At 42.2% G+C, this 576716-nt stretch overlaps 3 protein-coding genes and 1 pseudogene across 13 annotated transcripts; 2 read left to right on the top strand and 2 right to left on the bottom strand.

Annotated features, from left to right (window-relative positions):
- Positions 1–163098: 163098 nt before the first annotated feature.
- KALRN (kalirin RhoGEF kinase) lies at positions 163099–493503 on the top strand. Of its 11 annotated transcripts, XM_029959838.1 has the most exons (59): positions 163099–163199; positions 189772–189964; positions 194150–194662; positions 217413–217535; positions 224630–224821; positions 231537–231668; positions 237727–237957; positions 261872–261994; positions 284880–285071; positions 299689–299858; positions 305699–305873; positions 316737–316932; positions 322746–322912; positions 328105–328224; positions 330894–331112; positions 333982–334131; positions 335072–335186; positions 337782–337897; positions 338487–338609; positions 340985–341167; positions 342237–342355; positions 343464–343530; positions 344370–344479; positions 346707–346776; positions 348458–348547; positions 353412–353504; positions 354824–354935; positions 356671–356861; positions 357280–357381; positions 358069–358211; positions 359561–359663; positions 395909–395938; positions 397517–397763; positions 436602–436885; positions 437705–437806; positions 443005–443135; positions 446771–446837; positions 447996–448099; positions 450503–450572; positions 451131–451217; positions 452018–452110; positions 453190–453240; positions 453575–453652; positions 454557–454742; positions 457928–458099; positions 460742–460980; positions 461854–462101; positions 465297–465420; positions 466799–466858; positions 475850–475877; positions 476316–476487; positions 478606–478727; positions 480119–480250; positions 482030–482194; positions 483054–483132; positions 484283–484483; positions 485410–485548; positions 487797–488334; positions 489325–493503. In XM_029959838.1, exons 2-59 carry the CDS (start codon positions 189812–189814, stop codon positions 489354–489356), a joined length of 8574 nt encoding a protein of 2857 aa, XP_029815698.1. In that variant the 5' UTR covers positions 163099–163199; positions 189772–189811; the 3' UTR covers positions 489357–493503. The 11 variants fall into 11 exon arrangements, 9 of the variants coding, with proteins under 9 accessions (XP_029815698.1, XP_029815699.1, XP_029815705.1 ...); XM_029959839.1 differs by having other exon boundaries at positions 437702–437806; positions 487797–493503; XR_003915798.1 differs by lacking the exons at positions 466799–466858; positions 478606–478727; positions 480119–480250; ... (4 more) ...; positions 487797–488334; positions 489325–493503 and adding an exon at positions 465601–465684 and having other exon boundaries at positions 437702–437806; positions 476316–476373.
- Positions 493504–493970: 467 nt separating this feature from the next.
- On the top strand, positions 493971–500112 carry UMPS (uridine monophosphate synthetase). The gene is made up of 6 exons (XM_008923024.2): positions 493971–494114; positions 494370–494523; positions 496057–496725; positions 497416–497591; positions 498508–498622; positions 499425–500112. Exons 1-6 carry the CDS (start codon positions 493971–493973, stop codon positions 499604–499606), a joined length of 1440 nt encoding a protein of 479 aa, XP_008921272.2. The 3' UTR covers positions 499607–500112.
- A 12199-nt stretch (positions 500113–512311) lies between these two features.
- Positions 512312–514037, bottom strand: LOC108639657 (annotated as a pseudogene).
- Positions 514038–521455: 7418 nt separating this feature from the next.
- Positions 521456–576364, bottom strand: ITGB5 (integrin subunit beta 5). Its single transcript, XM_018072694.2, has 14 exons — positions 576283–576364; positions 569847–570051; positions 564293–564542; positions 560331–560499; positions 554149–554310; positions 552613–552708; positions 551487–551576; positions 547917–548051; positions 544427–544856; positions 528594–528816; positions 527796–527899; positions 524459–524575; positions 523126–523292; positions 521456–522567 (listed from the first exon to the last, which is right to left on the bottom strand). The coding sequence occupies exons 3-14, from the start codon at positions 564472–564474 to the stop codon at positions 522472–522474; spliced, it is 1971 nt and encodes a 656-aa protein (XP_017928183.1). The 5' UTR covers positions 564475–564542; positions 569847–570051; positions 576283–576364; the 3' UTR covers positions 521456–522471.
- Between the last annotated feature and the right edge of the window lie 352 nt (positions 576365–576716).

Here is a 576716-nt window from a genome sequence, read left to right as displayed (position 1 = left end):
ATAATTTCTTTGCTTGGCTCAGCTATTCTCAGCTCCCCTTGGTGTGCAGTAGTAATGGAGATAACAGGAATTAGAAGTAATACACAGAATTAGTGCAGCATTTCAGAACATTTTAAGTGTCACAGCCTTTGTGTAGAATAGGGAGATCTCATCTATAAAAAGGGATAATCAGGCACAAAGCTGTAGTAAGTGGTTTTCTTGAGTTTGTGTGGACTTTGTGTTCTTGAAAAACCCGTGTCCTGGGGGTGGAGCAGATCCTGACGAAGCTGCATGGCTTTACCTTCTGTTGGTAGGGCACAGGCCAGGAAAAGCACACCAATCCTTTTCTACTGTAGGATTGTCAAAAGTCATGGCTGAAGTGACAAGTGAAATCAGAGAGATGTGCAAACACTTGGCTCTTCTTAAACCACTTGATATGGGTGCCTATATATGGATGCAGGTGACCTACTTCAGACAGGTTGTACATCTTGGCCTTAGTCCTGGAAATGAGATTAACACACCTTGCCTATGTCCACACCAAGAAGTCAAATGGTCTTAAGATTTTTATTACACTGACCATATTTTTAAATATACGTAGGTCAGAACTACAGCTGGTATAAAAAATGGCCTGATGCCAGTGACAGCAGAGGAGCTACAGTAATTTACACAGGCAGAAATTTTGGCCTGTGTTCAGCTGTCAGACTCGTGTGGGGATGGGGCCAAAGAAGACTAGTAGCAGAGTAAGGATATTTCCAATGTAATGTGTTAAGACATCCAGATGATTTTGCTCATCACTGTGGTACCCAAATGCTGACAATGAGGCACTTGGGCTCTGGGTGTGTTCTGCTCACTATTTGGTAAGGTCCCCTGTGCCCTTTTTGTAATGAGCATGCTGCTGTGAAAGTTAAATCTATTAAATGCTAAATGTAAGAGAGATTTAATGACATGCTATTAAAAAGTTCCACCTACCTAAGAATGCTTTGCTTTCCAGCCCAGGTTTGCTAATATATTCCATATTTTGCAGAGATCTCTCCATGAAGAGAATGCTGTCAGGAGCCATTTACAGCTCTGATTCTGCTTTGTTGTCATTTACAAGTGCCAGATTCCCTGTTGCTGCAGAGCCAACCACTGTGCCAGGAAGTTTCTGCTGTGGATGTCTCTCATGGGCACGTTAGTTCCTTGGGGCATGGGAAGGTGCCTCCTGACTGGTTCCACACAGCCGAATTTAATAGAGCTATAACCATAGTATATGATTTCCTTTTCTTGGCCTCATTTTTCCTCATACTTTTTCCTCTTGGAATATATCTCGCAAATGTAAAACCTGTGTCTTGCTATTCCAAACAGGGCCATTTGCTTAACATGGCATTATCCAGGGTAGAATGGCCTTCTGAAGAGTACCAACTGATTGCACACACCACCTGCGTTTACATGGGGAGAGTAATGCTCCCCATGTAACATGTGAATGAGGCAGCTGCAAAGAGTTCTAATTAGGTGCTGCTCCAAAGAGTAATTTTCCCACTGACAAGAAACAGACAGTCATGTTACATCTTCCTTTGGGAATATATAGACAAAGGAAAGTTTCCTCTTTGGAAGTTATCTTTAGAGACAGAAGCTGTGGGAGGTGTAGTACAGGCAGTGATCACCAGCCTGAGGGCTGTAGAGATTCGTGTGGGAGCTCTCTTGCCCCTGCAAATGCCTGTGGCAGGTTGACCTTGGCTGGTGCCCATCCGGCCATTCTATCACTCCACTCCTCAGTAGGTGAGGGAGAAGAAAACAAGATGGGAAAAAACCTTTAAGGGATCAAGGTAAAGGCAGATTAATAAAGAAAAAGCAAAGGTTGCATGTGGAAGCAAAGGAAAACCAAATATTTTCATCTCTACTTCCCATCAGCAGGCAATGTACTTCCTGGGAAGCAGGGCTTCAGTGCACATAGCAGTTGCTTCAAAAGACAGGCATCATAAATAACAAATTACCCCCCTTCTTCCTCCTTTCTCTTACTGTTTATTGCTGAGCAGACATCATACGGTATGGAATACTCCTTTGGTTCATTTGGGTCAGCTGTCCTGGCTACATCCCTTCTCAAGATCTTGCCCACCCCCAGCCTACTGGAGAGACAGGGAATGTTGGAGAGACAGTGCTGGTGCTGTGAGCACTGCTCAGTAGTAGCCCAAACACTGGTGTGTTATCAACACCTTTCTAGTTACCAGTACAAAGCACAGCACTGTGAGGGCTGCTGTGAGCCAGTGTGTGCCCTGGTGGCCAAGAAGGCCAGTGGCATCCTGGCTTGTATCAGCAATAGTGTGTCCAGCAGGCCCAGGGCAGTGACTGTCCCCCTGTGCTCGGCACTGTTGAGGCACCACAAATCCTGTGTTCAGTTTTGGGCCCCTCACAACCAGAAAGACTTTGAGGTGCTGGAGCATGTCCAGAGAAGGGCAACAGAGCTGGGGAAGGGTCTGGAGCACAAGTCTGATGAGGAGCAGCTGAGGGAGCTGTTTAGCCTGGAGAAAAGGAGCCTCAGAGGAGACATTGCTCTCTACAATGACCTGACAGGAGGTTGTAGCAAGGTGAGAGCTGGTGTCTTCTCCCAGGATGAGAGTAAATGGCTTCAAGTTGTAGCAGGAGAAGTTTAGATTAGATATTAGGAAAAATTTCTTCACTGAAAGGGTTGGAACAGGCTGCCCAGGGAAGTGGTGGAGTCACCATCCCTGGCGGGATTTAGAAGATGTGTGGCTTTGACACTTGAGGACATGATTTTGTGGTGAACATTTTGGTGGTGCTAGGTTGATGGTTGAAATTTATGATCTTAGAGATCTTTTCCAAACTTCACAATTCTATGATTTTATGGGGAAAGTTAACTCCATCTCAGCCAGATCCAATTCTACTGCCCCTCCATTGCTCCTTAGTCCAGACCATAGCCCTTACTTTTTACTGGCTGCAGGTCCCCAGCAAAGTCTTTGTTTGACTCATGTATACCTGGAAGATTGGAGAAGTAGCAAACCCATTCCTTGGCTCTGTTTTCTAGATGTCCCCAATCCAAATGGGCCTCCAACTTTTACTGAATGAGAGTGCTATAGGGGGAGTCTGTCTGTTCTTTTCCTCTTGTCCTGGGATGCACCATGACCTCAGTTTGTGCGCAAAATAGTTTTAACGTCAAGTGGTCAAGACAGAATCTTTTACAGATTAAAATAAAAATCTTGAAACTAATAGGAGAGCGTGGAGGGCACACTAAGGATGCCTAAGTGGCAGGTGTGCAAAGAGCACAGGTAAACAAAGCAGGACTGTGAGCTCTTTTTTTTCTTTAATTTTTTTTTTTTTTTTTTAATCTGACATGCAGCTATGTTAACAGCTGCAGCTAATGACTTCTGAAGGGATCTCCTCTCCTGACTTCCTTTTTGCACTTCCAATCTATGTATGTATTTTCCCTGAGAGCTGTTCCAGAAACTGCATTAAAACCTCTCTAGTTATTACTTTTCCTACTGGTGTGCAAACACCCTGCAAACGGTGGCTCAGGCAGGAGCCTGAAGCAGTTCAGTTTCAGAGGAAACCAACTGTAGCAATCTATTTTTAAAAGGTTATTTTGATGAATTGGATTTTATGACCTGATTTGAACTGCTGTTGAGCACCCACGTGTTAAGCTGCTGCAGCCTGGACCCACAGGAGTGTCACTGTGTGCTGTTTTACCATTGGAATCCTGTTTGCTTTCTGTATCAGACAGTAAATCCCAATCCTGCTTGTCCTGTGTGTCGATAGTGGAAAACTGCAGATCTTTGGCTGAAGAAAGTAAAACTATACTTGTTACATTGCAGTTTCTTGGCTGTCCTGTTTCCCTTCAAGGAGTGGAAGTCTGGAGTTGGGGCTGTCACCTTTTGTGAAACACTTTTACATTTCTTTTGATTATCTTAAAAAATTATTTAAAAATCCTCCTTGACCAAAGAGTTTATGCAAGAGTTTACATAAGATTCATCCTTAACTTTGCTATAGAGTTACAGATATAGGTACTGTATTAAGATGTTAAAACACCAAACATGCAAACCTCTCAACTACAGAAAAAGAAACTTGAACAACCTTGATCCAGAAAACCGCAGGCAGTTGCAGCATCAGTCCCTGATGCCTTGTCTGGACAGATCTTTGCAGAGCTCCTCTTACTGTCAGTGGCACGGGAGCTTTACTGTGGGATTTTGGTGGGCAACAGCCTGGGCTTGTACTTCCTTGTAGGAGGCATTCAGCATGTAGGAGTGAATATAAACCTTGTATTCAGTGTCTTGAAACTGTCTCAATATTTCTATTGTGTAATTCTACACAGTATTTTAATTGTGCTGAAGTAACTTGAGTTTATTCTCAATCCAGAAACAAATGGGAAAACTGTAATGGATGGTTTTGAATTAGGTATTGACGCCCAAGAAAGCTGTCTAAGTGACACACTTTTATACATGGATAAGTAAATGAATATGTTAATTTGGAACTTTAGGACTTGTCATGGGGTTTTTTTCATTCTGAAGTCCTGCTGGGACTCTTCTGACAACTGAGATTTTTAGATGGAAAGCCTGCATGGATGAGTCGGTGCTGATGGCTCTGTTGTTGGCACTCATCCATTTGAGCCCCCAAGAGTCACCTAGATATTAAAAAGGCACTTTTTTTTTTTAAGTTAAGACTTGAAGCTCATGGTTTTGAAGCTGTTGGTGCAACTAAGGTATTCCCCAAGCAATTTCTATAGAGAAAGGCTGCATTTCTGTATCCTGACCAGATTCCTCTTGATATAGTTATGTTGTCTTGCTTTTCTACATTTCTGCTCTTTTCTACATTAACAGCTCTGAGGTTATGCTTTGCAATGCTGGTGTGCATGAGTAGTTGCTGAATTTGACTGTATGAATTGCTGCACTTAATTATTGAGAGGTAATTTGTATCTGTGATTCTTCCATAGGGCTTCAGGGTGAAGATCATATTATTCTTAGCCCCTCTGCTGTTTTTGCATAACCTCCCTTCCTCTAGTCAAGGTAAAACAAACACTGTCCCTGGCAGCTCTGTGTCGGGAACAGCACATGCAGACACCGTGTCCAGGCACCCCATCCTTCCCGGCTGCTACTGAAGCCGTCCGGGAACACACGGGCTTCCCCTGCGTCACGGCCCAGCCTGCCTGCCTGAAGGAAACCTCCTTGGATCCTCGGCTCTTCCTGCCCAGCTGCGCGTGGCTCCAGCACGTCACAGCTCGCTGTTTCAGACGGCCAAGTGCGCTGCCGTCTGCAGCACGAGAGGAGCTGTAAAATGCTGTTCCACAATGATGTTATTGTTATTAAAGAAGTTTATAAATTGTTAAGTACCACGTGTCGGTCAGACAGAACTTTCCTACTTATGCTGCTTGATAAGAGGCTTGTGAGTGAACACCTGCTCTATGCAAAGATGGGGGAAGGCAGGCTCTGGGTGTCTCCAGCATCCCAAATCAGTGAGTGCTTTTTCTGGTGCTGACTGGAGTTGAGTTCCCAACATCTCAGCCCTCTTCTGCTTCTTCATGCGTTGTGTTCATATAGTGTTAAATTAGGGTGCAGCAGCGGAATTACAAGTTCTTCTGACAAGAGCTCTTGAGCTTCTGCATCTGTAACTTTCCCGAGGCTCCTGTAGGTAAAGCCTGGCATACTTTATCTGACAGACAGATTGAGACTCCTGACTGTTTACTCTCCTGGTGTCAGTGCATTTCGGTGCAGCCAGAAATGTTCATCCTAAAGTTGTAGGTATCCCCAAGTTATATTTACAAGCAGCAATGTTGCAATAGAAATGCCTCAGAAGCAAGGCATTAAGCAGGCATAAAGCAAGAAAGAGTGTTACATCCCCATGAGGTGAAACAGTTGTGCCTTTTTGGGTGGGAACCATAATTTGTATATGGGAATCCAGGCTTTTAATTTTATGCATTTCACCTTTTCTGCTCTCTTCGGGGTATGTGTCAGACCAGAAGGTTCCTCAATTATTCTTGTTCATCTTAAATATCAGTTATCCCCTTGCTGTGTAAACTGATCCATTGCAGAACAAGGATTTTTTTTTGCCTTGGAGTAATCCTAGGAGAAAAGATTGCTGCTGTGAAAAGCAAAACCCTTGGTCTCGTTATTCTGTGTTCCTCTTGTCATCATTAAAACTCCTCATGTTAGACCATGAGCAACCCACATCATCACTGGCTTTCCCTGCTGCTAGAGCCTGCAGTGAGACCATAATCCTGCATTTGCTATCACAGTGTCTTCCCATACAGCGTGATTTTACAAATCTAATATTGTGCTTTCTCTGCAGGAACAACAGTAACAACAAGCCAGGCTGCAAACAGCAGTGTTAGCAGAAGCAAACATCTGACAGTGCTGGACAAACAGCAAGCTAATTTTCACCTTGGAGTATCAAGGTTGTAGATAAGTTTAGAGGATAATGTAAAATTATGGAGAGGAAGGTCCTACTTCTGCTGTGGCCTACTGGATGACATTAAGCAGTTAGCATTGCTCAGTGCCTCAGTTTCCCTCTGAGAATTGGGTAATTGGCTGTGGATAAAAAGCTCTATAAAATAATAGCACTTAAAGCAGTGCATATAACAGTTATTAACAGAGAGCGCTGTCATCATCTCCGCTGCATAAATGTGAGGAACTGAGGCAGAAAATGGTTTGCCAAGAGCTATTGATGTAGCTGGGGCAAGAGTCCTCATTAGACCCCTGGAGCCGCCTGGCCAGCCTGCAGGCTTCCTGCTGCTCATCACCCTCCTGCCCTGCCCCCGAGTGCCCCAGTGCAGGGTGGGTGCACGGCAGCTGGGTGTGTGGAGCAGAGTGAGGCTCGTTCCTTTCACTGTTCCTGCTGAGTGAATTGGAAAAGTAATAAACAAAATCGTTTTTATCTAGGAAAAATGCTCTAGAGCCCTCTGTTTTTAACAAGCATTTGCTAGTAGTGCAAAGTATATGGGACAGCGTTGTCCTAATTAGTTTTCTGTCAAAATTAACAGCCTTTGAGTTCAGTAGGAACAGATTTAGGCCAACATAATGTCCCTGAAAAATTCACAGAACTTTTTGCTCTGTGGTTTTGTATGAGTTGAAGCTTCAACATCATGGAACATCCTCCGAGCAGAGCTTTACTCTTCATTTAAAATGTTCTCGCTCTTTAAAAGTCTGCTCCTTAGTGTAATTTGAATCCATCTTATTTTAGGGTATATATTTAGTATCCAGCTGATTTTTTTCCCTCTAAAGTTCTTGGATAGCAAGTCCACTAAGAAATCCATTGCCAAACCAGTTTAGGACATTTGGAACTTCAATTACCTGCTGAACTCTTAAAAAGTAATCTGGTAATGAAAGCAGTGAATGCATTCTGCAGTGTTTAAAGATTGCTTACATAGATAAAATGGTTTTGGCTGCGTGTCAGATAAATACTTTTATGATGAAGCATATGTGCAACCAGTTTTTCTCCTTTTTTTGAATGAATCTGAAGAGCCTAATCCTCCAGAATATCCCCAAACAAATTTTGGATTACTAGACCCTCTGTTCTTAACTAAAGAGAAACATTTAGTATTTTGCACCTAAGCAGCATCTTTCATCTCTGGATCTTGATGTATTTTACAAAGCCAAATATGTTCAGTCTAACCAAACTTCTGTGAAACAAGAAAATATCATTTCCCATTTTAGAGCTATGTTAGCCAGCAGGACATGATCTGACTCTCATGTTAGGCTGGTAGCAGAGATTGTTGGAGGATGATTTGGGATGGAATGCCTAGGTAAGAAACTTGGGCAACAGATTCTTGGAGTCTTGCTATTTTGACATTGACTTGAATGTGGTCCTGGTCACGAGCCTGATGGCTCTTGCAGTTGAACAAAAGAAGTGTGCAAAACTGTTGGTCTCCCACTCTGAGTTGTGGATTATATCTGCACGAGTCCCTTGGTGAGTTCTGGCCATGCCTGGGGAGCCAAACAAGGGCTCTGATGTGCATAACAGTGGCCAGCATAGAGGGAGAAAGATCTCAGCCACCTTGCTACCATACAGGTAACACCTGAGGTTTTGCTTGTGGGAGAGAAGCTTCTCAGCTCTTCCAGTGTGCTTCCATTTTAAAATTCACTTTTCTGGAGTTGGGTTGGCTGAAATAAATACACACTTAGCTCTAGTTTGAGAGGTGATTGAATTACTGTGGGATGCCTATCTCTGCATGTGGCTGTGTAGTATTAACAAGTCTATTCTAGTCACCCTAAAATGAAGAATTTAGTTGACAAATGAAGACCACTGGTACCAGAATGGTGGGGGTTCTTTTTTAATTGTGATAATGGAATCTGAAGCTGAGTAGTGTTTCCTGTGAATCATACCCTAAATTTTTACACTCCATAGTTCATCTGTGACACTGAATGCAGCCTCGTTTGCCATTTTTTTTTCCTGAACAGTATCTACAGCTGTGGCCAGATGTGCTATTTGGCTTGCAGCTGAACTGTGTTCGAAGGCTTTGAACCCAAGCCAGGCTCAAAGTGGCTGGGCCCTGTCCCCACTGCTGCAGGGTTGGTATCTGCAGGCGTAGCTGCACGTGCAGTCCTTCTCTAACCCAAATCAGTCAGAGTGATCTGGGTTAAAGAAAACCCTCCATGCTTTTAAATAGTAAGGCAACCTGGATCATTTTGACACAACCGGGTTAGGGAGCGACTGCGTGCAGACATAGTGACAGATTGGAGGGGGCAGTAACACAGCTCTGCTGAGCCGAGATGGGAGCTGGACCACAGGCCGAGCCCTGACTGTTGTCCTCGACAATAGTCTTGTTTATAGGAAATCATTAAATAGTCGAAGGGCTAAAAGTGCAGCTGATGTTTCCCAGGTTTGGCCTCTGATGAGCAGTTTGCAGCCCGATGCCACCTATTGTAGATGTATGTTCCTGCTCAAGGGAACATACTGGTAGTGGCTGGTTTTAAACCTACAGGCAATTTAAAGCAACTTCAAGGTTCTACTAAACTGTGCTGAAAGGAAGCTGCTACCCAGGCAGTATTTTCTGGATAACAGCAGTGTTTTTCAGATGTTTATGCACATGACTGACATGTGTGTAGTCTTGACATGAGAGGTGCTCTATGGGTTTTCACAGCATTCTAAATGTACTAATAAGGGGCAGATATAGCAAGGCTTTCTGCAGAAACTGAGTGAAAACATTAAAGATTTTAGTTCAGAGGGGATAGTATGAAAATCTCTGGAACTTTGTCTTGGGCAAGTTTGTAAGTGTATGTGTTTGACACAGGACTTGACAGTGATCTCATTGATTTCTGCTGGGCTATGACTCAATTACTCTGGTTTAGCATCTTTGCATGTGAGACCAGAGTTAGGCCTGCTGAAAGTATGGATGCTTTTTCTTTCCCCTTAGGGAACCCATTGGCATTGGTTATGCAGGTCATGTCCACATGCTGTGACCTATCTGCACAACAAGCCACCACTCTCTGTCACTTGTCATTAGATATTTCCAAGATATCCTCAGCTATATAAAAAGCATCTTTTCACCCTGTCTTCCCTTCCCAGGAGACACAATCCCCTTGTTCCCATAGCACACACACTGAGTGCTGTGGTCTAGCTCCCAACCAGGGCACTGTGTTCTTGCCATCATGGGACCTCTTTCAGTTTCCTGTGGAGGCAACAATAGGAGAATCCTGTTTTGGTGCACAGGCTCGTTCAGGAGAGTTGATCATCCAAATAAACAAGTGGAGGAAGTCCTGCTGCAGGGAGGGGTGTGTGCATGGTGGTGAAGAGAGCTGGCTGGGCCACTGGATGGGGAGCCCCCAAACACCAGGGCCCTTTTCATTGCCTTCAGTAATCCCATCTGGTGTGTGTTGCAGGTGTGTTGATGGTGACTTGTGACAGCTTCATGTCCTCTAGCCCTCAAGCTGATGATAACTGGAAAGAAAAGACTTTCTTTTGTTGGGAATTATTTCAAAATGCATTCCCAGTGAAAGGCAGTGTTTCCTCTGGCTGTCTTAGGTGAAGACTTGACCTCTCCTTCTTTCATGTCTCTTGACATTTATTTGTAACAAACAGACCTAGATGTTGCAGTATGTTTTTCTGGGTCATTGAATGCATTATATGCTTGTCCTTCAAAGAAGAAATATACTATCTTTCATCTCAGCCCATCAGCTTGTTTTTGTTGGTTTTACTTTTGTTGTAATCTTTAAAACCCAGTCATTTTGTCAATAAGCATTATTCATATGAGAAGAAATAACTTGATTCATACTGGAAGCACAGTTCCTTGTGTACACACTCACACAGGGCTGTAGCCTGAGGCAACAGCCACAAGTCCAACCCAAAGGGCCAACTCCACTGCTGTGCAGTCTGGGGAGTTATTTATACCTGAAGGAGTGGGATGCAAAATCCCATGACAGTGCTCAGCTATCAGTGGGGCTGAGCTATCCCAGAACACAGTGTGGCCTCAGGTGGTTGCACTTGGCAAATTTAAAATTTCTCCTGTGTCATGAGTACATGCTCCCTGTCCAGGCTCTCCTGCTTGCTGTGCTATATAGAGAAACAAGTCTACATGCAGCCTACAGGCTGTCTTCAGCATTTTGGAAACCTCTGTGCATGACAGTTTATCAGCATATCTGGAAACGAGCTTGACTGACACAAACACACAGGAAAAGCTGCATCCCAGATGCTTTTGCTATGATTTCGTTGTGTTTTCTGGGAATACTTGGCATTTGTAGCAGTCTGTCTGGTCTCCTTCAAATCATGTACCTGCCTGGAGGCTAGGACCCTGTGAGCTCATGGCTTGAGCTGGAATTGGCTACCTTCAACCTTAAACACCACTTTTCTGCAACAACTGTCTTTTATTTGTAGAATTTCTGTCCAATTTCATGGTATGCAGGCTGTTTCACTTACCATTTCCCATGCATTTTCCACACTGTCTCTGCATCCCAGTAGTGCAATGGTCTCCACATAATCTCATCCTGAAAATTTTGGTGGTAACAATAAAAATGTCTATGTATATTGATGGTTCCAGGAGAAACCTCTTCAGCTTTTGTTGAAAAAAGAAAACCAGGTAATTTGACATGTTGGACAAAAAACACTAATAACTGAGAAAATTGTTTGAAAACTTGCCAGAAAATTAGAGTAGAAATCATTAGCTCATGAGTGCTGTATGTTCTCCAGCAAAAAGACTACATTTTCTCTGAGAACAAAAGACACCCTCCGTCATTATTTTGTTGAGTCAAAGCCATATTTCATAGTGAAGAGAAAGTTTTACTGGAAACTCCTTGTTCACCCCTGCTCCTCCAACTAGTTCATTAAGCATCTTCTAAAAAACCGTTCTGTTAATTTCCATGCTTTAATATTTTTGTTTAAAATGTGTTTTGCTAATATATTAACAAACAAACAAGCAAGCCTACGACCTGCATGTGCCAGAGTTAATGGAGCTGTCAGCTCTGTTAGTGCCACAGTGATTGATGGGTGCTCTGATGGAGTGGCCTCTTCCCTCTCTTTCTGTCTTGTCTGCATGTTAATGTCTCCACTCACTGAATAATGATGCACTTTAACACAGATTTGTCTTATTTTTGTTTCTGAGTGCTGGCAGGGCTGGGGTTATGTCTGTGTTTCTCCAAAGTTGGAATAATTCAGCTGGAGGAATTTTACCTGGAGTTGAGCACGCCCTTGCATTATGGGAACACCAACCAGTAAAACCAGTTGCCATGTAGTATTTCAGTGAATCTGCAGATTTGTTACTAGGGGAAGATGAGGTCCATATCTTGGAGCTTATGGGATCACTTGGATCTGCACGAGTGTGCCTGGCCTTTTGGCGTGGTTTCAGCATGAGAGAGATGTGGGTTTAGGGGTATGAGGAGGACACAGCGGAGTGTTTTTTGGCTTCTTGCAGGAGTTTTTCCAGGCAGTTCCTGGGGGAAACTTCTGCAAATAGGGAGCAGACAGAGAGATCTACACCTGTGTTGGACTTGGGTCTGCTCCTGAGCCAGCTTGTGAGGACTGGTGGGGACACAACCAGTGGAATTGTATGTGATTCCCTTGTGGATGCGCTGGTTGGGTTATCCCTTATGTGATGGATGCACTTTTATGCTTTATGTACTGGCATCTGAAGCTCATGTAAACCTTCAGAAGCAATGTTTCTCTCTGTGGACACAATTCCTTGTGGAAAGATGTCCGTAAGGATGATTTATTTTGATCCATGAACCACATATCTCAAATTTATGAATTGCCAGTATTTTGTAGAAATGTTTAAATCCAAGTGGTCCCAATGAATTTTGAATTTTTAAGTGTTTCTATTGATAGTCAGTTAAGAAAACAGCTAACAAAGTTTACTCCTCCCCCACCCCCCCAAAAAACCCCAACCCTAACTCTATACAACTACCTGAAAGGAGGTTGTAGCAAGACTGGAATCAGTCTCTTCTCCGGAGTAACAAGTGATAGGACAAGAGAAAATGATTTCAAGTTCCATCAGGGAAGGTTTAGATTGGATATTAGGGAAAATTTCCTCACCAAAAGGGTTGTCAAGCGTTGGAACTGGCTGCCCTGGGAAGTGGTGGAGTCACCATCTCTGAAGGTGTTTAAAAGATGTGCAGATGTGTTGCTTAGGAACAGTTTAGTGGTGGCCTTGGCAGTGCAGGGTCACCATTGGACTTGATCTTAAAGGTCTTTTTCAACCTAAGCAATTCTGTGATTTTATAATACCTTTAAGAGTTTTTGCTTGTCACAAAGGTGGTCCAGATCACTATTTATTCACTTCTCTGTGGGATGAAAGCAGATAGGGTCCCTCATGCAATGCCCCTCCTGTTTATCCTATTCGATATTCCTGTCTCTGGTGTAGATATTTATGATAGAGCCAGCTCAGCGTATTACTAAATTTCCAAGTCCTTGGTTACATTGCTAGTAAGAATAAATATTTTAAAAGACAAGGGCAATTTGGAGATCCTGGGTTAGGTGTAGCAATTTAAACAGGAAAAGTCAATTGATACTCTGAATAGCATGTACCAAGACTAGTGATTTAGCAGTGGGGGAGGAACGGGGCTTCAGGGACCTCTGCCACCAATGCGTATGGGATAGTTTCAAAGATTGCAAAAAGACCTAAAGATATTTTGATCAACTACTGCCTGTGTGATTACAATGTGTGAGGAGGGTATATATAAGAAGTAGGAAAGGCAAGATTCCCACTAACAAAACACAGTGAGTTCCCTACGTATTTTATACATTTTAAAAAAATTGTATTTTGGGAGTCTGGTGGGTTAAGGAGGTCCCAGGGCTGCTGTCTGTGTAGGATACTTGGAAATCAGGAGATGTTAAGGGTAAGTGATTCTTTCAAGATTGCAATTCCCCTCTCCCTCCGTTATTTACTTCAAAGATTAGTCTTGAAATAAAAGAAAATCCCCCGTTCCTGTTGACAAATATTGCAGAATATAGCATGAATATATAGTGTATGTGTGGGAAAGCAGCAATTCACCCTGTAGCTGCAGTCAATTTTCTTGCTATTTGGAAGTCATAAAGTAGCAGAGTTCCAGAAGGACAACAGAGGCTGCAGTTTGCAAGCTCTGCTCCCTCCTGCTCCCCTGCAGTATTTATCCACCAAACTGTGCAGAGGGCTGTTAGTCACCAAGGCACTTGGGGATTTATTTCCCTTGCTGGCTTTGTTTCACTGAGGGGTATGGAGATTTCATCCCTTCATCAAGCTACTCTGGAGAGGTTCAGTGTTGCGAATATGCCAGTGCATGGTACAGCTGTCATATTCCTGCTGCTCGAGCAGAAATTTATGGCAAGGAAAGACAGATACATGTGGTGTTGGGTTATGAGACTGACATATTTGCTGTCATGTCTCATAGCAGTTTAGGTGAGATAAAGCTGTTTTTTGTTTATTTTATTTTGTCATGGAGTGCAAAACTTGAGCAGAAGTAAGGGATATTAACAAATAAATGAAGCCTAGTTTTCCTGTTGGTGTAAATTTGGAATTTGTCCACTGATTAGAGATGAATAAAAAAATCAAGCTCAGCTAAGTGACTCAGAAGCAGACAAGGTAGCAGGCAGTGACAAGCACAACCTCCAGCATTCTGGGGACGGCATCCCAACACTCACTGGGGACAATGTGAGCAGTGCTCACCTGCAATGGGGTTATCACAACTTCACTGAAATTGTTTTCATGTGTGAATTGTTGTCTTCCTTGCAGCAGCTGTCAAAATCCTCCCTTGGGTATTGTCTCAGGTTGGTCTGATCCTGCTGCAGGAGGCCACCCGAACCTGGGCCCCCTGAGAGTTTGTTCCACGCCACTGATCACGTGAGAAGATGTGCTCCACCACACTGAAATGAAGCAATTAGGGAAAAATGTGGAAAATGCGTTTTGAGCCAAGATTTTGAATAGTTGTTACTAACTTCTTAAATTTTCTGGAGCCTGCTGGTGGTTCTTAAAACTAGGACTGGTCCATGCTGCAGTGTCTTTTGTGGTGATTTTTGGTTAGTATTTATGCTTTGAGGCCAAAGATGTGACTATTTGTGTCAGAAGCTCTTGCCTTAAGCAAACCAAGTAGTGAAATAAAGGTCAGAGTTTCCTTCTCCTCTTCTGTACCTTCACAGTAGGTCTGTATGCCCATAACCTGTCCACTGAATGTGATTTAGGATGTCTAAGAGGAAAAGGATATTTTCCTGTATGTATGAGTGTATTTCTGTCTCTGAAGTAAAATTTGAAGAATTAAAAGGAAAAAATCCCTTCAATATGTAATTTCCTCCCTCACTTACTGTATATCCTTTGAAAAATGTAATTCCTATGACACTTGGATGTTTCAGTGAATTTGTTTGAAAAATCTTACAGGTGATTCCAAATACTTATTACTTCCTTAGTGGAAAATCAGTTTCTAGAGACTTCTTGGCAGCTGTCTTTTTTTTTTTTTTCCTGTCTTCCTACATCATGGTCACACTTTCTTTTCTAATTTATTGTCCAGCTCTTTAGGAAAATAAATGAATCTAGGAAAGCCAGGTTTATTTGCTCTGTGCCTGGTTTGGGCATCATTCAGCCTTACTCCTATTTGGACAGTTCCAGCTTTTTAACTTGTCTTCATATCCTCTCTGTTTCTCTGGGTGGATTGTGTTAAGCTCCTGGCGCTTCTTCACATGTTTCAGAATTGTCACAGCAGGGCTGGTCTGGATAGTGCAGCATAAAAGCATAGGCAGTTACTGGCCTTGCCCTGTGAGGGGGAAGAGAGAGAATTAAGACAAGTACTGCACATTGTGCTCTGGAAAAGCAGCAGGCTTCAGTAGAACAGGAATATCTGTGTCTGTGTGGCTTGCAGAACATGTGGAATATAAATCTGATTTATTCTAGGAGTTTTAGTTTCGCATTAAAAAGAAGTAAATTCAAATGTACTTTTTTTTTTCACTGTTTGACTTGTCACATGGGATGACCAGAACCATAGAGGGAACATTGACCTGACTGTGGCTTAAGGCATCAGAAAAAGTGTATCCTTCAGGCTGGGATGATTCCTTCGGGATTGCTCAGAAGAGCCGGCAGTAGATACAGACCCATCTACCCTGGACATGACTTAGATGTGCACTTAGTGCAGATTCTGCATTTACCACATTGACAGGGTGGCACAATGTATTGCTACGAGCTGTCTTTTGTAACACTTAACTTCCTTCTGTAGAACTGCTGCCAGATGTGTTTGGGGTTTATTTCCCCTTTGTCTTACATATCTTTTTGTGTCCCAACAAAAAAGCTGCTCTGCATATAGATCTTAAATAATACTGCTGTTCTGATACAGATATTCAACCATCTGAAAAGGAGACCCACTCTGTTTTCGTCCAAGACAGGTGTCCTAAAAAGGAAAAAATAAAACCTTCATGCTTGCTTTGAAAATCTTGACATTCACTCAATTTTTTAGAAAACTGATTTCTTAATTGCCTCTGCCTACAGAGAAACTAGAAATTGAATGGCTGCAATGCTCGCTTCTTTTTATTATTTGTATATTTTTGGTGCTTCACAAAGAATATTGATATAGGGAAAAAAAGCTTGAGCTGGTTTTTTTCCTTTTCACCTCTGAATTTGTCAACCTCTGTTATTTAAAACCTGGTATTAAAATGTGCTGGACACCTTTTGGTGCCCTTGGTTGTGATTTGGCATCAATTTATATTGTGCCTTGGGTGAGATATTTTGTTGTTAGTTTTCTGAAGGTTAATTTCTGCTTTACCTAGAATATTCCCTCAGCTAATGCAGAAATTTATGGTTATCTGTCTTTTATCCTTTGGAACAACAGGAGTTGATGACATCTGAACACCTTTACAATATGAAACCTCATTGCTTCAGTCATTAGGATGCTGAAGTGTACATATGCTGACAAATTCACTGTGTTGCTGAGCCTTTAGTAACTAATATTCTAAGTATCACCAGTTCACAAACAAGCAAACAAAAATCCCAAACCAGCACTACTGAGTATCTAAAGCAACCCAGTTGTTATAAGTATCAAATACTGCAGTTTGTAAGCAACACATAAAGGTCTTGTCTTCTCCCTCATTGTGAAAATTGTTTTGATACCTGAGCTTTATGGATGCTTATGTTAAAAGATTCAGATTGCAGTTCCTAATATTAGATATATAAGTACATTTTGGACTTGGATATGAGTTGAGACTGCATTTTGGAAAAGAGCTATAACATAGCTCTCTTGGCATCTGCAAATGAAGTAATTTGTCCAGGAATGTGAAATAGGTGTCTGAGATGGCTGTAGCTTTCAGAGTGTACGAGATGTATCACAACTTATACTGGTGTTTACCTGGAGCATCCTGATGTCCACAATGGGAGCTGTATGTCTATGAACATAGAGCAGCCTGTGGTGATGCTCGTGCAGCACAAACAACAAGGTAGTTTTGTCTGTTCTGAACAACCCAAGAGATAGAACTATTTCTGGTCTGATTCATTAACAATGGCATGTTTGAGCTTCCACACCAAATAAGGCTGTGGTAGCAACAAAAGGTCAGTTTTCTGTGACTTTTGTTTTCCATGGTTGCTTTTATTGCTTAGTTTGGTGATCAGGTGCTCTGATAGAGTAGTTCACCTAATGTCTCAGACATGCAGCCTCGAGCAGAGAAAATCTGAGAAGGAAAAATATGTTTTCTCTAAACAGTGCAATTAGGAGCTTAGACTGATAAATGCAGCTCTGGCAAGTATTAAACAGTGTGTCTCAGACTGTTTGTTTGGCCCCAATTTGTTCTTCATGGAGTGACTTCAACTAAAATGTCAATGCTGTTAAAGGTTATCACCCTTTAAAGAAGAAGCAAGACCTTTGTAGGTTATTAAACTGTTAGTTAGAATTTGGGTTCCTGACACCTCTAGTATAGCTGTTTTCAGTAATCCTTCTTTCAGTTAGGTCAATGAGAGCTTTTTCACTGCCTTTGGTAAGCTTAGATCACTCTGCAGCACAGAGAAACTGAGATCAATGATTTACTGAACCAGACTGGTCTGTTCCAACCACCAAAAATTCCATTTTCCTCTAGTCACCTGATCATTTCTTCCATTGCTGTTCTAGCAGACGTAAAAAGCAGTAGTGTAGCAGCACTACTGGAGGCTTACTCAAATTCACATCTGTCTGCTGATGTAGCAAAGCTCTGTGCCCTGCTATCTGTGAGTTTTCCCCAAATTATGAAGTGTGCACATACAGAGAGGCTTCCCTCTGCCTCTCCCCAGGGCCCTCTGGGCTTTGTTTATCTGTGTGTGAAGTGGGGGATTTTATGTGGTGCACTGTCCTGATGCCTGTGGAGTGAGCCAGCTCGCTCAGGAGATGATCTGGGTGTTGTGAGTCTCAGCCCCAAGCACTGTGGCTGCACCAGGAAAGAGAAGGCTCAGCATGTGCCCACGGGGTTCTGCTCTGTCCAGGACCAGCACCAGCCTCAACTGGTGCCAAGCTGCCCTCCAGACCTGGATCTTCCCAATCCTGAGATTACGGTATCAACAATTGGGGTACTGATGGGAAGGCAGCTGAAATGTTTGAGCTTTGTTTCATATTTAGTGGTCCAGTGAGCCTACATCTACTTCGTCCTTCATCCAGTTCCATCCATTGCAGTTTATTCACTGTTGTGCCCCTACAAAACAACCTCTGGCAGTTTACATGAGCTGACTAATTGCTCCTGTCTGTAATTTTGCCTTCACACCAAGTCACACAGTGCTTTTTAAACCAATTGAGGACCAAAAAATGGAACTGAAGGTTACAAGAGGCCAGGCACGGAATGAGGGGCTGCTCATCTGTCCCTCTCATCAGATCTGCGGTGCTGCCCATCCTCCAGAGTGCCAGGGATCAAAAAGCGTGTTCTTGCTCTGCAGTGCTTTCTTACTCTGCTGCTCTGTACTGGACTGGGAGGCTGCAAAAGGAAAGTTAGAATTTAAATTTTAAAACACATTCCTACAAAGTGATGATATGGAAATATGGAAATGATATTTATTTGGTGGTTGTTCTTCGTTGACTGTGGCTTTTCTATGGTTTTTTTATGGGTGGTTTTTGTTGGTTTTGGTTGGGGTTTTTTTGTCGTCCCCCCCCCCCCCCCTTAACAGTAAAAACCAGTTCTGTTTTTGTCAAATTCTTAAATCTCCAGTCACACTTTCTTTGAAGCAGAGTATGATCCAAACTGGACTACAAAGGCTATTTTTGCACAAGTTGCAAGGAGACCGCATGCGGTCACAAAACTGATCTTACTTGAGATCATGTGATCTCACTTTACCCCACACCATCCCGAAATGTGAGATTTACATTGAGGCTGATAAGAGAAATTTCTTTCACTGGATTTCCTGCTCGGAAAGGAACTGCATATTTTGCTGACATGGTTTGATATTGCTGGAATTGTGAGAGAAGTTGGGCTGTTCCCAGGATCCCTGTTGTGGACCCTGCCAGCTCTGGGAGCCACCATGGATGGGGTTGGCAATGCTCTCTTGGGAGGGTACGTGGTGCCAGGGCATGCAAACTGCTGTGGGGCTGAGGATCTTGGCATCACAGGGTCTGTGGCTCAGGAAAAGGCTGCCAAGCCACTAGGGCCCCATTTTTCTTTTGGAAGAAAACCAGGTTTTTAAATACTAAAATCCAGCATTAGGCAACAGCTTTTTCTTCCCCGCTCTTGTTATTGCTGACCCAGAATGAAGAGAACCATCCCAAATCCTCTTCTCTCAAAAGTTAACTATTCCTTGGATGTTTCCCATTTAATTATTTGTTTAATGTGGTCCTTAAATCCCAACAGAAGGAGATACAGCCCAGACAGTGTGAGAGAAGTCCGTTTAGTCTAAAACAATCTTTATGAGAACTTCCTTGATTATTCCATGAAAAATTTCTGCAAAAACTACCATGATTGCTTTTTAATTTTTAGGATCTGCTATGGTTATAAGACTGTTGCTGTGTCCCATTTAGGAAGCTGAGTGGAAAAGTAATATAAACATGCACTTTATGTGTGCAGGCTTATCGGGTACAGCTGAAAGATGAAGGCTTTGGGCTGGCATTGTCTTCCACTACAGAACTGTTTAATATCAGCCCAACAGGAGACATAACTGCACGCAGCAGTAGGCAGCGATACAGCAACACTCATTAAAACAGGGTGAAAATTATACACTGATTAAAAGTTTTGTCATATCCAAGAATGCAACAGATGGTTGATTTATAGGCAGGGAAAGGTTATTTACTCTCAGTTATTTGTGTATTTCAGCAATTCAAACATACCCAGTTGCAATACCTGGAGAACACGTGCAGTAATTAATAAGCTGACAAAGGGAAGAGGTGATGCTGTGGTGTCCTGTTAGCGCCCGTCAGCACCGAAACACCGCTGAGCCCTGGCGAGTTAATTCATGGAGCAGCTGTGAGACGTGGGGATTATTAGCATCTCTGTTTTGCAGATGGTACTGAAGCATGGAGAGGTGGATGAAATGCTAGGATTTGACAGTGGTGGGAGAATAGAAATGGATCCAATTTTCTCCTGTTTAACTTCAGAACCTCCTTTCTCCCACCACAGCCTCTTGTAATAAAAATTAGACCCTGTGTATGAATAGTCCAAGTTTTACTTGAGCATTTTGTCTGATACTCTCTGAATAAGCAGTAAAGGAGGACAGGAAAAGACTTTCACAGAGCTGCAGCCTCTGAGGGGTTGCTAGCCTGTTAATGGGTTGGATTGCAACCAAGAAACCAGTGAGAAGCTGGTCGACCTGGCTCCCTTAAGCTCCCCCCTGTTGCCTCAAGCAAGCAGAAAGTTACTGGCTGTGCAAGGTGAAATAACTCCACTGTCACCCATGAAGTAACCTCAGACAGGCTTGGTGGGGTTAATGGTCAGAGAAGCTGCCTGAGTTTGATGGAAGCAAAAACTGAAGGGAATATATCTGCCTATTTTGGCAACAGAAAGATCATGGAATCATACCTGATATAGGGGTGCAGATCATAAGACCCTGAGCCTGCTTTGCTGGATTTCAAAGAAAACAGGAGAAACAATACAGTAATAATATTAACACTTATGAGCATCTGCCAGGCAGTCCAGAAAACCAGGTTTTGAGCACCAAGCCTTCATTCTACTCCATTAACATCAGTGGACTGCCCAGACTCCTCCAGGAGCTTACTCATCCCTTTTTCCTCCAAAGGAAAGTAGAACTCCTTGAGACCCTCACTGATAGTGAAGTTGTTACCCTTGTGGTTTGATGGCAAGTAGGGGTACTTGACTTATTTATTTATGGCAAATAATTTGAGACCTCAATCAAATCTGGCTATGTTGGTCATTCAGGTGGTATGTGACAGTCTACACTATCAAGTGTTGAGCTCACTAAATGGATGAGATGGGAAAGATGAACAGTTCACTAGGATAAGCTATGCTCTGTGGTTGCATCTTTTAAAAAACCCAAGGTGTTTGGGTAGTATCTGTATTTCCTGAATGCTGGCATTAGGAACAGAAGGTTCTAAACTGTTGTTGTGTAGATAGGAGATAGTGAGCTCCAGAGAGCTACACACTAGTCTTAAGAAATAAAAACTCAGCCTTTAGGGAATAAGGAGTTGGATGTCCCCTTAAGCTTGTCTGACTCATGTTTGGTGCATATGAGTGAGGTTCTGAGATTCCACTTAAAGCCATTGTCTTCATGCATCCCTCGAGATGACACCACTGAGATTCCCCTCACTTTTCTTTCCTTTTCTTTGTTGCCTTGTAGGGAGTTTCTCTGTCTCCTGAGCACACCTGTCCTTTGTAACAGTCATAGCTTTAGAGGTCTTTAACAGTTGAAGATCACCTACATGTCTAAAGAGCTGGGACTGAAACTCTCCAAATTTTAATTTCAGATTTCTCTTTTAGAGAGTGATGGATGAAATTTCTTGTTCACTATTGCACTGGTGCATAATTCTAAAAACAAGGTGAGGGAGGTACCCACTTTTTTGTTTTTCTGTGTGTATAATAAACTTAATACTCAGTTTGTCAACTCCCAGCTTCGATTTTATAATTTAGAGTTAGTCAAAGTGCAGTTTGTTCAGCAGCCTCATTAGGCATTTATGTTTATAACTGCTGATTTAAACAGATTCAGCTTGCAAAGGGCCTCAGAAATCTTCAAAGACTATTTACTAAAGGTCCAAGACAACACAGTTCTTCTAATTGTATCCTAAATTCAGTAGGGACGTTATGCTGCTGGTTTCATGCTAAAATTATTATTTATATTCAACAAAAGAGACACTTCCATTTGCACATCTATCAGTTCTTGCAGAGCACAGTTGTTTTCTCAGAATATTTCTTACCTGCACACTAGTAATTAAACAAATAAATAAACAAATGACTTGTAAAATGGGCTGAGAAATTGAATTTCGCTAAAAATACAGGGAATGCCAGGCCAGCTTGTGTGTGGGCTAGATGGTTATACCAGGTGGTGTAGAGGTCTAAATGACAGTTTATCAGATCCTTTAAAATGACATAAAAAAAAGCTACTCTTCTGATTATAATTCTGGAGAAATAGTGTTGCCTAGAGAATAAGTTTTATAGCACTTTTTTAGTGTTAGTAAGCTGTAGCTAAAAGTAGGAAATATATGAAGACTGGAAGTGAAAGTCTTATATTTTGGTCTAATTTTAGGTAAGGAGACACATTTTGTGGATTTAGAAAATGGAAATTTCTTGCTGAGTAAACCCAGGCTCTGTAGCCCCACATTTTATTCTCTTTCAATGCTGCTCATCTATAATGAATCCAGTTTTAGCAGGTAAAGTACTGAGTGATATATTAGAGCCACATTTACTGCTCTGGGGATTAAAATCACATAACAGAGCAAAGCTGAAGGGAGTGCACTTTCAATGAGTATGTGTATCTAAGCAGGGAAAAGCAGCTTTCTGTCATCCTAGAATTGATACAAACCAGCTTAGTCACATTGAGGAATCACTACAAGAAGTACAAACCCAATTTTGAATGCACTTCTTTGTTCACTGTGTTGTAAAGTACAAAGGTCAAGTTAACCAAGGGACATCATGAGATGATACAGAAAAGATACAGTAGGAGAAAATAATTGAAAACAAGTACCCATTTACTTGTTCCCATACACTTCGTAGGTGGTAAGAGAGGGATGGAGTAGTGTCATTAATGCACTGTCACCATTGCTGGGACTGAGATCCATTCATACAGCGTTGTGTTGAAGCATATAGCTTTTAAATCAAACCAGCACAATTCCCACCACCAACAACTCTGCAGCTAGTTCAAGCAGATGCATTTGCATTGTGTTTTGGAATTCCAGGTTTTAGCAACAGAAAGTCCTTATTGTGCTGACTTTTCCTTATTTTGGTGTTATAAGTGAAATAATGTGATGTAGCCCACGAGAATGATGTGACAGAGTCCTCTGCCTGATTTGCAAATGTAGAGTTGTTTATCAGGTCTTATATCTTCTGAGCTGAGTAGGAAGGTCTTTGTCATGTCCCACTGAACATTGGAAAGATGTGGTGCTCACCCAGTAATGACTTAAACCAGAGAGGGGATACTAGGAGGAGTTGTCTCGAACCTGAGAATTTTCCCTTCTTTTACTGGGAAAGCACAAAAAGCTCTTATTGAGTCTTTGGAGACATTTGAAGGCAAACATCAGGGTGATACCTGCCCTGGGAAACTAGCAAGGGATGTTCCAGGTGATGGGATGCATCTCAGGGAAAGCAGAGCAGCATCTGAAGTGTGTTGCTTGATGATGACTTTGGCACACTGCATACTTGACAGTCCCAATAGGCATCTTTTGAAAATTGGTCCTTTCAGTAGTTATTTTGTGTAAAGGTATAGACAGGGTTAGCTTGTCAGGATTTTACATGTGTTTCTCATAAGCTCCATGTGCAGGTATCTAAGTAACAGTTTACAACTCAGCAATGTGTGAGAATGGAAAATATTATTTTTGTTGTATTATTGGCTGGATGACTGAAGTTTCTCATAAAGGATCCAGTGCTTCTGAGGTGCCTGTGTCTGGAGGAGCCTCCATGGTCGGAAATGGATATATCTCGTGGCTCAGGACTGACTGCATCCCACACTCTGTAGGAATTTGAAATGTCCATAGGAACTGAAATGCTGTATGTCATTCAGGCTAGACAATTTTTGGCCTTTTGAAAGTTTTCAGTGTACACAGGCTGGGCGTGATCCTGCTCTCGTTAAAGCTAATGGGAGCTTTGCCATCAGCTTCATAGGAGTAGGAAAGAATCTGTCACAAGCTATGCCTATCCAAGCCATGGATTATTTTGCACAAGTCAAGGTCTTTGCTTTAGTTGCCTTTTTTTCTTATTGCTAGGTTTTTCTTTATTATTTTTATTCCAAGTGTACCCAGAGACCATGACTGAGCTTTACTATGCTGTGCACTGTACAAACAGGTTCCTGGAGGGGAAACATGCCACAAAGAGCTTGCAATGTAAACAGGAAGATAAGGGAAAGCTGGCAGGCAAAGAAAGAGGGATGTGCAGAAAGGATACAGGATAAAACTTTGTTGGAGTGGCGGGCAAGGATGAGGAGTGCAGCCAAGTCTCTTTAATCCAGGTTCAGTGCTTCCAAGTGCACTATTCTATTCTGTGCTGGAGTAATTTTGGATCAATTCTGATGGGATTGAAGGAATTTTCAAACTGATTTCAGCTGAAGCACTATCTGCCCCTTGCTGTCAGAGGGCAGCAGGAGGAGGAACAGTTTTGTGTATTGGGGAATTACAGTACCTGAGTTATCATGGGGAGTAGAAGCTACTTACACCATTTCTGTTTGGCTTACCTGCTTCTCTGAATAACAGTTTGCCTTCTCAGGAAAGCTGTCCTGATGCTGAATGATTCAATGTGCTGTGGCATGAACTGCTAATAAGATAAACACAATTAATTGGTGTTTTTCTTATTGGCATTTCAGAAATACCAGAGATCCTTGTTAAAACGGGAGTGAAGTAAATCTCCTGGAATTAAAATGCACCATTATAGTCAGTTTGTTTCACACGGGCTGGTTTATTCCTTGAAACTGTCTTCACCTGTTGAAAAAAGGAATTAGGAAAGCTTCACAAGTTCTAGATTTGTCTCAATGAACTCATCTAGTCTCTTCAGGGCAATATCCCAGTCTTCTTCTGACTACAGGACAAACATGGTATCTGTTTAGCACAGGAGAACATGAATTTTACTGTGAGCAAAGACTACATTGCCCACACAGGTATGTTTATTTTAAATATGTTGGTATCAAAATTTATGCCAGGATAGAAATCCTTTTCTATTTTCCAAGGTCTAGAAATGGCTGAAAACTCACTTCCCAAGTGGATGATGGGGGACATTTTCGTGCTAAATTTTGAGTGAAATTAAGTCACTGTTGCAATAAGAAAGATTACATCCTAATCTGGTTCCTCCCTGTAGCAACATGTACAACATGACAAGTTGGTTGTTGCTGTCAGGAGCTCTCTTCTGTATGTGATACTATTTGAGAAGTAGAATGCTATGGTGTATTTAAGGGCTGTGTTGTAAAAATGCATATGCATGGGGGGGCTAAAATTAAGGTTGCCTGGGTAACCTTAATTCTGGCATTTCCTGATTTTTGAATGCTATTTTGCGCAACCTTCTCTTTGACTCAGAGTGGTGCTTGCACTGTGTGCTATTTATATGCACGTGGTATAAACAAAAATAAATGTTTTGTAATGTTAGTGGTGAACTTCAGCAAGTTATTTGTTCTTCATGCTGGAGTTGTTTTGTCTTTGGGGTTTGTTTTTGAACATTTTAAACAGTTAATATTCAGAGGAAAATGTTATGGATTTTGTCCTTTGCATACTCAAGACAGCTCTTTTCAATTGAACCTGGCTGTACAGGGGTGAATCAGGAAAGATTTTTGCTCAAGTGATTTCTATTTCCTTTGGGACTTTTCTCCCTGTTTTGCAGTAGTTCTGGATACAGCTTTTCAATGAGTAATATGTTTCCCCTACAGTTTCACTTAACTAGAGAGATCAGGATGGAAAACATAGCATCCAATCAAAGTGATGTAATCTCCAAGGGAAAAGTTTCTTCAGCCTGCTATATGTAGAAATTACGTTTCTTTTTAGCAGGTCTCCTGGATCAAGCTGTTTTGCACTTCTAGAAGGGAGTGACTGCATCCAAATGGATTTTCTCCAAAGTAAAATGTTCTCTTTTCTTTTTTGGCTGTGCTTTTAATAGCAAAAGTTGCTTTAGCTCTCATCAATTTCTAAAGAAGCAGAACAGTGAAGTTCACTGACTCATCTGAAAATGTAGCTGATAGGTAATCTTAAAAGTTGAATTGAGGAAGCAGTGACTGGAGTGACCCATGATGTATGGGGAACTGGAGGAAGTAAAGATGAATGAAGTGTTTTATTGGAGGTGGGAGCAGGAAGGAAGCAGGTGGGCAGAGCCAGCTCTAAATCAGATAGCTGTAAATATGGTGCAGGTTATTTTTAATATTATGTCTCTCTTTCTTCTAATGTTGGGGAAAGTATTTTGGTTTCCTGAGGCCTGACGATTGAACAGTGAAACAAATGTTGTTCTGCCATGACTGATGGTGAAATCAGAGTTGCAAGATAACTAAGGGAAGAATCAGGTCAGTAATTAATTCATCTTGACTATCAAACTCAGTAAATCTCATTGCCCTTTTGAAAATGAGGAATGAGGGCAGGTAAACACCTTCCCAGAGATGTGAAGGGGTGCAGTACTGGGGTAACACCTCCATCAGCAAGTTAATGGCTTTCAGCAGTGCTGTGCCCAACCCACTAGACATGACCTCTTTCTAAAAATGTTTGCTTGCACTGTGATTTAAAATTAGCATTCCACCTCGGCACATCATATGATTTTCTAGCAGGGGTAGAGTGAATAAGAGTGTTCAGGACACTCCCAGTATCAGCTGTTTTAATCTAAGTACTAAGGAGGAGTTCAGTGTCCTTCGGACCTGCTTTCTAGTCTGGAACATGCTGTTCCTTTCTCCCATCCTGAGCTTTACAATATGCTTTGGGCCAAATTGTCTGCTGCAGTAAACACCCAGAGTTCCATTTGAGTTCATACAATCCCAGACAGGTCTTCTTCCCAGTGGGGGCTGGGGGAGGGTGGGGAGTATTGTATTGTAACTTCCCCAAATCTGAGCACGGCAATCACAGGGAGTTTGAAGTTAGAGACATTTAAAATAAATCACTATGCTATAACATGAAATGCACAATTAAATCAGTCAAATAATCTACTTTATACTAATGCCCTGCAATAATGCTAAATGTGTGATTAAGGCATTTTAGTAGTTGTGGTCCTAGAATAGATGCAGCTGATTATGAGGCACATTTGAGATATTTCTTCTTCTCCTTATGGTATCTTGTAAGGCAAAGACGATTCCTGCAAGACAGAGCAATTGAATCTTTGATTTAATTTGCAAAATGAAATTCAACCTAAGTATTGATTTGCTCAGAGTACTGTCACAGTGTGATCATGCAATGACTTGCAGCTTTTTGTGCCAGCTTCTGTTTCCATCAAGATTACTGGGAACTTTGTCACCGACTTCCTGGGGAGCAGCTCTGGGCTGTTCACGTGTACTTGTTGTGCCAGCACTCCCACTTAGCAGGGCCTGAGGACAAACTGGTCTTGGAGGTGATGCTTCGTTGCTCAGAAAGCCAGCAGGGAGAAATGTGAATCTTTTGATGTGAGGTTCTCAGTCACTTCCTGCACTAGTTGAAGCCTCAGTGCCATGTGGTTGCCACTGCTGAGCTCCTGTATCCATCACAGCTCTTCTGACCGAAGGCCCTTGCACAGATGCACTTCTACCGGTGCAGCTGTGCTCACCCTGCCTTGGAAAAGACCAGCACAAATCTGTCAAGCAATTTTACCTTTTTTATTTATAAATTCTGTGTCTGCAGCCCCATCAGCGCAGTTGTCCTGGTTTGATTGAAACCCTTGCACTGGCACAGCTCTGTGAGCTGGACCAAAGACCTCAGCACATCCCTGACAGACACAGTGTGCAGGCAAAATTATGTGGGCATTTTGACACCTCCTTTGTGCTGGTATAAGCCTTCCTTGTTTACTTTTCTCCAGGCCATGACATTCTCAGTGATTAAAATACATCCCTTTGTAAAGAAATTACAGAAACTGGTCTTGCCCTGGAGATCTGCTCAGTGCACATAGTGAAAGTCAGGTCTTGGAGTTTGTTACTCTGTTCTACAGACCTACCACCATTCCAGCCAAAAATCCTGAAAGTTTTCCTGTTTCTGCACTGTCAGAACTACTCTTACCTGCATTTATCTTGCAAAGCCTCCCGTATAAACTCATTGTCTTCCAATTTACAAACTCATTGTCTTCAAAGTATGCTCCCAGTGACACATGTACAACCCAGAGAAGGAAATAGTGTTGGCCAGATGACACAGGAGCCATAATTAATGAGTAATGGATTTACACAGCACTGGACCTGGGAGGACTTGTATTGTTACCGATGATGCATGAGCCAGAAATAAAAAGAATTTGCCTTGCAACTTGAGGTGAAGTTTGCAGCAGTGCTGCTTTACTTTTAATCTCAGTGTCTTGCTGTGGTGGTTCTTAACAACTGTACAAGCCATGTAGTCCCGTTGTACAGTCACAGTGCAGGGCTGAGCAACACCACACAGGAAGATGGCAATCCTGAACAAAAGGAAAGCTCTTCCTAAAGACACAACAGTCCTCTGATGAGGAAAGCAAAACTTTTTTTTCACCCACCGTGAAAATATGTGATGAAATGTGAAATTCAGGAATACTTTCCATCTCCTAATTCACAGCTTTCAGATCAACGTCACAGTATGTTTGAAAAATTAATAGCTTCAAGCTGAGTTTTGTCACAACATCCTCAAGTTTGTCTTTACAGCCCAACAAAAGCACAGACAGTGCTGGTTAAGTTGCTCTCTTAGGCAAGTCTTCTGGTTTATTTACTTGAGCGGTGTTTAGTTACTAAATATAATTTTAGGGCCTAAATTCTCACTGTTAACACTTGGATTTACTCTTATTATAATTTGTTTGAAACCAGCAACGCTACATTGTTACAAGAATGAAGTAAAAGAGAAATCTCTTGCTTCAATCTAAAGAGTTATCGGGTGCTAACAGTTCTGAGGAGAAAGGGCCAATATTTTCAATGCAGGATTCTAAAAAACTTCGACATTTCAATCCATATATGGCCGTGTCTTTAACACATGCCTGCTTTCAGACATACTGGATCTCTGCAGCCCTCATTGACATAAATGGAAATCAATGTGTTTGTTGCTTACGGTCGCGTAAGGCTCTGGGTCTGCTTTACACATGTGCATGCCCAGTATCCAGGACTTTGAGCCAGATGCTGAGCCCCCAGCTCTCTGGGATGGTTGGGCTTACCATTCTCTCTTTCTTTTTGATGGACTTCCTGTACCAGCCCTGAACATTTGTGAGCAAATGAACCGTATTGAAAGCACAGAAGACTATGACAAGACTTCCTTCAAGTCTCATCAATGCTTTTCCTTATCATATAGTTTCTAGCTTCCAGACCCCAATACTGGGGCCGAAGTGGGCTATTGCTGAACAAGATGAGATGCACACTTTTCTGAAATAAGTGGCTTCTGTTGCCTCTTGAGTGCTCCCAGCCTCAGGAGCGGGTGACAAGGACCATTATTCAGATGTGGCTTGGCAGAGTCACTAAGCTTCCAGGCTGGCTACAAGTTGGTTCAATTGAGCAATTTTACACAAGGCCAGTGGAGTACTTCTTTCTGTCCTTTTTTTTTTTTTTTTGCTTGTAAGAGAACAAAAAACTTCATATTCTTTGAGTTTGATTGGAAAGAAAATGATCCTCTACTACTGTATTTCCCAAACTGCCACATAATCCAAATAAGTCTGGATTTGACTGAACTCCTGTAAGAGGCTTAGTGATATCTGAGCCATTGTTTTAACTTAATGCTGTCTGATGGGTTGATTACACCTAGTGCTGCAATGCTCAGAGGTTTGTTTTGTTTGTTAAACTGTGGATAAAGAAGTTCATTTGAAGATGAGATCCCTTTCACCATAACAGAAATTAACAGGTCCAGCAGTTGTTCATTTGACGATTAACAGCTCCTGGCATGTCTCACTGGAAGGGCTTTTCAGGTTGGACTCCCAATTTGCACTTCTGATCAGGGATCTGTATGATTTTGGCAGAGCTGTGTGCACAAGACATGATGATTTTTTGGATGTTTCAGTTGTTTAATGTAAGAGCCTCTCTCGATGGGCCTCAAATTCCTCACTTTCACTGCTGCAAATTTACTGCAAAAACTACCCAGTGTAACACATCCTTGCTTCTTCTTGTAATGGATGAGATTCACTGGCATAATGTTCCTTGTTTGTTCTTGGCTAGCCAGTGTGATTTGCTGAATGATTACCTGCCAAATCTGAATTACATGCCTTCTTACACCTTGTGAGGATAAAAACATGACAAAGTATCAGTCAAAATGTTGTCTCTGAAGCTATTGTTGGTAAACTATAACTGTCAAAGGGCATAATATTAAAGGCAGAAGAGTAACTCTGTTCAGATCTTGTAACATATAGCAAGAATTTTTTTTCCCAAAACTTTACCATCAGCTATCAGCATCAGGAAAGTGTCACAAATGGGCATCATTAGAGCTGCAATGCTCAAATCATGCTCCCACTCATGTTAGATGTAAATGACCAGAGCACATTCACAGCACAATGCTGGAGTTATTAAACACTGAACCAGACTGTGTCCTAGTGATTACCATCATGAATGTGCTCTAATGAAGTGGATATTTTGGAGGAGACATGCACCTCTCTGGTCGCGTGGCGGGAAACGTGCCCAGCACCTGTGCCAGGCTCCCAGCATCAACTGTATGTCCTGCTCTGATGCCAGGCCTGTGCTTGAGCTGCTAGATGGGAAAGAGAGAGAGTTGGGCATCATGAGGGCTTGAGAATCCCAGGGTGTTTAATTATAACATCATCTGGCCAGGAGAAAGTTGATACCAGCGTGACAAATGAAACTGAAAACCAAAGAGACTCTGGGGAAAGAGGCAAAATTGATTCCCTCTTGTCATGCAGGTATCGTGTCTGATATTTCAGTGACATTTATGGTGATTAAATAGAGAGGATCTGAAAACCTGTGATTTAAGTTTGGGGTTTTTGTTTGTTTGTTTGTTTTTTTAATTTTACTTTAAAAAAAGAGTAATTGGGAATTTGGAAGAAAGCCTTTATGATCTCTTTAATCAGTTGGGGAAGACTTGGTACTGTACCAGCTCATGAGAGGCTGGCCTCACAGCATCTCTTTTCCTGAAGTAGTAACTGTTCGCTATATCATCTATAGTTTGAACTAACCAAAAAAGTATTGCACACTGGGGAACTGCTCTTTCCAGCCTCACTTCTTTCTATCATTTGTATGAATAATGTCGTGTCATGTGTTAGCATAACATACTCCCCAGGTTCTTGCCATATTTTGAAGAATTGACTTGATTTTTCTCTCCCCCCTTCCGTGATGGTTTCAGTGCTGTTGCATTCCTGGTGTTTGAGATCAATCCCATATGAGCTAATGACAGCAGGCAAAGTTATAATTCTGATAATTTTATTAATTTATTATTTGGTGACACCAAAAGCCTCAAGGAGGGTGTAGGGTCTTTCCCAGGACCTATACAGGTGCTTGCTGCCTGGCATCCCGATTTGAGGGCCTAACTTTTATTTTATGCTCCTAGGTCTCTACAGAAATGAATAAGAATTTAGGGTCCAGATTCGTCAGAATATTAGACTTTTATTTTCCATTGATTTTCAGTAGACAAAGTCTCATAAGTAAAGACTTATGAGAACATGAAGTAGATTGTGTGGATGCAGGTTTTGGAGCGAGTGCTGTAGCCTCTTAAGTATTTTGATAACTGTCCATGAGTAAACTCTTAAATTAATGAGTCACATGTTGAAACACCTTTTGAAATCTGTGCTTTACTGCTTTAACTGCTGCAGCTGAGGCTCACAGTCCTCTCCATGTGGCCTGGCATCAGGGGGGACAGCACACCAAGCTGTGCTTATGTTGGTTAGGTACCTCCAGAAGTAGCAGGTCTTTTCTTGCCAAAATTATAACCTCTACACCTGGACACTATGCTCTTATAACTCCAATAAACACATATGGAGCTAGTTTTCCAATTGGCAACAGCAGCATATTTTTATTTGATGGCACTTGAGTCCTAAGTGGGGAACATGCTATTAATAATAACTTACTGAAAATATTTTGTAGTGAATTTATCACTAATGCAAAATGTATTTTCCTTTTTTGGAATAACTTCTCTGATTGCTCATTGCATACTGGTGGATTTGGGCGCAATGGCCTGTGTAGAAACTTGGATTCTTAATAACAATTTCTTCTCGGATAACTTTAAAGCTATTACGTTGGAAACTTACTGGTTTCATTTTGTCATGATTATAAATGCAAATCTGAACTGTAACTTCTAGTTATTCACCAAATGTTCCTCACAAGTATTGTAACCAACAGCTAAATTTGGCATGGATTGGGTCCTATCCGAAACCCACAGACAGGAGAGAGGTAGAGATCACATTGGCACACACAGCTGTATTGTTGGTATTATGGTCTGTATGAACAGTCTCATTTAGGGTCCTGTTACAATAGGAGCTGTTCATTTCATCGTATGTGGGATGAGAGGTGTAAACCTCACCTACCAGGAGGAAATCTGTCTTAATGTGCAAGGCATACAAATTGTGAGGAATGGGCACTGTGCTATAAAGCCCTAAAGGCTGGCAGGTGACACTCCTGCTGTCTGTACCTTTCTGAAGCATTTTAAGATTAAGGATAACTTCAGGACAGGATCAGGAAATTTTGGTCACCAGCTCACCTTCAAGGAGAGAAAATAACCCTTGAAGGACAAAGTATTTATTTACTCATTATACTATATATCTGCACACTGCTTCTCAGCAGGTTTTTATTTAAGAGGGAAACCTAAGGCATCCCTCTGCCCCTGCCTGAATCTGTTCTTTTTTATTTGTCTTGCACAGTCTTGGAGCTGCAGTTTCAGTTCCTACAACACCAGAGTCAGGGCAGTGCAGCACATTGTGCCAGTGGGTACCTGTGTCCCATCCGCAGTGCCTGCCCTTGGTTGGGCTTCTTGAGGACACAGATCCTAATTGGGATTTGCAAGGCTCTGGTTATCCATCTTTCTTCATTTTCAGTAAGAACTCAGTGCTAGTTTACCTTCTTCTGGCTTTCTTGGAAATTTCAGCCTGACTTCGTCCTGAGCTGGAAGAGGACCTGTGACCTGCACACAAACCTGATGTTTCATATCAACAGGGAAGGCTGAGCTGCAAATAGACTTAAGAAACCTTAGTAGATCTCCATTGATGTTTTTCAGTCCCAGTAAACACTTTAATACAATCTTGCAGAGTGCTCGAGGAAGGAACCGAGATGGAGCTGGACACCTTTGAAATAATAAGTAACTGTGCTCAATGAAGGGGACTGATACCCAAATGCAGACAGTTCAGTGGCTGAGAAGGGTGGATTAGTTACTTACTGAATCTCTCCCATGCTCTGATGTTCATTCATCAGCATCAGCTCTCAGATAGGTTCCTGTGCCATCAGGTGCCTCCCAAAGCCCTGTTCTAGTTTCAATGCCATCACAGCTGGGCATTGGTAGCCACACCAGTGGTGGAACCTGAGGCATCCTCTTCAAACACAGCCTCAAATGTGCAGCCATTTGTGTTGGCAGGAGAAATAGATTTGTAATGTCCCGTGTCATTCCTGCAATCACTAAATTTAGAGGGTCCCTACCTGTCATTACAGGTGGGCAAAGAAGATCATTCTGGAGCCCTCCCCTTTCCACAGATATTGTTTTTTCATTAATATCTAAGAGAATATTTGTGATTCTCAGCTCAAACATGGGGCTAAATTGATAACTGCTCTTATGCTTACAAAATACTTCAACCAGAAAGAGGAAATGTCTGAATTTGTATAGTCCAGCTTTGAAAAAACATTGACTTTCTCTTTATAAGAAGAAAGATTTTGTGTTGAAGGAGAAATGGAAAACATTTCCAGACCTGGGTAAGTCTCTTATATAAGCCATCCTTTCTTTTCAGATTGCCCAGCAGTAAATGATGCAAATGAAAAAGATACAGTGTGGGGAGTACTATTTCAGTGTAATCTTCCACCTCACGACTGATGCCTGAATGATTTTATTATAAGAACAACATGGTTTGGGGCACAGTGTCAGAAAGTCAGCTCTTGCCTGGAGCACACATTTGAATGCCAGTAACTCCTCTGTTGCCAATTGTCCAGAGAAATCCTGCTTCCTTATCTTTTAAAACTTTTTCTTTCTATGCTGAATACTACCACTGAATTTCAAACACAAACCCACTGAAAAGGCAAGTGCCCTCATCTGGACTGGCTTTTCAGTGGCATTACTAAACAGGCTATAATATGTGTGGATTGCTTCTTGTTAGAGTAAATCAGAATTAAGATGCAGTGTTTGTAGTAAGACTGGATTTTACCAGCTTGTCACAGAAAGGCTTTGCCATTGTCACTTGCTACAGGAAAAGTCTGCAGGTTCTGTGTTAGGGAGAAGCATTTGGGGTGCACTATAGCAGTGGGTTGTGGCACTGCAGGTGTGGGGAGGTGAAAAGGTATTGCCCATGAGACTTTGTGTTTCAGCCTTCCCCCAGGAAGAGATTTTACTTCATAGAAGCGTGTGCTGTGTTGGTACTGCAGGAACAAGTTTCCTGCATCAGGGAGAAAACACAGTCCCAAAGAGCATGTGGAGGGATAAATGAGGATCAGTGAGATTTACCTTATGTAGACATATACTAGGCAAACTGTCATTGCTCTGGATTTTGTGCTGTTCTTCAGAGTCTGCACCAAGCCTGTCTATTTTGGGAGAAGAACTTCCTGTCCTGACCCGTGAATACCAGCTATATTGAGTGATATAATTAATGTTTACTCTGTGGTCAGTCCATAACATATCTTACCTTCAGGCTAGTGCAGAAGTGCTGTTCTGAATTACAGCCTCCCACAGGGAGTGCCAAATGGGTGTAACTCATGGAAATAAATAACCTTCCTAGGGCAACACGGGACCTGCTCACCTGCAGCAGCTTGGGCAGCCCCCACACTCTTCCCTGCTTGGGACACATGAAGGTGCTGACCTGCGTTCTCTCAATCTTTTCTCATCATCTTATTTCAGATGTTAAGCTGTCTGCAGTGAATGTTGTCTTAACTGTGTGTATGGTGGCCAGCTCAGTTTTGGTTGAAAGCTTCAGCTGCTGCCGTAACACGAACAATAATGAAAAGGCAAATAGCTGCTGCTGCAAGGAACCTGGAGCAGCAGGGATGGGGAAGCTGCTCTCCCATCTATATGGATGCTGTGGGTCTCAAGAGGAGAGCAGCCTTCCTCACCCAACACTGTAGCATTGATTTTTGTTTTCTGGGAATCAAATAAACCCCAAGGTGGCTGGGATGAGAGAAGCAGCAGCAGTAATAAGAGGAGGAGCAGGAAGCATTTGGCTGGTGTTCGAGAAAGGGAGAGAGAGTTTACCTTGCCTTCAGTTGCATGTGAGGAAGGTTGCAGAGGGGCAGCTGCTGGAAAGCTGAGGGCTCTGGGTGCTGACGAGCAGGCAAGTTAAATGATGACTCAGTGGCTGGGTTCTGATGTTCAGACCTTGTCACTGAGCTGCCCTAGCTGATAAAAAATTCGATGTTGTTTGGGTGTAACATATTTCCTTCAAAAACACGTTTCCTTTCCCTTTCTACCCTCCACCTCTCTTTAGTGCACAGCCCCAGGCAGTAATTGATTCCCAGAGCCTTGGAGATGAACCTCTCAGCACTTTTCAGCTTCTGCACTTTTGGACCTCACATTAAAACCTTTACTCTTGGCTGGCTATGTAGGGTGCAGCACATTTCACAAATCTGAGGGCATCTTGCACGACAGGGAAGCATTAAAGGGAAGGAAATAGTTTTTCTGCCCAGAACATAATTAAACTAGAGAATTCATTGTCTCAGGAGGTTGTAGGGTTATAAATGGATTCAGAGAGGGATTTAAGGAACTCCAGCAAAAATAGTTTGTGAAACAGTTTAATTAGAATTTGTTTCAGAGAAAACTCTTAAACAACTGTTTGCTGGAAGAGCATCCTGGAGAAGCATCACTTGTCAGGTGCCTGGGTCTTATTGCCCAGCCCCTCTGTGAGGTTCCTCTGGTTATATCAGTCCTTCCTGGGGTTAGATTTAGGGCAGGACAGGTATAGTGCCCCAGCATGGATGTTCTCCAGAATGATGCTTATTATATTATCTTTGTGACTTATTTTTTTTTTCCCTGTGGTAAGTATGAGAATAAAAAGAAAAGAGTTAGTAGGATGAATAAAGGTGAGACATGTGCATGTGTATTCTCACAGGTCTCAAGAGAGCATGGCAAGTCCTGTCTCGAAAAACAGAAGTAACTTCTTGGGACCCAGGGGCACATGAGTCCTGTGGATGTGGACACTGTGTTTCTGCTCGTGGCTCTTTGTGTGTCCTGTGCAAACTGGGCTTTAAAGACAGCACAGAAGCATTTTTTTCCTGCCTTGACTCACTGTATGAGTATTTCTTGGCAAATTATTCTGAGCAGAAACACATTTGAGAAAATCTGCAAGGTTTTATTTGAGTAATCTGTATACAAAATTAGAAGCTTAATTTGGCAAGTGAATTAGGTACTCTGAAGTTTTTGCTGGTCTCTGATTTTGGACCAGGCGGGTTTATTTTTGTAGCTGATATTACTTATGTACCTATTTAAATGTCATCGTGCTGTATTGAACTCTAAATATGCCACCTATAGTAGTACGTAAAGAGTCAATGTGTTTTGGTTTTTTATCAAACATGGGAAAATACTGATGTATAAGCATATTGCAGTCTTGATTTCTTTTACAACTTCTTTAAATGCTTAACAACTGCAAAATCCCAACTTCAAACACTTCCTGCAACTACTTAGGGATTAATTTGAATTAAGATAGTTCAAATGTTGGCATGTAACTAAGATTTGGGCTTTAAAAAAAAAAAATCTTTGCAAAATGAAAGGATTTAGTTTTTTTTTCCTAATAAAAACAAACAGCTGGGTCTCCCATATGGTATTCTCTTGTAAAATATTTACATTTGAAAGGCGCCCAGACTCCTTGCAGTAGAATACAATTTAAACAATGAACCTAAGTGAAAAAAATCTATTGTTGTTGATTCTGATCTCAAAGGTTTTTAGTAAGCACCTTCCCTCTCCGACCTCTCTGCTCATCGTTAGTCTGTGCTCTTAGTGTTGGAAGATTTTCCAGGTTGAGTAACTCAGTGTTTCCCTTTCTGAAGAAACAGTAATTTTCATCAAAGCTCAACCCGATGCATGTCAAAGGGTGTGTGAGGAGAAGGCTATGGTGAAGGAGTGTCGGGGGGAAAAAGGGTAGAAGGGAGTGAACTCTTAATACATGAAGTTTTGTAATGGTTCACTGCTCTGAACTGCAGAAAAGTTGGCTGTAGGATTGTGTCCCTGGAAGCACTATCTCTCCTTGGTTAGTGGAAGCAGTTTACTTGGCTGCCTGGCTGCCAGAGTCTGTCTTTTTTACCCAACTGCTAGGATAAATGTTAACTTTCCAGCTGGAATTGCTCTGTTTGCTTTCACAGTGAAAACAGAACAAACCATTCTGGTAATGTTATTAAAAAATATTTGTCATGTCAAAAAGTCTTGCTGCCTGTAATTATGTTTAAACATCCCAAACTGAATAGCAACGTTCAAACTCAGCTAAAGTATTTGATTGGACTCAGTTAATAATTACTAATGGCTGTGCAGCTTTTATGTAGGACTCAAGGGAGAGAATAGGGGAATTAATGGCAAGCATATTTGGAAAGCAGTGAATGACTGAAGAGCATGAGGTCTTGAACCTCGTCCCGTCCTGTGCAGGAAGCAGGGCAGGGAAGGCTTGTGCCAGGCCCGTTTCATAAAGCAAAAGGTCTAATTTTACCAGATTAAGGCAAGATCTTAATAGAAAACAAAACAGTATTTATGTCAGATGAATGCAAGGGTGGTGGGAGTTTCTTTTTTTTTTTTTTTTTTTTTTTTTTTTTTAAATTTCTGTTTTGTCTCAAGCCCACAGCAGTCTCTTCGCTGGCTGTGTTTGTGCTGACGTTATGCTCTGCAGAGCAACGGGGACCTCAGTCCGTAGCGTTTCAGCAGCAAACTCTGATTATGGCTCTTTCATGGTGCCGGACACATCATCTCCTGAGTCTGCCAGACACCCACGGTAGTTTTCTAAGGCCTTGTCTCTAGGGGAGTTATATCACTAGGAACAGCAACAGTGCTACTAAAGCAATCCGTCACTCCCTAATGTAGCCCGAGGCTGGAGAGTTAAAGGTGCTTTTCACAGAACAGACTGTTGCCCAGGGCAAGATCTACCTGCATGGACAGAGGTGAGCCCTGCAGTGACCCAGTGATGCCACAGCAGGGCTTACATGGGACACTGTGTTTATAACTGTGTTGGTATCGAATCACATCCCTGACCAGCAGTCACACATGGGAGGGAACTTGGAAATTAGAGATAGCTGTGCAGTTTTACTTTTTATTTTATGTCACTCCTGTTTACCAAGGCCCCTTGGTGTAAGATTCCCTGCAGTCCATGAGGATGTAGGAGTGTGTTATAAGGAAGCTGTTTTACCCTATGCGATGACATCCCGAAGAATTAGTTTCCAGCACAACTTTGTCCTTTCTCCTGTTTTGTTTTTTTTTCCTGTTTTTTTCCATTCTGAATACGTGCTTTTCTAGTTGTAGTAAAAGAGTATTTCCCATTTGAATTATTTATCAGCTCCATCCAGTGCATGTTGTTTCTCAGGAATAAATATGAACTCCTGATAAGAAGGTAGTTTTATGCTTTTTGGCAACAGGCACAAGGTGGTCCAAAAGAGCTGCATCTTTTAATTATATGCAATATTTGGACTTTAGGAATACATTCTATTCAGAAATAATGTGTTGCCAGCACCTTGAGAAAAGCCATGAGACTAAAGAATGCTTGTTTTTGTTGCCTAAAAGAAGGATCGTAAGGATAGTGTTTGTCATACATCTGATGTTTGAGATAAACTTATTATTGGGGTGTGAGCAGCATGCTGGTTTACTTGCTGTTTTGAATGGAAGAATTCAAAATTCTGGGTTTACAAATGCATTTTTTTTCCTAATTGAAAAGGAGAATCTGATGAATCAGAACACATGAGCAGATAATCTGCGTGCTGAACTGATGGTGTCTTTGAACAAATCTTAGTGGTGCATTTCTGAAACAAGTGCTAGAAACTAGTGACCATTTTAAAAGCAAGGCAGGAAGGGCACAGCTATTTTATACTGGAAAGGAAAGCACCTGGCATGGTTACACTGATTTCAGAGACCTACATCACCCGCCTGTGTTTTTGGACAGGTCTGGAGGAGACGGCAGGAAGATAATAGCAAGTTCAAGGGGTGCTGCTTACAGCAAAAAAGCCCAAAGCAGCGATTTAACCCCTTGCTGGCTGCTGCTTTTCTCCTTGGCCATGTGTTGCCCTGGAACAGCTGTCGGCAGCTCTGAGCGCACCAGGCTCGGTGCACACAAAGGCTCAGCGACAGGGAGGTTATGACCTAATGTTAATGGTGCTGCCATTTATTGTGTGGCTGCCATGGGACTTCCCCTGCTTTGTCTAGGGTCCTGACTAACCTAATAGTCTCTTTAAAAAGCTTCCTTGCACAAGGAAGAATTGTGAAATCAAACTTTCTCTTTTATTGTAGCAGCTCCTGTTTACTCTTGACGTGCTTGCTCAGAAAAGCTATTTGTGTCACCGCTGGGGAGAAGAGAGTAGGTTCCTGTGCATCTTGTTTAATCAGAGTTTCAAATGGTTGTTTTCTAGGGGACAAAAAAAAAAATCGGGTCAGCAGTCAAGGGATCTTTTTATGTTGATGGTGACAGTTTTTATTCTGCAGGAGTTATAATCTAGATGAGAGAGGCAAAAATACTTGGGGACAGATATCTGGCTCTGTAGACTAAAAAATGTTAAGTGTTGCTGCAAGGCTGAATGTAAGTCTTTTTCACTCCACTGCTCTACTGTATTCAGTCATGTAGTGGTGTAATTTTTCACCATAGATTTTCCCTTTTAAAGTCTATGCACATCTGCTTTAAAACTAGCTGTAGTTTGTTGCTCCCCACCAATCAGATGGTGGGAAGCGTACATTTATTACATGCTTGAGGGTATCTATTATATTCCCCCAATAATAATATGAATAAATGCTGCAGATCAACTATGATTAATGATGATAATAGTAATAATTAAAAAATCAGTCCTTAGATATCTAGAAGACATCTATCTATCTATCTGTCTATCTATCTATCTATCTATCTATCTATCTGTCTGTCTATCTATCTATCTATCTATCTATCTGTCTTCTATCTATCTAAATAGAAGATCTCTTATCTCCAGTAGAAGATAAGTCTAATTACTAAAGGGCAGCAAGGATGGAGCATTGTCCTCCACTTCAAAAGCACAAGCCCTTTGCTAGCAACATCTGTTCAAATTTGTCTGTGCTTATTAACTTATAGTTGACCTGTAGTACACATTCGGGCAGTCCTTTTTGGGATGGTGAAGGGCAACACTGCTCATACATGCTGGCCAATTCATTATAATTAGTTTTGCAAACTGGGAAATCTAGAAGAGCAAAGGTTGATTAGGCACAGGATAATCAGAGCTGCAAAATTCAGTAAAATGCCATTTGGTTTTAACTGTGCCCAAGGGATACCTAGGGGAAAAGCAGATTATAGATACATCACGGTAGAGACAGTGCTATGCAGTCATGTCCAGAATTATTCCCAATGTTTTTATTCAAGTATGCAGTTAAACTTGCCCTTTGGTTAGACAGATTTAATTTGAGATTCAAGTGCCAGAATGAGTAAGGTATATTTCAGGTTCTTGTAGCCATTGTCTCTAGCTGGTGCCTAAAACTGAGATGTCTGAAATAACTATGTGCTTGTTAAAACCTTTGCTAGGTTTTCATTCAGAAAATGATAAATGGATGGGCAGGAACAGGAAACATTTAAACTGTATGAACATAAAAGCCTCATGTGGCAGTAGAAACAGAATAGTGGCTCTTTGCCAAATGCCTGGGACAGACACAGGGCCCTGAGCACCCCCACGTACTTGTGATGCCAGCGCTCAGCCACATGGTGAAATTCTAGCTCGCCAACTTTGTCTCATTACTTGGAGAATCTGTTTCAAATTTACTTATATAAAAACACCGCAACCTATTAAATATGGCTCGTTACCAAGTTTAAAGGAATCTGTAATGGATATTTCACAAACCTGCAGGTAGTGGAGGTTGCCCTTTGGACAGTTACCTAAAATGACCCTTTGCATGTTTAAACCATTTAATACTACCACTGCAAAATCAATTATAGGGGTATTTTAAAGGAAACACATATTGATTAAGAGACTCCTGGGATCCTTTAGTGGTGGTTTAGATTTGTCACAAGGATGATGCTGTCAAGTGTCTGATGTTTCACAACTGGAGGTTGCATAGGGGCACACCCCTGTTTTATCTTACTAGAGGCATAGGAAAGCCCAGCACCTCAGACAGGGTAGACTGGTGTGGCATATTGTTCAGCATCAGTATATCACCTTTTGAAACATTGCTTACCAAAGTTGTTGGCACATTGTTTGCAAAGCAAATCAGAAAATATGGACCTCAAGAGGTTGCCTTGTTTATCCCCTGCTTCATGGTGGGGAGAATGACTCTTGTGTTATACCTGGCAGCTCCAGCGAGGAGATGCCCACAGCCCTTGCAGTGGCCTCTATTCCAGCACTTCACTATACACTGTTTTCAAATATTTTTCCTCAAACTTTATCTCATTTGCAGAAATTTAAACAGTAATCTGCAAGTCTGAAGCTGTCCTTTCATGAATTTGTTTGAAAACCCATAGTGTGTTTTCCATAGACCTTTCTGATGAAACAACCCCAGCTCTTTCAGTCTTTCCCAGGACCTCATGTGCTCTGGACCTCTGCACACTTGCACTCTTCTTTTCTGGCCTCCCTCCAATATATCTCTATCTCTAGGGGGACTTTTTGGTTGGTTGTTTTTTTGTTTTGTTTTGTTTTTGTGAGTGGCAAAGTTACAGAGTGTTTGAAAACAGTTGATTGGGTAAAATAGAAGGCAAAACTGAAGAATTAACATTTCATTATTCAACTAATTCAACTTGTTCCAGGTGGCCCAGTGCCAATTTAATGAATTTCTTGTAATTCTGATGGAAGAGATTTGGATGCCTTTGTTTTCCAATGTAATTGTAATTCACTTATTGTCTCTTTACTTCCTCCTGCTCCATTCTATAGTATTTACTTGCTGCTAGTTTTCAAATGGAATTTTTGAGTAACTGAGAATGAAATGAACAGATCCAGCACAAGAAGGTGGAAATTTACTGAGTGTTCTGTTCCATCCCAGCCACACACTGATTTATCTCTATCTTCATCTGCAAGCCAGCTCCCCTCTCTGCTTTCTAACTCTGTAATTCCTGCTGTAGTCTGGGACATAAGAAAACTTCTCCTGTGTTTTCTCGCTATCCTAAGATTGTTGAGACTGTATCCTAGCTTTTTCTTTGTGTCTAAGGACAGAAAATTCAGCCACAGAAATAACCTGAACTTAATTATTCTGTGTTTTGTGAATGTAAATCTTGAATGGCTGACACCAGCCATCCTTATGGCTCTAAATGAGAACAGAATATGGTCCTGCTTGTTTGTAGAAAAAAAAGAAAACCCACATAGTTTGGACTTTCAGTGATATTATCTTTTGGTTTCTGATCTGTCCAGTGGTTTTCAAATTATGCTTTCTAAAAAGTTACTCATAAGGCATCTGCTGAAGGATTTTTGGCCTAAGCAGATTGGCAAAGTGCTGGTTTTATGGGATCTATATCTGGGTTCTTGACTGTTATTGCTTCTACTGGCTTATCGTTTCTATGCTGATTTGCAGCTCTGACTTGTGGTTACCTGCAGTAATAACTTTGGCCCTTTCCACTGAACAAATGGCCCAGTTTCAGAAGTGGAGTTGCAGAGAAGTTGCAAATCAGGGCCACATGTATAGACTTAATATTTGCAGGAATATGGATTGAAGGTGCATTTCTTTCAAGGGAAAATGCCAAAAGGACAGAGCCTCATGGAAGCCAGAAGTTTGAGTTGTGCAGTGAAAATACTCCAGTTGAAGTCATGCTGAGATGACTTGAAAGAACAGCTCTTACCTAAGTTGGCAACAAGAACAAGAAAAAAACATTTCAAAAAGCACAGCCCATTACGAGAGAGAGGCATCAACCCTTGCAGTTGTTCAAGCCTCTGAATGAAACAACCTCCTGTGATGGCTACATGTCTTCTTCAAGTGTTCTTGGGTTTGTAGCAAAATGTGAGAGAAATTTTCAGTAATCTAATACTGTAGAATAAATTTCTGTCACAGCTGTGTGCAGAAAAAAAAAAAAGAATATAAACCACTGAACTTTCCCAAACTCAAAGCAGTGTCTTGGGATGATGAAATGGATGATGGAGACCTGTGCATGACCGTCCCCTCTTCTGCAGATTTTGTAGCCACAGGGTGTGATGTGGTGACAACAGGCATTTCCTGGCTGGGCCTGTAATTCTTAGAGCAGAATATTTTTCCATGCCTCAAGTACAATAAGATCTGAATGTCCTCTTTTCTTCTGAAGGAAACCATCTATCTTGCCAATCCTTTTCTTCACTAACTAGCTGTGCTCAGCATTTTCCAATTCACACTTGTCTAAGTGATAGAGAATAGTTAGCATGGACTTTCAGTCTTGAAAAATGCATCTTGTGGAAGGAACCATGTGCTGTCCCTGTATTTGGAGCTCAGGACACTCAGAAATGCTGAGAAATCCCCAGTGGTACATGCTGCTACATTATGGTGGCAAATAATGTCAAAGAGGGAGTGAATCTGTACTGAGAGACGGTTGATGTGAAGGAGCTGATGTTGGCACATTGTGCATTTCAATTGTTGCACTTTAGAGCGGCCCCATGGATGCCCAGAGCACCCATTTGTGGGTTGTGTGCATCAGTCATTTCAGCATCATCCCAAAGGGTGCACTTTGGGTGCCCATCAGCCCCCTTGGCAGCACAAATCAAAGCACAGAAAATCGGAGCAGTTGAGAGATTTCTTCAAAAGTGCTTTCTGGACCTGTGTGTGCTGCTGCAGTCCCTGCACCTGCTGTTGCCCTTGTGAGATGAGGGGCCATTGCCTTCGTGACCTCCTTATCACTCCTGCTCCTCTAATCAGTGACAATTATTGCTGTGGCTCTGAGGGATGAATGCACATCCCGAACTCTCCTTTATGTTCTCCTTCCACAGCGCAACACATTTGTCTCTGGCACCGTCTCTAAAGCTCCACGTTGCAATGCAGCCCCTACCATCGGCCATGGGGGCTGGGCTCTCCCCCTCAGCCAGGTGAAGAGCAGGAACTCAGCTTCCCCTCCACCTCCATCTCTCCCTGGGAGCTGTGTGCATATATCAGCACTGCTCCCACTCAAGTGCTTGCTATTTTGGAAAAGAGCAGAGAGGATATCAGCCCCTGTGTGCAGCAGCACTTACTGGAAGTGCCTCACTGACTCACAGCAATTACTGGGGTATCTGAGGTTAAGGGAGTGATGAGTAATTGAGGTCTTTTTCACTTCAGGGATGCCAGTCTCCTTATGCATCCTATGGAGAGAAGTAATTTGCAAGCCTTAAGTAAAGAATTTATAATAGATGGATTTTTTTTTTTTTTACCTCAACAATACTAGCAGTGTCTCTAAAATGTCCCTTTGCAATGACTGGGGATCTCTATGAGGATCCTGACCTTTCCCTGCATAGCCCCTAGGAAATTTGTTGTATCACATACAACACAGGGTCATGCCTAAAATTTACCTCTGGTTCAGCATCTATGGAGCAAGAGCCCAGTGAAACCAGGAAGGATAAGATTCTTCCTGAAAATCTTCCAAGAGTGCTGTGTGCCTCTTCTTTATCAACTGGTGAGCCACGTCCTTGGCAGACTAAGGATTGATGCCTGATAGCAGACGTTCCTGGGAATACAAATCCCCGCGCTGCCGTGTTACACATTCATAAGGCAATTATCAAAATGGAGGTGATCTTGCTGAGCGTATAATTTGGATGCTGAATAATCTCCACTCAAACGTAGTGTCGGGGCTGACTGAAGGAGGTGTTTTTCACGACTGAATATGTGTATCTCAGAGCAGAGAATACAGCCCAGCAGCTCTGGTAGCAAAAGCTTATCAGTTCAGTGCACCCACAGAGAAGAGTCCATTTACTGCAGTTGCCTCACCTTCCTGAAGCAGATTCTGTTGCAGAAATGCTTAGTAGTTATCTGACACTGTATATTCCCATGGATTATTGCAGTTCCACCAGATGTACCACATGGTTGTTCCTACTTTTCTTTTTAGGCTCAGCATGGTTTCACTATGGGCTTTTCCATGTGCCTGTAAAAGAGCGAGTTCGGCTGTCATTAATCTCTTGCCCGCCTTCCATCACCAACTTTCCTTTCCTTTTTTGTGATGCCTGCTGTGCCATCTCCTCCTGGAGGATGCCTGCCACAAGGGACTGAGGCTGCAGCCCATACACATTTAATATTTGAACTAAAAATACAGAGATGTCATTCCAGTCATTTCTACCCTGAGGCCAGACAGGCTTGTAGGGTTTTTATCATGTAATGAAATGCTTCCAGTGACACAGTCTAAATGAAGAATAATAACTTATGCATCTTGTGGAAATCAATTCAAAACTGAAATGTAATTAAAATTGCTTTTAAAGGAGGACAAATCATGTTGAATTCAAAATATGGAAAATTTTACTTTAAACACTCACTTTTCTGAAGAATGTTGGGTTTGGTTCTGATTCACTGAAGTAATGAGAGGCTTTCAGAGATCAATGTTTGTCTAAAAAATACTGCCTTCCAGTTATGTAGTCCACATGCAACGTGAGTGGATGAGACCATTCACTGGAGAACAAGTTTTGGTATCACTATTTAAAAGCAAGTCAAACAAAGAAGCTTTGAATAAAAGCCTTCATCCTAAGCTCTGGGCAGAGTAGATGTGGGACTGAAGAGTGGCTTGTAGGGTCACAGCATCACCCTTTATTCTTCTCATGACAAGGGTAAAGTGACCTGTGGCAGCTCCTGGGTTTTATTGCTTTATGGGACAGTATAAAGTGTGGGTTCACGAGGCAAACCTCCTCTGGCATCACACTTTCCAAAACTTTCGGAACTTTTGGACAGTGTCTTCTATCACACTTATAAAGCTTCAGATCTAAACCCAAAAATGAGCCAAATTAAAGCTTTTTTTTCCTTGATGGATCGTGGTTATGCAGGGTGGATTTCTGACACTATTTTTTGGGGCTTAAACCAGGAGTCCATCATGGCCTTTGGGTTTTCCCAACCCCAATCAGGGCACTGGGGCACTGACCTTGAGCAGACCCAGCTTTCTGCACCAGCGCCCATTCAGCCAAAGCCTGGTAATTGTGCAGCCAATTAGTCTTTGTTGGGAGCATCTGTGACAAAATACACTTTGTTTTAATAACAATCATTATTTGTAAAGCCACTAAAAATTAAAACAGATGCAGCCATTATGTAGCTGCTTACATTTGCGTGGCTCTACCGGCTTTCTTCAGTCATGAGTGAAATTGTAGCTTGTTCAGGGAATATGACAGACCCCTAAATATGGTGATCAGGCAAAATATTTTCACCCGGCTGCCTTCACACAGAGGAGCTCACACACGCCTGTGCTCCCAGTGGCTCAGGGTGAGACAACGAGCTGACAGATTCCTGAATTCAAAATAAATTCAAGTCAGCCTCAAAGGCAGTGAAGGGAGGGAAGTATATCTCTCTCTCTCCCTCCCCCTCTTCACTCATGTGAGTGTTTGGTCTTGGTAAAGCTCCAAATTAAATTATAATTTTCAGGTTATAGTTCTGTGAGCATTTTTGTGAGCTTTTGAAAAATATTATCCCAGGAACTCAATTAAAAAAAAAAGTTTCCTCCACCTGTAGTGGTGGGAAGGTATTTTCTGGTAATTACAGTATCAGGAGTTACTGTTCTTACATTTTTCAGAGACCATCCAATCTTTTTCAAGGGAAAAATTGCATCAGAAAAAAAATACATCAGCTGAATGCTCATAAAACAGTCCTGGAAATACTGTTTGAAAATGTCTAAGTCACGACTAAGAAGACCACAATGTCTTGTCTCAAAGCCTGGGATTATATTCTTCCATTTTCTTAACATGCTCATTACCAGCTAACACTGCAGAGGTCAGTTAAGGAACATTTATATCTGCTATGAGAAGTAATGGGGACTTGTTCAAAGTTTTCATTGTATTGTTGTCTGAAGAATGTGAGAGACTAGAAAGGACTGCAGTGAGGTAGATGTCTCAGTTTAGTACAAGCCTCACTTGCTTTTTCCAAATGGTCCCCTATTTGCCCAAAGTTCCTTTCCTTTTGGTGCACAGGGTGGCTCATGCCATGAGCTCATATGAACAGCAAGGCCTCTGCTCTTCATTTGCTAAAGAGAACAACAATGGGATTCTCTTCTTTTTCTAACCTTCATCTTTCACATCAGAGCCTTCTTCAGAAATTGCTCTTCCCCATCTGGTCCTACTGCCTCCCTGTTTCTGACTGTTCCCTGAAGTTACAGTTCTCAGGAACAACCACGAGTTATTGGACATCGTGTGTCACAGGGAGCACCAGGACATGTAAAACCAGAAAATCCTTATCATGATCTTTAACTCTCCTTCATTTTTCTCTGGTCATATTTCCTGCTGTGTTATGCATCCAGTAGGGCCCAGTTCAGTCAGTACCTGAGCATTTCCATTACAAGCAGTGGGATGAATAGTGTCAGCAAGAGCTGCTCACCTGAGGAAGATCTAAAGCATGGCACTGGAATTGCAAGTTAGATCTCCTTAGGCACCTATTGGCTTTACTTCTAAATCTGTTTTAAGTATATTAGGAGACTTAAAAGTGAATCACCCAGACCTTTAAATAAATAATTGATCCTAACCATAGTCTTGTAGGGGAAGTTGCTGAGTAGAAACCTTTTTCTACATTTTTCAAGTCACAGTCTGGGATGCAGTCATGTCAGTGGACTTGTCCAAAACGCAGACAGACGGTTTCAGAAGGAGACTAAGAGAGCAGGAATTCCTGGCTCTTGGCCCTGCATTCAGACCGTTTGCCCTGACAGAGAAGAGGAAACCACAACACACCAGGCTCTTGGTTGGAGTGCACTCCATTAAAGACAATACGAGACTTTTAAATTAGGCTCTATTTCAGCAAGGTGCTTTCAGCGTGCACTTAATGTTGTGTGATTTATGCAATGACTTCACATGTTTTCCATGGGGTTACTCACACTTAATGTTATTTGTTTGCTGAATCAGGGCCTAAATCAGATCTTCTTTTAAAACTTCCTAGTTAATTAGTGATCTCATATTATCTTGTGCCCAGAGCAGTTTCCAAACCGGCGTTTTAGAGCCTGTGGGTACAGTTAGCTTAGAGTAATCAAGATAAATGTTGGATTTGGAATGCTAGTCCTATTCAAATTGCATGTTAACTAAAAATATTGTTTGCATATGCACTATTGAATGCAAATAATATTGAGGAACTGAACTGGCCCATGTGTACAACTGAGGAGATGTTACAGATCAGGAAGAAGAGGGAATAAGCAAGAAAGCCACTGGTGTATTGAAGAACAAGCCTCTTATTTCTGTCAGATTCGTGACACAAGGTTTTGCAGTAAGTAGGGACTATTTTTTTCCAGCTGTTGTAACTTGGCTTAAACTTACGGTTAATTTTTCAGCTGAAGTAGAGGCATAAGATGATGGAAGAAGGCTGGTAATGCGTTTATACTACGTGACAGAAAGTCTGTGTTCAGTTCTTTTCCTTGCTATAAATGTCCTATTGGACCGTGGGCAAATCTCTAAAGTTCTGTGGGCCTCAACTCTCTGCTTTCTGCTTCATGTTTCATTTATCCTTTGGTTGCATATCCAGAGTTTGGGCTTTGCAGGACAGAGCCCCGTGTCAAAAAGCTGAAAAAGTTACAATACTGCTTCTGGAATTTCCATATCCCAAGACCTAAACACATATTTTCCATCTAAACAAGTCATTTGAGACATAAAGAACCATGTCAATGGATAACCATGAGTCCTAGGAACAAATCTTCCCTAAGGGCAGAACTTTTAGAAATATAGAGATGCTGTCCAATGCATACACAAAAGAAAAATCATCTTTTTTCCAACTCCACGCATGATATTCATTATTTCTACCATGTAATATTCACCTTAAATAATACTGACACTTCATGCTTAAAAGCATTTTGAACAAGACAAAAGGGTGTATTGATCACACTAAATACTGTGAAGCAAAATACAGAGTTTGAGCTGTGATCCTCGATCAGGCTCTTGGGGAGGTAAAACCATGGAGCACTGCATCTGAGATCACAGCCCTGAACAGTGCAGGTCGTTGTGGTGGTACCAGGAGGAGCTGGGAGAACTTCAGCATATCCCTTAGGGAAACAACATAGCTTCTTGTAGGACGGTATTTTCACAAAAGAAATGAAGCCAGGAGAGTAATTTTTCTTTTTTTCCAAACTAATAAAAATGACCAAACATTGTAGTTCATATTATTTTATGATTTGATTATTGTACTTTGCATGTTATTACTTGTGTTATAGAAACACCTACATATATTAACCAGACGTAGGGCCCAGTGTGCTAAAATTGTATCCTTCTGTAGGACATTTGACTTGCATATCTTCTTCCCTGGTCCTTGTGCAGCAGGATTGAACCAATGTACTGTTGTTTGGTCTTACCTTGAAATGGAACGAAAAATGACTCCTTGACATTTCTAAGATTGCCCCTCTCCATTTTCTTTAACATTGATTGCTTGAAGGAGATCTAGCCTGTGAAAGTAAATAATCCCAAATACACCTTAGAAGCACCACAGAGCAAATTCAGATGAAATAGTTAAAGAATTAATGCCATCTTGTAATAAAATTAATAATTTTGATATAATAGTAAAACTATGTTTGTTTTCTTGGTGTTCGTGCTGACATAATACTATTGTGCATTATACTGAAACAATACTGAATACATTATACTGCATAGTACTGAAAGCATGAGGTTGTATTTAAAGTTCATCTTTATCACACATGGTTTCAACTTCAAGGTGATGTAACCTCCAAAGCAATTAGGAAGTATGGAAAAATTTACTCGCTGGGTAGAATTCATCAATTAATTTGAACTGCAATAGGAGTCTGTGTAGATGATTTTAATCTCCATGTTGCCAGTAGTTCTCTATGGTGGAGTAAGATAACATTTTATGACCTGCCAAAGTTGTTTCCATTTTTGACACAGATACCTGGCATTACTAAGGTTAAGTGAAAGGAACCAGAGGGAATTAAATATGAAAAATTTATTAAAGGCAGAGAGAAAGATATTTTTACTATATGTTAAAAGACATCCACCCATCACTGATAGTCAGAAGCTGCGAGATAGACTTTTTTTTCCTAGAGTCCTTGCAAAATAATCCTGGAACTGTTCCAGAGTATTCAGAAAATCTCTTTACGGCAAATAGTATCGAAATATATTGCACCTCTTTTCCAGTTGTCACATTAAGCATTGCTAAGGTACTGAGAAGGAATTTCCAGATATTTTCATTGTCAGCCTACCTCCGCCTCTCTGGTTGTTGAAGCTTTACCAGTGGTATCTGTAGGGAAACCTGACCAACAAAGAGCTCTGAATGCTTCCTTTTCTTCTTATACAGCCAACCTGTAGATGATCCCAGTGCTATCAAGTCATGAATAGGCCTTCAGCCCTGGGAATACACACCAAAAAAGCATTGCATAATGCATAAGGCTCCACATCACTGAAACTCCTGAATGCCAGTTAACCACCAGATCTTTTTTTCTAACTTGTATGTGAATAGCCATTTCCAGGGGTTTCAGTACTGGGGCTGTAGTTATTTGGCCAGCAGTATAAACCCACAGTGATTTGCAGCTAGAACTAGGAAAATTGGTCTCTGGCTTTTATACCTGTATAAATAGGTATATTAATATAGCTATATTAATATAATAAACAGGAATATTGATATACCTGTATATTGATCTGGACATGTAGATACCTCATTTGTAAGTTCATTCAAATACAAAACCAATTAAATAATCTCTCCAGAAACAGTTGAAATTGTAAAATATACTTAACAATATTCCATGAAAATGTAGAAATAAAACAGGGGCCTAGCTAATACAGCTTGAAATTGAAGGTCTTCAAGCTTTGCCTGCAAGTCCATTGAAGCTGATAGAGGGATTCTCATTGCATTACCTAGGACTTGCGTTTGAGTGCAAGTGTACACCAATATTTTAGAAGCATAAAATAGGAATAATTGTCAAAGCAGCACATGAAAATACAGCAAACAGTCTAAAAAGCTGTTGAACTAATTAATTAAGGGAATCCTCCACATGTTCTCTGTGTTGTGTTAAAGTGCTGGGAGTTTGGAGATAATAGTAGGTGAGGTATAATTAAGGGGCTTTTCAATTTAATGCTCCAAAGTTTGAGGTCTGCATGGTAGATTATCAATCACTTAGCCTGGATTTTATTGCGTGCCCTATGCAACTCAACAGCTTCTGAAGAAAACTAATTTAAATGCTCTGAAATGTACAGTATTGATTTGATGTGTATCCTATTTGATTTGAAGATGGAAAGCAACACAAGCCTCTGGTCTTTGTCCTGGATTCCTGTGTTCAACACACGGTATGTCCCAGGTAGGAAACAGTCAGTGAAATGAAGAGTTTCACGGGCAGAGCAAGCACAGGGTCTGCAGTGATGCTTCCCAAAGGTCCTCCTGGCTCTCAGCAGACCAGTGCTCCATTCTGCTGTTTGAGTAGAGGCATTACCACTGGGGAAAAAATTCCCAGTTAAACACATGTAAACCTTCAGCGGGGCTAAAGGGGATTTAACTGCATGGGGGGATTTAACTGTAGGCATAACTTGGCAAAAATGGGAAAATTATATGAGAAATAATAAGTTTTGAGCTTGGGAATAACTGATCAGGCCTTGGTAGCATTTGATGGATAATTTTTATTCGTCAGTCCCCTTTTTCTCCCTTATGGTTATGATTTCTTCCCTCAAATGGTTAGAAAAGTACTTTGCTGAACTGGATGTAGTGGTGATTCTCCCTTGCACAGATAAGGTTCAGATGCCAATGCAATTGAATGGGTGTGAAAAATATATCTGTGGTATAGGAGGGGCTCCAATCACATGTTCTTTTATAATGCATTTACAGATCCTTCTTTTACATTTAATGCTGTATAGTGTCACTAAGGAGATGCAAAAGGTTGTTGCCTGTAGTTACAAAGGGTCTCCTCATTTATCATCATGAGCTGTTTTGATCAACAGATTGGGATTTTCAGCATTTCCATTAATGAAGAAGAGGTTTGAAAACCTGTAGATCTTTGCAGGCAATGTTTGCTGCTGCCTTTCATTGTGCATACGAGCACTCAATAGAGACTATAGCAAGTCAAAAGGCTTAGTGTGAAATTTTGTGTGATTTACATGCAGTAAGATACAGGAGGTCTTGAGGAAAGAGTCGGTGTTCAATAACAAAATAGTCTGTGGGAAATGCAGCCAAACAGCTTTAAGGTGCTTTAGGGGAACTAAGGAGGTTGTCAGCATAGGAGTTGGGAGGTTTTAATCACTGAGAAGTGTGGGTGGGACTGTTATCACCAGCCACTGCTGACCATAAAAGCTCATTCCTGCAGCCCTCAGGCAAGGCTTTCCTTGCCTGAAGAAGCTGTATAATCACACCTGAAACGCCCCATCACTGTTAATGTCTGCCAGATCATTTCACAAAGCATCTTTTGGTTATAACTATGTGAGCATCCTTGCACTCCCAATAACTAAACATTATTATCAGCTGGTGGTTAGGAGCATATGTCTTATGTTCTGTCCACAGAAGAGACTGAATGTATTTACATTTCGGCACAGAGGCAAATTATATTGGGATGGTTTGATCAGCATTTATAGGGAGGCCAACGGCTCCCATGCCATCAAGAACAACATAAAAAGGCTGTTTCTTGACATAGCCCACACAGTTATGTTTGATGAACCTGAAAATGTTTTGTACAAAGAGACCTTGCAATGTTTTGTCTAATTGTCACAAAATACTAATGATATATCCAAGTTGCTGTTGTTTTCCAAAATAAAGTGGTAATACTCAACAAGGAATAAAATCTTCCCAGCAAAATGATGTAATACATTTAAATATGTAAACTCTGTAAGTGGCTCTTCAAATGATTTGAAGGAAGCCTATAAAAAGAAATTGGACACTACCCTTGTTTGCCCTACACAGAGGGTCCTCCTCAGCGTTTTGGTGCGCTCGGGGTGGTCACCAGTGCCCGTGGGACACCCCTAGCTGGTGCAGAGGTGCAGAGCTGTGCATAATCTCCATTTCTCTGAGGCAGAGACCATGCCAGCTGATGGCTCTTGGGTGTCCTTCATCCACAGGCTGGCTGAGTGGGTGACTGATGTTCCTAAACAGCAGTTTAGCGCTGGAGAGCCCTGGGGGCTGAAGTCATTTATTTATGTGCAGAGCGTCCTGCACTCAGCAGTGCAGTCTCTGGCCCCTCATGGGAAAGCACCCAAGGCTGCCTGCATGGGACCCAGCTGTCCTAGGCATCCTGGTGACTTTCTGGCATGGATACATGCCTGGAGAAACTGTCCAAAGGCCACTAACACTTTTCCCATTTACCTGTGGTTCCCAGGTCAAACTGGGAAGGCTGTTGCTGGTGTTCCCTTGGGAGTGGTAACGCAGGCGCCCCCAGCCACAGCCACGCTTCCAGCTGCCAAAGTACCTTAAAGGGTGACTTTGAAAATGCTGGAGTTGTCCTTATAAGTAATGGCTGGAATGGACATGTGAGTGAATGGCATGGAAAGTGTCTTCCAAAAGAGAGCAAAAAGCAAGGATATTTGGGAAAGTCTGGAAAACACGGATGCTATAATACAGCCTTAAAGCAGTACAGGGATTTTACTTCCAGGAGACGTCAGATAGACTTGAACTGGTGACATGAAAGTGACTGTGCAGGGCTTCCTATGCCCTGATTTGTCTCACTCCATCTGAGGAATTGCTGTAATATATATTGGTGTTTGACATATCTGCTGGTAAACAGTTTCCTAAAGCAGGGATGGAGTGGCAGAACAGTTAATTTATGGATGGCTTTTTTCCTTTGTCCAGTCCATATTCTGCTTCTCAGTGGAAAGAAGATGTTTACAGTTGGGCTAGATTATCAAACTGCCACTGATGTTATCAGGAGTGATGATTTAGCATTTATTTTTACCCACCATTAGGAAGTGATGGACAGTGATGCCTCTGGCAATTCTCACCCACGAGTATTTAAAGGAGCCAGTCACAATTTTATGCAATCAGAGTTCTTGTTGTTGTCTCAGAAACAAATTAGAAGTTTAATTAAAATCAGCACTGTCTTTATTGGCTACAACTCCAAATATCCTAAAATGATCAGACATATGTCTGCAGCCTTTAGAATTGTGAATAGTGAACAGTTGCCAAACGCTGAAATGAAGGAAAGTGTTGGCATGCATTTAAAACCCATATAAATGCTAAATTAAATCTTTTAGATTGGATAATAATCTCCATATTTATTTTAAACTATTTTAAGTATATCTGTCTCAAAATAGAGCAAGGAGGCAAAGGGAACGACATATACTTCAGACAGAACAACATTACTCATCAGACTTTTAACTTTAATGATCACAAGGCTTTTAAAAGACTCTCTGTTCAATACTCTAATGTAGAACATATTTTCAACTGAATATTTAGGACAAATAGAGTCAGTTGCTACAAGACAGAATCAAGCCTCCAAAAATGAGCTTTTGAGAGGCCCTGGGATGGCACCATGGCAGGGAAAAGCTGGTCACTTCTCATATAGTTCTCTTCTCCTCCCCATTATGCTCGTTAGATTACTTAGTTTATGTTTACTTTTTAAAACTGTAATAGAGTTTTGTTGAATTTGTATTTCTTCTATTTTAATTTATGTCTTTAATTTAACAAGACTTTGGCATATATTATAGGCAAAGAGTCTTGTTCAGGAGAAACATTGGTTTGAGGAGGAAACTGTCCCAGTGTGGCCTGGATCTGAGTGCAGATGTATAGATTTACATGAACGTGAATATGTCAGAAAACTTCTCCTATTTTGCTCATTAAAGGTTAAACCACAGGCTTGGTAGCTAACTTCTTCTTGAAGATATAGAGTCAAGGAATGTCTGCATTCATGAGGTGTCAGGCTGTCAGCAAAATAGAGGAAAGAATCAAAGACAGTGTAAAAAAAGGCATTTTTATTTTAATGTCCCTTCTGTTTTGCATGCTTGAGTTTGGCAGTTTCACGGGGTCTGCAGGAGTGTCCTTCACTTTCAAACAGAACCTCAGTGTTACACAATGGATCTCACCCAGGATGTTGTAAAAGCCCTTAATGGTCCATGTTGTGGGATTTAAAGCTGCAGGGTACTTGAGCATTCGCCTTATTTGTTATGATTTTTTTTTTCCTATGCAAAAAGAAACCTCAGAATTGTACATAATTACTAATATTAGACAGTCAGTGTGTGGTAAAAATAACATTCAATCTTGGTGTAGTTATAGTTGCAGAGCTGTTCTTGCTGGTAACAGCCACACGCTCAGATGCTCCACCAGATCACGTTTGCCAAGAGTCCGACTGACTATTCTGCAGTCTTTATGTACATAGAGACTGTTGCTGTGGACAGAATTGTTATTAAAAAGGCACAGAAATCATGCTTTCTGCTTTTTCTGTCCCATCCTGAAAGTGCCCTTCCAGTGCCCATTGTAGCAGCTGGTTGGGTGAGAAATCAGAGGTGCACAGAGGAAAGAGTTTGAATTTTCTTTTCTGTACGTGGATGCTCTCATCAGGGCTAGTGGTCGATTGCAGCATGATACTGTTGTTTTCTCCATGTTAGAAGGTATTTTTTATTCCTTAGATATGTGCCTTGATGACACAGGGAAGTCCAGATTTCCTTCTGTCACTGAGACAGACATTCTTCAAGTGTAGCCCCATTCTTCTGGCCTGCTTTTGTTAATCATTGTAAACAGGCCAAAACCCTCATCTCCCAGAAATGAGAAAATAGCAACAGTTCCTTTGGTCAGTGATGTGTAGGAGGAGACAACACATCAGGAGGTTTATTCCCAGAGAAGTGTTGCAAGTGGGCTTCAGGCAATAAGTTTGGTTAAGCATAAACTTGGTAAGCATAAATAGTGTCCCAATAAAAGCAGGAATAGTAACAGAATCAGATGTCCAATAAAGGAAAACTTAGAAAATGTCTCAAGTGTTCTGTACTACTTACAGTTGTGAATGTACTTAAACCAAACCTCTGTTTCTCACCTTCCTATCACCAAAAAGGTATTATCAGGCACAAGGTTGTTTAGGGCTGCAAGGTTTCTCCTTCCTTTCTGGCATACAGCAGGGATCATTTGATAAACGTAGTCAGCTGGAAGCCTTATGCAATGTTGTGCACCTCAAGCTTTCAAAAACTGCAGGTTGGGCTCACCAACGCCTTAAAAACAAGATTTGCAAAAAATATATTTTTGCTGACCTTTTGTATCTGTATCTTGGCCTTTAGGCCTCTAGGATCTGTCCTCTGAAAGTTTACATCGTTAACCAAGTTTAAAGGAAAGTTTCAGGAGGTTTCTGGTAAAATCAGGAACAATCAATCTCTGGTTTATGGTATGTTAAGTCCAATATGAACAATAGTGGAGAATTGAAGTTTTATATCATATTCTCTTACGTGTAACATATGTACTTCCAGATGTGACACAAATGGGACTTGTTGATATTCATCCAACACAATGCACTGATCAGGCTTTAATTGTATGCAGAAATATTTCACTGATTTTATTGAGATAAAATTCTGGAGTTTGGAAACAAATTAGTCAGGCTTATTTGAACACAGTTAAATAGACACTCTGGGAACCTGCAGAGTTCTGGGTGTTTTCCATTTCTTGTAAGATCTCCAAAGTTAAATTAGAGCAAAAGGCATCATTAAAAGGCCACACAACTGCCACAATTGTCCCTCCCCAACCTGTAATTACAAATAGTTCCCACCAATTTGCCCCACTGACCTCCAGTGAAGGTAAATGAGCATTTATTTGACACTGTGTTGCAAATTGTTCCGTGTGTTTCTTGATGTACATTGAACTTTTTATTCTTTCCGCTTTGTTTCTTTGGTTTTGGGGGAATCATGAGTTGGTAGTATTTGCTTAAAAGTTATAAAAACAAGAGAAAGAAAACTTTAAAAGCAAGAGGGAATGTGTTGGCAGAAAAAAATCCATTTGAAGCCACTGGAGAATTCCTACTGTCACTTGAAATGGCTGTTGTGAGGGGAGATAGTGCAAAGGCCTGGATTTTTAAATGTGATTAAGATAAACAAACAGTGTTTCTTATCCTTGAGCTGGTTACAATCTAATCCAAGCAGCTAAGTGTAAGAGTGCATTTTTGGCCTTAATTGATATTTTCAATAATGTCAGTGCACAGTCTGGAATGATCACATTTTGCTTTGACAGCGCAAAGCTTTGTGTAAGTTTTCACCCGTACCACTGAACTATAAACATCGCCTGAGCCAGCCCAGCAGAGCTTGAACGTTTGAACTGGGACCCACTTTGCCTCGAGTGCGGGAAGGAGATGTTCTTGCCCAGAGCAGAGTTATCAGTGCTGGTTTAGGGGGACACCAGCAGGGGCTGGTTGCAAGAGTTTTAGATTTTATGGGTCTGATTCCATAAAGTGCCTGGCCATGAACTCTCAGGGTGCAGAAGGATCTGTGTGTGTGAGAGAGCCAGGTAGGGCTTATCCCAAGATAGTTTAGCTGCCTATTCATGGTGCAGTTTCAGTATTAATGGTGAAGAGAGAAATTTTTTAAGTACTGATGGATGCTAAAGCTCCTGTGCAATGTCTATCACAATATATCCTCCCTGGTTATTTGTTTTAAGAGTGTTAAGTCCATCTAATTTCTTTGTAAGTCTGAGGCTGAAGTTTTTGTTGGAATCTCTATCCATGAGCAGTGTTTCCACTCCTGGTGGGTTATTCCATCTGTCCCAGAAGCATGCTCACCTCCAGCCAAACAGGACTTTTGCCAGAGGGTGGTTCTCTCTCACTCAGAGCTACACTGCCCTGTGCTTAGAAGGGCAACAGCAAAAGGAAGGATCTCAAAAGGAGACGTGAATCCTTCCTTATCCTATCCACAGTGCAAATCAAAGCTTTGTCTGCTTGTTGCTGGCCCAGGGTGTGGGGAGCAGGTGGTGGCTGGGGAAGTTGCTGTGGGTGCTGGGAGCCATCCAGACTTCTCCATGTTTAGGTGATCTTGAAGAGCCCTTGGGTAGAACAGCATTGCCCCCAAACTGCTGCCCCAATGCAGTGGATCTCTCTGCTCTGGGCCTGGCTAAAATGATGCCACCATAGGTTATAATATAACATATTACAGAGAGATTCGTAGGTTTTCTGCAGCAATTTCCATGATTTGAGTTCAACTGTTCCATTTGGCATTTTAGATTCTGCCCTGCCCCCAAACCCAGGAGCACAGAGGGTGAAAAGTTACAGGAGGAAAAACTACAGCTTTTCCAAGCAGCAGTTACGATTTGATTTAGACTTGAGTGGGAAAAAGCTCACCAAGAAGCAATAACAAAAGCGAAAGAAACCAAGTCAGGATGCCACAACATAAAAAATATATCCAACAAATAAAACAGGAAGGGAAGATACAGTAATTCTCTATTTTCTTTTGAATTTAGAAAAAAGAAAAATCATAATGCTATAAACCCATATCAGTTATATCTTAGCCCATTTTGTTTATTTGGAGTAGGAAAAGTTTGTCCTTGTATTCACTCAAACTAACTCATTTGCTTCAGGTAGTTTGTTTACAGAAATGAGCGATGACACTACTTTTATTATTTCTGCTTCATCCCAAATCTGTATCTTTCATTTACATTCTTTAGTGGCCTAAAATTATAAATACCACTTTAAAGTTAGTTTGCCTGTGGGAAAAGAAAACTTGGGACACGTTGGCTGTGCAATCTTCAGACCAAACCTACAGCATCAAATGAAAGAGCAAAAAGGATACAGATAAGGCACGGTGGGAAAACCAAGAGGGGTTAAGCTTAAAAGCTGCTGCTCATGAGAGTAAATGGGAAATAAGATGTGGAAATGCCATATTTCTTGTCCATATGAATGGAAACGAAGTTCATCTTGACCCTAAGAGCCAACGCTGACATGGCAGAGCACATCCACATGCGTCCAAGGCTGGTCTGAGCAGGACAGCACTGGGCTGTTACCAGCTTGTCCCCTTGCATCCTTTTCTGCCTCTATGAGAGGAGGAGAGCCGTGGTCATGGTTGGCCCTATCATGAGAAAACTCGTAGCTTTGAGTGCTGAGCGAGCTGGGATTTTAAGAAAATGAATGGTTTAGATACATGTGTTTGCATCCAGGGGCTGCTACTGCTCATGTTCTCCTTTTACCTCTTTCCAGTGCTGTAAAGCAAAGGCTTGTTCTGAGTTTCCTCTCAGTTTATCACTCCTGGTATACACGTGCTTCAATTCATTAAAAATGTAAAGTCAGGAATCTCTCTGGACCAGTTCCTCTTGCTCAGTAAGATATAGAGTAAGACAAATAACAATTGGTACTACCATGTGAAATATTGTACTCACTGTGTCCATGCTGACCCTGCAGCACCAGCCAGCTGGCTCCTCAAAAAGAATTTTAGTCCCCTCTGAAACCTGTGAAACAATTCACAAGTTCACACGGCCTCGGTAGCCAGATCTTGCCAAGGTTGGCTGGGATCCACACCACCCTGCATGTGGGTAGTTCAACATGCCAGACTCTTGAACAGTGTATTTGGAGCTGGTTGACGATTGTGTATTTATCAAACAAACCTTATCTGATTATATTAATTCACATCCTCTGTGTATTTCACTGTCAAAAAAACAGTTTAACCTCTCCTTAATTTCCATGACACATCTACTCCGGGATGAGGAACACCTGTACATAAATTCAAGGTCTGTTGTCCAGCTAAAACCTGTCTCTTCATATGTCCCTCTTGCTATCTTCCATGCCAATGAAGAACTCCATCTACTCTATGGTAAAGCTGGTACTGATCCAGACATCTGACGTTGACTGCACGAGACCTAATCCGTTGCACCAGATCTTGGTTTATTTCTTGCTCTTTCCCAGTCGTCAATGAGGATCAGTTCCCAGAAGATACTGTAGAAGACATGGCTTTCCAGAAGGCAAGACAACCTGGCCATCCATCTGAGCAGGAAGTTTATTGGTAAATATGAATCAACTCTTAAGTAATACAGGCAATATTCAAACAGAAATATTGCTAATTGTGGTGTGTTGGCCAGGGGAGCTGGTCAGGGGAGAGAAAATGTAACGAAAGGCCTGTGGGTCGAGATAAGTACAGGGAGAGATCCCTCACTGATTACCATCCAGTGCAGCCTTCCCGCAGGATCACAGCCTCCTTCAGGCATCCCCCTGCTCTGGCATGGGGTCCTCCATGGGCTGCAGGTGGATCTCTGATCCCCTGTGGACCACCATGGGCTGCAGGGACACAGCTGCCTGACCATGGGCTGCACCATGGGCTGCAGGAGAATCCCTGCCCTGGTGCCTGGGGCACTTCCTCCCTCTCCTTCTTCACTGACCTTGGCATCTGCACAGTTGTTTCTCTCACACATTTTAACTCCTCTTCAGCTGCTGCTGCTGTTAGGCAGGTTTTTTACAGCCTTCTTAAATCTGTTATCCCAGAGGTGCTACCGCCATTGCTCACAGGCTCAGCCAGCAACAGGTCCATCTTGGAACTGGCTGGCATTGACTCCATCAGACATTGGGAGCCTTCCATCAGCTTCTCACAGAAGCCACACCTGTAACCTCTCCCTGCTACCAAAATCTTGCCACTGAAACCCAGTACACTACTTTAGACCTGTCTACTAGCAAAGAAACAAAAAACATGATTACTCCATTCTGGGATAGCCAGAGCCAGTTTGGGACTCAGAGCTCTTACATGCACACCATAGCATCCCAGGGACCTTCAAGCAAGTCTACTAAAACAAATTTCACAGCTCTGACACAGTTAAGATATGTTGGTTCTTTAACCTTTGATATTTGCACTCTACAGTTTCTTATGATTATACACTTAATCCTGGATTTAATCTTTCAGAGATAGGGCCAGGCTCTGCATCCTCCATCTCACCAAATGGATGCCAAATGGCTCTTTTGGAAGAACAAGCTCACATAAATATTCAAGAGATCCTCACCAGCAGCAGAAAAGGCTCAGTTATGAACACTTACCTGGCAAGGTAGGAAAGGATTTCAGTTTGGCTCACTGACACCTTCTGTCTCTATCCAAAGCACAGAGCCAAGGTGTTTTAAACCTGCCAGTGGAGAAGTCTGGCCCCCCAACAAGATCACCAGAAGTTCTATTTTAGAAATGGTCTGGTTTTGCTTTCTGCAAAGATAAGAGTTTAAAATATTTAAGAAAGAAACATGTGTCTTCCAAGGCACATAACTCAATTTCAATGGGACTTTAGAGACAAATTTTGCAACCAGCATCCTCATTCTTTCCTTTTCACTTATAGGTGACTGGGAGAGCTACAAAGCTATAACAACAGGGCTCCTTTCCAATATTCTATATGCATATGTCACACAGAGACCTCACAGACATCTATCAGAAGTGATCTCAGAATTTCATCCAAATTGGCCAATATATCCATCAATAGTCTTTCCAGAACTTGAAGAAACATGGAAAAGCTGAGCTTACAGGACATTTGGGTACAGTGGACTGTATGGACCAGTGGACCCAATGGACAGACACACATTTTAGATCCACTCCTTGGCTTTTCCCACCTTTTGCAAGAATAATAATTATAAAAAGCATATCTATCTCAGCATAAGGTAATCTAAGCCCAGCTCAACTTGCATTTTGGAGACAGCCTTTCCACCAGACAGCTTGCGGCGCGTGACGAGCACTGCATGGGCTGTTCAGAGGACAACAACTCCCTGGGTGTGTGCCTTGTACTCCAAGGGTGCTCATGACTGCAAAGGCCTTGGTCTGTCTGCAGGGGGTTTTTGATTCCTCACTGTCATCTTTTGATGACAACTGCAAAGAAATGAAGAAAGGAACTCCTAGAGGTTAAAACATGTCTTTGTGATGGTTCAAATCAACACTCAGTTATGAATTTGGGGAGTTGGGGTGTTTTGTTTTGTTATTTCTTTTTTCTCAAACAATCTTTCAGAAGAGCATGCTTGCTTAGAGCGTCTCAACTATAATCTGTGACAAAAGTGAAGATTGTTTTCTTGACTCAGAATCAGCTATGGTAAACTTCAACAGTGTGTGTGTATATGCATGAGAAAGTGAAAGAAAAAAGGAAATTTTAAGAGAAGGACTTAGACTGAAGAGCTAGAAGCTGTGTTGCTTACAGTGCAGCAATCCTTTTGCTTCAGGCAGAAGTGTCGAAGGCTGGTAAAGGGTAGTTGATTGAAGACAAGGACACTGAAGGTATTGAAAACATCCAGCAAGTGGGTAACTTCTTTGTTCATAGTGATGCATTTCCCTAAATCAGTTTGCTTAGAGTGAGTTATCTGGTAAGAGCTCTGCTCCTTGTTTGAATGAGAAGTGGGGATATTTAATTTGTGTCATCAGAGGCTAGGTAATGCTAAATCAAGGCAACTGTGCTGACAGATGGGAATGCTTAGTCACAACCAGCTCCTGGAGGCTGTAAGATCTACGATCTATGAGGACAAGTACATTTGTTTTCTTACCAATGATACGGGAACAAGAGGCCCTCTACAGAAACATTGATTAGGTCTTATTTTCTCTCCTAATGCTTTTAAGTTCATCTGATCCTTCGTAAGAACTTGTGCCTACTTATCCTGTTTAATTTATTGAAATACTTTAAGCCATTCAAATTATCCACAGGTACAGAAGGACTGATAGAAGTGTCTACTTCAGCAGCAAAATTGTCTTATTTTGCTGCAGTTTGGAGGAGAAATAGATGCTGAGACTGAGAGAAAACCCCACTGATATACTGGATGCATTCATGGCAATTAGTCAAGGAACTATCAACAGGAATCCTTACATTTCTTTTGTCTGTGGCATCTTGAGAATATCTTTTCCCAAAGTACAATAAACTTCAGGAGGCAGAGAATGCTACAAGAAAATTCCAGATATGAAATACAGTGTTTCTTCAGTGTTATAGAGAGAACTCTGATGCTTGTAAGAATCAAATAGTAGATCAGACCAATAGTCCCTTTAAGTGCAAGTTTCTGGGGTTTCTTTGTTTGTTTTTTTTGTTGGTTTTGTTTGTTTGTTTGTTTTTGTTGTTGTTGTTTGTGTTCTTTTCCTGTGCTTTTAATATTATTTTGCTTTTTCTGTGTCTTTCTTATTTATTTCCTCCCCGCTTATTGAGACAGAATTGCATATAAAACATGTTACAAAAGCAGTGGTGCTATTTGTTTCAGGGTATTACATTTTTCTCATCATTATCAATCTGTTTGGGGGAAAGTTCCATAATGTGCTTTGTTCATGACAGGTATTGAGAAATGGATGTTTCTATCAGCTTATATGTCTCCTTTTCCTTAATGATTGCAGTCTTCTGCCATTGTAAAACTAACTTGATCTTACTGGAAAACAGATTTCACCTAATGTGTGTTTGTTGCAGAAAGATCTAATCATCTAGCCTGATAAGACACACAATGAGTACATTGACACAATGATAGGATTCATAAGGAGAGCCTCATAAAGGCATTGTCGATTTGGGTCAAAATTTGAACAATCTGAACTTTTTTGAACTGACATCCTCCCTCCCAAAAGCCACAAGGAAGTTTTCAAGGCCAAATGATTTGTCATGAAAAACTTCATCTGGCTCAGGGACTGCAGTCTGGGCTTCCCTGAGTCAGGGTTGCTTAGGGGCCACAAGAGCAAAGAGGAAATATCCTCTGTTGTTGGACATTTTCAGGGGAGCGGGAGTGGAAGGGAATTTGTCTTGGGGGAGAAGGGGAGGGGGGATTTGTTGGAGAAGATGGGAGCAAGGAAAGGAATTACAGGAGGAAAAAAGGGTTTATCTGTGGGCCTTGTGGTCTCCTTTGGTGATGCATTTAGGGGTTCACCACTGTAAAATCTGTAAAGGGTACCCAAGTGTCCCTTGGCATATACCCGGGCTGGGGTGGAGCACTGTATCCAGATGCTCCCACAGCAAAGAACTTGTCCTTTGTTACTGTCCTCTCTAGACTTTGCTGCTGACCAAAATGGTATTTGTGTTCATTCCTCAGCATACTCTTTTGCAACCTCAGTTAAGAAAAAGTTCAAGCAAGAGCTGTGCACTCAACCCCATGAAAAAGCCACTGTGGCCTTGAATCTTTCCTCCCTCTTCAGATGTTGCTGGGGATGCATTCTTTGAAACATTGATATTGTGTTGCTTCCAGACTGAGCCATTTCAGGATTGTGGTTAAATATCATATTGTTGAAATTACTGCTGTTGATATTAAATTGGCTGGATGGTGACTCTTGCTTGGGGTTAGCACAAGAATAAATTCCTTCTCTAATGACTGCTTTCAGGTTCAGCGCCACTAACATTGTGCAGCAAATCTGTTCTGAATGTGCTTAACTAAACCTCTTGGCATTAACAGATGTGTTGCTTCCACTGGTGTACACAAAACAGAGCTTGCAGAATTTCTTTGTTTTGGGAAATCTGGACTCTTGAAATCAAAGGGGTGAACTGAACGTTTAGAGTAGATTTATATGTGTTTTAATTCTTGCCCTGTGGAAATACTGTACTGTCTCTTAGATGAGATACCTTTAGATTTACATCCAATACCACTGACAAGATGTCTCTTAAAATTTGACATCTCAGTACAGTGCCACATACTATTTCAATGTGGAATATTTTTCACTCATTCTGTATTCATTTAAAACCTGCTAGTGCCAGCAAAGAACCCCTAAAAAGTAGTAATTCTCTGCCAAAGTAAGCTTGGAGATACACAGGAGACAGGGCATGAGAAATGCAATGCTCTGCTCTACTATTTCTCATTTACTTGCTAGAAGCAACATTTCCATCTTGGTTCTTCTGTTTGTGTTGTTTCATGTATGCGGATGTTCTGTGTATTTGTTAAGCACTCGTAATTTTATCAACTCTCTATGAGATACAAATATCACAGCAATCCCTTCCTGGGGGATTTCACAGCCTGGAAAATGCAAAAGCAAAATAAACACCTGGGTCAGGATACCCATAAGTCACCCAGGCTAACCTGAGGGGACAGAGCAGCCCTGCAGAAAATGTGTCAGTGAAACTTATGTTCTGATCTTGGAAAAGAAATGAGCCTTTTGGAGAGGTTGGTCTAAATGGGAAACATGAACTTTTCTGTGCCAGTATTTGGGTGAGAGGGAACTGTTGGATACCCTTTTTTGATAGTAGCTGCAGAGGGTGAGGCGGGGGCACACTGAGATGGGAGAGTGGGCCCTGTGTGTGCTGCAGTCTCTCAAGCACATGAAGTGGAAAGCAAAGGTGGTAGGTGGGCAAGTCGCAGTAAGTGGATCGGTGGGGAACCCTCTTGAGATGCTCAAGGATGTGTCCTTGAGATGGTGGGTGATGGGGAGGCTCAGCTCGAGGCCAGGGTGGCCATGGCCAGCTTTGGGTGTCTGCCTTGGGCCATGTCTTTGCCAATGTGTTTAGCTCAGCGGTTCTCTGATCTGCAAGGATTTGCAGCCTTGCACCTTCTAGCAAGAGGCCCTGTCTTCTGAACAGGGAAAGGCTGGGTTGGAGAGGATCATAAAGCAGAAAGTGGTTTATTTTTGTGATGACTTTGTGATTGTTGTTTACATGGATGATACATAAACTCTCTATCTCCTTACTTTTAGGCCATCTCCTGCAATCTACAGCATCCAAGTGGAACCAGTTATGTTTATTTAAACAAACTGTCGTGTTCTGTCCCTTTTACAGCTTGCTTCAAGTCTCTCTTTTCTTACTTGAACCATTAGTAGTCTGACTCCAAAGGGGAAGTAATCTTTCGAACTATTCCTGGTGCCTCTAGGCACAATGTGGGAGTCACTGTCTTAATAGACCCTTCTGGAGATTGATAAAAAGCAGTTGCTGAACCAGGGGGGACTCAACATCTACTCCGTGCACATAGAGTGCTTTTGGGGTGTACTCTCAGTAGGGGAAATTTCTTCATGACAAAGACTCTTCCAGAGGAGTTCATTGTGCATTAAAAAGTGTCAGATTTTTATTTATAATGTGAAACTGAGTAATTTGCTCTTTTCATTAACCTGTGAAAGTGCAATTGCCAGAGGTCTAACAAAATCAGCAGAATTGAGGCCTCTCTAATAATGACAATCAGTTTCTAGCCTTAATTTACGAAAGAGAAACATGATAGTACTATGTGCAAAGCCGTTATTAACTTTGTAATTAATTTTCTACATTCTCCTAACAGTCTTTTTGCCTCGGTCATTTGCTTTATAAATCTTTCCTGGAATGCCATGGGTCTAAATTTTTAAAATTGAATGTAATTAATGTATAAATGAGGTCATTTGTGTTGTAAACAATGCTAGGAATTCTGACTGAATAAGTAAACGGATCTTTTAATTCTTCTGTTGTTACTAGACTACCAAACACTGTCAAGAACCATCATCTCTAGTGATGGATCTGATCTAAATTGCTAGACAAAGATCTTCTTAGAGTTTAAGTTCACAGTTGTTTATATAGTCCTAGTTAGCTATTCACAAAGCATAATCAGCTCAGGCAAACATCTGGCACGTTTAGAAATACCTGGAGTGGGATGTGCAAACAGTGACATCTATACAGAGCAGAAGAAGATTTAGAAAAGGTTTTGCAAAACATATTGATAAGCAACTGGACAAATTCAGTTTGCTCCTTAGGCCAGTTTGTGAAAGACTGACACTACTGTGGTGGTTGAGAGATACTGCCAGTTCTCTGGATAATAATTTTTGAGCCCAGTGGGAAAAGACTGACTATGACTTGAGTTATATCATTATTAGACTGCAGAGAAAACCTATTGTAAAGGGTGGTTCTGAAAACTCGAGCTGTAGAGAAGGCTTTAGATCAAAATGTGTCTTACACCCCAGGGAACCCCTCTACAAGACAGAAACCCATAAGAAATGGGCATTGTTAATGCTGGTGTTGATTGTACTTAATTAGGGCATGAAGCTGGGAAGCAGTAAATCTGTCAGTTTGTTGGGTTTTTTTCTAACTTTGACCTTAACTTGCTTCAACTGTTTGAGTAGGTTTTTTTAAGCTCTTGGATAAGGATTAAAGTGTTTTTCACTCTCTGCTACTCATGGTGATAACATTATGCTTTACCTAGAGAAATGGCATTTAGCCTTTGTGTCATCCAGGCCTCCTTTTCAATATGAGTGTAATATTCTCATTAAAGAGGCTGTTTCTGGAAACTCTTATTCAGCTGCAGAAGCAGGGCAGTGTTACTGAGCTTGATACCTACAACTTATTTCACCCTTCAGAAAGCTTGATTTATCATTAGCATAAGGCCCTCTCAGAGTCTGGAAGGGCCAAAAACATGCTCTTTTGTGACATATTATTTCTGGGGAAGCACAAACACTAAGTCAGTGTTAATGTTAGGGTGAAATCATTTGAGTCAAATCAGTGGAAGCTTTGCCAATTGCTTTGGAAAACCCAAGCCTGTAACATAATGACTAATTAATGAGAAAAAATCCTCATCAGGAAACTCAAGAAACACACTTGCTACCTCAAAAGTTCAAACTCAGTTTACACTTTGATGAAAACAAGAGAATGTTAAAAGCTTGGAATCAACTGGAAATCAACAAACCATAAGCCTCTCCATGACTATGCTTTTCATCCCTGCTCCAGGCTGTTAACCTAATAGGAACTCATTGATAAGAGCATTAAAAACATATCGATAAACTGATGAGAAGAGCTGTGCAAAACAGATGGGCCTTGGAAGACTCCCTTCCCAGCTGCTAATCAGTCTGCAGATACTTTCCAGCCTTCCAAGCAGCCAATCTGAAAAGCCATTTACTTTCACACATATCAGGATGGAGTTCTAGCAGCTGGAGCTGAGTGAATAATTACTTCAATTAAAATACATTCTGTGAGAGGTCAGTGAATATTTGGTGTAACAACATATCTAGTACTTAGCAGCTTAAATGTGTGCAGATTTTTCAGCTGTGCATACATACAGGGTGTCACTTTGGGCCAGTTGTGAGAAGCCCAGGAGAGCAGCCAGGAGGTCTGGTTTTCACTGCCCTGCTGTCTGATGGTGTTTGTGGTGGGCTGTGGGGTTGGAGGTGGGATGTGGGACGAGCACTCATGGGTGAGGTGCGTCCCTCCTTGGGTCAGGACTCAGAGAAAACCATTGCTTGTCTCGGGGTTGGACTGAAGACTCACTGACACCCGAGACATTATATATGAACACTGAGCACGCAGCTGGATTGTCTTCTGTTATTATTATGCAATAACTGCACAAAAATGCTATTAAGCTACACATGAAATTAATTGAACATAATATGGAACAGACTCATGAACTGACTCCATGGTCTGTCTGAGACATCGTGGTCTGGTATCCACAAATATGGATTTATTTCTAGGTCCTATAACCCGTTTTAGTTGTGACAGATAGTTAAGGCACCTGACAGGGTGTTCAGGGAATAGCATGTCCTAGCTCCTTGATGACCTACTTATTCTATTTGTGGAGATATAAATTCTACTCATCAAAAGACCATGGAAAATATTCTTAATTTGGAAGCATTTTCCTTTCCTCTTTTTGAGCCTTTCCATATAAGTATCCCAGTCTGAAAAATTTTAGTCCTTTCCCTCTTTTTCTCTTTCAGTTGAATAGTTCAAATTCATTGAGCCCTCACCAACTGAAGGGCAGCAGGGGCTACCCAGGTAAGGGGCCCAGGCCTGAATTGCAGCAGTGCACCAAGTTCCCAGTAAGACATCAAGGCATCTGTTGTGTGACAAACAGTGGATCACACCATTAAGTTTTGCTGCCGTGTGCAGGATTAAGTAGGGGACTGTGGGTCAGGATGCATCTATTGACTTCCATGCTGATTGCACAACTGTTTAAAGGAAAATATTTTACCCAGCCAGGGTCATTAAAGGATCTGAGCCTTAGCAATTCAATTCACTTGGCTGCCTTTTTTTTTCCCCTGTTTTTTTTTCAGGGGGAGGAGGGTGTTCTTGTTTTTTGTTCATTTGTTCATGGGGTTTTTGTTTGTGTTTTGTTTGGTTTTGTTTGTTTATTTGTTTCTGGAATAAAATCAAATTTGATACAAAGATAGTGAGAACTGGAGAATTGACATAGATCTTCCTGTAGTCAAATCTATGGCCAGCCATGCTCTTTATATAGTTTTTCTCATCTGAACTTTTTTTATAAAAGAGGCAGTAGTTAGACCCTGTAGTGCAGTCAGATGCTTTATTGCTGGTAAACTAGGCTTTTAACAGTCTCATTTAAGATTTATTTTTCTATACCTTTATTTTTTATGGCGGTTTCTGCATCACTCAAAATTTCAGTCTCACTGTAGCAATACTGATTATAAGCTGCAGTAGTTTTCCAGTTCTTCTTCCTGTTCTCCTTTCGCAGTCCTCAGTTTGCAGGTCCCTTTTGTAACATCACTGAATAAAGAACTGGGGTTCAGCTGCTGTAGCTCATTAACCTAAATTACTTCAGACCTGCTGCCTTCCACAGACAAGTCCCACTTTACTGTGCACGTTGTTTCTTCTATAATTTTTCACCTTGCTTTGTAAAAAATACGTGGTTCTGGAATGGATTCCCAAGCAACCTGTATTGCTGCTGTACTAGAGTGACGTGCCTTCATCCCCCTTTACTGCTTTACAAGCCTTTTATCAATAAGGCATTACAGTAGTAGCAAAGTTACTTTTACCTCCTGAATGCTCGTGAAAATGTTCAGAGTCTTCAAGCATAACAATAATAATTCCTGAAGAAACCTCTGCAAACACCCATCCCTCATGTGTGGTTTGAGACGTCAGTTAGCAAGGTCTGAATTCATTTAAGGCACACGTCATTGGTACTCTGTCTTGCTTATTATTAATATGGGTGTCGTGCTACATTAATTTAAAAATTTTATAAAAAGATAAGTGCACTGTATCAATACAACTTCAGACTTCAGCAGCCACACTTTGCTGCCTCATTAAAGAATTAAAGCAGGTTTGTTTGACAAGATATTTCAGTGATTGAAGTATGCACTGAGGTATTGACCATATTCATCTTTATCAATTGCATTTTTTATTAACTTTTGCATTCACTTCCTTGTGGTTGATGTCAGACTCTATAGTTTATAGTTGTCTTAAATCTGTGCTTGTACTTTTTCAATGTTGGCACAGCATTAATTTTCTGCTAAAGATTTTTCCCTGGCTTAATTTGCAGGCCAAACTTCTTAGCTGGGGTTTAAGACTTTTGGCTTTGCTGCTTCATGTTTTTGCATTTCTTTCCCATAGATGCTGCCTGAAAGTGTTTTCAGGTTTTGATTACCTGGGTTCATCATCTTTGCATGATGGGAATTCATTGTCCTACTTCTCTCAGGGCAAAGTGCTTTTTTCCCTGGTAACAATTCACCTTCTAGTGTCTAGCAAAAAGGGCCTACATAATTGCTATGATTATAATTGCTGTTATTTCTTTTTCTGTAGAGGTTTATATAAAAATTTGAAGTGTACAGAAATACAGCTGAGGACAAATAATTTACTGTAGGAAGTAGATGTGCACTCTGTTCTTACAGAATGCTCAGATCTAAAATGAAAGTTCAACTTGGCTTCTGGTGCAGCATGCTGAGTAGTTTTCCCTTTAAAGACTTTTCCTCCTTTTTCAGTGAAACCTTTTCATGTAGGCCTTTGCTTCCTTGAGAAGATCTCATGCTGCTTAATGTATCAGTAGATACACCCACGGCTGGTCAGGAGGTAGATGTCAGAAAGGCATCCTGCTGGGTTTGAATTCCCGAGGCAAGCCAGGTGCCCTGCTCAAGGAGAGGAAAGAAGCTGAATGTTGCCTCGTGCAGCAGTCAGTAATTTTCCCTGGTTAAAATGAAGCTTTGAATTTAAGCCCTGTAGTCCTTCCCCCACAAGCCCAATCGAAATACTTACTTCTTTTGTTTAAAAAGCATAAATCACTATCATTTCATGTACTTGTGCAAGGCATAAACTGAAGCTATCTGCTTTTTCATTGTAAAGACCTCTATTATTATGATTTGTATTATATTTGTTTTTTGCTATTTGAATTTTTAATCTTTGATGTTACTGTGGTCTGTAGCAGCATGGCCAATAACTTTTTTCCTTGTGTTTTGTCCTGTCCTGTCCTATCATATCTTATCCTATCCAACATTTGTGTAACTGTGCTCCTCATATCCAGAGCTTACTGTCTTTGAGTGGTGCATTAGGCAATCTGAAGAAGATCTGAAACACACGACAGCATTACCACAGCTTAAGGAATTATTATGATTTGGTGAATAACTGACAAGTACAAATATGTAGTACTTCCAAGCTATTAACAAAATATGTACAAAAACCTGGACATCTCTATTCAAGAAAGGTGACAAGAAGGGCTATTGGTGTAATCAGAAGACTGGAGAAGATATATATGGGAATGTCACTGAAAAGATACTAAAGGGGTGATTGTTTATTTACCTAGAATAATGAAGACAGAGGGTAGGTAGGCTTTGTTTTCCTGTAAATCCAGGAGGAGGTAATCTATTATCCCACCACTAGAAGAAATTGATCTCCAGCTTCTTGTCTAGTACAGATTGTCTCAGAATATCAGGTCAAGTTAGATTGGGCTAGCAGCTGGTCTTGGAAATTTTCTGTGAGTTTTCTAGGAAGCAGGAAACTTAAACTTGGTCATCATTTGTGAGAACATTGTGAAGTTCTTCAAAAGTCCAGATAGGTCCTTTCAAATCATGACCATTGTTTAGTGGACTGGATCAGACATCTTGAGGTAACTTCATTTCCTGTGACTTGTAAGCGTCCTGTAAACACTTTCAGTGATGGGCAAAAGGAGAAGGTGGAGGGTCCCGTGACCAGCTAAGGTCACATATGCACCAGGCATGTTCCAGCATGGCTGGAATGGTGTACAGACAATTGTTTCAATCAGCTTGAACAGAAAATGAGAGACCGGGGAAACCATAGGTAGCTATTACTTATGTGAGAAGCAAATCCTGGGCTGTGGCCAGTCATCGTGGACTGTTCCTCCCCTTCCTACACTGCTGGACTCTGGAATCAGGAGTTTGATCTTCAGAGAGTGTGGCTGATGTTGCTCAGCAAAGGCTGCAGTTATGGCTAGTCCTATACTCCCTAAATCCCTACAACTTCTACCACCACTTGGCAACACAGAAAAAAGAGGCACAAAATTTTCAGTGAGAGCAGCTTTACAGTACTTTTAATTGTCATACAGTTGATAATCTCCCTTCCCCCTCAGTGTTTTCTGACTGATGGGTAATTTGATAGATTCAGGATGATCCTGGAAATATGCGTGGAAGACTTTTTGTCTTTTGTTTTGTTTTGTTCAAAGAGAAATAATTAATTCCCTTCCTGCTGAATTCAATTCTGTTGCAACTTAGTTTTTATGCCTCATCTTACCACTTGACAGGCAAATATGTTTGTGTAAGAACTGGCTTATTAAAGTGGGATAGCCCAATAAACCAGAAGTAAACCCACTGAATCCTAGTAATATCCTTGCCTAACAAAAAGCCAAATCCCATGCAAGTGTCCTTGTTTATTGTTCCAGATTACATGAAAGTTGTGTCAACCAGTGATGGGAAATAAATTCTTATTTTTCTTCTGATATTTGAGTCTGAGGGTAAAAGAAAAGAGGAAATATTCAGCTCTTTGAGCAGGAATGCCATCTGACCTCAACTCGGAGATACAGGCCAGATGTCTGTGTACCTATCCTGGAGGTCTGTGGGAGGGTAATTTCAGGGCAGAGATGATCCAAATTGTTGGGTGCCAGATAGCTGGGACTTGACTGACCACAAATATTCGGCCACATTTGGATGACTGATGTTTTTGTTATTCTGAGGGTAGGTGTTTCTTTTTGTCTTTTCTTACTGCCAGGGCTTTGCCTTTTTATGAGCATCTCTGGTGAGGGGGAGGAAGGGTTGTTGAGTGCAGCAGGTCGTCAGTAATTCCATTGCTTGGAGTAGTCTCAAGCTGTTCAGAGAGAATAACCTCCCTTTCTCCTTATTAAATGCTAATAGCACATTGGCTTTTGAAAACCTTTCTTTGCTCAGGTACTTGGCTGGAACCTGCAAATCCTGGTATTTTATGGAGGTGGGCTGAATATTTCAGTAGCTGCAGAGTATTGTGTTCCCATAGCAATGGAGAAACCTTAGTGCCTTGCACAGGCACTTTCATGATTCACAGTTAGGAAAGAAAATTAAGGGAGAAGGGTGGTAAATCCTACACAGTCCTGGTTCTTTGGGACAGTTTGTCGTGTCTGCTCCTTGCTGAGGGTGAAATGCTGACATGGCAGTACTTGGTGAGTTGATCAAATCACACTGAAAAGGAAGACGGATGGTAAGATTTCACGTACTGGGGTGACTGTTCACCTGGATACATGTTTCGTATCCTGGCTGTCCTGTCCACAGATGACAACAGGTGGGTTTTCCTATTTGTGTCTGCCCACCACACCTTTGCTGAGGAGAAGGAGTTTGGGAACAGCATTTTCTCTGCAGTGCCATTCTCCACTCTGCTTTCCTTTTGATCAATGCAGAGTAAAGAAACTATGCATTGTGAATACCGAGGCACTGAGCTATTGAGGTAGCAGCTGCATGGTTATGGTTTTACCACCTTCAGGAGCAGCCAAATTTGGGAGACGAGCTGATGGAATGAATTGAGAGAGAGAGAAGTATCTGAGTATATTTTCTGTAAAATAATCTTCTATCATTTTTATAATTTCTTTGCTTGACAAAACATAGAACCAGAGAAGCAGGGGAAAAGGGAATCTGGATTGTATAGTCAGATTGTCGTCTTCTGAACAATGGAGAGACACCCAAACTTCTCCCTTAACAGGCTATTTCTCTTTGGGATCCCAGGTTACAGCCATATCAGCTGGGTTTGGTGGTGGAAGGGTTTACTTGGACAAGGACATCAAGGACTGGATGCCATCCAGTGCTTGGAAGCAGGTTAGGGTGATTTGTGCCCTATCACTAATGTGCTGGGGCTGTGCCAGGACACATTCCTCTGGCTTCTCAGAAAAAAGCAATCACTGGTTTCCATGTATGAATGTGCAGGGAGGAGCTTCAATTGCCTCTAGCCAGCACATCTTTGAGAGTGCTATTGCAGTGACCTTCCAGACCTGTTGTGAAAACCAGGCTCAGAAATGGCCCCTGAATACTCAAAGGAAAGTGCACTGTATTAAACAGTTGTTTCATTAGTAGGAAGAGGCATACTGAGATCCCCTCTCTGGAAGCTGTAGTCAGCTAAACTGAAACAGGAGAGGTGGGTGACACTTCAGCAAACAGGGTTATGGCATATACAGTAGCTTTCCAGCAGATGTTGAAAGTTCTTAATTACCTGAATTTTTCAATAAAGATTAAATATCTTTCTGAAGTAAATGATCTAATGGGACCACAGCATGTAACTTCATTTCCAAGAACTGTTAAGGAACTATCTGCAGCATGTCTGAAGTGGTGGATCTAAATTCCTGTGCTTGTGATAGTCTCTTCTTGCTTGAGAACACAAGTATCCATGCTTTGATTATTTCTGCAGATACCTAAGTAGTGAAACTAAAGGGGGTGATCAGGCAATGGATTGACACCAATTTCTGCACTTTATACTTTTAGGCCTAAAGAATTCTCAGAATGACTTTCCAAATACTTCTTGACTCAGGCTTATTTGTTATATATGTCTTACTGATGAAAGAAAAAGCATGCTGAAGTAAGCTGCCTTGATTAAAGCCACACAGGAGGTATCTGACATTACTGAGACTGGAAACATATCTTGATTTTTTTATTTTATTTTTTATAGCACTGAGGAGAGACCATAGGATCTATACTGATATATTCTCTCCAGTTAAATTAGCCTGGTTCTACTGGTACTTGATATAGTGAACTGGAGAATTAGAGTCCTTTGTCCATTGCTAAGAAATAATGGGGGAAAAAAAGGCAAGACAAGTCTCATTTATTTTGCATCCCATTCCTTGAGCTGAAAGAAGTGTTTAGCTTGTGAATTTAAAATCCTGTTAGCAGATACTCTTATCTATGTGGCCGAAAGAACCTTGACAGAAGTTGTAGTAGGAGCAGATGAGAGATGTTGAATATTTTTCAGTACATATACCTTCTGACCATCTATGCAGGTCTGGTGAGAGATTCTGGCAAAGACAGTCCAACATTTTTGTATTTAATGATGTGATATTCCCTCTATCAAATCATCAGAGCTGAAGATTGAAGCTCTTTCACAGGCTGCTCATTATGTTCCTAAGAAAAGACAAAGGCACAATTGTGCATTTTTCCTCCATTAATTAATAAACAGCAACACAATGGGAGTACACATAGTGCCTTTTATCTCTGAACTTTGCAATACTTAGCAGAGGTAGATAACCTTCTCAATTCATTCAGAGGAAGAAGAACAAAGGTGAGGACTACATCACTCAGTGAATCAAACAGTGCTAGTGCTGACAACAAAGTTCCTCCGGTTCAGCTCCACTTACAAGCGGCTGTCAGCTACCAATAATCAATGTATTCAATCATGACTTGTAGCTTCTGTTCTATATTATGATGAGTTACAGTGGCATACATAACTGGAGTTCATTTTTAGTGTCTGAACCATAAACAGTTTTAAGAGCAAGTCTTCTTAAATGTCTCTCAACGTCACCTGCTATTTTTAAATATTCAGACCTGTTTTCATGTAAATGTTGCTGATCTCTTTGTCTTCTCAGGAAAATAACATGTACTTTTAGGTTGCTCTCAATCTGACAAAAGCTAAGATATCATAATAGTTCCCTCTAGCAGAAAGAATATGCTATCTGAACTATCAGTGGGATGAAGTTTAGCTTTTTTAAGAATTTAATCTAAATCGTGAAATATATCAAAGATCATGGTGATTTACTAGAGCTTACCTAAACCTCCTGAAAGTTCTCCTTTAATATTCACTCTACTGAACTTCTGCTTCTGACGGTATTTGAAATGTCTGAGAAGTTGAATTTTCTTTTTACAGAAAGCTCGCTTGATTTAGCCCATGAGCAACAGCTGTGAAGATAATAGACCACTGGTGGCAAGGAATAAATTATATTGGCAGGTTTTGTTATCAAGAGAGAAAAAAAACGGTTTTAGAATAAAACTAGGAGGTTGATAATGCATTTCTGCTGCATTTATAAGATTTCCTATGAGCTTCTGCATAGCTTTGTATAGACAAATTGGTATAATTCTTAACCCAAGCGAATATTAGAATAAATATTTAATCAAACCACTTATAATGTGAATCATAGAGTGAAACATAAATCTCATGTACAAACTTTCTATTTCTTGCCCTGAATTTTGATGCAATATTTATTGACTAGATCAAGTTAAATAATTTAGGCTAGCATAGCTGGATTTCCCAGAGCTGTGTGTACTCTGCCTGTCATTTACCCAGCAACCTTCCCATGGACATACCTTGTTTGCCATCTTTCCTTCAGGAACAAGTGAAATAATAAATCTCCCAGTATTTTTGATTTCTGCATCATGAACTTAAAATGACTAACACTAAAAGTAGAGGCAGTGTCAATAGGCTGCTTAGTAACGAAAGGGGAAGAAAGCAAACCCTGCTGTATTTTTTGTCTCAAGTATCTCTTCAGCAGATTGTTTCTGTTTTTGTAGGTTGGTTGTGCTATGAACAGCATTAATGATATAAACCAGTACATACTTGCATTGTTGTTAGACCAGAGGGACTTTCAAAATGAGTGTTTCAGGAGACTGGGCTCTCCCCAGGCTGCCTGTTAGAGAAAGTAGGACAGTTTGAGCATCTGATGTGTGCCAGTGTGGTACACTCTAAACTCTTTCTGGTTTCATAAATCTACGGGGAAGTGACTCTTCTTTCTCCCAGCTCTCTGATACCTGAAGGTGTTTCTGTGGCCTGGTGCCTTAGCTCTCTTTTTGGACATATAAATCTCCTGGTTGTCTACTGATCTTGTGGCAATACAGCATTGTATATTTTTTTGTTGTTACTATTAATATCTATAATTTGAGACTAGAACAATTACTTGCAGTGAATTTCTTGCAGAGATGTTCTGATCTATGTCCGAAGTACTTCTGGTTTGGTCCCTCATTCAGTAAGGAGACAGATGGCCCAAATGAAGAGAAGATACAGGGTCACTTTCCTGATGTGCTGCTCCCAAAAAACACATTTCATGCTACTTCTAAACCAAATCCTGAGACTTCTCTTTACTTCCTGTTCAGTGCTGTGACCCCAGTGCTACAGGGGCAAGGCTGAAACCTGATTTTTGATGTAAGAAACTAAACCTTGTGTGGAAGGCCTCTAAGTAATCTGGTGAGTATGTTTGAGTTCTGAAGTAAGCAGTTTTTCTATAAGTTGCCCTGGCTCCTTTGCTACTCAGATACTTCAGTGATAAGCACAGTATAGGCATTAGGATCAAGAAGTTAGACAGAAAAGAAAAAGAAGCACAAGAAAGAATTTTGAGCACTGTAGATAAAGAAAAAGCTACTGAAGCGTTAAAAAGAAAGAAACGTTTTTGACCACAGGGATCTGTATTGGGTTTGCGTGACAAGGTTTTGGTAGCAGGGGGACTACAGGGGTGGCTTCTGTGAGGAAGTGCTGGAAGCTTCCCCCATGTCTGATAGAGACAACACCACCTGGCTCCAAGATGGACCTGGCCAAGCCCATCAGCAGAAATGATAGAGCCTCTGGGATAACAGATTCAGCAAGGGGTGGAAAAACATGCACAGCAGCAACTGCAGCCATAGAGAGCAGTGAGAATATGTGGGAGGAACAGCTCTGCAGATCCCAAAGTCAGTGCAGAAGGGCAGGGAGGTTCCAGGCACTGGAGTGGAGATCCCTCTGCAGCCCATGATGCAGACTGTGGTGAGGCAGCTGTGCCCCTGCAGCCCATGGAGATCCACACAGTGGAGCAGAGACCCGCTTGCAGTCCCTGGAGGGCCCCACGCTTGAGCAGGGGGATGCCTGAAGGAGGCTGTGACCCTGTGAGGAGCCTGTGCTGCATCAGGCTTCTGGCAGGACCTCTGGACCTGCAGAGAGAGGAGCCCATGCTGGAGCAGGTTTGCTGGCAGGACTTGTAAACCTGCAGGAGACCCACACTCGAGCAGTCAGCTCCTGAAGGACTGCACCCTGTGGAAGAGATCCACACTGGGGTAGTTCATAGCAGACTGTCTCCCATGAGAACAACCCCATGCTGGAGCAGGGGAAGAGTGTGAGGAGTCCTCCCACTGAGGAGGAAGGAGCAGCAGAGATGTGATGACCTGACCACAGCCCCCATTTCCCATCCCTCTGCACTTCTGAGGGGAGGAGGGAGAGAAAATTAGGAGTGAAGTTGAGCCAAGGAAGAAGAGAGGCGTGAGAGGAAGGCACCTTAAGATTTGGGTTTATTTCTCATTATCCTGTTCTGATCTGATTGATAGTAAATTTTTCTCATTTCCCCAAGTCAAATCTGTTTTGCTTGTGTTGGTAATTGGTGAGTGACCTCTCCCTGTCCTTATCTTGACCCATGAGTTGTTCATTATATTTTCTCTCCCCTGTGGACAGGAGTGATAGAGCACTTTGGTGGGCACGTGGTATCCTGTCAGGGTCAGCCCACCACAGGGTCTCAGATACCAGATTTTTATTGGCAAAGTAAATCTGTGCTTTATGCAGCACAAACATACAGAGCAGCAGTGACCAAACAAAAATGAAATCTATCTCTTGTCATTGAATTATAAATAATACCTAACATATGCATGTAATTATGACCAGGATTACATATACACAGAGAGCCAAGTGAGAGCTGTAATGTCTATGCTTTAAGAACCGGCAAGGTCTTTCCAGTCCTGTAGGGATTATGGGGCAGCATGTTCATTTTACAAATATGTTTGTGGTCCTAATATGCCAATTTCTGTTTCTGTTGAGTTACTGTTGTTTTAACTCATCTTGACAGCTGTTTAACCTGGAGATCTTTAGTTATATTGTCTTGGGGACCTGGAAAACTCAGGAGATAGCTGAAGGGCTAACCTTCAAGGCCAGGTTGTCCTCAGATGCCATGCATCTACATATCCCACTGAACAAAATGCTGACTGTGGCAAGCATTGAGGGAGTGAAAAAAATGGGAGAGAAAAATCCTTGTTAAAAATGTAACCAAAATGGTAGCAAATCTGTGGTTTTGTAAGTGGTTCCCCACTTATGACCAAAATCCTGTGTAGTTCACTGTTACTTAATTGGCAACACCTGTACCACTCTCACATCTCTGCTGCCTCCAGAAGTGTCAGACATGGAGAAAATCGAACGGCCCAACAGAGAGACAAGGAATGCCTCTCACTTGATACCAGCTGAGCTCTTATTACACATATTATTACTGATACTTACCCTGAAACGACTTGGATATCACTTGTTTAAGCAACAGGGAAAATCCATTATTTTTCCCTGTTGCCTTTTGTTATAGAAGAATTCCGTTAGTGCTAAGCTGCTCCTAGGAGAGGTGATCAGCTTGAAACTCTTCCATTTAGAAAGGTCCCTCATTCGTGAGTCCAGATACATCCTACTGGGAATTATCTTGCTCTTCCTGACATCCTGCACATCTTGCCTGTGCTCCTGGTTTGAGCTGCTGGTCATGGAACACAACAGCAGTGCAAGGGACATGAGAAGGAATGGAGCCTCCTACTCTCATCAACTTGGAAAACTGATCAGATGCCTGCATACTGTAACTCTGAGCACTTCTGCACCAAACCCACTAATGTTTGCAGAAGTAATTTTAAAAATCATTATTTGTTTGCATTTTTGGTTGTGATCATGCAAAACAGAAAAAATTGACAATTACCTTAGATATCCTATCAGGATAAGGCAGACAATTTTCCCCTGCAGCTTAGTTGTAGCTCTTTAGGGACTAATAAAAATTATAATACTCTATCTTGTTTAAATCATTAAGTAACTTTATCCAGTTTTGTAGGAGAAAATATTGTCAGATTATCTGCCTGCTTTGATGTAGAAACTTTTCCTTGGGTAAAGCTTTTTCCATTGAAGTCTTATTCATGTTGCTTTTATTATTTTATTGTTTTCACACGTGGACTCTATTATCAGCTTAGGGATGAAACAGTGCTTCTATATTTCTTTAAATAGAGAGTTCAATGAAAATAATATTAATCTTTCTGGGATATTTGTTCAGCATTACGAGTAGCATATCTGTGGCGTCAGTGTAAATCAGTTTATGCAGAAAGAAATGACATCTTTCTATTGACCCTAAAGCATTGTGGGTTTGCCAAGTATTATTTTGCAGCACAGATATCTACTACTGATTACTGTGGTCCCATGTAACATAGCTGTAACATTGATTTTTCTTGTGCTCTTACATATATAGGAAAAGATGTGTTTGCTACAATTCATTTGAAGGGGGATCAAACAAGTTTTTTGCACTCCTCTAGCCTCAGCTCACAGGACAGTTTGGGTCCTGCCTTCCTAGGTGATACTAAGGTGGTAGTGCAAAAAAAAGGTAGATTTTTTTAAAAACCATGGGATAATGAGCTACAAGTGAAACTTATTGAGCCTGTACTGCCTTATTGTACTGGAAACTGGGGTGGAAAAGAGAAAAAGTCAAAGTTGGGCTCTGAAATGGAGGGTGGTAGCTGATGCAGCACCCTGGCCAGGACCTGACCGCTGCCCATAGTGGAGGACGCCAGAGGAATATTTGTGGGTGTACCTGTCCACTGATCAGATCAATTCTGTAGCTGTATCAGGCGTGACAGGCCCCCAGTGCTGCACATTAACTCTTGTCACACTGTCAGGTCTGGATCTGTCTGCCCAGTGTATTTTTAGACGTGATTTGATAGAGAGAGAAGTGCAGAGACTTGCCCTTTCCCTGTGGAGGGGAGCTCTGATTATCCCTTTAGCTGCTGCATTCTTGTTTGGCCCTCTCTAATCTACTGTACCTCTGGAGGCATTTCTATTGCACTCATTACTGTGGTATGTGAGCACTTTGTGCAGTGAGCTGAAGAGCAGAGTGAGAGACAAAAATCCCCCGGCAGGATCCTGCACTATGTTCTGCTTCTCTCTTTTCAGGATGGTGGTGGGGGGGGACTGCTGAGTTTGCTTTTCCGTTTCTGTACCTTATGTATCTGGCCCCAGGGTGGTTATTGCTTTCTGTGGTTCCTGTCCCACCACCATGTGCTGGAGTACTTCTTATATGGGGGTTTCCACCAGGATTCCAGCACACCATAATGACATCGACCGTAATGCAGCTACTGCTGTTCTGCCCAGATAGTACCCCTGAGTTGCAAAACAGTGATATCCCCCATTAGCAGCAACATGTGTCCTCCTTTGGACCATTTCAGAGAGATGTGATTTTTAAAGCCTTTTTTGTTTGCTGTGCTCTGAACTACTGACTCACCCCCTCCTTTTCCAGCTTGGACAGCTACAGCTCCCTGTGATCCATGACCCTTCCCCTACAAACAGGTCTTTATCTTTTCCCTCTCACAAGCTTGTATGATCCTTTAATTGCACTGCTGCCTGCCTGTGCCAGGGTTTAGTCACAAGGCCTCAGTGTGTGTTTGCTTCCTATGCTGAATACCTGAAGGATGGTGGGTTTTGTCCTATTCCTTGGTGCAGAAGCAAATTGCTGCCAGAGAAGCTGAGGGATGAAGAGCCATGCACAGAAAAGTAGAAGCACATCCAGCTCACACACTTGGTGGCAACTTGGCATGTTAGGGTCATGGTTTCCTGTAGCTTTCCCCCTCTTATATCCATAGTGTTATAGAAAAAAAAGACAGGCTAAAAAGTGCTGGTTTGGCTTGGAGCCTGGGTCTCCAGAAGATACAGTTCTGCTGACTACCCACCCTCCGTGGTGCTGCTGAGGTGCCTGTCTTATTCTCAGCTATGTCTCCCTGTGCAACATTGCAAAGAAACATACTTGTCTGTGATGGTTCAAATGCTCTGGTAACTGCCAAGGTGTTTCTTTTTTCGTCCTTTTGGCAGGGGATCCCTGAGAGGTGGAAAACTCCTGTTTTCAGCAGTGATGGAGAGAATAAGAGGGACTCGTTCTCCATCTGCTGAGCTCCACTTAAATTGTTATTCCTTCATGCTTTCTCCACCCTTCAAACATAAAATTGGCAGAAACAAATGAAGCTGTAAAATAACAGCTCTGAATTAAAGCTTAATTGTGCCAAGTGCTGTTAAAAAGAACATTGCCCTCAGTACGCTCTTAACACTTCAGCTGTTCTGGCTGCTGGGAAGAGAGGAAAGTGGTTCATTTTTACCTGCCTGGATACTATGGGGTTAATAGACCCCACGCTGGGTCGGTCAGTGTTAAAATCATTGTCTGGAACAAGTGGAAATGCTGTGGAAGCCACTACAAATGCAGGTGAGCAGCACCAGCTGATAGCCTGGCCGTTAAGAGCGGGATCTATGGGATTGCCAGTGAAAATACCCAGAAATGGGCTGGGCGCTGCTTAGAATCAAAACCTAGTAGGAGCATGCACAATGCTGCTGGGAAGGGGTGGGATTTTCACTTGAGTCATCAAAGACTGATGTGGGTGTCACGTCTCTTGGACGAGACTAAGTGAGCAATGTAATGCTGATCTATCATAAACATTTGTTTAAAGTCTTCCCGGAGACTCACCCCGGCCCAGGCAGGGGGCTGGGTGCATTTGCTGACTGTCAAGCAAACCTGCTTTGTATTCATAGGAAGGTAGCAGCGTGTCTGAAAAGCTGCCAGATTTTCTATTTAATTATCTATGAGGGACATGTCACTATTAGGGCTGTTTCCTATTTTGCATTCTTTGAGGAAACACAAGAACAGGCTCCCTCTGCCAGTGACAGGGAAATTCAAGGATGCCTGAGAAGAGTGGCTTTGCTGGGACTGCAGCTCTATTAGGGATGGTCAGAAAAAATTTGGCAGAGTCCACACACTGTGCATTGCAGCTGAAATGTTTTGTGGCAGCTGGTCTCAGGGATATTTTCTAAACGAACAATTTGGGAACCAATGCTGACTGCAATTACTTCTGAAAAGAAGGAGAAATGTCTCCATCAGACCTCTCACCTTTTCTGCCTTGAAACAGATATTTTGACTGTACTGATTTTCCTGTAAAATTTGAAAAGATTTTCAGTCCAATGATGAACTCAAACAAAAGAAAAGAAAGTATCCTTTGTTCAGCTCTAGATTATGTCAGGGCACAGAGATTCAGAGAGCAGCACATCTGAGAACCTAAAAGCCCTTCTTTGGTTTTTGTCAGTAAGAGGATGCATGTCCTGTATAGTACAGGCTGAAAAATCTCTTTAAAACCCAAGCTGATTTTCACTGGGGTTGAGCTTGTTTTTTTACTTTCCTTTTCCTTTGATTATTAATTGTTGGTTTTCTCTGTGGTGAGGAAAACTGGTCACTCAGAGCAATAATCTCAAGCCTGTGCCTGTCAGATAAAGATATGTGATTAATTGGCTGCAGCGAGAAGGGTGTCTCATTTAGATGATTAGCTTGGTGACAGTGTCATGGGTCTTCAGGTGAACCAGCTGACCAGGTAAATGCAGCTACCTGATGATCCCATAGCAAGACTATGTTGCTCATAGGTAGCATCAGGTCTGGAGCTCCCCTGGACCTTTATTGGCATGTCATGTCTATGCACTAAATGGGATTTATTTGGAGCATCATGGAAATATTAGGCAATAGAATAAAATGAACAGATCTGGTTACCAAGGTTTTGAATTATTTAGAAATTCAACTTAGACGTCTTAGAGTGTGGTGCTCCCAAGAAAGTTACAACATCCAGGGTATTCAACCAAGAAGAGTGGAGCTCAGATTTCAGCTCCACCACTGTTATAGTGGATAGTGCTGGGAAACAATTTTTCTTAACATTTTTCAAAGGTGACTGTTTGTTTTGGGTGCAGGAGGTAATGTGCTGTGGGCCTGGTTTTCAGTGCCAGAGCCAGGAACTCGTGCAAGTGCTTAGAGCTCACCAGTGCTGAGAATTTGTCATGGCCATCCTCATATTTGACGAGAGAATATTATAAAGCTCAGAGTCATAAATGTCTTTTGAAAACTGTGGTGATGGGCATGTGTAGAACTGGAGTGGCAGCAAGGCTTCAGCATCTTTCAATCCTCATGCAAGTACTGAGGAAAATGGCAAGTTAAATGGAAAAAATGGCATCAAGGACTTTGGTGCAGTAAAACAAACATGAACATTAAATTTGCAGAATTTACAGTGGTTCACCCTTGAAAGCCTTTGGAAATGAATGGGAAATACAAGATTTAGTTATTTATTCAGGCAAACCAGGTTTCTGGTATACCCTTTCCTTCAGAAAGGGATGTTAGCGAGTGATTCTTGGTCCAAGAAATGTATCTTAAGGATGAATTTTTTAAGTCAGAAAAGAAAAAATAGAAAAGCTTTATGGACATTCAGGGAAACTTTGACTGAGAGCAGGTCCAGATACAAAGGAGCCACTACTCTACCCTTTTCCTGCAACTTTATACTGATATTATTGGAAAAATACATTAGCAGATGTGCACTTTATGAGAAGAGTGCAAGTGGCCATAATTAAGAGAGGGGTGATGTATTATTTAAGAGTAATTTGCAATTAGTGTTCCTAAGTGCTATGCTATATTATTAGTTTCTTCTCTCTGTCTTGATCAAATGCAGTTGGAAAATCTGAAAATTACTAATGATGGAAAAATCACTACGAGTACATCTCTAGCCCTCTGGACTGAGAAGAGCTGGAAGAGGAATTGGCAATTTGCTGCTCTGGTTGCAGAGGGCAGGTAGCAGAGCAGTGGTGGTGGGACCCTGGGACACCGTGGTCATGAGAGATTTTGAGGGAAGATGGTATCTGGGACTTTTCAGCCAGTCCAAGGCTGTGCTGGCAGGGCTGGGAGGGAGGGGATTTGTGCAAAGTTCCCATGGGACGACATCTCTGCAAACACTTCTCTCCTTGGGACGGGATCTCCCCATAGCAGGAAAAGCAGAGCTTTGCTGTCAGACCTCCTGGGTGTTCACTGGGAGAGAAACCCACCTGGCACCAGGCCTCTCAGCCCTGCCTGTGGGGTGGGCTTCTCTCACCTGCTCCTGACTTTATCTTTGTGAATTCACTGGAAAAGGCCATAATTATGCTTCACATGTCCAGTGACATCCAAATGCTGATGGTTTAATTATTTCCTGCATGGTGTTGAATAATGGATGTCTCATCCAGTGTCCATGCTTCTCCATGGACATTGGATGAGACATTTACATGTGCTTTGGGACCATGGAAGAGTTTTTCAGACTGTTGGAAGCTCTTTCTCCACGTAGGCATGAGGCAGCACATGTCACCACTGTCACATAATGCCAAATGAACAAGTTTCTCAAGCTCTTCGTCACCTTCCTGCGTTGCCACATTTTCCTTTCCCTTGGCAGATTTATCTTTGGAGCGGCTATGGCCAAGAATGATCAAATATAATTGATTATTTCAGACAGTTCCCCACTGTTCGTGGCTTTAGTAATGTGGTAGGAATATAGAAGTGTTCAACCTGTAATGTCAGTGCAAGCAATTAAATATTTATCATATGTATAGTATTCCAGGGAGTGATTTGGGAGTGATTAACATATAGATTTGCATACAGGAGCATTAAGGAACCCCATAAAGTGGATCGTTCATTTCTAAAAATATATGCAGAATCATGTTTTGTTTTCAAATTTTCAGATATATGAGTTTAAAAGAAACCTGAAGAACTGTGATTGACATGATCCTGTAATTCTGCTTGCTTCAATGTCTGATTATGCTCCGTATCCCATAGGGCAGCCATCTCAAAGGCTTCTTGTCTATCTATGACTGTCAGTCTCAACTGTTTCTGAATCAGCAGCAGTTTTAATTTGAGCTGGTGTCACTGTGAGCACCTAGTCTTAATTTGCATGGTTGGAAGCAGTCAAATAGCTGTGGCTTCACAAATTCTAGTTTATCAGGCAAAACATGCTTATCTACTGTTAGTGTGCTCTTAGCTTACTCCAATCAGTGGTGGGTTAAAACCTCCGTGAAACAGCTGCAGATATCCCCCGAAGCAAGTTTTCAGCAAATGTATTTTATTTCAGTATTGAAGTGGGCTTAAAGTGCTCACATACTTATTGCAACTCAGTGGATGGGGAGTAAATTGCTGAGCTGTAACAGCTCAATCATTTTTGGTTATGGGAATGTACCCATTCTTTCTGTTTTTATTAAGAGTTTGATTTTTGTTATAGGTCAAATTTGACTTGGCAATGACAAGCTGGAAATGCTTTTGAGTCTTTTTCAAAATCAAGCAGAAGAACTTCACTTACAATATTTTAAAGTGTTTTAAATTCACTGTCACTGGTGCTACCTGGCCATTTAAGCTAGGAGCTCATTTCTTTCATCTGGGCAAATGAAATTGCTTTACTCAAACTAGAAAACCAGGAGGATTTTAAACCTCTTTTCACTAAGAGGGTATTTCAGTCTCTCCTATGGCAGTATGTGAGATACATGCCCAAAAGTGAGAGACCTGGTTTTTTCTCTAAGCCAGGCCTATTAATGTGCTTGACAATGGTCTGGCTTGTGGAGCTTGTGCTGAATCCTGCTGTGGACCTGGCAGTTCTCTTGCAGAGATCACATCCCACCATCCTGTTGGAGGTTATGGCCCATAGAAGATGTGTTTGTTCAGCAGCTCTGAAATATCTTTCCCTCTCCAGAAAGATAGGAAGAGCTGTGTTTGATTCCACAAAGCTCCACAGATGTTAAAGGGAAATACAGAATAGAACTGAGCTAACTTACAGATATTGCAATGTCTACCTTGCCATCAAGTTTTAACAGAAAATTATGGCCTTCAAAAAGCTTTTGCATGTAATGGAAGTGAAGAATTTCAATTGGAGCCCCCTCCCATCACAGTTCTACTTTTAATGACAGTTTCCAGCATATTTGCAACAGTCAGCATGGCTTGAAGTGTTTAAGAATCATAATGAGTCAGAATTGCCAAAATCTCTTTTATTAATATTCTTTTCATTTCAAGTTTCTTGGGTCCTGGGGGCAGAAAGAGTACCAGAGTGGGCATCCAGAAGAGTGGGTGACCAGAGGACCAGAGGTGTTCCTCATATTACCTTATTTCCTGTCTTACCAACAACACTGGTTCTAAGAAGTGGCTTTTTTCTGTATAAAAACTCATTTCAACTAGAGTTAGGAGTTTTATTTCTGCAATATGCATTTTTTGTGAGAGAGTTGGCTTAACTGTGTGAGATTTGTAAATATTTGATACATTTATTTTTGTTTTCTTTAGTCTTTTAAGTGTTCAGAGCACCAACGTGATAGGATGCTGGGAGTTTATATATTAACTGTGGATATAGTGATGCTATTCTGGGAGTTAAACTAGATTCAATGTACAGCCAACATTTCTTTTCCAGTTTTTGACTTTCTTATAGAATTCAGACTAATGAGGAACAAACCTGAAAGAGTTATCGTTTGTGTGTACTATCATGATGCCTGATGGGATAGCAGGTTGTTGAATCAGCTGGTTTTAGAGCCCAGGTACCAATCCCGTGGTGTTGATGAAATTCCATAAAAAGAAAAAATGAAATAAATGGAAAGGAATAAAACAAGGACCAAGAGTTGAAATATTTTATGAAACACATGCTAAATCTCCCATCTTTAGGGCTGGTGGCCTACAATGGAGCAGAGCACTGGGCCAAGAGGAATAAATCTTATTCTAAATCAGTGAGACAATTTTATGCACAGCATGAATTTAGAAAGGGGAGGAAGGGAGGAGGCCGTAAGACAAAGCTTAGCAGAGACAGAGAGGTAGAATGTGTCTGCAAGAGAATGCAATCGTAAAAGGATAGGAAAATTGACACAATATGAACAAAATAAGATGAACTCGCTTTTTTTGTTCTATGGCACTTTGTCTTCTCCATCAAAGCCTATTCTACCATTACCTCATCCTTGTGCTGAGTACTAAACTGTGCTTTCACTGGGTCATCTGTTGTTCCCAGGAACTTTACTGCCCATTCAGATCACCTCGAGCCTTGATTTTGCATTATGTCCATGGCACTGGGGTTAGTCCTGATTTATGTTGTTCTAATCCTATAAAAATCGCACACTTCATTGGTAACACTCAGCATTTCTTTAGGGTTTATCATTCATCGATCTCAGAGCACTCTGTGGCAGTAAATAATGATCACTTCCAGCACACGGCAGATGATTAAAAAAAAAAATGGAAAGCGGAGAGCACTTGCATGTTTTGCCTGTGATCACATGGCATGGTGGGGAACACAACCCAGATCTCCTGATGCCTCGCCTATGAGGTCATGCTGCCTCCCTAAATAAAATTAAAATGGAGTTCTGCAGTAAAAAGGAATGACTCCGCTCTGATACCAGTGTTAGTGAGGTCAGCAGTGGGCCTCCCCTAAATAACACTGTGTTACTGTCAGATTCACTGGGAACACTGTTAGACTCCTTCAATAACTGGAGAAGAAAGTGCCCAAGCTTTGGTTTCAATCTGTACACAAAATGCTGTAACACATGGCAGCAGGAGAACTTCAGCAGGTGAAAAAACAGTCATTCATTTCACAGTTTACATAGCAAAGCAAGGATTTGCTATATCCATCCATTTTGCATCATAGCCGAAAAAAACACTGATTTTTTCCCTAAGGTAGCAGTGTCCCCTGATTTATCTGTGATTTTCTGAGACTCAGCTATCTTCGGTGGGATGCATGTCTATCCCACTATCCCCTTCCCTCTCTTTCTACTCCATTCTGATTGGAAAATGTGTTTTTAATATTGTGAATCAGAGATTGTGTTTTCATGCTACCAGCACCACAGGAAATTCAGCCCTTAGTAACAATAAAAAAAGATTCAGTGATTTCAATTGGAAGGGAGTTCAGGACAAGTGCAGAGTGCAGTGTCCCACCACAGGGATGTGAGGATGGGGGAGCTGGGCAGCGGTGGCCATTGGGAAGGGCTTTGGCCATGTGGAAAATACAGCACACTAGGGAAAATGAAAAGCAGTACCAGAATATGAAGCAGTTGGGATGGCTGCTTAGGCCTGTCCCAGTTGGTCTGCTCAGATGCTCAGCTGGCACAGTGTTGCTGCTGTATGATAATGCCTCGTGGAGAAACGGAGGGTCGTGTTGCTGAAGAGCACTGAGTTTGTAAGTTCCCCTGTGAAAATTAAAAATTTGGGTTGCCATACTCTAAGGTGAGTGATATACACGAAACTATGCCTGCCCATATGAAAAAAAGGTAGAGAGAAAAACAGGTTACTGTTTCATTATCTGTAGGTCTACCATTTGTCTGGTTTTCCCTGCAAGTTTACATTTTTTTCTTCCTGAATTTCCACCCCACCTCCCCCTCCACCCCCCAAAAAAGTGCTGTATATCAAAAGGCTTGGACAAATGGTCCTAGCAGATGTTTAGGCCACCTTAGTGCACATCTGTTTATTTGTGTTGGACCTGTTGGGCTCTGTGTGGTGTGTGGCCCACTCAAGAAAGGAAAGTTTTCCTTACAGAGAACAGGGAGACTCTGCTTCAAGCAGCCTGACCCCTGGGTATCTTCTGGGGACTTCTGCAGTAAAGCTCTCTGTGTCAATGCAAATGGGTGGGTGCCCTGAATTAAGATGCATTTTGCTGGGAAATACTAAACTTAGGGGCAGTGGAGCTGTTCATGTACATGATCATAAAATAGTTTGTGATAAATGAGAGGGCAAAGACGTAGTGCTGCTTCAATGAAATGGAGCCGCTGTTCTTTTATCTTTCGAAAATACAGCTGTGATTTATCTTCATGGGTCAAGGTCTGTTTGTGATCCAGTAGAGGAACATGTAGGAATCTGACAATGAAGTATCTTAATACTGCAAAATTGACCTGTAATACAGTGGTGGCCTGCAATGACCTGCTGCACTTTCATGTGCTTCTTCACAGCTGTGAGTGGTCGGGGCATCTTCTGAGATACTTCTTTCATGATAACCTGTTCATGTGTGGCAAGTTACATCTGTAGTGATGTTTTGCCATGACTGACCACTTCTTTTTAAAAGGGTTTTTAAAGGACATGTTTACTATGTATGCTTGATGGCAGTAAAATATTTTGGTTGCTTAAAAACATCCTAATAGGAACAAAGAACAACTTTGAAGTTGGTGTGGAGTTCTGGCCTTCCTTTGCTTTGGTATTTCAAGTATATACAGAAAAGAAATACTGGGTTGCCATGGTAACTGCTTTTTCACAGTTTCACCCCGTGTAACATGCTATAAATCTTTCTTATGTGCTAGATGGACAGAGATAAGGAAGTAAAATGTAGGCTCAGAGTCTGATGAATGGAAAGGTAAGTATAAAGTGTGATTATGTGGAAGTAATTCAAGCAGGGCAGAGCACACAAATGTGCCAGTCTATCAGTGCATCTCTCTCTATTTTAATTAGTATTCCTCTCTTGGGAATACCTGCTTCATCGAATTCACTGTGTTCATAGGCCATCCAGTAGAACTGAAATTGTAATGTTATAGCTCTGTCACGTGGCTCATGGTTTTCTTAATAAACATTTCAGCCACCTATTTCTTAATGGGATTTGCTCAAAGCAGACTGACAAACAGTGTTTGTGATGACCTCTGTGGAAAATCATTACTGCCTTGCAAGGCAGTTAGTGTCCCATAAATCAGTAAGATTGTAACTCCACCACTCTCCACAAAACGCAGCTCCTGCCTCCTCAGTTGCCCTGCCTGGCTTGCACATTTGTGCTGAGGATAATGCCTGTGATGGGCTAATCTCCCATTGCAGTAGCAGATTTTCTAAGCGTTTCAGTCCTGTTTAACATGTAATTTGTAGCCAGTGTCTAAATATTACTAAGGAAAAGCTTTAAAATACAGAGAACTGTGTGTCATAACTGGCAAACATCTCTTGATCATTTTTGGGAGTGCAGCACAATTCTGGCCTAAGCAGTTTCTGCCTTGGAAAAGACTTTCAAACCAAAGAGAAGCAGCAAACAGAAGCTTTAAGGGTAAGGACAGAAATACAGGGGTGACAGAGCTCTCCAAAGATCATACAGAGATGCAGCAGTGTAGTGGGGAGCCGAGGGGAGCTGAGCCCAGGGTCTGTCTGGCTGTGACATGTCGCCAGGTTTGTCCTCAGAGCAGGATTTTGTACATGTTCATGACTTTGCATGAGACAGAAAATTGAACTTCTCAGTGTCTCCTGGTGATTGTAACCTTGATGTATGTTGCAGGGTGAAGCAGGGTGAAAACTCTGAAGTGAGAATCTTTTGAGTGAAAAAGTATGAAATGGTTTATTATCATTTTCCCCAGATTTTAATGACATCCTGGGTGTGTACAGAGAAATATGAAAAAAAGCAGTGTTTGGTCACAGAGTGTTGTGTCTTACAGGCATTTGCCTTGCAGGCATTTGTCTGAGAACCTGATATTCATGAGTTTCTCAAGTTCACCTCATCTCTTCACCATTTTTCATTTGTGGGGAATGTGTTCACAGTGAAATACACATGGAAGACAGTACATTAAAACATGAATAACTGGGAACATGCTTCTCTGCAACAGGTAGATCAAAACAACCTAGAATCTCCAACAAAAACCTGGCTTGAAGCTCCATTTCTGTTTTTACTAGTGGCATGAATGTCCAAGGAGAACCTTGAGAGAAAGCAAGTGCTTGTAGCTGTTTGGCTTCATCTTTTTCTTAACAGATACTAGGAGGCAGTTTTGCTAGAACTCTGAATGCTTGATCTATGCTTCACCAGGCTGGTATAAAGGGAGATCTGACACCTGAAATACTGGTTTGAAGGGCTATCCCATGCTCTGATAATCTGCAGCACTACAGCACCACGTTGGTTTTTACGGGTGAAATTCTTTTTGCCAGGCCATAAACTTAGTAGAGGAAATTACCCACATGTTATAATTAAGTTAGAAGTGTTGTGGCTAATTGTAAATATCCATATTGTCTTTAGTTATCTTGGACCTAGGGGGCATCTCAGACAAAAGCCTAAAATTCAGATTCTACTTACTGCAAGAAATAAGTTGGACAGCATCTGATTTTGTTTGCATTGATTGTTTTGTCCATTAAGCTTACGCACAAGAAAGCTTTTGTGAATGAGTACTGGGCTGTAGGTAGGCAGCATAAAGAACTGATAGCAGGATGCTTTGCTTTTTACCAGACATGCCGTGGTTGGGGGCATCAATTGCCAGGAAAGTATTGAACGGGAGACAGATGGCTGACCTTGTAATGGGCAGCGTTAGGGACTTGTTATGGACCATTTCCTGGATGAGTGAAGCACTTCGGCACCGCTCTCATCCCCCACCAACACTGGAAACAAAAGGGCCTGAGAACCAGAGCCAGCCTTGGCCATCGGGCTGTTCCTGGCATAGGGCAGGGTCACTTGCTTGGGAGCTTCTGTGTGTAAAGAGAAGGAGCTGCAGCCTTCACCAGATCCCAGAGGTTTGATCCTTAAATAAGGGTGACAGGTATTACTTGTTAAAAAATAAGAATTATTTGCTGTCTGGAGGATAAGGCTGCAAAATGACACAGCAGCAGTGATGGGGTCACTAAAGGCCTTTATAAGATTCCTGGGTGCTGAGTGTTTGCAACTTTCTATGAGTCTGGAGTCCCAGATTATTTCATTGGCTCCAAAGCACATAGGGCTCTGGTCATTCAATGTTTTAGAGCATAATTTGGATTTCCTGAGTTACCAAGGTTTTCTTCCAGTTGAAAACAGGACCTGGACAGGAGTCAGTGGGACTTAGCACTTTCCCTGATGTTAAGTTGGGATGTAGCCAGAGTATACATGCAAAGGAGTGGGGAAAATTTCCCAGACATGATGGTTTAGATGTGCCCATGTAAACACTGTCTGCTTCTCCTGATTTATTTGACGATGTCACCTGGATAAACTTTTACAATGCTAGGCAGTACCTTTGAAACTTCATCTCCTGCAGGGAATATTCGCATCCCACTTTCAGGCATTTGATCTGGATGCTTCAATCAACAACTTAGGTGATCTGTACCAGCTCACAGCAGTCTCCAGCGGCAATTCAGAGCCTCTAAGCATCAAATTAGAAGCCACTTCTAAAGGGAGGGTTTTTTACATGCCTTTTTCTAAATCTGAAACAATCCAGTAATGCTCTTTAAGTGCACTGTAGGAGTTTATAAGAAGTCATTCAGTGACTGCTTTGGGAGCCTTGGGACAAAAAGATAAAAAACATCTTTACTTCTACTCTGGCTGACTCTGTTGCATCCAGATGGAGAATAAGTCCATGTCTCAATAAGAACAGTATTAGGTTTCTAGGGGGTTAGAAGTTAGAGGGAGCAAAGCACATGGTGAAATTACTATTAGAGGTGATGAGGATGTTGACTTTTAACATGTGCAACAGAGTAGAGATGATGATATTTTTGTAATGGTTGCGTAAAGGTGTGTTAGGAGGTGGAAGTGAGGCTTTCTGTCTACTTGAGGTCACTCTTTCTGTACTGAGAGTTGAAATCTTGGACAACTTCTGACTAGCTTGAAAAGTTTACTGAAGCATTGAATAGCTTTTCGGCCTGGTTCTCATACAGGGCATGGCACAGTGAAACCCTTCTCTAGAAAAGGGATCTGGTGCGGTCACTGGGCATGTAATACGTGTGCTTCTTGGCTAAAACGTTTGCTTTCCATTGAACTTTATGTAGAAATTCCAGATGCATCCATGATCTTGTTAGTAAGATAACTAAATCCAGGTTACAAACAGAAGGCAGCCTCTCCTGTTGTTATGGTACTTTTAATGCATCGATAAAAAACAATAGAAATTTTTTCAAGAGAACATAATTTGCATGCACTGAAGTTCACTCATACTGTCATTTCTTCAAAATGGAAGAAATTTGGTTCGGTTTTCTAGGGTGCAATCATCAAATCATTAACATAAAAAAGGATAAAGCAGTAATGAAATGGAAATAATTTAATTAATCATATTTAAAGGTTTTTCATATCTGTGTCTTGTTACTATTTATCTGCTTTTTTCTTTCCTATCTCAAATCTATGGCAGATTACAAAAACTGGAAAGCTTTTATTCTTTCTTCACCTTCTAGAAATCTGTATGAAAGGCAAACCATACAGGCACACACACTAAACTGTTAATGAATTAGCATCCTATTTAATTTTAAAGACCCCATCAGGAGACAAACCATAAATAGCAAATTATGAAATTTTGCCTTTATATGTGAATTACCTACAATATTCCCTCAAAAGAAGGTTTAGTCCCAATGAAAATTATATGCCCATATCCTCATATATCCAAAGCATGTAGCATAAGCTTTCCTTTAAACTTCTGTAGTGACTAAATGTAAGTTCCTTGTATTTTTTGAAGTATCCATAATTGATTGAGATTACAAAAGTGTGACAGTAATTTATCTTTTAGGAAAGTTGCTTTGCATTAATCATACTTGGTTGTGGGGAGAAGTGCGGGTGTGACTTTTCAAATTAAGCAGCCACAGAGAAAAAAACAGTGATTTTCTTCAAGTAAGTTAATGTTTTGAAAATTATTTTCATTTGAAAGCAAACAATCTTGAGAGCTGGGTTGGAGAAGGAGGAGCAATCTTTTATTTTTATTCTCATTTAATGTTCCACCTTCGTCCTTGCCATTTTTGTTGCACTAAAAAAATTAATTAACTTAATTGAGTTCATTTGGAAATAGTAACAGAAGGATGGCAGATGCATTTGTCGACCCTCTCCCTAATGAGGGAGCATTGTCTCATTCAGTAGCTGCCCAGAGCTGTGTGTGCATGGAAGGAATACAGTGGTGGTCCCACTGCCTCTGCCTCTTAATGAGCAGAAAAAGTCCCTCCCACTTTATCACTGCTCTGTAAATAAAAGCTGCAAAGACGGTCCTGCGGGTCCCCTGCTGGGGGGGGGGCAAGGCCGTCACTCTGAAGCCTGTTCAGGGGCTTCGTTCTCTATGTGTCAGGATCAAACAAGTTTTAGTAGGACAAAATCCATTGGAAAAAACAATTGAGAGAAAAAATGAAGATGTTTCCATCTGGAGGCAGGAGGCGGATGCCTTGGTCCTCTGTGCCCCCGCCATCTCTGAGCAGCAGGCCTTGGCATCGCTGCTGCAGCCCCATCCAGTCCTGCCTTTCTCTTCCGGGGGGTATTTACAGTTGCCAGCTCTTTGTCAGCCTTTCACTGGGTGTTTGCACAGCACTGGCTCCTGATTTCTGTCAGGGCCCCCAGGTGCAACTGCTCTTTTTGAAAAATCGTTCTGCACACCTGAGGAACAAGCATCACCTGGAACAGGAGCTTCACTGAGAGGGATCCATTCAGTGTGAAGTTCCTGCTGGGATCATGCAGGAGAAGCTGACTAGATGGAAGACTGAAATAATCACTCAGAGTTGAGTCTGAGTCTTTTTTCTTGCATGAATCATCCTTTAAAGAAAATAAATAATTCTTCACTGAATTTTAAGGCTGAAATTGAGGTCATTATTGTGGGGTTTTTTGTTTTCTCTATCTAATCAGACATCCAAGGAGACAGCCCAGAAGTCAGAAATGGGCACAGGGGGGTTGGGAGCTTATCCTTTGTGGCACACAACCACCCTGGGGTTCACATCCTCCTCCCCCCGAGTGCAGTTGAGTAGCTCAGTTTCCCGTGGTGCAGGCACAGGTGAAGACAGCTCCTCTCCCACATCAAGCCTCACACCAAGCTCCAGAGGTCCAAGTTTGTCTCATCATTTACGGTTTCAGCCTGGATGTTGAAAACATCTGCTAACCTGTCTACAGGCATGGAAAAAAAAGGGGGGATTTATGTATTGTAGTCAACTTGATTTAAAGAGGTAAAAGTTATTGCAAGACAAGGAGGCATCAGCTGTTCTTCCTCGCAGAGGGAGAACCACCACATGGCCACAGTAGACTGTTTTTGGCAAGCACAGCTGAAGTGCAATAATGTGCGTGTTTCCTTTGAAACATGGGGGATGAGCCATGAAAAATGCCAAGCAGCTCTGCAGGAGCAAGGCACGCTTGGCTTTCCTCACTGCTGAGCCCTGTACCCCCGGGGTGCCTCTGCCCCTGAGACCTTGGTTTACCACACCTCCCCTGTGCAGCAAAACACAGACACACATGCTTGAGGTTAAACCTACTCCTAAGTCTTATATAACTCATTAAATACAAGCATATGCGTTTAAATGCTCTCCTGAGTGACACCCTCACAGCACATGCCAGCAAGCACGTATTTAATTTCATGCATTTGGTGAAATGTTGATTTTGTTTTATTTATTTTGGTGCCTGGTGAGAAGGGAAAGCTTTTTTTATTTAATTTTTCTGCAAATTTCTGTGTAGAGAGTGTTGAAAATAGGGACTCTACACCATCAGTGAGGAGCTTTGCTACCTACTAAATCTAGTTACATCCGCCTGTGGTTTTTAAAAATCCATGGTGATTTTTAAATGAATATGCTAAATAGTACATTAGGTTATTTTCATGACAGCTTTTATCTTTAATATCTGGCTACAAGGTAAGAGGTGTTGGCAACTGGGCATGATGTGTAAAAGCAGAGGCATCATTCCCAGTGCCCAGTACACCTTTGACAACAAACAAGCAGTAACATTAATGCATTAGAGAAGGAACATGGATTCCTGTAAAGGAGATGCCACCATGCAGTCCCAGCTCATGGGAAAAGATCCTAGCTTTGCTTGAATTTTGCATGACTATGGCTTTAATGGAGCAAGGGAGGATTTTGAGGAGTTTTCTCATACATTTTTCCTCCCAGTGAACACCAGCTTCCCCCTTGCATGAGGTGTGCAGTTTCCCTGTTTAGATTGGTCTAATCATTACAGACCTGGTTCATCAAAGCTTTTAATCATGTTCTTAACTTTAGCATGAAGTTAATGAGCATGCTTTGATGCTTGTGGGTTCATCTCTGTAGTACCTGCAAAGCACCTCCTGGGTAGTTTTCTGTACAGAAAATCCCATGCAGGAGCGTTATGTGCATAAAACTTGGCTGCTGGAATTTCCGATCTGCAGGCGAATTGCAGTAGGTCCTGTAAGAGCAGAGTGGAAAGCATGGTGTCCTAGATCTCCCTGCTGGTAGACCCTCTTTAACATTAATATCAGGGATGGAGGAAGGAGACTTTGGCCTAATTGTTGGATGCTGGATGCTAGGTATGAGCTGGCCTAATTGCTGGATGCTGGTAAGAGCCTGTCACTGAGAGTGAGAGAGTTGAATTTGCATCAAAAAACGGTACAGTTCTAATTAGTCACCTAAAATTGTGTTAATCATCAAGCAGCTGAAAAAGACCACTAATCAAAGTCCTTAGAGCTTTTAACAAATGTTAGCAAGATCACTGTAAAGCATCCAGCCCTTCTACTGGGCATCTTGCCCACAGAGCTGATGGTATTTTGCAAAGGGTGTAAGTGTGATATGTGAATCTTTCAGGTCTGGTCCTTTAGACTTTCCTCTTATTGTGCATCTGAAATAAATTCAGAACTAATCAGTGTAGGTGGACTTCGTGGAAATTGTGTGAGGGAGAGACTGGACCACCAGGGAAACTTCCAGACTAACCTGCAAGGGCTTATGTATGTGTGGTTTGGGATCTGTGGTGCTTCAATATGGAAGTTCACACAGGAGGGTGTCCAATTCCTCTGGGACACTCAGGGAGATGTTTGGATTTATCATGTATCTGAAACTTCCGGGCTTGTGGCCTTTGCCAGAGCTTTGGTGTTAACCTAATATAAAACATTTTCTTTAAAATAATATACTGATATCTGAAAAAGAGAAGAGGAAGAACAACACAGGAAATAATGAGATCTTTTTTGACAGCATCACTGTGTTAAGCCAGTTTGTTTCAGCAGAGGTTTTGGCTTGGGATCTCCACGGGGAAAGATGAAATGCTTCCACTTTTCTAAAAGTTGTATTACTGGCTTAGTGAGATTGTTATGTTTCTCTTTCTAAATAATGTCTTCCAGGTCTGGAAAGCAAGCCCCCTTTCATTGTCTGGAGTGAATGTGCAATGGGGTTGGTGAACCATAAATGGACCTATTTGAAAGCACTCTCTTCAGAAGGGTTTCTGAGGAAAGTGAAGGACCAGACAACATATTTTTATTATCTTTAAATGGTTAAGAGATGAACTGGAAAACTGTAGCCTAGTTTACTTAACATCTCCTGTTAGGACAGGAAACTTATTGGAAGATTTCTCAAATGATGTGGTAAGAAAACACCTGGAAAAGTGTATTTTGCCTTTGGACAAGCGGGGTGAGAACTGGCTGGGGAGGTCATGGTCAGCCAGCTTCTGGTGACACTTTAAGATTTCGGTACCATGGCAGAGGAAACGCATTTTGTAGAAGAACTGCTCTGTAGAGGCCTAATGAGGGGGAGGGAAGGAAAGAGGCAGGTTTTAGAAAGAGGTCTGCATGGATGAGCAGTGGCAGAGGAGCAGTTGTGTGCTGCTGGAAACTGGCCAATAACAGATCAGCATAGATGGAAAATTCAGATTTGAAAGGGGTCGATGGCGTGGAACCCTGTGGCACAGCTCCGCTCCTCCTGACCAGCTGGTGAGGCAGCAGGAGGGGTACCAAGGCAGATGTGGTGGGAGACTTGAGGCTTCCAACCCCCCAGGCCTGCAGCAGCTGTGCCCCTGCAGCTGGGGGTCCACTGTGCACATGGGACTGTGCCTGCCCCGGGTTGTCTGCTTGGTACTGAGGAGCACAGTCAGTGTTAGGACTAAGAAGCTCTCTTGAGGTATCATTGCCTTTGTTAAAACAGTATGAATAGACAAGATTCTGGGGTTTTTGTTCTGTAGGTGGGGGGGTTGTTCAGGTATAAAGGTTTGACCTGAAGCAGCGTTAATACTTTCCTATTTATTTTCTGTCATGCCAAAATGAGAAATATAAGGTGGCCATGATGTCTTATACTCAAAATCTATACTGATACAAATGCATGCAATTGCATATATTCATCTCTTTTGGACACAGGAGGGAATTCTTGCTCATCTTTAAAGGTCATTGTCCCTAGTTTGTCTAATAGCAAAATATTAATTAGGGTAACTGGTATAATCCTCCTTTATCCCTGAGAGTCTGCTAAAGCCTGCATCACCCTGCAGGCTTACTGCCAAATTTCAGTGAGTGCAAAAGATGCCTTGGATTTGTGGGCATGGTCATTTCTTGTGCTGTAAGTAAATGAAATGATCAAAATGTGCAAGCAGCATCTGACATTAATTGCATGAAATACCATTCTATTGAGAGTTAAACAGAAGAGAAATTCACTGCTGGAGACTTCTTGTCTTTGAGATTGATGATATGTAGGACAACAGCCTTAAAATTCATTATTTAAAGTTCATTGGAGGCTGCTGACAGGGGAGGCCATCTCGATGAAACGAACTCTTCATGTGGGATTTCCTAGTTTCTCAAACAGGGTTGGGCTTTAGAGAAGACTGTGTTAATAGGAGTTAGATCTTTTGGGTTTCCCTTACGTTCTTTGTAATGCCCAGGAAATCTGTGATGTTGCCCCCTATTCTCAGATTCAGAAATAAGGTAGTGCAGGTAAAGACAGCTGCTTGGTGCACTGTGTTTAAAAAATGACATTTCCATTCTTGTTTGGAAGCAAAAGCACTGTGAAGCTTATTAGAGCCCAATTAACGTAATATATTGCAGTTATTACTCTCAGAATGATACCAGACATTCCCCTCGGAGGGGGTAAATTGAATCCTCATAACTGGCATTTAAACAAAACTGGAAACCAGCACTTAATAATAGGCAGTAAAAATAGAGAATATCATTGTTCCTCTTCTGAATTCAGCTAACTCTGGTTGCAGGTGAATAATTAACCATAGACTTCCATCTTTTGTAAAAAAACAAAGTAAAAAACAAAGAAAACTTTAGCCTGAAATAATCATTACGCTTCATAACGTGGTTTGCTGTCAGTATAGAGCTTAGAGAGAAGGAGGAAGGTTTTATGGTCCTCAGCTTAGCACTTGATGGACATTTATGGACTTTATCAGGCATTTCTTCCCAGGCCCTGCTCTCATTTTCCTAAAAGACAAGGGTAATCATTTTTCAGTCTGCTGCAATCTGCTAGACCTCTTAATATGATCCTTTACTGCTAATACAGGAAAAAAAAAGTGTTCCAACTAAAGCCTTAGGCAGAATTCTCTGTGTCCTCTGGTCCTCTGCAACATGATGGGAGAAAAATCTAGGGTTAGGTTAGTGCCTCAGAAACAAAAATTCAATGGCTACTATGTTGCCCACAAATCAATATGATTTTCAGGCTTCTGAACAGAGCTTGGAATTATTTTTGTATTGTAGCAAACAGTTTATTTGAAAGTCCTTTTCTCTATATATCTGTTTTTTCCATGATCCCCAAATCACGTGGTTTTAAACAAAATAATTATTACAGATACAGGAAGTTTTAGTACATTAAAGCGAATTGCATTTAGTCAGTTCTTCCTCATGCCTAAAAGAGAGGTTGCCATGGCAAGATGCCAAAGTTGTCTCCATAGATTGGTGTGTTCCCAAGGCTTAGCTCAGTGCAGCAAAAACTCAAGCTGGGAACAACTAATCAGAGAGTTCCGTGGGAGGTTCCCCTCTTGCTGCACCCAGTAGTGTCTCTATATTACACAGAGACCTACTAAGTAAGAACACTCAGTGCAGACAGTTTTGGAGAATGGTCCTTGATTTAAAATGTAGTCCCTGCTAGAAAGTGTCAGCTGGAAAATTTGTCAGTTGGAAAACTGAAAAGTATACAGGGAAAGAATGCTGAGTTGCAAGACCTGTTAAAGATGTGGGGATCTATGAAATAGAAAAAACCATTGATGATCTGAGGGTATAAAGTTATTTTCATCGCATATAAAACCCAAGTAAAAAAAACTTACTTTTTTTTTCCCATGTAACCTGAAGTAATTATGACAAACAGCTGGCAGGGAGGAGCTGCCTTCACAGGCCAGTAGTGACCACGCTCTCCTCTGCACCACACTTTTCTGAGGTCCTCCTCACACTCACATTCAGCAAGAGGCTCAAAGCCATGCTTAGATGCATTAAAGCTCTCTTAAAGGTACGATTAAGTATTTTATTAAATGCAAACCTTGTCTGAATTGGGGCAGTCAGTACCAAGTCTGCCTTTCTTCCAGCCTGCTGCCTTTCCCCCATCCTGAGGGCTCCGTGCCCTCAGTGGAGCCCATTCCCTTCCCTGCAGGGTGTTGAAGGCTTGATTACTGTTTGTTAAATGGTCTGAAATCCTCGGAAGGAAATTGTCACAGGAAGGCAAAATATTGCAAAATATGTCTGTTTTGATGTACTTGTTAATAGGTTCTGGGATCCCTTGGAGATGGAAAGTGCTGCATAAATGTGAAATTTTAATTATTTCATGTAGCATTACTCATGCAAAGGTGCTGCAGACCTACTTCTATCTGATTAACATCTGAGCTGGTTAATTTCAAATATGTTTAAATATCATTATTGGACAAATTGAAACTACAGACAAAACCTAATTTGTTGTTTTACATTGATGGTAAAACTCCATTATTATTTTTTATGTAACTTAATAAAGATTATGTGCATATATTAATTATGAATAAAACTACAATGGAATGGGTCATGAGTGGCCAGTATTTCAGTGATTAAAATAACAAAGCACAGTGGAAAGAAACGTAAATAAATCGAGACCCGTTTTTAATTATTATTAGCCTCTTTTGTCATGCAGGTCTGAGAGTGGTGCTGCCGATGTCCATTGCCGTTTAATAGCCTCCTTTGTGTGATTCCAATTTGCATGAGATTTACTCGGGAATTGATTCTTCTCCAGCCCTGCTAGCTGCTATTTTGGGAAGACAAAAGGGACCAAGTATGGTGCTGTAGCTCCAGCTTAGGGCAGGATTTCAAGAGCTGCACCCCGACAGGCTTTGTATGGCTGTCAGGCTTTGTTTTCCTGAGCTGCTCCGGTCCAAACGTTGAGTTTGTGAGCTTTCTATCTCAGAGAATAGAAATAATAATAGTTCAATTATTATTTCTAAAAATAGAAATAAGAGACAGTCCAATTTTCATTGGACCTCAGGCATTTAATAATCTTTCAATGATTCCTGCAAGTTTGGAGCTTCTTTATAGCATTTGAAGCACAAGTGTCTGTCTGAGTTCCTCACTCCTGCCCTAGCAGCCCTGTTCCTGGAGCAAGGAGCAGGGCAGTGCCTGAGCCCTGCCAGGGCAGCTCTTTCCCTACCTGGAAGCCAGCTGCCTCCCCAGGGTCCTGCAGGAAGGGTTTGATGTATAGGAGGCAAGAGCATATAAGGGACATAGATTTACTAAGGAGACTGTGACTGTATTTGACATAGTGCAGTATAACCAGAGCTCACAGGGTGATGGAGGAAAGGCTCTAACACAGAGAAATCGTCACCAAATTATGTTCATGGCCTTTCCAGTCCCAGGGTGTTGGGATTTGGAGTGAGTAAAGAGGGCTTTGAGCCACCCAAGGCTCCTCTGCCCCATGGGCTGTTTGCTTTATGCTGCAGTTCATAGCATGGTCTCATGGCAGGTGGCCTTACTGAAGTGGCTCTTCATGGGCAGTCATGGCTTTTATTTCCACAAGGACTGGAGTCTTCTGGGTTTTTACCTATGTAACACTCACTGAAGGTAACTTCTTGTGTAGGTGGGACCATGACTGTGTTTGCTTTCACCACCAACTTGACAAACCTGTGAAGGTGTACAGGTACAGCACTGAAGATCAAACATGGGAAATGTAGTTTACACCATAGCCCTAGGTATCTCTGTTGAGTTTGCAGACAAGGGTGCCAAGCAGTGTTGGTGATAGAGTGATTTTTGGGATAAAAAGACCTATTTAGCAGCTTTAGCACAAAAAAGATTACAAATTTGAAGAAAATGAAGAGGTAAAATCTAAATCAACAGAAAGAATAGCTCAGCTGAAAAACTGAGGGTGTTGTGACAGGGGTTTTATGCAGTCTTCAAAGCAGAAACATATAATTCTAGCACCATCTGAGTCTCTAGGAGAGGCCAATCCTGCATGGTTCAGATTCTTGTAGGAAGCAGAGCGTTGGTGGGAGCTGAGATGACAGAGCTCCTGGCAGGATGAGACCAGGAGCTGGCATGTTTTACAAGTGGCTCTTTTTGCTGCTAGCAACCAGCTCTTCTTTGACAAGTAGAGAAATAAAATGAGTGATGTGCTTTTTTGGTTCAAGGAAGAATTTTAAAATGTGATGGAGAGCTGCCAGGATAGGAGACAGCACTCCTCTCTTGCTTTGCTTCTGATGTGCAGCAAAGATGAAGGTATTGCCTTGAAATAGTCTCCTGCACTGGGCAAACAGGAAAAGATAAAAGGGAAGAAAAGTGGGAAAACAGTCTCGATTTAGACCATGGCAAAAACAGTGTGCAGAGTAGCCTCTGTAAAATGTGTCACAATAGGAAATCAATTTTGAATTACACTATGTGATGCATACTATATTTTCCATCCTTCATTGTAATGAGCAAACACAACCTTACATAATGATGGCTTTTTAAGAGATTGCCTTTGGCTGAATTTATTGCCAGACAGATATATCCCATGGCATTTAAATTCATAATGCTGTGAAATGTGCAAGCTGGCTGAAGTGGCAGGAGGATGCTTGTAAAACTTCATGCCAGTGAGGGCCATCTTTCTTTTGCTCTTACACCTCATTGGTCCCTTGCAACAGGTGAAAACCAACAGAAATTGATGCCACAGATCTCTTGCAGGAGCTGTGTCACCTCCCTTTTGCTGTGCCACAGCAGCAGCAATGCTGCTGTAACAGGAAGAAGGGGTTTCCCTCAGCATTGAGATCCTCTGTGCATGTATCATGTCCTGTAGGTCTGTACCAGCAAGGAAGACTGAATAGCTGACGTTGCTGAGCATGCAAGATGGTGGCAATTGTTGAAATAAATTGTTGAAATAACTCTCTGCACAACATGGGGTAGTGAGGCTCGTGCTGTCTCCGTGGAAATCCCCAGACAGTTTAGAACTGACTAGCTGAAAGTTGTCAGCATGCAGCGTCTGCAGTTTCACATTCTTCCTCTAGACATTTGGGCACATTTTCCAGTGTTGGCAAAACAGTGTCCTTGAGTGAGCCTGTTGGGCTCAAATAGAGGGGGAGACACTCATCTCCCGTGCACATTTGCTTCCTCTGCCTTGCAGCTGAGGATGCCAGTGAAGATGCAGGTTATAACAGTGACTTTTAGCATGTGGGCATCCTTCCATTCCAAAGCCTGTGTATGGATGGAAGGAAGGATATAATTTCATGGAAGCCGGATATTTCATGTGGATAATAACTTTCAGAGGCTGGATTTGAACTAGATTGCTGTGCAGGGAGTGCTGTACTAATCGATTGCTGCCTTCCAGCAGGCCAGCAAATGCACTTTCAGTTGAAGTTGCACTGAACTATCCTGTTTTAGGGTGTACTCATAATTGTCATGACAAGATGAGATTTTCACATTTTTCTGTATTTTTGGTACTAAGTTTCTTTCTTTGGTATGGTGAAATCCCCCTCTCCTTTTCAGAAACTGCAGTATTATTTAATGAATATGAGCTCCCTTTCAGCTTGGGTGACATTTTCAGCAATGCTTAAAATGAAACTCAGTGATTTATTTACTTCTGGAAATAGCCAACCATCCAAAATCCATCCTGGAATGTCAGAATGCTTCTCACTGAGTTGTGTTATAACCCTGCTCAGCTGCATGAGATGCCAATTCACTTAAAAAATAGAAAAACTGAGGGCCCAGTTCCTAGTTTTGTAAAGTGAATCAAAAAGATAATTTAAATTAAAAAACAAATGTTTTTGAGTTTCCATTTTGGAATCTAAACTGGATTTGGTTGAATTATTCACTGTGTCTGCAAATTTTTTGAAAAATGTTGGTATTTGTCCTACATTTGTCCACTGAAATTAGGAGGTATCTCCTGGGTCTGAGATGGATGAGAGGTCCCCAGTGTGGAGCCTTGTCCTGACAGGTGTACAGGAGCCCTTCAACATACATATTCTCTGCAGCCCGGCTTCACCGGCTCTTTAAGGATTGCTTCCTGCATGTTGAGAAGGTCAAAGCACCATAAGGAAATTGAACACAACTTCTTGACATTTGAGATCATGAATTTTCCTTTTGAATTAGAGCAGTAAATTTGCAAGTTAGTAAGAATAAAACTCTGAACCCTTCAGATGGTTTGGGGAGGGGGGGAATGACTCCAATTAAATCCTCCAGGTCGAGCAGTCCTTACTCGCCTGGTTTGATTTTGGTGAGCTGCCTGAGCTGGTGTGTACAGAAGTGTGCTGCTGTTTGTTTTGTTTCCCAAAGCACAACTGCTACGAATCCCCCAGTGACAACAACAGACCTGGACGTGCTCAGCTGTGGCAGATTGATTGTCTTGGCTTGCCCTTGGAGTCACCGGCTGTTTGCACAGCACACAGGGATGGATATATATCACTTTATCCCTTAGAAATGTGGTGAGCTGAAGCTCCCCAGCAACAGAGACTGGGGGATGCTTAAATGCAGATCTGGTTTGTACCTGTACTTTTCCTGTTCTTGTTACCCTCCATGCCTGCTGCTCACCATTGCCTCAGCTGGTCTAGAGGGCTGTAGCCAAAATCCTGCCCGGCACCATTTTTTCAAGAGCAGAAAGCATTGACATCCAGCCTGCATTTAGTTTACTCATCAAATGCAACCTGTGAAGTCTGAGTTCAAAGAAATGACCATCTACTCCAGTTTTTGGAGGAGGCAAGAGGAACTGGCTGCTCCCCAGCTCTTGGAGACTCCAAGAGGCTAAACTCACCCAGCATATCCTGCAAGATGGGTAGGGAGACTGGAGTTGTCTGAAGAATAGCATGAGACCTGGAGTTAGACCAGTCTGACTAGGATTGAAAAGAACTGTAAAAAGCAGAATAGCACAGCTATTTTATTAGAATTTTCCCAGGGAAGCACAGAGCGGTCGGTAAAGGTGTCTGGAAGCAGAAATGAGCTATCTCAGCTGCTTGTGTAAACAAGTGGTAAATCTAAAGCCAAATTCAGATCTGGTTTGCAACATATAATCTGCCTTGGTTTAACGAGGGTTAATGAGGTCTAACCCTGGGCTGGTAATGGGCCCTGAGAGGTTCCTTCTCTTCTCTGTAACAGACCATGGATTCTGCCTCTGTCACTGATAATTATTATGACAACAGTGTTGGGTCCAGAGCCAGGAGACTTATTTGTTCTACATAACAGCAACTTTTCAATTTATGTATGTGTTTTACATTGCTATTTTTATTATCACTGGACTTATCCAATTAGTCTCTTCTAGTTCCAATTTCTATAGTTATTTGCAGTACAGTTGTACTGCAGACACACATATGGCAGCATTTCTCATATCACTACTGTTTCCTATATGGGGTTCCCCCAGATTTTGGGTGGGTTTCATTAGCCCCTCCTACACAGGTGTGTTCCAGCTTACAGTCACCACTTCAGCCCCTTAGCCCTTACTGGGTCCTTGGTCTGTGTTTGAGCAAAGCAGGGAGTCTTCCTGGCTTCTGGTCTAACGTGGGAGCCTATAGGACAAATATTAAGTTATATATTTTCTAAGAACTGCTTCTGTCTACTTTCTTGTGTGGTGCCACATCTTCCAAGATTTTAACGACTTTTTGTTTTCTTTTCAAAGACAAATATTTCCTTTCCTTTTACATGCTTCATGCATCTTTTCAGAGACACACAGGGGATTTTTGAATCACCAGTTGTTTCCTTTCAAGATCTCTTTGAAGATCCCTGGGCCTGTACTCCTTACTCAGCTCCTGGGTAGCTGCAGGGTCCACGCTCCGTGCAGACTGCAAGGGAATGGCTTCCAGCCTCTGTCTCACCTAAGAGTACCCGGGGCTGCCTTGTCTCTCTGACTTGTGGCAAGTCAGTCATCCCAGTCCATGGTGGAAGCAAGTAACATATATATGACTGTCATTGATAAAAATTCCTTTTTCTCATGCCCTGTGAGATGTGCCTCCATGTTAAAGAGCAGCAAGGCAAAACATGGGCAAAGTGAGAAAATGCATTCCTATACTATTTGCAGTCAGAATTTAGATAACAATTATATAGAAGAGGTGGAAATTTTCACAGCTGGTTTGTGCTAAAGAGTGAAGGGCTACAGCAGATAAAATGTGCTCAGCCTCCAACAAGTTTAAAGGCACCTGCTGAGAGCAGCCACTGGGGAAGGGTAGAAGTGGTAATGCTGGGCTTGTTCCTGAAAACATTCCATTGCAGTAACGGGAAGACTATAAGTGGTTGACAAGATAATGTCCCAACTGATCCCTGGTACATTTCTGGGCATGTCCTTCATTTAGGGTCACCATCAGGATGCTGGAGCTTTCCCCATGAGCGCTACTCCCACCTCTGTGACAAAGGTGTCTGGTGTCCCCACGGCACTGATGCTGCCCTTGCCTGGACACTGCCCACCGTCCTGGGGTGATTGTTCCCGCAGAGGTGACCATCATTCCCTCAGCTCCATGCCAAGATCTTCACAAAGTCAGGAGCCTTGAGATATGTTTGAAACTGAGAGGCAGCAACTTGGTCCATCTGTGAAGGGGGTGGCACTGTGTGGGCCAGTAATGGGGTCCCTGGCTGTGCTGTGAATATTGGCCTCCACAATCCCACCTAGTTCTGTCCATCCCTCCCTTGATCCCAGAGAGAGGATTTAAGGTGTTCTGGCTAATTCTGTGAAGCTGCAGCTCTGCAGCTCAGCTACCAATGCCACCCTGGCGTCAGCTCCCTCTGAACTTTGCAGTCATCACGGAGGCACGAGTTGGCTGTGTCCGTGCTGGTGCATCCATCGCCACAAAGTGCAGGAAGTTTTCCCTCTGCATGGTGCTCCATCATTAAGAATTTTAGCACCAGGTGTAACTAGTAAAGCCCAGTTACGAAATATTTGTTCTAATGACGCATTTGTAGCATTGCTTTTGTTGCTCTCAACAATGGTAATTGCCTGGGTCCCTGGAAGACCCTGCAGCTAAGAGATAACCATGGCCTTTCTACTGCAAATATGCCTATGGGTAACTTTTTATGCATATGCAGTCTCATTAAGCCATCTGTAGAAAATTAGACTGCTTACTGTATAATCGTTCTCAGGAACAGGAACTGGGTTCATCGCCTTTCTAACAAAAATTGTATATCTGTCTAGAGCCTGATGACTTCATTTTAATTTGCATCAAGGCGGTGGTAATGAAGTAGGCTTGATGAAAATGAAAAGCAGACTATGAGAACCTCGCATCAGTAGTGAACTACTGATAACATGGTCTCATTTTCAGTTCATCTTGAGTGTGCTGTGCATGTTCTGGGAAAGTCTCATTTTGTATCCTGAGAACATCAATCTATCAAAGACCTCTATACCAGTATTGATGCTGTGTTCTTACTGCTTATCCTCTTACATACATGTACTCTCTTTTTAAAGAAAACATTTATTAGAATTTTCATGTTTTTCTTCTCTTTTTGAAGGGTAGGACAGTCCTTTATTGAACACTTGACTATGCTGGATTGAGACGGTTTCATTCCCAGCTTTTCCTCACTCTGATACTGCAGTTTGCCAATGGCATAAATAGGATTGTGCTCTTTCCCTTCTCCTACTCCATGTGTACTGTCTTTAGAGATTGTCTTGTCCTTGACAAGTGCTAACTCAGGAACCCAGCTAATGCAAGCAGAGGTTGCCAAAGGACGGACTGGAATGTCCCATATGCCCAGACCCTCATCCCAAGTGCAGCCTGGTTTTGCTCACCTACAGACAAATCTCTAGATGTAAGACTGCTGGAAAGAAAAGGTTGTTGCTGTGTTGGTGACCACACTGCCAGGCAATGCACAGTGTCTGTGATGTGTTAGACACTCAAAGTTTGGGATCTTAGGTTAGTCAGCGGAGAAAAACTGAGGTTAGGTTAGTCAGCTTTTGCCTAAACTGTTGAAAATCTTCCTTCATGCCGTAGTTAAAACCCTGTGCTGTTTTCCAAAGTGTTCACCCTCTAAAGCAGTGTGTGTGATGCTATTTGGCCTAAACATGTGGGTTTGCTTCTAATGGCAAAACTCTGGGCTGAGGAAGCTCGAAGGCACCCCAGGATCTCAGCTCTCTGAAAGTGCTGTGGGTGGGGTTGATGGATCCTACTTCAGAAGTTTACAACATTTACACCTCCATCTGGACTAGTCAGGAATCTCTTTGTTGTTAATTGTGAGATGTAGACACTTTTAGAGAGTGATGCATTGATTTTTTTAGATGTGTCTTTCAAATGAGATGAATTCTCCCCTACATCGTCCCATTTCTCTGTTCTCTCCTTTGATTCTGTTGTAAGCCATTTGTAGCCCATGAAGCAAAACCACCAAATGTTGGTCTCTTCAGCTGTCTTCCAGCACCCTGCTGCAAAAGGAGAGCTTACAGCTGCCCCAGCCCTATGCAGAGTGAAGGCTCATCAGGAACCAAGGAGCTAGGTGTGCTGCAAAGTGTTCCTACCTGAAAAAACAGTGATCAAAACCCACAACCGAACATATTCCTTGAGCCTGCATGGTGCTGTAGGGCTTTACTACTTTCTGTGCACATCTTTGCAACCTACTGTATCTCTTGTATTTTCTCCTGCTTTACTTGACCAAGGAGCAGCTTTGACTTTGAAAGAAGCCGTCAGAGACTGCAGCAATCTGCACTCTTCCACTCTGTGCTGTTTGCTGCTTGAGGTGGAATCCTCACTTGCATTTTGCCATCACACACAGCCATATCTTACAGTCAGGGAAGCAGACATTGCATATGGAGCACTGATTTATTTCATACCATGCTCTTGTGAGGCAGCCGTGGGTTGAAGTGGAAGCGCACGAATCGGCCACTGCCATTAGAGAGCCTTAATAAATATTAATTTAAGTGTGTGCTCTCCTGCTAAGAAAGTCACTGGTGAGCAGAGTGCATGCTGGCAGCTGTGCATAAATTAAGCTTTTACATTTGCTGAGTTCATGCATAGCCACAGAATTGCATGGGGAGAGGAGATGCACCGAAGTGGGCAGATGCACCTTGATGTCATCCCACCACGGAGTCCATCTAGTCTCGGTAACTGACATGAGGAGTGTCTTTGTTTTTACTTTTTGATCCTTTTACAAGCGACACTTGGTTTGATTTAGTAAACTTTAGGACATGATGATTTGCCAAGGCAGATAATTTACACCAAATCTGGCAGTTTTGCCAGCAAGTAATTATATTAGAAGTAATTATATAGCTTCAAATAATTCAAATAAAAAGCTTCAAATTTCTTTCTCTTATTTTTAACTTTTAGGCTTTAATCACTTAGAAGATAGTGAATAATTTCATTTTTATTTACAGCTTACTTTTCATTCATAGTTTATATCAAACTTGCTAAGATGGAAATTGGATTTCCTTTAAAATGCAGAAAACCTGCACTGTAAAATAGCTTTAGTGTTGGTTAAGTAAATCTACTTTCCTTGTCCTGGATAAAGAGTTTTGGGGTTTTTTACTAATCCATGTATACTTGTATTTTAAAAGGTTTAAAATATTATTTCCATGTAATAAACCTGATTATTTTGGGCAAACTGTCCTTCCAAATTATTAAGTCCCAGTTTTCCACACTCATTTCTTTTTGATGTATCAGCAGGGGAAAACAAATCTTCCTGTTGTGTTTTGTTTGTTGTTTTTTTTTTTCCCCCAGTACTCAGTCCTTTTCTTAATCCTGGGTGAACTGATTACCCTGACTTTACTGAATTAATTAACCTAAGCTAAATGGATCATTCCATTGAGGCAGTAAATGTTTGCAAGGGTGACTGAACCTGGCCCTAATGATAGATAAAGCAGTATCAAAAGGAAAGAGATGTGCTAGATTTTATTTTCCAGGCCTTTAAAGTTTTCTGTAAAACTCTATGTAACCAAATGCATACCTCAGTCATTCCTAGGTCCCCAGGGATCCATTGGTTGTTACTGATTACCAATGCTAGTCTTGATCTAAAAGGGACAAGAATTGATTTTAGAAGGGTATGTAACACTTTTAAACGGGATGAAAGTTTTTTTGTGTCCAGAAACATTCACTAAGAGATCTAGCTAAGTGAATAACCTATGATTTCAGGATTGAATATAAGTACAAACTGAAAGACTTATTATTGTTAGCAAAGATAACAGTAGATTTTTAATACATAATTCTTATTATTTATCTTTAGGGTTTGTAGAGCTAAGAGTTGTTTATACATTGCAAGTCAAACACAAAATAAGTACTTTATATGAAGAAGAAAAAAAGACATGTAAATATATTGGGTTGGATTTAGTTGAGCGAGGTTATTAAATTATTCAGTTCTTCATGTGATATTTAGATAAATAAAGTCTCATTTTCCACTATGCAGCTGATCTCATTAAAGGGAAAAAAAACCCTTTAATGTTTAAACCATCCTCTAATTCTGAGCAAATCCCTAAGAATGTTCTAAGGAGAGAGAATTCTTAAATCGCTGGATTTTGTATCCTAATTAAATCTCTTGACAGCTCTCTGCATTATGTGCAGCAGTGGTTCAGTGAAATACAGGAGGTGGAGCTCAGCTTTTCATGAGTCTCCTTTTTTTACAAAATAAGGCTTATATTTCCTTTTTATTCTGTGTACTGAGCAGCCCCATGTCCGGGTGATCCAAGTTCAGTTACTCCTTGGAGGTGTATGTTATCTGGGTTTTTTTCTTGACTGGGAAAGTGGGACTGTCCAAAGGAGGGGTGGATGTTTCTAGCAGTGCAACAAATTAGGAGGAGGAGTGGATCCATTTCTGAAGATGTCTTAAGAATGAAGTATGGGATTTGACTGATAGATTTTAAACTATAAATGGATTAATTAGTGTGTGACTGAGATCATGTATAAAAAAGGAGCCAGCTAATTAAGTCTGAGCAGTACTCCAAATGCCTTTTGTACTGATGACTGGAGATCAAAGGCTAGAGAGAGTTTTTAAAGATTATATTTCTTTAAATGAATAAATGAGCCTCACTAAGGGTGGACAGGGCATTCTTTTCAGTCAATCCAGGCATATTTTCTACCTGGTGGATATGCTTAGAAGTGTGTCTGGGTTTTAATTGATGCTTGGGTATTCAGATATATTATACTCCCATGCATTATGGAAGAATAGATTTGTACTTTTGCATTTTGATACTTAATTTAAGTGCAAGAATTTTTCTCCTATGATTTTGGCTCCATTCTCAGAGATTCTGGAAATTTTATTACCGATGGACTGTAGCTGCACCAATCCAGGAATTGCATATGCCCTAGAGACTTAGCCCTCCTTTCTTTCAAGGAATGTAGTCAAGTTTACTCTGTCCTATGTCTCTGCTGCCAGCTCTCCTTTCTTTCTGCTGCTACATGTGTGGTGGCTATAAATACACACCAGATCTGGGGATTGTGGAAGTTTGTTGGGGGGCAAGTTATAGTCATCTTGTATCTCTTTGTGGTGTCACACAGGACAATCTAATCCCAAGCCTTCTTGTTTTGCACTGGGCTTTTGTTGGAGAGTTGTGGATTGGAGGCAATAGCAATGGAAAACAAAAAGTATCTCCGTGATGTGCTGAATGCCTGACATCAACACAAAGTTCTAGGGAAAATAAGGACACAGCTCAATACAAAGGAGCGCTGAATGTGATTAGGAGTCTAAGTGGCACTTCAGTTTTTCTTTAATATTCCATTGCTTGAGTTTAAATAGAAATGATGATCTCCCGGAGCAGAACAATCCAAACCCAGATACATTGTTGTGGAAGTCAAGAGACAGTAGGAAGACAAGTCTGGGGCAGAAGGACAGTACACCTCACTGAATATACTTCTCTCTGCCCACAGTCACAAAGAACCCTATTCAGTATAGTTTTCATGTTTGGACATGGTTTTGCACAGTTATTTCTCATGTTTTGACGCTGTACCATGGTACTTAGATGTTGATGCTGGCATTTCCAGACTTATGTGATGTTGATGTAAATTTTCTGTGATGAAGTTGAGGGAATTTTTTCTTATAGACAAGAAAATGGCAAGGAGGAGGCTGCTAATTTTTGATGGCTCCATTCTAAACTGAGAGCTATTTCTGTGTGGATTTTTAAAGAAAAGAGTAGATTTTTGTCACTTATGGGGTTGGCATAGACCAAATGATGTCTTGAGGTCCTGCGTTTTGATTTTGCCAAGTATGTCTTAGAAGCGACCCGGCCATTTGGAGTTACATCATTTAATTCATGAGATTTGTCCCTTTTCCTGTCCTGTGGTTCAGCTACCAAAATTTAAAGGATCATTTAGGACCATGAGAGTCACTGGTTGATGCCCAAGTGAACGTGCAGAGTCTCCTGCTGAGAGTCTTGACAAGCTGGGCAGCGGATGAGGTTTATAAGATATTGCTCCTGGCAATCTCATCTTTCAGACGTGGTCTGATGTGCAAAGACTTGTGAATGGGATTGAAGGAGGATTTATTGTCCTCCTGCCCTGGATGGCCCAAGGTGGAGTGCTGTTCTCCAGACTATGGATTGTTTGCAATATCCCTGTTGCTTCCCATGCATCACAGCACAAACTACTTCAGTCTGTAATGCTCTTGGAGAAATATTACTTTTTCATGACAGTAAACATCACTTGATGGATACTCCAAAACAGGTTTTATTGACCTTTGTGTCTTTTTATATTTTCTGATTTGTTCCTTTTTTGGAAAATTGTGTCTCGGATAATCCATTGTAGAACTATATAATTTCAGAAATGAGAGTAGCTGGAGGCTTGAAAGCATCTCCTATTGCCAGGTTTGACCAGTAACAAAGGAAAATAGGAAATAGGTGGTTCCTCAGCATTTTCCTCCTGTGTAGAGTGAATTGATGTTTGATGTCTTTCAGTCTTCAGCACTGGTTTAAGCCAAGAAGGACCTCCACCTCACAGTGTGCAGATGGGTGTTCTGCAAGCACCTCTTTCTTTCTCCACTTCAAAACAGAGCACCCAACAAATGGTGATGCTGACAGTGGTATTTGGACATTGATAAGCCCAAGGCACAACCTTTAAGACAGTGGTTTTTTAACATACTCAATAGCAGAGTGGACCTTCGAGTATCCAAATCAATAGGAGATCTCCTGGACTTGCAAAAAAATCCTAAATACATCTAAGAACAGATCTGTGTACAAAGAAGTGTAAACATTACCTTGTGGGTCTTGCAAAATCCACTTAAATGGCTTTCCTAGATCTGCAAGCAGGTACTATTTGGAAGACAGATGACTATCGGCCAGTGTTCAAGCCATATCTCCCTTTCTCAGGGCCTAACTAAATGAAATTATGCCTCACAAGCATTTTTATTTGCAAATAAAAACTGCTTGAAAGCATATTATGGACAAAGGAAGAATTCTGTGGAGAGTGAGATGGAATATATTATGCCTGTTCATAGAAATTTAAACTGGGTTATTCGGCAGGGCACAGCATGCACACAACTACCTGTATTATGGAATATTATAACTGTATGTAGTAGACACAAATCAAGTGCTATTACATAAAAATGTTATCATCCCCATTATTCTAATTCCAGTGGCCATTTTGCCCCGTTCAGGTGCTGGAGTTGCTCTCCAGGCCCACAAAAGCACAGAAACAGCAAAAAGCTGTTTGTTGCTCAGTTGCTCATCACATACAAGTCTACAGTAAAGTCTTGTATTCAGGTGCACAGTATGAGCCAATCTGTTATAAAATTGGGATGGTAATTCCATTCTCTGCAGAGATGTTAAGTGAAAGGCCATTAGGGATGTAAGTTATCAGGAATTACAATGGAAAGGACAATTCATTTCTATGTAAGGGTATCGATCACTCTGCCCCTGAAATCAACGGTGTCACCCCCAACACCTTAATCAGGTGGCAGCCAAAAAGAGCCATGGATGTAATGTGGCCTGCTGCTGGACAAACAGCACATGCCATCTGGGAAGCCAGAGCAACACAGTGAGTCCCCACTGCGCAGAAAGCCAGACATCTCACAGGTAGGGATGGCAAAGCAAAAAGCCCCTTCCATGCCAAAGCATCTCCAAAAATTGTCTCTTTCAACTCATAGTAGTGTTGCACTTCTTTTATACATAGGCTGGTAATCTGACCGGTCTATACCATCCATATCTGTATATGTGTATATATATATATATATATATATATAAATATATATATATAAATAGGTATACACAAACACAAGCATGCTCAGTTTTCTCTGTCTGGCTTTCACAACTCTTGACTTTTGCAAGTGGAATGAACAGTGTATTTATAACAGAAGTTATATTCTTTGATATTTCTTTTTCTTTTTATGTGGATGAGTTTCTAAGCTGTGCTCTCACTGCCATCTCAGAGCAGTGCTGGTGACTGGGAAGTTGCTTTAACAAGACACAAGCAGAAATCTGAGTTTGATCTAGGTAGCAAGTAGTCAAAGGAATTTGAGATTATTGCATGGAAGAAGGGATGGTTAGTGCAGAGCACTCATGTACAGCTTTTTGAAGGCATGAGCCTTTATTGTGGTTTTCAACCTTCTAAATGAACTTAGGGTGCAGAATATTCTCTGGGTCTTTGATTTGCAGCCACAAAGAAACAGAAGGAAGCCCAGGTATTCAGCCTGGCTCTCCCTTCTTGAAGGCTGGCATACAAATAAGGATGCCCTAATTATGCAAAAATTACACCTGCAAAAGCATTCTTCATTTGAAATCTAACCCTGTCTGAAATGCAAGACGGAAAGGAAAGCTGGTTTTGTCAGTGAATTGGGAAAATGTGGAACTTATGTCAGAGCAACTGCTCTTATATGTGCTGCTGCTGTTCGTCTTTCACAGGAGTAAAATTTAATAGGAATATGTTTATTATTACCTCATAAAGCCAAGCAGCATTTTAGAGCAGAGTAAGAAAATATCTTTGATGGATTGTTTCCCCCCATTGGAATGAAATCCCAGTGAAAAGAATAACATGGTTAAAGAGTCCTTTGGGAAGCAGAGGATGACGAGACTGGAAAGCCTTCTGCCATTTCACACCAGCCTGTAAATAAGCTCACACCTCTCTTCTGACTCTTCGTGTCTCTGACATTTAATTTTAGGACATACCTGTGCTTATATTACTGTCTCTGGAACTAGCAGCAGTTCTTCTACTAACTGGATTTACTTTGGAAATTTTTGAAGCTGTGGGCAATAAAAATTAAAGTTGTCCTGTCCCTTTCTAGAGTTACTTGGATGTGAAAGCCCCAGTGTATTTCACACCTCCAACTGCTTGTAGAGCAGGGTACTGTGAGTGACGTGTGTGCTGGGGGAGGTTTTGCAGCTGAGAGCTGGAAGCACAGGGAAATGGATCCTGCTCCTGAGGCGTGTTGGCTGCGGGGCCTGTGTCCACTGCTCCACCTGTGTGCATCGTTCTTCTGGGTTTTTGTGATGCCAGAAGCCACAGTGACTGTACTTCTCTGTCTCTCTGCTTGTAAGACTTGGGCATGGACAGATCACTTTGAAGTTTAAAGGGTAACTTAATTGACTCTAATGGACATTGTCTCTTCCCTGTTCTTGATCTCTTCAAAACACTTTGAACTCTCCCAACTAGAAGTGCTAAACAGGTGAGCAGTATTTTCCCTCCTGCACATACTAGAATATCCTTGTTTTTCTTAGGGTTTGAAGGGTTGTTTCTGTCTCTTGGCAGAAGAGCATCATAGTCTGTTCCTGTCTATAAAGAAATACGGGTAATTTGATTAAAAAAACCCAGCACACACAAATAACCTTCACCATTAGTCATCAAAGGTGTTAATAAATAGAGCACATAAATATTGCATTGACTATCTGTCTCAAATATTACAACTCCCGCAAGATAAGCTTCATTATAAGGATTGACCTGTCTCTCTGTGTGTTGAAATTTTTATGGAATTATAGCATGCCGTGAGCAAGGATTACATGGGGGAAGCAACTTAAATTACCTGGAGATTTAAAGATTGGTGGGGAAAAAAAAAAAAAGAAACAAAAGCCAAGTCCATTGCTGCAAGATCCATGGGGGGAAAAAAACCACAACAAAACTAAACCAAAAAAGCCCTCTCCCCAAACCCCCAAACTCAACAACAACAAAAACCAAAACAAACAAATAAACCCCCACCAATCCGAAACCCCCAAAACAAACAACAAAAAAAACCCCAAACACAAAACGACTTATAGAAGGAGAAAATTTAATTAAAAGATTGGCTTGGAGGCAGCAGCTGAATCAGATTTACAGTCTGAAGATCTAGGACACCCCTGCATCTCTTCCATCTGGATCACTTACTTGTTAGGAAAGACAGTTTACTATTACACAGCTAACATTTATGAAACCACAAAAATAGAAACGCTAAAAAACCACCCACCACCCCTAAACAGAGAAATACCCCAGTTTAGGGCAGTGTCTTGCCCCAGCCAGTGCTGAAGGTCAGCTTTGGTTGTGATGTTTTCCCTCCCATACGACTCACTTTTCTGTTCAACCTCTCAGAGACGTCCATCTCCTACCAGCAAATCTCTGTGGTGTAGAAACTAGAGATGAAAATCTAGGTGGTCCTGTTCTCCAACTGTCCTTTGCAGAACATTATTCTTAAGTATAGTTGTCATTTACTACTTCGTTATGTTAAAACTGTAAGTGGCCATACTGCTGGAGATGAAAGTAATTTGAAAGTGCTGTCTTTCAAGGTGTTGAGCATCCTTATGTCTATTAAAGTCAGTGGGAGTTGACAGCACTTATCACCTCATAGGAGGAATTGAAGATCCCAGAGGGTTTGAGTTGCACATTACAAAGCCCCTCAGGGAAGGAGTTTGTCATGATTTATTTGTCTTTGAATCTCCAGAGTCCCCTGTGGTGCTGTATAAATAACAACACCCTTCTGGAAATGCCATTTGTGCAGCCTTGGTAGCTGACCCACTTATCTTAAACATCTTAAGCAAGATCCTACTGTTAAGCTTGAGGGTGCAATGTTTGTGCTCTCAGTATGCTGAGCAGGGGGTGCTGGCGGAGATCTGGGGCACCCAGCCCAACAGCCTCCCCTTCAGCATCACAATGGGAAGTGACACGGGCCCAGGGGCTTCCCCTGCCCTGGGAGCACACAAGTGCCTCACTCGTAATTAAAAGTTTATCTGGAAACTAGTTTATCAAAGAGGTGACCTGCAAACACGGCAAAGAACAAAGAATTTTAGGACAATGTCTCCAATGTCGCAAAGACTGAGCAGGTGGGGGAGATTTGCAGCTTTTCTCCCTGTCCTCATTAGAGGGCTCCCAGCTGCTGTTTGGGGAGTCCAGTGCAGGATGCACTCAGCTGCCCAAACCATAGGGGAAAGCATTCATCCTCCACCGCTGAACGTTCCTGTGTTTTGCCACTGGTTTTGTTAGTTTAGTTTGAATGGTACAGCAGACAAGCTCACCCTTGCCTCAGCATCCTGCCTCCAGCCTGTGGTGGAGTGTCATCACCTCGCAGTGATGTAGGCATTCCCCTGAGAGGGTGGATCTCTCCAAGTGATCCACACAAGGTGCATCACTGCTCATTTCCACGAGCCCGATCAAGCAGATGTGTCCCCAGGTGGGAGCATGTGAGACCCACTGTCTAGACTAGGAAGAGAGGGGGAAAAAAAAATAAAATCTGACATCTGTTCAATGTCAGATGCCCCCCCCTTATCCTGCTGCTCAGCATGCCGACTGAATGACAGATTTACTGCAGATAATGAAGGCTCTCCCTTTTAACACAGCCCAACTGAGGCAGGTTTAAAGGGCTACTTTGTCAGCTCCTTCTGATAGAAAGGTCAGATATTCCTTTGCTTGTAGTAAGTGATTCCTCAGCGAGCAAAGAAACCCTCCAAGCTGTGCTGCTGGTGCATTTGGTACTGGGAGTGTGTAGAGTGGGGAGGCAGGACGCCAGCTCCTGTAGCAACTTGGGTTTGTGTCTGTGCAATTGCATGGGATGTACCTTTGGGGGTTGTGGTTTTGTACTGGCTGTAGTGGGGCAGGGGAGGATTTCAGGCTCAGCTCTGCAGCTCGAGGTGACTGTGCGCTCTCAGTTGAGCGGGTAAGTCACCCTGCAACCCAGGCACTATTAGCGCTGTCACCAGAGCAAACCTGTTTGCTGCTCACCCCTGCTCAGCTCAGGACAGGGTTGCCTTGTGACTTCCAGGACAGCAGTGAATGCAGCTGCTCAGGAAGCAGTTTTTCACTCGGTTTTGGTCATTTTGAATTTCCCTGTTAGAGCTTTCCTGGACTTGGTTAATTCAAATTTTTGATTTTAGTCTTCACTGCTGTTTTCTCCAGGGGAATATGGAGGCTGAGCACAAGTGCTGTTTCCTTCTGACCATACCAGCCCCACCATTTCAGCAATGGCAGGAGCTCTATAAAAGCTTTTAAGCAGGGATTGCAAAGGGATTGCTCCATACTAAAGTGCTTTCTGATCAATGATTATCAAGGTCAGCTTCTACACTGTAGAAGTTTCCAACCTACTTGTTAAATTAGAAATTTTTTTAGGGATGCAGTCCTGGAAGTGCTGCAGATGATGTGTGTAAGCCCTCCTGCAGAAAAAGCTTCCAGTCTAATTCAGAAATACTTACATCTGTTTTTCAGTTACTTTACAACTTTTTTACCCCCCTTTATTACATGTTCATCACCAATAAAAGAAAGGAGAATCTAAGATCCAAAGTTCATTTCTCTGGTCAATTTTTTGTCTCTTGTGAAAAAATTTTGCTGCTAAATGCGTTATATGCTGTGGGAGACAGAGCTGACAGGCTCTGGGCTGGGAGTTTGACTGCTAAATCCCATGAACAAGGCTGCTGATGACTTTGACAGATAGCATGGCTTTTATGTTGTGGCTCAGCTTCACATTAGATTTTTTTAACCTCATAATATTGGGATCTTCTCACAAGGAGATGCTCTGACAAGCTGAAATATTAATTCAGTGATTGCTTGCTGTACATATCTCTTATGAAAATTAAATTCTTTTGACTTTCTCTGTAATTACAAGCTGCACAGTGAGGGTCAGGGGCTTGCTTGGGGACATGCCTGTTGATGAACCAGTCACTTTCTGAGTTTTTTTCAGAGGCTTGTCTTTAATGTTACTCTGCAAGGGACACCAGGACCACACAGAGGCTGTGGAACACCCCAGGGTTGGGGTGCACACAGGGTAACGTGAGATCTAATGTGTAAATGCAGAAAAGGGGCCCAGGATACAATGTGGGTTGTACACCTTCTTCCATGTTCCCTGAATAGCAGGAGCTTTTCTTGCTCTCTTATGCAAAAGGATGGGTTCATCCATGGATTTTGGAGACACTTCTTCCCCAAGAGCCTGGCAGCCATCCCCTGCACAATGGTTCCGCTCCCCACAAAGCAACAGAACGAGACCACAGGAAAACCACACACTGGGGTTGGTCCGTGACAACATGGATGAGAGGTGTCATGATGGCTGCTCAGAGTAGTCTTGCTCAAAGAACCTTGAGGTTCATCCTTGCCTGTGATGTTACTTACCAAGTAGTTCACAGCCTCCTCTGGTCATTACTTTGTGTTGAATTTTGAGAAAAACTAAAAGGTTGCTTTTTCTCAATTTTTTTTTTTTTTTGGGAGGGGAATATCAAATCTGCGAAGTGCAGGGTTTTATTTAGGCCTCACTTGTGCCAGTGAATGAATTAGAGAGTTGTGGTGATGCAGCTGATTTATATGCAGAAAAATGCATAGCAATATCCAGTGCAAAGACTGGTGCTTCCAAGGAGGAGAGGATCCCATATAGGGGTTTATGTCCCAGCCCAAATGCAGTGCAGAGCCGCACAGCCAGGTAGCAGCTCATTGGGGTCTTTCCTTCCTCTCCTACTTTTAAAGTGTGTCAGCCCCTTGTGCTGCAAAGCCAGATGGCAGACTCAATGGCTCCGCAGTCCTGCTCCTCAGGGAAGCTGTTTCCCTCATGATGTGATCTCTCTCCTTCTGTGGGCCAGATCCTCAGCTGGGAAAAATCATAGCAGCTCCCAGGGTTTCACTGCAGCAATGTGAAGTTACAGCTTCTGACTTCAGCTGCTGAGGATCCAGCTGGTACCAAACAAAGAGCCCAATGAAAACCTTAGCTCATGGAGGTAGCAGCCAAAAATTCAGATGAACAGCTGTAGATCCAAAAGCAAATCCAGGCTGTGATGTCATTGATCAGCATTGTGCCATTGTACTAGTGCTTTAAACCTGATGCTGCAATAAATGCAGCAAAAGTGTTTGCTACACCTGCACAAATCCCCTTCCAGACCCAGGGACTTGCAGGGCTGCACAGACGTACCTGAAGACAAAATCTGGCACTCGGCTTTCCACCTTGAGCCTTTGCTGCCTACTGTTGGCTCCCTTCGACAGGTGCCAGCTGGCCCTCAGCCTTTTGCCTGGCTTGGGTCTGGGGAGCAACATTTCCCCCCCCCACTGTCAGTGGTCAGCCAGTTACGACGTGTTTATTCTTGTTGAACTGATGAAACACTCAGTGGGGAGAAACGCCTGCCAGTCAGTTTGGTAGGAATGGGACTGTTTCTCATGCTGTGCCATTCCTGATGTAAAATCCATGAGGAGTACAGCTTTGTGCAGGGTTTTGGAAGATGCCCACCAAGCTGTGAATGAAGGGCTCCAGTGGATTTCAGCACGGCTTTGGTCCCAAAGCATCCAGGGTTTCTGGCAGCAGGTTTCTTCCAGCATCACACTTTATATATATACATAATTATATATATTGGATCTCACTTAGTCGTGAGTGTTTTTCTTTTACAGGAACGAGGAGATGCACAGAAAGGAAATGTAATGGCTGCATATAGGAAAAATGTTACTTTCTTTGGCTTTAAAAGTTTAGTTCATACAAACCACAGGAATATTCCTCCTCCCACTGGGAGAGTCAGGTTTTGTCTGCGTATCATGTCATCTGTCCACATTATTTTGTATCCAAAGAAATTATTAAAAGTGATTGAAAAATCAGACTTTGAAACAGTTGGTATGGAAGTGTGAGACCTGTCTATCACCTTCCATCAAGGAAGTCTTGGCACCTCTCTTGCCGTCTGACAGTTCTCCTCCCTCTGCTTCTGTAAAACAGAAATGCTGCCTGCTTTGGTAGGGGAACACAACCTAGTTGATACCAGCAGATATTCTGGGGATGGCTCACCACGTGACCTGTTGGCAAATACTCTTGTTAGAAAACTAATCCTTTAAAAGAGAATTAAAGAGACTGGAGGTTACGAGTGTGCCCTGCAAAGCATGTTGGTCTCTGGGATATGGTCCACAAGAAACCCTTTTCTGCTTTTTGTAAAGGAGGTGCTGTCTGTTCTTCATCGTTGGCCTGTTTGATTTTTTTCTGCTGTCATTGGTGATGCTTTCTTGGTCAACGCCCTGCACCATCATCAAGGCAGCTTTTCCTTTCAACTATTTGTTTTCCAGCATTATCCCTTTTCTCTTCTGTTTTCAGAATTGAGGGATTGACCTATTTTCTCACTTCTTTGTGTTTCTGCATCCAGTCTTCCCCTGTTTTATTATTAGCAAGCTGAGGCGTCACTCACTAATCTGGGAAAACAGCCCTGTCCCAAAGTAGCATAGCCATATGCCCAAGTGCCTTCTTGAGTTTAGAACTAAATCCATGGCCTTCTCCTGCTGTCCCCCACCAAGAGAGAGCTGTTTCCAAGCAAGGACTCCAGTCACAAACCCGAGGCCACTGCAGGATCAGTACACAGAGTCAGTTTGGCAGCCCCAAGCTGTGATTAGGTTAGAGACTGGGATTCAGAGCTGTTGACTGCTCTGCTAAACAGCTCATAGGCAGCAGAGCAGCTGCAAGGTGGGAGCAGCAAATTTGGACTTGCTGCTGACACAGACTTTCAGTAACCAGATCCTGGGTGCAGAACACCTCTGTATAAAATAGTATGTATACAGCTTTATGTACAATAAGAAAAACTAGCCCACATGTTACTTTTTCCCCTACCTGCTAAGTTACCACATATCTACAGTGTCTTCTCCACTTGCTGTCATTGATTATAGAGAAGGTACTTGCCTGCTGAAAATTAAGTCAACAAGATTGGCTTATTCATCCTGGGTCTGTCCTCATTGCCATCTTGCTCCAGGGAAAAAAAGAAGTCTGTCCACCTTGACATCCTTCCTGTCAATGTCTGTCACTCTTCTTTCAAGCTACTGCCAATTACTTTTCCCAGTGCCAAGACTGGGCTCAGGGAGCCTGATATTCCTCACTCGCTGTCCTGAACCTGGGCCCTCCTGGTGTCTCATCTGCACCTCATGGGGAGTTAAAGGGCTTCCTCCATACAGATTCTTCAGACTATTGCTCCTGCCTTGCTGATCCTCCCGAACCCTCCAGAGCACTGTTTGATTTTAATTGTTCTTATCCCCTTTCTTGGTTCATTTGACATACTTGCGTGTTGCCTCGCATTTCATTAATTTTTCATTTTCTGCCCTCGGGAAATTTCTCTCCATTTTTGGCATGTTTCCCTCATTCTCCCCACAGAACACTGAGTCAAAGAAATCATTTAGTTTCCTAGCAATATCCGCCTCATCTGTCATCGAGAGATAAAATTACTAAAACAATGAACAAAAGGTTAAAAAAAACTGGATGTCTCCAACTGCTTGATTATAGGTCCCTGCAGTCAAATACTGGTTGTGTGTGTATTTTCCCTGTATGCCTTCACATTTACCTCCTGCTCACTTCCCTCCCTGTGCTGAAGCAGCTTGGTTTGATCTGATCCATCCTTCTTGTCTAGAGAACGGGGAGGAAACCTCATTTCTGTTGATGGGACAGATGGAAGGTGTTTGGAGATGTCTCTTTGTTGACTGTCATTAAAAGGAAGTATAGAGTGGTTTGTAGCACTAGAAGTTTTACTGGGATGCTTGTGAGTAGGAATGGGCAGTGCCTTTGCCCTCTCTAAGTGTGTAGGTAATGCTCAAAACATTGGGCAGACAGAGCCAAAAGTAAGTAGGAAAAAGAAGTGAGTCTACTTAGTGGAAAAGAGGAAATTCTTGGTTTATTATTATTCATACTGTAAACAGAAGTGTTTTTCTTGGGCAGCACATTGTACACAGCACAGTTATTAGTGCTGAGGACAAGGATCTGCTAGTGGATATACCTAATTTCTGCGAGTACAGGAACTCCTTTGGGTGGCAGGGGCTCACATAGGTGTGATGGATTTGGTGAATGATTGAGGGCTTCCTCTGGTTTGCCTTCTGGATCTTGAGACAGCAGCTGTTAACAAGGTGTGCTGCTGGTCCTCATGGAGCTGGGCATGGAGGAGAGCACCAGAGCCAGGCCCTGTCCTCTGATGCCTGGTGCAAACCTGGAGCTCTTGTGGCACTGGCGTCGCTCAGATGTGCTCTCTTCTAACTGGGAGTTAGTTCAAGACCTTTAAACCCCCAGAGATCTTCAGGTCTCTGAAAATTACCTTGAAGGTTTTGCACAAACAAGTGTTATGTCCCAAGTTTGTAAAATTGAATAAAAGTTGTCTGAGTCGTCTAAAATTTATACTGGGAAAATCTTGTTCAAGAGAATGAGATTATCTGAATGTTTCAAACAGCTGTCAGGCTGAAGCTTGCTTTTGTCCCAGATGTATGAATTTCCAGCAATGTCATTAACTGGATTGTTCATCCTCAGCGCTGTATGAAATTCCTTCCTGCCATTGCCATTGAAGGGAACAAAGAAAGAAATAAAAGGCTGGGTGGGGTGGGGTGGGTGTTGCAGGGTGCCTTCTGCTTTCCTAGAGTGATTATAGAATAAAGCTTCTGTCAAAGCCAGACTGTGCATGTCAGTGGATATGTTTCATGTGATAAAGGAAAAAAGGTGACAAACCTCTAATTTTGTGTCCGTCTGGAAGGTTCTGCTTTGGGCTTCTGGCAATTTTGGCAGTTATTTTAAAGGTGGAATCCAAAGAATGTAGAAATATGTGATGACTTTTTGGCGTGTTAGTACCAGCCAAAGTCACCAAGTCACCACTGTCAAATGGCAAAAGTGTATTTTTGAAGCCTTGACAGCAAATACCTTTGTGTTTTGCATTTCAACTATGGTTCAGTTTGGGCTCTTTGAAGATCTTCTCATCTGTGCTCCTCTGGGTTGGGATTTTCTCTTCTAACATGTGACAAGGAACTCTTCCTGTTTGAAAAAAGGCCATGACTGTGCCCTTATAGTGCATTGATTTTCATATTGTTTAAGCACATGCAGAGCAGAGAAATATTACCAAATCATGACCTTTATTTACAGACTAAGTAAATATTGGTAACCATTAAGTTTATATCAAGAAGTCAGAGGAAAGGCTTATGTCCCGTCACTGATTGTCCAGAAAGCGTGTGTGTGGTCTGTCCTTTACAGCCTGTGGCCACACTCTGTTATGAATTTGCCAGAAGAATCAGTCTTTCAAAAATGCATATTTTTCCCAACTGCTATGGGAGTAGTCCTAGACCACTTGCTATTCCATAACTCTGGTAAGTAAAACACTGTAAGTTTGCTTTTCTCATCTTAGCTTGATGACCTGTGATGAACAAAAATTGAGTGAGGTATTCCAGTTTATTTCCCATGTGCATTTTAATTCTGCATCCAATGCAGGTTGCTCCATCAATTTATATTTTTCTTAGATCAAGAGTTGCTATTTAATTTTTCCTGGTATTTCAGCTGTTTCAAATTTGCTCTTTTAAATGCTCACTAAAGCATCAGGATGACAGTTAGTCAACACTTGGAAGTCTGTTTTATGAAAAAGTTTGACATTACCGAATTTGTTTTCTTTCAAAACTAGAATAAACCCAACCTTGTTTGAATTTCCCTTTGGGACAGAATTTGCAAAGCTAGAGGTGAAATACCTCCTTCCACCATAATTAAAAATTGCAGAGGGCTGAAAAAGGCTACAGGAATGAAACCTCATCTATTGGCAGCACAGAGAGAACTCCACCTCTAAGAGAGGAGAAAAGCGTAGGGATTGAACAGACCTGAATTTTAAATCCACCTCCATGGCCCATTATTCCTGTTGCTTCATTGCATTTGGCTTCAGAGCCCATCAAGGCCCACTCCGTGTCCCCACAAATGCGGCAGAAGAGGACAGGGATGTCTCTGTCTCTCTTTCTTTCTCTCTTTCTTGTGTTTAAATGTACAACTCCAGTGAACTGTAGTATACACCACCAGAAGAGGATATATGACTCCTTTTACATTTTTATTCAAAGGAATTGGAATTCTCAGGTGACATTTCATGTAGACTCTAATGATCAGGCTTATAACACGTGTTCGCATATGTATCCTCTTATATAAAATCTCTACATCTTGCCGGGGTGCCAATGACTTCACACTGTAAATGTCTTTAGTGCCTTGTATGTTAACAGCCCTAATTGTTTTCAGTGATCTGTCGTGAATTGTTAGCTGAGGACACCAGCTTTTAACAGGAGACGTTGCACTAATTGCCCAGTTTTCACAGATTGGCTAAACCTTTGGCCTTCTGAAGTTTGTGTGTGTGTGTATAGTCTTGTGAATGGCATATAAATGATGAATAGAGCATTCAGCTGTGCTGGCATCCTCTAACAGGGGCTACGGACCTTAGTGGTTACTACCAGTGAGTTCCTGGGAAGTGACAGCCAGCTGCTAACGACTCCGGCTGCACTCTTTATGTTCAGAAGCTTCTGGAATAAAAAGACACTACAGAGTTTAGCATTTGTGTGAGCCCTTGTTTAGCTTTGAATTATTTGGAATCTTGTTTCTTGTAATCTGGGATCACATTATACAAACACACTTCAGCCATAAATTCTGCAGACTTGTAGAAGTGGTTACAAACCCCAGTGCTTTGAAGTGGTGAAAGCCCTTCCTTGGTGCTTTACATGGTGTCTCACTCATTTGCAACTAGTGAAATTCAGCTATAAAAATTCTTTTCTTAATGAAAGGAACTTCTGTAGTAAATAATTCTGACATCTGTGAAGCAACCCAGAATAACAGCCATCTTCAAAGAAACGTGACTTACAAATTTCTGATTACTTGCAACTCTTTCCTTCTCAGAGATACAGGATGTAGAAAGCCAAAATAACTCACTGCTGATCTGACTCTGCAAGACGCATTTTTGTAGTTCCAGGATGAGGGCCACGATGAAAAAGCAATTTGAGCATGACTCTGAGCTTCACCTCTGGCATTTGTTGGCTGCAGTGGCTTCAAGTTGCTGTAATAGTTTGGTGCTATTGTAACGTGTTTGTTTTCACCTAGTGCATCTGCAAGACTCAGGTGATAGCTGTTGGGTTTCAGATTTTTTTAGGGGGAGGAGTTACGTGCTTCAGGGACTCATGTAGAAGATGTTGATCCCTCTGAAGAGCTCTTGGAGTTATCAAGCAGTTTCTGAGGGCTGGTGATGTTAAACAAGCCTCTGTATGTTCATGTCGCTCATTTGAACTTATTACTACAGATTTTAGGTAGATAAGATCCAAAACCATGTGGAAATGTTTGTGAGGTGCATTGATGAAGTATAAGCACTTGCCTTTGAATCACAGGCAGGATTTCTCTGTACAAAGATCATAGAGATGATTCGGAATGGTAGAACCTTTAACAGATAAAAATGTGCTGACCAGCTTTACTCTTTCATATCTTGACTACAGCTGATAGGGGGTTTTCTAATCCTTGGCTCCACAGGCTGTGCTGTTACTGGGGACCTGTCAGTGTAAAGATCTCATGAGAGTAATTTAATGGCAAAAAGACATTTTGTCCAGAAGACCAGGAAAAACAGTTTGGGGACAGTAAGCATTTCTCTTGCTGACCAGCTACTGGAGTGAATCCCTCTGATTCTTGGTTCAGCACCTCCCTGCCCTGTGGTAATTTTGTCCTGCTATATGAACCTGACTGTAGGTCCCCTGAGCCAGGCTTGTGGTGGTGATTTCCCTGTCCACAGTGTCACTCCATGCTGCTCTGTGGTGACAAATAGCCAAGCTGACAGAAGATGCTGGGACCAAGGGAGAGCCCTCCTCAAATTGCCAGATATACACACCAAATTTCTAAAGTTCTCATGGTGATACAATTTTTTTGGTCCTTGGGTCAAGGGGTGCCAGAGGCTGGGGAGTGATCATTGAGGGAGGGAGCCCAGCAGATGGGCAGGTTATGCTGGGCAACCATTTGTAAATTGAAACTTGATGGTTGCAGGAAGAAAATGAACCCAGGTAATGGAGGAAAAAATATTTGGTTTTGGCAGAAATTTGGAAGCTCTGTTTCCATCAGCCTCTGTTAAAAGAGTAATTGTGACTCCCTCATACTTGTTACACAGACTTTTATTTTCCAAAGAAACCAAAAATTAATAGATTCTGAAAGTGTAAGACCTTGCAGTGCTTGTGTTTTGATTTATGGCTCCTAATGGCAAAGGAAGCAGTACTGTGTGAACAAATTATTCAGAGATCAGAAAAAGCTGGGGGGAGGGAATGGGGAGAAACAGGAGGCTACTAAAGAAATTTGCCTGAAGAAGCACCTAAAGGGATCTCCATTTCCCAGTGGAGAGCTGGGATAAAGTGTGCAGCACTGAAATGCAACTGAGCCTGTCCCAGATGTATATTCAGCAATGCAGAAAGAGGAGGCAGAAATGCAGAGCAGAAATGTTGTTAAATGTGGGGGAAAGGAGGATGTCTGGGTTTTTGGGGGGAGAGGATTTTTTTCTGTGCTGTGCTGTGCTGCTCTTGCAGTGGTGGGAATTAGGAGGCTGCCTGGTACCACAGCAGGTCTATTGAGGACTCCAGTCTGAACCAGTACTTTAGCATTCATGATACATAGACTGAACTGCTGACAGCCCATTCAGCAGGGCAAGTGAAAAGGACAAAACTGCCCTGTGTTCTGCTCAGCTGCACTGCTCTTTGTTTCGAACTAGTACACAAATTCCACTCCAACAGTAAAAGGAAACTCACATCACAGTGTAAAGCCTCACTCCTACTAGTAGTAGATTAAGCAAGCCTTGGCTGTACCTGATATTCCAGCAGCTGAGGTGTGGTGTGAGATGCCAGAACGCTATGCTTTCAAAATTGCAGGTTGAAAGAGTTTGTCATTCGATAATCTGATCTGCACAATTCTCTTTAATCTCTTTTCCTAGTAGAATCCTTAAGTAAGCAGGAGTGTTTGGCAGAGAAGGGATGGATTGTGATATATCTCCTTTTGGAAACTGACTTTCCTTTTTAATAACAATGAACATTCTTTCCACCCATCACTTTTGTGACTGACACAGGAGATGTAGTAAAACTCCTGTTTAGAAGAAGTGTTAGGTCAATCTGCAGCATTTCCTACACACAGGAACAGTTAACATCATTGTCTGGATAAACTCCTCAGATTTACAGCCAAGTGCTTGTTTGAACTTCCTAAGCATGCTGAAGGATTGATTTTAGTGTAAACACAACCTGCTTGCAGCACTGACAATAACACCTTACTTTAGTGTGAGCAGGAGGAGGATGTGCAGGGGATCCAGAAGGCTATGTCAGATACGACACTGGGGGTGAGATTTTGCCAGTGAAAGCAGACGTTTTGAGGGTTTGTATTTTCAAATTCCCCTTCTGGAGCCTCCTAAAAAGATGTAAGGTTTAGAGCATGTTTGTCGCTTCTGTTCTTGAAATCTCTACCCCTTAAGAGGTCTCCTACAGTTGCTAAGAAACTGGGTTCTCCAAATGGACATCCCTTTGAAAATCCTGGTCTTTTGTCAGAAGTATTTGCAGTATTTCAAAGCAGACACAAAACATTCAATAGTCCTTTTTTTTTTTTTGGTTGTCATTTTTGTTGTTGTTCAGGTTTTTTTGTTCGGTTTTTTGTTGTTTTTTTTTTGTTTGGTTTGTTTTGTTGTAGTTTTTGTTATTTTTGGTTTGCTGCTGTGGGCAAGAACAAAAAGAACCATCTTTTCTCATAGAGACGCCTGACAGGTGAGAAATTTGGCAGAGGAAAGGATGTCCATCATCCCTGGACTTAGGAGGATGGTGCTGCTTTTATAATATGAGAAAATTGGTCTATGTACACAGGGCAAACACAGCACAATCCCAACTCACTCTGGTCTCTTTTCCAGGCCTGCGTGGCTAATACAGGTGAGAGGGAAGTGTAGGGGCAGAACAGGGAGCATCTTCATCTTGAAGGCATGTCCAGCTTTTGCCGCTCAGACTCTGCTTTTTCACTGCTCTGCATATCCCTATATCCCTGTTCCAGACCCCAAATCCTGCAGTGACCAGGCTCAAGGAAGAATGTCTGGATGGTAGAGTTGTTCTTGTGGTTTCTGTGGTAAAGTGACCAAGAGGTTGGCTCAAACAGGGCTAGCTAGAGCACTACTGATGCAGCAGCCTGGGGCAGTCATTTCTCTTGCCTAGGAGATGGGTAGTGGCTTTGCCAAGCTTTTTAATGTGGTAACTTGTCAAGTGCACTTATAGCTGCTTGATTATCTGTACATTCCACTACTGTCTGACATAAAGACATTCTCATGTGAGCTGTCCTCAAAATCCTTCTCTGCTTCTCCATGGAAGTGAAAAGCCATCATCATCCTTTGCACTAACATGGTCTTGTGTTCTTCCCTGGGAAAACAGCCATCATTTGAGCCTATCACCAGCCTCTACCTTGCTCCATTTTTTCTTTAAAGATATACTATCTCATAAAATATAAATCAAGGGCCAACTTCTTCTCTGATTCATACACTCCATGCTACCACCTGGTCCTGAATCTGCAGTGACTCCTTGTTGAGATTTCCCATCTCTTTCAGAGGGTGTTCCATGCATGGATTGCATGTACTGACTTGGCCTTGTAATGATATGTTTGCTTGCAGTATGTTATTTAGCTGCTAGTTATCTTTGCGTACTGTAGAGAAATTCAGGCAGGATTTGCTGCTTGGTAAACAGGAAGGCAGGGTAGGAACCAAACCCTTTTTATTCGTGTCAACTCCTTTAGGTTTTGTCTATAACAAATACCTTCTGTTTAAGAAAACTGTGTGTGACAGGAGAAAAATGGGAACAAAATGATAATGGATTTTCAGCTTGGAGAAGAAATTGCCTACTGCTTTTATTCAGATTCTGGGTTTGAATATTATCTTCTCTGGAAAGGTTTGATGAGGTTTTACCGCCAAATATCAGGATGTTTTTATCAGCCCCATACCCTGTCTTCTGGTCACTGTGGAAAAATGAATCATTCAGGCCTGTTTCATGTTCAAATCAGCAGTTTATAACTTGAGCAAATTAGCCTGGAATAAAGAATTATGGCTTGGATGTCTGTCTTCCTCATCTGCATGAATTTACAACATCTATTTGAACTGGCACTAATTTGTAGTATTTAAAATAGCAAAGGGCATTTAATTAAAGAGAACTGACAATGTGCAAGGAATAATAGGCTGTGAAAGGAATAATTGGTTATGAGGTTACAATGCTAGATGTTTTCTTTTTCTTTGTAATTTGTTTTTAAGCCTAGGTTAAATTTCCTTTTCTGTGCATATAAGATAAGCAGTAGTTATTGGTCTTGTTTGAAATAATTTCTCGATTTCATTAAGAGTCCAAAGCATCCTGGAAAAACAGAGGCACAAGCCCACTGCACGAGTCACGTTCTGCCTGAACTGCTGATCTGCAACAATGCCTCAACCTCAGACCTGTGGATTCCTCCCTTGGTTTCCAGATGTCCCAGTTATAATGGTTTCTTCTCTTGAAGTATTTTTCCCTCATTTTTTCTAAAAATGCTTTCCACAGTAGTAGCATCCTAGGATGTCTAATGGCTGTTGGGTGTGTGTCACACAAAGATGGACATAGCTCCTATCCATGCATTTAGAGAAAGTGGGCTGTGAATTTTCTGTTTTCCATGAGCTGGATATTGGGGTATAGCTGTAAATGACAGCCCAAGTAACCAAGAGGTAAGTTACTAGGCTGTTTCTGAGAAGAAGAAAAAGAAAGGACACACGTGTTTAACAAATTATCCTGAAGCTTTTCACCATCATCTTAATTGTTAGTTCCTCATGATTTCCTTCCATAAATAATTATGAAGGAGAAAAGTCATAAATTATAACTTAATTTGCCCCAATTAATGTTGAATGATCAGTGCAGTTTGCAGAATTGAGTGATTCAGCTGCACTAATGGATTGTGGTGAAAATGGGTTTCTGTCATGTTATATAATGTTCTGTTATTGTCTTTAGCTCAGCTCATGAGATGCTAGAAAATCTCTTGTTTGCGCTCGCTTGGAAGCTGTAATCTGTCTCACATTGCCAAGCAAATTACGTGGGTTTTCTCCTCAATGCTGTTACCAGGAATCCTGACAAAGTCCAAACCAGGAAATGGCTGGATTTCTTATTCAAGGGTTATCTTCATGGCAAAAAACCCAGTATGGACTCATTACAGATAAGTGTATTTGCTATATCCTTCTCTAAGATCATGATCTTACATATTAATTTTCAAGACTACCAATTTCCCAACGGTTTGACTGGGATCTGCAAAAGCCATTGATAAGAGTTTATTTCCTGTCATGGGACGAGACTCTGCTTCCAATTATCATCCTACAGTTTTATGTGCAACAGATCATTGACTATTTAGAAGACAGGATAAAAAAAATCTGTATAAAATGTAATTCTTTTAACTCGTGCCACGTTCAAATTTTCTTCTTTTGACTTTTAATTGTGCAATTTCACAGGAAAATATTTTCATTAAAAAGTGGATCTTCCTGTCTCGCTTTCTCTTTTTTTTTGATTCCTTGTCCTCATTTCCACATGTTAATTATCTGTTCTCACCCCATTGCACTTTCAGCTGCAGAGGCCTGGCAGTTCTGAGCTATCACACAGTCTTGTTCGTTTAGGAAAGCCCTATATGTTGCATTAAGTTTCTGTAAATTCCAGTTGCGTTAAAGGAAGATCTTAAGGTAGTTGGATTACCCTGTTTTCAAGAAATAATATGTCTCTGTGACTTGAACAAAAATGTATTCAGCCTGAAGAAATGATAAACATTGTCTCCCAGATGACACAAGTTCTCTAACAGGAACCTTCTATAAAGAGATACGGCTCCAGATGAGCACATCTCTTTATGACTTTCTGACTGGCTTTCAGCACAAGTCCCCTCACAACAAAATCCAGGCCTTGGCCGAAAAAAGGCCTTGGAAAGGCATTGGAATTTGGCCTTCTTTGCCAGAAGAACATGTGGCTGGGACCCGTTATGATGGAGATGCATCTGAGGCCTTGGACGCTTCTCTGGTCTGAAGGAACAGTTTTGACTTGCAGCTACAAGCCCTGTGTGAGACCTAATTTCCCTCACAGGACAGCAGGACAAAGGAAAAAGATAATCTAGTCATTAATAACATCATATAACATTTTTCTGCTGCACATTCCCCTTTTTTCCTCATTTTTGGTATGCATTCATTTTCTTTTCTTTTGCCACATTATTGGTTAGTTGACCCAATTTAAAATCACAAATTCTATCAAACACAATATTCCAGAGTGGGAAGCTGCAGTGCTTCTGATGTGCTTCCTCTTCAGGTTTTGGTCTAGATGTGACTCTTTGACTGGAAGACTGGAAGCAGGGGGAGTATTTTCTTTCTGAAGCTGTCTGGGTTTTAACTACACTTAAAACACTGCTGACTGCCAGCTTCCTCTCTCTGCCCTGCTTAGTACCTCCCATGCAGATATATGGGACAAGCACTTCAAATAATGAGAGGTAATCTGGCATCAGTGTGGGTTCACCTGAGATTCACTTGAATGGAGACAAACTGATTATTTCAAATTTCAGTGTGTAGATTTTCCTATTGAGGACCAAATTTGCATACTCATTTCACTGAACATCTCACACAGAGTTGGGGCATATGTCTTAAAAGTTGAAGGTGATGGTTTTGGTGACCAAGTGTTCTTGCTTCTGCAAAAAACATCTTACAAAAGGCTTGTGCTTGTTGCCCCACACTGCAGCTCCTTTCTCAACTGTGTTGGCAGCTTTCAGGCTCATAGATGGAGAAATTATATGCTCCAGTACCCAGGCAATTAGGTATATGGTTTCATGTTTTATTTTCAAATCTGCGAACTTTTGGAACTGTTATTGCTCAAAAATTGAGTGCAGTCTATTGCAGATACCAGGAAGACTTGAGGAGGAAGAGATCTGGGCTAACACCCACTCTGTGCTTAAGTGCCTCTTCCACCACCCAGACTCCATACCTTCTGAAGATCACTACTTGCTGTGGTGGGAATTTCAGATCTAATGAAATGTTTGAAAGCTCAGAAGATTGAGAATGTGTAAGCAGACTCCTGAGAGAGGCACCTTTTTGAAGTGTTTAGTGAAAATACCTGTAAACATCTGCAGCGTGGAGGATAAGCAAGTGACTGGTTCAGTCCTGGTCTTTGTCAGCAGAGGCCATGCAGTGCATGGCACGAGGCTCTGCACAAGGGCTGAGGGGCTTATCCTGAGCTTCTGATAACCCCATGTGAGGCTTTCCCATGCCTCTCTTCCTTCACCCACAGAGTAGATTCACTTTGCCTCCAAGCACACTGTTCTCCATGGCAGCTGCTCCAGGACAGGAGTGATCCTGCTCAGGTGTGTGTGTGGAAAGCTCAGAGATGACTCAGACAAGCTGGGTTTCTTTCTGAGTGCAGTATTTGCCACTCTTATTTCTCACTTGCTTAACTAAAAATTCGCACTGGGCGATGGGTTGCACCCGAAGGTCTTCACTGGGTCCGAACAGGCAAGTGGGGCAGCTGAGAATAGCTCTGGCTGAGCACTCTCTGCTGGAAACATACTGAGGCTTACACTGACGGTAAGTTAGACTACACCCAGTGAAGTTCAAGCAATCAGCAGACTAATTGCTCAAGACTTCACTTGGCAGCAGTGCTAAATGTGTGGAACTTATAATATTTTCTCACTTTTCTAGAGATGGACATTTTCTTTCAAGAACAGCTTTACATCTTTGCTTTCTGCCTTTTAATTTCCCTCTGAGCAAACCGTACAGAGAAAACACCCACTTACCACTGATGGTAAGAAATTTTCTTGGCCAGTGAAAAGACAAGATGCTGCTTCCAGGCTCTGAGGCTGCTCTCAGGAGTTAGGGAGACATGCTGTCCCCAGCATATGGGTGAACTGAGATGCAGGAAGAGCGAACCATTTGCGTGTGATCACGTTACATCTGTGGCCAGCATTGAAAAGCAAATGTTTCCAGCTAACTTGTGTAACCATTATCCTTCCTTATCTTGGGACCACCAGGGAAAGTGTCAGAGCTTCCTGGAGACTGGAGCTGGCACAGCAAGACCCCAGGCAGAGCTGCATGGAGCTGGGGGAAGATCTCACATATAGGGCCACCTGCAGCTTTTATCTGCCTCACTATGACACGGGTTACTTCCTTCACAGGCTTTTGGAGAGGGTACACCAAGGAAGGGAGGGCTGTTTCCTTCCAAGGAATAAAACTCAAGTGTAAGTTCAGTGTTAATTTCTAGAGAGCTTTCTTAAAGGAGCCACAGAAAGGGGTTGGGACCTGCACTGATGTCTGGGTATCTCCATTATCTGTTTTGTTGCAGGAAAACAGCTAAATGAATGGTTAGAAACATCACATGTTTATAAGGCAGTAACTGTTTCTTGGGCTAATTTAATTTATATGCAACTTTTGAATAAGATATACATCCTGAGGCTTTTAGCCAACAGATTGTCCGTGATGGCTTTATTGCCAGATTAATGTGCTATACCTCTGTGTTACTCTTAGCATACAGATACGTGGTCTCCTTTTTCTCATCCTAAAATAATTTAATAAGGTAAAGATAAAAAATGAAATGAGCTTTCAGTATCAATTTAATCTGCAATGGGCTTTCAATATCAATTTAATCTTCAGCTATCAGTAGTGGTGCACATTAGCCATAGCTGCGTGCTTGCTCCCTGCTGTCCCTGGAGGGTCTCTGCAACCTTGCTGGTATGCCTTAAAACTGATATCCATACCTTAGCCATCTTGGTTTACTTCTACATTTAACTCAGCTCTGAATTTTCTGGATTTCTTTTTGTTGTGGAACAATTACAACTTCCCACAAAATGCTACTTTTACTCTCAAATATCTGAATTTACTCAACTTAAACTCCAATTTAATGTTTATTTTTCTTGTGAATCCAAGTAGGAAACTTTCAGGTCTGAGCCAGTAACTCTACAACATCCTGTGCTGTAAATGGCAAGGCAAATCCATTTCTTCTTATAAGGAATTTAAATAATTCCCAGAGGGATCATGAGGAAAGTCATACATAAGTGTGGAACTGAAGGATGGCTTCAGCAGGGTAAATCTACAGTTCTCTGAATACTGTGCAGGGCTGCTCCTCTCTGCCTCAGCATGACTAAGGATAGGGTTTAATCCAAAGTCTAAAGCCAATAGTATTGGGAGCGTTCTGTTTTCCTTTCAGCCCAGAGCATTTCATTTGCTCATTTCATTTGTACCACCCCACCTGTGCAAGGCCCCTTCCCTGGACATCGAACATCCCTGAAGTCTCCAGGACTCAGCTCAGCTTGGAGCACTGTGAGGGAAGCCAAGCTCTCAGCCTGAAAACAGAAATGCTGCATTACTGGTTGGGAACTATTCACATTCTCAGATGAGGATGACTCAAATAGCACGAGCTGTGACTAGTGCTGGGAAAATATCATCCGGAGGATGGAGTGAACCACAAGTACTCCCATTCCTTCTCACTGTGCTTGTTTCAGAGCCCCCTTGACAGTTTATGAAGGCAAGTCAGTAGCATCTTGTTGCAGGAACAGCTTTGTCTTGCATGACTGTGGCTCTAAAATCTCCAGGCAGATTTCATCATCACGGGCAAGACCTTGGCTGGGGCTGGAGTGGGAAAGGATTGGCAATTGCCTGACACTAAAAGGCTATGTGACTGACAGGACTCCTTAGGAGTGAATATGTCCTAAGCAGCACAATTAGCATTTGAGGCTGCACTTTCCTTCCCTTTACACCTGAATACATACACAGAGCCAGAGAACAGAAATGCATCTCTCAGCACCATAACAGCCGTAATTGGTCTGATGTTACATTGATCACAGTGCTCTTTAATGATGGAAGCCAGGAGCGCTGCTTTCCAAATGAACAATTTTACACTTAGCTAAAAATGTTAGCATTTGGATGTAATTAAACACCCTTGCTTGTCCTTGTTGGAGGAGGATAGGAAAGGGGGGAGAGCCACAGTAAAGCTGCGAGGATGGCCTGGCAGTGCTGCCCCTGCAAGCAGGCACCTCCAGCTTATGAAACCAGCGTGGAAAGGCCGGGTGTGTAAAACTGGCCAATATTTTGGAAAGTTCCTCTCAACTCGCTAACTCGGTACATCTGTAAATACTGGCCATGTTCCCAGCCTTTATTTTCAGCCCACTTTTCCAGTAAGCTCTCATACATTATCTCTTTGGTTGCCATCAGACATTGTCATTAACTTTCAAAGGCACAAGGATGGAGGAGGCAAAGCCCAGCTCCAGACAGGGTGGCCATGGTGGCTGCACCATGGGTCACGAAGGAATGCTTTGTGACAACTGGTGAACAGAGTGAACACTTCTTCAGTTTACCCACCATAAATTGTGTTCACATACAGCTGTTAGCTAAGGCTTCTGCAAATCCTTTGCAGGGCTCGAGGAGACCATCCCACTGGGATCCACAGAGCAGCACCCTGGGTATAATACGTGTTTGACTGGTGGCATCCAAAACCATGTGGCAAAGGAGCTCAGAAGGAAAGAGCTGGATATACTGGGAGGGATGAAATGGAGAGAAGCTGAAAAGTGGAGGTTTTGCTGTAGGGAACTCACAGGGGACATGACAAAGAGCTAGAGGATCTGTATGTCAAGGTGGTAGGTAGCTTATCTGTAGCAAACCAGGTTTCAGGAGTTCTTCTGCCTCTGGAACATCTTGCTTCTTTCATCTGCAGGTCAGTGGGGCTCAGATACCTGATTACAGTGTGTCAGAGTTGCCATGAGGGAAACCTGCTAACCTACTAACCCCTACAACGCTGAGGTTTTACAGACAGCTGGGGAATGGTTGAGTTACACATGTGCACATGGGTCTGTGTAAGCAACTTGGTGTTGTAATGCAATAATTTGCAGCTGTCAAATAGTTAATGTACACTCAGCTTGCAGACTCATAAATTTTAGTTTAACATGCAATTCTGCTCCGACAAGTGTCTATATAAAAATAACACCTTGCTACAGAAATGATCTGCTTTCTATGTGTAATCACATGCAAATCTGATTAATTTGCTGACTAAATTAAGGGGAACAGTTTTGAAAAATGGGTACCTAAAGTTAGCTACATACTATTTATGTACTTAAATATGCAGTAAGATTTTATGTGGTACTTAAATCTTGTCACTTCAAGATGCCCTTGGAGTAGCTTTTAAAATCAGATTACCTTTCTGAAGCCCTGAAGCACAGAATTAGATAAGTGGGTTTGAAAATATTGTCTTCATTTTTATTCCTTATTATCTCTGAAGATGGAAATACACAGCCACTCTGGGACGAGCAAGCAGATTTCTTTTTCATTCCTTTTGCAATTGTATAAGCCAAAAAGATGACAACTTAACTTCTAGATCCCAGCGTGAGTTTGTAGACCTGGTAGTTGGAAAAGCAAACCAAACATCTCTTTTACTTGTAAACTGACTGCATTTGATCTGGAAATCATTGAGACGCAATAAACATGAACTCCATGATCCTATTTTTATGGAGTCAGAGTAGAACCACACGTAACAAAACAATCATTATAATTGAATAGCAGTGCTTTTGAAAAAGGACTGGATTGAAAACACTGATGACAGAAGCCTTCTGTTTATCCCTGGAACAGCAGTGACAGTGGTAGCGCAAGCTACAACACACTGTTCCTCAAACGATTGGCACCCGAGGGACTCACTGGTGTTATGGCTTCAAGGGTACTGTTTTGCCCAGTACCTGTTTTCTAGCAGTGGTGGTGCTCCCATGCTCCTGGTGCTGTAAGTGCTGGTGGGTTCAGCCACGTTGCTGAATAGGTAGAGCCGACTTAGGGCACTTCACCTTGCTGGCACTTGTGTAGCTACACTGCTGCTAAAGAGTTTTCAGAAGCAAAGGGGTGAGGCACTTGCTCAGTTGCTGTTGGTTGTTTGGTCTCCACAGACAAGCTCACTGCTGTTCTGTTGATTGCTGCTGGCTCTTCAGGGCTTGGACTTCCCCCCCACCCCCAGTCTTTTTATGCTGACATCTGTCTGTTGGACTTCAAAGTGCAATTTTTCAAAGCCACAGAGTCATATGACTTACCAAACACTTAAGGGATGATCTGCACAAATAGGGGCAGGCTCGCTCCTGGAAGAGGCATTCTTCTGTCGTGATGCGTTAAAACAGCTCTTTGTACTTGGGCAATAACAAAGATTCATTTGAAAGTATTAGCTATCATCAGGGCTTGACCTCTTCAGAAAGTATTCTTTAGTGAGCGCTTTAAAGTGGATTTGGAAAGATAATTATTCTTGTCCTCGGGTAGAATCTGGGCAATTTATGTGCTCAGCTGACTTGCCACTTTGGCTTCAATGGATATTTATTCCCATAACGTAAGATTTCTGTGCATGGTTTTGCTGTGGTGGCTGAGAACGATGGTAATGGGCAGATCAGATACATGCAGACAGAGATACTGTTCAGGGTGACACATCCCTAATTGTCAGTAGTCTTATAGCAGCAGTGCGCTCAGTACTGTAGCACTTCAGTGCAGGAGAAGAAGAGACTGTTTATCTCTTTGTTTTTCTCTGTGTGTGTGAGTTCGCAACATTCGCAAAAAAGCACCATCTCATGGCCGTGAAAAGGCTGATTGTCTATATTTTAAGCCAGTGTACCACTCAGAAAATTGAATTTTGTACCTCTCCTGCATAATAACTTTCTTTCTATAATATTTCAGTATGCGTTTTTTGTTCCCAAGCATGCCATTATTGCTTTATCCTGCAGCTTTCATTAGTAGCCAGTGTCATGTATCTTGGCTTTCTGGAGTTAATGTACACCTTGCTATAAATGGATATCACAACATTTGATAGGGCTTCCTAGGAAAGTGCTAGAGAGGGTACATGTATGTCCACAGGCTGCATTTTCATCATATCACAAAATTTAAGCAGGCATTACCACAAGGGTATTTTTCTGGCTCTCTCAGTCCCATGTAATATCTCAGAACTCTACTGTTGGGCACTGGGCCAAATCCTCCACTGGGATCCACTGGATGAGGTATAAAACAGAGATCTGTGGACTTGTGAACATTTCCATGACATGTTCCTCAGGAACGAGAGCTCTGCTGTAAAGTCCTATCTACTTTTCCAGGGCAAGTTTATAAAAGCTTATTATAAATGTCCTGCTTCAAATACCTGGCCTTGACACCTGTGCTCTGCCATCAGTCAGCTCCCATGAAACACGGGAAATTGCATTATGTGTCTGGTTGTCTCCCACCATATCTGGCTCTGGCCATTTTAGGGACTTTGGGGTAAAAATTGCTCCCCATTATCTGTTTGTGCAGCTCTGTACCAGTGCTGCTGACTGGACCCCATAACAAAGCTGCAGGATGCAGGCGTAAGATGGATGGTGAGGGGCACCAGCACAACTACTATTTTCTGTGACTGACACACGCATGTTGCACCAGCTGGTGGTGGCAGAGGGGTGGAAACAGAGCTTCTTAATGTGCACCTGCTAATATAAATTAATTATTATAATAATGAAGCCAAAGCGTGATGAATCTATTCTCTCCAGCCCATCTTTCATTCTGCATTTGCTTTGGAAGCAGACAGAAAAATCTCACTGCATTTCTTTCTTTTCCTTTGTGCAGTTAGTTTGCCATTTCTGATTTGTCATCACTCCTAATGTTTCATTGACTTCTGGCTGTGACTTGTCATTTATTCAAAGCCTTATTAGCACGGTAGTGCCTAAGAGTTATTGAACAACTAACATAATGGATGAGTCATTCCAGCAACAGAGCTGGAGTTTGCAGGAAAAGGTCATGGAAATCCTGGGTTGAGTTGTAGGCTGGAAACATGGACACAGTCTGTCCTTTTATCAGCAAAGCCAGAACCAAAATATGAGAAGGTGTGTGGGTACATGTTTGTGTGGGAGAGCAGGGATGCCTGGCATGAGATGTTTATGCAGGATGGATTTGTGGCCAGGGAAAAATATAAAAATGGGTTATTAAAACAGCTGCAGCCAGAGGAGTGAAATCTCACCTGGAGTAGGAGATGTGGGAGAAAGGAGATGTGTTTTCCTTTCATCTCTTATTTACTGAAGATAATAAATGTCCTTTGGTTGACTGAACTGGGTTTAGATGGAGGTCTACTCCTCAGTGTTATATTCAAGGAAGGCTTGGCAGCCACCTGCAGCAAGATCCTACAGGGTGCAGTAAGTCATCTCAGATCCAAGTATAATTTCACTATCTTTAGAAGACCTTCCTAATGAACTATGTGGACTATTACTGACACTTTGCATGTGACAATTTCCTCCTGCCTAGAATTGCTATTTTTTGCAGAGCATGCTACTCAGCAAAACCACCAACCAGTAAAATCCCTTTAGAAGAAGGGAAAATGTGTGTGGGAAAAGGATTTTATAGTTCAGTCTGTGAAATTAAAAAATCATTGCCAATATATTGCACTTCTGTCACCTCTGTTGAAAGCAAAAATTGCAACCTGGCAGTGGGCTGGAAAGAGGGGCCCAAACTATTTCCCTGTTTCAGGGATGAGTTGGATGGTCATTTGACTCCAGCTGTCAGGGATCTATAGAGCAGCAGCTTGCACCCTCTGGAGATCAGTCAGATCTCATTAACCTGTAGCCAGTTATTTGTGCAGCTCCCCCTTAGTGAAAAAAGGCAATTTGCTGAGTTTAGGTGATAATCTTTTAGCCCGTTCCATAAAGAAAGGTATGTTGGGGATGAAGAACTTATTTCTGGTAACTCTGCTACCCAGAATCATAGTCTAATGGGTTTAGTGGTGAACTTGGCAGTGCCGGGTTAACAGTTGGACTTGATGATCTTTTCCAACATAAATGATTCTATGATTCTGTGATATGTAAAATGAGATTAAATGCATCTCCTCTGTCTTTGAAGCCTGCCCAGTCACTTTTTGTAACCCTGCCTTCTCGTGAGTATCATTTCAGCAAATTTTAGGACTACTTGTCCAGGAAGATATCCAGACAGCTCATAAGGCTTTAATCCCAGTCATCTCTTTATATGTGTCCTTAGCTGCAACAAACTAAAGGGAAGCTGTGTTTTCAACCCATTGGTGATCCTTTTGAATTCAACAGTACAATAACATTGCAGGTTATTAGCACAAAAATGTCAAGCTTCTTACAGCACTAAGTCTTAGGGCTATAAACATTTATACTAGCATGCTAAAGAGATTTGGGCATAAGGGGCCATAACTGGCATCAGGGAGCAGCTGAAAATATGAGTAGGCTAACATTAGATTAAACAGAGGCAGGCTGTAATTTAATTGGCATTTATACATTGAGAGAAGGAAAAAATAGTAAGTTTAAAAAAGAAATGCAGCTAGGAAGCTTTTGGAAATCAGGGAGGTAATTTGCTTTCCAAAATGATTCACGGCATCTCATGTTAGCTAATTAAGAAAACAGCAGGTCTGTGAATTTAACAGCAGTGGGGTTAGGACTCGGTGGGCTGGGCTCTCATCCATGTGTTCACTGGGGTCTGTTCCGCCCCCTCTGTGCTTTTGCTCTGCCCTTTGGCATCTGGGGGAGCCCGGCTTCTTCCAGGGGGCAGAGTTACAAGTGTCTGCGCTCTGCGATAGGAGCCAAATGAGGGTGAAAGGGGCAGGTGGAGAGGCAGGAGATTATCCATTGACTGGCATGACTCAGCCATCCATAAAATGATGTTCATTAATGTTTAATGTGTGTCAAAAATGTCAGCATCCGCAAGAGAGGCAGATAAATTATTTAGCCCTGTGAGTGTCTTGCCCTCCCCCTCCAGCTGATGTATGTAAAATGTTTGCCCTGGTTTTGTTTAGATTTAGGATGCTGTTGGGGAAGTTAAAGCAATTGCTGTTACACCCAGAGTATTTCCTGGTGAGATCCTCAGAGGAGCTGCTGCCACTGCCACTTCACAGTTCAGTGCTTTATGAAAGAGGTCTGGGAAACCTGAAGTCAACTGCAAGTGGGTTATATACAGGCCCTGCTGGTGGGCTGTGGTTGGTTTTATATTGGTTTACAGAGGAGTAGACCCTGGGAAACTAAAATAAGAGCAGAAGAGTGGGGTGTGGAGGGAGCTCCTGCTTGCCAGGTAAGGGCTGCAGAGTGGCTGTTGGAGTAGCCCAGTATTGCAGCATAGCCTGAGCCTTCCCTGTGCCCCTGAGATGTGCTCTGCCTGACATCACCTGGAGTGCTTTCTGCTGCTGTTCTTGCTGCCTTGGTTTTGTCCAGAGATGCATCACCTAGAGGCCTGCAACTGCCTTTCCTGGATGAGCTGTGTCCTGCTCAGGGGTGGGGACAGCCTCTGCCATCCCACCAGGGACCCATGTACACCTCTGCAGGGATGATTTCTACTTTTGCCTGCCCTGTTTCAAGAGCTTAGGGCATGGATCTCCCTTTATCCCTAACCAGGGAATTCATGCACAGGAAGGGAATACTCCCCTTTGAATTGAGGATTTAGGTTTTCTTTTTCTTCTTCCTTTTTTTTTTTTTTTTTAAATCAGCTTCCCAGGGTGACACAGTAGCTGCAAGCAGAAATCATAAGCCCTGACAGAAAGGAAAAGGGACCAAAGGAGATGAGCAAAGGCAGAAATGTATGCGGTCAGATGGGATTTGAAGCGAGGTGAGATGGGGAAATGTAAGCCTAATTAATAGTGAGGTGCTAGTTTGTGAATGGCAAATGAACCACAGTCAGAAATGACTAATTTAAAACCTACTCTGACACTCGTACTAGACACAGCCATGCTTCTGAAGGCAATGGGAACTTTGTCAGCCTGTGCATCCATTTAGATGAGGCATGTTAAAATCTGTCAGAAAAATTAAAAAGAGAACTCTGCATTAAAAGAGAAAATATACAGAATGTTTTTAAACATTTTTGTTTGTTTGGGATGTTTTTTCTTTTCTAGGGAAGTCACAGGTTTTGGGAAAAGGATCTCAATTGGCCTCTAATTAAAGTTGCTTTCTTACTGTCTGGCATGAAATCCCCTGAGAGGCAGATGTTTGCAAAGCACACTTGGGGCACTGGCATATGGTTCCTTTGTAAGGCTGGCGTTTCAGCTAAATGTCTCCTCAATGTTGTACATAATTAGATATTTTATTTTATTTTTTTTGTCCTGGAGAAGTTACTGGTGGCTTGGGACCTCCGGGATGTGAGTGGGAGGCTTTCTGGGAGACGGATGGGAAACCCTAAGCACGTCCCTGATATGTGACAGGTGCTGGCAGATGCCCTTTTGCAGCTTTTTGGGAAAAGCCTGTTGACTAAACCAATGCCAGTTAAAGGAAATTATTCTAACCTACAGAATTTAATAGAGGATGAGACCCTGGGTGCTCAGCTTCTACAGCTTCACTGGGGCCCTGCATCCTTCCTACAGGAATCCATCAGCAGTTCTAAACTTTTTATGGGATTATAAAATTCTGAGGAATGTTTCCATAAGGAACCCAATTGTAATTGAGAAGGGAGTGAAATGAAAAGAAAATATTCATGCACACTAGGCCTGGGTAGAAACCATGGCTATGTCTAAAATGTGACTTCAGATTACAAATGGCCCGTAGCTGTTTATTAACACCATAAAAGTCTGCTGCATCTGGGTGGTCACTGATGTGTAGAGAAATCTGTAGATTGCAAGACACTTAATGACTAAAAGCTCAAGGTGCTGAATATACTTATTTCCCTTTGGGGCAGCACATCTATCCCTTGCACACTTAAGAAATAAAACACAGGATTTTGTGTCAGATGACCTAATTTTTCCAATTCTCCCAACGTCTCCATTTTTTTTCCCAAAAAGCCCTTTCTGTGATCACCAGAGCAAGTCTTTCGTACTGTCAGTGCCTCATTTTTGCCTATCTATAAAAGTGCACTGCAACAGTTCCCTGCCTCAGAGAGGTTTTTTGAGGCAGAATTAATTCACATTTGTAAGGTGCTTTTGAGGTCTGTGAACCTGACTGTGCTTTACTAATGTGGGCAGTCATTATTTCCGTTCTGCAGAGAGGGAAACCAAGATCTGGCACAGTTAAAACAGCTTGTTCAGGATCATAAAGCAATTTAGGAGCAGAACCACAAATAGAGCCAAGTCTTTTGACTAGCAGTCAGATGTGCTATCCACAGGGCTACCTATAACGTCTAATTATTTTTCCAAGGGTAGGAACTGAAAGATCTCAGCCTGATTCCAAAGTCCTCATGAAAATAAAAGGGAAACGCGTACAAGATTGACTCACAGTCATTGAATTCTCTTAGCATCTCTATTAGTATATGTTTAAAATGAAATGATTAAAATACCCCATGGATAGAGTTGAAGCAGAGCCTTGGCCGCAGATTGTGCTTAAATTCAGTATCCTTCTGAGGCTTTGAGTGGTTTTGTGCCATCTATTGAAAGGCAAAGCCTGGCTGTCAGCTTAGGTGGTGTGCACAGGGTGGGACGTTTTAGGTTTCAGATGCTGAACACAGCTTATTAGAGGCCACACGTGCTCAGAGGCTGATGAATTTGCATGCTTGCTGCAAGCGGCTCTATCTTTCTTGAGGCCTTGCCTATTCTTTGGCGAGCTTTCAAGCTGAGGCTACTGTTTAAATGTGTGGACATTCGAAGGCTGTGCTGGGAGGCTCGATGCTGTCAAGTACCTTGTGGAAGGAATAACAATCTTAGCAATTAGCAAGGTCCCCCAAACCCCAGCCCTGCCTCTCTCAGTGTTACAGGCAGGGGAGGGGGGGAAGCTGTGCTGGCAGTGGCTTTCCCTATGCAGGGATTCAAGCAATGGGAAATCAAAGGATCTAACCTGTCGGTGTAGAGGTGGCAGAAAAGCAACTGGACCTCTGATATGCACTGGCAAAACTTGGAAGCAGAGGTAGCCTGTAGTACTGCCACCTGATAGCTGTGACCAGAAGGATATTTCAGTGAGCAGTAATGGTGTATAATTAATAAAATGAAGGACAGAGTAAGGAAACAGAGAAAATAATATTAGTCATGGACTGAGGCTAAGTATTATGTATAAACCCAATCTTCATCTTTTCATTTTAGAATAAATGCAACAATGTAATGCATATGACTTCTGTCTCAGCTGGGATAAGGAGTGTGGCATGTGGTGCAGTGGGATTAGTCTTCTGTGCAGATCATCTAATTGTTGTCCATGGTTCTTGCAACTTCTGAAGCTGTGTCACGAGTCTGTGTGTCAGTCTGCACACTTGATCTGGTGGCTTGAGAAAGAGAATGGAGGATGGAGGGGCACAGATGCCATCCTTGCCCCAGGGCTATGATGCTAGTCCAACCTGCCTTTTCCCCCTGTCCCTGCCACACTCTGACCTGCAGTCCTAAATGCTTCCTGTGAGACCAGGTATTACCTTTATTGGTTATTAAGGAGAAGTATATAGCTCTGGGTTAATCTTCAATAATAGTTCATAATAATATTTACAGCTTAATTTTGTGGTATTTCTGTCTGGTGCTGCCTTTAGATGCAATTCAATTCAATCCAATCCTTCCTTCCTCCCTCTGTGAAATCAAAACCTGCTCTTCTGCTGCCTGCAGCGTGCAAGTATGGCAGGAGAGCGTGGTGGGCTCCTGGGGTGCTCAGGGCACTAAATTGCTCTTTCTTTGCATCAGGGATCAGGCTGTTGTCCGCAGAGGAGCGACCAGCAGATGCGGAGTGTCCAGCCCCATTTATCTCTGCCAGATGGTGCTAAAACAGTAGTCCAGAGCACATGTTGCTTCTATTCAACCAAATGCTTGTGCCATGCTGTGGCCTCTCTGCCTCTGAACCAATGAGCCTCAGCCAACAAAATCCCAGCGGCAAAGGCCCCAGCAGCCCTTGGCTAAGCCCCTCTGCATGGCTTGTGGAAAATCAGAGAAATCAAACTGGGAAGGCTCACAGCCCTGCAGGGACAGACAATAGCCTGCAGGAAGGGGAGGAAGGGGTTAAAGAGGGTTTATCACACATAAAAAGTAAATATTTGAGGCAGAAATGCAGAAGGAAAGAATAATGGAGAGAGAAGGGCAGGAGGAGGAAGCCAGAAGTGTAAAGGGAAGAAAAAGGAGGATTATATTCTGCCAGAAAACAAAGGGATGTTTGTATGAGAAAAGCATTGGGGAAGCATTGGGGAAATGAGGGTTCAGCTCTGCACAAACTTACTGTCTGACACAGGACAAGTCAATCTCTCTGTGTCTCAGTTTGCAAAGGCTACAATGGGAATAATAAAGTGTCCTTTGTTCTGCCTCTCTCTGCTCACATCAGACGTCCCTTCTGTTTGTGTGTTGTAGAAAGCCAAGATGCCACCATACTGCAAACACGAGTAAAATCCACTGAAACTTTGAGGGGAAAAAAAGGAAGGCAATTAGACTATCATAAACCTGGGAGGTAACTGCCCCCAAAACTCGGGGGTGGGATGGGGTGGTGGTGTAGAAATACAGGAAAGGCCTTTACTGAGGGGAGAAGAAAGAAAATATGGACCAGATTAATCCTACTGTTGCATACTGGACTCCAGTGGAGTTCCTCGAGGGATGGGTTTAAGCCCAAGGAGTTCAGTTTTGTTTGGTTAAAGAAACTTTGTGCCAAAGTTTTTAAATAGTCAAATCTGTTCTGAGAACTATGAGAATGTGGGCTGCCTCTCCTGAAACATTGCATGGGACTTGGGATGAACAACTCCTGCTGAAGGCATCAGGAGCCAAGTGATTAAGCCCCATGCAGTGCTCTGACAGGAGGCCTTCTTCTTGCCTACGCATACTTTTTTTAAGTATAGAAAGTATTTCCATATTTCCAGCAGCTGATCTTTATTTGAAGCCAAGAGCTGCATTTTTCAGACTAGAACTGAAGCTTTTCTAGGAAAAGCCACTCTGGAGCAGATCATTGCTCCATCTAGCCCCAGACCGTGTCTCCAACAGAGGCCCTGCACTCTGCTTAGAGAAAGCAATCTGAAAGCTCACAGAGCTCTCTCCAGGCATAATTTATACTTCATTCCAAGAGTTAGAGCTTGGCTTTCACTTCAAAGTCTGTAGGCTTACATTCTTTTCAAAACTCTTGCTTATTTTATTAATCTTCACAGTTCCCTGGAGATTGTTGTTTGCAGATCTCCAACCTGTTCAAGAAGCCCCTTGAGCTGCTGACCTCCATGTCCTGCAGCAGTTGAGTTCCCCAGGCCAGCTGGGGCATTTATGCAGGGGAAAAAGGAATTTTCTCAGTTTCAGGATTGCTACATTTAATGTGGAAGCATGCCTTAAGCTTCTCGTCTCACCCATCTGGCTTCTCATTACAGCATGTCATCTAAAACAGTGAGCTGCTTCTGCCACCCAGGGAATCCCTGCTGGGAAATGGACTGTGCGTGTGTGATGCTGCTCTGCCCTCACATGTGACTCAGCCATGCTGAGGATCCACTCTTAATTTTCCAGTGCTTCCAAGTTTACAAGAACACATTATACTGTCAGCTGTTCAAGCTCACATGGTGTGCTCTCTTCTCGTGTCGCTGGAGTGATACAAGTTTGTGGCCAGTCGTGGTGTCCCTGTTATGTGGATGGCACACTAAGCCAGGACAGGAAGGAGGTGTGAGGTGTTGCAGGGTGACTGGGTTACAGCACTGTGCTCTCTGTGTCTCTCTTTTGGTTAAGAGGAGATTGCAATATTCAGATGTCTTGGCAGCTCTTGGTGAGACCTGCTGGGAGAAAGCAAGAGGCACACTGTTGTGTAGTTCCATGCTTATGAGGGTGGTGAACCTGCAAACAAATACCTGGACAATGGGGAGGATGCCTCAGTGTCCAGCCTGCCCTTTCTTCATACCTCTGTCCTCTGTCTGTCTACTGCAGGAGGGCTTGGGTCTTAGAGGGGTGGCAGGGAGGAGTAGGGCAGGATACAAAGTACAGCCTTGGTGTACATGGGGCTCTGCAGCCAGAATCAGATGGTGCTATGCAGACATGGCCTTGGATCCAGCACGCAAACAAACAAAACAAATGTATTAGAAACAGCTGGGGAATAGGATGAAAATAAGCATTTTTAAGGATATGCTTATAATAACTTATGAGCTGGGGAATGAATAGTTGCTACACTGGACCCTCCTGGAGACAGATTTACTGTTGGTTTCGGGGTCCTTATTAGAGCCATAGGGTTTCCCATTTATGTATACCTTCCCCTAGCCCTTGCTGGAAAACCTCATAGCATGTGCTGAGGTGTAGCCTCTAACACAAGGATTTTGTCAGGAACCGGAATGACCTCTGAAAGCAGTGGCCATGGCCTCATCTGGGGGTCACGAGCTGCCACTTGGTTGAGCACAAACATGATCCAGAGTGAGGGCATTGCTTCAGGCACTGATCTGCCTTCAGGAGTTTCCTTCCTCATCCTGAGGGAAGTTTTGCAGATCTTGGGGCTTTTTGTTTATTCCCTGGCTGTAGGATGGGCTCACAGTTTTCTAATTCATTCATTGTGTTGGAGCAGGTCTGACCTATCCTGAGTGATACTAAGAAGGGGGAAAGTACCTTCTGGCAGCACTGTCCCCTTTCAAGTCTTTTCTTGCCTGTCCTGTGCACAGTCAGGACATTGGGGCTGTTAGCAGAGAGCCCCATGCCTGCAGCCTGCCCCGCTACAGCTCAGGAGATGACCATCTTTTAAAGTCACACATTTCTCTCCTGGCCTCCATGCGCATTACCTTCGTGGTTTGCAGCCCTTCCTTGTAGAAGAGTGTCTGAAATTGTCCTTCAGCCCTCAATATAGTGGGCTTTTGCTAAGAAGTCCTTGTTATGTGCTCTACATACACCCACTGACTTTTTTTCTAATGTTCATTAAGATCTCAGTTGTATAGTGTCTGTGTCTGCTGCATAGTTAAGTGCCTAAGAATTGACTTTGCCATTTCCCTGAAAAATTTAATAAATATTGGCCAAAAATCAACTTGCACTGACACTGCTGAACATGCAGCTGGATAAGTTTGGCCCACTACTCCATTTGAGTGTCTTCAACACCCCGTGATGTGTCTAGCACATTGGCTGTTCTTGTTTGCTTCACAGTTGGATGAGATGCTTATATATAAAGCTGCTTAAACTCCAAACATTGCCTGTGGCTGACAAGTTCCTACCTTTGATGTGAGAGCTAGCCACAGCCAGGGATCTGAGACGTTATTCTTGTTAGGAGGAGAAGTTAATAGCAAAGTCTCCTATATTTAATACAGAGTGCACAAAGTCATACTTACTTGATTACAGAAAGACTTCAGCAACCAGGACGCTTGTGCTTGGTCCCAAAACACTTTACTGATACAATGCACTCTTTAGGGGTCCCTCAGGACCGTGCTTTGGTGACTGTTCAAAATGCAGCTACATTGGCCCTGGCTTTTCATTGAATTACCTCGCTCCTTTGTCTGCTAATTTTCACTAGCTTACTGGTCAACTTGTGCATCTTTTGGAGCTGAGTGCCACAGAGGTGACACATGAGAGCATACAGGGACACACAGAGGTAGCTGTAGCCTTTGGTCACCAGTGATGGACATGTTTACATGTACGAGACAGTCTTGTTGCACAACCTGACTGTGAATGGCAAGTGCTGCCTCATTTGCCATTAACAGTAACTCAGCCGTAATAATACTAACACTTGTAGTTCAGCTGCAGGTGAAAATGGCTTTTACAGTCTTCATCCTGTCTGTTCCAAATGTCTGCATGGATCAAACCACTGTACTTTTGCAGGCTGCATGTTGGAAGTAATAGGTGGCAGTATAAAGGAGGTGCTTTTATCCTCAGTCCCACTTTCAGTCCCAAATGTTCAGGTATCATTTGCTGTGTTCAGCAAGGAGGGTGTGATGGCTGCAGCAATGTTACCTTGTCTCTAGAAAGCTGCTTAGTGAGAAGACTTTCTTTCCCTGGTACCATTTCAGATGATCTGCCTGCCTGTGAAAGGCAGAAAGTAAAAATACAGGGTTTCAAATGTGTTATATTCTTTGGTGAGCTGGAATAGATTTAAGGCCATATGGAAGATCACTTGTCATGATGGGTATTCACTACCCAGTGATGGATGACTTATTTTTCAGAGTAACTACAAAGATGTCCTTCAAACCCACCTTTTGTTTTGTAATTGCACTGATGGAGTAGCAGTGTCCAACTTGCTCTGGGGTTATCCATTACTGCTGGGCTTTTGCAAACAGAAAGATGCTGCTGGTGCCTGAAACTGTCAGCAGTTCTTTTTCCGAGGCTTCCAGGAGAGTAAAAATCTGTGATTTCTTTGGTGAAATTTTAGGAGACATGAAATAATTTGGCACTGCAGGGAAGGTAAATGGCCTGTGCAGGTACACTTAACATGTAATCAAACAGCATGAATTACATGAGGTTGTGTTGTGGCTTCAAACTGCTCCTTACCCAGGGAACACTCGTCAGGAGCATGTCCTCCCTCTGACCACAGTCCACACCTGGAGATGTCTGGGCAGTGAAGGGAGAAGGCTCCTCGCTTGGTGTGCAAGCTGGACATCTCCCAGGCTTGATAGTATGGTCTTGAAAAATGCAGCAGGGATAAATCTGGTTACTTGGTGGGAAATTTGTTAACCTTTCAGAACTTCTGAAGGGTAGAATGGTGAACTGATTCTCTGTATTTTTTTTTTACAAGCATATCTCTATTGATATTAATGCTGTTGGTGTATCAGCCATTTGGGTCCATTTGTTGGTGCTTTTATGTAATTTATAGACTTTCTCCAGTCTGATTTTAAAAAACATGGCATGTCCATGAAGCTGGGAGCAAGGCCATACTTCCTATTAATGTGGCTTTCCTGTTTTTCTCTGTTTTGCAGGTTCTTTTCGAAATGATGGTTTAAAAGCTGCTGATGTCCTTCCTATACTGAAGGAGAAAGTGGCCTTTGTGTCAGGTGAGCACATCTTTTCTTGATCCCTCCAGCTCAGCATGAGCACCGTCTGCCACATCCTGGTCCTTATGGCGCTGCAAAGTCATGAGGGACCAGCTTCAGGTTTTGGCCTTGGTAGTACTTAAATTAGCTCTTCTGCTAACAAAAGGACTGTATGTGGAACAGGGCTATCCAGTAATACTCAGAGCATTGGAAACTGGCCCATATTGGTTTTCTTCATATTCTGAGGAACAGGTAAATGGGCAGCACAGGTAGGATGAAATGCAGCTTCTCAGCTCCAGCCTAGATGTGGGCTGTCTCAGCACTCAGGGCAGCTCAGGGATCCTGCTTTGGTTTCAAGGTCAGTGAATAGTGTTAATTCCTGTTTGTAGGCAGCACTCTGACCCATAAATCACTGGTGTTCCATTTACAATCCCAATCATCTTGCAGTTAAAAGTACCATTGATGCTGCATTTGCATAATAACTCAGATGCTCAAAGCTCTCCTGCCACCCTGTACAAAGATTTACAGCCTTCATTCAGGAGACAAATCTCGAGGACCTGGGGGTGGATGAGGACTAGGCAATATGGAAAAGGCTTTGAGAATAGCTTGGATGATAATGTTTCTGGCATGAATTACAACTTGTCAGTGAGAGGGGGAAGAGAAAGTCTGAAGCAATCATAATCTTGCATGAAGTCACTCAAACTGGCAGCATAAACCCAGGATATTTCCAGTGGCAGTGTTTCTATGATTGCAAACCACTCAGGCTGCTTACAGTGAAAAAACTTGCATCAAGAATAGCCAGCTCCCCTCGTTTGCAGTTTTTGTTTTTTGTTTCCTGCATCTCCACAGTAATGCTGACTGCAGAAGGGAGGAGAGGAGCAGCAAGGCTGTTTGGTGCCCAGACTCTTCCTCCTTGGCTCTCTCCCCAGATGTGGAGTCAGGCCCATGAGGATGGGGCTCATCACCCTTCTGAGCCATGGAGATGCTGTCCAGGCAGGAAAAGCTTTTGCCTTGACTAATGTTTGGTGTGAGATGTCTTTCCATGTAGCAGCAGCTAAATAGTGCAGGGATCATGAGTCCGGCAGTGACTTGGGCAAACAATTTCTGGCCCTATAAAAGCTAAACCTTCTCATCAACAACATGAAAATCCAGGAGTTTGAGGGAAGTTTCTGAAACACCAAAAGCCTCACATGGAAATCCAAGACTATCCCAACAGTCCTCACATGCAGGAGTACTTTATCTCACACTGAAATCTCCTTCTGAATGTCCTGAAATGTTTTATGTGGTTGTTGGCTTTCACTGCTCTGAAGAGGGGAACATAGTCGTAAAAACACAGTGTACCTGCACCCTTGTTTGTGACACAAAAGCTGAACTGGGTGCTCTGGGGGAGTGAAGGGGAGGAATTTAGGCAGGGACTGTACTGCAATTTAGTTCTTGGCTCCTGCTGTTGCTTTGCATGGAAATGACTGCAGGATCATTTGGTAATTCATGGAATATTTAATAACGACAACCTGTCTGGATTGTTTATATAGCCCCTTGCACTGTTGGTGCCTGCGTTCAACTGTGAGCCAGAGGGTCTCACACCAAATCATCAGCTCATTAGACACTATTCTGGGCCAAGCTTGCCTTTGGGTGGGAAACGGTGTCAAATAAGCAGCTCCAGCATGATCCCCTGGGGTTTTGCACCATGATCAGCTGCAGGCAGGGTACAGTTTGCTCCTTATAGACTCACCAGCCTCCAGACTTGGATCTGCTCAAAATGTGCTGTTCCTGACACAGCTAGATGTCCTAGGATTTACACCTCCTCTTCATGGTCTCCAAATGCAGTGAATACAGCCAACAGTTGCCAGAGGCCTTTGCAGGCAGAACACTTTGAGATTCTGGTGTCCCACTGCAACAGCCCCAGCATCACCTTCCAGCCCAGAGTGTAAGTACTGCCCAGTCTTCCCCTGGGTTGTAATAAAGCAGATTAAGAAAAGGTTTGAGCATTTCAACTGATGGCTGAGTTCTTTTTACTTAAAATGGAATAATTTCGTAGAGTATGCTTTGAGCACAGAATGTTTTGCAAAATAGAAAAATCAAATAGTTGGACTTGGCAAGATAAAAAAAAAAGTTCTGTAGTTAGCACAGACTCTGAGAGCACATGGTGTTTTAATCAAGCTTCCTTGAGGAAAAGGAATTTTACTGAGTCTTCTTCAGATTTTAATGCTACAGTTAATTTTAACGATAACAGTACAGTAAAGTTGTTGAGGGGGCTCTCCTTACACCAGCAGAATTTATCAGCACGCACAAAAACTCTCAGCTGAACCTCTCAGTTGCATAGTTTATTTCTTTTCCCATCAGCTATGCCTCACCAGCTGGTTTCTTAGTCCATGATTCCACAGGAAAATTGCAGAGAACACACAAGACCCCTCAGGGAGGGGATACACCACTCTTTGTGTTTCAGTGTGGTGGATGCTCCACACCTGGACCCTGCAGAGCAACAGGGCAGAACAGGCAGGGAAGGGAGAGCGGCTGCCGCCTGCTCCGGAGCAGGCACAGCAGGACCTGCCTGCACAGCCGTGTCATCTCAGAGGAGCACTCAGGCTTTCACAAGGGCACTTAATTTCAGAGTTGACATACAGCTCTAACTAGCTGGGCATGGATTCATCCAGCCTAAGTGCTGTCTGGGGCTCTGTGCCTGGCACTTCCCCTTGGCTGACTCAGCTGGCAGCGAGCAGCAGGCTCTGCATCTGCATCCCTGCGCTGTGGGAGAGTTGAGGGATGGTGGATAATATCGGGATTTTTTCCTGGAACTGGTTCTTGATTTCTTCCAGTGATCTCATGCATGAGCTAGACTGAACCCAGAGTTCATGTGTGTGCCTAAACAGCACCTGAAAATCCCATTCCATAACTCACATTCTGAGTGATGGACTGAGCAGTCACAGGGGCAGCATGTCCCGGCCATCGCTGTCTGATTGCTTCCATCACTGACCTCCTGGAAGCAGATTAAGCAGGGGGTTGGCAGGGAGTGGCTTTGGCCACCTGTTTGTTGTCTAAACCCCAATAAAATCTTGGCTGTGCCTGGATGGTTCACTGTGTTGCTTCCAGCAATGGAAAGGCTTTGGGAACCATTAGTGAGTGAGTTACAGGCCAGAGACTCATTTTTGTGTTCTGAGAAGGAGATGAACACCGAGGAGAGGAAATAAAACAGATTGTAGATTATTTTAGGTGTTTTTTTTCAGTGAGAGGTGGTGAAATATTTTGGAAACTGGCCTTATAGTCTTTCTTGGGAAACACAGACGCTGTTTTAGAAGAGTAGTGTAATTTGGGGCGTTGTTCAGCTGCTTGATTGTATTTATAGGAGATTTCCTATTGATCAGTGCAATGCAGGAGGAAGAGTATGAGGCTCTCAGGAGAGGGAGGGGAATGTGTTGCCATGTTCCTTTCCCATGCATGGAGCTTTTAATGCACTTAGGCTATAAAAAGCTTCATTGTTGACTAATGTCATGGGTCTCGCTGAAAGCATTTCCCCCATCCCACCCAGAAGAGTTTCTCGGGATCCTTCGCGGTCCTTCTGCTCCCTCGAGGGCTCAGAAGAGCAGTGGTGTGTGGGCTTCCACCTGTCACCCAGGTGCTGTCTGCTCATCTGCCGAGGCAGGAGTACAAAGGAGGAGGCTGGCCAGGTGTCTGAGAGGCTGGTTGAGTGCTGAGGAACCAACAGCACATGGCAGAAGTGTGTAATAGGCTGGTGAGCTGCTGCAGCTGTGACAAGCCTAGCTCCCAACCCGTGTGTTTCACAAAGTAGGAGGTTTTTCTGTGGACTTTGGGCAACAGAAGGCACAAAGCAGGGAGAACTGGATGTAGTAACAGCTCAGCCATCTCCATCCTTCAGAAGTCCACTGTCCCCAGCACCACATGTCTTGGGAGCAGCCTTGTGAGGTGAGTTTCAGTATAAATAGACTGGGTGAAAGGACAGCTTTGCAATTAGGTTCCACCAAATTTAGGCCAGCAGGTTGAATCAGAGAGGAAAGCTCAGAGAGGGAGACACTGACCTTCCCAAAAACTTGTCCAAAGACACCACAGGTCACTTATTGTCAGAGGTACCACATGTGGAGGAGCATGTTTTTTCTTTTTATGTAATGGATGAACTTCACTCTTCAGAGAAAGGGTTGAAATGAGACCCCCAGTGCCTCTGGGCACTGGAAGACTTCACATCCAGGTTCCAGGGGTTCTCAAATGCTGATTTGAGGACACTGGAATTTGTATTGAGTTGGGAATAAAACTAACTAAAATATTTAATTTTTGAATAAAAATAACTAAAATATTTAATTTTTGGACTGTATAAACATTCTGTATTTGCACGAAAAGTTCTGATTTAAATTAAAAGTTTCCATCCTCTTCTTCCTCTGAAATGGAAATTTCAAATGAAACATCAATAATTCTTCTGTATTTTGTTACAGAAAAGTCTCTTCCATTTTATACCATTCCCTATTAACATTGGGGTAGTTTGAAATAAATGGAAATTCCAAGAAAATAAAATATGCTATTACAAAAACATGGCATTGCTTGACTATTGAATTTTCCTAGTGGTTTTGGGCCATGATGCTTTCATCAGGAATTTGCTGCTGCATTAATAGAGATTTTTCTTTAAAGAAGAAAATGAAAATCTTTAGACTGTGACATTTCCAGGTCTTTTGATGAAGTCTGAGCCTGTTATGGGTTTTTTTGTTGTTTTTCTTTGTTTTGTTGTTGTTGTTGGTTTGGGTTTTTTAAATTGTCGTTTGATTTTTTTCTTTTGTTTTCCAAGAGTGTTAGCTGATTTTTGAGGATAGAGAAGAGCTTTTACCTATAGTGTTTGTTTAGATATCCTCATAGGTCTCTAAAGTTAAAGGAGAAATCAAAAAGTCTCCTTGGATTTCTGATTTCATTTACAGGTAGTAAATATAGTGTGCAGAATCAGTTGCTCTGTATTTTTCCACACATTTTAACCATAGCCATGGGACATTCTGTGGAGAATGTCTCGTTACTGCCAGCACTTACTGTCCCTGCATCCTGTCACATAGGTATAGCTTCTCAGTTAATGTCAGGGACTTTGAAAAAAAAACAATAAAAGGGAGGAACTGAGTCTGTGAAGGAGGAAGGTCTGTATATATCCCATCCTGTTCCAGCTCACAGGGTTTTCTTGTCCTTAATATAAGGACCCAGGAAGGTGACTGTAGCACTTGAGATATTTAAAACAATAACACCCAACCATTTGAGTTGTTTTGCAGTAGGATGTGCTCTTCTGTCCCACTAATGAGACTTGTCAGCTCTGGAAACTTCCTTATTTTTGTGAAAGCACTTTGGTTCCAGGCTTGTGTTTTTTTCCTAAGGAATCAATTTTAACTGACAAGAAGCTCTGAAATTCACAACTGGACATCCTCTCTGTTTCTTGTCATTGTGGGGTTTTTGTTTGTTTGTTTGGGTTTGTCTGTTTTTTTCTCTTTTGGTGTGAAAATATAGGCTATTTGAAATGGAAATACTTTGCTGGAATGTGCAATTTCAGAAACATTTTCATCTGCCAGTGTTTTCCAGCTCTAGGCTGAATTTCTTCTTAAAGCCGGAGGGGGGGAAGACTTCCTAATAGCAATTACATAAGTCCAGTAGCTTAAACTCTCCCCTGAACTTCCATTACTTTGCAGGATCCTCTTTTTGGCTGTAGATGTTGAGGACTTCCCTGCTAGGGATGTGGCAAACCTGAGCAGCCAGTTATAGTGAATCAGTTTATCACATATTTCTCTTCTCTGATGAACATCAGAAACTTTTCCATTGCCATTTCTCCATACTTGTCTCAAATGAGGAAGACAAACAGTGTGTGATCAGGGTGAATCTGGCCTCTCTTTGTTTCTCCTTATTCTCTACAGCTTCTAACATTGTGCCAAGTGGTGTGAGTTTGGAGTGTCTGTCAATACCACCATCATCCAGTGCTGTGTTCTTCCCTCCCTATCTCCAGGGGCAAGAGGGTGTGCAATGGGCTATTTTGTTTTAGAAGACTTGGGGGTTATTTTGTTCAGTTTGTCAATTGATTTTTAAATATATATGGCTATTCCCAAACATCTGCAATAAAGGAGGCAAGATCAAAAAAAAGTAATTTGCATCTGAGGCAAGAAGCAGAGAGGTTTAGGGTCAGTTTTGAAGAGGAGGGCACTGGTACTCCCTTGATACTTCAGAGCAATCCAGCTACTTCCAGAGGAAAGAACAAGCTTCTCTATACATTCTCTGGAAGTTTTGCTTTCCACATGAAGAAGCTTTTCCTTCCTTTTATTGAGTCTCACTTGTCCTTAGTTTTGCTTTGCTAGCGTAATAACTTGAGAGCATTTCCCCAGGGGCTTGTTGACCAGCATACATTTAAAGTTAAGAAAGTACCCCAAAATACTTGCATAAAGCAGCAGAAGTGTATTACAAGCCACAACAGGTGGTCTCTTCAAATCCATGCAGTGGCTTTTTGGAGGGCGATTGCAGAATAAATCTACTTGGTAGGAGATGGGACCCTCCAGGGATTGCACTGGGCATCCTGACTACAGCCTCTGATCTGCTCTGCCAGGAAATCTTCTGGTGAGATCAACTGGTCTTATTTTTGGAGTCATTAACCCTAAATGTACTGCTGTGTTTGCTATTAGGATTTGATTCAGGTGACTGCACTGCAGCTGTATTAATTGGCAGGTGCGCTTGTTGTGGGAGCTTACATTTCATCACAGTTGCATTAGAATCACCTGTGTTGGAACCAACGGAATTTGAGGGCGGTCACACAGATAATCTGTATATGACCCATGCAAGACATTACTCCATTTTGAAGCTGGAGGATTTTTAGTGTAGAAATTTGTTCAGAGGAGGTCTAGTGGCAAGCAGTCTCACACAGCTCAGCTGTGGCAGGGAAAGGAATGTTATTTTAAGACTGGATACCAATTCCTTGATACTTTCCTTTCCTAGGAAGTCTGTCAATTAGATTTAGAAATCCAGAGTGTATTGTTTATCATTGCATTGAAGTGCCTGACATCAGCTGAACTCCTTCTGTCTCCTAGTTCTCTTCATTGTCATTCACTTTTTCACCACATTTTGGAGTGAAATACCCGTTGAGGATTATTTCAGCTCCTCTGGAAACTCACTTATGGTCTCAGCAGAGTCTGCAACCTCAAGATGGATCAGCATATGATCTGCAGGGTCAGATGAAGCAGTGTGTTCATTTGAACTGCAGAGACATCTGAACAGGGGCCAGAGACACTGTGTGCTGCTCCCACTTCCGTTCCCAGTGTGCTGCAGGACATTAGACAAGGTACTGGGGAGCCTTGTCTGTGGGGATGTTTCTCTGAGTCTCTGGTTAATCCTTGTGAATTTATGCTTATAAAAAGAGTGAAGAAGGAAGTAGAGGGTTTGGAACCCTTAAATATGGGTCACTACAAGCAGGTAAGGTATTGTGGTTGAATGGCTGATAGAAGTGGAGAGATGGAGCTTGAAAACAGAGCTTGATAAGATCATTATCTGCTTTATACAAGGAGTCTGCATTAACGGAAACTGATAATTTCCTGTCCTAAACAGGACTGGCCATAGTTGGAATTCCAGCTTTTTGTGTTAATGGGGATGAATGTACCTCAGGACTTGAGACTGGTAAGGCCAGTACAGAGAGTTCGTAGCAGCAACACTCAGGGTTGGGCAACATCTTGGCTTACCTGTGGGCATTTGGGGCCACCACAGGCAGAAACATTTGGGCCTACTGCTAAGAGGGTTAAGATATCAGTTCGGGCAGCTGCTAGGATAGGGATCTTCTTGCTGGAGTCTCTTTCTCCTTGGATGCATGCTTGACTAGATGAGTGGTCATCAGAAGGCCGCTGACTATGCAGCCTGATTCCATCCAGGTCTTCTGAGGTTTCTTCAATATTTTCTTTTAATGGGGTGTGCATCACAACTCCTTGTGCTATCACTGCAATATCCCCTGTATGATTTGTGGAGGAAAAATGATGTAATTCTATTTCTGGGAATAAGTGCTGACTTTAGCAATGGGTTCATATAGGCCAGAAGAAAGGGAGATGGGAAGAATCAGCAAGGAAGCCACTGACTGGCAAGGCCATCAACAAAGCATTTTTGTAGAAGAAATGCAAGACATATATGGCTAAATATTTGTTCTCAGTGTACTCTGTGCCCTGAAGAACATGTGTTTTTCTAACTCTTTTTTTCCAGAGCACTAATAACCAGACCATCTGTTTGTCTCTCTAAATCAGAGCAAAGCCCATGAAAACTCACCTTGAAAACCAATAAGAAATTATCAGCTCTTTGTTTTAGCATTTAATAACTGTAATTAACAAACCTAATGACATGTTTGATTATTGCATCTCATGTCTGTGAGTCCAGGAGGAGGCAGGAGATGGGACATATTGATTAAAGCAATTGAAACTCTTTACTTCCTTCTACTTTTTATTTCCTCTTAAAACAACGTGCTGAGTAGCTCTTTGAAGACTGTTCATATACAATTGATGTTGAGATCATGGCTGACTTGGGGCAAGATTAGCCTCCTCGAGTGGATTACTGACAAGCACAGACAGTTTCAAGCACTATGAAGTTCTAACATAGTGGGCCAAGTCAGAAAACCTCATTTCTACTGGTTCTTCAAGTGAACTTGCTGTAGGATCTGGGCTGAATTTCTTCCCCTCTTTCTGTACTTCACTATTGCCCTCAGTAAAAAGATAATAATAAAGAAAAGGAACAATATAAGCTCCCTATACGGCTGATACCAAAGGATTTTCTTCTTTTTTAGTGTCTGTTGCTACCTGTCCAGAGACTCTGTTAGGGCAGATAGGTGTCCTCATATAGACATGTTTGGTGTCTGAAGTTTGATGGTGGTAAGATCATATTTAGGCTGCCTAGAAAAGCTAACATTTTTGGTTATAAAGTGCAACAAGAAAGGTACATATTATCAGTATTTAGGGGAGTAAACCACAGTTACTGAAATCTGTAAGCCTTATGGTGAATTAAACATACCATGGTTTGTTCTGGAAGAAATCTGATGTTTCTTCATACAGGCTCTTGATAAAATCATAAATTATGCAGGCATTCATAAAAAATACAGATTTCTCAATAATTGGGATTGGCTTGAGTTGAACTGAATAATTTGGAAGCAGCTGAAGGATTCTAATATGTATGATGCACTTGTAATAATAATTTCACCCTATTGCTCAAAGCATAGAGCAGTACTTTTATCACAAATGAGAAACATTTGTTTGTAAACCTCATATATCTTGAGATTTGCCCCATGTCTTGTTGTTTTTCTGTGCTGTAAGACTAGAATGAATCAACTCAGGCACTTATTTATCCTTCCATCATCCAGAAACCTCCAACTGGGTCATCATATAACCTTCCTCCTCCAATGAGAATTAACCCATTTTCCCCAGTCTGTCCTGGTAACTTCTGACCCTGTGCCTGAGCCTTATTTATCCTGCTCCCCTGAGGACAGTTTAGATGAACTGTCGAGGGACAGTTTTTATCCTGAAGCAAAGACACGACAGGAATGTTCTGGATCCCGTTTCCTTTTCTGTAGCTGAAATCCTTGTGTTACCATTAGTAAAATGGTCAAGAGTTTTCTCACTTTTTCAGCTTACCAGAATTTAGATAATTTTTAAAAATTATTTATTTATTCTGCAGAGCTCACTTTGGTGGAACTGTAGGTGTCAAAGGGGACCCAGAAACATGAGTTTTGGTTTACTAGGTAAAGGTGAATGGGCAGCATCAAAGTGATGAGGGCTGATTGGGAAGCTCATGGCCCTTTACAAGTGTTTCATATCCTGGGGGAGGATTATAACTGTGGGCTTGGATGTCTCCTGATCTCATCTCTTAGTGCTTTTTCAAGTTGTACAAATATTTAAATAATGGGGAATGAAGAAACAGAGGGAGCCTGACTGTGTAGAGGGTAGCATGATCTTCTGGGATGCAGTTCAAGTTAAGGTCTCTGCTTCAGTGAGTATCTGGAAGCTTTTGAAAGCCTTAGTTACATCTTGATATGATGGGAAATTTTTCAAAACCTTGAAAAGCTTCCTGTGTTGAAAAAATATTTCCCTCCAGCTTTAGTTACTGTACTGGTTTGCCATTCTATAGGCTGGCTTGCTTTTCTGTTGGACACATCGTGCGTGATATAATGGCTTTGGCATTGATGTGGTGTGTGAAATAATCTCAACAAAGGGAGAATGTACTTAAAATGGAAAGCTTTTTTCATAAAAAGGTCTGAAAATTTAAATGAGCTTATTTCCTTGAAAATTGAATCCGTTTTACATTACACCCCCATTTTCATGCTGTGTGGCAGAGACATGGACCAGCCAAGGTGACACTGGATTCCAATGGACCTTCCTCACCTTCGTGGTGTGAAGCCAAAGGCAAACAACAGGCACAGAGATTTGGGGCGAGATTAGGCAGGACAGTTTTTTTTCTCCATGTGTACCCCTGTCTGCATGAGGGATCAAAATAAGGATGACATCTCTTGCTTTCCTCTCCATTTTTGTCTCTGAACAAATCAGATGTGACCTGGTTCCAATGGAGAGTTGCACAATGTAGCCATTCAGGTATGTTGCATCCACTGGAAACCATGGGAATGTGGACTGATGAACTGTAACATGGGGTGCCAGTGGCATCTCTATTAGCAGAAGTTTAGATGAAGTTTGTGTAACAGATTTTGTCTGGTACAGGCAGCAGCACTGTAGAAGACTCCTTAGACAGGTCTTAGCAATTAAAAAAAAAAAATCTGTATTTTAAGAAAATGTATAAATAGTAACAAGAATGTTCCAGTAGCACAGACTTCAGGTGCCCTGAGTTCTGCATGGGGCAGTGCAACATGGATCAGTGCTGGAGATGTGCATGTCCTTGTGTAGCCTTTTCTTCTTGTTGGCCAAGTAAATTAGCTCAGAGAAGCACGTGATTTTCCTTTCTCAGGAGTGATATTTCTGGTAAAGGGATTACACTTTTAGTGCAAATTCATCTGCATTTTTACAGCTTGTTTGTGAGGTCCTTGCAGTTCCATGGTAGCTTTTTGAGCTGTAGTTTTGCTATGGCTTTTTCCTAGATAACAGTGCAAACATGTATCTAAAAACACACAATTCCTGGAAAAATTCCTGAGATAATACATGAAGAAAGAACTAAACATTGAATAAGGCATTAGACTTCAGTTTCAAGCTTCTTAAACTTTTGTCACAGGAGAGAATAAAATAAGGTGCAGTAGAATAGATCATATTCATGCCTGTACTTGTGACTGTATAGTTCAGAGTAGAGTCATTCCTTTATGGCTAAGCCTTTAGACAATTGCTGTAAAAGACTGAGTGCCAAACACTGGCAGTTTAAAGGGAGTGGATTTTAAGACAGGAAAGCTATAGAAAAAAAACCAAACAAACTAAAAGATTATTCTGATTGCCAACAACTTTCTAAATAGAAAGTATGAGGCATGAACTTGTACTCAAAATTTCAATTTTAATGAATTATCTGATAGATTAGAATGTTGTACTGAATAAACTTTACTGGGATACATCCCTTCAACCTGGCAGGACGTTGTAAACTATCTTGCAATGAACTGTGCAACACACTGTGAGCAACAGTGAAAAATGCTTTCACTTTCCTGATGTTGACCAGTCTAAAACTATCCCCACAGTAGGATTTCATTAACTTTGCCTGCTTGGATTGGCAGATATATTAGATTTGATGGGATTAGGTGAAAGAAGAAATGCTAGTAGCAATTTCCTAGTGTGGGCTTTTTTTTTTTAATATATATCTTCCCCTTTGGAGCTCCAGCAAATGCAAGCCTGTCTTCCTCAATTAGGCAAGCCTAAAAGCTACAGAGAGTGCATGGACTCTTGAATGTGCTGTAATTTATGTTTATCAATTCAGTGCACATAGTTTTTTTGACATGTGCTTCCTGCCTGATTTTCTAACAATCCTTTATTTTCCACAGGTGGCCGTGATAAACGAGGTGGTCCTGTCTTGACCTTCCCAGCCCGCAGCAATCATGACAGAATAAGGCAGGAAGACCTTCGGAAACTTGTGACTTATTTGGCCAGCGTGCCAAGGTAAAGCTCGAAAGAAAACACTTCAAAGCTTAGGGTGGATGGGTGGGTGGGGAACTTGTTCTTGGCAGTTACTGCTTTCCAAGTATGAACATTTAGTACCTTGAGTTCTTGGGGTGGAGGGACAAAAGTGTTCCCTTCCTTCTCCTGTGTACACCCCGGTGGTTTTTATCGCACACGTGGCAATGCAGGAGCTCCACAGCGGAGGCAGTGTGAGCAAACCCAGGCTCCTGGCTTGTCACAGCAGCGAGGAGCATCTCTCATTCCCTGTGTTTCTGTGCAACTGTTTTAGAGGATTGCAAAGGAGGAGAGTGCTCAGAGGCCTGCAGTTAAATATAGCAAGCTGGAGAGAGCCTGCTGTCTTGTTTGTTGCTTTCTAATACCTTGTGGGAGGTTCAGGAGAGCTGGGGAAGGGGACTGTAGTTGCTTGGGAGGAGAATGCGCCTGTACAAGGAGGCAGATTTTCCTGCTCCCGCACTTCCCGGAGATTTCTCCAGGCTGGGGAGGGAAAGGGGACTTAGGGGACTTAAGGGGAAGCTTTCAAAGAAAGCCATTTCAAATTGTTCTGAATGTAAACCAGCACCTTTCTCCACATTAGTCCCTGTGGCTCTCCTCCAACAAATAGGTCCCCATCCTTTTCCCAGGGATGCTGGTGGAAAGGTGTGTTGCCAGAGCATGTTTATCTTTGCAGACTTTGGGAGACCGTTTATAGGGCTCAGTGCACAGGCAAGTATTTCTGATCCAGCCTCAGGGGGTATGAGGCTATGAATGCCCTCATCCAGCTTCCTTTTCCTGATTTTAAGCTTGCCAAATATCCTTGCCCAGTAACTACTGCACTGGCTACTAAGATGAATGTTATCCCCAGGCAGGTAAGGGGCTAAGAAGGGACACTCAGGGTTGCAATAACACACCCTGTGCCACCCAGGAGCAACTTCTCTTTGAAAGCCACTGTTAAGCAGTGCTCATGTTTTTGCAAAGAGTGTGAAGTTAGGACATGAAAGGCAAGGGAATTGGCTGCATCTGGAAGTCAAGAGGTAAGGGTCTCAGGTCACACATGCAATGTGCAAAGAACAAAGGTCGTGTTTGGTATGGAAGAGGGGTGAGGGTTCTCTGGAGACTCATCACTCGGCTGCAGAGAGTGAGTGGCAAAAGCAGCTGCGTGTGCCAGATCTGACAGTGCTTGTTCCCTGGATGTCACAAGTCCTCTGGTGATTAACTTTTTGCTGCGTTGAACTTTCGGTCATCAAGGTTTTGTTAGTAGTTGAATCTCTGAATCTGTTTGCTTTTCTCCCCACCACTCCCCTTTTGTCCTCTAGCCAGCTCTATTTTCACCCATATTGTGAGCGAGACTACGGACATGCTGTGGGGCTGGGAGAGCAGTAGGTCACTCCCTAGGAGTGCATGTCCCAGGACTTGACAATCCCCCTCCAGCTGCTGCAGTAATGAAAGTACTCCCTTACATCTTATCACTTCTTTGCATAGTTGCAATATGAAGATATGACATTGCTTGAGGTTGCAAGCAATTGCAGAGCAAAAATGACCTTCTAACGTGTCAACCTTTTTTATTAATTGCTTTTCCCTCATGGAGGTGGCAGCAATAGCAAGATACATCCCTTCTGCTCCCCACTCACACAACTAAATTGATTAGCTCAGTCTTTGATGCTGCTTTTAGTTGCCTTACTCTGGATCAGTGCAGCAGTGATTTTTCTCTGCTGATGCAGACACTGGGATCAGAGGTGCATGCTGAAGGAGCCAATACAAGATCTAGCTGCCTGTCTTTCTAGAAACACTAAAAAAGCTTTACCCCCACCGGTCCCCACTGCAAAACCTTATCCTGCCCTGATGTGTGAAGCCTTTGGAGGATCAGAGAACATTTCTTCCTCTGTGATACAACCACCCATTCAGAAAATGTGCCAGCAGTGAGGGACATGTGAAACACTTCTACAAGCTTCCAAAGGATCCTTGCAGATTGGACCTCTGGAGACATTAGCTAGAGTACTGTCTCCTTCTTGGGCTATTGCACATTGAGGGGTGTGGAGCAGAAAGTAGCAAGAGTGATCAGTGGGTCTTGGAAGAGTAGCCTGTCAGGGAAGGATTGAAAGGGTAGAGTTTGTTCAGCCTAGAGAGTGAGTAGGGTCTGTGGAAGCACATTGTGACACTGCAGAAGGAAGGGATTCACAGGGCTAAGACAAACAAAAGTGTTACACTGAAGCAAGTGAAGCTTAGGCTTGTTATAAGGAAGAGATTTCTAGTAGATTCATAAGTTATCTAACTTCTTCTTAAATCCTTCCATTACTCTATAGACAAACCTTTGGCATGGGTATAAATGTTACGAGGAGGGTATGATAGATCATGAGGTGATGTCTCTTGGTTCCTTCTAGTCCTGTTTTGTCTGGTGCCACAGATGTGAACTTGCTGCTCTAGGAGGGAAATGTGACCACAAACTTCATGAGTCTGGCACGTGGGATTATGTAACCTGTGTGGTGTAAGGAAACCCTGAAAACTCATTTTCCCTAGACATTTTGTTCACTTCAACAAGGGCAATCAGCAGAGCTTTCAAACTTATTTACTTTTTGGAAACAAATACATGGACAGAGCAGTTGCAATTCCTATGGCTGGCTCTCAGTTCATGTTTGTTCCAAGATGAGTGCTATAGTGACTAACTGCATCAGCCATCTACCAAAATGAATAATTTCATTAGTGGACCCTCTGAACAGGATGTCAGGAGAAACTGCTCTGATGTTGAGTGCTAAAAGCAGAAGAGTTTTCTGTGCTAGCTGAAAAACTGGAAATTCTTTTTTAGTAAAAAGAGACTGTAATTCATCATATTGACACCAGGATAATAATTCTTTCTTTATTCCCGGTGCATTGGTTCCTGAGTGAGACAGATTGCTATCCAGGTTGATACAATCTGTCACTTAACCCTTGGTTTATATCTTAATGGAGGGGGCAGAGGTGGCACAGCGCTGGGAGCTTTGAGCAGGTATGAGATTGGTGATGAAATGTGATGATAGATTAGGGTAAGTGAAACCAGGGTCTTGCGAGCACTTTTGAAAGTTTCTGATTCAGCTTTCTGCAGTTCCTTTTTCAAAACCAGAATAATAATGTGGGTTTTCTGAAAGCGGCTGTGTGTGCTTGAGTTAGAGCAGAATAGTGAGGGCTTTCATGCAGCTGGGAGTCATGGTCAGGCAGGTGCCTGCAGGCAGCGGGGTTCCCTGTGTGGTTGAGGATTACTGCGTGGGGGTGAAGACCTAGGAACGCAGTTTTTTCCTTTCCCAAAATGGTAACCTTTCAGTCCATAGTGCCTGGGGTGACTTAGGGCTCCTGGAAGGTTCAAAAGCCTGCTCCTGCAGTCTTTTGGGTGCCAGGAGAAGGTGGTGAGTGGGTATGTGATGGTGTGAACGAATGCAGTCCTGGTTCGGTGCCCTACGTTGGCTCTTTCAGGCAAATCACGAGGTCCTTTTCTCCAAACAGTTCCACTGTAATTAGTTACTAAGGAACTAAGACTCTATTCATTAGATGTAAAGGTAATTGCCACGGATGCCAAGTTTCTACCACTCTGCCATTTTCTGCTTGGTTTACATTTGCACTGATGCTTTCTGGGTAGGCAAAGCTCTATTTCTTGTGAATCAGGATAGCTCCTATTTATATGCAAATTTAAATGGATGCGATATTTAGAAATTTGGAGGGCGTGACTGAATGTAGGATAACATGGTGTTTATGCTCAGGCAGAGGAGGGGAAATCTTCTGGCCTTGCTGATCTTATATTTTAACACCAGTGCAGTGCCATCTATTCCAGTAGACTGAACTTTGATTTATATGTGTGGAAATGAAAGTAGCACCAGGCCAATCTCCTCTGCGAGCCCTTTGGAATTAAGAATTAAGTTATGCGTAGGCTATAGGAGGATAAAAAGCAGACAGAATATTATTAGCCTGAGTTATCTCCTCGCACGGAGAAGCAATACGATGAAGGAAATGTTCTCTGTCAGCTACAGTGAATCTTCCGGCTGAACACATCCATCTGTTCTGGAGCCAAGATAAGCAATCTTCTGTGCTCTCTGCAGAGGGGGAAACCCGAGATGCCTTGGAGGCCTGTGTTTTTAAAGACATCTACTTTTTATTTGTCCTCTGTTCAAAAACCTGCTCAAATATTTCCCTGTTCTGGGGGACATCCAGGGCTCATAACAGCAGCAAAGCGTTTCCAAGAGCCAGCCCTGTGTGTTTGAACAGTTCCTCAGAGCTGCCCGAGTTTGATGGAAGGTGCTAGGATCAGTAAAACAACTGAAGTGCCTCTAATAATTAGTTCAGTGACTGGGGCTTCGTAAAATTAGAAGAACAATACAGGGGATGGTAAAATGTAGCAATACTCACCCACTCTTGGATTTATTTTAAGCTCTTCTCTGGTGACCTGTGGTACTGTATATATTAGCTCCTCTGGCCAGGAGTAGTGTGAAACTCATTTTGTTGATTGATAGGAATTAAACCCTAGAGCTCTGCTTTCTGTTATGTGATCCTAGCACAAAAGGAGCTTTTGAGGACTTTTTTTTTTCCAGAGGCTATTTTAGATCTACAAAAATAACCATCTATTTAAAAAATAACACCAGGGAATTCATACTAATTTTAGTAACTAAATATCTGGTGCCATCGATAATTATTCCACTGCGCACTTGTATCAAAATACCACAGTAAAAAAATGAAGTGAAACTGATGAGCCTAATGGAGGTTTAGTATTTTCTTCAGATATAATTTGATTTAACAGATAATTGTAAGGTATTTTGGAGCAAGAGACTCATTAGGAATATATAACTGACACGAGTGCTGTGGATTTTAAGAGCCTTCTGCCCCAATAGCTAGTTAAAATCCAGCCTCTACTGTGTGTGGTACTGGTAAGTGATGTTATTATCACCATCCGTTAGGGATTGGGGGACTTCTGTTAAAATAATGGTGGTCTTGGCTTGTCCTATTAAAGGGCTTCTGACCACACTGCTCTGTTTTGCTTCCTGTGTCACCTTACTGAGCACCTCAGGACCAAGTTACACGTTCACTGCTTGTTGGAGATCAGGTCTTCAGAAGAGGATCTCTGATTTAATTCCAGATGTGGTAACACCCTGTTGAGGCATTATATTCCTAGATGAGTGAACAGTGGCTATAATTGGCATTCTGCAGCGTCTACAGCTGCAAGCTTGGCAACTTTTTACCAGAAACTGCTAGAAAATGTGGACTTCCTAGAGGTGCAGAGGCAGTGATAAGAGCTGCCAGAGCCTGGGGAGCAGGAGTTATGAGAAAAGATTGAAGGTGTTGGGGATGCTTATGTTAGAGAGGGAAAGTAAAAGCGATGCGTTACAATCCACTATGCAAGACTGAGCTAAAGTAAACAATTTGGCCTCAGTCTACATTGCAAATGGGACAAAAATAAAGGCATTAAAATCAATAGATTGAAGAACTGAAGCAGGTTTCTTAGCATACCCATCTTAGAGACCCTGTTAGAAGGCATATCAGGAGGGATCCAGATCTTGTCACTCCTGTCTTGCAAAAGAAGGATGAAAGCAGTCTTTCCAGCTCTTGTGACACTGTTTTGTATAAAGATGTGGGGTTTTTAAAAACAGGTACATAATTTTAATTTCCTATGTTTATTTTTAATCCCTGGAATTATTTTTTTTAATCCACCCAAACCTTAGGTAAGTGGTGGGAGCTTCAGTACTGGTTTCCAAATTATTTCCTGCTTTTATTGCCTGTTGCTGGTTTCTTGGGATAGTGTAAGGTCTGATCTTGCACAGCTCTGGACTTAAATCAGATGTCCTCTTTTTCTCTGTCCTCTGTGGGAGGTGGGAGTGCCCTGAGTGGTTCCAGCTTGGTTAGCTGCTGAGCCCTGCTCTGCCTTCCAGCTTGATAACAGTGCAAGTGTTTTCAGTCTGGTTTTGTGATGGGCAACATAAATAACATGATACAGAGATTTGCAGTTAATGTACTGTGACTTGCACAGCTCATGTAGCCTTTTTCTTCTAAAGACTAATAAAGGGCAGGGTAAACTGGGCTCTGAACCTCACTTCTATTAGCCATCATCAGTATGGGTTTAATGGAAGCATATCTCTATTTTGAAATAGAAGCAAGTGAGAGTAACCCAATGTTAATATTGAAACAACCTCATGAAGATTTGACTGCCTTATTTCAGAACAGTAGTTTGGGAGCTCAAATACATAAATAAAATAAAGGTTGATGTTATTTCAAGACTGAAATTGTTATTTGAAGTAAATTACTCAAAGGACACAGAAATTACTTTGCAAATCCTTTTGCAAGCTGTCTGTCTTGTATACAAAATTTTTGCACCGTTTTGGAAGACCCGAAAATCTGAATTCAGTATGTTTCTTCACACCAAATTATACAATATTTCTATGTTCTTAAGTATAGGTTGTTCCATTTCATTATATTTTAATTGGATTCCAATAAATAATTGAAATTGCTGATTGCCACATGCAGAGAAACTGGGATTTCAACTTGTCATTGTGTTTTTAAGCATTCTATTCAACACTCAACATCTGCTTAATTTTAGACTATAAATCTGCAGTTGAAAACAGTTAATATGAAGGAATCCCTCATTTATTATGTCTGAATTATTTCCAAGGCAATTGTTCTATTTTGCAGTGTAGGGGAGGGAGTTCAGTTTTCTCTTACTGCCAACCATGCAGACTCATGCTGAGATTTCAAAGTCATATTGGGTTCTTTATGATTCATCTCCAACAAAAATTCAGTGGATTAATGATTTGAAGATTTAGGATTGTGGAGGTAGCCCTGCAGGCCAAGTTTAACATACAAAAAAAATGCACAGGTCTGGAAGAGAAGTTCCTTTTCCTGGCACTGGGCTGTTTTCCAGCCCAGTGAGAGCTCAGTCACGCCTTCTTCAGTGGAGCCAGGGAAAAGGGCTTGAGGAGGCACACATCCAATGAAACAAAGGTCACTGTTTTACTTTGTGCTCTTCCCAGGCAGCAAAGCAAGTGTCTCTACCCAGTTCAGGACCAATGCCTTTTGGTTTTACTGATCTGGCCTTTTTGCTTCAGCCCCACCTTCCCAGCTGTGGGGTGTTTCTCCTCACCACAGGCAGTGCATTCAGGCTGCAAGTTCAGAGCAGCCAGAGGGATGGCAGTGAGTGGAGTCCTTCTCTGCAGCCCCCCATGTCCTCTGCACAGAAAGCAACCAACAGGCAGCTGCTGCCCAGCTGTAGCTCTGCAGCACCTCCACACCTGGCTTCTCTCTTTCTTACTGTGAGAGGAGGGAGTGGATGGCTCTTAAAACCCTCTGAGAAAAGTCAGAGATGCCTGTGGCAGTGCTTCTCCCATGGCCAGGGGGTACGGGGCTGACCTGGAAATATGTACCTCCTGTATGGGTGGTGATTTGGTGCAGCAGCATCAGCTGAGCCTTCTTGAGGGTTGATGGGCTGTGCTGAGGAGTGTGTTTCAAGGGTCTGAGCTTTGCCAAGGCCCTGAGTAAACCTCAGCTGTCTTCTTAGGGGAGCCTCAGATGCTGCTCAGCTCCTCTGCATGAGCTGGGAGTGCTGATCTCTGGCTCTCTTGCACAGGATGGTTGCCTGCCCTGTGCAACTGCTCCCTGTGTTGCTGTATTTCCGTTAGCAATGTTGTAGGTAGTGCCTGACTGCGTTTCCAACAGGGGGTTCATGCTGAGGATTCTGCTTGGATTTCTCCCAGTCTGGAGTGAACAGTAGAACAACCCCCTTCATCATGTATGCTGCCACTGCGAGAATACAGGAGCCACCATGACCAAGTGACACCCAGTGGCACTGGCAGGGTCTGGAGCCTGATCCCATCCCCTGAGCTGTCTCACGTACAGCTGTGCTGCACACTCTGCTTTTTGAGCTCTGTCCAGGCCCTCGGACTGGGGATTAGATCAGCATTGTTCCTTGTCCTAAATGGCTTTTGCATGTTGGTTGTACTGGAATTTTCTGCCTGGAAGAAGGAGCTGAGGTGATGGAGAAAAGGCATAAACTTGTAAACTAGGATATATTCTGCACCCGCTCGCTGGTGAGGGAGCTGGCGGGCACCACAGCCTGCTATAAATTTTATGCAGAGCATCATTTTCTCCATCCTCTTTCTCAGTGGTTCTCTGACAAGTGGTCTGTGAGTCTCTGCAGTACACCTCACCGTCCAGCCCTCCCTGGCCTTTGTCATGCTAGCGCTGATGAAAAGCTGTTGCGTGTTCCTTGTGGGCCTTTTAACCATCAGACCTGTGGCTCCACAGTACTCTGAGAGGTCCAGGCAGCAGTGACTGGGAGAATTCCTTGGAGAAGGCAAGTTTGTGTTAACGTGGGGAGTAATTCAGAAAAGCTAAAATTAGCAGACAGATATGTTTTGTGGGAGCGCTGTGCTGGCAGCAGAGCTGGCACCGGCGGCGTGTGGTTCCTCCTGAAGCTGTCAGCAACTGTCAGTGGAATGTGCAGTGGCTCAGCCAATCCTAACTTTTCTTTTAGGTGATCTCTTTCCTACGGTTTTTGCAGAGACTGTTCCACTGTGGATGCTTGTGTTCCTCATCAGTAACTCCAGTATGTGTTATATCCTCTTTACTCTTAGAAATTATTACAATTTGGAAGTTGCTTATGCCATCCTCTTCATGGATGTCATTAGAAGCAGGAAAACAACTGCTGTGCTTTGCAGTCTTCTTTGTAATGGGAATATTGTCAAGTGTATCTTAATGTCAATGGAAAGCTCTTCTGAACTCCCAGGGAGAATGGATGAGACCTTTACTGTGTGCCAATATGGAACAAGTAATGGGAGACACAGAAGTGGAGTCGTCCCAGCCCAGACTGCCTGATCCTTATCCTTACTGGATGTGTGGAGGTATTGTGGACGCTGCTCCAAAGTCTGGATTCCCCAGTACACAGCTTGGGTAGGACTGATGATGCATTTTCACGAATATATTTTTAACTGTGTCTCCAAATTAATGATTAATAGCTTATGCTATTGTGCTGTCTGTCAGTCACTGTTAAACCAAATCTGTCAGAGAAGACTCTCAAGAATATTAAATTCTTACAAATTTAATGAGAATAGACAGCTGCATCAAGGAAAGAGACCTAATTAGTGTCCACAGAGAGGGAAAGGTGGTCTGAATTCAGCCCTTTTCAGAGACTAGAGGTGTGGAGGCATCTCCAGAGCATGTAAGAGTCACATTGATTCTCTAATGGTTAATAACAAATGTGTAAACCACCACCAAGGGTTCGGCAGTTCCCATGCTCATAAAAGCATGTGCTAGTTTATGGTATTAGAAAATTGGATCATACTGAAATAGAACAATGACCAATTCATGGTAACATGTGGGATTGAGTATGGGTTGGGACTGGTAAACTTTGTCTCAGAGGTTGGGATGCTCAATTCCCTGCTGTTTGCAAAGGGAATTGGTATCCAAGTTTGGTAGACAGTTGTAAATCTCATCAATGGTTTCTTCTCATTTTCCACAAGGTGCTCCTAACCAAGTCTGTGGTATTTTATGTCTTTCTTGTGGATCCTGGCACTGCTCAGAGCTCCCTGTGGATCCTGCACAGCTGCTTGCAGCAAATGTGATTGTAACTATGTAGTGTGAGACTGTTGGGCTACTTAGATTAAGAGAAAAAAACAAAGAGATGCTTTAACACAAAGTAAAATCAGAAAAATAAGAAAAATAATTCTAGACTCTCTCCTTTCCCCCTAAGAAAAAAGAGAAAAGTGTAACACAGACGTGCTTTTGGCTTGGCAAACATTGTCTAGTCTGCAACGTGTGCCACAGTGTACTTTTCTACTATTAACAAGGGAGCGTTGGTTTCCCTGCCTGTGTACACAGGGCTTTACTTTATGTCTGACTTTAAAGAGAAATCTTAGTCTCTGGAGAATTTCCCAGCAATACAGTATTTTAGAAAGTTCCTTTGTGGTACTTCACCAACAAGCTGAAGCACCAGAACAGCTCTCTCTTGTCCTACGACTGCTTTCAGGGAGATACCTTCCACCTCTTGCACATACCTGTGCTACAGCACAAATGGGAAAGTAGGAACCTGCTGTAGGTTTGATGCTGCGTTTACAAGGGATATCTTTGCTGAGTGCTCCTTCTGGATTAAAGTCATTGGATAGAAATTGTAGCAGAGGACTGGTTTTGTAGAATAACTGCATCTCTCTCTGAAAACTGTAGCAGCAGCAGTTCATCTCCAGCCAGATTCAGGCTGCTTTCATAAGCCTTTCCCATGCCTTTCCCCCATTTCACACATGAATACAAAAAATTTACAATCTCTAATATTTATGCAGTGTTATTAGCAAACTTGCACTAGAAGGATGACTTAAGTTTGATAGATTATTTATTTGAGCATCTGGCAAGCCAGATGCTTCTGCTATTGATGTTGTCATTGAGGATTGAATAAATATTACTTTTTTGAAGTTTAGTATGAAAGAATTACTCATTAAAAACCTTTGCTTGGTAAAACTCAACCCTTCTTCCTCCACCAGTCCTAAACCAGGGTCCAGCATCCAAGCAGTTATAAAATTTACCCATTTAAGGAATAGAATAATATGGATACCAACACAGCATTGATATGGAGATGGGTGGGATCCTTAGCAGGAACTTTATGGTATTTTAAAATACACATTGTACCCATACAGGGGCTGTGACACTTTAGAACTCCAGGGAGTGTTTTCAAATTTTCTCTGCAGGTTACTATTCTGCAAGGCATGGTTCATGGCTCTGGTGTTCTTGAGGCATGATCTGCAAAACACTTAGTTTCAGGTCAGGACTGAATGCTGTGTTCTGAAGTGCTGTTGCATGATATTGAGTTGCTCCATGGGCAAACATCATGTCCCACTGGGAATAAAAGGGTTTTTTCCCCTTAGAGAACTCCAAGTGGGCTTCCTGTACATCTTTCATCAACTGTGCATGTACACTTTGTATGTCATATAGAAAACTCATGCTGTCAGTCATGGTGGATGGAGACTAATATTCGTTAAATTATATTGCTACAAACTCTAAGTCTAAAATAGTTTCCCATCATTCTTCTTTATTTGCATGTTAATTTAATGCTAGTGAAAAATTAGCTGCAAGAAAGGTAGGCTTCTGGTACTGATTACTGTTCTTTCTTGGCTAAGTACCAACAACATCCCTGGCTATGATGATTAGTTAGGTCTCTTCTATCTCAGTCTTCTGTGATTCAGCAGCTGACTGCCCTAGAGGCCAAAGTCCTCTGCTAATGCAGCAATGCAGATTTTTTTCCTTTTATTGCTTTTCTGTTGTGTGTCAGTCCTAATTGGAGACTAAAATTACATTTCCTTTTTGGAAGAATTAGCAGCTCTTCTTAGCCCACCAACTAAAGACTATGTTTATTAGCAGCTCTGCTCATGTCTTTTGTGATCTTTGTAGGTGATAATTGCATGGACCCTGAGGTTTAATTTAGGTCACCCATTTAGGTCACATTTGCACTAAGGTAGGTGCCATCCTAGAACATAAGAGAAGACACACAGTCAGAGTTTCCTGCATTTTAGTTCAGGACTCAACACTGAGTTTTCTTCTCCCTTGGCTTAACTGTATAACCTGAATTTACCAGTCCATACTCCCTAAAGTTTGGGAAACCAAATTAATTGATATTTTACATCTTGAAGATATAAAACCCTAAGTGTTTTGGTTATAGGTATGCTGTATGAGGCAGAAATACACATCCCCTTTAATGGCATGCACTGATTAGACCTCTAATTTCTGGGAGACAGGGCCTTAAAGCTGCCTTTCCCAGTGCTGAACTGGGAGCACTGTGTAAGAAATTGGCTGTGTACTGTGTTACTGCCTGACCTGAGAAAATGTGCTTGAAAAACCTGTCTCCATTACAAATGTACCATTTTGCCATGCAGTGATTTTTGGGAGTATAAGAAGAATGTAGGGGAGAACAATAGTTCCAAAACCCAACCTAAATAAAAAGCATGTGCCTGATTAACTAATGGGTGATCTTGCACACAGGAAGAATGGCTGGAAAAGCTTATTAGTAAACTCTTAGTTTAAGAATTAATCAAATGGATAATATGTTGTTTTTCTTTAAGACCTCTTTTTTCCTCCATTCACAAGACAGAACTGAACTCTTAAAACACTGATTAATCACATCCAATTTTGTGGTTATGTCTCCTTATTTCTCCATTCTTCTGTTTCTATGACATTTGTAAGTTAGTTCAGAAACTGCATCTGGAGAAGCAAACATTTCTGGGATCACAGATTAGTTTAGATTTTGCTTCCCACTGGAGATTTGTGGTAGGAGCTGCAATTCCATTCCAAAATCTAATTAAAAAGCAGGTACATAGGAAAGTAGTGAACAATCTTACCCATAGGAAGAATGTCTGGGAGCTTTGCTTTGTTAATGAACTGTTAGACTAGGAATCAAATACACAAGCAATATGTGCAGGTATTTTAGGGTTTCATTCTTCTCTGTTCACAAGGCAAAACTCAACTGTTATATCATTCCCCACTTACCAGGCTTACTGTAAATCTCAGTTTCTCTTTAATTTCCAGAGCAGCCACCCCAATGATTTTGCAGTGTTGGATTGTTCATGGTAGGTGACAGGGAAATATGGTCAGCTAAAAAGGTTTCCTGGGATTTTCATTTTGGAATGAATTGTGTAGGACACTTCACCTCTGTAGTTTTATGGACTGTTAAATTGTATCTGTGGTATAATAGCATCAGCAGCACTTATCTGATGACCTGTTGGGCACTACTAATTATATGAAAAAGGCATACATTTTTGTTAGGTAAAAACCACTCAATACCTTTGAGAAAAAGGCCACTTGAGAATCCACCTGCTGTAACTTTGACACAAGGTTTAGAAATATTCATCTAAGTGAATAAGGTGCTAGTTGTCTTCATTATATATTTCGTACATTCCCAGGGGCACTTGGAAAATTAAAGCAGACATGTTTGATAAGGTACAGAAAGTGGAACAATATAAATCAAATTAATGTATTATATACAGTACCAGTGCAAAGCTGTCTTGATCTCCATTTCTGGGCTTTTGAAATTGGTGACGTCAGTGTTTTCAGGAGCTGAAGTCCATCTTGCCAATATTGTGCTCACATTGCCCTTTTAGAGGTTGACTTATAATTGTTTTTACAAATGAAAACATATTTTTCCCTTTTTTTGTGGGAGTGTACAAATGCACAAAGAACTTTAACTGTGTTCATGCTGCCTTGAAAAGATGCCAGAAGTCAGATGTGTAATTAGGGATTCTGTTAAAAGTCTAATTCCTGCACCTGTGAACATTTTTTTGGCACATAGCTTGTTGAGTCCTTGATTTTCTTTTTGTATTTCTCATTCTCGTGGCCAAGGAGTAAGTTCCTTTTCAAAGGAAATTTTCAGAGATCTTCTGGGGTGTAATTTGTTCTTTGTTGAAGAGCAATACAAAAAGGTGGTTTTCTCTGCCTTTGTTGTTAAGTGAAATACTCTAAAGCATAACATTAGACCCTGTTTTATTTAACACCTGATTACTCGTGGTAAAGTTCTTTAAGATCCTTTTTAACATGTTGCGTGTTAAGATGCTACAGCAGGTTATGACAGCATTCTTGTAGTGTGGGTTTGATCGTGCAGTGCTAAATGTTTCTGATGCTGTGGCACTTTATGTTCTAAATCACATAAGTTCAAATATTGGTCAAGTTCAAACAAAGCTAATGATAAACTATTTTAGTTAGGTGGGGCAGAGAGAAGAGCAAAGAAGCCTTTATCACCAGATGATGTAACAGGATTTTTTGTGTGGATTTTAAGGTAGTTGGAAACAAATTAATATATCAGGTAATTTTATGAGTGAGTCTCAACTGATTTATCAGACCATTAGTTCCTCCTACCTTTGATTGGTGCCTCTTGTGAAGATCACAGGATTCACCTGTTGCTTCTTCCAGGATACAGCTGACTTCCAGAATCTGAATGAATTGAAAATATATATCTACTCTGCAAAAAGAATCAAGCAACAAATGAATCTCAAAATAACAGACTAGAAAGAATCTATCTAGGCAGCCATTACCAACCCTAGGACTTTTCCACAACTCCTCTACATCTTAAGACAGAGCAAAGATATTTATTCATTGTGTAAGTTGCCAGGGGCATAAGAAGGAAATCATCAAGGTGGAAACATGCATTCACCATATCTGCTCTTAGTCACAAATGACAGGAGGATATCAATACTTTTCCAGGCTAACACATTAATTTACTACAATAAACTTGGAAATTGATGCAAGAAGTCAACCAAAGCAGTAAAAGGCCTGCCTGGCCTGCGGGCTTCTACTTACCATGTCCTTTTCCTAATTCTTAAGTACTGTCATCCTCCTCCAGAAAACCAGTCAAGTGTGATCATAAGTCCATCCATATCCAGCAAGTGTAAACATGTGCTTCATGCACCATCTTAATTGCTTAATCAAGCTCCTTCTATTGTGAGGCACAACCATCCAAACAGGAACCAGATGGAAGATATTTTTATCAGACGGACCAAAGGATTGAAGAAACACGGTCATTGAACATCGCTGTCCTTGAAAAACCCAGCATTAGGATGCGACTGCATCCATGCAGCACCCCCACAATGGGATAATTCAGGCAGCAACAACTATCATAGACTCGATCTTACCTCTTTATTTTCAGACACCAACAACCTGTGTGAGTTTGCTTGATGGACATAAACACTCATTGATAATTATTTCAGAGGAGCTTGTATCAAAGAAGATTGAAACAGTTATTTACATTTGGAATCGGTAATTACAAAAAATACAGGCATAGTCAGTTCTACTTAGAGTCATTAGTTTTGTGGGTGATTTTAGCATGGAAGTTGATATAGTGTGACTCTCATAAGAGACCAGGGCAGCATTCTTATTATTTTCAAATTGTAGGAAAATGTCTGAGTATATTGGAGCTGTTTACTCTGCTGTTTCTAAAGCATGTCATAGCAACAGAGATTTTAATCTGTTTTCCTTAGTTTTATCTCATAAAACACTTAAAATTATGCATTAGGCTAGTGCTCCTGTGGGTTCTACATCAAATCCACAGTAATTGTGGTTTTGCAATCTTTTCCACTATAGGCTTCTAGTAGTAGTTTGATTATGCTGTGATCGCTTTTTTACTCCACACAAGAAAAAAAGAGCAAAATCTTTGATTATAATTGCAGGCATAAATATTTGGCTAGGTACTTTCCTGGTCCTAATTGACAGCCTGAATTGTACACCACAGTCATCAAAATGGGAAAGAGCTTATGTGAATAATTCATGGCTTTGACAAACATTGTGTCTGAAGGTTTGTGGTAAAATTAACAGAAATGAAATAGTTAAGAATTGTGGTATTTAGGCTGTCAGAATTGGGTTTTTAGTTAACACCCCAATAAGATGGAGAGTGCAAGTTCACTATTCTCCTTGTCTCATTGTTTCCTTCCACTGGCTGCAGACTCAGCAAGACAAATGTGCATTAGTTTATATTGTCAAGGCTATCTTTGCAAGCAGATGGGCTGAAAATCTAATTAAAAAACCCAAAAGCTTTGATTCTGGCAAAAAAATAGAAAAGTCTTTGGGACAACCCTAAATCCTCTGAGTTGAATGGATCTTCTATGTCAATGCCATTCTATTGTCCCACTTTATAAATAAAATATGAAGGGCTCTGCTTTCAGATAGACCCATAAATGTGCTCATTTATGAGTTTAATAAAGCATGTATATTCAGTACAATTAGATAAGCATATGTGTAGAGCAATAAACAACTCCTATATAAAATCAGCATAAGTGTAAAAGAGGATATATCTCAGGATGGATAAATAAGCACATGCTTAGATTATTAAGTGATATCTCTTAATCTTTTGTGAATCAACCCTGAAGTGGCCAATGACTATTTGCAATTCTCCTTGTCATTATGTATCCTCCTCCCTGTGTCTGAAGATATGGTAAATATATGTTCAAAGGAAAAATGCACTAGTTTCAATAAAGAAAAGTCAGGTAACATGCAGAGGTAGAGTTGAGCTGTTACACAGAAAACACAAGAAAGAAGTGAGTAACCCAATTAGGCTCACCTGGCTCAGTCTCATCCCTTGGACTGCAGTGCTCCAGCCATATGTGAAGCTATAATTGAAATAGTTACATATATTTGTGGTATCTCAGTATCAGGGAGTTACACTTAGTAGGCTTTTCTTAAACTGTGTGGTGTGTCCAGTGTGGGGCTGGAGGTTTGCACAGTGACTGTGAAATGGCGTCTGTTGTTTCTCATTAGCTGTTTTCTGGGGGATGTGGGGATATGACTGTGGTGGTTCAGCTTGCTACAGAAAGCTGCTGTATTAGGCCCATTTCTGCACAGGATGTTATATTGCATTAGTTTAACTGACAGGTAGGAAACCATTAGTCTGGTGGAGTAGATGTGGCCTGTGATGTATGTTTGATGTGTCTTTTCCAGATCAAATGAGGGACTTAATATTAGGCCAAATATCCTTAGGTGCAGTGTTTCATGATTCTGCTCTCTCTGATTTTCATTACCACGGGCTTGCTGATATCAACAATAAATTGTAGGAGTTTTCTGACTAGCAAATTCCTGTCATTCCTATCCTGACGTATGTTAATTTGTCAATATAATTTTCAGGTCTGGCAGCAAGAAAAGCACCACCTGGGGTATGTAGTTCTTGAGATGAATAGGGTGATGTGTGTTCACATGTGGTACTTGTAGATGGGCTTGCCTGGAAGTTTTATTGTGCTTTTGATAGAGATACAATACAGCTAAGAGGGAAAAGGGAGCAGGCGGTTGAAACTACATCATTTATCTGAACCTGCTTTAGCTGATAAAAGTTACTCTGAGTTTTTCCAGTTAGAGGTGACTGATGGGTGGAGGTAGTTATGGAAAACTGGAATTACTTACAGTCATGGTGAAAGTTGAGGATCATAAGGGAAGCAACATTAAAACTGTGTTGCCATGACACCAGTGTGTGATTTCCCATTCATGTGGGAAAGTGCCTTTGCATGATGGACTGTAAACCCGAGAAGACCACACACAGGCACCTAAGGAGCTCAGTCTCCTAAAAAGGTGAGAGTATCTGAGGCTGGAAAAATACCTGAAGTGATCTTGGGAAGACAGGCAGAGCATTAGCTCAGAGACTCAGTTGAGGTTTGCACAGTTATTGCCAGGATTTGGTTCCATAGTTTGACTGTTGGATTTGTCTTTGGTTTCCAGAAGCTTTTTGGATCCAGCTTTCTCACTCTCAGGTCTTCCACTCCCTGTGAAATACAGAGTTATTGACTTGTTTGTGCTCAGTCAGCGTCAGTGATTTTCATCTCTCTCACATTTATGTCTCCACAAATAACAAGGGATACCTCACATCCAGTAGCTTCATTGGCAAGGCTTAGCCCCTCTTGCTGGATGCAGACAGAGCCTGGCCTTGCTAGGAGACAGATTCAGAATAAATGGGATGTGAGCTGGATGTTTCGTAGCTGGGTTGTCAATAGCACATCAGTTTCCACTGTCTCTTGAGAACTCTGTAAAAAGGACTTTTTCCACTCTCAGTGGCCATCATGGTAGTTATCTGAAAGAATGAGTAAAGTCTGCTGTGTAAATGAATGCACAAAAATTGATTTTACAAGTGTATCTTATAACATAGATTGATTTGTAGCTTCAGAGCAAGCCCTCCTGAATGTAATACAACAGGCAGTCTTCACCCAGCCTAGCATGGCAGGAAGTATCTATCTGATAAGGGAACTATTTTAGGTAAATCATTGTGCCTATGAAGACCTGCTTTGTTTGTATATGGGTGGAACTCAAAAAAAAACCAAAAAAGAGTACCACTCATTTATTAGTCGTGGTCAGCCCTCATTGTCCAACCCAGGGAAAAAGGAGGCATCAGCTTTTTAATTGTGCAATTCTAAAGAAAACTGAAATGCTCTTGTAGTATCATAGCAAAATAGACCCGTAGAAGGGACCACAGAGTGTTTCTGGGATGTAGCACTCAACCTTTCCTCCTAACAGATACACTTGAATCCAGTGTTTGTCCTTAAATAAAACATGGAGTGGGTGGACTCTGGCCAAATCTTGTAGGTCTCAAAGAATAGTTACATCACTTCTGCTTAGGAGATAGAAAGTGCGAATCCCGTGCTGAACTCTGCACTGCAAAAGGGCAGAAGCCAAGTTGCTAAGTTGTGGAAGAACTTGCTGGTTTGAAGTGCAGATTTTTCAGTGAGGAAAAAATCCAAAAGCTTTAAAAGATTCTCACAAAAAAATACCTCTAAAATGCTATGGCAATCAAAATATTTTGATAAAATTCAAAATTTCCCGCCCCATTTTTTTTTTAGTAGACTGATCAAAAAAAGAAATGAAAAAAAAAAAAAAGACATTTCATCTGAAAAGGACTAAACAGAATATTTTGCTGCTATAAAAGCTTTTTTTCAGTTTTTAATTCAGTGGTAGTTCCATGAGAACCTGCACTCAGTGTCTCATCTTTTCTCCCTAGTTCCTTATTTTAATTACAGCACCTCTGTAAATGGATGTGCATTGCTCTCCAGCGCTGCCAGGAGCAGCGTATGAGAACCGACGAGTGCTTACTGCAAGAAATGTCACTACCACGTAGAAAAAGGGATTTTACCATCTTTGAAGAGGTTTTTTTTCCTGTCCTCATCTATGAGCCCAGTTGAGCCCTGAATCAAATGTGCTAGTCCCAGAGTGGTTATACCTGCTTGCATCAGCACGGAATTTGGCATGGTGTCTGCCTCTGGACATATATTGGATTTTACCAGGTGCTGCTGTCGACTGTCTAGACCGACATTAATCACCCTTTGCATGAGCCGAACATGTTTGCAGGCTTATTTATGCTATAAAAGTTCTTTCCCCTGTGGGTTTCTCTGCCTCCAACAACGCGTTTCAAGGAAATGTATGTATTTGCAATCTGGAGACTTTCCACTCTGGGGTGACCGTGTTTTACAGCGCTGACTGGAATTCCTGGAGCTGTTCACCATGCTCCATTCACTCCCTTGTTAAGTCACCGATGTCGAGAACTGATAAATTAGAATCCCGTGTCTAAGAGCCCCAAGCACTCATTGCCCAGATGAGAAAAGTATCCTTTTCCTTATGTGAAAATCTGGCGGTGTTGGCTGTAGACTAAACTTCATAGCGACTGCATGTGAAATGGACTTCATGGTCTCCTTGCTTGGACTATGAAAAAAAAGCTTAAAGTGCAGGCAAAAAGATATATTTATTTTTTGAATCTTATTAGTTTGGTTGTCCTAGGCACAACCATGTATATTTATTTCTCATCTGGAATCCAGTGGATTTGAATCTTCAAACTTACTTTTAATAGCCTCTGCTCATCCAAACCTTTTCAAGAATGGTGTGTTTATATTTCAGCACAACCCTAATATTTATTTTTTCCAGCAAATGTCAAGAATGTGTAATTTTCATTTGGTAAAGCATTTTTGTTTTGTTTCTGCTAAATCATCTCAAATACAAGACTTTAAATGCTCAAGAGAGAGTTGAATGCTACTTACTGTTCAAATATTTCTTTGTTGTAGTAACAAGTCTTTAAATGTAGCCCTGCTTCAACAAAAACAAAGCCCTGATTAATTTCATATTTATCTCAGCAGCTGTTTCAAGGAAGACCTGCCAGACAATGATCCAAATATAGGAGATGTGCAACAACAAAAGGGGAAGAGGGTAAATGGGTTTAGATGAAGGCATCATTTACCAGCAGAAACTTAACAGGAATGTGAAAAATTATAATATTCATCCTTCAGATTTGGCTTTAATAGCTGTGATCGTGCATTTTTGGACACAGCTGTGTCTTATATCTTTGCTATTTGAATGAAGACAGGAAGCTTCTCAAATAGTGTTTATTTGCTCAATTAAATAACAGAGCTCTGGATTCCAATTCTGGTCTGTAACTATGTCGATCAGGATTTTTACCTGGGTGGAAGAGAGCACAACACAAACCTGCTGAATTCCGATCTGCACCTCTTAAAATAACTCCCAGAAGCTCATGGGATCATGGTTACATGCAGGGAAAAGGTTTTCTTACACCTAGTTGGTGTCTGAGTTCTTCCTAGCTTATATCATTTTACAACAGAATTGCTTTGAGTTCAGAGTAATTTTTTTTAGAAGTAAAAATCGAATACCAAAATGAGTTACTTGCTTGAGAATAGCAGGAGGGCCCTTTCTGGCACCAGTTAGCTTCTGCCAAAGTATTTGGGTTTTTTCTGTCTTTTTGTTCCCTCCTGTTGACTTGGGGCCAGGGGCAGGGGTTGAATGCAGACATTGTGCAGCCCACACATCTGCATTCTTGTGCCATTTGCAGTCACACCGTGTGTCCCCTAAGAGCAGTGGCTGGAAACCAGAGACAGAAGGTTTGTCTCTGCCTGGACCTCACTGGCTCCAAGTCTTTTTACAACATGTCAGTGAAATTTCTCTAGATTGCTGCTTTATGTCCAGTTCCAGCCAGTGTGAAATGGGCTTTGGTTTCTTTCTTTCCTTCTCTTTTTAAATAAGAGAAGTGAGAATGAGTGATTCCTTTTCTGTGCTGAAAGAGAAAAAACAAAGTTAGATCACAGCAAGGAAGAAATGGAGGCTGGGTGTCTGTTTCTTCTCTAATTGCAAAAAAAGCATTGTGAAACCAAGTTAGGAAATGTAACAAGGAAAATTTAGGATGAAGACTGTCTACCTACAGTATTTTAAGTAGCTGAAGTTCTCTGGTGGGAATTGTTATTCCAGAGTAATGGTGCTCTCGAGATGTGCATCACTAAGTTCCTCCACTGGTTTCTGATGAGTGGGCACGTAAGGGAGGTGTGAGGATTAGGAGTCACAGGTGCCCCAGGATCTTTGGGAAGACAATCTGCCTCATCACAGCCAACAGCCACAGTCAGTGGGGGATGTGGGTGATAGCTCAGACTGACACTGTGACAGTGCAGGAACATATCAGTTAACTGGGATAATTAGCCACGTGGAGTTTGCTGAGAAGGATTAAATAGAGTAAGCTATTTTAATAAATAACTGTGATTCAGGAGTGCTTGACAAACAGGTCTACTAAAAAGGACTTTACCTGGTCCTCTAAATGTACTGGAAAGTATATTATGAGTATAGATGACTATTTCTACTGACAAGGTGATATTCAGGCTCAACATGGTGATGTAAAATCAAAGTATGAAACCCTATAAGTTAAGCTGATTATAAATCTCTTTGTGTAGTTTCATTTTCAAGCTGAGTAAATGAGCCACAGACAAAATGAATAAAAATTTGCAATTAATCAAAAATATTAACACATAAATTACAGAAGTGATCCTCAGTGCATTTTGATATGGAAACTAGGCAGTGGAATTAGTTTGGTCTCAGTATGAAATGAAGCCTTTGGGATAACTGTTTGTGCTTGGAGGCTTTCACATACCTGTTTTCAGATACCTCCTCTTCCTCTCCCTTTTCCACCCTCAGCTTGTGAATCATGTGGCTGACTATAGCCACATTTGTCAAAGGAATGGTGATCTCAAAAATAATTGGGTTCCTGTAGATTTTGTGCTTACAAATTGATGCTTGAAGAGCTACTTGTTATGCTGAGAGTGTCTCCGGACAAGGTTACACCGACCCACCTTAAAAGAGATCTTGCTCTCCCCGTTAACAAATCATATTTTGAATGAGATGCTAGCCATGTCAGATCTGTGCTTTTAATGGTCCAACAGGTGTGCTAAATGTGCTGCTTCATCATTAACTCATGACTGCAAAATGGGAATGGAGATATTATGTTATTTCAGCTAATCAAGTTCTAAAGCTTTGAAATGCCAGAAGCTTTGGCCAAACTATAAAGATGAAAAATACACATAATCAGTGATAGGTATTTGAAAGATTAATCAGAAAGCATGAAGTCCTCAAATTCATTTGGTACCCAGCAAACCAGTTCGTGCCAAAGAAAATACAATTTAGAATGTGCCTGAATTAAAGAGGAAATTTGAGAAAATAACCTTATGAAAGCACCCTAGAAAAAAAATAGAGGCATTTATTTGGACAAAATTATCACATCTGCTTCTGAGTTTCAATTTTATGCTTTTTTTTTTTATTAAATTCAGATCACAAGTACTGTTTTCACAAATATTCTAGGGTGTTTTTATTGAACTTAGAAGCTGGTCTTTGTCTTTTCTTAAAAGCAGTGTAGCAACTGAAATGACGTATCAACTATCAAATATTTTGTGCTCACCGTTGCAAATCTAGTCCAGATGAGCACAGCCAAAAGTCTGATGGATTGTCCAAATACCTTGATCTGAGCTTTTTTTCCAGCTTCTGGTCAAATATCGATACCGGAAAAAATTAAGCACCACAATCAACATTAATTGCCATACTAAAGTGATTACTTGTGCGTAATAGATACGTCTTGATGGAGCATCTTGGGAGCCAGGAATAACGCATTTCTTGCTTGGACAATGTGGAGGAAGCTTGATTGCTACTGATGCTTTTCCCGGATCAATTGCTGAATTAGGAAGGGTTTCAATTGTTGTTGCTTTTAAGCAATAAAGTTAATAAGCACGGCTACACTATTCAAAAGGAACCTCGGGTCATTTCCTTAATCCATGCTGAGGTAACTGAAGAAAAATGACTGACTGTCAAAGATGACTAATCTTCACAGATTGCCTCACCAGAATTTATCAGTGCTTCGTTATGACTATGTAAGGCCAGCTTTTTTGGGACCTGATCAGTAGCTGTGAATATTTGGATATTGCACCTTAAATTTTGGTCTATTTTTAGTTGGTTTTTTTTTTTTTTAATTAAATTGCCTTTGAGGTGTCCCCACATTTATGCAAATCTTTTGTACTTTCCCATACGTGTTAAGTTTTGGTTTTGCAGATCATTATTACTCATTATTTTTAATTCCCTGGATTTGCATCTATGGTTTCCTGAAAAGTAAATTATTGGAATTCATTCCCGACAGCTGAAGACTGTAGTATGAGTATAGGCAGCTGGAGACCTCCACCAAGGCAGGCTCCTTAGACAAAAGCAGCATAGCAGATGCCCTGAAGAGTTTACAGTCTAAATAATTTTCTTATCTCCCACTTCTTTCTCTGAGGTATTAGTGCCTGATTAGTATCTGGCTACCTGTTTGTACAGTATAAGTGCTCTCTCCACAGTAAGCTTGGCAACTGAAAGCAGAAATAATGAGCAGACAGCTTTCTGTCTTGCAGCAGTTTAACCACTATTAAATAATAGCTTTTGACAAGCAGGTTTAAAAATCAGGTGCTAATTTTCTGCAGAGTCAGAAGAATGTGCAGTTATCACTGTGCTGGGGAGATTAAATTGTAGAGACAAGACTACAGACCCTTAGATACTGTTACAGCTCAGTACCATTCATCACATTAAAGAAAAAATTTGCAAGCAGAACTGCTTCTGCAAGAACGTGAAAAATGCTCTTGAAACAGAGTTAGATTTTTTTCACAGCAATAAATACCATCCATTTGTATGTTTCCTGCACTAGGATTAAAAGGGATACTCATCTTTGCACTTATTTCATACAGGAACTTACAGGCTTAGATGATGGATGAAGTAGAGAAATCCTCTTTGTAATTAGGAGCATCGTTTGGAGTTCTGTATTACTAGTGAAAGAGTTGTTAATGTTGATGTGTTTTGAACCAAAGAAATCTATGATTATTCTTCTTCCTTTCCTCATTCTCCATCCCTGTTTCCTATCAGTTTCATACTTTAAATGTTGTTGAAAATTTGGTCTATTACAAGGAGTGTGGATAGGGCTGGTAGTGAATAACTGTTTTTTCAAGGAAGCATCTCGATCCCTACCCTGGGCTGATGTCCCAGCCTGGTCCACAGCATCAATGGTTGTTCTCAACTGGGAATTGTTGCCTTTTCTTCTTCCACTGAAAACATACTGTGAAGTCTCCAAAACCCTGTCTGATCCCTCTACTGCTTCTCTGCACCTCCTGGGCCTGCAGAGCCTGTTATCTTTCCGTAAACAGACTCCAGCCCACAGTTACGTTTCTTAGTTCCCTACCTGGAATATCTGTCTCAGCGCAGACTGATCTTCTACTCGTGGTGGTAGGTAATCATGGGTATGGAGGTATCACACTGCCCATGCTCCAAAGCTGGGGACAGGGTTTTATTTTTGATCTGTTTGAATCTAAGGCTTTAGTTCAGGTTCATACACAGAAGATGTCAGTCCCTCAGGACATTCCTGTTCTGCTTACTGAAACAGGTTTTTATGTCGTTCTTCAGTAAGCATTAATTCATTGGTTTAGGTCAGATTTGGTAAGTTCTCAGGATGGCAGCAGCCATGGGGAGTTGGAATGGAGCTCATATTGGCTATGCCTTGCTGTAGTTGCACTGGGGTGGTGATGTGCTTATTTATTTATGCCAGAAAAGAGAGATTGCACTTACCTGTTACTTCTCTGCTGTTGGAGCTCTCCACGTTCCTGTATGGCTCCTCGACATCTTTGTCAAGTGTTTGGAGAAAAAGAAATCCTTGAAAAAGTCAGGTCAGTATAACTGGGATCAGTGACTTGGCAGGAGTTCCCAACGACCCTATAAAGCTTTGCAAGAAAAATAACACAAAACACAAAACGCCTTCTATTCATCCCTTTCTGATTTGATTCCTTGTCTCAGCTCTTGTTCCAAAAGCCAAGAGGCAGTAGCACCACCAACAAAGCTTCTTTTACAGTCTTTTTTGGCATTAGTTATGGAAGGATTAGATGTCTGACCTTTCAGCAGTAGGTAAAGGGAGAATAAAAAGGTCTGTATTCTTGACAGTGTTTGGAAGTGCCTGGTCTCCCTAGTTTTTCTTTGCACTGACTGTTGTATGCTGTGTGCTCTGGATATGCCAATAATGTTAAGGCAGAGGACCAAGCTTGTTGTCTTTGACTGTTACAGTCTGGCACTGTTGAGACTGTTCAAGCTAGTGAACTCTCTTAACATATATTAATCCAGTGTGCCTCCTATGAAGAGTATCTAAATCCTTGTTCCAGCCCAGAAACCTAGTTGTAAGCTTTAGAGAGTTGTTTTCAGTTAAATATATAGGAGATGGATCTTATTAGCAGAAAGAGTGTTTTAAGAAGTTAAAGAGGTAGAGTGAAGTGAAAATCATCCTGTCTTTGTGCACTGAGAGTATTTGTGTGGAAGCTAAACAGAGTCTTACAATTTCTGCATTATACCAGTATGTAATAATATCTGTCCTCGGCATATTTCAGATTCAGTCAGGTAATATCATTCAGTGATATCCAGTATCAGTTACTATTTTAAATTATCTTACATATGCCTCTGTGTACACAATATTGATCCTATTTATGTTGATGTCCCATTTGCAGAAAAGTCAAAGGTTCTATATTCATGTATTAAAGAGGATTTCTTGTTCTGTACCTCACTGTTTGTTCATTATACAACATATGTTCATGTTCTGCCATCTTTCTTTCATTGTTTTTTTCTGTTTTCATCCTCCTTTCTCCTTTCCACACTTTCTTTCTTCCAACAGCTTCTCTTTCAGTGGAAAAGGCTGTGACCTCCATCCCACTTTAAAAAATAATAAAACTAGATCAATATAGACCATTCTGGCATCTTTAGTGCATCACGAATAAATTTTACTCCTTTACCATACCGATAATGTTACTGGGAATGGGGACATTCACATTTTGTACAAGAGTTTGTGTCCTAAAGCAGACCCATAGCTCTCAAGACTTCAACACTATGAAAAGCAGATATATTAACTGGTCAGTCAGAGGAGTAGACACTTCCTAAATCTCATCAAATGTTGGATCTGCAGATGGAGGATGACACTTTTGAACCATACCTCTTTCCCTCAGGACAAATAATACTACATCCCTTAAAAAGCTATACTGAAATCTGCCCAGATTTGACTTGAATCAACATGTCCTTTTATTCTTTCTCCTCTTGAGGAAAAAGAGAAGTGTTTGCAAGCTAATGCTCTGGTGTCGTTGGACCCCATGCATTGCCAGTGACCAGGCCAGATATCTGTCTTGAACTTCTGACAAGGGAGGAGCACAGGCTGGCAGAAAAGCCTGACTGCAGATTGAAAAAGATCCAACAGCATTTGGAAGATCAGTCAGGAGGGAAAAGGGCCCCAGTGATAACAGTGCACATGCTGAGTGACAAGGACCTTCCTGTCAGGGAATGATTGCCTGGCACTTTTCTGGAAGTGACACTTTTTTAAAAAGCTCTTAGAGGGACCTCTGAAAATGAAGGTACCCAACCTTAAAAGTGGCCAGTAATGTTAAGGCACAGGACCCTGCCTGTTGACTTTGGCTGTGGGTTGAATTCAATACATTGAAAGCAGAATCCACTCTAAGTACATATAAAGAGCTTCTATACAGGCATATATGATTCTGGTTTCAATTGTGTGGAAGTATATATGGTTTTAGTGAAAATTTGCATTAAATGTGTTTGGCAAACTATAATATGGACACTTGAATTTCATGTAAATTAGATTATAGTAAGATTAATACAACCTTTCTGAAAGCCTTCATGCTGTGCAATATTTTGTCTTTTATTTTAAAGTATAACATTCCTTGCTTTGCCGTGAAGCATGGAACACTAGCAACAAAAGTTAAGTCTCAGTGTGACTTCCCACAATATTAATTATTATGATATGCTTGTATTCCTACAGCGAAGATGTTTGTAAACGAGGATTCACTGTTATTATCGATATGAGGGGATCCAAATGGGATTTGATCAAGCCTCTCCTAAAAACCCTTCAAGAAGCCTTTCCTGCTGAGATTCATGTTGCCCTGATTATAAAACCTGATAATTTCTGGCAGAAGCAGAAAACAAACTTTGGCAGTTCCAAGTTCATCTTTGAGGTAAGAACCACAAAGAAATGTATGGTAAAGTATTATCTGTGATGAGAACTTTTCTTCAGGTAAAAAATAATTCCTACACCCTGTGACTGAAAGCAAAAAGTACATCTGAGGACTGGGAGTGGGAGCAGGAGTGGGCTCATGCCCTGGCATCAGGTTGTCTTCTGAGTACACTGATGGAATGAGTTGCATATTTCATGTCAGAGGTTCACATAGTTCATTTTGCTGAGGGTTTTTTTGTGGAATTTATTTTTGGTGGTGTTGCATTAAATCTTTCCTTTGTTTCTCATAGGAAAAAAACCATCAGCAAATCAGTTAAAATGCTAAAGACAAAGTTCTTTAGAAGCAAGTGTGTGGGTTTGTTAGTTGCCTTCTATGCAGCTTCATGTAGTGACTTTTTTTGGGTAAAAGATATTTACTAAATTGGCACCTCTTTATATTGTCACCTCCTTCATTTAATTGAGCTTTACAATTCAGGGGTAACATTATCACGTGAATGATAAGGTGCCTCAAGCAGTGCACTTTAGTTTTTTGTGAATTTCAGCTTCTTACATGAAGAGAAGCAAAGCTCAGATGCATGAAGTGCTCATACTTCAATCATGCCCAGCCATGACTTAGTCATGTGTTGTTTTTTCTAACTCACTGAAAAACAATTATATTTTTGGCTGTCTTACCAATCCATTAATTCCAGAGAGACACTCAGATTTTACATCTCTGGAACTCAGTAGAGAATTTGGCTATAGCTCTTAATGTTTATTGCAATGGAAGACTGTATTTAAGTATATATTTAAGATTTGTTGACATCAGCGTGATATAAATATATCCTTATTTTGAACATTTTCTTTGAAGCACTCTTGAATTGGTGTGGGGAATTAGATTGGTGTTACACATCACACAATTTTACATTATTATCACAATTTAAGTATTTGTACACTTTCCCCACCTGTTTCACAAAACCCAGTCAACTTATAAATTTTGCTTTGATTAAATAAGTCTTTACATTCCTTGGCTACTTTTGAGGACTCTGCCATCAAAATAACTTGCACTTGCTATCCCATATGCTATCCCATGCTTCCCTCTGAAAGCAAGGCTGCCTCCATTCTGGGTTTGTTACCTCCAGAGATCCCTGACACTTACTGAAATCACTGCTCCTGGCAGAGGCAGCTGCCATCACAGTGCAATGGGATTGGCAATGCTGCCTGTGGGGAATGAGATGGATTGGGGCAGTGGGAAGGAGGAGGGAGATGTATGGACACAGAAGAACGTGGAGCAGGAGGGAGCCTGTGCAGAGACTAGAAATAGAATAGTTTTGCGGGATGGGGACTGTCTATTTAAAAAATATATGGGTGCTGAGGGGCAGTCCCATAGTAGCCCAAGAAAACACAGGGTATGCATGTATATCCAACGCTGAATTTCAATCCTCCAGTGCTTTAGTAAACAAAAACAATGTCTTCCTAGAGCTTCAAAACCTAGAAGTAGAGTAACAGAATTAAAATACATATTTTTAGAATATTTGTTTGTTTTTAAAATGAATTAATAGTTTCTGCAGGCTTTTTTCTGTGTGGAGTTGGTGTGATGATAATAAAGAGTAAACTGTGATCAAGCTATTCCTCATAGTTACAGATCTGAGTCTGTATTGTGTTAAAAGCTCTGGACTTGTTTGCTGTACATGCTGGCACACATGAAGGGCATTTAAATTTTGTGTGTGTTGTTTGTGCCATTGAGCCTTAGTCTGTCTGCTGGGCTGTTCACGTGGGTGTCTGTAATGGGTTACAAGATTTTGGACTGGAGGAGGAGCGTCACTGCTTTTGCTGTGTACTGGACCACCTGCAGATACTTGGAATCATAGAATGGTTTGAATCCTTCAATTCCACAGTGTAAACAAAGATTTCCTAAGCTGTGGTCCACCCTGCAATATATGCACCACAATCCAGGAACTTCTCTTTTAAAGGATTCTTGGGGCTGAGGCTGCTGCTGTTCATCAGTAAGCTCAGACTCTTGGGCAGCTCGTGCTCTCATAAGAACTGAGTATCAAACAAGCTTCACAGTTCAATATGACCCACATTTATTTGATTTATGTGGGGCAGCTCACAGGTACCTTCTCTGCACTGAACTGTCATGGTGATTTCCCGCAGCTCAGATCAAACATGAGGGCCTTGGCAGGAACACACTGCAGTGGAAGGCAATGTAAGTCTCTACTGAGTTGCCCCATCCACAAATTCAGCAATAACCAGTGTCAGTTTTAAGGCCAGATTTCTCTTTTGAGCTTAATGGAAGCATTATGTGTGTGCCAAGGGACTGTAGGACCCTTAGTGGAGGCTAAGGATTTGGATTTTGTGTGGTGAGACTTCAGCAGAGTGTTTATGTGTCACAGTCCAAAGTGAAGCAAACCCACAGATCTTCACACAAAGGAAAAGGTTTGGTTTATGTATGTGGACTCCAAAGCTGCCTGGCACTTTGAGGAATGGACCAGGCAGCTTAGTTATCAGTAATTCAGAGATGCCTTCAAGATTATTTTCTTTCTTCTGCTGAAAGAGTCTAAATAGTGGACAGCACTTTTTAAAGTGATTTCTAAAAGAAGGATGGTTACCACCTGCCTGCCTATTAAGATTGTTTTCATTAGAGTTTAAAAAACTCCTTAAAAACTCAAACCTGAAAAAAGGAAATTTCTGCAGAATTTGTGAAATGAAAATCCTTTCTGCTATCTCATGTCAAATTTTGTCCATGATTAGACCAGTGCTTCCATTAGCTTGACAGGGGGATTCCCAAGTGTTAACCATGAGCAGAAGTGTTTTCCTGACAGGCAGTTAAAGTGTTAAATTGAATTATCTTCAAGGGGTCATTGTCCAGGTCAAGAGATTTAAAAATTTGAAAAACTTCTGAAGCTACATACTTCCCTTCCCACTGTTTGTTGGCTCTTCCCACTGTCTTCCCCTTTCCCCAAAGCAAGGAATAATGCAAGAAAGTTTTAAAATAATCTTTCTCCTGAGCATAAGTTCAGTACAATCCCAATTTTAATAAGTTCCAGAATGCCTGATATTTTTAGATAGATACAAATTGGAAGAAAAGGCTTATTATTAAATTTAAACCAGTGGTCAGCCTGTTCTTTTGGACATAATTCAGGAAAATGATCACGACTTCAGGTGTTTTTCTTTGTAGATGACTTTTATAGGATTGCTGTGACTACTGGGTTCCTCCACTTCTGAAGAGCACAAATCCTTACAGTCTTTAGAGGCCTGATCTTTAGGGGATAGATATGCAGTCACTGATGAATATCACAGGCCTTTAAGGACTGCCAATTTGAGTGTTAAAATGACAGCACTGAAAATCTCTAGTTACATATGAAACCCTAAGCTTGTATTTCAGAAAAAGAATAATTTGTCTAGAATAAATGGGAACAGCTATTGGTTGTTGCATCCTTAAACTGTAATCTGCTTTCCAGACACCCAGTGCTTTTCTCTATCACTCAGTTACTGAGTTTGAATGAATTAAAACCATCTCTCATTGACTGTGTGTGATTTGTGAGCAGTACTTTCTATGGGCAATAAATTCTAGTTGTTAATACTCCAATGACATTTCACTTTTACATTGATTTTGGCTTAATTACATTAGGAATTGTTAATATGGAAGAGATCTGCCCGTGGCTGAAGCCAACTGGAATAATCTGGAAGAAAAAACTCAACACGTTGTGTGTTTTGGCAGGTTGCAATACCTGCTTCAGTTCATATGCCTAAAATATTTGCTTCTGTATAGCCACTGGCTGGGGTGTAACACAAGTAGCAGAATCCCTGTAACACCATATACCTGTTCAGCGAACAACCATGTCCAGATATCCAAAAGCTGCAGGAAGATGTCTTCAGTGTCCAGCTGCGTTGATGTAATCTGTAGCAGAAGCATTCTCATTATTTGTTTTTTGATAGTCAGGCTAGCTGAAAAAGGTAGACATTATTCCAGTAGATATAATGTCTTTTAATAAATAAGTAAATCAATACCATTAATAGCAAAGTTTCCTATCCAGTTAATTCATCAAAATTAAACATAGTCCTCAATGTGTTTTACAATGTTCCTTCAATTATGTATTGATGGGGAAAATAATCACTTCATGCACCAGGCATCGCTTTATGGATTGCACTGTTGTTTCTGATTAGATGGTCACTGATTCAAATGCTGTCCTTTTCCCTTCCTTAGACGAGTATGGTGTCTGTTGAAGGCCTGGCAAAACTTGTGGATCCTTCTCAACTGACGGATGAGTTTGAAGGGTCCTTGGATTACAACCACGATGAATGGATAGAGTTGCGTGTCTCATTGGAAGAATTCTTCAACAGTGCTATCCATTTATTATCAAGGCTGGAGGATCTCCAGGAAATGTTGGCTAGGAAGGAGTTCCCAGTTGATGTTGAGGGCTCGAGAAGGCTGATTGATGAGCACACACAGCTGAAGAAAAAAGTGATTAAAGCCCCCGTGGAAGAACTGGATCGTGAGGGTCAGAGGTTATTACAGTGCATAAGATCCAGCGATGGTTTTTCTGGTAGGAACTGCATTCCTGGAAGTGCAGATTTTCAAAGTCTTGTGCCAAAGATCACCAGCCTTTTAGACAAGCTGCATTCCACCCGGCAACACTTACATCAGATGTGGCATGTCCGCAAGCTGAAACTGGACCAGTGCTTTCAACTCCGGCTTTTTGAGCAAGATGCTGAGAAGGTAGGGAACAATCTTTTCCTTTCATACTTTAAACAAGACACAATTGCAAGGACACTGTGACCATTTTTTCTATAAGTGGCAACATGAGGTGTTCATCCCAGGTGTAAATCTCATGTTGTCAGCAGATGTACTTTGTGTGACTCGTAAACCAGATTCATTGAGCTAATTGTTGGATATAGCAGACATAATGATATCCAAGAGTAGCTTGTCTCTGTGACTTTTAGTGAAAGTTAATCTGATTTTCTGTGTCACAATGAGTATATTTAGTAGACATTAGCACGAGAATTGGGCTTTTTTTCAAGTTTCTTTTGCAAGGCTTATGAATATATTTATCTACTTGTCACGGCACCTAAAGAAGAATGATTTTAGGGTTTGGTTCACTGTGATTATTGTTTGCACTTCTTGGAGTCTATGGGAAATTTGCAGTTTAAATCCTCCTAATTGTTACCTCAAAGAACATTTTCAGTTTCCCATTCCTAAGAAATCCCAACAAGATTTTAAATGGGTAAAATCTTTAGTAATGGCTTTGTACCAAGGCCGTGGCCACTCAGTTCCCACAGAACAGATCTGAGTCTATGTTTAGGTTAAACATATGAACACTCCAAGAGAAAGTATTCTGAAGTAACAGCAACATGCAAAGCCCAGTGTGGCTGTTTTGCATTTTAAAGCACATAAGGATGGCTTTTGAATTCATACCTGACGCTGAGTCAGTGCCCTGTTCCTGTTCACCAGCACAAGACCTTATTTGAGAAATATTTAACAATAAAGTATTCCATAGAGATTTCATCACACCTTCATGTTTCTTGGATGTTTGCAATGTAGTGTGTCAGCCTGAATGGCATGTAGTGTGTCTTGAAATGCAATACAATATACAAAAGTATGTAGAGCAGCAGAAGTACAGGTAAGTAACAGGGACTTAGGAAGCTATAGTTTCACAGGTGTACAGTACCACATCCTCATTTCCTGCCTCTTCAGAAGATACTAATTCAGGAACCTGTATTAGATAAGGAAGTCCCCTACAAGCAAAGCACAGCAGCTTGTCATGTTTGTTGAAAAGGTTGGCTAAAAACCAGCCAGAGTTCCCAAACCAAGTCTCACAAACAGCAGCATGTACAAATTTCACTAATACACGGTAAAGTATGCTCCTTACTACTCGAAGTTTTTGTCTGTTTGCCTCTGGAAGCACATGCAAGTACAGGTTTTGGGAATTTACTTTGTAAAAATTGTGTTGTGCCAGAGTCTTGGCTTTCTTACTGCAGGAATGCTTGACACTTTCTTAGGTGGTTTTGTGAGAAGTCTTTCCTGCACATTTAAAATTCTAGGCCAGAGAGGTAGGGTACTCTCAGTGGAAGGTACTAAGCTCTCAGACCCATGTTTATCTAGTCTGTACATCCATCAAAAACACCAATCTGTGAATCTTCTCTTCTTAATGTATTATCCAGTTGTTTCACTAGTGTGTCTGCCTGGACAGACCCAGGGGGATCTCACTGAAGATGGTTTTTTTAATCAGCTACAAGTTAGTATTATTTTAAAACATCAGGGAAAAGCACATTGCTGAAACAAACATAATCTTCAGTAGTGCTGAGCAACACACATGACACTGTTTTTCAATGCATGTACTAAATATCTCTAAGACATGTTAAGACTGAAAAGGCTCCATCATTGTATAATCAATCCTCCTGTTGGGAAAACCTTCAATTCAGATGAACCCCTCCAAAATAAAAGTCACTGCAGCATCACTCAAGAATGTATAAGGGCAGAATTTTAATTCCAAATGCTCCAGTTTCTTCTTCTCCCTTTTCCTTGTGTGTCAGGTGCTGTAAGGAGATCACTCAATTCTGTGCTTCCCAGCAGTGGTTGTATTTCAGTGGTCCAGTATGGATTTTCAGTTTCTTTGGGATTATTCAGATGACTGCTACTTACTAACATAATTTTTAAATTTATGATTGTGATTATTAGTAAATTATTAATATTTAGGAAGTTGTGATGAATAAAGTTATAAGCTGAAAGCCTCTCAGATCAAGTCAGTGTCTGAGAAGTTCTTGTTGCCAAGCACTGTTCTGTAGTGTTGAAGGAAGTCTCCAGTATGTTTCCCTTTTACCTCCTGAGCAGGAATAAAAGGATGGTGTGATGTAAGTCTGGCAGTGTGACAGCTACAATCTTTGCACATGTTATTCTGAGGTTGTTAAGTGTAAGGTTTAGGCAAGTCAACAAAAAGGTGAAACCTTTGAGGTGAAGGAAGAAGCAGTGAGAATGTGATTCCTGCCTTTGTAACACTGTCCATCTTGAGTGACTCCTGTTTGACAAAACTGGCATTCTGGTATTCTTGATGTCTCTTATTCATCTACCTCACATTAACTAAACACACAGTCTTGATTTGGCTTCTCTCTGCTTTGGCACTGCTTGCCTTTCCTTGACTGCTACATTTTCCTGAAGAATAAAAAATATTTTGTTGTTTTATACTTTCAAATCTGTCCTTTTAACTTCCCCAGTTGGAGAGTCCCTAAACTCTTCCAGGAAAGGTTGCAGACTCTTTAACTTCACGTTTCACACGCGTAGACTGATTTAAAATATTGATGTGCCTTTTCCATGTAGCTGCCTTTTGCAGGTCTCTTTGAAGTAGTCTGATCATCTCAGACTGGAAAGTACTTGTTTCATAAAATGTTCAGAGCTAAATCAAGTCTGAGCACTGTCTCCACTGTAGAAATAACCACCAGTGTGTCTGTGTGTTGAATTTTAGAGTTTCCAAGTATGTCCATTTGCTCAGTTGCGCTTTACGCTCTACATGTAGGTGTGGTAGCAGAGCCAGGATAGTCTTCATCTCCCAGGGAGAGCTGCAGCTCTTTCCATCTAACCTGGATATGTCATTTAGTTCTAATCAAATGACAACTCTAATACCCTGTGAAAGCTCGAATTCCAACATAAAATTCCGAATATAAACAAGGTTTTAGATTGTTTTTTTTTTTTTTTAAATATCTCTGTATACTCATTGGGTGATATTTCAGGAAACCTGTTCTAATAAGGAGAAAACGAACAAGGACTTTCCATTTTCTTGACATCTGTGATTTCAAAAATTTCAGGTGTCCTCATTACCTGAAAAGTTCTCAAAACTGGGATAGAAAAAAAAAAAAGGGACACAAGAACTAAAAACACAGAGTATTTTAAGGTAGGTTAATTTTTGAACCCTTTCATATTAAAACACCCCAAATGTTCCAAGCAAATCAATTCAGTTTTTTTCCTCCTATAGATCCCCTCTATTGGAACATTTAGAAATGGCAGTCATTGCCTTGACACACAAATCATACAAACTACAGGTATTACAACTTAGAGAAGTCTGTAGAGTTGTGTGCTGAACAACTCCTATTATTGGCAAATAAGCGGAATGGGTGGCAGTCACAGCCTGGGTTTCTCCCACTCAGATCAGTGAATGAGAGCAAAGCTGTCTATGGAGAAACTTTGTCTCTAAGTCAGGCCTTTAGGATTTTATTTTCCTGTACTGGGGCCAAGGGAGGGGAGAAGTGGAGCTCTCACATAGGCAGAAGCAGTGCAGTGAGATTGAATCCCCAGATGGAGACTGGAAGCTCCTTGAAGCTCAAGTCAGCAGGCAGGTCAGCCACGTGGGGAGCTTTGGCAGAGGGGTGTGAGGAAGCTCACATGCTGTGCAGTGCTGACTGTAATGATCTGCTGATAAATAACACATTTCAGCTGCTGGCATAGCTCTGTTCAACAAATTTATTCCTCACCAACTAATATAGAAATACATATGTACATACATATAATTTTGAAACTAGAACTGAGGCTTCAGTATGTTTTTACTGGGTAACAGGGAAAATATTTTTAGTCACCAGTAACTTAAAAAATGTAGCCCAGTCTAAACTGAATATTGTTTGAAACAAAAAAACCACGATCTGCGTAGATCCAACTATTAGAACTATCTGAGAAATGATAATTGGTTGGTTGAAATCTGGACAGGGAGGCTAATTCAGGCAAGAGTCCACATGTTTTGCACTTGAATAAATACCAAAAAAAGACAAAAATTATCCTTACACGCTGTACTTTCCAGCTTTTCTGGAAATCATTTGTAACTGGCACCCAATTTGACTTTTTGTAGGAATTTCCACATCATTCTGGGTTGATTCCATATCAATTTTACTACCCTGGCATGTATGTGAATGAAAAACAGCTATCATGATGTAATCAGCAATGTCCACATTAAGTATAAACAGTATAGTCACCAGCTGGACTGAACTGAGAGTCTCCACTGTAAACTTGTCACAGCAGAGCAAAGAGGAGGCTGCTCTAACACCACTGGGGTCAGCCCCAACAGGAGGCAGAGGGGTCTTTGCACGTTCTCTCTGTCCTCACCTCCCCTTCTGCTTCCTGACTTCCCATCCACTACACAAAGGCTGACTCCAAAAGATGGCAATGGTAGTTAGAAAATGCCACAAGTGAATTTCACTGGAAGTTTGCGGTGGGAGAAACATTTTATTTGGATCAGGCCAGCTTTGTAGAAAGTCTAGTGGCAAACCACAGGCCACATCTAGTCTTCAAGGAGCAGTGAAGCAGCAGGCTTGCAGTCAAAACCAACTGCCTCATGTACACCAAAGCTTCCCTTTGAAAAAACACAGCTCTGCCTGTGATTTTCCCTGTGGAGCAGGCTCTGGGAAGCTGTGCTGGCTGCTGGGGGCTGCCGTGGTGCTGCTGCTCTGCAGGTGGCTTCAGTGAGAGGGAGTGGGAAGCAAAAACGGCTTGCAGCTCATACCCCACAGCAGCTGTTGCTCCCATTTCCCAGGTGATGTGACCAGCTGGAAGGGCAGCGAGCACAACAGTGATTGGAGTGTGAGTGATTGGGCAGTGAGCACAAGAGTGACTGGAGATTAACAATGCAAAGTTCATAGATAGAAGACAAGTTTGGAGGGGGCTATAAGCAAAATGATTAAGGGGGAAATAGGGTGCAGTAACAGTTGCATCAATTCTCCTGCATCCTGCTCCCTTTGCAAGTGTGGGCAGTGAGACCGTGGCACTGAACAGCACACACTGTGTCCCTCCTTTCTCACACCTGCTTCAGGCCTCTTCCTCAGTCAGATTTCCTTAAATAAGGGAACTGATATGTTATTTTACTGGATAAGTGCTATTAAACTTGGCCCCAATGTAGTGAAATAAATTATTTGGCATTGGTTTCCCAAGGAGGAAAATCACAGATATGTCATCTATTCCTGTCCAGTATCCTATTCCAATCCCCCATGAAAGTATTGGGAAGACTTCTACTGATTTTCAGCAGAAGCACAAGATAGCCATTAACTAACAATATACCCACCCTGAAGTGCTAGAGAAAATTTAGGAGTTCCTTGTTTAGAATGTCACTTAAGACCAGACAGATTTAGTCTAGAAAAATACAGATAAGCTCTAGCTCCACAGCAAATACAGTGGAGGGAGAAGAGTATCTGAGAAGTATATAATCTGAGTGTTTGAACCATGCTCATGTTGTTATTGAAGTATTACATCTGCCAAAGGTTCGTGTTCCTCAGAAGGAAGGAATGCTCTGCAAGCTACTCTTCGTGTAAAAAGATGCAAGATGGCTTTGATGGATAACAGAACGTAAAATGTGGAAATTTATGGTGTGGTTTAGGTGAGAAAAGATGGCTTTAAGAAAGAACCACTGATATCTTGATGTTTGAGAGAAGGAAAACTATCAGTATATTTGTGTCTGTATGATACTCACTTTAACTGTTTCATACATTTCTTCCCCTCTACTGCGCTTAAAAATTCTGATGCTGTATGTTCTGTAATAAAATGCATTACAAATCTGATTGTGTGATCCTTCTTGCTAATAGAAGGCAGTTTATTTTACTACAGTCCATTAAGTAGAGCAATTGTAACTGCTCCTTTAGTCAAGTGATGTGTGGGGAAGCATTTCATAGAAATGGGTCTTAGTTGACTTTCTGGAAAAGCAGCACAAGAAAGACTAAAAAGATTATCTTTTTAGCAACATCTTCACTTTCTTCTACATTTCCCATCACCTCAATTTTTTTTTTCCTTTAGGAGTATCAAGAGACCCTCGAAGTGACACATAAGCAAACAATAGAGTTTTTCTGTTTGCAATGTCCTATTAACCCTTAAGGATCCAGATAATGTCAACAGGCACAGCACCTGGGACAGACTCTTCCGACTAAGATAAAATCCACTCAGTGAAGGACCATTTCTCCTCTCTTATTTCACTGCAGGAAGCACTCGGTTTCTTTGATCTGTGCTATGTGCCAGATATACAATTGCCTCCAAGATTTCATGTGAATTATTGGCTTAGAAATTACTGTAAGAGGGATGTGTCCCAGGGAAGGAGAGTGGGAAGCCAACAAGGGGAGTACTAAGAAGCTGACAGAGGGAGCTGTCATATGTGAAATGAATACAAAATGAATGAGTTCTGGGGAGGTGGTTAATTAGGACTGGGGAGGAGGCAGGAAGCATATTAAGAGGGGACAGAACCAGAATCAAGATTGAGAGCACATCCTTAGTGCCTTGCGTCAAGGAGAAGTACATTTGCCCTGGGTGCTGTTTCACTGTGAAAGGATTTGTTACTGAATGAATGGTATTTAACAGTTAACAGTAATAATCATACAGGCATAATAATCATGGATTAGGCATGGATTTTTGTATAGGATTTAGATTTCATTTAAGTTATGTGAATACCACATTGGTGTGCAGAACTCAGCATGCCCTGGATTTTCCATGTAAGTACTTACACCATGGATATCACAACAGCACAGTAAGTGAGCGTCACAGTAAGGAGCTTTCCTGGAGATTTTGAGCACGGGGGGTGTTGTTAGACCTGGGGTAAGCTCTGTAAGACTTCTGCAATAAAAGGAGTCAATGAGCTTAGTGTCTTCTGCACAGACATTTGACTGAGGGTCCAAGTGAGGCTCATTTAAGCATGTTTCTTTTATCCTTAGCCCATTCCAAATGTCTGTGCAGAGAAAGGACAGGGCCTTGGGGTATAGATACTGTCTGGGAAAGGCACTGAACTGGCAGTCTGTGTTTGTGAACAGGCATGTGTTTGCTGAGGGCTTTATGAGAAGAGTGACCAAGAATTTACCATTGAGAATAAATTAAATCTCTTACCCATGGTCTCAGAAAAGGCATTCTGAGAGGACCAATTTGTTGTTGGTACCTACCCCTCTCAGACCAAAGTATCTGCTTCCCTCTTCATTGGGTGAAAACACTCAGTTTTAGGCCAGTTTTAGCTGTATCCCTGATCTGATTGCATTTTGTTGCTTGAGGTCTCCCTGAGTTGTCTGCTAAGAAGACAGAGACCTGGTCCTGTACAACAGAGAGAGTCTCAGCTTCTACTGAAATCAGTGAAGGACTCATGGTGTCTGTAAGAGCTCCCCCCTGACAGGCACTGCCTGAGCCAGAAAGTGTATCATGCTCTGGTAAAAGTTTCTGACTGTGGCTCCAGCCCTGCCGGTGGCAGGATTAGCCAGTGCCACCTGCTTATGGTAGTAAGACCATATTTTTGTCTGTCCATGTTGGTGCCTCCCCCTCCAGTATTCCAGTTGTGTTAGTACACATTTGCAACATCATGGGCAGCCTGATTTTCCAGCGCTTGAAATACTCCTAATATAAGAACAACAAGCTTTGGAAGTGTTCTTGACACAATTGGTTCTCATTTTTATCATAGAGAAGGAATATACAGACCTCTACATATGTGGATTTGGAGTAGATGTTGCTCAAGAGGAACATTTAGTCTAAGTATTTTAAATTGCCTTGGCATCTTTGTCTCTTCTCATGCTATGGACTCTTGAACAGAGCACATAGTGTCTGTTCTCTCTGGAAACCTTGTTTCCAAATCTGGCATCTTCTCCCTCATATTGCCAGTGAAAAATGCTTTCTTTTATAATCTGAAGTTTCCCTTAACATATGGTACCTTTTTTTTTGCTATAGAGATTCTCACTAGACAACTGTTCATAAAATCAGACTTGGGATGCCAATGTTATGAAGGAAAGTCAGCTAGCAGCTTAAATAAGCTGCCATGTGAATAGAAGATCATCTTGTCCCATCCTTTGTACTTAAGCCCACTCTAAAACTAAAGCAGAGGAGAGGATAGGCCTCGTGTTCAACATGAAGTGTCCCTGACACAGAATTTCCAATACCAGGCAGACCACAGAAAATAGGTGCAGATAGGTTCCCAAATTGTTGAATTGGCAGACACTGTCTTACAATATCAGATCTTAAAATGTTAGAAAAATTATTATATAGGTGATATGGAAAGGAGGCTTAAATTGAGACTGAGCTGGGTGTATAAACAATAGTTAAGTGATTGTTTATATGGCATGTAGCATAATAAGGCCCTGAATTTGACTGTGGTATTGGTTGTTTCAAGCAAAGAAGTGCATATTTTCAGTTGTAGAATGCTTTTGGAGTTATAAGGGTATGGAAACATTCCTACTGAATACAGATATATATGCACACATGGTTTGGGTTGCTTTAATACGATACTGCAAATATTCGGCTTCACTTCAGCTGTTTTGAGCAGGACTTTTCTGATAGCACCAATCAAGCACAAAGGACCAACACGAGAAGTACATATCAAAGAGGGAAACTGTATATTCATTTCTAAAAATCTGTTTATTTCCTCAAATGAATGTATGCCAGCTCTAATCACTTTTACTTAATTACTTCACACATCTTAGAACAAAGAAGGTTCTAAAAAGCAGGTGAGAATTGAAAGTATGTAGCAATAACTCTATTGTAGCAGGTTTTCATTAATTTTCAGTGTTTATTCAAATGTGTTCTTTGTTGTGTTTCTTTTTCTTTTTCCTTCCTGCATTTTAAAATAATTGAATTCTTGCTACTGAGTGCTGCTCCTGCTTTGTCTTGAAGCACATTGGTACTCTCTGTCATGGGTAAGCACCTATGAGGTGTTCAGTGCAGCTGAATAGACAGTATGATGCTATGAATACATCTTTACTGATTTTTTTTATGAAGCTCTGTGGTAGCGTAACAGGGCTTTGGCTCATGGATTTCCCAAATTACTGGGTTTACTGGCTCTCAGAATTTAATTTTTTTGTTTTAATAAAACAAATAAAAGAACAAAGTTGGCCTAGAAGCAGAAAAAATGTTATAACCAGGGTGGTTGTGCACAGAGTGTGTGTTGGCAGTTCCTTTTGATGCTATGAGCATACATGTCATGTGCTAAAGAGATTTCATAGTGGGATCAGCACCTTCATTTTGGAAGGCTCTCAGAGTGGCAGCTAAACTGTGTCAAATCTGCAATTTCTCTCACCTAGTCATGGACACAAAAGAATCATTGGGGAACTGTGGAGGTAAATCCTCTCCAGCACCTACAAGGATAAATTATTTGAAAAATCCTTCACCTTTAAGAGGAAGATGAATCCTGCATAGCCCATATCTCTCAGCTCAGGAACCTGCATGTCGGGACTTGCAGTCTTTGCAGGCTGTAGCTCTGAATTAAAGATGCAGTGAGCTGACATCTGCTCTGTTTAATATGAAATCAGCTTCTGACAGGTTGTTAATGCCATCCACAATTTGTTGTCCCCAATCTAGAGTGAAGAGTTGCTGGAGCGGGAAGTAATCATGGTGGGCTCTATGGGAAGTGTTCATTATTTTGACCACTGCTAGTCACACTTAATAAGATCCTGTTCTTGGTACCTGTAGGAAAAAAAAACACACAGATTTTTGCAAGATCAGGAGATAATTATAGAAGTTTTCAACTTTCCTTAAAGCACAAACAGAGCTCAGTTCTGCTAATTGGACTGTAAAAGCAAAAAGTCTTCATTATTAATGATAATCCAAAGAAGCTTTCACCGTGTCAAGCTTGTATTCTGCTACTTTCCTATTTATCAGTCAAGACCACGGGGGGTCTTTCCCTGTGTGCCGATAGCATTGTGAACGTTTGCTTTTCTGCCTTTCCATCCATCAGTAGAAAGCTTGGGGACAAAGCTAACAACCACAGGACAAATTCACAAGTACATACCAACTGCTTTGTGCTGCTCCTACAACTGAAAGCAGCTACAAACCCTGTTTTGCCATCTGGTTTGAGGAAGTGTGGGATTGCCTTGCCTGCTGAGCAGAGCAATACAGGGAACAGGGTAAATATATATCAGAAATCCTCTTCCTTATGGCTGTTATTTTAGTGGTGAATGTCACCTACCATTGCTGCAACCATCATTTCTTTCCCTGTGGTGAAGGGGGCAGGACCCCTTTTGGAGCCTACCACTGACATTTCTGTTTCTCCTGCAATGAGTCAGTTGCTGGTTTGACAGCTCTGAGGGTACAAACTTCCTCCCTTCACACTTCCATGACCTGAGTTCAGACTCCAGAAGCAAAGCACATTAAGAATCTTCTGAAGGCATTTGTACTGATTTTTCAGATGTGGACAGCTGTCCATCATGAAGGGCAGTCATCTGCCAGACACTGATTTCTGTTGATCTGGATTGGCTTTGGAGCAGCAAAATGGAAGTACAAAGGATGCAAAGTTCAAAGCTAAAAATTGGGAATTAAAAACCACAGGGGTTAACTGCCTTGCCTCCTGTCACAGAGAAAGCCTGTCCTGCAGTAGGAGCCCCAATCTGATGTGTAATATAGATATCTTAGTGCTTTCCTTCTTTCTTTTAAAATTCATTCTGCCCTGTTCTGCACTGCCAAATCTGGTGGTTTGTTTTTGTTTTGTTTTGGTTTTTTTATTATTTTTGCTGGCAGCTAAATATGTTGCCTCCACAGCACTTGGAATTGAACCTGGTCTTTTCAATGGGAATGTAAAAGCAATAACAATGCCTTTCTCTGCTGCTGCAGCTCGGGAGGAGGAAGCCTTGCGCATTTCCTTCGTGCTAAGCATGCCCTATAGCATAGTTACAGCACCAGGGGACACCTTCTATCCCATTTACACTGGATCATCCAACACACTGCTGACCTTTCGGTGTAAGAGGGCAGAACATTATCCGAGGGATGGCGTAGTTCCTGCTTTATGTTTCCAGGCTCTGGCAGCAGCCGCCTCACAGCCCGTCCACTCCTGACTGTAAGGAAACGGCTCTGCCGCTGCTGGAGCTGGAACATGGTGTGCTCTGCTATTTGTAGTTTCCTGCTGCCGACACTGGATACGCAGTTACTATTCCTCTTGCTTCCTCCATGAACATTAAAATGGGTCCAAAAATAATTGAAGGCAGTATGTTCTGGTGGAGTATTTTTGCATTTGCAGAAATTTCCTCTTTCTTTTGCTTGCCAATTTTGATAGGGAGCATTTCAAGACCGTTTCAGCATCTCCAACTTGGCACCGCTGGGAGGCACAGGAATGCTCTCCTGATCAGTATGGCACAAGAATCTGTTTTGGCATCTGAACACAGACATAAACCTCATTTTTAAGGATGATTATAGCATATTTTAAGCATGAAGTTGTGTTTTATCTAATGAAGACTAGAAGACCCAAATGCTCTAAAGGGCAACAAAGCCCACACTTCTAGAAAAAAAGAGAGAGGCCAGCACATACAGAAAAAGAGAAGAAAGCTGCTTTTTTTAATTTATTGCTTTGATCTTCAAGAAGGTTAGGTGATAAGAGACTAGCTGTCAGGAAATAATGTAATTAAACTGTGCATGAGGTTCACAGACTTACTGTGCAGCATCTTTCAGATGTAGCCATGTGATTATTTCTAAATTAATGTCTTCCTGGCCTGGCTGAAATGCTTTCAATGGCCCACACTTGGCAGAGCTTGGGATTTTAAAAGTGTATCTTAAATTATGCTTCATATCTATTTATAGGGAACAGATAAAGGTGGGTGTGCAGCTGAGAGGTTGCCTACCCAGGAGTTGGTGAGGGTTTTTTAAGAGGAAAAACCAGGAGCATGGTCTGTGGATCACTTCCAGAAGTATCAATGTAATTTTAAACCACATCATTCTGTCTTTGCATCTTACATATCATGCACATATCATGATGGAAACTAATTCAGAAATATTGTCTTCAATCTTCATGTCTCACAAGGCCCCTCTGTATTATTTGGCATCAAAGTCCTGGATGCCTTGTGTCCTACACAGGTGCTGAAGAGGTGTCGTAAAGGAAACAGTCTTGAGTTGAGGAATTTTGCTCAATTTATTGCTAATGAACACAAATGTCTGCTCTTAATTTGGGTGTTAAAAGGAAAAACCAGGACGCAATGCCATAAACACCTACTCTTCCCCAAATTCAATTTCCCTTAATTTTGTCTTCGTTTATACCCAGTCCATCAAAACTTTTTTGGTGGGATGATGGGGCAGGGATAATATTTGTGTAATTTTTTTTCTGCTGCTGTTACAGCTATTCTCTGATTCTTACATCTTTTCATCTGCTGTCCCTTACAGTCCCTGCCCTGGTATGAGCCACTCACTGTCCCCCAGGTGAGACCCCACAGAGTGTCTCCAGCCCTCAGCAGCCATCATTTTATTTCCCTAGCACTTTGTATCCAGATGTTCTCTGGCTGATGGGTGTTTTGGCACCATGGTCAGGCTCTGGTGTGTGGTGGTTCTCCCCCCTGGGAGGAGATGCCACCTCATGAAATCCAGGGGGATGCTGAGAGGGCAGCGAGACCCAGTGCCACCTGTGGAGCCACCTGTGCCCCCGCACCAGATGAGGACACTGCTGTCCCAGCTCTGCAACTTTGCCAGCATTGAGGAAAACATTGGGCTGGGCCCAGAGAGTGGTGGTGAACGGTGCTGCGCCCAGCTGGTGGCCAGTCACCAGTGGTGTCCCCCAAGGATCAGTGTTGGGCCCAGCTCTGTTTAATATCTTGATGATTTAGATGAGAGGATTGAGTGTACCATTAGTAAATTTGCAGATGACACCAAGCTGGAGGGGAGTGTCAATCAACTGGAAGGCATGAGGGCTCTGCAGAGGGACCTGGACAGACTGGAGAGTTGGGCTGATTCCTATGGGATGAGGTTCAATAAGGCCGAGTGCACTTTGGCCACAACAACCCCATGGAGCGCTACAGGCTGGACACAGAGTGGCTGGAGAGTGGCCAAGCAGAAAGGGACCTGGGAGTTTGGATTGACTGGAAGCTGAACATGAGCCAGCTGAACATGAGCCAGTTCAGGTAGCCAATAAGGCCAATGCCATCCTGGCCTGTATCAGGAACAGTGTGGCCAACAGGTCCAGGGAAGTGATTCTTCCCCTGTACTCAGCGCTGGTGAGGCCACACCTGGAGTACTGTGTCCAGTTCTGGGCCCCTCAGTTCAGGAAGGATATTGAGGTGCTGGAGCAGGTCCAGAGAAGAGCAACAAGGCTGGTGAAGGGACTGGAGCACAAGTGCTATGAGGAGAGGCTGAGGGAGCTGGGGTTGTTTAACCTGGAGAAGAGGAGGCTCAGGGGAGACTTCATCACTCTACAACTACCTGAAAGGAGGTTGTAGCCAGGTGGGGGTTGGCCTCTTCTCCCAGGCAGTTATCAGTAAGACAAGAGGGCACAGTCTTAAGCTGTGCCAGGGGAGGTTTAGGTTAGATATTAGGAAGAAATTCTTTACAGAGAGGGTAATCAGGCATTGGAATGGGCTGCCCAGGGAAGTGGTGGATTCTCTGTCCCTGGAGGTTTTTAAGATGAGACTGGATGTGGCACTTAGTGCCATGGCCTAGTAACCACAATGGATCAAGGGTTGGACTTGATGATCTCAGAGGTCCTTTCCAACCTGGTTGATTCTATGATTGAACCAGTTGATTCATGGGATGGGGAAACAGCCGGTGCACAGGGGTAGGAGGGCTGGGCCCCCCAAAATCCAGCAAAAAGCTGATATCCTCTGCTTTCCATCTGTGCAGAGATCTCAGCTCCAGCCACAAAGTGCCATGGCATGTCAGGATTTTAAACCTGTGATTACACCACGGCTGTATCTTTGGGTCTCAGACATAGGTGGGTTTGCTAGTGGAAATGCCATGATTCTGGTACAAAACAGTAAACACCCATCTGGCAGTTTTTGTTTTTCATGGCAGCTATTTGGAATGACAAGAATGTTACACATTCAGCCAGGAATAGAACCAGGGTCTATAGTAAAGTCACCAAACTTCTATGGCGTTTTACAACCAAATGAAAATTTCTTCTGAAAACTGAGAGGAAGATCCCTCATCTGGGAACCCACTGTGATGTTTTCATAATTTACACTGTGGTTTGCATTCATGAGACTGTTGTCTGTTTATATCTTTTAGTATTACAATTCGTGTTCAGCCAATGAATTAATTTGCACTTAGACAGTAGGAAGTTCTCTGTAGATGATCTGTGCCCAGGACAGGCCATTTCCATTTTAAGGAACAGAAAATCCTTTCCAGGAATGCCTGAGTGCTTGATGTTATTAGGTGTGGTGGAACGGTGCAATATTTCAAAAAGCAAGCAAACAACACAGACGTATAAAATACGCCCAGATATCATTAGTCATATTTATCTGTTTGGGAGCTGTAATTTTCTCCCATCTTCAACAATAAAATTCTTGCTTCTTTGTTCAACATTATAGGAATCACATGCTTTGTGCATGGCTGTGGCTTGATATCTGTCAGGAAAAAAATACACAGTTCTCTTACTCTGGCATTTAGTAGGAACATTCAGTGTGAATATGTTGGAAATGGTGCTCTGATATAAATACAAAGCTATTTGTCACGTCACACATCTAGCTGATTTTCTAGTGGGTTGACAGTTGGGCCCATTGTCTGGAATAATTTAATGTGCTGAAGCTTAAACTTACTGTACTCTGTGAATCATATATACAGATATTTATAATGGAAAAACTGTGTTCATGCAGCATTGAGGTTACACAAATACAGCTGTGGGTCTGAATCTTCAGCTGGTGTAAATTGGCCTTGTTGGAACGGCATCAATTTATCCTGGCTGTGGACCGCTCCGAACACATGTGAAAGGGAAAGATCTGGCAGAAGTATTGCCTTGTCCATCACCATCTGTAAACAAGAGACAAACAGAAAAACAAACACAACATTGTATTTAGGCCCTGGCTTAGCAAAGCATTTAGATGTATGCCGAGTTCTATTTTAAAGCTACAAGTAATTTGATTTCATTAAGACTGTATTTATAGAGTGGCGACAGGAATTACAGCATATTGGGGCTTTTTTTTCTGTTGAAGCAGTTTTCATCAAATTTGTTGATTCATGAAAAAAATTAAATGTGCCATCAAAGTTTTCTTTAAGTCCAGAATTTATTCTGGGGCCATTGCACTGCTGCCTGGTGACCCTTCACATACCCAGCCCCGTGTCAGGGCCATGTGGGCACTGATGGACATTGATGGCCCTGACCAACCTCACCTCCAGCTTTTCCACAGCCCTGCCCTGCCAGGCCATGAGCCCTGCTGTGCCAGACACTGAACAATCAGCTGCTTTTGTGGCATGACCTGGGACCTTCCTCATCCTTGTGGACCTGTGCTATGGTCACAGGGCTGTGTCTGAGCCTGGCTACCCTCACTGAACCTGATCCTGACCTGCTGATTGATTTCATAGTCAGGAAGCTTGGACTTGTTTGGCTACCAGAACTTGTGTGATGATCTCTTGTTTAAACCTGGTTACTATAAGCTCTCAGGGGCTGTGGGACCGGCTCTGATTACTGAGGGCCCCTGTTCTACCTGCTGGGTCTTTGTTTCTGGTTTCTTGCCCCCTTCTGGCTTCTTGCCCAGCTAGTCTGGACAGCCAGAATCAGCCCTCTGTTCCACTGAATTTAGCTCAGAGCTTAAGAGTAGGGATTTTTCTGTTTTCTGGGTAAATGTCCTGATTCTTCAGGCTGTTGGCATTTCTCATGTGCTCCTTCATGGAGATGTTGCACTTCGGTTGGCCTTTCCCAGGCCTTTCCCAGATGTACGGGTGACCTAGACACTAGTTCCAATTAAACTGCAGTTCTGATTCTAGTCTGGATGCAATAGGGGACTTTCTTGATTGTCTTTTATAAAGATAGCTCACACGCAAATCTTTCCTGGATCAGGCCCTTGCATGTCAATGCAGACGGTATATGTGCCACAAATCTGTTGCACAGTATTATTTTTTGTTCAAGTACTGGCTAAATTCAATTGCAAAGGATGTAAGAAATATGTCTTCATTTTTGTTTAATTGAATTGCTGTGAATACTTGAACTCCCTTAATGAGATAGGAATAGACCTTGTAGCTGGAAACTTTGTAAACCTCAAGAGAGGGACTCTGGCAGTTACTGTTCTACGTGTGTTATTATTTTGTTTATATTGTGGAAACATATGAAAATGAACTTGCTTAGCTGTAGATGTTCTCAGTGTGGAACTTTCCACTTTCTGTTGTAGATTACTTAGTTTAACACTGGCCAGACAGTTTCGAAAATCCAAAATGCACATGGACTCTTATATGGATCTCTCTTTAATAAGCAATGTATGCTTATCTCCAACCTTTCCCAACCTGTGGATCATGGATATTAAATGACAACTTAGTAGTTGGTAAAGGTATTTGATAAAGCAGATTTATGGTTTGAGGATTCCAATTTGCTATAGCACTTGCTTTGAACAATTGTATGGGGTCCACAAATTGGAAGAGACGGAAAAGCACTAATCTAATAAGGATTTAATCTGGCAAGACATTCATTTAGATTACCAATATTTTTCTCTTTGTTAGCAGCATATGGAAGCATAGTGGGAGAATGCATTTATGCCTGGTGCATTACATGTGAGACTACCAGGAGTTTATTTCAAGACCCTGCCTCATATTTTTCCTAAGTGCTCTTGAACTTGCTCTTATTTGGAACATCACCCAAGTTATTCTTTTCAGAGCAAATCCAGTAAACACTACTGGTCTTTGATACTATTTACGCAGGAGGCTGCCAAGAGAAAGATGGTAAGTACTGGTGATCCAGTACTTGTTGCTCTTTCATTTTTGTATCTTCTTTTCTAAAGTTGATGCCAGAAGCAAAGGTTATCGTACATGATTTCAACTGGAGTATTTCCAGTAAAAAGAAATCAACATTCCACAAAGTGCTACTAGGACCTTAGTTGAGATTGAAAGATATCTGAACTAGAACAAATGCAGAGAGAGGCTGTGTGTCTTAAGATGAGTTAAAAGCACTGGGCTCTAGTAAAACAAACAGCAGGAGAGACAATGAACCCTCCCCAGTCCACACTGGAAAAGGTTAAACACCCGGGAGAAGAACTTTTTTAACTTGAAGGAAAATGTTAGCCTAAGAGTAAATGTGTATAAACTGGACATGAGTCTTATTTGGGTCAGAGAGTGTATGATGAGTTCAGTAATGAGCAGAAAGTTTCTGGAACTGCTTCTCATAGGAGAAACTGAGCTGAAGCACTTCACTAGTTTTCAGGTGGAGCTTCATCCCTTTATGAAAGGAAATTTTATACTGTGGTTAGCTGCCAAAAGCAGTGATTGGACTTGATCTGTATGTCCCTTTGGGACCCTTTTCTTTATATGTATCCCATATTGTTCTTTGAGACGGTGTGGTTATAGTGGTTATCATTCTGCCCTTAATTAACCGTATGAGTTTGCTATTTACAGTTCAGAACTTACAGAGAAGATGATTTGCTACAAGCTGGTTCATAATTAATTCCAGCCCTCATACAGTGTTCAATAGATTTGGGATTTATTATTTTCAGCATGTATAAACAATTTCATTAATGAATATATTCAGTTCACTGGCTGCCAAAGCCATGAAGGCTCTAATCCTCCCATCAATAACACTTGGCATAGGGTGTGCTGCCAGCTCTGTGCTGGGCACATGATCCTGAGGTGCTCTGCACCACTGTTCCAGAATCCAGTGCTAATGCTTCTCAGTAAGCTCTGACAAAAGCCAGAGAGCAGAGGTTTTTATCTGAATGATGTTATAAATCTCATTTTATCTGAGGTAGGGCTGGACTGTGCACAGGCTGCATACATGCTGTTCCATATCCGTGTTTCTTCTCTGTTCTCAAACAGCTGTTCTCACCCTGTACTCGCTAGCCTGCCAGATGTTACAAATCCAGGGAAAGCATGGAGTCACATTCTCCCTCAGCAGGACTTATTCATGACCAGCTTGAGACCTGCTGTTTGGTCTAACGCTTAACCTGGATTTTCTAGTAACTTATCAACTAGGATGACAAAACATGAGGTTAAGAACTCATTGTTGCCAGCAGGACTGATGCTGGAGATGTGATCTGATACCCTGATCTCAAGTGAAGTGGCCTCAAGACCACATGTATAATAATTACTGGTGCGTGTATGATCACTAATGACAGTCAGGCTTCTCAAAGCACTGGGCAGAGACCCTTTGGATCATTCTTAGTTCTTCTGACTCTCTCATAAAAGTCTAATTTCCTTAATTAAATGTAGCACTTAACATTCTTCAGCACATGCATTCAATTTCCTTTATGTATTGTTTGAAACGGGACTACAAGAGATAATCACATTGAAAGTTGATCTTCTGTTTTAAGTGTGCTTAACTCCTCTCCCCAGCATCTCAGTCGCTGGAAAACTCCAAATGACTTAACTGGTCTCCAGATTATCTACAGCAGTGTGGAGAAGTGCTAGTCTGGGAGACATTGAGGACATTTGGTTCATGTGTTTTTAGTGATATAATGTCCAATCTTAGTTATTTTGTGCTGCTGTTTGGTGAGAATTCATGAATGCAGGAATGATTAGAAGGCTTACGAGAAGAATTAAGTCACTGGCAGTCACCATAACTCCAGCTAAGAAGTAAGTCATAGGAATAATTAAAGATCCAATAATTTTATGATAATCACTTGGCTAGGTTTGCTAAGACAGTCTTTTTCATGGATGGTATGAGATCAATTGATACAGTGCTGTGTAGCAATGTTAGAATGACAAAGGAAATCTCAGTTTGCTGAGACACTGTATGTGGTTTAAGCTGATCTCATAGAGCACATTAGCTAAATTTTGATATTTACTGTATTAAAAACTCACTCCTTTGACAGGGAAACTAACTTGTCAAAGGATCTTGAATGTTTTTTCAGGAGCCCAGATTAACCCCTTGAAACTGGGGCAGTCCTCGCAGGGTTGAGTGAAACAGCAATTGTTGGGTCATTGCCATGTTCACATCCGTAATGGCGTGTTTAATTAAACAAACTAGGCAACACACTCACTTCAGGAACACAGGAAGCATCAGAGTTTCTCATGTGGGAAACAAGTTTAACCTGAAAGCTTTCAAGAAATATTGCTAGTAATGTGGGCCAGGCCAGACAATGTTGACAGACCTTCATATTGAAACCTGGCCACACACTGCAAACCTGCTGCAAACTTTCACAGCAGCATCACAAGTTGTCTGACATCTGGTATTTTCAGCACCTCAACTTTGAGTCGTATTATTATGAGAAATTTTTTTTAAGTCCATTTTAGACTTTGTGGTCAAAGAAAAGAGTTTGAAAACACAATCCGTTAGATCTCAAAAGCAAATAAGACCCCATTTTTAGGTATTTATTTATTTAAATACCACAATTGTTAAGGAAATCTCATGACCTGTGGGACTGTGTAATACTTACTGTTTTCACGCATCTTTGATTAGGAGGGTGAAAATACAAAGTATTCCATGATGCCAGACTCCCAGTACTCTCTTCTGGGTACTTGGGAAAATGTCTACAGTTAAGTAAGCATTAAGCAGAAATGCTTGAGAAGTCTCTGAAGGAACCAGCCCTGGAAACAAAATCAGTGTAGATACAAATCCAAGCAGTACTGAGCTCAGACTGTGCTGTTTTGAGGGTCAAGTTGGCACTTCTACACAGCATGGGACTGTGCTGTGCCAAGGTACCAGTTCATCTGGAACTTCTTTGGGTACCTCAGACACACTATTGCATTGCTTAGGGTTGGCATGTCTGCAATTTTGAAAAGCCCTGGCTGCTTTGTAAAGCAAGACTGTTTGTAAATACTGCTTGTTATTCATTAAGACTCAGGAGCAATTCGTGTTTTCACAGAGCAAAGTCATCATTAACCCTACTTCTGACTGTACTGAATCTGCATCTTTTTTACTCTGCATTTGTTCCGAGACGTCTTGCTTGATTTTCTCCCAGCTCCAAACCACATGAAATGCAAACTTCTTCATTCTCTGGGCATTTGTGTGAGATGTGAGAGAGTCAGGGCAAGACTCCAGATCATATTGATAGGGGATAATTTGCTACAGGCATAGGCCAGCTGAAACCAAAATATTTTTTTATGAATAATATCATAGAAGGATGCAAAGTCTAAACTGAAATTGAGTCTCTTTCAAAATCTGTTATTGGCTGTGGATAGAAGTTTAAAAACCATATTGTTTTAAAGGTAGTACAGATTTCATCATCAAAGTCAGTTGCTCAGTGTTGCTCAAAACTCTTGAAGGACATCCTTTAAACTGTTGTTGTGTATTTCAGTTGATTAAAAAAAAAGACAAAAAAAGATTAATCATCTCCTAAAGTTCCTTTCTTTTTCCTCATAGTTTACTATTTTATATTAAAAGGCAGAAGCATGGTTTAACTTAAGCTGGATTCTCATCCAACAATAAGTGTGTAGATTAGATGGAGGAAATGCTCCCTATCCACAGAACAATAGATTACTTGTTTAAATTACGTGTCTTAAAAAGATCCTGATTCGGCTTTACTGAGCATAAAATATTAAATTTACTGTTTATTTTTAGTGGATTGCTGCCAGTTTTCTTCTCCCTGAATGTCTTTAGATTGTTTAAAACATTAAAAAATGTTCACATCAAACATATATCTACTTACAAGAAATCTCTGTTGGTCTCTCAGCAGAGACGTAAAATCTTGTTGTTGGGATGTGAACTTTGCTGTTATGGAATTTTCCTTTCTTTATTAGCTTTATGGCTTTTCTCTTCTTTTTTTTTTCCCTCTAAGACCGCAAGTGTGGCAAATTATTTTGTGCTAATGTTGCTTATTAAATCTTCATAAAGTGAGAAAAAGGAATCCAATGAGAAAGCTTTAGATGACTCTTCAAGTGTACTAGGTTGTTTTGTTCTGTTTAATTGGCAGTAATGTTTGAAACCCTTGACCTCATCCTTGCAAAAATGTTGTTAGTTATATTTCCTGCAAAAATGGTGATAGGCCTGATCAGCTCCATGGGTACAAATGAGAAATTAATTGTGTCATTGATATCACTTTGGACTTGTATCTTTGTAACCTGAACCAAAATTGGCCTTTAGGACTATTCATCAACATAAGATACAAGGTGGTGCAGACTCTGTAGCTGCAATTGTATTTGCATAAATAAAAGGTTAAAAAGTCAGGCATATGTGACAGATTTTTGGGACCAGGTTAGTGTAGCATGTCTGGTGACACTTGCAATGTTCATTTGCCTTCTGTTGAAAGGGATATTCAATATTATCTTTGCAAATCCCCTGCACAAAGCAGTGCACTCGAGTGCTGAATGGAGTGCTCAGCATGAAACGTTGCTTTTACTGCAGGAGTCGTAGGTGCCCTGTACAGGGCCTTTTCTCTCCTCTCGGGAGCACCATCTCTACAGGGAAGGGGGCACCGACCCTGAGCAGCTCCAGCAACATACCGTGCCTGAGCAGTGGGCTCCGAGTGTTCTTCAGCTGTCACAGGGCAAAAGTTGTTATTCAGGGCTAAGGAACAAACCAGCTCTTTACTGGAGGACATGCAACTATTACAGCAAGGATCTGGACTCATTCTGTGACTGTAAGGTGGTTACTCAGAAGCTGCATCGCTGCCTTTTGACCCTAAACCACTTCAACACCGAGGATTGTACTCACCTGAGCTCTGCTGCCTCTATAATTAGCTTTTCTTTTCTTATAAGGGATTAATGACTTAGGGTTTCATTTGTTTATTTTTTTATTATGAAAGAGTCCTTATTAATGGACAGTCCCCTACCTTGCTGGGATGGAGATGAGGGAAGGTGCTTTGAAGGGATTCTGCGACAAAAATATTTGCAGAAAAGAAGAAATCTGAGATTGTATTTGCCTGCAGAACTGTAGTCAGGAGTAAAGAATTAAAGGCTCTCACTTTCAATGCATTTAGTCTCTAATACAACACAAAACACCAAAACATAAATGCACTATCTCCTACCTGACTTTTGACAGCTTATAATGAATGAACGTGCTGCAGATTGAAATGTCACATTAATGTACTTCAAAATAAGGAATGAGTTCTATCAGCTTTATTCAATATATTTCTATCTGTGTCTGAAGTGCAGAACAATCCATTTTGCTTGGAAATACATTTGGAAGTGGAAGAAGTTGAAATGTGTGTTATTTGTAGATATTAATATAATACGTTTTTTTCTTTTTCTCTCTTCATTCCCAAAAATGATAAGTGGAAGATATACTAGGTTATGGCTTAGGAATTGCAAAGACCTGGGAATGTAACATTTGGAAACTTTATGTACAGACGAAAAAGAAAGGGGGTTGAGAAAATTGCATCCATAATGTTTATGGCATTTTTGGTCCATTTGTGGATTAAAGGTACTTTATGAACTGCTAGAACTTTGGTCAGTGAAGCAATCCTTGATTATAGTTTACTTATAGGAAAAGACTATGGGATCAGCTTTCTGAGGAACGTGCTTTATGAATGTTTTTCTGGGCCTATCATTCTGTTAATAATGAAATATGATGATAACTTCAATGCTTCCATTGCTCGACAACAGCTTATTTTAATGAGGAGCATAGATGAGGTGATTTTGTCTGTGTTGCATATACATCTATGAGCATATACATATATGCATATACATATATTATGAGACATAACAGGATTTTTATATTTTGCACTGTCTCTCATTGTTTCCATCCTTGTCTAACTTTTTTTTCCCCTTTATCTTATGTAACTTGTAGATGTTCGACTGGATCAGCCACAACAAAGAGTTGTTCCTGCAGAGTCACACGGAGATCGGTGTGAGCTACCAACATGCCCTTGACCTGCAGACCCAGCACAACCACTTTGCCATGAATTCCATGGTGAGTTGAGAGCATAATGTGAACAACACATGAGGGAGTAAAAAGCCTGCACAGGGGGCCATCTCCAGTTCAGAGAGCACCACGGAACTGTGAAAGGTGAAGTCAGGAAGGTCAGGCTGGGCTGTGGCAGCAGCCCTCATTCTGCAAACAGTGTTGCTCTGTCCACCCAGACGCTGATACATGATTATTTCCTTGACATAAGTTCAGCACAGTTCTGTGGAGTTAGTTTACATTTTGGGGAGAAAATACAATATTTTTTAAGCTTTGACATTTCTTTGATGGGGAATTATTGAGAGCTATAGGTGGCACCTTAATAATTTATGTTTCTACACTCCTACCCTGCTAAGGTACTTTTTAGAACCTTGAAAAAGAGACAATAATCAAGCTGTCAATTGTGGCCACAGTAGGATTTTGCCTTTTTCAATTATTAATCAGGCAGAATTTTTGAATGCAACTAAATTTACCTTTTTTCTTTAAAAAAAAAAAAGATCACTCTACGTTTATAAGTGCTTTCCTCATTTTCTTATTCCTTCCAGGCATAAAGTGTTTCTTCTGGAAACTACTCTGCTTTCAGCACAGAAATGAGGACAGAGTGTATTGATGTTTTGATTGTTGCAGTGGGTTAGAAAGATGCACGTATACCCCCTGCTGCAATTGCACAGTGCAGAGATAAGCACTGTCTGAATGCTCTCTGCCAAGTACACCAAAGCTCGCCCTCAGTAAACCAGCTCCTACAGGTGAACCTGCTCATGCTCTGCATGGTCAGGCTACAGCTGCAAGGAGCTGAGACCTCAGAGGTGGTGGTTGATGTTAAAGTTGAAGGTGTAAGTCACTGGAGAGCCACACCTGCTGTGCTGCTCAAGGACAAGGTACTGGAGAGCAGTTGTCTGAAACGTGAAAAAGAGGTCCTGGCTGCCTGAGGTTGTTAAAACCACACACAGCTTTCATAATGCTACAGGCATTAAGCCTGGTATTCCAGCCAAATTCCAGCTTGAATTCCACCCCCCATTTGCACCTAGCTGGCTATTTTCCACTTAAAGCACTGTGCCCCACTAGGGCACTGCATAACAGTGGGAGATGAATAAATGTTTATAATGCCTATTAATGTATTTATTATGATTATATCTGAAAGAAGCACTGAAAACCAGGCTCTAGGCACTGATTTATAAGCTTGCCCTCACAGTGCCATCTAGCAAAATACAGGATGGCACTATCTCCATATAACACTTACTGCTCTCAGAGTCCTAACAAATAAATGTGTCCTGGAGGTTAGTACATTAAAATTCATTTGGCTTATGAAAGATCCAAAGTTGGTCATAATTCTTCAGAAAACACCAATGGAATTGGTGTCAAACCATGGAATTTTCCTTTATTCTTTTTTTGTGGTACTGGATGGTATTATTTTCTTAAAATAGTTGGAAATTAAGCTTGGAAAGGGATCATTGCTATTAATAGAAAATTAACAAGTGACAGGAATGGTCCACCTTATGGAAGAAAAATTATTTTCCCCCATTCTTATTCCATCTGTCCCCAAGTACAGTAAGAGATGATGCCCAGTTCTGCCCTGTTTAATGGGACTGAAACATACAGGGGAATCCCAAAATGTAACAAACGTGCCAAACCCTATGTATGTTCTTAGATAATCCTATGTTCTTAGATATTCCTATAGGAATATAAATAAAAAAGAGCAGTACAGCTGTATTTAATTTTTATATGCTATTTTTTGTTTAGCTTTAGTTGAATATTAGACCTGGAATCCCCTCTGATGATGGGGTGATGTCTTCTGTTTGGTTTTGGATCAACATCAATTCATACAGAAAACAGGAACAGTTTATTCAACTTAAATTTCCATTTTAAAATTTCTTGTGATACACTTTCTCAGTAGGAACTTTTTTAAAAAATTGTTCAACAGATTTCAGTTGTCAAAGAGAGATTAGATAATGAGTTGTGGTATTGTTACTGCAGTGTGGCAAAGTCAGGTTAAAAAAGACTGCAGAAATATTTCAGGATACAGAAGCAACTCAGGCCTATATTTTTCTTTTTTTTTTTCTTCTTTTTTTTCCCCCAGTCTAAATGAGGCCTCCATGGTATTTTTTGGCAATATCAGAGCTTTACTCAGTGATTGAAATTCCTCACAATCAAACAGGTTTTTAAAGACTTTCCCTGTTGCTGAAAGGCAATTTGGGCTGTGCTTCTGCACAACATTTCAAGAGGGTATTTCAATGCTGGGGTTACACAGGCTGGCATGTGAGGTGAGTTTTACAGCCTGAAGAGTGGAATTAAACAGGGCTGTGGAATTAACCAGGGCTGTTGTCCTGCAGAAGGCTGGGCATCCTATTTTTGAAATAGCTGATGTGGGGATGTATCAAACTGAAAGGATATTTGGAAAATAGTGGGAAAAGTGTAATAACCGTAAGCCGCAGCTACTTGAACTAAACTGAAGCTGCTGCTTTTATGTCAGTAGTGATGTACTTTTTTTTAGATGGAGAAGATTCTTTGCTAGAAAAATGTGGAGTGAGTCCCAGTGTCTCCGAAAGACAGCATTGTGAACATGAGGGTGTTGGCATGCAGGAGACATCACTTTATGCCTGGACCTATTAACCTCCTTAAAGAATGACTTCCAACTTTTCTGTGGGGAATGCATAAAAATGGCAGCATTCAGAGCTGTCATTGCTGCCTATCCTGCTGTCTGACACTACATGGACACCCGTGCTGTCCTAAGTCACAATATATTTCAAACACATTACAGTTATCATGTGAAGGCTAATAGTATCTGTTGAAAATTCCCAACATCTGTCTTAAATGAATGGTATTTTTCTGTATGTAGGCAGAGCTAAAATGCCATCCAATATTACTCTGCAATAGGCTGCATGTAATGGGCCTTGTTATAGAAACTTAAAGGTCTTAAAAGATATCTCATGAGTTTTTTTTGTCACTGAAACATTCTGCTTTGGAGTTATGTGTTAGGTTCATTTCACATATGGTTTCTAAACTCACAATAACACAGTGTAAACTGGTTATTTTTAAATTTTGTTTTAAAGAACAACTCAACAATCAAATTTCACCTTCAATTAATCTGCAAAACCCTTCTCTAGCAGCCCACCTTTGCTGCTTGCCATCACAACATCTCAACTAGTTCTCTAGGAAATGAGATGAACACAGCCAAATTCCTTGCAGATTTAATGCTTCTCACTCCTCATTTTTCTTTTGTGAGTGTAAGGTATTCTTTTCATAAGTGTATCATAAGAAAGTATTGTTCCAGCTAGGGTTGGAGGGTTTAATTAAGAGGGAAGGTCCCCCAGCATGCCTGCGAGATGATCAGGGCTGAATTACTGTATTCCCCTGTGGGATATCATTCCACAATTCAAACTCCACTACTGTCAGTGCTTATTGCTGATGCTGAGGGCTCTTGTCCTGCCGTGTGCTCGGGACCTCAGCAGCGCGTGCTTGTGCTGCAGGAACAGCTGCGTGACACACAATGACACACACTGCTGACCACACTCAAGGCCTTGGTTGGGCAGCAGCAATGGACTAAGAATCGGTGCACAAAGAGGGGTATGTTCACTTGCAAAGCACTGCACAAGGCCTTCCTAAACTGTAAAAGAAACTGTTATGCATCATGATGCCAACGTACGTGTGGGGAAAATTTTATTTTGTTTGCCAGTCTGGTGAGTTTTAGAAGGCAAAAATCCCCTTTTTTTGACTAAAGTTTCAAAGCTGAAATAAAGTCAATACCAAATTAACTCCAGCATGTGGAGTGCTTTTGGAAAGTTTGCAAATACATGTAAAATAAAGTTTTTTCAATGATGAAGGATATATATTACCCAAACATTTGGTGTATCTTAGTGTCATGACTACAGAATGTCAACTGAAGTGCTTTTACTTCTATACATCAATATATTGTTTTTTAATTGTTTGACCTATTGTGGTCCTATATAGCTTTGCAGTCCTTTCTGGGGACATCTCTATTTTGAAAAAAAGGTGAGGCCTTAGATTAAGATTAAAGTGAGACTCTTCATGCATCTGATGAAGTGGATTTTCTGAGCCTAAAGGAAAAATAAAGTCACAGACATTAGTCACTCTATGTAATTTGTATCATATAAAGATAAGAAGATCTATATAATAGTGACACAGAAAAAAAAATCTCAATTCACTCAGTTTTTAGAGGTGAACAAACCAGAGGGAAAGGAAGGTTTAACTTTGTGAGATGTCGACAGTTGAATTTTGTCAGCATAGATTTTCCATTTTACTCAGACCATTACACATTGGCAGATAAAGACGAAAAAAAGGCACTTAACAATCTTGTGCTTCTTCAAGGTGGAAAAGAAATGTCTTGCATTTTGTGAATTGTGGTCAACTAAATGTTTTTCTCTTGAAAGTAAATTATGGTGTGCCTTGAAGCCATACTGCATTTTATATCAATCTGCAACAGAAACCCGTATCTTCCAGTTTTTCCCAGGGATTTCGTCTTTTCCAGTAATAGTGACATTGAGCAAACGTCCTGAAATTGTAAAATGTCTAGTAGGATGTGCTATCCTGAGTTCCAGTTCTTCAGCCAAATCTTTGCTCTGTCATGTTTTTCGGTGAGACCTTGAACAAATCTTGTGTGTCCAAACCCCACTTCAGTGTCTCTGCATCACTGAGATGGGATGAAAAAAATGAAGATAAAGAGTGCATGTGTCAGGAAAGTGGAGGTATCTCCACTGAATGACTTTTTGGAGCTACAAAGAGCACATCCTGGTTGATACTGGATTGGAATGCTCAGAAACTCAGACTTGTTCAGAAAGGAGCAGGGGAAGCTCAGGGCTCTCTGTTTCCTGAGCCTGTTCCACTTGGTGCACTAAGAGTGGAGGTGTGGGCAAGTGATTCCCAAACTGCTCCTTGCTTTCTGCTGAAAAAGCTATGGAGTTAGTGAATTGGTACCCTTCCATGAAAAATTCTCATATAGGAAAGAAATTTCATCCTCATCTCTGTATAAAAATACAACAGACATAAAAAACTATAAATGTCTCTGACTTAAAAAACAGACTCTCAGAACATCTGATGTAGTTCAATACCTTTACCTTCCTGCTAGTTAACATGCCTATACACTGTAGTGAACCAAGGAATTCACAGTTGTTTTCCCATTGCATTGCAGTGGCTGAGATAATTCTGCAGGGAAAAAAAAATAAAATCAGGATGAAAGCAACCATTTTTTACATGAAATCAAAAACTTCTCCAGCAATTTTTCTTTTCCTTCAAGCACAGCAAAGTTCCATGTCTTGTTTTGACACAACTCATCCAAGTTTTAGCAACTATAATGTAGCAGTGCAGTCATGCTACACTGCTTTCCACCAGAAGGACTGACCTGAAATATTGCAAAATGATCTTGGTTGAGGCTTAGTCATGAAGACTTTCTGGGAAAAAGGCTTAAATATTTAGTCTGAATTCCAGTTTTTAACCTGGAGGGACACAAAGAAGTGTTTGACTATGGCTGGTGGTTAAAATTTGAAATCAGAGTATCTTTCTTTAGTGTACCTTAAACTCCAGAATAATTTTGATTGGTTTCTCTAACTGTACTGGAAAAAAAAAGAAATTCTTTAAAATTAATCTGACAATTTTGGGCCAAGTCCAATTTTTAAGAAAAGGCTTTGTGATCAGGGGAAAAAAACACAACTGAAGGCTGATTATTGCTTTAGATCTGTGTTATTGAGGTGGCAACTTTCACAGTCATGGTTTTACCAGGGAGAGCAGAGTGGCTGTATGGGGTGTGGCTCCATCCTTTTGCCCTTTATCACCTGCAAGTATGATGAGTGTACTTCATAGTTATCCCTCACACTTGGCAGACATACTTTGCCCTGCTTTACAACTTAGTTTGGAACTGTGCCTGACTTGGCAGTGCTCTGTTGTGTTTCGTGTTTGGATTGGCAGATACCTTTCCACATTGTACTCCCACTCACTATGATGAGATCCTGCTCCAACATACACTTCCATCTCTGATTTATTATTTGCCCATGAGTAATACTGTTAAAATCATCAGGGCTGTTGTCTGTCCTTGCACATAAGGGTCTTACAGATTCTAGTCTCAGAAATTCCTAAAGCCCTTTTGAAATACTTCAGTGAGACAAGAAAGCAGCAGTAAGTCAACACTAGCAAAACATCTGAAATTCTGAGATGCTCCTTTCATCTGGTGAGGAGGAAAGAGAAAGGAAAAGTGCTTACATCAAATGACATTCCAAAAATGTGCAAAACAGCTGCCATTTGTCTTTTGATGGTGCATCTTTGTAAGACATTGTCATGATGGCTATTTATTTTCAGCATTACATTCCTATGCAGAATGGGGGTATTGTAATGCAATTATATTGCTGTCCACAGTTCAGTTTGAGAAAAAACTGTTCTTCCACTTCTTCAAGGATGAATAAAAACTGTAATGGAAAATTCTTATGAAAGAACAGAAAATATTACCCTTTTAGTAGGCTTTTTGAATCCTTCTAAATGCAGAGTGAAGTTAAATAATATCTCTGCTAGAGAACAGCTTAAAATAGCCTGCAGAAAAGATAACAGTTTAACTGAAGCCTATAATGTAATAGACATTTCTATGGAAACACTTATATGTCTATAGAATATCCTTATGAGCTCTTTTAAATTCTGTGAGACTTTTCCATTTGTTGACACTGCATGTCTATAAAGGATTATCAGAGAGTTCTCAAAGGACAGAAAGCAAACATTTTACTTATGAATACATGGATATAGCATCCAGATATATGAAGTAATGCAACAGAAATAATAAAAACGTAGAAACAATAAGTAGACCCTAACAGGGGAGTAAATAGGTGAAGTATGGCAAATTAGTTTTACATAAATAAATTCAAGTAGAGAAGGGGAGATAATAGTGTTAGATAATGGCATAGATGAGCAAAAAGATTCCAAAGGGATGTATTTTTAGAGTGGAAGGTAGTATGCCTGCTATTCTCGCATATTTAAGCAGGTGCTTGATTGCTCTCGCTGAACTGCTTGGCTTTACTCCAGCTGATGGTGTTTGGAATGTGTAATGAAAGCAGAGGGTAGTCACAGTTCTTCCTTCTCTTTATTTATGTGTGCTTTTTAATTTTCAGAACGCCTATGTCAACATCAATCGAATCATGTCTGTTGCGTCAAGGCTCTCCGAGGCAGGCCATTACGCTTCCCAGCAAATTAAACAAATATCCAGCCAGCTGGATCAAGAGTGGAAGAGTTTTGCTGCTGCTCTGGATGAGCGCAGCACCATCTTAGCCATGTCTGCTGTCTTTCACCAGAAAGCTGAACAGGTGAGTTGCTTTTGTGAGTGGCAAAACGATCCACTGCTACATCGATAATGATGATGCTGCAATTATTACTTGATGGCTTTTGGCTTATGTGCAGAGAGGTTTAGAGCCTTGTTCCTAGTGGCTCAGTCTCTCAAAAACAAATAGTAACATTTCCACCCCAAAAACGGCCCATGTTCCCTGGTGGGCAAGAAATTATGTTTTCACTTTAATAATGAGGAGTCTGATCATGAATGAAGTGCAATGGTGCAATAACAAGCTGTTTTGTTTCTATTGCCTAATATTTCGTTGGTGCTGTGGATAAATTCAGGATTATTATGGTCAGGAAGACAGTATGTGTCTGCACCCATATGTATATGTGCTATGTGCACATAGGAATGTTCATACATAGGACATAGATCCATACCAGCAGACAATTTCTAGGAGCCAAAGAACATTATTGTTAATGAAACTTACAGAATTCATTCTAGCACTTACTCTTGCAGTGCTCTCCATAGCCCCAGACTTTATTAGACCTCACTAAGTAAGAGATTTCAGAGACAGGAACATCCAAGAAAATTTTCCATGTCCATGAACTCTGGTTTGTGTCTTTAAAACTACCAGAATGATTCCATAATTCATAACTACAAAAGATTTAAAATATGTCAGTGAATAAACCTTCTGGTTTTTTTGCACCTAAACCAGGTCCACCTAATGATGATGGCTCAACATCGATCATATGTTGATTACATTCATTTTCCAGTGACAAAGACTGCTTTGGAGCTCTTTTCAATGTTGTTGTGTGCTTGTTTTTCCAAGTGGTTAATATCAAGGCTACCGAGTGGGTGTTCTCAGCGTTTATAAAATGACCCATACCTGAAGCATCTGAAGAAGAAATTGTAAGATAAGCCAGAAACTGTGCCTCTTAAGATGGAATTTATGTATAGAAAAGGTTAGCTCAGAGAGTAAAGATTTTCCTTATTGTTTGTTTCTGACTGTAGAATTATAATGGATTTTTCTTTATTCTGTGTTTCCTATTGACAACAGGCCATAGCATAGAGCAATTACTCACCCTACTGGGCACTTACTCATGTAAGCACACTCTGTGCCTCTGATGGGACTGATACTCAAAGAAGATTCCCAGTACAAAAACTTTCATCTCCTTATAATAGGCACTGTAGTGTTTAGGAGTAGTCTTCATGTTAATAATTGTCAATCATCATGTATTCATAAAGAAAACTCAAAAAAAGAACTTATATCCAGTCTATAGTCACAATGTAAATGTTTAAGGTTTATTATGAATTAGCTATTACTTCTTTGCGTGGTTTAGGATTGGATGTTTTTGGGGTTTTTTTTATGAGTGATCCCCTATTTTTCTGAAGTGTCAGTCTTGTGAGCTACTTATGAGGTATTGTACAGCATGAAAGGCAATAAAACAGAAAACTGCACTGAACTGTCTCTGAAACTAAAGGTGACTATGTTTTGTCTTCTTGCCTTTTGGATACTCTCAAAGTGGGTATTTTGCCTCAACCTTACCTTGAAAAAGAGCCACAGTAATGTCACTCTAAGCTTTGGGTCTTTCTTCTTTACAGTTGTATGGATGGGTCTGAAAAACCCAGTCCTGCCTTGGCATGTCCTCACAACAAATTGAAGTTTGTGCTGTCTGACAGAAGCGAGTCTCATATTACTAACAGACAATTTACTAATTGTGATAGGAGTTGCTCCTCACTTGCAATAAAAGAAAATTCAGTGCAAGATAAATGCTGATGTGAAACCTGTGAATTCAGATTGCTGCAAAAAAGAAATGTGGGTGTCAGTGTGTCCATGAGCCAGGACTAAAATTTCAGCCCTGCCTTAGTAACTCTGGTAAAATAAACCAATGACCCAAAGGCTAATAATTTAGTCATTTGACTTCTGTATAGTATAAATAGTGAGGTGTTTGAGATTTGGTTTATAACAGTGTTATCTATCCAACATTCATTCAAAATGTGATTCTTTATTATTTCACATCACGCAGGGTTTGGTTTTTTAAACTTAATTCAGGGCTTCATTATTTTACAATAAATAAGGCTTAAATCTGTGAAGCAAAGATGTAGATAAACCCATTATTTCCTCTGTTGCAGATCAAATCTGGTTTTGCTCCCTTTGTTCTGTCAGTAAGGGTAATCTTGCTGTGGATCCAACCATTTTTCCCACAGTGTACCCCTGCTTCCCTCGCACAGATCTGATGTGCAGATTGCCTTTTTCTCCACTGTGATAAGCTGCTACAGTCTCTTTGTTCATTCCTTCCTATTGATTGAAGTTCTCTGTGATACCAACAGGAAGCCAGTGTATTAGGACCATAATCTTCCAGCCTTTTGCACACCCCAACCTGCAAGGAAGTTGTTGGTTTGGGACAGAGATTTTTGCAAAGCTCTACGATTTCTATAACATGCAAGCTGAGCAGGAAGAAACTTGTTTTTCGAGGTCTCTTCCTAAAGACCTCACACAGAAAACTGCACATAATACAATTTGTCTGGCTTGGAAGGATGAAAGGCTGAGTCAATTCTGCTGGGAATTGAACCTCACATCTGTCTTCATGTGCCTCAGAATCGCTTTCCTGGCTCTTATTGCAGATACATGTGGCATTTTGAATGGGACTCAGCTGAATGGATTCCTGGATGAAAGCTTTTTTTTTATTATTATTTTTCTTTTTTTCCTTATTTTTTTTTGTGGGTGTGCACACACCTGTGTCTTCCTTAATTCTTTTAAGCACAACCTGTACATACTAATCCATCATCAAGAAAACAGCAAAGAAAAGGAAAAAATGGAAGAAAAGAAAGAAAACAAAACAAACCATTCCAAGTTAACCTCCAGCCAGGGATCCTTCAACACGTGTGTCTGATCAAAAGCCAGTAAACTAAACTCCAAACAACTTCTATGTCCAAGTCAGGGTACCATTCAGCAGATTCAGTGGAGGTGTTTCCCAAATGTCCTATAATTCCACCTGGTACAAATCTCTTGATTGTTTATTTTTTCTTCTTTCCTCTTTCTGTTTTTTTTTTTTTTTTCTTTTTCCCTCCCTTTCAAGTGCTAACATGGAGATATTCTAGTGCAAAAGAGAATCTGCTTCTGTATGTTTAGGTTTGTCTGAGCTATTCAAAGTTGCAATAGAACATGGGACAACGTGCCTTATCTCACTGTGATTTCAAGAGAACTGTGCTGATGTACTCCAGATGAGATTCCAGCTCCCTAACTGCCAGATGGGGGAAGCACACATACCAGGTGTCCTCCCCTGCTTGGATGTAATCTCTGAAAGCATGCTAAATTGTTCATAAGATGTTCACTGTACAGATCCTGTCAGAAGGAACACATTAATGTTTTCAATCAGCTGAGAGATCTCAGTCAATTAATTCTGGGTCAGAATTCTACCCTCAGAAGTGCACAAGCAGAGTTACTCTTTAAGGTAGCAGGTGTTAGGTGCACACACTAGACATTTATGCTGATTCTCAGAAAACTGACCCCTGGCCATTTGTTTCATATTACTTTACTCCCCAGCCAGGAAGACTACTGTTCTCATCTCTCATTTCTGCCCAGATCTGTCTAAGCACACCCTCAACTCCCCTATATGAGGAAAGGAAATGAAAAAGAGAGGCAAAGAAAATAGGGAGGAAGAACTTGATGAAAGGGAGAAAAGGAAAATCCAGTTGATATCTACAAGATACAGGCATAAGACCAAGATAACTTCTGCATTAGATAGGGAAATTCCAGAAACAGCAACAGGAAATATGGAATTAGCCTCATACAAAAAAATCAGGGTATCAAGATGTATTAAAAGTCACTGAGGAAAGTGGCTTCTTGGCCTTCTTCCCACCTTTCCCCACAGCCATTCTGGAGCATGAAAGCACACTAGAGTTTTGTTCTAAATTTTCTGGGTCCTAGGAGAACCACCATGGTTATTCTGCAGCTTCCACACAGAGGCCTAGCATGCAGTAGAACTGTGCAAATCTGTGGAGAAATACAGAGTACAAAATGTCTGAGCTGTGCTTTGGAGCAACCATGTGACACAGCACAGCAGTCCCTGAGGAAAGTTAGTAAGAAGTGGTCTGAGAATACGTTATTACCAGCTAGAATCTGCATACAGAATTTGCAACTTAGGTGAATAGGTTGTGAGTCAGGAATAAGTGTAGGTCATTACTTTAAAGTTACTTTTGGATTGGATCAGAGGCACAAAGATACCCTATGGACTTCTTTATTTTTGGGGAGAAATTTTTCTCAATCTTTCCTGAAGCCTTGAAACGCACGGACAATTATTATTTCAAATCTCATTTAAGCAGTTTTTATGTTCCCAACAGGAGATATTCTAGTCAATAGACTAACTATAAATTTAAGCATTCAATTTAAATGGTACTGAGTATCCAATGGACAGTAATGGCTCCTGTTCCAAACTAACAGTTAGTAATTTATAATTTTAAATGCAACTTCTTCCAACTCATTCAAGTGGTGATTTTTTGACGTGAATATGCTTCTAGCATGAAGGGTTACATTGAACTAAGCTTTTTGTGCCTGCCACAGTGTGTGACAAATAATAAAAATTAACAGAGTTAGATTTTTCAAAATACCCAAATCAATAGTCCTATGCCATGAACTAACACTGTAAAAATCCTAAAAAAAAACTTGCTCTGCGTATGTGACTCTACATACACATCACAGACCACTTTGCATTGTTTCAAGATATCAGAGTAAAGCATTCACGGGCTGCATCTCTTAAAAACTTTTTAAACCAGATGATGTCAACTGCTCCTGCTAGTGGCAGAAGCAAAATTAACAAAGTAATTGATGTGACATTGTCTATATCCAGCAGATCAATGCCAGACAACCTGGTGGACATGTGGTTATATGCATTGGATCTTCTTGAGACTTCTCCCACCTACTGTGCAAATCACAGTCCGGGGATCCGGCAATAGATGACTTACATGACTACAAGAGCTTTTACTAAAATTGGTAGAATTCTGCAGTTTTGATAAGAGCCATAACAGTGTGATTCCAGCAGCAGGAGCACTGGTCTATAAGGTATAAAGGTCTTTTGTTCATTGTTTCGATCAAGAGGTTCATGGAACATCCCCAAAAGGGACTGATCTCGGCTCCGTGCTCTTACACTGCATAGGAAATTATGTGAATTCCACCGCCTTGGCACAAAATACGATGACTTCAGCTCTATGCAGGGGTGTTTGGGGATTTCATCTGAACAGATTCGACAGATTGTAAGTCAAACCAATCCAAGAGAACCTGCCATCCTTTCCTCTAGTCTTCTGGAAAGCATAGTTGTCCCTGATAGATTTGTACTTTGTAGACAGGAATGTTTTGGAATTGCTCTTTGTCACTGCATCTTTGTGCACCGAAGTGTTTACAATGCAAACACTTTATATCCTTGATTACACAGCAGCATGGTGAATAGCTTTACAGTACTAATAAAAGAGGATGCTGATGCCAGAGTTGAATTGGAATTCTTTGCTTTGAATCTCATAGCAATTCATGCTGCAAGTGCTTTACTAACAAGCCACAGGTGAACTCTTCAGGAACGGATAAAACTGTGATCCTGGAGTGGTTTTGTGGCATTATACATTCATCCTACAGGGTACTGCATCTGTTATATAATTAGCTGTTCTTTTTTATAAATAGCCCAAAGTATGGCAGGCTGATTTAACAGAAAAATGGAGGAAGAGAAAACATTAATGAGAAGTAATGAGGTGGCATAAGACAGTTAGTATGGGCAAAATATGAACATGTGTGCTGTGTCATTGAACTAAGCCCTGCTTAAAAGAAAAACAGGGTGGGAACCTTAGAGACTAAATTCCTCTTTTCTTTTGCAGAACAGGCAGCACACAGCAGAGCTTCCCCAATTTGTTCTGCCAAAGTGCATCAGCACTACTCTGGAGGCCTTTAAGAGTGAAAACATATTTTTTTCCACCCCTTTGCTCCCCAGAGTGTTCAGTTTCTGGCTGGCTGTTAAGGCTTCCAACCAAGGTGCTAAACCATATCAATTGCAATGGCATTGCCTTTTTTCTTTTTCTTCCTTTTCATGGATATCTGCCCACTGGCTGCCTAGCAGTCATCAGATGGTAATGGTATCTGAGCACTGCTGATCTGGGCCAGAAGAACATGTGAGACCCAGGGGGTTAAAGCCTTGGTATCCTATTAGCAATCCCACTGAGCTGGACCAGGATTGGGAACTCCTTGAATACACACTGTCCATCTTTCACTGAAATGAATGTGGAAAGTGATTTTAATGGGAGTTTTCTGTTGCTCAAATGAGTAGTGTTCAGGACAGGTAAATGACTGAGGGAAGACTGACAGATGAGACAATGCCAGAAACAGCTGGAGCTGTCACTGTGTCCTTTTGTGCTTCACGCTGATGGTTTTTTCTAAACATGCTGCAGCCTCCCTTTTTGGATTGCAATATTGTGGCCTCCCTGCATGGTATGCGAAGACTTTTAGAAGGAGTGTTTGCTGAGCCTGGTTAAATGAGCATTTGTTTTTAATCCAGAAGAAACAAAAAACATGCCTTTGGATCTAGGTGTCCCTCAAGTACTGAGGAGGTGACAGGTACGCACCGTTCCAAGGTGCCCAAAAGGACTCTTTTATAATTGTTATGTTTTTCTCAGTTGTTGCTGCAGACATAAGTGGCACTCTATGAAGTTTTCTGATGTTGATGAGATGTTGTTCTGTGTCACTGTTGCTCATGGTTCCTGGAATTCAGTTCCTTTCAGGTGTGGATGCCTGGTGCAAAATGTGCAGTGACGGAGGCCTGCCCTCAGAAATGCAAGACCTGGAACTGGCCATCCACCACCACCAGACCCTCTATGAGCAAGTAACACAGGCCTACACAGAGGTATGTGCTTCCCAGAGAAAATGTGAGTATCTGTTAAGTGATAACAGACATCTGACTGCATTTAGGAGCATAGCTTTTCTAAATGAGGTAGGTTCTGGTTTCCATTTCTGCAACTCTTTCAAAGATGGAGTCAGACCTAATCCCAGGCTGTAGTAGGTGACTCCCAGCAATCTGCTTGTAAGGACAGAACAAAAGGACAAATCTGAGGGACAAACCCCATACAGAAATAAAATCTAGAACCAATGTTAGCACCCAAAGAAGAACCATTTCACTGCCTTTGCTGAACTGGGAACCCTTTTAAGCCACCAGCAACTTTACTACTTTTGCTTTCCTCCTGTGCATGAGTCCAGGCTCTAGCAAGGGTATGCTGATGGCACAGAGCATGCCAAAGGCGTTTTCCTTTAATATACAACATCGAAGACATGTAAGGTCTTAAGTGCAATGAATGTTGCAAAAGACTGTGCTTTAGACAGAATCTAGAGTCATTTAGATTGAAAAAGATCCTTAAAATCATGAGTCCAACTGCTGGGCTAACACTACCAAGTCCACTACTAAATCCTGTCCCTAAGCACCATGTCAGGTGTATTTGTATATACTGTTGTAAAATACTTCCAACCTAAATAGGTATGCGATTTTTTTTTTCCTTTAAAAGAGGGTGGCAAGAATGCTAAGGCAAATTCTCTGGCATTTTGTCCAAAAAATCCACAATCCACATGAAGTTCTTTACTTGCTTTTTCCCCCATTCAGGCTGCAGCATGAAATAAAAGCTATTGACAGTCAACACTCAGTGCCTTTGACTGTGCAGTCCAGGGTCTGTGTTTAGTCCATGTCATTTTGCAGAAGGGCTCCAGGACCTTCCTGGCATCTAGGAGAATCCTTTTAGGAATGAAACTAGTCTAGATGTTCATCCCAAATATGGGCCAACCTGCACTTTACCCTGGTAGTAGGAATCCATATATGTTATCTGTTATATTCTGTTAAACATGTGTCCAGGACTCAGGTTTGTTGGAAAGTAAACGTCAAAATTACCTGAACACTTGGGTTTATTTGCATTTCTCATTTCCCTGTACTGTGTTATGCTTGACTGTCTTGCTGGCTGTGAAAGGATTGTGCTCCTTGCAGTTTTCTAAGCTGGACTAGAGGACTGTGGTAGTGTTTGCTGTACTTAGTAAGTCACCAAGTGAAGACTGCATTATGGAATATAGCAGCTCTCCTACATGCCCAGCCCTTGTTCTGGTCATCGTGGCCTTGTAAGAATCTATAGTATAAAACAGAAGAGAAACTGATTTGCTCTTCTAGGCTTGGTGGTTTGCACTCACACATACACAATGCAGTTGTGCAGATACCTTGATGATAAATATAAGGAATGTTAGATACAAACCTCTTCTTTCCCAAATGCCTGCAAGATTTTGAGAGTTAGTCAATTAGAATGATCAAGTCTGGGTTGCAATGACAAAGGGTGCTTCCTTATTCAGTCCTTAGGCTTCTTGGGAACAGTGGATTGTGTGAGCAAAGACAGAACAGTCTTGTTGGCCTCTAGTTGCAACTATGAATTTCATACAAATGCCCAGTCAGGTGAAACTAAGTTTTTTAGGTTGCATTTAAAAATATTTTGAAAAACTATGTCATATTGGGATTAAATAAAAAATAATAATGTTTGAAACTGGCATTTTGTTTATAAGCCCCAATGTTAGATTTTGTGAAATCAAAATTTGTTTAAAACTCATTACCAAAAGCAACTGTTAACATCCATATTGCTTTTGCTGATGCTTCCTCAGAAAGCTATAATTAGTCACAAGCACAGCTGTTTAAAACATCTCTATACTATTTTACTAATAAGTAAATTTTTAAATGGTATGTAGAATTGCCAGAAAGGTTATAGTCTTTCATTTCAGAAATGTTCATTCCTTTTTCCCACATGTGGTAAGGCGAAAAGTCTTAGGAGTCCTGCCTCCTATCCACATGCCTAATCTCCAATCTGTATAATGCCCCTTCTCATAGCAAACAATGTCTCTTCCCTCAGAGCTCTCTATGGTAGGATGAAAACTGTAGCATTTTCTTTCCTTTTCATTATCATTGAAAACTCCTGTTTCTATTTTCCTGCAGTCACTTAAAATCTCTGTTTCTATTTCTATAATTCTGAAAGATTTGAAATAAGAGTAATCATTCCTTGAAATAACCATTTAATATGGATATTTAATAGGATACTAGCTAACATTTAATATGTTATGGGCCTATTATGTTCTCTTACAGAGTATAACAAAGCAGTTCAAATTCACTTCAGTAACCTAAGAGCCATCCAAAGAATCTTAGGAAGACTCTTTTTATCCATCTTGCCATAATTGTAGTCATAATTATTTGCCTTATTTCCTTTATTAAGCTTGAGTGAAGCTTGGAACTAGTGGAGCTGGAGATCATGGACATGGTATGCAATCCACATCTAAGAAAACTCCTGCACTAAACCAAGCTGCTGGCAGAACAGGCCCTCTTCCTTTGAAGAACTTAGTTGTGGCCTTGCTTTTCTTTTGGGTAGAGCAGGGCTGGAGGGAGGAGAGGCACACAAGGTGTATACCTTTGGCAGCTTTCCCTCTTGCAAGGAGATCTCCTCTTGATTTCTGTAGCCAGGGTGTATTTATGTTGCTCCACCAGTGTTTCTTGTGGATGAGGAGACAAAAATCTACTGAGGAGACAAAATCTACTGCAGACCTCTACTGGAGTAAAGATAAGGTTAGGAGGGAAAGAAAGGCTTTCTCCAGTTATGGTTGATGGTAAGAGCATCTTCTTCACTGTGCCATAACTGCTCTTCACTCTCTGTTCCTACATGGTATATTCACTCTAAACCCCATTTTTTTCCCCAGTGCCAATCGTAGCTGTTTCACAGATGGCACTATTAGTCCAGCCACTTGCAAGGCTCTGGAACTCTTTCTTACCCTCTTTATGGAATATCTGCAGATTTTAACTTATTCTCTAGTTATGTATAGGGCATCCATGGAGATTATTCCACCAGCACAATAAAATCTATTTTTTGCTTCACCCAAGGTCACATAACTTTTGCATTCTGCCTATCCTTTTCCTACCATGAAGCCAAAATGCAGGAATATCACCAGATGACAGGAGTGTATATGTGTGTTGTGTCAGGTAATGAGCTAAATTTTCCCATGAAGTCCATCAGCAATTCTATACTTTTCAAAATAAGTGAGAAAGTATCAAGTTTGCTTTGACAAATGCAACACTGGCACTTACACCTTACTGGGACTTCAAGTCATATGGGCTCCATTCAGCCTAAGACTTTTGCAATGCTTAACAATACGTCATTAGTGAGACGTGAGTGAAGGGATGTGACTAAGCTGGGTTGTTAGTGCTTGTCTCCTTGCACAGTCCTTGAAAAATTAAAAAAGATTCACATGAAAAGAGATTTGTTGATTTATTTTTGCAGTTACAAGGAGAAGGAAATGACTGCAAGAGCACAGTAGGTAGCTTCTCGATTTGTGAAGCTGCTCTCTTCCTTTCTGAAATGTGTTCAATTGGAGAACTCTGAGACCACAAATCTTCTGAACTTATTGATTGGGAATGCAGTAATATTCACAACAAAAATACTTTTGGAAAATAAAGGTTTTAAGCCAAAGAATTTCAGAGCTGCAGAAGATATGAAACTCTGGAATATGTATGTAATCCTTGTGAATACTGAGTACCACTGGTTACCTCATGGTCAGCGTGCTCCTTGCCGTATATTTAGTCTGGTATGACAGGACAGGCATGTAAATTGGAGAGCACTGGAGCACTTCTAGTAGCCTCCAATTTGTATTAATGATTATTGGCAGGACAACAGAAGCCCTTAAAGTCTGGGTTTTATCTCTGGCTGTGCAGAGAATAACTAGAAGGCTATGCCCATCAGGGAAAAATCATAACTTGTAGTCTCTGAGGCTTTTTAAATAGACAGCAGAAACAAATTGCCATGCAAGAGATCAAAGCCTACATCTTGTAGAGGAGAAAGGAGTATGAGACAATGCAGAAGCTGTAGGTATTAATAGATCTATATTATGGCACAAACTTTCCAGGAAAGTTGTCCTGAGTAAAGCATGTCCGTCATATTTTCTATGCATTCTCTGCAGTCAGGGCAAACTTTTGAACCTGCATTGTTAGTCCCAATTCTGCTGTGATTGCTATTAGTGTAAATCAGCAGGGACTATACTAAAACTGTTGTACCACCACCCAGGGACTGATTCAGACCAACTGTAATCCCAGAGCCCAGTAACAGGAGCATAGTGAACATAGACAGTGAATTTTAGCCAGTGCAAAGAGGGAGTTTCTAATAAGCTGCACCCAAATGTGTCCATAGCCTTGGTTTCCTGTCCCCAGTGATTAAGTTGCTGCTGATTGTCTTCCCACAGATAAAATAGGATGTACTATGCCTTATCTCTTTGCCTGTCTAGAAGCTGCTTCTTCCTGAGTATCAGATAATACCATATCCATAATCTTGCCGAGGTAACATCTGTGCCTCAGTGTTTCCTCCTGAAGTCCTCCCTCATATCACCACTATCCACTATTGCTGTTCCCTCTGTGACCCCAGAAGGCACCAGCATGTGAAAATTGTTCCAGCTGATCTTCAGCAGCAACTGAATTTAGTAGGGAAAGCCACTCCCTATGGACTGGCCAGTTATTTCTGGATCTTATTTCAAATTGTCTTGAATATTTAAAAAAATCTACAAGGATTTACCTAAGCCCACCCAACAGTCATAAATATGATGAGATTTGACTCCAGTTTTTGCCAGTATAAATCTCAAAGGGTCTCTTGATTTCTCTGAAAATGCACCAGATACACAGTGCTGCAACAGACTGGGACGTGGCATGACTTGCCAAAAAATACCCAAAAAGTTTGGGTATTTAAGGATATTTGCTACATTTGAACAAGCAACTTACAATACAGAAACAAATGAGACTTGGTAATCCTTGAGATGTGTTTTAACTTTGACTGATAATGTTCAAAATTTAAACTAGATGAAAAACATTCATTAATCTATTCCCTGGCAACATTGGTAATTGTGATTGCATAGAAATAAAAACACTTTTCAGAAAATCTTGTCATTTTCATTGCAGTTTGTTTTAGAGGGAAAAGAAAAAATTGAACCAGGAAAAGAGAGGGATTCCAAGAGCGTCCTCATTCACCATTTCTGTTGAAAAAATATTTTAATTTTGTAACCTGCAACTGAAAAATATTTCAAAAAGCCATTTCTAGAGAACCAGTGCATGCACACACTTTTTAATAGCAATTTGGTTTTTATGGTTCCATTTTTCATATTGCCCCCGCAATATGAAAGTGCTCCAGGAATGTTCCAGGAAAAAATTCTGGCATAAAAAATCTGTCATTCTTTTTCTTTAAATTCCCAAATGCCTTTGCATCTGTAAATGTATTTTAATATTCTCAAAAAAAGTTACATGTGGCTGGCTTTGCATTAGCTAACCAACTGTAGTCCTTTGAAAATGGAGACCATAGGTTCCTCTGAGCTATTCCTGGGGAAGAAAAGAATCACTGTCATATACTAATTTATTTTTCACTGCCACTAAGTGAAAATAAATGAAATACAGAATGGAATGTCACACTTCTCAACGTATAGACATACTTAGTAATCCTTCGAAGAAAGGACTCTCCTTTATCATACAGAATATGAATGACTCTGCCATCTGTGGTTTTCTTAAAATGCCACCTCCTCACAGAAATAGGCAGGCTATTGCAAATGCCACCTGTCACTAGCCAGGATATGTCAAAGATTTTCAGTGCCCGAGTGTCAGAATGTAACATAGCCTTGGGATGTGTGCGTGCAGTCCCAGCAGTGCAGTACCTCTGCTCCTGCTGAGTGACACAGCAGGCTCACTAGGAAGCAAAGGCAAGTGCTGAATGTGTAACTACAAGTCAAAAAGAGATGTGATGAGGTCTTTCTTCCTTTTTGACTTAAATAAGGAAAACACACAGGGGAAAAAGAATGAGCTAGAATGTTCTCTGTCTGCTACTGAATGTTTAAGTATCAGTGCAGTGAAGTAGACCTCTTTCTTCACTCAGGTGAGCCAGGATGGAAAAGCCTTGCTGGATGTTCTACAGCGTCCCCTGAGCCCTGGGAATTCTGAATCCCTCACTGCTACTGCAAACTACTCCAAGGCTGTTCACCAGGTGTTGGATGTGGTACATGAAGTCCTGCATCACCAACGGCGCCTGGAAAGCATCTGGCAGCACAGAAAGGTCCGGCTACATCAAAGGCTGCAGCTCTGTGTGTTCCAGCAGGATGTTCAACAGGTAATATCACTACTAAAAGAGATAAAAAATGACCATTTCTTTTCAGCCCATAAAGATTGGTGACTCGTCTAGAGGCTATTCCCATAACCAAGATTTCACAGGCAGCTCTATATATGCTAAAATCCTAATTCACCTTTCAGTACATCTCTGTTTCACATTGGCAATCATCAGTCAGTCCATTGATTATTGATCAGTCCATTCCCCATAAGAAATGTGACACTATTTTCAGTGTTCAGTTTTCCACAAGTGAGCAATTAGCTGTAGGTGCTCTACTGTTTCTGAGAAAGTGATGTTTAATAAAAAAAAAGAATTTCAAGTGTAAAAAGCCATTGAACTGTGGTGTATTTCACTTTCCTGTGAGGAAACAACATAGACATTTTAGTGGTGGTGTTTAGATGATCTTTAGATGTTCCTCTGCTATGAGTTTGCTGGCTCCAATGAACTTCACACCCCAATGTTCCGAGCCCATCTCACAGAGGTACAGTGTATAGGGTACAGGTTCACCTCTGAGAACTTAGGCTCCAGGTGAATAACTTTTCTCTCCCAGAGGAATCCATATGAATGGATAAGTGACAGTAGGTGTGAGATGCCATGTTTGTAGCTGCCTAATATGCAAGCACAATCAACAGATGTTACAGGGCTCTGCTCATTCAGGATGGTGTGGTTTGTTAATGGGCCCCATTACAGCCCGAAGCAGATGTTGGTGGCAATATGGTACTTGCTTAAATGAAGAGCCTGAATGCTGTAATCATGTTTATGGAGCATTCTAATGTCCCTGGGGTTCTTTATGTCATTGCCTTCCTCCAAGTGAAAAATGAGGCGGAGACAGAGCAACAAAATTGTCACAAGCAAAATAGACATGAACCAACAAGGAGAGGGGACAGGCAACTTTAATTCAACATGCAAATCTGGGGTCCTGTTAGTGTGCACCAGCACAACTGCAGCTGTAGATGTCCTTTGCAAATATGTATGACCATTTCTTTGACAGTCTTGAAAAGTTTGCCATTATTTCTACCTGCCTAATTTTTCCTCTAAACCCACAAAAATATTCGTGCCGTATATATATAACTAAAACTGGGACTGAATGTAGTGAATGCTTAATTTAAGCAACTTTGCTTTCATTATATGTCAGCAAACATGCTGCATGGTAATGAAATTCATAAGCTATATATTAAATAGAGCATGTTAGAATACTTTCAGCAAACTATACAAAGTTAATAAGTTTTAGGGTTACAATCTCAAAAATCAAGGGTTGTAAATTGTGATGGTTTTGTGATTTTTCTAATTGTGGTATATAATGTCAATAAGAATCCATATTATCTTAGATATTCTTCATTCCCTAGGGTGATTTACACTTTTTTTTCACTCTTTCCAAACCAAAACTTTCTCTCTTACATCTTCTGAATTCAGTAGAAGCATTTATGAGATTCATTCATAAAACCCATTCAGACTTTTACTCTCCACATATACAAGGCAATGAGGCTGTGTCACTGGGTTTCAGAAGGAACAGGTCTTTTGTATGTACTGTGACTTTTGGTGAGAGGAAAAGAAAGAAGCAGTAAGAGTCGCTGGAGCACCGTTGCTTTAGAGAGCAATACTCTGTGTGAGTTCTGTTGGCAGCAGTCTTTCCAAATTTTTCTCTTAATGGGTAGTTATTATCTGGGAAGCAACAACTTAATGACAGACGTCTTTCCATCCTAGCACACACTGGAGGCATCTCTTTGTCCTACTTAGAAAGTAGAGAGGAAGAGATGAATCATTCTGTTCACTAAACATCTGTACTATTCAAGATAAATGCTTTGTAACTCATAAATGAAATTATCAGCTAAATGTGAAATATGAATTGTAGATTCCGTGAGGAGGAGGAAGATATTGAGGATGTTGATGAGGGCTTTGAAAATAAACACCTGTATATTTGTCGTGCAATTCCTATTATGCTTATTTTGTTAAATGCCCATCAGTTGGCAGATGAAGCTCTCTACCTGTATGTTTTCACTAAAGATATGCAGCATTTATCTGTAATAATTTCTTGACTTGTCAAAATTTAATAACCTTAACTGACTTCTTCCTGGTTCAAGTCTAAAATGAAAATATGGGAGAACAAATCGTGACAGGAGAGCTTAGAGTTTATTAGAATTTGCTGTCTTCTAGACAGGTAATGATACAGTGCAGTTTCTCTAAGGAAGATACTCCCCTTTCCACCCAGCTCAAAATTAAATGTGTTCTCAGAGATGCAGTCTTCCCTGTCAGGATGTCCCGTGGCTCACCCTCTCCAGCTGTTGGCTAGTACAGTAAAAATTCTGGTGAAAGATGATCTCTCTGTCAGAACTTTCACTCCCTCACTTGTTCATCTATACCTTTCTCTTCATGTCACCTGTTCTGTGTCAATCTTGTTTTAAAAGTGGATGTGAATAGGGACAGGTTTTGTTGTTTTGCACGTTCTTAATACAGACTCAAATATGATTTTGCATCCTCTCAGTCTGCTATTAATAGCTATTAATAGCTTTTGGGAAAGACACATCTCCAAGAAGAGATACTTATGGATCCTGAGAGATCAATAATTCCTCATCTAGCTACTCTAGTGAGTCTTGCCAGAGGGATCAAGTGTTTGGGCATCAATATCAAGTGTTCACATAGAGGCCTTGCAAAACTAATTAGCTGGATGAAGGCTTTATGTAGGCCAAGTGTGTGCCATTTGGACTGGATTTAAGGATTAAGATATGTTAAACAGGGCTCATTCATATAATTCCTGGTGTACTCTGCACCATTTGCAAGGCCAGACTACATGCTGTATGTACTAATGGCAGGTCAGGGCTGTGTTCTCAGATAGTTTCACACTGTCAAGGAAATACTTCTGATTCTAGCTGGGTTTTAGTTTGAACTGCACAAAATCCTTACAGTCACAGCACAATCAAAATACATGTTGTGCTGTAGAAAAAAACAGTGTAAACACTATGGATTGCTAGGTTACAATATTAATGTAAGAAATGTTATGCTATAAAATATCATTAGAAATAACTATTACTTCACACCATCAGACATTTTACAAGACTGTTTGCTATTATATCTATGTATTAATACAATGACATCCATTTGCACATGTGAACCAAGGTAAATAATGGAGTGCTAAGGACAATGAGTAATGAATATACAGTGTTTTAAAGAAGGAAAGAAAATAAATGGCGTGAAACTGCATTTGCAGCCTTTACAGGAAGTAGAGCACCATTCACACAAAAGCAATAGCAGTTAAGACAATTTGTGAGCTGTTATGAGGCTCTGCACAGGCAGGAACTGACAAGGAACTCTTTTAACACTAAAAGTATTTAGGATCATTATAAAAATGTTGGGTTGCTAAGTGTGTAAAATACTTAATTGCTTCAGTTGCTTTTTAGAAGTTCTAGGGTTTCGGATAGGGAAGAGCTACAGTGTTTGATCCTTTTAGAACACAGCTGTGGGAAGAGGTGATGAGATTCTGTCCTGCAGGCAAGGAAAAAAAATCCCTTTGGCATTTACACTGGTATTTTGTAATTGCTGCAGATTCTTCAATTTTTGTTACCTTTTCCCTTTTACCTCTCTCTGCTCTGGGTCTTCCCCTTCTGCAGACGATTTACCAGCAAATTAACACCATTTCCATCACTGTTGAGATTTGAAATTGCTCTTGTGTAGGCTCAAATTTCCACTGCTTTGCACTGTTAGATTCTGATTTATCCTACCAGCCTCTGCATGCATCTCTCCATGCATCTAATATGTTCCCTTTGCCCCTATGAACATCAACACTGAAAGAGCAAGAGTAGGATAAGGGTTGTACCAGGAGCAGATGTTACCATGCAGCCTTTGAAAGAGGTGAAGGAAGTTTATAAGGCTGTTCTCCACCTCATTGCCTCCCCCATCCCATTTGTTTCATATGGGCAAGAATTTCATCTGAATTCTCTACTTTATAAGAAACTCATTCAAGAGAAGTTTTAAAGCCTGAAGCATACCTGTTAAAATAGAAGGAAAATGGAGACCCATTAGATGCATTATTGAAGTGGTCTGGGCAAACCTTGAACTTGGTATTTTAACACACTTTCATGGCAGAATAGTCAAAGTGCTATTCTCATTCTACAGGCCTTATGGCTTCTCACAGAAATTCTCGGTTCTTTCTGTCATTTCCATACATACATACAACACATAGCCTGGCACAGGCAGCCTGTTTCTCCACAGACTCACATAATTGTCCCAAGGTCATGGCTGGTGCTACTTTCTTCTTGCTTCACTTTGGTTGTGTTGGCTGCCTGTAAAGGAAGAGCTGAAAAACAGGTGGATGTAGAGGTACTGTGTGGGGCGTTTCTTGGCTATGTACACAGTGCTGAGGTAGCTGTGGTGGCTCTGCATGGCAAAATGGAACAGGCCCATCATGCCAGATGAAGACCAGTGGCAAACAGCAAGATGACACTAACAAACAAGAGGGTGGGGGTACTAAGAGAGCTAGGACTGTTGCCTTACCAGCTGTAGCGCTGTCTGAAATCCTCTTGGTTATTGAAAAGATCAGGCTGGACTAGTGTCAGGTTCATCTGATTTCTCTAAATTTGGGGATTTGCCTTCTGTTGGCTTCATGCCCAGATACATTAATGGACATAGTTTTGGTTCCCTTGCGTGGTTATCTGCCTCTGGTGACGGATAAAAAGGCCATGTGGCCATTCTGATAACATTACATTTACCAGCTGCCATTGTTGTGGGAGATTGCAGAGTATTGCAGAGGAAGGGCTGTCTCTCTTCATAACCAAGCACTTTAACTTGTAACGTGTCTGGCTTTTACTGGCAGAGAAAACAGATCAGGGCATGATTCCGACATAATTTGTATGGAAGAGTGTCCTGACGATGTCTGTCTGTCTCCATACGCTATCTGAGAATGCTGAACACTTCATGTGATACATGTGATCTATGTAGTTCATTTGCAGAAGAATGCTAGGGTACTTGAGGCAGTTCATGTTTCATTTAGCTCTCACACCAGATTTTAGAGGATTAGGTCTGTACATCCCCCTCCCTGCCACATGCACATGCATACTCAGTTGTTTTGATCATTTGATCACTTCAAGGCAATGAAGAGTTCTCCACCATTCTGTAGTTTTCCAACGTGTCATAGTTTGTTTCAAAGACAGAAGAAATCAGACTATATATCTCCTTTTATGCTTTTTTTATAATAGTACTTGTAAAACAAGAGATTTATACATAAACAATTGCTAAGAAAAAGAAAAATTAAGTCAGGATTATATTTACTACCAGATGACTTCAGCCACAGCACCCTGCAGAAATACATCACATGCTCTGTGTGCCATCTGAGCAGATTTAGCCTGTAAATAGCTACCCCTGACAGACCACTAATTAAAACATTACAATTCAAAGCATCCTAGAGAATTTTCACAACCCCTTTGGTAAATTGATCAAGTCATGAGATGCACTTAATGTTTTTCATTTATATGTTTATATTTTCAAGGTATTACTGCTGTAAGTTCTCTGAGGTTAGAAGGTATATGTGACCTTACCAGCCATGAGTGATAGTGAGTACAGGTTCTAATTATGGTTGTATTGCCCCCAAAAATTAATGGAGAAGGAACTCAGGAATCAATACCAGTAAAACTTCTTGGCAGCCTTCTCCCGATGGGATGCAACAGGAGGGAAAGCAACCTTTTGTCATCCGTGACCTAGAGATAAATCCCTTTGTTCTCAATAACTTTATCCTTCCAGCAGTTGGTGAGGCCACAATGTCCTGGTTTGTTATTTGATATAAATATCTCACCACAAAATTCTGATAGACCATACAACTTTTACCTACAGAGCTCTAAAGGACCAACTTAATAATATGTGCATGTGTTTCCAAACCCAGGTATGTCTCTAACAGCCTCTTATGCTGTTAAATCTTCTCTGCTCTATTATTTATGCAGTAAAGGATGGTACAATAGTAGTAAAAGGGGGTTTTGTTTGTTTGTTTCCATCCAGTCTTCATCACAGACCATGCAATAAAACATTTTGGCAACTGCTTTTTTAGGGCAATTTTCGTTCCATTCCTTTTGTTCCTGCCAAAGGAACTGGCACATTTTCAGTCAATGTGAGTGCGAGTCCAGGCAGTGAATAGACCTGTGGCCCCACTCATCTTCTGAAGAGGATTAACAAGTAACTAGCTCTGTCTTGAAAGTAAAGTGGTGGTTTATTTGTGCTGATTAGTATCCTGCAGATATTATGAAAGGAATTAATAACAGCATGGCCATTTAAATAACAAAAACGTTGCTGTGTGACTTATTTGCTTATTTTGAACTCTTCAAAGAGGACTGCCATTCCTTAATTTGGACCCTCAGTAGCATGGGATTATGCAGGAGTTTCAGATGATTTCTACTGGCTATAGACATACCTCTAAGATCTGGTGGCGGCAGAGAGTAGTAGAATAAGAGCACCCTGCACAGCTACACAATCCCTACTTCTCAGTGACCAGATTGTGTTGGATTTGCTGCACAAGGCAGCCATGCTAGGAAGGAGAATGAGAATGTTGCCCACCTATTTTCTGGTGATTTCATATGGATGTTTCCCTAGTTCCTTTAGCTTGTGAAGACACAGAGCATTTATAGACAGTGCGCTCAGGGTTTCCAACACAAACAGGACAGGGTTCTAGAAAAAAGAACACAACTGAAAGCAACTTGCCAGTAACTCTGGCTTAGAAATCTGCCCTTCAAAAGGCCAGAGCAGAGCTTCCTGACTGAGAGTGCAAATACTTGGCACATTGATACTTGAGCATGTTCAGACAGTGGCTGTTGGTACAGAGGCAGGCTCTGTGTTTCTGTCCAGGCAGTCACATTTGCACTCTGTAACCAGTGATCAGTGCATTGTGTAAGAACACCTGGCATGTCTTAGGCTATCAGGTTAAGAAGTAAATTGCTTTAAATACTTTGAACTCACATGAGAGAGAGAGGGAGCTCTGTTCTAAACTTCTGACAGTGCTCTTAAATTTAGACCAGTATTATCCTGTATTTTTTTGTGCCAAAATTCATCACAAAGAACTATAGTTTTAACTTTTCATTTAATGATATCATTCTGGAAATTCCTTAAAGGTTACTGGTTAACAGTACACTATCCTCTTCATAATTTGATTTAAAGTGTAACTTCAAATTATCTGGAAACAACCTTTCTCTCGTTCTTCCTCTTTCTTCCTCTATATGGTTATTAAGCCAAGAAGACAATTGTTCTTTGTGCTTTTAAAGAGTCACTGATGAAAAAATAATAATGATCACTTTTTAATTTATACACAGAGCAGTAGTGCAAGGGATGTCAAACTTCAGGGGCCAGATTCAGTTACCAACTGAAGTTTACTTAAGACTGATGTATGAGCAGTGTGAGAACACTTTGATGAGCTTCACAGCTGTCTTGGGAGATAGGATCTGTAGAAATCTGAACCAGCCAGCTTGATCTCTGAACCTATTGAAGTGAGAAGAGGAACTGAAAAATAAAATTCCTTTGTCTGTCAAAAAGAGGTTTTCTTCTTCAGAGCACTGTCTGTCCTTCAAGACCTACTACTTTCAGATGGTCTGTTTTGCTGCTTCTTGAACTGCAAATGTTTGGATTCTAACTGAGAGCTTACGCTAAGAAGGCCTTGTGGAAACCCTCTGAAATCTTACTGATTGACTCATTGAAGTTTTGGATCTGTCTTTTAGTGGATGAAGAGGAAACAACTCACAGTATAAAGAAATGGAGAAGGTGATATAAAGATGCAGTTAGTTCTCTGTAGGTAGATGTAACTATCCATGGTCTGTATTTATCCTGCCCGTCGTTAGGATCGTAACTGAATCATCCAAGTCAGGAGCCTAATGCGTGGGCTCCTTTTATGGTCAACAGAGAGACACTGGCATCTTCAGAGAATGACTCACTCTAAGATCTGAATTGTACCCTGGATACTTCCCTCTCTTATTCTTGACTGTCAGGGAAATAATGATAAGGTAGGCTCTTCAGACCAGACCTTCAGTTCTCTACCTAATGGTGGGTGAGATGTATTAGGATGCAAGAGCCCAAAGCCTGTGTGGTGTGAAGCACCTGTAACCATTCTGCCAGACATTCAGTGTCTCCTGATACAGGATTGGCTTTGCAGAAAACTGCAGGGAAGTCAGTCCTAAAGGAACTGCTAAAATTTGCTGGTACACTTAATCAGAATTTGTAGTCATTATGTATCATGTCCTCGTTGTCTTTTTCTATCCCAGGATTGTTTGCATGGCAGCATCCCTGAAACTATCATGTGTAGTTTATTGTTCCTGAAAGGCATCCTTGGCTCTTATTGTGGTGGCAAAGGAGGAGAAAGAATTAGGCTTGTCTGTTACTGATTAGCCCTACAAAAATAGGAGGGTTGTAGTGGTGAAGAAAAGAAATAAAATAGAGTTTTCTCCAGAAATATGTATGGTTTTTGAAAACAACTGCTAGAATGTAATTGTCACTAAAGACATGGAGAAAAATAAGATCTTTGAATAGATGTAGACTGGAATTCCAGAAAACTTTCTCCCCTGTAACTTTAAGAAGCAATAATAACAGTAGTTCTTCTTTCTTATTAAGGTTTCTTTCATTTCAGGATTATGGGTTTTCTAAAAGGTTGATGTTGAACAACTTGCCAAAGGTCACTGAAAGCTTCATGACTAGAACTTTTCATCTCAGGATGTCTGATTAAGAAATCCCTGCTCTAAACTCTCAAAATCATTGCTACTCCAGTTTTACCCCTTATGGAAATGTCTTATAGGATTTATTGGGACTATCTAAAAATGAAATAAGGGTCTGTTATGCTAAGAAAAAAATATGCTATTTTGGGCATTGGTTTAGGAGTCCAAAATAGTCATTCTTTTCTACTCCATTTGTTTCCCTTGATCTTTCCTTTCAATTAGCTCCTGATATGGCCTCCCAGCTTTTTTGTGGCCTTCCCTGACACTCAGAGTGATCAATCCTCTTTCATATTGCTTTTGACTGATGGCCAACAAAAGGTATTTTCATTTACGTGAGAAAAAGCCTTGCCAGACAACAAAGAGGGTAATGATAGCTAGTTCCCAAAGTATAACTATAACAATTTCACTGTGTTTTCCTCCACAGAGCAGCTGCTCAGCCAGCTGGTTACTTTCCCCCCTGGTAATGAATTACACTCATGATTTGAGATTATTATGTCTTGCTGGGTAGCAAGAGCCAATTTAGGTTGAGCTGATCTGGCACCATTACCTGTTTCTCCTAGCTGCTCCTCTCCCTGCTAGTCATTCCCGCTAGTTCTCACTCCTCCTTCTGGCAGCTCTACTTTACTCCGTGCCGCAGACTCCTTACGCTATCCGTGCTCCACAGGGCTGTGCCTGTCCTGTTGGCTGTGCCTGCTTTCTGTAGCTGACTTACCAAACCAACTTGACTGAACAGTTCTGGTATTTCTGTCCTTGAAAGAGAGGTTGTGCACTATTTTGGACTAAACAGAGTGTTTTAGGTCACAGGAGACTTTTAGGCGACTTCTTTTGTTTCATATTCCTCATAGGGAACTCCTACTTACAAAACTTCTTGCTTGTTTTTAAAAGCTGTAACCTGGATTGTAGTTCTGGAAGCTATTGCCTGGGTTGGGGTAACCCTTCAGGCACATTTAGACAGAACTGGTTGGCTCAAACCCCTGTATTCTGTTACAGCTATAAACTTCTTTTATGTTATGCTACGGTTCCCTTTTAACAGAAATGTCTTTCAAATGTGAAAACACACAAACCAAACATATTTCAGGCCTGTCCGTTGGTCTTTCACCTTTGTACTCCCTTTGTTTTGATAGCTCTTGACTTGTTTCTTTCCTGCCTTTTGAATTTTTTTCAGATGAAAAGTGTGTTGAGGGATAGAGAATTTTTTTTTTTTTTGGCTTCAGCAACATATAAAAGTTTCTGACCTTGAGACAATTCCCTTCCCAAATAAGGAGGAAAAGTTGTGGGGGAGGGAAATCACAAAATGAAACTTTTTTTCTACTATTATTTTCCCTTTCCCTCCAACAAAAACTACTAACTTCACACAATCAAAACACATTTTGGGTATTGTTACTGCTTGCTTACCTCCACAGGATTTCAAAGTGCACAAGGTGTCAGGAAACAAGAAGAGAAGGAAGTTCAGAGAGCCACTGAGCTAGGAGAAAAACAAGAAAGAAAGCAGTTTTTCACAGAAAACTTCAGTTTGGAGAAAACTGAGTTTTTCTTTAAAAAGGTTTCTGCTCTTCATTCTGCCTGTGACTCTCACTCCTAGAGTCATTTAGGTGTCTCCTCTTTTCTCTTGAACAGCTCAAGGTTGCTGCTTGCTGAAGGGACTTTTCATAAGCCTCATCCTGCTTGCACATATATTCTTGTTTATTATTGCATTACTAATCTGCCACAGGACTCTGGGGTCACTATCAATTCATTTGCCTCCTACAAACAGCTCCTCACTGCTGTTATCCATGGCCTCCTTTGGTGAATCTGTGAGGTTATTGGCCTTTCACCCTTCGAAACCCTCACAGGATCCTTTTCTGCTGTGACATATAGAAGAATCAGCCATAGATTACACAATGATGCAAACATCCTGGGCTTTTTATCTCAGCTCTGCTGTGTCCTGCATACCCAATGCCTGGCTCAGCATGGGCTCTGTGTGCTACATGCAGAGCTTCTCACACACCACAGTAACTCAGCCCTTTCCCCACTTACTTGCAGTACTGAACTGTGACTTCTTTGCCCTGGACACCCTGTGTCAAGCACAGCTGGTTTGCTTGAGCGGGGATTGACAGACAGGCAGCATAAGCAGAGGACATGCTGCAGTAGCCCTACAGCAGAAGAAAAGGTGTGGTGCAGGCTTGAATCCCTGGGCAGGACCAGTGTCAGGGGAGCGCTGCCAGCAGGTCAGACACAGCCTTGCACTGCATTCCTTTCTCCCTGCACACAGCCTGACACACATAAACTGGGAGATAAAATGTTTGGGACATCTGGCTATTTATTTAAAAGACAAGAGATCCTAGAAAACTCCCTGATGAAGAATATCCACTCCTTTTATCCTTGTTCTCCTTCTCCTTTCCCACATGGTTTGCGCTCTTGGATTTTGCCTCTAGTCTCTAATTAGGTCAGAGCCCTATGGAGAAAGGTTATGTTTTCCTAGCTGTTGGCACGATGCTCAGCCCCAAAGGGCTCTGTTCCTGGCAGGGCTGTTTAAGACTTCTGCAGTGCTGTGCCATCCTGGTGAGTTTTTCTGTAATGCTACGAGACTCCGTACCAAGACCCATTTGTCCCAGTTGGGATTTGTTCTCTTACTAAACCTGTCTCTGCTGTGTGCTGTGATTGTAAGCCTTGTTAAACCAGGATGATTAAATCATCTGGTCCCAGTAGTAACCCAAAGCAGTGCTTTATTTAATATCTTGGTCAGTCAGCAGTTTCCTCTGCGGTGAAGGAGACAACTCAAGCACAGTGAGGAGTGCCTGTGTAGGGCCTGGAGCATAGTGCTTGCATTAAAGACTACCCTGTTGTAAAGCTCATCCTTCCTTTATCAGTCCTTTCTAATTGTTACTTACCTTTAAATATCTTGTTTAAACTAGTAACAATTTAGGTGGGTTTATGCTACCAAAATGTGCATTTAGAGACAGAAGTAATGATATCGTTATCTTAGTCTGAAATTTATCTATCGGTGGATTTCTTTCTTTGTTTTACAAACTGAGGCACTGCAAGGGACCATAAAGCAAATATCAGGGTTGGAACTGTGAAGAACAGTTGTGGTTTTTTCTGAATCTTTATCCACTATTAGTTTTGTTTTGTTTCTTCTTTTGAAGACCATAGCCACATCTGTCATTGGCAGAGTTAAAATAAGTAGTCCTACTTACATATTTGAGGATAACGTACTTTTCTAAAGAGCTCATGTAGCTCCTCTTTTCCCTCCTGTGTGCCTGCTGTATTTCAAGGGGTCCTTTTACATTTTTGGACACTCCCACTGAGAAAAAATCCAAAGCAAACAAATGCAAGGAAAACACTTCACAAGCCACAAAGGGCCACACTTTAAAATGCACAAATTTCTCTATAGAATCAGAAAACTTTTCCTCACAAACATGAAAATCAACACTGTGATGCTGTGTTCACAAACATGAAAATTAGCTGTGATCATAGATGTCATTAGTAACAACTTGGAGGTCAAGACCTTAGAAATCTAAATCAGCTGGGTCCTGAGTGTGTCTCTACTTACTATCAAGTTGCAAATACTGTTTTTCTGTCAGTGTGGTGCCAGGGAAGCAAAGCAGTTACTAGAGGTAGGAAGAAACACAAGATGCTAAATAACTATTTGAAGAATTAATAAAATCCCTAGTACAGATGGTCACAGCAGAGTCTGAGCATTAACTGAACATACAAGAGGTTTCTAATAATTAGGATATTGTTTTATCTGTTGATACCGAAGAGCTGTAGAGATCCCCTACATAAGTGCACATGAGGAGGGAACTGGGCCAGACACTGAGCATGCTCAGATATTTCTATTCCTGAGAACTTCAAAGCCTAAAGTGGTGGAAGCAATCAGAAAGGAAAATGAAATGGAGGCTTGCTTGAGTAAAAAATCAAGAGCTTTGCAGGTTGCCTTTTCTTCAATGCTTACTCTACCTGGGACAGTGTTCTTCCCATCCTCTTAAGCTATGAGAGACCTGGGATATTCTTTCAGAAAACACTGATTATGACCAAGCAAACAGCCCAGATGGGGGGACCCAGACCTTAGACTAGATATGGCCCCAGCTCTGCCTGACGCGGCAGTCGCACCCTGTAAAACTGATCTGAAAGGACAAACTCAGGACAAGAAAGGGAGACCTGGGGAAAATGTATTAGCCTCAGAAGGAGAAAAATCACTGTTCTAACTCGTGCTATGGACAGCAACAACCAAAACCTTCTACGCACCCTAGGTAAGAAAATACTTCTGAATATTATTGTTGGTAAGAGACTGACAGATTTGATGAGTTGTATTACTAAGTGATCACACTACAGCTAAGTGCCAGGTGTGATTCCTGAGAGCTGGAGAAAAGACTCACAAAGAGCAACACCAGCAGCATAACTGCAAAAGAAATATTCTACCCGCCAGCATCAAGAAGCTTCATGCCGAGCGCAGCATCATCTTTCTATGCTGATGCAGAACACACTTTCTGTGCCTTGTACAGAAGGAGCATGTACAAATGTGGTTATTTATAGCTTCTCCACCCACACTCAGCTTTGAAATTTGCTCTAAAAGAAGTTCAGCATTTAAGGAATACAACAAGGTTTTTAACCTGAAGATATTTTCTTTTCTTTTGATTTCCTTTAAAACAATATTCTGGGAACATTAGTAGCAATCCAGGCATTAAGGAAGAAACATTAGTTCTTCATTTGTCTGTCTATTGTTCTCTTACTTGGAATGTTTTTAAAGGGGCAGTTGCCAAATTTTGTGAAGTAAAATATTTAATCAAGAAAATTAAAGATAAGTGGGATACATTTGATAAACGTGAACTTTGCCAAAGGAAAGCAATGTTAAGTTGAAAGAAGTTCTTTCTCAGGGTAGGAGAGGCATGTGTATATTCCCACTCCCTTTTGGGGAGCTTGCATCCTAGAGGCTGGGGCTGTGTGACCTCAGCCAGTATCCAGAGGAAATGGACAAGTACTGCTGTGACAATGCCCAGCCTACACCCAGCCAGCTCTGCCAGAGCCCTGAATGGAACGTGCTGTTTCCAGAGACATAACTAAATCCTACATCTCACTAATTATTAGAGCTAGGAACAACTCTTCTTTACATTAGGGTGGATGGGACTCCAACACATCGTACTCTCACTATTCTCCAAACCATCATGATATGTTTATAGATGTAAAGAACTGTACAAGTACATAACAGCCATCTGCAGAAAGCAGACACTGGGTTATTTTTGCCATATAAGCCTGTGAAAAGGTAATGAGTTAAGGTGGAGCAGGAGGCAGTGGGTACCTCATCATGGCGTGAAGTGAGCAGCTGTGGTGCTCATGGGAGGGCGGCATATCTGGGAGCAGACAGGTAATTCTGACTATTGTCCAGGTTTATAGGCCTACAATAATGTGGAAGTTCTTGGAGGTGGGTGGGGAATGGAAGAGCACTGCTACAGCAGGTCACCATCAACTTTTGAGCCTCTGCTCGAAAAGTTGAGAACAGTCTTATTGGTGCACGGGCCATTGCTATGGAAGATACTTAGAATGTCTTCACTTAGTCATACTCTGGAGCTCTTTCATAACTATTTGGCATACTTTTGCAATAGAAGCTTCTAGGAAGGGGGTGCCTGGGGGAATTGTTATTCTGTAGAGATTTCCACTGCAGAAGCTGTTGATGAACAAGGATCCTGCTGCAGGCACTGTCTTGTCTGGATAAACTCCTACAGTCCTGTTTCCAGATGGGCTTGTAGGATATCTGTAGGTGATAGAAGCAGTGAGAAGTGTGAATAAGACTATATGCGTTTATTTTTACATATTTAGGACACTGTTCTGGACCCACTTGTCTCAGTAGTTGTATAATTTACTCAGATGTGTTCACTAATATCAGCTGTGCTTCACAAGGCTGCCCCCACTGCAAAGAACACAACATGGATGTTCTGCTTTTGACAGACTAGTGGGGTTTTTAACTACAGAGGTTAGATTTTTGTTGTTAAAATGAGAAATTGTGCAGAGGTGAAACTTTCACATAATGTCCAGAAAGCTCATAAAAACACCTACAATCTGACCTCATGGGGACTTCTTTATTTGGTTGAATGTAGACAAAGGAATAAAGGAAGGTTTTTTAAATGTTTTAATTGGCTCTGTATTTAATTCCCCTCGTTAATTTAGTTGCAGTATGCAGCAAAATACTGATAGGTCTATAAGGTTGTTTTTCCTTCCCAGGGTAAATGGGACTGCATGTTTTTTCTTTTGAAAAGACCTCCTTAATTATGTGGTGGTATTTGGAATAGCTACAATTAGAGAGCAAAAGCAGAGAGTGATTAAAAAATCATACTTAATAGCAGCTGCATTAGTTCCCTGACTTTTGAAAGAGACCCAGGCACAGTTGAGTACATACATACCACATGGAGGAGTTGTGATGAAAAGGAAAGGCAAAATGATGCTCAAAAATTTTTGACTGACTTCAGGGAACATTATCTGTTGTAACGTTTTAAGAGAGATCCTCCTTGAGAAAGGATTGAAGAGGCATCAAAGTTCATCCTTCTTGTCCAGTCTTCGAACTATGTTAATGAGTGTAGCTCTGTTCACTCAATTCCACCTTAAAACAAACAAACAAACAAACACACCCAATAAAAACCCTGAAACCTCAGATTGCTTGTCTGGTGATAGTGGGATATATCACCTCTCAAGCCAGTTTTAAAGAAGTGACTTATTACTTAATGTCTGAGCTGAATTAAATGCAGAAGAACTTGGTAGGCTGTCTATATTATTTTCTGAAGATGAATTAGTCATTACAACATGGACAGATTGAGCTGTGGTATTTCAGGATTTATAGGTATATGGTCAGCAATTAGGCAATTATACCTCAGAGGTTTAGGAGCAGCTTACACCTGATTTTAAAGCCCTGCCTTTCAATGGATTGCCTGTTCACTTTTGCACAGCTGCCATGATGTTGCTTACTATTTATAATATTTCAGTGTGTTCTTGCATTGGAAAAAGTTCCTAGAATCCCCAACCAAATTTGGAGCCACGTATTGCCAGAAGCTGAAAAAGCTTCAAGGCAGCTTTCACTCCAAGCACTTCCTCTTTCAGCCTTGCTTATTGCATCTGTAAATGTGGGTAATGTCATTTCAGAAACGCGAATGGAGGCAGGGATGTTGAGTCATTTGCTGAACTGCAGTGCTGGGCATTGAACCAAATCACTCCAATTCCAGCCTGCTTTAGATATGAAATCCTTGTTGCTTTTTTGCTTATTTCTTAAAACTCTAGCAGGAGTTGATGTGTTTAACCAAAGAAAAGTGAACACAGTAGGGCACAGTTCCCTCCCACCACTGCTGAACTGCATCAGCAGGGCTGTATCTGCATGGGGAGTGCACTTACCTGCATTAACCTGTGCAGCCTGGGACACGCTGTCATATGAACTACATATGTTCAGAAGGAAAACAGAACATGGTGTGTGTCCAGAGACTCAGGTTCTGCTGGATGCATGCATAGTTCCTGCCTTTTAACTTGACAAACAGGGGGTCTTTGATCCGCGTTTGCTGAAGTCAGTTGAAACTTTGCAGTGGCTTTTGGTGAGAACAAGATCTGAGTTACAGACTCATATATAGATGCCTCTGAAAATAAAAATAATTTCATGGGAGCCAAAGATGATGTTTCTGGTTTAAACATGAGGTGTGATCCCCATCTTTAAAAAATCTGTCAAAAATACTTTACTGTGCCACCAACATAAATTTATAATGAAGAAAGAAGTGAAAAAGGAAGCTCAGTTTTTATTATGAGGTAAAAAACCACAAATGAGAATGACTGAATTTTGTTTTGGGTTCTATTATAAACCATTAATAATAGCAGGAAAAGCCAGAGGATAAGTTCCTTTGTATTTTGGTGTATTTTTCTCAGCTAGACCTTTAGTTGACATTACCCTGCTGTGACAGGGCCAGGGATAGGAGGGAAAAGGAGTCTATATTCAGCAATGATTTGGAATACAAAAAGAAACTGATTTAAATCAGACTTTGTGCATTTTATTCATTATAGGGGATTAGGTCTTATTAAGTCTCTTTCAGTTGTTGTGGTTTTGGGGGGATTTCTCATTTTGTTTTTCTTCCGATTCCCTGTGTTAGTTCTGTCTTCCCTGGTGCTATTGCTGACACCAAGTTCTCCCAGAGGGCTTGGTAGAAGGCATGGGACTGGGCTGGCCATGCCAGCCTGCACAGAGCAACACTGTCCAGGAGATGGAATTGCAATGGATAGAAGCCGACAATACCACCCTGGCTACTGCCTCCACTCAGATTCAGTGGTCTCCCTGGCAAATGTGCAAATTATCAGTTAGAGGCCCTTTTACCTCCTGATAAGGGAATGGTTCATGGGTATCTTGAGAGCACATCTACTTTGAACTGCATTGCTCATAAATACATGTATGATGTGTAGCTTCTAGTTCTTCTACTGGAAGAAAATGAAGTATTTTCAGCCAAGAGATTCTCTGTCTTGTACTTGCAGAATGTAGTACAGTCAGGAAGTCTTACTTAGTAGGCTTGTACAGTCTTGAAGGGCTTTGACAGAAAAGATTGGATTTTGTTGCTGTGCAGTGTAACAAAACATTTACATTAAGCTTTGGACGTAAAGTATGATCTGAAACACAAACCTTTTAACTACACTTCCTGGTTACAAAAAAGCAGGCTTGGCAAAAGCAGAGCTTTTGGAATAGGAGGTTTTAGACATACAAGGCCTTGGAGTTACTGGGCATTCATAATAGTAGCTACAGAGAAGGTAAAGATAAGGTTTGATTTTTGTGAGTGGAAACAGTGATGAGACTATAAAACCGCAAGTTTTGGAGTGCCATATGAATGCCTGGTATCACACCAGAATTTAGTTATCCCATTGTATCTCAAGAGCAAGCAATAAAATGCTCATGGTGGCAGCTTGATACTGCTTGGCTTCCTTTCACTGACATAAGCCTTGCAGATTTTTAGAGGCTCTATTCATGTGTTTGAAGTTAGGCAATGCTTATGCACCTATTCGAAATGACGCCTCATTTAAAGCTGAATAAATTGGGTGGAATTGCTCTGGAATTTATTACAGCTCTCTTACCAAAGAGTTAAACTAACCCCTTTGAGCTATGCCAGGTTTGTGCTGTTTTGAGATCAAGATCTGACTCTTTACTGCTTAAAGTGTAAAATGTTATAACTTATTTTCCGTTTTCAGAGTAGCCTAGTTTTAAGAGCCACTATGGCAAAACAGTGGGTCTTAGAGTAACAAAGATTAATGATTCCCATGGCTGAGGCACTTCAGTGGGTCATCTCACTCAGGAAATGGAACGGTTCAACACGGGCCTGGGTCAAATGCAGACGTCGGGGTGCTCTGTCACCGCTAACACAACAAACTGCATCTTAATCACCAGCTTACACTTCTCATCTCCTCCTGTAGGACGAGGGCAGGGGTCAGTGACCGGTATATTTGAGCAAGCCTCAGTGTTCGGGCTGCCCAGGGAAGTGGTGGAGTCACCATCCCTGGAGATATTTAAAAGATGTGTAGATGTCTTAGGAACGTAGTTTAGTGCTGGGTTAGTGGTTGGAGTCAATGATCTTAAAGTTTCTTTCCAACCTTAATGATTCTGTGATTTCTATTGAACTTATTCTTATTTCATCTTCATTCATTTATTCAAAAAGATATACAGTTTAAAAGATGTGAAAATGCAGAAATCTTTCATCTAACTTCAACAACAGATATAGTTCCTTAGAGTAATGAATTTACTACTTCTTTCAAATTTTGTATTCATGTAAAATGGGTGCATATCATGAGGACTTGCTTAGAAAGAATTGTTTCCCAAAGAGGTTTTAATTTAAATCAGATAAACTTATGAAATGTTTCTTATTTTTCACGTTTACTGATTAGGAAAGATACTTACAGAAAGACTTCATTTTCACAGAGCTGTGTTGAAAAGTCTGCCCTTTAAAAATAGTGCCCCATTGCTTTTTTTTTTAAATTTAAAAATCAAATTAACTTTTTAAAAGTTATTAAAAGACTTGACCTTAACTGCACTAATGCAATCATCTTGCCAGATTTCCATCATACAAATTAGCCTAGAGGAAGAGCAATTATCATTCCAGAACTTTGCTTAATTATTGCCTGATTGCTTCTTCAACCTTTTCCCTTTAAAACCAGTCTTCCATTTCTTTCTTCCATGTTTTCCTATGTTATCCCATACAATCACCATTCCCTGCAAATGGACTGACAAGAAGGGTTTTCCCTGGCCTCACCTGGGCCATATTTATTTTGCCAGCTTAGGCGTGCCATAGGTCTCAGACTTCCTGTACGCAGAATTTCAATTGTCAGCAAAAAGGAGTGTGGAGAGGGCTCTGGAACTGTTTCTCTTCGAAGCACCTGCCTCCCAGTGCTGTGCTCAGATGAAACCTGTCTGAATTGCCACTATTATTATTTTTGCAGTTACACAGATCATTCTAAAGGGACAGTTATGGCTATTCTTCCTCCAGGTAGCATTTTGAATCTGGTGGTCATCCAGCCATATAATGACTGTAATAGCCAGCACACTCAGCCTGCTGTAACTGTACTGAGTTTTATTTAATTTTCTTGGTGACCTGGGTTTGCTGTTTATTTTGTTGGGTGTGTAATTGTGCCCCTCAGGAGATAAGGAGACAGGACATGCACATTATGATAGAAAGAAAAGACTGCCTCTACCATTTTTGATCTTAAACAAGTTGGGGAAAAAAAAAGAAAGAGAGAGAGATTAACATCGTTTTAACTCACATGTGTGTCCTGCAATGTTCCCACCAATATACATTGCTGACATCAGCTGGGCTTCTCGAATATATTTGGTTTGTGTTCTGCTTCTGTTACAGGCTCCCAGCAAACAGTCATGCTTTTGAGCCTGATGCTCAGTTTGCTAACTGGAAATTAAACACAGTATTAGGAATCTCCATCTGGGAAAGAAAGGGAGCCACCTTCTCACCTCCTAGCCTCACATGCACAGTTTCTGCAGTCTCATGGAAGTTACTATCAGAGTTAATGGAGCAGCTCATTTATTTCCTCCCGTGGACATCCTATGGGACTGAGCAGAGGAATAGCAGAAACAGCTACCCCAGTGAACTCGCCTGTAGTGATGGGGTCAGTAAGGGGTGGGATGGGAATTTGCCATAGCTGAAGGTAAAATACCAAACCTCTTATCCTGCTGCTCTTTCAGAAGTTGTCTGTGAGTTTTGATGCTTCCTAGGTGATTCCAGGGACAGCTGCAACCATGCTTCGAGATGTGTCTTGAAGTTTGAAGTCAATTACGTTTTTATTAATGCAGGATTATCTAATGGACAGCCTGGATTGGAAAATGCTGCCTACATGGGGAGTGTGTCCACAGAGCAGTGGTTAGCCTGGATTCAAATTGCAGTGAGGCAGGATCAGGCTTTCCTGTGCTAGGAGCTGCCAAGCAGTATGGAGCTCCTGGCCCCTGTCTCAAGTAGCTTTCAAACTAGTGTGAGTACAGTAGTAAATACACTGAGAAAGAGAGCTGGAATATACTGGAGTTAAAAAAATAAATGTTATGTTTCAAGAAACACCTCAGATGATGCATCTGTAGTACAATATTTTAATTCCAAAGAACTCATGACTTACAGCCTTTTCCTAGCTAGAAAAAAATAGCTTAGCAATTAAGGACAATTAGGAAATTTGAAGATGCAATTTGGAAAACACTCTTAACTGCATTTTTAATGGCATCTTCAAGCTCCTTAAGTTTTTAAGGAGTAATTAAATTATTTGAACTAAGTTACTGTAACTTCAGTGGCTAACTCTATCTCAAGATGTTAATTTTCAGCAGTAGAGTAAGTTACACAGTCTGTGCTCTCAATTAAAACATTAAATGTTTATCTTGAATTATTACACAGTTATGCTGTTCTGAAGACATTTCCTCTCTTCAGAGTAAGGGAGAATTTCTCCAAATTCGCTGACACGTAGATGTTTACAAATGCTGGTGATTTCAGGTTTAACTGTGACCTTTCAGAGTTGTTCCTGTATTTGCCACAGACTAATTGCTTAACATTTCTCATTATTTGCACTGGAGAGTAAGTGCTTTGTGTCTGTCCAGATTTATGTTCTTGCTGTTGCTATCCTCACTCAGTTATTCCATACATCTGTTATTCCGTACCTTAGCTCCTCATTGAGAGCAAACTTTCTGTGCCTTGTAGAATGGAAACAAAGATGTGATATTTCTCCATGGTTGCAAGTTATTGTGAGCTTATTAAATGCAAGTGCTTTATATAAGGAAAAATGTATTTTTTTTAGCATTTTAGTAAATGCTGAGAATTCTTTTGTTAATTAGGGCTATCAGATTATCAGAACCTCATCCTAATATCCTGTCTTTTGTCAGCTTTCTGGGACACCTCAGCAATTCACTTAGTCTTTATATATATATATACGTGTGTGTGTGTATGTATGTGTATATATATGTATGTAATATATGTATTTTCCCCTCCTTTTATGCAAAATGAAATTATAGCATTTATGTATTTCACAAGATGGTTGTGAAAACAAATTCATTGAAAACTGGAGTGGTCAGATATGTTAACATGGTTTTCCAAGGCATAGAACATGCTGTTAAGCAAGTTATTCTCTAAGAGTAATTATTTGTAGTTATTTCTCGAGGGAATTGGCAGCAGAAAAAAAGACCTAATAAAACAATTTAAACCACCACTTTTTAAAGAGAAGGAAGGGTATGTAAATCTGAGACATGGCACTCAAAGCACAGAAAAGACATAGGAAAGAAGTAATCAAATAGGGTGTCACAGCAAATGTCTTAAGTGGATGATTTCTAGATTATTTTTTTAATCTTGTCTGCTCACAAGGATTTGATTTATTAAGTGGGTGTACAATTTTGATACCTCAAGGGGTATTTTATATCTAATTTTATAAATTAAAGATTTGGAAACCTAATCAATACCTGCATAGATAACTTTGGAGGGAAGTTTTCATGGTAGAGGAATGTCAGGCATTATGGAATAACTTCTCAAGTGCAACATTAAGACACTGCTGCAGGAGTTGCCAGCTCTTATATGAGTCCTGGAACAAAGGCTTATTACCTATGTATGAATGTTTTATCACTTTGTTTTTTGGCTTTTTTTTTTTTTTGAGAGTAAAGTTTCCTTTTTTTGACCAGTACTGTGGTCTAGATTAATTTTCTTTATTTTCATCTTTGTTAAAAGTGGGTGTCGTACGTTTTATTTCTTACTCTGAATTGAGGCGTGTAACAAAACATCTGTTTATAAAATGGAAGAGTCAGTCCCTGTCAACAGTCACCTAATAGTGACTAAAACAGGCCAGTTTAACATTGGTTGGGATAAAAAATTTTATCTTTATGTAATTACTACTTCAATGCTATAAGCATGAAAAAGTTCCTGGAATAGTTTCCTGTAGTTACAGTGAGTGGCTATCAATTATTAATAAACAGAAAGCACATACTGCATACTAATTTAATATGAAACATTGTTTAAATTAAAGCCACTTGCCATTTAAAAAATAATATTAGATGAGATTTTTTCCAAACTTGAATTTGGATCTGGTTCCATTTTTAATAGGTAAGTTGAAAACTACTGACAGGAGGAAAGATGTTGTTAATGGAATTATTTGCAGACTGTTAATGACACAAATGCTAGAAGGCTACCCTCCAATAATTGTTAATACAAATTATATAGAGATTCCTGGTCAAAAATATATTGCAGAAAAGCTCTTAGCAGACCAGTTGGCACATGACTGTCAAACAATTTGAAGGAATTTATTTAGGATTCTCTACCCAGAGCAAATGGGAGACAAACTGGTCAGAGAAAGGGAAGCAGGAGGTAATGACTGTACTGCCAACACATCTGGTCCTGCTTCCTCATACCCACAGTGTGACTTGTGCCAAATATGTGTTGTCCCTGCAGGACATAAAGTACTTAGATACCCCATTTTGTGTAATTATTTGTACTCTGTGGATGAAAAATATGTTGTAAGCACAGAGCATTAATTAAAAAATGCTTTTCCCAGCAAAGAAATAGGGCTGGAACCTAAGTATATGTGTATAAAGCTTTGTTTGTACTTAGAACTTCCTATAAAAATATGCTTGCATTCTACACTACAGAAAATGCTGAGAGCCCAGGTGGTTTAGATTCTGTACAACCAAACCATGAAATAGTTTTACTTGCCTGAAATAATAATTAAAAAATAATCACATCTTCCATTTTTCTAGTCTTAGGTTTCTGTGCTTAATCAATAATATCTGTGGTAGTATCACTATCCTGGGGGTGCTTGCAGTGTCCTATCCCTTGTGTGACAGACATCCCAGCTGTGGTCTCCTAGTCCATCAGCATCAGTAGCAGTGAGGATCCACAACTCACTGCGAGTGCAGAGCTCCTCGCTGGATGAAGTCCTAGCTACTGTTACAGAAATACCAGCACTGATCTAGTACTATTTATTCCCCTAGCTTCTGTGTATTGGGAAAGGGATGTAGAAAGCGTGGCCATCACCTCCTGAAATTTTCCAAGCTTATATGGTCAAATTGTTTTTTTTCCAGCTTGCAGTAGACCCCAAACAGGTTTGATCTAAATTTTAGTGCCGGTGTTACTGTGAGAAGAAACTCCACGTGGATAGTCAACATAGAAATTACCTATTTTTGAAAGAAAATTCTTTAACTAAGAATATCAGATTTGTCACCCTACTTTTCCATAGGGATCAGTAACATTTGGAACTCGAAACTCGAAAGACTTGGAGGGTGCACACTGTCAATATTTTATGGCCTACAGTGAAGGTTTCTTAACCTTTTCATTCCATTTTCTCTGATAATGCCTTCTCCTCACATAAAAATAGGTTTCGATTGGTCCTTCTGCCATGCTTTTGTACTCACTCTCACATTGACATATGAAATCAGTTATTGCTGGTTTTCAATTTACTCAAGGAGCTCTTCAGAGGAGGGTACTTCCTGTAAAAGATTCCAGATTTCTGATTCCCATTCCCCAAAATTCATTTATGTGAAAGTAAATATTTAATATCTGCCAGGCTCAAATAACTAAGCTACACTTCAAAATAAATTGAATAGTAAAAATTCAATAAACCTAATTTACAGTAGCATCTATAAACATTTATCTTCTGTGTAGTGGAACGGACTTTGACAGATCTGCATGTGTTCAGCCACAGCAAGTAGAAAGCATTCCTCTGCAGCTGTTTCATCCTCACCCTCACAGGATTTATCTGTGCTGCTGCTACAGGAGAGGTAACTGGATGTTCTTTTTTGGCAGGTACTGGACTGGATTGAAAATCACGGGGAAGCCTTTCTGAGCAAACACACAGGCGTGGGGAAGTCCCTGCACAGAGCACGTGCGCTGCAGAAAAGACATGATGATTTTGAAGAGGTAGCACAGGTAAGAGTCTAAATTGGAGACTTTTGCTGTCTGAAGTGATTTTTGTTACTCCTTCTGTATACTGAGAAAAAGCTATTGCTGTGTTGGGTCACGCTGCTCACTTCAAACATTTGGAGCTGAGCAGGATCCTGTCTCCGAGGTTTGGAAGTCAGCATGCACACTGCAGAGCATGGCAGCGGCAGGAATTACAATCAGAAAATCACCACACTGGGTCGATGAAAGGTCTCAAAGCCCATGAGAAATTGCAAGCAGTTTACAGGAAAGCATCACAAACTGTTGGGACATAGAGGAGAATGGTTTATGAGAGACAGTGATAAAAAAATCAATTGTAACTCCTGCAGTGGAGACTGAGGGCCTTGAGAATAGGGTGGGAGGCAGTTAGCCAAGAAGCAGGGGAAACACTAGAGTGTGTTTGCAGTGAGGGCAACTACCTTCCACTCCTTCTGAGAGTACAGTGGAAAGGAATTTTTGCTTCTTTTGGAATTAGAGGCAATTGTTACAGGTAGACCTACCTTCCTTCCTTCTTTCCTTCCTTCCTTCCTTCTTTCTGTCCATTTGTCTGTCTTATTTTTCTCTAAGTATCCATGGCCAGAAATTATCCAGTCTCAGCTCTGGCTGTCAGATCATGTTACAACATTTTGGCTTAGATTTGAAGCATCCTCTATCTGTAATTGATAATCTGTAAATCCATTAAAATCCTGATTGATCTGTGTAAAGCAGAATGGATCAAATGCTTTGTCTTGCTGGTGCACCCGGGACAAGTTGTTGCTGCAATGTTTCACTGCATCTTAAGACAAAAATTTACTAGACTTTAGTTTTGGTTTTCTGCAGAACCATTCCCATGTGACGGCCTAGTTTAGTTTAAGATATTTCCAGTAACAGGGACATACCTCTTTCACTGTTTCATCAGGGAAAATATTTCACTGCCTGATGGCAGTTACTGACTAGATGTTTATTTTTTCTCCTCTCCCTCATATTCAATTTATATTTTTCTCACTCTTTTGTTTTTTATTATTCCCTTGTTTATATCCCTTTGGTCTTATTTATCTCTCTTAAGGAGACAAATGCCAGGAAAAGGGATGAATTAATAAGCCTGAAATGAATATCTGTAGAATGTTGGCATGTCTTCTCTGATGTGCCTCTTAACCGTATTAAACATATTTAATTCTGCTAGCATGTTCTCATTCACCAATCCCTTAGATGTCTTTTCTTATCTATGTTGTTGGAAATTCAGATTACCAATATTCTTCTTTAAATTAGATTTTCAGCTGTTGATGGAGTATCCAATTGCATGGCTTGCTAATGAACTTTGGTGTTACCTTTCAGCCGTGATGGGAAATCTTTACATACCATTGACAAATCACACAGCCTGAGAGCAGCAGTTCTAGATTGATGGGTTTCTAAAATGTCATGGGACCACCTGTGGATTTAAGCCTTCTGGTAACAGGCTTGAAATTTTGAAAATTTAAATCTGCAAATTTATTAAAATGGACCTGAGGCTGGAGGTTGCAAATCGTGGCTCTACAAGGCCTCATCCAGTGTGAGGTTTCCTCCTGAAATCAGCATTAGATGCTTTTTCAGAATATATACTTGAGTCAGCTGTTACTGGATACCATCCTGGGCTAGCAAATGAAAATGAAGATCATACAATATACAGGAGCTGAAACTAAGTGATTTCATATCCTTAGTGGCATTATTATTTTCTAAATATCCCTCCTCTGATACATTAGCTTCATAACTCTAGTTCCATCTCTCATTTCTGGATCAGATTAGCTTTTTTTTTTTTCTTTTTTACCTCCTCTCTGAGACTATTTCACTGGAGATGTAGGAAAAAATTAAGAACAGGTGAGAAAAGACAGAAAAATAACGTGGTCTTGACAATAGAGATGAGAGCAAGCCATGTAACTGTCTGCACATGGAAACAACAGCTCATTTAAGGCTTGCTTTGCTGGCTGATGTAATTAGGAGATACATCCCCTCATCAGGATCGAGGAACCTTACAGATGTGCAGCTTGCATGTGTAGGTACTAAGGCAGAATATAATTAGTTCACTAAAGACTTTTCTAACCCATCTGTTAGTCCTTCTTCCCTATTATTTTAGCATGTCTGCCTGTGAATAACTTTAGACACATTTCCTTTCACTTCACGAGGCCAAATTCAGAGCAAATGAATCTTGTTCACTGGCTCACCACATGTGTTTAAGTGAGGGGAATGGAGAGGAAAGAGAAAAATGTAGTTTGCTTGGTTATGAAACCTCTTGGGCTCCTCTGAATCTGATTCCTTTACATCCTATGTGGTAGCATCAATGAGCATCTCATTGCTCTGCCTGGACAGCTTAGAACAGTCATGATCAGCCCTGCACTCTGAGAATAAAGTTTATGGTGCCTCCTAATTGGAAATAATTGACGCAAGTTGAACCTGGTTATTTCCCAACAGCTTTGACAGGAGTAGTTTCCTCTGGTGCATTCACGAGAATATCACTGCTAATTTATGAGGCCTGTCTGCAGTGTGACACTGGAATGTGGTGCTGGCAAATGGACATGGGGACATGCAGTGAGGGGAAGTGAAAGGAATCTCAGGCTTTATCTGAGGTCAAGGACTTGAGAATACAATACTCTTTGCTTTGGAAGGAGTAATAGTGAGGGTAAGAGGGGAGGCCATAAATTTATCACACCTGGAGTTCTCTTGCAGAAGCTTCTAGCGGGGTCGATTTGGGGGAATAAATCTCCTCCCTGCTCTGATTATGACCAGTTTTTATTCTTCCTGACTCCCTTCTTGATGCTTAACTCCTTAGAACTGGTTAGTAATTAATTCTAAGTTAAGTTTAAATATTTGCCATTTTTCTCAAGCTATCAAATGTCTTTGCCATGGGTGGATGACTGGCAGGACATATTCCCAGTACAGCCATATAATAAAGCACGTGTGCTAACATTCTAAACAAACTGTCGAATTTGCCCATTCCTCTCATCAGGATGTTAATTAATAACATCAATGGCAATAAAAAGAGTTCAAGGTTTTTTCCTTAGAAAAAGTAAATAATAAAAAATATCATTCTGACAGATCTGGTGAGATTGACAGTATAACCAATAGTATTTGCTATTGGCAATTCTCTGATAAAAACACTTAGCCTGCCATACAGTATAAATCTATTTTCCAAAATATACTTTCCTTTAGCTCTGATATATTTGGTCTTATCTCCTGCTGTTTCAGGAAGGCATTTACAAAGGTCAGACTAGAAGCAATTTTAATAAGTTTTCTTGATATTGTCGACAAAGGGCAAAACATTCCTGGTTTTACCTGTCTGCATGTAAAGCAGAATTGTGTATCCAGGATTACTGTGCGGAGAAATGCTCTGATTGACTGACCTGCCAAGGCACTAGATTGAGAGGTGGAACGTGCTCCCTCTATGTCTGATTAGAAACTCCACAGATTGATAAATCTAGATGTAATGATTCAGTCAGGCATGGCCCAAATAGATCACATTCCTGCATACAGCTGTGCTTGGAAAATGTCAGTGATTTTACAGCACTGTATTGTGGGCAATAGGAAATATAATTTGGGGCCTCCTTCTCTCATAACTGCTGTTTAGACAAAGCCCTGGCAATTTTTCTGACCATAAATACACTACATGGAACGCACAGATGGCAAATGTTTGAATTTGGATTAAAAAGCCTGAGCTCCTGGGAGGGAGGTTGTTATCTTGTATATACCTGCAACTGTTTCTCAGGCAGTGCTAAAACTGTTCACAGGCTGCCACCCTGAAAATGCCAACCTCAGCACAGCACAGTGCCTACTACCATGCAGTGAAATTTAGTAGTCAGGCATTATCGAGATATGACCAAAGGAATATCACTCTGAATGTAGCTGCAGTGTTCCAATGATGGCCTCATTGCTTGGCTGGAATTATTTTGTGCAAATCAGATAACCACAGCCCAGCCACTCATGGTTGTAAATCCAAAGATAACTTCATTTTAGACTCTTTAACTTTTCCTTATTCAGGGCTCTTACCCTGAAAACATCATGCCTTCCAGTTGGAAAAATCTCCCCACACTTCAGCACTATCAAGCTGAGCTGCACGTGTTGGAAGCCCGTCTTTGTAGATAAAGAGAGAGGCCACAGATCATTTTCCTTTCTGCCATTCCCAGCAGTCAGAGGTTAAGGTGGCCTTCTCAGCATTCTCCTCTGCTCACAAAGAGCATTGCTGCCTTTGTGCTGGTGCAGAATTAGGAAAGATGCTGGGAAACTGCTCTGTTAATCCCCCGCATTCTGCTGCCATAGGACTGAGTGGTTTCGTGCTTTGAATGATCCAAAACGAGCATTTCTTTAGTCTTTCTGCCTTTATGAGCTTTTCCATCAGATGTGCTGTTAAGATTTCCTATCGTGTAGGTTTATCCACATTTTGGCAGGCGAACGCCCACCAGTGCGGATTTCAACCTGCAGATGGCAGTCGCAATGCGCTGTAAAGCCTTTAGCTCTAATGGTAAACACAGCCGGTGTTTCTCGTCCAAACTAACCAAACATTGTCTCGGAGTGAAATGAAGCAGAAGTGGGAGCTGGCTCGCTCGCTGTCCCGTGGTGTTCTCCCACCCCTGCCAAAGCCCACATTGTTCAAGGTCACTCAGAAAAACAACCCTCTTTAATATTTTTTTTTTTTTTTAAATGTAATGCTGGGCGATCCCTGGTTTAATGCAAGGTAGTGTTTGTCATCTGTGTTTATGGGATAAGCTGCTCTCGGATCTGTGGAGCTGCTCTTGGGCCACACTAAGCTCACTGCTAGAACTGATTTTGTATCTAGTACCTGTGTGTGCATTTGCGTGCAACAGCGTGTGTATTTTCCAAAATCACCAATGTTTACAAGGTAAAATATCACAACTCCAGCACACAACAAAGCATGTGTTCTGAACAGCCTTGGCCCAAAATGTGTGGGGTTGTCCCTTGTTATCAACACAGTGAGAAGGGTGACTGGAGGTGGTGTGTGGCCATCAGATTTTATGGGGTGTGTCCAGTGTGGCAGCTCTTGATTCAGGCCTCATAACTAAAAGAGTTTTGATTTAAGTACAGGTTTGGATCCTTTATTCCTGACTTTGCAAGTTTGACAGGCTCCATTTTGCCAAGGTATACATGCAATGCAGTGGACTGTTCCTGAGATACTACAAAGAAGGAGAGCCAGACAAAATGTGATCAAAAATGCTGGACTTTGCAGTATGACATTTGAGAAGCCATTCAGTTTTCCTGTTCTTGGGTATCCATGCTTGCCTTCCTCTGAGACAGCTTTTGGAAGATGATGATTAAGCACCTGAACACTGGCTTCATACTGTCAAAGTTAAGCTTACATGTATATACATAGTTCTTTTAAGATTCAGCTCTTCCTTTTATATTTGTCTTGGGGAGGTAAATGTATTTCCTGCAAGGGAAGGCTTTCAACAGAGACCTGAAAGCCAAGGGCCTGTATCAACTACAAGAAATCAAAGATCAGGTGATTTTCTTCATCTAAGAAGTAATTTGTTCTCCAGTGTTCCTGTCTGGCGTATTCCCTTCCTCCATTGTGCTGTTCCTAAAATACTGTCAGTTCAGAGTTTTCAAAAAGCTCTTGCAGATAAAAAAGAACTTTTAAGTGTAAGTATGGTGAAAAAATATGATTATATTGTTTGTCATGTGAAATATCCATTGGATTCAGTAAGAAATGCTGCAGGTACAAGTGGTATTCTGTGATCTCTCAGTCCCACATAGTTTTACTTGAACTGCTTTAAAACTAAGTGTGGTAATAGAATAGTCAGGCCAAAGCTGAATTGCAAACAGCTACTTGTTTGGCCTTCAGAATAAAACCCTAGTGCTTTCCCATACAAATTCCCAGCTCTGTTGGATGTCATTGTTCTAAAGTTTGGCATGAAGTTCAGTACTGATGTAAAACATCTAGGAATAAATTAGGAGCCCATGTTGATAATAAGCACGTAGGAAGCATTATCCCTGGGTGGTTGTTTTAATTACTATTTTGTTATTTTGTTTCACTTTTTAAAATTTTGTGACCTACCTGGTTGTTGAAAGGAATGGCTTGCTGGGCATACTGGATTTTTGCCTTTGGGTTGAGTGACTGAAGTCCTATGTAGGATGAAATATTAGGCCAAAACAGGGCAAAAGCAGACAATTAAACCTGGTAAGAAATATGCTCAAAGTTGGCAATAATAACTGTGCTTTCAGAAATGCCAAATCTCTATAATCTGCATTTTTCCTGTTCATTTATGTAAATGTATTCAATTCTACACTGGCAGCAGATTACACAGGCCTTTGTACCGTGGTACAGGAGCTCCAGAATTCCTGGTTTCTTCTCCTGGCTGGCAGCAGGATGCATCTGGCAGTCACAGGCAGCAGAGATCAGTGAAACTGCCAATACATGGGTTGTCTGTGAAAGTTATCTTGGGACTCCTGGATCCAAAACCTTCTAAAAGTGTGCTGAAGAGCCAGATAGTTTATCATGGAAGCAATAGTGTAACTTTGTGCAGGAAGTCTTGAAGCCTCTGGGTGACTTGGGACATATCTGCATTGCAAGGACAGAGATACTGAATTGGTCCTTCTCAACCTGAGCCAGGAACCAGAAAGGCTGGGAAGGGCTGAGCAGAGTGCCTGTGTTGGATGTGGTGCTATGGAGACTTGACTGTCAGATCTAAGTCAGAAGCAGGTCATGTTTTTTCCCTGAGGAAGTGTGATACTCTTCAGATGCTGTGGATATCAAGACTGTGTTCCATTGCATAATCTAGGCGTGCCCATGGAGACTGTTAGCAGGGGCTGCTGAAACAATGTCTTAGCTGAGCTTCTGGAAGCAATGGAATTGAGTTGGTAGCCATTGGTACTCCATGGTCTAGTGGGAGACCTGTTTTTAGAGAGGCTCTGTAATAGTACAGAAATCTTCCTGGTCACCATATGAAGAGCTGTGCCTATTATGCTGTGTCTCTGAGTTTGAATTTTAGTGTATTTCTCCTCCAGCTCAAAGTGATTTTCTTTCCTATTTCTTCTCTTCCAAAATCACTTGACAGCTGGATCTTTTCATTAAACCTCCTGCAGCATGATTCACAATCTAAATGCTCCCTGTAAAATCTCAAGGTTTGGCAACACTGTGCATTTTTTACAATTGCCAGGAGCTAGCTTCTTATCACTGGTTTATTTGGGTAGGTTTATTTTTGTGTCTTTAAAATATGTTCCTTTAATTTGCCTATAAATGCATAATTCTGTTCCCATGGCAGACAGGGAGACAATGAAGCTATTTAAGAAATATGTATTTTTAATTCTAGAGGTTCTGGAAAATAGAATTTCTATTGTGTGGGGAATTCAGAGACTTTTGAATTAATTTCTTTTTGAATCAGAAAAGACAGACAAAGCTTCCTAAAGAAGAAAAATCCTGGAATTTGTTTCTTCAAGGCCCCAAACTTCTTAAAGAGAACATTGGAAAATTATAACACTGTGTGTTATATAGGCCATGTACTAAACATACATTCAATGTGGTACTGATGTCTCAACTGAATAAACCTACAGCTGAAATGAATGGTATTTAAAATTGATAATTTCTGTGAAATATACCTGCTTACATGAGCTCTTCTGTTCTGGCTGTCCTGTCTATGTTGATGAACACCATCATCATCTAAAGGCTTTTGAACCTCTCTGGTCATTTTTCTTTGTGCTCTTCTTATTGGCAGGTCAGTGGGTTATCAAACTGTACCTATTGATTCTGGAAGATTAATTGCAGCAATGTCCAAATGTCATTTGTAATGATGGTGGACTGGTACTCTTCAATTTCTTGTAGCTATTGATAGTGAGGGGGCTTGAGGGGAGAAAAGTGACACTGTGAAACATAGCAGCATTTTTGCTTTCTGATTCTGTTACAGGGCAGTAGAAGGAGCTGGCCATGGCTGTGCTGCTGCTCTGGGACAGCCAGTGCTGGCCTTAGGAGAACAACACAACCTGAGCCACAGCAACTGGATTAGGACATTGCTGCAAACAAAAAATATGCTGCTTTGCAGACACCAGTAAAGGAAATTTCATGTAGATTAAGCCAATATCAGAGATTTATATTCAGTAACAGAGCAAAATAATTTTCAAGGTCAGGTTTTAAGTATTCATTAACACTGAGCAAATGTTCTGGAAATAGACTAACTGGGTCCGATTGATCACTCTGCTGCACAAGACTTAGAACAAAATCACACTTCCAATTTCAGATAAATTGCTTATAATTAACTTGTTCCGAAGAGTGGAGAATCCAGTTCCATGGCTCTGCACTGCAGAGAAGCTGCTTGGCTGTGTGGTTGTCCCTTCTCTTCCAATCCCTAATTGTCCAGATGAAGGATGTCCTTAGTCCCACAGCAGGTGTTTGATTTGTCTAAAAGCTACACTTGCATTATGAGACTATTGCAATGTTTTTATACTGATTATATATAAATAGAGAGTATTCAATCAGCATTTTATTGCATATAAACCTATTTTTAAAATTTATTTCCTTGAGATAGAGTTCTGATCTCAGTTTCCCCTGTACAAAAATACGGTAACATCAGCGGATTTGTAGAGGTCTTTTGGAATTACATGTGTGTGAATAGGGACAAAACCCCTAAGGACTATATAAATAATTCACTTGTTGATTCATTGCTTGTAATCCAGCCATTAATATTGCCCTCCATAACTGTGGTCTGTGAGGTCTGGTTTTGCATAACCAAGCCCAAGGAAGCACTGGTTTGTGTCACTATGGGAATGGGGTCTGGTCTGAGGCATTTAGGCACCTTTGTTTAGTGTCTGGTTCAGAGCACCAGCACATGCAGAAGTGTGGGTCTTTCTCATCCTTTGCTGAGCTAGGGAGAGAAATTAAAAGATTGGCACGAGAAAAGCAGGCAAAATCGGCTTTCTCATGACATTACATTTCAAATGAAGCTACTTTTGGGAAAAATAAATTGCAGAATTTGCCAGAAGTCAGGAGCTGAGACAGGAGGTGTTTCTGAGCTGTCAGTGAGTATGTGCACACATTACTCTAGCATGATTGCATGTATTAGTATGCAGCTAATACAATAGAAACCACTATGTGCTCCAAAACAATGACACTGTCTCCTATTAACATGCAACCCTCATTTTTATTAGACTGTTCTGTCCAATGGATAAGGTTTTCTCAATGCAGTTTTTTTCTGCACAGTGTAGGTGTCTCCTCATGACACTGGTGAGATCCACAGCCATGCAACAAATGCAGAGCCAAACCTGCTTTTACCTCCCTGGAGTAATGTAAAGGCTCAGTTCAGAAGTGCACAGTGTAAAAGGGTGTTTGTGACTCATTATTGTCAGCAATGGAAAGTGCAGCATTTACATTAAATGTGTCAACCCAAGAGCTGAAGTGAGTGCATTGAGAGTTTGGTGGAATGAAGGGTGTTTCTGAGGGGAGAGATGGTTGAAAGCACTGGTTTTTGGCAACCGACTCCTGGTTGTTTTGCCTGTGGCCAGGATTTATATTGACAACCAGAACTTGGATTTGTCAATGCCCAAATGCCAAAGTTGAGTGCAGGAAGGACTGGAAACCTGCAGTGGAAGGGGGAGAGGTCTGGTGCAATTTCAGTGTTACTTTTTGTTGTCTTCTGGGGTTTGTTTTAGACTCAAAATGGGCCCAGTTGAAACCTTTCAAAAAGCAGAGGTACATGTTTGTTCCTACCACAAAAGTGGTTCAAACAAATACTGCCCAGCCAGGAATGCATTCACGTCATTCTTTTTTGGAAAAACAATAAACATTTCTGACTTGAGGTGGAAAGCTGCTCCTGCCAGTTCCAGGCCCTTTCTCTCCTCCCAGTTCCAGGCCCTTTCCCAGGGGATTCATAGTTTTACCTGTGCCAAAGCACAGTTCCTCAGTGCACACCGAGTGATGGGCGCTGTTCCGGCTTCACTCCTCTGTCGTGCACTGAAAATCAAATGAGAGGGAAACAGCCTCCCAGCACGGCCAGGGCTGTGCAGCCACGCTGAAATACCAGCCATCTCACCCAAGTGTGATGGGGAATTGGGTCACTGGGTCATTTAACCATTGTAAATTCAGGTTTTTTATAGTCTCATGGAAATGTGGGACAGGAAAAAAACCCCAGGTATTTCAGAGCACAGAGCACAATCCGATTTGTGTGTTAACATAGGGACATGAAAAGAGGAGATTATTTTGGGATGTGAATGCTGAGAGGAGTGTTATTTGCTGCTTGGACCTGCTGGATGTGCCTCCAGGATTGGGGCAGGTGCCTAAATCCTACTGTTTGGGGTTTGGCACAAAACTGGGACTCTGGGATAGCAGGCAGAGAGAGATCAAAAGACAACTCAAACAGAATTTCTCTGATCTTTGCTTTTGTCTCATATCATGGCCAGTCTTATCCTTTGGGGGCTGATTTGGGATTTCTGGGGGAAGGGGGATTGGATAGGGAGAAGGAAGGATTCAGTAACACTAAATAAAGAATACACCAGAAAGCTGTCAGGATTTTTTTTTATAGTAAAAAATGTGGCAGATGTTGACTGTAGAGGCAGTATCTCATATGCCTGCAATATTCCTAGAGATCTACTACTTGCCAAAAAGCAATACATTTTTTACCATGAAGATTTCTGGTGGGAATGCCTCTGTACCAGATCTCTCACTGTAAGTCATTATTAAGATATATTTATCTCAGATCATGTGTGGCCCCCTAATAAGGGTCAGAAATAAAAACACAATATCTTTCTAAATCTTTGTTGTGCTTATGGATAAGCTGAATTGAATTTCATTCACACAGTAGAACACATTTTTAAAATGCATCCCATATGAATGCTTTCTGGCCAACATGAAAAATGTTAGTTCCTGTCTGGAACTTTTCTGAAGTATAAGAATAAGTCTGGTGTAAAATAAATGAAATGGTCTATTACTTCCAGGGTAGTGAAACATCTTTCTATTTTTCCTCATTATAAGTACACAGTACATCTCCCTAGCTGTTACAGATTTTAATCCTTTTAAATTTTAGGGAAGAAAAAGCCCTTAGTCCATTTTGCTTTAGTGGCACCTCTGAAGGACTAATTTGACGGGTAAGCTGTACAGACAGTTCACATGTCAGGGAAATAACAAAGGTGAAAAATTGGTTTATAAATGTAATAAGATTCAGAGAACGATTTCTACTCATTTGAAACAAATTCCAATGTGTAAACCACAATGGAGAGATGAATTAATGTTGACAGTGAAGCGATTCTGAATCCAAAGGGACTGTCTTGCTGACCTGCTTCTGACGATGCTAAGCTGGAACAAGGAGATGAAGTAAAAAGTTACTTCAACTTTAATTGAAGCTGAGGAGACTGTTTTATTCTTGTAGATAGCAGAAGGGCATTCTCCATCAGGTTATCTGAGGTCCAGAGAGTCGGGAGATGGAGGTAGAGGTTATTTCAGTGGTGCACAGGTGATGTGTTACCACTCCTGTTCGCAGGGTATGTTGAGAAACCTCCTTATGCCAAATGGAAATATCCAAATTGTGAACAAAACCAAAGTGCTCGTGTTTTATTCTAATTTTGTGTCTGTCTCCAGCAGCCAGTGTACTGGAGTGTGAGGTTTACTCTGGATGGAAAGTAATTTATTTTTTAAGTGATTGATTTATAAGTGATTCTTTACTATGACTTAAACTTACCTGAACAAATAGAAGGGATACAGGAGAACACCAAGGGACTCCCTGCTTGCCTCTGAGTCTAGAGGGAACATAGACAGTGCTAGCACATGGCACCAGCTCAGCTGCACCACAAGATGTGGTGCCCTCCCTGAGAGCATCTCCTGTACCACTCCCACCTGGGTTGGTGCATGGGAGTGGATGCAATGCAGCATGTCAGGGGGGCTATCTCTATTTCAGAGGAGCAGCAGCAAAAATTTAACTAAATCTCTCCATCCTTCCTCAGGTAGCAGCACTGCACTGACCCTGTTAAAGGGCTGTGGCATGTCTTCCTCTGTATTTTTTCTATCAACAATCAGTTTGCTTGTCAGAGGTGGCTTTTCGCTTACGACACAATAGTTTACTGCAGAGCTGGAGGTCCTGTAGTGCATTAGTGTTACACTTACCTTTTTGCAGCAGCCTGTGTAGCATTTTTGTCGTATATTACCAGACAGAAAGAATGATTGTTACGTGATGTATACACAGCACCATGTTATGCTCCAGGCTGTGTTGTCTCTATGTTCAGCTGTATAGCAATTCTCAAGCTGAAAGCTCTGGAGAATTTGGGTCAAAGTTTTGCTGAATTTTCTTCCATTAAACATTATATCATTCCATAAACAGTCCCATGTCACTTAAACCGTGCTTCAGTAAAGATGTTATAACTGTCTTCACATAAACATAGCTGTGTCAGGGTAGTAGCTGTGGGGGAAACAGAGAGAGGAAATGCTTTGGTGTCTTATTTAAAGTAGGTTTAATAAAAAACTAGACAACAGAAACAAAGCCAGGCAGTTTACAGAATTCACATTCTCACAGGTTTATTTCTGCTCCTGTTCTCAAGGCAACAGTGCTGGCAGTTGTACTTGGTACTGGCTTTTCCCAGTGCTGCTGACAGTCCAAAGCCTTCTAATAGTGTTGTTGCTGTGTCTTCGAAATCTCCAAACTGTGAGATGATATTAAACCCAGAATGCCTGAAGTTATTTCAATTCAGGATACCAGCAGGACTTGATAAAGCTGTCATGATTGCACTTTTGTCTGTAAGGCTCAGAAAAGATGTGAACTGAGCCTTTGGGACAGAAAACAATATCATGCCCTCCTAGGTTGCTGCTCACCTTGGAGCTGCTGCATGTTTATTTCTCCACTTGCCTTCCCTTTTCCTCTTATCATAAAAAAGTTGTGAAGCTTTGCTGTGAACTACCTGTCTTTTTGGTAATATTAATCATTTAAGAAGCTTTCAGAAGGAAGTGCATTTCACTCCTGACAGTCTGGCTGCTTGTGCTCCCTTGTCATTTCCACAAAAGAACATGCTTTCCTCATTTTTGCTGAGCGTTAAAGGTTCAGTTACCAGACAGTCACTTGAGCAGGTCTCAAACAGTTATCAAATCATTGGCAGTGCTAATACTGTTTTACTGGTACACTCACTATGCTGCATAACACTGACAAGTTTGGTTTCACATTTCATACCAGAACTACTCTTATGTTTTCTTCATTGTCCTGCTCTGTTTGTTGTTGTTCATTTGCACATTTCTGTTCCTGGGGAAGGATGTTCTCAAAGTGAAGGGGCCAGACTCTTTTTGTGTATATTACCAGGGATCAAATGCTAGGATAAAGCCTGGCCAATAATCATGAATTTCAGATATCTTTCCTAATTCAGGAACCATCAAATATTGAAACAGCAGCAGGAGTATTTCATCATCCTTTTTTAATATACTGTTTTATATGCTTCTCCCAGAAGAGCAGTAGGGTGGCAGAAAATAAAAATTAAAATGTTCTTATAAGCACAAAATGAGCCTACATCTAATTTGCTTTCGCAGCTGGTCACATCTCTTGGTCTCGGGAAAGACATTGAAGATGGTCTTTATAGGACTAAAACTTCATTCTTGTGCCAAAGAAGTCTTCTCCCAGTTCCTATGTGGAGCTTCACAAATCAAAACTTCTTAAATCACATCTCACAAAGAATAAAAGTGCATGGTGCAAAAGTTCTGGTAACTGTGAACTGCAGTTTCTTCAAGGATGTGTATCAGAGTCCAGTGTAATGATGCAATGATATGCCCTCCTTATAACACAAAGTAAGCAGATTGCTTCCCTGGAAAGCGTAGAACTATTTATTTATCTCATATTAAGCAAACACTTAGTAGTTTATTTAATAGAGGAGATTGCACATATATACTGACTAAAATAAATGGGGGAGGAAAGGGGAAGTTTACCAGACTGCAGGTGAAACCTTTGGTGGGTATGGTCTTTTTACCTACAAAAAGAATAAAATGCCTCATCTTTCCGCTTGCAATAAAAACAAATTAATCTTACAACATAAAAAAAGGAAAAGCAAAAAAAAAGCTTTGAAATCTGTTTGGTCTTTGCCAAATGTGCTTTTGAACATTCTGATTTAGAATAATAAAATAGCTCTCGTGGCATTCAAACTAAAGTCCTTGCATTGATGGTATTTTAAGGAGTGATAGTTAAGTTTACCCCAGTGAGCTAAAAACGTAGCTTGTTCTTTGTGTATATGTAGCAAGTAGACAGACATGTGCATCTCTGTGTCTTAGCATACTTACTGATATTGGATGCTATGTGTGATTTTAATTGTAATTTAAAACATTATTTCACTATATATTTCATTGTCATTTTATTGAATAATGGTTGTGATCAGACTGGAGTTAATTTGCGAGATTGTGGTAATGGGAGTATTCCCTACTTGATCTATGACTGCACTCCTGATTGAGATGAACAGTTGAGAGGATAAAATATACCATAGCCAACATTTTTTTTAACCTAAAGTAAGCACTCAATATGAAATAGCACAAAGAGGAATTCTTTTAGCTAATGTATTTCCAGCTAGTAATTCTAATCTTGCTTATTTATTAGTTTAAAGGTCTAAGGCAGCTTAGAGTCAATTTATCTAGGGGTTCAGCATTTGATGTAATGTGTAACTGTCACTCTTTTAAATTCAAATAATAAATTCATCTTGGTTTGTATGTGAACCCCGAGGGAAAATCGTAAATAAAAATAACAATACATGTAAAAATATCTGGTTCTTGTCAATGATCAGTGAAGATTCTGTGTTGTATCCACGTTAATCATTCCTGGGAATATTTTATAACTAATTCATACTGAAAAACCCCATATACTTATATATATATATTTTAATATATATATATTATATACATTATATAATTCAGTGAAACAATGGAATTACTGGAGGTGTAAACAGTCATTAATATCAGCATGATTTTATATACGGCCTCTGAGCCATCTGAAGTCAGACACAAATTCACGTTCCCCAAATCTGTGGATGTTTCTGAATAGAGCTAAGCTTCAAATCATAGAATCCTAGAAAGGGTTGGGTTGGGTTGGATTGGGTTGGAAGGGACCTTTAAAGGTCATCTAGTCCAACCCCCCTGCAATGAGCAGGGAAATCTTCAGTTAGACCAGGATGGTCCCATCCTGCCTGACCTTGATTGTTTCCAGGGATGGGGTATCTACCACCTCTGTGGGCAACCTGCTCCAGTGTTTCAGCACCCTCATCATAAAAAAAACTTATTCTTATCTCTAGTCTGAATTTACTCTCTTTTAGTTTAAAACCACTATCTCTTATCCTATTGCAACAAGCCCTACTAAAAAAGTCTGTTCCCATTTTTCATACAAGCCCCTGTAAGGTCAAGAAGCTGCAATAAGATCTCCTTGAAAAACATCAGTGAGGAAAGTAGCAATGTGTCAGTAAATATAGATGCCCATACAGAAAATGTCTAAAGAAAAATAATTTAAGGCATTTTGAATGATGCATGGTCCCACAATGGGAGATGAGAGGTGTAAGGACTTTTCAACCCCATATACCAGCTGCAAAGATAGCTTTTCCAGGAGCTGGGAGAGAGGTTTTCTATGCAGTGCTGGTCTGCTGAAGCATAGGTGACATTCCAGGCACTCTGGTTCCTAGGCTGTGTTTTTAAATAGGTGCAGTTCTGATATTAGTAGTAATTTCATTGAAATTGTCAAGTGGTTGATACTTGGACACACATTCACATTTGCTTGCACTCACTAATTGAGACCCTTATTTGTTGAAAGTAGTTAAATAACTGTGATTAATTAACTTAAAGACAGGCATGTTCTTACACGTTCATCAAAAGATGCATATAATAACCTGTAGTATTTGAAGAGCTCAAACTTCAGGAAGGAGAGTGCAAGGAGAACTGGTTTGATATGACTAGGAAAAACTTAAGATGAATTTCCATATTTAAGGAAAAACAGTCTGACAAAAAAGGGGGTGATGGAAATCTCATTAGCCTGAATATGTTTTAAAAGGTCTGAAGGAGTTTCCATTCTAGTATATAGCAGGGAACAGTCATATACTGATACAGCAAGTGGCTGCATGACCTCTGAGAGATGTTCTGCCTTTAACTTCTGTAACTATAATTCCTGGTAAGTCTGTTTTGAATTGGAGCAATAGAGCACAAGTAAGACTATAGGTCTTGATTTGATTACACAAAATTCAAACAGAATAAAATCACATCTTATATTAGATCTTCATATGCACTTAGCCTTTGCCCTTCTTAAGGGGGGAGGAGTTTTGACAAAGATGGATGCTTCCTTAAATCCCAGATTTATTTATCAAAGAAATGTTTCATTGTGGTCACTTATTTTAGCTTTAGAATATCAAGTTACTAAAGATATAATTCTCCACGAAAGCCTGACTGTGAGATCACTTAACCTCAACAAAAAGCTGGACTTAATTTTAACAAAGTAACTTGAGCAAAGAATCTGATAGCAGTAAGTGAGCTTTATAATTAAAGATAACAACAGTTTATAAGGCTTGAGAAGAAATGCAGAATCAGCTCCATAATTATAATTTTGCCAATGTGAATCATGTTGTATTTCTTTGGGGAGGAGTGCTGTGCTCTGTTTATGCACAGAACAAGGGTACAAAGCCTCCAGAGTTCTATTTTTAGCCCTTTGCCATTTTTTGTCTCCTCCTTCGATCTTGAGTAGATGTCTAGGAGGCTGACCCAGTTCTCCCTGAAGTCAGTAAGATCCTTTTTACTGTTTTCAGCAAGAGGTGGATCAGGCTTTGAACTTTGTCTCGACATCCCATCTTCCCAGCAAGAGTCTAATACAGAGATTTCATCTGTGGTGTTGGAGAGTCGAGTCACGAGCCTAAAGAACATAAAGAAGATATCACATCAGAGAAAGACTAATAAGTCCCCTAAGCCTCAGCCTGCAGGCATAATATGGGATTCACATCACTAGTCTTTAGTAAGAAAGATCAGATCTAAGCTAGTCATCTTTCTCTCTGTAGTCGGTACTTAGTGGTCTCTAGAGATGCCATTTCTTCCGTACCTTTACATGGTAAAACGCAGGTGACAGAGCTCTCTGAACCAAGACCAGGAACCTTTGCCTGGAACTGCCTTTCACAGCCCCAGAACCTGATCAATACTGAATAAGGCAGACTAGTGCTGCCTCATTCCCCTTCCGCATATCTGAACATCTACTTGGGAAGTGAAGTCTGGGGGATGTATTTGTGTTTAATGTGATGATGTGTCTGATCACCTGCCCTGTTCCCTTACCTCATGTTTTTCCTGATGTTTGCAATTAACATCTTTTTCTGGCTGATGAGCATGGTTCACAACACATTGGAGAACTTGGAGACAGTTACTATGAAAACCTCTCAAATGTAATAAACAGCTGTAAAATAGTGTGCAAGGGGAGATTGTTCTGGAAAAAAATTGCCCAGATAAGGGAATGAACTCTGCCCTGGTCTAGCATTTGGCACAGCTATTTTCAGTGTAATCAGCCTAGAAACACACAGAAATAAACTAGTTACAAGTGTAGTTCCTAGGAGTATATATGGAATAATTTTCTATAAAAGCAGTCAGGTCAAAACTGAAATGCTGCACTAAATTGATTGTTGTCTGAAAAATATGTAGAAGGGTCAGTGAAAACACAAATATATATATATATACATATATATATATATATATGGTTGGTACTTTCCTTTTTTTAGTTTGAAAAGGATGTTAAGGCACTCGAAGGCATCCAGAGGAAGGCAACCAAGCTGGTGAAAGGGCTGTAAGGAATGTCTTGTGTGATGAGAACTCTGGGTTTGTCTGGTTTGGAGAAAAGGAGGCTGAGCAGTGACCTCATTGCTTTCTGGAGCTTCCTGTGCAGGGGAAGTGGAGAGGGAGCTGCTGATCCCTTCTGCCAGGGATCCAGTGATAGCACACATGGGAATGGTTTGAAGCTGTGCCAGGGGAAGTTCAGACTGGACGTTAGGAAGTATTTCTGTAGTGAGAGGGTGGTCAAACCATGTAACAGACTCCCTAGACAGTTGGTCAATGCCCCGAGCCTGTCAGTGTTTAAGAGGCATTTGGACAATGCCCTTAACGACAGGCTTTAAATCCTGGTCAGCCCTGAAGGAGTCAGGCCGCTGGACCAGATGATCATTGCGGGTCCCTTCCAGCTGAACTATTGCATTCCATTCTAATTTGTTTCTAACTGACTAAGATATTAGTCATATTAGTCATATTATTATATTATATCATAAATAATAAAGCCAAAATAACTGTGTTCTGCTTAAACCCCGTATCAGTCCAGTAATTAACTGATGCCTTATCCAGTATCTTCTCATTTAATCAATTTTTTTTTTTTAGTTAGGGAAAAAATGACAAATACTTTCAAACCAGAATTAGGGCCCTTTGGTTGGCTTGTACTGAGAAATGCAATGCTATTTTTTGTGTAACAGTTGAGGCCAAGCACACACTGCATGCAGGCAATGCTCTCTGACTGCTCACTGACTCTCATCAGTGCAACTCCTACTCTGGGCTAAAAAGATTTGAAGAGAACAGTTGTGGAAACACTTCTCTGGCACAACGACTGTGGACAAAATTATGTTAGTTTCAACTTTAAGGAAATCTCTTAGGAAGCAGTTTGCTGAAAGAGTTGTTAGGATAGTGCATTTCCAATGCAAAGATGGTTTCATGTGCATTAACCTGGTGACACTGTGGAATCTCGGCTGAGATCTACTGCCTAGATCAGAGATGAATCCTGACATTTTGATACTTGTTGGTCTGAAATGCAAAGGAAAGCATGATAAATATAACAGGAAAATGTCACATAAGTTTTTTCATAAACCTTTTTTTTTCAACTTGCTATAGAATATCAAACTGTTAACAATTAATGAGATAAAGTTATAGGGAATCCTGTTAGTAAGTATTCCCATGGGATAAGACACCAATCACCTCCAATTCTGAATTGTGATAGAGATTGTTGTATAGGTTTTTATAGTCTATTTCTTTTCCATAATTGTGTTTCTTTGTTGTTGTTTGGAAGAAACAGAAGGCATATGAAAGCCCCCTGATTTCATCTAAAATTAACTTCAAAAGCATATATTACAGCCATTTCCACTCTGGAACCTGAGGGGTGCAACTTCAGTTCCTTGTGTTTGCAGATTTCATGATTGAAATAGGTCATTATGCAAAGATTGGTATAGAAAGACTATTAAGAGACTTGAGGTGGAAGTTGGTTTTGTGCATGCAGTGGTGCAGAAGTGTGTAATGCCAGTTAGCAGCTCACTGAAAACCTCAAGGTTTGCACATGACAGTTCTCTCACAGGTTAATACAATATTAGGAAAAAATGCCCACAACCCTAAAATTTCAGAAAGCATATAATTTTATAACTAGTAGATTATTTTTTCTGTGTAACTTGTGCTTTTATTGTTTGGCAGGAACTCATTTCCACAGATGCAGAGGAGAGATTCTTCCTGGGATCTCCCCTTGGAGGGATTAGCCATTTTTGGTGTCACTTTCCTCAGTAAACTTTCCATGGGTCTGTGGTTTGCAGAAAAGGGGACAGCCACGATTGTCCTTCTAGTAGGAAAAATTTAATTCTGCAGTTACATTAGGTCTTAACCTTCTTCCAAAGTTTTGAATCTTGATGCCAATTTGGAGATGCACCTAGATCCTGTGCTCCTGGCAGATCCTGCTACACCTCAAAAGGGCTTGGAATCTGAGTTAACCTCTCCTGGCTGGGGTTACTGGGACAAGGAGGCATTACATGCTTTTCTTCATCATAAGACTTCATTCTCTCTTGGATTCTCACCCTGCATGATCCAGGGTTGTATCACATCAAGAAAGTACAAAGTGCTTCAAACATATAAAATAAAGGTATCTACTCTGAAGAGCTTACTAACAAGAGAGTAAGCTCAGGATGAAAATGTAGGGAGCAGGGGAGCAGTGCAGGAAGTATTATAGTACCAACCAGGATATGAAACTCTCAGGTTCAACAGAGCATTGGTTCAGCACTGTAGAAAAATACATGTACATAAAAATATTTGATATGTGTAACAACTTCTGCTATGATTTATGAGCACTTTAAGCAGATGAACAGAACAGAAGTAGAGCAAGCCCTCACCAAATGACCTCCAGCTTATTCAGCCTGTGCTCTATGTAAATCTCAACAGATGACAACAGATGACACTTCTTTCATGAGTACAACAAACTGGAGTTCAAGGCGAGTGTGGTTAACTCCCAAATGTGGCTGTTTATCTGAAATGTATCTAAGCCTCTTAAATTTGCAGCAATGAGCTGGAAATCTCTCAGCACCAGGCCTTCCTTCTAGAATGGCAGGGATAAAACCATTGGTGTTTTTTTCTGTCATAAACTGCACCTGTTTTTAAACTCCAGACACTTACCTGTGAACTCAGCAGATAAAGGCAGAAAAAGAATAGAACAAAAATTTTTCCATACTTAAAATGCACCGTGTTCAAGCTTTCTGTGCATGACACATTTATGCAACCATATCCAAAATTAGGTATGAATGCTTCAGGGAAGCATCCCTGTATGCTGACAGTGCCTGTCACAGCCCAGGGAAAACACTGTGTGTGGCTCCTTCCACACCCATCCAGCCTCCTTGCAGAAAATCCCCTTTGCCTTTGGAGAACCTTGTTCAATGCAACGGGGCTTCTGCGGGACAACTGCATCTTTTGTTGCCTGTGCAGTGTGGCCAGAGCCTTTGTTGAGGCCAGTCTGCACTCTTTTTCCCCAGATTCTAGGTTTCATCCTCTACCCCTTTCACCAGTGTATTTATATCTGGTCATTGTATCAGTGCACTCCCCTTATCCACATGTAATTTGATGGAGCACGTGTTGGAGACAGTAAACTTGTAATGGTTTTCAGCAGAGATGGACATAAGTGTATTAGGGACAAATGCAACAAAGCTGTATTCATACTGTATTTCAACAAAGGTGTTCTGTATCCCAAATCTGTGCATGAGGAGAGACTGAAGGCATTTAAAAGTATACTAAATAACATGTATAAAAGCAGAAGCAGTCTTCTACTCAGGGAGCTGGACTGATGTTTGAGCTGTTGTAGTGGTAATGTGTGAAAAACCCTAGTGGACTAGACTTTGAAAAATAGTGCTAACTTTGGCATTTGCTCCAAATACTATTGGAAGAGGATCATTCAGAAAGGATGCTGTTAAGTGAAACTGGACCCCAAGTCAGATCACATTATGTGGAACATTTTTTACAAACTCTCATCTAAAGAGATTTCCAAAAAATTATTATTAAAACATAACATTTTGCTGCTGTTAACAGCCTAACCATTATAGGAGTAGCCTGAAAGTGAGGGAATAAAAAATTTACTATTGGTAACAAAACTGCCTCAAATATGTTCTTCACAGTCCAAAAGGAGAAATGCAAATACTGTATATTTATAGTCAGCCCTCAGAAACTGGGAAAATGAACAGTGAATGAGCTGTTTTCTTTCTTCTTTTTATAACTGGAAATATTTTCCCCCATTAAACACTTGGAGGTCAGTGCTCCATTTTTGCATTGAATATTTTCTTAAACAACAACTGTTGACTGCAGCAGGATGTTATGTAAGTAGGAACAACATGACTTGATTCATGGCTTTAATGTTTGACACTGTTCCTTTAATGCTCAGCAGTACATGGGTGTCCACAGTGTTCAAAGGTAGTTTGTGTATATGCATCAGTTGAGTACATTTTTAAACCAAAGAAGATTTTGAAAAGGAAAGTGCTACAGTTCTGCTTCTATTGATGAGGAGATTAAAATTCCCAGTGGGAGCAGCCTTAGGCCAATGCTGAGCGGTTGTGAAGAACTTGCCTGATATTGGAAACACTCTTAAGCTGATATCACTGTCTCTCCTTATTTTTGTTAAGTGTTAAATACCACAGAGCTAGTGGCCTCATCTTGAGTGAAGAAAGCCTTTCTATAACAGCAAGGGCTGGCTATGTTTAGTTTGCTGAGCACAGCTGACTAAACCATAACTCCATAGATATGGAGAAGATGACTGCACTCCCTGTCTGTTTCTGCCGTTATTTATGAGACTCTCTGGTGTATTAGTTGAGTGGTGTTTTCCGTAAACATGAAAGTAAGAGAAAGGATGGGTAGGTGGTTTGAGACTTGAGGTAAGTTTGGTGGAATTCCCCTCTGTTCCTTGACAGTCTTGCGTGTCTTGGATACATCACTTCACTTATGTGTTCTTCAGTTCCCTCTCTGTTAAGCAGGAGTAATACATCTCATACAGCAAAGTCCATGGCTATGGGGTAAATTTGTTCAGGATGGTGCAGTGATCAAATTCTTATGTAATGCAGGACAAGTAAGTGCCTCAGACAAACTGGAAATGAGCATTACACACTGGCAGCTGCAAGCTAATCACACAGACTTACTCCATTTAGAAATATGATGCAGACCAGGAAAAAAGTAGAAGGGGCTTGAAGACATGGTCGTCTCAAGCTATCTCACAAAAGCCAGTGGAAGGCAAGTATTTCTTGGGGCTGAGACATCTCTGGCTAACATGATTACATACTGTAATGTGAGAGCTGTTGGGAGGCCATCGCAATAAGCTGGTGGCTGAATGTCACGTGAGACACTGTAGGCTTCTGAGGTGGTCAGCCCCATTTGCTTCATTACATTATCTTTGAGAAATGGCAGGGAACTCGGAAATAAACAAGTGGGCAGCCCTGTTGCTGTGTCTGGCAGTATTGAGCTGCAGTGGTGTGTTTCAAATAAGAAACTATTTCATGTGTACTCAGGGATTAGTCTATGGGGCTTTATACATTCTCCTTTCACAGATGGCAGTGCCAGTAGGAAATATTACTATTGTTTTAAAACTCTGGTAATCACTTGCTTTCATGCCTTTGAAAGTATAAACAGCCTCTTTCAGGGGTTTACATGCCACAGTTGTATTACTCATACTGTGTTTCTTGCTTTGTTTGCCGGTAGAATACATACACCAATGCAGACAAGCTTTTGGAGGCTGCAGAGCAGTTGGCTCAGACTGGGGAATGTGACCCTGAAGAGATCTATAAAGCAGCCCGGCATCTGGAAGTACGGATTCAGGATTTTGTCCGGAGGGTGGAACAGAGGAAACTTCTCTTGGACATGTCAGTCTCCTTCCATACCCACACCAAAGAGGTAAGATGCGCATGAGGGAATTTTGCTGTGTGTTGTAGGGTGCTGCAAGAGGCTGACTTTGAAAACTCAGATCACAGAGAAAAGGCATCTTCACCAGACAGGGCTGATATTATCTAGTTCATTTCATGCAGATGACTAACTGTTGTAACGAGGAAATAAAATGTGAATTAGACATATGAGCGTTACACTAAAATACAGGGGCAGCAAATCAAGTGGTACTTAGTTCATGACTAGAATGTATTGTTAGAAAGTAAGAATTCTCTTGTAAGAACATGAGTTGATATTAACACATTAGGTATCAGCATGCCAGTAGCCTGATATGTATTCTCAGAGGGATTCCATTTGAATGTAATGTTAATTAATTTAGCCATTATTATTATGTGTTACTGGAAATCTTACATTGTTTAATGAGTTAGACTTGACTTTTCAAAGTAACTCTTAAAGAGCAAATAGTCTCATACTGAAACAGTGAATCAGTGGGGACCTGAATAAATGCTGTTTAGTGTAATTGAGAAATATCCAGAGATAAGGCTGTCTTGCCAGAGATACAGTGGACAGGACATCAAATGGGAGGCCACTGGGGATGTAATTAAAGCATACTTCAAATTTTTCTGCAGGCCAGAGGCCATTCAGTGGTGAGTGACTTTTACAAATAGGGTTTCTGCTGAGAGAGAGATGGAATTAGTTGGGATGGTTGTTTTCATGCTCTGCAACATCTGTTTGCAAAAGCACTCTTGATCATGCCTGTGTTTGTTGATTTACATGTTACAAACCAGTTGTGTATAGCAGGCTTCAGTGTGTTGGGGAGCCTCCTGAAGTAGAGGGTGTGTGCACATGTTCATATTTATGTGTGTGGAAGATGGACTTACACCATGTCTACTATAGCTGTTGGTACACGAAGGTTTTTCTTTTACATTCTGCTTCTGCAATATACTCAAATATAGTTAACTTTCAGCTTGTGAGTACTGCTGTTGTTTCCAAAGTAGCTCAAATGTTTGCAGCTATGCTGGTTTGCCACTGGGGAAACTTAATTGGTTATTTCCTCAGTAAAAATTATTTCTTAACAGTTTCCTACTGTGATTAACCTTGCTTCACCTATGCAGGTGATGAGTAGTCAAAAAAAAAAGATAGGCATGACTCTAGGAAGTTTTTGGTGTAAATATTATGTGTTCTATCATCAAAATTTCTTCTGATAATTACTGGTACTGTGTAGCCTAATTTGGGTTTGGGAAATAGAGCTTCGTTACATTAAGGGTTTGGGATTGCAGTGCATTATACTCACTCCTGTCTGTCTTCAACAAGAAGGGAGTTTGCTTGTTTTAAACACCTGGTTTTAATGAGCTCCATTTTGGTGAATAGAAAAGCAGATGTATAAAAATGAACATTTTTTGAAAATTGTTTTAAAAACCAGTCTTTTGTGATAGCATCAATGCTGTTTCATAAGGTGTTGAGAGTAAATGCTAAATCTCTTCCTCATAAGTGTTTACCCATGGGACAGATTGGTGTTGTGATGCCTTTTTGGAAAGTTCAGTAATTCATGTCACTTTTAAGAAGATCCAGAGTGGACAAACTCTGGGTGCCTCTCTCCTATAAAGGTCCCTTGCAACCCAAACTATTCTATGGTTCTATAATTCTCTCTCCAGAGGACCAGTCAAGGGAGCTGTAGCATAAAACTGGGGCATCAGCAAAGTCAGGGTGGACACAGGAATCCATGTCCATCAGAATGAATGAAAGCTGTTGGGTTGGGTCGCTGAAGTTATTGCAGTCTCAAACAGTTCCCCAAAATCTGAGGATGCCCAGTAGCTCTGCAAGAAGAAGGAAGTTTTTGTTTACTTATTTCTGTGTTACTTCATTCCTGTGGGGACCAAACACTGATTTTCTGGAGGTTCAATGAATTTCACTGTGTGTCACTACCTGCTTCCTTCAGGGACATGTTTCTGCACTGGTGGGGGTCAAGCAACTCAATACCTCATTTCTTTTGCCAAAAATAACAAGTGAGGAAATTGCTGTGGTTTTAGCGTTTGTCTGCCAGCTGTAGGGATCCCCACAGACACAGTGAAGTAACAGCATACTGCCAGGGATGAACTGGTACAAAGGGCAAAGCATTACAAGAGAGCCTTAGCACATGTTTGGATCTGTATCTGCCTTTTTAAGCTATAAATAGATGGGCTCAAGTAGAAATGACGCATTGCTTGGCCTTGCTTGGCTCTTCATGTATATTGTGAAATATACATGAGTATACCATGTATACATACCAAGGTAATTGTCATTCTTCAATACTAATAAAAAACAGATACACATTTAAATAATAACAGATAGAGGGAGGCCCTGCAGACCTCAGCAAATTAGAGAACTGAGCGATCAGCAATTGTATGAAGTTCAACAAGGGGAAGTGACGGATTCTGCATCTAGGATGGGACAACCCTGGATATACGTACAGACTGGGGTAAAACAGTGCCAGGAAAGGAACCTGGGGTCCTGGCGGATGGCAAGTTGAATCCGAGTCAGCAGTGCCCTGGCAGCCAGGAGAGCCAACCATGTCCTGAGGGGCATCAGGGAAAGCACCGCGAGCCAGTCGAGAGAGGGAATTGTTGTGCTCTGCTCTGCACTGGGGCAGCCTCACCTTGAGTATTGTGTGCAGTTTGGGACAGCACAATATAGGAAAGATATTAAGCCATTGGAAAGTGTCCAAAGGAGGGCCGTGAAGATGGTGAAGGGCCTTGAGGGGAAGCCATGTGAGGACTGACTGAGGTCGCTGTTCAACCTGGAGGAGGCTGAGGGGAGACCTCATTGCAGTTACAACTTCCTCAGAAAGGGAAGAGGAGGGACAGGCACTGATCTCTGCTCTGCGATGACCAGTGACAGAACCCAAGAAAAGGGCCTCAAGTTGTGCCAGGGTAGGTTTAGGTTGGATATTAGGAAAAGTCTTTTCACCCAGAGGGTGGTTGGGGGCTGGAACAGCTCCCCAGGGAAGTGGTCACAGCACCAAGCCTGACAGAGTTCAAGAGGCGTTTGGATGATACTCTTGGGCACATGGTGTGGCTCTTGGGGATAGGCTAAGGGTTGATGATCCTTTTGGGTCCCTTTCAACTCAGCATATTCTGTGATTCTGTTTTTTTGGCCCTAATGCAGGGAACTATGGCCTAGATGTATTTTTCATCTAAGTTTCACAAATTCTCATTTTTAAATGTTGTATTAATATATTGAGACAAAACTGGTTAAAGAGAGAATTAAGTAGAAAGAATCTGTCTTACTGACACTGTTTTTATGGAAGTATTCTAAATATCTTCCTACAATGAACATGTTTCTTCTGACAGTCTTCCTATCACAGATGAATTGTGTTTCTGATGTGGTACTTCTCAGGTGTGGATGAATTCATTGATTGTGAACTTCTCACTGCTTCACCTGTACTCTGCCCAGCTCTTCATCTCCACGTGAGGCTGCTCAGATTCCCAGCACCTGAGAAACTCTTAACAGCTCCTATTTTTGAAAAGTGATTTTGTCAAAGAAATATTTCCTTTTGTAGTCTGTCTTCCTAGAATTTCTTCACCATTAGGGAGTCATTTAAATGCAGATATCCCACAGGTAATGAAAGTTAAGCATTTTTTTTTATAGTGCAGTGGACTTGAATTACTGCTCAGTTCATATGAAAGCATTATAAGAGGATTCTTTCTGCTAAACACTTACTTATACAGTTGAAGGAATATGAAAAATAAAGTCAGTTAAGCATAACAATAATTTTGATATTTTTTTAAGTGACCTTACTTAACAATAAATGCAATAGGCTGAAACAAGGACTTTCGGGTATGGTAATAACATTTTAGAGGCATAAATTTAGAGCAGTTCCCTAAGTGATTGCTAGTGTCATAACTCATGAGTGATGTAGTTGTCCTACTACCATGCCTATAAAAGAGTTTTTGTGTGTCCCACTGTCCTACAGTATTCATTACACTCTTTTAGCCTGTAGTCAATATTTTCGTGCCCTTTTAGACCAAGGTATTCCTGATGGTGCGCACAGAAACCTGATACCTTGGGGATCAAATCCAATTATCTGGATGGCAGGGTAAAGTTATAAATTATTATCGCTGGCATAAATACATTCAACAGTCTTGTACCTGAATAATTTCTCTCAGGATTAAGTGTGATTGAATTCAGGTTTTACTTCAGATCTGAATAAATTATTGGCAGGATTGTCAGATCTTACACTTTTATCACAAATCTCATGATAGTTGAAGTTTTTCTGTGAGCATTCAGCTGCTATGATCAAATGATGATACAGGGTTCTTGGTTGGAATTTGATTTTGTTTAAAAGAAAATAGTTTTTGAGCCTCTTGGAGAAGAGGTTGCAGATGTGATGAAATCACACCCTGAAGACTCAAAAACCTCAAGGCAAATAATAGAAACATCTTGTAATTCATTGTCTGAATCTTAATAATTTAGTGTCTCACAATTTTATACTTAAGATTCTGAAGTGTACTTTAAAATTCCAAGTGTTAGAATGTAGACAGGAAACAACACTGTCACCATTTCCATATCATTAAAAACTTCTAAAATACTCTTGCTTAATTAAATGATGATTTAGGTTTGTTGTGTTACTTGTTGTATTGGCTGATAATGTAGTTGCTAACTTAAGAAGAAGAAGGAACTTCACTGAATTTGAATCCTTCTACAGCATATTGGTCTTAACTGAACCACAAAGCAGTTCTGCAATTGTTTCGTAGCTCTTTGGGGCATGAAGAGCATGTTCTACCACTTCTAGGCTTCTCATTTCTCTGTGGGCTTCAGATTTCCACTCCTGCGTTGAGTCCAGCAGGAAAAAGCCAGAGAGGCAGAGTAGTATGGTTTCAGGTCATGTGCCCTGTGCCTTGTTGGCCCTCAGTGGGTCAGAAGAGCAGTAGGATGAGGTGCTCAGGGCTTCCAGCTCCATGTGGAGCCTGCCAGGTCTACCTGGCCCACAGAACAGGAGGATGAGTATGCTCGGAAAATATTTTATGTTGAGAACAATGAACTGCCAGACCCTTAACAGGTTCTTACTGAACGTGTGCAAACTGAAACTTGGCAGACATCTTCTGAGTGACCAAATTTGGGAAAATTTTCACAGGGATTACATAATGTATATTCTTGACATTAAGGCTAAACCCTGCAAAATTTCAAACCCTTGCTTAAAAGCATGGAGGGTCTGGAGCATCTCATTTGAGCAGAAATAAGACTCCTAACACAGGCAAAATAACTTCTTTTTCCCCTTCCTCTCATTCTGGACCTTTTACCTCAAATTCCATCAAGTTGTACCTTAGGCAGATACCTGGTATGGAAAGTTTCACTCCGAACAGCTTATCTGATAAGACCATGAGAAACCGAGAGCAAAGTCCTGGACCATTAAGTGTCAGACAACTTCCTGTACTATAACCTAAATTATTTGTGGTCAGCAGGTCACCTTGGTCACCCCACAGAGATCAGTGAGGTTACTGAAGTGAGTAATGGAGTGGGTCTGCCCTGTCAGTCAGGAACAGTAACAGCGTTTTATTGCAGGCACTGCTAACTTTATTTTACTTGATAACCAAGACCTGTGAAATTAAATTCGCTCTACTTCAGCTGAATATTGTGATTAGGAGATTATATCAGTGTAGATCACTAATTTTGACAGGGCTTGTCCCTCACTTTGAGGCAGAGGGAGCAGAAAGCTCATGGGGCTAAGGTCCACTGCTGTTGACTCTCCTCAGAAGAGTTGACAGAATGTATCGAAGTTAATCATGGAGCAAACATGACAGTGGTTCTGGGATATATAGTGTAATCCTGTCATTCATTGTAAATTGACCCAGGATTCAAAGTTAATGTTACAGTTGTTTGACTTTTACTGCTAATACTGACTTTTTTTTTCAGAGCAATTGCCCATTCCATAATAGAGATTTGTGGTGCAGGGCATATACTCAGTTTAGCAACTCCACTTCCTGGCAACTTCTGGAAATTCTGGAAAAGTCTTGTTCTCTGAACATGTCTACCACAAAGTATTTGTCTTACACACTTACACACTACTCCTGTCCTGAACAGCGCTTTTGTTCCTTTTCTTGTATTATGTCCAGATTTAAAAAACAAGGAAAAGATGAAAAATTGAAATGACCCAAACTGTCTCTGTGCACATAAAATAATCACTGAGTGGCCATTTCACATCCCATCACTTTACAGTGTTAGAATGAAGTACTGTGTGCCTTATTCAGAAGCTAGAAATTTGTCCTTCATTGGCATAACATTACATTAACCTGCAAACTCAAACTTTGAAAGTCTCTCTCACTGCAGGGCTGTGAAACCTCAAATCTTAGACTTATGCCTTTTATAAGCATGAACATTATTTTTTCTGGGAGCTGAATCCGTGTAGTTTGATTAGGAGAGTATTATAAGCATAGAAATCACAAGACAAGAGGATGAAAAAAACCCAAATGCTTTTATAAGGGATTGAGTGCACCCTATGTAAGTTCACAGACCACCAAGTTGGGTGGGACTGTTGATCTGCTGGAGGAAGGCTCTGCAGAGGGATCTGGAGAGACTGAATTGGTGGGCTGAGGCCAGTTTTGTAAGGTTCAATAAATCAAAGTGCCAGGTCCTGCACTTGGGTCACAACAACTTCATGGAGTGCTACAGGCTGGGGCTGGAAAGTTTCCCCATGGACAAGGACCTGGGGATGCTGGTTGACTGGTTGATCATGAGCCAGAGTGTGCCCAGGTGGGTAGGAAGGCCAATGGCATCCTGGCTTGGATCAGCAATAGTGTGGCCATAGGACCAGGGCAGTGACCACCCCTTGTACTTGTCTCTGAGGAGGCCACACCTTGAGTGCTGTGTCCAATTCTGGGCCCTTCACTTCAAAAAGGTCACTGAGGTGCTGGAGTGTGTCCTATGAAGGACAATGAAGGACAACTGGTGAAGGGTCTGGAGCACAAGTCTTATGTGCAGCAGCTGAGGGAACTGGAGGTGTTTGGTCTGGAGAAAAGGAGGGTCAGGGGGGACCTTATTGCTTTCTATGACTCCCTGAGGTGGTAGTGAGATGGGGGTCGGTCTCTGCTCCCAAGTAACAAGTGACAGGATGAGAGGAAACGGCCTCAAGTTGTGCTGGCAGAGATTTAGTTTGGGTATTAGGAAATTCTTTTTCACAGAAAGGGTTGTCAATCATTGGAACAGGCTGCTCAGGGAAGTGGCAGAGTCACTAACCCTAGAAGTGTCCAAAAAATATTTGGATATGAAATGTAAGGGCATGGTTTAGTGGTAAACAGGGTGGTGGTGGTAGATGGATGGTTGGACTTAATGATCTTAAAGGTCTATTCCATCCTTAATGATTCTGTGATTCTAAGTAACTGCTGGGCGTTTTGGTTGGTTGGTTTTCATTTTGTTTTGTTTTGTTTTTTAAGTGCTCAGTTCCTAAACATTCTAATATTCTCATCAGAGGTGGATTTGCAGGCAGAAAGCAGAGGTAGAATTCAACTGCCAGAGCTGCACAGAGGTTACGTGTGTGCCATCCCTTGCCTGTGTGGCAGATCCCTTGGAGAAGATAGATGGGTTGTGAGCTTACTGTTATCATTCTGATAATTGTGGCTATGAAAAGTGGGGTTTTTTGTGTGAGATAAGTAAAGCAGCAAAATGAAAGCAAATCTCTCTCTAGCTTCAGAGGATAGACTGTGACTTTGACCAAAATGCCAGCATTCACTAGTCATTAACTTTGGTGGTTTCTTTCCAGAGTTAAATCTTGTCTGTAAAGCTACCAATGACCTGGGACTGAGGAAGAAGGACAGCTGGGGTGGTGCAGGGTGCCCTTCTTTCCTGTCCATTTGTTGCCTGAAAGCAAGTTTTTTTCATGAAGGATTAAGAAGCTGAGAATGAAAAGAGCTGTGGTATCCTGGCAGCACATCCTGCTCTTGAGCCGGGGAGTTTGAAGCACAGCCAGACCACTAGTGAATAAAATTCTGCCATCTGTGATGGCAAAAAATTGTGGGACAGAATCAAAGTAATAAGAATTAAATGCTTGTAAATGCAGCCACATAAACCAAATGTCAGGAACGCAAACCTGCTGCAGAGCGAGGGCAGGCACATGGAAGAGAAGTTTTTTCAATCTTTCTACCATGTGCTAGCCAAAGGATTCCTATAGACTGCATCTAAGTTCACACTTTGCTATCCACATTTTTCAGGCCATTCACCAGCATTGCTGCTGAATGATGGCTCCACTCAAATATTGTCAATGGCTTTTGAGGGCTTTTGCATGTGTTTTGTGTGTTATGGAGATGGGTCTCCAGCCTGTATGCCCTGTTCTCCAGATAACTGTGGTTCATGCTGCAGCTAGAAGGGAGTTTTATGAACATCTTTAAATAGGACGTGCCAACTCTCATAAAGTACCTTTTTATTAGACACATGACTGCCCGTTGTCCCGATTGCCTGAAGCTGAGGAAGATGAGCTTCCCCCAGTTGCAGTGCGTGGGCTTTACCTCTGTGTACGAAGGCAACAGAGTGGGCAGCTGGTGCCTGCAGTAATTTGTGTACTGAGTAAATCTGCATCAAAGCCATTCAGAGACACTCCTGTAACTCACTCATCACTTCAAAGACACGTTCTGTTGTGCCTTAAGTACACGTGTGCAATAGAGTTATGCAACAAGTTTAAAAGGGTGTCAGTGTAGTGTTTGAAGTTGATGGATCCAACAAGACTGTTTCCTTAAAGAAAGGCCCCACAGTTTGTTTAATCCTTAGCAAGTTTCAGAATGATTTGGAATTGTCACAAATGGTTTATTTCTGAGGTTCCTAGGGCATAGTGCACAAAGTTGCAGAAAAGGCTCAAAGCAGCAGATCGGGGTAAGACTGCAAGTGGCCAGTCACTGGAAAAAGCACAGAGGAAAGAGATGGTGCAAATTCCATTTGAGAAGTAGTGAAACAGTAAAAAAGTAATGAACCGGTGAAAAATTAAAGGAGAATGTAATGGTACCTGCATTTATTTTAGTAAATTGCTGATTTTGTAGTATGGAAAGCTTCTCCAGCACCAAATTGTACTGTGATACACTGGTGTAAATCTGAGTAAATCTTTGATATAGGAAGAACTTTTCTAAGCCTATTATCAGAATGATCAAGTGCAGAATTTTCTTGGTACAGTTGCTGAAGTTAATTACATCCAGATTCATAATTACAAGTAACATATTAAAATTACAGTAGAAGAGGAACATGTTTTTACAATTTATGATGGTAGTAGAAGAAGCACAGAACATGTACATCTGATTCTTCAGTTATAAGCCAATTTTCCCTCCTAGAGCAAACAGTCCCTGAATTACATTTACATGACCTTGAGCTGGGGATCTACACATTCCCTGATGTAAGCCTAGCTACCCAAAGCATGTTTCCCTTGAGAGGAGATTATTTTGTGCTATATCAGTCTGGTCCATGCAGGTCTTGGAAGAAGCATCAGATGTTTAGGCAGTGCAAATCCTTTTGCCACAGGCAAGGTTACTAATTAAAAAGCATCAGCATACAGAAGCACCAGATGCAGCCCAACCAAGGATGAATGTCAAGAAATTGGCCAGGAAAAAGGAAAAAGCAAGAAAGAGGTTAGGAAGAGATCAGATTTTTCACAGAATGTTCCCTTTCTTTCCACCCGTCGTTTCTTCCCAACCGGTTTGGTGGTATCTGACGTTACTTCTCGCAGCAGGGAGTTGTCTTACCATGGAAGTCACGTATTGTGGCATTTCATGTGTAGTGTCTGGTCATATCCCATCCTGTCACGTTTTATTATGTGTGCTGTCATTATGTGACACTTCACTGGTGGCATGTGGTCACTTTGCAGCTCATCATTACACACATCGTTTTCTGTGTTTCTGTTGACGTTTCCACAAGACCTTGAATGTGACTTTGGGCAATGTTGTTGAAATACACTTCCAGTTTAAAACAACCACCAATTCTTTCAACTGAAACAGGACTGGATGCATTCTAAGTGTGAATAAACATCACCTCATGTAGGTTAATTGTAATTATGCTGGAAAGTTTTAGCATCTCCACCATTTTAGTGTGGGGAAATCAAAGTAGAACAGGCAATTTAGTAAAGGTTGTGCAGTGAAAACAGATGCAAAACAGTACTTGAACAGGTGCTTAAACATAAGCACAGACAAGTCCTGCCATAAATTACTCTGAGCTTGAGGTCTATGTGACTTCCTAATGCATATTATGAAAAAGCTAAATGTTACTACTTGGAATAGGTTTGTGTAAGCCTGTCATAGTAGCAGAGTCAAATAGGGTTGATGGACAACTCTCTGTGGAGCAATTCTGTTTGTGGTTTGGTTGGATTTTTTTTCCCCAGTCCGCCCTTGCTTCTCTGAACAATTCATGGAGTAGCACCAGGGTCCCTGTATTTCACTGAATTCTTCTTCATTCTGCTCTAGTCTTCATTGCTGTGATGAATGTTCACTTGTTGAGTTGTCATGAGCACCTTTTTGGGGGCCTGTCCTACAATACATGATGCTTCTCTAACATAGTGAAGGGGTAGCACATATACCCTGGAAAGTTGCTTCTTTCCATTAACATGCTTGTTTTGAATGACTGGCAAAAAATGTTGTACAATGGTAATTTTCATGGATTGAACTGTCTGGTTCTTTGCTGTGCAATGGTCTCATTACTCAGTGTTTTTAAACTGCTTTTGAGGGGAGTATAACTCGTCTCTGTCACTTACAAATAGCAGCATACAAACATTGGGTGTTTAACAGTTATTCCAATCATGCAGGCAACATTTTCTTAGCAATCCCTTTAGGTTTCAGGTTTTGTTTAAAGTAGTCCCTTACTCTAAGTCAGAAGCATTAATTTCTAAGTAACAGGCACAGATGTCCTTCAAACCTACAGTAAGTGGTCCCATTAAGTACTTGAGTAAAATGAAGGGTATTGCATCAGCTAAAATAGCTGGGAATAAAGAGCTGTATTGTCTCTTGGATGGTGGGAAGCTGCCTGTGTTTTATATCCAAGAAAGATGCAGAGGTTGTTACAATATATGAGAGGTACCAGATGCTCCCTCAAAAGAAAGAAGGGGTGTCATTCTTCTTTTCCCCTGTTCTAGGAGTCAATTATCTAGGAGATAATTAATTTTCTTGTGTAAAGCCATGTTACCTTGATAAATAAAGCCTCAATTCTGGAGCCTCTGTGGACCTTCAGCATGAACTTTTTAGGGTGAGGTATTTGCCTGAGACTTTTGTGCAGCTGATAATTATAACATTTTTGCATGTGGTTTGGATCAGTCAGATTTGTGGTCGAATCTCTCTGATAGACATAGTTCAGGTTTTACCACTAATGCATTAGTATCTCCACATCCAATTAATCATACCAAAGCCCAGATCAATCAAAGGAAGCACAAAAATTATTTTTCTGTTTCTTCTTTATTGTTTTCCAGGATTCTGCATTTTTGATTTAGTACATGTTAAATAATGCAATGCAGAAGTTATCTTCTTTTCTGGAGACATGTGTCACTGGAAAACTTAGTAAAAGTCATCACAGGTGTATGTGGAAATATTGCCTTAATATTTGGAATGTTTGCATGTATCTACATATTCCCTCTGCACGGGATCAAGTTTGGAGTACGTAGGTGAATGGATCAGGTGCTCACAAATTTTGCTTGTGCTAAGAATAAAAGAAGTCAGTTTCTGCACATATGAAATAAAAGTTGTGCTGTGCAATGTGTGAGATTTCAATGAAAAATTGAAACAGTTCACTCAGTCTAGACTATCTAACTGCTTAGAGTAGGTCACAGCATGAACTGGAAATGCACAAGGTGTCTAGTGATTTGGGGCTTTAATAGTCAGGATTTTTTTTTAAGTGCTTGAATAGTTGCAGTGGAATGAAACATCAAGCACTAACAGGGAGTGATTTTCCTGAGCAGTGACAACCAGGATGTTATTTCTGTTTCATGATTAACAGCCTTTCTGACTCTGGTGTTGCAGTGACAGTGTAGTTCATCTTTTCACTGCTGTGGCATTCACAAGTGGGGCTTGGTAGCAACTTATTCCAGGTGCTATTAGTTGTAGCACATAACCTGGGAGATTTTTGAATCAGGTTCCTATTGTGAATTGTTCCTGAAAGATCTTCCTAATATTATTGACTGATCTTTGTATTAGGGTTTCCCAGGGATTGGTGAAGTCTAGAGGATTAAAGGCCTCTGAGTCAAGGATGACCTAGATTCTGATAGATTTTATTATGCAAATCCTCACAGTCAGAGGTCATTAATGGAAACATCTGAAGCTAATATGAGTTAATATATTTGAATGCTCTCAGACATTAATGAGTGTTTTGGTTCCAGGTGAGTACAATAGAGTTTAAGTATTTTAAAACTGTTTTGATTTAGAAGTGTGCTCAGAAAGTGATTTAGGATCTTAAATGTCAAAATCCTTTTGGCTGCTGGTAAAAGTTGGGTTCTGAAGACACTTTTGAAAGCAGGATTTTCCTCTGAAATTGGGGGATTGGAAACTTTCTACTCTGCCCTTTCTAATGATGATTTCAAGAGATTCCTAACATTGAAGCAAGTTCTTGATTTCACTGTCATTTTTGTAAAGGAGTGTTTTTTGTTATCTTAAATGGGAAAACGAGATATGACAAAGAACAGAAAGAAATTAAAAAACTGTTGGCTTTCCCACCTCGAAACAGGATGATGGTTTAAACACATAGCCATTTTTCTCTTCTGTATTTACAACGTGCTCTGTTACTTGAAGATCTGCTAAGCAGAAAAAGGAATATTCCTGAACAACCTGGTCCTCGTCTGTTATAATGCAGCTGTCCCTACTGTTTGAGTGGCTGTAGGGATTGGATCAAAACCAGAAAGATTCTGAGTGTAATTTATATATAAAGGCATTAATGCATTTTCCTTTATGGTGGCTTCTCAGAGTTCAGGGCATGAATCTAAGGCCACAAATGAAAAAAACTTTCTATTTGACTGTTTAAATGTGTTTTTGTTCTTTCATTTATTTCATAAGCCTGACTGCTTACTTACATTTCATTCTTTTATACTATGCCTTTTTCCTGAGAATGTGAAAATATGTAAAATACCCTGAGCAAATACATTCCATTGCAGGCCAGTAGTAGTGCAGTCCATTATGATTACGCTACTTATGAATAAACAGAGGTGTTTACCCAAAATATTCAAAGGTGACTCTGAAAATCTGAAAAGCCTTCAAATTAAGCATATGTTTTAAAACTTGTTTTTTAAGTCTGTCAAGCAAGGAATCAGTAACAGAGGTGGGGACAGAGCACAAGGTGTTGGGCTCTCTCTTTTCTGGTATCATGAGCAGTGCTGGGACAGGTTCTGATTTTGATTATTTTGGTTTAGGTCAGCATGATATCCCTGAAGTCCTTAGTGTGTGTATAGTGTAGCATTTGGTGACTGGCCTTAGGTGGAGACCCTGGGCTGTGAGAAGCTTTGCTAGCTGGAGCCTTAGGTGTCCTTGTCCTCCTCTCGTGTTATGTGGACATGCAGAATTCGCAGTCTAAGAAGCAACTCATTTTGAACACAAATGGTTTTACCAGCTCTTTGCCACCCACACACGTCTGTCGTCCTCTCCATGTGCACCCCTAGGTCCCTCTGAGACCAACTGCTCTGCAGCTCCCTGGAATGGCAGGCAAAGCTGCCACCAGCACCTCATCCCTTGACATTTCCCAGTGCACTGGCTCAACGTGTTGTTTCTCACTCCCATACTTCTCTGCTTCCTCGCAGCATATACCAGCAAAATGTGGGTTAATGGGGCAAGCATGGCACAGAAAACAGTCTCTCTGGTGGAGTCATTAGGATTTGCTGGCAAGCTGCCAGCTCAGTAGGTTGAATTTTACACTCACTCTTCAGAGCAAGCTTAAAGGGGAAACCTCCGTTCGCTTTAAGCCTTTACAGCCAGCAAGAGGCTGCTGGGACATGCCTGCCCCTGTCCAGACCTCTGATGAACAGCTGGCTGGAAATTCTCATCCAAGCACTTGCAAATGATTTGTTGCTGTGATTGTGGTTTTAAAATTGGTAGTCAAGACCATTTAAAATTAATGCATCTGCATGGGGTTGATTGGTGATATTGCTGTCTCCTATGTTTGGATTTTCCCAGAGTTAAAATGCAGAGTCTGAAGTGCATTTTGAGGAGGAGGTTTAAGTGTTGGAAACAAAAAAAAAACCAAAACCCCAAACCCTGGGAAGGCATAGCTGAGTAGGCACAGCTAGACTTCAGCCAGTACCGTGCATACATACCAAAGATTTTAGGTCTGTTCTGCAACAGGCTTCAGCTGCATGTAAAATTAATAGCAGCTGATAGTGCTCAGCTCCTGAAAGGGTTAGGTTGTCACAGCTGTAGGAGTCTGTAATTTGTTACTTGTGTAAAGAGTTAATGAGAGTAATATAATTAGTTATTGTCGTAGAATAAACTGAAATTCAAATTAATTTTTGAAAAAACCTACCTCATACTGTATTTATCTTACTTCCTTGCTTTAAATGGGATCGATAACAAATGTATCTTTTTGATTTTAGAAATTTTAGGTCAGTTTTCATGTGAAACATGCAGCCCTGTTTAATGCCTATGGATCTGGAAATAGAGAGCAAAAGGGTTAAATCTCAATCCCTCTGTGATTTATATTTCCCTCCCCTCCTTCCCAGCTGTGGACATGGATGGAAGATCTGCAGAAGGAGCTCTTAGAGGATGTCTGTGCTGACTCTGTGGATGCGGTTCAGGAGCTTATCAAGCAGTTTCAGCAGCAACAAACAGCCACCTTGGATGCTACCCTCAATGTTATTAAAGAAGGGGAAGATCTAATCCAACAGCTCAGGTAAGCATCCACCTGGAGGACAGGTGTTGAGAAATCTGATACATGCTGTGGTTTAGAGGTGCATAAATAGGGAACTGTAAGCTAGGATTAATTGGGAGAGTTTATTAATTCTTTGCTTATTTATAATTCTTCAGATTCCTTGAGTGTTTCATTGAAACTGCAAGGAGTGATTTGTGTGGACTGATTAGAGTAGTCTGTGGATCAGCATGGGTTTTCTGTTTGACAGAGAGATTATTTATAGGCACAGTGAAGTGAATTGAAATAAATGTGTTTGAAGTGAATATTTTTAGTTGGTATTTATAGAAGATTGTTAAATGGTTGTGAGCCGAGGCCTCGTGATTTATGTGGTTATTCCCGATTTAGGAGAAGTGTATTCCTCTTAATAAAATACACACGTGTCTAACAGTCTTCACTATTTCATTTTGCATGCAGCACCCTTCTATTTATCTTTGTCTATGTGGGGTTTATTCATAGTGTCAAAGAGGCTCTTATACTGCTGGTTCTCCTTGCGTTATGAATTAAAACAGCTCATTTTGCCTGATTTAAAATACATGAAGAAGTTGGGGTTTGGGCTTTTTTTTTTTTTTTGCTTTCTCAATCTGCAAGTATCATCACATGAATGTTTGCAGAGTAAACTTATATAGAATTTGTAATTGAGAAATCTCTCTCATTTATTCTTACAGTGGTTTACTGTGCCTTCAACTTTGTTGACAGCAGTGAGTTTTCCTGCCTTTAAGGGATGTACTGAGTGTCAAACCAAGTCCAATGCATCACTTATTATTTAGATCTTTGTATTGTTACAGGTTACCCTTATTTACAAGCACACAGTGTGCATGTTCTGTATACATAAATAATATGCAAATCTCCCAGGTCTTATGCATTTCACCAGACACTGTCCCAGGGTTAGATCACCCTCCTCACCCTGAGCTTTCCTAATCTGATGCCCTAACTTCCCACCTGAAAAGTTCAGAAAACCATGAGCCATGATAGGAAAAGCCTAAGATGCTCTAGAGCAGAGTGGATAATGAAAGACTGGTGGAGTTCTGCTCTTAAGAGCCCTCCTGGAGTCCTTGAGCCTTCTACTACTGCATGTGCTGAGCTTTTCTCTATGCTTTTTCCTGTCATTCTGGAGGCAGAGTCTCCTGTGGGTCAGAAAAGAGGTCTGAGAGGGCTGCTCTCGATTTTGATTGTCTTTCAGCCCTGGAGAGCCCATGTAAATTCCTAGTCTTGCTGTATATGGCTTGCCTGCATCACAGTGGGAGAGTGAGGGATCTGAGCTCTGGTACTGCTTGTTGAGATTAGAGTTAGAGAGGAAGGATCAGAAGCAGACATAGCTAGGTTCCATCCACCTTCACCTTTACTGATGAGAAAAGTAGAAAAGAAACATGCTGAGTTTGGAAAGTGAACTGCCAGAGGGAAGGAGTTTTAGCTAAGAATGTATGTATGGCCAGCCAGAGCAGATAAGTCAAAGTTCTGCATGGTAATTTCCCTTTATTCACAGGAAGTGTTTGCAAACTTTATGGCAATTCTATGAGATCACAAAAATGGCAGTGAGATTCTGAATTTTGGTTATTCTTCCCACCTGTTGGTGTAGCATCACTTCAGTGTGAACACACCTGAAGTGCCTGAAAGGGACCTTGTATATGCTCATCAGGTGGAGTGTGGAATGGTTTGTGGGGTTGCAGAAAGTGTCTGTGTTCAAGCAGTCCTGGTTCTGGTTGTGGGATTGGCCTAAAGGATTTTTGCCTGCACCTGAGTCACAGGAAATTGGCATGTAGAGTTGGAGCATGGCCAGGGTAATACCTGGAGCTGGAAGTCAGTGGAGCCTGGGAAGAGGTGAACTGCAAGATGGTGTGTGGGACTTCAGCTTTTTCTTAATGTAAACTTAGTCAGTTCTTAGTTTCAGTCTTTGAAAAGAGACAGTGGCCTCAGCTTTGGGACTTTTGGTTTGGAATTGGTGTCATGTCCAAATATTTGCAAAATGCCAAGGCAGGTTTTGTGGCAGTTGTGTTTAACAAAGAACTGTTGGGTTTGGTGTCTGGCTTGTATTCTGGGCAGTGAGCAAGGTGGAACAAGGTGAGCATATTTGTGCAAAGTGATCCCCTGCTTCTGATAAAGTCAAGACCAGACACAGAGAGAACGCTGTCTGGAAGACAGAACACACAAAGGTTTGCAGTATGGAACTGTCAAGATGATCTTATTGAAGTGTTGGTTTTGAGCACTCTGACTAACTCCAAAGCCTGTAATGGGATCCTGGACTCTTTCAAATAGTGAAACAGAACTGTGTGGAAAAAACCATGAAGCCGCCTCTGCATGTGCCCACTCTAACAGCTTTTGTGGCTGCTGGTGACAGTAAAGAAGACACAGATAAAGGATAAAAAGCAAAAAAACTAAAATTGCTGCAATCTTTCCTTAACACAAGGTTGCATTTCACAGTGTGGATCACCTTGTACCTGCTGTGAAGAATAGCTGAAGATTGCAAATGCTACAACAATGAAGGGAATGAAATACATCGCTCTTATTAAGCGTGTCATAACACAGGTTAAAAGCAATAAAATTACTAGAGCTTTGGGAAGTTTTACATTTCTTATCCTTATCTTTGAGAGAACAGATATTGGTTTAGAAAAGATCACTTGTGTAATGGCACTCTGTGTCTCCTCCAGAGGGGTGAAGAAAAGCTCAGCTGCCTGAGCTAAATACGATACCTGGAACTGTTCTTCACACAAGATCTTCAGGGCCACTGTGAGTACAGAGATCAGAGATGCTACCTGTCAGAAATAAAACAGGCCTGGCTACCAACTCTATACCTGTCATGGTTAACATTGGAAACTTTTTTTCCATCCTTCCCTATCAGTGTTTTACTGAGGTGATCATCATTCTCAGCAGCCAAGGCAAAGAAAATGTTTTGAACTGCAGTTCTAGGGGTGCTGCTGGGGGCAATATTTCTGCTCATCTGTGAAAGGCAAAACAATAACTTGCTTCAGTGAGGTGTGAAAGAGCAGGAATGTTAGGGGCTGAAAAAAAAAGCCAGTGAAGAGTTGTTTATTTTACCTTTTTTACAGTAGTTCAGCTTTTGATAATGGGTATATCTCACTGAGCTTTCTCCCAGTTAAAGCACTGAAAGTGGTTATAGGAGCACAGTGTTCTTTTTTAACAAACTCAGCAGCAATGTCCTGAGTTCAGTCTTATGTTCCCCAAAGTTTATTTTCTTATATCTTCTTCCCAATAATTTTCTTGAATTTTATAACTGTAATACATAACCTTTCAAAGATTAGTAAGGATCTTATATTAATTCTCTCCCAGAATTTCTCACCAGAAAGAGCAAGAAATATTGTGGCAGAAGCATTCCAATCTCAGAAATGTTTTTTTTTCTGAAGGGAGATCTTTCTCAAACCAAACTAGTCAGGGATTGTCAACACCTTATCTGACAGGACTGTTAAAAAAATACCAGATTAATACTCTTAAACCTTTGTATTGCATCAGTCACTGAAATGCAAGGGTGGCTTGATTTGGAGAGTGAAATATTTAATGAAAAAGAATTTCTAAAACTAAGTGTGTCTCTAGATCCCATGAGAGATTATTCAACACCAGTCTTGAATAATTCATTGAGTCGTTTAGGTAATATATGAATAGTAATAATCCTGCATTTGAATGAAGACATATTTCATGTCCTTTTATAGAAGACAGGTGCTGTCTGAAGGAAACAGAACTTGATTGGATGCAGCCTCAGATTAAGCTCTAGTTTCAAAATCTCACCTAGTTATTTTCATCCCTTCTACCTCTGTACAGCTCTAATGTAGAGGCAGAGAGAGGGACTCTGGGATCATCAAGAACTTGAAAACAGACTGACAGAGTGAGGCATAAACCATAACACCTGGAGAGCAATATTAGTGTAATATTACCTTATAAGCAAGGGAAATTGGTAGTTCTTACTTCAGAATAATGCTGGAGCATCTGAAGTTCAGTGTATCAAACATCAAATATTTGAGGAAAAAGAGGCAAAACACATCCAAAGAGCTAACTACTGTGCAGTTAATAGCATTCTGTATTTTTAGTTTTACTCTTAGACTTCAGATGTTCAGGCAAATGCTTGCTCTTTTCCTCTAAGGCACACTGAAAACAGAATAACCTGTGTGGTTTTTTGCCTTAAAATCTTGAAGGTGTGTTTTAAACATAGTTAAATGACTCTGTGTCAGTGCCTAGTTCAACTTAAAACAATTTTAAAAAATTATACTTGGTTTTTTCTCAATTATGCTCAATGACAGGGTTAAATTAATTTGACTGTATGTTGTTTTGATCAGACCCTACGTGACGATAATTCGCAAAGAGCAAAGCATGAGAATTTCAGTTAAGTTCTGTAGAAAACTACAGAACTATAAATGCTTTGCTGTATATTTATGGAGGGAAAATTCAACCCAGAAAAGGGGAATAAAAACCTAAAAATTGCAAGCACGCTAGCACTCTTCCATAGTGGGGAGACTCCATGGGAACCCCTCCTCAGCTGCCCAGGTTTGCTGGACAGAAGAATGGCTCCCAGTCTCATTTGGTCCCTGCAGGACAGTGTGGTGGCTTGGCAGCATTACCTGACATCTCACTCATCTCCCAGTATTGTCAGCTGGGTCACTGCACATGTGGGAGTTTGTTGGTGCACTGATAGTCTGATAGGTGCTGTTGGATTTGTAATTGTCCTCCCCACCTTCTCCAAGGCAGAACTGGAGATCGATAGGAAAGATGGTAAGACCTGCTTGCTTACCCACTTCATCCTGTCATCCTACCAGTGTATTTCGTAGGGTTTTCTGTTGTCTTGGATTAAATGTGCCAAATAATGCAGCTGCTCTCACACACCTTTGAGGAGGTTGGATGGAGAAGACCATTGCATCTAAATCTTGTTTGAGCCTAAGTACTAAAGCCAAGATTAAATTTTGGCCTCAGAGTTTCCTTTCTGGTTCTTCTGAAAGCTGAGGGACCTATTGTGGAACATTTGAGGATAGCTTTCAGCTCTTTATGTCTGCAAAGGTTATTTAACCATGAAATAGTCATTGAAAAAAAATTACTGAGGACATAACAGACTGTAGGTGAGCTTATTAACATATGTGAGAGCACAAATAGAAAAGGAACTGTCAGGACTGTCCTTTCAGGTACAACAAACTCCCTCTTGGTCCTAGCCCACTAGTTTAAAGGGTTTGCTCCCTTCTGCTGCCTGTATATGGAAAATGTAAATGGAGCAGTATCTGACCTGTTACAGGCATGTTTCATTTCAATTACCCCAATGAAAAGACAAGTCAGTATCTCTTGGAGTGTTTGAAAGGTGTTTTCCTTCAGTGGAATTTTTTACAGTGTATTCTACATCTATTGCTATACCACGTAATCCAAAGGAAATCAAGGTATCCATACCCCTTGGTCTAAAATGCTCATAATTCTGATTCAATTAGTCCATAATTAATAAAAAAATGCAGAAAACTAGCTTGTAAAGTTCTAGCATCTCTGAGTTTGATGTGAGTATAGGCTGGAGCAGGTCACTCTGTAGGATTAAAGGGTATTGCCAGCCAGTCTCCTCAAGAGAGGCACTGAGATTGATGTACCATTCTCTTCCCCTCCCAAGTATGCAAGGTCACAGTGTCATGACACAAGAAAGGATGATCCTCTTGTTCAAACTTTGTGCCGAGCTCAGGAGCCACAGGATTTTGGCGAGTAGACGAGATGAGTCTTGCATACACATTCCCTCAGCCCTTTGTGCTTGGGTGTGCTTCTCAGCAGCACACAGAATCACAAGTGTGTAGTTCTTGCTCTTTTGCCTGCCTTGAAGCTGAGCTTTAACCATGCTTTCTGCCTTGCTGCAGGGACTCTGCGGTTTCCAACAATAAGACCCCACACAATAGCTCCATCAGCCACATCGAATCTGTCCTTCAGCAGCTCGACGAGGCCCAGGTACAGATGGAAGAGCTCTTCCATGAGAGGAAGATTAAGCTAGACATTTTCCTTCAGCTCCGGATTTTTGAACAGTACACCATTGAGGTAAGAGCTGGCTGCATGACCCGAGAAAGGTAGAGCTGTGGGACAGGGAGTGCATGTAAACATGCTCTGTTGGGATACATCTGGAGCTCTTTGATTGTGCTCAGCTGTCCAGTGAGGGACAGAGAGAGAGCTACAACCGTGTTTTAATTCAGCATGTTGAGCCTAAAAATATGCTTTAGGATATAGTGCTGGAATGCACTGAAATAGATTCATGTGCACTTAACTGACCGTGCAGAGAATCTGCCTGCTTTGCAGAGAAGCTTCATAAGGTGCCCATGTTATAACTCTCTGTTGACTCGAGTCTGTCAGGGATTTGAATGTGTCACTTCTGAGTGAGGTTTGTCTCTGCAGATACAAACAGATACATGCTTGTCTTTAAACCACAGAATGAAAAAAACATGTAATGCATAAAAGGAAGGGATATTTAAAAGGTGGGCTTCTTAAGCATTACAGTGGATTTATTTAAAAAGGAAAAAAAAATTAGAGGGGTAAGTTAAAGTGCATTTTCATGTCCTTATGTAAAAAAAGGTCTTTCGGTTCTGTCTTGAAATCAAAAGCACTGGATGGAAAACTTATCAAAACACTAATAATTGAGGTATTCTTGGACTGAGAAACTTTGAAGAGACTACAGCCAATCTCAGTAATTACTTGCTGTAATTCTGATAGGACATGAGGGAGAAAGAACAGCATGTAAATTAACTTGTGCCCACAAAATCTCTGAAAGACTCATGTCAGCATTTGTGTCCTTTCTGGGTTGTGTTCTTCCTGCTGTATCCCACTGGTGCTTGCTCAGTTCATGGAGCACTTTTGTGTTTTATGATGATACATTCCTGAAGGCATTTTTTGTAAATCTGTAGGTAATCTCAAGGTGGGTACTGGTAAGTAATGGGAACCTTAGAGTGCCTTGTTGTATTCCGTGTTTAAGACATGGCATGATGAATTATAGTGAAATAAAAGGCTGGAAACAGAGGTGTCCTGTTTCCTGAAAGGTGTCCTGTTCTGTGACTGGATGCCAGAGATAGAAATCAGTGAGGAGTATCTGAGCTTTTCTATTGAGACTGCACAGTTAGGTATTGTAATAAAGTCTGTCCTACAGTGCTTGTAAATTATGTAAATTAGAATAGTTTCATTTACTTGCCAGTTATATGCAGCCTCCTTGATACTGAGAGACAGTATCCTTTGTATGTCTAAGTATAAATGTATGTGTGTATTTCATGTCAGATAACATACTTTGCCATAAGAGTAGTATCTCCTACATTTTAATAGATTTCAAAAATAAAGAAAAAAAAAAAAAGAAAGAAGCAGTATGTGCTTCTGAAACACCCAAATGTGTCTGTAGAGAGTATATGGTGAACCCACGTGAGTTATTCGTTAAGATCTCAGCCTGTTTCACTACAAATTCTAGGTCTGAACCTGGAATTATGTTCATCAAAGTAAAGACCTTAAAAAGCCAGAATTAAAATAAATCACCGCTCTCAAATTCTGTTTCTTTGTAAATAGTCTTTCAATCAAAGATCTCACAGACAATTACCACCCCACATGACTTTACTGATGGGGCAGCTGAGGCATTAGGAGATCATGTGGCTTACACCAGTCCCTTCCATATGTGATGCCAGAATGGGAAGACTGTGTGGATGCCTCTGATTTTGTTTCTGCATGAATCTTACTTCTGTGTATTCATAGAATGGAGTGGTTGTGATACATTAAAATATTTAAAATTGAAATGTGTTTCAGAGTCGTCTAAAATCAGATTAGCTAGAAAGGATTTTAAAGAAAATCATTAGTTGTCACTGCAGATTTGCTATTTTTTATCATATGAACATCTGAATTCCCTCTGCAAGATTAATATTACAGGGAAATCTGAGAACATTTTTCATAGAGAGTCTATGGGCAGATGATTTTATTTAGAAAACTCCCTCTTTCTGAACAAAGTATTTTTATTTTAGAATAATTATGACAATTTATAGCTGAAAACAATGAAAAATATATCCAGGTCAGTATCTTAAATTTTGTAAGTTCATTTAGTGCTTAAACAATAAAGGCAGTTTGATGGGTAATAAAAACAAAGGCATTTTGAAATAAAATATTATATGAGACATGTATGCTATGCTTTTCAAGGAACAGCTGAATTGACTCAAACTGACACAGTAATGATCCTTAGAAAGTAGATTGCAGTCAGTTGCCTCAGCTTTTTAATAAAGATTCCAAGTCAGTAGGAAACTGTTATAAGAATTAACAGAATTATCTCATGCCATTGTGGAGAAACAAAAAGATTTTTTTCATCACTATAATTAAAAAGCATGTAGTATTGCTGATGGTTGACTATTCCAAGCTGTTGAGGGAAAAAAACAAGGAAATTTAAATCAGGAAATTAAGTGTTTTTTCTACTAAAGACAAGTAGCTTGAGCTATGAGTGGAAATGTATTTAGGTTTTAATTTTCCATAATAGCCTAGATCCTGCATAGATTAAGAATCGTGAAATAATGTGTACCAGTATGATTGATTGTCAAATGAATTTCTCCTCTTCTAGTCTAGATAAGCCCCCTTCCATCTGTCCAAAGAGCAATGCCATATTGAACACATCCTTAATGAAAGCCCTCTACCTGCTGCAGCATGTTAATCCTCCCTGCACTCACACAAACTGTCTGCAAAAAGTGGGCCCTCCTGTTCCTCCCAGACTTGAACACCTTTGTTTTATCAAGCACTGAGTTTCCAATTTCCCCCCCTCAGATCTGTGTTCTCACCCTGGGTTCTCACGTTCTTGAGCTCCAGGGAATCCCTTAAGACAAGGACCCTTCTCTGGCAACTCTGGTGAGAGGGAGACTTGCATATTTCTGGTGGAAGCCAGAAGGATGCAGCAGTGGGAGCCCATCTGCTCCCCACTGCTTTAGAGAAGGCTGTGCACCAGAACTCAGCCTTAGAAAATAGTTACCTCCTGTGTTGTCTCATTCCATCCAGTTCTGGTACTGAACAGTTTTGATTAATCTGTTAATTTTCCCTGCTACCGTCTCTCTCTCTCTCTCTCTCCTTTCCAATTAACAATGCAAACCGAAAATATTAGGATTTTTAAAAGCTCACAAATGGCAAGTGAGTGATTTGCCTTTTGTTTTATTTAGAAAGTGTCTGACTGTCATTTGTTCTTTGGAAACCTTCCTTCTCTGACTGTTCTCCCCAGCTATCAAAATTCATGCCATAGATCACATAACCCTTTCCTTTGGCACTCCTTCCTAAACTCGCACTGTACCCATCTGCTTTGTAGCCCTCCTGGTTTGTGAGCTTTTCTATAATCTTCTCTTCTTGACAGAGGTTTGGAGCCCAGACAAACTTCAGGATTAATGTTTGCTGCACAAGCAACACTTACTTCCATCTATATAGGCATTATTGGACCTTTTCTTGTACTTCAATGAAATCTGCCAGCTATTGTTGCATTTTGTCTTCAGAAAAAGTATTTTACTTTAAGAGAAGCCACCTGCCTATTTTTGTGACAGGGCAGACCAGCTGTGTTCATTTAGGACTTTTAAAGGTCTTCTAAGCCTCATAGGCAGCTTTTGTGTTGTACTTGAGTCATGGCAGGTTTGGCAGATATGAGTTTGGATACAAACCCACAGGCACAAAGCATGTGCTGCCTTCTCTTTCTTGCCTTAATCTCATTATATTGACTGATATTTACACACTGGGTTCTTGGGGTAAATTATGAAACCTAAACTATGGCAACACCTCGAATCAGACACAACAGAAACATGAGAGAGCCTGGCTGTCCCTATGGGAGGCTATTTTGCCTTAGGTTTTAACACCATAAAATGACAACCCATTCTTTATTTCAGAAACATGTCTAACTCTGGTGCCTGGTATGTTTTATTCCTTAACCAAGTCACTGCACTTTTCAAGGCAAGATGGGATCATCAGGATTTTATGGTTGGTCTTTCTCTATGATACAGACTTCAGCTGAGTTAGTGTGAGTTAGTCAGCCAGGTAACTCAGGAGATTCCATGCAATGTGAATGTGGTAGCTGATCCGCTGTGAGGAAATGGGGTGTAAGGCTCAAGGGACAATAGCTGGCAGACATCAGCAGCAGTCCACTGAGAATGTTATTCATACAAAGCACAGTCTTGCTCCAGACTGCTTCCTATATCCTTAGGAAGGTCTGTCAAGTATACTTTGTCCCTTGCCTCAGAAATAGTAATTTTAAGGCTTATTAATGATTACTTGCATGAGTGCTAATGTAAAGTAAAATGCTGAGTAAATGCATAAGAGCCAAATGGTAAAATACAGTGAGTTGCAACCCCTAAAAAAATTACTGTCATCCAGAGTCTTTCTGCACATTTTTTCCTTATCTTTTGTAGAGAGATGATCAAATTCACCTGTAGGCCTCTATAAAATGCCGTGACTGAAAACAGGAATGATCTCAGCCAATGCCTGTCTAGCAACAGTTGTTGGTTACCTCCAAAGAAACTTCCCTCTCTCTTTCCAAGAAGTACTCAGCTCCATCTCTTGTGTGTTGATTTTTCCTACAACTTGTAGGGATCTGTTCAATGCTAGACAGAGCCTCTGCATTGTCTGAGAGTGACATGGTTCCTACACCAAGACATAGTGCTGGAAGGGATTAAGGGGATTCCCACTATACAGTATAAATTTGATCTTGTATGCTGTATATTATATTTTAGAAAGCCCCATGATCACTTAAATCTTCACCTGCTGGATATCTAATTTTCCACTATTCAATTTCTTTGACTTTATTTCATCTGCTAATTGAATTTTTCAGCTTTGATTTCTCTTGCTGGCTCCTCTGGCTGTTCACAACCATCCCTGAGCATGAGTTTAGGAGGAAACAAGAGCCAGCTTTCATGGTAGTTTATTTCACTGTTATTTACAACTCACTTGAGTTTCCCATTCCAGGTTTATAACACTAGCAGACTTTTTCAAGTGAATTAGCTGCCTACATAAGGTACAAGATGTTTTATAGCCCCCTCATCAACTTAGAGCTGACACTCAGGTATGAGCTTCTTTGTTAGAAATGTTAGAGAGGGTTTGAGATAGATTTGAAAGAAAGAGAATGGTGAGAAGAATTTCAGCCTGTCCTGTTCATAAACTGGACTCCTATAACGTCTCATGCTTAGTGAGCTTTTGTTTCTCTTTTCCATCTATTCCTAGTTTTCAAATTGCAGGTCACTTCATTTTAAGGAAAGGAATACTCTAAGCTGTTCTGGGCACCCTGTCCTTTGGAGTGGAATTCCATTGTTTCTCTTGATATTTTTGGGACTCAGGAGTCAAAAGCACCAGAGCAGAATCATCACTTTGACAGTCCTTTCACACTTCAGTGGCTCAGGTCCCTACTAAGCCAGTGTGGCATCTCTGTCTGTTGTCAAAAAAAAGGGTGACAGCGTTGCCATACTGCACAGCATCAGCCAAAACCAAGGCCTGAGAAGGAGGAACAGCAAACTTTCTGCTTATATGATCTCCAGAAGTGACAGTTTCATTTACCCTTTCCTACCTACAGCTCCACTACCATATATCTTTGGTATTAGTCTGCTCCTAGATCCAGTTACACTGTCACATCCAGATATCTGCTCCTTCAGCCTGCTCTGAACACCAAGGCAGAGCCAAGTGTTGCCCTTGGCATTCCTGGTGCCCAGTCTCTGGTATGTGCCTTAGAGATCTGGTCTTCTCTACTCCATTATAACTCCTTTCTTTCTGCACTCACAGATGCTCCCTCTGCATCCAGGAGTTAGAATCACCTCTTTTTTGATTCCTTCCTGGATTGTATCTAACATCTCATGTCATCCATCCTCATTCTCTGCTGATTCCGGCTGTAAGGCTGCCAATTTTTTTCCTCTTGAAATGAGGTAGAAATTCCCTCATCTATACAGATCTGCACTGTGCCTGTGTGACTGTTCTTCCTGTCCTGTCTCATCTCTGTGTTTTACCCACTCTTCTTGCCTTTGCTTCTCTTCCTACTTGCACCATCATTTTTCTTGCAATCTGCCTCCTACATTTGCTTGTTCTTCTCAGGCATCTTTACTCCTTTTCAGATCCCTCTTGCAAGCCCACTCTCTGTGTTGATAGCTTCTGCTCCCAGGAGAGAACTTTCTTCCCCTCCTCCTCATATGCCCTTCCTCAGCTCATACTTTGGAATATCAGTTCCTATGTGATTCATTCGCCATATAGCATTTATTTTCTATCACTGGATTCCTCATTTCCCCTCTCTACCTCCTTCAATTGGCAAACAAAATTTTCTGGTTGGCATTAAACAAGATGACTTTGGGTGTCAAACACTGAATTAAGGCCAAGCAAGCAGCATTCAAGGCTCAGCAGCACCATTTTGTAGAAAATCTCAGCAGCAGCATAAAAAAAATATACCTAAGGATTTAGATAAGAAATTATTTGAGACATACAATTGCTTGCACAGCAGCTGCAGCAGCTCTGGCAGGCTCTTTGGCCTAATTCACAAGCAAGCTGCAATGTAGGCATGAGATGCCTGGGTTACTCCTGTTCTTACTGGTTTTCACCTGTGTACCTCTTCTCTATACCTCTCACTCTGCTCCAGGGTTGAAGGTGAACATGTCTCTCTCCATTTGGTCACATTTCCTGCTGGTGTTGCAACATGATAAATATGGGAAGCAGCAAATGCAGCAGTATTGCCACAGTGGGATTTTGGATATATTAAGTTGCTGCTTTAGGAGGATTCCTGCCTAAAGAGAATGTGGTCTAGACTGTGGTCGCTGTGTCTGCATGAAAAGCAGACCTGGCTGTCATAATCTGTATATCCATTATAGTAACATGGAGCTGACACAAAACCCAGTATTTTCTCACTTGCTTCCTCCATTTCCCTGATAAGGATATCTCAGGTAACTCAACACTAGATTGGGTTCACTACCAAAATTGCTCCTCCCATTATCATTGCAGCAGGAGCATCTGTTTCTGGTGAAGAAGGAAGAAATGTGCTTCCTAGGCTCATTGTAATCATGAACCTTTGTCATGTCTTTCTCTTTCATTTGTATTCTCGAGTCATTTTACTTTCCTTTAGTAAGGAAGGCCTGTTTCTTGGCCCCAAGCTTATATGACCCACAAAGAAGGAGCGTGGCTTCTTCCAAGGAATCAGATGAAGTGTGACTGATATGTGTGCAGCTTTCCTTGGAACAGTGTGGGAACGGGGGGATAAGTCTGCTGCTTGTACTAGTGTAGACCTGTGCACTGCTGCTGTTGCTGTACATGTGACCCTTCTGCTTTGGTACAATTTCTTTCTCAAGCCAGAGCAGAGCAGAGCTCAGGACTTCTATTACATCAGGGCTTCTCTCACGGCATATGAGGTTGCTGAGGTCTATTTAGGATCACAAACACTGGGAAGTAAAGTGAGTAAACATAAGTGCTGTCAGTTCCTGCCACCAAAAATCTAGCAGATGATCAGAGTAAACTCTGATCAGCCATTCTTCTGTGTCAAAGGGGAATAAAACAAGTTCATGGCCAAGTGAGCTTCATCTATGAAATACTTCTGACACAGGCTCAGTGCAGTCTTACCACAGCTCAGGACACTTTTGTTTGATGCAGTCCAAATTTTATCATAGATATCAAGGCCTGACCAATCTGTGAAAGCATCCATTTTTTAGACTTGAAAAATATACATCTGTAGTTAACAGGAAGAAGCTGTAATTAGGCAGCTCTGAAGAAAAACAAATCATTTTCCCTATACCCAAGTCAAACCAGTAAATTCACACTCTGGGAATATTTCCAAATGGTCCAGTTTGAAGTACAGAAAATGCTGGGATTTTGAGGCATTGGCTGTACAGACAGAAAAGGAAATGTCTTAATGAGATATGCAAAGCAGCATGGTCTGTGGGATAGGGCACCAGATTGGGATTCAGGAAACCTGTGTTGTTATCACAGCTCTGGTATTGCTTCTTGCCTGAGTGTGCTTTAGATTCCCTTCTAGCCATCTGTTAGTCTGTTACTCAGAGCAATGTACCCAGCCTTCCTGTACATGCTTAGCCTGAGAGATTCAGTGATGTTCCACCTCTTGCTGTGCCTGATCCCTTCCTCTCTTCCCCTAACCCAGCACATGGGATGATTGGCACTCCTTCATCAGCCCCCACTCAAAGGCTACTTCCCTCCTTCCTTACTTCTAACCTCCACACTGGTGGCTGTGCTCTTGGCCCTAGTAGGGCTGGCACTGGGGCAGCAAACCCTGCTGGACCTGTCCAACTGTCCAGAGCTGCTCAGGTGCAGGCTTAGCCTCTGTTCCCAGTCCTGACAATGTAACACGGAGCACCATGGGCTGGCCTTCCATCTCGCATAATTTATCAGCTTGTGTCATCGCTGCCTGTACTGTCCTTCCCTCTTTATTTGGAACCACTCATTTGATCTGGGAAGTGTTGATAATAGAACAAAACCCCTCTTTGCTCCACTATCTACAAGGGACAGGTAGATATTCAGGAGCATCTCCTTCTGTGTGCAGAGCCTGGTGGGAGCTGCTTGCCATCACGAGGATGAGCAGCACTGGTTTCCTGGGAGCAAACCTTCTCCTGAGTGTTTGTAGGTGCTTCTCTGCTACAGACATGTCTTGAACACAGGCCTGAGGGACAAAAACCAGTGCAGTCAGGAACAGCCATCTCCCCATGCTCAAATGGAAATGATTGTAGATTTAATGATAAGAGCAATGCTGATCAGTGTCCCTTCCACAGCCAAGTGGATGAGTTACTAAGAAAAACAGCACCACAGCGGAGAGGTTTACCCAGGAAGTATTGGATCTCAGCATACTTGTCAAACTTCTACTGATTCCTTCTTACGTCCGTCATTAACTCCCCTGACAGTTCAACCCTACAAAAGATTTGTATTTTTCTGTCCTGGATTTGACATCCATAGAAGTAAATGGGATGGAGAGATTTTGTTTTGTTCAGAAACTCTCAATCATAAAGTCATGGCTCTCAGAGCAAACTCATGTAACACATTATTTGGTTGTTTTAATCTTTTCTGTTACTGTCACTTATAAATGGTTTTAGATGTCTTGAGTGCACATATATAAGAATGTCACAGGAAATTGGGAAGTACTTTGTGAATCCTTGCAAAATTTCAAATAATTATGTGTTAGCAGCCTGACAATCCATACAATTAATTCAAACAGACAGTATTTTTAATAGCTCATAACAAATAAAGTTCTGATTCACTTGTGTCACATGCTTTTCCATTAGAAAGAACAGAAAGGGCTTTGTATTGAACTTTAAGTGTTACTGTCATGACTGTAGGAACCTGCTCTCATTCTGAATTCATTCTGCTGTTTGTAGTTTTTGAAACGAGGTCAAGATCACCTCAGTTCTGATTACTGTTAGCTGAACGTTTGTCTCTAAGTGCAAATGTATCTAGTAAAACTCTTCTCCAGAACATTTCTTCATAACTGTTAAATCTGCCAGGAAGTCTCCGCTGTCCAGGGACTCCAGCTGTGATATGTGAATGAATCAGAGGCTGCTGGAATCAGGAATGCGGCCAAAGACAGTGTAGAGATAGCTATTATTTAAAGGTAATTGAGTGGAATGGGCAAAGGAACAAGCTCAAGAAAAATAGAAACCCCTCAGGATACCCATGCTCTGCCTTTCACCCTGCAGCTGAGGTCCCAGGTTCTTGATTGAGTCTGCTTTTCTGCTTCGCTCAAAAAAAAGAGCATTAAAACTGTTTTTTTTACTCCTAATACAAAACTGTACTACTGTCCATTCTAACATGAGAAGGGCTGAGAACTGGTCTATTTGGTTTATCTTCCTAAGCCTGTATCGGATATAATGTATGTTTTCTGGAAAGGAAAACTGAGTGGAAATTTTTGAGTCTTGGCTACTTAGGAAGTTAAGCGTCTCACTGCACACTGGTGCTGAAGAACATTTTAAGTGAGAAACAGAACTTTTCACTGCATCATAATGCACAAGTGGGAATGTAGATAGCTAGATTCAGAAGAGTTAAAACTAGGTATGAGGAATTAACCTATTAATCAAAATTGAGGCATTTATTTAATAATTTTAAATGCTTTTAAAAATTGTATTCTGCACAGTACCTATGTGCTTGACGAATTCCCATTTCTCTTTTTCCCCCATCTCTCATTCATAGTCACTAGAATATTCCCTCTTTTTAGCCTGCAGTAGCAGAATCTAGGTTGAGGTGAGACTGATGTTTGGCTGGCTGCTGAATCTTGCTTTAATTGTAGAGGCAAAAAGGGAGAAGGACTTTGATACCAATTGGCTGCTTGTGGACTAAGAGGTAAAACAGAAAGTACAATAAATGGACTGCTAAAATTATCAGACTTTGTGTCACAATTAGGAAGCAGAGAAAGCAACAGAAGATTTTACATGTTCCCATGAGTTATTGGCAGCTTATATAGGTCTTTGGTTACAGCCAGGTACCATTCCTGAATCTACTGGTGGATCTCCTGGCTCTTGAGTGTGATGTTTCTGTGTTGTGTGTTACATCTGTGATATGTAATAAATAGTGTGTTGCAAAATGTTTGTAGAAACATTCAGGCCATTTGGGGATTATGTGGTTTGCAATTATGCAAGCATTATTTTTTCATTTAAATTTTAATTTATTCAGAAACATTCTCTCTACCATCCATGCAAATATAGTGGGTCTTCTCTTCCCGTGTCCTTTGAAAGGTATAAGGGAAAGAGGAGGTGTCCAAATTCTTGTTGGGCTGATAATCGTGTTATGGATCCTGGCTTAAGAAAAATGTGAAGTGTGACCATTAAGTGGGCAGGATCTGGAGTGTACTGAGGCTGTGGTTTGAATGTTTCTGGATCAGAGTCGAAATGTGAAGTACTTTCTGATCCAAACACAGTTCAAGGTATTTCATTGGTCTTGAGCGAATAAGGTGTCTGTCTTCTGCCCATGAAGGTTACAGCAGAGTTAGATGCCTGGAATGAAGATCTGCTGAGGCAAATGAATGATTTCAATACTGAAGACCTCACTCTGGCTGAGCAGCGACTGCAGCGTCACACTGAGCGCAAGTTGGCCATGAACAACATGACCTTTGAAGTCATCCAGCAAGGGCAAGATTTACACCAGTACATCATGGAGGTCCAGGCTTCAGGTGAGCAGGAAAATTTGATCTCTATTTTACATGGGGGGGGGACACGACCAAAAAAACACACCCAAAGCAAAAACAAGAAAAAAACCCAACTCCCACAAAATATGTTTCAAACGAAAATAGCCCAATACGTATTAAATACATCAGCTTTTAACATAACTATGAGCAATACCTGTTTCTCCACACTGGAATTGTTTCAAAAGTTTTGGTAATTATTGGATTCAGGATTATATGTTAACTACTGCTTCTTTGAGACTGAAACTCATGGAGGAAATGAAGCTAAATTTCAAGTTTCATTCAGAAATTTTCACAACTGCAGGATGGAGTTTGTGATTGACTCCAAAGTGGATGGAGAGGGGAGGGCGAGACAACTTGCTGTGGTAGGCCTTTGTCATTGCACCAGCTCAGAAACGAGCACTGCAGAGTCACAAGTTACAGATCCTTGAGCTGGGCAGTCAGACCTCAGGTCTGGATGAAGTCTAGTTGTTCTAGACTCCTAAGCTTGTTAACCTTCCTGCAACTGGACTTTATTGACTGACCAGATGTGCTGGCTTCCTTCTCCACAGACCTGAGTGCCTGTTCCCTGTGCCACATTTCAGGGTGCAGACATGCCCAACAGAAAGAGAGAGAGGAGTGAGGGGAGAAAGTAACTAGTTTTGCAAGAGTCCTCTGGGAAAGAATCCAAATATGAGAGCCTTGAAACCAGTCATGAAATGGAACTCTTGTTTCCAGCCAGTTCTACTTGGAATTATTTTGTATGAAAAGGGAACATGATAAACCATACTGGAATTTTCCTTTTCAGAGTGCACTTGAAATTTAAAGGTAGCAACTTGGATGTTAAAAAAAAACCCTTTGGTATGTGCTCTTGAATGAAAGACTTGATTCATTTTGATAGGGAGTCTGTCTGATACTTTTACTCTGCTTTTCAGCAGTAGGATCCTATTTTCTAATACATCATATGAATCAGGATTTTTGTCTCCTTGCATTTTGTGTTTGGAAAAGGAATATCGTAATTCAGATTAATCACTGCATAAAGCCCAGAAGTGAATGTTACTTGTGAAGTGCTTTAACCTTCTTAAATGTCTGGAAAGAGTGCAAAGCAAGAGCAGTTCTTTCCCTCTCAATCTGCACTTTTGAAATAAGAAGTTTTTATTCTTTGGCAAACATTTTACCTCTAGGCACCTACATTTAAAAAAATCTGGCAGTACTCAGCCTGATTTGGCAAGCTGAACTCAGCAGAGGCTTAAGGACTGCTACAAGAGTATGTTGTGAACGAGACAATCCAGTGCTTTGTGTGAACCGTGTGTGTGAGCTTCTCTGAGATCTACCCACACGATGTCTGGCCCTGTGCTTCAGCTTCCTTGCTTTCTAGGACAGAAAACTTGTTCTAATAGATTGGTTCAGATGCTTGTGCTTTTTTGATTGTTTGTTTTTAATCGTGGAAGAGTCATACAAGTAAGAATCTGTGGGAGGTAAAGAATATGATCCACAACAAAGCCAGAAGTTTCAGTGACAGATTTTTTAGAAAATAGAAAATAAGTAAATACTGTGTCTTTCAAGAAGTTAGAAACAAATTCTTTTGGATTGTAGACAAAAGATTAGAAACTAAATGAAGTGACTTGTAAAATGTTTTTGTAAGATTATCTAAGATCACTTTCTATGAAGCCTACCCAATAAAAATCCACTGCTCCCAAAGGCAAGGAAGCAGAAGCCCATAGGAAGTAGCATAACTGTAGTTAATCAAAGATAATGGTAATGTCTGCCGTGCATGGAATGCTAAATGCTGGGAGAATGGCAAAATAAGGGAGAGAGATGGTATGTGGGAGCCTACTGTTTCTTACTTCAATAAAGGACAATTATACTTCATAAAAAAAGTGGTTTGATTTTACTCCCTCTTTCTGAATCCTTTATCACAGTCATTCAGTGTATAAGGTAAGGGATGATTGTTCTTAACTGCCAGAGCTGCAAACTTGCAGGAGTCCTGGGAAATCAGCTGCTCTTGCTGCTTCCTTTTGTACACTGTCACCACTGCTACCATCAAAACTCAGCTGTAGCTATAGAAGATAAAGCCAGAAAAAATGTGATTTTCCAGAGCCATTCTACCTAACCAGTCACCCTTAATTGACCAAGTTTCTTCCTTTCCCTATAAATCTCTTTGAGCTTTATTCTTTTTAACATGTCACACAGGAAATTGATTCAGTTTTGATCACTCTGTCATTTGGCTTGGAGGTCTTTAAGCCAGCAAGTCTGTCAGATAGAATCACATCCAGGTGTTTCCATGCATGATGCCTTTTTTCTCAGAAGTCTCGTGGAGGTAGAAAATGAAGGTTTCAGACATTTGCCCATAATTTTTGCATGTCCAATGCAGACTTGGAGCAGTGATTCTTACAGGGCTGTGGAGTGTGTGGAAATCCCTGTGAACATGCTCATGTTGTTGCAATAAATCCAGAGGTTCAGACTCTGTGTGGATATTGAGGGCATCTGTGCACATCAGGCATCGGCGCAAGTCCTGTATTTCCTAAGTTCCATACAGCTCAGGGTTATATTCCTGTGATTCCATCCACTATTCCAGTGCATGTGAGTGAGCCTGCTTTGGATTAGCCTGTTTTCACCAGCAGAATAATTATTTTTCAAAGAAATGTTTGGTTTTATTAGGGAATATCTAAGATCTGGAAGTCAGGTTGTGTTTTCTGAAATTTAGTAGTACTTGCAAATTGTCTTCATATCTCACTAAAATCTATGTCTTTAACTAAACTTATTTGCATTTAGAGGCTATTATAACAGTATTCTTAACCAAGACTGGACTTTTGAATGAGCCAGCTCTTTTTATTTCAACAAACCTATCTGCTATTTTTCCAGTTTTATTGTAGCTCTCTGCTGCTGATAGCAAAGCTAAATATGTCGGTAAATATTCTCAAAAATGGATATTGATTTTTTTGGGTGCCTAACTTAATACGTTGAAGGGTCCTGGCATTTTCAAAAGTGACAGCTTGGACATTTCTGAGAAATCCATTTCCCATGGAAAGTTTAGGATAACATTTTAGTAGTGATTTAGCACTTTGGTCCAAGCTGCAGTGATGACACAGTCATGTAATTTTTTTAGCATATGCAACTTAGTAATTCTCATTCTAGGAATTAAAAGAGTTACACTCTAATAGCTGGTTATCATATCATATCATGGCTAGGCTTCACAAACGAAGATTTAGGAAGGCTCTATCCACGTTTGTTACAAGCACACTGGTGGCTTATGAGGCCAATACGAGATAGACATATCCAATTGCAAAAGGCAATAGCTGGTTAATTGATTATACAAATTTATTTGATTATTAAAGTCCATTTGCATTGTCAGCATCATTGTCATAATGAGCCCTACAGCTGGGAGTCTCTCATGGTTTACAGAGCTCCCTTTTTATATCTTAGAAGCAATTTGTCTAAGTCAAGCCTGAAACACTGTAAAGCTGAAGTTGGGGACATTTATTCAGTCCCAGCCTGATATGTGGAAAATTCAAAGCCGTTTTGGTTCCTGGTCATCAAGTTAACATTGTTCACCTTTTCTCCCAGCATTGCATTGCTTAAAAGGGAAGTGGAAACCTATTACATTTTGTTTGTGATGTCCTTTATAGTTAGTTATAACTATAGTTTATATTGCAAAGAAGAGAATATAAACTGCTATCGCAGGCTTCTAATATTTCAACCTGAAGCAGATTCAAAGCTGTTTCAAAACAGTTTTTTACAGGTCAAAAAGCTTTCATCAGACTGAATTGTATCTCACATTGCTAACAGTTCAGGTGTCACTAATGCATGTTTTGTAGGATGCCAGTTAGTGTGGCTCAGTACTCTTTTCTGTAGTATTTTTTAAAAAATATTTTCAATTCAATATCGTTCCCTTGACATCTGCTGCACTGTTTGAGATATCAGAAGAAAATGGCAACCACGTTCGGTTTATCAGAAAGTCACCTGTGCTTTTCGAGCTGTCAAAGCACAATGTAAAGATAATATGTATGAAATTATTCAGGAAACAAAGCTTTCTATCTTGCAAACCAATTCTTGAGAAGAATAAGCGTTCTCACCGCATGTGCTGGCACTGTAGAATAAATCTGCATGACATATGACAAGCAGGAAAGGGCAGATCATTCATCATGGGGAGCGCAGGCTGCCCTTGGATAGCATCCCAGGCAGTTCACTGGTTGCTGCTGATGAGTTAGCACAATCAGAACCAGACCAGCTGAGTGTGCACGAAGGAAAACCGTGCATTTAATATCCAATAGGTGTAGTGAAGTCAAGCATACAAAAAGCCGTCATGTCCCGAGGATACAGAACCATATGCAGGCTAATTGTAGCAACAATGCCTGGTGTCTGGCAATTGAAAGGAACTTCACTCCCAAGAATAGAAACACATATTAAATTTCCAGTTTTAAATGGGAAGCCAGGGGCCATTCCACTTTATTTGGTAATGAAGGAACTGTTTTGTTTTGGCTGGGAAAGGGAATAAGCCAATCATTTGCATTCCCATGTGCTTTTTCTGATAAAACCAGAAACCAGAAAAAGGGGATAGGGTTAGTAATAAGGTCATGTTTATTTTGCACACTGTCCTCTGTAGATATGGTTGTGAGAGAGAAGGAAAGTCATGAGTCTCTGAGGAGGATAAAGGAGGAGGCCAAGACAACTTTCTAAATGGGTTTTTTAAAGTGTCCAAGTTTTTATTTCAGCAGCTTCTAATTAACACATTTCTTATATTATTCCATGAAATCAAATGGCTTTGGAGAAAAGTGCAGTGTTTTCTCAGCATTACTGCAATTAGATTATTTTTATATTAGGTTCCTGATCCTTCCTGCATTGAGGCCAATGGCAAAATTCCAATAGACCTCAGTGAGGGAAGAGTTGGGTCTTTATTAGTTTATAGTCACAGGGATTACAGTAACATGGGATGACATCATATTTCCTCCAGGCCAGACTTCCCCAATTGCACTGGTAACATACCCAGCAATGTTATTGCATGGGTGTAAGCGAGAAGGAAGGTGTGAAGCTCTGTGTTGTATTTCTTGTAATGACTATACACAAGGCTCAAAGTGTCATAAGAAAATTCAGGAGGTAGGAAGGGCCTCAAAAGGTCCCTCTTTCAATCTCCTGATCAAGTCAGGGCCAGCTATGAAATGAGACCGGGGATTATCAATCTCATGCAGGATGCAAGGGACAGGGAATGTGGTACCTGTCCACCTTTTCTCTCTGATATGTTATGACTGGACAAAAGCCAGTCTGTGGAATAATTCTGAACTGTAGGATGGTTTAAACTAATTAATTTTTAATGATCCTCTGTGTCCAGATGGAGAAAAAGTTTGGGCTGTGGAGATCTCTGTACTTGTAACACCACTGTAGATCTGGTGACTAGAGTTTACTTCCTGTATTTCACTTTTGTATTTTCTTCTTCATCTCTTTTCTCTTCTAAGGTTTTTTCAACATACATTTCTAAAGTGTAAATTAATGAATTACTGTAAGAAAGGGAGTTTTTTTCTGTCTTTTTTATAAGTTTGATGTTCATGTAAGTTTCTGAGAAAGACTCTGTCTAAATCATGTCCTACTGGCCAGATGCTGATGGGCAAGATGAGCAATGATCACCAGAGAAACACTACTTTGTGGAAAAATGTAGTGAGGCAGAGTAGGAAACTGGGAAAGCCAAATATTACGTGTGAGAAAATTTAATGAGAAATAATTACTCAGATAGTTGCAAATCAGTGTGTTAGGTGGCAAAAAATTTTGAAATTCACATTTATGCAAAATTGAAATTTCAGTGATCTCTCTCTCTCTGCATGTTACAGGTATTGAGCTGATCTGTGAAAAAGACATTGATCTTGCAACACAGGTTCAAGAACTGCTGGAATTCCTTCATGAGAAACAGCATGAGCTGGAGCTTAATGCTGACCAAACTCACAAGAGGTTAGAGCAGTGCCTACAGCTCCGGCACCTACAGGCTGAAGTCAAGCAGGTGAGAGCTTTTAACCACCCATAAGGAGTTTAAGTGGATTTTCAGCCATTACATACGTACAACTGCTAAACCAGCTTTTGCCAAGCAGCATACCTTTAGGAGGACAATCTTAATCCCTCTTTGCTTAATGATACTTGATTTGCTGACAGGCTACAGAGTGGTCCTTTGGCTTCATGAATAGATATTGGGAGTCTGCGCAGAACTGACCCAGTAACTTCTCAACTGGAGAAAATGCATCAAACTCCAAGTGTTCTGAGAATATAATTATTTGATTTGGGACTCAGACTTAAGCTGAGGTGGAGAATTGGCCCAAAGCAAAGGAAATTGAGCTGCGAGGTCTAAGTATGAAATTATAGTAGTTTCACCTTTTCACTTATTGCTATACAACTGTTGACCTGCAGGAATCTTTAACATCTTCTGGTGATACAAAAAATTCTGGCTGTGGTCTTTAGATCCAAGGTCTTGTTTAGACATCTCAGTATTGTTACATTGCCTTTCTTTCAGTTTTCATCCTAGTGTAGGCAGTCATATTCTGCCTCCATTGGTTTTCCCTAATATTTAATTTGGATGCCTCATGTTTCTTTGTTTTCCTTTGCTGCACAGGGTGACACTCCACTTCCTGGTCCTAACCCATAGGTGGCTTCACACTGCAGTGTATGTCTGGATTTCAAAGGAATGGTCTTGGTTTCATTAGGAGAACCAAAAACATCTTTTCAGACACCTGGAATATTGAGGTTTCTATTTTACCTGTACAAGTGGCTGAGGGGGTGGGAGAGGTGCCCAAATACTACAAGGTGTTCATTGAAAAGATGTGCTTATTTGTTTAATACATATATATATATATATATTCATACATATGTATATATGTATGCTGAATCCTTAGTACATATGATCATAAATATTCACTTTTGAAGAGGGAATAGCCAAGTGATACTTTACCTGAATTGTTTCATCATCACTGGACAAAAATCCTTCATTCTCAGACAACACTCAAGCTAGAAGCTGGAGCACCTTCACTAGTGCATACATTTTCTTTCAAAGTCTGTTATGATGTGAATATTTTACAACCCTACCTAAAACCTAAAAGTAGCATAAAACTATCCTAAGTTTTTATTTTTAAATGTAGTAATTTTGCATTTGTGATTATTGAAGATGAACTCCTCATGAAGTTCTAGAGCTCTGTAGAGTGCTTTGGCTTTCTTCTGGAAAAAAAGAGAGACTCTGTGATATTTATAATCACCACTGTAATATGATTATGAATTGTATCCTTTTATTCCCCAAGTTTCTTACACAGAGCTTAGCTAAGCTTGGAGTTTTGTGTGATAGATTTATGATCAAGTAGAGACATTTTATGACAGAAAACAGGAGGTTGTACCTGTAGTAGAAATGCTAAAGATGCAGGTTGCCCACTTGCCCAGGATGAAGTGCAGTGGGTCAGGCATGTGGCTGCTCCTGGAGCCATACAGTGACAGTGCAGCACTTTCTGCAGGTACTTGATGTTACCTACCTTATATCAGGTATCTACCGGGCCTTAAGTATTTTACAACCCAAAAACTACCCAAAGGAAGTAGTTGTAGGACTGAGCTAACACTGTAAGAGAACAGCTGTCTTTAATTAGTATTTCCTTGATGGAGCTTGGGACCATGTGAGCTCTTGTTACTAAGTGACCTTTCGACAAACCAATAGTGAAAACATTTTATTTGTTCAGCTGAATACTAAGGGCTCCTTTGCTTGTTAACCTATAAATTACCACAGCTACAGTTTCCCTTAGGAAGAGGCCAGTTACAATATTTTTGTGTCCTATCTATTTGGTTTCCTGTAGATGAGTCATATTCCCAACCATTTAGTGGGATTGGGAAATATATTGATTTTGGCTTGTAGTTCATTTCCAATCTGGTCCAGGTTTCCTTCACTTTAATTTTAGTGCATCTGAGACGATGGATGATCTCATTACCAAATTGCTCTTGTGAGTGGGGTGAGATGTGGTTGCTGCAAGACACCTACTGTAGCTGTGTTAAGTTCTGCTGACACAGTAAAATTGGTCAAGGCTGCTACATGTACATGTGTTTGCATTTTGATATAATGGCTCATGGAAATAAAAAGTCTTTTAACTGTCTCTATCTATTTAAGTTTCATTTACCAGAGATTTCTGCTTTATATCATATGCGCCAAGGGTTTGAATGCCAAGACAATGAACTGAAGTTTGGGACCATTAAAGCAGAACGATTCCAAATTAGATGTTCTGTGAACTGCTTTAGAGTGGAAATAGTAAAGATCAGTAATTCACAAACTCTTTGTTATTAAGGAAGATCCTGCCCAAGCCTGATTTCCCTCATTTGGATCCTACTCATTTCTGACAGAAACTACAGAGGTTGGACTGCTTACATAAAAGTAATAGCAGAATAGATTTGTGGAGATCAGTTTAAAGAAAACAAACTCTAATGCTGCGCCTGCAGCTGTTTGGCTTCCATATCCCCTTATTTTATCTTTGTATGGTTCGTTTTTTTTTTTCTTGATAAGTGTTGAACTTGACCTAATTTTCTTCAAGATATCCTCACAGTGCCCCACTACACTTGCTTTCCAGGTTGTTTTGAAGAATATTATAATCCTTTTGATGTGCCTGTTATCCATCTACTTTTGCTGTTTGGCATTAGATTTGCTTCCATATGTATATGCCCAAAGGATGATGGGAAGTAGTCATTTGAGAGACACTGAATGTATTTGTTTTTTCCTAATCTAACATCAAATAGCTCCTGGAAACCTGATGCAGTTTTGAACATGGCTAAAATTTCCAGAGGTTGTCCTTGCTGATGGCTGTGTCTGTGTGGTACAGTCCTGTCAAAGAAGCTATAAAGGGTCTGGAGATGTAAAAGATTCACTTACATTGTTTTATCATTTAAACTTAAAAATCTTTTCCCATCCAACTTGACAGGTATCCATTGCAAGGCCTTAAGTCTCTTTTAGAAACATGAAGGAAGGCATTTGGACTAAACTAAACAGTAGACAAAAGTACTACATGATTCAGAGCTCTCATTCCTTAAGAATGGCTGCACAAAGGGTGCCTCAATGTTTATTTTTCCTGGAGAATCAGCTTCCGTGCTCAGTGAAGATGGCAAAGTTTCAGGGAAGAAATTATGAATTTTAGAAAAATTTGGTTCTATTATTTAATTAAAGACAAGGTGTTGTACAGGAGTGTAGCCTCTTTAAAGCAAATTGGAGTCAAAAGTGGGAGTTGTTTCAGAACGGTGGTGGCTGCCCTGTAAATAACCCATTCCTTGCAGAGAAACTGTTCTCCAGTGTCAAGTGGCTGTTATATAAGATGCTGTAAAAGTATTTCTGCTTCTCTGCTATTAAAAAAAAAAAAAGTTAGGCATTTTAAGAGAGTCTTTGGAGATTTATTTAACCACAGAATTATTTAATCAGTGCTTCTACAAAGCTGATAAAATCTGTAATTTGTAGGAAATGTCTGTTTAAAGCCATCTTTTTCTGTCGACCCAACAGCATGTTGCCAGATAATGGTGAATCTGTTAATACAGGAAATGATCATAGAAGGGTCTTGGTGCTGTATTAGCAGCTTCCCTACATATTTTAATGACAAGGTATTAAACACTTTATGAGTAGGAGTCAGCTTGTGAGCAGGTCTCGTAAACCAAATACAGAGGTGTAAATGCTATATTTTTAGCATAGATAGTATTTTCTACACTCTAAATTGTCCAAGTCAGGATGTATTGTGGTGTGTAAAATGTGAAAGCATGTCTTGCATTATCATGTCCTCACTTCAAGTCTTTCCCAGGTACAGTGATCCTTTGATTAACTTCAGGTTTGGTACCATGTAGTTGGTAATAATGTAGGTTTCTAGTCTGATGGATTATAGAAAATACCAGTCAATATAATTTCCTATGATAACTCAATTTCTTTTCCTGTAAATCTTTGTGGCACTTCCCACAGGAACAATTACACCTGATGATGAAAGAAAGAAAGCTGACAAATGAAATCTACCACACTGTTGTACTGAGCAGAATGTAATTTTCTACAAATTAGGGTCAGCTACATGTGTAGATGGCTCCCCTTTCTTTCTCCTAGGGAAAACTCATTTTTCTACCCTACAGGGAATTGAATGGCTATAACTAGGGTGATATATGATGTAGGGATACAAAAACAAAGTAACAGAAAATTTGTATTTCTTTCAGGCAATTTAATGGATCGCTTGGTGAAAATGATAGCACAAAAGGGAAATTACTATGTAGAATACTACAGCAAAGTCAATTTTGGAACTTTGTAAATCATGAGCTATATTTAGGGCAGTGACTGAGCAGTCAGGATTTCCTGTGCATCCATGAATTGGATTCAGCAACTTTCTGGCTTTACTGGAATAATTTTACACCTACACAGGTAGAAAATAAGCTTTGAGACAACACAGAAAAGAACTTGCATATGTGTTCTGGGTGCTAATTTCCCAAACATGTATCTTAAAATGGCAGAAAATGCTGCTGCTTAAATGCATGAGTACAAGCTTGATAGATTAATTATGTATATTTAGGATTTGATTCTGCAGTCATTACAGCATGGTTTGCATGTCTACAAATAATCTGAACATCTCTGAAGTAAAGCCTCTTGATTAAATACAAAATGCAGGACCTGATATTTATTCCTAGCTCTGCGTGCAGGTGGAACTCCAACTGCATATTAACTCTATGCTAGATGAAACCATCTGTGCCTTCTTCATCCTCACCCCTAAGCTCTGACTTTTGTGTAAAAGAAATACAGACAAGGGGAGCAGAAAGGTGTTGCAACATCTATGATGCCAGTTGGAAATTTGAAAAAGAGAGAGATATCTTTGTTTAAATTAAAATCTCCCTCATTATGATTTGTGGTTTTGCTGTGAGGTATTTGAGGGGAACATTCACTTTTGTGATCAAACCTTGGAAATGAGTGCCCTTTGCTATCTAAATATCCATGTAAATACTTTAGAAGTTTAATTCTTCAGGCAATAACTTCTTCAGTAAGATCTTTGCCATGTAAAAACGTAGGTCATTCTTATCCTAGGATTTCTTTCTGCTCCCAGATTCAACATGAGACCACAGTGGGCAAAACACATGGTTGTTCACCCAGCCTGAAGCATTTTCTGATCTGTGACTACATAAACCTTAGTACTGAAGCAACCTTTCCCTAAGCATATCCTTTCTTTACAGGTGCTTGGCTGGATCAGGAATGGGGAATCAATGCTGAATGCAAGCCTTGTCAACGCGAGCTCCCTCTCTGAAGCTGAGCAGCTCCAGCGAGAGCATGAGCAGTTTCAGCTGGCCATAGAGGTAACACCAAGGAGTTAACTTTGTTTCTCCTTCCCAGGTGAACATCATACAAAAGGTTATCTCTTGAGCATCGATCTTTGCTTGCTTGAAGGAAGGGGAGGAATAAAAACTTTAGAAAATCAACTTATATCAAACTGATAATGTAGCCAGAGGCTAATAGTGAAATAATTATTTATAACCTGCAGCTAATTTTTCTGCTGTCAGATATCAGCCTTTCCATTCATGAAAATAACGCTCACACATCTCCTGGTAATTTCTTTGATAACAAAATAACATTGAAATTCACAAAGTGATCTGAAATGGGAAAAGTTTGTGAAGTCCGTTTCTTCCCACATCCACAGTTTGCAGGTCATTTCACAGCATTCATTTATGAATATCTTTGTTACTGGATAATGCTCTCACACTAGATCATTTTCATTCAGCTCTCCTTTTGTGGACAGCAGAAAAGAAACTCATTCAAACTCTCATCCTCAAATAAGTTTGACAAAGAGGCAAGAGAGGCAATTTTTCAGAATTGCCTGCTAAACTGCTTTTGCCCCTTCTTGCTCTGGAGTAACAACACATCTTTGACCTGGCCCTTGAAAACTGGTTGTGAGCCAACCCATTTGCCTCACTTACAGGGCCAGGACTTGGCAGGAGGAATAACACCTGATTTGAGCTGCTTTCCTTTGAATGAGAAAGCAGTGGAGGGCTAAGGACTCCCCTGAGTAGGGCACTATAATATTTATAGTTAAGCTCAGTACTTCATGTATCTCTGTCAGTACAAACAAACCCTACACTCACAGGGTGTGCTCACTTCAGCTGCTAGAAAGAGGTTCCATTGCTTTCTCCCATTCCTGTTTAACAAGGTGTATGTGCTTCCCAAATTATGTTAATTGTTAGCTACTTACAGAGCAAAGAACAAGCTGCAGAATCCCTATATATTTGAAAACTAAGCCAAACATTAAACTAGGAAACTATGGAAATTCAAAGAGATGCCTGACTGTGTGAGGGGGGCAGGGGGAAGAAGGAGGGGGGAATGTCTACTGGTAAACTTGGAATAAGTCAATATACATCCTAGTGTTGCTAGTAAGTATAGAGTTTAAATCTTAGCTAATGATCTATTTGGATCCAGCTCCATTCACAGTAAGGAAGGAGCAGCTGCTGCAGCTCCTAAAGGAAAAGGAAGAAGTTTTCTGTCAATTCTGTGTGAGCTGGCTGGTACCAAGCTGTGCTGACCACATCTTGGCAGCCACCACCAGACAGCAGCGGGGAACAAGACACCCACTGGCTGAGTTATCACAGCTTGCTGCCATCGGGGAAGTGCTTGTACTTGGTGGTAAATGCAAATCACAGAGGGAGAAGAGGGTTACACCACAGTAAGGGGAAAATAAGTTTTCGAAGGGAGAAAACACTAGATTAAATATTTAAAATGTTTAAAGCTCAACATGGGGAAGAGATCAGCAAAGCACACAGGGTAGGCCGTTCTCTAAAGGCATTCTAGATGTGGAATTGATTTTCAGTTGAAATCCTTTAAAGTCTATTTAAAACAAGTATTACAATTCTAACATCAGTAAAGCAGCTGGATATTAAATTTAACCAGTTGTTCTTGAACATCTTCCTAAGTGTTTCTGCCAAGTATTAATGCTTACTTTTTGCTAATAGCTTTCTCTACATTGCAGTATTCATCACTGTATTACTAGATGATTTCAAGCTTCTTTCCAGGTTCAAGGACTAGATCATAAAAGTATCACATGAGAATTTGTCAGTGGCAGTTACAAATGGGATGTAGCACAGAGGAGTCTTTGAGAGATTTTAGAGCTTCTGTTCAGAAGATTAAAATCAAATACTGGACTAAACTATGTCTGAACACAGTTACTCAAGAGGCTTTGAAGGGACTGGGGCTATTTTACTTTCAGCAGGCCACAGACGGAAGTTTAGCCACCACTTGGTAATTCTGAGGGGAGCTGGTACAGGCTGGGGAATGGGGCAGTCAGGAATTCAGTCCTACCTGTAAAGTGGCCACTGAATAAATTGAGGAACGGTGGAGAAAATGGTTTGACCCTCCCCAGTTCTGACCTTAAAGGTAGCACAGTCTAGTCTCTAATGTGAGTGAACTGACTTTCAGAAATGTATCTTTGTGGTGTAGTTCATGCACCTTAGTAAGACATCTCCATATCTTCTGGTATAGATGTTTTGTATCCTGTGGACAGGACAATTACAACACACAAGTAAAGCTGCTGCTGCCAGGTAAATTGCCTGGCAACAGTCAAATTAAGGTGATTAGGCCCATAGTTTGCCAACTCCTCGTTAGGGTTCACTTTTGGATCTGCAGATTGTGTGGCATGCAGTCAGCACTGAGGCTGGGTGAGAGCTCAGCACAACAGCTGCCTGCTCTGGGATGACAAAATGGACCCACCAGGAACCCCGCCCCAGGTTGCCCAAGGAGCAGTAGCTGATCAGTGGAGCTAACCCATCTTAGCAGTGCTTATGTGTTCCAAGCTCTAATACTGTGTTGCAAATATGTGTGAATAATTGAAACTAAAATGCTTTGCAGAAAGTAACTGTTAACTGAAGGTAACCCTGAAAATATTTCACTCTCTCGCATCTCCATGCTCACGCCTCGCCTCACCTTTCTACCATACATCTGGCACATCTGTACGACCTCTCTTTCCTCCCCTCATACACAGTCCCTCTTTCATGCCACTTCCTTACAGAAGACACACCAGAGTGCCCTGCAGGTCCAGCAGAAAGCCGAAGTGTTGCTCCAGGCTGGACATTACGATGCCGATGCTATCAGAGAGTGTGCTGAGAAGGTGGCCCTGCACTGGCAACAGCTGATGCTGAAGATGGAGGACAGGCTCAAACTTGTCAATGCCTCGGTGGCCTTCTATAAAACCTCTGAGCAGGTGAGCAGTGTTGTATCTGGGCCATAGCAAACCTATTTCTGAACCAGTCTAAATTCTTTCTTTGGCAAGTATTGTAACAAAAAAACCCAAACCAGACAAAGCACAACCCCCCAGGGAAAAAAAAACCAAACAATGGCAAACAAAGAAAACATGGACAAAAGAAAAGCAGCAAGTGGTTTGTAATAACTTTCATCTTAAAATTTTCAGTGAAGCAATGTAATTCTTGAAGTTGTTTCTTTGGAGTTTTTTCCCAATTTTTTCCACTTTCAAACAGCAATAATTTTTGAAATCCCACCATTTTTGTTTAAAGTTCTCATGATATCAAACTTAATTTTGAGGAATATAAATCTGCTTTTACTTGAGAACTGCTTGCAGTAACTGCTTGTTACTTTGTGAGCAGTACTAGCCAATGTTTTCACTAGTAGTTAAACACCACCATGCTGAAAAAGATGCCAATATGCAAAGGGATTTCTCTTAAATCCACCTGCAACACAGATAATTACAGCAGTAACCCATTGTATGTTAACATTCCAGGTGGTCATGAATTTTAAAACAACTTCCAGTTGGCTGCTGGTATGGTGGGATTATTCATCCCTTGCACAAACAGGTGCCATTTCTACTGTAGTCAGTGAGAATTAGTGCCTCAGTGTGGCTACTCGAATAGCCTTGCCTGATATAATTCACTGCAGTCAGGCAGTTGGTGTTAGCACAGACATTGCAGGAACCTGTGGTTTTACACAAAGGGCAGCAGCGATTGCCATGACATTTTCTGTTGTTATTATCATCACACAGTTAGTTCCTCAATTAGAGAACCGGACTTGATGAGATTTTTAACACAACTAAATATGTTATTAGGGAAATAACTTGTTTTTCCTTAACATCAGGCTGTTGATGATCCTTGGGCCACTTTTTGGTGTCATTTGTTTAATGCATTTTTAAGATTAAAATGAATTAATTCCTTATAATGAATGTCTTTCGCTCTGAAGAGTTTCAAACAGATTTACAGTCCCTGATGAATTCAAGATCAAAATGAATTACTGCTGATGGAGCTTTGTGAGAAATGAAAACCATTGAGGGATTCATTAAAGCATTAGACAGTTAAATGTCCTGGCCAAAACATGCATAGCCAGTAATTTATCAATTCAGTCTCTCTTCCTGTTTCCAAGTCATAGACAAACATACACTGTAGTGCCCACCAGTTCATTCATAAGTTGTGTCTATTCAGCAAATGTTTAGAGCAAAGACAGTTCAGTCCTTAAATGCTCATGAACTCACTGCTGCAAGTACTCTGTCATCCTCTCTTGGGCTGCACAAGTGATCTACAGTCCTTAAGGGTCTGCTCCCTGACTGGATGACAATGGATTGAATGATTTACTGGATCCTGAATTCTCTGAGTATCTAGAAAAAACAGCTAAAAGGGTGGAGAGGCTGTCACATGCAGCTGAACTTTTTCGCGCCTGTCTTCCCCAAGCATATTATGTTCTTGATGTTAGTGGTGAAGCCCTGGCTTTCAAATAGCCCAGTTTCTCTCTGACTTCATTTACAGCCCACTTTACATTCACTTCTCTCATCATCTTAACAGAGAGAGGATATTTATACGTGCAGGGATGATTCGTTATGGAAAGGTGTGGATCCTAGGCAGGCCATTTACTTTCATTAAGTCACCAAAGTCCAATAGAATGTCAAGGTTTTCAAGAAGTAAAATGCAAATGCTTTTCTATGCCTAAATAACACAAGGGGTACTTGCTCTCCAATAAATGTTTGAGAGTGAATGCTGGTTTGCGTCCAAACAAGATGATTTTAGATTGCCAAATGCATAATGTCCTTGCATAATGCATAGTGCACAAGCCTGGCAGCAGGATCAGTTGATCATTTCACTTTTACTCACCAGTTTTAAAATGGACTTTGATGTTCTCTGGAATGGTGGGTGATGCTGGACTCCAGACTGTGCTCTTAATCACGTGGGGCCATCTGAATTAAAACTGTGTTCCTATGAAAGTTGCAGGAGTAAGCAAAAAAAGGATGAACATGGTTAGCTGGATCCCTAGCAATAACTGACTGGATCTTGAGTCATCTCAGCAGGGGACTGTGTAGGAAGAGCCCTCTGGGAAAGAAGGGGAAAGTTCCAAATGTTCTGGAAAACTTCTGCAGTTTTTCCAGTGCCTCCATGAGCCACTGAGAGTATTTTCAGGATCCACAGCACAAAAGACTCAGCTTTGTCTGAGGCCACTGCATAATTTCCAGGATGTGTTGGTTTATTTACCTCATTCCTACTATTCTACCAACATAGAAGATACATTTGTGAGCCCTGTAGAGTGGAACATCTGCATCCACCTCGGCGTGACACTAATTTAATATTTATTGGTTTCAATCAGTCTTTACAAAAGCTGTATAGGGAGCAACTACCATGCAGGCAAACAGAATTAATTCCAGCTTCAGGAAAGTATTTAAGCATGTGTTTTTCTTTAAGTATGTGCTAAGTCTCTTGACTTAGGTAGGATTTAAACACATCCAAAGCATTCTTCTATAATAGGGATTGTTTCCTGAAGGATCCACTGGGTCTGGACTGATCTCTGCCTTGATTCAACCTTTGTACTCCCCCCCCATTATCTATTAGAAGAGAAGAATGATTTATCAGCAGCCTTAAAGCAGATAAATTTTATCCCAAACAGTAGAGATCCCTGTGGGTAAGAAGAACTGCTAGATCATTCTGTCCAGGGCCTGTTTTATACCCAGGTATCCCCATGCTGTGGCCCATTAGCACAAAACATTTAGATTTGAAATGTCATTGGTCATAGACTTTTACTGAACATGCTCCTCCTGTTTAGACTGTAGATAACTGAATTACTGTGCTCTGGATGTGTTTCAGGTCTGCAGTGTATTAGAGAGTTTGGAGCAAGAATACAGACGGGATGAAGACTGGTGTGGAGGTCGAGATAAACTTGGACCGGCAGCTGAGATAGACCATGTCATCCCTCTGATCAGCAAACATCTGGAGCAGAAGGAGGCTTTTCTCAAGGTCTTGTTTTAGTTCTTTAATAAATCAGGAAAACTCTTCATTAAGTAGACAGGTTAGAGCAGTGTTAGAGCAGGTAAGTTTGAGAGGAGGTTCTGAAGTGTAATTCCAGTTCAGCTACTGGCTGGCTGTATAAATCCCAGGCCAGTTTTAATTTGTTATAGCAGGGGTAATAAGCATTATCATCAGTGCCTATTTCAGAGAGATGTCACTGGGACTGTTTGGGTGGTATTTGCATTGCACTTGCAGAATGCTTCTTGTTGTGCTGGTTCGAAGTTAGAATTCTCAAAATTGCATTATAAATGACAGCTATTACTCATTATTTTGGTGTTTGCTTATACAAAACATCCAGCATTTCAAATTGTGTCCTCCAAGCCAATAACTGAAGAACTAATAACAACTGCAGCAACTGTGTCTCTGCAAGGCAGCACTAGGACGGAGACAGAGATTTCTTCCTGCCTTCCAGGTGCTGCTTTGTAAGAACTGTGCAGCTGACAGGCTGACAAGTGAACTGTCAGCCAGCCTTTCACCTTCCACTAAAACTGGTACACAGCATGAAACTACGCTTGCTGTCCAGGCTTAAGAAATTATGCCTCTAGATTGTATGTTTTTTGAAACAATTAGTACTTTTCTTGAGAGATGGGTTAGGTTTGGTTAGACTGAAAATGTGTGAGGTACCAGTTCTTTACAACCGGTTGTTTTATTATTGTCATTAATTCCCTTAATGTATAAAATGAGCCATTATATTGAAAATTACTTATGTTGTAATACATTTATGAGGCTGTTAGTTTATTAGCTGAGTTTATTGACTCAGCTGAAGGTCTCATCCTCCCAGATGAAAGAGAACTTCTCCCTGCAAAATAAGCAGAGAACTCCCTTGGGTGCCTTTTGCTTTCTTTGCTCATCCTTACTGATTCTTTTTGGTGGGGACTGTTTTTCTTAGGCCTGTACACTGGCCCGAAGGAACGCCGAGGTATTCCTGAAGTACATCCACAGGAACAATGTCAGCATGCCTGGAGTAGCAAGCCATACCAGAGGGCCTGAGCAGCAAGTGAAAGGTTGGTGCATTGGTGCAGTGACAGCACTGAAGGTTTTGTTTGCTTCCCCCTCTGCTGTCTGCTCATCCCAAAGTCTGTGCACATGCTGAGAAGGCACCCTAAGTTTTGCCATATACCATCACTAAATGATGCCTGTGCCTGACACCTTTAGAAGGGATCCCTCCTGTGCCAGGCGGGAGTTCTTACACAGAACTGGCTGCTGCAGGTGGTAATGGGGGAAATAGGAAAGGTGTTTGAAGCACAGGCTTCTCTTGTCAGAAGAGTTTGTGGAAGGGACACTGCACCAGCCCCCATCATGCAGATTGTTAGCTGAGATCATCAGACACTATTTTGCCTCAATATCTAAAAATGCATAAACAAATAAGCATATATCAAATACACAGTCTGGATGCATCCTGTTGCTGCTGAGCACTGGAAAATAATGAACCCCAAACTAGTTTGTCCATAGGATGGATCTCCTATTATTTTGTCCCTGGAATTCTGTTTGATGTCCTACTACATCTAACAATCACCAGCAAAAGTACCCACCTGCACTTATTTTCTTTTGGTCAAAAAATCAGCATTTACAATCAGATGATACATCTGAAATGTCTGAAATTCTTCTATTCTTCTGTTTAATTAATCAGTTGTTAATCTGTGGCAAGAAATGCTCTGAGGTACAGATAGGAATGAACAAAATAATTCTGCAGAAATAAAGCATTTTTGATATTATTACTGGCTTCCTTAGAAGCTGCAGAAAGCTACAGGTTAAAAGCAGTGCAGTCATTATATATGTGGAAGGGATAGGAACTTTGGTTATAAACAGAAGATGAAATTGGTGCTACTGAAGAGGTTATTTTCCTTTCTCTCAATACCAGTCCTTCAATGTCAAGATGACTTTGTTCACCCACTGCTGTGTCAAATGCTTGGCATTGTTATGGACATTTGTTCCTTACAGTTGAAAATCATGGGAAAGCTAATCAAGCCCTGACTCAGCAAGACCTTAAATGTGCACCTGATATAAGCTTGTGAGTGTTCCTCGTTGAGCTTGTTTGAAATTATTTGCTTATGTAAAAATCAGCTTGTATACCAGTCCCTTTCTAAGCCAAATACGTAGTTCTTGTGCCTGGTGACTCTATCCACAGAAAATGTTTGAAGTGGACACTTCAGTTTAGAATAAAAGCATCATCTATTAGGATATTTATTGTGCTTCCAATGCAAAGTTATTAATATGGAGTAAAAATTAATTTTATTCAGAATAAACCATTGATGCAGAGACCTGATCTAGAGCACCTACAACAAGGTCCAAGTTGCCTTTGTCACTCAGATCAAGTTCTCAATGTCCTCAGCAGGGACTAGGCCAGGTTTTGCAATTAACTTCAGTATTACAAATTTTTTGACCGTAGTCAGCATCACACTTGCACATGGGGAGGGATACATCCAAATCTGTTTGCCACCTGTGTTGATACATAAGCAGTAAATATAAATATATTCAGAAAGGTCTTAGGGTGGGAGAGGTTAATAAGAGGTGCAGTAAATGACCCTGAGTCACTGTAAGGGGTTGAGAACCTGCCTCATTGTGCAAATAGACCAGGGTGCAGATGCTGTCCGGGCTGTCTGTGCCCGAGCCCCCTCTGGGGGCTGCTCTGCTGTGGGGCAGAGGCAGGGGCTGCCTCACCTGAGCTCCATCCATAGCCATGGATGACACATGACTCAGCTCAGTTTAAATAGAAAAACTGAAGTTTAACTAAGGTTTGTGTTAGCCATATAGTATAAATCTCTTGCATTCTCTCCATGTTGTCTTTTTGGTTAAACCCATGGTGCTTTTTCAAGAGTTAAATGACACCCATTTATCAAGTTGATACAGTCTGTCTGTGCTCTTTTGAAGCGGTTTTGAAGGAGAACACAGGTGTCCTAGACTCAAAGGAGTAGCAAATCTCCTGCAAATCTCCTCCTAAATCTGTGTGTCTGTCCCATCCCCACCACATAGAAAGCAGTTTAGAGGACCAATGACAGACCTCAGCCCAAAATCACAGCCCAGGAGTAGCTGCATGGGGAGCACACAGAGGGTCTCCAGGCAGCACAGCTGTAAAGAAATCTTACCAAACTAGGGGCTCAGGTCTGAATTAAATTCAGTCATGACCAGAGCTCTAATGGCAGAATAGGCTTTGGTGCCAAGTGCTGAGTAGCCTCTGGCCAGAGCAACAGATGAGGCAGTAAAAGAACAACTTCTCCTATGTCACCTGGTACCTGACTCCTGAAATAAGTAACAGAAGAGAACAAAAGGACTAGAAATCATATAACCTGCTGTATTTACTGGAGTAAATCCCAAACTTTATCCTAGCATCTTTTCCTTTACCGGATAATCCTCCTGCAAACTATACTTTCTTTGTGGTGGTTTTTTGAGTGTGTGATTTGTTTGGTTTGTTGTTGTTGGTTTGGTTTTAAAGCAGTCCCTTTGAATCAATGCTCGTTTTTAAGAAGTACGATATTGGGCACTCTTGCTCTCGGGAATGTGTGCACTTGGCAGAGGGATTAAATTCAGCTTTTTATGGCTTATTTCTGTATGCACTCAAAGAATCACTAGTCATGCAGGTGTTTTCCTTTGCCCTATAGCCATTCTGAGCGAGCTGTTGCAGAGGGAGAACCGGGTCCTTCACTTCTGGACCCTGAAGAAGCGGCGATTAGATCAGTGCCAACAATACGTTGTCTTTGAGCGCAGTGCCAAGCAGGTAGTGTAAAAACCCCACTTTGCCTTTCTCTCCTGGCAGCATGTAAATATGTCCTGTTATCTATGTAGTGCCTCTGTGTGGGGTTCCTGTTGCAATCTCAAGTTGTATTTAAACATATTTAAACACTGTAACTATTGAAAATGTGACTAATAGAGATTTTTTTTTAAAATACAACTAAAGATAATACCAAAACTGAACAACAAAACTCAGTATTTTTGCTACCTCGGATTAATTTCTGTATTTGTTCATTTTTTTGAAAATAAATATAAGAGCAAACTTGTTTTATGGAGCTATTACTGAATGAGAAAACTATCTGTGTGAAGATTTATCTGTATACAGGTAGAATTCCCTACACTCCTTTTTGTCCTAGAAAACATAGAGATCTTCATGTATCCTTTCCCACCTGCTTTCATTACTTTTTTCTTTATGCATGCTCCTAGAAAGTATTTTAGTAGACACAGTATTAAGTCCCAATGGGTTTGTTATCCTTTATTTGGCAGGTTTGGGGTTTTTTTTGCCAGAGCATTAGTTCTTGAAATACAAAGACTATTTGTTTTGTTTTTCCTTTGGTTGTTTTTGATGTTCACAGGCCTTAGACTGGATCCAAGAAACAGGCGAATATTACCTCTCTACTCACAACTCCACAGGGGAATCAGCAGAAGAAACTCAGGAACTCCTGAAGGAATATGGGGAATTCAGAGTACCTGCCAAGGTAAACAGTGATTTTAGTCTAATTATGCCATCTACTTCAGTCTGTACTTATGGTTCTGTTTCAATGCCTCAAATCTCTAGTAATATTCTCTTGATTTTATATTTTCCTTCTAACATTCCCAGCCCAGTTCTCTTTTGAGAACTGTGATCTTTCATTTTTAGTAAGACACAGACATAAAATGGAGGTTTTTTCCACCTTGGTCAGTACTGGTTACAGAGAATTTTTATTCTGATCATAAGGAAGAGAAAGTTCATTTGTATACAGAGCAACCTAATGAGACATACCCTAATTCCATCATCAGACAATCATTCCAGAATGGTATACAGCACATAATTGTTCTGAACACATCCAAGGTCATGTTGGATTCCTGGCCTCTTTCTTCTGTCATTGGGACTACAGTTTGCTTCACTTATTCCAGCTGTGTTGCTCACAGATGATAATTTATCTCATTAGAAATAATCTGCTGATCCCAACAAAGTACTTGAAATAGATGAGTTTTAAAACTCTGGGGTGAACATTTTTGAATAGAAAACTGCATTACCAAGAATCTATTCATTTATATGGAGCAATTCTGGGAAATCTGGTGGGGTTTACGGAGGAATGGTGATTGGATCTGCTTCAGGCAAATTAATTCAAACCATAAGTAATTTGTAGACAGTGAATCCACGGGAGTATTAACAGTCACTGATAAGGATGTAAATTGCAAAGTCAGACTGCAGGAAGACCATGGCTTTGGTATTATGTAGCTGTATTTCACTGTGTCCTGAAATTGATCTTCTGTAATCCTTAAATTCCTCATTAGGCTGTCCATGCTTCCATGGGTTTGATTCACAGGCTTTGTGGTGTTCTTGTCTCCTTCTTTTCGCTTAGCTTGCATGTTTCTGAAAGTGTTAGACAATTAGCAGTGGATGGAAGATAATTTTATCAGACAGGGACATGTACGACACTCTTTTAACTACTTCTGAACTCTAACCACCCATAATTAGTCCACCTGAAATTATATTCCAGTTCATAATTTCCATAATTTAATTTTTATCAGAATAATCCACATTCATCCTGAAGTTTCCAAACTATTTCAGCTCTTGACTTAGCCTCAGATTGATTTTTATACCTTGTTCCTATTAACCATTACTGGCTGCTCCTTACAGTGACACATCTAGTCTTGCTCCCTAGGGCTGTCATAAATCACTTTCCTACTGCTGACCTAGGACACTTTCACTGCCATGTGCAATCTGGTAAATGCATGTCATTCCCAGACTGATGTTATACTCAAATTAAGCTGTAACTGAAAGCCTTCCTGATACAAATAACTTTCTGGCCAAACCAATTATTTGGAATGCAAAAACACCAGTAGCCTTTGGGAATGAAACACACTTTAAATATGACAGGAAATCAGATTTTTACATCTCCATACCTACCCTTGCTTAGATACTCAGTTTGTTAGGATGACCTCTGATTCAGCTGTTAATTTATTATGGTGGTGAAATTTCTTGAATTTAGTTTTGGGTTTGAAATCTGCTAGATATTTTTGTGTGACATGCATTTGTGGCCAAATCACTGATGACAAGTACCTGACAGCATATCTTGCTTTAGGCATGGTGGAAAGTCCTCCCCATCTGAAAAGAAACTTGCCAGTACCTCACTTCCTGGGATAGACTTGGAATTGGAGCTAAAGTTTATAACTATGTTCCTTGTGCCAGTTTTGCACAAAGTTCCTCAACATGGAAAACCATCGTAACTATGGGATATTGAGAGCATAAGGGGAATAGAAAAGACCTCTGGAAGGTTTGGGGGCTCAATGTATCTTTTGGAGTTCAGGCATCTTTTAGTTGGTAATGTTCTAACTGGAACTAAAATACTGATGGAGGCTTTTGTAGTAGACCATGAATTTGGATTTAAATTCTGTTTGCTTTTGAAACAAAGTAGTACTGACTCAAAATCACTTCTTGGGCTAATAAGTGTATTAATGACCTGCCTACACAGATCTGCAGAATGACCCAGGTATAGACTCAGAGTAATTTAGTGTATTTTATGAGGCATGATTTTTTAATCCTGTCTTCTGCTCCAAGGCTCACAAAAAAATAAACTTTTGGTTATAGGAAGGAGGCATGTCTAACTTCCAGCATGTCTTCCTTGTCTGTAGGTGCATGGTTTCAAAATCTTGACTTTTTCTATTTTCTGCAGCTTCATAAGTGTCCTTATAATAATGTCTTTAAGTTTTACTGGGTAAAGTTTTTAAGTGTCTGATTCCGTATAAGATGAAGCACAGACAACCTTTAATGACGTATAAAAAAATTGCGAGCTGCTTTTGACTGCTGTGTAAATTAAAAGCAAAGGAAATAATTCAACATAATCAAGGACCTTCTTTTGGGCAGCAAACAAAGGAGAAAGTGAAGCTCCTCATCCAGCTGGCCGACAGCTTTGTAGAAAAAGGACATATACACGCCACTGAAATTAGGAAGTGGGTCACCACCGTTGACAAACGCTACCGGGACTTCTCTCTCAGGATGGGGAAATATCGCTACTCCCTGGAAAAAGCCCTTGGAATCAATACAGAGGTACAGTAAGACCATGTCCTGCTGGGGTTTTATACCAAAGCTGAAAGTCATAGGGGAAGGTGAAGGCTGTGGTATGAATGGTGCAGGTTTTCGTGTACCCATTAGAAACACTTAAAGCTCAGCCAGCCTACCCAGCCAAGCTCAGAACTGCTCCTGAAGAGAAAACTTCTTGCTGTGGCAGATCAATGATATGAAGAGGAGGCAGATGGAGATCAGAAAGACTTTCTAAACAAGTGTTTGCACTATTTTCCAGGAGACCATAACAGCTCTTGGGAAGGAGGGGAAGCACATTATTTGAGTAAAAGTCTATGTTAATTTTAGTATAAACCATAAATCCTGATCCCGCACCATTATTTTGAGTTTAACTCAAATTTTGCCTGTAAGTTTCCATTCTTTCATCCTTTAACTAACATAAAAATCTGATCCTCAGCCTCACCTCTGAGCTATTTTAGGTGACACAGAGCACACAAGAGAAACAAAAAATAGAACCTCTTGCTGTTCCCTGCCCATAGTATTAAGGGGGAGTGCCAGAAGCAGAAATGCTTAAAAACCTTTCAGAAAATGATTCTTCAAAATTAAGTGTCAGAAAGAGGAATAAATTCCTTCACACCCTCAGATGCTTTAAATGTACTGTTCCTTGGAGGGTCTATGGTTTACACAGAGTTACTAACCACAGCCTGGAAAGGTATTTTCATGGTAAATGACCACTGAAAGTTGGGATTGTCTCTGCAAGGTTCTCTACTTTATCAGGCTATTATTTAGGAAGTCCCACATGAGGCAACTAATTTAGATATGAAAGAGTAAGGTAAAATATAGACATTTTTCATCATACCTATTCCTAGATAGGAGTAACAGTGAAGACTACAGTGAATATCATAGTTGACATTTTTAAGATGTCTCTCTCACCTTCTTCTCCTTCTCACGGTAGTTCTACTTCTCTCGGAGCTTCCTTCTTTTTGAGATGATCTTACTTTTGTCCCTTCTTACCCATTTGATCTCATGAACATGCTGCACTTTGCTCAACAATAGGATTGCAATGAATTTAAAATCTGTACTTTTTTTTTCCTAGGATAACAAAGACCTAGAACTAGATATTATTCCAGCAAGTCTTTCAGACCGGGAGGTAAAGCTGAGAGATGCAAATCATGAAGTCAATGAAGAAAAAAGGAAGTCAGCCAGAAAGAAAGAGTATGTCCCAAATGCTCACAGCCTGCCATGGCACATTATCTGATAAAGAGTGATTCTACAATATTTGCATGACCAGAACTGACAGACAGTCCTATAATTCCTTCCAGTTGCAGAGCTATTGAGATAACTCTTCATATGTAGGATGGAAGTTGTTACTTGAAGGACAGAGAATTTCAGAACATACACGTTGAATTTCTTTTGGGTTTAATCAGTAGTTACCTTTGGAAAGGGAAAGCAGTGAGTCAAGCACTTGGATTAACTCTGATATCTTTCTGGCTTTATGTGAAAAGTAAAACGAACAGGAAAAAATACAAACATCTTTAGATGTCTAAGTATTATTTTAACTTCAGTGACGACTAGAGGAGTTAACAGGGTTTCAGTGACACTTGCAGTTTAGGTTCAAATTTCAGTCAGTATAGAACTGAGAGACCTGAACTGAGGAAATACTTGAAGAGTGCTTGTTGTACTTAAATCTAAAACCATTGTATTTTCACAGTATTTTGTCTTGATTTTTGTGCAAGAATATTTGGAAAGTATTTGTATATGTAGTCCTTCTCAGCCCTCTGAAATCGTCACTATAGTGCCTAACTTTGATAACAAACCATTTCTGCTTTAGGAAATGTCATTACTCTTGGTCTGCCTGTGGCATATTTTCAAAACATTGGGCACTTCAACTTTGAGGTGATGTCTCCCAAAATCCATCTGTATTGCCACAGAAGGTCAAGTTTTAGGGTGGCTTACCACTGACTGTCAGCAAAGGTGCAAGTGTTTTTGGTGAAGCTCAAGTCCTTACTCCTGGGGAAAAAAAAATTTGAGAATCAGTTGGTTATTAAGGATGGGCACGTAGACAGTAAATCCCAACTCGAGGCTGCAGAAATACAACTTAGTAAGATTTTATGCAGAAAAGATATTTAGAAAATAAAAGCTCTGCAAGAGACTGGGATATGAAGTGGTTTTTCAGTCATGGAACTGAAAGGTGCAAAGTAAGGCAGCTGAAGGTCTAGGGTGGAAATGCCTGTATTTACTAAGACAACAGGAGGATGTTTTTCTGTTCACTGTACAAATGCTTATAATGCCCCAAACACCTAAAATACTTTATTTTTTTCAGATTCATTATGGCTGAGCTGCTTCAGACAGAAAAAGCTTATGTCAGGGATTTACATGAATGTTTAGAGGTAAGTTACAGCGCGGGAATTCCCCAGTATTCCCCGGGAGCACGTGTTATCCTTTGCAGTGGTGATGTTCACTTTACTGCACAGGCTGATCTTGGCAGGGCTCTGTGTGAAGGTACCACCATTGGTGGTTTGCTGCAGAGCCACATCCTGCTGGGAGTGGGAGCTGGGTGGGCAGCAGTGGGAGCTTGTCTCCCACTGGTAGGACTGTGCCCTGTTCTCTCCACCCTTGGCTGTGTCTGCACCTCCACGGACACCTCAGTGTGCCTTGATTGGCCAAGCTTGTTGGTTTATTTTTCTTTTTTTAATGGATTCATGGAGCATTTTTGTAAGAATTCTAACCTATTCCTTTGAATACTCACTCTTATGCTAGAGAAAGATCCAGATTTGCACACTCAAATACCTGGCCTAGCTGTACAGCAGGGTGTTCCTGAAAGGATCAGTGATATTCAAGGCAACAAAAAGAGTGTATTTCAGTGAAATCTTTCAGCTTTCTTATTCCTGCAGTCAGAAAGAGATTTTTATGTATCTAAGGATCCTGAAGTGGCAAATCTGGCCTATCTTTCAGCTGTTTCTACCTGCAGTATTTGAACACCATCAGGTGGACAGCAAAGACTGGTGTTGTTGACTTGTTTCTGCTTTTTCCTCAGAAAACTTCTAAGTGTCAGCACTTTGAATTTCTCTGGAGACCCTTCTGTAACACTGGAAAATTTGGGTTTTCTTAGCTTCTTTGTTTAATCTCAAAGTACATAATACCCTTGTCAGACTGTGCCCTTGGCAATAAACCAGGGAGATCTATTTTTTTCACTGCATTTACTCTAAGAATTTCTGGTACCTTCCAGACTTACCTTTGGGAAATGACAAGTGGAGTGGAAGAAATACCAGCTGGGATCCTCAATAAAGAACACATCATCTTTGGCAATATTCAGGAGATATATGACTTTCATAACAAGTAGGTTTTCCTACCAGTTCTGTTAATGTTTAATGACTAAGGAAACCAAAGGTACGTATAGGCACTTGTGTATTTCTGCAGTGTCTGCAGAGAACACCTACAGTACAATGCACACAGGAGTGTAAAGTAATTCATCCAGATTTGTAAAATAATGTTTGATTTCTTGTTTTGTTTCTTTTACAAAAATGATTTGCAACTTCGCCTTCAGCTGATTAACAATATTAAAGTCAGAGGATACCAATGCTTTGCCATCCTATACATGCTTTCCATCTCACAGCACTAGATCTAGGCTGGACTCTTGCCTGTCAAAAATATGATCCTGGAAAACATGAAGGGCAAAAAATGAAATTGATGGCATGAGCTGGGTTAATAAGTAGCTTTCCTGCTACTTCTTGGAGACTTTCTATATTTAATCTGTAACTAACAGTACTCCATTTTATTAAGATAAGACTGCATACCACATCAGCTTAGAGGGCATTGTTTCCATGCTATAATGTGAACGTAACTGCAATTATAAACTTAACATTTAGGGGCGCTGAATCCCACAAGTTCAATCTGAATTCCAAATCTGTCTTCAGGATACATGTCAAAATGTAAATGGTTTTGAAAACAAATCAGGAAATCCTTCCCTGGTCAAGTTATGGGAGATCTTAAGTGCTTCAGCCAGACAAATGTACTATCACATACACATAAATATGGTCCAGCAGAGCCTGCCATACGCATGCTTCTGTGCAAGTAGCTTCAAAGCATAGCAGGAGAGCAGATATAAACTACATATTGCATTAAAATTGACTTCCAGCCCCCAAAAAAATTCCCTGTCATAGAGGCGAATAGTCTCCTCCCATTTAAAACGATGTTAGGGTCACCCAATTGCCAGCCCACTTGCCCTCACTCTGTGGTGCTATATTTTTGTTTTGATGACCCTGACTGATGCCATCAGATTGCTCTCCTTTTTGACTTTCCTCTGTTCCCAGCTGCCATCCCTTCAACCCTCAGTCATGCCCCACAGCTCCTCGCTGCTGTCATTTCTCCTTTCTCTGACACCTCCTCCTTCAGCCTGCTGCTTCTGCATAATCCTTTTTCCTATAAAACTTGTAACAATACTAAAATAAATTTCCCCTCTGTCACCTCTACCAGTGTCCTCCACAGCCTTCTCCTTTGGCTGGTGATGTTAAAGCATCTTCCAGACTGATTCAGAATCCATGTCCAAAGAAGGACAACAAAGATGTCTGGTGAAGGGTCCAGAAAACATGTCTTAGGAGTAGCAGCTGAAGAAACTGGGGTTGTTTAGTCTGGAGGAGAGGAGACTCGGGGGGGACCTCATTGTTCTCTACAACTACCTGACAGGAGGTTGTAGGAAGGTGGGGGTCGATCTCTTCTGCTGTATGTCAGGTGAAGCGATGAGAGAAAATGGCCTTAAGTTGTGCCAGTGGAAGTTCAGGTGAGGCATTAGAAAAAAAAAAATCACTGAATGAGTGGTCAGGCATTGAAATAAGTTGCTAAGGGAGGTGGTGGAGTCACCATCTCTGGAAGTGTTCAAGAGGTGTCTGGATGTGGCACTTGGGGATATGGCTTAGGGGTGATTATGGTGCTGCTGGGTCAATGGTCAGACTGGATGATCTTGAAAGTCTCTTCCAATCCTGATGATTTTGTCAGTTGGGGAAACAGCATATTCACTTGCTGCTTCTTCTGCAGCCTCTGTTTCACATTTCTCTTTCCACCCAGGCATTGGACAGGGCTCTGTCTGCAAACAGAGATGTCACTTTGTGGTACAAGTTGTTGGGAGAAAGTTGATTAAAAAATTTGTATTTTGGGAGTTTACTACTTACCTGTGAATGTTGAGTTTTTTCGAATTATTGTCCTTTGTCCAGTGTGCTGAGTTCAGTGATGGACAGCTGGCAGCCTTGGGCTTCTCTTTTTTTTCTTCCTCTGAACCACTACACAACAACTCTTTGAAGATTCATGTTCTTGATTATCACTTTGCAGCCCTGGACACACTGACTCTCTACTAGGGATTGCCATCTTTTCCTTTCTAGAGGAGTCAGGCATGACTGTACTCAAAACCAAAGCACACCTTGGCAAGAGACACTTTTTGCACTTGCAGGATGCTTGATTAGCCTCATAATCAAGATACAAGCATTGATCATTAGTACTGATTAACTCATTGGTCATTCTGCATCTCCTGGGTATTTGAGTGTAACTAATTACTGGTGTCTTCCTCTTTCAGCATTTTTTTAAAAGAGCTAGAGAAATATGAACAACTGCCTGAGGACGTGGGCCACTGCTTCGTCACCTGGGTAATGAGGCTGCTTCTTCTCATTATTTATTCACATTAATTCCTGCAGCACAGATGGAAACAAGCTGGGAATAGGTGCAAGGGTTATGTCCTTGGTGATATGTGAGATGGGGAGCTAGTCTAGAACTACAACTGCTTTGTCCTTCTCCTGTCTCTGGATGAAAGGTTCCTCCCATAACCCCTCTCCTGAACAGTGTGAAGGCTTTCAGAGCCTCTCTCCTTGTCCTGCACGGACCAGCACAGCTTCTGCCTCTGCTGGTTTCTGTTTAACAGGAATTGATCAAACAAAACCTGTGTTTGGGGTTTACATTCATTTCCCTGTGAAAGGCCATAGGAGGACAGACATTAAAAATCTTAATATACCTTCCCTAAAGAATTTTAGTCATGCCAAGAGAACTTTACAAAGGCATGAATAACATGTGTTATCAATGTTTTTCTCCAGAAATTAATGTCAAATTTCTGAGCCACCGTGCTCTCTCATTCCATTACCCAATGCCAGGATGATTTCCAATAGGACTTTGAAATCTTGATGCTAAGAATCTCTGTGGGTGTAGGAAGCTCTGGGATTTGGCTACAGTGATTTATCTGTATGAAAGCTATTCTCTTTTCAAAATATTTACCAGTCAAGCCAGCCATCTTCGTGTTTACTTTGATGGTTTTATTCATATTTCAAAGCTAGGAATTAGTGTTTTAAGAGTAATGATGGAATAATTTCACCTATCAAAAAACTGAGCATGTTTGGATGATTTCAAATGGGCTTTTAATTTAAAAACATGTCACAACTATTGATGAAATGGATTCAGGAATATTGTTTACAAAGAAGAGGTTACATATTTAGAAAAAATGGATGCATTTATATGCAAAATGTGCATCATTCTGTGCAAAATCTTCATGGTACTTTTAAGACACTACAGTATCATCTCAGCAATAGTGAATGTCCGGAGCTGTGGGTATGGTTACAGACATACATGCAATTGCTTGCCCAATTGCATGGTCCTGTTGTTTAGATACCTGGAATAAAAAAATGCAATAGTAATAAAAGGAAGCCATCCTCCTCTTTTATTTGCCTGCCTCTTCTTGAGACCAGAGTACAGCAATATGAGGTGGGAGTGCACAATTGCTTTTTATTTCCTCTTAAAAGTAAATAAATTAGGAAATAAAATGCAAAACACTCCTAGCACAACATAAAATTTGAGCCACTTAAGTATGAGCCAAGGTAGGAAAGGCATCTCTAGGCCAGGTGTCACAATTTTCAAGTAAATAATGTTGGCTCGAGCTAGGTTAAGCCAGGTGAGTCTCTTGCCCATAGTTTCTACACTGGCTTTATCTTCAAGTAGGTGATAGAGTCAACACTTCATGGTTTTGAGACCTGCAGACTCTTGGATACAATCTGTGTAACATCATTACAGCTCTTAGAAATTACTTTATATCTGGATTAAAGTTTTAGGCTTTCTCTCTGTTATATTTGTTAAAGAAAGCCTCTCATAGCCCTCAGAACTGCTCAGGTAAGGTATGAACTTTAAAATCTTCTGTTCCTAATTTACAATTCTTGTGTTCCTTGATGGGGAGTGGGTGTGTGAGAGGGTGTTGTCGCCTTTATTTATCCTGGTAAGCCTTAATAAAAGACTGCGGGAACAGAGAAATAGCTGATCTTGCATTTCCCTTGATGTTTGTTTTCACAGGCAGATAAATTTCAGATGTATGTCACCTACTGCAAAAACAAGCCTGACTCCAACCAGCTCATCCTGGAACATGCAGGGACTTTCTTTGATGTAAGCAGCCATTGCCATTTTCCTTCCATACACCTAGTGTAGCCGAAACACCTCCTTTACATCTGAGCAGTGGGTTCATTTCTGTGCCTTGGTATTGGGGTTTTCATTCCACTGCAAATATCACATGCTGTGAAAACTGAGAGGCTGTGGTGTGATGTCTGATCTTCATCAGTGTGGCAAGGTGTTTTGAATTCTTATGGGAACTTTTATGCTTTTTTCAGACCAAATCCTTTCTAAAAATCTGGTTTAGATGTACTCTCTATTTCTGGGTTTATTGGTAAGGCAGATTCTATTATGTTTTATGATCTGGAATCCCTCAGTCCAAAACAAGATTCTGTCTTCCTGTTCAGCAAATTTTACCCAGCCTATTACAGATTTGCTTCATCATGCTGGTAAGAAACTCCATTGACTGCAATTAGACTATGTTCCTAACAAGCACTACACCTGGTGAGAAACATTTTTAGGCTCCAATCCCAATTTTGTAGGCTGAGAAAATTGTTAACGTTTTTGAGTACGTTTAAACTAAGCTCTTCCTCTTATTTTTGGAACCTTATCCATTCTGCCATATTCGTCTGCTACCTTATAGTTTTAATTAGTTGCCTCTCTGAAAAAAAGCAGTGCTAAGACCTCTTTCCCAAAGCACTGAAAATCTGTTTGCAAATGTAACCACTCAGCAGGATCCAAGCTGTGATGTGGTTGGCAGCTGACATAAATCAGCTCCTCTGGGGTCTGTATGTGCCAATGGTTGTAGCATTTCAATCACGCTCGACAATGAAAGGTCTCAAATGAGCCAGAAGAAAAGTGATGAACAACTTTTTCGTTTGCCTTGGTTTTTGCCTTGTTACCAAATGGTCCAAAAGCAGAATGGAACTGAAAGGAATTTTCCAGGAGATGGCGCTTGAGCCTGTTGAATGGTTCATACTGGTCGGTGACTCGTGGAGGGTTGTGAGCTGCCCTAGGTGTCCGTCAGTGCTTTTTGCACAAGTAAAACTGTTTTCTCTGCTAAGCTTTTCCACTCCAGCTCTCTATATGGGCTGGAAACCTCAATGATGTTCCTTAGTAGTGAATATTCCTGTGTCATCCTCTGCTGTTTTGCAAGGGGAGATGTTTGCTTTTCATCGGTGCTGGGCTATACCCAGTGACACCTGTGCAAAAAGAGAAAGATGACTATGCCCCCCAAAAATCCCCAAGGAGTCACCCAATCTGAGTGACTAAAGTAATGCAAAGTACCTGTAGATCCTTCTTATCTTGATCTTGGAGAGGCAGTGTTTCAGTGACAGCACAGGACAGTCTGGTACAAGGAATACAGAGGAAATGGCTGGTTCTTTTGTTCCAGGTAGAACTTGGAATTTCCCAAAACACCCTGATGATGAGAGTGAATTATTTTGAATAACACCCTTAGTAAGAAGTTTGCTTGAAGATCAGAAGTATACAACCCCTCAAATTGCATAAACTGTCATAGAAAGACACCTTTGAGTTGAAAACAAGCAGTCCCAGTAACCTGCTTGAACTGTGGAAAACTTGCAGCTTCAGGGCTCACTGCAAGGATTAGCTAATTAGGAGAAGGAGCAAAGACAAGTGACATATCTTATTGGAAACCATGAACTACTAGTGTTGCTATGAGAGGTGGGATGTTCTAAGGGTACAAGTGAAGCCATGTATGTAGATAAAAGCAGTTTCTTTTACTAGACCAGCTGAGGCAGGTGGAAAACTATGCACTAACTCTCAATTATGAAACTTGCCTAGTTTATCTTTAATGAAGGATTAAGACTACTGTCTTCCCTCCCTACAGATCATGCTCTGTTTATAAAATTCAGAAGTTGTTGGTATGGTTATATGAGCTGAAAATTGCATAGGGAATGAAACTAATGTGCTTATTCTGATATAACTGCAGTAGACATTAATTTGGTTCTTTTGCTTTTTGTATTTGTCTTGTTCATTATCTGAGAATTTCTTAAAACTTTATTCAGTAGTTTCAAAGATAAATGATGCCTACCATGTTTAGCAATTTTTAATATTTGTAATACCATAAACTTCAGGCTAGCAAGATTTTTTTTTTTTATTACCGACATACGTTAGCTCTCGAGTTGGTGGAAATCAGCATGTTATTGAGGGGATCAAGTTGATTTTAGTGTCTGTTATTTGAGCAAGCTTTGGTCCTCGGGAAGAGTTTGGTTCAGTCACCTACATGCTTCTGCTATTTTAAACATTTTTTTCTTTAAATCTTGGAAAAGATGATATTCAAGAAGCTTCAGGGCACTTTTGACTTGCATGACCAGCATGGAACATGCTCCTTGACTTTGGTAGCACTGCAGAGCATTGTGCTTATGCATGGGTGGTGGTTCTTGAACAGTTTCTCCACTGATCTGGAGTGTCCCTTAGGAAATGAGCAGAAGCACAACCAGGGTCTCAGCTTCTGCTTACTAGTATTTTTTCTGAAATTGCTCATCAGATTTGTGTCATGCATCACAAAACCTAAATGTCTCATGAGAGTTTTAGTGCTGAAATGGTCTACTTACCAAATCTTTGGTCTGTACATCCAGTTCAGGATGCAGTTTGTCCTCCTACCAACCAACTGTACACAATTAGATGACATCTAAATTTGTGAATCTCTTTAGACATTTGATACAAAATCTAGGCACTTAGTCACTACTTCATGGCAAATTCAGCAGTCCTGATGGTATGACATTATATTTAAGTATTCCTGTCTCAATGTTGTCCATCCAAGGACTTCTGAGGGTCCTGTGCTGCCCTACGCAGAGGATATTTTTGGTGCTTGTCTGGGATTCTGTCATTGCCTCAAGACTACACGTTGATCCTGCTCTGCAGCTCATCTGGTTTGCAATACACAAGTACCAGCACACAGTGCCTGTCAAATATCTTCATTTCTTCCAGGCCTTTGGGACATTTTACCCCCCAAGGAACAACTAAAATTGTGTCTGGTGGTGAGCCATGGTGATGGACTATAACGTGAGCCAAGCTTGCTTTAAACAAGCAGGGCAAAGTAGAGAGCACAGAGCCTGTGGTCAGCTTGCTTCTGAAACCTGGCAGCTGCTGCAAAGCTCAGACACCTCTGTGCTCCCTGTCCCCAGAGGTGTGTGAGACATGTCTGCACTGCTGGGCTCTACCCTGCACAGACCTTTCTCACTTCCATCTCCACCCAGAGTAAGTCCAGATCTCTCCAGCTGTTACAAAGCCAACCCAAGACACACTCCAGCAGGCTGTCATCTTACTCCCACGCTTCAGGGACCAGAGGGAGGAGCTGCAGGGAGAATGGCCCTTCCCAGCAGTGTACTTGTCTGATTGCCATGTAGCAGTGCTGTTGCTACAGCAGGGACACTCCACCAATCCACTGTGTCTCCACACAGTCTGACCAGGGAGCATCCTGACAGAGCAAGGAATGCCCAAAGGGGAGGCATCTTACTGAGAGATGCCCTGCTGTTCAGAGAGCTGTCAGGAAGGAGTAGTGCTAACTTGGTTACTTGGATCCTACAAAAACAAGTGTACTTTGCCAGCTCCAGGAAGTTCACAGACGTGGCTGAGGTCTTGCTGGCTCCTGCAGTTACAAATTGAGTCCCAGCCATGTGCTCTGCAGGCTCAGTTCCTGTGTGAAGCCAGCCATGACTCAGCTTCATGCAAACTCCATTAACCCCCAAACAGAGCCCCTTCCCTTTTGGGTCTTGTTCATGGCACCAGAGATATTTTTTTTAAAAAACTCATCTGCTTAGAAAAAAAAAAAGGCACACGGTGTGAAAAGTGGGTATTTTTGCATCCCATCATACAGATAAACATTGGGGCTAAAAAGAAGCAGTAACCTCCCTAGTACTCAGCAGAAAATCAGACTGTATACAGAAAGAAAATCTCTGTTCTTGGCAGCTCTTTCCCCTTCCTTTTCTGTACCTTCTTCCCTTTACAGTCTCAAATTTACCCTTCAGCATCTGGAGATAAGTCCCATTCCCCTTCCTCACTTGCTCCCTTAGGAACTGTGGATTTCCTGATGTCCAGGAGCAAGGGGAGGTATACCCAGGGCTTGGTGGAGACAGAAGGGTTTCCAACCTGTTCTATTTCAGCAGAAAATCTGCCTCTGTAGGGAATGAGTTTGAGGTCTTTTAGACGGCTAAATATGTGCATTAGGGTGCTGTAGGATTTTCAGGAGCTCCTAACTTGCCCTGGAATCTGTTGGAGGGAGGCAGCTGAGCCCTTTGCAGACCTCACCAAGTGCCTGTCTGTAATGTCTGCAGAAATTCATGAGCACATCACACTGATCAACCCAGACATTTTGGTTGAGGTTCAGATGGCGAAACAGAAGTATTCAGTGCTGTCACAGGTATCATAAAGGTATCTCCTGGGACCCACGTGCCACCTCAGAATAGCATGGGTCTGTCAGCACTGTGTCAGACCTGTTACTCACATGGGGATATTTCAGCTACCCAGGGCTCTCAGATGGTACTAGATGACTATGTTTAGACAGCTAAATTACACCCTACGCATGCAATTTAATTTAATGTCACTTCATTTTAATTGAATGTTAAGACTCTGCTTTCAGCCTTCATAGCTAGGGGAAACCAGATGACATGACAGGTAAGTTATATTTAAATCGAAGCCTGTGCAGTTTTATTCAGCAGAGCCTCAGCTTGACTTGCAGAGGGACCCTGCAGTTTAAGTGGCCCTAGGGGGACTCTGCAGTTTATTGCCAGCCTCTGAAACCACACTTTAAGCATGGGAGCTTAAAGAAAGTTTAAAAAACTAAATGTAGAAATGTAGGGATCCACAGCTAAAATTAGCTAAAATTAGTTATGGGTGGTTCTGTCTGGCAGGGGATTAATAGTTTTCCATGACTGACTGCTGTTTTTATCTGTTCTAGGAAATTCAGCAAAGACACGGTCTGGCCAACTCCATCTCTTCTTATTTAATCAAGCCTGTCCAGAGGATCACAAAATATCAACTCCTACTGAAGGTACCTTAGTGAGCTGCACAAATCAGCTCATGCAGAGCAGTTCACAGGTGTAATGAGTTACCTTGCACTTAAGGGAGCTGCTTCATGACCCCTAAGCAGCTGCTGCTGAGCTGCTACTCCTACTTCCCAGGCCTGGGCATGACAACAAAGTGTGAAATCAGGTTGGCTGTTTTAAAGGAAAAGACTCGTATAAAGAAAGAAAAACCAAACCAAAACCAAACAAACCAGTAAAAAACCTTTTCAGCTAGCTTTCATTTTTGTTTCTTTTGCATCCAAGTGGATTTCATCCTCAAAAGCAACAAATGGGAAAAGAAAGTTGAAGGGATGACAGAACTGTTTATTTTGCTTCTTGCCAAGTTTCTGATGTAGTATTTTGATTAAAGGCTTCAATGATGGTAGCAATGAATTTCGGGAAATTTCACTGACTCTTGACAGAGACGCCTTCATTGGCACTGGATTCTGTTTGAGAGCTAACATGTTCGTGTTTGAAGAATCAGGGAAAAGTTCCAAGGACTTCCAAGTGAAACATTAACATTTCCCACTTAAAAAAAAGGCAGACTTTGTTGTTTTTTGTAAATTGGTTACAGGTTTTTCTAGTATCTTGTGCATAAGTTAATTTTAGATCTTACTTAACCAGCCATTGTTCACTTCAAACTAGTAAGCCAGAGAAGAAAAAATTCTGTGGGTTGAGGGAAAAAACAGATTCTGTCTTTGAAAACCTAGGATCAGATATGATACTTCTCTTTAAATCTTCCTGTGTATATACCAAAGGAGTGATATGCTGTACTAAGAAGGTACTTGCTACGTTCAACACACTGACAAATCCGTGCTTTGTACCTGTTTACTGAAACAACACTCAGGTTTACCATAGCCTTGTGAGTGCTGTGGGACAGCAGACCTGCACTGCATAACCAATCTGCTGGTGGGAAGGCTAAAGCACCCCTTTGGTCTCTCCTCAGATGAATCTTTCCTGAAAGGCCCTCCCTGCCCTGGAGTGCCCACCAGCACTGCAGGATCAGGCAGGAATCCTGCCACCCACTGGGCACAGCTGGATGGAGTGGTGGCTGCAACATGAGCAAAAGTCCCCAGAAATCTTCCAAATGCACAGTCTCACTTGAGAGCACCTTGCTTTATCTCGTTTTATAGTCATTTCTGTTTGATCCCCCCTATTTGTGAGCATCCACAGTGGGGTTTGCTATAGTTCAGCTTTCTCCTATCACTGGTAGTGAAGCAGTTGCATGTACCAAAAAACACAGTCAGACACAAAGCCAGCATGTTGGTCAGAGTTTGTTTATGGGTGTTTCTGCATTGCTTCTTAGGAACTGCTGACCTGCTGCGAGGAGGGCAAAGGGGAGCTCAAAGATGGTCTGGAAGTGATGCTCAGTGTCCCAAAGAAGGCCAACGATGCAATGCACGTCAGCATGCTGGAAGGTAGCAGATGGGCAGGTGGCCAGGGCAGGGGAGGGACCCACAGATAAATAAAGCCTGCTTGTAACTTGTGTGGAAAGTTAGTAGAGGTTGACTGTAGCAGTACTGTTGTTTGATCATAATTTTCAGGTACCTTCTGGCTCCTTTCTGATATTTTTCCACAAGTCTTGGAAGAATAAAGCTGGCTAGGAAGTTTTGGGGGGTTATTTTTTTATCTCTTATGTGTGTGTGTATATGTACATGCACGTGTATGTACATATATGTGTACAATGTATGTATATATATATTTAGTTAAAACATTCTTTCTTAATGAAAAAAAAATCCTCCTGAAACAGTATCAGTTAAGCTGCTGGCAGCCGTAACAATTATTGGAGCAAAACATTTCTAAATACTGTTTCAACATTTCAAAAGTTCTGTTTTTCTGAGTCAAAACAGCTTGTGTTTCAAAATGTTAGCATAATTATGCCAAAGATGTAAAAAATATTATTTAAAAAAAAATTAAAATTACAGGAAAAATTTGATTGGCATAAAGTCTTTTATTGGCTTTTTGATGTGTGGAGTATATCTAAAACTTAAAAATTTTATTCTGGACACAGATACTTTATTTTCTCAAATGTTTTCTTGGCCTGAGAAAATAATTTCCAACCTGGCCTGAGTCAGAACCAAGAAACAAGCAGAGTACTAAAACAGGTGAAACAAAGGAAACTGTGCCAGTAGCTAGGCAGCACATTAAGACCAGGTAATTAAAATTGCAGGAGAGCAAACTGACCCAGCGTAGACAGAAACACTATGAAGATGGTTTTAACTGTGGTGTCTGGTGAAAAGCAAGGGTTCCCAACATAAGATCTGGATATTCTGTCCTCATGAGATGATCAGCCCCACACAATAATGAAGAAGCAGGAATGACTTTGTTAGGGTAGCCAAGCACTTAGAGAGTTGTCTTCTGAATAAGACATTACTCCTGAATATTTGGAGCAGGGACCAGGACTGCTTGCTGCTCTCCAGAGCTGTCTGACAGAGCCAACCAGACTGTGCTGGTGGTGGAACAGCCCCCAGCTCTGGAGAGAAGTGTGACCCGTGAGCTGCCAAGAGCAGCTGCTGAGACAGGAACTTGATGGCACCTTGCACTGCGGACTCCCTTTTCTCCAGTTAAGTGGAGGGAGGGAGGGAGGGAGTCCTGTGATCCTCAGCCATGTGAAGGTGTTTGACAGGCAGCATGAAAGATGGGAAACTTCTCCTGGAAAACTTGTTTCAGACACCATACCACTTCACTCAAAAGATGTAGCTCCCCCATGCCACTGCTCTCCCTTGAAGGTTGGTTGACATGCTTGAAAGCATCATGGTAGAGTGAGGCATTTCTACCCACCACACACTACATTTCTCTGAATTTGTATTGACATGCATAAGATTTCTTGCAATGCAGTTCTGTGTACAGTAACCACCACTGAAACCTTCATAATGTTTGTTTTTAAGTAATTCCTACTACAGTTTAGCAGCAGTCTCATTTAGCACATATGATATATTTGCCTCTGGTGAAATACTTACATCATTGCAGTAGGGAAAAAAAAGGGGAAAAAGAAAAATATTTTCACTGGGGCAATGGGTGCCAATAAAGTCCTTTCAGGATATGTGTAAAAAAAGAAAAAGACTGTTTTATTTCAAGTCCTTACTGCTCTGGTGTTTCTGGGAATTGCTGGTCCTAAGAATAAATAAAAGCCAATCTGTTTTGTGGTTTTAGGGTTTGATGAGAACCTGGACGTCCAGGGAGAGCTGATTCTTCAGGATTCCTTCCAAGTGTGGGATCCCAAGTCTCTCATTCGGAAAGGCCGTGAGAGGCATTTGTTTCTCTTTGAAATCTCTTTGGTGTTTAGCAAAGAGATCAAAGATTCTTCAGGACACACAAAATATGTTTACAAGAACAAGTTACTGGTAGGTGTGGCTGCAAAGAAAACATTCTGGGTGTTGTGTTTCTTGTAGGTAGATGTGGAGTTTGGTAGATGGCTCTCAAGTCCCCATGCTGGGTTTGGGATATTAATGCCACCTGGAAGGGCTGGCTCTCAGTCCTGCAGGGCTCACCTGGAAGTCAGCTTGCAGCGAATCTGGAGAGTTTTAAGATAGTGAGATGTCAAGGATGGGTGGGAAATGCAAGCAGGATCAGTCAAGCCGTTCAATTCCCTGCCATCCCCAGTGGTCTTCTGTCTCTTTTATCTATGTGTAGCAAAGCAGAGATAAGATCTCATTCCCTTACCCATCCCAGCCACCCCACTTCTTCCTACAAGTCCAAAGTTTTCTGGACTCATAAAGCTTCATATATATGAAATCTCTCATCATCTTTCCTTCACACTAGACCTCAGAACTGGGAGTGACTGAACATGTTGAAGGAGATCCCTGCAAATTTGCTTTGTGGTCTGGACGAACACCATCCTCAGACAATAAAACAGTGCTGAAAGTAAGTCTTTTCTGTTTGTTTTCTTTGCATTTAGAGCTTCTAGTTCAGGCCTTGGGAACACTACATGAGAGGACAGTTTCTTCCTTCCTCATATTCCCTTGACTTCCATGTCCGTCAGTGGGGTCATGCCAGCATCAGGAGCACTTCAGCTCTAAGGCTCCAGTTGGAATTGGAAATGTGGTTGTGCAGCCTTGCTGGAATTGCATCTCCTCTTGCAGCCTGGGTTGAGTAGTTGCACAGTGACACAGGGCACATCTCAGGGTGTTTGGCTGAGAGGTGTAATTCTTAGTCCTTTGCCACTGGGCATATCAACAGTCACCCATTCCTCAAACCTCCAGAGCTGACAGCCTTTTCTGTCAAGTGAGTTTCCAATGAATTCATGTTATGGTTGTTTTGTCTGGGGAAATCCCATTTGTGCACTGATAACCTATTTCCCCTCTACAGACCATGCTGTATTGCTTAGCATTAAATATGTTTATCCAGAGCTTAGCTGCTTTGCTGCTGCTTGCCAAGTAGGTCTGGTAAAAATGCTCTCAGTTCTCTGGGGGCTACCAGGTAATCCAGTACAGCAGAGAGGACAAACAGGTAATCATGCATTTTCATCAGCCAACCACGATTCTTCTACACAGGAGGTGACATCCTGAGAACATGATAAAGTCTCTGTCTTTCTGCCTTGTGGAACTTTAGGCATCCAGTATTGAAACAAAACAGGAATGGATCAAAAATATCCGGGAAGTTATTCAAGAAAGGATTATTCATCTGAAGGGAGCTCTGAAAGAGCCAATTCAGCTCCCCAAGACACCAGCAAAGCAGCGAAACAACAGTAGAAGGTAACCTCAACCATTCCCTATAACATGAAATCATTAATGTTTTCTCAACCCAGTGTAGTGTAGTGTTTGTGGGCTTTTTCCTCTAGTCAAAACAGTTTTCATTGTCTTTTCTTTTTATATGTTGTCTTGGCAAACGTAGCTAGAAAGCTTTTCTATGTGCAAAGATCTTTTATTGTACTGCACTCCAAAGTATTAGAGAGAAACAAACAGTAAACATTCTTCCAAGTCCAAGGTTATGTTTCTTTCCTAAAGTAGATTTTACTTCTTCACATTTGAATAAAACCATAATTTTTTCCCCATTTGGCATTTTTAATTGTTTGAAATGAAAATCCTAGTTGATCATGACAGTAAATTATTACAGTGAAGGATCTGTTTTTATCATCAAATACAAACTCATTTCAGCCTGTGAAGTAATACTAATTTTTCTTGTCAACTTCTTTCAATCCTGGATTAAATAGAAATTAGACAAAATGAATTGTTCTTTCTCTGTTGTGGCATTCCCAAAAGCCACCTGTAATTTGAGCACCTCTATTTCCTCACAAGTTTTATGCCTCTCTTACTTCAGTATGTATTATAGAGACATCCAAAGCTTAAGTATCCAAGGTCACCCAGGAGACCTGTACCAAGGCAGAGATCCAGACATTTCTTCCTGGGAACAGGCACCAATACAAGAGTTTTCTAGTACAGAATGGAGATCCTTTTTTTTCTTTGTCCTTAAATATGTATTTTGGATTATTTAAATGTTTCATTTGAAAGACCAGTAAAAATTTAGAAGTTTATCTATACAGCAAAACAGAAGAAAATACCCTCTGTTATCAGCCTCTTAGAGGTAAATTTGTAGACCCTCTACACTGTCTTTATGTTTGTTTGGATAGCATATTTAAGGCTATCCAAACTTAAATTTTAAATATGCAGTATTAAATTTCTGAAGATGTGGTTCCTGTGAGGCAAAAGAAATGCCCTTTCCTTCAGTGTTACATGTAAACTAGGCTGAATGCTTTTGGTTAGGGCAGAAATCTAATTGAAGGAAGATTTCTGCCTGACACCCTCATTACACAGATATTTCTGAATGCCAGAGTCTTCTATGCTGTCAATATGCAGGCAATGGCCATCCTGTTTCCAGCAACAAATGTTGTGATTATGTGCTAATCCCAACCCTATGGCTAAGGGTGACATCATTTTAAATTGAAGTTAAATAGCATCATGGGCTGCATTAGTGAGGTAATTGTGGCACAAAGCCAGCTCTGTCCCGCTGACGCTGCTCTTCTCAAATCCACCTGTAAAGCTGTGCACATTCTAAGGTGGAGTGTTCAGTAAGCGTCATTGTTCCCCTATTATGTCTCTTGCAGAGATGGAATAGATGATGCAGACAGTCAAGGGGATGGCAGCAGTCAACCTGACACCATTTCCATTGCATCCAGGACGTCACAGAACACAGTGGACAGTGATAAGGTAGGACTGGAATGTGAAAATACATGGTAGCTAATTGCCTCCTGGAAAACATAAGTGAAAAGCAGAATAGAAGGCAAAATAAAGTAACCTGTCATCTACTGAGTGAGTTGAAACTTCTATTCCCCCTTGCTAGGCTTTTAAATTCCAGCCTGTTTCTATGTGCTCATCAGTACTGCTGTTGTACACGGTAACATCTCTGTTGCTGCAGCTTTTTGTGGTTAATACAGAGGCTGGATTGGCTCTGAAGAAACACAGCCCAGAGCAACCTTTTCTTCCCCAGTAGAACTTGTCCTGTGAGAGCCAGCTTCTGAATAAGCAAACAGTTGGTTATGTTACATATTTACCCTCTGAGCTGAAATCAGTAGTTTGTTGGCGGGAATACAGGTGCTTACACACCAATGAATACAGCAACACTGGGATCCTGGCTGGTATCTTGAGAGCCTGGGAGACCTACCCTTTCCAGAGACTGTGATTCTGGACCCCTTTCCTCACAGACATATGGTGGAGCATATGGATGGCCCCGAGACGCGCTAGATTCTGTTGGAATGCTGCACACTGTCGGCACGTATGTACTCATTGTTTTACATGTCAGACAATCTGAGTCCAGATTCCCAGCTCCACTAGGAGGCCTCACTTCAATTTGTCACCCTGATACTTCCAACTGTGGTCTTCCACTGAATTAGCAATTGGTGCTAGGAGTAAATTGGTGGTTAATAATTACCTTTGCTGATGGGGTTTGTCATATCCACTGAGATGATGCCCGTGTTCACGTCATGTGTTATTTAGAAACCACAGGTAGCTTGAAAAAATATCAATTCTTCCATGCCTTTATGGATTTATCTGTTTATCAGGGCTTTAATTATGCTACCACTTAAAAAGGTAGAAGGGTGTCTTCACAAAATCAGAGTCCAAGTTTTGGTTGTAAAGTTCACAGGTAAGGTTCAGTGCAGGCATTATTTTGAAAGCTGGCCTCAGAAATATAAGTTAATTGCGAATAAATTACCTTTGTAAGACCAGCTATTGTATTTATCTTAAAGGCACGTCCCCATGATTTTGCTTTTTTGTCCAATAATGTGCCTTATAAAAGTATTGATCCTCACAATCCAAAGGCCACTGTAATGTATGCAAATACTTTGCCCGATGTCTGAGAAGTATTTTCTTGTGTCTTCAACCCTTCAGTGGACTTGCCTTACTTTCTACGTTTTTCACATTTATCATTCCTGATAAAGGCCCTGACTTCAGTAAAGTACTTGAGCTCATGTTTAATTTTAAGCATTTGCATAAGCTTTGCTCGTTTGCCCCAAGCCCATTGACTCGGTTGCATGAACTCTGGTAATGTCTAGGTGAGATGCTCCATATTGCATGCTGCAGCTGCATACAAGAGCTATGGTGCCAAGTCAGGCTGTACCCTGAAAGACAGCCCATCGTGGCAGGAGTTTGTTTAAGGATGCAAGACTGGAAAGGGTTATAGGAATTTCTATCCAAAACCTTGTTTGAAATGAATGGTAAATGTGTATGAGATAAACTGAGTACCAGACCTTACAGGGAAGAAGTTATTACCATTGGGGAACAGGTTATGTCATGCTTTTAACTTTTTTAAGGTGGGTAGGTTCACTTGCTGACTTGAGACTGTGTTTGTGTGTCCTTTTATACATTTAATGAATAGAAATTTGAGTGTGCAGCTAAGGCTTAAATACACTTGTCTGAGATGCTAGTGCATCATCTTTAACTAGAGAGGCAGTTCCTGCTGAACAGCTTCCTTCTTGTTACTGCCAGAATACTGTGTAGAATTTAGCTCACAGACTGCTGCATTATCATGTCTTTGCTCCAAGGAAAATCATGTCCCTGCATCTCTTTACAGTTCTTTCTCGGTTTTTCTACACAATGTTACCCAAATTAATGACAGATGAAGCTGAGTTGTCTTACTTCCCATTGAAGAGGCACAGAGACACACCTGCATTCAGTCTCAGTTCAAACATCTGTCTGTCGGCAGATCCAAAGCTGTGAAAGGACCCGAGACACACGACTCCTAGTGGTGAAGTTTTACCACATGGGAACAATTCACTGTCATTCTAGTGAGGTTATTTTACTCTCCAAGTTTAAAATTGTATTTTTTTTCCTCCAGTGTGTAGTTGAGCTTATCTTCTAGGATGGTCTGAGTGAATGTCAATGGACTGGGAAGTTTTATATTCTCACATAGGCTGGTGCTGGTTATTGACAGTGGAAGACTGGACCATATTACGCTCTCTGATTCAGTTTTCTTAGCAGAGTTAATAGCACTTGGTAAACACTGTAACATAACATGCTGTAATTAACTTGTGTGGGACTGATAGCAGCTCTGATAGGTAAGGTGTTCAGCAAATAGTGGTTTCCCTGCCTATTTAACTACAGCATAATCAGCAGAGCTCCCCAGGAGCTCCAATTCAAGCTTTGGGGCTTTTCACAGCAGTAGCCTCCATGGATGACCTCTCTGTGTGCCCCAGTGAGATCTCCTTCCTGTGGAGCCAATAGAAAGAGCTCTTACCTTTAAAAACTCTGGCTGTTCACGGCAGCCTCATTTACAGCAGGGTTCTGCAGTGCTAGCAGTGTGCCAGGATGGCGGCAGATTATTGCTACATTGGGACCATATATGTGTTAACTCTGTGCCAGAAACAATTCTCAAGTAACACATAAGAGTTGACTCTCTGAAGGCAAAAGAATTCAAAGATCCAGCTGACACACTTTGTCCTTTCCCTAAACCTGGCTATTGCACCTGAGGATTACCTAACGCATTTGCTGAATGTTCAGACAAGAATGCCAAGCAACATTTTAGACAAAGAAAATCACAACTTCTCAAAGATAATCCATCTCAAGTAGCACTTCTACTGTAATAACACTCCTCATGCCTCAAGTCATATGTATTTCTTTCAACTTATTTGTGAGTCAATTCCTTCTGGCTTGTGAGTAGTGATTTCCGTCTCCTCTCATCCCAGCGCAGCCCTAGAGCTAAGCTTTACCTTTGCATTTCAAACTTCTAAAAATACAGAAGGTTTTTGGTTTTTAAGTGGGAATGAAATAGCATTACTGTAAATTCAGCAAGGATTTTGTTTTCTCTCAAGACAGCTGAATGTAGCCACAACATTTATCAGGGGGATCATTTGATGCAGAGGACAGAGCCCTTGACTGGGGGCCAGAAGAGCCGAGTCCTCGTTCTGCTCCGTCACTCACATGTTGGAGGCCATCACAAATCATATTTGGTGGCACAATACCCTTTCCTCTTTCTTTTCTTTGTTTGGATGAGGAATTGGGGGGAGGGGGAGACAGGAGTTCTTGCAAACATTACATTTGTACATTAATTATAGCATTGCCCTCTGTTGTCCCAACATAGGATACAGACCCAAATTTGGACTTATTTTTGTACATTAAAGGAAATTCACAGCAGCCTTTATAGTAGCAGACTCTGCTTTAAAAATATTCTTAATTATATGCCTGACTCCAGAAGTGTTACTAAGCATTTAAATATTCAGGCTTTCCTGGCTGCAGGCAGTGGTCAGGTAATTATACAGACTCTTCAGATTAAAAAAAATTAATAATGTTCATGTCTGTTTAAATTAAATATCTGATTAAGTAGCTTCTTAAATCTGGATCTTAGTGTTTAATATTGTTCACTTTCTTGGATTTTTCTCTCTCAAAAATATATAAAGCAATTATCCCTGGGCTCAAACATTTTATTTTCATTAAATACTATATAGTAGAAATACAAACTTGAAGTAAAGTCTGTAGTCTGCACCTTTATAAGAGGTAAGAAAGAGACTACATATAAAATGTTAATTTTTACATTTGCAATCCATAATTTTTTCTATATGCAATTTATAATCTAAAATATTTCATACAAAGAATTATTTGGATTGTCATTTGTATTGTGTAAGTTTTATATAGAAGGCAGAAAGCTGGTTGATGACCCAGACTTAGTGCTAAAGAATCAATAGATAATGAATACTATTACAGCAATTGTAATTCCCATTGAGCATCCAGGTCAGGTCTTAGGTAACCTACTATGCAAAATTTCTTCATCCTTTTCCAAAAGGCAAAGGAGAGAGCTTTTGTTCTATACAGTAAGCCCTCTTCAGCATGCTATCTAAAAACCTCTCCTTAGGGAGAAATCCTTGCCCTATTCAATTCATGGCACACGGGATTTCAGTCTTTATATTTGGATTCAAAGCAATGGGGAATTACATAAAGAAAATGCTACATGCAGGGCATTCTCATTTGTTAAGCCCATTGAGCTGTTGGCTTGTGAAACAGCTGTTTCTGGCGATACTGGTCCATCTTCCAATGGCCTCTTTTGTCTTGGTTTTTGCAGAATACTGAGGAGAGCAGTTCTTATTTCCTTCTGTTGTTTTTGGATGTGGAAAAAAGCTCTGAAATGTGAACTGAAAACTTTTTACTCTCTAAAAATAAATATACACAATACACTTTTATCTTTTCCATTAGCTGCTAGACTTAGCTCATGTTTGAGCAGTCATGAGACTGAGATCTTGGTATTATAAAAAATCTGGGAATAATAATTTTTCTACTTGAAGGTAATCACTGTAAGAGGGGAGATTTTAGAAATAAGGCTTTTTGGAACAAGTCACTTAGGGGCAAATTCTCTTTTCTTGAAAGGTTTCTAATCAAGGTGATTTCTCCCCATGATATTGTTGCTGAAGCAGGAAGTATTGCTTCAGTTTCTTTATTAGGAAGAATTCTCAGTTCCTTGGAAGTTTCCTTTCCAAGTAACACAGATATGAGGAGTGTCTTGATCCCCCTCTTTCTTTCTTGAGGCTACTCATCATTTTGAGTTTGAACTCCATGAAGTTGTGCACCAACATGCTGCTCTTTTTTCTAAACAGGTTGTGTTTCCTTGTACTGTCACTTAGTGTTAATATGTGTTATTTAAAAAGAAAAACACACACACACAAACCCCCAAAAAAGTCCATAAACCCCCAAAACAACATAAAAACCCAAACAAACAGAAAACCAAACAAAAATTAGCAAACAGAAATGCCCACTCATTACATAGTAAAGGTAACTTGTTGTGTTGCATACCTCACAAGGAGGCCATAAGGAAAATCACAGAATCACAGAATGGGTAAAGTTGGAAGGGATGATTGGTAGGGCTAGTAACCTTTAAAGGAAAATATCCTTGAAATAAGAACATCAACATAAGGAAGAATAATTTAAAAATTATGAAAATATTAAATATTACTTTGTCAAATACAGAAAATGCAGATATGGGATAAATATGAAAGGGATCCCCATTTTCATAGATGGAATTAAAGTCACAGGGAAATTAAAAGCAATACCATAAGGCAAATGCATACATTAATTCTGCTAACAAGAGCACTCTTGCTAAGACTGACAATTTAATTTCTACTTAGTTTCTCAGCAAGGGAACTGACATACCAAGCAGAATTAAAAACTGCATAACAGATCTCTGTCTCTCTTGAATGTTGCTAAAGTATTCTGTAGCTCTCACTTATATAGTTTACTTTCCTGAAGCATTTTTTTTTCTTTTGGACCCCTGGTACTAGGGTTTTTTTAACCATGTTTAAGCTCTAAAAAAATATTTACACAGCTGGTGATTGAAGCCCTCTATCCCTCTGGCATTATTATGACACAACATGTGCATCCCATGATCTGAGTTTTGGCCTTTTCTGTCTCTGCCAGTGAGTTCTGTGTTGAGTGATGTGCAAGAGACACATTTCTACTGCAATACTGGGGGGATGTCAAAGAGCAGGACGTGTTGGCCCCCAGCAGTGCTTGTGTATGGCCAAAATGTGTCACTGTGCACTGGGGTCTCTGCAGTACTTGAGCAGTGAGACTGAATGGAACAGTCTCTCTCTGCCGGTGTTTAGTGGGTGCTGTGGATTGTAGCTGATGTAAAGGAAACTGGAAGGTGTGATGTAAACTCTTGACTGTGGCAGAGTTAAGGAAGAGCATGATCATGGGAATATGGAGTGGGTGGTGAAGCAGGTAGTCACTTAAATACAAAATCTGGACTATTTCTTCAGCAATCTTCCTATTTTCTGGAGCACTGTGATAGGTGCCAGCACTTGGTCTGCCAGGTGAGGCTCGGCATTGATCTGAAGAGGTTTCTTCCTCCAACCAAGATGTTTTAGTCTCAATAAATTACATTAGATTAAACAGTTGTGAGTTTCTAAAGGGCAAGGAAAGGAATTGATTTGGACTCATTTATGTAAGTATTGTTGTGGTTATTCTGCACTAAGCCTGTTCAGGCAAGTGATGTGCCAGAATTCAGTGTACTGTCTGGAGTGCTGCTTCCTTATAGTGATTGATGAATTATGGCACCACAAGAAAAATTAAATTTATGTAATAGAAAATGACTGCTGACTGTTAAGTGAATTTTTCCTGAAGGTATGATAAAGAGGAGTGAATTATGGCCCAGAGGATGTATTTCTATTGCTTGAATGCTGCCTAGCATTAGTGCAGTTGTCACACTGAATTCTTACTGCCCTCACCTGTGGAAAAGGGAAAACACGATAGTGATCAAAGGAAAACCTGACAAAACATTTTGGCACTTTAATTAGCCTTCTTGAGTGCTCACTAGCTATAGGTGGTTAACTCTCTGTCATGTAGTAGCAAAATGTTTATCTTATCAAGGAAATAAATTGTTCAGCCAGGAGATGACATCTCTCTCCTTTCCCTCTCTGTCTCTCTAATGGTAGATTTTTTAGATATTTCCTTGGGCTTTGGGTGACTGTCTCTCAGTTTTTGCTTTGAATCTTAGCTAGGACCCCTGTAAATTCAAGTCTTCCCTCTGAATGGTTCCCTGAAACTGAAGTCATTGAAGTGACACTTGGAGCTGATAAAATGAGACTGGGTTATCTCTGCTGGCAATGCTTTCTTTGGAGTGAACTTGCCTTTCTAATCACTGATGCTCACTAATGGCACTTTTCTTTCTTCTCTCTTTCCTAAGTAAAGACTTTCTCTCTACTTTCTGTATTTATTATCAGGAATGCAGCAGTGCCAGCATTATGAAATATTCCAGCATTTGATTTGCAGAGCTGTCCCTGCCTGTCTACATTTGAGATTTTTCAGTCTTTTGGAAAATAAACGTGAGGCTCTTGGAGTGAAATATAACACACTCAAAGAGACAAGGTATAAATTAAATTTTTTAGATTTCTAAATGAAGTCTTCCCAGGACTTAAGTGCTATACACATTTTATTTAAATTGTTGTGCGAAGTTACACGGGCACTCACAGAAAATTCTGAACCCCAGAGGGGATCCAAATAGTTACAGTGCTCCGTGTTAGACCTATGCTCTGCCTTAGTATGACTTAATCTCTGCTTTAGGGACTTGGTTGATAGGTCTCACTGCCTTTTTTTGTCTACACCAGTCACCCCATGGCTTTTACTATACAGGAATTTACCCATCTGCCATCTGCAAGCAGAGTCAGTCAACAGCTCTTTTTTTATTGTTTTATAATGCATGTAGCACAGGATCTCCAGCTCCTCAAAACAGGTATTAATACTGGCTCTGCCTACAACACATATCTCCCAGGACAATTCTGGGGCCTTTGGCCCTCTTTTTTTCTCTATGAACTTAGAAAAAATGGACTTTGGTCTTCCCTGGATTGGAATCAGATTCCAAAACAATAAAAAAATTAATTCTTACCAACCTTAATCTTCAGCCAGGTTTAATCCTGGTTTGAATTACATATTACCTGTCTTTTCCAGCACCCATTTCTAAATGTAACAAGTAGATGATTAGCAGTTTACCTCTGAGAAGAGATCTGTCAAGGGTGCAAGTGCTGCTGAGAGTGAGGACATTTGCTTTCTGTTGTTGCCAGCAAAGGTTTGCTGCAGCTGTGGGTGGAGGCAGCACTAGCCATAGGCTGTCTTGTTTCAAAGAGCTTTCTTGGAAAAGGTGTATGTGTTCTTTTGAAAAACAAAGTAAAATATGATCAGCTGCTTTTAAAATATAACACTTGTTGGAAGCACTTGCAAAATTAATAGTGATTACTCAGGGGACTTTCTCTAACCAGGTAGTGGAGCATTATCCATTTCCTATTGTACTGCATGGCTGGACAATTCCTCACACACCTACTACGGAGATGATGAAGTGGATGAATTTCCCCAGAGGTCTTCTTTTTTTATCTAACAGTTGAATTTTAGCAAGAAATTTCCCAGAGATTTGACTGTTTTGCACAACCCTGGCTTCATCACTGTGAAAATATAGCAAAGCCAAGACAAAGGAAAGAATGCATCAGAAGCTTCTGAAGGGGACCTTTCATTCTCACATCAAATGACATTTAAAGTAATATGAATAGTGCCAGATTTTTAATTGTATTATATTGATAAAGTTTTAATCTCACTGTGATTGTTTCTAATGTACCTAAACAAAAAAACAAAAAACAAAACCAAAACAAAACAAACAAAAAAAAATCCCAACAAAACCACCAACAAACTGCCTATTGAGAGTTTGCTGACTGTGGAGGATCAAATTCATGGGCAAAAATGAATGAATACCTAGAGATATGGATGTCTGCAGTGCCCATGGAAATAGCAGTCATACTGTTCCTTGGGTAATATTCCCAGAAACTACCTTCATAAAGGGCAGACAGGAAATTTGCCATGCCTCTTAAATATCTCAGCTGGGATTTCTGAAAGTGCTGTGGAATTTTAGTTGGACTTCTGCTCTCAAAATGCTTGGGCACAATTCTCCCCAAAGGAAAGCCATTCCTGTGGTGGTCAGTGCAGGGTCACTGCTCAGCACTCACAAGTTTATTTCCAGACTAGTGCCAGAAGCAGCAGATATTTTCTTAACACCTCTCCCAGGGTTTTGGTTTTCTTTCAGCTATAAATAACTGCAGATATGAATCCAGATGCAGTTGAGTGATCAGATGCTGAAAACAGATTCAACTGAAAGTCCCTGGAAGTGAAGTCCTACAGGAAGAGATTCTTAAAAGATTTATTTTCAGCATTTTCCTCCATGCACAACTGGCAGCTACACCCAAGGCGGATTGAGTATGCTCCATTGCTTTTATAAAGTGCATTCTTTTGTAAATTTTCATGTCTATTGCTATCCATTTCATAAAGAACATTTGTTATTGATTTTAATAGATTTTTTTTTCATTTAGGAAATAAGGGTCAGCATTTAGTATACATTCAGTCTAATTCTTAGATCATTTCAATCTAATCCATCTTTTGGTGGAAAATAAGTAAATCAATAACATTTGAAAATATAAGTCAAGTCCTTCTATAACAAAACAAGTGTATGGAACTCCTTCAGGCTGAAACTCTCCTAAAACATTTTAGGTATGAATATCAACACTTCCATGTTGAGTGTATTTAAATGTATTTTCTGTGGCAACCCACTTGATCTCTCCTTTCTAGTCCTGCAAGCAGTGTGAAAATCAGATTCTATACTGATGTGCTGATGGACACATTCCTCATAAGGGCGCAAGGCACACAGATAAAGGTCATCTTAGTTCACATAGCAAGTATCCTAAATTCACGGTAAATGTGGTATCTCTCAATCATAAGACATTTCTGAAGAACATGTGATCCTGCTTAGACAGGATGGCTGTAAATTTAAAATGTCCAGAATAAGGTGCAGAGTGGTGCCTTTGAAATGATGGCTGAAATTCAGCTGTGAACAACATTATGGTCTTAAATGACAGGAAATAAATCAAGGTCCACATCAATAAATCTATATTACTAAACACAGAAGAAGATATTTTGATGCCTATTGTGAAGAAAGAGGATGTTTAAGTTATAGGGATGTTTAAGTGAATCAGTTTGAAGCAATCAAAACAGATTAAAAAGGAAGGAAGTGCAGTAAAATCCCTATCTTTATTTCAAAGATATCACCAACCCCAGTCATTTTAAGACAGAAGAATAAAAATAAATTATTAATTTGCACAGAAGAATTAAAGAATATTCTGGTTTTCAGCTCTAAACCGGGACCAGCTGTTGTTTGACTTTTATAGATGTGCTGTGGTTTTTCAAAGAGCCAGATGTCAATGATTTGTTGCCATTTACCTTACATTAGAAACTGAGTTGAATCTCAGGTGTCAGAGAATTTTCTAGCTCTGAATTGATCTTTGACTGATTGGGAAACACTTAAAACTGATTCATGTTAGTCAAAAATAGTATTTTTTTCCAGCAAGATTCCATCTGTAATGGTTAGACAAAAAAACACCAACATATATATTAAGGGATCAAGAGATTGAGTTCCTTCTTCCTCTAAATATCCACTAATGAGTGTGAGCTCAACTGTAAGTCATTAAAGGCCATTTCCTCATCACTGCTTATCAAAATTAACATTGTATTCCTTCCCTTTCTTCTCATGAACAATTCCTTTTCACTTCTGTTCTTCCACAGCACAGGATGTCAGTCCTGGACTGACACTGGCCCAGGTGATCCCTTATCCTGCCCACAGACTGACCTGCTCTGTCACATCTCATAGGGGTACACTGGCACCTGCCCAGGCCCATGTTCCTAAAAATCTGAGCACCACTTTGGAAACCAGCCTGCTCAGGACACGAAATGGATACTCCTGGCTCAGCATCATGCTGTTTTTCTGTTGATAGAAGGGACAAAAGGTGGCTAGATTGTGTGGTTCCCCAAAATGAGGACATAAATAGAATAGGAATTGTCCATCAGTATTCTGTGGTTGTCTCTGTATCTATTCTTGGGCTACCAGATCATCTAAAGTGCTCGACTTGGAAAAAAAAGGAGCAAACAGTATTTAGAACTTGTTTTTAAAAAGGGTATTTTATTATTTTTTTAATTTCATCTCAAGTTCTACCTTCTATGTTGTCATTAAGCAAGAAGTTATTCTTCATCTAAATCTGATCATTCTCCTTCTGTTCTTCAAAGAACTTGAGTTCATATTTATTTTTCCTGTGCTGTTGTTTTGAGTTGTTTCTGGGGTTTCATTCTAGTGATTACAGTGTGTTTGTTTGATTTGGCTGTACAATATTAAATATATCCCTCTGGAGGAACAATATGTTTTCTTTTTGGCATACATTTTTTTTATTTTAGAATTCATCATTTGTGTGCCATTAATGCTTACTAGAAGTGCCAGGTTTGTTCAAAAAACTTAGAAAACCTTGGAACAACATGGTTCCAGCTATAAAGGGCATATAGGGATAACACAGAATAACTGTCTAGAAAGGAAGAAAAGTTCAAGTAAGATCAGAAATTAGTGTTAGGAACCAATCTCTGAACAACACTGTAAACTTCATTGATCAAGGATGTTAGAGGACATGGAGATCATTCAAGTTCAAAGTTAATATTAGCAAGAAGTTTGGTATTGGAAACAAAACTGTCTATGAAGGAGGGTGACAAAGGGAAACAGTTCCAAATTCCTTTTTTCTTCGTATAGGGGATCAAATCAGGAAAACACAGATATTCATAAGAAGACCTTTAATTCGGGTGTGGAGGTCTGTACTGGTGAGCAGTAGCTCTTAGGCAGGTGTTCAGAAATTCTGTTGAAGGGTCCTTTTTTTATCAGGAGTATGTGTGAATCTGCACACAGCAGCTATTGCCACCTTGGATGTAGTCTGAGTTATGCTGGTGTGTGCTGGTGGCCTTGCCCAGATCTGGCTGACTCTTGGTGTGCTGAATTTATCAGTTCCTGGGGATTAATCAAGGCTGCTTATCTCCAGAGCTGATCAGTTCTTGGGAAAATTTCACAGCCCACCGTCTCAGCTCTTACTTCTCCTCCCTTCAGCTTGCTGTCTGCTGGTAAATGTTTCTCCATCCAAACCTGTATATAGAACTTATATAAAACTCATTCACACATTCTCATGTGGAAGTGGCATGGTGAAATGTGTGATCAAGGGCAAAAGAGACAGTGAGATAATTCATTTTAACTCTTTAACCTCAAGTCTTTGTGTGTTGCCTGGTCAAGTACAGCTATGACCATGGAGGACCATGAAGTATCACAAGAACATAGGTACTGCAGGGGGAGGCAATAGAAGGAGATGTAGGAATATGGAGGGCAAGCCACAGGGAAGCACAGAGCTGTGCAAGTAGCTGAGGGAGGTGAAAGCTTCCAGGAGAACTGGAGGAAGAGATCACACCATGCAATGTATCATTATTTTATCTTCTCTTTCCCCTTAAATCCCAGTAAGGGTTTACCTCTTGTCACCCCTAGGTCAATTAGGGAAGAAAATAAAAGGCTCTGAGTTATGGGGAGGGCTATTCCAGTTGCTTCTGCTCATCCACAAACTCATGACCTCTTCAGTGTTCTGAGGCAGTATTTATTCTGGAGCCAAATATTTTTGCTGCAGGATGCCCCAGGAGGCACTTCACTGCCTTGGAGTCAGCATTCTCCCCACCTTGTAAACCACATGCATGCCTTGCTACTGGCAGCCTACAGCTGAGAGAGAGACATCCAAAGGTCCCCTCAAACCTCTGTTTCCAGAATCACAGCGCTGCTGCTATCCAGACAAGCTTTATTTTTCTGTTTGGATCTTGCCCTAATTTAAAACTAATTTAAAACAATCAAAATCAAACTCACCCTCCTCAAATGTGGGTGAGAAACAGAGGGGTGTGAAACATATGGCACAACTCCACAGGCCCTTTTCTCCCTGGGTTCACTTTTCCTGATACTACAGCGTCACTTCCTGACCATACTTGCAAATAAACAGTTATTGAAAGAACATGGCTGGACCACACATGTGTATTTTCCACTGTCATGGAGAAAAGCTTTGTGTTGACTGGTGGTTGTTTATTTTTGCAAGAGTCAGCTGGGTTTGTTATTGTGACTTTAGGGCAGCATCTCTCGAGGTGCTGAGCCTTCTTAGCTTGCAGGAAGAAGTGAGGGTGGGAGCTAGCTGTGCCCCACAGGTCCTGGGCCTCAGTTGGCATCATTACTTCTAAATGTTTTCCAGTGTTGATATTTACTGCATGATCCTAAGGAGTCAATAGGAAAGGACAGCAGGAGTCTACCCAGCAGAAGAAATACTTAGCCAAGCCATGTGATGTTCCTTTAAAACAGGAGTTGTTAAACCATCATTTAGAAGTGTGATATTTATATAGATAAGAAAAAGTAAATTGAAACACAGAAACTTCAGCTTTCTTGCTTGCTGCAGACAATGCAGAGAGCACTGATTTTTGTATGAATTTAGCTGATTGTCCTTAGAAAGGTAAAGGGCTGTGTTCTGTACCTGTTGCTCCATGTAAAATCGGGCAAGTGCCATTCCACTGTCTGATCTTTACCTTCACAGTTTGGCATCATGTGTCATGGATAATCCTCCACTGTGCACGCTTCCAGTGTGTGCTGGGACACTTGAAAGGCTGATGGCACCCTGTCTCTGCTTCCCTCCTACCTTCCCAGCAGCAGACCCAGCCTCCCCCAGATTTGTACTGGCTTAAACAGCTGCTGACTGCAGGGTACAGATTAGGGGCTGAGGGCTGTTTTGGAGTCACCTTCTGGCTTTTGTTGCAATGCTGAGCAGATTATGGCTGCAACACCCCTCCCTCTGCTGCTCAGATATAAGAGGTGTAAACCAGGTTTTCAGGGGTTGTTTTTGTGGGTTGTCTTTTGAAATCTCTGAGGTTTCATGTTCTTGCAAAGGTCCTGGTCTCAGTGCTACAGGCAGTTATTTTGCAGAAACTCTCCCATAGCTCTGTAGTTCTGCTGCCCTCCCCAGCAACTGAACCTTTGGTACCTTTTACCTTTATGAAACCTCTGCCCTTCAGACTTCCTAGGAGAGAAATCTGAGGACTGAGAAAGGACTTTAAAAATCAACCCTTTCTCAGGCTCATCAAGTTCCTCCCTTATGACCTTCTCTTTGTATGATGCCCATGTGTTATTTATGAGCACTTGGCCACTCATTTCCACCAAAAAAAAAAAAAAAAAAAGGAAAGAGATAACATTGTTGAGGCTGAAATGCAATTAATTACATGGCACTGGAGAAAGGGGTTGGTGAGAGCTGTTATACAGGGTTAGGCAGCTGTTGGGTCAGAGGTGCAAGGCAGAAAAGATAAGTTATTTGAAAACATGGAAAGCAAACAGGATGATAAGTAAGTCAGTTTTCTTTCACCAAGTCAAGGAAAGCACCTCACTCTGCACCAGATGAATATCTGGCTTTGAGCATCTCGTAGCTCCACACCAGATCCAGCCTTTCAGGAATCCATTGGCTGCTCAGGGTTTTGTTTCAGTAGTAGCAGGATTTGCCTCCAGCCTTTGAACAAAACACTTTCCCTGTGACGGAGGAGATAAATGAATAAAAATAGTTCAGTAAGAGCTGGGCTAAAGCGGATGTCTTCTAAACAAATATACAACTTATTTTCCATCTGCTCATTCCCAGTCCTTGATTGCTGTGAGAGAGAAAAGCAGCACTGCTGCATTTCAGGAGAACCAGAATGTGCCTCTCCAGGTGCAGATCTGAAAGGTGGCCACTTGAATCCATGAACCTGGTATTTTTGTTGACAGGACTAATATAGAAACTGCTAAAATTGATCCTAATGAATGAAAGTTTTCCTTTGCATTTCTTAATGTATAACTGATTAATTCTCCGAAGAATTCTTCTGGGCATCCCATCCCTATGTAAAGACTGTGGCTAAGTGGCTTAATAGGATAAGTGCTTTATAATGACAGCTCTGTCATGTTTTGGTTGCCTCTTTTCATTTCAGTAACAAGCATAAGGGAAGCTAATGTCCCAGTAAACAGGGATTTGTAATCACCATTAATGGAGATAATTCCCCTCATGGGGAACAATAAAAAATATCATTGCAAGAGCTAGAACACTTTTCTAGCTTTGCATTTTCATCACAACAGATTGTGTCTCTCTTGCTAAATTTCTTTGTGCTGTAGAGGAGAAAATAAATCTAGCAAATTTAAATCACTGACATAAACTCTTGATTGGGGACAATAAAGGCGTGACTCTGAGTGTCCCAAGACAGCATATATATGATTGAGGAAAATGAAATAAAATCATGGCAGCAATTAGCAGTTTAGTGGGTTTTAAATGAGCCCTGAATGATGGCAGAATTAAGAAGAGCTTTGCCTCTTTCACATTATCATCACTAACGTGAGAAGTCTTGCTGTTTGTTCTATTTTGATGGTAAATCCTGTTTTAACAAATATGCTGACAAGCTAGAAAAGAGCAACCAACTTCAATTGCATGGGATGTCTATCTCATATTCTGTAGTCATAGATCTCAGGCTACTGCAAAGCAGTCAGTGTCATTTTGTGGCTGAGAAAACAGGTCACAGAGCACCGATGTGATTTGCCAGAGCTCACACTGCTGCCCAGCACGAGGAGAAGTTCTGTCTCAGCCTCACTTGGTGCTGAATCCATTGGGCACTCTTTCGTAAGGGAGATCAAGGGACAATACTTGTTGGTTGTCAGATTTGTATTGCTATGCCACAGGGGCTGAGAAAGAATCACTTGCCTACTGTTTTCCAGTTACTTTATGTTCTTAAGGAAGCACTGGGCAAAGGTTGTTTTGATGCTTTGCAGATCTGACCAGAAAAAGTGTAGCAAGAACCTTATTTTGTTCCTGAAACTTTTTTGGGAAAGGACTTTTCTGGGGCTGAATACCAGCTTACAAATTAAACGTGCTGTAAGTATGAGAACATACAAAGGAAGGAGAAGCCTTTAAAAAGCCATTTTAATGTTATTTTTCCTTTCTTTTCAAAATGCAGAAGCAGCTTGTGGTGCTCAGAAACTCTTGAAATCTGGGCTTCATGTCTTTAAAACACGCAGTGGAGATTAATACATTGGTTTGGTTTCTAATGAAGTGAATCTTGGAACTGGATTTCAATATTTGCTGCAAATGTTTTTATTTAAATGCTTTCTTATTTATGGTGCCATGCTTACAATGTTATGCATAGCATTATCTAACTATTAACTCGTGTGACAAGATGGATTTTAGGATTAAATAAATTGTGAGCATTCCTTTTAAATTGCTGGAGCCAAAGGGGTTAGGAGTGTTAGATTATCCAGCACCAGCCATTCTCTCTGCATAGCCTCATGGCACGCTACAGGAGTTGTGGTGGCTGAGCAGGAGGGAAGAAGTCACTGGAAGCAGCTTGAATTGCACATCCTCTACTCACCACATAGGGTAGGTGACCAAACTGTTTCATGAGCAGCAGGCAGAGAGGGGGAATGGTAGCTTTGATTCAGCACAATATAAGCTCTATGCTGGGCGTATAGTTATTGTCCTTTGAAATCAGTCAGATTTAAACATTTTGTGCTTTTTTTGCCAAGTTGTGGTTGGTATGCTGAGCTATTTTTTTGCTTTGCTCAATTAGCATTATGAGCAATGTGCTAATGCAAGTGATTATTCCAGGAGCTGTTTGAGGGGCAGCATGTTTCCATTGTGTGACTGGCCCCAGGGATCTTTTAGGTGCAGAAAAATAGATGGTTCCTCTTTTCTTCAACTGCAATATAGCAAATAAAGAACTCACTCATGTAAAAGTGTTGTGTTAGACTGCATGTATGAGCTGTCTGCATTCAGCTGCCCATCACATATGTGTGTTCCCACCTCCACTTTTGGAAACCAGTTATGATTCCAGGCCAAACCCTGTTCCTTTTAAGTATGTGAGGACTGCCTTTAGCAGGACCTGAATCTGTATTCCTTCTCAAGCAGGTTATTGCCTTGAACCTTTATACTTGAAACTAGAGAACATTATGAGCCTGATAATGGCTTTGAGCCAACACTAATCTTTCAGTCAAGCAAGAAAGAGTCATGTTTTTACATCTAAACATTAAACATTTCCTTCCTGCTGTCACACCTGTTTCCACTAACAAGTGTGGATTGCATAAAGAGCTGCTACCATTTACAGTCAGCTGTTCCTTGGAAAAAGTCATCTTCTATACACACCTTTCCAGTTTCCTCTAAAGCATGTTCTTGGGTGATTAAGTCCTATGCAAACAAACCCTTGACTGGGTGATCATTTCCTCACCTGTTTCTCATATTCATATATTATTGCCCTGTCTGCTACATAGTGTGTTTACTCCCTCTTCAGATTTTTGGAGAAAAAAATTAAATTTATCATCCTTCATTTCTCCATACATCTAGATACAACCTCTTTGTTGCCAGGAACTTTGTTCACTGAGGCTGATTAGTCAAGGAAGTGTTTTTGTCCCACCATCTAGTGTTAATTTCCATCAGTGATTTGACTGGATGAAATGACTGGTGCAATTACTCAGGTCAGTATGTCTCAGTGTAATCAGACAAAGATATAGAGTTTATCTTATTACATTCACTTCACAGAAATCAGTGTCAACTTGAATGTCACTGTTGAGTAAGGCTTTTATGTTCATGGAGTGGAAAATGAACAGGAAGAGGGAGGACAGAAAAGAATGAGTTTCTCAGTTCCACAGAAATGACATCACGAGATGTGAATTTTAGTAAGAAAGAACTAGCAGAAGGAGCAGAAGGAATCGTGTGAACCTGCCTCTATGACAGTGGATGAATTGGGCATGTTTCAGCAAAATGGATAAATGGGAACAAGTGATACTGTGACTTTCTTGTCTGTTTTGTAGGCTTGAACAGCAGTGTGACTGTTTTGTCTGATCTTACCTGTAAAATGGAGAGCACAGGGTGCTTGTGACAACTCTTTGGTCTGATCACTGTGGCTTTTATTTTGCAAAGATGAGAAACACCGTCAGGCAGTGTGACTGGATAGCAAGAGGTGGGAATGAGTCATCATGCCTTAAGTGCAAAGGTAGGGAGCAGAAGAATGGGAATAGCAATAAAGCTTAGAGGCTGAGATGTGGAAAATAACAGGGAGTGAGGCATGTGGAACAGCCCCAAGCTGTGGCTGGGTGTCCCTCACTTCGGACTTGATCCCATCAGGTCCACAGTCCTCTGGAACTGTTTGTGTCCAGGTGGCCAAATGGGTCTTGCACACGGGTTAGAGCAGCCCATGGCAAGGGCCCCAGTGCAACTTGATTGTCCCGCTGCAGCTGAGCAGGAATCTGACACTCACCGAATACACCAGGGAGCCTGTTGGCTGAGATTCCTTCTCTAGGAATGAGACAGTATCACTTAAAGATGCTCTTGGTGCTGCTGTGCTAATGTCTTTCACAGAAGAGTAGGAGAAATGATTGGAAATACCGTCTTTCGGAGAAGGCTCCTTGCAAGCAAATTACAGACCATGAGTAATTAATGCATTTGACAGCAGAATTTCTGATTTTACAACACATTCATAACACCTTGGAGCACTCAGTACCTTGTTAACCCAATTAGCATATGCTAAAACTGCCAAGGAAATCTGAACAGTTATTAATCACATGCCAAACTGTCCAAGATCATGCTTTGTTATTACTGCAGAGGCAGCTAAGATTGGGATAGAAGCAGTTTTAAGCGTCTACGTGCACAGGCAATTGGTTACAGCAAAGCCAAATAATACTGAATCAGAAATTAATATAATAAAACAAGCCATCCTACCATAGACTGTCTTGCCTCATCAGCACTGGCAGAACTATAGTAGTGTATAAGCGGAAGTTGCTTATCCTGAAGCCATAAAAAGAGCCCTAAATGGTTTGTGCTGAGAAATCACTGATAGTACTGTTCCAGCCCGTGGGCTGTGCAGGTTGTTTCTAGCATGTCACAGAAAATGGAAGTGTTAGTGAAAGACAACTGCAGCCTGCAGGCAATCAGACATGGACTTGTATTGAGCAACTCCAGATTGTACCCACCATGAGTCATTTCCAGCCTCTGGTGTTCACAGCTAACATTTAAGTACAGTTCAGCTCACAGGCACAGGTGATCCTTGACCTCTGTTGCAAGATAGCTTTTACAGGTGTTAATGCAATGGGACTGTTTGGTCCTGCCCAGGAGGAATGGGACAGGAGATCTATGTCACAGTTGGGCTGCATTAGCATGTCCATTAGGGAGTTGCTTTTCCTTATCTGTTCAAGTTCCCAATAGCAAAGTCTCTTATAATAGAAGAATCGTTTAACCTATAGAAGTCAAAACTGGTATGGTTTCTAATGACATAGTAATGGGTATCTGTCTTCCTGCATGAGATATAAGCAATAGAACAGATCCTGAGAAACTTCAGAAGTTGAATTTAACCTAAAAATGAAAACAGTAAGAGGATTCATAAGTATCAGATCATTTCACTTTAACTGTGAGTTGATACAGTTCTTAAAGTCTGCTATGTCTCTTTTGTAGTTAATATCACTGAATTGCAAACCTGGTATATTGACTCCAGGAACAGCAATGAAATGACAAATAAAGAGCATGAGTTAATGATGGATTAAACCTTGCGCTTGTAAGTAATGCCAGTTAGCACCTGATTATAGAAAATAAAATTAAGCTAGCTTGGCATTTTTTATGAAGTTATAATTCAGCTAATAGAGGAAACAGTGATAGACTTTTGTGGCCATTTGATTTGGGCCATGTGACAGAGCAGAACAATAGAAAATAAACATGGCATGTGCTAAACGATGGAAACCTGGCTACTTGACAGATATAGATACAATAGCATTATTATAGGGCAGACAACTTTGTAGAGAAATCCTGAAGAGACTTGTGCTTACCTTTGTGACAGGAGAAAGTTTTAAACTTTATTTTCTATGGAAACAGTGTTTTCTTTCATGTTTTGCACATCTGTTTGTGCTCTGCGCTCTAACAAGTTCGGTACTCATTGGACAAATTCCAAGCAAATCAGCAGAAGCTTCTGATCTCAAAAATAACTTCTGTGGAGATCAGTGTAAGGATAGGGACAGCAACCCAGAACTAGCTCTAATTAGGAGAAATGCAGTAGTATGAAGACATGTCTTTGTGGACACACACATTACTAAAGACTGCACATGGCTGAGAGGCCTCATAGATGCTTGACCCTCAGGAGAAGCTTCCATTGTATCTGGAGGGTGACCACACAGCCCAAACCCGTGGGAAGCTCGCCTGCCCTGGGCCTGCTCCGTGGGGACTGCTAGTTATGCATGAGAAGCCAAAAAAATTAGAAGTATGCCACTAATGCCTGCAGCTGGGTGAGCAGTCAGGAGCAAAAAGAACAGGCTGCTGATCCAAACAGATCAGTAAGCTTGGTGCAGGTAAACAGGACCAGCCCTAACACACAGATCTCATCGTCATGGAGGGAAGAATATCAGCCACACTTTTAGGCACAGGGGTTAGTAGGGATATTGAGGAGACTGGTGACTTCACCAACACAGAGGTGGCTTTTGTCTTGCCAGAAATAAGCTAATCCAAACAGCATGTTTCTTGCAAAAACATAACCATTAGTTCAAATGCAAGTTTGTACATGGTCTCATGACAAAGTGACTGGCGCTATCCCTATTTCCAAGATGCAGAAGAGGTATAGGAGAATGGAGTCATCCAAGTTAAACACTGACCAAAAAAGACAGTTGGAGTTAGAACCAAGATGTCCCAGGCAGTGGCCTTCTGCTAGGTCATTTTACCTTCCATGACTGTATGTTTCCATCTTTAAGTGGCAAACCAGTCCATACAAATGTAGAAATGGCATCATTTTTATATGAAGGTTCATAACAGCTTGGGGCACTCAGCGTTCTTGAGACATAATTATAGTCTGTCCCACTGCTAAGTCTTTCAGATTTTAATTATTTTGCAAACACATCTGTAACAGCATATACAAGAGCAACAGGGTAACAATAACAATAAAGTTGTGTTGTGTTTTTTTGGTATAAACTCTTTGGTTTGAAGTTTACGATTTATGTGTTCTGGAACTGGATTATTGCCTTATAAAACAATGCAGCAGCCTTTTCTCATTTAGTTAGCCATCTATTTTTGTTAGGGTGCTCTATACAGTGCCTGCAATAATATTATAAAGGTGCACAAAGTTCATTATTTCACAACAAGCAACTAGCCAAGACCATTATTATTTTTACAACAGCCAGGCTTTCTATTGAAATATAGTTTGGATTATAACCTTTTTATCCTCTTCCCTCTTTCTCTTTTCTCTACCAAAAGCTGAGATGTGCAATTGTTCCTTTTCAGATTGCTTTTCCACTCCCTTACAAAACATGTCGTTTTCTGTGAAATGGATGGATTATAATGGGAACAGATCAGTGATAATGCATTACTGGAATATGGCCATTCCTAAGGGAGCTTATAATAATATCCAGCCTTCCTAAGCTTTAAAATCTGCAGTTTGGACAGCCTATAGCTCTAATATGGAATCTAGTTCTGAATTTTCCCTGCACTTAAAATTCTTTGATGCTCAGTTATTGTTTGGGTTCTGCCCTCCCTGTCACATTGCCATGGCAACTGCCTTGCGTAAAAATCCTCTGCTCAGACAATACAGCCACTGCTTTATAGAGGGGCTACAGGCTCAGAAAAGTTGAAATTGTTGTTCAAAGAGATTACTCGAGATTAATGACTCCGCTTTGAGCACTGCACAGCAAATTTCTGAAAATCGTAGTAATTAAATAAAAAATACATGCAGGTGGTTTGTTCTCGCAGTCAGGAGTGTTGACACCTGCTGGGAGTGGTGGAGTTACAGTAAATCTGTAGTAAAAACACCTGTGGGTATTATTCCAGCATTTAGTTTTGTTGTGCTAAACAGCTCCGGTGTGTAATTAGCTGTGGTGGTTTTCCTTCGCCTGTTCTCTGGTTGCAAATGGAACATGTTGGCCAGGGTTTGCCACTGGTACTGGTGTGAGTTGGCTTGTCCTGGTCTAGTGCTGGTGCTGTGCTCACTCAGCCTAATGGCTCCATCGATGAGACCAGTGCTCTGTTTCCTGCCCCCAGCCTGTTGTAATTCTGTGGACACCTTACTGGTTGTAAGGAGGATGAAAACAGAGCTGCAAATTGCTTGTGCTGAATCATAAACCAGGATGTGTTTTATGAGCCCATTAAGTACATGCCTCTAATGTTAAGCATATGCTGTACTCTGCTCCATAGGAATAGAGTTAGCACTGGCTTGAGGTTAAGTGTATGTTTTAAAGTCCTGCACTGGCTTGAATGTCTTAAGAGTTGTGAACCTCACTGGGACAGTGAATTAAACACATTGATTAGATTTGCAAAAGTGTTAGCTGTTTTCATATTCAGTAATAACATCTTTACTATTACATGCCACATTAGTTGTAAGCAGCTGTCATGCAGCAGGATTTAAAGTAATCTTAACAGAAGGCATTTTGTCTTCCCCAAAGACAATAGCACACCATTGGTTTGGGCTTTGCCTCCCTCTGAAGGTGAGCAGTACTCCTCAGGCTAGCCTCCAAAATCACATCTGTTGGAGAGCAGTATATCACAACCTTATGTTACTAAAACATGTGTATTAGGAAAAGCCTAGCTTAGGAAAAAATCATGGGTATTCTAAGGGGATAAAAATATTAACTCAAACCAGATGCACAAAGGCTAGGGACATCTTTGTTCACTACACAAGGTCTTTCAAAATCTGTTTCAGAACTTATGTCTGCCAGATATAAGATCTGAGTTTGTGTACATCAAGAAACCTGCAAATATGGGAATTAATGAAAAATCAGAATGTGTTCACAATGTCAAGCAAAGAAGAAATACATGCAGTCTGAAAGGGAACAGTAATTCATTTTGAGATCTAAACCTGTTTTCAAATTAGCTGTTTGTATGCTAACTTCCTCAAATCAGAAGCTTAGCCATCTGTTTCAGTTAATTAGCTAGCCTTTGGCTGAAGTTTAATCATTGTAGGAACAAGAGGTAGGGGAATCAGCAGTCCTACAGGATTCACAGAGACCACACCCATGAGGTTGAATTTAGCATCAGATCCAGTGCTTAAAAAAAAGGGCAGCTTTGCGTTGCTGCACAGGGTAGAATCTCTGCCAGGGCCAGCATGGCAAGTAAGACTGGTGGGGTGGCACAGCTGCACTGAACCATATTTTATTGCTCCTGGAAGATTCTTTGGTTTTGATTCCATATCCAGGATATGATCCTCTTTGACGACTGCTGGCTTCTCTCTCTCTGTAGTGAGAATAGCAAGGTTGATAATAAATAAATTTGTACCTTCAAATTTGCTAAGCTGATGTTCATGGCTGAAATAGTCTGTCCTCCTGCTTGTGGTGAGCTGTAGGTCTGGGGTTAATTGTAGCAAATGTAAGAAGCATTCAGGCACCTGGGCCAGCCTTTTTCATTGGGGTTATTTCATGTCAATTGCTGCAAATTAGACACATATAAAATTTATAATGTGTGGGAGCCTGTGCACAGAAATTTAGCTTCCTCAGTATTTACAGAACATAAAACAGTCCTCCTTGTTTAAGGCTAGGATGAACATTTCTGTCACACTAGGAAAGGCAACCTTATTTCATTCTGCAGCTGCTATTTAAATTCTACAAGATCCTTTTAATCTTAGGCAAAGTTCAGAACAAGATATTTCAAACATCTGCTAACTATTATGGGCCATGCCTGTTAGTAGAGCTAATAAATTATAGCCAAGAACAGAATCAAGTGTCTTAATAGTGTTTTTGTTCATTGCTTCAAAGTTTGTCCTCTTTCTATGTTATCTGTTCTCTTTTTGAGCATGGTAGCCTGCAAAGGAGGTTGTGCTGTGAGTGAGGTGGGTGGGATCACTGTGGAATGAGGGTGACACCCTCTAGTTTAAGTTAGGGGAAAAACAACAAACAACTTGGGTTCTCTATTCCAGAACAGAGGGAAATCTAAATAAATCACAAAAACGCACCCTCTGTGCTATGTGCCAAAAACAAGATGGGTGGGTCTAGCAGAATATGGGAGAGAGGGCATTTTAGTTTCCTCCAAAGGGGAGATAACAGATCAGCTTTCTCATTTGTCATGGAAACCTTTTGTCAACCCAGTAACAATGACGTCAAGGTGGCAGTGGCACAGAGACAGGATTGGTTAATGTAGCACACACCTGTTGAACTGCCAGAGGGGAAGGTATGTTGGCTTTTACATTTTCCATCCCTGATTCTAAACAGCTTTGGTGAATGAAGGTTTAGGAAGTGTTACTCAAGTCCCAGGGCAGTTTTCCTGAGCTGTGGCAGGTTCCTACTCTGAGCAGATGGTGCTGGAGCTTTCACTTATGGAGAAATCCAGCTAAGAGGCATTTGCTCAAGCAGTGCAATTGTACAAATCATCCTCTTTTTAGTATCCATTTGGAGGGTGGGGAGAGCAGACTTGTACCTCAAAACAACAGCACCAAATTCCTTAAGAGTGTTTGCTTTGCTTGAGAGTAAAGGCTTTGCTAGTGGTTGCCAAAGGAGTTTTTTAGAAACACTTCTATAAAAAGAGAAAACCAAACCTATATTTACTATACCAGATCTATAGCTGTAGATGTATAGCAGAGGACTGTAGCCCATTTTTGAAATGACAGTTTTCCTGCCTATTTTTCAGGCAGGTGCTATGCCTTTGTGTTTAGTGTTGTTGAATGGCTACTTTTTCTTTTTGTGAAGTGACATTAGATCACTTTTTCACTTCATTCAGTGTTGCTTTTGTGGCTACCTTCCCATTTTCAGTAATTAAAAAATGTTTTAACAATTCCTTTTAAAATAAGCTTACTTCTTTTCACAAGAAAAGTGTGTAAGCAGGGAAAGCAGTTCATTTTTTCTGGCATGTTCACGTTTACCAAAAATCACAGAGGATGTGTTTGCAGAAGACTTTGAATCAGTTAAAGTATTGCACTGTGTCAATAGTTGATGCAGGTTCAGTTACCATGGCTAAAACATGAATTTACACTGGTTGCATTTATTTCCTATGGTAACACAGATAATTCTCATAAATTAAAGTATACCCTTGTTATTGCTAAACAGTATACGTAAAACAGAATAATTCCTATCATATGGTTTGTAAGAAGAAAAGTAGAGCCTACTTAATGGATGATAATTCAAATTATATTGGGTTGCAGTGTGGAATTAAGGCTGAGAAAAAAGAATGACATAAAATGACGGACAGTGGTCAGAAAAAGAAAATGGAGTCAGCCAAAGTAAATGATATTTACTGTACAAATAGAATTCACCTGTATGTACGGATGCCAGTGAGCGGTAGAAATTTTTGCAAGAGAACCATCTAGGATTGTAATTGTCCAAATAGCCAGTGCTGATAACCCATGGCATCCTAATAGAGACAGATGATGTCAAATGCCTGCCAAGTTTCAAGGAGGTAGAAAAAAATAACTGGGTGATAAGCATTGTTTTCTGTAGAAGATGAAATTGTTTTTCACATGAAAGAAATAAGGTTTAGCTACATTAGTACTATTGCCATTGTGGTCTGTGTAAATACTCTGGAAATATCTATGAAGAACTATAATTCACCTTGGCTTCAGTTTGGAAAATGTTGCACATTCATCTACATTTTTTTTTTACGCTTATTACTCGTGATTTCAGCCTGACAAAGATATTTCGTGTCATCTAAAGTCTCTGTAGTGTTGTTTGATTTTATTGGGGACTTCAGCTGGAAGGCTAGAAAAAGGCATTATAGACATTCCTGAAATAAGACTCTTCATAAGTCTTTACTATCACTGATAGGGAAACTGAGACACGGCAGAATCTATTGTCTAGTTTTGGAGGTGCTCTTCTTGCTTTCATCATTAATATCCATGTGATATGACTGTGGTCTCCATAATGAAGTTGCCATGTGCTTGGCATAACACAAAGAAAATAAGTGGAGACATGGAGTCTGGGGAATGGAACCAAGTTTTTTATTTCTCAATGACCCACATCCCTCTCCCCCAGACATAACAGAGCATCCCACCCTGTAAGATGCTGCAGAATCATGTGATCAAATGGTTTCACCACATACTTAAATCCCTCTTCCTTTTTTGGGACTGCTGCTTGTTTTGCCTGATTGTGAGTACTCACATCAGTCCTGACTCACAAAATAGCACCCTTTGCAATTTAAGTCCTATTGATTTTTACTAAGCTTGTGGATAAATGTGGCTGCTCTTCTGTGCCTCTTTGTGCCTCTTGCATCAAACTCTGCAAATTCAGAAGGGAGCATAAGAGAGACATTTGTCAGTGTACAGAAATGTCTGTTTACCCCTTTACATTTCTTTTTGGCTTTCTGTGCCAAACTTTCTCTTAAAATTCTGTAATGTGGAGATTTAGCGGGGGGTGGGAAGGAAGGAGCTTGCTGCTGCAGCTGGACAGTGCTGTGACCAAAAACCTCTGTCTGTCTGCCAGGAGCAAACCTGCCTCTGAATACTGTTTCCCCTGAGTTTCTCTCTTTTCTGCAGGGACTTTTCAGACTTACTTTTCAGACTCTCTTTGCTTTTTTTCCATGTCTCAATGGTGCATATTACAGACAAAAATACCTTTGATATAGGAGAAGCAAATTCATTTATCTGCACTTTTGATCCAACCAGACATTAGTTATGGTACAATACGGAGCAGTGTGATAAAGAGTCCCTTCTTTTGCTGAAAGGACAGAAAGGGGACCCAGAAAGAAGAGAAGGAAACAGTGCAGGCTGTGATAAGTTAGGTACATGCTCTTAATAGGGTTACTACTTGCTAAGGCCTTACATGTGAGCCCTGAGAAGGAAAAATGATTTGTATTGTGTTTTTATCATTTTCTTGCAGAAATTTATCATTGAAAGAGCTACCGCCTTATAACCATAGTGTTAGGCATGGTGATGCAACAGTAAATTCCTATTTCATGCAGTAAAGGCTAATTCATTTTCTTTTACTTCAAGCATGTTTTCCCTCCTCTTAGGACTCATTCTGGCAACCAGAGCATTTCAGCAGATTCTTCTTTAGATTGGGTGGGGATTAATGAGATTTGAACACACAGCTCTGCTACTGTATTACCTGGGATAGAGGAAATTGCTTACTTATTATTTATCATTCTTGTTTTATGAAAGGAAACAGATGCTTATGCCAAAAATCTTACAGTGTAGATGAGGTAATAGTGAATTCATAAAACAGAATTTGTTGGGGGACAAATAATTCTGTGACTGAAAAAGGAAATATTCAGCCAAGAAAGTGTCCTGTTGGATGTTCAGGTTAAGTAGGTGGGATAATACAAGGTTAATAGCTACAAGCACAAGTATGGCAGGCAGGCTGTGGGTGTAAGAGTAATAGGAAGTGAAGTTGAAGCAAGTGCAGCAAAGATTAATAATTTTTTCCTTCATTTTAGGATTCTTCAGCACGCAGTTTCAGAACCTGATCTCAAATTCAAGTTTTGTATGGGAATTACTTGGTTTTGTTACAAGTGCTGATCAGCACTGAAGGCTGTGTATCAACCAGGCCAGTCACTGCTGCTGGTATTCACCATCTTCTTTTGCTTACCCCCAGGCTCCCATGTTGCCATCTGTCCTCCATCTCTGCAGCCCCAGTTCTACCACAGCCCTATTCTTTTCCAGTGCTTCTATCCCTCCATGCATGGGCTCCTGTTGTCCCTCTTGCCTGCCCCTAGGATGCCACAAAATCCCTTGCTATTCCAGCTGAAACAAAGCAACTCAGATCCACTGTCAAACTCTATGGATTCACTGTAATAGAATTTTTTACTCAGTTTATTTTTATTTCCCAGTTACTAGCAAAAAATCAAATGTGGTTCCCTTGAGCACACATCTTTAGATCTGCTAATTAAGGATAAGATGGAGATTTAGCCGAGGGTTTTCAAAAGAAACCCAGAGGAAGTTAGTGTTCGGTTTACACTGAACTTCACTGACTTCAGGCTCTGGTCCTCCTCTGTGACTCTGAAATCCCCAGCAGTAACTCTAATTGAGCTGCCCTGAACGTGTCCTCCACACAGCTTTATAGACACGCTGGATATGGTAATGTCAAACACTAAGTGTACTTGGATTTCAGGCTGAAAATGTTACACTCCTCTACCAGAACCTTTTGTTTATCCTGGACACTTGTATTACATGTTGTCAAATACCCTGAGGATGTTTTAAGCTCAGGTCGTGTCACCTTCCTCTGCATCTGTGGAGTGCGAAAGAGAAATATGGTTTTAGGGAACAAAAGAACACGTGTATGAGTGTTGTGGATAAACATAGACATCTGTCTGTGAAAATTGAGGCCTCCATATTGATTGAACTGAGTCTAGCAAGAACAGAAATGAACGTATTCGTCCGGGAACAATTCACATGTAACAGTGATTGCACAGGCCATAGTATTTTATTGGAAGTGTCTTCAGGGAAAGAAATTAAGCAGGAGCTGGGAATGTGCTTATCAATAGACCTTATTATTCTGCTCATCCTTTGATAAATGAATATAGCAAGTTCTTTCAGGCTCCTCTCAATCTTCTACTTGTTTGTGCTGGACTTCATTGATCCATATTTAGCCCTCCTGATAATGTGACGTGACAGCAAATGTAAATGGCAAAGTCAATGAGCATTTCCTTTTAGTTGAAACAAAGCAAGTCAGATCAACTATCAAACTCCTTGGATTTATATTCTTGTTTGAAATAGAATTTATTACCTTGTTAGAAACTAAAACAAAACACACCAAAAAAAAAAAAAGCGTGCAACCATTTTTTATTATTGTAGTTAAAGAAGAAAATTTTATGGGAGGAGTGTCCTTTGGGCATGCTTCAGTCAACTCTATCAAACAGAGTGGTCAAGAATGATAAAATTCAAAACCTGCAGCTGCTGGTTCCTTTGGGAGTCACATTACAGTAGTACAAGCAACAGTCTTTTATTTCAGAAGGGAAGCATATGATGGAGCCAAAGGCCTTTCAACACTATTTTAGGTAAGCTGATCTGCATAAAGGCCATTGTAATCTCTTGTGCTGCTCAGGTTTTAGGCGATATTTTCTTTCATAATGCTGTTTCTGTGTCCACTGAAAACATCTGCTTAGACGTGCCAGGCTCGATCGTGCACCCTGTTACATCACTTGGCAAATGAGGTCACCTCAAGTAAATAGCAGTATTATGGAGAAGGGAATGAAAGCTTCAGGATTTAACTGTGGGACTCAAACCGCAACTGTTGTGATGGCTGAAGATCATGCAGCAATGCTGGAAAGGCTCAGTGGGTGCAGTGCACAAGGCAAGCAATAGGGAGGACTCAAACTCAAGTAATCATCTCTCCCAAGTTCCTTTTTTCTCAGTGCCAAACACTCTCTGAGGGCAAACTCCTGTGTTCAAAGTTGGCTTTGCTTCAAGCAGAGTTCGCTCATGCAGCAGCAGTGGCCTGGTTTTATGTGGTGATTAATGGGAATACTGAGGTGAAGCATATCATTAGGATGATACTTTAATATAACAACCAGTAAACTACAGGTACTGGAGAAAACAGCTGGGGAGAAAGGGAGAAGGATCTGTGGGGTTGCCTGGCTGCCTCCAGCTGCTATCAGACTCACTGCAACCACCTCACCCAAACAGCACCCTTAGTTTACATTGCACCCCCAGCCTCTTAAAGTGTGATTTAAATTTACCAGGAGCATTATTACTCTCAACTGATGAAAATTCATGGGCTGCATTGGGTGCAATTGAAATAGGCCCCAGATGGCCAGGCTGCACTGAGCTCAGCCACATGCCCAGTGCAGTACTGGGGCAGGGAAGTGCCCTCAGCCATCACATGTTCTTCCAGCCTGAAGCCTCCCTGGCAGCTCTGCAGTGCGACACTGGCAAGGGGAGAAGGAGCAGGAAAATGTGCCAGCCAGGAGCAGGTCTTCCTTTGGCAGCTTGGAGAAGAACTCACTGTCATCATTCTTCCCAATGCATTTTCTGTATCTCAAATCTGGATTTACCTTTCCGTTCTGTTAGACCAACCTACCACCGAAAATCATTCAAAGCAACTTCTCCAAATCCACCTTTGAATTAATTTTGGGCCTCAGGCCCTGATTTATAGTAATGGGACCTAGGGACCAACAATAAAAAAGAAAAATAGCAGCTATTAAATCTGTAAAAAGGAAATGACTTGAAAACAGAGAGGGATGCCAAGCTAGCCTCTCCAGCAATGGCAGAGGGGAGTCAGACTTACAGGACCATATGGCCTAGACATAGTTTAAATAATCTCCTCCAATTAAAAACAAAGCCAGTTTTATGTAAAACATCTGTTCTGCAAATTCATCAATTTGAGCAGAAAAAACATCAGGGGATATTTTAAATACTTCATTGTGGTTTTGGTTTCTTTGTTCAGATTCTCGCCCATTTTGAGAAGCTAATATCCCTGAAGGAGGAGTGCTGGGGTTTCCTATGATGCTACCAAGCATCAGTGCAGGCTTTTGCATTTCTGTGTGCTGTGCTCCCTATCCACGGTGCCTTCAGATATCCAGAATTTATTAAGGAGTTGTGTGTTCCAGAGCACCTGAGGCAGGCCAGTGAAGATCAGCAGAGGGTCTGCTGGAAGCTGGGCATGGCTGTCCACTGGAGAGGGTATTTATCTAATGTAATCAGTCTAACTTGTATCTAAAACACAGTGGCACTTGGCTACTAAATCCTGATTCCTCCATGCTGGCAGAGGTAAAGAAGAGAATATAAGATTATCACTTTTCTGCCTTCAAGCACTCACTTCTTACATCAGGACCAGGAAAGCATAGCTTTGAAGCAATCTATAACTTCTAGTCTTGAAAGTGTCTGCTTTTTGCTTGAAAGGGGAGGGAAGATCAGTTGCAGGTATTGTTTGAAATTTTATCACTTTTCATAATTTCATTAAAAGTGTAACTGTGCAGACAGCAATGTACCTGTCTAAAATAATTATCCAGATTATAAGGGAAATATAATCTGGGGATATGTGTATTGAGCAAAATTGATTCAGTGCGCGAACTGAGATTCACTTTGTTCTAAAGCATCCCTAAGTGATCTTACTGTGCTTTTCCTCTGAGTGTCATTTGTTTCCTTTCCAAGAGGGCATCATTCTGATGTTTCTCCTCTGGTTACTGTGAGCCATTGTTCCCAGTTCTTCAGGTAACTATATTCATTTTGCTGTAATTTAAAAGCTGAGGTGGCTAATCAGGGACCTGTAGGTTCTAATTACTCTCTGATGTTGATATCAGGGAAAACATAGATTCCCTGATGATAAACAATTAGTGGGGGGTCATACTCAGCTGGGAGCCCTGAGGAGCAAACAAGTCTTCTGTAAGATTTTTTCATTCCTCCCTTCTCAAAACTCTGGTCAAGGCAGAATGCCCCAGTTAGATAAAGACAGATGTGTGTATTGCCCACCCTTTGCAAGGGCTCATGTTCTTGTCCCTTGTTTCTCTAAAGCTTTTGTTGGACTCAAATTCTCCTTTTCCACCAGCATCAGGTATGTCATGCAGGCAGCTGGGTTTCTATTTTAAACTCATCAGCTGTGAAGAAAGACATTTTACTGTGCACATTTTGCATCTGCTGTTTATACCTGAAGGTGTTTCATGAACTTCCTTGCCAGAATACATGATCAGATTTTGTGTACTTGCTAGGAGTGTCTTGGGAATTGGTGTCTGATGAATCATCTGTGACTGGAACGTTTGATCCCCCAGATCAAGATTGCTCAGACTGTGGCGCATGTAGAAAAGAAAGCAACTAGTTGGTGCTTCCTGATCTCAATCTATTCTTGCATTTTTATTAACCCTGGGTGAGTTTAGAACATCTTGTGGTTGCAAAAGACAGCAGGTAGGGTTTACCCTGGAGGGTTTCAGCCATCTGCCTTGCTCACCTTTCTTACCCTCTGCAGCGCTGGCAGGGTTTTGGAGCCAGTCATGCTGGCAGTGTGTCTGAGGAGCACAGGCAATATCTGCTCCATTTTGTGCCTCTCCAGGGAAGAAAAAGGACTGGAATTTGGGTACCAGCTCTTTGAGCCAAATACCATGAGGAAAATGTCAATCTTATAGGATCAAACACAGACATGCTCTGGTTCAATTTGTTGTGTGAAACAAAGTGAATCTGGTTGTCTTTATCTTCAAAAGAATTTTTTATAGTTAGAAGTGCTGTTTCATTTGGATCGACTTTAGTCTTACTTTCTGGAAAAAAGGTTCCCGAAATAATTCAGACAGCTCCATTCAAGCTGTTCTGCAGATGTCAGCATATGCCATAGTCCAAAATCCAACATAGTCCATGGTTTTGTAGTGGAGACTCCAGCAAGAGATGCTGGACAGGAAAGGTATGTGCTATTTGAGACTATAACACCAAATTTCCTTTCTGTTAGCATATTTATATGTCCCACGTGCCATCTCTGTCTCTTCTTCCTGCTGTGGAATAACTTGCTGTGTTTATATTTATAATGCTGCACATCCAGATGCCTCTCTTATCTCCTTGCTGAGAAGAGCAAAGATGGTACATTTGAACTACAGGATGTCACCATTATCCTAGCCATGTGTTTGACTAATTGGCTAAATATAAACAGACCTTCCCGTGAAGCTCAAGCAGTGCTCCTCTCTGTTCAGTCAGACAAAACAGAAAGAGTGGGAAGCACCAAATCCATCTTAATTGAAAATGGGTAGAGGGGCCTGAGGACTAAGAAAGACTCGGAGATGAGCCAGGTATTCCCCAGTGAATTTCCAATTCTGAACTCAGTCCAGAGCCATTCTACTGACCACAGTAGGTTATTCCTGGTTCAGTTCATAGCTCCTGAAATACAGTCTGTCCCCACAGAAACACCTCCATACAGATGCAATAAAGCAGTCACCAGAATCGCTGGAGCTCACAGTTCAGCATCCTTTAGAGCTGCAGAAGCTTTAGAGGCAGGAACATAGGTGACTCAGAGTTCACCCTCCAAACAGAGCCTGTTACAGAGTAAGAAAACTAAAGGAATTCTCTAGCACTGAAATTCTTCAAAGGCTTTTTCTGAATTTGATCTCTCACTCTCTAACGTCCCAGTAAAAAGAAAATCTCTATGATATTACAGAAATTTTCACAAGGAGCTCTGTGGGGGATAAGATTTCTCATGCCTGTCCTCCAGCTAGAGTGACAGCTCATGGATTTATTTCAGCACAGACAGAAACAACATCTAAGTGGTTTTATTCACTTTTTTTAAAGCTCTTGATAAAAATGCAAATCCCATTCTTGCTCCTACTGCCTTTCTCACCCTCTTGAAATAGGCTGTTTATGGTGACTAAATGCTTCTATGCAAAACTGGCTTTCATCCAAAACCAGATGGGCAGAAAGCCTAAAAGCAACAGAAAACTAGCAATTTATATTAGGCCACAGTGCTGCACCACACAGGATGCTTTGTTTAAACTAGCAGAGCTCTGTGTGCTATTCAATAGATGTAAATAACCAGCTAGTGTGGATTTCTGCAACAATGTTGGCATATTTCAAAATACTTAAACAGACTTCAGACACGCACCTCCCAAATACCTGCTCACCCTATTACAGAGCTAATTGTTCCCACTTTACTTTCAACTGGAGTGGATTTAGTACTACTTAAAATCTATTTTAGAGAGAAAGAAGGACAGCCTGTGACCTGATAGGTATTTTCTGTCTGCAGCATGATGAAAAATATGCCTCTGGTGTTCAGCCTTACTTCCTCTGGCTGCTGCTTTGTGGCTGAAAACTAAACAGGTGCAGCAGTGGCCATGAACACACACTGTGATTCAGGAAATACCATCTCATGGTAATCCTGCACTAACCAGTACCTGCTGGTCCCTGGAGCTGAGCTGGCTCCTTCACTTGGAGCACCCTGGATGCCTCTGCAGCAGGGTATGACTGGTTCCTGGGATCATTTTGGTTGCTTGCACTTCACCCTCCTGCAGCTGATGGGCACTCAGTTGGGTGTTCCCAGAAGCAAAAAGGTTCATGTGAGTGACGGAGCTCGTTCACCAGGGTCAGTGTCTGACAGTGCTCTGAGGTGTGTGAGCAGTGTCCTGCAGCAGAGGGGAGTTGTCAATGGTGTGGTTGGGACCCCGCCTGCACTGGTGACATAGGGCACAGCTCCATTCTAGCTCAGGTTTGACCTGTGGTAGAACATCCTCATGAAACACTTACATGCTGAATGCACAGTGATGCTTTCTAACCCAGGAACATGTGAAGGCAGAGGACGGGAGATGGTTTGCTGATGGCAGGCACAGTGGAGGCAGGTTGGGGCTGCTGCTGGCTTCTTTCAGGGCATTAGGCTCCAGACTGCCTGGGGCCCTCTTGCTTCCTCATTACATTTTGCTACTTGCTTCTTCCATTTCCTTTTCTTCCTGATTTTAAGGCTGTTGCTTGCTGTGCAATTCATTAGATCTGTCCCTGTGTCAGATCTTTCAGTTATGCCTTGTGCTCTGCAAAGGCATGTTGCATTGTTATTTTTATTTTTATGTGTCTCACCAATCTTGTTGTGCCATATACAGATTAGGGTGCTGTCTGGGTTTTAAATATATCCAGTCAGTGGCTTTAATGGTGGTTTTAATCACAGGAATAATAAAAGTGAACGTTACATGTTAAAATATGAAGCCATTTACCTGTGAAGTTCAACCTTAAGGGCATTCTCTATTTTCTTTCTCTTTCCAAAACAAATGCAATATGTGTGAGAAACCAACAGCCTATCTGTATTCCTATTTGTGTGCTCCAACATAGAGAGAAGCATGATGCACTTCTCTGAGACTGGAAAATTACTCCCTAAAAACAAATTAAGTAACTAATGGCTTGAGCGATCACTTCATAGGTGAAAGGATTTCTGTCATCGGGAATCAGATGTATTTGCATTATTCCTCAGTGGCTTAACAAATTGTGCATGTATTAGTGTATTGTAAGTTTTCTAGAGAGATTACTTTGCTGTGGGCTAATTTGGTAAGTAAATGTTCTTTGTGGTGTGGTGGTCTGTAAGACACAGAACAGGCCTGAGAAACACTTGGAAGGCCTTGGGCAAAAGGAGGGAGCTCCTTTTCTGTTTTTTGCAGGTGGCACCTAAAAATGATCTATGGGCCCCTACCTGAGCTAACTGCTTGGACCTACTACCTGCACCTACCTGTAAAACAGAAACTGCTTAATTCCACCTGCCAAAGATGGGCTCTTTCCCAGAAAATGTGTTATTTTAGCACTGGCTCCAAGTGGTGAGTTGGAGCATACAGAAACCCCTGATCCACAGTTTCATTCAGAGAATGCTGGAGGAGCAGATAATATAAATTCATACCGCTTCCAGGAAGCTGAGGGAGGTTGGCTCCCTCCCTCACACATCAAAGGTATGCTTCTAAAGCCAGGGGGGTGAATGTCTCCCCTGCTGAGGAAGAGCTTGATCACATCAGGTGCCAAGCAGCTCCTACAGGGGATGATTACTTCCAGTTCTCATTATTTTAAATTGCTATTTTTAATGAGTCAGAGCAAACAGGCACACAGGGCTGGATGGTACCTGAGGGTCATGGGGCACACCTGCATCCTCTGGGATAGTGTTTACAGGTGTTGCCCAAATTGAAGCATCTGTTTGTGTCGCAGATGTTTAGTTATTTCAGAAGGCCTGTTAGGTTGGCTGCCACTCAGGCCCCAGTGAGGAGGGCAGAATCACAGGCATGGAGCAGGCAGCTGCTTAGGGCAGCACTTCCCAGACAGATGCTCCCTAGGAAATGTTTTGTTAGCCCCAAACTGCCCCAAGTGCTGTTTTGACCAGGCCTTTTCCCCTGGATTATTTCAGGGCTGTTTCACGTTTCCTGCCTAAGCAATAAAAATTACTTATGTTTCAAAATTCAATTTGAACCATCTGAAGAAAATTTTTTAATATTCTGTAACATTCTCTGCCTTTATTATTGAAAGCAGTGAGTCTTGGGATCCTGTCTGAACCAGCTCCTTCATGCCCAGACACTGCACCTCATCCTTAGATAAGCACATTGAAGACAAGCGAGAGTTAATTCTTTATAGCAAAATTCACTTGCTGTGTGATGGCAAACACGGACACCTAGTGGTACTCGGGGACAGGGCATGGAAATGCTCTAAATAGCTCTATGGGTGGTAAGTTGATATAGCAGAGTATTTGTTCACGTTTTCCCCTAAAACAAGGAGAGACTTGATTATTTTCAGAGACGATATGATAGATGGCATAATTTGGGGGACAGAAAATTTACCTAGCAAGGAATAGTGAAAGAGTTAAGGGGAAATTCATCACATTTGGTGAGATTTGTCTGTGTATTTAGCAAGAAGTAATCAGTTTTTTTCTTGTGTCTTAAATATCCCACGCCATACAAAATCAGATATCATACTGGATCAAGAAGATTTCATACTCCCCAAATTAGTCCATAGCAAAGAAACCTCAGCAAATGCCACAGCAATATCTTATTCTTACCATACCTGTGAATGTCTGTACTCCAGTTATGTGGAGATTATGTCAGTGTGACAAGAGGTTGGTTTGCTGATAAACTGCCCAAATAGGTGCTACAATGATCTCCTGTGTGCTTTCATCAACCCACTGATCTCTTTTTGTCGGGATTAATGCCAGCAGTTTGTCTGAATGGCCTCAAACAGCTGCCGTGGTTTGTTTTGTTTGTTTTTTCTATTTATTTACAAATAATCTTTCAGAGAAATATTTCCTTCTTCTTCCCCAAATCTAGCATTTCGTCTACGGCAGAGACACAGGACAGGTGAGAACCAGTCCTTGTCCACTGACCCCTTTCTGTAACTGTGAATATCACCCCTGTGAGTGGGATTTCTCTCACATCTGCATTGGTCACACAAACCCCTATCCCACTGAGTGGGGAGACAGGCTGTTCCCATGGGAGTGTGTATTCAGGGCTGCTTGGGCTAAGATAAGGGATTTTGAGATTGTACCAGCTGAAGAATAAAGTCTGTAGAGATGAATGTGATCTCCTCAAGGGTTCCCCCATTCAAGCTGATAAGCAGACCCCAGTTTTCACGGATTTTGCATCTTACAAGATTTATTCTAATTCAGTTGGATTGACAAGTTGTTCCTTTAAAAATATTGCATGTTATCCTTTGTTTTAGCTTCATATCCTAAGAAAATTAGGTTTATGGTATTATTCTGTTTTAAATCAGCTTGTTTACTATTCTCATCTTAATAACTTTTGGATCAGTGAACTAATTTCCATCAAAATTTCTACCAAGTGTGACACTGGAATAAGGACCTCAAAGATCTATGGATACTTCAGGGCAGTAGGCAGCATGTTGGACAAAGAAGGAGGGCCCCTAACGATGGGCAGACAGCAAGAAATCCACATTGCAGAGGAGCATTACGAAAGATTCCTCATGCCAGAAAACTTAGATTTGTTCTCACACCTTTTTAGACACACGAGAATCCAACTCTGAGATCCAAATCTGTAAAAAACCCAAACTTTGTTAAAAACAAGCTTGTGCAATCCCTTCTTCTATTTTGCTCTGCTGTATGCACAAGTGCTTATATATCCAGTCTCTGGTTATAGAGAGACTGTGATTACACAGAGACCAGAATTGTTCATCCAGAGTCACAGGGTGTGAGGCTGAAGGAAAGCAGCAGGTTGCCAGTGCTCAGTACGGAAGTAAGATGATACATTTATTCTTAGGTACAAATCCTGGAAGTCAGCATATAATCAATCACTCTGTGTTTATATATTTACACCTCTGGGTTCCATCAGAAAGCATGGGAGGAGCTTTTCTGATCTGCCCCCTCAGGATTTCCTAGTCTCCCAAGAGGTCCCTAGAGCAAGACGGGGGAGATGAGGGTATGTTTCTTGTCTTGCAAGAAAAGAGAAGCTGTTTCCTCACTGCACTGGTGGCGTGTGGGAATGTGTCTAGGTCAAGCTGTAGAGGGGCAAGCTGGAATTTGTCCTGCCCTGAGGCACAGCACTGAGGCAGCCTGGGCTATTGCCCTTCTAGAAAGTCACCCCAGAAACTAAAGCAACACAAAAAAACCCCAGGGTTTCTGATGGACACTCACAGCTAGAAAATTCATAGCTCGAAAATTCCCCCACAGCTAGCATTCAAAAGGTTAGTGGGTGGGTAGCTTTGGTGTCTCACTTCAGCCCAGGAAAATCAATAAGAAGTAAAGGAAACCAGGGCCACAACATGTTGAACTTTGACAAAAGAAATTATTAACTTGGCTTCTAAGGAATACAAATCCTGTCTTTGCCAGTGTAAATATGATGCAAAGATGATTGCTTTCATCCTACCTCCTCTAACGTCTATTCCTTTTCTTTTTTTTTTTTTTTTCTGTTGACCCTGGGCAGTTGTCTGGAGGGTGTGAACTAACTGTGGTGCTCCAGGACTTCACAGCAGGCCACAGCAGCGAGCTGAGCATTCAGGTGGGGCAGACAGTGGAGCTGCTGGAGAGGCCGAGTGAAAGGCCAGGCTGGTGTTTGGTCCGGACCACAGACCGAAGCCCACCTCAGGAGGGTCTGGTCCCCAGCAGCGCTCTCTGCATTTCCCATTCCCGCAGCAGTGTGGAGATGGATTGCTTCTTCCCTTCAGGAAAAGGTAGGCAACAGTCTGACAGGTTTGAGACTGTTTTGGATTTTCCCTTTTGTATCATGTAAGTGCAAAGCTGTTTGGGCTGCTCCTGCAGTTGGCATGGGTAAAAGGCTGTTCAGTCATTGGTGAGTTTTGTTCCCAGGTCTCTGTGAATGGGCACAGCACAAGCCTGACTCCATGTCCATGAATCAATGTTTGTACGTGTGCGTCTTCTGCTACGTGGTAATCATTATTGTCTTGAGAATATGGATAAAAATAAGACCTTTAAACAACAAAGGGACTGTTTCAGTGCCTAATGGCCTACTGGGAGGGGAAGTCATGCTGTATATATACCCAGGATGCCCCAAATTGTGGATATGTTATTTTATGAGTACCACAGTGCACACCAGTTCATATTCTTTTAGTATAACCCTACTGCCTGTCTGTAATTGCAAAGAGGCCACCAGTGAGTACTGGTACACACTACTGCCTTTTGAACTGGAGACATTGTGTGTAATGGCACGGTAAAATGGGGAAAGAATACAATTAGTGTGGAACAAAACACATCCCTGGTATTGTCTTGAGAGCTTGGGCTTCACGTGCAATGAATGGTGAAACGCTGTCTCTGTGATGTCTGTGGCCTCTTTAGTCGACGTTCTGTTCTGAGCAATGTGTGTCCCACGTATAGCATCCATGCAGCCAGGCTTAGGAGACGCTCCAGACCGATAGACCAGAACTGGTTCAGCTCAGTGTGGCCAGAGCAGGTCTCCTTTTGGCTGTGACCCCACTTCTGGCCATGCACAACGCAAGGAGGGTCCAGGTAGGAAAGGCTCGTATCATCCCAACTTGAAGCCTCCAACCTGAACTGACTTTTTAAATTTTTTTTCCCCATCTGCATTAAGAGAAATAGAATTTGAATCATTGTTGCTTGAGCAAGTTAAGCTTGGTGGTTTTGTTTGTTTGGAGAAAAAGCACTGAAGCTGAGCTGCAGTCTGTCCTCGTTCCCTGCCTGCCCTCCCACTGCGGAGGCTGGGAGTGGGACACATGCCCAGGACAGAGCAGCACTGTAGGACCAGGGTCTGCTATCAGACTTTCCCTTAAAGAGGCATCTGAGCCAAATCCAGGGGAGGAGAGCTCAGCTCCTTCTCTCAGATTCGATGCCCTCAGCTGTCAGCTCTGTTTGTGGTGTGAACTGCAAACTCCTCACGCACCTCTTAGACCCACTGCCGCCTCTCTTGCCTGTCACATGCCCAGGGCCCTGCCCTGCTGCTGCTGCCACAGGAGCCTGTCCTGGTCTGCAGCTCTCCACTGAGAAGTGCTACAGTTGCTTACATGCAAATTAAATCTGGGAATAAATGGAAAGGTAAAGCTGAGAGTCAGCCTGGCCTGTGTAAGAGCAGTCACTGCCTGGCATGACTCGCAGGAGGCCAGGGACATGTCTGCTGGGTGCGTGGTCCAGCAGTCGGGCTTGTGGCCTCTGCTGAAGGACACTTCACTGGGTGACACCACTCAAACTTCATATTATGTCCACCAGGTTGTAGAGCTTTTGCTTAAATGAAATATATCTAAAAATTGTGAGAGTAGGCTGTGGAAAGGGAGGCAGGAAATCCTGAGGATGGAGACAGGGTGGTGCAGGGGCTGGAGGCTGGCAGGGGACATGGGAACTCTGCTTTTGGCATGATTGCATGAACTCCAGGGCACAATTGCACCACAGGTATGGCAGGATGGGCTCAGTGCTGGGCTGCGGCTGGAGGTCCAGATCTGACTTCCAGATGCCTGGAAGCCACCACGCTGTGTCAGCAGAGCACTGAACCTTTGCTAGCACGTTTTGCCTGCCAGTGGGCAGGTTCTCTCACCTGACATGCTGCCACAGCTTCCAGGTTGGAGCTCGCTCTTGGCCCAGCATCTCTAAACAGCTGCCGAGTGAGTCTGGGGACAGCTGGCTCCAGCCGTGTATTCATGGCCTTTATTTCCTTATACCTCTTTCCCCCTTGGCCTCAGTTTTCTTCCTGCACATACCAAATCTGTATGAGGGAGCCTCAGTATTAATGGGATCTCCAGAAGTGCAGCTAGAAATAATAAAAATAACCACCCTATCCACTATTTTGGCTAGAGTACAGCAAATAGGCTCTGTGTCTAATCAGTTCTTCCTCTATTAGGAAAACAGGAAGTTGTTTAAACTGAACGAACAGATGCTGGGAATAAAGAAAGAGGGGTAAGTTTAAAGGGGGAAATGCAGTAGCTGCTGAAAGAGCCTACTGGTCTTATGAGATGCTGGAAAGATTAGCATGATAAAGGGCTTCTGACTATTCAGGGTTATGCCCTTCTCTGCTTCCAGGAGCTTTAGGCACAAGTTGGATATAGAATTCCTTGATCCAGGCTTCCAAAATTTCTGGCCTTTCTCAACAACCCAGAACAAAGGCTGGCACATCTTACATCAACATTAATGGTGTTCCCAGTCTGCTTCAAGTATGTAAACATACACAGTGGCAGGAAAACAGGTTAACAGCTGAATTTTGCTTGCAATTACCAAGACACATAATTCTTTGCTTTTACAAGCACTGTAATTTCAAGAACAGAAAGTACCTACACTCAAAACTTAACATTTCTAATAATAGAATTTGCCATCTATTTTAGAAACATGCAGAGTTTTGCCAAGTATCAAAACATAGTTACATCTGCATAGAGGGAAATGGCAAATTACTCTGTTTTGTCTTATTATGAGTTATTGTGGAGTGTAAATGTAAATCGTGGCTTAGAGAAGCTGCCTACTATCCTTAATGTGCAAGAGTAAGGAAAGTAATATGTCAGCCAACATCTGAACATATACTTAACAGATTCGGTGGGATCACCAGGACATTTTGTAAAACATCAGTGCAAGTCCTCATCAAGCTTTTTTAAACAGTCTAACCAAAAGCCACTGGAAATGCAAAACCAAAGTTCACAACTAACATGTGCTCTGGGTCTTCCTCACTCTTTTACGCCTCCTTTGAAAACAGGTGGTGAATTAACATAAAATATTGCAAAAGGAAAAATGTGGTGTCAACAGAACAGAACAAACCTAGAAGAGAACACTTCCTACCTTTTGTAATGAAATATCTGTACAGATCTCTCCTATCGATCAGTAAAAGTGCAGAGACTGTAAGGACTGGCCTGCCAGCCTTCTGTCTGACTCCTGACTGTGTTCCTTTGGAGTATACACACTTGATTTTTTCAGCTCAACACACAAGTATCCTCTTGCCTGTCCTTCCTTTCCGATGATCTGACAGTGTTTGCAATTACCCTCTATAGAAAGGCAAACAGATTTCTGGAATTAACCTTTTGCAAGTGATTTACAGATGATTGAGTAAAAGGAACTCTGCAGTCTCTGTTACTGTACTGCAGAATCTGCAGGATGTTTTTTTTTCTGACTAGCATCCCTAGGAAGGAAAAAGAAAGATCTGTGATACCAGCAATGAAGCTCTGTTTGAACTATTCCACATGACTAATTACAGGAAAGCTGTGACTTTTATTTCTTTTATTTCTCCTATTTCTCTTTTACCCTATAATTGAGATCTAAAGTATTAAGCTATACATTTCAAATTAAGAGAGCAATCCACTTGGATAGAAAGCAGCATCGTGATCTAGCCAATATTCATTAAGCATGTTGCCACAAGCATATTCCTGGTGTCAACCTGTTAACTTTGAGTGATTCCAAATTTGAATTTGGCCCATGAAACTATTAGATGAAATCTTGATCATAAAAGTTTTTGTCTTATGACCCCTTACACAGCATTTTTCTTCTAAGATCAAATACACAGAGTATTTCAAAGAGAAACAAAGGTTAGTTCTTGCAGTAATTTTAAGCAACCTCCACACAAAAAGAAAGCCTTAAAAAAAAGGTAGAGTTTCATGGCACTTGTTTTGGATTGATGATATGTGAAAGGAGGGTCCCATTCAGGGCCTCAGACCAGATCCTGCCCACAGGATGCTTGTGTCTGGTGCATATCTCTGGAGGAGATAAGGAATATATTTTTTTAAGATGCTATGCAAACATCTTGCTGTGCAGGCAGACGGCCACCTAACAGCAGGGCTTTGGTGGCAGTGGTGGGTCCTTGTAACAGAGCAAACAGAAAAATAGTTGGATCTCTTTCAGCTAAAGAGGGAACACAGGTCTTGCAGGGCATATGTTAGCAGCGTGAACATCTTGCCTGCACTTCCCACATGGGTCACTTTGGCCTGGTCCATCAGCTGGGAGAGCATCAGACTTTGGGCAGGAGGAGCAGGAGTTGTCACAGCTTATGCATTTGGAGGGTCTCCTACCCAATCCTACAGCCAGAGAGAGCCTGTGGCTGGGAGGTGCAATGGCAGGCTGGGCTGTGGCAGAAGGAAGCAGAATAAGGATTTAACCTAGTGAGAAGGGTGGTATCAATGAAAAAGAGGTCACACTGAGACTTGAAGTTTTGTAACTTCTCCTCGTGGGAAAGACCAGATCGTTTAATACTTTAGTGTGCAAAGCTGGTCAGGGTAATCCAGCTCGAGTTGCATTTTAAAGTCTCTTTCCTTCAGTTACTGATCTCAGAAGAAGCATCTGTGTAGGGAAAAGCATTATTGTTTCTTCCCACGTCTCTTTTTAAGAACATCTTGGATTTTAGTGCGGGAAAAGAGTCTAGGTTGCTTTTATTGTATCCCTGTTCCTGTTGAGTATTAAATTGCGATCTGCATTGGCTCACGCATTTTCTCTGCTGTGTTTTAAACAATCTCTGTTGCAAACATATTCCATGGTAATGATTCCTGATGTCCCAGGGGAGCTGTGTGAGGACGATTCAGAAGTTTTAGTGTGCTGCATTAAACCTTCATTTGTCCTTGTAGAGGCCGAGAAATTGTTTTTGTTTTTGAAAGTCTTAATGAAGAGCAGTCGATTAAAATGTTTGCAAGGCTCTGAACTAAAGGAAATATTTCATTAGGTAACACAGTTGATATAACTGTTACATAAACAGGTCGTGGGGTTTCTATTAAACAATGTTCAGGCTCCCATTGTCAATATAAATATGCAATATTTAAATTAAAAAACAAACCCTCACCTCTGTTCTTATTACTGCTCCAACAAGGGTGTTCAGAGTCAAAATTTCATAGTATAGGCTGTCTTTCAAGAGAGGTCACGTGGAGCCCTTCTGCTGGCATTTAGTGCCTCCCTGTTACAAGTTCAGGACATAACTTATGAAGAAAAATCACATCAGGAAAGTTTTTGCCGCATTTTCACTCCTTTTCAATTATGATAGAGCAGCTGGAAACAAGCCGGTCAGACAGCATGTCTGTCTGTCAGACAGACATGGCAGCTTTCTGTGGGCTGGCACCGAGGCCTGCCATAGCCCAGCTCAGGACTACTGCTCTGCCTCAGTGTACAAATGTGGCTCTATGCAGTTGTGAAAGGAATGGCAAAAGAAAGACAAAAGAACTCAAAACCACTTTGCTATTTCAGTCAGGTCACCTTTTTCCTTTTTTTCTCTACTGTGTCTCCCTCCTCTCTCTCTTCAAACGATGTCCATCTATCTTCACTTTCATGGCCCTTCACAGTTTCTCCCCACCATATCACTGCTTTCTACCTCAGTGGGCAATGCCTGCCCCAGAGCTGGAGAGCCAATGATGCCTCACTCCCTGACCTACTGGTATATTTTGATCCCAGACCTCTTTCTTTTTTGATCCCCTGCTTTCTCCTTCAAAGTCCCTCTGCAGAAGAACTCAGACACTCATAAAGTGTCCATGCTTGGAGTTATCCATGTTTATACCTTCTCCTGGACTCTATTATCTCCTAAACAATAAAAAAATGAACAAATATTCAGCAACAGTTGGCAATACGGGTGATGAGATCTGATTCTCATCATGTCTAAGGGGTAGGCCAAGTCGAGGCTGAGAGGATGAGCCATACCTGTGTAGGGATATTCATGTCACTATGCCTGTAGCTCTACCAGAGATTTTACCTGTTGGGCACATCAGAAAAACAAAACTATACTGACAAATCCTTGCCTAGTCAACCCTAAGAGGCAGTGTCAGTCCAAGCACTACCTGAGTAACTAAGTAAGCTGGACACAGCCTGACCAAGCATGGGAAACATGTGGACACAGATTGTATGCAGGCTGTTGGAGCCATGCTCTCATGGCTTGTGAACAGCCCTATTTCTCTGATGTGGTATTTCTGTGTCATGATTTTTTCTTGTTTTCAGTATGGCATCACCAGATATTAACACCTACATTCAGCCATGTGGACTTGTTTAGGACATACCAGGTACCACTAAAATCAATAATGCATATTGCTTCAGCTGCTTTGTTATCTAATCAAAGCAAAAGGCCTCCAGTGCTCTACCTGAGACTTTATTTTTGTGGAGAAGTGCAATTTTGATGAATGCTTTGATAAAACAGGAAAGGCTATTTTGGGGGAAGTTGCTTTGCTTTTGTACGGTGGATTTTTATTATTTTAAACACAGGAGTCTTTGTTTAAAAGAGAGAAGGCCTGCAACTTTTCTTGTTTACTTTGCCTTTGCTTCCCCTTCTGACAGGGGGTAAAATATATCCACCTAGTCCCCTGACAGCTTAATCCCAAATTTCAATGTACAGTGTCTGTGCTGGTTTTATCACTGGGAAAACAAACAAACAAACAAAACCAAACAAACCAAAAACCCAAAACAAACTAACATAAAACTGGAGGGAATTTAAAATGCTATGGCACACTGAGCTCACCAAGAATGCCAAAGGGTTCAGCACTTGGTCTGACAAAGAAACTGGCGAGAAACTCAGTAGTGGGACTGAGGGCAGGGGAAGATGGATCTCAGCTCCAAAGAGGCTTTCTCTTATGGCCTCTCTGGACCTGTTTCCTCTCTTGCTTTTTTTTGCTCTTGCCTTATTTCTGTCTGTCAGAAGTGTTGAGAACAATACTCAGGTAGATATGACTAAGCATTTTAAGGTGAGACAGAGAAGGAGAACTGAGTTGCCAAAACATAACCATGCATTCTCCCAACTCTTTGATGTTTCTCTAAAACTCTCACATCCTGCTGAAGTTTTCTTGTAAAGTCATTGTTGGAAGGCATTTTCATTCTTCCCCACAGAGAAGAAAAGAACCACTTATGCAGAGTCCCCCTCTGTGTCAGGCTCAGGACTGCAGTGTCTCACACAGCCTCTTGTGGAAGCCCACGCTTTCCAGGGCCAGGTTAAGGCAACCCAGTTATGTCCCTCTTGCTGTCCTGCAGAGAAGTGAGAACCTCCCTCCTTGGCTGCAGCTCACAAAGGGAAGGTCCCAGCTGGTCCCTGTTGCTGGGACCTGGCTGCTTAGGTGAAGGGTGAGTGGGTGGCTGCAGCCCTCTCCTGACCCCACAAGCCATCTGAGAGGGAACAGTCTGAGAGCACTTCAGCTGTGCATACCTGGACAAACAAGACTGCATTGGTCCTTTTTTAACAACTTCAAAGATATGGTGGAAAAGGGGTCTTTAATTTTTATTGCTTGTTTATTGACGTCCCAGCTGTTGCGACATCAACAAAGGCCAAAGACAGCTCTACTGAGTAAATACTATACTTTTAATTAAGTGAGATAGTTTCCCAGGGTAATGTGGGCTGTGAAACATCCCATGTGGCCTAGTGAAGACCAGAGACATCTTCTATATAAAGGACTCTAAGCCAGTCCCCAGCTCTTCAGTGATCCCATCACATGCCTGTTCACAAAATGGCAGAGCTCAGCCTTCCGCTGTGTTCGCAGGATCAAAGCAGAGTGAGAGGCCTTTGAAGGGACTCCACAAATGGTGCTCACAGAGTCTGAGCAGTGGTGGTTGTACTGAGAAAGGACTTGGGCTCCTGCTGTGGTAATGAGGTTCAAGAGACCAGGTCAGGTATTTTCTAAAGCACTCTGCACAGTTATCCAGGGAAGACACCTACTGAAAATGGTCTGAATATTCTTTTTATTAACTGCATAGGAACCTTACAGATGCCTTCTGTTTCTTCTCCTTGGAGCTGTGGTGCCTCAGTGCAGTGCAGACACCAGAACAAGCAGGCAGCATAGAGAGTTCATTTTGTACCACGAGGTTTTATACGAGCTCTGACCTAAAGTCAGCAGCCATAGCATCTCCATGCCTCCACCACACTAGTGAAAAACAAGCAGCCTGGAGGAAGGGTATAAAAATAGCTCCTTGAGTGAAATTTATTTCCTCTGTATTTAGTTGTGTGTCTTGAAATACATGTAGTGTGGTGGGAAGGGGGGAGTTGTTCTGTAGCGCTTGGCCCATCGAGTTAACAGGAAGGTCATCCTCAAAGATCAACGGGAGCATGTGCAGGACTTGTGTCTTGTGTTTCCTCTGAGGCCAGACTAAATTTAGCATTTTCACAGATGGACATTGAACCATAATCCATCTAGGACTGTGGGGTGAAGAGTGGAATCTGCTTTTTCTGTGTAACCGGCCTTAGTGCACCACTGTTCATTATTACCTCATGGTTTTCTGCCTTGCTCAATATTCTGTAACTTACTGCCTGATCCTTTTCCCTGAAATGTTTAAAGTTTGAGCATGAAGGAAAAATAAACTGCTGGTTCTGGGTTCATGCCTGACATCCCTACTAACTTAGTGTCAAACTGTAGGTGTACTTTTTAACAGCACCATCACAAAGATTGAACCTATAACTGGTACTTGCAAGAATCGCAGTAACGCAAATACTAATGATTGATGATTTTGACTTACCTAAAATGTTGCCTCCCCACTCTTTTAGCTTCCAGACAGTTAAAGGGACTATTCCTAAGCATAGTATTTGCACCCTGCAACGCCTGTATACTGCTGGGCTGGTCCTTCCGTTGCTAATCTTAAACAAATATTTTATAAGCATGTTTTGAAGTGAACTACTTCTGCTAAAAACCCCATTTCCCTGACTGGTCTGAGCCAGAGATAGGCAAACTGTGAAGCAAAGCCCATGTATATTAAATGATGTATTTCCAGTAATAGAAATTATGTTTCTGTGTATCTGCTTCAGCCCATTGCACAGATTTGATATATTGATCCTGACATGAGAAGCCTGATTTTCCTGTCATTTACACAAGCATTTTTTCAGAGCACTTGTTCCCAGGTTACACATTTTGCAGAAAAGCCTGAAACAATGTCAACTTTGCTTAGTTCAGATTAATCCCAAATTTTAGAAAGTGGAATTATTGTTCTTGTCACTCTGATGGTCTAAAAATCTAGAGCAGGAGGTCATTTATATAAATGTCAGTGTATCTTTTTCCATTCGTATTAACTGGTCTTATAAATGATATTATCTCTTCTTAAAAATGTTGCCTTTAACTCCAGAATTTTATTTTTCTTTTCTTTAAGGCATAGTCTTTGACTACATTTTCCTTAAATCTGTTTAAATAGGCGTCTCACAATTCAGAACAGGATAACAGAGGTTAAACCATTCTTGTTCTTGGATATGCTAGGCATTTATTAAAAGATGCTATTTTACATATGTATTATATATTCTTCATAAATGCACTGAACAATTATTGATTCTGCAGAATTGAAAAGCAGTGAAATAAGTATTTTTATTTTTTCTTTCCAAAGTTTGCAAAATACAAATTAAATTTTACACAGCATAAAAATAGAGATAATTGCTTGCATATTGCAGGAAAGATTGGGATGGCCTCCATCCTCACTAAAGGTGTGCCTTCCAACAGAAACAATAATCATACACTTCACATAATAAAGCAACCCTGACTTCTCTTAAGCAAGACAATTTGCAGTTCATGAGTGTTGGTGACTCCTGTTTTCATGGAGTGAACGCTCCATTTTTTTTCACCAATAACATTAAACTGCCTGATGCCAAACTACAGGTCTTTTATTGTCCTTTTCTTTTGGAAGCCAAAAAGATTACAAGTTCTAAAGTAGCACCCAGTGTTCATATTTCAAGGACATTTTTCTATTTTCTACACTAGGGAGGAACACTGAAATCTTTGAACTCAAGACACACTTCTAACAAGTATTTTTAGGTCTTCGTACATTTTAGTTTTCTTTCAGACTGTATTCCAGTTCTTTAGTTTGAAACTCTGTAGACTTCATGTATCTTCAGGATTTTAAGGTAATAGCTGTATTTTGCCAAGGAATACATACATACTCAATGTCCTTGGAAATCTATGGGAATTGCATTTAGGTACTAGAGAACAGATTCTGGCTGTAAGAACCAAATGGCATTCTTCAGAAAAGCACTGAAGAATTTATTAACTCCGCAGGACTCTTACTCAGTGAAATAAGAACACTTTTCCTCTCACTAACTGCAGAAGTCAAATCAGGTTTCATGCAGCGTGAAGGAATCGGGGTGCTCTTGCTGCAGAGGAAGGACAATTTGACCTGTGAAAAACCTTAATGAAAAAAAGCTTTGTGCACGAGTGGCCTGGCAAGGTAGTTCAGGCTTTGCACCCTGTAGGCTTCATGGTCATTGCACATCTGTTCAGACAGATCTGCTGTGGTTGTGCTGTGCATACATAGTGCTGCTCCACGGGACAACTGCTGGTACACAGCCTTCACTTGGGATTTATACACACTCTGCAATGTTCAGTCTGCTGCAGCCTTCCTTATTATTCCAAAGATGTGCCTTTCTGCACGTAAAGATGCAAAAATGTACATTCCACTCCCATCAGCTTCTGATTGCCATCATAAAACAGGACATTCAGGCACAACAGAGTTGGGCCTGTGCTCAGCAACACTTGGGGCTAATGCCTCTCCCTCTTTGCTGAGCAAAAGATAGTCAGCCAGATGGAAGTACCTGTTTTATCTCACATGGGGAGGCTGAACCTCTCTGAGCATCAGGTATGTGTCCTGTGCCTACTTGAGAAACCAGGATCTACCACAGTGAGTGGGATCACTGAGGCCAGGAGACAGCACAGTAGTACAGGTGATGCAACTCCAGGCTTTTGCAGTGAAATCTGAACAATACTGACAGGAGAACCAAGGCAGACCAAGGAACCAATCTGGGCTAAAACAAACTCTTTTTTTTTTTTCCACCCTAGGTTAATTTTAACCTGGATCCATTTGCGCATCAGATTCACTGTGAGGCTGCACAAACATTTCTGTTGGCACAGGGGAAGCGGCAGGAAGGAGCAGGCACCTGGGAGAGACAGGAAAGGCAACAAAGGGTTTTGGCAGGGCTGTTGGCTCTTGACAACTCAAAGTGCTCATGGAACTATCATGTAATGTGGAGTTGTTACATACCAAGATTTTGCCTGCACATAGGGATTAAAAAGTAGTCCATGACATCATGTACTTGTCCCTCTCACAGAAAGACAAGAGGTTTTTCTGTCCTGTGGTGATTTGAAATGCCAGTGTGCAGAAATCCAGCTTTTGGCAATGCCTGATGGTACCAAGCAGAAGGGGGATTTCTAGAGTATTTGGTGCTAGACTAGCAATTCCTCTCTGGTATTCCCGGGAGCAGCATTTCTGGCAGTGTATCAGCAGAAATCCTGCCTGTCAGAAAGCTAACCTCCTCAAAATGCCATTACTGTGCTAGTATGTGGACACCAAAGAATGAAAGCAGGCAGAGGTTCTCCACACTGAGAAAAGCAGAAGGGTTGTTTTCTAGCCAGTCATTCCACCAGCTGATAAAAATAGCTTTAAAACTACTTTTTTTTTCAATTTTCCTCACAGCAGGTTGCCTGTTATGTGTGCCCTTGTTATTTATACCCACCATAAGTTTCAATAACAGCTTTACAGGTTCTTTTATGCTTGTCTTAGATCTGGTATTGTAAATCAGAAAGCTTTGCCATCCTAAACATTTGAACAGTAAGAAATCCTCTGTTTCCTTTTTACCCTAGAATAAAAAGGAAGTGGAAAATATAGTGAATGCAATAATTTGGTCTGAATAAATAAAAGCTTTTACAAGATTGACATTGAATTTTATTTTAATTCCAGACCAATTCCTCCAGATTGGCAAAAGAGAGAAAATTTTCTCTCTAACTAGCAAATAGTGTATGCCAGTTTTTAAATTTTTCTTCTACCTTGCCTTGAACCATAATTGTGTGGGGTACTGGGTAGAGGAAAGGTGATGAATAGAGTTTGCAATTTGCTGCAGCACATCTCAGGGAAATAGTCTGAATACTCTTTCATTAAACAAACAAACAGGTAAAACAAAACAGGTAACAACTTCCTCTAAGGAAGGAGAAATGCCATTTAAAGAAAAAATCAGCTGTGGCTTCTACCATCCAAATAGAACAACCTCAGGCAAGTTGAGACAGGCAGGCCAGGAATACTTTTGTTACACTATTAGTTTATAGTTGCTAAAACAACAACTCACCTTTGTCAGGCACAAGTGGGTGAGGCTCCTGTTTGTCTTGGAAAGCAGACCGTGATGGGCTGAGATAGGCTTATGATTTCCCCACTGAGACCCAACACAGCAAGGCAGGAGCCAAAACATGTCCAAAAGGCAGTGCTTTAATGCTTCTTGTCTTCTGTCATTGGCTATTGCTGTAACTCCCAAAGATATGTCTCTGTTCTAATGGAGATAAGTGCTTCAGGAAACAAACACACAACCTGCTTTAATTTTTTATTTCACTCTTTTCTGCTGAAGGGTTTGGTTTTTTTTATTCTGACCAGTAGTTTGTTCGGGATGTGCCCACCGTCCAGCGCACCTCTCCAACAACCAGTCAATTCCATACTAACAAAACCTGGTACGTGGTTTTACTTACTGGACCTTGTAGGTTAAACTAGTTCGTGAGATGAAGCTCTTTGCTACAGCCTCATCTGAGTGTAACTGATCTGGTGGTACTGCTGATGGGTCAGAAAAGCCCTCTCTGCTCAAACAAGACCTTGCTGAAGCAGTAGAGCCAGTCCAGGAGCAGCTGAACCTACCCTGAGGTCTTGGAGGATGCTAGCAGGGCTGTATTTTACATCAGCTTGTAACTGTTTTCTTAAGCAACTCGCTGCCAGCAAATGGTTACTGCTTAGGAAGAAGCTGTATATATAGTGGAATTGGTCCTGTGCCCAGGAAACCAGAGGAACTGGACAACGTAGGAATCTGTTCTGAGATCTCTGAGAGGCAAAGTTAGGCTGGAGGTTGAAGGGGCACATGTGTTCTGCAGGTGTGTTCTGCTCCTGAGAGTGGGTGAAACTATTCTAGATTATACCTACCTGAATATTTTTGGGGTAACTCTAAATTGCCTTGAAACAGACTGAATCACATGAAAGCAAATATATGTATCTCATTCTGTGGTCTGCTCTATGGCCACCCACCTTTACTTGATGAACTTTTATAAGATAGTTGTGGGGATAAGTCTCCAAGAGACTTCTCTTCTTCCATAGACTTTTCCTTCTTTATAGGATGCTGAGAAAGAGAAAAGATGGGTTATAAATTAGGAAAGAAAGTTAGGCTAGTGTCAGTAGGGGGGTTCTGATGTCCAGGGAGGTGGGTTGAGCAGTCTGTAAAGGTGAGGTCCATCACAGCAGAGCAGACAGGTCTGGCTTTAAGGTTCTACAGTAGAGCTAGTGTGCCAGGATGTTATGAGGTCATGGCAACTCTGCTGAGTTGCCATAAATCCATCCCGTGCTGACATCTACAGCAGAGGGATCAGGAATGATATATTCTAACATTTGCTGAACATATGCCTACATTTCAGTTCAGCATGGAGGTTGTGCTGGACTGTCTATATTTCTTCTTAATTTGTTTGGTTTAGCTAGTTGAGAATGTTCTTTTTTTACCTACCACTGTGCTGAACTGAGGAGCCAAAAATCTCTCCTTGGAATTGTACTCTCTTGAGCCAGGAGGGAATATGACTCCATTTATTTATTTATTTTTAATTTATTTTATCTGGTTTAGTACCCAATAAAGTTGTTGTTTTTTCCAACTGGCACGACAAGGCTCTGGCTATTTTTAAAGAATGTGGTTCATTTGATTTAATCTAATGAATGTTTAGTGCTGTTGAAAATAGCTGGAGCCAGAGCCAAGAATAATGTGCTGAAATGTGCTGGTTGAGCAAGGACTGCTTCACTCTGCCTATCTGCTTTCCCTCCGGTTGTTCAGATTTACCTGGTTTTGCAAGTAGCGTTTGCAGGCAAGACATATCGATCGCGGTGCTTTTTAATACTGACTCTAAAGGCCAATAATATCAGAGCCATATTTTGTCACTCCCATTTCAAGATACATCTAACAATAACAACTCTTCTTGCTGTTCAGTATGAGATGTCTAATCTCTGTTTCAGACCACTTTAAGGGAATGTGAAATGCTAATATCCTTTTATTGCACATAGAAAAATTGAGGCATGAAATGGTAATTTTTTCCTCTAAAGTCATCCAGGAGGCAAGTGAGAGAATGAGTAATGAAACAAGTCAGGTAGCATCTACTGGGCTCCCGAAGTTGGTGTGTAACTCTTGATTTCTCGATGAACTGAAACAAGGCCATAATCTGAAAGCAAGTTCTGTTAAGTCTTTACTCCTGGTGTTTCTCACTGACTTGTTCTCAGTCCATGAGAATGTCCATGTTTACTGTTCTGTCTGCCCTGTGTGAATTGCTCTGCAGAGGTACCTAGCTCTCCCTATCAACAAAATTTAAATTTCATGCATGTCCTTGTACTATCTGAATATGACTCTGCAAGTCATATCACATATTTAAATGATCTCTTTAAAACTGTAAGAATCCATCTTCCTTTTGCCATCCATGAATTATTTCTGTTAGATAGTTGGTTTCCAATTCCTTCCTAAGAAATGAGTAGCTAACACTTAAGTTTCATTGGATTAAAAAAATAAATCAGCCATAATACATCTTATTCCATCATAGTGGTGCCCAGAGGGATGGATTTTCTGCAGAGATCACTTTACACCCTAAAGCACAGTGTAGGATTGACTTGCATAAGTAACGAACAGATGCTCCTGACAGCTATTACATTATTCATCTTCCTGTGTATATGATGGGGGGAAGGAAACAGCACCTGTTATTATGGGAGAAATATTGTCGCTGCTGTTCTGCATTACAGACCTCCAGGGCAGTCTGAGCCAGACATTTGTGTTGACCCAAAATGAAGCCATGCCAGTTTACATCCCCTAGTTGCTCTGTCCTGTGTTTCCCTCAGTTATGTCTGTTGGTGTATAACCTAAGAAAATCAAATAGCTGCTGCAGGTATGAGGGAGCACTGGAGACAGTGAAAAAATTTATGTTCCATCTTTCACCCCAAATTTTGCACAGTGAGGCTGGGTCAAAATATGAGAACTTATTTCCCCTCTACGACAAAAGTAATTTTTTACAGGCTTTCTTAAATTTCATATGAAAGCAACTCATATGCCTGGGGACTCTCTAATGGTGTATTTAGGAGCAGACAGAAGTGATTTCCTTGTCATCCTGACATTAGACTGAGATGACTTCCCTTCTATCATATGGTTTGAGCAGGGCAGCTCTTGGCCCATGGTGCAGGCATACTGCTAATTGCCTTAGCTTCAGATGCAGCAAATCAGCACCCTAATATTTTCTTGTCCACTCCACTGCAGATAATGATTGTGTTTAGAGTATGATGCCAGGAGATGTTTCCTCAAAGAACTCCTGTGACTCAGCTTTTCGGTAAAAGGGGCTTATAACAAAGAGAGAGAGTGCCTTTTTACATGGGCAGATAGTGATAGGACAAGGAGAATGGTTTTAAAGTAAAAGAGGAGAGATATAGATTAGATGTTAGGAAGAAATTCTTTACTGTTAGGGTGGTGAGTCACTGAACAGATTGCCCAGAGAAGCTGTGGCTGCCCCATTCCTGGAAGTGTTCAAGGCCAGATTGGTCGAGGTTTTGAGCAACCTGTTCTAGTGGAAGGTGTACCTGCCTATGGCAGGGTGGCTGGAACAAGACGATCTTTAAGGTCCCTTCCAATCCAAACCATTCTGTGACTCCAGTCTTTGACTCAGGCATCAGTTGGAGCAAGGGTATGGATGCTTTCTTTGCCAGGGGACATCCAGGTTATTCATGACCACAGTCACATACTCATGCATCCTGCTGATAATCTTCTAGTCCCAGACAAGCAGCTCCTCATCCCTCACCTAGAGCAAGTGGGCTGTACAGATTTCCACCCCCTCCCAATCTCTGCAACTCTTCTACATCCCAAAGGCCAAACTCCCTACTTGAAGCTAAAGGCTCAGTGCACTTGGCAGTATAGTGCTGCTGCTGCTGCTGAGTGAAGCAGGGGCTGGAGCTGAGCTAGACTGCACATCTCCCCCTCTGCTTTATAGGAGCTAATTGGATGGGTTGTGATTATTAAGAATATGGCTTTCAGTCTTATTTTGTGAAATATTTATTGCATGTATAATTCATCAGTGAGTATGCATAAATGTATGGGGGTTTAAAGAGTAACTTCTTAAAGATAACCTTCAAGACATTGCTGGAACTGTAGATTGGGGAGGGGTGGAGCCTGCCTCCCCCACAATAATGACTTCAATTATGTTTTAATTAGGCAAAGAGTTTTTTCAGAGCTGAGATTGCACCTTAATTATGTTTTAAAGTTTGCTGCAATTACAAGAGCTACGAACTTGCTTCCAAACCCTCCTCACGGTCTCAAGACTCCACATCCACGTGCTGGCTTAGCCAAGCTTCGTTCCCAGGCGGGGTTTATTGCAGTGCCTCTGCCGTCACACACTCCACGTTTTTCTGCCGTTCTCTGGCTTTCGGCCGATGTCTCCGAGCATCCCGGTCCCCCGTCGCTCCAGGCTGTCCGCGCCGTGCCGGGCCCCGCCACCGGGTGTCCTCGCCGGCTCCGCCACCGCCGTGCCAGGGACTGCTGGTCCAGCACGCCCCGCCGCCGGGCTCCTCTCAGTGGACAGCTCTTCCGAATTTAGGGCTGAAATGTGATGCTTAGGATGTTTCCTAGTTTCTTATAAGAAGAGTCTTAAAGGTTTTCTTACGCTGACTTTTAAAACCCACCGAGAGCTGGACTCTGGTGAACCAGGCACTGTATATGGACTGCTCCTGCTTTGGAGCCTGTATTGCCCATCAGGGCAGATGCCACGTGAACAGTGAAATGCCAGTAAAGAGCATGTTCATCTTATGCATCTTCTGTTTGCACAAAGCAAGCTGAGATCAGGTGGGAGGCATCCAGCCCATGGGGCAAGAGGTGGACATGGTGTGTGAGGGTGGGTTAGAAAAGAGAGATGCAGTACAAAGTAGAAAGCAGAGAAGCGAGGACCTGCCTTCTCAAAATAGCCCTTCTGGAAGTTTCCTGAATCACTCAGGCCCTAAGCTGCTGCCTTCTTACTGCCTGGCACTTCTGGTAGCCAAAATAGCCACCTTGAAGAGCTGCTTCTAGGGGAGCCGTGGCAGGGACAAACAGGGAAAGGAAGAGGTGCAGAAGGCAAGGGTGTCCCAGCTGGTTCCCTGTCTACCTTTTCCTTCTCTGGCTGCAGCTGCGGTTTCTGCTATGTGTGTGACATATTATCTCCCTGCTACAGGCGTAAGAGCCCTGAGTGCACCCCCGAGACATTCCCTTGCAGCTCCCAGATAGGCAAAGACCCAAGTCAAAGAAAGACAGGACACACAGCAAGAGGGAAATAGAGTTCCAGTGGCCTTCATTCTTGTGTACTGGAAAGCACCTTGGTGCTCAAGGGCATTGGCAGGAAAATTCTGTGTGCTTAAGGCTTGTTGTGAAGTTGTTAGTCATTCCAGTGAGGTTGTAGTTGACAAACAGTTCCTGCAGAGCAGCCAGAAGTAAAGAAGAGAGTTTCCTATTTGCCACTGTGGTGGAGGGAGTCTCTCAGGGAGGGGCTCTGGCCCTTTACTGGCACCAGGTCCTGAGGTCCTTCTGCCAGGATGGCTCCAGGGTGTGCATGATCCCAGCTGATGGTTACGTGGAATCAGCCAGTACAGGCCTGCCCCTGGACAGCAGCACCCTCTACATAGGCACAACCCAAGGTGGGTTTGTGAACACTCTGCTGTGGCCACAACCCTCCCTTCCTGTCCAGAAATGGCTGTTGGCCCCACGGGAGTGGCACAGGAGCCATTACCAAAAGCCTTAGTCGAGATGACCAGTCTGTGGCATCAGTAGAGCCGTGCCTGCTCAGGCTGAAGCCCTGGCACACAGAGGCACAAATGACGGCACATCTGCCCTCTGCTCTTCCCTCTCAATACCTATTCCTGCCTAGGAGAAGTAGCTTGTTGGGTTTGTTCAGGTTTTGATGCAAGAGTGCAAAACTATGATGCTCTCGCTCTGGAATCCTGCCCGACCTCTCCTACCAGCTGCCTCCAGCAAGATTCAGGATGTTTTTGGCACCTCCAGTTTTCTATGCTTTAGGTGGGAAATCCCAACACAACAGGCTGGCACCTTCCAAAGCAAGCTGTGCTCCTGGATCTCAAGTGTCTTAGTCCATGTGTCAGAAGAGTAGGCATTCCCACTGCAGTGCTTCAGGCAGGTCTACTGCTGCAGAAAGCAGGCAGAGCCCTTGGGATCACAAGACAGCTGGGCAGTATTTTCAGCTAGTTGGAAAGAGTTTTAGCTGTCAGATGCTTAAGCTAAGGAATGGCACTGGGGGAAGGGGAGACGGGGAGGAGAAGTTGTGAAGTTTAAAAAACCCGTAGCGGTACAAGTTTTGCCTTTTAAAGGCTTTGGAAGAACCCCCCCTCCCACAACGTATCGGGTCTTTACCAAACTTCCTCCCAGGCTTTTTTTATTTCTCGCTACCGACTTCGCATGCCGCCTGCTCGGGCACAGATACCGCCTTTCTTCATTTCTTCCCCCGAAAAACTCTCTCTTCCTCCCAGACAGCGGCGGGAGCCCCGTAACAGGACGAGCTCGCATCGCTTGGCGGACGCCCACCGAGGAGCGCGCGGGCTAACCGGGCACAGCGCTCTCGGTGCCGCGGCGCCAGCGAGAATAGAGGAGATACACGATCAACCCGCGTTCTCGCAATAAGTTTTTTAGGCCTTCAAGAGAATATATATATATATATATATATATATTTTTTTTTCCGCCATTATTTTATTATTTTTTGGATTATAGCTCTGCTCTTATTACTCAGACACGCACGGCCGGTGCTCGCCTTGCCATGAGCACCCGAAGGCAGCATGAAAGGGGCAGGCGCGGCTATCGCCGCATCCGAGAGAGAGAGAGAGATATAGAGAAAGTATGCTGCTGCTGCTAGCCGCCCCTTCAACCAGGATCTGGTGGGGCCCGCGGGATCCTGTCCGGGGGGTTGCTGCGGGAGCCGGAGGGTCAGCCGGTGCTCTCGGCAGGGCAGAGACGCCCCCGAGAGAGAGACTGCCGGGGACAAGCGGGGAACAGGGGCGGAGCGGAGGGAACAAGCGTGCCCTCGGTCCGGCAACGAGCGGAGGGCAGGGACAGGCGGGGGGCAGCGGCGGGCAGCGTAACGGGCACCGAGAGCGGGAGGGCTGTAGTTGATACAGTTTATACAGTTATACATTTTATCATTACTTGGAGGAAACACCCTGGGACTGTACGGTCAATAGGGCGGGGAGAAATATTTGCTTGAATGAGATTTTTTTTTTATTATTTTTTTTTTCCTTCCTCTCTAGTCTTTCTTGGGCTCGGGTAGGAGCTAAATGCTTTGAGAACATCTGTTTCTCACAGTTCACAAATCTCTGAATGGTGATGGGGGGAGGTCTGGGGAAGCTGGCTGAGCTGAAGCGCCGAGAGAGATGTGGGAAAGCCAGGGCAGCTGGAGAGCCTTGTAAAAATAAAATCAAAATCATGGAACAGTGCAGCTCAGATGCTTTGACTGAAGGTTTCCCAGCCTGCAGTTTTTATGCTGTGATATGGCTCTTGAACTGGTTCTGAATAATGTGAGTTTTTTGGAGATTGTTTGTGGTATTTGTGTTTCCTGTTCTCTGGATGGCCGAGCAAAATGTCCTGAACAAAACTTGGCTTTTGTTTTCTGTCTTTTTTTTTTTTTTTTTAGTAACTGTAGCTTTCAAATGCATTTTTTGGTAACCCTGAAATCCAGATAAAGAACAGATAAAGATGACTTTGAGGATGACTGAGACTACTAATTTCTTGAGGCACACATATGCAGTGCAAGAGCCCTCTTTCCTCTAACCTATTCAAATCTACTGAATTAGAGTCATGCTTATGTGGTAATAGCAGAAAACTAACTGGTGATGGAGTTTGCCATGGCTTTGTAAGACACTGATCTTTTTCAACCTGGGGAGAACCCACTACTTCATGCCAAATAAGTGATTCTTGAGGTCAACACACAATATTCCACTATTTTGCAGCCTTTAAGAAGGAACATTTAATCTGGTTGTAGGGGTAGGGCTGCCTGCAGAAAGGTTGTGGTACTAAACTACTGTGAAAGCCAAGTCTCTTGGACAGTCTGTGCTTTAATGTGTTGGCCCATGCAGCAGGCTGGAGAAGTATTCAAGCTCTCTGACAGGGCTTGGTCTTATACATGTTGATTCTAATGGATTAAAATCTCCCTGCTGCCTGTCCTGCCTACAGATGTCTCTAGAAGGGGGAAGGGGAAGCAGCTGGCTCTTCTCTCCCCATTTGAAATGTTAACTTTGTTTGCAGTTCTAGTTTATTGAGTTGGTAACAAAACGTGTTTTGTGATACAAATTGATTTACTTCTCTCTTGTCCTTGGTAACAAACTTCAGGTAAAACTTGTAAAAGGCTATCTGTCATGTTGTATTTACTAAAGAAAACCAGAGGTAGTCAGATGATGGAAATATTCCCTGAATTTAAGCAGGTACCAAGCTGACATTTGAGTAGGGATTCAGGTGCCTCAGATTACAGCATCAGTGCACCCGTTTGCAGCTTCTGCCATTAAGCTTGGAGATGGTTTACTGTGGCCAGTAAAAAACAGACTTTTGAAGCTCTAACTTCATGTGCTCTGTGTTTTCAGTGATCACCTGGGCTTCTGGAGGGGACACTGTTATCCCAGGGCTTCTCACTGATCTCAGCCTTGCAGTGCAAATGGGTGACTGTAGCTTGTATTTAAGAGAGGTGTGAAGCGCCTTGGAACTATTCTCAGTGCTGCCCCATAAGTGACCTTCCCTTTTCCTTTGGAAATTCGGCTCTGCTTTTTTCTGGTGACAGATGCCTAGTGTATCTTGATCTTTTACAACAACTGAGTAGGTTTTGTTGTGCAAATAAGAACCTTTGGGAGAGAGAAATTGATGAGTGTGCAGTCTATGTTCAAACACAGGTTGTGTTGGTATGAGCTGCATCACTGCTTTTCTTGCTGTGGAGCTTGGAAGTGATGTGGATGCTTGACATCCTAAATAGCAGCAATAATGCAGAGCTGAAAAAACCCAAAGCATAGCTCCCCAGTGTATCATGAAATACGTAAGTTTTGTGTAACTGGGCATTTCTCTGAAGGATTTTGACAGATGACTCAAACTACTCTTTTGCATTAGTCTTCTCCCATCTATTGCAGCAGTGGAGACCTTGATGCTACTTTTTTGCTTTCTTCTCTTGGTGAGTTTCTGATTCTGTCAGCTTTGCCCATGTACAGAGCTATTGGGATCCATCCAGAGAAAGCAAATGACACTTAGTAACATTTACAGTTTTGCTCTGACCTCAATAGTCCCCTGCATGAACTAAATAAGGACTACTTGTCTGTTCTGAAGTATGGAGAGATATGAATCCTAATATAGGAGTGCCTCAGAGCAAGAGTCTGTCACTTGCTTTCAGCCATAGAGGGGTGTAGTTAGGAGCAGTAAACTAGCATAGCCTCTAGGCCAATGCCCTTAGTAAGCCAAGAGTGGGCAAGGAAGGCTTTTTGCTGTGTCTCCTAAATGCACAAATGCAAAGTGACCTAGTGTAATGGGATGCTTCTTAATGCTGCAAAACTGGCCCCGATAAGAGGGTTCAAATTCTGATGGTTTTCTGATAGCTAGAAAGTCATTGAACTCTCCTTAGAAATCAGTCCAGGACTTGCAATTATATACCTTATATGTAACAGATATACCTTATTTTCTTTTAACATGAAGTCTATATCTCCTTAGTTACCAGTGTGGCTCAGATTAGAGGTTGCTTTAAGAGAGTACCGATGAGGGAAAGTGAAGAGATGGGAAGTATTCCTGCTTTGTGAAATGTTTTTCCTAAAGGTCCACTGCATGCCTTGGATGTGAGGAGCTTAAAATTTTGTTGCCTTTAAGCACAGAGCAAAGTCCAGTGGGTGAGTCCCATTACTCTGCACTACCTTCAGCGTAGGGCTTTGAAGCTCATCAGTGGGTGGGAGCATGGAGATTGGGTGGAGACTAAATTCCAGGCTTTGATGCACAGGGAGCTGTAAAGACTAGCCAGTGACTCAGATTTAACCCAGAAATTAAATGCTGTGTGCAAGGCCTTATTTAGAGGACATTTTTTTGCAGTAGCTCAGCTCATTTGGTTCTAGCCCAACCTGGAGCATGCTGGGGTCTCATTGCCCTAATGGGCACCAGGAGGGTAGAAAGCACTAAAAAGGTATAGGAAATGCTTTTCATTAAGCATGAGAAGAGAGATGTTCCCATCTACTCGACTTGAGAAGCTGGCTATGAGTGTATCAGGTACAGACAAAGAAAGTGGTTAAAAGTAATCAACTGTCAGAATAACTTCTAGAGTTCAACACCTTACACCCGGTTGTAGGTAATATTATGTGGCTGCAGAGTGGTTTCAGGTGAGAATATAGAATACTTTCTGCTTGAGGGTAGCCAGAAACTGGGAGGATGGATTTAAATGGATGTGTTATATTGGCTTCAGTAAAGAACATGTCCTCTGCCTGCTTGTACAGTTGCTCTTCTGAGTAGGCTGCTGATTGTATCCAAACTTTTCATTTCAGAACAAAAGAAACTTAACCTGAATGTCAAACCTTTAATCTCAGTGTGTTAAAAATGAAAGGTTGAGTGTATTTGTGTCTGTGCTAAGCTCCTGGTAAAGCTCTTATTTTAAATTTTCTCCCTCCGGCTGCTCTTATCTCCTACAGTTTTGGTCTTCCTTCTGCTTTTTTTTTGTTTGTTTTACTATCCTCTTTTGCTTTCTTTCCTTCCTTCCTTTTCCTCTTCTTGCCTGAGTCTTTGATTTGTTACTGCTGCTTAGCTCTAAGATTAACAAAGACAGCTTCTCTTGACAGAGTGATGGTGACTTATGTGCAGTGAAGCGAGTTCAGCCAGCCACCTTGTACATCTTTCCTAGCTGGTCAGAAACAGAGCCTTAACTGGAAGTTAGGAAAACAGGCATCATTGCAAGGGCTGTCAACAGCACGTTAATAAAAGTTATTTCTTCATTAGGGAAAAAGTGAGATCTGATGGTGCTTTTTATAGAAGGTGCTGACACTTACAGAGAGCTGCAGAGCTTTGCTAAGGAAACTGGTACCTTTGTGCTGAGTGGTAGCAAGAGAGTGATCTGCAGTATTATATTCAAGCCCATAACATTTCCTAATTTGAACATATTTTATTTAGTGCTTCAGGCTGAGCCATGGTTACACTGTGTAAAGCATAATGGAATGCATGGCCAAAGCAGTTCCATCAAAATTGAGGCAGAGGAGAAAACAATAGTAAAATTAAGGGTGTCAACCAAAGCTTGCTTAGTTTCCTGGTCCTTCTTGAATGAGAAATATGAGGAAACTGTTACCTTCCCCAAATAATCTGCTTGGGTGATGTCCATCTGTTGCTCATTAGTTGCATCTCAGTAGAGTCAAGAGGATCAAGTGTACTGGTCTTCTGTAGGCAGTCTTTCTCTCTCGTGCCAGAATTGAGCTCTGCTCTTTCTCCTGGCAAATTCAAGAGCAAATGGCTGTGGTGAGGTTTGTGAGACTTGTTATTTCCTTCCAGTTCTATTAAGAGAAAACTGGTAAGCCCATGACAGGAACATCTCTTCCAAGTCCTGTGTTTTCCCACCTCTGCAGGCTGAGTCAGGAGTCAGAGTAGGTCATAGCAGAGGGTTATTGGAAGAGACAAAAGAGTTGATGAAAATGCTGCTCAGTTGAGCAAGCAGGATTAACTTGACAAGGTGAATACTGTTAGGAAAAAAAATACTGTTTTTATTAGTGTGAAACTGTGCTTTCCCACACCTGCTCTACACCGTCCTGACAGATAGTTCTGAGTTAAATGTGTCCCAAAAGCATGACTGACAGTCCCCATGCCAGTCTTTTGGGTAAATAGACTCACTACTCTAAACCTGTTAGCATTTGTGTGCATGGCAACAACACAGGGGGATTTCAGGAGAAGACCTGGGTCTGATAAGTAACCTCTGAACATGGACAGAAGGAGAAGCATGGCCACTGCTCTGCTGGCAGGCGGGAGGGAACAGTTAGGTCACTATAGGATTACTCAGTTTTAAGTGTTGTTAAATCTTACCTGTTTGCAGGAGGGTTTTTTGAGGTAGGAACCTTGTTCATGGATACAGCAGGTCAGATTTTCAGTGGGTCTGTGTTACTGTAAAATATTAAGTGTCCAAGAGCACAGGAGGTTCAAGGTTTTTAGAAGTGCTGGTTGCTGCACAAGTCTTTCTGCTCACTGCTCTCATCTACCACCAGCCACTCTCTGTAAATATGATGTTTATCATATCAGTGCCAGAGTTGGGATGCTTTAGGAACTTTCTCTCCGTTTCCAAGATCCAAGCAATAATAGTGTTACCTTTTTTCTCTCTTTTGAAATTTATGCACACCGCTAGACAGCTCTAACTACTTTCAGATCTTAATTGTCTAAAATATATAGCGAGAGCTTCCATAAAGATCAGCTTGCAGTTAGTAGTCTGGAGGTGAATACGTGGTTGGGGATCCTCATTATTCAGATTGCTGCATTGTTTTCACCTTCTATACATTTGTCCAGCTTTAAAGAAACATGGGGTTTGCTTTTATGTAGGCAAAGCTCCTAAACTTCCCATTCACTCCAAGAAGCATATAGGAATTTACAAGGCTTTATTCATCTTGCCAAAAGCCTGAAGAAGGGAGACTTTATTCTAAGCGAAAGAGAACAGATAATTGTGAAAAATATAGCTTGGGTAACTCCCTGCTCAGTGCAAAAACACAGGGTAACTAAACATGCTGTTTTCCTATAAAATAAGTGCCAGATAGATGTATTGTTCAGGAATTCAATGCACGGATGCTGAAATAAAACCTATCCATTTTGAAGTGAAACAAAAAGGGCAGTTATTTCACATGACCCCAGAAGGTTTTTGTTTGGGTTTTTTTTCCCCAAACTGTTATATTTCAGCATACACCTTGTTAAAACTTGCATACGTATTGGGAAAACTAATCTATCATTTCAAAGTTAAAAAAACCCAAACCTCAAAATATTTCGGTCTAAAAATAGCATCATACTTCTCAAACGCACCAGAACACTGTTTCATTTCAGTCTAATTCTTGTCTGTTAACAGACCTTATGAAAACATTTTCATGTTTGGCAAAAGTTGCAGTTTCTTTTCAAAAGAGCAGTTGGTGGGCAATCAGTGATTACAGCAAGGATCTGCAGATGTTGTGGTTTTCAGTTCAGTAAGGAAATCCAATTTTCTGCCAGTTTAGCCACTGCGCATCAGTTGCTATTGCAGGACAGTTCAATTGCTAATATTGTATCATGTAATTCAATGTCAAGTAAAGATACTTTTTAATCCAACTATAGAAACACGTCAGGCTGTTTTCTTAAAAAAGATGCTTAGATCACAAGTAGGACTTCAGGACATGTAAAGAATTATTAGAAAATACCTAATGAGATAAGCCTGAATACATTTCCCTTGGCCATCCTTTGTCGTTGGAAAACCACAAAACACAAGTTAACCTGTTTGCTATTAGCTCCTAATGTTTCATGTGGCTAATTGTGCTGAAACACAAACCAGTCCTTTAATTAAAGGTAGTTAGTGCATCCCATTGGGTCTGCTGTTGAGTTTGACCTGCCTCTCAATCCTTCAGCCTCTGGCCTGGACCAGCCCCGCAGTCCTCTTCCCAGCAGGCTGAGACCATGGAAATCGCACGCATCACCTGGGCTCCTTTCAGATAATTAGGCCAAAATATGAAAATTTCTTCAGTGAAGTCCTAATGAAATGAAAAGTAGAACCTGCAAGCTGAATTTAGCAGTTAATAATAGAAGAGCCATGGGGGTTTCTTCTCTGTGATGGGGAGAGACCCATTGTATGCTTCAGTTTACTATACAGGAGCTGTGGTTGCTCAGTACTTTCAGAAAATGAAAAAACTATGTCTCCTATTTTGTGTGTTGCCACAAGTTAGGAATTCCTATTCTCTTGCCTTTTTTGCACCCCAGTACACTTGGTTGTTCCATATGGTACAGCCATTGCTAGTCCTGGTGCAACTCAACAGCTTTGAAATCTTGGATCCCTGCAAAATTGTATTTCAGGCTGTGAAGTTCCATAAAGGGATGAAGCCTGGAGGCCAGACCTGTTGGGAACCCATTAGCAAACATCATCCTAAGGAACCAGTAGGTGGTTTCTGGTCAAGATTATTATCTTGTGTATTGGAAGATTGTAAATTAAACATGGAAATTTAATGTTGCTATGTACAGGAGAGCACAAGTAGAGTCTATATGTGAGTTTTGAGCAAAGATCCCCTGTTCACTAGCACAAAACAGCATTGAATTAGACATTTAAGAAAGAGAGGGACTCTGGCCCATGATAAGAAGGGACTGGATTTAGCGACCCTGGAGGTGTCTCCACTGTTGTGTGTTCTGAGCATTTTTCCATGTTCATTTTTCACATGGAGCAAGCAGATCAGAGCACAGGGAAAAGCTGGGAGTGGTACATCCCCAGCTGCAGCTAAATCCTCTGAGGACACTTTTTCATGCAGTTCAGCCGTGCTGACAATTACAGCTACAGAGTACAGCAGCCGAGGATGTGCCCTGTTATGCTGTGTTGGATTTTTTTCTCATCTCTTCATAATGCACATGCAGCTTTAGTGAACAGAGGTTTCTTGCATCCCGGGGACATGCAGTACAGTCATAACCTATCTGAAAACACATTACAGCTCAGTGGGTGCCCAGAAATTTTCTTGAGGTCATGTAGGAAACCGGTGACCAACTGCGCATCAAATATTCAGCAGTGATAGCTTCCAGATTCACATGGACCAGTTGATTTCAGGCGCGCGTGCCCTGGGAAGCACATCCCACACGTACCCGAGATCATCTTGTTCTGTGGCACCAGTTGGCTGTGGCCAGAACAACACCCACGGCGCAGTGGGGAGCAGCAGGGTTGCGCCGGGGGGGGGAAGGCAGCACCCGAGTGGTGGTGAGGCAGGAGCACGAACCTGCGTGTGTGTTCCTTCTCATGGACTGGGATTCGCTGCAGTCCCGGATCAGATCTGCTCATGTGGAGCACCCCTGATGAACAAGGCCCCAGCTGTCTGCTGCCACGGGAGCGTGTGCCAAGGCAGGCCATGAGGAGTGTTGCACAACTGGTATAATTTAACCGCATGCTGAATAAATACACTTTTGAGAACTCTTTTGAAGAGATGTTGCCTAATTAATCCTGCAGGGGGTATAATATGTATACTTTTGAAATCCAGTTTTAGCATCCTGCAATTAGCTTTTATGGCCTAAGGATTCTGATTTAAGACACTCTTTAGTTACTAATGGTAATCTGTTTTAATTAGAAATGCAAATGTATTTTAGATCCAAATGTGTCTGAGTGGTACAATGTAAAATGATGATTCACAGCGAATACCATTGAAGTGCCTCAAGTCTGGTATTCTTTGTACCTTCTGTAGTTTGAACCCTGAGGATCAGCACAATATTCAAGCATTGCTCTCAGCTGAAGCCTGTGGAAGCTGAATAGATTTCTTTAGGAAATGGAATAAGTATTAATCAACAGGGATCCTTTCTAGAATGGCAGAAGGAAAATCATAGCTTTAGGCAAGAAGGAGGCGAATGCTTTGAATGTTAGTGGTAACTTCAACTCCACAGTAGCAGAGCATAGCTCCTGCCAGGGCACAGGTGCTGAGCAGACAGCAGCATCTTAGTTGACTTTGTCTTAGTGTCAGAGAAATTACTCAGGCTTAAAGATCCCAGGCTGCTCATAGGTGGGGGGGAGGGCTGTAGCTGCTCAGCACTGTGTTGCTGTAAAATTTGATCCAACAGTGTGTCTAAGACAAGCCTCTACAGCAAGGCAAGCTCCAGACAAATATCTAAAGGCTGATGCTTGTTGAATATTCACTGCAGTCACTTGTCCTGGAGATACTAAACTATGAGGCAGGTCGATGTCTGTGATCAGACATCTTACATTGCAGTAACAGATTGCTTATATTTGACAAAGTCTTTCTAAAATCAGAGCCTCTGCTGCTAGACTAATCCTTGTGTTGTGTTCAAGTAAGTGTTTCTTTTACCTGATTTCTTTGAAAGACGGGGCCAAAAGAAAGCAACTACTCAGCAATAGGGAAGATGGCTTTTATAATGATTATAGTTTATTAGACGTGTTGCTTGGTAGAGCGTTTTTACAGCTATTTATGATGAGAGTCAGTGATGCAAATGGGAATGAAGCAGCACAGTTTATGCAGTACACCTCTCCACATCTCTGTTAAGCTGGATGCAGAATTGTTTTCCATAAGGAGGCTGCTGGTAGGGAGCAATGGTGTGGGCACCACAAAAGCTGTGGGAGGTTCTCTGTAGCCCTCCAGAAGTCAAAATCAATAAGTTTCTTAGGACTAGCCTTACTGGGAAGGCTGGTGGCTGGGTCAAGGCACTTGCACAGTTTCAGAGGGGCTGAGACCTCGGCAGGGTGCTGCAGGGAGCACTCCTGTTCCCATGCAGCAGATGCTCTCTGAGACTTCAAGTTCCTTTCTTGCTGACGCAGATAGAGTGTAGCAGTGACTTCGTCACCTGAAATTTGATAAACTTGTTGACTGGTATCAGAGGGAAGGTTCCTCACAGATCTTCTCCCTGCCCCAGAGAGCTGTCAAACAAAAAACCAAGGCGTAGATCGCGTGAGCCTGTTATATGGGACAGCAAGTGATGTTCTGATTTTCCTGCTTAAGCTGAATGAATGAAAGCTTCCTGCAAGTCTAACTGATGGTCTTGAATGTGCAGTTAAAAGTCTCCGAGCTGCTTAGCCATTTCCCTGTGCTGTGTTCAAAGAGCAAAGCATCACAAGCACCAGCAGTTCTTATCTGTGTGTTTTATTTCCAAACCGCTGTTTGCATTGACTTCATTCATTACTTCTTTTAATTCATCCCAACCAGTACCTTTGCTGTGAGCTTGTATTTTCCACTAGTATTTCTGGAGGACAAGAGTGTGGAGGAAGCTGCTTTGGGCACCAGCCCTGGAGGCTCCAGCTGCAGTGTGTCTGTCGTCAAACACCCCAACCTCGTTGTTCTTGGTGGTTACGTGGTGTCCACCCTTGCCCTGCACCACTTGCAACTTATTCTTATTCCATTCTTTTCTTTTCAGGGGCTGTCAGAGCCTGAATAATTTAAGAGTGAACAAATGAGAGACGTTCATGGAGGACTCTGTTCTTACCTAGGCACAATTTGACAAGCATGTAGATTGCCTTGGGTTTCCACTGCACCTACCACAACTTTACTAAGTGAAAAGCCCCCTTTCCCAAACATCTGTGTCACTCTTGCTTAGTAAAGTTATTCAAGATCAGCGCCTTTGGAATTGGTTGGTAAATGGACAAAGACTTTCTCTTTGCCCGGAGCTCCTCACAGCCTCCAAGTACCAAAGAGAACTCCACAGCACTAGAAAGCAAGAGACAGCTGCTGAATGTTGGAAGCTACTGCATTTGGCAAAAGAAGCTGATGCTAAGATGCACACAGTTGTGTTTGTTTGTTCTGCTTGTTTTCTGTGCTTTCTGAGGCCTGTGTGTGCCTGGAAAGTTTAATGACCAATCCCTTCTTTCTCAACATGCAGTTTTTCTTCCTATCCCAAAAAGCTTTGGGTTCTGTTCTTGCTTTTTTTCCAATTCCAATTTTGTCATTGATATTCTTCTGTTGTTTCCATGAAGAATTGTTTGGGTACATGGCCACACTTTCCTTTGAGGTAGGGAGACCTAAATATGACATTGAAATGTCGTTGTCCTCCCTCCTCTCCCCCAATTCAGCAGAGTAGTCCACCTTGTCATAGAGATTGCTGGCTTCAAGTGTAAGCCAGAGTTGACCTTAGCAATGATGTCATTTAACTGAGAAATTACTTCAGAATTCTTACAGTAGCTCAATTTGGAAGCTGCTGAATGAAGCTGACCCTTGACACTTCACAAAAGAATAAGGCTTGTGTTGTACTAACAGCTGCTTGGAAACCATGTGTAATAAAGTTTGTTTTTGTGCCCAATGTCTGGGATAAAAGATGGTATTTGCCGACTCTGGTACCCTTACGCTCCCAGCAGAGCAAAACTGCTTAGATCAAAGTTAAAAAGTCTGCTTCTATGTGTGGGTGTCTAAGCATTTCACAGTTCCTTATGCTAAAAGTAACAGTGTACTTGCAAAGGCCAGCAAATGCTGCTCTTCTTGTTCAGCTTCAAACATGACATTTACCCCCTCATCATCCCATATAGCTTTACATAAAGGTTCAGGTTAAAAGTTTTTTTACGGAACGTGCATAAGTCTCCCATCAAAATATATCAAGGGAGATTTTTGCTCTGTGTTTGGGGCTTTGTTATTTTTGCTGCTAGCTACACTTATTCTGGAAACTTCAGGGTCGGGAATTATTTTTGTCACAGAACGAGGACAGTGTAAATACAAAATGTAAAGTAGAACTTAGAGAAGTGCTTCAACGACTTGTTTGACTAAATTGAAATAAATGTTGATTTGTTCAAAAAAAAAAAAAGCATGCCCTTTCTGGATCTTGTTAGTCTTGACTTTTTATTTCCTTCCTTTGCTAAAGCAAAATGCGTGCCTCTGGCTTCAGAGATCTGCTTTCCCAGCTGGGAGACATTACGGGAAGACTACTCCAACGTGTGCTCCCAGCAGATGTGTTGGACTTGCTATTGCTGTGCTCTGGGCTGGTCCAGGACATGTGCTGGGCACAAACTTGAGGCAAGAGAATGGGTGAATGAAATCAGGTGTGTACGGATAGTGCATCTGGCCCTAAAGTCTGCTGTGTGGAGCAACTACTTTATTTCTGAGCTTTTCCACAGCCTTTCATTCAGTAAAAACCTATTCTAAAAAGCTGTTGCTTCAAGGTTCCCTTGAAGGTACATTATTGCCCTGCCTTGAGTCATATCTCATAGTATTTTGGGATAGGAGCTGGCTAGGAGTATCTCACCAACACGTTGGTGGATTCACTGTGGATGTTTATTCTCTTACTATGTGAGGGGTCAGATGGGACTCTGAGGCAGGATGAATTGGGCTGATAAATGGAGACAAAAAGGCTCAAACTTCCAACTAGAGAAGTTGTAGATACCCATCACAGTTGTAAGCTGTTATATGGAAACATATTTCTGAGTGGGACACTCAGAGAGGAGGACTGCAAGCACTTCAGCTGCTCTTCAAGTGCTTGGTGCCATAGGGTTGAGTTGCACACTTTCCTGGGGCCTCTTCAGAGGCACAAAGACATGTTCTGCCTTCATGTGCAGCAGCTCCTCAGTTAAATGCTGATCTGTAGGAAACAAGACCCTGCCCTATATTCACCTGAGGACTCATCCTGCTCTCTTCCCGGTGCTCTCCCTACCAGTCAGCTCTGATAAAAGCTTAGATCCATATGAAGCAGCAGATACAATAGAGAATTCCTGCAGCTGCTCCTCTCCCTAGGCACTCTTGGAGAGTACTGAAGTCATGTTTTATTTTGGCAGGCTCTCTCTGTGCATTCCCCTTGTGCTGTTTCTCTCCCTGGAGACCCAGCTCACTCATTCAGCACGCTCTCAGGATTTCAGTAACTTTTCTTGCAAGGTCTCTTGGGACCACGCGCCTCTGTGCTGTTCCTCCAGGCTTTTGGTTTTATCTCACTCTTTGAAACTTTCCCAGAACTGCAGTGACTTTTCTCTGACCTCCAGGAACTGGAGCTCTTGAGCCCTAACACTCTGACTGGCACAACCAAGACCTGGAGACTACTTTGAGATGTCAGCTTTCCCAGCACATGCTGGATGGAAGCTGCATCTGAGCAACACCAGCTAAAAATAAAAGCTATTCAACTGAAGCTAATGGCAGGTTGCCATCAGTTATTGCTCATTAAAGTGGATTGTCAGATGCTTAACTTCAGCTAATCATTCCCTGCTGCGAGATCGGCCTGGTATGAAGCGTACTCAAATGTGGGAAGGGGATTCACAATAACTAAATTTAGCCAAGGGTATAATTTCCTCCGACTCCCTCTGTAGTTAATGGAAAGAGAGAGGCTCCTACAGAGTGTGAGTCCCACTCTGCATCACCCTTGGGCAGAAGTGTGTGCAGCTCCTTGACTGCCAAGAGCAGGAGGTGAGCTACGGCGTGACACAAAAATGAGCAGCTCCAAGTGACAGTGTTTACCCACCCCAGCTGGGTGAGTACTTGTTTTCCTCAGCTAAGGTTTCAACCTGCAAGTAATAATCAGAAAGTTGAATGTGAAAGCCAGCAGATAGGTGACCATTTCCCAGAGGCAAAACCCATATGCAAAATCCCCCAGGAGCATCTCCTGCTTTGCGGTGTGGCTGAAAGGAATTCTGCAGATCATTCTTTATCTCAAAGCAGCTCTTCTTTCATATTTCCAAGAAATACCAGCTATTTAATAATGAAACAGTGTGTTCTGAATGTTGTGTGATTAATTTAGATTCTAGTCCTTTTTTTCCCCTGTTCTTTTTGGAACTTAGTCATGTTTGTGTGTTTGGCAGTGAAACAGAAAGTCAAATTTTGAGTTTTTACATTACAGTCAATGATCAGAAAGTTTGTCCAGTACATTTGCTACTTTGTCTATTGGACTAGAAACTTTTTTATAAAATATTTAACTTCAGACCATTATTCTTGAGTTTGGACAGAAGTCATTTCATCCATATAAATGGAGTTGTGAAAATCCTGCCAGATTGATTTGTGCCTTTTGATGGTACTTCCAACTTGAAACTTCAAACAATACTCCCAAGACACAAACAAAAGTCAGTTGAACCTTCTCAATTTGCTCATTTCCAGGAGATTATGGAGTTAGGGAGGGCATTTGAATCTCCAAACAAAATTAGTATTTAGATTTCAATGGCGTAGTTTGAACGTGCCTTTACCCTCTGGTGTGGAACTGGCTCCTACATGGTCTCGTCTCATTTTTAGCTCAAGCTGAAGCACGGGGCAGGTCTGCAGTTGAACACGTGCAGAGTGGCTGAGCAGAGCTGGGAGCCAATGGGGAGCTTTGGAAGTCTCCAGGGCACGTTTTGCAATTCCATTGCGAAAGTTTAATGTACTTCTAATCTAAAGGGCTTTCCAAGCCAGTTGTCCTCTGTCTTTGTCTGACATGGGCACTGAAAATTTCGTTGTGTTCACTTACACTCTTCACTAGAGCCTTCTTCAGAGGCTGTGCCTGAGGAAAGAAACAGCTTATCTGTTGACATAAGAAGTTGTCAGATTCATGATGTACATTGTTAAAACCTAGTTTTTTTGCTTGAGGAATAGCTGCAAAGTGACTTTGTATTATCCAAATGTTGTTGCTTCCCAAACTTTTGCAAATCCATGCCAGGTTTTACATGCAGAATAGGCTCTAACACTATAACTGGGATTGGTACTGTCATCTGCCTAAGCCACAAAGTTTTGTAACCCTGACTTGTGCCAATAAAAATGTTTCACTGAGCATGTTTTGGACGTTTAATACAAAAGCACAGAAGAGACCAAAGAAGCAGTCTTCATACCTCATTCTGCCATCTTTGCATGTGTCAATAGAGCTTTAGCCCTGAATCCCTCAAGCAGACCCAAGGTGGCTCTCAAAGCAGCATTTCCTAAGGGAGATCATAAAACTTCAAGAAGCTGAGAGCTGTGAACTGGAACCTACGGCCTGTATGCTGGACATGCTCTTGGAAAGGGCAGGAGAGGGTGCATTTTGGTGGTTTAGATGATTCTTGTTTGTTTAGTGTGAAATTCTAACATAGGGGCTTTGAGCATAGGGTGGGTCTAGATGATCCCTGCTTTCCAAGGTTTGTTTTTTTTACGGAGATTCCTATTCTTTAGGAAGCTTGCTCAAGTAAAGACTGAGTGAGTCTTTCACCCATGTCTGATTAAATTCTGTCTTTGTCAGAAGTAATATTTTACAAGAATCACTAAATGTGGAAAACGGTCTCTGCTGAGCACGGCAGAGCTGATTTATGTGCTCATTGGTCAGATTGCCATTACTGGCTTTCATTCACAAGTGGAATTATTTCTGAAAAAAAAAATCATTGATTTAAATGCACATTCTAGGAGGATTACAGAGTTCCCATTCTGACTCATTTTCTTTGACTTCTGTGGAAAAATCTTTTTCTCTCAGTCTCTTTTTCTGGAATAAAATTTCTGGAGAAATCGAGCCATAGATAAATGAGAAGAGGATTCACCTCACCTAAAGCAAGGTTGTGCCCTGCTCTACTCACCTGTCTTTATAGCTATATTCTGTATTATCTTCTGGTTATGGACACATATTTCTTTCCTATCATATATGATCTGTGATTATTATGTACCAAAAAGACAAGCCTGATGTTTTCTTTGCAGTTGCTGTGAGAGGCCTTTCCCTTTCCCTGTTAAAGAGTTGAGTTCCTGCAAAGGAGTCTGGTGCTGCATGACTGATCAGACAGACCTCCTCTCCCATGTGTGCTCTAGGGAACAGGGAGGTAAAAATAAAATGCCTTGTATTTATGTTCCACCAGTAATTCCTGATGACTCAAATGGGAATACAACTATGCCTCTAAAACCAGGTCTGTGAGATTTTTATTTTTCCTTTCACCCAAGGTAGCACAGAACTGGAACCTTCCATTTTTCAAATACAAGAGCTGTGCTTTTATAGATGTCCGTTCATTTGAGCAACAACAACAAACATTTCATGTCTCCAGCAGTGCAAAAGCACTGAATGTTAAAGCTCTTTGGTCTGGCTGAATATCTCTCACAGTCATCTTGCCAGAAGTTTTTTGGAGGTTTGCTTAGGAGTGTTTTGGAAACCATCATTTCTTCTCTCTGAATGAATGGTTTGGCCAGGAAATCAATCTAGCCACACGAGTCTGCTGACCTCCCTACACCCATTTTGCTTCACCAAATACCTTTTTTTAGACATGTGTGTCCTGGGACACTGGTGGGAGGACAACTGCTCATGGCAGTGTGAGGACAGCCACTGCTTCGCTGGTCCCTGTGGGCAGCAGCAGCTGCCTGAATTATCACGCGATGAGCTGCTGCATCTTTTCCAAAAACTCTCTGGCTTTTCTTAAGCAAACTTTGTTTCCAAACAGCTCTACTAATGCAGTTTGCAAAGCACATATGTGCTAGTGCTTTGCAAGAAGAGCACGGTAACGTGTTGTCCTCTTCCGCTCGATCCACCTGGTGTCTGCATCTCAGGCCAGTATCAAGTGTCATGATTGATGTGTTTGTAGCTGTATGTGCTGCAGAAGCAGCGGAGCTCACACAAACTCAGCTTAGGAGCTTGTCTAAAAGGTCTTTCCTGGCAGATTTTTTTGTGTTTCATGTTTCTGTCTCTTATTTCACGAGCTCTGCTCTTCCTGGAGCTTCAGTCCTGCCTCTGCGACCATGTCAATCTGACCTGCTTTATGTGCAGAGGAAATCACTCTCAGGGCTGGCAAAACAACAAATGTGACTTGCTCACAAATGTGTCAAAATTTGCAGTTCCTTTAAGAAAGAAAAGGAAAAAAGGTTATGAATATTGTGTGTGGACTCTCGGTGTGGCTTTTGCATAGTGCATGTGTGGTGGTAGTGGTAACTGGAATGATGAGGTTGGGAATACTTTGTACCTATGTAGGGTGCTGGGTAGAGAAAAGTCACCCCACCTCGAAGGGCTCTAATGGTGGCTAAGGAGCAGGGAGATTGGTACCAGTCCTTCTCTCCCACCTCCCTGCCTGTCCTTCAACCACAAGGAGACTACACTACCATGTAAAGGGAAGATAAGGCCATGTTTCTAGCCTTGGGCTGTGTGGACCAAGCAAAGCCCAGGCTCTGTCCTAAATGCCTTACAGTGCTCCAGCAGGGCAGTTCAGCAGACAAGGAGAAAGAAGGGGACTTTGTATTTGCCAGGGCTGCACACAGCATGGCATGACCAACCCATGTTTAGTAACCCCTTTTTCATCACCAAAGGCATGACCTTGAGCAGGAAAATCCAGAGCCTTGTTCAGGTGGGACTGTTGCGTGGTGTAACATGCCTCCCTCTGGAAACCTGTGGGTTGGCTTTCGCCATGGCTTGTGGCTCTTGGGGGCTGATGTTTGGTCTGCAGAGTTTTCCTGGCCCTGGATAAAACTTTGGACAAAATTCTTGCAAGCAGGGAGGGTGAGCTGTGGGCCAGCTCGGGACTGGGGCTGTTTCTGCCCACCCACTGCCTTACCTGGAACGACAAGGGACAACTGACTGTCGCTTCCCCGGGCCGGTTGAGCAAAGAGTGCTGTGGCAGGAGAGGTGCTGTGTGTCTGTCCATGCCCTGGCTGTGGCTGTGCTGCCTGGGTAAAGGAGAGGGAAGCAGCAAGGCTGGGGCCTGGCCCTGCTCGTAAAACCAGGGCTGTTTTATGGTGGAAATGGAGGTCTCTGCCTCTTGCATCATGGACCTCAAGGTTCCTTTATCTGGATATGCCTTGAGCCTGCTGGGCTGACATAGGATCACATGTCACAGTAATAAAACCTTCGGGTGGATGGGGTTGTCCCGGGCTCCATTAGCCTCCTGTCAACTCCCTTCCATTACCAGAAGTTAAATTGGCAAAGTGCTGTCAACTGGAGGTAGGGATTTGGACTATGTTACTTACAAGCTGTCGTAAAAACCTCTCTGTACGTTAATCAACAAGGTGAGATCAGCTTGTCGTCAGTTCTCCTGAACCTCCCAGCGAGCCCAGTCCCCACCAAAGGCAGTGAGTCTGTGATATGGCTGCTTGCTCCAAGTCATCCCTGGGAGTGGCAACCTCACAGAGTGATCACTTCCAGCATTTCTCCTTCTGTGACTGCAGCCGAGCTCCCTTTGCACCAGTAATGGCCAAAGTTAATCCTCCTGCAGCAGCGGTGGGAGCATGAGCACCTGAGGGCACTCCTCTTGGCAAAGCCCCTTGGCAAGGAGCCCTCAAGCTTCCCCCACTGCCTGTGGGGCTTTCAGTGGGTGAGGGCACTTGGAAAGTCAAAATCAGCATGATGAAACACTGAATTTTGCTGATGCAAGGTGCACTGATAAACTCGCCAAGCATCACGTGGAGCCTGCGAGGGGGAACTATCCAAAGGCTTTTGAGTGGAAGATAAGCTGCCCCCGATAAACATTATCTTGCACTAGTTGATTTAACGCCACTTTGTGTACATGAAATAACATCAACAGGAGCTGGCTAAACCCAGACCTTTCTGGCCTGCTATTTTGCCCCTATGGAGGAATGTCAGTAAGTCACCTGGGATCCGTCCTCCTCCCAGCCCCCTCTCTCACTCTTCCTGTTGTCAAAAGACAGATGATTTGGATTTTCTTCCTGTCTGGGAAATGAACTTTGACTTTCTCTAGCTTGTTAAAATGATTCCTGTGTGTTCTAAAAATCTAACTTTTGACCTCAGGTATGTAATAAATTATTGGTTCAACTTCTGACTGAGGCTGTGTATGGTTATAAAATATTCTGACTCTCACAGTCTGTGTTGTACAAGCTGGCAGACAAGGCTGGCTGCAGTCTCTGCCCTGTGCACAGCCAGCTGGGAGCAGCAGCTCCACTCAGAGCAGGTACAAGCTCTGCATGCTCATAGCAGGAACTGGCTTCTAAAACAACACAGGTAATGATTCTCTGGAAGAGTAGCTCTCCCTCAGCATTTGTACAACCCAGCGTCTCTAATGATATTTACTGCTGAACTGAGAATATCTCAATGCACCAGGCTATGTTCATGTGTTATAACTTAGGTTTTTGGTGTCTGCTGGGGCAGATAAAATATTCAGAGATAACAGTCTAAAAATGTTTAATAACATCAGCTGACTGCTTTCTGACTTGTATTTTACAGGCGTGTGACAATGTTTGAATTTTGTAAAAAAACCCTTCATCTTAAACTGTGTGGGATTAAACATCGAAGTCCCCGATTGCTCCTGGGGAGGGAGTTGCCTTGCCATGGTTTCAAAAAGTTGAAACAGGGCGCTTGTTCCTAAAGGGCAATTGAGAAATCTTTGAGCAACTTGTTTGTTTTGGTTTTAAAGCCTTACTGACGTTTGCACATCTCTGGTCTGTTGCGTTTGGGGGGAGTAAGGAGGTTGCACCCATTTCTAAGGTGCTAGTCTGAACATGTATATTGATGACTGCAGTTGAAAGCACTTCAGCAGAATCTCCTGCTAATGGGACTATTGGTTAATTTAAGCCTGTCTTCTGTCTCATTACTGAGAGTTTCCTTTGATTTGAATAGTTTGTCATTTTTTGTAATTGTTCATTCCAGTTTCTTAGTTCTAGGGAATGTGTGAATTCTTCTGACAGGGTGCTTTCAGGGGCAAAGGAAATAATTTTAAGGTACTTCAAAAGTTAGTAGGTAGTCTAACTAACAGTCATGTAACTGGGGTCTGAAACCAGCTGGGAAACAATTATGGAATCGGAACCTGACAATGTGTTGGTGGTTGTCAGGTCTCCTGTAGCAATCTGCTTTTTGTACTTATTTTCTTCCTGGCAGTTCACACTGAAATTGTGGGAAGAAGCTGAAAAGTTCAGCATTTAGCATGAAAGTCAGGCTTTCATAAAAAACTAAGTAACTTTGCTCTGTGTGATCTTTCATAAGGACAGATAGTGTGGTAGGAAATGAGAGAAGTGTGTAAGATTGTGGGAAATGCCAGTTGCAGGGCATATTCCACTCTCTGGTGTGCAATAAAGTTTACACAATGTCCATAGGTCACAAAGCCTTTCATTGAGGCAGCTTGTATTTTCATGCTTAGTGCTGCCCAGTGCTTGACGTGCACCAGGGAGCAGAGGAGGTGCTGGTATGAGCTCTCACCTGCATCGCTTTCTTCCAGATGCGTATTCAGTCTCTGCCAACGACAACGGGGGCAAGTCTGATTCAGTGGCCAACTTACAACCTCAGCCATCCCTCAACTCCATCCAGAGCTCCCCTGGCCCCAAGCGCTCAACCAACACCCTGAAGAAATGGCTGACTAGTCCTGTGCGCCGGCTGAACAGCGGGAAGACCGAGAGCAACATCAAGAAACAAAAGAAGGTGCGAGATGGCCGGAAGAGCTTTGACCTTGGCTCGCCAAAGACTGGAGACGAAACTACTCCTCAAGGAGACAGCGCAGATGAGGTGTGTGTTGGTGTTTGTTGCGGGGAAAGACTGTGTCTCCAATAGTCTCTTCTATGGTCTGTGAGTCATGCTTGAGTAAACGCTGTTCCCTCAGGGTCTAGAGGGAACAGCAAATCATATGTAAAATCGCATTGTTTAAAGCAATTAAACAATGTTTAAAGCTGTGTTGCAAACAGCTTTGTCATCCAAAGAGCAATGGAATATATAGGGAAGAGCATTTCAGAGTTTGCAAATGTTATTGTCCTTTGACTAGATTTTTAAATAGCCTATTAGAAAGCTGCCAAAGATAAAAATGAAATTATTCTTGAGCAGCAGAGGTTCGTATCAGCTTTATCCTACTATACCAGTGTAATTCCTTTTTGAAAGAAAATACTCAGCCATCTTTCTGTTAAATCTGCTATGTTTCTGTACCTACAGTTTTTCTACAGGAATGTTCTTCACCAGAGTGGTGCTTTCCTGATAAAATGAATGAGGAATTAAAAACCAAAAGTGCAAAAGATACTAACTGAATGCAAACAGAGGAACACATTTTAAAAATTGTACATTGAACAGTTCTTATTTGAATGAAAAAAATACTATTCTATCAGCACACAGCTATAACTGCCTTAGCTGCTTGGCTGACCTATAAACCGTATTTCTGTAAGCCTTAGAATGCACCAGGATTAACTGGCAAAACCTTAAGTCGTTATTGCTTCTCTCCCATTACCTGCAATTCTGTCCATCCAAAGCAATATGGACCCTGGGACTAGGGCTCAGATACCTAAAAAGGTAAGGGAAACCCGTCCCTGCTTCTAATTACATCTAACTTTTCTTCAGAAGAGCAAGAAGGGTTGGGGAGAAGATGAACCAGATGAAGAGTCTCACACACCTCTTCCTCCTCCTATGAAGATTTTTGACAATGATCCAACCCAAGATGAGATGGTAAGGCCTCTCCCCTACTATGTAATTTTTCTGTTTAAGTGCATTTCTCGCATAGCTATACACAGTGGTTTCATAGTGGTCTTCTAGTATCCGGAACTAGCCTAGACTTGTGGTTATAAGAGACTCCTACAAGCAAATCATAATCTAATACCTTTTTCCAACTGGATTTACAGGTAGGACTAGATAAGCAATTTAGTCCTGGCATCCCATTTCATGACAGGTTGATTGTGTGCCTGTGCTATGTGTGGTCAGAAACTCCATTCAGACTAATACATCTGATTTAAAATTATTGTTGGTGTCTGACTGTGGCAGTAGAAATGGTATTTGGTGGCATAATGCTGGTGGTGGTAGTTCTCTGATGTTAAGTAGAGTCTCTTGAGCGTTAAGTGAGAATTTGCCATGGTAGATGGCACAGTGGCTTGCAAAGTCCTTCAGTTGGTCTCGGGATGAGAATCTGTGAATGTGGCTTTCACAGTGGTTTGCATTGACAGTCAGTGCAGGTCCTGTCTGCACGTCCTCCCCCACCCTTTCCTGGTTCTGTCGTTCTCTCTTGTAGAAAACTATCCTCCTGTTTAGCAGTTTCCTGCTTTCCTTCTGACATCTGTTTTTAGCACTACCAGTTCTGTATCGCTATCCTCTGATTGTAATTGCTGCAGGCAAAGAAGCAAGGATAGGGGAGATTAATAAATTGTCAGACAAAAAAACAACCCAGAATGTTCTTGGGGAAGGTTCAGGCAGGAGTTTGGAAATACAGAGAGAGAAGGATGTAAATATTTCTGGGACTCGAGGAGCAGAGCGATGGAGTAAAGGATTTGGGGGCTTTCTGCTAATCTGTCAGGAAATGTTATGACATTGTGGTGGCAGCGAGACCAGAAGGAAGCAGCTGGAGTTGTGGACTCTTGCCCTTTCAGTGCTATGTGTGCTGGTGGCTGTCTGGAGAGGGGCAGAGGCGAAAGGTCGGCGAAGCAGAGCTGTGGTGGATCCATGCCCAGCACAATAGCTGTTGCTCCTGGCTTGTTCCCCATGGAGTTTAGCTAAATGTTTGGGGGCTAGCTTGCTTTTTGTGTGTGGGGGGGTTGTTTTATTTTGTTTTTTTTAAAGAAAAACAAAACTGATTTAGGTCAGGTCACTATTTTTGGTGTCCAACATGCCATATGACTTCAGTATTTCTTAAATACATTTCTGACAGCGTAAATGTTGTGGAACTAAACTGTTTTCTGCTTCTGATGTTTGAGCTTTATCAAGTGTTTTGGCATCCTATTTCTTTACCCACTCCTAACAGACGAGATGTGTCTGAAACCCTTTTTCTCTCTGTTTTTCTTCCCCTCCTCAACTTTTGTTATGGGGGAAAAAAAAAAACCCTAAAGCTCACAAACCTGGGTCCCAAAATTCCCTGGCACAGGACACTGTGTTAGCAGTGTTCGAGCCATGCTGGAGCTGAAAGGTCTCTGATGGTGTTAATTTGAGCACAACTTCTTGCTCATGTGCTGCCTCTGTGCTTACAGGCACAGGCTTAGGTTGGACCAGCAGCAGCAGCATGGGGCAGTAGCTGTGGTAGGGGGGGAGATGTCTGCGTGGTGTGGGAGGTGACACTTTTCCCTGAACCCATCTACAAGGCAGCAGTAATCGTGCCTCACTGCTCCTGGAGGCTCTTAAAAAGATAAATTGGAAGATATCTTTGTATTAGAAATTCATAATTTGCTCCCTGGGAAATAGAAATACAATATTTTGATTTGCCCCACACCAACCAGACTCTTGTCAATCCCAGAAGTTTTATTTAACCCTGAAAGTCTTGTCAGTAGCAAATGTTTCCTTGCTTCCTTTAAAATCTTGAAGTTATTTATTTTTCAGAGATATTGAGCAATTTCAGTTAAAATAAGTGAGAGCAACAGCTGTTTAGTGCCTCCAAAAATTGGACTCCTCCTGCTAGAATGGTTATGTTTGGCCATTATCATCAATATTGTCCAGTATCTCTTCAAAGTCCTTATTTTCAGTCTTCTTCTTTTCCTAGACATGTCTGTCTGCATTGTAGGTGAAACAGGCTGTCTGAGCTTTAACATTTGTATGAGATTCCTGCATTACCAGCCTAATTCCTTAATTATCAGCCTGATTACCTGTAGTTTTTGTTGTTGTTGTAATTAGAATTGCTGATTAGATGTATTATTTGTGAAAGACAAGACGATGACTGGCAGGCTGTTCAGGTTTCTGCTCTATCACAAGGCTTCTGGTTAGGATTAATCTCCTTTGCCTTCTTTTTCTTCTCCTGGGGCTGTGTCACTCAACAGGAGAAACCTTCCCAAAGGGCTGCAGAAAGAGGTGGCCAGGTGCCTAATTCCTGCCATCACATTTCCACCTCTCATTCCCCAGCACTGTTTAATCTCAGATGCGTGTTTGTTGGCACCTGCACAATGATTTCACTGGAGTAGCTGCTCTCCAGAAGACTTTTATTAAGCAACTGAGAGATGAATAAACTTTTTAATGCAAAATTTATAAAAATTAGCCATGCTTTAGTCTGTGTCAGCCTGCTGAAAGCAGGTTATAAAAGGGCTTATAGTTTTAGTCAGTGCTTGTATTGCCTTCAGAAGAAATGTACATACAGGTGAGCTAATAAATCCCAATTCCCATGGCTATTGAGTGGGTTTGGATGTTCAAAGTGAGGTTTCCCAGGACAAAGATCAAGGAGTGATATGCCCTTATAGAGCAAAAACCTTAAACTAAAATTGAGTATTTCACACAGAGCCATGGGTGTGCTTGGGAGCACATTGAAGAGGTCTTGGTGTTTCTGGAGATCTGTAAGTGGAGACATCCAAAGACACGACATGATGTCAGGCACCTAAAATTGAATACCTGTGACCAGCAGACAGGCATAGAGGCAAGACTGTGCCAGGTACCCAGGATAGATGAGACATGTAGGGGTGTTTTTTCTCCACTGGTTGCAGAGAGAAGAGAGGGAGTTACATGTTTTGGATGGCTGAAGTTGCATGAAGGGGAGGTGTCATCCAAGTTCATTTGGAGTTGCAGTTGATCTGTGGGGGAGAGGGAATTATTTGTTCCTCCCTCCTCTACTGCCTGTAATTCTGTGTGTGCCTTGTGCTTAACTGCACTTATTAAATATGTATGTATGGGGGAGGGGGTAATTTCTTACTTCTGCAGTAAGATGATCAATTTTCTGGAGTCTGTAAGACCACAGATGTCCTTTGAAGGAGGAACCAGCCGACTTCAGGAGTATTGTGACCTGCTTGTAAATGAACTTCAGTTCTTTGATGCTGTTCCCTGGTTCCCAGTCTTGGAACTGCTGAGGGAAATGTGTAGCCAGAAGTGGATGGCAATTCCATGCTTGTCTGATACGGCGACACTCGCTCACCTGTCCGTGCATGTGGCCCTCTAACCATCCAGCTCCCCTTCCGCATTCGTTCTCCTGCCTCAGAAGCTTCTTCGCTGACCGCTTGGTTTCCTACTCCCTTCTCATCCTTTTAACTTGCTTTTCCTTTGCAACCTGGTGTCTTGCAGTCCTCTTCTTTGCTAGCTGCTCGACAGAGCTCCTCCGATGTCCCAACTGCTGCGGATCTTGTCAGTGCAATAGAAAAGTTGGTCAAAACTAAGCTGGTAAGTTTAGTGTTGTGAAAACTGTGTACACAACAGGCCTGACGTGACTGTAGGGAAGTGCTATAAAGGCTGCCTCTTGTTTCTGGCTTCCTTGCTTTCTACCTTCATCTGCTATGCTTTTATTAACCTTGTGTGCTCTGCCTCTCAGTAGTGTCTAATATTTTTGCTCCCCTTATGAGGTGAAGCCCACATCTCACGTAGGCTCTACACTGCACAGTCAAAAGTCACTTCTGGAGTGGGCTTTGCAGAGCATGAGTTATTGTACTGTTCTCTTTCTGGGGTCTTGTTGGTATTCAAATATTTTACTCAGTGGGATGTTTTGATTGTTTTGTTTTAAAGCTTGTTCTGAGGCACGGGAGTTTTACTGTGTGAATTTGTTTGGTATTCTGGTTTCTCTTAAAAAGACCCTCTAAAGAGTAGAACTGCTTGAAGTGCCACAGCTGTGCTTTAATTTTACAAAGATTCATGTGGCACTTTTAATCTGCCTTGTCAACTCTTTCTTACAGGGACTGGAATAAGCAATAAAAATGCTTTGGAATTAATTTGTTCAAAAATTTCAGTGTTGTACACTCTCCCTGTCTGATCCCATGTCTGCTGGGCAAGGAGTAAATCCTGTTTCATATCCTGGCTTCTCTTAAGTTTTCCCTAAGCAGTTCAAAATCTTAAAATCAAAGCTAAACCTTTTTCTACATGTTCCGGGACCTCTAAAAGTAGCTAAATGCTTTCTTTGAACAAGTTAAAAGCAGGATTATAATGGACCTACAAAGGTTCATTTCCTTACATATACTGGAACAGTGAAGAGAGAAAAAAACCCAAAACAATCATTAAATTACTGCAGTTCTGTGCAAGCAGTTTTATCTAGTGAATCATTTCAGAAGGTTTTGGTATTTTCTCGGTTTGACATATTGGTACATGGAAAGACTCAGCATTCATAGCGTGCTTGATAAGGAGTGACGGGTGAAGGAGTTCTTTATGGGAAACCAAGAAGGATATTCCCAGAAAATTTACTCAAATAGTTGTATTCCATCGAGGGACTAAAAAATTGAAAAGTATTTCATTAATCCAGTTAGACATATTTTTGGAGGTTATTTTATTTTCTCTCCCCCGCATACAGTCTATTAGACCATTACAGTTACTTTCCAGGGATTTGGGGGAAGCTTTAATTATTATGGAATGTTACTGTGTGTCCATCTTTCTGTTTCTTTTTGTGTATTACTTTATTACAAGAATCCCCATTCAGCTTTTGGCAGAGAATCTTTGACCACATGTAGCCTAACAATGGTCCTGATTGAGACATCAGGATATTTCCAGGTTGTTTTGAAATAATTTGGAAGAGTTTTCTTGGAGCTACTGGAATATCTTTTTCCACCTTCTAACAGAAGGACATTTTCTCTATTTTAAGGCTTCTTTTTGTGGAGTCCTACATCAACTTAAAATTAGTTTGGTTGTGTTTCACTAAGTCCTGCGGGAAAGTGTTGCTGAATACTCTTCTTGTTGCTGAATACTCTGTAGTGTTGATTGCAGAACTGACTCGAATAGTTATGCTGGAGTTCAAGGCCTATGCTTATTCTGTTTTCTTTGGGGTTTTTTAGACCCTTGAAGGAGGATCTTACCGAGGAAGCTTAAAAGATGCCACTGGCTGCTTAAATGAAGGAACGACACCTTCAACGCCCCCCCGAAACCTTGAAGAGGAACAAAAAGCCAAAGCAATGAGAGGCAGAATGTAAGTTGTATTGCTGGTTCTTCTTTCCAAAATGTGCACCCAAGGAGGACACAAAGCAGCACTGAAAAAGTGAATGAACATGGAACTGGGAGTAAAACTGTGTTCTGCTTGCTTCTAGTTTTTGTTACATTTAAAAACACTTCATAAAAGCAATTCCACACAGGAGGTTCATCATCACTCTACAATGTACAACTTTTACCCCAGATAGCACATATCTAGTGCTGTAAAAGCCTCTGAACAGCTCGACAAGTATTACTGAGATGTTTGCATTGGTAATTACTTCATTGCCAGTGGTGAAATCAGCTCTCAGAGGGGGAATATGTGATTGACCTTGTTAGCTACCTTCAAGGAATAGAATAGAGAATCCCACTAGGATTTTTTGAATGAGATAATATTTTTTTTGCCTTAGTTATTAGCGAAGGAAGGGACAGGATTCAGATACATTTTTGGTGCACCACTGAAGAGAAAGCTTCATTTGGGAAACCCTCATGTTCATGGTAATGGGAGAGAAAAGAAATGGTGACGGCTCATGAAAGTTATTTTTTAAAATTATCTGTGCACTCCCTTAAATGTAAATAAAAAAGAACACTTGTCCCTTCAAAGCCTATAATGATTAAAGCATTTCTTAAATGCATAGTTCAGCTGAAGAACACAGAGAATTGGAGAAACAGAATCAAGAATTATATGAAAGAGAGCTGAGGTAGCTGTTATCTTTGTATCACCTCTTGTGCTAACAACGGTAACTGCAGCGATCTAATCAAATGGTAGATTGGGGGGAAAGTAACGTTCCATACAGCTCTCATTGGAGTGTGGAAAGGTGAGAGGTGGAGGAAGAGCAGCCCATTTGGGAAAGATGCCAAGCAGGGAAGGAAACCAAGCTGGGGAGAACAAGGAGGCCGTTAAGAGTAGAAGAGGAAGTAGGAGCAGTGTCACAGGTCTGTGAAAGCCATCATTTGCTCCTGCAGTTTGTTGTAGGAAGCCAGAGAAGTGATACAGTGAAGAACTGGAGCAACTCCCAGCAGCAGACAAGGACATGACACTCCTGGATGTATTTCTGAATGGGAGAAGTTTCCTACTAGGCAGCTTCTTGCAGGGAACATCTCTGCCCATGAGTGTCTCCTGAAAGTTCCTCAATATTACAGGTTCTGGACTTTCTCTAGCAGCAATTCATTAATTAGGTAACTGGCAGCAAACTGCAGGTTGCAGTTTTAGTGCAGAGACCTCTGGCACTGTCAGCATAGTTACAGGAACACTCTCTAGCGTGTGATGCTTCTGGCAGGGGAACTGGTAGCGTGTTATGTGTAATTAATTAGTAGCTGCCAGAATTCCAAACACCAGGATGTTTAGGAGCACCTGCTAGTGGCTTTCAGCACAAGACATCTGTCTCTGCTCCAGCTCCTTTGTGTCTGTGTTCTGTATCTCTGCAGCTTCCTGGGCTTAATTCCATAGTCATGTGAAGCAGCTGAGCTCCCAGCTCGAGCTGTGATCCCCTATTCCCTCACAGAACAGCAGCTGAACCCTTGCACAGGCATGGGCAGTAATGTCCTGTGGCCCTGGCAGCACACATGTGCCAGCAGCTGGCCCTGGTTTTAGGAAAATCCTATTCCATCAGGCTTAGTTGCTGCATTTCTACAAGCAGTAAGACCATAGTCTTATTGAGTGTCATTGTTCAGTATGGATCGAATACAGAGTTACCAAAATATACAGATATTCAGATTTAATCAGAAGTGAGGAGGCTCTACCCTTGTTCCAGTTCATGCCAGTTTAAATACAGCTGTGTAGTCAATACCTGCTGGTGACCAGGGCACTTTGCAAGCAACTGCCTGCCCTTGCTCCGTGTTATTAGAGGAGAAGATGAGTGAACTTGAATTTTTGGCTGCATACATCTTAGAAACCTTAAATTTGGGAGTACCTCTAAGGTGCTGTGTCAGGTAGGCTTCAGAGAACAAATAGAGATGATCAAGATTGATTTTTCTGCTTGCTAGGAAGAGGGGAGCTGAGGGAATGCTGGTGCTGAGTTTAAGGCAAGACGTGGAGGTGCAGACCTTGGATCCTAATAGAGATGTAAACGTGCAAGTTTCATCTGTTCACCAGAAACCTGGTTGCTGCACTGATTTTTAATAAACACCCACCTGCCTGCATGACCTGCAGCATTAGGTACTGCAAGCACCTGCTGCTTCACTTTTAGAGCAGAATTTGGCCAGATAACCTTGTAGGAGGGAAAGGTTCTCCCCATTCCCTCAGCAGCTCTCTGTGCTTGTGGGTAGCAATGCAAAGGGAGGGTGGTGCAAGCTGAACAGCACCTCCCAGCACCCGTCCCCGGGCAGAGGGGATGTGGTGAGCCTTTCACAGGGGCACGGTGGGTCAGCCAGCGAGAGGGGGCTGTACAGCACACGCCTGCTCAGGCCACATGGTGCTGGGCTGTGAAAGAGCAGCCTGTTGCCTTTTGCCCCGCACGTGTTTGCTGCCCAGGCACACAACTTGGCAGGGCACTTTGGAGAGCACAGGCATCTGGTGTGGCCGCTGCCAGCCCTGCCTTCTGCCAAGGGGGATGGATTTCACTCTCAAACGAACAAGAAGCTGTTTGACCTTTTTCTGACACATGTCCTAAGAATTGCCTCCGCTTTGTCTGAGCAACAGACACGTTGGGAGCGCAGCAGGACCAGGATTTATTTTCTCAGTAACTTCTCCTAAGTCTCTCCTTGCAACACTATTCTGTTTTCTTTCCCCTCTAGGTATTTTAAACCAGCCTTTTATCTTAGCACTGTTTGCCCTCAGCCCTATCACTTCAAGTGGGTCAGTCTGCTGATTGATGTGGACATGAAAGCACTCCTCTATCTAGTTAGCCTTGTTATGCTGTAGCAAACTTGAGCACAGATGGAGTTTATTTGTCATGTGCCAACTCTATGTATTGGCGTAATTGAGAGACAAACTGTCTGCAGCAAGCTGTAACTTTTTGAAATTGTCCTCGAAAGAACATGATGTGATTAGTCAGTTTGACTTACTTAGGAGGGACTTTTTTTAGCTTGCTGTTGTTTGCATGCATCAAGCCTTCATTAGATGACTCTCCTACATGGGATTATTAGCTCTGAAATCAGTATTAAAACATTCAACACCCACACATAGATTACCTAGTCTGAAAGTTTAAGCTCTTAGTTATGACGGGAGAGGGGATTTGTTTTCCAAGTATTTGAAACTTCCGAATTAAAACTTAATAGATGACTCTTGGGCAAAGCCAGAGGAACTGGGACAAGAAATCCTCTCCTGCTTGCCACAAAATGGGTCAGGATATGTCTCCATTGTTCTCAGGGGGGGCTGTGTAGGGCATGGAGGAGGGGAGGTCAGGGAGGGGTAGTTCAAAGTGCAAGCAACTGGTTGTGCTGCTGCTCTTGCACCATCCTGGGCTGTGGGGGCAAAGAGGGATAGGAGGAAAGAGTGGTTAAGAAAATTGTGACTACCCTGACCTGAAATGTGACATTTTTTTTCATTTACATTCCACTGAGCTCTAAGTGAGTGACGAGTGACACGTTATGTGATCTGAGTGACAGTGGGGGTTTATGGTGAAGTCATATGTGGTAAGAGGAGCAAACATCAAGGAATGTGGTCAAATATGTGTGTGTTCTGTTTTAATATAGGTTTGTCTTAAATGAGCTGGTACAGACTGAAAAAGACTACGTCAAAGACTTGGGAACTGTTGTGGAGGTGAGCTGAAGCAAACCCTGCTATGCAAAATGTTTTCCCACTAAAAAGCACCATGCTGACAAGTGACAACAACAAAAATACAGCATGAGAAACAAACTGCTTTATTTTGCACTCTGCTTCCATGGTCCCCTTCTCATGTTGACAGAAACAAGGAGAAATGCCTTTGGAAACTATTTTTGTTTCCATCTAACAAACATTGTGTTTTAGGTCCAACTCCAGTGTGCAAAGATTTTTCTTGGCTACCCTGCTTATGACAAACTCTTTCTGCTGTAATGCAGCCTTGGGGGCAGTGGTGGGGAAATAACTTATGCTCCTACCACTTATTTCATGCTTTTTTTCCTGTCATATTGAGTAATGGTAACAGATACTTGAGTTTGCACCTGGGCTAATGTTCTGTGTCTGAGTACATTTCTAGAAAGTGGGCTTGGATCTGTGTTGAGGTGCATGTGTGGACCATGGATTATTGTTTTGAAAAAAAAACCTGAAAGAAACTAGAGTTTGGGGGTTTTTTTCTGTTATAAAACAGTCTTTCTTTTTTTTTTTTAACTTCAACTTGTGAAGTTCCCTAGGGATCACCTGTCAGATCCAACTCACTCGCAGGGTCCATTTTTTTTCCCAGCAAGGACTCAGATCTGGAGGCATGTGATTCACTAGTGGCATTCACCAGTCCAAGGAGAATTGTCAGCCTATCTGATTTTCAAGAGCTTCCAAACTTGAAGACCTTTGTCTTATGTTCTGTTTATATCATGCACCACTGACAAACCTCACAGGGCTGCAGTGCTCCCAAGGCTTACAAATAAACTCTCAGGAGTTGTGAGAAATCCTGTTCATGTGACTCTTTAAACTTACTGCTTGGCTTTGTGCTCTCACAAAATACTCATGGTGATGAATGGAAGAACTCTGTACAAAGTTCTTCTTCCTCTTACTAGAGAAGCCAAGAGCTTGATAAACTACTTTGTTTAACTTTTATCTTACATTTGCACTTGTCACTTCAATTACCTCTAATAGTGGTTTGTGTAAGTATTGTAGATATTCTAAACAAATTCTTTAAAGTTTTATTTTAAGCAAACTGTGTAATTTAAAGTATCTAGTTGGGTTTCTGGTTTTAATTTGTACAAAAGATATTTTAATGCCGATCACTGATCCTTAATCCTAAAGGGCTTCATGAAGAGGATGGAAGAAAAAGGAGTTTCTGAAGATATGAAAGGGAAAGACAAGATCGTATTTGGCAATATTCACCAGATCTATGACTGGCACAAAGAGTAAGTTTTTCGTTTAGTTCCTTTTTAAGCACCTTTCTAACCACTGTCCATAAAGGATTCAGCTACATGGTGTCTGTATGTCTAAGCTGCTTTTAAATGAACATCAGCAGGTCATTCAGGGCTGAACTTCCAAAGGACATTGCCTGTCTTTAAATGGTCTCTGTTGGTTTGTAAGTGCTGCTTAATAACTTCACAAATCATGGCTACCTTGAATCCTGAAAACATGTTCTGATTCATGTGCTTTTAGCCACAGTTTCACTTTACACTAAATCCTGATAGAGGGCTTTGTCTACCCAGCCAAAACTGGCACAACTGCATGATGCAAAGCATCAGTCTTACATGAAATCATTTTTCCCAGTGGAAAAAAAAAAACCAACTTTGGTGGACTATAGCTTTGCACTGCCTGGCTTCATGGGAGGATGTTTGTCATGCTGTCTCTGATCACAGATACAGCTTTATGCTGGTTCAAACACTATGCCAGGAGTGCTGGTCAGTGTGACAGAAATGCTGCACACAAGAGTCTGCTCTGTGTCAGAGCTGTGCTGCCAATGGCTCTGCCACTCCTTGCTGGGGAGACGCAGCAAGAGGCTTCACTGGGATATACCACTGTGGTCCATCCACAGCTCCTGAGCTACGGCTCATAAGCATTCCCAACATGGCCCTTTGGAGAGTTGCTGCTTGTGGAGTATTTACTGGATCCTCAGAAAAGCTATTGAGGCTGCCATAAATGTGTTTTGTGGGTCACAGCTGTAGGCTCAATTCATCCTACTGATGTGCAGTAGCAGTGCTGGAAAGTCATGAACATCTTCACACGCAGCTGATTGGGTCATGAAGGCTGACCGTACCAGTGGTGTTTGGCTAGAAGGGCAATAAATGCAAATTCCTTCAAGATCCTTCTCACATGAAATCTCTGACATACTTTGGCCTAATTGATGCTTTTGGCTCTGAGTTAGGAACTCCATTTTCCCTGAAAATCTTACTCATACAAGTAGATTTTGAAAAGCTGCTGGAAACACAAATCCTGGGCCATTTTCATTCATTTATGAACAATAATCTCTTGCTTATGGACAATATGATCATCATTTCAACTCTGTCACTCAGAAATACTCTACAGCTCCAACTAACTAGAATTTGAGCATGCATGGGCAGACTTGAGCAATGGACACTGGGCTGGATCTTCCTTCAGCTCTGGACATTTCCCTCACTCACGAAGCACAGTATACTTCTCATCATGTGTCCCATAGGTGCTTATCTTATAACCTGGGCCTGTCCTTATGTTCTGACAGATGACCTTGTGAGCACAAACTAAGAAATGTCAGGAAAAGCTTCACCATATATTAAGTTGATTCCCGCAATGGAGTGTTTTTACCAGAGCCATTCCTTGTTTAGCTGTGATGGTAGGAGTTTTCTGTAACACATAGGAAAGGATTCCCTATTTTTAGTTCTGCCTATCTGGGTCAAGAAGTCTATTTAAATGCAGATGAATGTAACATTTATAGAGGACTGAGTTATGGGAGCAGCTTTATCTAATGGTAGTAGCAATGGGGATTTTTAGTTGGGACAGATTTCCAATTTGCATCCTTTTTTTGTGATTCTGGGATTTCTTGGGACCAGACCATTGCAGGCATGACCTCTCCCCAAATCTGGCTACTGTAGTAAATCCACAGAGGTATTTGAGACAGAAATCCTGAAGTGAAAAAGAGTAAGTTCATGGATAGGGAGATTGTCAGGGTTTGCCAGCCAGATAGAAAAATCTAGCAGTATTTCTGAAGTTTACTTTAGCTGATTTTACCTCACTTTTAGGCATCCGAGTATATTCTTGATAAGGGCATTTGTGCTGGAATGAATGACCTCCCCAAAGCTGCAGGCCCAGATAGAGATGGTGTTTATGAATTACATATTATGATTTATTATGAAACTAAAAACAGTGACAAACAGAACATACTGTAACTCCACCAGCAAAACGTTGATTTGTTCATTCAGGTGGAAACTGCTGCGTCTCTTTCACATTGACCAGTACTCCAAATCTACTCATGCAACTGAGAATTCCTGGTAAAGCTTCAGTTGAGTTTTCACAAGTATTTTGGTACATGGAAAAGTTTTACTTTGGGAGTTCTCAGTGAAGGAAAGCAGCTCTTGTAATTAGTAATCGGCACTTTCTGAAAATTGAAACCACTGTAATAGTAAAGAAGAGCAGACAGTTTGCAAGAAAAGACCTCCACATTTCACAGCTCTCATCTAATGCTTTAGAAATCCCACCATTAAGGGCTGAAGCCAAGCTTACCTTTTCATTTATTATTGAATACTATAGCTAAAATTGTACTGACGTATCTGAAGGACGACCAGTTTGCTGCTGGGATGGCCTAAAGAAGTATTCTGAAATGTTGATGTCCTTTCTTTCAGCTTTTTCCTGGTTGAACTGGAAAAATGTCTTCAAGAACCTGACCGTTTAGCACAGCTTTTTATTAAGCATGTAAGTTTTATTTTGTTACCTGTATCTAGTACAATTGTCATTTAGGGTGTGATGACTCTTTTCCAAAAACGTCTGTTAGTTTTCATGTCTAAACTTAATTTAAACATCAAGTAACCCTTTAGTTATGCATTTTCAAGTGTACAGCTGAATTGCACTAAGGCATTAATTAATTGCCTTCTTGCAAACAACTTATTTTGGAGGCAAAATTGATGTGGCCAAGGACATCTGCCAAAATATAATTATGGCAGGTATTTGCCAACTGCTACAATTTACATGTTCATGTGATATTAGCCAGAGCACAACTCTAGCAAATTTCAGACCTGCCATTGTGGGTATGACATCTCTCACTGGCTACCCCGTGGAACCTTCCCCTTGCTTAAGGTGAAGTCTAGAACAGAACCAGTTACTGATTTTCTTTCCTACTTCAGCAAACTAAATCTTTGATTAAACTAAAAATAAGGAAGACCAAGCAGAACGTCATAGCAATTCTCTGCCACCCTTCAATAACAGAACAGTAGCCAAAATCTCACCAGGCTACTGTGCCTCTTACCTTCACAGGAGCGGCGATTGCACATGTATGTGGTATATTGCCAAAACAAGCCACGATCTGAATACATAGTAGCCGAGTATGAAACATACTTTGAGGTAAGCACGGCGCATTACACATTACTACTGCTTACAGCTGGGAGTCCTAGTCAAGTAGACTATTCTGTAACCCGTGGGATTTGTCTAAAACAAACTCTAGAAGATTTTAATACTGCTTATACTGCTGAAGTCTCTGCCATAGGGAGAAAATGTTATTATTTAATTGATTTCAAATTCTCCTATTGTTAATTTCTAATTCTCCTATTGTTAATTTCTAATTTAATGCAGTGCTGACTGTGTGTGGCCCTTATAGTGGCCCTGCACTAATTTCTATCCAAAATAAAATATGACTTTTTAATCAGTAGTCTACAAACACGGGAGGAGGTGAAAGCTGTTGGAGTTGGGTGGTGCCTCTCATAAATTCCGATTAACTTTGTCTGTTTCAAAAAGTCTTTGGGACTAGACACGTTTAGATAGTAATGTGAAAGAAGCTTGTTTAACAAGGGAAGGATGTTTCCTTTTACCCCAGGATGTGAAGCATGCCTTGCAGGACTTACTTGTGAGCTAATCCTGCTGCAGTATAAAGAGTGATCTTCAGACCTTGCAGTCCTGCTTGGTCAGCTCAGATGGGGGAGGGATCCTGTGCTTTCCAACGCCTTCCAGCTCGGTCATGACTTTTACCCAGTCCTTGCCTAACTAAGATATGCCAGATTTTTAAATCCTCAGAAATTCCCCCTTGTAAACAAAAGATTAAGAACAGACCAACTTTCTGTGGAAATAAGTCTCTGCTGAGACATTTTATCGTGTTCTCTGTCTTACTCTGTGATTGTTTGCAATTGTTTTTAATCCTCAATTTGTAGGAGGTTCAACAGGAAATAAGCCAGCGGCTAACCATCAGTGACTTTCTGATCAAACCCATTCAAAGAATAACTAAATATCAGCTTCTTCTCAAGGTGAGTGGAAAGATCCACTTTGGACTAAACTATAGTCTGCATGTTGCATTAGATGCTGTTATTTTAAGTCAGCCTTAGACGTAACTGAGGAATAAATTCACCACATTAAGAGAAAAGAGGAGTCTGCTCTCTGGGCATACAATGACAGAGGCCCATGGAAAATGTCCAGAGGGCACGAAGGCCACATCTGTGCAAGTTGTTTGTAATTTTGGATAGTAAACAGATTTTATTTTTTTTTTTTATTTTCTTTTGGGATTTTTTATAGAAGAGTAAACTTCAAATAGGAATTTTCTTCCTCTGAGGTTTAAGAGCAAAATTTCAATTTTTTTTTAAATTGAAACAAAGATACACAAGTGTGTTAATAAAGTCTGTCTTTGGTGCTGAATGGTGTGCTTTTAGTAAATGCTATAGCCTCCATTTCTGAATAGCTCATTTCAAATTACCCAAAGAAACTTATTTCCAGAATATTCTGACGTCTTAAAATTTGGGGAGCTCCTCACAATTTTTTTCTCAAGGAGCCTGACCACTCTGGGTTATACTGACTTATCCACAATGCCAATTACTCAGCATTTCTGAAAATTCATCCTGAGGGGTCTCAAGCTAATATCTAAAATCGGGCACGTCTGAACCCTACCCTGCAATCGCCAGCAGCACCGGAGCTCGCAGCTGGTTTCTTCTCTCTTTTGAACTAACCTCAAGCAGGCTGCCATCAGCCCACAGTTTGGTAATTGCACACTAGCAAAGAGACAGCAGCGCGTTCCCCAAAATGCCAAAAGGAAAAGAAAAACCTTCATGTGTGTGTGGTCTTGTGGCTTAAGGCAGGGACCAAGTAAGCATTCCTAAGGGCTAATCGCAGCTTTGTCTTTTTTTATGTGATGTTTTCAACAATCATCCGCACCCCTTTTCCATATCTTTAAAGTGGTTATGACATTCAGCAATCTCTGCAGATGGATTTATTAATATTAGCAAATTTTTTCTCAGAAAATGACATACTGAATATGCTTTTTTCCTTTTCAAACTGGCACCTTTTGTTCTCTCTTTCTGAAGTGCCTTAATGCAAACCTTTCTGCTTTCTCCAGGACTTCCTGAGGTACAGTGAAAAAGCTGGTCTGGAGTGCTCCGATATAGAGGTACGTTTTCATGTCCAGGACAATACTGCTAATGGCACTTTGTATGGAGGATTGAAAACCCCAGTATTCCTTTGACAATAGTTGAAGATCCTGCTGGTATTCTAAATGTGGTTTTTCTCTTAGCTTAAATCAGAATTAAAAAATGACGGCACAGTCCTACGTTTTAGGTGCCCCATCCTCTTTTCAGACATTAGCACACATCTTCAGTGCATGAGGGCCTCACCATGAAAAACTGAGAGCAGCAATTGTGCTATTGAACTTCATTATTTGACACTGGGCTTTTAGGAACCCCCTGATTCTCTTGTAATAATTCAACATCCTTTTTCCTCAACAGAAAGCAGTTGAATTAATGTGCCTTGTACCAAAACGTTGCAACGATATGATGAACCTGGGTCGCCTCCAAGGCTTTGAGGTATGTATTTGCGTTCTGTTTATAATAATAACTAGGCAAGGAAAATTATTTTATCTTTCTGTGATTGTCTCTACTCCAAGCTGTTTATTTAATGGTTTTTCTTCTCCAGTGCTGAGCTTACGTGTTTTGGTGAGGTTTCAGAGGTGAGGGAGTAATATACCTCTCACTTTAAACTTGTGATAATCTATCTATTGTTTCTTCAAAATATGAGGTCTGTAAAAGCTTCTTCAAGCTTTAATGAGACTTCTTATAGCTATAGCCAGAGCAAAATAAATGATGAACCAGCCTGCTCTGCCTATTCGTAAGGTCACCTGGCGTTAACACATTAACAGCTCTGACTGACTTTGGCATCATCCAGGAGGGGACTTTTGAGTTACAACCCCACAGGTTACAACTTGTGGTTTGCAGTTAAGCCAGTGTAGGCTTTGGTGAGATGTCTTATCTCCAAAATGAAGTAAAATTTGTCTTACTGTCTTATGCACTGTAGCATTCCTACGAGCAGGTAGGTCCTGGTTTTTTGCACCTTCAGAAGTGTTGTATCATTCACTGCTGGTTTAGGGGGTGATGGAGAGCTCATGACTAGAGAGAACAAGACACTACAGTTACCAGCGACATAATGGGAACAATGTTTGAAATGAAGCATAAAGAACAATCTGCTTTTAGACCTCTTGCTTTTGGTTTTATATGCACAATCAGTGGCAATGAGAGCAAAGAAAACTTATGTTATTTTTCTTAAACTGAGGTCACAATTTACTAGATTGCTGCTTTGATAACCTGGGGGGGATATGTCTCACACGAATGTGGTGCTGCCTGGAAAACTTGGACTGCATGAAATACAGCAGTTCGTCTTGTGGGACCATGGTGGGTCAGGGTTTGTAATGGTGGTGCCTTGTCTGCTTCTCAGGGCAAACTGACAGCTCAAGGCAAGCTGCTGCAGCAGGACACCTTCTACGTGACAGAGCAGGATTCCGGAGTTCAGTCTCGGCCGAAGGAGCGCAGGGTGTTTCTCTTTGAGCAAATAGTTATCTTCAGTGAACTCCTTAGAAAAGGATCTCTAACGCCAGGCTACATGTTCAAGAAAAGCATAAAGGTAAGACATGGAGAGGGAGAGGCATATTCTGTTTGATAGTCCTATAAAGAAATGTTTCCAATTTTCTGTGCTATGAGACTGGTTCATCCTGTTATATGTGGACAGCAATGTGCAGGAAACATTTGCATCCTTTCAGTGGATCAGAAGCCATTTAAGACTGTCTCTAAATAAACCACTGGGTATCTAAATTTACTGGGTAATTTTTACAAGGAACACAGCCAGGGCAGGTCCTGTGTCATTCATAGCTCTGAGTTAGCAAATATTGCTACAAAGCCTGCAGTAGTCAAAGGAAGTATGCAATAATCACTTTTAAGCACGATCATAAAAGGTAGGGGAAGGTAGAGTATCAAAAAGAATCATCTTAGGCCAAACTGTAAGTCGATACTAAACCTTTATGTGACATTACTGGAAATACTCTTCCCTAATTCAGAGGAGGGCTGTTAGTTCAAATGTGAATGTTGCATGAGCATTTCAAAAATAAACAAAGCCACACAGTTCTGAAAATGCAGCTACGAGGAATTATAAAACCAGCTAAACTATAAAGAAAGCTGTAAGAAATTAATTTTGGTTTTAAATAATCTGTCCAGATTATGGGGATGGGACTAAAAGTAAAAACTGAAAGTGACCAGGAAAAATACTTCTTTGTTTCCTTGTTTGTTTAAGGGGTTTTATGTTTGTTAAACAAATGCAAAGTTAACCTCTGAAATGGTAAGTGAAGGTGAATGAATGCTGCACATCTCCTGGTAGAACAGCCATTGCTGTGCCTGCAGAAAGAACAAAATCACTGGTTCATTTGAATTTCTTGATCATTCGAAACTGAGAAACCAGTCTGGGATTGATTTCCTTTTCAGAGATACAGGTTAAAAGAGATGTGAGAGAATTCGCCCACACAATTTCAGATTGTGTTTGCTGTAAGTTTTAAATGGTACATTAATATGAAATAGAAAAGAACAATATCAGGTGAAATAATGCATATTAACCATGTATAGCTAAACAAATCTATGATAAACAGCATATTTACTGAAATGGGGGCATCATCTTGGCTGACAGAAGCTGCAGCATTTACTGAAAAGCCTACATCCATTTGCAAGTCAGTATATTTTATAGTTTCCAACCAAATAACAGGCTATAAAGAAAAAACCTAAAGCGTATAAATAAACAATCATCTTGATTTAGATGATTGGCTTTGATTTTATCTTTTTGCTGATTTAAATCATTATTAACGTTGGAGATGGAAATAGCATGAATCATTTTTACTTCAGTTTATTGTATGTATAACAATGAGGCTTTTATCTGCAGGAAACAATTCCTGAATTGTATATTGTAGATAAAGAGAGAAAAATAAATCTCTCCTAATGTCAATAAAATTAGCTTGCCCCGAGGGTATGAGTTGCTTTTCTAGTTAAACAGCCTACGAAAGGAATGATGTTCCCACTGTCTGAGTTTAAAATTTTTTGTGTGATAATTTTCCAGTCCCTTTTCTTTCATTTGGCAAAACAGCTCATTCTCCTACAGCAAGTGTGGGATCCCCAGTGGCTCCATGTGCATCTCCCCCACCACAGTGTGGAGTCCATGTGCTGGCAGCTCTCACACCTCTCACACTCTTGACTACCAGCCCATATTTCAGCTTCACGCTGCTTTTGCATTTCTCTTGTGCTTTCCCACAGAGATGAGCTGTGCCTCACAGTGCAGCAGGACCATTCCCTATAGCAGGATCATTCCCTGCCTCTCTGGGCTGTGGGCATCCTCACCTCACAGTGGAGCCGCCACCTGAGACAGCACCATAGATCCCACTTCCTTCCTCTGTGTCACAACCACTGCTGAGCACTGAGGTCTCTCTGTTAGAGTAAAAAGTACATATGACTTCAAATGCAGCTGTTCTGGTCTGTCAGGGACATGAGGCTCCCAAATATTGTTCTCCAAGGTCTGTCACACTCAAACTGTGACAGAAGCTTCAGCATGATGTCCTACATTAGCTAAGAACCCTTTTTTGTGCAGTGAGGTAATTAGTGTTGAAAAATGGCACATCCCTTCTGAGATACTTCTCAGTTGGGTACCTTTCAGACTCTCAAAATACCTAAGTGGGAGCTTTGGCAAATGCATCTCCCTGAGACACAAATAGGTGGTTTGAGGCTCTGACCTACACGTCCTTTTCCTGGAGTCTTAACAGGATTGACTTGCTTGCTTTGGCTATCAATCAGAGGAGGAAGAGCTCAGACCAAAAGGAATACCACTGTCCAGGCTCACTGTCTGTCCCTTTCCTTGTCCCCACGTCAGGGGAGTTTCTGCCTCTCTAACTTCACAGGGATCCCCTGAACCAAAGGAAGAGGCTAATTCCATCTTGCAGTTTGAATGCTAGGCAGAATTCCTGTGTGAAGTGGATCTCTCCATATCTTGACAGATACTTAGAGCAGTTGAAGATAGACTTCTAGAGAAATGTTACTGCCTTAGTCTTCAGAGCTGTCTGATTTTGACATGAAGACTCTCCCTCTTTTTTTTTTTTTGAGAGGCTATGCCAACCTATTCTTGTTTAGTATCCAGAGTATCTCAGAAAAAGCTAGAGTTACAAGTACACTTAAAACAGAAGCCTCACAAGGACAGAACAGCAGCCAAAATTACCATCCATATGATTTCCAGAAAGAGCATCCATGACTACAGTCAAGTGAAATGATTGCACACAGGTGACTTTAATCTGCAAGAAATAAGATCTGTTGGAGCATCAGGGGAAAATTTATCTTTTTTTTTTATATCTGTGCACAGTCCATTCCATTTTTAAAATACTCTAATGACTGAGATTTTCTTATCAAAGGATAAGAGATGTAAACATTTATTTAAATTGGAGGAATGATAGACTTTATTACCATATTAATAGGAACATTTTTTTCTCTATTTATGTGTTACAGTAAACTTTTAGCACATCAGTCAGATCTATGTTACCTTAAAATAGAAGTTGTAAATCAAGACAAGGCAGGTGGATGTCTGGTACATCTATCAGAGCTTTATTAAACATCTTATTTAAGATTTAGATTTATCTGGGTAAATCTATATGAGGCAAATTCTACTGATTATGATCTGACAGTTTCTCATTGGACTCAGTTATTTTCAGGAACATTTCACAACAGTTTTGATTCTTGGGTAACGTTAACTCATGCTCCATGTAACATGCTTACCTTGACTTGTTTCAGATGAACTACCTTATGATTGAAGAAAATGTGGACAATGATCCCTGCAAGTTTGCTCTAATGAGCCGGGAAACATCAGAGAGAGTAATTTTACAGGCAGCTAATCCAGAAATTCAACAAGCTTGGGTACAGGACATCAACCAGGTCCTGGACACACAAAGAGATTTCCTAAATGGTACGTACATGATCTTTGCTCTGTGAACAGTCTTAAGTTCTCCAGTTTGACCAGTTGGTATCAAAACCTGGATGGTTTTGTGCCAGTGCAGTTGGCTTTAAATGAGGAATTGTTGGAATAGAAATAAGCTCCACTAATATTTAGCTACAGACTTTTTTTAAAAAAACCTTGTGAGAACTCCAGAGGCACTGATGCAGGCGTTTTCTGTTCCTTCCACATCTTTGTTACTTGGTTTTTTTATTTTTGATATATTCGTTCTTACCCTTCCAGGACTTACTGCCCTGTGAGACCCTTTTTCTACTGAAACATCTTCATATACCCTATTTAGCCCATCTTCTGTGAGACCAGCAAGCAATTTGATGGGATAGGAACACAATCATCACTATCTTTGAAGCTAAAAGTAAAAATAGATTTATATTAAAATGCAAGCTTAAGGATTTACCTTAAACCTATAAATAAATCCAAGAAAATTATATTGTATCCAGTAGAGCCTGTCCAGTCCAGAACATTTTAAGTGGCTTTTAGAATGTAATCTTATTGAGGCTGACTAATCTTTAAATACGTTCTTTAGCTTTGCATTTCATTAAAGCAGATGTTTTCTGTCTTTAAAATCATACTAAATCCACATTGAGCCTGTGCTGTGTAAACTTAATAACAAAATATTCCCTGTGAGTTCTTGCTCAAGCTGTCTCTTGATTTTCTCTCTTCAATAGGGAAGCCCTAAAGAGTACAGGGCTACGTTCAAAGCATCCACAGTTCACAAATGTAAAACTTAGTACAATTACACTGTAATATTCAAATTTTTCATATTTTTCCTTGAAAAAGCAAAGGCTACTAAGCTTGAGAAACAGGCTGTGCACCAAAAGACTCGTTAGTGTGACTGTTCTTTTGTTTTGCTTTAAGAATCAAACTGTAAAGAAAATATGTCACTGATGGATATATTTCATGAGGAAAATGCCATTCATCTGTACCTTTTTTTAACCATATTTTGAGGGGCAAGTTGAGAGAGAAAGAGAAAATGCAAGTACCTACACACTGATTTTGCCAGAAGCTTCTGAGAATACCAGATGTTTGACAGGAGGCTGGAAGCCAGGCATGACCGTGATAGTTAGTGGTGGAATTAGTATCACAAGTGGACAGTTAACTAAATACCTTTTAAAAGCACTGAGTAGAATAGACTGTTTCAAGATAGTTTGATAAATATTCATTCACATCTTACTGCTAAAGACCTTGCAGCTGAATCTGCTGTATACAATAGAAAAATGTTACTGTCAAAGTCGTTGTCAAAGTTCTCCCCAACCTTCCTTGCCCTGTGTGGCTGATCTGCAGCAGGACCAAACCATTTCCAGCTGCAGCTGAAGTAAGCAAGTGAAACTGGCAGTAACTGTGGCATAAATACAATCTGCTTTTGTAACAAGGGTCACCACGCAGGTTTTGGAGCCAGTTAATCTTCCAGATCTGTGTTTGTGTCCTTTTGAAGAAAATGGTGATCTGGCGTCCTCCTTGATTTTTTTTTCTTTTGTTCTTTAGTATGAAGTGATTTCTTTTTGGAGTTGTTCTGCCTTTCTCTGGAAGGAGAATGCTAGAGAGTGTGGTGCTGAGCCTTTCTGTTTTTCTTTACTTTTTCTCTTGTTGGGAAAGACATTCTTTCTGTTGTGGTTCCCTGGTGGGGCTGATGCTGTGACATTATGTCCTCTGTCTGCCTCTTGCTAGACTAGTCTCTCTGCATTCCAGTAGGTTTAGTCTGGTGCATGTACACAGTATTAATTGACTATAAATCATCCATTAAAGCCACATGACATGCAAGAAACCAAACCCAAAGGTCTGGGAATGGTAGTCTGAGCCCAGAAAATCTGTTCCTTTCCCATTCATTGTGAGTTCCAGCCCTGCTCCCTTTTCCTCCAAGCATAACAAATTATTTATTTTTTTACAATCTGGAATTTTTTTCCTTCCCTTTTCCAGTGTAAGCTCTCTTCATGACTGTGAAACATGCACTCTCACAAGCAGACTTTTTTTTTTTAAAGGCTTATGAAGCTGTTTAGTATTGCCTGTTGGGTGTTTTCTGGAGAGGCCTGGACTGCTGGGGTTGATGTCTTAGAACCATCTATACTTTCTCACTTGCTGGTCAGTTACAGCAGTTTCTTTGAACCAAAGCAGCTAATGTAAAAAGCACATTGAAAGCCAAGTGCCAGTGCATCATGTATAAAGAGTATTTAGTCGTCGCACTTTTGGGAATATGCAAATGAGACTTAGGGATCTTGGCCTGTATTTTCTGAGGTTACCAAAATTCACTGTAAATGTATTATGCATCTCTTAATCAGGTTTTCATTTATTTTGACTAGGGGATGTGGTTAATTTGTATGATTTCAAAGAACATGAATGCAGACGTATATTTTAGCCCACTGTGTTGGTTAGAGAAGCTGTTCTTTGCAGTAGCTGTGTTCAGTTCATGCACAGCACGGTGTAACATGCTTGTGTCCTGTCTGGCCATGAATGCACCGTGTGCTTTCATGGGTGGCATCTCCTGTTGCTGTTCAGTTTGCAGCTTACGTGTCTGTTCTGTTTGGATCACTCCACACACCCCCTGCAGCCCTTTGCAAGGCCGTGGAAGGCGTGTGGCTAATCCTTGTCCTCCCTTGCAGCGCTGCAGTCGCCCATAGAGTACCAACGCAAAGAGATCAGCTCAGCGGTGCTGAGGCCCCAGGCCGGGAGGGCCCCTCAGCCCAACAGCAGACCCCATTCCTCTATCCCAGTGGGGTCTGAGAAGCCTTTGAAGGCTACAAGCCGTAACCCATCTCTCCCACCCCTGAAGATATCTACCTCCAATGGCAGCACAGGGTATGAACACTCACAGCCTGGAGACAAGTATGAACAAAGCAAGGTACTGAGCTCATCTGATAAAACATGATCTCATAGCCCATTTCTTGTGCCATAGACGATCTCTGAGGTTAGCTCTATCAGCTAACCAGGTCGACAGGAATCAACATACTGAAGCAATGGTGGAAAATGGGATTTGGGATTAAACAGAGACTGCCATCTAGATGGATGGCATGTCAGCTGGGAAATGGATACAAGAGCCTGACCCTGGAGCACCAAGCCCAGTGTTTTTCAGGGCACTGTGCTTGCAGATCTGGTGAACTAGATATCCATTTGCAGTACTGGCAGCAGCAATGTTCAGGCTTCTCTTAACATCCATTAACCACCCATTCCTGAAGAGGTCTACTCTGCTGGTATTCGAAGAGTTTAGACCTTTTGCCACGTAACATCTCTCAAGGTGCAAGCTGAAAGTCATAATTTGGGTGCACGTGCATTGCACACAAACCACCAAAGAGTCAGTAGCCACCAGCAATGTTTCAACCCTGCTGCTGACTGAGGTTGGCCAAAGCCACTTTCAATATGACCTATACATAAGTGTGAGTATTCATTCAGCTTCTAACATTGAGCCTTCATTGGTCTTTCCCCCACTTTGGCTCATCACAGACAGTTCATCTGTAACACCCAACAAACAAGAACGCACAGGGGCACCGTCGCTAGCAGCTGTGAAATCTGATGTGAAATAGGAGATTGGTCTTTATCACATCATTGCTACCTTTTAGAGTCTTAAAATCCTTTTCTGCCAATGTGAACTTCAAGTGTTTTGTATCTTTTTCCCTGGTACGGTTGAGTTGGAAATAAAGTATCGGGATTGCTGCTGAGAAAAACAGGTTCCTTAGTGCCGCCCGCTCACCGGTTTCTGTTGTGTCCATTTTCACAGCCTGATTTGGGAGGGTGCAATGGGACCTCTTCCATGGTGGTGATTAAAGATTACTATGCACTGAAGGAGGATGAGATCTGTGTGAATCAGGGACAGGTGGTTCAGATTCTTGCTATCAACCAGCAGAACATGTTCCTGGTGTACCAGCCTGCAAACGACCACTCTCCGGCCGCTGAAGGATGGATCCCTGGCAATATCTTGGCTCCCCTCACTAAATCCACCACAGATAATAGCGACGGAAGCATCAAGTAAGTGCCATGTTGACTTCGCTGGGAGCACTGTGTGGATTTTTTGAGGAAAAAAAAATAATAAATAAAAATAAACCCAAATGGTAGGGCATTCCTGCTGATTTTAATCTACAGTGCCATTGGAACAAGCTGGTCAATCTGCAGCGTCGGGCAGCCATGGTGGATAGCTCGGGTTTTGCTTATTTTCATTTTGTGGGGGTTTGTTTATACTTTGGAGAGAAATAAAACCATAGACGGTTAAAGATATGCTTTACGTTACACCATTTTACACCGACATGGACCTGCTTGGACTGGACTTATATTTATGTTGTATTAAGTTACTAATCTATATATTGGTTATAACAGCATCTAGCAAAAAAAAAACCCCACAAAAAAATCCAGGCCCCGTGTTGGACTGAGGTTCACTTCTCAAGGAGGAGAGATTTTGTTGTCTATGGCAATTTCCTTGTACAGCTTGTATCTTTTTTTTAATTTTGTTTTGATTTGTTTTATTTTTTTTCTGTTTGCAGTAACTTTTGTAATATACTTTTTGGTTTGCAAGTCCCCCATCCAAGTACATTCCTGTATAAAGTATTTTGCACTATTTAAAAAAAAAAGGAAAGAAACAAACTCATATTGATGAAGTCAGGTTGTGCAATATAATGGATAGTCGCAATGTTCATCATTGTACCTGTAATGTAACTAATTTTAAATGTACTATTTTAAATATGTAAAATAAATTTTCACCATGAGCATGTTTTAATGAGGTAAAAGAACTAGTTTGACCCTTTTTTTTGGTTTTGTTTTGGTTTTTTTAATTTTGTTTATAATATTTTGTTGCTTATTTAACAAATGTGTGGATATATATTTTTCTTTTCTGATTTTTAGAACTTTGTCAGTCTGAAATGACTAATGCAAGAAAGTGGTTTTTTGGTATTAAATACAGAAGGTACAACCCTCTTTTCAGTAATACCTGTTGATTTCTTTTAACATCTAAAATGACTAGATGGTAATGCATGATGTATGCTACAAATTGTGTTACCTTACGCAAGTACCTCAAGGCGCAGAATTGAACACGAGGAAAGATTTTGTGACAGATTCGCTAAAAATAATAACTTGATCTCTGCTGCCATTTCAGTTAAGAGAAATTGTGACTTTACCTGTCAGTCAGTAATGAATGCTACCTGGAATTGCATGTTAAGCCAAAGGAATTGCTTAGCACGTCTCTTGCACATCCGCCACGGCCATTCCTGGGTTCCTCTCTAACCACAGTATGCAACCACATGCCCTTAGATTCATCCACTGTACCAGACTCCTGGTGAAGACTGATTTCATGGCAGCTGTACAGTAAAATTCTGCACCAAATTCTGTAGTCTGATGAATTGTGGCCAGAAATGTGTAACAAAATTGGAAGACACATACATTGCACTTCTCTCTTTCTTACTGCAGTGAGATTTAAAGTCTTAAATAATTTTTTCAGACTCAAACAGCTAAAAACAATTCTGAAAACAAAATCAGACTTGAATTATAGAAGTCCTTTGGGTAAAAAAACAACCTGGAACTGGTGTTATCTTCAACCCTATCTAGTCTGCCAGATCATACTGACTAATTAGTTTAGGTAATAAAATTGTTTCTTAACAAATCCTGTACACAAAATACATGGTAATCCAGTAGTGCTGTCACCATGTATTATTCACCGACAGGTCAGGGAGTCCATCAGCCACATCCTTGACTCTTACTGTATCTTAAAGGAAAACGTAACTGTCCAGAAGTGTTGGATAACTTCCCCTGCTCTGCACATCTCATTTGGACCTTCTCCAGAAACGCCCAAATACCAGTCAGCACTTACTGTCTGGCTGAGACTTGCAAGGTGCTCTGGTACTCCTTGTGCTCAGGCGTGACTGCCCGTGCCAACCATGTGCACTGGAGACACTGATCCTGGTGGCAAAAAAAGTCGACATGACCCAGTTCAGTTTTGCGTCAGCGGCAGCATTTGCTTTTTGTTTAATTGAGCTATTGTACAGCTCCCATCAGGTGCTGAAGTATAACCAGAAAACGCTTAGGAATCAGACTTAGTGTCCTTGGGGGAGCGTCGGCTGTGTGGGGCATCCTTTGAGTCCTACCTTGCTAACATACTGCGTTTTATTGGCATCGCAGGTGATCCTTGGATTACATGCAACTTGCTTTGTAAAATGTGTCAAGGTACTGTAGACGTGACATGTGCCAAACTTTGGGCTTAAACATGCAAATCAAATTTGCATGACTCGAAGGTGGGCAGATGCTTTGAACCTGGTTCCCAGCTCATCACCCTGCTGTTTTGAGAGCTTTACATTTTAGACAACATACCCCTTCCCAAATTCCCCCCCAACCTGTCCACTATTTAAACCAAATGAAATCCATATCCAGAACTGGTTTGTTTTTTTCTTAATTTTTTATGTCTGCTTTGATATGCAATTTCTGTTGTCAACACAGCATTGCTCTTACAAAGGGTGACATGGTCTTTTATTGTTCTTTTCCAAGAATAAGGTCATAGGAACAGTAATAAGGAGTGAAAAATGTACTGGAAATGGTGCCTGCTGTGATGCTAGCCAAAACCCATGGGCTTCCTGATGTCTTCTCTAACTCGATTGGCAAAATCAGATGGGAAATTCTTGGTCTTGAGAGACAGAGAACACGTCATTCTAGGAAATGACTTGGAAAGTTAATGATGCAGCTCCTATTTATTGAGCTATTTGTGTTCTGAGCAACATGTAGCAAGCAACACCTTGAATTTCTTAAATTTTTTTGTGTGCTGTACTGAGTAATCTATTAAGATTATTCTTAAGTATTTATATTTCACTGCTTTTAACCAACAAGACTGAGGACCAGATTGGTCTTTTAACTGTAGCAAAATTGAATAAATTTCTATTTGTGGCAATGCAAGACAAAGTCCCTGAAACCAGATGACCAAGTTCTAGTTGCCTATGCTTCCATCATGGACATTTTTTTCCTGCTCCATGCATATGAACAGCAACTGTGGCACAACATCTGCTTTGCAGAACTCTTTGGTTTTTTAACTTCAACTCTCATTGCTGAAATTAAGACAGGCATATTGCTGGGGGCTTTCACCTTCTAGGGAATTGCAGTAATTGCAAATGTGGATGCTGGTTCCCCTTTCCAAATCCTTCCTTCCTTCTATGATTTGCCATTTGATTGCTGCGTTTTTTGGTACAACAGGAAGTCATGTTCATGGCATACCCTGCGCATGAGAAAGCGGGCGGAAAAGGAGAGCAGTGGCAAAAATGAAGCCAATGGGCCACGTAAATCCAAGGATATTCTGGGAAACAAAGTCTCTGTTAAAGTGAGTAAGGCCATCTGAAAACTCTGTGCTGCTCTCCTGCTTCCCATCCTTTCCACCCCCTATAGTTCCCTCTCCTGAGAGAGGGAGGGGGCGGCAATTTTGAGTTTGGGTTTTGCTTTTTTTGTTGATTTTTTTTTCAACTTTAGTTACCTCTTTTTTTTTTTTTCCCTTTTTTTGTAGTATCCATTTTAGCAGGATTTTTGCATGCAAGATAAAATGCAGCCTTTGTTTTTTGTTTTCTTTTTCCTGGCATCCCACATGCAAGTAAGTAATCTTCATTAAAAAAACCCAACTATATACGTGGTTAAATAGCTTAAAATTGGGACATTAGTGATTTACTGACCTCTAATCTAGCCCAATCTGCAGCTCCATCAGAGCAGCTGCAGCAGTGAGAAAGCCACTGGATGAACCAATGGCCTTGCTGAAGTTGATGAGTTTTCTTTAGGCCAATATTTCACCACATCTCAAGATAAGGGGTTCCCAACCTTGAGATGCTTAAGGTTTTTGGTCCAAGGAGATGGTCTCAATGACCTTTTTCTTTCCATGTTAAACAGACAGGGCAGAGATGCTGACTCTGTCTTGCCAGGAGAGGGTCTCGTGTGTGTCTGTTCGTGTGTGTGTGTGTGTGTATGTGTGTCTGCGTCTCTCTCTCTCTCTCTCTCTCTCTGAGATCTCCCAGTATGGAAAAGGTTGAGAACTGTGGGGTTAAGCTCCATCTTCTGCTCTGGGTGCCTGACTACTGTGCTCCAACTCAGAGGATCCATCCCTATATACCGACCATGAGGCCTGCTCAGGACTCATCTGGGGCTTTCCCCCCAGAGGGAAACAGAGGCAAGCAAACACTTGTGATTTTGACACAACCAAAACCCAGCCCTGATTCAGGAAAGCACTTGAGCATGTCCTTTGGATCCACCTCTCTCCAGAAGAACCCATGATTAAGTGTTTTCCTTTGCAGAGGCTTTCAGTCTTCCAAGCCTAGTGAAATAGCCCTGGCATGTGCAAAGGGAGGAACCTGCCACTGCAACCCAGGTGCCCTCACACCCACCATACAGCCGCCCTGCAGCGCCGAGGAAGGACTGGGCCCACGGGAAGCAGTTGCTCCAGCATGGTGGCACAGTTCTTCTTCCTCTTGCTTCCTCCTTGTTTTTACTACGTGAACAAATTGCAGAATCACTGCTGCTTCTTTGGCAAACGCATGTCTTTGCCCTTGCTTCCCTTGTTCTGTTGTCAGTTTGTTTTTAGTTTGGTTTTTTTTAGGAGTATTTTCTCTACTGTTACCCATTTCCATGCTGCTCACAACTGTGCTGCTTTGCCCTGACTAACCAATCTCTTTTCTAATCTCTTGTTCTCTTTCTTCCTCTTCATGCTGCCAAACAAGGAGACAAACAGCTCAGAGGAATCAGAGTGTGATGACCTTGACCCCAATACTAGCATGGAGGTAGAGACAATCATCCTTGTGATTATTTTTTTCCCAAGAAAATTTTCCGTTTTGAAATGCCTTTGCTGAAAGGGGAGCTGGTGGGTCTGTATCACTTGCAGACATGTGCCAATTCAGTGTGAGTCACACAAAGCGACGATTCTGGGTTTGCCAAGGGCTGGAGTTTGGGCTGCCTTTGTGGTGGGAGCAGTGGAGGAAGCTGAGGAACAAGCTCCTGCTGAGCTAGAGGCTCGTGTAGTCACCTTCAGTCACTGTTTCCCGCCTGGTACCCCATTCCAACAATAATGCATGTGTGTCAACTCTGATAGACATAGCAGCTTTTTATGTTAAAAACAACCCTTGCCCTGGCTGAGCTGCTGGTCAAGCCTCTGTTATAAATCACTGGAGCAAATGTTGTTGTACCACAACCAGCGCTTTAAACTATCTAGAAAATCAGAAAATACAATGTTTCCTTTTTCTTCTAAAAGAGTGGGAAATTGCATTTCTGTCAGAGTACTGAAGGACAATGGTAAAAGAGCTGTGTGAATGTACTCGTATCACAGGCAAAGCTGATGCAAATAGGTGAACTCAAATCATGGTACATTATGCTACTCTTTTTCCAGTGTGAAACCACCAGTTCTAGTGGAGTGCCTTGTTGAGACAGCCTGAAGGAGGTTAAAATCATGAACAGTTATATATCTGGTTCTTCTCAGTCCATATCTTGCAGGATCCATTTTTTTTTCTGTGTACAGTGGCCATGCCAAGCATTTCTATACATTGTACCAATGCTGAAACAAGCAAAGACATGGTTCAGAGATGTAGTAGTTTTGTGGCAATGACAGGCCAGGTCACTGGAGAGCAGGGATATCTGTGTCCTAGCAGATCTCCCGGATGCTGTTAGCTAGGCTGCACTATAAACATCCTGCAAAAGAAAGCTGATCCTTCTCCTGGAAGGAAAAAAAAAGAAGAGGGAGAAGTGTTTTCAGGTGCACCACCTTAGCTGTTAACCTGAAAGGTTGCTTTTATTTTAATTGTGTTGGGATGTGTACTAAAGGAAAGCTTTTGACCCAGCTGACATCCTGGAGATTGAATTGTCCTTACAACTAAAGCTGCATTATTCTCAGGGGTGTGTTTACATTTTCAAAGAGCGTTTTGCCAGTCACAGGTAACAACGAGAAGTGTATGTGTTTGTTAAAAGGCAGTGCCCAGTTACTGCATGGGAGTCTGTGCAAGCTTTCACTCACTGAAAATTACCCTGTGGGGTAACAGGTGGCTGAGACACAGGTGTATTGTACAAAGCTGGGTAAGAATCACTGTTCTTTTTGAAGAGGATTTCTGTGTTTTGACTTTGCTCAATAGGAGGAAAAACAGATGTTTTAAAATTGCCCATGGGCGTATCTGAGTCCTACAGTTTTGGCATTTCTGGTTAGTTCCAGCATACTCCACATGGGTCTTTTTAATTGTTTGATTTGGGTTTTTACCATGGTGCAGTCTACTGTTCTGAAGTTCAGGAGAAAAAAGCATTTCTATTTAAATCAAAAGACATTAATGCGAAGTCTTAGCTATGATATCAATCTGTTATTGGAGGGGTAACTATGTGCCTGGTGTATGACTCGATTTACACTCAGAAACCACATCCTGCATCTCCCAGGTCACTGGCTGGAGGTGCTAGTGTCACTGTGCTGAAGTCCCCAGGAGCCACACTGTTCCTCATGGCTTGGAAAGCTCAAATTGGCTTCTGAGAAAAACTCTCTGGGGCTGAGCAAATGTTTAAAATGGCAGAGGGAGAGAAATTAAGAGAACAATTGTGGGGGTGACTTGCTAAGGTCACACTGTCCTCCAAGGAGCAGCATGGCCCTTGCCTTGTGCTGGGTTTAGTAGATTTGCAGCCTGGAGTGATTGTGGTCAGCTCGTTGGTCTGACTGAGAAATCCTGGGGCAGGGGATTGCTGGTATCCAGTATAAACTAAACAAAATCATCTGGAGTGAGCAAAACAAGGACAGGCTCATAAATGCTCATGAAGACCTAGAAGAGGCCATGAGAAAGTCTGATCTGTAAAGGTCTGGGGTATTCACCTACTGGGAGCCATAGTTGTTCTCCCTTTCCTTTCATTTTGAGTGTTTTTATTCTCCTTTTCAGATGTGTTACAAGAAATTACCTTTATTACAGCCTTGGAAGCCAAAGTCTTTTCTCATTAAAACAGAGGCAAGACAAACTACTTCCACCACCGGAGCCTGGTTCAGGGCTTCATCAGTGTTCTGGGCTTTGTGTACTAGGCTTAAATAACTGTTAAACAGCTGTGCTACCCCTCCACCCCTGCCTGTGTGTGCAGTGAACATCACCATCTCACCTGGTTTTCCTTTCCCTGCTCTGCATGGTACATCCCAGCAGAGCCACTGGTGACCTCCCAGGGCAGTTGGAGAAAACATGACCAGCTGCCCAAGGAGGGAGAAGACCTTGTCCTCACACTTGGCTAGGCTCGTGATGGATTTCATAGACACTGGGAGTGCTGTGTCCCAGCCATCAACATTCAGAGGTGCATGAGGCCCTTCCTGTGTCATTAAGGTGGAGTCGTCTGTAGCTGTCATTACAGCCAGGTAATAACAGGGCAAGTCACCTGGCTTCTCCTATAGGACTGTCACCCCTGACATCCCTCTTCCTCCCACTATGCATGAGAACATGCACCCAGTGCTGAAACAGAGAGAACAGTCTCTAAATGCAAAGCAGACCTATTAATTACACGGAAGTGTCAGTGCAATTTGCCTCCAACCTACTCACTGTGTAAGAAGTTGGTAAGCTGGTCATAGTATCCATGAAGTCCCTCAAGGTACTGTGGCTTTTCAGATCTTGCTTGGCTTGCTATTTATGAAATACCACAGTAAATTCTGTTCAGGAGATTGCCTTTGTTTCAAGGGGACACACAGTCAGAAAGAAATGTGGAAAACATACATCATGAGAGCAGGAAACTGAAATTCTGGGTGACACTGCTTAAAGGAGCTAAAACTGCCGTTACTGGGGTTTTGCCCACACAGGGACATGCTGGCCTCAGAGAACTTCCCATTCATTGTAGCTTTAACTAGAAATAGTATCTCTTGATGACTGGCTTTTTTCCCTCTTTATTAATATGTAATGAAAGTGCATGAGGGTGGAAATGAAGTTTGATTTTTACCTCTAGTTTTCTACTTTATGCTGTAGTTTCACAAAACAGAAGGCACAAACTCATCTATTAAATATGTGAGTGTCGGAGCAGGCACTTAAGGAACATGTGTAGCCACGTGAGTTATAGGAGTAACCTATATTTAAGGAAGATTGGAGACTCCCTTTCCACATGTCTGTAGTTAATTGCACAGAGACAGACAACTCCACTTCTGGGAATAAGGTGTATGCCCTTGTGAATCAGCAAATATCATCCACACCCGAGTCTGGGGTCCTGAACAGTGACACAACTAATTGTCCTACAATTGTGTTGTAAAGTCTCATTGGGTTTCGATAATGCTAAGGGGGTCATAAGTCAGCTGTGCAGATCCCATTGGGCTACCTCTCCTGTCTAAGTGAATGATCTTCCAGCAGTCTGAAGGTCTGACTGAGCTAAATCTCAATGAATCCAGCAGGAGCTTCTCCCCACTTTGGGATGGACCCCACACATCTTGTTTTGCACAGCAGGACTCCAACTGCAGCGTGATACAAGTACTGCTGGTGGACACGTCTGTCACTGAGCCTGTAGTGTTTGTTCCTCTGTGTTAGGAAAGATGAAACCCAGGCCTGCCCTGAGTCACTGGACATGCCATCATTAGATTAGTGAGCTGGGCTGTTGCCAAGGTACATATGTTGGGCTTCTTAATCTGTTTTTTTCAGTTAATGACATTTTAGCGTTTTAGAACTACTCAGAGACACTTAAAGCAAGATAAGCACTAGGAAACATCCTGTAAGGATGAATACTGTGTTGAGTAAGTAACGGCTTGGTGGATACAGCATTGGCTCCAAGTCAATACTCAGCTCAGGCCAAGAATTCCCAAGTGCTTTAGGCACATACCTTCACCCCCTGCCTGAGGTTGTCCATCTCCAGAGCAGATCTAATGTACTCTCTTGGCAAAATCTTGTACAGTACTGGAAAGAAAGCCTTTCCTGGCCTGTTATTACAACGTGAATGATTACAATCCTGAGAACTCCCTGTGTTTCCCTGGGACAGCCTCCATGGGCAACACCACTGTGCTGCTGCCCTGCCCTGAGTAGCCAGGGATTGCTGAGACAGATCAGGAAGGTGGCTCACCAGGTGTGACATAGCCTGAGCTGGCAGCACGGACATGGTGGTTTAGCTTTTGGAAAAGCAAGATGTAACACTTCACGTGCAGGAAGGGATACAGTGCTATGAAGTGGTGCCTGGAGTACAGAGACATCAAACAGCCTCAGCCATGGAAGCAGCCAGCCATTAAGGAATCTGATGAGGATGAGAGGTCTTCTGACTGTACAGCAATCACCATTCCTTGTGGCTTCTCCATCACTCTCAAAGGTAGCTGAGCCCATCCATGCTTGGGTGCCAGAAGGCATCCCCCATCCCTGCCAAAAGGCTGATGCCATGGGACATTTCACCAGATGCCATTTTAAATTATATTTTTTCTTTGCTGGCATCTATCCATGTGTGATGGAATCCTTATTTGCTCATTTTATCAGGAACTTCCTCTTGTTAATTTGTTTCTCTTTTGGGGAAGGGGAGGCTGGTAACACCATGAGCTTGTCATCCCAAAAGTCTCAAAGTAAAAGTTGACCTAGTCAGTCATGAGTGATAGATCTTTTCCTACAAATTGGAGTTGGCTTAATTTCTCTGTAACTAATTTCTGGGAATCGTTAATTTTTTTATTTTTTTTTTTTTTAGTAAGGGAGCAAGGAATATGATGCTGACTCTACTATCAGCATGTGCAAATGTGTCAATATTTTATTTTAACTCGGTGACCAAGAGGTGCCATGAAGTGTTTACAAAATGCTGAGCTGCTTGTCTTGGAGTAAACATGCCCTCTGCTGTTTAGATGAAGCACAGGTCTTGTTTCAGAGGGCTTGGTTTGCAGCCTAGCCTTATGCTTTGGGGGAAAAAGAAATGTTCTCACTCCTGGTTTTGATATGCACCTCTGAAATTGGATTGAAACATGGCATCAGAAAAATACAGGCATCTGCAAGACCCTTCTGTGCATTGGTGTGTCTGAATTGGGCATAAGCCTCCTCCGGGGAAGTGGAGTAGGAATGGCAAGGACATCTCTGCAATGGAAAAGCAAACCCTGGCCAAGGTGAGAACCCTCTCAGGCAGCCGAGCTGTGCTTTCAGAGCATTTTGGGACCGGTGGCTTCTCACTCCCCACCAGATAAAGCATGTGTACACAAATGAAAGATAAGCTTTTGCTAAGAATTAGGGCAGCTGGAGTCGCTTTGGAAGGGGACTTTACAGTTACTGCTGCAGATGCCTTTCTGTCTTTATAACATGAGCTTAACAAATGAGGAAAAAAGTGGCCCAATACTGCAGAATGCTGAGTTGTTGGATGAAGCACCCATGCCACTTTTCCAAAGCCTGACTGTTGAGTTACACTTAATTCACATAGATCTAAGTCACTTAGATCCCTACAGGTCCTCAAAGGCATTCAAGTACGTGTCTCATGTGCCTTTCTTGATTTGAGTCCTGAAACCATGCAGGCTGGAGGAGGGAGAAGGAAGGTCTATTTCTGGCTTTTTATTGAATAACCCTGAGACATCCTCCCATTTCTTTATCTCACACCCCTCCCTCCAGCTGCCTGTCTTTACCTGGTCAGTGTTGGACCCCGCATCACTTGAGCAGAAGCTGTTTCATGTTCTGCCTTTGTCACCTTGTGTAAGGTTTCCATTTTCAGCTCTCACTGTATGGGAAACAGAAACTCTCCTGGCCGTGGAGGGAGCTTTGTAAGTTTTCACCTATGCTGGATGAAGCTACAGGTATTTCATCCAGTGGAAAAAAAAAATCTATCTCATTTCAATTAAAATTTTGTTCCAAGAAAAAAGAGACAAGCTGTGTTTCCTACCTGCCTTGACAACTAAGTTTCATCCCTTAGGGTTTGTGTTTGCATGGTATGGACTGACACTGAAGATGGTGTGAGAAGTTTTCATGTTGGGTAGTTCCATCCCCATGAGTTTGTTTGCTCACAGGCCAGACTGGCACCCACACTGTGGCAGGTGGTGTTTGCTGGAATTTCTTCAAGGAGCCTTTGTCAGCATGAGACCCTGGCCCACCTTCCCCTGCTTATGGCCCCATGGCCAGGTTATGGCTGTCAGGACTGAGCCTCATATTGCTTTTCAGAGAGAAGTAAAAATCCACAAAAGCCACATATCCAGCAGGGTTTTTTCCACCTGTTAAAGCAGTGCAGGGCATTCCTTGAGGCAGTGATGCCCAGAAGCCAGGACTCCTGCATCCCCACAAACACCACTGCTGCCCTTCATCTTGTGTGGGAGCTCCCAAGGATGGGCAGGGGCTTTAAAAAGGGGGAAAACGTGCTGGAGAGGGCAGTCTTTCAGATCCTTTTTTCTGAGGGAGAAGTCACCTGGATTTGGAGCCCACCATGTTGCCCATGCAAACATCCCTGGCAGCATCATGTGCTGCAGGTGCATGTGGTGGCCCCTGAGCCTCAGTGGCTGCAGGAGACCTGCACCCCTTGCCCATAATCACCATGTCAGTGCACAGCACCTCACCCTGCTTGCCAGAAGCCCACCTGGGCCCTTACCCACAGGGATTTCTGCTCTTCAGAGCAACCTGGCCTGGCTTTCATCTCTCTGCAAATCCCTGAGGAAGAAAGAGGAAGAAATTGTGAAAAGTTATTTCCATGGACTTTAAGATCTTTTCATATAGCTTTTTGTACAGAGCATCATTTTAAAGAGGCACTTGGCAAGTGCATCCACCAGGGAAACCAGCCCTGGCACCAGCAGGAGGCTCTGTGTGAGCAGTGAGTGAGTTCCCATCCTCTGAGGGCAGTGAGGCCACGCTCTGGAGCCCCCTCTCCACCCACAGGAATTAAAAACCTATTTGGCAAATGAAGAAATTGTCTCCAAATCCTGTTCCCTAATTAAGTGATGTGCTTTGGTAGCACTTAAACATTCTCATGCAAACAGACTTTTACTTTTTTCTAAGCTTACAGCAGGCAAAAGCTGTGACGTGGCTGTGGGGGTTTTGTTAGGTAACATTTGATTAATTAAAAGATGAAGTTTTGGGAGAGGAAACGTAAATTTTACCCACAAACTCTTCCAATATTATCTAGCAGTAATAATTTTATTTCTGCTATTCCCATGGTGAAAAAAACATTGGTAAGGCAATTATTATAAATTATTGTACCTTGGATGTCACTAGAAATGTAGAATTCTTTATTTGTAGGTATATTCATTACATTCATCATTGTAGTTGCATCTTCTAATGAATCCTTTAGAGTTATAAAATTAATATAAAGTGTTACGGGTGTTTCTTTCTCCTGATCTCTAATCCTACAGGGATGGAGATCGGTGAATAATAAGGGAATTTAGTACATGCTGCAGGGAAGGAAGGGGAGAGCTTTAGAGGATGGATCTCTATTTCAGTTAAGCCAAACACTACAAAAATGAAGATGTATGTGCAAATGAGCTGATGCCTGGGGTTACTCAGCTGAAAAGTAGATGGTGCCTCTGTGAGGGAAAGTGGCAAGCAATGGTATCCACAGAACAGCTTTTTCTTTCTTTGCTGTTTGTGTGAGCAATACAACTAGATCATAGAGATCCATCTCTCTTTCTTCCCATGCACAGAGGGGAGAGAGGATGTTCTTCATCCAGTACCCACCCCATTGTGCCCCGATTTCTTTCTGTCTGCAGGGTCCAGGGGGCCGACCACACAGCCAGTCAGTCTGTACCTGGTGGACAAAATGTAAATATAAATCTTGAAGATGCATCTACCTTATTTTGAATGGTTTTTGCTTCTATTTCATGGCCTGGTTTCTGAGCCTCTGCAAAAACCTCCCATCAGCTTTGTCAGGCCACGAATTAGGTCACTGCTTCATTGGCATCTTCCAAAATAGCTCTGAAATAAATAGTAACAAAGGTATTTAAGGTGAGATAAACCACATTGGGTTTTTTTGGTGCTTGATATGAAATTGTTAGCTTGAATTTTAATAACAAGGCCTTACGAGATTATTAAAACTTTTAAGAGGGCTAAAACCCCTATACTGTTGTACACTACAGTTTAGGTAGGGTTGATTCTGCGTGTAAGAACTTAGTGGCATTGTCTTTGCTTTTCACTACTTTGCTTCCAGAGTTACATGGAAACAAAGTTAGCACACAGAGACCACAGAGAGACTAGCTTTTCAAGCCTTTGATAACTTGATCAATTAACTAGTTAGATAAAATAATTCCTTGTTATTCAAACATAGTTTCAAGTTGGAAAGTTTCCAGCAGTCCAGTGAAATGAGTGAATTTTTATTCACTGTGATAAACCAAGAGTTGTTGCAGGACTGATCCTCACCAGTGGGCAAAATGAAGTATTTCTGGTTAAGTGCTTTACTTTTTTTTTTTTCCCTGAAGCTGAGCAGAATTTAAAAGACATTTCCCCAAACCTGGTTAGTGGCCAGAGTATTCATGACATGCCCCAGGTATGTGGTGACTGCAGGTGCTGTGCGACATGGGTCTGGAGCCAGGCATGGGAGGAGCACAAGGAGAGTTGGGAAGAAGAGTTGATGGCTTCAGCATTATCACCCAGGCAAAGAGAAAACACGTCCACCCTCCTCAGCCTTGGTGCTGTTGCCTGTTACCTGTGATGTTTTATCAGAGATGAAGAAGCCATAGCTTTTCTTTTACTTTCCCAGCTGTGCCCAGGCCTGTTCTGTTGTCACTAAAGCTTGCTGCACCTTCTGCTTGTTAGAAGGCACTTGTTGCCACTGATCTGTGCTTCTGCAGTACTGGTCAGGTTCACCACCTTGTGAAATCAGATGTTTCTTTGTTACCATCCAGAAAATAAATGCTTTTATCTCTTTGTATTTTGCAGATAATCAACCCCAATTTCATTCAAGAAGGTGAGTTAAGGACAGCTGTGCAGCAGCTGTGATTTACTCTGGTGCCACAGCATGCTCTGCACCCCGCATTTGCAGCAAAGGCAGCTCTCCACTGCTCAATCCCCAGGGAAAGTGGGCTTCCTGCTGGCTGCTCAGTCAGACAGCCCAGGGCCACGGGAGAGGCTGAACCCTCCAAACCTACCCTCACAAAGTCTCATCCTCCTGCCAGGGCACAGGGCTGAGGGTGGACAGTTCCCACTACCTCCTTCTCTGAGCTGTTGACAGCTGGCTTTTAATGAAGGGGAGTTTTGGTAAAATAATCCCAGGACCCCCACCTGTTTGGGACCCAGATCCCATAGTTGGTCCTGTAATGTATCCTCTAGACTTGTATGACTCTAGACATCCTCACCTGTAGATAAAAAGTGTCATGTGTGTGTCCCCATGGGTTTTTTTTTACAGTGGCTCCTGAGTTTCTTGTGCCATTAGTGGACATCACTTGCCTGCTTGGTGACACAGTGATGCTGCAGTGCAAAGTCTGTGGACGACCCAAACCAACTATAACCTGGAAAGGACCAGATCAAAACATTCTTGACAATGACAACAGCACAGCCAGTTACACGGTGTCATCCTGGTAAGGTCCTGCCTGTAGATCCCAACATAGCTGGTCATGATGGTCGTGTTCTGCTCAAATATGGCACCAGCCCAGCTACAAGACTCAGTTAATCAAGTCTGTCATGGTGTACAGGCACATGGGTGCACCACACATTGGGTAGAAAGGGTCAGACTTTGGGGCTCAGGTAGCCCTATTGTTTCCTGAGCTGAGTGTGCTGCTGGCAGATGTGAGCTTGCTCCTGTTGACCTGAGCCAGCTGCAAGCCAGAAGCCAGAATGCTTACAGCCTGCTAGTTTGGCTAATATTGCTTCTGCCTTGCTAGCGCTTCTCTGCTTGACTTTGATGCCATGCTCACCTTTGGGACTCAAGCAGAGCAAGCCCCCACCAGCTTGCAATACTATTATTGGGCATTTTCTCATCTTATGGGCAGAGGTGGCAACTCCTGCAGTTTTCCTGAGCATTTCCTCAGCTGTTCCTAAAAAAGCCCACATGTGCTCCTGGGAAGGCTACATCTGGCTGTGCTTGGACAGAAAGATGCTTGTCGTGATGTTTCCAGCTTGGCTAGGGAGAAGGAAAAATATCTTTACAATAAGCATTGGGAAGATTCAGAAAGATCTGGAGTTGAATTCAGGTCAGGTAACAGCCTGATGCTGGATGCTCATCTGCAGCTTATATAAGCTTATATAAGCAATTTGGGCCAAACTGCAGTGGAAATCTCCAGGAGGCAATCTTTCATTTGAACTTTTCAGCGCTTCTGGCTCAGGCTGAAATGAATCCAGGAAGTACAAAGCCACTGAAAGTGAAAAATGAACACTAAGAGAGAAGGGATTTTACATGTTCACTAAAAAAAAATTAAATATGATCAGGAGCTTTCTTCAGAGACCATTTGCTTATGTGACTGCCCCAGAGCATCAGAAATTGTCTTTAGCCATTACTTAGTAGATCGCCAGTGCCTTATCTTCAGGCTGGGGTTGGGATGGGGGGATTTTTCCATACAGGGTTCTGGTTTTCATCACAGTCCTCTGTCTGTGCATTGGCTCCCTGTGCATTATCAGCACTTGTATTGTCTTGTTACTCACATACGTTTTCCAGTGAAGACACTGCCTGCCAAGGAGAGGCCCAGAGGAGCAGTGCCTCTTACAGATCTTGCTGGCACGAGTGTCTGGATTGCAGGGAAGGAGGATATTTTTGTCCTGTTTTAAACCAGTACAGTCAGACCAGCAAAAGCTGCAGTGTCCAGACAGTTATCCCAGCAATGTCCTTCTGCAGTTTCCGACAGATTAAGCATTCGAGAACTAGCCTAGTTTTGCCATCAAGGGAACTTACTGTTGGCTCTAAGCTGGGTCTCCAGTACAGCTATAGCAGTTACACAAGCAAAATCCTTTAATTCAGGCCAACTCCCACAAGTTGCATGTTTGAAGACTGAAATGTGCAAACCAAAGTGACTATGAACAGACCTGCTATAAATTCACTAGACTCTGCAGAGCTGTTTATTTTCTCTGATTGGCCCAAAGACTGAGCGTCTCTCACGAACAATGTGCTGTGCTCTTTATCCCCAGCTCTTATGAGATGTCCAGCCTTCCGAATGGGGGCCTGGCAGCAACATAACATCAGTGGCACATGCTCCAGGGGTCCGAAACTCCCCAGAAATGTCAGGCACCCTGTGCTGTGTGACTGCTTTCTGCATCTGCAGGAAGCCCAGTTTGTCTGGTGTGTGTTGGACTTCACTGCAGAGGTACAGCAGCTCAGCATCTCCTGAGATAGGAAAGATTCTGAGATAGGAGATCTTTCCACATATATGGAGTCTAAGCATCCAGCTCTGCACAAGCATAGGAAATGTTCAACTCCTCAACTTTGCTTGCTGCTTGAGTGATCCTTCATCACCTCCTCTGAGGCTATAACAGACAAGCAGATTTGCCTGGCAGGCAATTTGGACCAAAGCTTTCCTCAAAGGTTTAATTAACAGCCTAATCCTGATATATGAGGGGTTGTACTCAGGTACCAAATTGCTGGGGGGGTGTTCCTTCAAATAAGTTAACAAGATTTGTGTGTTTGTAATAAGGCAGGACAGGAACTGTATAAAAACCATTAGCAAGTGAAGCAGCACTTTATAATTGGGGCTTTCCTGCATTCACAGTGAGTCTGGAGAGCTCACCTTGAAGATCTGCAACCTGATGCCTCAGGACAGTGGTATTTACACCTGTGTGGCAACCAATGAACACGGAACCGCCTCAACCTCTGCAACCATCAAAGTCCAAGGTAGTGCATCTGACCTTAACATGTGGGATTTTTCCTGTACAGGATCCCTTAGTGGGGGCTGAGAGCACACAGGAACAGCCAGTGCAGAGGCAGCCGGATGTGGAGCTGTGCCAGGTGAATTGAGATGTTAAAATCACAGAGCCATTCCTCAGCCACAGCTCCCACTGATGGCTGAAGGCTTTGCATGTTCTTTGTGCTTGATTAAGTCATCTGATCATAAACATCACATCTGGGAAATGAAAATGCATTGGCACTGGTTCAGCTCCTGCATCCTGCTCACAGCACTGTTCTCAGGGGCTTGGTGAGGTCGGCCAGGGGAAGCTCAGCTCCCTTGGGCTGCTGAGTGCCTGAGGAGATGACGCCCCAATTAACTGCAGGAAGCTCTGGGCTTTAGAATCTGCCTGGAGCAGGGGGACCTGGGATCCAGTGACACCGATTTTCTGCCTCCACCTCTCTCTAGGGGATAGAGGAGGTGAATTAAGGATTTGGCCTGGGTGAACTGTTCTGCAGGATTCAACTTGGAGACATGTCTCCAAGCCTGAATTCTCAGCACTGTAATTAGTGACCCATCTAATTGTAATAAATACAACATAAGGAGTCAATGCTCATTACCTCCAGCTTGGAGGTAACGTTCTGGGATCTGCTAGCGTGAGAGATGAGAGGTGCCTGCTGTTTTGAAGGAGAGGGTCCAGAGAAGAATGTCTAACTGGAGACTTACAGATGCAGCAGTGTCATGAGCATCTAGAAGTCAATTTGTTTGGCCTCACCAGATGCCCTAGAGATATAATTTCCCCAATTTATCCAAGCGAGTTAGTGGCTGCACTAACTACTCCTGTGCTGAAGGGAGCCCTAAGCACAGCACAGAAGAATTACTGGTCATTTGTCAATCTGCTGCCAAGCACACAAAGCCTCATACAGAGAGAAGAGCTCTGAATGCCTTGCTTGTGTCATTTTTGGACACTTCAATGGCAACGGACTCCCCACCCTCAAAACCTAGCTTGCTACTTAGTGAAGTCCAACAGATCCTCTGCATTCCAGGGGTGATTCTCATGGCTGGTCTTACAGGGAGCTCTCTAGGCCTCACAGTGAGCTGACCACCAGCTGTGAGCAAGAAGAAATTCCCCCCATGCTCTAGTACTGTGGGACCATGTTGATGCAGCAAGGCTTCTCTCCTGGCTGCTAATATGGAAGTACCAGCCCCTCAGTGGTAGGTGAACGGGACTGTGACACTGCCTTTCCTCTGGCTGTGCCAGAGTAAACCACAGTGCTCCCTCTACAAGGTGCAGCTCCTCCATAGTGACCTGATGTACCTGATGCACCTGATCTTCAGAACAAAGCACTAGCACTTGTTGATGTGATGCTGGACTTGGTGCTTGTTTTCTCTTCCCAAGGTGTCCCAGCTGCCCCAAACCGTCCTATTGCTCAGGAGAGAAGCTGCACCTCTGTGATTCTACGCTGGCTCCCACCATCCAGTACAGGCAATTGCACCATTTCAGGCTACACTGTGGAGTACAGAGAAGAAGGTGAGTGGTTTGAGCTGTGCCCTCTGGCTGAGAGAATGAGAACTAAGTCTCCTTTATGTCACAAAAGGTCCCAAAAGCGGTCCCAAAAGCATTTTTACCACCACTGGTGTGCTAGTAGTTGTACTTTACAGATCCCAAAGTCTTAGGCCAAAAGAAGCCCTTCTATCATCCAGTCCAATCTCTCATATGTTACAGACCTTTCTGTTTTCTCCAGGCACTTATGACAAGTAAAGTGTGCTAAGCTAAAATATATCCATCACTAAGGTATCCTTTTATCATTTGCCTACCACTAGGTAGAAAGATATCCATCCTTTCTGGCGTGTGCTTCCCAGGAATGCCAAAAACAAATCAGCTTTATTATTTTTTTGATCTGGATAGAGCTGCAGATCCCTGTATATTTTTAAGCTCAGCTCTGAAATACATTTGTTCTTAAATCCAACCATCCTTTTCCCCTGAAGAATGAAGTAGATATTAAGTGCACTGTTTTCCCAATATACACAGGCTCTTGAAAAGGGCATTTGAAATTATTCACATTCCTTTTGCATTCTTCCTGCAAAAGTGTGAAGGTTCCTGGGCAGTAAATTTTGTCTTAGATATATGGATTCTGGTTTTAACCCTTCGTGTTTCAAAAATGTAGTAAATGTGCAAACCTAATTACTCCATCATATTAATTCCTTCTCTTAGCAAATACTCTCTCTTTGGCCCTCACTGTCCCATCAGTGTAACTGGCATTTTTGTGAGAGAATAAAAGTTCCTCTATTAACAACAGCCCCCAAAACAAACAGCAACAAAAAAAAACCAGCAGGGGTTTTAGTTTTCAGTATTCCTCCCACTCCACAGGTAAAACTGACTCTTCCCTGTAAAACCAACTTGACCTTGTGAGACCTGGCAATCAGAATTTGTCCACAGTGCACAGAAACTATATGGGTCATGGTAAATAACATAAAGGTAAAAGGCCCTGAATTTACTAAAGATAAAATTTTATATATTCTTGAAAGAAATCACAGTCTGTGACAGGGCTTAGTGTCCCAGGGTTCCTTTTCTGTTCTGTGACCCTGTACAGATGAGTGAAGTATTGCTCCTTTGGATACCACACATTAGGCAATGGATTTGTTTCTGGTAGGAGCAGAAACACATGAGAGCCACACATTTCTTTGCTGCAATTCTGCTCATCTGTAAGATACCTGTACTAAGCCTCAGAAAGCTGGTTCTCCTCCTGCAGCTGCAGCTGTCACTGTAGCCACCACATCTTCATCTACAAAAGCATTTGGATTGCTCTGGATTGCACTGTGTCATAGCCCAAACCACCACACACTGACACCCTATCTCAGCTTCATCTGGGACTCCTTTGACCATGGTTTTGGGGCTTTTTTTGCAATATTTCTGCTACTGTTTCTCTTATAGCAGAGTTGTCATCAAATCAGCCCTCCACTTCTGTGTTGTCACGCTGCCCTGAGACATCACTTGCAGCACACAGCCCCAGCACACAGCTGGAGAGAGAGCTTGTCCCTGGGCTGCACTTTTTCCATCAGTCAGCTGGGGGGCATTTCCTTCTTCACTCATTTAGCCAGATGGGAAGGTGGCTACAACACAATATAGCTTCCTGTGATCCATTTCTGGTGTAACAGTCTGCTGTAACATCACCTCCTGAAAACCCTGTAGATTTTAACGTCTCAGGGTTAAAACCCAACATGTGTTGGGCAGAGAAAGTCTTTGCCCTAAATTCAGGCAGTGAGACTGTTTCCTTCAGCTCTCCTTCTCTCCCTGTGGTAAATGCAGGCTCACAGGTCTGGCAGCAGTCAGTAGCCTCAACTCTGGACACATACCTCGTCATTGAGGACCTGGCCCCAGGCTGCCAGTATCAGTTTCGAGTGAGTGCCAGCAATCCCTGGGGGATCAGCTTGCCCAGCGACCCATCTGAATTTGTGAGGCTCCCGGAGTATGGTGAGTGGGCAGGGCAAGGAGGGGCTGATGTGCACAGGAGTCCATCTGTGCCATTTTTATGGTGTGCTTTGATGGATCCCAATAAAAACACAGATCCTGGACCTGGTAAAAATACAAGAAAAAGCCTGGGAAATAGCCAGCTCCTGCCACCATTGTCATGTCTTCACCTCCATCGAGGCTCACAGCCACCCTCTGCCATAAAAGCTGTTTCAGTTTCCTAGCAGGTCCCTACTTTGTATCCCAAGACTATTTCATGTCTTTATCTCTGCACAACAGGCTCTGTGTCCTGGCTGGTGTTCCCCTGCTTTTCCAGCAATGCCAGCTGCACCAGAGGCTTCTGCTGGGCATCCCAGCTGGAAGGCTGCAATTCCACTTGCAGGACATACCCCCTTGAGCAATGCAGCTGGAATAGGAATGCTCAGTGCTGCAGGAATTTGGGGTACAGCTCACTCAGGACAGTGTTGTGAGCAGACCCCACATTTCCCCATGTTTTAGCAGCTCCAGTGTGTAACCAGGTCTGTGACTGGCTTGGATAGCCTGTGCTGGATGGTACAAGAGTTCACACAGCATAGCTCTGTCTCCCAGTTACACACATGCCCTTAGACTGTCTGTGTGGCCCTTCTCAGTGCAAAATTGCAAGGAAAGATTTGAGTCCACCTTATCCACACCTCTCTTTGGCGAGCTCTGGTGTTTAGTGGTCCAACACACTGCAGCTGTGCCTGAGCAGTATGAAACTGGACTCTTAGTGGCAATGTTTCCTATTTTAAGTAATACAGTCCCACATAACTTTAAAATATGCTGTTTATATTCCTCAGGAAACTGTCTTTATACTTTCTGAATGTTCTTTATTCTCTCAAAGACTCTGCTGCTGATGGTGCCACTATTTCATGGAAGGAAAACTTTGACCTTGCTTATGCAGAGCTGCATGAGATTGGGAGGTAATATTAACCCTGCTTATCACTGCAATAAAACACTCAAACAATGGATTGAAGCTTTTTCCTTGGAGGAGAGTTTAGGTTTCTTTTGTAGTTAGCCTGAAAATGCTGCTCCTTTCAAAGAGCATTGCACATTAGATACTGATTAACATACTAACTAAATTTTGGGTTTCAAGGTCAGTTCTGATTTGAGGATTGCAACTTGGCAAACTAGTGAACTATTAGGCAGCCAAATCTCTGGAAGCTGGTATCTCCTCTGTCATCTCTGATTTGATGTCATCTTTTGAAGTCATGACAGTTTACTGGTTCTGGATAAGCTTAACCTCAAAGACTGAGTTTGCCAAAGCACTTGGGCATGTGACTGACTTAAATCACACGCCAAAGCTTTGCTGATTAGGAGGGTCAGTTGAACAGGAGCCTAAATAGGAGCTGCATATGTTGTCATCCCTTGGTGCTCTGTGCAGACAACAGATAAGGGGCATGCAAACAATTCAGGTTAATGCAGTTAGTTCTTCAGCTCAGTGGTCAGAGACCAGTAATTCTTGGGCTGAAAGGACAGGAGTCATTCTGGTTCTGTGTAGAATAGAATGATGTAAAAGCCCAAGTTCAGCACTGGGTGTTTTACTTTCAGGAACGGTACTAGGCACTAGTCTGTACGAGCTTCCTAAATGCTTTCCTGACAGCTTTTTTCTTAATTTCTTACTGTACATCTGAAAAGGTGAGACAAAATGTTAGGTTAGCGATTATTTAATAAGGCTGTTCTTTTACTTGTCTGAGAAAGTTTGGTCTCTCTAATAAAGCAACCGGAGAAGGGAGACCAAAGCTAAAAAAAAAAAGATATAGAATCTGTAAAAGTGGCAGCAAATTGAACCCAGGGGAGGTTGTTAGAGGACATCAGCATGGCTGCACAAAGCAAAGTGACACCATTTGCTCTCAGTGTTTGCTAATCCCCAAAGAATCTCTACACCCAGGGTAAAAGACGGAGGGCCTTTGTTGGAAAAGGTTATGAACAACTTGTTAAATCTGATTCCTTGTGAAATATTAATGTGGTGAATGAAATAACACTTAGAAAATCACTCTGTTATTGCACTGAAAACTAGGCGTGATTTATTCATGAGGCCACTTCATTATTCTGTTTTCTTTATCATTTCAGGGGTCGATTCTCCATAGTAAAGAAATGCGTTCACAAAGCCACCCGGAAAGACGTTGCTGTAAAATTCATTAGTAAAAAAATGAAAAAGAAAGAGCAGGCAGCACACGAAGCAGCTTTGTTACAGCACTTACAGCATCCTCAGTACATCACTATCCACGATACCTACGAATCTCCTACTTCTTACATCTTAGTTTTGGAACTGTAAGTACGCAGAGCTGCAGGTCAAGTGTCTGGATAGGAATCACAGCCCTATTAAAGCCAAGGATAAAATTCACCCACTCCAAGTTCAACAGGGCAAAGATTTTGTCATCTGCTTTTTATTTATTGTGATGTCAAATGAAAATAGCCATTTTCTGCAGAGTTTCCACTGCCTTTTCTTTACAGTAAATAAGATTGAGAGGGACAAATAAAACTGCTTTCTACTGTGGTGAAGCTTGGATAATTGTGTCCACAGTTAGTTTGTCCCATTGAATAACATTAGATTTATTTGGGCAGTTTTGTCCACTTCTAAAGTAAATATATATTTTTATATAAATATGTTTCAGCTAGAATAAAGCCTACATCATTCTAATACTTCTTGGTGAAAAGGCCTGTGTAGCAACCATTCTTGCATCTGTAAGGAGAAGTAACAACCACAGTCTTTGTTACAGTGTGTTCAACAAAGTATATTTGGGCTATTTGATTATTTGTTGGTACAGATGAATAAAACTAGGTGGAAAACTTTTATTGGGTTAGTTTTCCCACAGAATATATTACCAGCTAAAAATGTCAGTGATTTTTTTTCTGCATTATGCAACCAGCTCTATAAATAAATAGATGAATCCAAATAATTAAGAAGCTCTGTTTTCAAAGGAATTGCCTCTGTCTATTGAATCCATCCTTAAGCAAATGAGTTTACTTTAAGACTGTTGCTAAATTTGTCAAGGACCAGAGATAACAACTGAGGATTAATCATTCTACCATGGCCTGTGGTATCTTGAGAGATCATTAAATACTCATCAGATCTTGCATTGTAGTTTCCTCCATTTTTAGGTCATGAAGTTTCCATTTCAACTTTGTTTTCAAATATTAACTGTTCCTAGAGATACCATGTGATCTTTCATGTGCAGGGTTTGATTTGTTTGTAGGATGGATGACGGTCGTCTCTTAGATTATCTGATGAACCATGATGAACTTATGGAGGAAAAAGTGGCGTTTTATATAAGAGACACAATGGAAGCCTTGCAGTACCTTCACAATTGCAGAGTGGCTCACTTAGACATAAAGGTAAGAACAAACCAGAATGGTGCTATTATTCCGTGCCCTGGAACAGTGAGTTCCCAGCTGTGCAGAAAGGGAGGAGGTGCAGTCTGTACTCCCAGGAGATGATCACTAAATGGACAAGACTGCCTTTCAGACCTGTTCATCAGAGGAAGGATTTACTGACCTGCAGCGCCTGGTTTTTGCCTTCAGATGAGACACACCTGTTTCCTTGACTCACTGGTTTGTTCTTAAGGGCTTTTTGGATTTAATGAAGCAGGAGGATGTCTGAGGCAAGAGTGAGATGTCATTAGCCCCTGACTGAAGGGGAATTATAAGTTAAATCTATGGGGTATGGTTTGGGCTCACACCTCTGCCAATTTAGCCACCAAGCTCCCTGAGCAGAGCTGGCTTGTGCCCAGGCAGCTCAGGGCAGGCCAGAAGGAGCATGTGTCTCCCTCACATCTGCACCTGTACCCTGGGGAGCCCAAAGCAAGGGGATGGGAGCGAGCAGGAGATGGGGGGCACTGGCAGGGGCAAAGGAAAGCAACACAGTGCATTGTGCTGCAGAGCCTGAGAGGGGAACTGGGTGGGAAGTACAACCAGGGAGAGGTTCAGAGGAAGAACAAACAAGAAATGTAGGTTCTGTGCACTGTGGAGAAGATATTCAGGCATATTCTAACATCACACTCGGATTGGTACAGCTCGTACCTCCTTTTGTTAGTGCACATGGCAGGAGGCACTGTACTGTCCTGGATTCAGCGTTGTACTGCTGCCCTCCCCAACATCCCAGTTATACTGGATGACAGAGAATTAGCAATTGAAGTTATGATCAAGTGTTTTGAGTTTTGTGATCTGCAACATTGATTTTGGTTGCCAGGATATCAGATAATCTATAACTTTTTGCAGACTTAAATGCCAATTAAAAATGGAGAAAGAGAGATGAATTTTACTTTCCTAAATAGTGACAATCCAGCTTCAAGGAGATCTTTTCTCATCTCTCTAAACCCCAGGCATGTCAGATGAAGTGATACTTTCATTCTTCTGCTGCCTACTACTGCTACAAAAAAAGTTCCATTCGTACAGTACCTTATGTGAGAATTAGACACAAAAGGCTAAATCATCCTGGTTTCTTTCTGTAAGATTGTTTGTATTTATAGGACCTGTCAAAAAGTAGGTATCACTTGCAGGTAAGAAACTTCACTGAATACTCTGTTTGATCATAAGATACTTACCAGAAACAAGGTGGGAAGCTAATTTTCTGTGACCTATTTACAGTTCTTCTGAATGAGGGATGCTAAATAAAGCACCTTCTGTTGCTAAGTGGGAAGCAGGAAATGCACTGGCAGTGACAGCAGACATAGCCATGGACTGTGCTGTCCCAGGATCCAGCTCAAGGACGTGTTGATTTTGTTGACGCAGACTGCACAAGAGAAGAGCAAGCAGAGACTGGAACAGCAGTGTAGTGAACTTTGCTTTACATATATATATAGCCATGAGGCAGCACTAAAATATGAATGAGGATGAGGGAGAGAAAAAGGGATCTAGAGAGTGTGCAAGAAGTAAATTCAGAAATCATCTCAGAGACAACAAAGGAAGGAAAATTCATGTTAAGTCCCCAGAGCAGAGTGTGTAGGCAGTGCTCAGCACCTCTCACTGAGAGAGAGACTAAAACAGAGAGAAAAACAACTGGGATGAAATGTAATTGCACCCTGGCCTGGAAAGCATGATCGTGTCCTGATGTGTAAAAGTGAACACTGGCAGCTCCATTCATGTCAACTGACAGCAACAGTAATGGCACACATGAGAGTCCTTCCCAGGATATGTGGTAGAGGGAGAAAAGTTGAACATTTACTCCATGAAGAACATTTCTGTTACAAGTTACACACACTTACTTAGCCAGTTGTCATGTGAACAAATGGAATTTAAACTACTTAGAGATACACAAATCTCATCAAAATTTAAAAATCTGTCAGTGCTCTTAATCTGTAGAGATTAGTTTGGGAAAATAAACTGTAAGTATTTGGGACAAAGTGCAAAATCCCAGCGTGTTGCCCTAGTGCAAAAGAGGATGTTGTCATCACAACTTCAGCGCTGATCTGAATTTAGAGCAAACAGCAGCCGAGGTGGTTCTTTATCATTCATTCCCCTGATCTCTACCTTGCATGTCTGATTAAATGTGAGTTTTGATTGGCTATTAAACCTACATGAAACCTACACATTTTATTTGCCAAAATATAGTATAATTAAGTTTGTATTATTGTATTTTCAACAGCCAGAAAATCTGCTCATTGATTTAAGAATCCCGGTACCTCGCGTCAAGATCATTGATTTGGAAGACGCAGTTCAGATCACAGGTCACTACCATGTCCACCACCTCCTCGGAAACCCAGAGTTTGCAGCTCCTGAAGTTATCCAAGGCCTTCCTGTCTCCCTTAGCACAGATATCTGGAGCATTGGTGTCCTCACCTACGTCATGTTGAGTGGTGTCTCTCCATTCCTGGATGAAAGCAGAGAGGAGACTTGTATCAATGTGTGCAGAGTAGATTTCAGCTTCCCACATGAGTACTTCTCCGATGTGAGTCATGCTGCCAGGGATTTCATCAACGTCATCCTCCAGGAAGACTTCAGGAGAAGGCCAACGGCAGCCACCTGTTTACAGCATCCATGGCTGCAGCCACACAATGGCAGCTATTCCAAGATGCCACTGGACACCTCCCGCTTGGCCTCCTTCATCGAGCGCCGCAGGCACCAGTACGACGTGCACCCGGTCCCCAGCGTCAAGAGTTTCCTGTTAAGCAGGCTGAACCCAGGCACGTAATTCCTCTATCCCTGGGGTCCTACGCTGCTGGTCCTGAGGCAGGAGCGCCAGGAGCAAGCAGGCACCAAGCAGATCTGTCTGTACATAGCCCCGTATTTGGTGTTTGCATTTCACCTGGCCTCCCCAGCTGCAGGGTACAGACCACTGCAGAAGTGGCAGTACCTGGGACCAAGGAAAAGGGGGGAACAGCAGCAGGGACCCGCTCCCTCTCTTGGGGCACATGTTATTGTCACATCCACTGCCAAAAAAGGACTGCGGGAAGCAAACACCAACTGGAAACGAGAGCCAAAATTGCAGTTGCCTTAATCTTTGTGAGGCAGCCTTATAAGAAATCCTCTTGATCTTGCTGAACTGAATTAAAAATGTACAAGAGATTAGGAGTAGGGTAGTAGAGGGGAGTGAGACCAGGCTGACCTTAGCACGTACAGCAGAACCAGACTGGTCAGTTTTTGCTGAAATCATTGCAAGCCTGCTCCAGGTTAACAGACAGACTTTTCATGCCCCATATGCCCAGGTCTGCCATGATTTCAGTGGGGACTTTGCCTGCGTAGGACATGCAAGATCAGGCTCTAGTCACTGCTGGATCAGCTCCCGTGGTGGCGTGGCTTAGGTACACTCCTGTGGCGTGGTAATGCTCAGACCAAAATCCTCCATTAATCCTTGGGCTTTCTGCTGTGTCAAGTCAACGTGCAGCACCTTTTGCAGCTATGATTAAGGCAATGAATCACTGGAGCAAATAGCTGGTTCTGACTAAGCACAATGGGACTATGATGGTTTTTTTTAAAAGCATTTTATACACATTGTACAGAAATCTTTTGCAAAACCTGTGCATTGAGAAAAGGCTGAGTCCAATTTTTGCAGTATCTGTAAACTAGATGATGATGATGAAGACAATTTTTTTCTATCACAGGTTTTCAGTATACATATATTGTATCATATATATAAATATATATAAATATAAAGGTTACTGTTCCATTTCTAGTTTCAGAATTGCTCGTCCCAAAGTCCATCTGAGCCTTTCAGAGTGCAGTAGGAGTGGTGAGTTCATTCTTGTGCTTACAGCTTGAAAATCGTTTTCAATGTTTAAAGTATGTCATTTGTTTCATTTCCAAACTTGTAAATATCTCTCAGCCACCATTAGCACCTCATCACCAAAGCATTTGTGAGGATATTTTTATGTCCAAAGCCTACTTTGTAATAATAAAAAAAATATTCACAATTAAAACATTTTTCTCTTGCAAGCCAAGTTGCAACATCATCATATTGATGTTACAGTGACAGAGCCAGCCTTAAGTATAACCAACACAGGGAGTCTGCAGTGACAAATCAGCAGTTTGTAGGCTGGCCAAATCCTCTCTCCAGCAGTGGGACTGGGAGGGGAAACACCTCCCTGGCTGGGGCTTCCCCATCCTACTGCCATACCACCATAGAGATCTACAGCCTCTTGGTTGACCATCAGAGAGATTTATTTTTTTTCCTCTGGCATGTGAGGACTTTGTCTTGGTGCTGAGTGCAGTTGCTGTGCCTGTAGTGGGATGTTACCAAAGGTTTTCCTAAGGAAAAGGGCTTGATCTGACCGTGTGTGCTCAGTATAGACTCTCTTGTTAGTGCAAGAGTCAAATTTGATTTACTATCCAAGTAACTGTACTGTGAGCCTGCATGAGCAAAAGCTATCTCTGCCAGCAGGTGGTGGAGATACCCTGTGAGTCCTGTTAAATTCTGAGGGCTCTGATAGCCCTTTTTTTGATCCACCCCTCAGCTCAGTTTCATGGCAGGTAGGAGACCTGGCCCTTATCTTTGTGCTTGCTCTATCAGTATGTGGGGGTGGTCACTATTTTGCTAGTGGAGAAGAAAGGAGGCTCAGCAAAAAAAACTCAGTGTTCATGCAATACAAGAACAAACCTTGAGATGGGAGAGTCACAGTAAGAAGGGTGAGCACAGTCAGAAGCAGTACACAAGGCTTTGTGGCCAAGGGAGAGAAATCTAATACAGGGAGGAGTTGTGGAAAGGCTTGGAAGAGACAGTGTTCACAGAAGGTTAAACTTTTTGGGTCATATAGAACCTATCTCAGTTTCCCTCTGTAGTGCAGCAGCTGATTTTCTAAGCTACTCAGCAGCACTTCTTAAAAAAGACCAGTCTTGTCCTGAGCAGCAGTGCAAAGTATGCAATTTCTTAGCAACTGAATACAGACAGCAGTCAAGGGGTGTCTTTAATTATAGCACCTGCCTCAGGTACCTTCTACAGGATTGTCTGTACTTCTTCCTATCTGTCAAAACTGGCTCTTTGTACTGTGATTGCACTGCCCTTAAAAAAATGTTTATGGAAGTGTGGTCTATAAAACCCACAGCTTTTATTAGGCCCATGGGTACAGTTTAAGCCACAGGCTTTCTGCTTGGCATTAATATGAACAAATTCTCATGTATCACATGAAACTTGGAGTTATTTAGCATTTTATTTTCCTTCCTCCTGCATTTGCATGTCAAACTGCAATAGCAGACACTTTGGATGCACAGTGGGAAAAAGCTGGATTGCTTAAGGGAATATTTAGGCCTCTCATTGCTATCAAATAATAGAAAAGAACACCCAAAAGGCTGAAAGAGGATACATTATTACATTCTGAGATTCAAAAATGATTCCTTGTTGAGAGCTGGAAGTGCTAAACTCTGAAGACTTTGAATGCTATGGGGTTGCTTTCCTTTGTGGTTTTGCTTTTTCCATATACACATTAGAGAACTCCTCTTCTTGGGCACCACTCTTCGTACAGCACATTCAGGAGTATTTAAACCTGTTAGAACTTCTAGATAACGTTTGTTATTATCAACCATTCTTGTATTTTGTCTCAAAGATTTCTTTTGCCTGAATAATGTCAAGTTGACATGCAATGCTGCCATATGATAGATACAGAGGAAGTATTCTGAACTTGCCCTTTTGAGGTCTTTCTCAGCCAATCTGTGGCCTCTCTACAGATCCTACAGGTGCTGTAACTCTGTTGTAAACTGTAACTTTGTTGTAAAGAGATTACAAAGCTCAGTAAATTGGCCTGGAGTGTACCCTCTGGGTGAGAAGCACCACAGCCAACTCCCTGTGCAGCATTCTCCGACTAGAGGATTTTTTGGTGCATGAAATATTGCCTGTAGCAAACACAGGAAAACAGTTTCTGCATAGAACTCCGTCAGGCCTTTACAAAGCTCCCCAGGCTGAGCTGACTCTGAGGGGAAGATTTCTGCCTGCAGCTGTACCACTCCAGGTGTTCCCAAGACAGCCGAGTGAAGGTGTGGTGGGAGCTGCACTCTTTAGCTTCTGCAGCAGCTCCAGACCCTGAGCCAGGATGACCAACAGGAATACTGGCAATGGCACACCATGAGCTCCGTGCAGAGTGGCACTTACCCACACAGCCACCACCTTCAGACATCTCCACAGCGCTCCTACCCTGCTCTGACACCAAAGTGTTGCTCACAGTGTTCCCTGGCGCTGGGTTGGGTGACAGGAAGGCAGCAGGTGCCCGTAAACAGAGCCCAGAGGACATGATGACATGGGGTGCTCTTTATTTAAGACAGCTGCATTTAATGAATGTGTCTGGCAATGAGATTTAAACTAACTGGCCTCTCTCCACTTCACTTGGAGCAGCCTGGCCAGGCCATTTGACTCTTAGCCATCAAACAGGAATTCTGATGGCCCATGTAACACTGTCAGCTTCCATCAGGTGTCTGAAGACCTTGCTGTCCTGTGGGAGACCACCCCATCCCACCACGCTGCCAGGCCCCCTACACATGTTACTACAGGGATGAAACACAGCCAGTCCAGGGTTCTAGACTTTATTTTAAAGCAATATAGACTTCCAAATTTAAAAAATTTTCCCACTTACACCAACAAATTTTGTTTATTCTTACTGCCCCTTTATTTTAAAAGACTATTTTTTTTTTAGTAACAGTAATCTTTAAAAGCATTTTACTGGTAAACTGAGTTAATGCTGAGACAAAGTCTGTGCCCTCAACTGACCCATACAAGTGCTATGGCTTCAGTAGACTTCATTAGCATTTCTGATGATGCTACTAGGCCTTTGTTACAAAGACTGTGCCTAAAGGCTGAATGCAGAGCCACACATCTGACTATGTATAACCCTATTTTAATACCCTTGCAATGAGGGGACTGCATCCAGTAACCTGGGATAATATAAACTTCAGACACAGATGTAAAGGCTATTCTGTATATAAAGGTCTAACAGATAATTAACATGTACAGGTGCTAACCACCTGGTTTTGTTTCAGTTCCTTTCACTGCCGAGGTGAATTCTCCACTAACACAGGGCTTGGATTAATTTTCCAGCTCATTTGTTCATGTCCCATCAGAAAATGGTGCTTTCCCAAGGAAACAAAATAAAGTCCCATTTTACTAGGCTGACTGCACACTGCCATCAAGTGATGAACTCTTGTTCTGGGATCTGTATAGTGCTGAGTGTTTCCATAGCGTCAGGATGCTGAATGTTTGCTGTAACTGTAGTCTTTATTATGGAGCTAGTGAAAAACCAACATCTTTTCTACTCAAGCCATATTTCACCTTCATGTCCAACTTCTGATGCTGGTGCTTTTACTTCTCTTTCTACCAAACTGTTCAGCACTGCTCTGCCACTGAGGTCAATTTGCTGATTACTTTTGGAAGGCAAATGCAATAGGAAGTGCAAAAAACCAAACAATAAAAAAATAAATCTATCTCAGACTTGTTCACCGAGATCAGAGCAAACAGTTGGAATGTATTGATGCTTTTCAATCTTTGCAACAATCCACCGAAGGAGGAAAAAAAGAAACAGTATTGCTAACAGCTCAGCATTTTCAAGGTGCAAAGTAATTCCACAGCCTTAATTATTTCAGTGTATTGCTGGTCTGCCTTAAATGTACCTTCAGTTTTATTGCGGATTTCATTTTGTATGCACACAATGTTGGTTTGTAAAGGCAGGTTTGTAAATATTTCCTTTGTAAGTCTAATCACTCATGTGTACTGTTGTGAGGTGACTACTTGCTGTCCCATGTTGTTGTTACTATACTGCAGTATATATGATCATCTACAGATGTAGCTTCGACTTGTACATCTCCTGTCCTATAAATAGAGTATACTAATGACTCCGTTTCTGGGCTTTTTTGATTAAATAAAATTATTCGGAGAAGACCGAGTCAGTCTTATTTCACTTGTATGGCATCTTTCTGAGGCCTTGACGGCTCAGGGCTGGCTGATGCCTTTATTCAGCTCATCTTTTTCGGAGGGATCTCACAGGAAACCAGCACCGGGGACCGTCACTGCAGCCAACCCTCAGCGTGGCTCCATCCACCCAGCGGCCTTTTGGGTGTCACCCCGAGAGAAACGCGGCGAGAAACTCGGATCACATCCAACCCTCCCCGCAGCGGCGGTTTCTGCTTCCCTGGGGAATGGGGTGACGGGAGAACCTGGAATCGCTGCGCGCGTAGGGTGGGGGGAGCCGGGGCGTGGGGAGGTGGGCGCGGGACCCCGGGCTCTGTGCGGGGTGGTCCCCACGGCGCGGACACATGCGGGGGGATGCTCGGCCCCGCCGGGTCGGGGGTGTGTCCGCCCGCGCTCCTCCCGCTGCTGCATCACTTCCCTGCGCCGGGACGGGCGATGGCGGCCGCGGGCATCGTGGCGGCCTCGCTGAGCGGGGCGGGCGCGCTGCGCTTCGGGCACTTCGTGCTCAAGAGCGGCCGCGCCTCCCCCGTGTACATCGACCTGCGCGGCCTCGTGTCCCACCCGCGCCTCCTCCGGCAGGTGCGGGGCCGGGTGTCTGTCCCCGAGGGGCCGGGGGTGTCCGTCCCGTGCGGGGTGACGGGTCTCCTACAGCTCAGGGGGGAGAGGGGACCCGGGAGCGCTGCTCTCCGGGGAGTCCTTCCCGGGGCCGGGCTGTCGGATCGCCGTGGGAACATGTGAAGGAGCGAGGTTTTCATTGCTTCCCGCGGTAATGCATTAGTTTAGTCACTTTCGCGCCCGTCCGATTTTGAAAAGCGTTTGGTTTTCCTTTTTCAGGTTGCGGATCTCCTCTTCCAAGCAGCCAAAGATGCGGGTCTGGTGTATGACTGCGTGTGTGGTGTTCCATACACGGCGCTGCCGCTGGCCACAATTATCTGCTCGGAAAATCAGGTCCCGATGCTCATACGGAGGAAGGAAGCAAAAGACTACGGTAAAACCATCAAATCAAGACTTTATGTCAACTTGCTGTCTTGTTTGGGAATTACCTTATATACTGGTGATTCTTTTGTGATGTACAGCATTTCAGTTTAAGGTTATTTTAAAAGCAGCTCCTTTTCACCCTAAAGCATACTTCCCACAGGATCCCAACCTGATCAGGCTCTCCCAGCTGTTGCCCACTAGGCTGCAGCTTGAATCCTGCTGCAGTAGGTTAGGAGAGTCTTGAAGGGTGTTTTTTGTTTCTTTGGGTTTGTTTGTAAGGGGTTTCTTTTGTTTGTTTGTTTCTATTCTTTAGCAGTGTCTTTTTTTTCTCTTAGCCCATTACTGTGGTTCTGGGTTAGTGGCCTCTTCCAGAAACAAGGATTTATAACTCACATTCTCTAACATGCTGAGCAGAACTTTTTGCGTACTGATTCCAAGAAGAACCTTTCTAGTCCCTTCTTCATTTATTTCTCAAACCCCTTTAATTTTCCTGTGGTCCTGTAATCAGTAGGCTGGGTTAGCAGCAGTCCTTTCTCTACCCAATGAACCATTTATCTGATTTTGATAAAGGAAGAGAGGACTGAAGCATTAACCTGCCATATAACTGGATTTCTACGCATGATAAGAGCTGTCCTGTTCCAACAGCGTGTAATTAGAAAGTACGCTTGTCAAGACTAAATGCTACTCCTGTGTCAGGCAGTGGGCCAGGCATGGAAACGTTTGCTTTTCCTTCTTGTGAAGCACAAGCCAGTTGTGACAGCAGTTAACTGCCTGACACAAAGTTTCTGGTGTCATAGGGATTGCAAAGCTGTACATGTGCTTGTTCTCTAGGCTGCCATGGTCTAAGCAATGAACTGCATAATGTTCTCCTGCTGCTCTGTGCTTCCTGGGAAAGCCAGGCATCCTTTGTTGTTTCCCTCCAGGAGGCCTTTCATGGATGTGTAGCTGTTGTTAGTTAAGACAAAGGCATTTGGGGCTTTACTTCTCATTGTTTAAACAGGCATATTGAGCACAGAATGCTGTCTGTGGAAAATAGGAAACATGCTAAGGAGTGCCAATTACTCGTCTGCTTTAAACATGTTTGAAATAACGAGAAAATAGTTCTGTAATTCTGAGTTTTCAATTCATGACAATAATAAACTTCTGAAGTCATTCAAACATTTGAATCTGTGCTGTTAACACTGTGTCAGTTTTGTTAATAGAATGTAACTTCTGGAAACATAAAGTAGTATTTCATGAGCTTGGAAAAGTAACAATCCTTATTAATTAAGTTACAGATAAGCAACTGAGCTGTGGTAAGAATTGTGATAACTGGTATCACATTCTAATAAACAAATTGCCTCTCCATACTGACAGTGAATGTGAAATTCCTAATCTCTTGAAGTCCAGTTCCATTGGAATTCAGGATATGCTGTAGTTTATGCTTGTATGTGGAACAAATATGATCTTTATTTTAGCTGAGCAAGTTAAAGTTTTGATACTTTTAAGGTTTTTTTGGGTCTTTTAAACTTTCTTGATGGAATGTTTGCTTTTTATTTTTAAGGTACTAAGAAGATGGTAGAAGGCACCATTAATCCGGGAGAGACATGCCTGATCATTGAAGATGTGGTAACAAGTGGATCCAGTGTACTGGAAACTGCAGAAGTTCTTCGGAAAGAAGGATTAAGAGTCACAGATGCCATAGTGCTGTTGGACAGGGAGCAGGGTGGGAAGGCTAGGTTAGAGGAACATGGAATTCTCCTGCACTCTGTGTGTACCTTGTCCGGGGTGTTGGAGATTCTCCAGCAGCAGGGAGAAGTGGCTGCTGAGATGGTTGAAAAGGTGAAGGAATTCATTCAGGGAAATATGTTTGAGTCAGTGGCTCAGAATGGTCCTGCTCCTGTGAAGAGACTCTGTAAGGAGCTGAGCTTCAGTGCTCGTGCCCAGCTGCCAGGGGTGCATCCTACTGCAGCCAGGCTTCTCATGCTCATGGAAAAGAAGCAAACAAACCTGTGCCTTTCTGCTGATGTCACTAGCTCCAAAGAGCTGCTGCAGTTAGCTGCCATCCTGGGCCCCAGCATTTGTATCCTGAAGACTCATATAGACATCTTGAATGATTTCACCCCAGAGGTAGTAAAGGAGTTGAGGACCCTTGCAGACCAACACGAATTTTTGATTTTTGAAGACAGGAAATTTGCAGACATTGGAAACACAGTGAAACATCAATATGAAGGTGATTAACATCAACCTTGATTTACTGTTACTTTGCTGCTGGTGTGTGTAACTGCAGTGCTGGCACAGGTTGCCAGGAGAGAGTGTGGAATCTCCAGCTTTGGAAAAGACTCAAGGTGTCAAGGGCCTGAGCAACCTGATCTAGCTTTGAACCCTGCTGAGAGGGTGTGACTTCCTGAGGTCCCTTCCAACCTAAACCTTTTTATGAATCTGTAGTTGTGCTCAGTAAGTACTCCTGAGCAGTTGTCTCCTGTGAGAAACTGCAGCCTGGCTTCTTAAGGCAGCCTGCTATTATTGTGTGATTGTTACAGCTTTCATTTGACATTGGATCTGCAACTGTAGAACTGCTTTTCTCTTTTGCTGATCCTTATGTCCCATATGATCTGCATACTGTCTGGGAAGATAGCACCTGTGACAGTGGATTTCTAGTCTACCATAAATGTCTCAGTGAATAGTAAAGGTGAGATATTAGCAAGTGTTTGTGACAAGTAAACTGAGAGGTTACACTTTGTGGTTATCAGCTATCAGAACTGTCTGATGAGACTGAACTTGCAACTGTCAAGCTTCAGTAGTAAAACTGTCTTTTAAAATGTGAGTGATTTAGGGTGCAGCTGGTTTTGTTTAACTTGTGTTTCCTGTTTAACAGATTTCTGGTGACTCTTTGTCCATGTCTTCCTCTCCCTGTTCCCAGGTGGTGTATTCAAAATCGCATCCTGGGCAGACATCATTAATGCCCATGTGGTTCCAGGCTCTGGAGTTGTGAAGGGTCTGAAGGAAGTGGGTCTTCCTCTCCAGCGTGGCTGTCTCCTGATTGCTGAGATGAGTTCCCAAGGGTCACTTGCAACGGGTGAATACACAAAAGCTGCAGTAAGTAGGCAGACTTGCTTCAGGTTAAAAGCTTGTAAAGTGTGACACGGAGGTTTTATGTGCTTCTAATATTTGCACTTCCAAAAGTCCCTCCAGCTCTAACTATTATAGGTGTTTTTTCCTTGGAGATTCAGGAATCTGACAGTATGGTGGTTAAAGGTTGCAGCTGTAAGCTAGTGATGAGAGGTGGTCAGAGTTCACACTTGGAATTGTAGTAAACATGCCAAGTTTGCTATTAGCAGCCCCGCTCTTTTTTGTTTTTCTTTTTTTTGTTGTTTTTTAAGCAATGTTCTGATTAAGCATAATTTCTAATTAGTTTAAATTCATTCACTGTAGTATTTATAACACAGAAAGAAACATAACATTCCCTTCCCTGACAGAGGGGTGAGTATGGGCACTGAAGGAGAAAATGAGGCTGCACACACAGAGTTCAATTTCAGCACTTGTCCACAACCCTTTTTGGTGTTCCCCTTTTTATTCATATTCTCTCATAAACAGCATTTGTTGTTTTAGTTAACCGAAATTCCCAGGATCATCCCAAACCAATGCCATGATCCCACACATTCACACTTGCATCATGTGGTGGCTGTGTTCAGCCACGGCAGAAAAACACGTGCTTGTCAGGCAGGCTGGTTAAAGTGGTTTTCCACTTTGAGACATAACATTCTGTCTCTCAAAGCACTTAGCCAAGGTTGATCCTCCCGTTTGATTCCCATTAACTAAATGCAGGTGCAGAGTGACTCAGCTTGTTCCCACAGGTGAGTCAGCTCTGGGTGACTTTACACTGGTAATGCAAGAAAAGGTGTTTCAAACCCCTGCCTTGCACAGCTTAGTGTGTCAAAGGGTGGATGAGAAACAGATTGCTAGTCCATCTGAATTTTAGGTATATCACTTCTAACTCTTCACTGATCTTCAGGTACAGATGGCTGAAGACAACTCAGATTTCGTTTTTGGATTCATATCCGGATCTAGAGTTAGTAATAAACCAGAATTTCTTCACTTAACCCCAGGGGTGCAGCTGCAAACTGGAGGTAACTTTTTCTTGAATATTTATAGTCTGTTTGCAAGTACAGGAGTGATCTGGCCTTCAGTGAAAAAGTGGCTTCTGAAGAGAATTTAGTTGCTGACTCTCTGTGGGAGCAGTCTGTTTGCCACTAAGGGCTGTCCTCCATATTTCTGGGTATGCTGATCCCTTTCCTGGGAGCTCTGAAAGGCAACCAGCAGGCTACACAGCCTTTTTTCTTGTTTTGAGGTCCGTGCATACCATAAAGCACAGTCCTGAAAACACGTGAAATGTCTTCAGACAGATGTTAGATTAGATGTTAAACTACTGAGTAGTAGAAAAAAAAATACAACAAATACAGAAGTTCAGCTGTAAGACTTGTAACTGACACAGATGCACAGTATCAATTAATTGAAAGTCTTCTACCGACTAAACAAGTTATCACTGAAGCAGATAGGGGAGATATGTTTCTCTGCAGTACTTAATTCTTGTGAAACCTAAAGTGAAGTCACAAGGTTTTACATTAATGTTTGGGGAGTTTGCCTGTTTTAAGAAGGCTGAGGCTTATTTCAGTAATCCTGATCTGTGCTTCTTTGTGTAACTGCTCCATCTATTCTGATTGGTAAATCATGAAAAAGGAGGGTGCTGGCTGTCAAATTTGATCTGTGTAATAGTATTTGTTGGGTGGTGACAGAGTTTCTAGTTATGTTTGTGGATTGTTAGGATTAGAGTTGGAACAGCATACCTGTTCTCTGTTCCAGCATGTCTTTGAAGATTTGTAATAGATATGGTTTTGTACAAACTAAAAAAAAATGGTGTCTCTGTTTCAGGTGATAACCTTGGACAGAAGTACCTGAGCCCCAAGGAAGTTATTAGTGAAAAAGGTTCAGATATCATTATTGTGGGACGTGGCATCTTGTCAGTTCCAGACCGCCTTCAGGAAGCAGAGAAGTACAGGATGGCAGCTTGGGAGAGCTACTTGAGCAGGCTTGGTGTTTGTGCAGAAGATTGAAAGCTGGACACTGTCCTAGTCCATAAGCAAAGCTGATGGAGCTGCAGCCACCGTGAGAGTTCCAGCTAAAACATCGACACTTCAGCCTGTAAAAAACTGCCCTTTTGGAGAAAAATCTGTTACTAAGTTGTTTTAATTGTACACACACAGATCAAGTTGTACTTGCCATGGTTGTTTTTTAATATTTGAGTTTAAGAACCCAAAACTTCATGACCAGTTTTTAGCCTTAATAGGCTTTCTTGTTTGAAAAATATTGCACAGAGCACTCCAAGGGTATTTAGTTGGCTGTTGTTGCCTTTGTTTCTTTTCTCCACCCTCAAATTCCTTCTGGCTGTGGAAACAGTATTTTGCTGTTCTTCATAAACTTCACCCTCACACCTGACCTGCTGCCTCATTTTCACAGGTTTATTCAGCTCTGCTGTTTCCAAGGAACAAGTATAGGTTTTAATGCTGTACTGTGAAATTGAGTTATATGTTCTTTAATAAATACCTTTTTTGTTACTGTTTTCCTATCACTTTCCTATGCACTCTTCCTTCTGTGGCAGTATGAAGTACTGTTTTCAGAACCCCAGTATCATAAAAAAATCAATCTGGTATGTTTGTGACTGCAGGAATTATCATGATTCTGTTTACAGGAGCTGCAAAGAATTTGTCAGAGCAATTAGTTGTTGTGTGCTTAATTACAGTGGAGCTGTTGATTGCTCTAATGAGAAACAAAAATGTACTTTGTTGACCTTTTTGTGACAATAGGTGGAATACTTCCAGGATTTACTTTCCACTCTTTGCGGTGAATAAGGAGAAGCAGAAATATCTTGTACAATTGGTTTTAATTAGAAAGTAACCTTATGTATATCTAGCATGTACGTGGTGCAGATTGATAAAATTTTCATCCCTCTCAAGAAGTCCAAGACAAATGGTGATGCAGTTCTAGACTGTTGGTGTTCCAAAGCACACAGAGAAAGCTGAGTTCTTTTGTTAATACACTTATCTGTAGACTAGGGCCAACTGTAGTGAGAAGAGAGTTTTTGGCATTACTGCTGAACTTTCCACCAAGTCTTTCAAAATAGGAGAGTGAAGGGGTTTTTTTGATTGGATTAATCTATACAGTGTCTAAGACTGGGGGAGACCAGCTTGGATCTGAGGGCTCTGCCTTATGCCTCTTGTATTAGTGACACTGTTCCCTGTTGGCAGTCAGTTTAGAAACACACAACTGAACGATTTTGTGCTGCCTGGGTGTATTGGGTGGGATGACTTTACCCTTTGACACTCCATGTGCTCTGGAAGTGCCCAACTCCCCTTCGTGACAGGGCTGCTTGTGTGGCTTATGATGGTTATTGTGGAGAAAATATTAGAACTTTGTCTATGTGTGTGTGTGTTTTGTTTTCCTTGGGGCTACCAATTCTTCAGTAGTCATGTATCATAATTTATGTCGGGAGAACTCCACCCTGGGGAAGATGGAACGTGATGATTGTGTTGTATATTGTTCAGATGCCCTGCAACAGTCAGTCAGTCAGGATATTTCACATCTGCTTCTAAGAAATTCCAGTCCTCCAAAGTGAACAGAGGATTTGGGATTTGTTTGCTTTCTCATTATCATGGCCTTGAGGCCTGTAGCAGAAACAAAACTTTCTCACGTAAACTATTTTGCAGAAAATTACTTTTTCCACCAGAGGGAGCTGAGACTCTGTTTTTCAGGAGCGTTGAGGTCCTCCTGGCTCTTTTATAGCTAATAGTTTCCAACGATGATACCACCTCTAGATATCCCTAAGATGAAAAAACATCTGGTTTTCAACAAGTCATACCCTTGCTGTTTTTCAAACATTTAATATGCATTTAAATATCATATGAAAAGATAAAACAGTAGTCTAAAACTCATTTAAAACAGTAGTTTATCCAAGAGCTGCCTCAGGCTGAAGCTCAGCACTGTGTTGTAGGCTTGCTGTTACAGCGCAAGCAGAATTTCATGAGTTCAGTATTTTCCACTAACTCTGCTGAATTGTGTTTGAGTGTGTGGCTGATATCCACAGAGCTAAATCCCTGAGCAGGCTCTTTGGAGAGCTGGTTTATCAGGCCTCTAGCTGAAAAAATAGCAACTGGATTTGGAAAGATGGAGGTGATCTAATATCCAGTCACTTCTAGAGGATATGCACAACTTCTTGCTTTACAAAACAAGTTCTGAGGAACGGATCAATTGGGAAGCTTCATTTCACAGTCCTTTGTGCACTCCAGAGAGAACTGTATTCTGGCACTTCATTTGACACCAATGCCGCAAACATTTCAATTAGTAAAACAAAAACCTGCTACCTCCTATATGCATTCTCCTGTCAGAATGATTATAGTAAACAAGTGTGTGCACTTCCTTTGAGGCACCTGAAAGTGATTAAAAATCCATTTCAAATTGAGAACAAATGTTAATTTCCTTGCTTGCCCCTGCTGCTCACATTCACTGCATAGTTCTTGCTGTTGGTCCCAACCGTTCCTAACATGGGAACTAGGTCACAATTTACAAAACTCATTTGCATCATAATATATGAATCTGAAAGTCTCGCAGTTCTGTGATCTGATTGAGTCTGTGGTAGAGGCATAAGGCTATATGTAGGTTGCTGTGTTTAATATTATCTGGCAAGTAGGCGTTTATATGAAATTGTGATCCTTAATCCACTCTGGAATATGGTTTATAACAGAATAATTAAAGGATATCACACTTTTCATAGTGAAATAAGACTGTAACCAAGCGTTGCCAGTGCTTGCAGCAGAAAGCAGGCTGTCTTTCTGCAATTTCTGAGCAGCAGTTTCTGAGGTCTGTTTGAGGGACCAACACAAGCTGGAACCACTAAGGAATTGTTACGTAGCTTTTGATATTTGTACATAAAGTTCACTCTGTCTCTCTGAGGTTGTGGGTATCTGTGTATAGCACAAGGAGTGCTGTGTCAAGAGAACCCAGCCTGGGCACTTTAATCAGTATAACTGCGTAAGAACAGTGCTTTACTTGGACTTAAAATTCCTGCGAAATCTTGATAAACCCAGCGCTGAACTAAAACCAGCCAAGTTAAAACTTTTGTCTTTAAAAGTATGATTTGTATGTCACAGTATCAACATTGCTTTATTAACCAATAACTGGCAGGTCACATTTTAGTTTCCATAGCCTTGTCTACGAAAATTTTTTTGAGACTTAATCCCAGAAAAATAACTGAATCACTTCCTATGTGGAAAGCCTGTTGCTGTGGATTTTTTTAGTAAGAGACACAAACATGGCATTTAGGGAATAGCACCAAAGGAATGTGAAAGACCCAGAGGAAGTTTGTTTCCAGATCTGACTTTTGGAGGTCACTGTCTCAGGGAATGGTCTGTTTTGGAAAGCTTGTGACTGAGCTGTGGGCTAGACGGGCTGGATGGTTTGTTTGTTTGTTTGTGATCACACTGGTGGTTCTTGGTCGGCCTGTACCACTGTGACAAGTACAGCTTCCAAGTTCGAATGCTGTAGGAAATTAAAACTCAGCCTGCTGCCTTCTCCAGCTTCAGGTTTTCTTCTAACTCCTTTGGCAGGCATTTGCAGGCTGGGAGAGGACACCTTGCCTGTGTGTCTGGGCTGACTTTGTCCTCAGTCCTGGTTCTGTTTCTGCATGACCCATGTGCTTCTCTGAACATTTTCCCATTAGCTGGTGCCAGCCACAGTCAGGCTGTGAAAGTGCAGGGCTGTGGTGGAGGCTGTGGCCAGCATGGAGAACAGGAGGAAGCCTGAACAAGGCTGTAACTGCACATGGACTCAGGAACAGAAACATGATGGCATGATGTCACAGGCTGTGTTTAGCCCAAATAGGTATTGCAGGAGGAGAAGCTAAACAGTACAGTCACTTTTGATCCACTCCTGAACAACTAATAGTAGCTATGCAAAAGATACTTTGACAAACAGGACTATTCAGACAGGGAAATTCTGCAGTGTTCCCTGCAAGTGATCATTTCTGCTTTGCTAAGGGGTATCATTTTAGGCTGATGATGGAAACAGCCATAAAGGTGACCTGGTTATAAGGGGGAAAATACTGAACCAAAGAAGATCTCTGCTCAAATACTGACAGAGAATATGCCTGCCACCCTGGGAGACAGGCCTGGGAACCAGAAGCATCCTTGAGAAGTGCAGCTGGCACTTTTGAAGTGCAGCTAGGTACCGAGAAACCAAAGATATCCAGAGATACCATTGATAAGTGCAAAAACAGTACAGCAACTTATCATCTGGGAAGGCAAAAAAACAACTCTGGAAAAGGAGGAAAACATTCTGAGAAAGGAAGAGTTGGTAACTGCAATTGGCTGTTCTAACTCACAGAACAGAAAAACAGCCTGACAAAACAAAAACTGGTCTGAGAGAACAGAAAACATCACCAGTTATTGGCTATGCCAGGTGAAAAATAGAAATTGGCAGCATCTATTGGCTGTGCCAGGTGGTGGTGCTCCTACACCCCTTTATGTCTCCATGGTATAAATAGGACTTATTTTTTACCCAAAATGGAGCCTCTTTGCTGCACAGAAACCCTTTTTGTCCATGAGATTTCTTCGGCACAGCAGACCCTCACCAGGGACACCAGGCTGACTCCAGGGACACCAGGCTGACTCCAGGGACACGAGGCTCCACAGTGAGGATCGTCGTCCCCGTGAGACCTCATCCACTGTCGGCTGGACCCACTTCTGGAAGGGGTTTGATTGCCCTCACTGCTGGGATTGGTTTGGTGAGCACTTGGTACAGGTAACATTTTTGAATATATATCTTTATATAAAGGTCTGCATGTTAGTAATTACTGATAAGTGCATTTCCTACTTTACTAGTAGTAATTCTGGAGTAATTTGTAATACTTGCTGCTAGTATTGATTGCAGCTGCTGTGGAAATATATATGTCTGCTTTATGGTAGTAATTTGTAGTAACTTGTAGAGTAGATATACTTGTTTTGCCAAGTGTAACTATAATTGCCTTGATAGTAATAAACTGTAATGAACAAGAGAACATAGGTAATAAATCCTCCATGTCTCTGTGGATGACAGAGTCAGTCAAACCTACAAAGGGTTGCAATCTTTGCATACTCACAGGCCATGTACCCCTTCTGGGCTGTGGCATTAATTCGTGTCAGAAGTGGGGCTCTGTGATACACGGGTCATGGATCATTGGGAAAAGGCAGTAGAAGAGCAGTGAAAATAGCAAGAGATTTGTGGAAAACTCCTGTGTGGGACAGGGATAGCGTGTCTGAGAATTGGTTGACTTGGGAAAGGCTGTGAGCTGAGTTTCGGAGGTGGCAGGACACTCAAATGCAAAGCAGAGAACAGCAAGGGGCCCTTCATCAGGCTTCTCACAGAGGCATCAGAGGCCATGGGTGCTTTCTTTAGCAGTGCTAGGCAGGAACTGGGATCTTTGCAGCAAGCTAAGGATGCAGAAGTGCGAGCAGTTGCCTTTGAATCCTATTGTTTTGTTGCAAACCAATTATTCAGTGAGAAACTAACCTCAGACCTCTGGCTGTACAACAGCTAGAGCAAGAGCCTACATGGCTGGGCTCAGAACAAGATCATTGAAAAGATACAAATACTGAAAACAGAAAACAAGGAGGAGGCTTTGATTCTGGCAGCGGGTCTTCCTCCCCCGCTTCGTTACCCGAGCTTCGTCCGGATAATGCAGCCTCCTTGTACCCTCACATTAAAAATTCCCCGGTACTACTCCAGGCTCATGCTGGAAAGGAAGGTGCTCACCCGCCACCTGAGGGGTCACGATGACCTCTACGGATTTTAATGATGCTAAGGCTAAGGCAGCTGTCCCTGCAGGACAGCAAAAGCCCCATGAGGACTGGGTGGGGTGGGTGGTGCAGAGCTACCCACTGGGGGCTAGAACTGTGATTCTTCACAGGCTGAGGCTGGACAGATATTCCTGGCAGGAAGAATATTTCTCCTAAACACTGATGCAGGGGCCAGAGTGAATACCTTCTCCCTGTTATTATTGATAATAAATGCTGTTACAAAAGTGGGGGGACTGCTGAGCTTCTTCTCCTCCCTCTAGTACTCTTGATGGATTTTCTGGCTGGACGATGAGACTGGCTGCTCAGGATGTCCTTAAGGGACAGGAGCAAGCCCCTGGGACATGATGGCTGTGCCAGCAACAGCAGCAGGGAAAATTCTTGCAAAATGCTGCATCTAGAGTTGCCAAAAAACCTGGCCTTAATGTTATGGCATGAAACCTGACACTGGAATGCCATAGTGGCCCAAGGGCTACAAAATTGACAGTCCTTATGGGGAGGCAACAAGGACAGAGAAGCACTCCCAAAGTGATAGTCTGTAAAAGGGAAGGTCAGGTCAGGGTTATCCAGAGGTTAAAGGGAGCTCAGAGTAAAAAGAATAAGGGACAAAATGCTTGAAATGCTGAAATTAATCAACCTGATGCAAAGTGATCCCCTACAAACAGGACCATGATCTGGAATGGAGACACTTACAGGATCACCTGCAAGGAACAGGATTCACAGCAGGCTGGTTAGAGGAGATGCCCATGTTCATCTTGCACAGACTGTGGGACAGACTCAATGGGGGTGGCACCAGCAGCCTCTGGGCAGGGAAAGAGCCATCTCCCCTCAGGAAGCTGCGGAGATCAGTGAGGTCTTACCTCAGCCTCCTTTTCTCCAAACTGGATAAACCCAGAGTCTTCTGGAAGCATGCAGAGACTTATTAAATTGTGGGGCCCAAAACCACAGACAGTATGTGATTCAATTGTATTTAATTCTCATTACCGAAATCCCTCCTTACCAATGCTTAAAACTTAATCTACATAGTTAAACCCTCTTTATAATCAACATACAGATTTGTATGTTCTCTGTCCTTTAACAGGTTACTGTCACGGGCCATGGGCTTCCTCCACTCCTTCAGATGTTCACAGACAGGCTGTGACTTGGGCCCCAGCTGTCAAGATGGGTGTTCAGGACAGAAGAATTAATATGTTCGATTGTTGAGCACCAGCACCACGTGGTTTGGATCATCACTGCACTCGTCTGGTTCCTTGTGAAACTCACTCTTCCTTGGTTCAGGTAATTTCTGCTACATTACTTCCTACAACATACTTCTCACACCACAGATTACTTTTCCTCCAAGGTTAAATATCCTCAAAGCACACACTGGATATCCTCATACTTACATATTACCCACCAAGTACACCCAGATCCTTGAGCAAATACAATCCCATTAATGGATTTGCCTTTTCCCATGGGAGCAGCAATCCACACTGCCTTCCCCAACCACTTCCCAATGTGCATGACAGGGACCTTATCTCCTGCCACAGTATGTAGTGGGTTTGTGTGAGCAGGACCAGGACACTTGTTATATCCTCTGGTGTTAACCAGCCAATGGGCTTCTGTTAAACTTGTATTCCAGTGTTCCCATGCCCCATTGCCCAAACCTGTCAACATAGTCTTTAATGGTCCATTATATACCTCAGTCCTTCCAGAGGCTTGTGGGTATAGGGGGTGTGACACACCCACTCAATGCCGTGTTTCTTTGCCTAGGAGTTTATGAAGTTATTTTAGGAATTTGTCTTATTGTCTGATTCAATTCTTTCTGGGGTACCATGTCACTACATAATGTGCCTCTCCAGGCCTAAGACAGTGTTTCTGGCAGTGGCATGGCTTACAGGATAAGCTTCTAGCCAACCAGTAGTTGTTTTCACCATGGAGAGTGCTTGCATTAGTGCATTCGTAGTCCAAAACAGTCATTTTGCCAGGCTTTGCCATATCAAAAACCCAATCACGATCCTTTATTGCAGGGAGATTTTACTCACATGGCTCACTTGATTGCAGCACTTGTTTCACACTCATGAGTGACCTGTATGTTGGCCTCCATGGTCAGGTCCACTTCTCGATCATGAGCTCATCTGTAGGTTGCAACTTTCCCTAGATATCCCAATGCTTCTTGGGCCTGTCAAGCTACAGATAGCTTACCCTTACACTCCCAGTATAGGTCCACCTGAGCTACTTGGCAGCCTTGTCTACCTGTTTATTGTTTTGGTGTCCTTCAGAGATGCGGCTTTTGGGCATGAGAGCATTGCACACCTTTATAACCATGTTTTTGTACCCAGTCACCAATATCCTGCCACAGTGCAGCAGCCCTGATGGCTTTGTGCCTGTGCTCACAGTTGGTCCTTTTCTACTGCTGTAGCCACCCCCACAGAGCATTAGCCACCATCCAGCAGTCAGTATAGAGGTAACACACTGGCCAATTTACTTTTTCAGCAAGCTCTAGGGCTAATAGGATGGCTTTCACTTCACAGAATTACAGAATATGCTGAGTTGGAAGGGACCCAAAAGGATCATCAGGTCCAGCTCTTAGCCCAGGATCCTCCCCAAGAGTCACACCATGTGCCTGGGAGGATGACCTAAATGCTTCTTGAACTCTGTCAGGCTTGGTGCTGTGACCACTTCCATGGGGAGCCTGTTCCAGCACCAACCACCCTCTGTGTGTGAAGAACCTTTTTCTAATATCCAACCTAAGCCTCCCTGTGGTGGGTTGACCTTGACTGGACGCCAGGTGCCCACCCAGAAGCTCTATCACTTCCCTTCCCAGCTGGGCAGGGGAGAGAGTAAGATGGAAACAGCCCTTGGGTTGGGATAAGGCAGTTTATTTAAAGCAAAAAGCAAAGTGGAAGCTTGTGCGTGCCTCCATGTCCCATTACTTAACGCTCTTAACATAGTTTTCAACTGTCCACTATACCTCTCAATCTTCCCTGAGGCTTGTAGGTGATAAGGGATTTGATAGATCCACTCGATGCTGTTTCTTTGCCAAGAGCTTATAAGATCATTCCAAAAGTGATCTTATGTCCCATTATCTGATTCAATTCTCTCTGGGGTCCCATGTCACCACAGAATGTGCCTCTCAAGGCCTAAAATAGTGTTTCAAGCAGTGGTCTGGTTTACAGGCTATGTTTCCAGCTAGCCAGTCATTGCCTCCACCATGGTGAGTTTGTAGCTCTTGCCTTGGCAGTGGTCTGTCCCATATGTGTTGCGTGATTGCACTGAGGATGATCTGCTCCACAACCTTGCCAGGCACTGAGGTCAGGCTGACAGGCCTGTAGTTTCCTGGGTCCTCCTTCTGGCCCTTTTTGTGGATCGTCATGACATTTGCCAACTTCCAATCATCTGGAACCTCCCCAGTGAGCCAGGGCTGTTGGTAGATGATGGAGAGAGGCTTGGCGAGCTCTTCTGCCAGCTCCCTCATAAACCTTGGGTGGATCCCATCTGGTCCCATAGACTCCTGGGGATCCAAGTGCCTCAGCAGGTCGCTAACTGTTTCCTCCTAGGTTACAGGGGGCCTATTCGGCTTCCTGTCTCTGTCTACCAGTTCCAGAAACCAGTTGTCCTGAGGACAACCTATCTTACTCTTGAAAACTGAGGCAAAGAAGGTGTTAAGTACCTCAGCCTTTTCCTCATTTTTAGTGACTATGTCCCCCCCCATGTCCAACAAAGAATGGAGGTTTTCCTTGCCCCTCCTTTTGCTATTGATGTATTTGTAGAAGCACTTCTTGTTATCCCTAACAGAAGTGGCTAGATTGAGTTCAAATTGAGCCTTTGTCTCTCTAATTTTCTTTTTACATGACCTAACTATAGCATAGCCTCTTTCATTTTCTGGTAACTTGTTGTATGGTGGTGCTTCTTGGGCACAAGTCACCTCTTCAGGCAATGCTTCAAAATCTCGGCCTTCTGGCCAGCCCATAATCTCTTCCAGGATTCTTGGGAAATTGGGTTTTCCCATTCAGGCTAGGATGGTAAGCAGCCAAATCTTTTATTTAAAGGAAAATGACCCCTTATATACCCTTCGGGGGGCATGTGACCTGCCTAGACCCAATCACAGTAGAATACACATTGCGCATGTGTGTGAGTGTGCTTCGGGAGACTACAAGACCCAGAATGCCTCACCCTGCATCCCTGGGGTATGCCTCCTACAGCAAATTGTTCTTTCTTTTCCAATTCCTCTTTCAATTTCCTGATCTCTAGCAAGGGATCCCAGCTGTTTGGTGTGGGGAATAGGGCCTGGAAAAAAACCAGACCTTTGCAGAGAACAGAACAACTCATTACAGGAGTGAGCTGTAACTCCGAAAACTGCCGTTTCAACTGCTGTGACAGCTAGCAGCCAAACACAGAATCATAGAATCAACCAGGTTGGAAGGTGTGGCTTTATTAATATAATAAATAAACCATACAACCCCATTGCTTGGATTTCCAAGAAGCAAATCCATTTATTGGAAGCGAACATCACCTTTTATATGCCTTCAAACAACACGTGATTCACTTAGCCAGCCACCATGGGACTTACCACTGTCCATGTATTAGAGTATGTTTTGGGAACTACATCTCCCAGAATGCATCGTCCAGCATCCCTAAAACATGTTCCCCACAGGAAGGGACCTCTGAGATCATCAAGTCCAACCCTTGATCCACTACTGCCATGGTTACTAGACCATGGCACTAAATGCCACACACATCATTGTGGCTAGGCTTCGTGAATGATGATTTGGAAAGGGCTCTACCCACATTTGCTACGAGCGTGTTGGTGGCTAAAAAGGCCAATACGAGATAGACAGGTCCAGTTGCAAAAGGCACAGCAAAAGGACTCCTTAGGTGGTATATTCTGCAAGGCACGATTCTTTCTGCGTTGTCTTTTCTCCTCAAGAGTGATCCTGTGTGCTTTCTCCAAAGCATCAGTGGCATTATAGATGGTGTGTCTCCAGACCTCCCAATTGGAGGTCAGAGTAGACCAGTTATGGTGATCAATATGGCCAAGGCTGAGATGTTGTTTCTGGGAGTCCTTGTATCAATGATCCTCATGGGTCTCTTCCAACTCAGAAAATTTTGTGATTCTGTGTGAAACAGTGATATTAACTATAACTGTGTGATATTAACTATACGTAAATACCCTGGCCCCAAAACACAAATGGTCTTCTGATATTTTCTGAGTGAGAATCCAGGTGAGACTATGCTCCCCAGCTGCACTGTGAAGTACATTTTGCTCAGCTGGTCCTGTCCAGACAGGTTTAAGAGCTACTGCATGAGCTATCTCCTGTTTGATATGCTGAAAAACTTGTTGCTGCTTAAGGCCCCACTCAAAATGGTTAATCTTTTGAGTTACTCAATAGAGAGGGCTCACGGGCTGACTATAACCTAGTATATGCATTCTCCAGAACCCCACAAGGCCTAGGAAAGCTTGTGTCCTTCTTGTTAGCTGGTGGAGTGTGTGAGTCAGCATAGGCAGGCAGCCAGGACAACCACAAACCCACGGTTAGAATGCAAAGAGTAAATTTATTTCCATTACCTCACTAAGCAGGGGATCACTGAAGCAACACCCAGGCAGAGTCACACAAGCAGAGACATAGGCACTGTTAAACTCAGTCCATGCCAGAGGATCACTGGCCTGCAGTTTACATCAGTTTATCAAGGGTTATTTCCAGCTGCAAGCTCACTGGAGCATGGTGCATCATGTTTATGATTCTGTTATCATCCCTACACACTACTGGTCCCTAATGGAAACTGGATAACAGTGGCCAGTGCATTCATTGTGTACATTCCTAAACCTACTCACTCTCTCTCATAGGTCAGGGGGTGGCAGCAGATGTTCTGGCACCAATTAATAGTTTATTACAGATATTAAAAGATGTTACAATAAAAAGATAGATATTAAATACAGAGATTTACAGTCCACCTCATCCATCTACCACTTTTAACCCATTCCTCCCAACATGGGGACATAGCTGCTATCTTGTTGATCACATCCATAGGCACCTGATGGTGTCCTTCACGCCATCTTATTCCCAAGAACTTAATGTCCTGTGCAGGTCCCTTGATTTTGGTTTTCTTTATGGTAAAAACAGCTTTCAGAAGAAACTGAATTACTCTTTCTGCCATCTCAAACTTCTGCCTTGTTGCTCCACACAACAATGTCATCAATCTATTGTAGATGTTCGGGGCATCACTTTTTTTCCGAACAGTTTATATTAGTCCATGACAAATAGTAGAGCTGTGCTTCCACCCCTAGGACAGTCAATTTCATGTGTACTGGACACCCTTCCACATGAAAGTAAACTGTGGCCTGCACTCTGCTGCAAAGGAGTTGAGAAAAATGTGTTGGCAATGTCAATTGTTGCATACCACTTGGATGCCTTCCACTGTAGGTCGTTTTGTACCTCTGACATGTTGGTACAGCAGCACCCAGTGCTGGCATCACTTCATTACGCCCACAATAGTCCACTTTAACCTCCACCCTCCATCAGACTTTTGCACTGACCATATAGGACTATTCATTAAAAGGTGAGTGAGTCTTGCCAATGACTCCTTGGCTCTTCAAGTGATTAATCAGCTCATGGAGGGGAGCCAAGGAGTCTTGGTTTGTCTGATATTGCCACCAGTGCACCATCGTGGTAGCAATTGACACCTGTTGTTCTTCAACTCGCAGCAATCTCACAACAAAGGGATCTTCTGAGAGACCAGGCAGGGTAGATAGCTGCTTGATCTTCTCTGTGTCCACAGTGGCTTTATCAAAAACCCCTCTGGGTCCTTGAAGTACCCTCTCCTGTGGTAGTCTATGCCAAGGATACAAGGGGCCTCTGGGCTGATCGCAGTGGGGTGCTTTTTACACTTGTGCCCTGTTAAGCTCACCTCAGCCTCCAGTATGTGCTTATTATAGGAGATCTGGAAATTGCAAGTGGAGGGTTTGGGATGTTTTTCTTGATATTTCATGATTTCTCTGGTGATAAAAGGTTTTCTATGGGAGAAATCTTCATTAAAGAGTTCTTTTAATCTCTTCAGGACATCTTTTTCACAGAGTGGTATTAAACTGCCATATTTCTTTGTAAATTCATCTAGAAATTCACAAAGCTATGTTGCCAATTGCTCATCAGTTACCCGAGAAGTTTTTTTGCTGTCTTTTTTGTCTCTTTTGTGAGTTCCTGATTTCAGTCCTGTGCTTTCTGGTGAAGGCTTTTCAAGAGGATTTTTACAGTAAGGGTGATCTAGTAATATTGAACTAAAAATGTTTAAGGAGTCTTCTCTTTCCCTTTGGTTAGGGCTATTTTCATTTTGTGTCGGCTCCATGGATAAGACTCTATTTGTATGATCAGATAAAATATATTTTTATCTCTTTTATTTTTCTATTATCAAGTCACCCGCAGCTTGGGATTTGAACAGTATTTCTAATATTGATCATTCATTAGGATATCTTCTAGTCTGAATCTCATTTTCACAGGAGCACTGTAAGTGCCAGTTGGTTCAGTTACATTCCCGAGGTTGTCACTGAAGGTGACAATGATGTCAGTGAGGTTGCAGGTGGTGGTGGTGCAGGACAGGTTTGCGTGGTGTGACATCATGTTTTGGGTGTAGTTGTCCAGCACAGGATCCTGTTCGATAACTGTGTTGATCATATCAGGGGAGCAAAGGTTTGTAGACGGAACAAGGGACAGTCCATATGCTTGAGCTAGCATCTCAAGTTTCTGTATTCTGAGCAGCAGGTGGTTGTTGGCATGTTCTAGTTTCTTCAGGTTGTTTTCTAGCTCTTTTGTGCACTGCAGGTCTCTTTGCAGTTTACGGATGTAATCAACTGAGGCTTTTAGGATCGTTGTTTTATCCCAGCATATATTTGGGTCATTGGGTATTAAAGTGCGCAGTTCTTTTAAATGATTAATAATAAAAAATCTTCTTCTTCATTCATTAAAGTTGTGTTTGTCTTTCTTTTGTCTCTCTTTAACTAATGCTCTTGCTTCTGAGTCTGTGAGTTCTCTTTTAACATTAGGAAGATTAGCCGGACATGAGTTGCTGATGTTTAGTTCTGGAGGATGCACGCTTCGGTTGTCATGAAGGTTAATTAAATCGTCAAACATGGGCAAAGTATTTGTCATTTTTAGTGTAAGGATTCACGCGGCGGCAGGAGTTCAGAAACAACGCACAGACAACCAATATGATCAAACGATGTTCAGTTTATTATTTAAACGGCTTAGCTTTTATACAGTCAGCTCCTTCCGGGTACGTGATTACAACAAAGCAATTGGATAGCTCAGTCCGTGCACGCGCTTCATGCCTTTAGTTCATTGGTCCCGATGCCCTGTCCACGCGTCCTGACGTCAGCCGCGCTGCCCGAAGTCCCTCCTACCGATCCGCCTTGGGGACTTTCCAGCTTTCTCTTTATCGGTCACGTACACACAGTTTCACACAACTTGCAACTATAAACTGTTCTTTTAATGACCTCCAAAGTTATGTCAAGTGAGGCCTACCACTCCTCAGAGCTGGTCGTATGGATTGTTCTCGAAGTGTCCATTGTGCTGTAAATACTCCACAAATCCCCCTTTCTGTTTTTGAACAATCCATACTTGATTGAAAGCCTTGTGGATCATTTTCATTATACATTGTAAAGCACAACTAGCAATTACTACACAACAAATTATAGCTACCAAAAGTGTCAACCCCTGAATCACCAATCCTTTCACCCACCCAGTGATGCCAAATTTTCTAAGCCAATTGGACAAGGTCTAGGTGTTTGCTTAGCCAATTTGGTCTAGGTGTTTGCAGCTGCCTATTATGCCAGTCCACTATGGCCCATTAGCAGAGATGACCCCACAGGCTGTGAAGGTGCTAATGCCTCCCTGGAGGGGAGTTATCAAAGCTGAGTCATTAGTGTGAAGACAAAGAAACACTCCTTGTAGAGTTTGTAGCCTGAGGTGTCAGGTGTGCCCCAGGCAGCTGCTGGGAATGATCCATTATTAACAGTCAATCAGAAATGACATAAAGGCTGTAGAATACACAGTTTTGGTTACACCCACATAGTGATAAACTGGTCCCAGCCCCTGTAACTAGGACACAAGCCATGGGCTGCCAGCTTCTCCATGAGAACGCCGTGGATGACAGTATCAAAGGCTTTGCTGAAGTCCAGGTAGACTACATCCACAGCCTTTCCCTCATCCACTAGGTCTGGTCTTTTCCCCTCTGCCCTTCAAACCTAATTTAAAGCCCTCTCAATCACTAAGGTGACAGGCATCTCATTTCTAAGTAAGGAATATCCATATTACCTAATATCCAAAAGGAATGAAGCGATTTTGTTTTTCTTTCAGGTCATCCTAACTGCAACATCAGCAACCAGAAACTCATACTGTTATTCCTGGATTTTGGTCCTACTTTATTCATCATACCAATTTGGCAAGTTGACATGAAATAAAACAATATCATGAGCATTTTTCTTCCTTACAATTTTTTTATTATATCTATCAGCTCTCGTAATTACATTATTGCTTGTTCCCTTATTTCAAGAATGGAATAGTGATCACGTTCAATTTATGAATATGATTTCTCAAGCAGGCAACAAATTGGATTGTTAGTATTGCTTACCCCACCCTTGATCATTAGATGCCAAATTTTGATGCCCAGCAGACCCTGTCTCCATAGCACCTTGGAAGCAACCCAATTTGGCATACTTACTCCCCAATACACCAAATTATTGACAACCTTTAAATCACATTGATATGGTGAGGCCCCATGGTGCATTATGATGCTCCAGGACATAAATTCAATCTGGGCGAGGAAGACAAGCAATTGTAATTACACTTTGTGTTACAACCACACCCAAGCATGGTTTCTGTGTAAATAGGACAGCATACAAGCTCATATTGATTCCGGAAATCTCGTGGACCTGAAATAATGAATCAGCAATTACAAACAAAGGGGTTTTTAATGGACTCTGGCATCTTATATGGGACATGAATAACATGAATTGTGAAAGATACTGTAATCTCATCGGTCCTAATGCTACATGCTGCTGTTTACAGAGTTGGCTTAGTACTAATGATAATTGGAACATAATGATGTAACATAATTGGCTGTATAGATCGTAACCTCTTTTGGACATTCTGATTAACAAAACCAAATTCTTTTTCTATTCATTCTACAAACATGACAATGACTACGAGTGAAGCTGGTGGTCAACTTTTAACCCCTGGAAGGTTCTGGCTTTGCAGCAGTAATCCCTCTAAGAGTCTACCACCACAGTGGACAGGCTCTTGTACTACAGCACATCTTGCTCCATAGGCATTTCCATCTCCAGATTTGACATTTAACTTTCAACACAAGCATTAACCTGTAGGTAATCAGAGCAGAGTGTTTAACCCTGCAGTAACAAGACCATCTAAGTTTGGACCTGCACTATTTCCAAACTTGGGTATTGCTTAATTAAACTGAGTAGTTGTTATTAATTTCACTACACTTGAAATTACCCAAAATGTTAATATGGAAGTTCTAAATAATCTACAGATGGAGATTAGCTCATTCTCACAGTTGGCTACTGTCACAGGTAAATTATTAAGGAAATCATCACTGTGGGGTTAATTAAACCTACTTGGATTGTCTTTTAGGCACACAAAGGGGTATTTCTGTGTTAATGAATACTAACTACCCGCTGCTTCTATGCTAACAAAGCCAAACAAATCGAATATGAAGTGAATGTTACTCAGCAACACAATAGCCCAAGGGCAGCCCCTGCCCGGGGTCTGGCCAGTGGGCCAGCCACAGCAATAACCCGACTGCCAGAGCCCAGAGCGTGGGCACGGCGCTTCTCCGTGACATTAGCTCTTGTCTAAGCTGCAGGGTCTGTGCTTTTCTATCTTGTATCAAAGCACTGTCTGCATCACTTTTACCCAAAGCAGTATGGTATACTCGTGCCTCAACCAGCAAACCCTCTCAGGAACTTCAGCAGCTCTGGGCCTGACATGGACATGGGTCTCCTCCGCCTCACGCATTAGGAGGCAAGAGAGACGCACCGGGCAGGTGTAGTCTCACTCCTAGTGACCTGTCAGTGGTCATGGGCCACAGGGTGGAGCAATGGGAGCAGCCCTGATTGTAAGGGGGAAAATACTGAACAGAAGACGACCTCTGCTCAAATACAGCGAAAAAGCCTGCCAGTCTGGGAGCCAAAAGCAGCACTGGGAGTGCAGCTGGGTATTGAGAAAGCAGAGAAATCCTGAGATACCATCAATGCAAGGTGCAAAACTAAGGAACTGTAACAGCAATCTATCTACTAGAAAGCTGAAAAAAAAAAAGGCTGGAGAAGGAGGAAACCATCCAGAGAAATAAAGAGTTGGTAACTGCCATCGTCTCTTCTAACTGATAGAAGAGAAAAAACAGTCTGGAAATACAAACATTGCTCTGACAGAATAGAAAATACCATCATTTATTGACTGTGCCAGGTGAAAACAGATGTTAGCAGAGTCTATTGGCTGCTCCAAGTGGCAGTGTCCTATTCCTCGTTATGTCTCTGCGGTATAAAAAGGACTTAATTCTACCCCAAAATGGAGCACCTTTCTCTGATGCATCCCAGTGTGGACAAACAGCTGTTCCCCATGATACATCCCTCACCAGGGATGCCAGGCTGACTCCAGGCTCTGTGATGCGGATCATTGTCCAAGTGAGACTTTGTCCATTGTCAATTGGCCCCACTTCTGGGATGGGTTTGATGAGCACTTGGTACCAGCAAAATTTTACATATATGTGTGTATATATAGATGTATATATATGTTCTTAGGGCTGTCCTGTGTGGGTACAGGAGTTTGGACTTTGGTGATCCTTTTGGGTCCTTTCCAACTCAGGATATTCTGTGATTCTGTATATACATATATGTATACACATATACATAGACAGTGGCATACACACACACACACACAGACACACACAGACACACAGACACACACACACACACAGACACACACAGACACACACACAAAGGCATAGAATAATTTAGGTCGGAAAAGACCTTCAAATTCATTAGTATATATTTTTAGTCTGTGCTGCCATCCAATAACCCTGGGAGCTGAACACACAAGAGGAGGGTTGCTGCCTTTCTGAGCATCCTGTCTGTTTTTGAAATACCTCGGAAGTTAAACACGACCTCTTCACTCCAGGAAAGAAAGATTTAGACTAGAATCATAAAATCATAAAATCACTTAGGTTGAAGAAAATCCTTAGGATCATTGAATCCCAGTGTTAACCCAGCACTGACAACTCCACCACTAAGCCATGTCCCTAAGTGTCTCATCTACTTGCCTTTGAAATACCTCCGGGGTTGTTGACTCCACCACTTCTCTGGACAGCCTGTTCCAATGCTTGACAACCCTTTCAGTGAAGAAATCTTTCCTAATATTCAATCTAAACCTCCCTATGGAAGTATACTGTTGGTATATTGTATATAGAAGTATTTAGACTACTTCTAAAAATTACCTTGGCACAATTTGAGAACATTTCCTCTTGCATTAAATAATAATTACTGATAAGTATATTTGCTGCTTTACTAGTGGTAATTTTATTGTGACTTGTAAAACTGAAATATAAAATTGCTACTAATATTCTTTACTGCTAATATTGATTTCTGCTGCTGTTGATTTGCTTGTGATGGTTTTGGCTGGGATAGAGTTAATTTTCTTAATAGCAGCTAGTATGATTTTGATTTTTGCTGGAAACAGTGTTGATAATACAGAGATGTTTTAGTTACTGCTGAGCAGTGCTTGCACAGAGTCAAGGCCTCTTCTGCTCCTCACCCCACCAGCGAGGAGGCTGCGAGTGCACAAGGAGTTGGAAAGGGACACAGCTGGGACAACTGATCCCAACTGACCACAGGGATATCCTAGACTATATGGTGTCGTGCTCAGCACACAGAGCTGGGGGAAGAGAAGGAAGGGGGGGATGTTCAGAGTCATGGCATTTATCTTCCTACGGCACCATCACCGTGAATGAACCCAGCTTTCCTGGGGTTGGCTGCACACGTGCCTGCCACACTCTGAAGGAATGAATTCCTTGTTTTGCTTTGCTTGTGTTCAGCTTTTGCTTTGCTTATTGAACTGCCTTTGTCTCAACCCACAAGTTTTCTCACTTTTACTCTTCTGGTTCTCTCCCCTATCCCACTGCAGGGGGAGTGAGTGGCTGCATGGTGTTTGTTTAACCCCATGTCTGCTGGGGTTAAACCACAACAGCCTTATAACTGTAGCAGTTTGTATTATAGATATACCTGTTTTGCTAATCATAAGTATGCTTGCCTTGATAGTTGTGACTTGTAGTAAAATGCAATAAAGTAATTTAGGAAATAAAGACTTTGTGTCCTTGTGCATGACAGGGTCCTGCAAACCCACAGTTTCAGCCTTTGCCCACCCACAGGCTTGGTGAGCCTGGGTTGTGTCAGCTGAATGGAGAGGTTTCTGACAGGCTCTGTCCAATGAACACCAGCATAAACTAGAGGGCATGAATAAAGGATGAAATAAACTGCTGGGTCTCTGCTGTATTGTTTTAACTTTTGGCAGTCTGGCACTAAAGAGGAGGCAGAAGAACAACAGTCAATTCCAGTTTGGCATGTACTCAGTTATGGAGATGATAAAAGGGCCAGGAGATGCTACTGGGCTGCAGATGTAGTGAGTTACCTCACCTTGGTATTTCCTGTCTCGCATCTTAGTGATTCCCTTCTCAATACAGTAGCTCCTTCGCTTTCCGCGTGGCTGGAGAAATCCAAGGTTAACAGGTGCAAGAGTGTGCAGAATTCATCTTCCAGAGCTCATGCTCTGCCTTGAGCTATTGAGCACCTTAGTCCACCATAAAGGGCAAGAGGATGCAGGAGGGCATGTCTCACTCAGGCTTGTGTAACAGTGAAGGGGTTACACTGCATCTCCACAATTAACAAAGTAATGCTGCCATTGGCCTTGACTTTTCCCAAGGAATGGTGTTCTCTCCTCCCCCAGAAACACCAGCAGCGCAGGGAAAAGGCATTGTGAGCCCCAGGCCTGGTGGCCCTGCAGCAGCAGACTCCAGCTGTGGCTGGGGAAACAGGAGGAGCTGATGTTGCAATGGCATCCGGATTCCAGCTTGGCTAGACAAGCACTGACATTCTTCCATCACATTTGACCCACTGATGCGTTTTGCTGGAGTTTTCATTATGGAATGCTAGCTGTGGTCAGGCTGTGTGTATTTACAGACACAAATAAACTGCTGCTGACTAAAATACACCATTCTCATGACTGTGCTTGGCACTACACTTGCAGGGGTAAAGGCAGATCTGCTTACACCATCATGCAAAGCCTTAGCATCACTTCCTTCTAATTTTTCAGATGTAACCTTGTGGATAAGCTAAATTTGGTGGGGACGGATGGGGGCTGCTCTGCACTATCCACTGCAGTGCCACAGGCAGCAGGATGCTCTTCACTGACAGCACCAACTATTCCCTTCTTTTTCTATACTGGCTTGGGAGCCTGGCCTGTGGCATCCCTCCCTTGCTTACTTGCTCCCACATTGTTCCCTGCCCACTCTGCAGACCAGTCTGCTTTACAGCGGAGCATCCTTGTGCAGGGGAAGGAGGGCACTTGCAGTCCCATCCCCAAGCCTTTTCTCTGCTCTTTTCCACTCTCCCTGCCCAAACCACCCCTTAGCAATGAGTCAAATCTTGGCTCCCGACAACTGCCTGGATTGCGCAGTGTCTCGATACTAACCCAGTGTTGGGGGAAATGCCACAGCACAAAGGTAATCTGCTAGGGTGCAAGGGAAAGGGTGGCAGGGGGGCACTGCCCATGCCTTTCCTTTCAGAGTGCAAAGGGGTGGATTTATTTTTAAATTGCTTGGTCCCTTATAAGTTGATTGCAGCAAAACTGTATTCACAGTGTTTGCTGCTTTGGGTAGCAAAGCTGGTTTAAAGCATTCCTGTCCTTCCTTTCTCTCCACTTTTCTTCCTGCTCCCCCCTTCCCTGCCTGGGGCAGTATGGCTTGTGTGAGGCAGTCACATGAACCATGCTAAAACTTGCTCTGTCTATTCATGATGACTATTTTTTGGCTGTTTCCTATTTTTAGTTTTGTAATAGTGATGAAATCTGTCTTGCCAGCCTGGCACTAGGCAGTGGGTTAGTCACAAAATCCAAATGCTCCTTCCCATTGTGGCAGCATTAGTCCCAGGTACACAATGGGACAATGTCTCAGCCTGCAAACTTAAGCCTAGACCTCAATATTGTGTAGGAAACATGGAGCTCTGAATAGCTGCTCCTATGCAGTGCTCAGGCCTGTCCTGATGCTTGTGCTGTTGTGGAGAGGAGGCAGGACAGCTCCCAGCCCACCCACAGTGGGTGGCAAAAAGCCAAAGGCAAAGGCACCACCAGCATCTAACCAAAGCCTGCCCTTGCACCCTCCACCCACTGTTGGGGTAGATTTAGTGGAATCAAGTGGGAAGACAGGGTACAGACTTCATTTGCTTGAGGTTTTGGATTTTTTACCCTACCTGATCAGTGCCGATGCTGCCAATGTGCCACTTGCTGCCCTCCTCAAAATCCCCATTCCAAGATATTTCTAGTCTGGTCTGCTGCATTTCTTCAGTGCTGCTAATAGGAGGAGGGGGAACCATAAAATTCTTGAAGGAGAGCTGTTCATACTGAACAAATAAGAGCTTCTGTTTATAGAGGCAAAAACACATTAAAAAAAAAATCCGGAAGGATGGGCCCGTGGCCCTTTTCCAATGAGAAGAGCAAGTCAAAACAATGAACACCATTTGTTTTTGCTTTTCCCTGGCAAGCTTCCTTCAGCTGACTATTGCATGATCTGCTCAGGGTGAAGAGCCAAAAAAAAAGAAATTTAAAAAAAAGAAGGAAAAAAACCCCAGGCAGTAGCAATTGCTCCAGCTTTTTCCTCCTGTGTCGGCTCCAGCCCCGCTGCTGTCTGTGTGGGTTTAAAGCTGCAGCTGTCAGCATGGTAACCCAAGCCCCAACTCCAGAGGAAAACACATGGGACTGGGGGAACGGTTTGGGTGGGGGAAAGGTTTGGGTGGGGGAAAAGAAACCGAAAAAACAAAGCGAAATGTATGCTGTAAAGCAAAAACACTGTGTTTTATTCAGCTCCCTTTCCAACCAAAAGCTCAGGGCTCCCTTGCTTTTCCAGCTGGGCTCCACTGGACCCCACAGCAATAGTCTTCTGGTAAAAAGTCTGAGGTCTGGATGAGCTGCTGTGTGCTCCCAGTTGCCCTCCTGCAGGCACCCAGGCCGGATGCCTGCTTGCACACTCCAAGGGATGGGTGTTTAATTTAGTTTCCTCAGCCTAAACTCCCATTTCCCTTGAGCTCCCACCAGTTTCCCATCTGTTTAACACCACCAGCTCAGAGAAGGAGCTCCTTGAAGCACTCCCCGCCCTGGGTCAACACCAGGGTATTAAATCAACATAACTTCTGCAGCAGTCCCTGCGACTCCACCTCCTATTTTTATAGCTATGCTTTGACTGATAAGGCTCTACTAATAAATCAATCAGGCAGTACCACTCCTGCTTGCAGTAGCAAGCCCCATTTTTCGTGGGGGGCTCAGCAAGGAAACAATGAACTCTCCTCACAGCCATCAAATATGCACAATAGTTTTATTTTGTTTTTTATATAAAAAAATCCTAAAAACTGCAGAACATTTGTATCCTAATTTCTTACACAAATTCTTCCAACACCTTCCTCTTTTTAAGCTAATTCCCCCCTAAGAACTTGTGATGGCGTGGGTTCCCGTGATTTTTGATCTAGTCACCCTTTCTAACGGGATATGTCTAAAGCTGCAACATGGCACCTGGTTGACTTAGTTGGCAGGTTTAATAAATCCAGAAAGCTGGGGTATGGAGTCACACACGGCTCAGAGTCCATCAGCACAGGCAGGGAGCCTGCCTCCACGTCCATGCCTCCAGAATGAACCAGACCTTTCTCCTTACTGTGCAAATAACAGGCTTTGGTCATCGACCAGTCCTGTCGTAAGGGATTCTCATACCTGAAGAGGATCCCATCTTCAAGTGGGGAAGCAGCACGTACAGTCAAGCAATTGTCCACAGCAGTGCCAGGCACTCAGACCTCATCAGTCAACTGTACCGTTGTAAGACTTATTGAGCTTGTTGAAGGTGAACTCTACGTTATGTGTGGAAATTGGCTTTCGGTAGAGAGGGTTGGATGCCTTCGGAGAAAGGAGCAAAGAGAACAAGGGTGAGGAACAAAGTCTGTGTCATGGTGAAAATGTGTCAATTAGTTTGGAGATAGCACTATGTTTAGCTTTGAGTGAATTGAGCATTAAGATCCAAACTGCAGTGTTGTTTATCCAGAGATGGTCCATCAGACACACCTTCCATCCTGCCTGCAGGCAGAGGCGATGCCCTCAAATGCTGATCAACCCCACCCAAAGCTTCCCAGAAGGACCCCCTTGGAGACCTGACCAATCTGGCTGCCACCACAGTTGGGGTGTGGTCCTCTCTCCCCTACCCCCTTCAGCCTCAAGCTCTACTGGGAAATAGATGATGAAAGCAAGGGCTGGGTATAATTTTGCAGAGCGTTTGTAACTTGCCAAGGGGAAGGCAGTGCGACATGCTGGACCCTGAAGTGTGCTGCAAGGCACTGCAGGGCATGGCACCTATATCCCTTGTTCCTGCCACCCTTCTCCATCACTGCAGAGCTGTTTGCTGCCAGCACATCCCAACAGCACCCCCATACACCAGCAGCACCCCTGCCCCAGGCTCACCATTTCATATCTGGCCCGGGAGCGTTCGCTCTGGAATCGGTCGAACTCCCGTCTGTCGTGAATAGTGACGAGCAGCTTCCAGAGTGCCAGCAAGATGATGCCAATCAGCACCACACTGCCAATCACTGCCAGCACGATCGTCACAGCGCTGGGGGCTGAGCTGCAGGCTGGTCATGAGGGAGAAAAGGTAATTAGCTCCAGTGTGAGTGTAGCCTGTATCTGGGTCCTGGAACATAATAATCTGGACTGCAGCCACTATGCGAGTGAACTCAGGGCAGCACTAGCAGCAGTGACTAAATTAAAAAAAGCAACAATCCCCTCTGAAATCAAAGTGTTTTGTTTGTTTGTTTTTTATTATTAAATAAATGCCTTGCTAGAGGCAGGTCAAAGGGACAGCTCTCATGCATGTCACCAGAGCTGGGATGTCACGTAGCGCTCCAGGGGAAGAGTAGGGCTGCAGTGCCACTGTCCAACAGTGACGCAGGGTTTTAATGCCAGGTGACCCATGTGGGACGCAGAGCATTAAGGTGCCTCTGGCAAAAGCCAGCTCAGCCTTTGGCCCACAGGGACACAGGTGATCTCTAAGGACTTTAAGTAAGTACATTAACTGTCAGCTAATCAACTAGTCTTTCAATTAAGTGCAAGCTGCAGCACAAATTAAATAAAACATAAGGAATCTCAGTCTTTCCCATATTGGCCTGTGTCTCAGAGGACCAGAGCAGATCACAAGAAGCTACTGCTGGATGCTTGCCAGCTTGTCCTAAAACCCCATGAGGAGTTTTCTTTGAGCAACTGCATTGCATGTGATTAAAATAATGCTGGGAAGCACAGCTGTCTGTGCAGTCTGGGGAAGGGAGCAGGGACACATAGCCCTTACACTGCCTGGATAGGAGCTAGCTCTTAGGCAATGTAGAAATCCTTAGTTGGTACAGGGATTTCCTAATATCCTGACTTAACCAGCAGCACCATGTGTCCCCTTCTGATGTTTTTGTTCCTGGGGGCTGTATCCCCAAATCAGGCATGCTTTTTGCTACTTAAATAGGCTCTATTTATTTTAATTCAGTATCCTAAGTTGGCAGAAAACCCTTCAACCATTTGCTAGCAATGCTGGCAGCTCAGGTGCATGTTTTACTTGGAGTCCTTTTTTGACTAAGTTGGGAGCATTTGTAGTTGGGTTTCAGCACTATAAAACACTTCAGTTTAAATCATCCCAGTTTATCTGCTCACACACACAGCCAGTGAAACCAGCCTTGCTGCAACTCGCTGGGCTGCAGCCCATCACCTCTCCTAAGGCAGCCTCTGCTGTTAAAAAGGAAACCAAAGGAGGGCCAACCTGGCTCTTTGAGGACGGTGAGGTTGGATTTCCCACTGGGAAGCTCCAAGTAGGTGAACTTCATGACGCAGTTGTTCACCGGGTAGGCGCAGAGGATCGCGCTCGGGTCATCCGTTTCTGGAACAAGATGCAGTCACAGAATTTTATTTGGGGAGCAGGCCTGGAAAGCAGCACACTTTGATCACGACTCATGCAAATTGTAACTGAGCAGTGTCCAGATTTACTGCTTGAAAAAATGTGGCACTTGGCAAATGTCCCATGGCAAACAGACTCACACACACACGCACACACACACACTTTTCCTTCACACAAGTCTGCTTTGGCAATAAATGCTGTTTTCTTCTTAATTTGCTAAATTTCTTGAAGAGTGGAAGGTGAAAACAAGGGGCACAGACTCAGATGGGGCCAGCAGCAGCAGCCCATGGCCAGCTCATGCTCTTCCAGCTGTGCTGAGTGGCTCCAGCTCCGGAAATGGCTGAGAAGTTTGTTTTTAAAGAGTGAGATAGAAGAGGAAAATGTGAAAAGGGAGGAGAGGGGGAGGAAGGGAGGGGGAAGGGAGGAGTTGGTTGGAAAGATGATGTGTAGATGGGTCACAAGAAATGAGAGGACTTTCATATAGGTACTGTATGTGTGTTTGCCTGCCTAACATACCACCAGGCAGAGCCTGTTGCTGCTCTGGTCAGTCGAAGATGCTCCCTGAGGAAGGCTGCTTCACAGAAGCAATTTAAGATTCAGCAAAGCCATCACCTGAGGTTTGCAGCTCTATCTTCAGGTGTGATTTCAGTAAAGCCACTGCTCTGCGTGGCCACAGCTTGTCAGGTGTCCCCATTGCAGGGACAGTGACTGGAGGGAGATGGGGCAGCATCTCGGGCCATGAGAGGTAGCTCTGCTGAGCACATCTCTGCAGGCCTGCATGGGCTGAGCGTGTCAAAGGAGAGGAAGGGATTTAGGGACCCAGTGCTATGGGCTGGCAAAGACATGACCTTGCCTTAGGCACCTGGAAAATGCTTCCCACAGCTCTCTTCCTCACTCCTATCTGTGCCTGTCTGTCACGCTGAAAAATGATCGCATTAATGACCACTGCTACTCCAGCCCCTTAGCTTTCTCCTGTCTGTTTGTTTTTCCTTTCAGTGCCTTTGACCTGCATACAGTTTAAAGATTAATACCCTACATTTCAACAGCTGAGCCCAGATGCAGCTGCCCCTCTGGTGAGTTGCGACGAGTTCCTGGTGTGGACAAACCTCAGCTGTTCCTACCCTGGGACACAAAAACCTGCTCTACCTACACAGTGGTAGCAAAGGCAGGGCTGGAGAAGTGCTGATTGTTACAAAGTAAAGTACTAATTAGATTAATATAGATAAAACTTCCATGTTTCTTGACTAACACCCTTCTCAGTTGAGCAGCAAACCTTAGTTCCTCCTAGCTGCTTTCACTCCGATCCTTGCACTGCTATTCTGCTAAAAGAGACAGGGATTAAAGTCTCAATAGTAATTATCTCTGTTGGTCTTCACTAGGTTTCAGAGATCACATGTCCACTTGGAGAGGTGTGAGGGCCCCACTGAGTTTTCAGGTCCACTGATGTGTGCTGTTGCCAGGTTCAGCTCATGCTCCTCTTGTGTTTAAACTTCCTCTCTGGAACCACTAGGAATGCAAATGAGATACTGCAGAAGTGAAGGAGATCCTGCAGAGTCCAAAGCAAGTCATACAAGCCTCCCACAAGGCAGCATTCTGGCTTATGAGTCCAATGATTGATGCCTCTGCCATACAAAGCTTTGAAGAACTGGCTGCTTCATACTCAGAGTCAAAAGGCACTTGAGATGCTCCAGGGTGTGCTCATTGCAATTTGATATTTAAGGAAGTCCCATCCTCCTCTGCCAGGGTACTGCAGATCTATGTATTGTGTGACAAATATCAGCATTTAGCCTCTCAGCAGGGACTTATAATACATGCTGAATAATACAGAAGTGCTTGAAAACCAGGATTTGGCAAAGTCCGCCTGTAAGGAAGTCCATAGTACCCAAGAGCTTTCTTGAGGAATATTTTGCTTTATCTCTTCCTCTAGCAGCCCAGATCTCCAAGCACCACGTGCAATCCAACTGTAATAGTTCAACAAAAGCATAAGCATAATTCCCCAAAATGTCTTAAAATAGAAATTTGGCTGTGTTTTTCCCTGAAAGCCATGCAGGGAGTTTGCAAACCATAGCCCAGCCTCACCTTCCAGGGCACAGTCAGCACAAAAGCTGGCTTTGGTGTGGTACAATAACCAGGCAGGAGGGATGAGCTTTAACTCCCAGTATTTGCTGGCTCCTAAGAAACACGGGCCAGCCAGGCACCAGTGTGGTGGGGGGAAACAGTTTTCCCCCTGAAGTTCTAAAATGGTAAATCCATGACAACCAGAAAGAAGCTTTGTGTAGTTTGGACTTCCACACCTCTCACAGTGCGCAGGTGTAGGTGCCCTCCTGGCTGAACTGCAGGGAGAATGGAGAGAACAAGAGCAGGTGTCCCAAACAGAATGGTAGGAAACCTCACTGGTCATAATTTAAAAGCTAGAAACTGGATGTAAGAGGAAAATGGGAAAAACATCACCTGCAGGCAACTCAGGGGAAAAGGAGTGAAAAGGCGAGCAAGGTAGGGCACTCCTACCTCTATAAAGTATGGGAAGAGAAGGAAATGTCAGATGCAGACAGTAATCTATCCCTGATTGATCTACAACCCTCTCTCCAAGGCGTATGGCTAAGGACAAGGTCAGGATTGTGATTAACGCTGTCACAAGTTTGGATCGCCTCTACTCCTCCCAATAGCAACCAGGACTCCCAGAATGGATCTTGAAAAGAAGGGGGAGAAAGTAATCTGCTGAGATGCACACGTAGGGTGACCTCTAGAAGAGGGCACAAAGGGCAAGAGAGGACCTTGCCAGGGTGGCTTGTAGCAGTCAGGTCTCCCAAAGCAGAACTCGTTTCCAAAACAGCTTTGCTTTTCCTTACAAGCTCACTTCTTCCAAGATGAATTCCTTTTGTACTCTCTCATGGTTCATCTCTTCTTCCGTCTCATCTGACCTCATTCCACTCCCTTTGCTCCTTGCACTGGTGGTAGTGGTTAGATGTGGTAAGATGTTATTTAAGATCAAAGAGTTTTTTACTTCATTATAGATTATAGCCCAGAGAGAGTGCAACACATACCACGTATACATATATACATACTACCTGCACATATACATTTCTAAATACTAGGTATTCCCTGAGGGTTTCTTTACAGATGTGTCTTGGTCTGGTTAAGAGGAGCTCAATGCCACAGTCACTGGCTCCCACTGCCTGCAGTCCTGCTGCTGCCAACTTACCGAGAACATCCACAGTGGTGATGATCTCGTCCTTGCAGTGCTTTTGGCAGGTTTGGTTATCAGCCAGTCTTCCTGAGTTAAACAGCTTGCATTCAATGCAGTCCCTGCAGGAACACACATAGAGGGGAAGATTAAGCACCCACAAGAAACTGTATGAACACAGAGATTCAGCCCTTGGAAAGGGACTCCCTGAGTGCTGGTCTTGAGGCTGCACATCTGAACCACAAGGAAAGAGCAACTTCAGGGCCAAGCATCTCCATCTCAAGGATGGATTTATTCTAGAGGTGGATTCAATTAAGGTGTAAAACAACTGGGAGGTTTGGGGTATTTTTGCCCTTTGGATGTCTGGAGCTGCATGTCAGCTACTGCAAAATCCTGCCTGAGATCAAGGCAGGCAGCACTGCTCTGTACTAGCCTGAGGCTGATGCCCAGGCCACCTCAATTGCTGTGAGGCCCCATCCTCCCCTCCTCTGCAGCTCACAGCTCTCTGGACCCAGACGTTTGCAGCTCAGAGTGCAGCAAAACTGTAGTTGCCAACCTTTCCCGAAGAGTGGGACAGCACTGGAAATGAATAGGGACATGAACCTCTGTGAGGACTGGAGCAGCAACACTTGTTGCTGCTCTACCTGGGATACTTTCAGGTTGCTTGGCATGGGCTCCTAGCAGTAAAAGGCTTACCTGGGCGGATCTCCCCTGTTTAACAAAACAGGAGTAATTCCTTAGCTGAAAATCATCCCAGGATACAAAGAGCTGCCCTTCCCACCCACAGGAAGACCCTCCTGAAATGCCCGTGAGTACCTTTTAGTGCTACAGACACCTGGGCAGGTGGGACACTTCTCACATGTCTCTCCAAAAGCCCCTGGCTCGGTGCACTGACACCTCCCACAGACGCAGGAGCCCCTGCCACTGCACATCTGGCCATCACTGGAAACACAGCTGTCCATCTCGGTGGAGCAGTTGCAGTTGTCCCCGATGTAACCAGCGTGGCACTTGCACTCCCCACAGTGACACTCTCCATGACCTGAAAGCAAGAGCAGGGGAGAGGCATCAGCAGCATTCGGGGCCAGCAATCGGTGCTGTGCCCAGCAGGAAGAGTTGCCAGAGAGACCTTATTTGGCAGAGCAACAAACAGATGGTGAAGGGAAACACCTAGATATCAAATTAATATCTACATTTAGCAGCAAAAAATACCTAGTCACTGATCTCCCAGCTTCCCTCTACAGTTACTCAAGACAAATGGGCACCTCTCCCTTCCTACTTTTGTATGAATTAATCTCTTCTTTCTCTGTCTACATCAAAAGATATGAAGATGGAAATGGAGTAGTGCTTCCTTGCTGGTTTTGAACACAGAGTTTAGCAGCAAAAAGCCTAGCAGGTTGCCCACTTCATAAAGTCTTTCCTACCCTTCTTTCCTAACAGTTTTACTTAAGAAGTTCTCACAAAAACCTTGAAAAAAAAATTAAATCAACAAGCAGTGTCTTCTGTGTCCAAATAGGATCTTTGTGTCCCAGCCAGAAACATGAAGGTTGCTGGGACCAGCTGAACCCCCTCAGGGAGTAGCTCAGGGCTTCTCACAGCACAGATGGATGAAGAAACCGAGTGAAGGCACTCTACTGAAACATCCCCTTGCAGCTACGGGGTTTAGCAATGGGCTGAGAAAGTCAATAGGCTCCAAGGCTTTCAGTGACAGTAAGAGCAGTGGCTGGCTGCCGAGCAGCTGCTTTCAGAGAGGCATCCATCAGCTTGCTGGAGAGGCTGCTTGAAATCCTCCTTGGTCAGTCCCTAGGAGAAGGGATGCCTTTGAAGGCACAGTTCATAGAGTTGAAGGGTCTGTATATGAGGCTCATCAGCAACCTCATTACAGCTCAGCTTTCCCACTGGAAACAGCCTGAAGCACCCCAGACATGATAAATTATATACACACTCCTTTCATCGACACAAAACCACTGATCTCCCTGCCTCTCTCATCGCGCCAAGATTATGAGAGAGGCTGTGGACTGTCAAGCTATATCCCTTGCCAAAAGTCACAGGAGCACCTTCTGTTTTACTAGGCATTTCATATGTCCCAGAACATCACAAGTTGCCTTCCTACAGCCTCTTTTGCACTCCCACCATTTGCTTTGGATCCAGCCTGAAAATTCAAACATTACCAGACAGAGGAGATTATGTTTACAAGATCTCTAGAGGTGATCTACTTCCCTGCCTACATCTGATGGAGATTAAAATCCCTTGCTCTGTTTGCCTTCACGGCAACAGCCTTACCCTTTCCCCAGACACAGATGTACAGGCAGGTTTGGTTTGCCCCCTCCCTACAAAGCTTTGGGTTTGAGCCCATGGGCACAGCTATGTCCACAACTGCTGCTGTTCAGGGTACAGCTGCAGGACTGGGACCCTCGCGACCTCCACTTCACAGGCAAACCAAATGGGGTGTCTGGCTCTCATTCACAATTAATTCAGGCAATTGGTCTCATATACAGCAGGTTTGGTGCCTCCATGGCAATGCATGTGTCCAAATTAGCTATAAATCATGGTTTTCTTAAATGGGCACTATTTCAAAGAATCCAAAGCAACTGGCATTGGGAATTCATGTACATGGCATATTGTAAATGCGTTCGGGCTTGAATTTGAGCTGTGAAGGACAAGAGAAGCAAGCCAATGGCATTCATATTGCCCCACAGTCCTGACCTGGGTGGGAGCTACTGGACAGAGGGGCAGAGCCCCTGTATCGTCAGCCTTAGCTCAGTTCTCCTAGGACACCACAGAACCCAGCACAAGATGTGAATGCATTGGTAATCCGTCTCTGGACCATAAAATGATTCAGTTTTTAAAGGCATCAGTGCCAGGCCATAGAAGGCTAGAGAGACTGCACATCCCTTCCAGCCCCTGGCAGGCTGGAGATGGAGCCTGGAATGACTGTTGGATGGGAAACGGCCATTTCCAAATAATGCATCCTATTAAACCACTGTGATCGGAAAACTTAAGAAACAGCATCTTAAAGGAAGTGGTTTTGTTTATTGAAGGGGATGAAGAAAAAGCTGTTTTGTATGAGGGTGACTAAGCATGGGGTGTGACCTTAAAATTTAGAAACATGTTGACATGTGTTTCCTGCCTTGGCCACACTGGCTCACTATGCAAGAAATCACTGGCTGAAGCTCACCATGGCAAATATGCCAAGAGTGGGAATTTTCCATCTTGACCTGTAATGGCAAAGATGTTACAATCTTCTCTGCCTACATCAGTTTGAAAGAGTGGCCACTCCTGCAAGCACCATGAGCTCCATTTCTGGTGCCATTCATCTCCCACACAGCCTGAAACTCAGTGAGTGGGAAACATTTATTTCTCATATGGACACAACAAGAGTCAGCCCACTTCCCAATGTCCGGCTGGAGCACTGGAGATGGGAATCCACTCTGTCCTCTTTCTGAGAACGCAATCTGAGAGGAGTCTCGAGGTAATGTGGCACTGAGTCTTACGGTGATGATGAGTCAGAGCTGAGGTTTGCAGAGTCCTACCCAGTACTCACATTTTGCAGGAAAATGTGCTGCACATTTCCAGTCACACACAGTGCTGATGTGGTTAAGCAGTCTCTGTGCCATCTAAGATCATGTCTGCAGGAAGCCTTACACCACCATGGCCAGGAAAAACCTCTGCTTTACTTCCCAGTTTCATTTCCAAGATGACAATCCGTTTTCAAGAAGGGTGTGTTTCAAGACACCTCTGCACCGGCAGCAGTCTCGTGGTGCAGGACATCACACTGGACTTTAACCCCCTTCAACTTTGAGATTGCACATTCTCTATTAAAGCCGGTTTGTGAAGCCAAAATACATTCATTATGTTCCTCAAACATAACAAGAGATATTTTCTTCTGTTCCCACCCTTGAAATGAGACAAGCTTAGAAGTTTAAAAGACGGGAAATTAAATGTTCCCTTTGAATTTGATAACATACTTTCCAGGCAGCTCTTTTTAGGGGGCTAACACAGAACACATATCAGGGAGGCTGCAGAAGCATGCTGGGAGGGTGTAGCAGAGGAAAGCAATGCTTTTGTCGGGGAAAAGCAGTCCCCACACTAAGTTTGACTACTCTGGGATCCATCAGGGCAGGAGCCATGGGGTGCATTGCTCCTCGGAGGCATCCTCTTCCCTGAGAGGCCACCAAGGTGGACTGAGACCCACAGCCCAGCCGGTGCTTCCCTCTCTCTCTCTGCCCTGAAACACATCCCCATCCCACTGCTGTGCCCCGGTTGGGCTGCACCTCTCACTGTCACTCAGGCCAGCTTTTGGCAGGACATCCAACCATCCTCATTTCACCCCAGCTGCCTCTGCCTTCCCCCATCAGCTGCTCACCAGGATGACAGCTATAGGCCAAATCCTCCCTGCCCTCACTCTGGCACCACAAAAACCCGGGCTGGCATTCCCACACCACCGCTGTGTCTTGCTCTGGTCCCAAAGCAGGATCATTGTCAAACTGGGATAGCAGCTTCTGGCAGAAGCTTCCAGCCTCTAACCCTGATTGCATCCCAGGCTTCCTGAGAGCAGGCTGTGACCCTGCTGAGCAGGACAGCCTGTCTGCCCTCCATGATAACTGTCCGCCTTTTAGGAATTGTACCAAGAGGTCTGAAACTCAATGCACTAAAAGCTCTCTCACTAGGGATTTTGATAGAATAGAATGTGGTTTTCCTAAAGCTTCCTACTTCTGGGGACCACAAAGTTATGCAAAAATACCAGTTTTCTTTTGAAAGAAAAAACATCATCCCAGTTTTTACGGAGAGGGCAAAAATGTTTGAAAACAAGCCCCCTTCAACACTTTTTTTTCAAACCTTCTAGAAAATTAAACCAATGTGCCTACCACACAACAAAAAGAAATCCTCATGATTTTTAAGCCAGTTTCTTGGTTTCTGAGCACTTGGGAGGGGAAAGATCATACTGTATTTTCTTCCCATTTAATCAAGCCACTTATTTTTTTTGCCTCTGTGCTCACACACAGACTTTGGGTCAGGAACTCCAAAGGGCTGTGCTGTTGTCATTTTTGGTTACTTGAACAACTAGTTTGAAATAGGAAAAGCCCCAAAGGAAAAACAATTAAGAGAAATAAGTTATGGCAAACGATTTCCAGATTCCCCGGTGCCATCCCTTTAAGAAGCCCTGGCTGCTGTGCCCAGCACCTTGAGAGTCCCAATGCAGAAGACAACATTTGTACTTCTGAGGGGTGGATTCATCAAAAACATCTGCTTATGAGAGAAGAAGTCAAACCCTATTGATGCAGAGCAGCTTGAGCATCAGTTTTGTACCAGATCAGCCAATCTCTCAGCAGAAGTGCTCAAAATTTGTGGGAGAGGTTCTATGAACAGCCCATTTTGAGTGGGAGGAAGAAGGGCAGCAGAAGAGGCTTTGGACACTTGGAAAACACAGACCTTTCCATTTGGGAAAGGGCTATGGTAAGACACAGTGCCTGCTTAGGCAAATAAATCATCCTACTAATCTCTTTCCATGACTCAAAGTAGCCAGCACTGCACATCAAGAGGCCAGGCAAAGCAAGGTGAGGCAGCCTGCCCATGGCACAGCTCAGGTCCATGGCTCTGCCAGATGGTCAGCACCACTAGGGAGTCGGGAGAGCTCAGGAAATTTTAGACAGTGAGGATGGGTTTAGGATCCATTCCCTGGGTCATGACAGTCTGGCAGTGGAATCAAGGGTGGCAGGTTGGCCAGAGCATCCCCAATCCCCGGAGCCTGCTGAGCATAACAACCTCCTTGTGAAAGCCAGGCTACTATGTAAACACAGACAGACAAATGTCAAGGGACCAAGGTTTCTGTGTAATCTGAAATTCATCCTCTGACTGCCTCCATTCACACCAGAAGAGAGCCTGCCCACACATTTATCCACAACGCAGTACTGCAGCAACAAAACAAACACTAAGAGGTCAGCAATAAGTAAATACTGTTTTTCTGAATGTTATTTACACCAGACACCATGGATCTGTGCATCTTTCAGTTGCAATGGATATTTATATCCTGAAGCATATGGGTTTGACCAAGAACTGCCAAGGCTTTAAATAAGCCTTTATTTCAATCCCAGTGCTGGTTGAGCTCACCAGTCATCAAAAATAGCATCGGAGATGCAGACTAATGAAACCAAAGGTTAAAGAATAAATACAGGCTTGAGCTGCTAATTTAGCCATGGGTACCAGAAGCCCCATCACCAGCTCGACATTACTGACAGCAATCACGGTGCAGCACTGCCATTGCAAAAAAAAAAAAAAACCAGTTCAGTATGCTGATTTCTCATTCACTTGGGAATTTCTGGGTTAAATCAGAACTGGACAGGGAAGACAAGGTTTTGGAAACTGCTGTCTCATGAAGGCAGCTGAAAGCAATCCGAGGCAGGCGGATTTCCTGTGGCAGCCCTGGCCAGCCTTTCCTCATTTTCCTTCTCTCTGCTGCAGAAGCAGAGGTGAAATGCAACCACAAGATATGGCTGATGATCCACCAGAAAGCCAAAATGGGCAGAAAGGACTCATTTCCTGAAAGAGATCTAAAGCTGCATTTCTTAAAATAAAGCCTTCCTTTTTTTTTTTCTTCAAGTAAACTCAGCACTTCACAAATCTCTTGACTTCTGCTTACGTTAGTGCCTCAGCCAAGCCTGCCACACGTGGCCTTTTGGATGGAGACCCAGAGCTGGGAATTGGAGCTTTTAGGTCCTGCTGCCAACTCTGCTACCAATGCAGGGAAAGATATGGGGCAAAGGCTGCAGTCAGATCCTCCCAGAGACACAAGCACTTCATCCTGACGGGGGACAATTGGGATGGGTGTTTCCTTTGAGCCATAGGCCCAAATACCATCCCAACACATTGGGCACATGCTCATCCTTGACTTTGTCACCCCTTAAATAGCTGACATAGAAGGCACTGCAGGAACTGCTAACAATTCACATAATTCCTCAAGCCGGATCAGAAGATGGGGGTGTGTGGGAATCCTCCGGGGTTTTCCCCCTCCTGTGTTTCCCTCCAAACTCCTCACTCAAGAAGTGCCACTGTCCTTTCCTATCGACCTTGATCTCTTCACATGCAGGTGTTTATTGGGTCTACCATGGGACGCACCAACACCTCTCCCACAGCAGCGCTCCTCTCTCCAGCCAGCTCTCCAGCCCCCCTAACAGATGAGACTTGCTCACAGATGAAACCCCTCTGGATGCAACTCTCTCCATTTGTTTCCTTTCTCCCCAAAAAGTCTGATAAATAAAGGTGCTTGACAAGAAAAGCATTTTCCACTTGGCTCTCCCAACCCTGCCCAGATACCACCAACACCCCTGGGTCCAGAAACAGGAACTTCTCCACCACTTACATACTTCTTCGCCCATCTCTGCCCAGGTCTGCCTATAGAACTCTGCACTTAGCCTTCAGCTTTAGTCACTGTGAAGGCTCTGGAAGATTTAGAAACATCAGGGGACACATGGTAACCATGCACTTCACTGAAAGGCAGACAAAGGTCTTGAGAAAACCTATAGCTCTGCAACCCTTCCACTGAGGTATGGTGCTCCCACGAAGGACAAGCTTCATCTTCCCTGATGCCTGAGTAGACTCCTACCAGCTCCTACTGCACAAAAATCCTCCAGATATGTTCTTAAAAGAAAACCTGACTCCAAAACAAAGCTGCATGATCCCAAATCCCTGAACTTCAGAACCAAACTCTATGGTTCAGGTCCATCCTTCAAATGAAAAGCAGACTAATTCCCGTCCTGCTGAAGCCCAAGTGGGCTGAATGTCCTTTCAGCTGGACCTTGTTGAGAGGAGTGGGCTCTGGAGCAGAGAGATATTCTTCCTCTGCAAAATTCAGTGCCATGGGAGCCTTGCCCAGTTCTGTGTTTGGATGCAAACACATAATCTGTGATGCAAGTTCACCAAAGGTCTATGGTTTTGGAACGGATTTTTCCCTTCCCAAAGTACCTGGAAGAAGTTAGAATATCACTCAAAATAAGACCAAAAAAAAAGGAGAAAGAATGAACCCACAGCCTGCACTGCATTTCCCTTTCAGGTCAATTATTTAAAGCCAATTTTTTAAACCAAACTGAGCAAAATTCACAGGTTTTCATTGCATGTGAACAAGAAATGCAGACACAGAATTTCACTCACCTGCTGGTGGGAGGCTTTCATCTGCCTCTAAACTCCAAATGCAACATTCATTTCCAAATGTGCATATCTGTTAATTACTTTCATCAGATGGACCACATTCAAATGCCAAACTCAGTGAGACACTGGCCAGAAGACCATTTAAAGGGAGTTTGTTCTAACACCATCTTCTCTCTTTGGGGAGTGAGTGGGCTTTATTTTCTGAGTTCATCTTGGTGGGGTTTTTTTTTGGAGCTTTCTATGGGGCTCCTGGCTGTGGGAGGGGGCAGCTGCAGCAGGACAGGGGGTTTGGGTACCTGCATGCACCATCAGATGACACCTCCAATTGCAACCCACATGCTGTGCCACTTTAAGAGCAGAGACCCAGAGACGGGGCTCTGGCTCCCATAAAGACGTCAAAGACGTCACTTCTGTATTCTTTAATTCTGCCCGGGCATTTAATGCCTCATTAGTATTCATTAACGCTTGCAAAAGGTCCCCTCAAGGACAAGGAGAAACCACAGTGAAAAGAGGCAGGAACAGCAGCGCTCTGTGTGGGTTGGTCCTCAAGGAGCTGTTGCCAGATTTGGGAAGAACTGCAAGACTTGGACAGCAGTGAGAGCCCAGGCAGGGAGAAAGGAGGGGTAAGAAAGGGCAGCTTTGCCCTTTCGTGCCAGGAATGGAAACTCTAGTGAGCAGTACTCAATACACTGGGGAGAGAAAGTCCAACTCAGTTGCTGTTTCATTGTGAAAGACCAACACAAACCCCTGGTGTGAGCAAGGTGGGGCAGACAGGGTATGCCTGCTGCCAGGAACACCAAGGAAGGTGAGGAATAAACACAGCACTAAGCACAAACACAAATGGAAGTATCATTTGTGTTCCTGTAAGAAATCCATGTAAAGATCATAAAATATCTCAAGTTGCAAGGGACCCAGAAGGACCACAGAGTCCAACTCCTATATAATCAATATTATTTAATAGGCAACAACGTAATGCTAGTGCCTAGTGGTACAATACCTAATAGTGCATTTATTTACTGTGAAAGAAATGCAGAGGAGCATATACATTGAACACAGAGCATTCTGCTAAGAACCATCCACTGCACTGATGGGCAGCCTCTGACCTGAAACACAGCACAGGAGGTCATTAGCAGCACAATTAGAGGAGGGACCAGGCATTTTTACACTGCAGCTACAATCACTGGCCATGCTTTCACAGGTCACAGCAAGCAGATGAGGGTCACCCCGTGCTGTTTGCCCCAGCCCAGAGGCCATTTGAACTCTGGGATGTTCATCCTTTTGAACCAGCACAGAGCAGGATGGGGAGCTTCACACTCTTGGAGGGCAGCGGCGCATGACTCAGGATTAAATTGGAAAGAGAACAGAAACCAGGTTAAAGGGGAAAAAATAAATTTGGAGAAGAAGAAGAGAGAGATTGGGGAAGGATGGAAATGATACCGTAGGAGGAAGTGGTAGGGAGGTTTCAGGAGCCTCCCAAGGACTGGAGATGTAAGGAAACACATGCACTGAGTCAGCCCCATTCACATCCAAAAGGCCACTGAGATTTTGCGTGCCAAATTCCATGAAGACAAAATTTGGAACGCAAAACACCTCCCACATGGTTCTCAGCCCCTCTCTACATCAGGGCTATGAGCCACAGCTCCTGCAGATGAGCACAACCAGAACACCGTGGGACACCCTGCAGTTGATGTTCAGGAACCCTTTGCTTGCAAGGAAAAGTCAAATACTGCTACAGAAGAATGCCACTGCCAGCCAGCCACTCACACAGCTCAAGGGTGGAATCTCTCTCCACCCTTTCAAATTATCTGGGAGCCTGGGGCTGGACATCCCTGCTTCCCAGCACAGAAGGTGCCTCTCTGGTGCAGGGTACAGTGGGGCACTACAGGCTGCCCGCAGTGGGCAGGCACGTCCCGTATATGTCTTTGTCATTTCTCCTCCTCTTCACACTGTGTAAAGAGTGGAGAGTTTCTCAATGACACTCCACACTAAAGTCTGAGAGGTTTCAAGTGTTGCTCTCAGAGCTCAGTGCGGTCTGGCAAAGCATGGCCAGACCCACTCTTTCGGGAAGGCATCGTGCAAAGCAGCCTGGGATCACCTCAGGGCTCAGACACCAGCTCTTGTCACCAGGACAAGACCTAAAAGCCAACATCCCACATGTGTTGGCAGCAGCAGGCACCTCCACAGTTCCTTTCTCACCTGCAGAAATGTTTTCCAAATCACTGCTTAAGCAATCATGTGCTGTCTGCCCAAAATGTTGCAACAGCATGGCAGCCCCATGCTCTGCAGGAGGTCAAGCAGGAATGCAGGAATACCAACAGCTGATATCAGAAAAGATCTCATAAGCAGGGCGAAAACAGCACCAGTTTCAGTGGGATGAAGGTGGATTCAGTTGACTGCTCCTCCAGGTAATCTCCATCACAGTCCTCAGCCCTGCCTGCCCCTGCTGACCTGGACCTTACATGTTTTAGGCTGAACCACAGGACGGAAGTAAATGGAGCTGATCTAAACCTTCCATTTCTTTACACTAATCCATGTGATCAGAGTAAGTGCAATATGCCCAGCTTCACAGTTTAACCCCAAAAAAGGAAGAACACAACAGAGGTGCCTCATTTGATTAATTTCTTACTAAATGTTTGCAATCTATTCTTATGGGAGCCAAAATGTTTCACAGCTGGAGGGGAGATGTAAGCTGGAGAGGGGGTGCTCACCCAGGCACAGGTGGTCTGGCCTCAGTTCCTCACAGCTATGGGACACAGTAAGTGAGAGATTTATTTTTCCTTCTTATTCAGGTGGATTATTTTTGTTTTATCCACATTTGGGACAGGGCCCTTAGCTGAGCAGCTTCTGCAAGTGACAAAAGCAAAGGACAAATGGGAATGCAGCAAGAAGAAAGGTTTTTAGGAAGCTCTAGGATAAACATGCAGTCTGACTGAGTCTTGATCACATCTTAAGAGAGAGATTTTACCACAGCGCCATTGTCTTGTTATTTATTGTGGCCATAAGGGCCCCTGGGCTATGCAGTGGCTCTGTAGAGAGGAGACCTCAAGATACCTGAAGCCAAGTTTGCTGGCTGCTAATGGGCACCCTGTGCCCACACAGCGTGACCACATCTACATACTTTTGTGTTTTATAGCCCAGACTCAGCTGGTTTTTAGCTCCTTGTCCCCTACCCTGCTCTTTGGTGAGGAAAAGGGACATTCAAAATCCAATAATCCACTCTAATGGAAAAGGATTTTGGCTCAGAGGACTTTACCTGGTTCTGTTCACCCCAACCCACTCCCCTGCCCTGCAGCCCTGACAGCACACACAGCTGCAGCCGCTGACCGGCCCCCTGAGCCCCCAACCTGCTGCTAATGACTGGGACTATTCCAAAGCAACTGGTACTGTGAGGCTGCAGCTCAGTGACCCAAGCTGACACTGCATTCTCTGTCATCAAAATATAAGCCTCAAATATGGCGGTAGATGTGTGTTCCCCATCCTCCTCCCACACGAGAAGCAGAGAGGGATTGATCTGTGAGGCAGCTGCCCCAGCGACAGAGCTGCATGTCCCTGCAGCTGCGTGGCTCACAACTGCACTAGCACTTAGCAACTGCCAAAAGATTATTTTTAACTTCCATATTTATATGGTCATTTTATCTCTCCCCTTCAGGTCCTTTTTTTACTAAGCAGTGCTCAGATTCCACCTTTTTACACAAACTAAATAAAAAAAAAAGACCCAAATCAAAAGCCTAAAGATAACAAGACTTGACATAACTTAAAAGGAAACACTGCAGATGTGGTTTAGGCTCTGTTCCCTATCTTCCTTCTGCAACAGGCCAACCTCTTCCCTTCTGGTAGGGGTACATTTGCTTCATGCCACCCCAATCACGGCACAGCCACAGACAGTGGGCACAAAAGAATCTTCCCTTCCTCCCCAAACCACACTCAACCCACCACCTGCACCTCAGAAATTAATAAATCAACTACCCATTTCTTCTTCTGGTAAAAGCTTACATATTAGGAATGAAGACAATTAAGACCAAAAAAAAATGCTGGTGTGCATCTGAAAAATGTGGATCACCTTTATTCTCCCACCTCAGCTTTCACATGCACACCAGCATCTTCTGTCCAGGCACTACCACTGGGTAGGTGAATAATAAATACAAAGGTGTGTGTGAAATATCCTATTTCACTAGGATATGTCCATGAGCATAGTGATTTGTACAGTAACAGACCCAACCTGAAACCCCAGGGTGGAGATACCAGCAGTACCATCAAACTCAAGTGTAACTCTCAAAGCTCGGGGCTGTAATGCAGGACCAGAAACTGAGGCACTGGCACCAGAGCCATTGTCCCACCAGATGCCCTCAAACACAGCACTGTTAAATGCCATTCCGGTGCTCGGGACAGGGAACACCAAAAACAAATTGCAAAAGTATGAGTGAGATTTCTAACTTGAGGCTATGTTAGAACAAACAGAATAGCCTTATCTCCCTGGGCTTTAGTAAAGGCTAAAACTCCCTGAGCTTCCCCATTTACTAAAACCAAGAGAGGAAGCATTCAGAAGTAAATACTGAGGACTTGTACATCCTCAGCAGTTTTTGAAGTGGTTTCTGGAGGGCAGCTGGAGTCGCATTGCATGTCAGCTTGGTTACTCTCTGCAAAATAAGCAGTCACTTTCCAATGAGCTGTCCCTTCTCACATCCCATCGCAGAAGTGATTCTGGCACTTGCATGTACCTGCAGATTTGACACTTTATTGCTGAGCTGAGTTTTTTGTGTCACTGGAAGCCCTGTGCTGGCAAGTGAGGCCATTCTCCACCTCCTCTGCTCCGAGGCATCGCGATCACGCTGTTCTTTAGCCAGCCACAATCTTTAGTCACCTGAACCAGTTAAGATGCTCACAGCAGCTTACAAGCTAGAGAGACTTTCCAGGGCTTGATTTACAGGTGCATAGCATTTATAAATCTGATTTATTGTCTAATTCTAAAAAAAAGAAGAAGACAAATCCCAAAAGATCTGATCCCAAAGCTGCGCCAACGTCAGCAGTTGCTGTGTTGCTCAGGCAGTATGGATTTTCCAGACAAATCCTTTGTGTTTTAGGGGGAGGAATGGCTGCAGTGTGGTGAGTGCTCTTCACTTACACCTCATTAGCAATGTGCTTGCACACAACCAGAGTCCTGGGCTGAAGAGCACAGGACAACCACACAGGGAGCCAGGGAACAGTGGTGATGGGTGAGGGGAAATTTCTCTAGAGACACCACGATGCCATATTACTCTGCATCCCCCCACTCAAGAAAAGATAGGTCTGGGGCAGTGAAGCTAATGAAGCTTGGCCTCTGGCAAGCCAGTCTCTCTTCATTAGAGGCAAATGTGTGATGCCCTCAGTGGGGCCTCTCCTCCCTCTTGCCACCTAGTTTTATGGCACCTTCAGGAATGCAATTAGCGCAGAGATGTTTCCTTCTTTGTCAAACTGCCTGGCAGGCAGCCAAGGGGTTCAAAAGCCTCTGGGTTGTGCATCCAGCTGCCCCTTCCCCAGCCCAGCTGCAGGCAGGAAGGTTTTCAAATCCCCTCTCACAGCCACCCACATTTCAGAGCAAAGAGGCCAGAGCGATGTGGCGAAGGTTTCAATGCAAAAAGGCAACTTCTCCATCCAGATTAAAACTGGGAACAAAGGATTCTTGGATTTGGGAAGCGACTGCCTGCTTTGTCAGAGCATGGTGCTGCGGACAAAAAACACAGCCACATATGTGCAAAGCAGTTTGCATGAGCGGATTTTTACCTCTCAGCTTGAAAAATGTGTTTTCCTCCTGGTCCTCCCCCTCCTCTTGGGTCAGGTTGGACTGGCTGCTTTCCTACTGGCTTGGCCTGAGATAGGCACTCAGAGGTTCATGATATCATCTCATTCAACAACTTGGGCAGGTGTAAATGCATTTGATGGGAGACACCACATCCTGTGTGTGCTAAACCTGAGGTTGGGTTCCATTGGGGTGAAAACGCTGTTCAAAATACAGTCATCAGTAAGGCACTAAGAGGAGGCATTAAGTGCCTTCTATGCTACCAGAGGATTCATAGAGTATAAATAAAGCCCTTGACAACAGTGATGAGTTCCCCTCATGGGTGGAAGCCAAGGAACTCCCTAGCAAGGACAGAGACAACAAGCGATCTGCAGCAAAATGACAGCTCCCTACGTGCTGCTTTTTTTGGTTTGTGCATTAGCTAAAACCCACTGGTCTCTCCTTGCAGTGGGATTCAGCCTGTACTGGGTACTGGGATGCCAGAGCCTTTCAGGGACAGTGAGGGCAGAGTGGCACTTCGCTCCCTGGAAGGAACGGGATACCCCATGCAACTGCCCTGGAAGTCATCCTGCCCCCAAGGCATCACCTAAACCCTTCTGGCTACCAAGTCTACACAGCTCAGTGCTGAGCTAAACACACAATCTTTTTCAAGAAGGCCTCATTTGTAGGAAGGAGAGAGTTTGCATCTGCTAGAACTGCCCAGGGATGTTTGTGTAGCAGAGGGCTGTTTGTCAGGGGCAGCTTTGGACACAGCCTCCCCCCCCCCTACAAGCTCAGACACTCTTGGTAGGCTGGTGAAATCCCAAGCCTCTTGGCCTGACAAAACCACCTCAAAATGTTATGTCACTGGCCCAGCGCTTGCTACAGCTCAGATTTAGCATCATAACTGCTGGAATAAAAAAAACCCCAAACAATGAAGCCAACAAACCAAGAGCAATAGAAATACCAGGAGGCATAGGGAGAACCAGCCCACGCAGCCATGCCAGACTCCATTCCATTCCTGGAGCAAAGAGGCTGCTTGGCCTCAGCCTACCCTTTTGTTTTCTTTCATAGCTATAAAAATAACTTTTAAATGACTTTTAAAAACTTTGGCAGATCTGAAAACAGCTATGCTACTCTTCCCAGCACCAGACACCCTCCACAGGGACAGAATCAAGCAGGTGCAGCAGAAGAAACGCAATTTGCTTTCCTGTGGAGCGGCAGAGCTCTGGCTCTCCTGCTGAAAAGGAAATTTGAGCAGAGGGGTGTCCTTCTCTTGCAGCAACTGCTACACCAGTAACCTCCAACCTCTCTTTATAGCACTGCTGCCCTTAAATATACTCCTTTTGGATGGGATGATGCTATCAAAGCAATATGGTTCTTTGGAGAACCCCCAGGCAGTACTGCTCTTAATTACTTCACAGCCGAGTTTATTTTTTCCCTCATCTACTTTCAAATACCTTTTTCCTGCTTGCTCACCCCTATTTCCGCTCCTGCATCAGCAGGGAGAGTCCCAGCCCTCCCAGTCTGGGCAGTCACTGTGGGAGGTGGTACTGCCCTTTCTCACTGCTCTGCAGCAGGGAGCTCCAGAGCAATTCCAAAACCCAGAGTATCACTCCCCTTATCTTCAGCAGTGACAAAACAGGCTACAGGAAAATCAGCACAAACATTCTCTACCTCTATAACAACACGATTGTCTCAAGCAGCCAGAAACTTGCAACCAAAGGGTGCCCCATCACTTACTGCCCAGCTCTGAAACATGCAGGGTAAGATAAACAGCAGGAAAAAACCCTGACAATTCCCTGGAGAAAACGTGAAAAATAGCTATTTTTTTCCAAGCTTACACTTGTTTCAGAAATTCTGTCCAGGATTTTCAGCTAAGGAAATATTTTACTTGCTTGAAAGCAGGCAAAGTTTAAAAAATCCTTTGCCCAGATCGAACTGGGGGAATTATGTCTGGGGGCTAATCCAGGCAATTACATTCAAGGTAAATTATGTGACCTTGGACTGATGAGGTTTTAAAACCATTTTAGCAAACACAGCTAAATAACTCCTCTGCCTTTGTTTAAGCAAAGCTGACTGGCTACATCTTTCCCAATGAATGACTTGTTTTCCTAGTGGGAAGAAAAATCTATACATAAAATACCTTTAGGAATCTTTAACACAGCTTTTCTTTAATAAGTAACAGCCTGAAACACAACCTTTCTTTTCACTTGCGATGCACCAGGGGATTACTCCAAATGTTTCATCTTTAAAAAAAGATTGTTTCTGCCTAGGCAGGGAAGGATGGCTCACATAGAAAAAATCCAGCCTATGAAAACACCAAAAAGCTTCAGAGGATTCTGAAGCCTGTGCTAGTTTACTCTTTCCTAAGGATATATGTTAGTGTGCAAGAGATTTGCATAGTTACATCAAAATAACATCAAAGCCAAGACTCCGCTCATCTCCGTGGGACCCAGGCAGCAGACAAGCCTGCAGGGAGCCTTTCACTCCGACACCTGCAAACCCAATTCTGATGGGGATAATGCAATTTTGGTTCTTTACTCTGGATGCACTTAAACCTCTCCCTCCTTTTTCCCATAAGGAAAACTAAGAGAGCACAGATTTCTCCAGAAACAGGGCAGACTTGGGCAGGTGGGGCAGGCGCAGCCCCTCACACACTGTGCACAGCCCAGCCCAGCAGCCTTCCCCACTTCAGGGTGGTTCCCCCACTGCCACGATGTGGAGGGCACGAGGGAGGAAAGGCTCCTACCTGAGCAGAGGACTCCCTTGTACCTGGCGCAGGAGAAGTCGTCGCACTCGCAGAAGGGCCCGTAGATGTTTCCGAACTCGCTCTCGTAGCACAGGCACTGGTTGCAGCTGCACTCCCCTCTCCCGCTGCACAGGGGTTTGCCCTCCGCCTCCCGGCACATGGCGTGGTGCATGTCCCCGCTGGCCCCCTCCTCGCACTCGCACCTGGCCCCCAGGTAGCCGGGGTCGCACTCGCACAGCCCGCAGGTGTAGGTCCCGTTGCCGCTGCACTTGCCGCTGGCGGGCGCGGCGCGGCCGGTGCAGCCACAGCGGCAGTTGTAGGTCACGGCCACCTCCAGCGTGTCCCGAAAGCCAGCGGGCTTGATGGTGAAGGTGTGCGAGGTGTCCTCGGCAGGGCAGCTCCGCGCCTCCACGGCCACCTCGAAGGAAACCTGGAGGGCAGGTTGAGATGTAGGTTAAGGGGCACGGCCCCAAAGCAGCCGTCAAGGGTGTCCCAGGAAGGAAACAGCAGATGTCCTGAGGAAAATCCATGGAGCGGGGCCAACTCAGCGCATTGAGTTTCATTCCCAGGTGTGCAAAAAGCCCCCTAACAACTGCACATCCAGCAAGAGCACCTGCAGCTCAATGCACCAGCATCTGCCATGAGGGGTTAGACAACCTCAGCGTTGTAAAACTCTTTACTGTCAGCCATTTACAGCAATTTTCCCCATCAGGAACCCTTGCTTTCTGTGAGATGGGAAGGAACCCACCTATTTCCAAAAAGAAACAGGGCAAAACTCTAGCAAATAGCCCAGTTTCCACGCTGTTAAAAATAATAAACTCTGTCAGAACAAACACTATCAAATATCTAACCAGCACAGCACAAGGGCCTACAAGATCATGGATTCAGAAGGTTTTATGGGACTCCTGATTTGCACATGGAGATGTGCACCAGCCACAAAATCCCAAGCTTTCAGCATGCCATTTTTTTTCAACAGGCCATTTTTAATGGATGCTTCTATCAAGACTGACTTCAGAAGAGTTACACATCATTATATGGTTATACATCAACCCCCTACTCGTTTTATGTGGCTACAATCCAGTGTCAGGGATTTTCTCCTGGAGAAAACCAAGGCCATACAATGGCTGCTCGTTTGGTCCCTGATTTAATCCTGTTGTTTGATGGGGCCAGCCAGCACTGCCCAGAGCTGCCTCGTAGCAAAGAGGATTAACCTTATTCCAAGGAAATGAGACCCTTTCCTCGGGTCTCATAATTCAGGAGGGAATTATTTCTCTCTGGAGATATTTGGGGGTCACCTCAAGTTCTCACTGTCTGCACTGTCCCACATATCAAGGGGTGATGTACAAAGGATGGCAGAGCAGCCACCTCCAGTGGGAGAGCTGCACCCCCAGGAAACCTCCCTTGACATCCCCCTCCTTCCCAAGGCCTGAAGCAATTAAGATAGGAGCTCAAATTACAGAGGAGAAGGAGATCAGAAAGCAAGCTAAAGGGATCAGGGTAATCCTGCTCCCTTTCACCCACTGACACCCACAGCCCCAAGACTAAACCCCAGCAGATTAGGGTCCAGTGCCAGCATTATCCTCTTTGGGGAAACTTTCTTAGCAGGAGTCAAATCTTGATCCATGTGGAAGCACTGGGGCAGAAAGCAGTTGAACAATACGGGAAGGAGGGACACGACCCCCACAATCCTGTGGCACATCTCCCTGTGCAAGCACCTCTATACTCAGGGTGCACCTAAAACAAGACTGGTACCAGTGCCAGCTCCCTGCTGGGCTCACTGCCAGACCTCTCTATAGCACAAATTGCAGTGGCTGGAGCAATGCCCCTGCTCCAGCCAAAGCCAGGAGCTCGGGATTACCTTTGCTTCCTTGGGGGCTCGGGCTTTGCCATGGAAACAAAGCCCTACAGGGATCACTTTTACCCACCCATCCAAGATACAGTAAAGTCAGCTAAAAAAGCAGGGCTACCTCCCTTTTTAACACTTCACATGATCCTTATTTGGCAGGGTAGAACTGCTACTGTTGACTCTTTCAAACTATTTTTATATGCCTCAGCACTGAGAGCTCTGGTATGTTTGCAGAGTCACTCTTCTCAAATAAGGCAATCAGGCTGCTAACAAACCCACGCCCATGGCCTCAGACAGCAAAAGTCTGGAGAAAGGGAGGAGGTTCCCCACTGGTCTGAGCCCTCCTGCCCTAGCCCTGCAGCCCAGCAACCTGTTTATCTGCTTCAATACTCAATTTAAACATGCAAAGCTTAGCTTTTTTGCTTTTTAAAAAGCACAGGATGGATTATGCCATGTATACTGTTAACATTAAGGAGGAAATGATAATTTTAGTCTGTGCTGCCATCCAACGCCCTAGGAACTGAACACACGAGAGGAGGGTTGCTGCCTTTCTGAACACCCTCTGCCTTTTCTTGCAGTACCTCCAAAGTTAGCCATGATCCCTTCACTCACTGACACAGGAAAGACAGGTTTAGATTAGAATCACAGAAGCATGGAATCATTTAGGTTGGAAAAGACCCTTAAGATCACTTGAGTCCAATCACTAATCAAGCACTGCTGAGCCCACCACTAACCATGTCCCTAAGCGCCACATCTACACATCTTTTAAACACCTCCAGGGATGGTGCCTCCACTCCTTCCCTGGGCAGCCTGTTCCAATGCTTGACAATCCCTTTGATGAAGAAATTTTTCCCAATATCCAATCTAAATTTCCTCTGGTGTAATTTGAGGCCATTTCCTCTTGTCCTGTCACTTTTACCTGGGAGAAGAGACTGCCACTCACCTCACTAGACCCTTCTTTCTCGTAGAAAGCAATAAGGGTCCCCAAGCCTCCTTTTTTCCAGACTAAACACACCCAGCTCCCTCAGCCCTTCCTTATCAGACCTGTGTTCCAGCCCCTTCACCAGCTTTGCTGCCCTTCTCTGGGCACACTCCAGCTCCTCAGAGTCTTTCTTGAAGTGAGGGGCCCAAAACCGAACACAGGATTTGAGGTAACTCACCAGTGCCAAGCACAGAGGGTGGATCACTGCCCTCATCCTGCTGGCAATGCTATTTCTGATACAAGGCAGGATTCTCAAACAATAACAATGAAACCTGAAATATTTAATGGACTGGGAAAAGATCAGCAGACCATGGAAATAAAAATTTCACAGCTGAGAGTGTGATGTGAATATCTGGGATTACAGGAAAAAAACCTGTTCTTGACTACTGTGTTCTCCTGCCTGTTTAAGACCTTTACCTCAGTGCTGTAGACAAGACACCTGTATTCCCTCTTTCCTCACAGTTGACCTAAGGCTGATCTACACCACCCAGAACTATTTCTAGAAGAAACACACTCTCTGGGTTTTTTATATCATCGTGGCACAGCATGAGAAGAGCAGAGGAAAATGAGCAAAACTATATTTTATTGCCCAGGACCACTCATCGAGAGAGTGAAGTAGGTGAAACAACCTCTCCAGGGAACAGACTGAAAGGCAGACTCACCGTATCTCCAATTTTGAGATCCCCACACTTCCTGAGCCCAGGATAGGACAATCCATCCTGGCAGGTGGCAGTGAAGGTCAAGCCAATGTCCTCAGGGCTGTCCCAGACCGTGAGCTCCACCTTGGACCGAATACTCTAGAAACACAACAGAAAAGCAAACCATCAGGCTCCCAAAGACAGGGGGGTTTCTTCTGCTTTAGTCTCTTCTCCTGATGTTTCCAGATGATGGCTAGGACATCTCTGCACCTATATGAAAAAAAATCACCCCTGCAAACACATTGACATTTGAGTTTGACTTAACCAGCCCAAAAAGCTTCTGATGAACACAACTAGACTCATGGGGGGCTGCCTACACACTAGGATAAGTGTGATAACCATAGCAGCCAGTACTGAAAATATATGGATGCACAAGAGAAAAAAAGAAGAAAACATTCTCAACCCCAGATGGAGCATCTCTGAGGTGAAGGTCAGAGCTCTGTGTGCACATCTGCACCTCCTCCTCCCCATAAACCACCCCCTTAGTGAAGTGCAAAGCCTGATTCTCCACCAGCAGTTGTCCTACAATGTCTGTTGTACAGCACAGAGAAGGTGTAAAACTGCATTAACCTCTGTCCTGCTTTCTTCTTTTCACCCAGTTGGTCAGAAAAATATATTTTCCCTCCTAGGATAATGTGCCAAACAAAAAGCATCCCTTCATAAGGATCAGCTGGAAACAATGCCATGGGAAAAAATAAATGAACAATCTCTTTCTTTGCAAAACTTTTTGAAGTGAAAAGCATTTTTCATCAGTGAGGTTTTGGTATGCTCCTACTCTCTTTCTTCTGCTTCTCATCTCTCCGCCCTACTGCATGCACAGACTTTTTAAGTCACAACAAAATGAAGTTTATAAGTATTAATTTGGAATTATGTTTTGTTTAATTCTTCCAATGGCTGGAACTGATTTTTATACAAGTGGTGTCCAAAAACGACAAAGTTTTTCAAAATGGAGCTTTTTGTACAAATATTCTTATTTTCCAAAGCCAGCTTCCAGCTCCATCTGTCTCCCCCTTGTCTACAACCCGCACCAATGAGGTCAGATTAAGGAAAAGTGCTAATTCAGACCTCTTGCCAGTACATGTGATGACAAACCAGGGTTCACAGGCCAGCAAAGAGCCAACACTTTTGGAAACGGACAGGAAATAAATGAGTTTTGGCTGAGTGAATCTAAATAGTCCTTCAGGAAAGAAAGGAAAAATTTCCCATCTCTCTGCTATAACAGAGAAGCTGTTCATGGGGTGGCAATTGGGACCATCCATCACCTCTGGGCTCAATGTTGCATGTGCCAATAAATCTCAGGATACTGCTCGGCCCCAAATTATCCTGTAGAAATCAGCTGCCACATTGATATGCTCTCCTGTCTTCTTTCCCAGAGCATCTTGTCTGGGGCATGGCAGAAAACAGGACACCGTGCCAGACCTCAGTATGACCTTGCATGGGCTCTTCCTATGTTCATACACAAATGCCAAGTTTTCTTATTACCCTCTATGGTCATTCTGTTAATCTAATTGTGATTTGCACTGTTACACAACGATGTCTTCTGACAGCACCACAGCCACCACGGAGGTCAACCAACATGAAACACATCCAAGACCTGCCTGGATTTAGTTTAGGAAAGTGCTTTTTAAACCAGTGTCCCATTTTCTCTCTTTGGTCCAAACTCAGTCTTGTGTCTGGGCACAGCCCCACATGAGCCATTCCATCTCTCAGGTATGTTGAGATTTGGGGGAAGGATCTGTTCTTAGTTTTTTTTAGTTTTTTCTTTCCTGCCCTCTTAGTGAGGGCAGGAAGAAAGTAGTCCCTGTTCTCTTCTGCTTCACACTTTGCAGGATAAGGGACAGAAGACAGCATGCTAGGCAGAAGAAAAGAGAGTTGGAACATGAAGGGATGGGGGGAAAAGGACCTTGAGGGTAATGTAAGACCCACACAATTCCAATGTGTGCATCAGTGGAGGGAAGCAGGGGAGAGAGGACCAGAGATGTCCAAAGCACTGAAGGGAAGAGGCTGAGCTCAGGCCCAGAGCACCAGCCACTGGCACCCTGCAAGAGAAGATGGTCCCTGTCATAGATTAAGGATTCCAGGCTCAGAGTTTCCTTTCCATAAGAAATAAAAAAAGGTTTACTCCCACTTAGAAAACAGAATTTTAACCTTCTCCCTCAGTGAGAATTTCCTCCATCATTTCAGGACAAAAACAAAGCTACCAAGAGGGGATGGCTGGGCAGGTGCCAGGTTTCCGGCAGCCTCAGGCTGCCTGCGGTGCAGGCAGGAGCTGCCAGCTCCTGGCAGCACACCCAGGGATCCCGGCCCACACCCATCACCCAGCTGAACAGGCAAGAAACCAGCCCACGTCTCAGCAGCCACTCATCCCACAGAGGTCATTCCATGGGGCACACCTTGGTCTAAGCACCCTAGTGGTTTCCAGCCGGCTGCACCGCAAAGTTCACAAGCAAAGAGACGGAGGGAGCAGATGTGGAGGTGTCAGATTCCCAACAGCTTTCATTAGCTTATATCTATCTGCAAAGGCTTGAGGGGTGCTGAAATGGAGACACAGATGCATATTTCATCCATGAAACTGAGGCAAAGGGATGTTTTCATGTGACGGTGCTGAGATCACAAGCAAAGCCAACGTGGAGTGAATGTTCATTTCTTTCTCCCCAGACAAGCTTCTTATTCGCAAGACTCTCCGTCCTCAAGGGGACAAACTGGGACAACTGGGCTTTTGTTTTGCAGTATCTCCAGGGCCTCATTAGCAGCATTAGCTGTTCATTGCCTTTCCTCAGAGGGTGAAGCTTTGGGAAGCACTCTTCCTAAGGGTATAACCAAATGCTGTTTTAACTGCAGAGAGCTGGAGGCAAAGGAAAGATGACTTTTACAGCATAACACAATCCTACATGGCCTCTGGATATGTGAATTCCTCCAAAGATGTTCTTCCTCGCTCCGTTGCACTGATGAGTACAGTACTAAGAAGAAGAAAGCTGTGTCCATGGGTCCCACTCATGAATAACTCTATCTGAGGGCTGACCTATTGTGGGGTCAGATCTCCATGCCCAGCACCTAAACAGCAATATCTTTCCAGGATCATGAAGAGTTGACTCATAAGGATTCAGGGAGAAGACCAACTTGTGATGCACAGAGAGCAACACAAGGATGTGACCTCAGCTGGAGCTGGTCTCATCCTTGGGAGGCCTCTGAACATCAGATAACAAAAATATAATCTATTTTACCTACTGGTGGGGTGCTCTGAAAGAGAGCTGTTTTAGATGGAGGCTGTATTTTGAGGGTAATTCTGCACATGAGAGATGTGGGGTGAAATTTCTGCTGTGCTGCAGGCTCTCTTGGGCATCCCCATGCTCCTTCTCCTCCTCACACACCTTGCTTCCCTCCCCAGGGCGGACATCCCAGCCCCAGCAGCGTGCAGAGGACCAGGGAGGGAGGTGGCCAAGCTGGGTGGAGCCTGCCAGGGAGGGGGGAGCCCGGCTGGCCGAGCTCCTGGTACTTTTCACTTCAGCAGCTGTGGTATTAAAATGCACTTACGTTGTAGGCTTTGACGATCAGCTCAATGATATTCTTGGAATCTTTGTGCAAAATCTCCACTGTTGTCCCAGGAATCAAGGCAGTAAAGTTCTTATAAAAAAAAAAAAAGGAAAGCAGAGGGTGAGGAGGGACCGACCCCATGCCAGGGACATTGGCCACACACGCTGCCCCATCACCCAGCGGTGTGCATGGAATGGTTTGGCTCCCATTAACGTGGAGCTTTCAAAAGTAAAGCATCTTTAACGAGGCATGTCAAATATTAAACAAAGCTCAGGGCCACAGGACAGGGACAAACAGACCTGGGTCTGCTGCCGGAGCCGCTATGCACTCGGGCTGGCCCAGGCGGGAGGGAGGTGCAGCTGCCCCAACTTCCCTCACAAGTCTGAGCATCCCCGGGAGAGGGGGTGGAGAATGAGCTCAGCCCTCCTGCTGTCCATGGGCGAGCAGCAGCATCCCGACCATAGCAACACGGCTGCTTGTTGTTTCTGCTTGAGTCTCGAGAGCCTCAGCAGAGGTTTCCAAAAGCGACCCCGCCTGAAACACCATCCCTGCACCTGCAGAGTAGCAAAACCCTGCAGGGCAGCTCCAGACACAGGCCAGTCCTTGTGCCTAGGGCCACCTTTTCTTTTGGGAGGCTAAAGCAGGAATGGCAAGAGAGTTCTAATTGTGTGTGGCATGTAAGGGCCCTGGACTCCGTGATGGAAAAACACAGCTGGGCAGAAACACTGTGCATGATTAGGTAATGGGATTAAGTCACTGCAGAATGGGCTGAGCAGGTTTCTGCTCTCTGGCATGCTGCATGCTGGCAGCCGTCCGAACATCAAGATTAAGATGGAGTCTATTTTAGGCCTTCACATGCTCACTAACACATATATATCTGTTTGCTCTAAGAAGCTTTAGTGCTTTTTGCTGAAAGGACTTAGCAGGGCGGGACAGCGGCTGAGCCTTGCCTGCCTGCACCAGGCAGCATGTGGCCATGGGCATGCACACCTATCACTGCACACACATGTGTTTGCCACTGCACACTCGCCTGTTTGCAGTTGCCTCCACTCCCCAGGGCATTTCATTCCATTCCTCAAGAGGCATTTCAATCTCCCCCCAGCCCGGGCAGTTTAGCTGTGCTTACCTTGTAGAGGACATAATGACTTTTTGTAACAGCAAAAATCAGGTGGATGTTGTTTTCAGCGAGTTTCTCCCCAAGAAGCGCCAGGGAAGGATAATCCTAGGGGCAAAAAAGGGCAGAAAAACTGATGGGTAGCACAGAAATAAAGATTAATCTCATTGTTCTTCTCCTCCCAACAGCAAAATTTGTTCCAGACACATGCCATGTTTCGCTGTAGGATGAAGTCCCTGATGTACCAGCATAATCCCAACTGAAACAGTAGAAGTCCCTTAAATATTTCTGCTGCACCCTTCACTAGAATACATGACTGAAAACACCATTAGCTACAGCAAAACACGAAACACTGAATTTCTTTCTTTTGTTCCTTCTTTCTTTCCACTTTGCCATCAGCAGACACATGTGTGTACTAACTAGCTGCTACCTCCAGGGATGAGAGGCAGGGAGATCTAGAACTGCAGCAAGTGGATTTTTTTTCTCCCAAAGTGGAAACGTTCATTGCCTGATTTTTCTGCATACTGAGACCATAAAGAGATTACAATAAACTCTTTAATTCTGCAGATATCCCAGACAGAGAGGACGGCAGGGAGATACTGCTCTAGATATCCACAAGCAACAAAATAACGAACCAGGGCTCAATTTCAAGAGACCAGCTTGAGTTTAGAACTCCCACCTGCTTCTGAAGTGCTGTCCTTGGAAAAAAATCCACCTGATTTACTTGCAGACTAACCGGCTGATTGAGAGCCTCGGAGATTCAAACATGGAAACACCAAGGAAGCATCCCCATGCCGGCTCCACAGCATTAACTTCACATCAGTACAGGACTGTGCTCCCTTATGCATATATACACTTACCAGGATTGCATGGATGGATGGAAAGGGGTTCAACCACAGAGCCCAGCTTGTGGTCATAACACAAGCCACCCAGATTCACCTCCCCTTATGGGGTGACATCCATTCAGGAATCATAATTAGTGCACTATTCTGTAGAAGGATGTGCTAATGAGGTGGCAGGCAAGTGCTCATTCATTCCAGAGGTTTCCTACACTGAGTTAAATTTTAAAAAGGGCTGATTTGCCTATTTATTACTAAGATCTATGTTAGTTTTGTGCTCAAAGGCTGTGAATAAGAGAAGCATTCTGTTGTACTCGCTATTGTAGCCACATCACAGTAGATACAGCTCCCTCAGGAAAAAGCTGGCAGTCCACTGGAGATTTTAGAAAAGGGACAACATATTCTATGCTTCCTCTACACTTTGCAGGCAAAATACAATGCTCTTCAGGACACCAAGTTAGTTTTCACTCTCTTGCAATGGGCCCTGAAAGAACTCGCTACACTCCTAACTTGTTTTTGATCATCACAGAAGCATTCACTGTGGGGGGATGCCAAAAGGGAACAGCAAACTTTATTTGCAAATTGCAGGACCAGGTCAAACCATGCTGGTCATGCGCTGTATTTGCCAAAAGATGCTGGAGTGGGGGGGTTGGCTGGTCTCCAGAGAGGTTCGAGGTCTCTGAGGGCTGGGCCCCTGTGTCCCACTCACCAGCTGGCTGGATGCACTGTACTCGTTGGCTTCATTCAGGTGGCACTGGCCATCATGGGGCTGCACCAGCCCCCCCAACTTCCCGTCCAGGGCTATGTGTGGCACATCATCCGTAGTGAAGACCAGCAGGTGAGATGCCTCCTTACGCCAGCCGATCTTCTCCTGGAAGAAAACAAAGCCTGTGAGACAGCTGGTCTGCCCCTGCCAAGCCCACGCTTCACCCCTCACCCTGCACATGGTCCCAGCCACGTGCCTGGCCAGCAGCAGACTCATTAGCACTAATTAGGAGAGTACCATGCTCCTGTCCACCCATCCCTGGTAAGAAAACAAAGTGTCAGGAGCCCATCCAGCATTTCCCAGCATCTCCTTCCAACACACTTACTTTAAAAGGCATGAGGAGGTATGTGGACTGTCCACCAGACCTTCTCTACCCAGATCCAAGAATAAGAATTTCAGCTGCTTTTACGGCCAAAGGAAAGCTGCCAACTTCCTCCACACACATTTAATCTGACCTTGTTTCCTCAGCTCTGTGGAGCAGCCAAGGCAACAGCAAGAGCAAGAGCAATATCCCTGCTCAGCATTTTCATTACCGCCCGCTCATAAAGGCTGTTTCTGAGCTGTGACGGACAAAGTGAGGTCCCTGACCAAGGGATCTGGCTTTGGTGCACCTGCATTCATGCACAGGCACTGTGCCCTGCTCCCCTTCTGCACACATCTCCTGGAAGCTGTGGTGCCTCCAAGCCTCTGCCATTTCATTGTGCACCTCTACACATGCTCCAAACGGCTCCATCCCCCCTGCACCACAGCCCAGAAGAGCAGGGACACACACAGCCAGAGCAGAGCGGGGCAGGGACCTTTAGCATTGGTGCTGGCACTGATCCACATACAGCTGCCCTGCACAGTTCGGCCATGAGCAACTTCTGCCTATTTAAAAACATGGTAATGCCAAGACGTGCTCTAGTGGTCCCTACAAAAGCACTGAAGTGTCAAGCACAGCACATGAATTGTCCTCCAAACCCTCCTTAGTCACTCTGTGCAAGGACCAGACATCACTGTCTTCACATGGAGAGAGATGCAGGGATTTTTTCCAAGTAAAGAGATAAGATTTAGATTCTAAACATTTCCTTCCCATTGAGCTTCCCCAGGTTTCCAACTTTGCATCAGCTCAAGAAGCAGATCTGTGCCTACAACAGCAAGTTGAAGCACTTAGTTGCAATGGAAGTGGAAGGAAACAGAGGTGCCCAAAGAAAATTTTTGGAAACCACAGCACTGCAGCAAACTCTTTTGCACTCACTGGATGCTCCTGCTCATTGTCAGCTCATTGCCAAGCAGGGTGGGTTGGGGTCTTGCTGCCAACCAGGGCAGCTAGATCCTGCCATGGCACAAACTGGAGCCAGAAAGGCCCATCACCCGGAGGTTCCCCTTATCCTGGCCACCCTGCCCATCTGCCAGCAAAGACACAGCTCCACACCTTCCCTCTCCACACACTTCCAGCTTCTCCATCCCTCCAGATCCTGGCTCAGAGCAACACCACACAAATGCTTTGGGAAGGGACGAGGAAAAAGCTAGTAAAAGCCTACTGATGGAAACATGGTGCAGATGAAGATGCCCAGCTCCTCCAGAGCTTACTGCTCAGCTTATTTAGCAAAACCTGGGCTCTGCCCTGTTTACCAGCACACGAGCTGCCACAGTCCCACAGTAAAGGCACTTCCTTATGGAAAGCAGGCATGGGCAGGGCAGGAGGGTAGAGCAGGCAGAAGGGTGCAGAATCATGTCTGCTAGCACAATTTTCGCCTCTAAATGTGAGTCATAGCCCAAAGGTTGCTGATCTTTCTGATAAATATAACTCTTCCTTCAGGGACACTATGCCAAAGTAGACTCCTTTTTCCTCCCTATTTCAAAAGGTATTTTTTCTTCATGGTATTTTAAAGACCCACGCGATGCAAATAAGGCCATAGGAAGAAATCCTTGGCAACACACTTCCTTTGCCGTGCACCAGCACATTACAGTCCAGCTCAGTATGCAATGAGGACTTATTTGCTCTGGGAAGCAGGATTTATTCCACTGAAGTTACCCAACTGGACAAAAGACTAAAACATCATGCCAAAATGTAACTTCTTAAGAACTCAGCCCAAAAGTGATTAAAGCCCTAACAGTGCAAGAGGCAGATTTCAGTCTACTCAGCCACCAGACAGAAGCCCATCCAGTTCACTTTTCTTTGAGTATCCAAAGCTGATTTCTTTTTAAATGATTGAGGCTAAGAAACTTCCAAAGAGATTAGAAGGATTAATCTGAGTTTCATTTCCTTAGAAATGTGCTACACACAAAGAAAAGGAGCTGCATTTAAGCAGCAGCTAAAAAAGCCACTTCAGGGGTGATGCTGCCGGTCACCTGCCTGCTAAGCCCACCTTTAAATCATGGGTTAAGCACCCCTTTGCAGACAAACTTTTCATGCCTCTGACAGAATTTCCCACATCAAAACTGCTGTGACTGCTCAGTTCAGGAACTCACTTCCAAAAAAGCAACGAGCACCCAGCATCCAGGCACTGAAAGCATTTGATGCCTCAGAGCATCAGACCAGTGTGTTTTGGATGGGGTGGCCAAGCCGATGCTGATGCCACACCGAAAGAGCTGTAGGTCTATGAAAATCGCCCCCAGGGAGGCTGGCATACTGAGGAGTCACTGCATCTCACAGTGCCTCTGCCAGCGGCTTCCAGGCACTGGAAAAAACAGCTCTTTAGCATGCAATTTCCACTGAGAAACCCAGAGCAGCACTCTGCTCCACTTAAAACAAATAACCAAGGAGTCTTTCATTTATTTTTATTGGACTGGGATTGTTGAACAAAAAAACCTGCACTGATGCCTGCCCCCTCATCTGGTTTTTGATCCTCATGGGATATAAAGGATTTTGAAAGCAGGGGTGGGACTGGACCCAAAGCAGAGTAAGGTGGGAAGACGTGTTTCCACAGGGCTGGGCATGCTGCGGGTCCTGTCCCTACTCCTACAACCAGCTGCAGTTGTCTCCCATACCCCAAACAGCTTCTCACTCCATACAGCCAACAGTGACAGGCAAAACTGCCACAGCTGCCTCAGCACAGCACAGGCCTCCAGATACTATTGAAAAGGCTGCAAAACCCATGAACAGTATTTCCATGCATGAAAAAATATCTAAATTTATACTTTGGGCACTGAATAAAATCTGTTCAATTGCCAAGATATCAACTGCCAGAAAAGCCCTCTGGATTCATCAATATGTCTAAAACCTCACCAGTTTCTCAGGTGCAGACCTTTTTGGAAGCAAGAAACAGATACAGGTGCAAAACAAGAATGCCTTAGGGGTTAAAAGCCAAAACCTCCTTTGTTTGGTGTTGCTCTGAAAGACACCTCAGTGTCTCCCACATGTCTTCGCTATCGCCATATACCAGTGTCGACCAACTACTAATCAAAACTGTTTCAAAAGACACTTTATTTTTCAATCAAACATTATCTCCTTACTGCATCTTAGCATATAAGATCTGAAACTTACACATACTACCAAGCCATGTGAACCTTGCACTTGGAAAATGGCAGAAAACCAAAATACTGCAAATGGAAAATGTAATTATGGAAGGTTGATTAATATTCCTGGCTTACTATTTTAGCATCAGAATAAAGGCTTATTGTCTATGGCTCTTTCACTGCCTCCAAAATAACATTTACCATATCTTCATCTGTCAGAAAAGAGCCAAATCCTGGGCCTGCTTGTTAGTCTGTATTAGCTGTACAAACTTTACCCACTCTTTGGGTTGAAAACCAGGCCAAAAAATTACTCGAGTGCGACAGAGCTCTTAGACAGCTCAGGCAGAAGAAATGTTTGATATAAATTACCGTATAAAAACACCTAGTCAACAAGAGTAGGTATTGTTTCTGACACCTCAGAAGGGGAGGGGAAGACCACACTCAGACACCATGCTTGGAGACAGTGAGGCTCTGCTATGCCATGGTTAGCTCTCCCCAGGACATCCCCCCTGATGCCACAAATTCTTCTGCTGAGCACAAAGTAATTCATGGTCAACACGCTGCATCACCCAAAGGCAGGGGACTTTCTAAGGTCATAACTGCCCTGGAAAAAGCCAATGAGATGCAATGGGGTCCTAAACCCACCCCAGAAAGTCACCAAGGTACTTGTACGCTGCTCTCCTTGCATGGTGGGGAAAATAGTTCCTGAGCTAACAGAAACTAGTGACTTTGCAGGGTTTCAACCCCATGTTACTCCATTAATCACTGTGGATGCAAAACACTATGCAAAGAGCATCCACATCACAAGCAGCACTTCACTGCCACCCCAAATGTCCACCACCTTTGCCCTCCTCAGCAGTGCTGAGCCTCACAACAACCCCTGGCCACTGACCAGCCTGGGCCATCACTTGACCGCTGTGAAGGAAATTAGGCACTAAGTTCCCCTTTTGACTGTGGGGCCAAACATCCTAGTGTCAAATCAGCTGGCTTGAAATTTTGGCTTTTTTAACTCTGGACAGAGTCTTTGCTGCTTATGGCTGGGATCAGAGGCAGCTGCTCCACCCACAGCAAGAGGCTGCCAAGGCAGCACGAGTCACGGCACAGCTGGTTCTCCTGCCTCGCACACCAGTCCCATGGTCTTTCTCTCCCACACCCAAGCTTCAGTAATTGCAGCAGTAACTGCTGTGGCTGCAGAAACTCCTCCATCATGACCTGCCAGATCACACCAAGAGCCACACATTGCACATGCTCACCTTTGCTCACCCTTCCTAGAGGATGCTCAGTCCTGAATTTAGATGGTGCCAGAATCTAAATTTGCCTTCTGAATTTAGAAGGGATGAGGTTGTGCACTCAACAACAGTCAAAGATTTTGATCCTTACCAATAGTCTGAGATGGGCACAAATGTGCAGGAATTATCTTGCAGGTCTCCTGCCTTCCACCAATACCTCCAAAATGAGCCCTTGTGATACACACTGAAATATTGCTGCGCCGTAGGGAAATGTTGTCCTGGTTTTGCAGTAACATGGTGGAAGGGACTGCAAAAAACTACGTGGTGGGTGGCACAACTAAGTCACCATCCTGAGATGTCCCTATTCTAACCATGAGAGCCACCTCTCCAAAACTGAGAAGCACTTTATACCCAGACAAGTATTGGGAGTAGCTCTGTAGTTGTGCCAAGAAAAATACCTGTGTCAGGCTAGGAGAGGCAAGATGACTGTTGGCTGGCATCAGATCCAGTGGGGCAGGTTCACTCCTGCCGAGACTATGAAGCGTAAATGAAGCCAACCCAGGTGGAGAAAGATCTGCTTTCCCACATGCCTGCATCCCATCACTCCCACAGACGATGCCTATCTCCCGGCTCCCATAATTCAGACGCAGAAGAAAACATCAAAAGGACTTTGAAAGGCTGAAGCAATCAGAAAGCAAATTGTATGCCAAGAGGGGAAATAGTAAAAAGAGCCGTTCCCGGTGAGCAGGGAAACTCAGCTACACGTTGGAGTGCAGCAAAGACCTCCATCCATGACAGACAAAGGGATATGGAGCAACCCACTACTCATTCCAGAAAAATATTCAAGCAAGCATCTCCAAAAACCCTAAGGTTGTGGCTAACATGGCACCAAGCTAATGAACTCTGCTCCAGTTTCCTTGACAAAGTGGGAGAACAGGCTACCAGTGCCCAGAGGTGGGATCATCCAGCCCCACACGCAAAGGGGTCAGGTACGAGCAGTAGGAACCAGCTCCAACCCTCAACATGGGTCAACCACTGCAAGATGTGTTTGACACACTTAAGAAAAGCACTGATCTGACATGTGGTGCTGCTGTACAAAAGTGTATGTAAATCTTACAGGATTATGTCCCAGGTGCTCAGGGATCAGCACCTACAAGTCTAACTGTGTGATGAAATCTCAGCCCTAAATTTGCATTTGCGAAAGCTCTGTTTTTATCCCTTTAAACTAGAAATAGCATTAACCTTTTTTCCTTTGCCTGTTTATCTACAAAAGCACATGAAAACAATAACCTCTGCTTTTCAAAGCATTTTTCATGATTTCTGCAGGAAAAATTTTTAGTAGTTACTTCCAAGAAATGGCATATTGAAGCTTTACCCTAGTCCAAGAACAGAGCAGAAGCAGCCTCCTCCTCCTCTTTTGCTTTGTTGTAAACCCTTAAAATCAGGGCAACTCACCTTGCACACAGCTGCCTGCAAAATCGCATCAAAGCCACCCTCTGGAGCATCTCGGTTGCGGGAAACCTTCTGTTTCTGAACTTCTTCGTTAAAACGGTCAACTTTATCCGTCAGGGACAAGAGGTGGCGGAAGCCAAAGGATGGGACGCAGCTGGGGAACAGCTTGTAACTGTGAGAGGAACAGAGGAGTGGTCAACTGGGAGGAACCACACCAGCAGCCAAGAGCCGCAGAGGCTCCCGGCTCTACTAGGTTGGTTTCTAAAATTCTTCATTTAGAGGGCTGAAATACTCTCACAATTCTTCATGTTTTGGACACTTTGATTTTTGGCTATCTATATACAAAACCCTACAGTAGAACCCATATTTTTTTGGTTTCCCCTCAGGAGCTTTGAGAAGCTGAAGTTTCCAGAGATCCCACTAGGACTCAAAATCTGTCTCCATGTACCGTGTGAGTAGAGACACAAAGCACCAGCCCACCCTGGGTCAAGCAGCTCTGCAGTTTCAGCACCTATAAAGTGGTTTTCACATTGGGAATCTGCAGTGAAGGATGCAACCCAGTGATAGGGAGGGTATGTTTTCCCAGCAGGCTATGGAGATGGCTATGGGGACTATGCCCCATGCCTGTAGAACTGATGGGCTGGTGTCAAAGGGCACCATGCAGGAGCATCACTGATGAGAGGTACCTTTCCCCTGTTTTGCAACACTGATTTTCACTCTGTCAGCCAGTTTTCTTGCCAGCATGTGCCACTCTACACCCACCGCACATCACCAGGCACCTGGCAATTGCCCAGCATGAGATGCAATAATAACTAACACCAGCTCATGCTTCCTCCCACTCTCCCTGCAAGCCAGTGAGCAAACACCATCCCGCTTTCCAGGGCGTCACTTGAGCAGAAAGGTAGGAGGGGCACCCTAAGACAGAGAAATGCTTCAGCAGGCTACCAGAAAAACTTTTTTTGCCATACAAAACCATGAAAAAGCAGCTTTGCTTCTCACCACATGGCTGGGAGAGCTCAGCAGAGCAGCTCCTGTGGTATGAGAAATCGGGGAGCATGTGCAGGGGAGAGGGATGGGAAGGGTTAAGAAGAAATGTGTTTACAAAGGAGTTGGGTTGGCACTAATTCACTCTTATCTTCAAAGATAAAACCGAGAGAACAATTAAAAGCCTCTGCTGACACATGACCCTCTATAGGTAAGTTGTTAAAGAGGCTTTTTACACAAAGGAGTATTTAAGATTTACCACCACTGAGAATTCAAATCCCTCACAAGGGACCCCAGAGCAGGGATTTCCACCCACACAGCCCTGCACACACCTAACCATGGGGCACGTCCCACTGTCCTGGGCCTGGCTGCCAATTGGAGCCATTCCCTATGATCAGCCCCCATGTCCACTTGCACACAGGGCCAAGGCAAAGAGTTTGCAATGTCTGAAACCTCTGCACTGCAGGGTCTCAGCAAGCTGCTCTTAGCCCATATGATACAAACCCATATGGTTTGTCAGAGCCCTGCTGCACAAAGAAAACACTGACACACTGTAGGGTCCTACCTCCCATGAAGATGTATAATTTACTTCTTTTTTGTTTGTTTCACACTCCAGGTTTGCTGGCAGAAGCTGCAAGGCAGCAGCAGGGCAGGCGCCCCATAGCTGAGCAAGGGCACACAGTGGTGTGGGCGGGTTATCTCGGGCTGTGACCTCCACAAGCCATATCACAGAGAGACAGGCAATTAGGGGTTCAGTCAGGCACTCTGCCTTCCTTATCTTTTTAAATTTAGTGTTTGTTTCCTTCAAACTATCATCTCTCTTGGACGACACTATGGCTGCAGGAACCCACTTCCTGGCTTCCTGGGAGGTCCCACCCAGGATGCTGAGTCAGAAGCAGGGATGAGAGCAGGCACAAGGGATCCCAACCTGACCCTGTAGGAAAGCAGGGCTGCACCCCACCCAGGACCTGCAAGTCAGACATCACCACAAGGAAGTGGAGGAGAGAGCCTGGACCAAGGGCAAAAAGCACCCACTGCAGCTCATGTTTACTTGCAGCTTTTCATAGAAGCTGAACAGTTTGTTTTGACACTAGAAATAGCTGCAAACAAAACCATACCTCACAAACCTCACTGCAACATCAGTGAGCCACATGGCAGCAGCCAGAGCCCACTCACAGACTGGGCAGGGGAAGGAGATTCCACCACAGAACAGGGAGCCAGCACCCCTGGTTTGGATGAAGGAGATATGGCAACTGGAAGGGAGCACCCACCAGATGAGCTACCTTAGGCAATCCTTCCTAAATACTTTCCCAAGAGAAGGCTGGCTTGACGTAACCCACAGAAAGAAAAGCAACCACCTGGGCAAAGGCAAAAGTACATACAGATATCCTGATCACAGTGGGAAAAGCTGAGGAGACAGCTCTAGATGTCCTTGATGAAAGGTCATCGGTAGTTTCAGGTATTGCTGAGCTGTCCAGTTGCATCCTCTCCTCCTTTCCCAGCCCCCTCCTCCTGCATATTTCACTCTATTTCACTTGGCAAAAGCCATGTTACTCCAATTAAATCACAAAGCAGCCAAACAAAGTTACCAAGATTTCTCCAGCTGGAGCTAAACCCTGTCCCCAGCCCGCAGGCAACATGAGTGGTGTCAGAGACTGAGAATGATGGAGGTGACTGAGAGGATCTCTCAGAAGCCACACCAAATTTCTGGGAGAAGTACTATGAAGAGGCATGGTGTGCTGTGCCATTGTGGCAGATCCACCTTCCTGGCTCAGTCAGTGTGGTCACTTCTCACTTCATGGCTAAAGTATGAGTTTTCAGTGTTAAAATCCATTTGACTTTCCACTCTGGACAGAACTGGTGAAAAGAGAATACAGATAATTTTTGTCTGGTCAACAGTCAATGTGCAGTGAGATGCCAAATGCTTGGTCAGTGCCAAAAGCTGGCCTAGAAACTCACAGCTGATGCAAGCTCTCTTTATCTGCCTCTCATGCTTGAAGCATGCACAGAGCTTGGCACCCATTCATGAGGTGATCTTACAATGTAAGTATCCACAAATGGCTCAAATAAAAATGCTAACCTTACTGTCTTTACATGACTAGAAAGCACCTCTCTGATGGATGAGGTAAAGACGAGGACTAGAAAGTGTAAACGGTGACATCCTCCCAGGAGGGCACTTGCTGCTGTATCCACTCTTTGATTCCAACATCCAAACCCATCTGAGCCTGGACACCCTCCATTACACCCAATTTCACTCTTGCATAATCCTCAATTCAGTGGATTTGATCCCAACTCTGATGGCTAAAAGGCAACAAAAAGACTCTTGCAAAGACACTAACAAACAAAAAAAAAAGGAAAAAAGGACAGAAGGCTCTCATATCACCACAAAGCAAACCACATCACTTGTGTCTTTTGCAACTGCCAGTTTGCTTCCTTCTACAGCAATAAAGATGAAAAAACCTGCCTGATGCCTTCAAAACACTCTACAAGAACTCATTAATCAGCACTACACCCCATCACAAATCTCAGTTCCTCCAAACACTTTTGTTGGGAAGGACTTACATTGCCTTGGTCTTCTTATCTGTAAAATGCAGACAAAAAGCTTATTTGATTTACTCAAGGCCAAACTATGACTCAGAGCTAGGATCAGAAATCAGGAATTTCTGGCTCCTTTTGCTTAAAGCCTGTAAAAAAGCTGCCATGTCTGCATCCTTTTCAGGTACTTAAAAATAACTTCAAGCTCTCTGATAGGATAGTTTCCTATCTCTGGACACAGTGATCTCCCAACAGCCACAGCAAAACTGGAAGTTGTCCTATTTTGAATTGCTCAAGTATCACAGTGACAGCCATGGCTAATCAGCATTCCCAAAAGCTGAGGCTGAAGTGTGGTTCATTATTTAAAGCAAGAATGGAAGAGGAGACTGCAGCCAGGCTGTGTGCAAAGACAGGGCTTGTCCCTTCAGGGTACACCCACCACTTACCCAATGCAGGGATTGTTTTGGTATCTTGGTGCTGTGTAGGAGAAAGGAGAAATGTTTTTGTCCACAAAAGAGCCAAACCCCAGACGGAAATTGCTCGTGAGCTTTCGCATCTCTTCAGCCAGCTTGGTCCCCAGATTGCGGATATTATCCAGGTCATCGTTCATGGACAGGGAGAGATCCATCAGGTAGTAGAGGTCCACAGGATAGTCCTCCACTTGCCGAACCTGAACTCGGAAGGAGGTCTGGTCACCTGCACACACACAGGAGTTGAGAGTGGTGAAAAGGAAACTCCGAGCACGCATAAAATCCAGACTGCACATGCTTTTTTTTTCCACTGCAGAGCAGATAGATCACTTGCAAAAGAAGAGGGTGGGAGGAAGCTTTTCCAGATTCATCCTTTAGGAGACTACCAGGAAAGCAAGTATTGACGTTGGGTTCTCTTAAGCTATGTAGTGTACTGGTTGGTAAGAAAAAGACACATCTATGGAGTGCACGTCTCTATTTTAGCTCTCCGGACATATGGCAAAATGTCTTTCTATCTCATCTGAGAGAACATCTAAAGGGGGGACATGTGAAAAATGCCGTTGCCCTGGTATGTGTACAAGGGTGTTTTCCTAGAAAACTGGAAAGAAAAGCAAGCAGAGTGAACCTCAAATGGATGTTTCGTGGACTACTGAGACAGGGACCCTGCTCATGCTTACTTGGGTACATCCTCAAAGCAAACCAGGAGGAGTCTAAGAAGTCCTGTACAAAAGAGAGAATGAGTGAAGCAGGAGGAGAAAGAGGATCAGTAGAAAACAGTCACTGTGAGATGAATGCAAGATGTCCTCTGAGCTGTGCAGGGAAGAAAAGCTGATGCAGACACAAAAGAAAGACCTTTAAAGAGGACCTCCCACCCAAAAAAGAGCTGTGCCACCATGATCCTGAAGAAAGGAGGGCAAAAGGGAAGTGAACTGGAAAAAGAAGGTTGTTAGGGTGACCCAGGGAAGCACTGAAGCAGAGGGTAAAGCTTCCTGAAGTGAAGAACAGAAGGGAAGGACCTGACAGGGCTGAGTCACAGGCTGTGCAAATGTGAAGACAAGCAGAGGAAACCTGTCCCTGACCTTCCCCTTTGCCAGAGCGTTTTCTCTAGGAATGCCCTCCACAAGGGGTACCAGGGGAGGCCAATGCTAGCACCACCTATGTCTCAAAAAAGGTCAAGAGGTTTCAAAATGAACTCAACTTCACACCAGACAGGAGGCGGTAAAAGTCTGCCTTATGCTTTGCTGAGAGACGGATCTAAATGGAAAATTCAGACTTCAGCACCTCACATCCCAGCTGGTTTGGAGATCCCATGTCCTCAATTGCCACCTCAGCCCCTTTTCCAGCTCAGTGGAGCCTCAGACTCAGGGAATCAGATACTTAAAAGCCCAAGTTCCCCCTCCTGCCCTCTCCCAGCCCTTCATGGCCAAGGCTGAACTTTGGGTACTGGCAAGTTCTGCAAAAACACTTGTGGCTTCCCCTCTTCTTCCCCCGAAATGAAAATCAAATTTTTTAGCATTGTGAAAACACTTCCTTAACCACTTTATTGTTCTCCTCATTGTGCACAGCAGCACAGCTGCTCCCACTTAATTCCAGCCCAACAGCAGCAGCAGCATCCCAAAACTGCCATGCTGGCAAGGCAGGCCATGAGGGGCTCTGCAGCCCAGCTGGCACCAGGGCCAAACACTGTCCCTGGCTCCAGAATCTGCTCTTTAGTGATCCCTGCAGCCATCTCCATGTGTTGGGAGCAAGTGGACACCCTCCCAGCCCCTCGATGAAGGAGCCAGAATCCCAGCACCCAGGAGGATGCATTTAGAGGTTAGAGGCTGCCCCTTCTGCAAACAAAGCTGGGAAGGGTTTAGATCCCTGTCTGCTCTTTCCTCCACCAGCTCCCTGTGCATCTCCCACAGCTCTGTGCTGGGGTACCAGAGGAGTCAGCTATAGCTCCTCAACCAACACCTTCTTTCTCTTTAACCATCTCCCTGCACTCTGCTACAACCTCACTGGGAAAAGGCAGGGCTGTGAGAGGCACCACGTGCAAACACGCAAATGTAGATATTGCCCAGATACCAGCTGTAGGAAGCAGGAAGCTCATGCCATAAATACTCCTCTTTATTCTCCCCATCTTTCTTTTCCAGCAGGACAGGACTTCCCTGGCTGAGATGTGGAGTGCAGCAAGATGCAGCTCAGCACTGGCCCTACAGTAAGCAGAGATATTGAGGTGGCTTAACCAAATCACAGAACCCTAGAAAGGTTTGGATTGGAAGGGACCTTAAAGATCATCTCATTCCAACCCCCTAGACCACTTTACTCAAAACTCCTGTGACTATGACTCCATCCAACCTGGTCCTGAACACTTCAGGAATGGGGCATCCACAGCTTCTCCGGGCAACTTGTTCCAGTGCCTCACCACCCTCACAGTAAAGAATTTCTTCCTAATATCTAATCTAACCCTGCCCTCTTTCCATTTGAAGCCATTACCCCTTGTCCTATCACTACAGGCCCTTGTAAAAACCCTCTCCAGCTCTCTTGTAGGCTTTCTTTAGGTACTGGAAGGTGCTCTTAAGGTCTCCCCAGAGCCTTCTCTTCTCCAGACTGAACAACTCCAAGTCTATCAGCCTGTCTTCACAGCAGAGGTGTTCCAGGTGGGCCTGATGCTGTACCTGGCATGCATTTTGTGGGGGAGCAAAGAACATAATTTATGTAGTGCAAAACCTGTTAGCACTGATTGCAGGGTAAAAAAACATGATTGCAAGCTTGACTCTAATTCAGTGCTGCAAAATATGTTTAAATCTGGAAAAATTCATTCCCATGCTGATGTTTTTCATTCCTACACATTTTTCCCACTGGAATACCCAACCCTTTCAGAAAAAGAGGATGTGTCCTTCTGCGTTTTGCAACATTTCCATTTCCAAAACACTATTCTTCCTGCCAGAGAGGATTTTTGGTATGGTCTGATCCAACCTGCCTCTCTTAATAGTTACAAATTTATTAGTCCCTGAGAAGCACCAAAAACTACAGGATCCTGTGCTTAGTTCTTCTTTTATTCCTAACTGCACAAACCAATTATCTCAGAGAAACGACCACTAATGTATGAAGATGTAAGTGCAAAAGAATTTATTATTCTCTGTGCACAGTATTACTCTCACACTTCTAGGGATAATCCAGCCCCCTCCTTCCTCATGTACCGTCACCACCATCCTCTCCTTAGGGCTTTTATTGAAAAGTTTTAAAACTCAAAATTTAATTCAGAAATGTTTCTCGGATACTGTCACACAGAGGCAGTGCAGAAACTGGAAAAACTGATTTTGGCCAATTTAAGAACACAAACTCGACAATCGTGCTTATCCAAAAAAAGCTTTTTTGTGCTTGGTGAGGCTTATGGCTTGATGAACAACACAACTTGCACCTATTACTTTTTTAATTCCTTTTACACTATTTATATTATTCATTTAACTAGGACACACTGCTTTATAGCTGGACTCAGGATTAAAAAGCAATGTAATAAAAGCTAAATGCTCAATCCAAAAGCTACCTTGGAAGGACATCAATTTAATGCCTTTGGAGTTTAGCTGCAGACACAGATTTGGGGATGTGACTTCTGCGACAGGATGATGAGATCAAACTGCTTGGGTGGGAACAGCAAACAATTGACAATCCACTCCCTTCTGCTTCTGCTTAGCAATTGAAGAATACAAGATCACCATTGCCACAGACCACCGCATGAATTCATCTTTGAAATAGTACACCCTTCATGCCTAAAATTAAATCAACATTGTCTCCTTTTTGTCTTGGGTTCATAGGGTGACATCCATTCTCTCAAGATGAAGGATTAATGGATAATTTAAACTGTGGCTGCTAATACAAGGGTTTAGGAAGTCAGTAGCCCAAAGGAGGAGTGATGCCCAACATCAAAAATAGAGCAAAAATGGGAGATACTCTTACAAACATCTAGGTATCTACCCCCTCCTGCAGTGACTCTGATGCTCTGCAAGAGGAGCACAGGGAGGGGAGCTCGCTGGCTCAGTATGGGAATTGCTGCAGGGGTCCTTGGGGTGATTCCTGCAGTTCAGCCCTGACCTGGAGGGCTTCTCTGTCAAGAAGAACTGAAGATGGCCATGAGTGTGGTCCCCTGCAAGGGCAGGCAGAAGCAGCACACCAGCCCTCTGCAGCCCAAGGTATCTGACAGCACAGGCCCCGGGAAGCCACGAGGAGATGGACCCCTACGTCCTGCCGCAGATCAGAGTGGTGGGAATCAGCGCCTCGGCTGGGCAAAACTGCCAGGGATTGGGAAAGGGGAATTCGCTGAGCACCAGGCACTGAGCATGAAGAGGGGTGTACAGGAGGCGAGATGTGGAAGCTGAGTCGGCCCTTTCTGCCAGGAATTGCCTCAAGAAAGAGGAGTAATAACAACTCCCTTTTTTTAACTGGAGCAAACCTGTTTTATCAGCAGCACTGAGTGGCAGAAGCCAAGCATCTAGATGTACATACAGTGGTGACTGCTCTCAGGTACCTGCTTTTAAGGCTTTGAAGCAAAATATTTTAAGATTTGAGGGTTTGACTGATGACAGCAGTCATATTGCTGGAGAAGTTAACTGAGAGCCATAACAATCATCCAACCTGTACAGCTAAAACAGAACTGCTGCAGCAGCTGGTAGGCTCTGGGAGAGCACCGGTAGCATGAGCACTAGCTCCAGCTCCTGTTTTTCTTGGGCAAAACATCATATTTCCTTTTTCTATATGCAAATGAGAGCTCTCACAAAACTGTAAGCCTTAGAAACCCACACCAATCGCTTATAATGAATCAAGCTTTTATATTTGCTTCTTAACTCTGCAATAAAGAGCTTTTTTTTCCCCCCTTCAGAAATATCAGCTGCCACATTTTTGCAAGAATTCTAAACCCACATTAAAGCCTCCCCCCACCAGGCAAAAACTTTTGATAACAAGCACGCTCGCATGGCTCAGATGAGACACTTCCTTTAAATTTTTAATTAAAAGGAATAGATTGAAGAAAAGTGATGGCTCAGGGGAATAAAACAGGGACCTGGCTACAGTCCAAGGCCTGAGTCACAAGTTCAAATCTCCATCTTCTCCCTTGATCCAATGGTTCTTTCGCATACCAACAGAAAACAGATATGTGGGTTTGTTTCCAATTTATAGAAGGAGCCGTCTCAGTTTAGAGCCATGCACTGTCAGCTTGGTCGAGGATCCGAAGTTATTTTAACTCATTCTATCCAGTGATTCCATTTTTAAGCTGAGCAGGTTCCTTTTAAACACATGCAAGGGTTAAGACTAGTATTGGCAACAGTTGTGGGTGGGTTTTGATTGACTTTGCCCAACAGCAGTGTCCTCTCACAGAGGACATGTGCCTCAGCCCCATTTGTGATGCACCACCAAGGTTCACAAGTATGGAAGGGGCCAGCAGTCACCTGCTTTAGTGGGTTATAAGGCCATGAGCTACAGCACCCTCTCGGCATGTCCTGGTCACCCCTTCTCACTTCCCTCACACCCCACATGGCAACTGGGGACTCACCAGGACGAAGATTCAAGGCGACCTTCTGAGGTATAATCTGCGTGACATCCAGGTGGGTCTGGCCAGAGCCCTTGCTGCTCAGAGGGATGTTCTTCACCACGCTGATGCTGCTGCTGGGGTTTTCGATGGCTCCGGCACAACCGTTCGCAATCAGGTTCTGCAGGAAGTCGCACCGGGATGTGATGGACTTTGTGCTGCCAAACTCCTGGGGGGTGAAGAATGGACAAAAGGGAAGTGGAGGCGAATACATCAATCCCCACAGCAGGGGCTTTGTTTTGACATGCTGGTATCTAGCAAATAGGAGATGACAAGGAGAAGCTGGTGTCCTTTGTGGTGACTGTACTTGGAAGGAGCCTGGAGCCTTTCAAAGGGACCTACCAAAAAAGGAAACTCTGCAAGGATTTGAACATTGAATTTGCTCGCAGAGCATCGCAAGAGAAAGCTAAGCCTGGGTTTTCAACCCAGCCACAGCAGCAGCACTTGCTACCAGCCCTGGTTTGGGCCACATGACAGCAAGGCAAAATGTCTGGTTTGCTGCATGGACAGCCCATTGCCATCTCTAATATTTTATGCACAAGCATCGCCTCAAAGGAACTTGGCAAAAGACAGAAGAGAGGACAAGGAGGTGACACCGAGGGAAGACGGACAAACCCACCAACCAAATCAGAATGTGAAGCTGGAGACTGAGGTTGGGTGGCTTCAGGGACCTGCATCCTCTTCCCCAGGAGAGACACCGCACATCCCCATGTGAGCACCACATGTACTCCCTCCCTCACACCACCCCACTGCAGGCCTTGGCACGACACTGTCACTTGGGAAACAAAAATGACAGCAAGCAGTCCCTGAGGTGGAGCACTGAGGGAGCATTTTGATGTGGGCAGGCTGTCCTGGGCAGCTTTGCTGGAGAATAAGGGAGGTGGGAGAGACTTCATGGGAGCTGGTTAAAACACAGTCTGTGCCCGCCACAGGCAGTGAGGCACAGGCAGCAAGGTGCAGGCAGTGGCTCACTCCCAAAGGACAGGCTGCCAGGGCCGGGAGTCTCCCAGCACCCGTCCCAGAGCTCCAGCCCTTGCTGCGAGCCTCGTGCGTGGAGCACAATGCAGCCTTGTGCAGGGCAGCACTCGGGAACAGCCAGCCACACAATGCAGCCTTTTGCAAAGAGCCCATTTGTTAGAATGCCTTTTTTTTTTTCTCCTCTCCCCAAAAGTGCCAAAGGGAACAAGTCACATGCCTAAAACTTACTGGATTTTAAATGGTCGATTCCTACTTATTTCTGCACCACAACAATAGAGACAACCCTCTTTCGCTCCAGGGCTGAGGGACTAAAATGACATGAAAGAAGGCAGAGAAGATGCTCACAGCCATGCCAGCCCCTCCTTCAGCTGTGCAGCCAAAACCAGCATGGGGCTGAATAAACCTCACTTGTTGCTGAAGCTCCAGCATGGCAGAGGACAGAAGACATATCAAGGAGGGAGAGGTTTCTGACAGATCCTGGGGTAATCTCCATGAGTCCCTCAAGGACAGCCTCAGATACAGGGCCCTGGGACACAGAGGCTTCCTGCTGCATTTTTCTCACTACAAGGTCCCAACGCTATTTGAGAAATGCGAGATTTGCATTCCAGCATCCAGCACCGGGGTCCAGCCAAGAAACCGACGACGGTACATCAGATGGATACGAACACAAATTTCTTGGAACGTGTCGTGTAAACAGATGAACTTCCAAAAAGGAGGACTGGGACTATTTAAGTCATCTCCAACATTACAGAAGAAAAATCAGAACCCCTCACAAAACTGAAAACAACGCCCATCCTTTCAGAGCAGCACGTTTCAGGCAGCCTTGGAGAAAAGTTTCTCTCGGATGTGGTTTGACCTCAAGTCAGGGAAAAGCTGGCGGGGTCCAGGTGCTCTTCTGGGCATGTCCACCCAACAATAGGGCACCTGTGGGGAGATGCTCTCTGGCTCTCCCAGTACCTGGACCCCAGCTCCAGGGGAGCACCTCTGCCAGCTGATTTCTGCTGCCACCCATTAGAAAGGACACTCTAACTGTGCAAAAAGCAACACAAACAAAAAACATCCAGCCTCAGGGGTACAAACACCTGTGGGGATGGGGGTGCAGCTCAGCACTCAGGAGGGCAGGACTGACTCCTACTTCTGCCTGATTTCTTACCCAGGAAGCATAACTCTGAGCAGGGGCGTGACAGTGGCCTTGGGAAAGCCCCAGCAATCACCACAGCACCCGCAAACACCCTCCTGTGCACCCATGGGTCAAAACTCAAAGCCAGAACTGGGGCTACCAGGTACTATCCAACTCAAGTGCAAAGTTTTCTGTGACAGAGATCAAGGCTCATGGAGGTTCAATGAAAGGCAAAAAAGGATGAGCAGATCTGGGGAGTAAAGGGCATTGCACAGGTCCAACTAGCTCACGAACAATCACGCTGAAAGGCAACCCCACACCAGCTGGTTCAAACCCCAAGCAGAGGACCCCCCGCAGTTAATTAAGCAATTGAAATACCTGCCAACCATCTGCCTGCATGCCTGCTTTGGCAAGAAACCCAAGAGATGCCCCACACAAGCAGGATCTACCCCAAACATTGTTTCATGCCACAGAGAAGCACTGGCTTGGGAAGGTCCCACCGAGTCCTCATCAGTAACTCTGCCTGTCCCCAGCCCAGTGGGCACGTTGCAGTCCAGCCTCTGTGCTAACAAGCTCACAAAAGCCAATGCTCACAAGCAGAAACAGTGAATGGAGACAACAGCGTGACAATTACATGCTCATCAGTTTGACAGTTTTAAGACAAATTGCTTGGTTCATGCTATAAAAATGGAGAATAGCACTGACTATCTAACTCCTGACTGGGCATGTCCCTGACATTTTTTGCTTTAATCAATCCAGCTCTGCATTAATTCAGTCTGAAATATGCCTGTTTTCTCCATTAAAAAAAAGTGGACATGTTCCCTTTAGGAACATCATTGAGTTTCCTTCCTCATTCTCCAAGCACACATTCCTGAGATGGGAGAGCATGGGGTAAAAGCACCTGCTGGAAAATAGAGGGTGCCATTGGGGAAATTTCTGTTCAATTAATCAAAAAGGACATTTTTGCTTAATTAAGATTCCAGCAATGATGGAAAGGCTACAGCAGTCTCCATCACCCCAAGAGTCATCTTCCCTCTGAGCTCTGTTTCAAGGCATGCTCAGGTGATGGTTAAGGCCAACATTCACATCTCCTCATCTAAGCACCACTGAAATCAACACCTTCAAGTCCTGCCTTTCAAGGTATTCTTCCAACAGTCAACAGAATTGATGTCTGCTTCCAAACTTCCAACAGCCCAAGACTTGTGGTTAGCTCAGCAGCTCCTGGGGGCTCTAAGGCTGCTGCATACCAGAAGCTGCTATCATCAGCTCATCCATCACCACCCCTTTGGAGATGCTGAACACAAGCAGAAGTGAAAAGAAGTCAAATCAAGCCAGGTTAGGAGGTGGCAGTCATAAAGTGACAGCATTGTGACAACTCTGTAAGCATCTACCTACACACATGCTCGTATCCTCACAATTCAAGGCATATAAATTCAAGGAACCTTATCCTTCCTGGAAAACTATCGGGATAGGTCTCCTTGCATCCACAGGATTGCCTTCATGCACTCCTAACCCACAGCTGCAGTCTATGACTGTCTGTGCTTACATGGAGGCTGGATCCAGGAGTGCAAAGGGTGATGGAGGAGAATGAAACACTGGGGGAGCCTGCATGAAGTGTGACTGTCTCTGGGAAACAGCACAGCTTTCCTGTTCAAATTGCTCCTCTCCCACAAACAGATAGGATGGTACTGCCAAGTAATGTTATTCCCCAAAGGAAACACAGGAAGGTATATAGAGAGATGATGATAAATAATATTAAACTGTGTGTGTGTATATATATATATACACATACTACATATGACAGACATCTCTACACTTCCTGTACACATAATACATACACACATAATACGCACAATTATATACAGAATTATACTATATGTGCTGATAGACTTCTACTATGTATGCTTCCTGACAACATTATTAATTGTTGCCTACCAAGTTGACAAAAGCTGGCCCAATTTGCTCCTAAACCTGTTAAGTGAAAGCAAAGGGAGCACAAAATACACACAAATCAGGCTTATTGAGGTTCTACCACAACATGACTACCATCTGTGGAATCTACTCCAATATCTTACCCCAATATTTAAACAGCAGCAGAGCTATAGAATTTGACTGGCATATACTCTCCCAGGCAAATGACAGCTGAGGAAAACAGATTACGAGCTATTTAACAAATTTAATAACCTGACTAGGCTGCAACAGAGGGAAGGGGAATAAGGTGGTGAAATGACTATGAAAAGAAAGAGGATATTAGAGAGTTTATAATATTACTTTAAAACTTTTGAAGTCGAAAAACTCTAGGTGTCTTTCAAAATCCCATTACCTCACCCGATGATCTCAGCTAAAGAGAAATAATTAGGGTTTCAAACAGTACATTCTAAAAAAAATAAAAATACAGAATTAGAAAAGAACTTGCTAAGTTTTAGCATGTAGCATGTAATGGGGACAGCAGCTTTTAAACATGTAGCTCTTGGCATGAAACACCTTGAACTGTGCTTTTAAATAGCTGCTGCAGGCTAAAGGTCAGGAAGTATTACAGCACTTCCCCGTAAACACCCATCTTCCTTCTTGGCCTCTCCATTCCAGTTTGGAACACTTTTTTTTGGTAACTATTCTGTTTGCAAGATAAGAGTCAGGCTGCCAGTCCCATGGGCTGCTGTACAATTAGTGGTCACAGCGACCACCAGACAAACATTTCCACTGCAGCATTTTGCAAAAAATTGTCTTTTGAGGCCAAGAAGTAAAAGAAAAACAAAAAAACCCAACAGAAAAGCACAAGCTATTGGGTACCCATAGCTTAATAGCCAGCGTTCCTGGATCCAATCTCACCACCACAGATTAGCTGGCTCGAAGAGGAGCTCTTACAGCTGTTTACAAGATGTCTCAGAAGAGAGATCTATTGCTTTACCCTTTCCCTTCTGCACACCATTTGCCTTTCTGGAAAAAACAACCCATGAAGGCTATTACACTGTCCGGCAGCGTGGTGTTTGTAGGGTTACAAGTTTTTCCCTGGAAAGCTGCAACTGTGCTTACAAGTAAGTGAAAAATGCAGTAAAATAGACCTGGAGAGCCAGCACATGGGGTACATCCCAAGACCCAGCCAAACCATGGGGAGTGGGAGCCACTTCTGCTCCATGTTCATACCCATCCCCAAACCCATCCTCTGCCCTGAGGAGCTGCAGCTGCCCCAGGCAGGCCTGGCAGGAGGAGGGATGGAAGCAGCAGAGGGGCACATGGACAGTGCCTGCATTCTCAACTCAGCATCACCATCTATAGCTGGAAGGTGAAGCGAGTGCTCAAAATGGGACCAGGACGGCCACACTACAGGAGTAAGGGTCAGCAGGGAACAGAACAGCAGCATTCCTGGCCATGCCCACTGAGAGGTTCAAAATTATCCACTGCCCTGCAGTTTCTCAAAGCCCAAACCCAGTTCCTGGCACAGCAGCTGTGCCTGCAAGTAGGCAGGATTTTTCCATGCATCTTTAAGCACCCATCTTTCTCTCTTAAACACTCAGGACAGGCAATAAGCAGACAACTGCTATCTATGCATCAGGTGTTACCAGGTCTTTCATGCACCTTGTTCTCTAGAAATTTTAAGTCTACATGATAAAACATATACTGGATTATATCTATCTATCTATCCATATCTAAACTGATGAGCATCTCCTAGGGAGCAGGGAAAGATACTTGCAATTTCTCACAAACAAGGAAGTGCAATTAAATTACAGGTGAGCAGCTTCAGCATCATTACAAGGATGTATTTTCACTCTGAAGTGCTCAGTTAAGCTGTGCAACTCATGGCCACGGCATGGCATGGATGCCAGAAGCACAGGTCGCCCCCCCAAAATGACACAATAGATTCAGAAAGGAGAATTATCTTTCTTACAGACAAAGAGCCCATGCCATGCCAAGCCACACGACAAAGGACACGTAGCAAGACACGAGCCAGGGGCTTGGGGCTTTTTAGGGAGAGAGCTTCTGAACAAGCCTCCCTCCAAGACAGAGCCCATGCAGGGATCCAGCATCCACCAAAAACAAGAAGGTAATTGAAGGGACAGAAGGACTGAAGGAACAGTGCTGCTCTGTTGAGGATGTGTGGGGGCCAGTGGGGTCAAAGACTTACTTCCTATGATGTGAAAAAGCTGAGGAGTTGCAACACCCAAAATATGCTCTTCATGGAGCACCCACTGCCCTCACTCACCCCTTCCAGCATGGGACCGACTCAGGAACAGGAAGGGGAGAAAAGCTCTTCCTTTCAGCATTACAAAAAGCATGCAAGACAAACGAGGTCTGCCCACATACCTCCTTGGAGCACCAGGCACACTTGGGATGGATGAGGAGACACTCTTCGCAGGATGTGGCACTTCCACTGGTGCACAGATTGAGACCTTCAACAAGAGAGAACAAGAGAGCAGGGTGGGCTGAGAGGTTACTCTACTCCAGAACAGTGTTCAGGGGCGGCCTGAGACATTCTTAATGGTAAACATACTGTAAGTTTAAACAAGAGCAAAGAATCTCCCAAGAGCTAAAAAAGGCAGAAGAAGCTGTAAATCTCACTCCACCTGCGAGGAGGTCTTGTTTTCTTTTCTTTCTCCAAGATAAGCAAAAAGGACAGAAATTTGTTTTGGGGTGCTGAGAACCTCTGAAATATGACTGAACTTCGTGACTTTTCTTCCCTCTTTTCAATGGTTTCTGGTTAATCAAAGAGTTCAGCTATTCATCTTCCTAATTAAATA

The sequence above is a fragment of the Manacus vitellinus genome, unplaced genomic scaffold (genome assembly GCF_001715985.3).
Source record: "Manacus vitellinus isolate BGI_N305 unplaced genomic scaffold, ASM171598v3 scaffold_22_pilon, whole genome shotgun sequence".
Classification (NCBI taxonomy): domain Eukaryota; kingdom Metazoa; phylum Chordata; class Aves; order Passeriformes; family Pipridae; genus Manacus; species Manacus vitellinus.
The sequence above is the reverse complement of the archived record's forward strand: the minus strand, read 5'-3'. Positions and strand labels throughout refer to the sequence as shown.

Coding starts and splice junctions, on each gene's coding strand:
- ITGB5 (XM_018072694.2), bottom strand. CDS start 564,474: ATGGATCTCTCCCTGTCCATGAACGATGACCTGGATAATATCCGCAAT. Junction 548,052..551,486: donor TGATCGTCAAAGCCTACAAC/GTAAGTGCATTT, acceptor TTGTGTTTCTAG/AGTATTCGGTCCAAGGTGGA. Junction 528,817..544,426: donor CAAGGGAGTCCTCTGCTCAG/GTAGGAGCCTTT, acceptor TCTTGCTTTCAG/GTCATGGAGAGTGTCACTGT.
- UMPS (XM_008923024.2), top strand. CDS start 493,971: ATGGCGGCCGCGGGCATCGTGGCGGCCTCGCTGAGCGGGGCGGGCGCG. Junction 494,115..494,369: donor ACCCGCGCCTCCTCCGGCAG/GTGCGGGGCCGG, acceptor TTCCTTTTTCAG/GTTGCGGATCTCCTCTTCCA. Junction 497,592..498,507: donor GTGAATACACAAAAGCTGCA/GTAAGTAGGCAG, acceptor ACTGATCTTCAG/GTACAGATGGCTGAAGACAA.
- KALRN (XM_029959838.1), top strand. CDS start 189,812: ATGAGGGGATCCAAATGGGATTTGATCAAGCCTCTCCTAAAAACCCTT. Junction 299,859..305,698: donor GATCTAATCCAACAGCTCAG/GTAAGCATCCAC, acceptor GCCTTGCTGCAG/GGACTCTGCGGTTTCCAACA. Junction 337,898..338,486: donor TTGAGCGCAGTGCCAAGCAG/GTAGTGTAAAAA, acceptor TGATGTTCACAG/GCCTTAGACTGGATCCAAGA.